Source organism: Micromys minutus, assembly GCF_963924665.1.
Source record: "Micromys minutus genome assembly, chromosome: 22".
NCBI lineage: Eukaryota > Metazoa > Chordata > Mammalia > Rodentia > Muridae > Micromys > Micromys minutus.
In genome coordinates, this window is record NC_137957.1 from 23241327 (window position 1) to 23818042 (window position 576716).

General features: G+C 37.6%; 2 protein-coding genes and 2 pseudogenes across 6 annotated transcripts; 3 read left to right on the forward strand and 1 right to left on the reverse strand.

Moving 5' to 3' along the window:
- Nucleotides 1-55686: 55686 nt before the first annotated feature.
- Nucleotides 55687-349685, forward strand: NAV3 (neuron navigator 3; the record flags this gene model as incomplete). Of its 3 annotated transcripts, XM_080934946.1 has the most annotated exons (40): nt 55687-55929; nt 142650-142767; nt 143391-143443; nt 163429-163501; nt 166349-166532; nt 181162-181230; nt 184251-184390; nt 193686-194712; nt 208043-208158; nt 223995-224103; nt 224684-225067; nt 232594-232713; nt 270803-270935; nt 271938-272208; nt 273067-273772; nt 275613-276101; nt 279758-279799; nt 281346-281506; nt 285332-285520; nt 288736-288788; nt 293071-293094; nt 296330-296407; nt 301991-302074; nt 310643-310754; nt 316297-316418; nt 317377-317397; nt 318104-318276; nt 318536-318601; nt 319842-319995; nt 321716-321890; nt 326483-326580; nt 328759-328854; nt 329488-329656; nt 330882-331117; nt 337795-337949; nt 340338-340409; nt 341369-341565; nt 342218-342336; nt 345430-345633; nt 349566-349685. In XM_080934946.1, the coding sequence occupies 40 exons, from the start codon at nt 55687-55689 to the stop codon at nt 349683-349685; spliced, it is 7155 nt and encodes a 2384-aa protein (XP_080791072.1). The 3 variants fall into 3 exon arrangements, with proteins under 3 accessions (XP_080791072.1, XP_080791073.1, XP_080791074.1); XM_080934947.1 differs by lacking the exon at nt 318536-318601; XM_080934948.1 differs by lacking the exons at nt 317377-317397; nt 318536-318601.
- On the forward strand, nt 82297-83067 carry LOC308435158 (AKT-interacting protein-like; annotated as a pseudogene). Its single transcript has one exon. The product of its transcript is annotated as an AKT-interacting protein-like (transcript).
- A 72588-nt stretch (nt 349686-422273) lies between the features above and the next one.
- Nucleotides 422274-552624, forward strand: NGRN (neugrin, neurite outgrowth associated; the record flags this gene model as incomplete). Its single annotated transcript, XM_080935372.1, is given in 11 exon segments — nt 422274-422387; nt 551079-551140; nt 551142-551231; nt 551656-551712; nt 551714-551774; nt 551970-552125; nt 552129-552332; nt 552336-552373; nt 552375-552410; nt 552412-552430; nt 552434-552624. Coding segments are annotated over 11 exon segments (993 nt in total). The 3' UTR covers nt 552590-552624.
- Nucleotides 552625-570693: 18069 nt separating this feature from the next.
- LOC308434914 (glutamine synthetase-like) lies at nt 570694-571930 on the reverse strand (annotated as a pseudogene). The gene has a single exon. The product of its transcript is annotated as a glutamine synthetase-like (transcript).
- Nucleotides 571931-576716: the final 4786 nt, after the last annotated feature.

Here is a 576716-nt window from a genome sequence, read left to right on the forward strand (position 1 = left end):
TGAAATGTTGTAAGTGGAACCTAAGACAAGCTGCTTTCAGTTACTACAGCTGATGGAGTTTTTACATGTATTATTACATATTCACATCGTTACACTGCTGTGGGCATGAACACACAAGCAATGTGGTGATAATTTTAACACGGATACATGCTTTAACAAATGTGCTGCCATTCTATTTTTAAGCAGCATTAATAGTATTTAAAAGTTCTGTGTAGACAGTCAACATACTTTTGCAAATGTGTAAAATAGCAATCTAGAAATGGATAAGATGATAAATAGCACAGATAAGAGTCTTGGGTAAGGACAACATGAACCTCTTTGAGGAGAAAGCACAAAAAAATATATCACATGATCATCTCATTAGACGCTGAAAAAACTAACAAAATTTGGCACCTCTTATGTTAAAAGGCTTGGAGAGATCAGGTGTACTTGGTACATACCTAGACATAATAAAAGCAATATATACAAGGCAGTAACCAGCATCAAATTAAATAGAGAGAAATTTAAAGTAACCCCACTAAAATGATGGAAATGACAAGGCTGCCCACTACCTCCCCTGTCTATTCAATATAGTACTTGAAGTTCTAGCTATCAAAAAAGGAGAACAGGGGCTAGAGATTGGAAAGGAAGGTGGCAAAGTATCACTATTTCCAGATGATATGATTTATATATAAACAGTTCTCAAAATTTTGCTAGAGAATCCCTACAACTGATAAACAACTTCAGCAAAGTGGATGGTTATAAAATTACCTCAAAGAAAACAGTAGCCTTTCTTTATACAAATGATGTGTTTAGGCCTGCTGTGACTAGATGTCCGAGGGTGGGGTGGTACCCAAGGGGAACTGGGGAGGGATTAATGGGGGAGGGATTTGTAAGGGTGGGATTGGGAGTAGAGGAAAGATAGGGCCAGGGGGCATGATCATAATGTAAAGTAAATAAATTAATAAATCAATAGATACATAAATATAAGTGCATTAGCAAAAAAGAAACTATAGTGGGCAGTACATTTCTATGTTTTCAGATTTTTTTTATTTGTTCATATCAGTAAATTCCATTCTACCTAGGATCCATACTATGGTACTGAATTAATTCTTGTGACCATTTTGTAAGAAGATATGTGGAAAGTTTAGAGCCTTTTAATAGTTCCCAAAGATCAAAACATTTGGGATAGTTCTGGAAAAGAGCAGGCTTCCCTGGGTGAAGAATTAGAAGGAGGCCTTGTGGATGAGTTGTGCCAAGAAGTAATTATATCTAATATGCATCCTTCAGTGATCCGAGCACATTAAGTTTCCATGTGTTGCTCTCAAAATTGAGGGGTTTATTTTAGTTTTATTAATGTTTTTTATAAAAATATTTTTATTATTTTCTCACTACTAGAATTCCAATGCCACAATTTTCTTATCCCAGAGTCTAACTTTTGACTTCTCAGTTACTCAGAGTATGCAAATATTTGCTTAGCAAATATTTTTTGCATTACTAATAACATCTTTTTATAACTTCATTTATGAATTAAAATGGGCTGGCTATAAATGTAATGGCTATTAATAATTTAAAAATTTTAGTGAACTGTGTGTGGAATATTTTTCTAATTTTAACCCTATAGATATTTTGATGAAATATGTTTTCCAGGTTTGGGTTTCTAGGTATTTTCTGTGTTTACCAATGTGTGTATCTCAGCATCCCACACATTTATAGTACTTTTTCTTTGGCTCTTTGGTTTATATTTGTTGTTGTTTCTTTATTTTGTCTTACTGAGCTTTTTTGTTTTTATAATATCTTATTTTATTATTCTTTTCTTTCTTTTATTTGTTTTTCTGTTTGTTTTCTGAGAGAGAACAAGAAATGGTGTTCATTTGGGAAGACGGAGAAGTGTGGAGGGGTCTGGGAAGAGTTGGGGGATAGAAAGCCATACTTAGAAAGTATTGTGTAAAAAAAACCTATTTTTAATAAAAACATCGGATACTTTTTTCTCTTCAATATTGTACTTGCAACTTAGTATTTACCTAGGAATTTACTTTTCCAGATGAGACAGAAAGGAAATTAATCTTTTTTGTTTTATTGATGAGTTTTTCTGGCTTTATGCTTTTTTAATATTTATTGATCCTTATATAAAACACACTGTGAGATCTGTCTGTGTCTACCAGATTTAATTAAAGTATATCGTTCATTAAGATTATAGGAATCTCCTTGAACTTTGCGTTTTTCCTATTATATTTTATAGCTTTCCTTTAACTACTGTTGTTCATTCTTCTATTGATCTATAATAAAAGTTATCTCTGAAGTACTGAGTTAAACATTAAAGTTTGTAATTATTATTATTATATTAGAGGACATTATAAAATAATGAAGGCATATTTCTAGTTAGTGGAATTATTTTATTGTTTTATTATACAGGCTAATCCCAATTTCTCACCAGAACCACTTTCATAATACTGAATTTGTTGTGCCTATTTTCTTGAAGGCAAATGGGAGAATAAGAAGTTTGATCACTTACTGTTTTGGTTTATTCATTCTGGTTACACCTATGGTTTGTCCAACCTTATCCTTCTGGGTTGAGACAACATGACTATGACATTCATTGACCATAATAATACCAAGAACCAGCTGAACATGGGTGTCAGAGAGTGATGGTGACCAAATTCAGTTGACAGTTGCCAAAGATATGAGTGAGTCTGATAGCACAAATCAAGTATGTTTTTGTTTAAAGAAAGTGGAACTTGTTGAAATAATCTGTGAAGATTAAAACAACTACATCTTCACATAAAGTGGGAGGAGGGTCAGTCAGCATCCTTATCATTAAACACCTTTTCAGGAGCTGAAGGTATTCAAGGATGGAAGGGTCACCATGATGTGTGATAATAGCAGGGAAGTTCAGGGTCAGTTGTCTTGAAAATGCAATCCTGTCCCTATGGAATTAAGTTTTGCTGAGCAATAGTGAGGTCCTGGAATCAGTTGCTCGAGTCACTCATATGACTTGTAAGATTTCTAGAAGTCCATTATAGAGGAGAACAAAGAAAATTAACTCTTAAATAAAGAGGACAACAGTAAAAACTGAAAAGGGTGGTTTTTCACAGACAAATAGCTGGGATCATGAAAATCCAACAGTAAAAACTCAGACTAAAAATTCAGACAGATGCCGAAGGTGGAGAATTGCTTAAGAGCTAAACATAAGTCTGTGGCTTTAGACCCATTAGTGAGTGTTAGTAAACTAGCTGTTAGAGAACCCATGATTCCATTGTAAAATAGGAGAATAATAACACTTTCAGTAGTAGGGCATCTGATTTTGCCTGCATTTGTTGAAAATAGCATCATGCCATATATTCTACCTACAATGGGAGTTGGAAAACGTTGCTTTGCATGATAGATAGATAGATAGATAGATAGATGGATGGATGGATGGATGGATGGATGGATGGATGGATGGATGGCTAGATAGATAGATAGATAGATAGATAGATAGATAGATAGATAGATAGATAGATAGATAGATGATAGATAGATAGGTAGATGATACATAAGAGATGATAGATATATAGGTAGATATATAGGTAGATATATAGGTAGATAGATATATAGGTAGGTAGGTAGATAGATGATACATAGATAGAAAAATAGATAGGTAGATAGATAGATAGATAGATAAATAGATAGATAGATAGATAGATAGATCGACAGACAGATAGGTAGGTAGTATCTCTTATTGTCGTGGGATCATATAGTCTACAACACTGATATTCAACTGTACTCTCACAGCTTGGAAACAGTTTTAAATAATATGTAAATACATTTACATGCAAATGGGTGGTTGTCAAGAAATGCTGTTTCCATTAGAAACCTGTACAAAGCCATCTCAGTTGTAAACAGTAATGATAACCTTTTAGAAATGAGCTCAGTTGCTCAGTGAGATATAAAAGAGTCCACCCAGGTCTACTCATTTATCACCATCCACATATCCTTATATGCATGGATGCCCATATATACTAGGGGCATATACATCACCAACATTGTGTTGGGACTTTGGGAGACTGTGAAAGTCTAAGAAATACTCTCTTCTCAAATAAATGCTGGTGTGTTTGTAGAAGAGATGAGGAAAGAAAAATGGGGTGGGTGATAATCATACAATATGAAAAAGTGTCTCAGTGGCTGTGGGTACAGAATGCAGCTACACACCGGAGAAGGATGCCTGCCTAGAGCCCAGGGTGGTGATACTCTCCAACTGAGAGCTTGATTCTTGAATACCACATTGTAGCCACTTTCAGCTTTGGAAGGATGAAGTAATGACTCATTTTTCCAGGATTATTACTTCTGCTTCTTCATTCTGCTAAATGTCAGAGTCTAAATTGTTATTAAAAGTGAAATATATCTAAAAGTTAAATAGATGGTTTCAGACTCAATCATACTTTAGCAGCTCTGAAAATGCTTTCTTAAAATGTTTGGTGCCTTGACACTAGGGTCCTACTATATTTTTATATATGAATTTTCTTGGTTTAGTTTTTGAGATCATAGCATAATTACATCATTTCCCTTTCCCATTCCTCCCTCTAAACATTCTCGTGTATGACAAGTACACCGTTCTCTTTCAAGTACATGAATTCTATTTCTTTAGTTATTGTTACATATTTGTTAGTATATTTGCATAGGATACAGACATACATGTACATGTATATACATAAACAGACCCAGACACACAACCCCACACACACACATACATGTGAGTAGCAGCACTGACCATTTGCTAATGTATAAGCAACCAATGGACTCTTCTTGGAGACAACTATTTTCCCTTGCTCCCTCTCTTTAGTTGCCGGTAGTTCTTAGTTTAGGCTTGATCCTTCTTTATCTCTTCCATATTGGCATGTTTATTGCTATAGTTCTTGTCCAGGACATGACTAGGCAGCCATGTTAGTGAGACTTTAGAGTTATACATTTTGACATTATTGTGTATTTCTAAGATAACAGAATGTTTTTCCTAAGAAATAAAAGGTGATATAATGGTTTGGAGTGGATAGTTTGGCCAGGCATTCAGCATTGTGACTATATCTTGCAAAGCCTGGAATGGATAGGTTTCAAAACTCTAGTGTATGACAAGGTGACCATAGTTAACAATATTATGCTATATAATTACAATCTGCTAAGATACATTCTATTGTTCTTGCTGTAAAACAAAACGATAAAAGCCAATCAACAGGTAAGAGCACCCATGTATTAAGTGGCTTGTGGTTTTAGTTTGACTATGCATTTCTGTATGTCACAGCTAACACTTCAAATGTAAACAGCTATATACATCTGGGGAAATCAATATGGCACAGAAATCCACATTGGAATCCATTCATGTGGAAAAATAACTGTGTGAGTCAGAGAGGATTCTGTCTTAGTTTCATTTCCTTTGCTATGACAAATACCTGAGAAAATCAACTTAATTAGAGATAAATTTTATTTGGTCTCACTGTTTCAAAGGTCGTTTGCTCTCTGGGCCAGCAGAGGACAAGAGTTCATGGTGAAAGAGGCCTATTGGCCTCAAGGTTATGTTCCTAGTATGTGTGCAACTCCAATACTTCATCCAAGAGTATCCCCCTAGTGAATTCACATGTTCAGCTATTCCCTGTATAAACTGGTGACCAACCTATAGCATGGGTCTTTGGTGTGGGTAGGGGACATTGAAAAACAAAGATCATCATTTGTCACCAGGAGTTTATGAAGAGCTGCAGAAAGGGGAGTTATTTTAGAACTGAGCTGTAATGAAATGTAAACTTACTTAGACCATATTTCTGTGATGACTGGTCAGTGCATAAACAGGCAGGGGAAATAACCATATTGGGAGGACTAAACACTTCCCTGAGTCAGCTTACTTTGATGAGGGACATTCAAGGATCAGGTCTTGAAGTTTCTGCTGAGAATCTGTCAAGAAGAATACTTCTGAAGAACTTGTAAAACTGAAATGAATGCATAAAAGATATATTTCGGGTAATAAAATGATGAGAGTTTTAATATGCCACATGAAAGAACCTGACACAGAAGTATGGCAAGCAGACAGGGTCCATCAAGATAATAGTGTGACACTTAAATGTAAATACTTATTTTTTTAAAAGTCAGTGTGAGCAATGTTTGGATCATGGAGGCACAGCTTGATAGCAAATGGTGTTGAGTTGAGGCTGTTAATATGACTATAAATTTAACATGAGCCAGAAATATGATGTGGTTGCTAAAAATAAACATCAAAACTGTAGGCATGATAGAAATGTAATAGGGATCAAAGAAAGTCATGGGTACACTGTGCTCTGGGATGGATGGCCATATCTGAGGGGCCCAAATCTGTTTTAAGTAAGAGCTTGTTAGATGTTTGGGCCCAAAGGAGGCTGATGAGGCTTCTTTTAGCATTTGCATTACCGATGGTCCTGATCCTGAGTTAGTTCTGAAAGCTTTCATTTAATTTTAGCTTGTTACTCTGTGTGTGGTTGTGTGTGTGTGTGGTTGTGTGTGTCTGTGTGTGTGTGTGTGTGTGCATGTGCATGCATGTGCTTGTGTGTTCTCTCACACACATGCTTTGGATGGCACATTCTTGATGGTACTTCCTTCCACTCTGTGATTTAAAATCTACCTGTGGTTCTTTGGTATGGCTGACAAAGCCTTCTAATCACTGAGACATCTCTCTAGTCATTGAGTTCTTTCTTTGAAGAAAAATCTTCAAGAAGTAGCCTTATTGGTTCCTCAGAAAATTGGACATAGTACTACCTGAAGACCCAGTTATTCCACTTCGCATATACCCCAAAGATACTCCAACATATAATAAGGACACATGCTCCACCATGTTCATTGCAGACTTATTTATAATAGCCAGAAGCTGGAATGAACCAGATGTCCTTCAGTAGATGAATGGATACAGAAATTGTGGTACATTTACACAATGGAGTACTACTCAGCTACTAGAAACAATGAGTTTACGAAATTCCTAGTCAAATGGATGGATCTAGAGAATATAATCCTGAGTGAGATAACCCAGTCAAAAAATAACAGACATAATATGCAGTCACTGATAATTGGATTATAGCCTCAGAAAGCTCTGAACACCCCAGAAACAACTCACAGACCATATGAAGCTCAGAAGAAGAAGGAGGAGGAGGTAGAGGAGGAGGAGGAGGAGGAGGAGGAGGAGGAGGAGGAGGAGGAGGAGGAGGAGGAGGATGAAGACGAAGAAGAAGAAGAAGAAGAAGAAGAAGAAGAAGAAGAAGAAGAAGAAGAAGAAGAAGAAGAAGAAGAAGAAGAAGAAGAAGAAGAAGAAGAAGAAGAAAAAGAAGGAAGGGAAGAACAAAAAGAAAAAAAAGAAAAAGAAAAAAAGGATAGGCTAAAAAGTGGAAGCCTCAGTCCTTTTAAGAAAAAAAAGTAAGTGTATAGCACCCTCTCAGAGTGGGGTACACCTAGACTTTAAATCATTAATAACCCAAGAGCTAAGAATATAGCCTTGTGGCAATTCTTGGTATTTAAAAATCATTATGTTTAATATTTACATACCAAGAAAACTTTGATTATTTCCATGTTATGTTTTGTTTTACATGTACTTTATGCTCATTGTAACTAGTAAGATTAAAATGCACACTATCAAACCTTTAAAATAATCAAGTACTGACAAAAATATATTCATATAGTTTTTACGCAAAAAATGTTTTTTAAAAATCTGTACATTTATCCATTTCTTTTAAATTAAAGTCCTTTAAATGAAAAAAAGTAGCCTTATGTTTCTGCAACAGAGGAGTAGGTGGTAAGGAGTAGCTCTGTAAGGGGATTCTTCCATTTGGTGTGGATTAAATGAAGCAGTTTCCCTTTTTCTACAAAACAGTATTTAATTGAAAATTATATGAAGGCCTGAAGAAACATCCCCATGTCTCAGCAATGAGATAGGCTTTCTTGGGGCTGTCAGAATTTATTATCTTTCTGTGCTATAGGAAACATGTTTCATGAAACTCAGGGCAATATGTAGAGACACAGTGGGCTCTCACAATTTTAATGTGTAAAGACATGTAGGATAATATCACATCAGGGTATAATATTAACATTTCAAAGGGAAAGTCAGCATACATTATATGCTGGTTTTATTAAAACTTGGAAACACTTAACTGAAAAGCCACAGAACAAGATGGTCACAGGAAGTGATGGTAGGTCCACTTTGAAATTTTCATGAATGGACAGGGTTGCAGAGATTTTCAGTCCACTGATGGCTGATCTGAGAATGCTGTGGATTTCTACATCTTTATAAATGATTCTGAAAACTTTCTTTTTTTTTCTTACTCCCTTTTGGAGCTGGATGAAGCAGTCTTTTATGTAATTTCAGAAAGACCAAGTAAATCCTTCTCTGAACAAACGTCGTATTCTTTGTTCTGCCAATAAGCACGTGGTAATTCATTGTTGATGAGCATTAAAGTATATATAAGTTTGATCTCTCAAAATTGAAATTCTTTGGGACTTTTCTGCTTCAGAAAGATGACCCAAAGGTACCTGTGCAGTGGCCCTTTCTCCTGCAGTTCAATATCCCTGCAGGAATAGACATAGATATGGACATACTTTTTTATTTTCTAGAAATAATTTTTGAATCTAAGAATAGATTGAGTGTCCTTAAATTACATAGTGCCAAAAACATGTTATTCAATCGAAGGTTTTGTTTTCTCCTTTTATTCTCTCACAACTCAATTTATAATAATTTCTTCTGTGACATTAACACATTGAAGTTATTCTTAGTCTGTTATGTAAGAAAATATTGGAAATATTAGGTATCTTCAGGGAAATATTTTTAAACCATATTACCAAATGGGTGAGCATTTATCCTTTCCAAGAATATGAAATTATGACTCATTTTTATCTCTGGTTTTCCACCGTAAAGAATGGGTGTCAGATTCCTATGTAATTTGGATTTGTTTTTCCAGCAGTTTTGTTTGTCCGTGCAGTTTTCTGTGTGCCAACTGCGGTCAATATTTGGTTTCCATAAAAGGTATGAGTTTTCTTTGAGGCTATCTTTTCTTGCCATTGCCAAACCCACAACTGATGTGCCATTACTGTGACTTTTGTTCTTAATTTAAACTTGGCTCAGAATTGGCCTTTGGTGTAAAACATGAAACATACTCCATTTTGACATGGAAGCTTGGAAGTAAACTGTTTGCTGAACATTTTCTAAGGGAATATGTAGACAGGATGTTTGTGTTTCTCTTGTAGGGGCAGAACTACTACCTCAGAGTGCCAGTACCCACAAGCTCAGGGCTGGATTTACTTTAGAATTCATCCAGGCAAGATTTATTTACTTATGTATTTATTTATTTAGTTTCACTTTGTAAATTTTTTTAGTGTGTAGGTAAGATCAGAAAAGGGCACCCAGGATGTTTCAGCATTAATAGAATTCAGACAAAGACAGGACAGACATTGACCTTGGACTTGATGGGTATTTCATTGCTTTGGAACTGACTAGGTAGTAAAGAAGACCTGTATTCAAACGTGGGCTTGAATTTTGCCTCTTATTTGTCTAAATCGTTAGCTTCACTGAAGGTTTTTCTTCAATGTTTTAAAGGTATTAAGTCTTGATTTATAGAACTGTCAGAAGGTTAGATAAGGCAAATGGCCAGCACAGTGAGTGACAAAGGAACTCCAGCATCCTTCTCTTTATTGTCATCTCTTACATCTGGAAGAATACATTATTTATATCCTGGGTAGCCCTGAAGACAGGGGATTTTTCACCATTACTGTCATTTAAGAGTGCAGTTTGAGCATCCATACTTTGGGAAAGGTCCAAACCTTCTTCTGTAAGAGCTATGGGAAGAAATATTTAAAACAGGCATTAAATAAATAAATAAATAAATAAATAAATAAATAACCCTCTGACAACTTCTAACTGTCAGATCAACCCATGCCTTCATATTTATTGAGTGCCTACAACCCAAGCTTTAGAGAGAACTACATATCATTCTCCCGAGTGAACTGCATCGCACATTCCCTGGCACCTCATAACATTGACTTTTGACCGAAGTTTACGACAAAGCCTTCACAGTAAATTTTCCTTCGAATACACTCTCCAAATCACTCCCTTTTATAGTAGATAAGCCATCCAGCAGTGGAGCAGTAGCAATCGCTGAGCTTAATGTGAGTGGAAAGCAAATTTCCTCTCTACATCCAAAAACGGCTTCACATGTGTTTCTTCTCTAACACCCTTTTGGAAGAGAGTTCCTAGGTCTGCATCTGCTGAAGGTTTTACTGCTTAGATCATATGGAGAATGGTGATAGCATTCAGAATGAAGTGTTAGAGGCCCCTTTTAATGCTTTGACACCGTTTAGTAGGAAGGGAGCTACTCTCTCTGCTGTTGTCCAGCACTTTTAGCAAATAGCCAAGCAGCAACACACAGTATATAAAAAGTTCATGCCCAGTGAAGTTGTATCAGTGATGAGGATAATTATTACTCATTGAAATCATAAGCTAAAGTACCGAAAGAAAACTTCCCCTAATGATACATGTTGGCTTCCCCTGTGTTGATGAACAAATTTAAGTTTCTTTATCTTAGTCATTTCCCAATTTTAATGCCACCAAATGCCTTATAATCAAAGGTTACTTTGAATCGTGACACAGGAAAAATGCAACCTGGTATCTCTGAGCTTGATTCAGGAGGAACAGATTATTTAAAATGGCTCGTTAGGGTTTTCATGAACTTACCTGTAACTGTCTTCATGAGGTTCTTCAATGAGATTGTAACCATCCCTCATTTCACATAGACATGCCTCTCTTCCACCCTCATCTCCTCACATGTCCTATTGTGACCATTTGCTTCCACTTCCTCTCTGACAGTCAAGACACAGAATGGGGTTGCTATGATCTAGTCACTTGGAATAAATTTGAAGGTTATTAACTGAGTTACTCATGGGCTTTATTGCCTTTGTATGCTCAGTTGTAGAAAGAATGACTGTTGTAGTAAATATAAAAAAGATAACTTAACCTTTTTTCACCCCCCCCCCCAGCCACAGTCTCACACTGTAGACAACACTCTAGCTGAGCGCATGGACTCTGCCATGTGATTCCCTTCCCAGGCGGTTCACTCTGCCCACCCTGTTGCTTCTGTCCTGGGTGGATACGACTGCCCCTGGCACGTTTCTCTACTCCATCGCCTGGTACAAACATTACTCCAAATCCTGATAGCTTTTCAAGCAGGTTTATATATTAAATTCTCAATCCCAAAACCCTCTATACAATAAGCTTATATCCAATGGCAAAGATGCAACTGCCCTTCTATATGAGATAAAATGACCCTCAGAAACCCTTAACATATTCATATCTACCTATCGCCAATTATGGCCACTTGGATCTAGATCCTCCTTCTCAAGCTCCATCTTGATTCCCTCTGGAATCTCCCTTCTGCCTCCTGCCTCCACTTCTGCTCCTCGACCTTTCCCCACCCATCTCTCTCCCATCCAATCATGTATCGCCTTAACATAAATCTATAAATGACCACACAATCAAATTCTTATGACAGCTGTCTGAGCTGTCATCTGTACTCTGAATGTTTTCCCTACTAGATTACCCTGGTGAAGATGAAGTCTTTCTCTTCCATTCTCTCAACACAGGACAGTAGTGCTCTCTCTGTACAGCCCAGCCCTTAAATTTAATTGAGCTTCTCATCTTCACCCACTAGAACTTGGACATCTGCCGAGAGGCCTCTTAATCACAATTTCATGTTTCTTGCTGTTACTAACCAAGCAGGATTGCAACCCTGTTGACAAGTATCACTGCGACTTTAAGAAAATCCTAGGAAAATCTTAATGTTCCTTTTGGCTTTGCTTCTGATGCTTTAGCTGCTTATGTGAAACTTTGCCTGAATTTCTGATGAGACGAGTGATTTTGGAGGTTTCTTTCCTCTGCCTTAGGACTGAGGTGATGCCAGAGTTGTGTTTTTATGGTACTGTTATGTTTCCCCTATTTTTTATATTAAACCTCGGAGCAGAGTCAGTGCTTGCTAAAAGACACAGTCACATAAAATTATTAGGATAATAGGAAATCAGCAACCAAAGCTTGAGTGTGATACTGGGTTGGCTTTTCAGTGTTATAGGATGATATTTTGTGAATTAAAAGAACATTAAATAATTAATATTCCCTCTTCATAGTCAAAGACTCTTACTATCCAAGTATTTATAGAACTTTAAGTTACTCTTGTTTTAGTCACGGTTTCTGTTCCTGAACAAATATCATGACTACGAAGCAAGTTGGGGAGGAAAGGGTTTGTTCAGCTTACAGTGTTCACACTGCTGTTCATTAACAAAGGAAGTCAGGACTGGAACTCAAGCAGGTCAGGAAGCAGGAGCTGATGCAGAGGCCATGGAGGGATGTTACTTACTGGCTCGCTTCCCCTGGCTTGCTCAGCTTGCTTTCTTATAGAACCCAGGTCTACCAGCCCAGGGATGGCACCACCCACAATGGGCTGGGCCTTCCTCCTTGATCACTAGTTGAGAAAATGCCTTCCAGCTGGATCTCATGGAGGCATTTCCTCAACTGAGGCTCCTTTCTCTGTGATAACTGCAGCTTGAGTCAAGTTGACACAAAGTCAAGCAGTAAACTTTTTTTTTTTTTTTGCATTTATTCATTTTGACACCTATGACAATCCACATATTCAAATTGGAGGACACCTGAAGTTTTTTTTTTTGTTTTTGTTTTTGTTTTTTTTTTTTTGTTTTTTGTTTTTTTCTTTGTTTTTTTTTTTTCTTATACCACCATGTGGATCCTGAATACCAAATTCAGGTTATCAGGCTTTGCAGCAAGCACTTTTACTAGCTGAGACATCTCATTAGGTGAAGCTTTTTTTTTTTTTCTGTTTTATATTTTTAATGTGATATTTAGTGTTTTATTTTCAAAAGGGAGTGCTTTTAAAAACTGTCTGCTATTATTATTAAAACTTTCTAGTTTATACTTACCTAATAGAGGTCTTCACAAAAAGAAGGGAAGTAAATAGAGTTGCCTGTGCCAGTGCATACCTCTAATCCTATACTCAGGTGGCTGGGATAGGAGATCATATATTGAAGGCCGGCTTGGACTATAGAATGAGACCTTATTTCTAGATAACAGCTTACAAGCAAGTGATATTCGTGTCTTTAATAGAGGTCAGGGATATTTTGTTTCCCCAATACTTTCTCCCAGCTGTAACTGTGGGATAGAAGAGGGACAAAAACACCTACTGTAATTGGTTGGCATTATTTTATTCTTTTTGGAACTGATAGGGAATAGGAGCTTAAGGTCAAACAAGGAAGCATTTGAAATTACATTTACAGGTAAAGATATTGTCTTATAATAAGGAGTATATAAAAAGTCTAGATTGAAAATTAGTATAGGTTTTATAAAAAAACAGATTTCTTGGGCTATAATATGACACTATATATGTATATGTATATGTATACGTATACATATACGTATACGTGTATATATATATGTGTGTGTGTGTATATTTATATATATATATATATATATATATATGTGTGTGTGTGTGTGTGTGTGTGTGTGTGTGTATGAAGACACTAATGACACTGACCATTACCTTCTCCTTATAAAGCTAGTACAATATACATCTAGTAACAAAGTAACAGAGGTCTATGTGAAAACAGTTTGAACAAAGATAGTCAAGCTTTAAATGTATTAGAGTCTACTGTTGTTGTCAAAATGATTAGAGACAAAGGCTGCTGGATATAAAACATGAAAATGTTGAAAATCCCTGTAGGAAGAGGCACAAAGATTGTAAGTGCCAGAATACAGAGGGGCCGGAGGAAAACTGTTTTATCATGATGTAAGGCCACTACACTCATGAACTCTTTGGAGTGGTAGTTTGTGGGGCAGGAGCCCAACATCAAGCCCATCAACATTCTTGCAGACCTCCTGAAGGCTTTCATTAACCTCATGCCTGAGCACAAAGGTGTTTGTGGCTTTTAGTGGAGGGGAAGGCAGGTTTCTTTGAGGGTGTGGCCCCTGTAGGTTGACTGTATTCTAGACCTATGGATGGCATGATGCCTGTGTCTCTTTACTGGTTTCTTTTTAAAGAACATGAAGATGTGTGTGGGGATTGAAGTGTATCCATGAGAAGTGAAAATAGGACAGGGGAGAAGATGCTCAGAGAACACTGCACAACAGTCCTGAGAATAGTTAAATCATTGTGTTAAAAAGTCATAAACCAGATGAACCAATTGACTTCAAAATCTTGGCTCAAATGGATCTTGTATATTATATCATTTATGCTTCCATAATGGTCAAATACATTTCATTTTTTAAGTATTTCACATTTTTCCTACCTTTCAGGAGCATAATTTTTACATTATATCCAGAATGCTTTCCTATGCATTGCATTGAGTTTGTGGATTAAGGAAGTACTTGTAAATGCCTACATTGTATTTAGCTAAACCTATAAATAATTCATTGCTATTAGATAAAACACTTTAGGAGTTTTGTAGTTTTTAACTCTGGTATATAATATAAAAAAGAAATATCTATAACTATTCATTTAAGGCCTCAGACACTATAAATATTCTGAGTTATGTTTCTTGTTAGATTAAGTTCTCCAAAGATGGTTTAAAATGAAATTCTGAACTATTCTCATTTTCTTGTTTGCAAACAGATCTTATAATGCATATGTACTTTGTAAGTCCTTGAGTCATATAATTATCTAGTCATATATTATTATCTAGAGATGTTTACTATCTAGATGTAGTTAGCAGATTTGAGTTGAGATATTTGTTTAACAAGTACTTGTCATTAAAAAGCTATATAGTAGATAAATTTTATTCCTTAAAATTCTTAGTTATTCAATGCGAAACGAAAACCTACTTTAATATACCCTCAACATAGAATTTTATTTCTTTCACCAAAAGAGAAAAATACCTTCAGATTTTTTAATTATTCAACTTTTTACTTTCAGTTATTTTTTTGTAACATTTATTTTATTTTTATCCCTTTTAAAACGATTTGATATTTGTGTGTGTGTGAGGGAGACACAGGGAAAGAAAGGTAAATGAGGGAGAGAGGGAGAAAGAAACAGACAGACAAAGTGACAGAGACACAGAGAGACAGACAGAAATGGAAGGAGAGACAGAGATGAAAGGACACAGAGAGAGGTTGATTTACATGTACGCACTCACTCATGCTAAGAATAGAAACAGCTTTGGATCCTCTGGGGCTGGAGTGAGAGGTTTCAGGACACTGGACCTGGGTGCTAGGAATCAAGTTTGGCTTCAGGGCAAGAGCAGCAAGAACTCTTAATTACTGTTCCATTTCTTCTGCCTCTGCTTTATCTTATTTTAATTGTGTGTGTGTGTGTGTGTGTGTGTGTGTGTGTGTGCGCATGTGTACACATAATAGTAGGTGTTGTGGAATCCAGATGAGCATGTTGAATCCCTTGGAGCTGAAGTTACAGGCAACTGTTAGCCGTCTGTGTGGGGTACTGGGAACTGACTCAGGTCTCCTGTATGAACAGGGCATACTCCTCATGCTTGAACTTTGTTTCCAGCTCCACATTTTTTTTTTATACCTGAAGAAATAACACAGCAAGTAAAAACTTAAACTGTTGAACACTATTTGAATATCTCCTTCACGATTCTTATCCTGAGACCCAAGATGAAGAACAATCTTTAAGTGCAGCATGTAGACAACCCTGACAGATGGAGAGAAGAGTGTGGTGAGAACATACACACTCATGCTCAAACACAGCATGTCTTCCACTTACAGTCTGCTAGGCAAAGTGGCTACTTGGTGAAATGTGGGGCTAGCATGGTGAATAGATTCACTGGACTTGGTGGGACTGCAGATCCTATACTATCTCCACTGTTGCTGTCTTCTGACAGGAGTGGTCTTTCCTGTGATACAACGTTATCTATCACACCTTAAATATGCATGTAGCATCTTGTGTTACATGTACATATGCTTTAACAAAAAGGGTCATTATGATGAAAGTTAAGCACACTTTCCACTTGTATCCTCCTGGTATTTCTGCACACATTGAAAGAAAATTTCGGTTTCCCTTGAAACTCACTTTTGACATTCCTGATGCTAAATTTCAAATGACTGGGATATAGAAAGTGAGAGCATTAGCAATAGGATGCAGCCTCCGTGATTAATTAGCTGCATGATCTTGGCCAACCTAATCACTTCCTTTTTAAAAATTTTCTCAACAGTATGTAGTTCAGACCCTCTGCTGTTAAATCCGCCAGAATGAGTTATGATATTGCCTGCAGCTTCTAAATCCCTTTGCAAGCAAGCCACGTTCTCCGTCAAGTTCATCAAATCCCTTTAATGCCCCTCTTTTCTCCAAAAATTCAGAAAGAAGCCTTTTTGTATTATCCCAGCTCACGTTGTCAGCATAACTCACTTCCGTACTTGAAATAAGGGAGCAACATGAGTTCATTGGCAACCCAGGACACACAGTGGAGATGCCAGACCCTACACTCATTATCTGTGTCTTTTGTCTTCCAACTGGTATTTGCTTTCCTTAAATAACCACAAGGCGTTTTCCAACATTCTATTGTTGTGCAGCTTTGTCTTGTCAGGTAGGCTGGTGACCCCATGCTGCTGAGCTATCAGGCCCTGTTTCCTTCTCTGCTTTCACACTTTCCCTTTGTTGGATTGAATCATCTAGCACATATTTTATTTTATCTTCAGCATAGCATATTAATGGTATTAGTTATACAGTTCGTACTAATTCATTGATATCTGGTATGTTTATAGTTAGGATGCATATCAATATGTTCTGATTCAATAATTAGTTACATGATTCGTATTAATTCATCAGTATCTGATGTGCTTGCAGTTATGATACACTGCTGACTACATTCTAGTTACTTTAGTTAGTACTTGACAATTTTCTGTGAATGTTCCTAACCCTACCTCCTATGCCAGTTTATAATGCTGATTTCTGTTCCTAGCTTAATCCACCACTGTCTTTACTGCTGATGTTTGTGAAGACAAAGGAAAATGACACATTTTGTGACTTTAAAATTTTTTCTTAGTTAGTAGGAAAGTTTGTCACAAATAGTACCTATTGAGAGATGTCTCATGATTATAGAAGTTGGTTTACATGACACTTAAATGGAACAATAAAGGGAAAAATGAAAATGATCAAAAGCTGCAGAGTGTGGCAGGGTTGGTCAATACTGAGATCTACATTGTTTAAATGGTAAGACTCGGATTCAGTCTAAGATTACTCTTTTTCTTTTTGTGCATTTTGTCTTGTTTTATGATGTAGAAATGTGTGTGGGACCTGAAATCCTAAGATGCTATTAGGGGCACATTATTTAGTAGACTATGAAGCTGTATTTAGGAAAAGAAATATAAAGTTCTGATTAGGGCCTTCTGTATTTCTATAGTAAAAATTAACCCACTTCTAGTACCCAATATAGCTAAAATGAGTCTGAGAAACATGTTCTTTATGAATTATGTTATATGCAGTTTTATTTATTTGTTTGCATATTGAGATTAATAAATATTGATTTGCCATGTTGAGACTAATTTTCTTACTAATACACAAAATAAAAGTTACTTCTAGATGTGTAAATTGTCTTTTTCAAGAAAATACGTTGTCATAATATTTCAACTTGATTCTAAACCAACCAGCATCTTTGTTTGTTTTAGTAAAGTTGTTGATTTACCTATTAGTGCTAAACTCTGAAGCTATAACACATAATCAGGTTTAAATTACAATTCTTCAGTAAGCAGTAGATTTTTTTTTAGAGCAGATGTCCCAAAAATGGCTCAAAGGTTCATCTTTGTATATGTGAATGCATATGTGCTTTGATCATAGGATAAATTATAGATCCAAGGGAGCTGAAAACTTTTTAATGATGACTTGAATTTCCCTAGGCATTTGAACACCGTGAATGTCAGAATATATCTGGTGCAAAATAAGTTTAATGTCTTATACTGTATTTTCAATCACTATTAGATCCAGATATTCCAGGAAATAATCATATGTTAAATAAAAGAAGAGTGATGTCTTTTAAGTCACTGGGTAACTCTGAAAGCCCTTTGATTCTCGTGCCAAAGCAGTTTTCCTTTTCTTAGGAGTTTAGTTACACATTTGGGTGGGGAACATTTTATGCTGAAGAAATGTCTTGGCTTGTTAACCAGGGCTCTCAGTGGGAATGGGGAGACCCTGTTCTGGGGAACCACAGAACAGCATGAGAGTTTGCTTTGGATGTAAGGTTTCTTGCCATGTGCATGAATTTCAAAGTCAAATGTTAACCTGCATTAGCATCCCTAAGCCTACACTGCTGGTTTTGGCTGTTGGCTGGTGTCACTTGTACAAGCAGCCATTGGAGGGTTTGAGAAGACAAGGTCTCTGGAGTCTTGTTTTTAAATATTGCTATGGATGTCTGCAAGTAGAACTTCAAAGACATCGTTATGATGAAACCACATTTTAAAGAACTAAACTTTAGAAAAGATTCTTGTTACAAAGCAAAAGAAACACCATTGGCCTCCCAGAGTTTATTGTATCACTTACTTTGCTGCTGACTTATAGGGTAGGAATCAGTGTGTCCAGGACAAGATATACCCTTCAAAGCAGGATACAAGAAAGATTGTCTCTTGCTTGCAAGTCTCCCTAGGATACTTGATTACCAAACATTGCCTTCTCACCCATAATTCTGGTGATGAAATAGGAACTGAGTTTTCATCAAAAGAAAATGTAAATCCTAACCAACTTAAAAGTAAAAGTCAAGACAACAAACAAAACCAAAAACAACAACAGTAACAACAATAAAACAAACAAACAAACAAAAAGGAACATGTTTTCTTTTTATCTGAGGTCTGAAATTCATCTTGGGTTTCAGAATGGACTTCTGGGCCTCTGCAGAAATCAGAAGTAGAATTCAAACAAAGATTTCTTTCTCCTAACAAATCTGTTGATGAGTCAAAATTGCCAGCCAAGCCTGCAAGAGCTGCAAGTTTTGTGAATGTGTCCCTCTGCATGTATTTAACAGGTGGCAGATACCCAGGGAGGTAGGACAAGCAAAAAGATAGATGATCAATTACTATAGGAAGCACTTCACATAAAAGTATAGTAGTTCTTGGATCCCCATCATTCACTGAATAGTCTTCAAACTAGAGACACTTACTTAGAAGAATTCAAAATGGCTGGTGCAGCCCTTGCGTCCAATATTAATGGCAATTTCTTTAGCATTCCATGGACTGTTACTCCTAATGTCCATTCTACTTATGATCATCCTGCCTCTTCTTAGTCTTTGAACCATTCTAAAATATGAATTCTAAATATGAACGGAGCCTTTGTTTTCTGCATACTCCTCTCAGTAGGGAGAAGGAAGATAAAGTTCATTTGGGTGGGGAAAAATAGGTAACAAATTCAAGGGAAAGAATATCTATTCCTTGATTTACATCTTATCAATAATCTACAGAAGTGTGTTGTAACTGTGTGGATACAGGAGGTAATATAGAACTTCCATGACAACAGCTTATAAGTATTTAAGGAAAGTTATTTGAATGACTGTCAAGGAGAACAAAGATATGGCTTCTACTGTAGTCCTTCTCCATTACCTGTGAACAGAATGGATAAATAAACAGGCCTGATTCCAGTGGGCAAGGCTCACACAGGATAAGGAATGCTACTGCTTTCCTTGCTATATCCCACCCAGTACCTTTGACCCTTGGCATTGCTATTTTTGGAGCAAACAAAGGTAAGAGAAGTGCAAAGACTCATGAAGCTTAAACTCTAATACCAGGAGTAGACCATCAATCAGTTGATTATAAAGAAGAACATACCCTTAACCAATCCCAATGAATGTTACAATTCCATCAATGCAGCCAGATTTGAAAAGAACTGCAAAATAAGCATCCCACTTATTAAGTGTGAGGTATCTCTAACCTAGATGCTGTCCCAAATTTGCAAAACATCACCAGGTTTTCAGATAGGTATGGGTCACTAATACTTTATTTGGGATAAAATATTAGAGAGGGCCTCGGTTAGGTGAAATTGTGAATAGATCCTAAGTTCTAGAATGGGTTTGGAGAGCTTTTCCTGAAGATCATAGTAGATGCAAAAATCAGATAGGGATGCTCCTATTCCAAGAGAGGCACTTGATTCAAAGGATGCTCTAGCGTGTGGCTCCCAAAACAGGGATGTCACTCATTAGTTAAGATGCCCGTAACCATTGCATTATTCATTTATATGAAACCAGCTTTGTTTATTGCCCTGAGACATCTTTTCTTTCTGAAACCCACTATCTCCCTCAATCCCTTCAAGTGCGTAAACGTTTTCAACAATAGAGTGATAGTTTAGAAGCATCCCTTTCTCATCGAGACCATCTCTGCACAGACAGTCCTTTCTCATGCAGAAGACGCCATCATGATGTTCATGTCCTTTGTCCAGTTTTTATCTGTGTATCAGGTCACATTGCTTGTCATTTTTCTGTTCTACATGTCACCACATAGGCAACTCCAGGCATTTTTTTATGATTCCCCTTTTAAAGCTCATGGGGTCCTTGCCACTGTGTAATTAGTACCAGTCTCTTGTGTGTTTGAAAGAGAGATGAAAATGAAGTAAATTGAACAATTTTGTTTTAGAGGTTTTAAGGCAAATTTAATTTTGAAACATTACTTGACCACTTTAATCAAGTTCCAAACTGGAATTCAACATTATTTAAGTTGATACTTCGCTGATCAGAACCGGATATTTATTTCTTTATTACTTTACTCTTGGTAATGTTAGCAAGAGAGAGTGCCTTATTAAAGTAGTGTTAGCAATGCTTTGGAAACTCATATAGACTTTGACTGTGGCTGCTGTCACTACCTTTAATCTTTCTATAATTGTTTTAATCCATTTCAGGACTTTCCTGTCTTTGAATTAGTTACAGTGAACATTCTACTTATAAAGGAAGTAACTTACTAAACATATTTCTCCATGTCACTCCATGTCAGTGTTGACAGAGAGGATAAGCATCTGACAGCAACTCCAGGTTGTTGTTTTGGAAACAACAGATCATATATATATATATATAATATGTATATTATATCATCTTCAGGAAGTATCTGGGCATGCACCAGCAAGAATGCCCTTTGTATGCCCTCTCGTGAAACCTCTTAATGGTATGTTATCATTTGTGTCATGATAAGAAACCTGCCTAAAAGTTTTCAGAAGCATAAAACATTATGAACGCTGAAAAGTTTATGACACTGGAAAGCTGAAGCCCCCTAAAATTGTAACCTTTTCAGCTTCTTTCTATAATAAAATCTTGTTGGATGAATATAAATATTTCATACCCTGTGCAGATGGGGGTTTCTGACCACACTCTTGCTGTTAGATATTAATCTGTCCTCAAATTTCTTTGGCCTCTTTGAGACCCTTAGGCAGAAACCCTGTCCTCCCCTTTCAGCTATTGGTGGAACACCTCTTTAAACACTGCAACTCTAAATTTATCCATTGACTAGACATAACATTATGAAAAGATTTCCTGAATTCTTAATACCTTTTAATTTACTGAACTATAAAGACAAAATGGTCAGTTTCAAGGAGGTTCTTTTGGAGAGAATATTCTACTCAGCGAAAGAATGATTGTGATATAACTTGATTGATTGATTCACAACCTCACCAAACCCAGAAACATCAGCAGAAGAGTGAGTTTTATACATACAATGAAGAACAATTTAAAGCAAAGGAAGACAAGGTAGAAATAATTTAAATGGAGGCATGCAGTTCTGAATCGACATAATTACTGGAGGCCCTGCCTGGTTCAAATCTAGATGGGAAAACAAAGAAATCAATGTCAGAGTGCAAGATAGGTACAGTTAGAGAAAAGGATTAAAGAGGTGCCCAAGTTAGCCTTGCATTATAAGATCACAGGAGATAGAACAGCATCACCTACCAAAGGTAAGGTTACTGAGAAAAAGAATACAGAACCAGGAGAAAAGTATAACAGGGAACAAGAACAAAACTGGTGTGACAAGGGAGCTAGTGATGGCCATTCTAATGGGGACATGGAGTCAAATGAGAAAGCCAATATGGATGATGGATTTCGCAGTGAGATTGGTTTCTGATGACTGGTGAAGAGACATAAATTATCATAGGATGAAAACCCAAGGGATATAAGAAGGATGCTATTGAGTGGTGAGATTTCTTCAAGGAGACTAGCACAAGATAAAGTGACAACTAAGACTTATCCAGGGGAGCTATTCTTATCTTTCATTCCAGGTTAGATCATGTTGATCACAGAAGGGAAAGGAGAGGACTGAGAGGGAGAAAGGGAGGAAGATATAGGAAGTGCAGGGATTATGATTGCCCAGGCAGAAGGCGTGGGACATTTATCCGCACCTATAACATATCAGCACCTCTTCTTTCTCTCTCAGCATTTCCTGTTCAAGTGAAATCTAACCCATTCTTGGCTCAACACTAGTGCAGCAGCAGTTCCTTTGATCTATCTTAGAACTTGAATCACACTTTCCCCTGGAAACGGTTCCATTTTATCCTTCCAGTACTATGATCTACATTGATATTTCTCAGATTGCTATTTGTCAGGGAACTCAAGCAAGGAGATGCTATCTAATGTTCCCAGAGTAAAAGGTCTATATACTATGGGCAGAGACATAAAACTAGTGTGGTTAAAGGGTAACAGACAAGTCAAGGGTAGGGAATAGCGCTGCCTGGGAACCCTTCATGAGCCTCTTTAACTTTAGCTGTACATATTATAAAATCATCAGTCAGTGATGAACAAGCCTTTTCTGTGAAAAAGGAATAGGTCCTTAGAATGAAATACTATATTTAATCCTAATAAAATCCAGTTTGTTTCCATTGTTCTTTTATGATTGGGGAAACAGAAGCTTGGAGAGATTTACTAATTTTCTTATTGTAACTGGCACAGTGAATAACTTAGTCCAGATTTGAATCCAGCCCGATCCCCATTCCAAACCCTATGCTTTTACCTAGTACTTTAGACTCACTGAATATTTATGAAATAAGATCTTAGATAGATCTGTGTTTGGTATAAATTATATTTGATATCAAATCTGCTGTATATGTCTTTCACATTTCCAAATGTCATTTCTGGTCTAACTCTAGACATATTTACAGTGCCGACTTTTGTCAGTAATAGCTAACAGAGGTTCAGCTCTCTGAGCGGCCCTGAATTCTGTCAGAAGCATTTTTGTATAGTAGTAACTTTTTGAAAAGATGATTGTTGATTGGCTCTATGCAGTGTCCCAGATAAAGACTTTGATGTCTGGAACTTTCAACATACAATTTTTTTTCCCCATAAGAGCACATGTAAACCTACCAAAATCTATTAAATAAAAGTTACAAGAGCAGACGTGGTACTTCATGTTTATAAATTATAGAATTCATGAGACTGAGACTGGAGGATTACCAAATGGTAAAGACAATCTGAGTCAATGAACAAGATCCTAGCTCAAAAATATCATAAGAATAAAAAAATCATAAGGTTATTAGAAAATAATTTTGATCATAAATTAATAGTCACAGTTGTTGCATTTTATTGTTTTTATTGAACTCAAATCATTGAAATATTTTATTAATACTCTCAGAGATGTGGTTTATATTGATAACAAATTAAAATCTGTTGGTCTCATTTTTAAAATGTATGTTTAAGGAGTTGGACTTCTCACCAGAGAGGTAACCAGCTACCATCCGTTTTATCATCTCAGCATTTTTCCTGCTAGCTATTCAACTCATATAAGATGAAAATCAACTGCCATGTCTTAGTGTAAGACTGTTGCTTATAAATAGTGAATATGTGTAGTGAAAAGAATGTCTAAAAGATATAATAATAATTTTTTCAAAGTTGGAATGAAATGATAAATTTATTAGCCATGCATAATTTTTATCTGTAGAGCTATAACCATATGTAAAAATAAAGAATTGTGCTTCTAGTAGAAATGAGTGGATTTGGATTGGAATGTCTTGTTTGACGTGCCAGGGTATGTTTGGAAAGATGTTACTGAACTAAAAGTTTGGTTAGAGTTAGTCTTGTTTTCCTCTTCTTCCTCCTTCTCCTCTTCCTCTTCATCTGCTTTTTCCTCTACCTCCTCCCATTCTCTTCTACCTTCTCCTCCTCTGCCTCCTTCTCCTGGCCCTCCTGGTTCTCTTCTTCCCCCTCTTCCCCCTTTCTTCCTTCTCCTCCTCTTCCTTCTCCTCCCCTTCTGCCCCTATTTCCTCTGCCTCCTCCTGCTTCTCCTCTTCCTGCTCTTCGTCTCCCTCCACCTGCTCCTCTTCCTCCTTCTCTTCCTGCTTCTCTTCCTCATGGTTTTTTCTGTTCCCCTCCTCCTATTTCTACTCTCCCTTCTTCTCTTGCTCCTCCTTTTCCTCCCCATCTGCCTCTTACTCTTCTCTTTCCTTCTCTTTCTTCTCCTCCTTTTCTTCCTCCTCCTTCTCCTCTCTGCATTTTTCTCCTCCTCTTCGTTCTTTCTCCTCCTCTTTACCCTGCCTTTCCCTTTTCTTTGTTCTTTTTCTCCTTCTCTCCTCTTCTCTCTTTTGACATTGGAGACATTAGAAACTTTTGGGTGCTTAATGTCTGTGAAGCATACTGATGCTGAGGTATATAATGAGAAGGGGGAAAATCCAGAAGTAATGAAGATGTGATGCCCTCGGGAAGAAAATAGGTGCTGAGCTTGTAATTTACGCAGTGGAGCAGTTTGGATAAGATCTCAAATTGTTCAGGGGAATGCTCTAGATCAGCAGTTCTCAATATGTGGGTCGCAACCTCTTTGGAAGATCACATATCAGGTATCAAGCCTATAAGTTATTTATATTATGATTCATAACAGTAGAAAAATTACAGTTGTGAAGTAGCAAGGTTATGGTTGGGGTTCACCACAACAGGAGGGACTGTATTAAAGAATCACAGCATCTCAAAGGTTAAGAACCACCATTCTAGGTGCTAGGACATTTCTAAATGAAAAGAAGTTGGGGGCAGACACCACCCAGAAGCACAGCTGAATATTATTCAGGTGAGGTATATCATGGGGTATACCAACTAGCATTTCAGCATTCACAACAGCACGCAGTGTTACTATTAAAGACTTTTGCGCCAACTAATTTGGACCTTTGAAGAAATAGACCTGGAAATTTGAAATCTAGTGTTTAACCTGAGATCTGTGTGGCCCTTTGTTGAATACTCATTCTTTCATGATGTATCAAGTACTCTGTATGCCTATATGTTCTTCCAACAAATGAGAAAACTGTAAGGTGACTTTAAACTATAACAGAGAAATCATAGGTATAGACTTATGTGGTTGTTTAGAAAAATCAGGAGACACTAGACACATTAGAAAAAAGAGGAATCTAGTGGCCAAAGTAAATATTCACAAACATTTGCCTTTAACTCATTGTACATTTATGACTCTTTTTTTCATATGAAAATCTGTGGTCAGATACTTGGTTCTAAATAGTGTGACCGCAAACACTGACTTTTCTGAGACAAGTATGAAAAGCTGGCAGGTAGGACCTTCTCAGTGCTTGAAAACTGAGCGGAGTTTTGTGTTTGGGGAACTTTTTGTCCTCAATTTCTATCCTTCTCTTGAGAGGTTCCACTTCAGTGGATACACTTACAGCCACATGAGAAGCTGTTTGCAAAGGAAACTTTCATGACTGCTCAAGCCGTTGAAACCTGTGATGGATTCTCACAGAGGCTTAAGATGACTGTTGATGGCCCCAGTGTGCTTTTGGGGCACATATGTTCCATGATAGCATGAAGACCTAAGTTTAACTCACTAAACAGATTGCTCCCTTCCATCCCAGCTGTTCCCATCTTCCTTTGCTGTCTATGCTGGCTCTTCATGAACATCAGATAAATCAGGACAGTTAAACAGATACACACACACACACACACACACAGGATCAGACACTTTAATAATCATGCTTACACAAAAAGCATAATCTCTCACCCACCCATACTGCTATGAGCTTAATACGTTATTGTCTTTCTGCTTTACCTTTCCCCATTGCTGTGACTCTTACCTAACACATACTACACATTTTACTTCTTACTTCTTTATTGTCTGCAGCCCTCACAATATTTTAAATTCTATTAGGGCAAGAATTATTTTTTTCCACTTCACTAAGCCAGTGACTGCAAAGCACCAGGATTAATGTGTCTAGTGTCTCCTAAGCACTTGATGAGTATCTGTGAATAAACTGGGTAATTTGCAGTCAGTTTGCCTTAAAATACACAAAGACCTAGCATCAAGCCATCAAATAGGAGTGACATTAGACACCTTGCACAGAGCAATCAAATAAGAGGCACATTAGACTGTCTTTTATTTTGTTTTGGGCATGATGAAATATCTATTGACTACAGATACATTTCTTTTGAGATCTTGCTGATAAAGATTATGTCCTTTTTACTTTTGTCTGTAACAATTCAGTGCACTATGGATAAGAATCAGCATAAAATAAGGCAATAAAAACCTAGTACTTTCAACAAAGGAAAAGCTTAGAAGTTGGTTCACAAATTCCATCTCCTGGTGGAGGGGGTTTGGTGATTGACTGCTCATTTCTGACAGACAAACCAGGCAGAGGAATATAAAATAATGTCACATTTATGCCATCAGACACTTTATAATCCCTAAGTAGACTCCTGTCACCTATGTATTTCTATGTCTTAGAATGGGTAAAATGGATATGACAGAAACTCACAAACTGGGTTTAGTTTTCCCACTATACAAGGTGTGTGTGTGTGTGTGTATGTGTGTGTGTGTGTGTGCTTAGGCCATGTTATACATTTTAGAAATCAGTAATATCAAAAGTAAATGGATGAGTAATTTCCAATAGCTGATAGTCCTCAAACTGGAAAAATGAGATAGTTAAATGTTTAAGTTTTAAAACTCTTTTTGGATAAATGTAGAGCTCTTCTGGCATTTAATGCCTAAAAAATTTGTGAGCTTATATATTTCTTGGGAACTTGATGTAAGTCTCCATTCTAACAAAGCACACACAAAAAATCAGCATACAATTTGTTACAGATTCTGTACATGCAATCAGATTTCAGTGGACAAATCTCACCGTCGACTATGGAGAGTTGACTTGTTCATTCAATCAGAGGCCAGCAGAAATGTTACAAGGTACACAAATATCATGCTCTTGGTTAGGACTTGAGCACAGCCCTTTAGTCTATTTAAGCAAACACTTAGAATTTGAAGCATGATTTTGAAAACAATTTATTCTTATCCATTGGGCATTATAGTACCAATTCCATTTAGCATATAGTACTGCTTCTGTATGTTTAATTGGAAATGGTTATTAAGCCACTATAGTAATTTCATATGATGCTGGAAAACTGATTGTAATAAAGCTAAGATTTACAAAAGCACTATGAAAAGTTCAGTCAATAGAGTTGTGACTTCAAAATATTACAAACGATGAAGCAAAAAAGGCCCCATGATCATTTTTGCTAAGTCTGTATTTCCCGCTTCCATCATTTCCGTCCCTAAATTCTTTATATTGTGACTCTTTTTTTTTTTGTACAGGATCCTATGATGAACAATTTTACTTAATAATTAGAAAACATTATAAAATACTAAAAACGGTTTGGTATTAAGAAAGATGTCCGTATTTTTAATCAACTAGAAATCCGTCTTTAAGAAATGTTGTTCTCACAGAATCAACTGACTGGGGTCAAGTGGGCTCATAGTTCAGGAAGCCTGTGTGAGTCTGACTTGGACCTCTGTATATGTGTTAAGGTTAACAACTCGGTGTTGTGGTAGGATTGCTAGTTGTGGGAGAGGAGGTGGGGATGTGGTTTGGTCTTTGACTCTTTACCTGCCTTTGGGACCCTTTCCTCCTGCCTGTTTGCCCCGCTGTGATGTGTGACTTGTCTTATTGCAGTTTGCCGTGTCATAAGTGATTGATGACCCTGGAACACCGGCTTTACTTTCTTCTGAAAGGAGGTTTAGGATGGAGGGTCCCCTAGAAAGGGGTGGTGAGGGATACACTTGGGAGGGAAGGGAGGGAGAAAAACTACAGTTGGGATGTAAGATATGAGAGAAGAGTAAATCAAAAGGAAAAGTGAAGGTATTATAATTTGTCCTTTACCAATTATATGTATTTTAAGAGAAAGAGTGACATGAGGTGACAGGTTTTAAAAAGGGAAACGCATTCTCAAACTTTACCACCAAATGGCCCTATAACCAGAGAGTTAATTTAGTGACCAGTAAGTAAAGTAAAGTCGGTGTCTCAAGTGAGTAAATTACATTGTAGCCTTTAATGATTATGTCAGAGATTGTAATTTTAAGTGATTAATAGACTTTGAAATGTTATCAAGACAACAAGTCCTTCAGATATAAGTCCCGTGCCACTTTATTATGCATCTGACAATGAATTATTGCCATCTATCTTTAAATTTTGTTTGGTAATGGACAATTTTGTGGCAATTGGTCAGGTTTTCCTGTTTCCGCTACAAGTACCAGTTTGATATAGATGTCCCAAACCACTGAGATCTGTGGTTTGGGTTTGAAATGTTGTCATGGCACTGAAAAGTATCACCCAGAGGGTATGAATTAAAAGTTGGGCTTGTCCCCACAAAGTGTGTGAAACTAAGTCTCAAAGAACATCTCCAGGGGTATACAACAAGCTCTTCCAATAGAAAGAGACCCATTCTGCAACCTAGTTCTCTCTAGCTTAATCATACTCTAAAGTTTAGTCAGGACTACTCAGGAAAGATTGTAAGTCTCCCACTGGTAAAAATTAGTTGGTGTAGCTATGCTCCCATGATGTCCACCTGCATGGAACCGACTACGAACAGGTTAGAAGGGAACAGGGAACACATTTCAGAAGCGGCAACACTATTTCCTCGTGGTACGCTTGCTGGCCTCCATTAATCTCAGTGTTCCTAAAGAAATGGAAAATGCTTATTCCAAAGCAGTCACACAGTTGAAGAGAACCTTAGTCTTCCTCTCAGTGAAGCATGCAAGCAGCTGCATGTGAACGAGAGTACAGTTTCCCTTTCTTCCTTAGCAAAGTTTTCCAGTAGTGTTGAATAAAAAAAAAAAAAAAGGACATGTGCTGACTCAGTCTGTGTTTGCAGCGTCCCTGGAGCTGAGGTGGACGGGGCACCGGAAGCCATTTCTTCCCTCATTATTTTATTGGGCATCCCATCAAAGTCCTCCTTGAAACACATTTTTAAATAATCATCTGTAGCATCTGTTCTATATGCGCGTTGTTTGTTTTTCAATTTGGGATGGTGAAGATCCCATTTTAAAAGCTGCTACATTAATCCCAGGCTTGGCTATAGATTCCAGTTGCCGTTTTATTGTTTCCTTGTTGGAACTGCCCGTCTTTCTCCTTTGTACTTGTCGAGCATAAGCATAAGGGCTTTCCGGACGCGGGGTTAAAGCGATCTGCCGCAGACGGAGAACAGGGATTCTGGAACTCGCCAAGGATTAGGAACAAGTGCAGATGCAGTGGCCCAAGTGTTTAAGTGTCTGGCAGCCATATTTCCTTCCCACAAGATGTGTTGGGACTGTGTCCAATCAGGACGCGCCAGTAAAGCCAACTGTTGTAACCTACCGTAGAGGGATGCGATGCGCAGAGGGTTTAGGGAGAAGACAAAGCCACAGTGTGAGCTGCTGAGCCTCCCAATGTGTAGATTAGGTAGAAGGGGAGTGTGCAAAGTAAAGATGGAAGTGAGGCTGTCCGTTGTTTACAAAGGAAAAACAGTAAGCCTGCGGTATGAGTGAGCATTTGACCAGGCTCACAGAAGAATGAAAATCGACTTCTAAGAGAGGATATTTTGATCTAGGATATTACAGCAAAAGGCTTATCCTCTCCATATATGGCTTAATTATGGTTTTACATAACATGGCGATGTATAAAAGAAACTCTGTTAATATACACTGCTTCTGTCCATAGGCCTCTTCATTGTTAAAAGCTGAAAGCCGCTAGTGACAACCCCATATCCAAAAGGGATGTTGTTGCATTTCCATGCCCTAAATAGCTAAACTCAGTTATCAGTAGCTGTGACAATGCAAAAACAAACAAACAGATAAATAAATAAATAAATAAAAGGTGAAATAAAACGGGAGCTCACCCTTGTCAACACACAGTGGTGCTAAGTGCTAACCTTAGCAGGTCCTCTCTCATTCATGAGTAGGAATTGACCTCACAGGATCTCACTAGGTCGGCCAGAATACCTGATGGAAAAGAAAACCCAATGTTTCCTGTGCAGGATATCAAGGTGAACTTCTCTAAGTCTTTGAAGATGCCTTCTATGAAGGACAGCATGCAAGAGCATCTTTTTGAGTCCCAGAAAACCTGGAGCTGCCCATCTTCTGCTAGGTGTCGTAGCAACAGAACCCATGTATACTGACTGCATAGCAACAGAGCGGAGTGTACTGCAAAGGGAAGATGCTTTTAATGTTACAACTGAAGCAAGTTAGGGCCCCTCAGGAGCTGAGTGATCGTACTTAATGGATGTAGATCGCTAAGGTTTGTGCTTTGGGATTTAGGATCAAACGCTGCCACCTAAGTTGTGGGATGCTTGAAGTCTTTCCATTAAAAAACATCTTTGGATTTAAGATTTCTGCTAGATAGTCTCTTCTGTTTAAAAATAAAAATCCCCATATAAGTCAATTCCAAAAACTAATTAAAGGAATCTGGTTTTTGTTTGTTTGTTTTACTTTGTATTGGTGAGTGTTGCTCCTTTTGTGAGTTAAATAGTTTTTTGGATTATCATGCATTCCTCTGCCATCGTTTCCAAATGCTGACTCGAATATACGTATTTTAATATTTTTCATGTATCCTTTTAATGATGTTCATATGATAAAGCTTCAGGGCTGCTTTGTCTTTATAACACTATGATATTTAAAAGAAAAATTTTTAAAGACACTCAACTTCATGGTTAAAATAAGCCCTATTGATTTTTTTTTTCTAACTGGGCAACATGTCAGCAGCCATGTAGCTCAAGCAGTAAGCACTGTTATCTTAATATTTTGAGCTACTTTGAGTGCAGATAGCATGTGAGATGGAATTTTGAAGAAAATACTGTAAAACTGATGTTGAGAGGCAGGGTCGCAGATGGAAGGACCATGTGAGAAAAATTCTCTAAACCAGTAACAGCAAACTAACCCGTCTATTCTCATGTTAGCAGATTAGTTGTCTTCCCTGTTTCCACATCAAGTTCCCATTTACTGTCAGTTTAAAGTTTGTAAGATCTCTCTCCTCCTTAACATCATGGTGGAGTCAGGACGAAGGAACACCGTATTGTTCTTCTGAAGGATACCGTTTCCTAGAGAAATACAGCATGCCTCAAACTCAGTTAAACCCTATCTATCATATACAAGAATTAGAACCATGTTTAAGAAATATTCATTTCAGTTTGTTGAAAAACATTGTCTCCACTCTCTTGCCTACTTAGTCTGTGATATCCTGGAGTTGAAATTTGGATGAATTCATTGACAGCTAGAGAGAAAGAAATAATTAATTTGCCAGCTTAGTCATTCTACCTGTTACACTCAGTCTTTAATATCAGAAGCTCTAGCCTAGGGAGTCATAGAAGAATTTCATTGTGAATACTGATGTTATGGATGTAATTTGACGTTGCTCATTTACAGTGTAGTCAATGTAATAAGTGATAAGCTTCTACTTCATAGAAAATACTTGAACTAATTTAAGCAATCTTTAAAAGCACTCTGCTTTGTCAATTACCGGTTATTTTAAGACAACCATTTTATATAAGAATAATTTACCTAGATGACTTTGTACCTCATTTACAAATCAATACAAAGTTTGCAGATTATAATAATGTAAACGTACATATTTGAAAGTTACATTGTTTCAAAACGTTTGGATGGGAGAATATCCTCCTACTACTTGGAACAATGTTAACAACATAGATCCAGTCACTAGATTTCCAGGGCTTGGGTTCTGATCCCCAAAGTCATTACTTCTGGGAATATGAGGAAAGCAATTCACGTCCTTTGTGCCTACAAAATACAGGTCATTCCTATGGGATTATAGTGCATGTCAGCAGACATAAGTATTATCTCTTCGATAGATTTAATGGAAGCACATTACAAGTGAATTAAGTTTACCTTCTGAAAGGTTTAGAATGGTGTTGAGATATTTTGAGTTATGTTACCCAGGATGCAAGGCAACAGGCACACGTGCTGCTCTGGATGCTTGGTCTGTGCCGGTTTCTATTTTCAGCTGGTCCTGAGTGTGGTCAGTACATGCAACAGAGGCATCATGGGACCCCTTTTGGACATGGCCCCTCTTGTGTGTTCTTGCCAAGTGCCTTAACCTTTCTACACCTCTGCTGCCCACTCTATAAAAATGCTGACGTGAATTACAGGATCTCTAAGGTGTCTTTGACTCTAAAACCCTATGCATCTGTCAGTGTACTTTGACTTAATGGGTTTTGCATCTGGGACATGCTTGAGAGCTTCAAGCTTTATATTTTTAACAAAAACCTTTTTCAGGTGTTTCCTCTTTTGCTTTCCCACCCTCTCTGCTTTCCTCCTTCTTCCTCCTATTATGTTGAATCTGTAGGGATTTCAGAAGCTTTGCATTCAAGTTGAAAAGAGGGAGGCTTTCATTTTTATTATAGCCATTGAGGCTTGAAGTGATGAAAATATTAGTCTAAATTAAGTATAAACAAAATCATAAATGTAATAGTGTCTCCTGTCCTTATCTTCTGTTCTCTAGTTTCTCAAATTTCCTTCATAATCGGCTTTCAGTCACCTCATGAATGGTATCTGTTCTTCCTAGCCAGATATTTGGAAGCCACATATTGAGGGAACCTCACCTCCATTTCCCCAACTCCAAAAGTTCAGCAACAAAGTTATCAGTGTGTCCTACTTATGGAATATATCACCTTACCAATTTGATTCCTTTTGTTGTTGCTTTAGATGATACTGCCATATGTTTTTGCCTAGATTTGTGTAATTAAAGATATCCCCTTGCTCAGCACTCAAATATCTCAATTAGTTCTCTATTTGTCTTCCAAGGTTGAAATACCTGGTATATACGCCTAATTATTGCATTCAGCTTTTTACCAACTCTTCATCAACTACCTCCTGCCTTCTTAACCTGCTTTCCGGAGTATTTGGTCCACTTCTTTGCAAGTTGCTGTGCTCTGTTGAACACCTTTATTTTCCCAGTGTTCCTTTTCAGCACCTGCTGCCTAGCTTGCTCCTTTATTCTCACTCTGTACATTTGATTTCTTTTCCTCATCTGTTCTGTGTCCTTTAGGTGCTGACTTAACATTTTTCAGTGGCCCTGTATGACTCTGTATGACATGTTCTGTTGTAAAACCCCGAGGAGTCTTAGCTCAGGAGTGTGACCCACAGAACCCAATTAGATGACAGACCGCTATAATAACAAGAGGTTTACTTCCATAACTATGGGGTTGCTCATCCTTGCAGGGAGAGTCAACCATGAATTCAAAAAGCACACATCTTTTATTCTTTACAGCAGGAAGATTTTAGCAACAGTGTAGTTTGCTTATTCTCATTGGTGGATCAAAGGACCTTTTCCAGCATTGGCTAGCCTACTGCCTGCTCATTTCTATTTTTAAGTAATATGCTTCTAGACTGACAGAAAATTAATCTAAACTATTCTAAGGCTCCATGATGTAATATTTTTCAAAGACTTTTATTTTATAAAAGAACAAAGCACTGAGTCTCAGTCATAGTGATCATACTGACACTCGTATGTTGAAAACAATAGGTTATAGTGGACATCACCAAGCAACACTGGAGTCTTTTAATGAGAGTTATTTTGAGCCAGTTGGTAATTGGGACATAGTTACCAAAGAAAAGCTGCTTGGGTAGATATGGGGTTGTTTTCATGGGCAATTTCAGTACAAGGATTCTATCACAACTTTGAGTAGCCTTTCTTAGATTGCCCACCACCCAGTGCCATTTCTAATTTTAGCCTTCTTTCCTTTTTCTCAACTTTGATTTATTTGACTTGTATCACAATCTCATCTCAGTCATAATATTTAAAACAGAGTCCCTAATTTTTTGTAGATGTTTCCTTAGAATAAGGAAGTTTCCTCAGAAGCCAAGCAAAATATGATTAAATGTTAGAAACTAAGATACTATTAACTGTGAAAAAAAATTAATACATGTAAAGAAAGATTATTATTTCATTCAAAATAGATATTATTACAGTATATTTCTTTCAATTTTCAAAAGATGTCCATATTGAAGTCAACAAAACTTACAGATTCAATTATTTTTGTAATGATAAACAATGAGCAAGGTTTTCTGTATAGAAGGTATAATTATATATTACCTATTTTTATAGTCTTTATTTTACATTATTTTGTTCTTTGTAGGTTTACTATTGTGTAATATGTTGTAAATCAGAAATACACTTATTTCATTTCCTGAAGGAACAAGCAAAATTCATTCAATGCATTCAATGTTTGACACATTTATAAGGCAGAAATGCAAAACAGACATTTTGAATCATTCTCTTTCAGTGCATCTATTGGGATCCATAAATTATCCCTTAATTTTTAAAACTTATGAATATGAAGTATTTACAAAATGCATATTTGAAAATATAATAAATTAATAGATCCTGGTTCCATCACTTTCCATTATACCGATAGATCCCAAGCCAAAGGTAACGGTCTTATATGAAAATGAAAGTAGAGATACAGAGGAAGTCTCCAGAAGTGGGGACAGAAATTATAATTTTAGAGTGACAAGTCATAGGTCATACAGGTTTAGAGGAGAATATCAAAGCTTTACCCCATAACTTTCTGGAAAAAGTAAGGTTCCAGTACAGTTTGCTGTAGAACTTATAGCCTGGAGAATAGAGACAGATATATTAGAAAAGAAAGTAGGGACCGAACTCAATTGTTTGTCTGCCTATATATTACAGTACCAGTCTAACAAATGAGACTTGGGTATGAAAGCTGTGTCTTTTCACCACCCATACCAAGTCAAAATCCTGATGCCATTGCCCTCCAATCTGCTAAATTTAGGCTGGCCCACTGTAAGTTATCAGTGAAGGGTCTGCTAAGGCTCCCAGTATGCTCAGATGATTTGGTAGCCCACAAAGCCAAACACTTATCTATTATTTTTAGGTCAGACTAATATAAAACTACCTCCACCCACATAGAAAACAAGAACTTCTTTGCTGAGTTAACTCAAAAGAGAAAAAATGATTGTGAAGATATCCCAAAAAAGAGTAACAAAATATGTAAATTATTAAACAGCAAATTGTGTAATAAGTCTTTAAGGAAAACAGATATAATTAAAACAATTGGGTAATATCTGGAAATCAAGATAAGACTACATTTTGCTTATACTTTGAAAAGACATAGTGAATATTTCCCAATACTTTCATTTGAGGTGTGGTTAAGTTGTAGTTTCCAAATTATTATATTTGGAAAAATACTGAACTTGAGGTCAGGAATCTCTTAAAATTTAACAATTCCTTTTAAACTTAAAATCCTGAGCAAAAAAAGTAGAACAGAACTTCCTTTTCTATTATGGTATAAATAATTTCTAAACTCTCTGCCTCTAACAACCTCCAACTTGAACATCAGTCTTCCAAATCATAGATAGTTCTTTCGTGATTAATCTAACCAGCTGCCTCTCTACAAGCATGGTATTTTAAAATCAGCTTGTATCGTGTTGAGAGCACAAAGTAAGGAGTCAAAGATACCTGCATTTGAGCAGTGGTTTTCTACTCAAGTATGTGGTGTTGGTACATGTTCTGCCCCTTTGGGATATGGTGTTCATGTTTTCTGTGTTATGGACGTTACATAGACATTCTGTACAGCACACCAGAGTCTAGAGACTATGTCCATGGCTGCAGCTAGCTGTTTGATTTGTGCCTCATGAAATCCTCATGGGTTATTTTCTCCAGTTCACGAAATAGAAATGCAGAGCATAGAAAGCTCAATTTGTCCAGCAAGTGAATAATGGAACCGGCAAGAGTATTCAAGGTAGAACAGGCTCTGATTTGGTTTTATTTATTTCTTTTTCTCATTGTGGTCTTGAATAAAAGAACACCCTTAGCCGTCTCCATGAATATGTAGGTGCTACATTTTTCAAAAATCATTACTGAATATATTATCTATTTTAGTGATTTGATTAACACTCTGTTTTATTGATTTAAGGTTTTGTCTAAGGCTTCACCACTGAAAATGTAAAACATGTTTGAGATTCATAAATAGTTTTGGGTGAATGAACAAAGACAGTAGGTTAAAAATGGTAATGTCGGATATGCAACTAAATGTATTGTAACAAAGAGAAATTAAAATTAAGATAAAAAATGTAAGTTGAGACAGGGTCTGAGAAATCTTATGTTAATCTTAAACTCAGTATGTAGCTGAAGAGGATCTTGAACTTCAGAGTCTTTCATCCTCCATTCCAAGTGCTGAAATGAAAGGAATTTGCCACCATGCTTCCTGGATATGCTACTGGGGTCAAATCCATACATACCAAATATGTACTGTGTCACCTGACCTACATCTCTAATCCAGTATTTCCCACTTGTTACTCAATGTTGTATAGAATTTAATATAGCCATTAGTATATAACAATAAACAGTTTAAAACAGTAAACACAGTGAACTCTCCTGGCTATATAAATATGTACTTGAAAATCTGTAGAAGTCAGGGAAAATATTCCATTTAATGGCTGTACAACATCACCCTAATTATTTAATCTCTTTAGCCTTACTTTTCTTACCTCAGGAATAAGAGTAAGATTTTAATTTTACTTGAATTTATTTTATAGACTGTTTAATTAGCCATGATATTATATGTCTATTAATATGTATATGCTGTATTTTGAACCTTTATTTTATTTTCAGAGTTTTTCCATTATGGTTATTGTTTGGACATATTCTTTTCACAATCCCGTGATACTGTGAGGAATTTCTGGATGTCAGGCTTGCATTTAGAATTCTTTCACTATGCTGGTCATCAAAGTTAATGTATCCCAAATATGCATCATGGTATTAATTGTTGAATTAATAAAATGGAACCACATTTAGCCTAAAGTAATAATTTAGAAATTACTTCTTAGGAGGAGATATCTTGTGTCAGCCAACACAACACAAGAAAACAAAAACATCCCAAACCATCATTTACTAGAAAAAATTTCTTTGGTCTACTGGAATGTATTTTGTCTTTTACATGTGTTTCATTCATGTGGTTTTCTAATGTAGATTTGGTCACTGGTGTTGGCTTTTTTGTGGCCTACATGTGTTTAGAAGATTGTTTTTGAGTCTAAGTAGAAAGAGAAAAGGCACATTCTGATGCTCAAAGGCCTTCTGCTTTTCTAATTTCACTTGGCCAAGCAAAGGGCTGGAGCAACAGTTTGGGTGTTGAGTGTGTTCTGAATATTCTTGAGATGTGACTTTCTCATTTGCATGGCAGTTATTGGATGGTAGGGTCTCCTAAATGGTCTTTAGGTTAATGGGGCTCAAACCCAAAGGTATGAAACCATGGGTAGTCCTCTTGTGCTCTGCAGTTTGGCTTGAAATCTGACCTGTCATTCTGATATCAGCTCTGTGGATGATAAGTTGTCTATCTAAGGCTCAGAACAAGGGAGCCACCTTGGACTCAAAACTCCAGAGTTGTCAGTAGCAATTTAACTGCCTTTTACATCATAAACAGCCTTTGTCAGGTATTCTGTTTTACTCAACTGGTCCTGCCAGTAAGATGCTTGATGAAAGAGAAGCTGGTACAGGACTGTAGATAAGAGTCATGAGCCAATGGAGGGAATTATAGCAATCCACCATACACACAGTTTTTGAATTTTTATACTTGTATAGTGTCTTTATGTGAGATTGTTCCCCTGCTCATGGAATATAATTTAGCATTGAAATGAATTTTGGGTTTTAAGTACTTGAATGAATTTGTTCCATTATTTAGAGTTGAACAATTCAAGAGTGACTGCACACAATTTTAGTAGCAATACTTGTTAATAAACTCTAATTCCTGTTGGTTCCCATTTTATGATGATGATAATGATGGCAATGTATATCTTTTAATGAGCCTTCAATTGTGTGGCTTATGTATAATTTTATTTAGACTATCACTCTTTCTCCACATTAAATCAAGCTTGAATGTTAAGAACTATAAAAACAAACAAACAAAAAAACCAAATAAACAAAACAACAACAAAAAAAACAAAAAAAAAAAAAAACCCAAAAAACCAAAAATCAACTACAATAGGGTCAAAACTAGGAAGTTTACACATCTAATTCTCTGAAATGCCTTGAAGATGGTGTAGAAGGGGACATAAATTTTGTGCAATCCTGTGTTTGGTGACACTTCTAAAACAAAATCTCATCACTTAGCTTTCTTCCTAAATGAACTTTTTACATTTTATCCTGTGAAACCAATGATTATGTTACCTCTTTCAAACTCTTTTTTATTTTATTCTAGAGATTTAGATCTCACTAAAAAATCCACTCTGACATTTAAATTCATGATCCTGATGCCTAGGTCTCTAGGGTGCTGGTTTTTAGGTCTGAGGTATCAGGCTTCTTGTTTTTTAAGTCATAGAACAAAGAGAACCTGTTGTTACATGTTTGTTTATTGTATTTAAATTTTGTCACGTGAAATGGGAGGAAAACTTTTTTTTTTTCCTTTTCAGAGCAAACTCAGTGTAGTGTGGCTTCTCCATGGTTGATTATAAGTCAGTTTGGTTCTAGCCTTTGGCAAATTTCTTGCTTCATGTATCACTGCCTTTGGTCCTCTATTGTTCTGATGCAGTGAAAGTTGAGCTGCTAAATATTTTTATTGGCTTCTCACTTTTGCTGCTGTAAAAGGACCAAATCATAGACATATTAAAACCAGAATGTCAGTTTTGTGGCTATTTCATTATCTGCTCAGAAATGAGTGATATTTTACCTTCCTCTCCAGTTTAATTTCAAATTCTGTTGGTTGGTATTCTGAGGTTTGTAAGATATTTTACACATCATTTTAATACTTTACTATATTTTATAGAATTAATGTTAACTTACTGTTCTTTGAATAAGTGGTAGGATTTAGAATGGCCTATCATGGTTTCACTAGGAGACTGATAACAGTGTTTGAGTCAGAAGTCTTTGCTTTCCTTTTCTTTCTTTCTTTTTTTACTCTTTAATCTTTTTTCACACTCCAGTTTTTATCACCCTCCAGGTCTGTCCTCTGACTCTTTCACATCCCATACCTCTTCCCCAATCCCAGCCCAACAGAACTCCCCACTCCTTGAGTATTCAGTCTCTTGAGAGTTAGGTGCATCTTGTCTGACTGAGTCAAGACCCACAGTCTTCTGCTCTACATGTGTTGGGGGCCTCATATCAGCTTGTGTATGCTGCCTGGTTGGTGGTGAGACAGTTTCTTTGTAGAGTTTTGGCTGTTCTCAAAGTTTCTCTGTAGACCAGGCTGCTGAGATTACCTTGGCTGCTGGAGTACTGAGATTAAAGGTGTGCCTGAATGCCCACTTAGAATCTCCTTACAGGCAAGCAGAGGTTTAATGGATTGTCCTTTCTAGCAGGAAATGTATTCTGGAAAACAATCAAAGTAAAACTATGACAATATAGTTTAAGTGCCAGCAACTGTGTTTCTTATTAAACTCTGTTGTTTATTTTTCATTTCTACATTTTAGCAAGTATTTCATTTTAGCCACTGGATAAATTGGCAAAAATTAAAACTAAAGCCCATTTTCTAGGTTATCTAAGACTTTTCTTTCTGTCAAATTTGTTTTATTGTTACTTGTTTTTCTTTGTTGACAAATAATTAGCAATTTCACAATCATGAAAAATGTGACAAACAAGATAACTTTTAAATTCATATTTCCAAGTCTAGAGAAAAGACCAATAGTTAAGAGTATATATTGTTCTTCTAGAGGACCAGAGTTTGGTTCCCAGTACCCGTTTCATCCTCTCACCCACTCATGATATCAGTGCCAGGGCATCCAATGCCATCCACAGTCTATATTCTATATTCTATATTCTATATTCTATATTCTATAGTCTATAGTCTATATTCTACATTCTACATTCTATATTCTATATTCTACATTCTACATTCTATATTCTCATTCTACATTCTATTATACATTTTATATAGTATATACTATATTGTGTATAGTATTTAGTATATTGTACATTGTATATTGTATGTTATATATTATATCTTATATATTATATATAATGTAAAAAGGAAATTTAAATATAATATCAAAATAATTGAAATAAAGTGAAATTAAAAAATAAAAATAAAAATGTGAAATGAAACTAGTTTTTTTTTTTGATCTGGCTAGTGACAGTAGAAAACAATTAGATTTATAAAATGAAAATTGTTTTTAACCTTAATATTTATACAAAAACTTACCATGTTGAGTAGGCTTAACAAAAGGGATTTCAAATTCTAACAGTGCATTACATATTCCTATAGACTTTAATATTTATTATCAAATTCTCTTCTTAGTTCTTTGCCATTTTTCTAGTTGAATTGAAAACACCTTTTCTTATTTCAGTTTCTTTTGTAACTATGAACAGCTACATGGTATTTTCCTGTCTATCTTAGAAATCAGATCCGAATGGGTTCTGTTTTCTGAATGTTTGTGAGTTTATTGGAAAAACTATTTGCATTAATGATTAAGAAATATATAATTATATATTTTAAAGAAATAATTCTTTCATCAATACCACCCCAAATTATATATTTATTTATGTAATCAAGATTATTCTGTCTGTTTTATACAGGTTTCAGTTTTATATCTAACCTTATTTTATTATATAATTATATATTTTTTCACAGTTTTAAGAAGTTATTCATTCATACTTTAAACATTCCAACTAAATATTGGGCCTTGAGTGTTTGTTTTATGAATGGTTATTTCAATAGGGAATGCATTTTAAATACTCAGAGTAGTGAGTGTTGGCTTGGAGTTAGGACTCTCTCAAATACATTTTACCTTTCCAGGAATATGATCTGTAAGGGGAACAAAAAAAATTAGAAATTGATCCTGGATTGTAGAGAAAGTTTAATCCAGCATCATGGCTACTTTGGTAAGGGATCACACCCAAACACCTTCTATGGCTGTGTGATCTGACCTATATGACACATTTTTAATATCTTTGGCCAGAAAGTAGACAAGCCCTTAGTATACACATTTAATCTCTAATAGTGAATGTAAAGTTAGTTTGTAAATAGATGTACCCATGTTTGAAAGTGGCATCTAATTGAGTAGAAAACAGAATAACAAATCAGAGGAAGATTTGAGAGAAAGAGTCAGAGATAGCATATGCCCAACTCTAAGGATAACAGCATAGGAGAGAAGCTGATTAAGAACAGTGCAGAGGTAGCAGTAAAGGAGATCATTTCAATGAGTATAATTTAGTTGTGTTCAGACAAGGCAGGGGAGGTTAGTTCAGAGCAGCTCTGTTGAGTGAACTTGAGCTCAGTTTTTAGAGCAGTTCAGTTTCTGTAGTCAGAGGCAATTTTCCCAAGTAGATCAATTCAGTGAGAATCCAAAAGAAGCGAATTTGAGTAAGTCAGCCTGGAGTGGAGATTTGAGCCAGAACAGCAGAATTGAACCGGACAGCCAGAAGGTGTTCAGAAAGAGTTACAATGGCTGAGCTTATACAACAGTGAGCCTCTGAGATGACAATTATATCAGGTGAATAAAAAATACTTTTACATTAAACTATGATGAAGAAATACCCTATTAGTTACTAGCAATCCAATCACTAGGCATTACTGGTTTATCTTTTCTTACAAGTTTTGTGTATATCTACATATTCTCCTTCATTACATTTGAAGAAAATATCTCAAATATTAACTATTTTCACTGAATATACCCATGGAGAACACAGATTCCATCTGCATAAAGGACTTAGGGAAAACAGAATAAATGTTCTTTTAAGGGAAGTTTTGAAAGGAAAGTTTGTAACCACATGATCCAACTAGACTGGCTTCTATTGCTAATAGCCCTCAAATAGTTGATCTCTTATTATTCCAGCAAAGGGTGACAGTAAAACTTCATAGCTCTCATTAGGTCAATGGCATTTTCTTTCTTTCTTTTTTTTTTTTTTTGACTGTAATATAAATAATACCTAAATTAGAATCAGAAGTAAGTCTGTGTTTCTGTTCTTCTCAATACTACAACACAGCTTCCTGACTCTTCAAAAGCAGTATTAGGAACTAGTTTGGAACTAGGAAATATTCAGGTGTAAACATGGAGATGGTGGATTCCAGTTCTCCAAGTTTTTGAACAATTCCCAGGATTTAAACAGGGCTGGGATGCAAAACATTACAGAACCATTATTCTAATACCTGCAAAGTAGTCAGATGCAAGAGTAATAAAAATTTCAGGAGATGGGCCACAGGTCAAGAAAGAAGGCTCATGGTTGCTTGTGTGTGAGGCTGAGCTGATGTCTGAGGAGCATGCAAACATGCCCAAACTTTTCTTGCCCTGCGGCAAATTTTGCGGGAATCCACTGGGAAGTTTTGTCTCCAAATTTGCTTTTTCTGCTATGGTCTATCACTGAACCCTGCTCTAACCAAAGTCTCCACCATGCAAATTAAAGAAAAATAAATAAAGAAACACCAGCGCGGTGAAGATCTCTATTTGAAAAACTACACCAAGTAAACATGACGTAGGATTCAAAGGGAAGGGCTGAGTTATAGCCAAGGAAAACAAGCAATGTGTGGTAAGCAGAAGCAAGTAGAGAAGGGAAAAAAGAAAAATGCCAGAGCCTCAGAAGGGACTGCCAGAGAACATTGTGTCTACCCAAACTGTCCTCAGGAGCAGAGGCTCACTTTCCTCATTGAGGAGTCTGAAATTGCTCATTAGTGAGACTCACCTGTGATTAAAAGCCAACAGCCAGGAAGTAATACACTGGATGGGCAATTTAAAAACAAGTTCAGGCTCCTTTAGGCTTCCCCCTTCATTGATGTTTGTGGGTTCCTGCATAACATTGAAGTTGGGAGACTTAAAGTGTGCTACAGTGTGACTCCCCCATTTCAGGGAAGGAAGAGAGATCCCTTCGTTTCCACAAGATGTTCCAAATTTGGTACCACTTAGATAGCAGTGCTAGAGGATGGGTCCTTGAGTGCAGTCTGAGGAGAATAGTTTTAACTGTCCATGAATGGCAGGATTCTGAATGTTATGCAATAAAACATCTGTGATTCCCTGCTGGTCATATTTACAGGTCATATATTCCTTGTTATTTCTAAGTCAAGGTTTCAAGCTGAATAAAAAAAGGAAAAAAAAAAAAAAAAAGCAAATAGTTTTTTTTTTTTTTTTTTTTTAGTTATAACTGCTCTCTAGCTCTGCATGGGTTTTTATTGATAGTGTTAAATGTCATTGTTCATATCATAGCAAATGAGCCTATTTCTGGGTCAGGAAAATATGTAAGTGGGGAGAGATGTGATTTTGTTAAAACTCTTGAGTGGAAAATCTTGTCTATCTTGTCCTGTGAACCATTGCTGTGTTATTACGTAATTATTTTTCTTTGCTAGAATAATGGCATATGTATAGTCAGGCATAGTAGTAAATGGTGAACATTTTCTTTTAAAGGTTTGGGGAACCCAAGGTCTTCAAATGGTTAAATATTTTGAATATAATGCATTGAAATTCCTGCTTCAGCTAATGAGTGGCTATCTAAATTACGGTCTCCAGTACATTGCAACTTTTAAAAATTATATCATACTCTCATATAATTATCACTTTATATCAAAATATCTTAGTTTTAATTTATAGTGTGGTCATGGCTCACAGAGATATCATAATTCATCAAATCCCTTTACCCTTACATCTCATCTCTACATCATCTCTAAAAAATTACAGTGTAATTTTTTAGATTGCCAAGTATGACCTATCAAAATGAGACCTTGGTTGTAGCCCTCAGCAACTTCTGCACATTTCAGTAAAACAATAACCTAATGTCTAAATAAACAGGACAAAAGTCTATTAATATTCTATAATGTTTAGAAACTTCACATGAATCACAACAAAAGGAGACATTAAAACAATGTTTTATGCAAAATTGGTATCGTATATCAAATGGTTTTCAAGAACATGCAGTTAGGAACAGGATACTGGAAGACATGAGATAGAATTTCAAAGTTAGGAAGAGGTCTAATAAGAATAATTATGAATAAATAAGTGGAAATTTATTGTATTTGCAAAAATGATGCTGGGAAGATAATCCTGTTATTCATTTGAAGAGGCTGAGAATGAATATTTAAAATTCTACAGCAGAGCATGTGGAAACCCAGATTGTAATTTTAGAATAGATTGTACTCTTGGAAATTTTTTTAGTATATTCTACTTTCTCAGTATTAGTTGTCCGCATGTACATACATTTCCACCTCAGCTTACTGAGAAAGATGGTACATTTTTAGAAAGCAAAGACCTATAGACCTGATTTCATGTGGAAACAATGCAAGGTCGGTTTTCAGTTCTTATGTGATGATACTGGACCACTGTTTATGTTAGTTGCTTTAATGATGGTGTCTCTCTCTCTCTCTCTCTCTCTCTCTCTCTCTCTCTCTCTCTCTCTTTCTCTCATTCTCTCTCTCTCATTCTCTCTCTTATTCTCTCTCTCATTGTCTCTCTCTCTCTCTCTCTCTCTCTCTCTCTCTCTCTTTCTCTCTCTCTCTGCCCTTGAGTTATTTATATTTTATCATCTAAAATTTCGGCATCTAATGTAGCCACAAGGAAGCCTACTGATTCGTTGTTAATGACATCAGTACTGCTCAGTGCCTATTTACTTTATCCTGTCAAACCTTACTCTTACATCCTCTTCCTTCCCTGCTGTTCCTGTTTCCCCAGCCAGAAGAAGAGAGGAATATGAGTTGTATACCATAAGAAATGGGAGGAAATTGGAATTGTTTTTAGAAGCAAGTAATATAGGTTTAAAACTTAATTTTTAAACTGAGGTCTGTACACATTCAGATTGTGAAACTATAGATAAATAAACTTATCAAGAAACATTTAGAGTTAGTTAAATAATATATACATGTTGACTGCTAAATTTTTTTCTTCTTAACTAATTGAACTGGTTGTGTCTGCATAGTTTGTATTTTACATGCTCTGCCTTTTAAATCTCATTTAACTTCTACTCTTTATCCAGTTTTTATTATTTTACCATATTCAGAATGGATTGTTATGGATCTGTAATCCTAATTTCCTGTATTTGCTTTAGTGATTCCTTCATGGAAGGGTTCTTCTGAGATCTCAGCAGCTGATGAAGAAGTGGTAACTAGCAGTAGAACTTGAATGAGAGAGCAAGAAAGAGCAAGTCAGCTTAAACCTGATCTCCATGGAGCAGCTCATTTTAAGTGCCTATAATTTCCACAGCCTCCTTAGGAGCAACTCATAAATTTACAAGTTCCTGGAATATTCTGTGACAGAGGAGGAAGCCCTGTTCATTGCCAGAGATACCTTTTTTTTTTTTAAAGTCAAATAGTTGGGAGTAAAATCCAAGAGGGAAAATTGCTGAGTTTGCTTAGCATCAAGTTTCTTTTTTTCATTCATCAAAGTTTCCTTGGGACCACTTCTCACTGATTAAGATGCTTTGCAAAGCAGTTTTGGTGATGCTTTCAGGACCATGCTAGACCCTTATTTTCAACACAAGAAAATGCTAACTTTGTAGGGATATCTCTCCCAGAGCCCTATTCTTTGTAAAAGCCAGATGTGCAATAAAGTGGACCCTACACCTTGTTGATCACTTTGGAGACATGCTATTTTTCATAGTCTTCTTATATTAATGTAACATATTATTTCCTTAATATGATAGCTTTTAAAACCCCAGTTGTGACATTCAAGCTCTTGAGGAAAATAAAGCAACATTAGTCTCTACATACATCTCATTTTGACATGCAGGTGAGTTCAGCTAGCTGAGTGTGTTCCTAAGAATCTCTCAGCTGTCCAGGTGTGTATTTACATAGTTAGCAACATGAGGATGGGAGAGCCTACCAATTGTAGAACTTGATATGACCTTTGAGGGACTAAGGTTGGACTTTCAGATTGGCCAAAAACCCAACCAATTGAAATTGACTTGGGAGGATATAATGAAATCGAAGAGGATAAAGATTTGCTTGCTGTTTGCTGTTATGCCGTTTGATTGCTTTTGTGTTGCTTTTTGAGAACAAGTCTTACATGATAGTCCAGGTTGGCCTTGAACTTTCTATTAATGCCTTTTTGTTTCAAACATCACTCTCAGACAAAAAACGGCAGTAAGAATTCACTGAGGAATATAAGCAGTAATGGTTTGAAGGAAATGGAAGCTTATTATTAAACAAAATAGTGTCAATGAACTATAAAATTAACATTTCCTCCCCTAGTATTTTTATATAATATATCCATTGACGCTTACAGTTGTCATTAAATAAATTTACAAAAAAAACAATAAAGTTAAAATACTTGATATTTGGGCATTTTTTAGTAGTAGGCATATATTGTACACAACTCTTTCTGCATTAAAACAAGCTTCTGGTTGCTGTTGGAAAAGCTGTCAGTGAGAGGTATTGGCTGCATAAATATTTTTGGGAATTATAAATATCACTAGGAATGTTCATAAGGTTTTTGAGAAAAATCTTGCTCATAATCCCTTTTTCTTTACATATAAAGTTAGCATTAAAGTAACTATGCTATAAATATTTCAAATATTCCACCCTGGAAATAAATAACAGCAAATATTTCTTCATGATGCCTATAAACAATAATGATTTAAAGGAAATGGAAGCTTTAATGTTTAATCAAAATAATAATAACAAAATATCAAATTACAGATATCCCCCTATTTTTTTCTATTATAATTTATTCATTGTACATTTCAGATGCTATTTAATAAAATCTCTGAGAAAAGTTAAACTATTTGATATATGGACTTTTTTAAAGTAATAGACATGCACATTACATTAAAAGTTTATATTTGTATTTAAATTGTACATAATTCCTTCTACATTGAAATGAGTTATAATATATACCACATTAATAGATTACCTGTTTAGTATTAGCCTATTTTGATAAGGATAGTAGCTTAAAATAAAGAAATTGACAGTTAGTCTCTGAAAGGTTCCTTTATAAAATAGTGACGGTTCTTTCGTATATCCAAAGATGTATCACTTCATTTCTCAACCTGTTTTAGCATTGTTCAGGTATATTTTTCAACATTTGTAACTATGTATTTGTGTGTTTATGTGTTAATATTATGTACACACACATACACATATATATTTCTTTCAAATATAATTCTTCAGTTTTCCCTATTAATGTGATTTCTATATATAGGTCTGTGTTACTGAGCACTGGAATTTATCAGTCAAATTATCCAACTGATTTTGCTTGAATAAAGTAGTCAGCCCAGTTCCATCTGTGTATGTTTTTGTCTTGGCAGGAGGAAGACATAACTCCTCGAGAGTATCCATATACAATGTGGTTCCAAATCTTAGTACATTTGTTTTTCATTATTGTTTATGGCTAAGGGGCCTTCTGAATTTGGTGGGTTTTATGTGATCAGTTAACTAGAGCAGTAGCACAGTATATATTAATGCAGAGTACATGTAGACGCTTTCCAGTTCTACTAGCATTGTGTTCATTTGTAAAAATCAGTTACACACTTTATTATTGTGTCTTTCATCCCCGCTGATTATATTTAAGCCAGTTGCTGATCCTTCCTTATTATTCCTTGAAAACTACAATTTAGGTGCATCTTGGATTACATTGTCTTCAAATATAACATACGCTCAATGCTTTCCAGTGTGCGATTTCACCCCAAACACCTGATTTTTGTGTCAGCTTTGGCTGCTGCCTGGCTGGGAAGAAATTCAAGAGAGGTGGGATGGAATCTATCTGGATGATTGGGCTGCTCACACTGAATCAGTTCATTAGAACAATTGGATTTGATTATTGTGTTCATATTAGCATTGTGATACTGTGTTAAGCCAAACACAATTTGTCTCCTATGGAACATTTTAAAGAGGGTCTTTTCCCACTCCATGATGTTTCTTCTAAAGTAGATGGTTTGAAATTTGCCCTGAAATTTTATCCTTTAAAATACCCATTGTCACTAAGGTGTAGTCCAGCGAGATTCTCTCCTTGATTGAAGGGTTGACTTTATGTGTGCCGGTAATGGTAGCCCCTGCCACATTTCCTGTTACATAGAGAGGAGTTGGTAGGAATGTCTCCCATTGGATTTTCCATGTTTCTATATTTGTGGTCAGTTTTGAAAACTAAGGATCCTGGTCTTATTATGCCCTTTACCCTTCACCTGAAAATTCAGTGGTTTTCAACCTGTGGGCCATGACAGTTTTCTTTTTTGGGGGGGAGGGGTGGGGATGTCAAACAACCCTTTCACAAGGGTTGTCTAAGCCCATCAGAAAAATCAGATGTTTACATTATGATTCATATCAGTAAGGAAGTCAGAGTTATAACATAGCATGGTAAATAATTTTATAGTTAGTAGTCACCACACCATGAGGATCTATGTTAAAGTGGAGCAGGGTTATGAAGGTTAAGAGCCCTGCTCTAACACAAGAGACTAATTTTTCTTGTGATATGATACCAGTATCTAGGAAGCATGGACTTCATGTACTGCTGTAAAAATGTATATGTGTTGTCTTTCTACTTCTCTTAAATAGTGCAATTTTTTCATGTCATAAAATAAATATCCGCCTACTTCCAAATTCTTAGATCTCCTAGTTAATTAAATAGGTACATGGTTATGGGAGGTTCAGCTTTAAAACAGATTTCCTCAGCCGTCAAATGATAAATTTTATAAACTATAGATCTTAAATTCTATAAAGAAAATTGATTTATTTAAATGTGATTATCAGACTTTTTAAAATTACCATTATAACTCTTACACTGGAGGATTAGGGTAAGTCTGATGGAGTTTTCCATTCCTTCTGGGTAATAGGCTTGTTGAACTGAACTGGAGAAAACTCATTTTGAACTTTGCAGTGTATCATCTGAGTACATATGGCTTTAGGTCATCAATTTCTTCAGGTGATTTTAGTTTGGGCTATTTTGGGAGGTCTTGTTTATTAGAAACTACCTGTTTAGTTATGTGTAGCTGAGACCTCTGATGTGATAAGGCTACATGAATGTGGCAGTAAAACTGGCTCCAAATGACTTCCCCCCCTCTGGTTCATAGCAATGGCATTCTTTAGACTGGAATAAGATGGCAAGTCCAGATGCATACCAGATTTTCTCAGAGTTGATTCTGGTTGTAGATGTTGTAGGATAGAGTTGGTTAACAGTTCCTATACGTTTCAACTCCACATTTTAGTCACAATGAAATGTGATTGTGTAGTATGGCAAAGACTTCATAAAGCAAAAAGCTAATAGATAACTTTTAAAAAATATATAAAACTTTATTTTCCATTTTGTTTTTTCTTAAAGTTCCTGTGTATTTTACTTCAAAATATTTTCCCAAGGTGCTACTTAAATAATTGTTTATTGACAAATGTGTTAATTATGAAGACTTAATGTACACATTACACAACTTTGTGAAGCCACATAAAGACATCACTATCATTCCTATAATTTATTCTAGGTCAAGAGAAACAGAATAGTCAGAGAAGTGTCTTTGATGAGAAAACAAGTCTCTAATCTTAATTGCTTTGATTGCAACAAGAATTGGGAGTAAATACAAGAATATTTATAAAAGAAGACAAAGAACCACAAACTGAAGTTCCTATGTTTTAATCTTATCCAACTTCATATGTACCTTTATTTTCTTTTATCTTTTCTATATCTGTGAGTCTCTTTTCATATTTCAAAGGCAAGTTCATTGGCTCAGAGTCTGCCTTTCCACTGGATACCCTCCCCCCTTTTGTAATTAATGTCTTGCCAGATTTTCTACTCAATTATTTTTAGATAGTTCTACATGGCACTGAATCTCTGGGTGGTCCAAATTACCTTACAAGGCACTGATATTACATTTGCTCTAAAAATTGCTTATATTTTGAGTGATATTCCTAGACTCATTTTCCTCACAAGCTCTTTTATTGTAGTTGGGCCATCTTGCTTTCAATGTGAGGAGTTTGGAAGGTATATTTCTTTCTATGTCACTTTAAAACCATGATGGGAACATGAGCAGTCTTTAGCTCAGTAAAGTATAAGTTTCCAGAACTTATAATGTGTTGAATATTTTGTAAACTATAAAGTACTTTCTCAGAGACTAGAAACAACTGGACTGTGTCTAGTGAGGGTTTGATTTTTATTATTTCATTTACAAAGACCACAAAACTGATTTACCTATTGAAATTGTTCAAAATTCTGACTTATGTCCATATTTCTTCTGTGCTGCATCAGCAAGAACATAATATGTTTCACTTTAGTTTCTGAGTCTTTCAAATGTAGATTATTTCTTTTTTAAAATAATAATTTATGATGCTAGGAAGACTGAGCAAAGATATCATTTAGTAGGAAGTCAATGAATTGTCTAAGTGTATAGCAACATTGTATATTATCTAAGCCTTCAATTAAGAATATCATTTATTTACTATAGAGCTTCATTTAGAGTAATTCTAACACAAATCTGATTATTCTATTTGACAACATTTAACATGCATTTGTATTAAGCATTTGATTATTTCTCTTCAAACATTATATTTGTAACTTCAATCTTCATTATGTTTGATAAATAGAATATTCATTTTCTAAATAAATAAATAAATAAAGAATACAATCTACCTTTAAACATTTCTTAAGGTACCCCTCCACACATTTTTTCAGTCATTCATCCTCTTCCCCTTAAGCCTCGCTGCCCCTAGCATTCCTATCTCTCTTCATACCATGTGTATTCTATTCCTTCCTTCCCCTTTACCGCTACATAGTGCTGCTCCTAGAAGCAGTGGGTCGCTAGACAAAAATCTCAATGCCACATGCAGGGAAACTTCATATGCATTGTTGGTTAGAGAGGCCCCAGAGACTCCAAAACAAAACAGGTCTAGCTATTACACTTGGAGTTGCCTATCAGAACTAGATCCTACTGCTGAGAAAACATCTCAAATCTTGGTTGCAAAACACAGAAGAATAAAACAAACTAAGGTAGAAATGTCCTTCATACTAGCTAACTTTCTTAGTTCCTTAAGTTGCTATGTAATATGCTGGGAGAAAAAGGGTATCGAAGACCATGCTCTACAAATACAATTCTAACTTATCAGGCAAGGTATGTCTATCAGTACAATAGTTGCATAAATATTATGGGGATAACCAAGTGCTCTTTGATAGAATTCAAGGTCTTACACAGGAGAAAATTTATACCTGGTATATAAGTAACTTCAATAAAAAAAATCAAGTCTGGAGTGATCATAAGAACTAAATGTAAACTTTCTACATTTTTTTGGCTAAATTCACATAGTATAAAACGGCCTTTAAATGCCTATGTTTATATCTATGAATAAATGATACTCTCTGTCTTAGTCAAAGATGTTTCTCTTTGCAGTGAATCATACCAATGCAGAAACTTATCTAGTAAAACACTAAAAATAAGAGGTAGATAAAGCATCATGCCTAAGGAAGACATGTATACCACTGTTCAAAGACCAAAGTAACAGTGTGAAAGAGAGAACACAGGGAATATAAGAGCAGACACACACACACACACACACACACACACACACACACACACACACACAGAGAGAGAGAGAGAGAGAGAGAGAGAGAGAGAGAGAGAGAGAGAGAAACACACAGAGAGAAACAGAGAGACAGACAGAGACAGAGAGAGGCAGGGAGACAGGGAGACAGAAAGACAGAGAGACAGAAGTTGCAAGATATTAAGATGCTATCTTTTAGACATAATACAGACATTGCCATCATGAAATCACCGTGGCTGTGGTTATCTATACTAAGTCTGTACAAGATGGATACCTCAAAGGTTAGACATGGATTAAGAAGAGACTAAGTAAGCCTTATCTCTCATTGTTCAACTTTTCGTAATTGAAAGATTCTAGGACAAAAAGGCAACCAACATATTGGGAAAGGATCTTTACCAATTCTACATCTGATAGAGGGCTAGTATCCAATATATACAAAGAACTCAAGAAGTTAGACCCTAGAGCATCAAATAATCCCATTAAAAATGGGGTACAGAGATAAACAAAGAATTCTCAACTGAAGAATATCAAATGGCTGAGAAACACCTAAAGAAATGCTTAGCATCCCTAGTCATCAGGGAAACATAAATCAAAACAACCCTGAGATTCTACTTCAAATGAGTCAGAATGGCTAAGATCAAAACTCAGGTGACAGCAGATGCTGTTGAGGATGTGGAGGAAAGAGGAACACTCCTCCACTGTTGGTGAGGTTACAACAGTGTTAGCTGGTACAACCACTCTGGGAATCAGTCTGGCAGTTCCTCAGAAAATTTGACATAGTACTACCTGAGGACGCAGCTATATCACTCCTGGGAATATACTCAAAAGAATCTTAGCCTTATTTATATTAGCCAGAATCTGGAAAGAACCCAGATGTTTTTCAACAGAGAAATGGATCCAGAAATTATGGTACATTTACACAATGGAATACTACTCAGCTATTAAAAACAATGACTTCATGAGATTACTAGGCAAATGGGTGGAACTTGAACCTATCATACTGAGTGAGGTAACCTAGTCACAAAAGAGAACTCATGGTATGTACTCACTGATAAGAGAATACTAGCCCCAAAAGCACGGAATATCCAAGAAACAATTCACAGAACTTATGAAGCTCAAAGAGAAGAAAGGCCAGAAGATGGATGCCTCAGTCCTTCTTAAAAGGGGGAACAAAACAGTCATGGGAAGAAATAAAGGGACAAATAGAGGAGCAGGGATTGAAGGACAGATCATCCAGAGACTGCCTCACCTGAGGACCCATCTCATATGCAACCACTAAACCCAAGCACTATTGCTGATGCCAAGTAGTGCTTACTGGCAGGAAACCTGATATGGATGCCTCCTCAGAGGCTCTTTCAGAGCCATACTGATACAGAGGAGGATGCTTGCAGCTAACTATGTGACTGAACACTGGGAACCCAATGAAGAAGCTAGAGAAAAGACTGAAGGAGCTGAAAGGGTCTGCAACCCCATGGGAAGAACAAAATGATCAACTAACCTAACCTATAACACTCCCAGGGGCTAAAACACCAACCAATGAGTTCACATGGAGAGACCCATGGACCCAGGTGCATATGCAGCAGAGAATAGCATTCTCTGGCATCAATGGGAGGAGAGTCCTTTAGTCCAGGGATGACTCATTTTCCCAGTTTAGGAAAATGCCAAGGCACTGAGTTGGGAGCAGGTGGTTAGGAGAGGGAGCACCTTCTTGCAGGCAATGGGAATCGGAAGGGGGATGGGATTGGGGGAAAAGGAATAATGATTGAAATGTAAATACAGAGAATATCCAAAAAGAAGAGAAAAAGTAAAAAGAAAGAAAAAGAAAAACTCTAGGAAAGGAAAATATAGTGGTTTCAGAACCAGCTTGTGAGCACCAAATCTTTACTTAAACTCAATAGAAAGAAGAAAGAATCAAACAAAAAAAGGACAAATCCCTAGAAATACATGAATGGGGTAAGTTGTAGGGAAAGGGAGAGACTTAGTAGTGATGAGAGGAAAAAGAAGCTGTGGAGTGTGAACAGACAGAATGTATATATCATATGTACATGTAGATTTGACATATATGACATTGTCTATAAATATAACTGCACAAAAGGAGTTCTTCAAGAGAAACATGAGAGATACAAAACCAAGTTCATCTTATTGGTAGAAAGTACTAGTAAAATCCACATGCTGTCATACACACACATTGCTTTACTTACTAATGAAAAATTTCCTAAGTACCCATTGTATTCCAGGACAATGATGCATGCTTTTTTAGAACTCATCCTTCCTTATCTTTAGCCAACATGGAATCTGATAGAATTGTAATAGAGAGATTTTACAAATTGCATCAGCAGTATTGAGTAGAAATTTGGAAACTTTTTTGTTGGAGCTAAAGAAGGGAAGCTATTGTTCAAATCACTTTTTCATGTGAACAGTGCCAAACCTTCTACTTTCTGAAATCACTTCTCATGTGAATCCACCAACCCTCTACTTTCTGTTTTCATGACTTCCAGTTTCAGACCTCAGCACATCTCCATCAAAATTCTTCTGATTGTTATCCAGGGAAATTGTGGTTCCTGCTTTTGACTTCTTAGTCCCACCTATAAAAGCAGATGCAGAAGGAGGCTCAAAGGTATTTCTTTTTCAAAGTATGAAGGTAAAACAAGGAGACATACAAGTTGAAAATTCCAACAGCTTCAAAAAAAAAAAAAAAAAAAAAAAAGAAGAGATGAAGAGAAAGTCTTGAGTTTTAAGATAGGCATAGAGGTCAGTAAAAAAAAAAAAAAAAAAAAAAAATAGTGAGAAATTCCTGAGTGTTTTGGGAAGCCATGCTTAGATTTAAGGGATTGAGGATAACCTGAGTTCTGAAGTTTTCTAATTTCAGACCCTTTTGTCCCAGAGCAAAAGATTGCTATCAGAGATACATTATTAGATATGGAAATTAGAGGACACTTTTTAAGAAAGAATCTCAAGATAAAAGTGGTCTGTGAGCTGAGGAAAAAATCCCCTTGGAGAACCTTTACAGATGCCGACCTCTCCAATTTGAACTTGCTTCTGTCCCACAGGCCCCAGGTAAGGAAGGTTACTTAGTTTTCTGCAAATGACTTCTCTTCTTTACTCTTGATGTTTTTGCTGCTAGTCTTTATTCTGGCACATTTTTACTAAGGATTGACAGTGAGTGTGTGCATCCCATGTGATTCCGGAGCTTACTTGCAGTAATGCCTGGTGTGCTTAGCCCCATAATATCCTGCGGGACAGTGCTGTCCTGGGAATGGGAATACCATCATTACGTTTAGAAATCACCATGCATCTAATGCCTGGCTTCCTGTGTTTACAGCAGTTTGTAACATAAGCAGGCCAGGTCTGCTGAAGGCTTCAGCTGCTTTAGCTGGTTGTCCTGTTACTTCAGTTTAGCCTGATTTCACGGGATGAAGCCGAATGAACGCCGTGGCTCCTGGCTGTCAAGAGTGAAAAATAGCTGGAAATTAGACAAACAGCTTCATTGCTGAAATTGTTTCCGGGCTAAAAGTTCTTCCAACAGCTGTTTGTTTTGGACAGTGACCTGCCTTTTTTTTTTTTTTTTTTTTTTTGGCTTTAGAAAGAGAATGCAGGCTGGCTATTTCTGAAGTCAGGAAGAACTCTCAGCTATCCACTATTGTGGTCTTTTGGCTTCTTTGACAACTAGGCTAAAACTAGACTAAAGGGATTTTCCTTTGTTCCCTCCTCCCCCCACCCTGACCTCTTTCCTTTCAAAGATCAAACTCAGGCTGCTGCTCTAGTGAGAGGAACTCTAATCCTACAGAAAGCTCTTTGTAGAAGTTATTTTGCAAACACTAACTTACTGAACAAGAGGGGGGGAAAGAGAAGAGAATGTGAGAATTTGACTAGCAAGACAGATCTCAGAGGAGAAAAAAATGTATATCTTCCTGAAAGTTAGTTTGTAAGTTATTGTCTAAGCTTCTCTCTCTCTCTCTCTCTCTCTCTCTCTCTCTCTCTGTCTCTCTCTCTCTCTCTCTCTCTCTCTCTCTCTCTCCTATCTATCTCTTTCTCTTAAATCCAGATGACTGCTAGTTTTACTTAAAGCATTTCTTTTTCCTCTGGAAATACTAAAGCTGGAGTCTGCCAGACTGAGGTTAGGAGCATTTTCTTTGGCAACAAAAGGATACTTTTATAGAAGCCATGTCTGTCCTTGGGGTTGCCTCAAAACTGAGACAGCCAGCTGTTGGGCCAAAGCCTGTTCACGCTGCTCTTCCGATACCAAATCTTGGCACCAGTGGGTCACAACGCTGTTCTTCAAGACCTTTGGAATTTGCTACACCGGAGTGCTCAGTGCTTTCTTGCCAGCTCACATTAAAATCAACCTGTGAGTTTGGAGAGAAGAAAACCCTGCAGGGACCAGCCAAGGAGCTCGAAGACAGCAAGGTTAGTAGCTGAAGGTCACTGTAGACTTAAAAGACACAAAGAGAATCTTCTTGTCCCGTGCACAGTGAACTTTGAGAGGTGGTGACTATTAGAGGAACTCTGGTATGTGGGGTGCAGATGTGAGACTGAGCATTGAATTTGCAAACTGGATTTTAATGTGTAATTACAAAAGTCATGAACAAAATTCTGACTATCTGCATAGGATAACCAGTATTCTCACTATCTGAATCGCCAATATTCTTATTAATGGAATGAGTAATTTCTTGTTGATATAGTTACGTCCAGGTACTGCTCCCTTAGTGGCATTTCCAGGTATAAGAATCCAGGAGTCTGCTGTCATATACATTACCTGTAAAAGGAAATCTCTGTAAAGTCCCATGTGATGCCATCACTTTTCTCCAAATGTCACCTGCATGGTTTGAGTGCTTGAGTGCTACCTGTTATCTATTGTAACATGAAGGATAAAAATGAAGGATTGTCCCTCTTAGTACACATTCATTGGGATTTCTGTTTTTCTTATTGCTGCCTTATTTTCAACTATATAATTTCTGGTATTTCATGAGCGCTTGGGTGCTGAGCCTTCTTCAAATGTTTGTCCAGAGGCAGAGTAATAGGACAGCTCTGCAGCTGAAGCCCTTTAGGAGATATGGATCTAAACCACTGATTCTCAGCCTGTGGGTGGCGACTGCTTTTGGGGATCAAATGACCCTTTCACATGGTTCACATATAGAGAGGCTGCCTATCAGATATTTACATTGTAATTCATACAAGTATCAAAATTAAAGTGATGAAATAGCAACAAAGATGGTTTTATAGTTGTGGGTCATTCCAGCATGAGGCAGTATCTTAAAGGGCCTCTGCTTTGGGAAGGTTGAGAAACACTGTAAGCTTGTGTTCCTTGTAATACAGCATTAACCAGAGCACCAAACTTTCCAAGGTCGTCGCTGACTTACTGGGAGGTAATGGTGTTTGTTTCTGCCTATATACAACTGTAAGCTAAAACAATCATCCAATCTTGCTTTGTAATGACAAACTAAGGCTACAATTGCAACAGAATGCTGGCCATTTTATCTAGCACATTGAGATAAAATTAGAGATGCTGTCTGTTTGAATTACCTTCTTCTGCTCAAGTTTCTAAACTTGGCCCAGATGTACCTTTCTCCATAAAATCTTTAGATTCTACCTACTTTATATTGATGGGTTTTGGTTGGTAGAAATAGATACAGAGTCTACATTCATCATTCCAGGTATAATTTTATATATAATATATAATATTACGACTCCAGCTAGTGAAAATAAAACATAGAGAAGATAGATGGTAGATAACTAGGTAAACAGAGACAGATGATAGATAGATGATAGATAAATAATTAGATAAATATTGATTGGTAGACAGACAGCCAGAAATATAGACGGTACATAAATGCATAAATAGGTAAAATTTTCACCATGGAATATGATTATTACTTTGTATATTTGCTGAAACTTCTACTATGCCAAATGGCTTCAATTTAAGACTTGGATACTTTTTTTTTTCAGTAGGATTTGGATACATCACTTTGGTCTGCAAGTCTTAATCAAGTATCTAATATTTCTTCTCCTTTTTAAAAAGTTTTGTTGTATGTACATTGGTGTCCTGCCTTCATGTATAGTTGTATGAGGGTGTCAGATCCTCTGGAACTGGGATTACAGAGTTGTGAACTGTCATGTTGGTTCTCGGAATAGAACCCAGCTCCCCTGAAAGCGGAACCAGTGCTCTTAATCACTGAGCCATCTCTCCAACCCAGCATCTGAGATTTCAATTAAACTCTGTGGCATGAAAATTTATAGGAATAATTATTCTTGTGGGAATAATTTTACCATGCCTCTTATCAGATTTAAGACTGAAATTTCAAACAAATATGGAGAATGCTTCAGCAGGCATATTAAAGTATTTCCATGTGTTATAAAGTACTACACTTAAAATATTTTTAACTGAAGAGTAAGGAAGAATAGCAGAAGTGATCAAGGTGGATATATTAAGCAGAGTTAGACTTGGTTAAATCCAGGAGGAAATTCAATATCACATTACTATTGAAAAACAGGAAAGACTGCTTCTATGTCAGGTGGTGAAATCTGAAGATAAATACAGTGAAGCTAAGACCTTGTCAGAGAGAGCTGGGACCTCTCCATTTTTGCCTATCAACCCCCATTAGTGGCTTCAAACTTTCCATCTTAAGTGGATTATGAAGTTCCATTCTAGGAAGAAGACAAGCCCCATTTTATTAAGGCTTTATGACATCCAATTGGCTTTCTTAAAGTTCTACAAGCTTATCTAGCTGTGGAAGAAACTGCAAAATGCAGCGTTTCTTCTAAACAGCTATGTGCCCGTCTAAAAATTACAGGTTCCATTTCTAAGAGAAGCAAATCCTGGATAGTAACCACAATAAATGGCTGTCATTAAGAAAGCATTTATGTGGAATAGACAGCTACTCATTGCACCAAAGAGTTTTGTAATCTGGCTTCAGAGAACAAACCTCTTACCATGTCTGAAATGTCCTTAGTCCCGAATTCTCTGTCCTTGTTTGTTTTGCATTAAAATAGATGCTGCTGAGCAAGTTATCCAGTCTTGTACCCTGATGCCTTTGTCTGATAATTCACTGTGCTCCTTCTATCCCATGTCTTACAAGATGTTGGAAATTTTATCTCACTTCTTATTTTGAAATTGTCACTGTCTACATATACTTACCCTCGAGTAGTTATTTAGTGTCAGTTATTGTAATTACTTCAAGTTCTTTCCCTCCCATATCTCTTCACCATCACCCATGGAACACATCTTTCATGCAGCTTAAGCAAACATTCCAAAGGGTCTTTCTCCTGCCTTATAATATTTTATTCCAGAATGCTAATCTTCCTCCTGTTCCTACTTGTAACTCCATGCAGCTTCCCTTTCCTGAATGCCTTCTTCCTGTGTGTCTAGCACTGTTAAGACTAGTTAGTTCTATCTTTAAACATTTCCCCTCTCCAATCCCTTCCATATACACCACATGCCTGTACTCAAGTTTATGGTCTCTCTTTCATTGCTTATTAGATATCATTTCCACTTCATATTTTGAAAAAAGAATATATATACATATATTGTATAATATATATATATATATAATCAGGTGAAAATGCACCATAAAAATATCAAGGGCTAATGTTTTCCTTTGAAGTATTTTTTTCTGAAATTTTTACTTAATCTGAACGTTCTAACCTCTTTCCTCACATGCACTTGTGTTCAACTCTTAGTAGCTTCTTCCCTAAACCTGTACCAAGATGTAACTGGAGATTTGGAACTTTTGCTTGATACCCTTGAGGATAAATTTCAGAAAGAAGCCTTTTGTTCCCTATACAGTCTCTTCACAAAACAATTTGTGTATCTTTTCTAGGTTTACCATATTCTATTAATACCACTCCCTCTTTACAACTCATTCCAAATGCCAAATAGATGCTTAAAAGCACACATGAGTGAAGTAAAAATAAAAGGGAACTTACATTCCTCTGGGAAGATCTAGACTAATGTAAGAAAGTTAGTTCTTTGGTTCATGCTAATCAGAATCACTTGTTCAGTGTTCCTACTCAATGGATTCTAAGGATGGTAATAGGAGGAATCACTTCTTTCTCATGTCTTTAGAAAAGACTTAGTCTAATGTTTAAAACAAAAGACAATCAAATGTATTATTTAAGATGAGACACTCTAGTTTAAGGTTAATTACATACACATGCATACATATATCTATTTACATTATATGTATATAATATGTTTAGCATTCCCTTTCTATCAAAGTCTTCAATTTTTACTTGTTCCCCCCTAGGTTTTGTTTTGTTTTTGAGGTAAGACTTCAATCTGTAGCCTCATCTCGGAAAACCTATAATCCATTGTATAGACCAGGCTGGTATGGGCATCATAGCAATTCTCTTGCTTCAGTGTCTCAACTATATATTACATATTACACATTATGTATTATATATTGCATATCATATATTATATATTATGTATTATATGTTACATATTATATATCACACATTATACTGTATACTGTATGTTTTATGTCATATACCATACATCATATATCACATATCACATATCATTTCATATATAATATATGTCATATATCTTATGTCATATATCACATATAATATATCACATATCACAGATCATATATAAGTAATATATACTTATAGTAGTATATATATTAATATACTTATGTATGTATGTGTTAATAATAAATATATATTAGTAATATATAATATGTAGTTATATATAAATGTGTGTGTGTGCACGTGCGTGTGTATGTATATTACTAATAAGGAAAATTGTCTTTTGGTTTATAAGGCTATGCGAAATCTTATATGAACGGACTGTTCCAAAAGGAACCATAAGTTGTTGTTTGTGTAGTTGGCAGGCAGGACTGGGTTACAGAAGGACAAAGCAGTTTTTAATGAAATAGTTTTGCAAGTTTTCTGGTGAGTAAAGTGCACTATTTGGAGAAAGTAGCAGGATGAGATCAGTGGAGAATGAACTCATTAAGTTGCCAAGAAGAAAGCACTTATGTGACAAGTAGACACAATGACCATGGTGGTGACATTTCATTAAGCCATGGCTGAGTGGGTCTGATGCTAATTAGCATTATCTATAATTGCAAGGTAGTAAACCAGGTACTTCACTGGGCATCATATTTAGAGTTCACACTAACTAGATGTTGTAGACATTACCATTGTGCTATTTTTGCACACAAAGAAACTAATATTTAGAAAGGTAAAGACATCGACCGGTCTTTCAATGACAGATTGTGGTGGAAAACAGGTTCAAAGTAAGTGTTTGTGGTTGTGGAAATGTTAATTCTTAACTAACAATGAAGACTTTTGGTGATAGAAAATGTGCCAGTGGGTGTATCGATAGCCTTGGTGTTCATGTAGAAAAAGTTCATATATGTCAGGTATTAAGGCAGCATTTATAGGAATTGTAAATAGGTGCTTGTCTGTGTCCAAGGATGTAGAATTATCAGGAGACAATGATTAAATTAACACATAGCCTCTACCGGAATATGAGAAACAGACATGAATAAGAGTAGCCCCAGGATAGAAACAGAGCAGCAGATGCCAGTTGAGTAGATCTCTGACTTCCAGCTGTTTCCTTTTGCAAAGGTTCTCTGAGTGCTGGGGCTGTCAGTGCTCACAGGGCAGCTTTTCTAGAGCTGGCCTGCCATGCAGCTGCAGGTCAGCTTGCAGAACTCTGGGTAAGCTGTGCTTGCAACATTCTCTTATTTGTGTTTATAGATACGTAATCATTCCCTTTCATAGTTACAGCACTTTTGCCAGCTAAGATGTCAGGGATGCTCTAATTGTTTTGTTTTTTTTTTTTGTTTTTGTTTTTGTTTTTTTGTTTTTTTTGGTAGCAACTTGATTAAAAATGTTGAAATAATGCTTAGATTTCAGCATTTTCTCTACCGACTAAAGAGTCACTTTTCAGTATAATTTATTGTCCTTGTGAAATCATTGGCAGTGTAAAGCCACTGCCTTTCCTTTTGTTTTATAAAATGTCCTTATGTGTTTCATCTCATTATTCAAATAACAAAACTATGTTGAAAGTCATATCCTTCTGATATGATGAATCTTGCTATATTCTTTATATGACTCAGTCTGTTGTATTGATATTTTATATGTATTTGTTGGCTGTTTGCCAATAGGTTACACTGTTTCTTTTCAGTGCCATCACCATCTTTCCTTTATTGAAAAAGCAGCTACTAAATATATTATTTATAGACACATGAAGTCAATAGATATGTCATTAATTTTTTGAGCGGGGTTTATAGTTTGGCATGATATATAACCATTAGCTACCATATTCAATCTGTAATGTTCTATATGGAGTATAATGAAGAGAACATTGTATTAGGCCCCCAAGGACATATATCAATGTTATGCCCAGTCTAAAGAACATAAGTAATTTGGAGGTCGTGATGGAAGATCCCTCAAGCTGTCACATCTGGAGTGTTAGAGATTATAGGCCTGTGTTGTTGACATTGCTCCCCCATTTATGGGGTGCTGGGAATTTAGCCAGGACCTCTAGTATGCTAGGCTTGCTTTCTATGCACTGAGTCACATGCCCAGTGTGATACATTTCTCAAGGGCAACTCTTTCTCTCCCATTACATTTCCTGATTGGGTCTTTGCTCTTGTCCTGTTTCTCTTGAGTGTTTCCAATATTTTCATTCCAGTTAATTCTTTGAACCAGGAATTTCAAAAGCTTAGTATTAATGATATTGGTATCTGCTAGTTTTTGTTGCGAAGGTTGGAGTAGTATTCTGCAAATTCTAGAATATTTATTAACATTTCTTCTTCCCACCATTACACCAATCAGTGTCTTTCCTTAGCTCTAACAACCAAAATTATATCTAAATGCTGTGAAATACATGAGCAGAAGAAAGTTAGCAGACACCTCAATTGTGCTAGCAATAGTCTTTGCAAAATGTTTTAGATTATATTAGCAAAATGATTGGCAAATCAATTTATACCTAAATCTTAGTCTATTTAAAATAAGAGTAATTTCATAACTTAACTCATACGCTTATTGTACATATGAAAGAATTTGTTATATATAATTTTAAATCAAGAATAAGCACTAATTTGTTCAACATTAATAAATACACGTGTAATATTAAAAGCATTAGTTTGATATGAAATAATTACAAAGTTTAGACAAAGGGGCATTGGCTAACTATTCACTTATGTTGAAAATTATATTTCAACCATGTCTTTTATCTATCCAAGTAAACATAAGAAAAAATATTTCAGATAGAATGCTGCTCATAAGTGTATGAAATAAGGTGCTATTTTATAAAATGAAAGATAATTAGCCAATCATAACAAAAAGAAGATAGGTTGGAAGAGATAAGATGTAATTTGACACTCTGAAAGAGAGGGAAGTGAAGGCTTAGTGATGGTGTGGGGACTATCATGTGCAGGCTGAGAGGAGATGGGTAACTACCAAGGTAATGTGTGTAAGCCTCTAGAAACACAGCAATGAGGTGAAGTATGAAAATATCCAGATTAGAAAGAATTTGGAGCTTCAGAATATGGAACCAAGAAAGTCCTATTAGTAAAAGAGATAGCAGTTTACATTGATCCACCCATTATAACTGCCCACATTATAAGTCTTGTTAAAAAAAAAAAGACAGAACATTTTATTTATGTAGGAATGCAGATCTGTCTGTAACATTTTGAACTTTTCAACTTGTAGTATGTAAAACTGATGATAATTGAAAACATTTGAGTACCTACTGCGTAATAGATGATATATAGATTATATATATAACATATGTATATATATATATAATACCTAATTAATTATTACCTCGAAGTACAGGCTAATTACCATTAATAACAGAGATGCTGTGAAGCATTAGGCTACAGTCTAGTTTATGTAAGTCTTACATCATCTCTGTTTTTTTTTTCGTTCTTACCAGTGTGAAAGCAATAGTCAAAAACAATGTACTTCACTAAGTTCTTGAAAACTGAGTTTTGCCACAGGAAAAGTAGCAAAAGTCATGCGTTCATCCAGGAGTGCTGACTTAATTGTTGACAATTTGCACTCTGTTCTCTTCTTCTTTCTCAGTTCCCAACATTGTCCCCGATTTTGTACAAGAAAGAAGCGCTTTTCATTAGGTTATTGGTCCCTAAGACCTGGTTAAAGAATTTGATATTCCAAGGGAGATTTTTAATTGGTTACATGGAAGAATTTCTCCTTCCTAAATTATGGAATCATTTGTTTAAAAGTATTGCAGTTTTAACTAGAAAACAGGTCACTAGTTGAGAGGGATCAAGGCTCAAGAGTATCCATTCCCAGGTAAATAATATAATATAATTTTTAAAACAAAAAATGAAAAATAATAATCATAAAACAAAAAAATGAAGAAAAAAATGCAAAAGGGAACGTTTGTCATGTCTTGAGGTTATGAACTGAAAAGTTGAGGTGGCTAAGTCCATAGTTGTTTAAATGAAATATATTAAAATAGATTTAGATACAATCAAAATGACACTCTGATAATTAAGATGATGCTAAATTCTATAATGTACAGTCCCTCTGTCTCTCAGATATAACAAAGTAGAAATATGTAATTAAAACTACATAGCCAAGGACTGACAGGATCACATAGGATAAATCTGGCTTGCACATGCATTTTTTAAAAAAATTATGTTATTTATTTTACATCCCATCTACAGTTTCTCCTCCATCTCTTCCCAGACCCTGTCCTGACCTGATGTCATTTCCCCTCATCTACAACACCCCATCCTCACCTCCTCCATTTCTCTTCAGGAAAGGGAAGGACTGGCCTCAATAATATCAAATCGAACAGCTATGGCATATCAAATCAGCACACATATTTTATTTTTATTTAAACCCAGACATGCTTTTATGGTTCTTCTATGGTTGCTATTTAGGCAAAAATATCAAAGATGGGTATTTATTATAAAAAACTATGACCTGCATGTACTAAGGTATTTCTTAAATGGTTCATTAAAAATGATTTAACAATGTGTGTTAACAGTAGCCCTGGACACTAGGTACAATCTAGCATCTTGTTTTCATTCTTCTATACAGCAACCTGTGGGAAAATAAAAAGAAAACAGAACACTGGCCAATGTTTAGCTGAGCACTAGGAGGCCCTTCCCTTTGTCCTACCTAGAGTTTAGAGCGATACAGCCCAGAGCTGTAAAAAATGAAGAAAAATAGTAGTTAGACACAATTTGTTAGAGATTAGCCCAAATTTCCAACTAAATTGGGTTTTCAAGATTAGACTAAATTTTATGAAACTTGTAGGGACTGGAGAAGATGGTCAGCAGTTAAGAGCACTGGCTGTTCTTCTAGAGGTCCTGAGTTCAATCCCTGTTGTGATGGTGGCTCACAATCATCTATAATGGGATTTGATGTCCTCTTCTGGTGTGTCTGAAGACAGTTGCAGTGTACTCATGTGCATAAAGTAAATAAATCTTTTTACAAAGCCCTCTAAGATGCTAAATAGTGTCTCCTTGATTGTCACACAGTTGTCCTGATTTATATAGGTATCTGTTGAAAGGCAAAACACTACATCAGAGAAAAACCATAATTTCTAAAATACAGGATTTGTGAGTTATCCAGATTTTTAACGTAACAATGTACACAAAGTTGATATAAAGTTGTACTGAGAATTCTTATATACAAAGCTCACTTCCCTGTCTTCTCTGGCTATTTCCACAGTATGAGTTTGCTGACTGCCTTTATTTTGTCTGGTCCAATCCAGACAAATATCAAGAAGTTGCTCTTGGACCTGACACTCAATCTCCCTTCCAGAGCACAGGTTTTAGAATTCTTCTATTGTTGGTATTGGGAACTCTCCATTAGAAGTAAGATCTAGGCATCCAAGGAAGTATAAGATCTGAATTCTAGAAGTAAATTTCATAGGGTCATAGCAGAGCGAGAAATCTCAGTGGGAAAACAGCATTTGTTGATTTCTGTGCATTGCTAAGTAGGTGGGTGTGCAGTTGTTAAGGGAATATTTTTCCATGATTTGGAAGCATCTTATAACTTCTTCAAACACACTGAAAATCATTCCTGGTGAGGCATTGAAAGGGAATAGGGGAAAAAAAAGTCATGGGGAAAATTCATCACTAGTACTGAAGAAGAAAGTCATGTTACAATCTTTTTAGACTACAGAAAGTCATTACAAAGAACAATATTCAGAACAACTCATTTAAATTGTAAGATGAAGTCTGACTGATGTAACTTGTCTTTATACTGTGTTGTGCATGACAGTATATATGAATTCTGATTTATTACTGAGTGTATGTCATGGTGCAGAAGGGAGAAGTGGGAGGGAATAATTAGACTAGCACAAGGCAGAGGGTGCAAGAGGAGGGGTGTGTAGGGAGGAAAGACTATGAACAAAATATAGAACTGGAAGTGACGTTCAGCTACATGATTATATTGCATGCAAAAAACACACAAGCGAATAAACAAAAAAACTTCTGGGTTTCATCCTTAACATAGCATGTGAAGCAGCTTTGTGATCCCAACAATTAGAAGGTGGAGGCAGGGGGATCTGTTGTTAAAAAAAAAGCAAGTTTTTGACCAGCAGGATCTGACCCTTTTCCAAAAATGAATGACTGAATGATCATACACATATGAAATTGTCACAATGTAGCCTATTTGTATATTAACCAAAATATTCGGGGGGTTGTTTGTTTGGTTTGTTTTTTTAGTCTCACAGATGTTTAAGTGAAATGGATGTCATTTTATCATAGATTGGTTCCAGGGAAATTTGCTACTTTTTAGTCTTCTAAATAATAGAGATTATGAACTTTTTGTTTGTAAATGCTTATACTTTAATATCTTTTTCTGCCTTTATTGACTTCCTATAGCACATTAGTCTTGTAAAATTTATACTGTCACTTTAACCCATGTTGAATGTTTGTGCCACAGTTCTTTTCTCCTTAAGCCATTTGCCTTTTATCACCATTTCTTTCTTGCTCTGTCAGGCTTCTTGATATCCTTGCTGTCATTTTGTCTCTTCCTATGAGCATAGGCTGGTCATCTGATCTAAAACCGTGTTCACAGAGCTATTTCCTTCAGATTTGATCTAGGCCTTTTGTATTCTATGGAAAACACTCTTTTTTAGTAAGTTCAAATCCTTACATATACTGCTCCACAGATACTTGGCATCTTTTCTTGTCTCTGTTAACTGCTTATCCAGGTTTTTTTTTTTTGGTCCTTCCACAAGTGTTTATCACATGCTTATTCAGAAGATTTGTCTTCTAGATTTGCAGCAAATCTTGTACAGGTTCAGTTATATTTTATTTTATAATAAATTTCTAAAACTTATAGAATTTAGTTATTGTATTCTTGCTTTACAATTTCACAAATAGATTAACTTAAAGATCATTTAATCTATTGAATCATTTTTTTGTAAAAGAATACATCCATGAATATATTTACATATGATACATGTATGTGTTTCTTTGTATTGTGTCACATGAAGTGTGTCTGTAAGGCAGTCAGAGATCCCTAATCTCCTAGTGCAAAGGCCTGAATGTTCCTTTCATAGTTCCTGACATTCATTAGACAATTTACAAAATAAATCTTAGGCCTGAGTTTAAGAGACTAGTATTTTGAGATGCCATTGAGTTTGTTTTCTCTGTGTCTTCTGCAGCTGCACAGAGAAGAGGGATTTTGTTTTCCTTCAATAGTATGCTGTTTCTCTATAGGACAGACAGGATGTGGTCTGGGAGAAAGTCCATTCTTTCACAATAGACTATTGACGGAAAGTCGGGGGAGTGCAAAGAGGAAGAGACAATGTGTCTACACCTAAAATTATCAGAGGAGCTTGTTTACATGATAATATTAGATTCTAAGAATCTGTTTTTTAAATGTTACCCATGTGCCTTATCACTTTCAATTGACTATGGAAAACTCTCTTCAATATAATAAGCATATTTTGTTTTTAACTCTGGGAGAAATTGCACACATTCTCTCTAAAGAAATCAGGCAGAGGATAAATTTACTTATAGCAATACAGAACATTTCTCTGTCCCTTGTGTGTTTTATGCCATCCTGTGGAGTAATGTTCATAAGAATCAAAAGGAGACCATTGCAAAGATTGGAAGAGTGGAAGGAGAGGGAATGGTGGGCAGGACACACTATAGGAAAGGAGAGTCTGTTTTCAGTAAAAAGGGACAGAAAGAAGGAACAGCAACAACAAAACTGTAAGAGACAAACAAAGGAAGGAAGGAAGGCTGGAAAGACACATTACTTCTGAAAGGTAACAGTTTGGGTCATTTAACAGGAAAGGTTTTCCACAGAAGAATGGATGAAGACCAGGCCTCCAGACTTTATCTACGGCCCTACTGCATGGCATTTTCTCCCTTGCTCTGCATGAGAAAAGATGTCTCAAGAGTGTGGACATCACAGGTAGCAGTCTCTCCCTTTCTCCTGCAGCCTCAATCAAATGGCAATTATATTTTGGCTAAATTTTATGTTTAAAGAGTTGCAATAAAAACTCAGAATTTTCATCTCTAGGTTCACTCCACTGTAAATGTGCTTTGCTTTCCTATCCAGAGACAAGAGTTTCCATATATACTCTCACAGTACTGACCTGTGTGGCACATCTTAGTTGGAGTAGTTAGCAGTTAGCATCCAGCTGAAAGAAGACCTAGGCTCAAACTCATGTCTCATTTCCCTTTTCTCTCTTCTCTTCAAATGTTGCTGTGTCCAACTTCTGTTAAATGTCTTGACACCTGGGTCTTCCTGGGGACATATTGCTACTTGCCAAAGAACTTGGCTGTGGGTGCATCCTGTTGTGGGACAAGCTTACACTTACAGGGCAATTTAGAGGCATATATATGTTTAACTGCCACATGAACAAAGTAGCAAGGATGGCCTTCTCAAGAGCATTATGAAATTTCAGAGTACAGTCTGAAGATAGAGCCTCTCAGAGCAGACTTGAGTAAGGCAGCACAAGGCCTAAGTCTAGGTGTGGGTCTTTTTTTAGTTTGTTCCAGTGAACAACAGTTAGGTTTCCTGGCAATGCGTTAATAGGATGAATGGTTTCTTTTTCAAAACTGTCTCAGACTGAGAGGAAAGGGAACCAAGTGGATTGTGTAACTTTATAAATAGAAACAGCCCCGTTATAATAACAAGAACACTCGAGTGAAGGCAAATTTTGCTACTAGCTAGGAAATCAGGCGGCAGACTGAATATAGGAGTCATCCCGTGGAGCAGCTTCTGGAGTTGGCCTGAAACTGCGAGATGGGAGGCATTCACCAAACTTCTTTAGTGTGCTCCACTATATTCCAAGTGTTTTAGTCCAAATAAATCAAGACCTCTTCTCTGCTGGATAGAGTCTAGTTGAAGACATAGGAAGCTTGTCTTCCACTACAAATATTGAATAGTGAGCTCATGTTTTTTTCAGCGTGGCTCATAACTTAAGTATCCAGAGCATTTATTCTGGCAGAAACATAAAGGACAGAATGCTAGCTAGTTAACTTAGCTTCTATAGAAGCCGTCCGCTGCTTTTGCCATATACTGTTTGAAAAGCAGTAGCAGAATAAATTCCGTTGTCCCTTTATGTTAGCTCATCAGTCCCCAACCTCTGGGTCATGACCCACAAAAAGGTTCAAATGACTCTTTCATAGGGGTCTCATATAAGATACGTTGCATATCAGATATTTATGATTCATAACAGCTGCAAATTTACAGTTATGAAATAGTGCTGAAAATATTATGGTTGGGGGGGAGGGGTCACCACAACATGAAGAACTGTTTTAAAGGACTGTAGTGTTAGGAAGGTTGGGAACCATTGCTTTAGATGAAAGACACTTATAATAAGAATAAACATATTGAAAAACAATGTTTTCAAACAATTACATTCAGGTTCATATATAGGTTAAAGGAGAGATTATGCTACTTGCTCCTTGGTCAGGATTTAGAAACTGTACATTTTAAGTCTTTGGGAAATATTTGATTTTTGTGGCATATTCTTTAGGGACATTATTGGACAAATAGGCAATAATCCAACCAATTATTCAAGTTTCACTTGATCTAGTTAAAGTAAAATTTTATAATTTAACTTATCTGTTATTAATGTTTATGTCTCACAAAGGTCCCTAGCACAATGTCTTAAATATGGCTAATAACTGAAGCATATTTGCTGAATAAAAATAAAAATTATTTTTATATTATTTAATTGACATGTGATTTGTTTCATGCCTCATTCAAAATGTATACTTCTTGGCCCTCATTACTATATTTTTTCTTGAATGTGAATGCCATCTCTACCATTTGTGTGTAACAGTGATCTATAGTGACATATTTTAAGCTTCAGTGTGTTGTGACAAATCTATCTTGGGCAAAACTACCCCAAATCACTGGTGGTCACAGATGTCTGGAGACCTAAGTCATAAAATGCAGGATAATGAAGATGAAAGGGATACTAGAGAAGCCTCTAATGAAAGTCGTTTTTTTGTATGCCCAGGTAAAACTAAAAATTATCAAATTTAAACGAGTCATCAAAAATTGTTATTTGAAAACTAATTTTTTAAGTTTTACTTCTTGCCCATGTTCTGATGTTTCTATGGGCATTTCTGCCGTGGCATGTATTCCATGGAGTGAAGGGGAGGTCAGAGGGCAACCTAGTGTAAACAGTTTTCTAACTCTTCCTTAGTGTGCATTCCAGGGATTGATCTGAGGTAATTTATGAATATTACCCAGACTTACATGACAAGTTCCTTTTCCTGCCTGGATCTTCACGGTTCCAAACTGTGTCATTTTATTTTAAGAGATAGACATTTGCTCTTTCTATGTCTGCATTTTAAACATGGATATAAATGCCAATCTCATAGTATGTCTTGTTGAGAGCTCTTACTTAATTTTTTTTTTTATCTGTCATGCTTAGAAAATATTAAGGGGGAAGTCCCAGAGTTATCTAGAAGCTATTCAGAGATGTGTGCTAAAGTGTTAGCAAGGCTTTGAGGGCATCTTCGGGACATGCTCTAACATGTGACAGTATCTGGGCATTCTTTGTCCTTTGTCAAGACGATGTGTGAAGCTGATTCTATTCAGCCATAACACCCATGTTCTTTAGCTGTGGTAGTTTCATGAAAATAAAGTCCTCATTCTAGTAGTTTTGCATTATCTCATTTTTCTGTTGTGAACTTGTAAGTTCCTTGAAGTGTAGTAAAATCAACCAGTTATGTTATACATTTTAGGTTTTATTTAAAGGCTTTAAGTTACAAGAAAATATCTCTCTGTATTCTACACTGTGTTTCTTCTTAGTCTCAAACATCCATGCCTGGAGTAAGAGGCTGGTGAATGGAAATGATCAGTGACTTCCTTGTTTTGTCTATACTCTGGCCTCTCTGCAGCAATTTCTCATCTGGTCTGGTCACTTGGCATGTTGAGTTATTATCTATTGAGATTTGGACTTTTAATTCTATTGACAACCATCATGTGTCCTTTACAATACATGCAACTAGCTTTGGAAATTAAAGTGTTTTCAGCATGACTACAAATATATACTAAGATACTAGAAACACCTAGATTCAGGCATACTAGAAGTGTGTGTGTGCGTGCGTGAATGTGTGTGTGTGTGTGTGTGTGTGTGTGTTTGTATTGTCTCAGTGGATAGAGGAATTATGAGTCACCTAAGAAAAATGGCTAAAGGCAAAAAAAGTGTTAGGTGAATTCAGAAATGCAATGCTACAATATATTATGAATATATAACCATGGCATGGTAACATCTTCAAATAATTGCATTTTCTTGAATGTTCTTTCTGTTTATAAGAATGTTTTAATATGTCTGAATTCACGAAAACAAATAGACAACCAACAATGGCATTTTCCTTCTCTTAGGTGCTAGCCAGAACAGCTGAAGATATTAGGTGCTGTCTCATTGATCTTCACGTGGGCATGGCAGATGGGGAAATTAAAGTGTAACAGTGCCAAACAACAATAAGATAGATCATATACTGCCAGTTCTTTAATTTCCATTGATCTAACATTAATCATTGCTTCAATATTAATACAGTAGCAGGCATTAAAAACAGCTGCCTTTAGGAAAACAAAGAGTGTCTAACTTTTGAAAGAAAATGCAGCTCTGTAAAGAAATGATAGCCATAAACATTCACAGCCTATCCGAGTTCAAGTGTGATGATGGAAAGACACAACTCTAATTTCAGGTCAGAATTATTTACAAAGACTCATAAAACACATGTTTCCTGTAAGTTCATAACGGTGCTTTGTAAAATACTTAGCCTGTTTTAACATTTAAAATATATATTAATGTTTAAAACGCACATACACTAAAGGTCTATCAATAGTAGGAGATTATGAGTTTTCAATAAAGGAATACACTTGTGAAACAAATACAAAAAAAAAAAAAAAGAGAACAGATATTTGCAAGTTCTGACATGGACAATGAGTTATACTTTAGGTTGTTGTTACATGTGTACACACACACACACACACACACACACACACATTCAAATGCACATATGTATCCCAATTGCATAATTTTCCCATAGTGTACATCATTCTGTCAAATGTAAGTTCTTGGACGATGTATAATTTGCAGACTTTATGAACAATGATAATGTGAACAACACTGCCCTTCTTTTGTGAATTCAGAAGCAGCATTGGATGTAGAAATTTGTAGGAGGGAAATGATAGCCACTGGGAGATGAACAGGTTCAGAAATTTTGGTTGTTTCCCAAATTTATTATAACCAATGTCTTTCTTCCCATATGGTATTCCCATCTCAGCCCTCGGTCACCCATTCCTGTGACATCAAAGACTTAGGTACTGTGTGAGATTTACTGTAGTTGAGATCTACTATTATGTGACAACTAAAGCGAATTATCATTTTCTATAACTTAATCTGTCACTGTATATTCTTTGTTACTATATTCCCACACTATTTTGCTAGCTGACAGTGTTAAAGACTGTGACTCTAATTTCCCCAGTAATTTATAGAATGTAGAGTCTCTTAATATTCTAGATATGAACTCCACAAGGTATATCTTTAATAAATTATTTTAATGTAAGTTTTCAATTAGTATACTATCTGTTCATAGGCAAACTGTATCTAATTATCAGTATATAGTATATAAAATGTAAAAATATCTACTTATACTAATAAAGAAAATTATCTCCTAATAATTTATGTTTGTTGATTTTAGTTCATTAGTTTATTCTTTTATTCATATACTTGATCATCATTACCAAAGTCTTGTTATATTTGATAGTTATAAAAATGGGATTAAAATCTGGAATTGATGTTATTTAAATATTTAATATTTAAAAAATTAGGCTAAATATGGGATTGAATCTCAGTAACTGTTCTTGTCTAGCATTTTCTAGGCCCTGTGTTGGATTTGTAGCACTACAGCTTCACACTCACAACACAAGCACACACACACACACACACACACACATACACACACACACACACACACACACACACACACACACACACTGATCTTTTGAGCATAATTTATTATACACAGTGCTAGGGAAATGAAATAAAACTCATTTTATACTTTTCTTCTCTAAAAGCAGCCTTCTGCTCTTCCACACACTGTATAAATTTTGGAGCCTTCATTTGGGTTAGTTCTTTTAGACAGAGACAAATTAGCTACTAACATTTTGGAAGTTAAAATTAAGAATTAATAAAAAGAGAACTTCCCAAGTGATGTGTGCCAAAAGGAGCAATGGTTCTGTTTATCTCTTCAGCTGGAAAACAAACTATTTCTTCAGAGTCAGCCCACAGTAACTTTATTATAATTTTTCTTATGTTTCAGAGTACCTCACATACTGATATCAAACAAATATGAGTAAATCTGTGAAGTCTTATCTTATAATTATTGTCAGACGGGGGGCTCCCATATTTTTAGCTAATTTTGAATAGAGAAGGCTTGTTGGTCATTAAATACTTTGTGTTTTAATAAGATTTCATGGTTGAAGATAATTTTCTTGATATGGGTAGATAAAGCGAGAAAGGCAAAAAGCTGGAAGTGAACTGTATAATCACGTGTGTTTGGTGTTTGCCAATGTGCTTTGGGGTAATAAAGATGGAGGCTCTAAAATATTGGTGTGATTTCTCATGGATAGCTACATGTACTTTCCAAGTCCAGCTTCTTTTTTTTTTTTTTTTTTTACGACTTTATTTTGCAAAACAAAGATAAATGTACAGATTTTAAACATTTTTTGCTTAAAATTATACATTTTTGTGAGTACTGTTTTTTCAGACATTAAAATAAATTTTACATAAAACCATGTGAATATATTTTTTAGTCAGTACTTGATTTTTTTCAAGGGCTTGACAGTATGCATTGAAAACGTACTAGTTACAATAAGCGTAAAGTACATGCAAAACAAAACGCAACATGGAAATAGTCAAAGTCTTCTTGTTTTGTGAATATATGTATATTTTTTGTTTTCTTTATTTCTTGGACTTCATACAGTCTGTGAGTTGTTTCTGGGGGAGTGCAAGCCTCTGGGGTTAGCATCCCACTATCAGTGACTGCATATTATGTCTGTTCTTTTGTGACTGGGTTATCTCACTCAGGATGATCTTCTCTAGATGCAGCCATTTTCTTAAGAATTTGGTTAAGTCATTGTTTCTGGTGGCTGAGTAGTATTCCATTGTGTATATGTACTACAATTTTTGTATCCATTCATCTTCTGAAGGACATCTGGGTTCCTTCCAGCTTCTGGCTATTATAAATAGCTCCTTTAGAAGAGGAGTTAATGTTTTTAACCACTGAACTTTCTTACTAGTCTCCCAAAGTATTATACTTTGAACTATTTTCTAATTGGGAGAATGCCAATATAAATGAAAAAATAATAATATTCTTACCATTAAATTATCTTCTAGGGCTGTGAAAATTATAATATTAAAATATTTACATTAGTGGAACTATCACTATCTCTTTCCTAAATATTGTGTGAATATGAAATAGTATTTCAAATTGTTTCCCAAGCATTGTCGAATTAAGTCCGTTATGGTCTCTGAAAACAATCTCTCCAGATCTTGAGTGGCTCTAAATTTTCATAGTTATTTTGGACAATAAAATAGTGAGTCTATGCTAATTGTTGAAAATTCATTTAAAAGTATCGACACTTATTTAGCACCTGTTTTTTAAAATATTAATTAAATGTTTGACTTCTTTAGATTATATGCATGCACTTGAATAGTCAGATACATGGCAAGCTAGCCATGGGAAGTCTGAGTAATGGAGGAAGAACTCTGATGTTTTGAGATCTAGGTCTTTTAGACCTATTGTGAGTTACACTTTGACATTCCTAGAATTTTACTATGAGGCAGGTGTCTCATTCTGGGTATTATTATTCCAGAATAATACAGTGCAACCCTTTCATGAGTGGCACTGTCTTCAGTAACTCTGGAGTTCAGGAGTTAATTCCTTGACAGTAGTAGAGGATGCCGATGTCTCTGCATGCTAACTAGAGCACGGGATGAGAAATTTCAGGCTTCTTATTTGGTTAAGTTTTATTCAGCATCCCTCAAAAAATATAAACCATTCTATTTACTTTTAATTATTGAGCAGCACTAGGAATAAAGCATTGATACATTATATTCTGTTTTGGAAAGTGTTTTTGACTGATTAAATAAACCTTCCTAATGCTATGACCCTTAAATACAGTTCCTCACATTGTGGTGGCCCCACCATAATGTTATTTTCACTGCTACTTCATATCTGTGGCTGTTGAGCACCACTAGATGAAAGCATCTTTAGACACATGTGACATTAAAAAAATTCTATTACAGATAAGATAACATCTTTTAAAAATGTGTTCCTGTGATTAACTTTTACTCAAAGTGATTAATTATATTTTAATATTTGGGAAAGTAATTTATAATGTCATTATTTTAAAACTGGGGCAAATGGAATTGTGGACTATCACACATACAAGATATGTGGATGAAAATGCCCACTTATGCTTCTAAGGTTCTAGGGTTAAGACACAGAGTTATATTGCTGTGTTTGCCTTTTATTATCAGTATGTCTGTAAGCCAGAGAATACATGGGTCAAATGAAAATTTACATCCACACCCAAAGCTATCCATGTGATTTGCCAAGAATAAAAGTGCATTTTGTATTTGAAACAAAGGCTAATCCATATTTATTTTCTGGCTTGAGGAATTTTGTGCGTCAGTTCTACAGGAGATCTCCAAGGGAGTTAGGAATCTGGCCCGTGATTTTCCTCCTGGCACTGGCTTCTGAAATAAAGTCCAATCACTTATAATATTTCAAGAAGTTATCCATCATCCACACTGTGAATGCACGGCAGTTGTTTAAGCTCTCGAGTATGGCTTGAAGATTTTTGTATTCATAGGCGGTGGAAAAACATGAAAAGAAAAGGAGACAGGGATTTTGAGAGGGGATTAGGTTTCATGTGGATGAAGAACTTGACTCAAAACACATATGTTCTAGGAAATGCTTGCAGAAGACTGGGTTGTTAATTATGAATTTCAAAGGTTGAATGATATATCCCAGATTCTCAGACGTATGTAATGCATATACCCATGTTCAAGTTAATATCTAAATCTCCAGCCGTTAACATGCACAACTTTAACAGCGATTTACCAAAAGAATGGCTGAGAAAACAGACATGTTAAAGATGGATGGGATTTCATAGTCATATTTGTTCCACTATCTCCTTGCGGTTTTTATGGCATTGTGGGAATTCTGCTTGCAGAAGGAGGGAGCCTCTTGACTTCAGTCTGACCGCTTTTCTTTAGGGAGAACAAACTCACAAATCAAAGGTTTGCTCATGCTCAACCCCAGAAACAGACATAAAAAGAAAATCTTGCTTCAGAAGCATGCCTGTCCACACAACAGTAGTTGTTCTACTGAAACCCCAATTCAAATGAAACGGAACCAAATCTCTTGAAGTATCAGCTGGATACCACTGGATATGCTGGGCCTCACAGAGAACTCTCTCTGGACAGTTCTGCTATGGTTTCCTACAGGGGACGAAACAAGATTCTTTACCCCAACCTGAGCCCATAAACTGGTCCTGTTAACTCATTGGTATGGAAACTTCACAGGTATTTCTTTTCATTATATTCTCTGTGGTGGCAGAAAGCATAGACCCCTTTCGTCATTTGTCAATGAGTGAACATGTCATTTAAGATAATGCATACTATCAGTCACCTTACCAAAGAATGAGAAATACTACAAGTTGGTCTCTCATCTCCAATTTCGGCTCTAAATCTCTAATTTCAGTTAAGATGGAACTTTCTCTAGTCCCTGCAATCCTTCAAGTATTTTATTGAAATCCATGATAAATTTCCTTAGTATTCATTCACTGCACTAACTTGGCCCCTTACTAATTTTGCTGTATAAATTTGGAGACTCTTATTACACACACAATTCATAGATGTTTTAATATACAAGCCCTATGTTAAAAGTCTATGTTTCTTTTTAACTTAAGAGGAAATACAGCATCTAGAGATAAGGCCTTTTGTCTTTTAAGACAAAAAAGTAATTGCTCAGGCTCTAGGAAAATTAGATGAGGTTGTGTCAAAGGAAAAGATTTATGGGTAATCCAAAAACTTAGCAGGTGACCTCTGTGATGTCTTTTCTTTGTAAAGATTTATTTATTTTTATTTTAAATAAACGAGTGCTCTATTTCCAAGTACATCCGCTGTCAAAAGAGTACATCAGATCCCATTGCAGATGGTCGTGAGCCACCATGTGGGTGCTGGAAATTGAACTCATGACCTCTGGAAGAGCAGTCAGTGCTCTTAAACTACTGAAATATCCTACTTACAGTTTGTACCTTGGCATAGCTCATAGTGGCAGGCTCTTTCTGCCCTTCCCCCACTCATACCGTCTGCCTTCTCGCTCACTATTCTGCTCTTCATTTTATTTCATAATAAATGGAATTAACTTCCTCCAGTTAACTTAAAAAACACATTTAAAGTGTTTTTCTGTGTAATCAGAAAAGAATGTGGGGGATATACATTAGTTCATAATTAACTACCCTTGAGTTATGGTACTTTGGAACCTTTTCCAAAGGATATATCTACTTTTATAATAGAACAGATTATATGTATGAGGATATACCCCTATATATGGATATGAATATATCACTATATATATATGCATTTGTACATGAATAAGTTGTCTCTATACTCATATGTCAGAAAATGATATTGTTGACTCTTAGAACGAAGGGGCACTAAGGATCTTTAGATTCAAGGGTACAATTCATTACATTTACATATATGTACATATATATATATATACATAAATACCAAGTAAATGTATCAATTCATTTTTAGATTAGTTTCTATGTACTTTATACAATACACAGAAAAGTAGACTCTCTTTAAACACTCTTACACACTTATATGTATATGTATATATACATTTTCTGCATAAATGTTTTATATTATTTAATATTTGTATCATTTATATCACTTAAAAATTTGAGACCCTCCACCTAAAGGTTGTTGGAATTTAATAATAACTGACGTGTTTTACTTGCAGATGATTCACACCTAAAATTGTTCTCTACCAAAGCAAACCAAAATGAATTTTCCAGCAGGAAGAGTATGTGCCTTTGTAGTTGTTCCACAGCGTTTCTTATGAGTCAAGTGTAGTCTTGGTAGGTCATTAACTATAACTCTTAAGTAAATATTATTACTTTAGGGTCAGACTAAATTGGGATTTGAGTAAAATACAATAGCAAGTCTACATTTGACCTTCAGGTAGAGTGAATTTGGATTTCACTGTCAAAATATTGGATACAGATGTGAATGCCTAAAGTCAAGTTTAAATGTTTAAATAGAGTTCCATATGGTTTGAAACCAAGCAGGCAGGGCTGCTGGCTGTTTCTTACGTGACTTGAATGGCAGTGTGCTTAGTACTTCAGTAATTTCAGTCAAGCAGGTTTAACTGGCCTGTTCAAGGGAAATAAATGGCATGGTGTTCAAAACGAGCCTTTATAAAGTGTATAAATGACCATTTTGGTCTGAATTATTTGGCAAAACAGTACTGATGTGCTGTACATTTGTATGAGTAGACAGTCAAAATGACAGATCATTTCAACGCCACCTGGGAAGATGCCATTACTTATTTATCAGGGAGACACTTGTCATGAATGCTAGTGTTCTTCCACAGAGAGCGTCACTCAAATCTGTAACCCAGGAGGTGTCATGCAATAGAACAAAATTAGCCAATGACTTCAGAGCCACATAGCCTCACGGTATTTAAAGGATAATCGTTGATTAAAACCTTTCCTAGCTTAGAAAAAGAAATTCTACATCCCTCCAATTAATTCAGATGATTCTAATGTGTTCTTCTCCACTATATTCCTACTTAACCAAACCCATCCAGATCTCTATGTTTTCTCCACGGTTTTTGTTATTATGTAGAACCTGCCAGGATTGGCAAGGGTGATACTAAGTTAGTTTAGATAGTGCCATTTACATTCTGGTCAGTCGCTGAGTGATCTGAAGTAATGAGCTAATAAAAGCCAAACTTTATGTGTCTCAGCCTAACACTTAGAAATATTCCAACCTTGTAAGTGGACTTTGTGTTTTATTGTGAAAGAAAATGAAACAAACACATTTGAATCATAAGTCAAATGTGACCTGCTAAATCCCCTTGACATTTACAGCCTTGCTATATCAGCAGCAGGGCACATAACTGGGGCTTGTTTTATGTTCCACTGCTGGTCATGGGAATGAGGGAGGTTATGGAGAAAACAGAAGTCTTTATGGTAGCTGTGAAACTTCCTGAAATCCTAAGTGCTTTCCTGTAAGCTATTTGCTCTTCTATCTTTTATCAAGTATTCTCTTTGGACATCATCATTTTGAAATATTAGCTGGATGCTTTCTTTCTTAGTCGTGTGATATAGCCCCACCCCTCCCTAAGAACATTTGCTGGAAGTGTAGCCATTTTGTTCATTTGATGGGCATTGTGCTTGCTAAAACTTGCTTTGATAATAATATCAAGGAATTCCACAAATTAAAGTGAAAGTTATACACATCTACCTTCTCATTTCTGACATGTTTTCTGGTGTTGAAACTCCATGCAGAGCATCTTATACTTATACTGGAGCACTTCACCAAATCAGGACACATCAAAATGAATTTGTTTCTGATTATTAGTCTTTTGAGGAATGCTGAGTACCATTGACATGTTCTGGTATTATATTTTTATATCATCAAAATATATTCTTAAAATGCTCTTGGGTTGGACGCATAGGGATTTTTTTTTTATTGATTCCACTTGAAGAGTTTTCTGTCCAGAGGGAAAAATGGATATTTTTTTCTAACTACCTGAAGATTAATGGTGAAGACAACGAGGTACCTTGCTTTACCTGAGTCATTTCTGCCTCTCAGAAAGAATCAGTTCCTGCTTTTATAATGCTAAAGAGCACAAGAGAGGAGGGATAAAAGTTGAAGACTCATCTGAACCCACTGTGGCAAGTCAGTAGAATCTATTCAGTTAAAGGTTTCCTTTGGCCTGACACTTGTTCTGAGTGGGAATGAAGGAAAAAGAAAATATACAACATCAATAACCCTGTCTGTGTTCTCTCGGGCCAAGGTCAGCGGGCAGCTTATCAGAATTTAGAACTGAGAGCTGTAGAAGGACAGTGTTAGCTTAGTGTAAATGTCTCAATAATTACATCCCAAAGAGGAAGTGACACTTTATAGCTGGTGAAACATGGACATGCTTTAACCATCATCGCTTTGTGTAACTACAGCGTATTTAATGTTTTCTTATTGGGCAGGCAGACATTTTGGAAGAAGCAATTATTTATGTTAGGACCTGAATGGAGACATGATGAAGGAGGATGCCACCACACTCGATTTTAGAACGTCACCTTCCTTTCTCTCTTCCTCAGAAAGTGTTCTCCTCTTTTATTTCCATGAAATACCATTTCATGTAACCACACTCACTTGCCTTGTTCTGGATGAATAGAAACCTTTTATTTAATAATTAATGAGGTTTAGAAATATGGTTTATAAAATGACTTACCAAATATATCTGTAGTTCGTCATATCAAATGCAATGAGATTATACTTGAAAAGGGTGGGATAGGAATATGAAGTTAACTGGTACTAGAGAAAGAAACACAAATGTAAACAAGCAGTAATTTCACCAAAGACAAATACATCCAAATACACACACACACACACACACACACACACACACACACACACACATACACACACACACACACACACTATAGAGTACATATATCACATAGAGACCTAAGGATTGTTTACACCAAAGCATATGCACCAAATTAAAGATAAAGGAGCTGTAAGGAGCTGTTTTCTCTTCAACAGGTGAAGCAATGTACTAAGAGGACTGTCTGGTACCAATTAAAAACTGATATGATTCAGTCATCTCCACTTGATGGACAGCTGTTTAGAGTTTTCCGCATTAGTCCAATGACATGTGTACTAAAATAAATAAGAGGGAAACCCATCTTACTTGACAGTTTTGTGAGGCATCTTTAATTTCATGGAAAGGCTCATGACAGGCCTCACATCTCAACATTATGTTTTATAATTCCTGGAAATGTTTTAACATAGATGTGTATGGCAAAAGTTTTATAGCTTGTCAGGTATCATTTTGCATGAAAAGTATGAATTTTATGCACTGGGAACAATGTTCCTAAACTCAATGGGATGTATTTTAGAGCTATAGAGAGAATGAGGAAAACATTTGAGAGCCAGGAAATGTGCACTTATAATAGAAACAGTTATTTCTCTAATATACACATTGTTGGTCTTGTCTGTCTTTCTGATTGGAATAATTCTTCTTCAACAACTCAACAACTTCTTTCTCCTCCTCCTTCTCCCCTCCTCGTCCTCTTCTTCTTCTTCGGTTCTTCAACAACAATAATGACAACAACAACAATTTTCGTCTCCTCCATCTTTTCTTCTTCCTCATCTTTGTGTGTGTGTGTGTGTTTGTGTATGTATGTGTGCAGCTGAACATGAACCTAGGGTTTCAAGCATTCATGTGTTGCAAATGTCAGCCATAACTCTATTTAGAGTCTTGATAGAGGAAGGCATATTTTTATAAATATTTGAACATGCTAGTGTGTTTTACAATACCATACCAAAGCACCAGAGGCTGGCTACTTTATAAAGCAATGACATTTTTTTCAGGTCACAGTTTTGAAGAATAAATATGGACCCACTGACTTGGCCCCTTATGAGAATGTGTTGGTAGGAAGTACCTTGAAAAAGTGTCATAACAAATGACCACTTATCCAGGTAGGAATGTCAAAGGACTTTGGATTCAGCTATACCTTCTGAGGACTTCCACTAGATTCCACTTCTTTTAAGTTCTATACTCTTTCCCAGTGCCAACATGCTAGGGACCAATGTTTCACCACACGAAGCATTGGAAACAAACAACAATCAAACCCCAACACCAAGGAAGCAAAGATTCTGGAAACTGTTGGTGTTTCTTCATCATACAGCAGAAGCTGTCCTCAGATCTGTCTCAGTGTGTACTGTCTAAAGCCCGCCACTCTTCTCAATAATCTGCCCTTAAAGTCTGCCACTCATCCTCAATCGCCAGCCCTTTCCACTTTCCACTTGGTATATTGTTATCTACATTCTCTGACTCAGGTGATTAGCTTTACAAAGCAGGTATATCCACTAAAAATAGAAACCTTAGCTGCAAGAGATGCCGTTGGCTCGCGGTGGCGCTTGGTCGCCAGTGCTCCGCACTGAGGGCGTCCAGGCAGTGTGAATGCTGAGGACAGAAGAGTTTGATGACACAGCACTAAAGGTCTTTGTTTGGAGTGCACATTATGAACCCTTTGTGGAGCATGTCCGCAGGCTCCGTGCACGAACAAGCTGAAGGTGAAGAGAAGTCATTAGCAGGGGATGTGAAAACCAGTCCTCCATGAAGTGCACCCAAAAAAACAGCTACCTTCTAATCCCAAAAATGCTTTGCCCATATCAAAGCCTACATCTCCTGTCTGAGCAGTGCAGACAACAAATGGCACCCATGCCTCTTACGGACCCTTCTACCTGGAATATTTGCTCCTTGCAGAATTTACATTGGTCGTGAAGCAGAAGCTGCCAGGAGTCTACATGCAGCCATCTTACCGCTCTGCGTTAGTGTGGTTTGGGGTAATAATCATACGACACGGGCAGTATCAGGATGGCGTATTCACGTTTATGGTGTATATTCCTGATAACTACCCAGATGGCGTCCACGCTTGCTCTTTGATATTCCTGTCTTTCACCCGCTAGTTGATCCCACCTCTGGTGAGCTGGATATAAAAAGAGCATTTGCAAAGTGGAGGCGGAACCATAACCATATATGGCAGGTGTTAATGTAAGCCAGGAGAGTCTTCTAAGAGATCTACACAACCCGCTCCCTAAACCCCCGAGGCTGCAGTACTGTATGAAAACGACATTCATCTTTTTAAAAGTAAAGTGGTTGACAGTGTTAAAGTCCGCACTGCTCGTCTGTTTAACCAGCCGAAGATAGAAGACCCCCCTATGCCATTAGCTTTTCTCCATGGAACTCTTCTGTACATGATGAGGCCAGAGAAAAAATGCTGACTCAGTAAAAGAAGCCTGACAAACAGCACAATACAAGTGTTGGTGTTGCTGGCCTGTCATGGGTAAAGCCTGGCTCAGGACAACCTTTCTGTAAAGAGGAGAAAACAGTAGCAACCTAAGAGATGGTGGATCTGGTGCACCGTGCACTTTCCTGCTGGACTCTGGCCTAGTTAAAGCTGACTAAAGGCAAAGGACTGCCTGAAGAGTAAACCGCGTGACAGTGACTGGCTGTCAGCGTTGTGTATGCGTGGGTTCTAACAGCAGGTTGTGGAGACCTCTCCTTAAGTGAAGCTTAGCTATTTCGGAAGTGTCAGGGTGGAGCTAGTTCAGAACTCCCAAATTATTGGGGACCTTGAGGCTTAAGTATTTTTCTGAATGTGTTAAAGGTAAGTTGTGTTTAATTAAACTAACAGAACAGAGAGAAATGAGAACTATGGAATAGTTTGGAGTTGGTAGTTTCAGCTGTACATATGTTAGGCCATGAAGAAGGGTGTAGAGAACAGAGTCCAGAGTGCAGCACCTTCAAGTAGAGGACTGCTTCCTGGCTTCAGCCTGCTGACTTGCTGTAAACATCTCAGAAGCACTAGGAAAGTAGGCAGAAGCAGGATGCTTATTAATAGTTATTTTTTAAGGCAAATTACTGTACTTTTATGGCAGAAAATAGTGTTCAAACGGTTTCTGACGCAGTCAGGTATTTAAATGGTGAATGACTGATGTGTTAGTGGAGAAAATAAACCAATAAATGCTTGATTGTCATTTATGCAGGAAAGTAATGCTCCTTTTCAATATAACTAAGCAGAGACTAGTTTATAAGTGCTTTATTGAAAAATACACATATTTTCATATAAAATACAGTAGCGGTAGGAAGAGGTGTTCTAAGTACTTTGCACAGCACTACTCTGGTGGGCAGTGCAGGGCTGGAGGTTCTCAGCTGGGTGCTTTAGAGCAGTATGGAGTTACCTAGTAACTTTGTTTATACTGATCCAATTTACAATTGAATTTTCTCCTTAGGATTATTAGTAAAGATATGTGTAGATAATCAAAAAATAATAAAACTTAGCCATATGTTTTTTAACCCCAGAAATATGTGTCTGATATGTGTGGATGAATGAGTTGGCCAAAGGAATAGTCCCACAAGCCTTTAGTGCATCAGCTATTCTGTAATATATGTCATCAATATTTGGTGCTTTTATGACTTATTATTAAACACATTAAATTAATAAAACCAGGAAGTAATTTAATGGATAACAAATAATAAATTTAGACAAGTTGTAAATAGTAGGTGGGAGAACCTAGATATGTTTAGTTACATCACTGTCTCTTGTGCAAATAAATAATTAAACTGCAAGTTTCACCATGAAGTTCAACACTGTTTCATAGTTCATAGCACACTTGCTGTTATTACTTTATTTTATAGTGTTCTTGCATAGAGTTGAGAGAAGAACTGACATGTGAAACATTTTTATTGAACAAGAAAACTAATATATTTTTCTCTATTCAACACAGTGTTTGTCATGGTGCCTTTTAAAGTCTCTTTTCAGGAAACAAAATAAAACTGTTGTTATCCAATCACCTATTATTACAGTTGCATTTTCCAAGGGAGCTCATGAGGGCCTTTAGAAATATGACAGTCCTTGATAGCGTCCCCATCAGTTTGTGTTTAACAATTAAGACCCTTCCTTTTATTTCTGCTATAGCAATGAGTAGCATTAAGTTTACATATGATATAAATAAATGAATTCCCCTTGCTTTATCTCCCCTTGCAATAACATGCACTTATTCAGAGTAATTATCATGATTTTCTTATACTTTATTAGTACAATTTTATGTTGAGTATATTTTTCTTATTAGCCCATACATTTTAGGGGGTAAAAACCAAACTTGTAATTTTTTCCTAATATTGTATTTCTGTATCTAACATGTCAGGCATATAATAAATATGAATGGTTAAATATATTACATAGTTATATGTAATACATATATGTATTCAGCCAGTCTTCTATTATGTATTATTTAAGTATTTGTATGTATTGGCACGATGAATAAATTTCATTATTACCTAATTCACATTTTATGTCTTCAATTAAGTGAATAGTTAAATGCCACTAAAAATGCACAAAGTCTGAACATACTTTCACCATTTTACAGCTAATGTGAAATGTTTTTACACAATAAAGAACTAATTTGCTCTGTACTATTTTCCTTAGTAGTGAATAAGAATGAGTTATACGCTTTAAAATTGCTCCGAATGAGTTCAAAGGTTATAATTATTGTTGGTTGTTCTTCTGTTCAAGTTATACAAGCCTGCAGTTTAGAGTACTGATCTTTAAAACGGGATTTATCATACCTACCTTACTGATATATTTTATAATGAATGAATGATGCACACAAAGACGTGTCACAGGAAACGGTTGCTTCATTTTTCTTCTCTTATGGATTTTTGTTGCTGTGCCTGAAGTTAGTGATGAAAAATTCATAAGGTAAATCAACTGAGGAAGCTAAATAAATCTATATTCTATTATAAGAAAATGCATTTGTCTAAACTTACAAATACAAGCCAATTGGCAATGTTAAAATTATGTGTGTTAACTTTGGCTCTTGTCAGTGTTCTGTAGCTGGTGTCTACATAGAACATGAGACAGCTTTGCTTTAGGTACTTCCCCTTATCTATTAAAAAAAAAAAAAGAATTACAGGCAAAGAAGGCTAGCAAGCAAAATCTTTATTTAGGAAAGGAAGCAGTTGAGGGAGTAAAATACAGCATACAGTAAAGACCTCACTGGAGACATTTGGGTGTCATTTCTCTTCTATTCTTTTTTATTTTATTTATTTACATTTCAAGTGTTATCTGCTTCTCTGCTTTCCCCTCTGCAAACACCCTATACCATTTCCTATCCCATACCTGCTTGTATGGGGGTGCTCTCCCTCCTACTCATAAACTCTCACCTCAACTCCTGGCATTCCCCTACACTGGGACATTCAGCCTTCACAGGACCAAGGGCTTCTCTTCCTATTGATGCTAGACAATGCCATCCTCTGCTACATAGGGGGCTGGAGCCATCGGTTCCTCCATGTGTACTCTTTGGTTGGGGGTTTAGTCTCTGGGAGCTTGGGAAGGTGGTTCTGGTTGATTGATATTGTTGTTCTTCCTGTGGGGTGACAAACCCCTTCAGCTTCTTCATTTCTTTTCATAACTCCTCTGTTGGAGTCCCCATGCTCAGTCCAATGGTTAGCTGTGAGCATCTGACTCTGTGTTTGTCATGCTCTGGCAGACCCTCTCCAGAGACAGCTATATCAGGCTCCTGCCAGCAAGGATTTCTTGCCATCAAACAATAGTGACTGGGGTTGGTGCTGTATATAGGATGGATCCCCAGGTGGGGCAGTCTCTGTATGGCTTTTTTTTTAATCTCTGCTCCATGCTTTTTCCCTGTATACAGGAGCAATCCTGGAATAAAAATTTGGAGATGAATGGGTGTCCCCATTCCCCAACCTGGCAGGGGGGAGGCTTACCTAACCTCTGATATGGTCTCTACAGGTTCTCCCTTTCCCTTTGTTGGGCATTTCAGCTAATCTCATCCCAGGTGGATCCTGGGAGTGTCTTACTTTCCTGGTATCTGGGACTCTGGTGGCTACCCCCCCCCGTTCCCCATTCCCATTGATACACACCTCTGTTCAATTTCTATACCTTCTGTGCATCATCCTGTTCTCCTCCCATACATTGATTCTGCCCCCCCTTTCCCTTCCCTTCTTATTTCCTCCCAAGTCCCTCCCTCCCTCTGCTTCCTTTGGGCATTTTGTTTTCCTTTCTAAGAAGGACTAAAACACCAGCACTTTGGCCAACCTTCTTGAACTTCATATTGTCTGTGAGTTGTATCATGCATATTCTGAGCATGGTATGGTGAGTGCATACCACGTGTGTTCTTCTGTGACTGGGTTACCTCACTCAGGATGATATTCTCTAGATCCATCCATTTGCCTAGGAATTTCATAAAATCATTGTTTCTAATAGATGAGTAGTATACTATTGTGTACATGTACCACAATTTTTGTATTCATTTCTCTGTTGAAGGACATCTGGGTTCTTTCCATCTTCAGGCTATTATAAATAAGGCTGCTATGAACATAGTGCAACATATTTTTTATGAGTGCAGAGATGTTAAGAGAATTTGGTTTAGGGGGGATTATCAGCATCGTTTGACCTTTATGACTTGATATAATTAAGTTATATGACTAGTTATACAATGATTGCTTGGGGACATGAACGTATATTTTAATTTGATGCTGAAAATCGAGTGTGGTAGAGTCAATTATACTTTAAATTTGCACTTGTTCATGGACCCCTACATGTGAAAGAGCCTATAGTGTGCATACACTGCACAGCAGTGTTGTGAGGACTGACTCTCTCCTTTCCGGTTAGATTAGAAGACTGGACCCAGAGCTGTGCAAAATAAGGAAAGAACACCACAAGGAGAGAGTTGGGCCCTAACCAGGCTCCCTGACTTTCTGCCTATCAGCCCTTTCCAAGTAAAGAGCAAAATGCTGGAGAACAACCCAAGCCTTTTAGATTAACTAGTCAATTGATTAATTTAGGTGTTGGAGATTGATTCACAACTATATCTTGGATTTTTTAAAATAGATGTGCCTAAGTATATTTTTATTTCAAAATGTTTGAGAGAACAGCTCTTTATATTCCAACATCCAAGTGACTATAAGTGTGTAAGTTCTGTTTTAGACAGTCTGGACATGGTGTTCTCAGCACCTTCACCCTCCCTGTTTCTCCAGCTGAAGGCTTTTACCTGCTCCTTGGGTCCTTTCACTAATTCCTCCTGATCTTGTCTGATCACACTCTTCTTACAAAACCATGCCATCCCTCTTTATCCCAACATGTTTTTTAATAACACTTACTGACATATTATAATTATTTAATTTCCAAATTAGAGCATTGATGTCATAAAGAAAAAAACAAGAACTGTATTCAGGCCCTTTCTTCCCTGCTGCAGCTCAGTTCTGTAATTCAGAATATTACATTGCATGAGAAACTATCCTCCAAAAATGTTGCATTACATAGGAGCCCATACTCTGTGTATGAATGCAGCATTAGGATGAGCAAACTTCATTCTTGGTCATGTAAGGAATCATCCAGACTGATGTATAGATTGTGGTGTGTGTGTGTGTGTGTGTGTGTGTGTGTGTGTGTATGCATTTGAGTGTTTGTGCATTTGTATGATTGTATCTGTGTGGGCAACTGAGTGTGTATGACTATGTGTGTGTGCATGTGTATGAGTGTGTATGTGTCCGTGTGTGTGTGTGTGTGTGTGTGTGTGTGTGTGTATGACTATGTGTGTGCATGTGTGTGTGTGTGTGTGTGTGTGTGTGTCTGTGTGTGTGTACATACTTGCACATGCACATGCTATTCTTTGGTCTTTAACCTCAAAGAAATAAAACACTTGAAGAAGTGCTAATGATCCTATATGGACAAATGTAGTAGACATTCAGAATTTGGTATAATTTTATGCATTTCATATTTGACTTAGTCCACATGTAGGTTTTAATGTAATGTTTATAGATACTTATTTAGAGTTACATATATAATATATACAGATATATCTCTGTCTTCTTTTAGAAATAGCATTCAAAACTAGGATGCCTCAGGAGCAAGGGACTACTGAATATGCCTAGTACCTCTGTTTGCTTTATAATATTCTTCATTTTGACTGCAGAGCACATTAAGAAAATTGGAAATTCTAAAATGTAACTTACCAAATGGTCATGGATCATGCAACAAAAAAGACTAATTAAACAGTGAAAAATCTGGATGAAATATAGAGTTGATTATCAGGATACCACTATTGACTAACTATAACAAGTCTAGTATACCAACATCAGAAAATAACAAGAAAAAGTCAGTATTGATCACTTGGGGCCTCTTTATACTATTTTTTTTTCAAAAAAATTGTAAACTTAGGACTTCTCAAAACATAAATTTGCTTTAAAATTTAATGTAAAGGTCTTTGCTGGTAGAAGGCAGGACAAGTTAATTACATATGCAAGGTTTTATTTCTATAAAACTTCATGCCAACCAAGGAAAATGTTTTCAGTTAGAATTGAACTTAGAGCTTTATATCTCAGTTTAGTTTATTTATGTCAGCTGCCTGCATACCATTTGTTTCAGACAACTGTTTCTTTATTTTTATTCTCACTCAAGATGGAAACAGGTCTAAATATAATGAAAAGTGTCCCAGTATTACTTGTTCATGCCACCAAATACAGCTGATGCTGTAAAAGTTATTTTGGTTGCTTTTTGAATTGCAGTTAAGTCTGGCTTAAGTAAGTAACCCAGGGAATTGCCTAAGCTAACTAACTATACATCAGTGGTTTTCAACCTGTAGGTCACAACACCCTTGGGCATCTTGACCACTGAAAAACAGATATTTACATTATGAGTCATAAGAGTAGCAATGAAATAATTTTATGGTTGTGGGTCACCACAATATGCAGAACTGTATTAAAAAGTTGCAGTGTTTAGGAAAGTTGAGAACCATTGTGTACATATTTAGGGAGCAATAGTTATAGAACTATAGAGTTATGAAAAAGATAAGAAAATAAGATGTCTCTATCTTGTACACAGTTAACATTCACTAACTTCATATTAAAATAATAATCAAAATGATAGTTGACATACAGGACTCATAAATGAAGCTATGCATGTAGAAATTGCAACTGCAGGGTGATTTTCATTAGTTATTGCATGTACTTAGTGTGCTGGCTTATAAATCAGTCGAATTCACTCTAAGTTATAAATTGTTAAAAAACACTTTGTCAATTAAACAAACATCAATTTCCCTATAAATTAATGTTAATAAATAGTTGATAATTAAATCTTACAGATAAGAGTTCAAATGCTAGCCTATTTACTGCTCAAACTTAACTATTCTCAGTTTTCATACTTACCCCTTGTGGTAACTGCCTTAGCCTTATGGAAATATTATCTGGTTATGTCTCTTTGCATGTGTCTCTCTTGACTGTTTCAAAACTGTAAGTTGTTGTCATTAATTGTTTCTTCTTTTAAAATTCAGCAGAAGCCTAGATAATCAGAAGCCCTATGACATTACTATTACATTCCCAATGAAGCCTCATTAAAATGGATCAAAAATCCTCCTAGCCCCAGAAAACTCTGAAAACACAAGAAACAACTCACATATCATATGAAGCTCATAAAAACAAAGGCCAAAAAGTAGAAGCTTCAGTCCTTCATAGAAAAACAACAGCAACAGCAACAACAACAAGTGTATAGCACCCTCTTTGACTGGGCTACACCTAGACTTTAAATCATGAATAATGCAAGAGCTAAGAAGATAGCCTTGTGGAAATTTTTGGTATTTAAAAAGCATTATGTTTAATCTTTACACACCAAGAAAACTTTGACTATTTCCATGTTATGTTTTGTTTCACATGTACTTTATGATCATTGTAAATAGTAAGATTTCAATGCGTACTATCAAACCTTTAAAAGAATCAAGTACTGACAAAATATATTCATATAGTTTTATGCCAAAATGCTTTTAAAATCTGTACTTATATCTCTTTTTTAAAAAATAAAGTTGTAAGGAAAAAATCTTCCATCCTCAAATAGTGAAGGCATATCACGTGGTATAATTTTGTTGATGGTATGTGTTTCTTTTTATTGGAGGAAGAGAGAACAGGAAGCCCAAAGGTAGATGCCTTTCTTTGGTAAATAGCTCAGCTGTAATGGGTAAGTGTTGGGGAAGCTATTATTCTTTCCTAATGGCCTAGAAATAAATCCTTCTTGTACCATTTGCTTACCATATTGAATAGAAAATGATAAAGACTGCAAGCAAGGTAATTTCAGCATCTCCACTCACAGACTTATTGTAGCATCGCTGAGGCCACACAATTGCATTGATATAAAATTTGGCTAGAGACCTATAGAATCATCCAGTTAATTCCTTGTACCTATTTCAAGTCATTCTGCCAAATATTACAACGTTTAAAATCATATCTAAGATAAAATGACCACATGCTCTTTCATCTCTTCTCATCAGTGTGCTGAGAAGGCAAGCCATTCAAATGCTCATTTGAAATTGCAGTTAGTAAAATGTGTATATTTTTAACACGATGAGATGCGGGATGAAGTGGTAGGGTGTCCAAGCACAAGTGCTCTCACATTTAGTGAAATTTCCTTTCACTAAAGAATTTTACAGAGCAGCATTATTTATCCCTTTAAAGCTGGTCTCCATTTCACTGTTTATGTTTTTTTATGTCATGACTTACAGTTATGGTGTTGGTTATTCTATTTTTTCTTTCAACAGTACCAGTTTTACAGAGTTTAATCAACAATCAAATGCGGGGGAGAAAAGTTATTATATTTTGCTGCCATTATCTTATTAAAAGTTAGACAATTGCATGTGAATACCAACAATATCATCTATTATGTTTTATAATTTTGGATAAAATAAATAGTAACATCTGAGATAGGCACGGTTTCCAATGGAATCTTTCAGATTTATTGTTACTAAACTCAATTAAGATATCAAACTGGCCCCTTAGACTACATAACAAAGAGGTATTTTTTTTTTTCAATCTGAAGCATAGAGTCAGAGCTAATTATTGCTAAAAAATTAGCTCTAGTTATTTCTTTATTTCAGTAATTCTCAGTTTATTGATAATTTGATAACACCTTAGAAAGAAAAGAAAGATTTAGCAACAGGAATTATGTTACAGACAACATAAAGCAAGAGACCAGGAGGCAGACAGGAATAGCTGGATCATTTCTAGAATCTTCACTTTTATTAGAAATACCATGTCAAAATGTTGGTCATTTATTTAAGGTAAAGAATTTTAACTTTTTTCCATTTCTAGTCTAAACTAGGGCAAACAATGTTGCTGACATGTGATTAAATTTTCCCATTTATTGTAGACAATCTCAGAGGTTCTTCCAATTCAGTTATCTAATATTGCACATAGCCAGTCTGGAATCTCAGGAGAGTAGGCACTTTGCCAAAAATTATTCTGCTGTTTAATTTTTCATTTTTCTTTGTGTTAACTGGGTATTTTGTCTCCTGTTTTCTTGGAAAGAAATTTACATGGTTTGATTCTAACTCAATAGACTTCCCCATTAAACTTTTGTATACCAACATGCAAAAGTGTAGGTTGTGTGCTTTGAGTACTCAATATGTGATTCTGTGTGTGTGTTAAATATAAAAATAAAAGAAGCAATGGTGGTTTCTATGCATATGAGACATCTCAGGTGGAATAACCCCAGACAAGCTATTTTTTCTTTTTGTAAAATAATATTTTTTCATCTCTACTCTTATACCACAAAAGAACTTCCCAGTTCTTCTACCTATATTTTGGGCTGCTTTTCTTGGTTTAGTGGGGACTCTTACCTTACATTGGAGCTGTTGCATTTCTAAGGCAAGGGAGCCTATTTTCATTTCCTGTCAATTTGTTGATGAAGGTTATTTTTAATCCTAAGTAACTCTTACATAGAATTCAGTTTGATTTCTCACATGCCTTTGTATCAGGGCAATCTAAATCTTCCCATTAAAAAACAGTTTTTAAACAACATTCCTATTCCTGGTTTACCTGCAGGTAGATAAATTTCCTTTACCTCCAAAATACAAACAGTCATCATGTCCTACTTACTTTACATCTTAGTTTTTATCATTCACCTCATCTGATCTTTCTCTAGTTTCAATTATTATTGTCATCTTTAATTTTTTTTAAAAAATGTTTTTATTGGAGGGTGAATGAGGGGAGAGGGAATAAAATCTGGAGTGTGAAGAAGATACTTTAACATATTTCTTCTTAAATAAATACCTATTCCAGTGTCTCACAATGACCTAACTATAACTAGCCTGAGATGATCTGTGTAATTGTGGTTCCAAACTGGTGCTTCTTTGACCATAATTTATAGCTCTATCATTTGATTTAGTCACCAGAGTCAAAGAAACGCCTTTGTGTGAGATTTTTTCCATAGTTTGCACACAGCATAGAATAGGTTCAAAGCTCATCTGTTTAGAGACTAAGGGACTATAACAGAAAATTTCCATGCTTTAACCAAACTTGTATTAGTTTCCAGGTATAGGTGTTAATGCAAACAATGTTTTTTGCTTTACACAACAACTTTCTCTGGAAAATAGAGGAATCACTCATAAAAGTGTCCCACCATAAGTAAATTAATTAAATAAATTCAGTTGTAGAGGCTGATATAGGAATGCTATGGGAATCAAGAAGATAATTTAATGTTTTAAGAGATAAAAGAAATGTTCAACAAAACAATTAATTGATCTCATTATATGTTTTAAAACATTAATTATCCTCAATTGTCTCAATTTCCTGCTATCTAAAAGGGAGTTTAGAGGTAAATGAAACCTTTCAGAGCTTATGATTTTAATTATATAATAAAACAAATAGTAAAGCACACTAAAGACACAAATATTATTGTATTAATTTTCTTTGCTAATTAATCCCTAGCCTGCCTCCTGACTGTAAGTTCTCTGAGGTGTTGAATAGGGTGATATAATTAGATATAAATTCATCCTTAGCTTTGCCAAGGACTTATAAATATTTCAGCATTTATTTTCTGTTTACTTTCTGGAAGAAATGACATTTTTCGACAAGGATATGTAATACATATGATCAAAGAAAGTATGACTCCCAACTATTGTGTTACAATAGCATGTAATTCCTGGTTCAGTTGTCTGGTGTGTCTTAAAAATTTAAGGTTTACATTGATGGATAATAATGTTGTAGATTAAGCATACTGTCTGGAATATGAATTGAAAGAACCCTGAATATTCTAGAAATTAATAGGTTTTAATTTTTGTTCCCTCCGAGATGTGGGATACCTATGTACACATGAAAATATGACTAATGTTCTGTTCAGTAATTTTTTTCCTTACAAATTTATTTTTTTAAAAAAGAGATACATGTAAAGATTTTTTAAAGCATTTTGGCATAAAACTGTATGAATATATTTTTGTCAGTACTTATTTTTTTAAGGTTTGATAGTATGCATTGAAATCTTACTAGTTACCATAAGCATCAAGTATATGAAAAACAAAATGTAATATGGAAATAGTCAAAGTTTTCTTGGTGTGTATAGATTAAACATCCTATTTTACATGTACTTTATGCTCTTTGTAACTTGTAAGACCTTAATGCACACTATCAAACCTTTGGAAAAAAAAAAGCCAAGCACTGACAAAAATGTATTCATATACTTTTATGCAAAAATTCTTAAAATTTGTTCATTTATCTTTGTTTTGTAAAATAAAGTTGTTGTTCAAAAAAAAAAACCATAATGATTTTTAAATACCAAAAATTGCCACAAGGCTATATTCTTAGCTCTTGAGTTATTAATGATTTAAGGTCTAGGTGTACCCCACTTGGAGAGGGTGCTATACACTTTTTTTTTCTAAGAAGGGCTGAGGATTTCACTTTCAGGCCTTTCCCCCCCCCCTTTTTTTTTGAGCTTCATATGGTCTGTGAGTTGTTTCTTGGGTATTCAAAGCTTTCTGGGGTTACTATCCAATTATCAGTGACTGCATATTATGTCTTGTTATTTTGCAATTGGGTTCCCTCACTCAGTAATTTATACCAGTGCTTGGAACAGGCTCCTGTGTCCTATAATGCATTTATGGTCAGATTTCATTAATGTAAAATGTAGGGCATACCAACCAAGTGCTTATCCTTGGAGTAACTTCCAACCCTTCTAAAACTCCATGTTTTACCTGATGGCAAAAACTGAGATGCAAAGTATGTTTGTTTAATGAGTCTTTCTTCTTCCCTTCCACACCATTTCTTATATATCAGAGGATTTTAATCCCACACTTATTCTGGCTATGTATATAAAAGTATTCCTGAAGGAAATTTCTGTTTGAATTAGGAGACTGAATAAACCCTACCCCATGTGGATGCATCCTGAAGAATCCCTTCCCAAAAAAACAACTGGTAATTTCAGTTCTCCATGTTTTTGGGTTCTTGTACATAGATGAGGTTAGAGTGCATCATTATATCTGGAGATTTCTCAGCTTCCTAGATCCATATACTAATACTGTTATGTTATATTTGTTACATTGTATAATATTACCCTCTCCTGTGTGTGAGAGAGAGACTCTGTATTTCTCTGTTTATCTATCTCTGTCTCTTTCTGCCCTTCTGTCTCTGTCTCTCTCCCTCTCTGTTTTTCTGTCCCCTGCTGGTGTGTGTGTGTGTGTGTGTGTGTGTGTGTGTGTGTGTGCTTACTTTGAATAAAAACTTGAGTAATAAATCTTGATTTACTGAAATTCTAGACATTCACAGAAGATACAAGTATATCATTAACCTAGATTATTTCAGTTGCTGCTCAGTGAATGTTCTTTTGATGTACCTTTACTTACATTATGCTCCACATATGTCATGCTGAACTCATGCTGATTCATATTATTTCAAGCTCCATGTAAGGTAACATTATCTTTGCAAGACTTTACTTCAGTGAGGATTAGTGCTATTAGATTTCTAGATTGAATGATGACTTTGAGGTTTTCTTAATATTACTTCTAGGTAAGATTCATGTATTTAGGGAAGAATGGTATGCTAGTCCTCAGACTGACATAAGAAAACATGTCAGTTACCATCTAGTTCATAGGCATCTACAACTTTTTCCAAGATGTACTTGAATAGCTATTATAAAATGTCTCTCCATAAATACATTGAGTTGCTACCATTCCTTTCCCATGGTTGTCAGAACACAAAACTGAAGCTAAAGCCAGTAAGCAGTAAAAGAAAGGAAAATAAGTCTTAGAAAATGGTACTCTGCACTGAGGTACACTCTTCACTGTTATCATAAGGTTTTATTCTATAAACTTATTCTATTAATTTATAATAAAATCAGAGAGGTTTTCAGTGGGGTTTATTTGATTAATGAACTGCCTCAGACTTTAGCTACTTATAACCTATTCTTATTTATTTAAAGTATGACATAGGGCTATACATTAAGTATAAATTCCATGCACTCATATGCATCCACTCAATGTCTACTTAGCACTAGCTTGTGCTGTAAAGAACATATTTATTACTTGATACATACTCTCTCTCTCTCTCTCTCTCTCTCTCTCTCTCACACACACACACACACACACACACACACACACACACACAAAGAATGTTGGTTTGTTTGAGATTTATACAGTGTCTCACATGGCACTTGGCCTGCTTCATTTTGAATGACAACAGCGTCCATAAGTGTCCATATACCATTAGAATTTCAAAGTAGGTACTGTATAGTAAGTATCAACTGGATATATTAAATGTAATTCACAGCCTTTTTTAAGCTGGGTGGAAAACCTCCTAAGATTTCCTGAAAACAACCACCCAGACAGTAATTTTTATAGGATTATTTTAAAGGAAAGAACCTTGTCTAATATTCTAATATGGTAAATGGTTTAGACATGAGATAGCTCTCCAAAGCAGCCTATGGAGAGTCAGAAATTTTCTGCTCTTCCTCCTCTTAGGCAAGATTGTCGCCTGTCTTAAGTAGGATTTCTTGTTGATGTAATGTTTATCAGGAAACATTAGTATTCTTTGTTATTTGACTTCTGAAATGTTGGTGAGTGGATCACACCAAAATAATCTAAGTCAAATAATATTTCCCCAATGCTTTCAAAGCAGCCATTTGTATACGGGCTGTGATTCAGTAGGATTTTGCTGTGGTTGGTACTGTTTTGCACAGTTTGGAACCTAATATAGTCTATAAAATGACTTGTTTTAGATCCCCTTATATTTTTGGTAGATAAATGGACATGGTATTTGTGGCCAGTGATCACCCTGTTTCTCTTCTTGAGCCTAACCTTTTTTTTTTCCAGACACTTTAGCAAATTGTCAGTCCTTCTATTTGCGGCTTGTAACATACTTTTTGAATCAGAAACTACCTAAGTTAAAATGACTTAATATAATACATTGTGTCGTATGAATCACAAACAGAACTAACAATTTACCGAACACTTGCCAGTGAAGCTGAGCCTCCAGTCTGGTGCATGATCCCAGCGGCAGTCTCCTTGGGTGTGCCTGTGCACCTGCATCTTACCCCCTCCTCTCCCATTGTCCTGCTTTCCAGAGAAGAACTGCTCCTCCTGAGTACTCAACTCACTTGTTCACATCTCTAGCTCTGTCTTCAGACTCTGAGCCACTCCCTCTCCATTCTCTCTCCTCTGTTCCTCTGTCATTAACATCCTCCGAGGGGTGATGGCGGATCTGCTCACCTAGCAGAAGCCTTTCCCACCGTTCTTTGTCAGTTACCTATATTTAAAGCAATTGGCTTGTGCAAGAGTTTTTCTTCAGCATCATTTGTCCTAAAGACTTTTCTGTAATTGTAAGGATTTGTTTTGTTTTGCTTTTGTCAAAATACTATCATAGAAAAGATGGTGTGCTTAGGCTGTTGTGGGAAGTAATTAAAACCTGATAATACTTAAAATGGAATTAGAATAGTTCTCACGAATTAAATTATAGCTATAAATGTATTCAAACTTGTGTTAGTTGTAACATGCAGTGAATAAAAAATCAAGAACCAGGGCTCGTGGAAAAGCCTGACACCCGTAGGGATACTATTCAATGCATATTAGTGACTATATTCTGTATGCCTGTAACCCTGGTGATGAGAGTTAGTTTAGTTATTGACAAAGATTTCCCTAAATTTAAAGAGGAGAAGAGCTCAAGATTTCATTTCAGCATTGTCAGTCATGGGCTATGGATTTTGTCAAGAATGTAAAATTAGTAAACCTCATTTACTTACTCCTTTGAAAAATGATGTAGATGATGATTAAAGCTGTAGCTTAAAAGACAGCTTGAAATGTAAGCTTAGGGACCTGAGTTCAGGTCCCCAGCGCCTCTATAAAACAGATAGATGTAATCCTGCTCATCTGTGACTGGATTTAGCAGACCGGGACAGCCAGGTCCCAAAAGCTTGCTTGCAGTGCTTTTGTAAGCCTATCAAGAAAAGGAGACGTACTAGTTCAGTGTTGGACCTCTTCTCGGAGACATAAGGTGAGGCAGAAAGCATTGGAGGAAGCCTCCTGAGTTCTCTACTTACACACTTACCTCTTGATGCCTATGTATGTACACTTGTGCACTCATACATCTACCACCACATCACACACACACATACACACACACACACACACACACACACAACACATGTACAAATAATAAATCGCAAGCAAGAGACAAATTGGTAGAGTTGTACTGCTTACTAAATAAAGCAACCAACTAAATTAATAAGGAAATATTGATGCCTTTAACTTGGTTTCCATAATAATCATTGGCTATTAATGAATGATAGGGGTTGTTATCTTCCTGGATGTATCTTTGTGAGGAATACTGGTTTAGATTCTAATATAGTTACAAGGCTGTTTCCCCATATTGTGAGAAATTTTATTACATAGTCTAGGAATAGACTTATATGTAAAATGAAAAGCAAATGAATGTCATGGCACAAGAAAGGTAACTGGATCTTCAATAAGTTCAGGAAAGAGCTAGAGAAACAGCCACAGCTGCCTCCACACAGCACATTTTGTTGTTGCTATTTTCTGTATATAGAGTAGCACTTTTGCTAAAAATGAATATTCCCTAGGGCATTTACAGTTCCAATAGAACATTTCTGCCACTGAATATGAATTGAAAAGAGTAATAGAGATTGTTAAGAAAAGAGGACCCAGCCAAAACCCATAGTGTTGGGGCTGGATATCTCAGTTGCTTAGTCTGGCTTTCTTGAGAACCCAGATTCAGTTCTCATGTAGTGACTCACAACTGTCTGAAACTCCAGTTCTGGGGGACTGACTATTGTATAATGGCCTCCATGGTACCAGTCACGTACAGGTTTAAAGAACCATATGAGGTGAACACCCGTACACAAATAGTAAATAAAAAAGTTAAGGAAGCAAAGTCTGCAATACTACTGTTCCTATAGTAGAGATAAATTTAGTTCCCAAGAATTAGTATTGTATCTACTAGATAGAATCTAGTGTGTCATAAGAAAATGAATATCTTAAAAGTAAGGTAGACCAGTTTACATAGATGTATGTTATTGTTAAAATTATTTAACTAGTCAGCCCTAAAACATGTACATACAAAAAACCTACTAAATGGACTCAGCATGTTTTAGGTTGTATATGTGTATGTGTATGTGTATGTATATGTATATGTATATGTATGTGTATGTGTATGTGTATATGATATATAATCACTATATCTATATTATGTTTCATTAACAGAATTTTCTGGGAAGAATAACTTGTGTATTAAGTAAGGCCCAGATGTGGTTGGAGAGACATCATTCGTGTCTTTAAAAGACATGTTTCCAAATTTTGGTGTTAAAATACAAAGTGAACCTGATTTCTTCTTGCAGTTATATTAGTGGAGTTAAAGAGACCAGGACATCTTTTGGTCACTACACATCTAAGGATGGCCTAGGCTGAGTTCCTTTTACCCATGTGTGGTTCTTCTTCCTCTCACTTCAGTGTCCTATCCTGGATTCCCTTCTAAAATGCACAATCTGATTGACTTGTGGCCCAGAACTTCAATCTCCTCCATACCTTTCTTTTGTTTTTTATTTTATTTATTTATTTTTATTGGTTATTTTAATTGTTTACATTTCAAATGTTGCCCTCCTTCCTGGTTACCCCTCTGCAAGCATCCCATCACATTCCTATTTCTCCTGCCTCTATGAGGGTTCTCCCCCCCACCCACTCCCACCTCACACCCTTACTCCCACCTCACCCCCCTAGCATTCCCCTACACTGGTAGAAAGCCTTTTTTATTTTATATTTTTGAGTTCTTCGCATATAGAAGGGAAATATTTTGGTTAAAATTTTCTTATAAGGGTTTTTCTACATTGTAAATGTTCTCATAAATCATTATTTCATTATAAATCTTTATTCCAGAGCTATACAGAATATATATGTATATGTATATAACTTTATATATACACACATATAAAGTTTTACATTTCTACTACAAATTGATCTCTTTTAGTAGGCATCTGATTTTGTTTGGGACATGCTCTCCTTCCATGCCATGTCTCCCTCTATTTCTACTGATGCTGCTACTGCTATTCCTACTACAGAGGGAGGGGTGGGGGGAGGGAGGAAGGAAGGAGTGGGGAGAGAGAGAGAGAGAGAGAGAGAGAGAGAGAGAGAGAGAGAGAGAGAGAGAGAGACTAATATTGTCTGTCTTATTCCCCAAGTCTTGTCTGGAAACATTTATCAATGTTCCCTTTTAAACAAAACACATAGTTCTGATAAAGAAACAGGAATAATATCCCCTGCTTCTTCCCATAAGAAGGCTCACACAAAAGCATCAATTATGATATAAAACTACGGAAAGTGGATTTAATTATATCTTGATCTTTTGTGGCCACTTAGTTCTCCTTTTGATCTGAATTTCCTGATAGAAGGGAAAGATACTTTCTGCTATTCTTATATTAGTAGAACTCTTTTAAAATGCAAAAATACCAATTTAAGCAAGTCAGTGAATTAAGCAACATGGTAAGTCTACATCCATATCTTAAATTTTGTCATAGTTCCTTGTGTACTAAGCTAGACCTATTTCAAAAGGCACGTCACTACTGTCCCACTTTCTGGTTTGTCAACCTGAAAGTTCATAAAGCACAGTAACTGCAAACCTAGGAGTTTGCTGTAAGTGTGGGCAGCTCAGATAATACACTTGAACTACGTTTATAATATAATAGAACAGGGTATCAGACAAAGGCTGTGAACTATGTTTCTAATAGAAATATATGAGACAATAAACAGGAAAGTACTAAATTTAAATAAGCTCATGGGGTTTGCTTATACTGTTTTCTCTCCCTCCCTCCCTCCCTCCCTCTCTCTCTCTCTCTCTCTCTCTCTCTCTCTCTCTCTCTCTCTCTCCTTCCTTCCTTCCTTCCTTCCTTCCTTTCCTTTCTGTTTTTCTTTTTCTGAGAATCTAGATGAACATACTGTCTCAAAAATTAATATTTCCAGTAAATAATTTTAAGGAGGAAATAGATGTGCTCATTTATCCATTCATCAAACAGCTTCTCTCTGCTTCCCCTGTCTTCTCTGTCTTGTATTGGGGGGGGGCATATTTAAAGGCCCTTTTAGTACTGGTCTCTTGCCTTGCATCCAGAAAGTAACAATGAACTTTATTGCCTGTCAGAATTCATTTGGATTTTAAGCCCCCCAAAGCTTTGTAATTATAGGAATCTTGAAGAACACAGAGAGGTTTATTATAGATAATAAAGTATCCACATTGCTGACTTTATATGACCAATATTCATCTACTTCCCCCACTTCCACTACTGTCATCTGCATCCAAACCACCAAGGTTTCTCCTTTATATTATATTGATAGCTTCCTATTTCCCTGCTCCCACTCAGCCTAGTTTCTGCTTAGCCAAAGCAAGCCTTATAAAAACATATTAGATGTAAGCTGACACATGTTTTCAATTTGCTGACAGAGCACATGTAGAATACAAAAAGAAAACAGTCGGTGAGGACAAGACAGTAGCTCAACTGGTTGAGAGGTTAGAGATGCCAAGAAAGAAGATGACAAAGAATTTAGTAGGAATTGATTGGGCAGGTCTAAGCATTAGCTACCCAAAATTGGAAATAAATGCTATTTAAGAATACTTTTTTTCAGAGATAAAGCAGGTATCTTGAGTGAATATTTTGATCTAGAATTGCAGAAAAAAATGTCCACACTATATTTACTAAAGATGAATCAGTGATCCATTAAAACCATTTGAAGGAATTTCAGTTGATACATTCTCTAAGTCAGTGCTTCTCATCCTTTCTAATGCCGTGACCTTTTATTACAGTTGCTCATGTTGTGGTGACTCCCAGCCATAAATTCATTTCATTGCTACTTCATAACTGTCTTTTTCTACTATTATGAATTGTAATATAAATATCTGATATGTGGGATATCTACTCTGCAAACCTTGTGATGGGGTTCTTTGAATCCTAAAGGTGCCATGATATAGGTTGAAAAATGATGTTCTAAGGAAAAGTACAAATTGAAAACAGCCAACCATCAGACTGAGCCCAGGCAACCCAAGGGAAGAGCTAGGGGAAGGTCTGAAGGAGCTAAAGGGGATTGCTACCTCATAGGAAGAACAACATCAACTGACCAGACCACCCAGAGCTCCCAGGAACTAAACTGCCAACCATGAAGGGATCCATGACTCCAGCTACATAGCAGAGGATGGCCTTATTTGGCATCAGTGGAAGGGGAGGCCCTTGATCCTGTGGAGACTTGATGCCCCAGCCTAAGGGGATGCTAGAGTGTTACACAGGACTAGGTGAGTGGTTGGAGGAGTACCCTCCGGAGGCAATGGGGAGAAGAGATGGAGGAGTAACCAAGAAGAAGTAGAGAGGAAGGACTGATGCAGACTGGAGAGAGCAGACAGGCAAGCAGGAAGAATATGTAGATACGGTCATGCTTGAGACCCCATGAAGGGAAGAGAACCCCAAAGTCAAATACATCTGGCAGTTCACATGGAAAAGAAAAACTGGTCAATGATAAGTCACTATTATTTGTAAAAAAAAGAAAGTTTGGGAAAGGTAGACTCATAAAACGCAGTGGGTAGTTCTGTGTGGTATGACAGATCTGGGAAGTCAGCCATGATTGCTTGTCTGGTGGGGGAGGGTGTAATGTTAATTTTGAAGAGGACAGATTGCAACTCATAAAAATATATTTTTTATGTTAAGGGATACAAGTTTAAAGAGACTTTTCAAAATATACAACTCATTCCCTAGCTGCCTTGGACCCATTGTGTAACTAACTCAATTTCTATTCATAATAATCATTTTTCATCTCTTTACCCTAATGTTTCTTCTGATGTCTAATAATAGAACAGTTACTTGGCTACTCTTTTGATATCTTGACTATCTTTGGATATCCTCACCTCTGAACCTAGAAGATAGACCTCAGTAGAAGAAACAATCTCCCTTTTATCCAATTTCTTCAAATTAAAATCCCATTAAAGTTTCCACACTCAAATGGGGCTGGTGTCAGCTGCTCTGTTTATTTATGAAGGGAGCTCTTGTCATCTTTATCTTTGTCATTATTTTCTCTGTAACTCTACTCTCACAACATAATCATCGAGAGGAGAGAAGACAAGGCAACTTCAGGACACAGAGGAGATTTAGCACCAAGAGTATCAGCAGGAAGAAAGTTCTCTTAAGGCTGATGTGCAAATTACAGCTCAGTGGAAGACAGCTCATTCTCGTTCCTCACATGTGCCCCAGCTTCGCTATACAGAGTTTTTCTCAGATTCTCTGAACTATTATTGTTGTTGTTGTTGTTGTTTGCATTAAACCCTTATGACATACCCTAAATTGAGTCTGAGTTTTGACTTCTTTTCTAAATCAGTTTCAGTTGTGATACATAAATCCCCAGAGTAGAGGTCTCACTCTCTTGGTTAATGGCTAGAAATCGAAGTTTGTAGCAGGACTGGCGCCAGGTGTTCCTTAGTTCAATCTACTGGTCTTAGGCTTAGCATCAAAGTCATTTCATGGAGTATCTGTTATATGTGTGTCTTTTCCTATTTCTCCTATATGGTTTATTTTCATGAGAGCTGACACTTGGGTTCTGCTATACTCTATATTCTCTTGCTTCATTTCAAGGAGGACACTTTCTGGGTACAAAGAAAGAAATATGAAAGAAACCTAATACTCAGAGCACAAGTCAAGGATGAAAAATTTATTTTCATCTCTCTTGTCCTCTATCAATCAAAGACAATATACACTACCTGTGGTGTCCAAATATCTTTGAGTGCTCTTAAAATATTTTACACACACTCCACAAAGCTATTTCTTTGTATTAAAAATGTAATAGAGACCTAGAGCAACCTGGTGGTATTTTAATACAAACTGGAATCTGAAATTTTATACTTAAGATGAAGACATATTATATTTATATAACACCTTTTATTTTTACTGTTGTGAACAAAGTAAAATGGTTTTCTTTTTTAAGACTTTGTATCATTGGTAATTTAATTTGTTTAAAAGAAACTCTCTTCAGATTTTATACTATTACTTTAACTACTTGCATGTGTGAAAGGAAGAGATGTAAATCATTAAAAGACCACTGGAATATATTAGTTTAACACAACCACACCTTGAAAATACTATGAACAGAACCCCAACCACCCAACCAACCAACCAGACAAACAAAAACCTCCCAAACTTATGGTTTCATTTAAATATATGATGTTTAGTTTTTCTTTTCATATTTACTTCAAATGTTCTTAGTTATTATTTTTTATGTATTTCATATAATTAAACAAGATCATATGTTAAAATTAATAGATTTATTATTCTTGAAAGTTTGGGTGAAATTCTAGAAATAATATATTTAATTTTTAGAATAGCAATTAGCTTGAATTTTCAGAGATGCCATATTAAATGTTCATCCCACAAACATGTATGTCAAAAATGAACATAGTAATGTGGTTTGAATATTCATCACAGGGAAACCTTCTGAGTTAAGCTCTGAGTTAAGCTAGAACATAGCATCATTTTTGACCTGTGCACTAGACATCATATCTTTGCTTTTTGGCTTCCTTCACTTGTGTGAGTATTGTTCTCAAATAATGTATCCTATTTATCATTTCAGTAACCCTCCCCTTCATAGTAACTTCAGAGTAGATAAAACATAGATTCCTGGTGGAAAACATACCAGTTTCCTTCCCTCTCTATGAAAGTATTGGACCATGAATGTAGATGACAATAGATGATGTAACTCTGCAACATCAGACCTGGATTCAGGTGGATCTGCAGCAGAGAAAGGCTGTTCACTGAGAAGAAAAGAATTATGCATAATAAAAACAGAGCCAAGTAAAGAGTGAGAAGTGAAGAGACAGACAGAGAGAGAGAGAGAGAGAGAGAGAGAGAGAGAGAGAGAGAGAGAGAGAGAGAGAGAGAGAGAGAAGAGCTTAGGGAGGAGACACCAAGAAAGGTTTTGTTCCAGTTAGTTCTTTAGTTAGCTCTAGTTCTGTGCTATGATTCTAAATCCAGAAGCCTGTTATTAGAGCAGGAAAACCTTTGAGTCACTATTATAAACTCTGTGAGTTAAATATTCTCAACAGAGTTTATTATCAGTGTGATACACGTAAGAAGCCAAGCTTCGTTTTTCTGTACAAATAACATACTCAGGCAATATCTAGAAAATACCTAGAGATTGTTTCAACTCCGAATAAGTCTTTACCCTGAGTCTAAACAAGTTTTTTGATCTTTGTGTTGAAGGAGAATGGGACAGAAACATTAACCTGTGAGGACAGTCATGGAAGGTTTCAAGTGAGTACACAGAGGAAGTTGATGGTAGTACTAGAAAGGTAACAACTGCTTTACTCACTGGATCTGAAACAACCGAACACTCTATAATCCCGAGGAACACAAAGGACTCCTAAGTATGCGTGTTGGTCTGCTGAGAGGCTCACTTCTCTTATGTCTTAATAGCTACACAGTTTTAAAACATCTTCACCAGTTCATGGTCTATCCCCATCTTGGTTCACTTTCACGTAAGCTTCCAGACTCCATTATCTCTCCTCTTCAATGGAGTAGTCTTGACTGTCAGTTATATTCCAGCTCATTTGACATCTGAATTAAGACCGTTACGTTCTCTGTCTTTCCACATCAAAGCCTGGCTTTCAGTTCTCTCTCTGCCTGATTGACCTATTTGTCTACACAGCTCTACAGAATAGCTCTGGTTGATGAGACTTAGTTCTCTAAGGACTCTAAGACACCGTTTTCTACCTTTCAGGACTGTGGAGTCTTTGGCAATGGAAAACTTATCAGTATATTTAATACAAGCATGATACTGGAAATTTAAGCAGAATCAAAAAAAATATTAACTGAGATATGTCCTCTTTCTCACATTACCTCTGACTCACACACTTGAAGATAACTGTTCATAACTCTTCTCAGTACAAGTAGCTGAATAAAGTTGGTGGCCTGTGTATGTATAAAACTCAAAGTGGTAGCTATATGTATCTTCCATAATATTTAGGCAAACCAGAAACAAAATATTCTTATGCAGAAGCTAGAGACTTGTGGCTGACAGTGGGTTTTTAGACTATTTTCTCATGTTTCATTACTTTAGAACATAATGAACTATTATATGGAAGTAGCAGTCAAAAACTGCATATTTGTAAGCACAATGTTCCAAAACAATTTATATTCAAAGTTGCTTGTTTCCACATAGACTTGTAATTACATATTGGATAATAAACATAAATATTAAAAAGACTATATCGTAAATGGAGTATAAAGCCAAGAGCATATGTCTGAACAAAGTATTGGAACTGACATATGGTTTATGGCTTCATGTAGGCTTAAATACATTGCGATTCACTGAAGAGTTTGGAAGCTTTTTAGATGAAATGGTTTCCAAATGGGCATCATTTACCAAAAAGGAATCAAAATATATTTGTTAGATGCAACAAAACCAAGGTACAAAGATTTCGGGCCATATAATACAGTTACAAAAAAGTAAGTACTGACTGCCTTTTGACCTCTACTGTCTCAATAAATTTAGTGATTGCTTACTTACTGCATCTTAGAGCAATATTTGCATTTTTTGCTGATTTTATGTGAATCCTGTTTGTCATGAAAGCACATGAAATTACTAATGTTCTTAGCAATCACAAAAATATTTGGATTGGTGAACGAGTATTTTCTGTTCATTGTATCTTAGAGAAAAACCCAGTATATCCTTCTGAGAGATATTTTCATTGCATATGTTGGCCTCTCCTGTGAAATTATATGGCATAAGTTATATTTAAAAAATTAAAAGTGACAGCAAATCCCAGAGTCCACAGTTCAGTACAGAGAAAATGAGCAGAAATACAATTTAAATTGAGATGTTTATTTTTTGATCTTGCTCAAGATACTTAATTTCACTCCGCCTCAGTTTCTTCATCTACAAAATAGGTACAATAACACCTTGTAGTCAGAGAGGGAAGTGAGACTAACCTACTATTTCTCTTTGAAATAAAAATATCTCTTCATTGAAACCTTAGCAGATGCAATATATGTTTGCCTTCTAGAGTCAGCTACTGTAAGGAGCTGTTTGCCCCATCACCTGTGACCTAATAAAGTCTTATAAAAGGATAGAAGTTGATGGTTCTTTAATGATTTTTGTACACAAATTTTCATAAATAATCTATATACAAAATAATCCCTTCAGCTCTTAGAAAAATTAAATATATCATCAAAATCATTGGAGTGGCATAAATCCCTAGATAGTGTAGATTTTTTTAAAGTCTCAAAACATGCTTTAGACTTGAAAAAAATAAATGTCTAAATATGGAATAAATGTATAGTTTTTCTGATCAGATAGAGTTATATAACTACATATTTACACTTATCATATTTCAACAGTCTTTGTCATGTTTGTACCATTTTATGTCATCTTTTCCTTAGAGTTGTACTATTTTACCTTTGAGTAGTATTTTACCTTAGACTCTGTCCTATAGAGACTTGAATCATAGAGGGAGTTGGAGTACAGTGGAATTCCATCACAGAACAAGTGTTTACTGTGAAGAATCTTTGAGTTCAGTTCCAGAAAGAGGACTATGTTGTCAGGGGGTACGAGGTGGGCAATTGAAGTAAAAAAAAATAAACCAAACAGACAACCCCCCTAACAACAAGTAGAGTATATTCATGGTGGTTCTAAAATTGTTTTTATCCAAAAATTATACCTAGCCTTTGTGTAAACTGTTGTCTGACTTTCATCTTAAGAAAATGGGTTCACGTCTGCATACCAGGTGTGTTTTCTCCCCTTTGAGAAGTTATAGTATAAAATCACTTAACCTTTAACCCAAGATCAGTGACAAAAATATCTGTCACCCAAACAGACCAGTGACTTCTGTGGAATAACAGGCCCTATTTTCAATGCTCAGAAAGGTCTCATAGAGCCGGGCAATAAGGCTGGCATCGCCTCTCCCTGCCTGGCCATGTGCTTGAACTTGGAGCCGTGGAAAAAATGACACAGGGCAATAAAATAAGACATGAAAAGAAAGATTCAGGGACAATAAAGACACGGGGAGTGAGACACATGGGGAGCGTAGACACCGATGCATAGGAATAATAATATTTTTATATTGTTATAAAAACACCAACAACACAAAACCAAAGCAAAGACCACAGAAGCTACACATTTGGAAAAGATGAAGGTGAAGTTGTCTTGTCTCACTGCAGCAGGTATATTATGCCACATATCAAATGGTGTGCGCACATAAAAGGGCTGTACAAATGAACAAATGAATGTGGGCCCTTACAGCAAGGTGTCACTCGACACAACCTCAGGTTTAAAATAACTGAGCAGCAGTATGTTTAGGAGATGAAAAACTATCACTGTTTAAAATGTGGTCAAAGATCCCAGAGCTTCTTGGTTTTGTTGATTCGTTTCTTTGTTTTTAAAAGCCAGATCCAGGTGACCTGTTTAATTTTGGAAGAATTAGAATTCTTAGAATTAGAAGAAAACTTAGAATATTCTTGCAGAAATGGCATGTGAATCTGGACTTGCACATAGACTAATTTAAATTGTAGACTAGTAAAAGTATGAAATTCTGGCAGCAAGATAATTACAAAATTATTAAACCATCAAGCCAAATTATTTTTGATTTTTAATCTCAATTGTATATCTGCCCTAATACTAAAATTGAAATAAGGGGAGTTTATGGAATATTTTGCTTTCCAATTGAGAAAATTGTATTTTATGTTGTAATTCTTTCAGATTGTCCTGGAAAATTTTCATATAGTATATATACAAAATTAATTAGTGTTCCAATGGTATAACACAAAATAACTACAAATTAGTATCTAAAAATAAATCCAAATGACAACAAAAACAAATTAGTATGTAACAGGTACAATTATATTTAGTTGTGGTTTGATATTATATTTTTCTGTGTTTTTGTGACTGTCCTGTTATATAGCCTGGGCTAACTTCAAACCAATGTTTCTCATGCCTGGCAACCTCTTAAGTCTTAACATAGGCAGAAACAACTGTGCCCTCTTTTTGCTATTTATTTCAAAGTGGTTACAAATAATACAAGCTTATAGTTGTGTAATTTTTTAGTACATTTTATAAAGAATACGTGTTTATAGTAATGAATGAGCAAATAAACTGGCATACATATTTTGTCCAATTATGATAAATACTTTTTTCTGAATTCTTGGCAACATCAGTCAAAACAATTGGTATATCTATGAGTATTTTTTTATGTCACAAATCTCCCCTTGAAAAACCTATGACAGTAAGTCAGTCCCTGCAGTTTAAGCTTATGATATTTGAAGCTAGACTATAATTCACGCTAGGATTTCATTAAAGTCAACATTATGCCAGTCCATACTTTCCTTGGCTAGAAAATGGTCAATACCTATTATAAAAACTAATAATAAACAACTTTTAAACATGATTATTGAAATAAGTTTCTGTTTTTACTTTTGAGTATGTATTTGTGGTCACAAAACTGTTTCAGGAGGCCAGAAGATTGTGTTGATTTTTCATGTACTTGTGGATACAGTGATGTAGGAACAGTCCTTAAAGAGCAGCAAGATTGGTCTTGTTGGGCATCAATGAAAAGAGACACCCTTGGTTTAAGACTGGAAGCCCCAGTGTAGGGGATTGTCAGGGTGGGGAAGCAGGAGGGGGTGGGTATATTGGGGGAGCACCCTCAGAGAAGCAGGGAACTGGACTGGGATAGGGGGTTTTCAAAGGGGAAACTGGAAATGGGGATAACATTTGAAATGTAAATAAAATATATCCAAGAATAATGGAGTGACACTTCAGAACAGCAACAAGAACAGAAAGAGCAGCAAGAAATGTTAATCACTGAGCCATCTTTCTAGCCCCTAAAACATGAACTTTCTGAGGTTACATTTGCATTTGACCTTTTCCCTTCTTAACCCCATCTCTTCCCTACTTTTAATTCATGACCTCTTTTTCAGTTAGTTGTTGTGTGTGTGTGTGTGTGTGTGTGTGTGTGTGTGTGTTTCTGAATATACCTGTTATCTATGTACAATGTTACTTGCATGGATGTTTTCATAAACATTTTGAAGAACTTTTTGATAGAAGTGAAGAATAGTTGAAGTTTCCAATGCACAAAGTGTTTTGGTAACAAACTTCTGTTGCCTTTTCTCTTCTCTTCAATTATTTCATTAAACATAATAGCACAGACTGGCCTGGAAGTAACACCTCCCAACTTTCACCTCTCAGTACTGGCATTGCAGCTGCACACAGTGCCAAACCCTGGAATTTTTAATGAAGTTTTTAAAGTCCATTTATGACATGTATAATATATGTAATAAAACAATTTCTTACTATAGAAATTTTGACTTTAAAATTATGTTTCTTTAACATATACGTGCATCTGTAGGTATAGACAATGCTGTCCATATATGTATCATTTAACTGTATGACTCATTTTCTATACACAAAGATTTTTATTCTCAAAGGAGGATTATTACATAGTTTTGTTGTTGTTTTAGTTTGGGTTTCTGGTTCATTTGGTTTAGAGAGTTTCTGGTTCCTGGGAGATTTGACTCATCTCTGGGACTGTGAATAAGTTAATAACAAACCTTATACCATCCCTGTTAATAAAATCTGGGTGTCTGTAGCCCCTTCCTCATCTCTGCTCTCTCTTCATCACATATGATGTTGACATATCTCTTATGCTGTGCTTCAGACATTTTTATAGAGGACTTTAGGGGTGTCTCCTGGTTTTGTCTTTCTTCCTTCTGTTTTAGCACCCCCATTTTTAGTCTGAATTGAAGCAGATTTCTCATCTTGTTCCTCTTTGTATATCAAAGTATCTGGATGTGTACCATCCATTCATTGACTGCTGGGTTTATGCGGTGTCGTTAATTCTTAATTCTGTGTGGGGCTTAATCAAATCCAGAGCAGAAGCCCACTCCACCTCTGAGCCATGACATTTTGAGGAAGCCAAATTGAGGTTTTATGAGAAGCTCTGCTTTTAATTGAATGAAAACTTCAGCAGATGTTTAGCTGGTTAATACTTCCCGTAAATTTTACATTTTGTGTCTTTGCCAACTTTGAAAACTACTTGCGGGGAGAATCATCCAACATTCTTCAGCAGACTGATGCTGTCCTACTGGCGTGTAAAGAGGACGCTAAAGAAGCTTAACACAGGCGTTTACTCAACAATCACCCAAGAACAGGGGAAACAGCCTTGTAGACACACACACACACACACACACACACACAGCTGATGCTGCTGGCCCTTCATCTGACACTGAATGTACCAGTGACTTTGGCATTTTAGTCTGTGTTACTACCTTCTGACTTACTGTAGATGTCATGAAAATCACAAGAGAAATACTTTGTGGGTTATTTGTTGTGGTTGTTTAAAAATCACATTTGAAAGGGCAATGTCCCTGGGAGCTCTGGGAGTTCTGGTTAGTTGATATTGTTGTTCTTCCTGTGAGGTTGCAAACCCCTTCAGCTCCATCAGTAAGGCTCTGGCAGAGCCTCTCAGGAGACGTCCATATCGGCTTCTGTCAGCAAGCATTTTTTGGCATCAGCAACAGTGACTGGGTTTCGTGGCTGCCTATGGGATGGATCCTCCATCCATCTGCAGTGGGGCAGTCTCTAGATGGCCTTTCCTTCAGTCTCTGCTTCACTCTTTTCCCTGTATTTCTTCCTGTGAGTATTTTGGTCCCTCCTCTAAGAAGCATCTTCATTTTGGCCTTCCTCATTCTTGAGCTTCATATGGCCTTTGAATTATATCTTGGGTATTCCTAGCTTTTGGGGCTAATATCCACTTATCAGTGAGGGTATATCATGTGTGTTCTTTTGTGTCTGTGTTACCTTATTCAGGATATTTTCTAGTTCCATCTATTTGCCTAAGAATTTTAAGAGGTCATTGTTTTTAATAGTTGGGTAGTAAGTACTCCATTGTATAAATGAAGTAAGTACTAAACCACCAACCAAAGAGTACACATGGAGAAACCCAAGGCTCCAGCCACATGTATAGCAGAGGATGGCAATGTCTGGCATCCATAGCAGGAGAAGTCCTTGGTCATGTGAAGGCTTGTTTCTCCAGTGTAGGGGAATGCCAGGGTGTTAAGTTGGGAGTGGGTGGGTGGGAAGGGAAGCATCCTTATGGAAGTAGAGGGAGGTGAGATGGGAGGAGAGGGGACTGGGAAAGGGAAAAATATTTGAAATGTAAATACATAAACTCTCCAATAAAAATTGGTATTAAAAAAGTAAATAATTAATTTTAGTCTGAGAGAAATGGAAAAGAAAATGAAAAAGAGAGGGCAATGTCTTGGTTTAGGGAGGTTCCATTAAAATAAGTTATTATCATGGGCATTGATTCAGTTCTCTCAAAGGTTAGCTGATGCCCTGTGGAATAATCGGCTCTTGCTGTTTCTTCCCTTTTGTGAATAGGGAGTAATAGTCCATGGGCCATTTACCAAGTCTGTTGTAGAAGAGAGTTACTAGTGAAGAGTTTGCACAGTGGTATTTAGATATGTGCTTTTACTTAGAATATGACAATTTAAGCTTCTCTCAATAAGCTGAAATCTCTGCCAGGTCAAAAAATTCATACAACTCATATTTAGTTTAGTGGTATGCTATATTCTACTCTATACTCAATACCTATTGCTCAACATGCATATCGTTTACAAAGTAAACCATTTAAATGACCTTTTAAAATGCAAGCCATGTGAAGCTCCACTATTTCTAAAGATCTTTCTGTTTAATCATTAGTGTTTAATTGACATGAACAACCGTGCTAGGATTCCAGTTGTTAGACCCTCCAAAGTACTCAGATTCCCTCCCTTTCTTCCCTACAAAATGCTTCCCCACCCTGGGTGGACTTTTGTGCAGCAGCAAATTTTCTTTGGCTGTTGTCTTTTCCCAGGGCTGAGAAGGCCCAATTTCGATGTGTAAATAACTTTCCGTTTTAAATACAAGAGTGTGTCCACCTCGAATTTCGTATGAGATGCTTTATGCAGTACCCTTTGTGCTAATGATTAATTTAAACCAAACACTTATATTACAGAGAAAAGAAATGTTTCCTGGCTTTCAGTGCAGCCTGTGAGTTTGTTTAGGGATTCTCTGAAATTTCCACTTCATGGCCCTCCGGAGACCTGTCAAATAAATAGCAGATGTAGAGATTACCAGTTACTGTTGCATGTTTTACAAAACCAGACGCTCAGCCAGGGATTTCCCACCGGGTCTCTTTCCTATTAGAAAGAAGAAAAGATCTACCAGCCACAAACAAGAAATTTATCCAGCGAGTATATTTCTTACATCTTTTGAATATAATGCTGCCAATTTTTATCAGGGAAAATTTGGTCAAGATGGGAGGAAAAACGTCTTTAGAAAGTAGTCATTTGTCCCTGTGAAATAAATGACTTGCAGTATTATCTTCCCTATTCGACCTATAAAGGAAAGGAAGTTTTAAATTGGCAATAAACTTTGCTGTGTATTCTCAAGGCTTTGAGTTTTCCTCAGGCATCCCAAGACTCTTCAAGGAAAAGATACTAAAGACCACATCTGATTGTCCCTTGACAACTCAGTTCCTCTAGGAAACAGTGCAAAGCAAACAGAAAGGACAGATTGATCCCATTAGAAAAAAAATACAGTAACTTATTAAAGCAGATCGGGTGCTCATAGGAAAGACTAAATGGAGGGTTTCCATAGATTTCTCAACAAAGCTTAAAATTTAAAACCCACCAAAGGTGTTTCTCCATTGTATTAAAAGCATTTAGGTCTGTAAGTGACAATTAACTGATAATACCCAAAGACAAAGCACATATAAAGGTATCTTTGATTTAATGTGTCATCTATTGATTTTGAGTTAAATAAATGGATGTTGAAAATGATAAACATGACTGAAGAATGATTTTTGGAAAATCACAATATAGTAGTAGACAGAATCTCAACAGCAAGAACAGTGCCTTATTATTATGGTGAATACTAGAAAATATAACACTCAAACAGTGAGGAAGTATTTATTGTTTAATATTAAAAAGTAAACCTCAAAGGCAAAGGAAGAGCTAATACCCAAAAACAGCATGAACAATATCTTTCCTGTTAGTATTTAATGTTGACTCAAAACAGAGTGCTATAATAAGAAATAATAACAAACAATAAAATAAATTTACAATTTTGACAGATTAAAAAATTCTGACAACTTGTATTTTTGTGTCTAATACCTAATTACTCAACCTGACATATTTTGCTGATCAACTCTGTGTCACATGCTTTGAAAAGAGAAGAGCCTGCATCAGCACTCACTAGTTTCATTGCAATAATAAAGTTAGTCATTGAGGGACGCAGGCCCAGTGAGAGTGCACTGCAAGTAGCCAAGGCACTGAGAAGTCTGGGCCAAGCACACGGAAAGCGCCCCCCCCCATTGGTTCAGAAGAGCAGGAACTCTGCCAGAAAGACTCAGTTTTCACCTGGAGGGGCCATGCATGCAGACCAAACACTCAGGCCATCTGCCACCAGCAACAGTGGAGATGCAGGGACACAGGCAAGGTACACGAGAGACATGGGAAACAACAACTGACAACAAGACCACATATAATCACAGACAACAAGATGGCAAGAAGAAAGCAATAGAACTTACCCAATGGAAACCAAGACAATCTGGCAACACCAGAACCCAGCTCTCCCATTACAGCAAACAGCAGAATGCCAAACACTCCAGAAAAAGAAAACTCGGACCTGAAATATACCTCAAGATGATGATAGAGATCCTTAAACAAGAATGAGAGGAAAGGCATAAAGAAATAGAAGGTTTTAAAGGGGAAAGAAGAAAAACATTAAAAGAAATCAAAGAACTGGAGGAAAACAGAACCAAAGGGATGAAGGAATTTAAAATGAAAATGGAAAAAATAAAGAAAACACTAGAAGAAACAACCCTGGAGATAGAAAACCTAAAAAAGAAATCAATAGTCACAGATGCAAGCATCTTCATCAGACTACAAGAGATGGAAGAGAGTCTCGGGGGCTGAAGACAACATTGAAAACATAGACAAGACAGTCAGAGAAGATGCAAAAGCCAAAAAGCTCCTAACCCAAAATGTCCAGGAGATCCAGGAGAAGACCAAACTTAAGGATAATAGGAATATCAGAGGGCGAAAAATATCAACTAAGAGGCACAGTAAATATCTTCAACAAAATTGTAGAAGAAAAATTCCCTACCCTAAAGAATGAGATGACCATGAGCATAAAAGAAGCCTACAGAACTCCAAATGGAGTGAACCAAAAAAGAAATTTCTCCTAACACATAATAGTCAAAACGCCAAGTGCCCAAAGCAAAGAAAGAATACTAAAAGCAGTAAGGGAAAAAGGTCATGTAACATATAAAGGCAGACCAAACAGAATCCTACCCGACTTCTCAACAGAGACTATAAAAGCTAGAAAACCCTGGACAGGCATCATGAAGATTCTGAAAGAACACAAGTGTCCACCCAAGCTGCTATACCCAGCAAAATTATCAATCACCATAGATGGAGATACCAAGATATACCAAGACAAAACTAAATTTATACAATATCTGACCACAAACCCAGCACTATAACAAATTATAGGTGGAAAACCCAATACAAGGAGGGAAACCACATCCTAGTAAAAACAAGAAAATACCTAAGTTAAAATAAATAAATAAATAAATAAATAAATAAATAAATAAATAAAACAAAAGAAGAAAGACACACAGGCACAATTCTACCTCTAAAAGCAAAAATAGCAGGAAACAGCAACCACTATTCCTTAATATCTGTTAACATTAATGGACTCAATTCCCCAATAAAAAAAAAATAGGCTATCAGACTGGATACATAAACAGAATTCAGCATTTTGCTGCATACAGGAAACTCATCTCAGAGACAAAGACAGACACTATCTCAGAGTGAAATGTTGGGAAAAAAACTTTCCAAGCAAAAGGCCCCAAGAAGCAAGCTGGAATGGCCATTCTAATATCAAATAAAGTAGATTTTCAACCAAAAGTTATCAATAAAGATAGGGGAGGACACTTTTTACTCATTAGAGGAAAATTTTGTCAGGAGGAACTCTCAAGCCTTAAAGTATATGCTCCAAATACATGAGCACACATATTCATAAAAGAAACCCTACTAAAGCTCAAAACATAAATTGCACCCCACACAATAATAGTGGGAGACCTCAACATCCCACTCTCATCAATGGACAGATCATGGAAACAGAAACTGAACAAGGACGCAATGAAACTAGCAAAGGTTATGAACCAATTGGAATTAATAGACATCTACAGAACATTTCATACTAAAACAATAGAATACTCCTTCTTCTCAGCACATCACTTAACCTTCTCCAAAATTGACCATATAATCGATCACAAAACAAGCCTCAATAGATATAAGAAGATTGAAATACTCCCGTTAATCTTATCAGATCACCATGTTCTAAGGCTGGTCTTTAATAACAACAAAGATAACAAGAAGCCCATATACACATGGAAACTAAACAATGCTCTATTAAATGATAACATGGTCAAAGAATAAATAAAAAAGAAGTTAAGGATTTTCTAGAATTTAATGTAAATGAAAACACAACATGCACAAACTTATGGGATGCAATGAAAGCAGTACTGAGAGGAAAACTCATAACTCTGAGTGCTTCCAAAAGGAAACTGGAGAAAGCATACACTAGCAACTTGACAGCACAGTTGAAAGCTCTAAAACAAAAAGAAGCAGATACACCCAAGAGGAGTAGATGGCAGGAAATAATCAAACTCAGAGCAGAAATTGACCAAATAGAAATGAAAGGAACCATTCAAAGAATCAAAAAAGCCAAGAGCTGGATCTTTGAGAAAATTAACAAGATTGATAAACCCTTAGCTAGACCAACTAGAGGGCAAAGAGAGAGTATCCAAATTAACAGAATCAGAAATGAAAGTGGAGACGTAACAACTGAAACAGAGGAAATTCAAGAAATCATCAGATCCTACTACAAAAGCCTATACTCAAGAAAGCTGGAAAATCTGGAGTAAATGGATGAATTCCTAGACAGATACCAGATACTAAAGTTAAATAAGGACCAGGTAAATCATCTAAAGAAATAGAAGCAGTCATCAAAAGCCTCCCAACCAAAAAACGCCCAGGTACAGATGGGTTCAGTGCAGAATTCTTTTAGACATTTATTGACGACCTAATACCAATACTCTCCAAACTATTCCACAAAATAGAGTCAGATGGAACACTACCTCATTTATCCAGGCAACAATAACCCTCCTTTCTAAAGCACACAAAGACCCTACAAGGAAAGAGAACTTCAGGACAATCTCATTCCTAAACTTTGATGCAAAAATACTCAACAAAATCCTTGCAAAACAAATCCAAGAACACATCAAAATGATCATCCACCATAGTCAAGTAGGCTTCATCCCTTGGATGCAGGGATGGTTTAATATACGGAAATCCATCAACCTAATGCACCATAAAAACAAACTCAAAGAAAAAAAACCACATGGTCATCTCACTAGATGCTGAGAAATCATTTGACAAAATTCAACACCCCTTCATGTTAAAAGTCTTGGAAAGAGCAGGAATCCAATGCCCATACCTAAACATAATAAAAGCAATATACAGCAAACATATAGCCAACAACAAACTTAATGGTGAGAAACTTGAAGCAATCCCACTAAAATCAGGGACTAGACAAGGCTACCCACTTTCCCCCTACCTATTCAACCACTGGAAATCCTGTCCAGAGCAATTAGACAGCAAAAGAAAATCAAAGGGATACAAATTGAAAAGGAAGAAGTAAAAACATCACTGTTTGCAGATGACATGATAGTATATGTAAGTGACCCAAAAAATTCCACCAGAGAACTTTTACAGCTGATAAACAAGTTCAGCAATGTGGCTTGATATAAAATTAACTCAAACAAATCAGTAGCCTTTCTCTACTCAAAGGACAAACAAGCGGAGAAAAAAAATTAGCAAAAAGGTACCCTTCACAATAGTCAACTAATAGTGACTCTAACTAAGCAAGTGAAGGACCTGTATGACAAGAACTTAAAAACTCTAAAGAAGGAAATTGAGGAAGATTAAAGAAAATGGAAAGATATCCCATGCTCATGGATTAGAAGGATCAACATTGTAAAAATGGCCATCTTACCAAAAGCAATCTACAGATTCAATGCAATCCCCATCAAAATTCCAACTCAATTCTTCATAGAGTTGGGAAGAACAATGTGCAATTTCATCTGGAATAACAAAAGACCTAGAATAGCGAAATCCATCCTCAACAACAAGAAAATATCTGCGGGAATCACCATCCCTGATCTCAAGTTATATTACAAGGCAAGTGTGTTAAAAACTGCATGGTACTGGTACAGAGATAGGCACATGGATCAATGGAATTGAATAGAAAATCCAGAAATGAACCCTCACATATATGGTCACCCGATTTTTGACAAAGGAGCTGTAAACAGTCAATGGAAAAAGGACAGCCTCTTCAATAAATGGTGTTGGTGCAACTGCCACTCAGCATGTAGAAGAATGAAAATAGACCCTTTCTTATCTCCTTGTACAAAGCTCAAGTGCAAGTGGATCAAAGATCTCCACATTAAACCAGGTACACTGAAACTATTAGAAGAGAAACTATGGAAAACTTTAGAACACATAGGCACAGGAGAAAATTTCCTGAACAGAACACCAATGGCTCGTGCTCTAAGGTCAAAGATTGACAAAAGGGACTTAATGAGATTGCAAAATTTTTGTAAGGCTTAGGACTCTGTCAAGAAAACAAAATGGCAGCCAACAGATTGGGACAAGATTTTTACCAACCCCATATCAGATAGAGGCCTAATATCCAAGGTATACAAAGAACTCAAGAAGTTATGCACCAGAGAATCAAACAACCCTATTAAAAAAATGGGGTACAGAGCTAAACAAAATGTTCTCAATTGAGGAATATCGAATGGCTGAGACACATCTGAGGAAGTGCTTGACATCCTTAGTCATCAGCGAAATGCAAATCAAAACAACCCTGGGATTCCACCTCACACCAGTCAGAATGGCTAAGATCCAAAACTCAGATGCAGATGCTGGTTAGGATGCAGAGATAGAAGAACACTTCTCCACTGTTGGTGGGGTTGTAAACTGGTACAACCACTCTGAAAATCAGTCTGGCAGTTCCTCAGAAAATTGGACATAGTACTACCTTAAGACCCAGTTATTCCACTTCTGGGCGTATATCCCAGAGATGCTCCAACATACAACAAAGAGGCATGCACCACAATGTTCATAGCAGCCCTATGTATAATAGGTACAAGCTAGAAAGAACCCAGATGTCCTTCAGTAGATGAATGGATACAAAAATTGTGGTATATTAACACAATGGAGTACTACTCAGCTATCAGAAACAATGACTTTATAAAATTCTTAATAAAGTGGATGCATCTAGAGAATATCATCCTGAGTGAGGTAACCCAGTCACAAAAAAAACAGACATAATATGCAGTCACTGATAATTGGATACTAACCCCAGAAAGCTTTGAACACCCCAGAAACAACTTACAGACTATATGAAGTTCAAGAAAAACAAAGGCCAAAAGAATATTTCCAGGTTACATCTTGTTTTACATGTACTTTATGCTCATTGTAACTAGTAAGGTTTTCAAGGCATACTATCAAACCTTTAAAAAAAATCAAGTACTGACAAAATGTATTCATATACTTTTATGCAAAAATGCTTTTAAAATCTGTACATTTATCTTTGTTTTTTAGAATAAAGTTGTTCAATTAAAAAATAAAAATAAAGAAATAAAAAAGATTAATAAAATAAAATAAAGTTAGTCCTTGCCAAAATGGCTATTGTAGTCCACCTGAGCCTTCTCTGTAGCTCACGTGGCCCCTCGTTCTGGATATTAACTTTCAGTTTAAGATACTGGTAACCTTTGTAAGTTAGCAGGCATTTTAGAAAGGATTTGAATGAGCTAGAAATATACATATTTTATGTCATCAGTCTTGGCCAATTGCTTAAATATGGTACTGGAAACGTTTGCTTTATGCTGATGACATGATTTCACAAAACCAGGGATTTGCATGTTGAACAGCTTAGTTTTCTTCTGTTGTCCTCATTGTGATGCCTGATTGTTGCCCATTGACCTCAAGTTCCTCATGAAACTCTAACCTATTTGCCAAGGTCTGCAGCTGTGGAAAGTACCAAGGAAGCTCACAGGGCAGGAAATGTGGGGAGGGCTGGATACACTTGTACCTTGTGCTTTACTCTCAGAGATAAATAGGCGTGCCCTTTGTGCATGGTTTCTTCCTGTCTAATGTTGCATCCTCCCATCTCTTATGACTGGTTTTAAGATTTGGTAATAACCTTCCCTCTCTTCCCCTGCTGTAAATGTGACAGTAAGTTCCTGTTCTGGGCTATGTAAGCATTCGCTGTTTATCTTTATGTTCTTCCCACAATTCCCATCAAAGTCCCAAAGCAAGTCCCCTGTGTTTAAAATATCTAGAGAGATTTTTATTCTGAGGCTATGTCTTGACACAGACCATATTTTTGCATACAAAGGCTGCAATTAAATAGGTCCTCCTAATGCTTTCTATTCTTGGAGTGGAAATGAATGAATGAGACTTAGAAAAGGTAATTCATCTACATCAAGTCGGGAGCATTGTTTGCTACTAGGAGTGTTAACCACCTGTGTAGATCCAGTTTGAACTAACCATAGTTCAGCAATGTGTGCTGAGGTGATAGTTACCATCTTCTTTCCGTGTAGAATGCATATTATATTATTTCCTTTTGTGTGGACCATGGGCACTCCATTGACTGTCCATAGTTTAGCTTCTCCTACTCTCCCTAAGGAAAATATGTTTAACATCATCGTATGAGCTTTACTTTGGTCAGGATTCCATAGTCAAGGCTATCTAGTTTTTACATCGCATATACATTGTGTTTGCCAGTAAACTAAAACTAGTTTATGATGCCATGGCCTTTGGCAGTCAAATGGCATACACTTAACCCTCTCTAGTTATTTTAAAAGTGTAGAAGGGAGGTTTTTCCCTTTATATAAGTAAATCAACAGCAATAATAACAAAACAGACAAATACTCCATGTCTTAAAAGATAGCAAACATTTATTTGGTTTGCAAATTGCTGATTGGTCACCTGGTTTGGATTTATATAAAGCAAATACATCTCTGCTCTGTGTCTCACCCAGATATGGAAGTGACTATTTCTAGACACTGGAAGGCTCTGAGCAACTTAGATAATGAAGACTTTATCCAGTCCACATGATGTTCACCAGCCTTTACCATAACCCAGGTATCCACATGGCAGCTTAGTCTTCCATGAGTAGTGAACAAAATTATCTGTTCCATTATGTGTATTAAAGTCACACTTTCAAGTGTCCAACCCCAATTCAGTGCTGGAGAAACAAAATTTGCAGAGTGGACATTGTGATCATTATTGTGATATACTGCATAGATAATATGCAACTGACCAAGAACTGTTACAAAGGGTATAGGATAGAAAAAAATGCTTCTAAAGACAATGCAATTTTGCAAAAACTAGGAATTTTGCCATAGGGTTTTTTTTTTTTTTTTTTTTTTTTTTGCATGAATACCAAAGGTTGGGAGGAGGAAGAAGGACAAACGAAACAGACATGTGGGGCCAATTAACAGAGAAATGAATGAATGGGGATCCAGTTTCTAATCAGCGCTTGGTCTACATTGAAAGATCAGGCTGTGGTCAGGGCTTGCATTTTCAGTTCTTGATGGGGAGCTGGCTTGACCTGAAATTTTGGTTTCACCAAATCAAGTAAACATATGATAATTATTGTATTTAGCATGCCTCAGAAAGTCAGTATATAGCAAACAGAAGCCACTGGAGGATCCAAGGTGGCAGTCCTCTCCACTCCTGGGAAGGACTCATCAGATGCTGTTGGAGTCAGCATCCTTAGAAACAAGAATAATAAGAGAAATGTCATTAAAAGAGAACAAGGTCTCATGTATTTATCTACTTCTGTGTCTCCTATTCATCATGATATATGTTAGGTAAGTGCTCCAAGATTTGCGATTTAGCTTATTTCTTAAAGTCTGATATGTTTCCTAGCAACTACTAAAAGGCATCATTTTTTTATTTTTCAGAAAAGGCAAAATAAATCACATTAACTTAGCACACATCTGCTCTCTTGTAAGAGTGTGTGCTCTCATGGAGAGAGTCTGCTGGGCTCTGTGCTCAGAGGCAAGCACACCACCACACTTTCTGCTGAATCTCATTAGAATGTCAGCTCTCAAAAGCCCAATGCCTATGTCCTATTATTGAAAAACTCACTAACATTCGATTACCTAATGGTCTTTTCCCATTGTAGGCTATCCTTGTTTGAACTTTGAAGGATCAACATATAATTTCTAAGAGAACCAAGTGATCATATTGTTTTGGAAATATTAGAAGTATTGTTATGGTATGTTTTGAACTGAGCACCATTTTGAGTAACATTTTTCAGATGCATTTAATGTGTTCAGCGGGTCAGACATTTTAATTTTTTTCCTACCTATTCTGGCTTTTTTAGAAGGCAGGGTTACTGCTATCTCCCTCCAACAATCATGAAGGTTACCCATAAAACCTCACCAGCCAAAAGGTGACATGTATAGTTACAAGTTCCCAGTGCTTGTAAAGAAAGAGTAGGAACCTGAAATAGTCAGCCAACTGTAACTGTTATTCATTCAACAGAAGCACATTAGAAAATAACACTTTTATTAAGAAGTCCAACTTAGAGTTGATTTAGGAAAAATGTTTTACATTTTATCCCTAAAGTCCTTTACCTTGGAGATTACAGGGAACTTGAGTAAAAATGGGTGTAGGATCTTTGGAAATGATTGGGTTAAAAAGAAATCACACCTTGTTGAGAAAGTTAATTTACATTCAAAGAAGACAAGGCCACAGCACTTAGCAAATGTGACATTTTATATGCAAATGTAACATTGTATATGCAGATTTAACAATTGTACATGCAAATAAAGATAGTTGGTCTGTGTGTGTTTGTGTTTGTGTGTGTGTGTGTGTGTGTGTGCTTGTGCCTATGTGTGTATGTGTGTGTCAGAAAAGACAAGGACAGCTTCAAGACCTGTTTGCTGCTGACTAACTTCCACACCAATCTTCTTTGATTAAATACAAACAGGTTCACAGGACTAAGTGGCTTCTACTGGTGACTGATACATGAGGAGTGAATGCTTGGCTTTGGTGGCATGTTCTTATGACGTAAGAGCAGCTGCAGCAGTGGGAATCAAGCCCTCCCCAAGTCTCTTTGCCACTGAACTTGAAGTGCAAGATTCTGCTCATTGGAAACTGAAGATGTTTCTTAGTTCAGTAATAGGGGTTCCCGTTACCCATTCTTCCAAAAGAAGCCAGACCCTGTGTCTTTGGATAATTTTATGATTCTGTATTTTCCCTTCATTGAAGGAAGAACAGACAGGTCTTTTCTGAGACCAGTTCTTCAAGTCAATTTAATTGACGTCATGAGGGAGCCTAAGAGTATCTTGGATCTTGTCTGATCTTTTTAGGAATCCCTGATTTCAACTCCTTTACTTGGGAATATTCGGCTTAGTTGGCGGTTAGTTTACCTTAGTTTGGTGGTTTGGGCATGCCCAGGCTTCCCTGCTCACCTGTGTAGAATCTTCTATCCTTGCAATAAAAACCTTCTTAATTCTAAGCAGAATGCTAGCTCTGCCCCCTCCACTGTCCATTACTGATGACAGGTGTCTTGGCTGGTACCCTCATCCCAAAAACTCCTGATCCCATGCTTCTGTGTGGGGACAGTAGACACGGAGTCTTACATTCACACTTTGAATGCAGAATTATACTGACCTCCTTCTGGGAATCCAAACATTGTTTTAAACTGGGTTTACATTGTTTCATTCATTTTATTGATTTCTTTTGCATCAGTGAGCCGGTGTTTGGCAGTCAGTTTTGAGTGTATAAGAATGACACTAAACTGAAGAGCATAAGGTGACATGTATATGTGTGTGTGTGTGTGTGTGTGTGTGTGTGTGTGTGTGTGTGTATTCCAGTTTGTCCACACTTGTATGCATGTGCAAGTAGAAGCCACATGTTGATGCCCACTGTCTTTCTACATCAAGATCAATCTTGTAGTTTTGTAAAAAAGTAACTTCAGTAAACCTGTAGCTCACTGGTATGGCTTACACTGGCTGACCCATGAGCCCCCAGGATCCTCTTGCCTCTGATCTTCCTGTGCTGGATTACAGAAATGTACTCTGTCATGCCCAGCTTTTACAAACGTGTTAGCAATGCAAATGTAGGAGGTCCCCATGCACAAAAAGCAACCTGCACACAAAGCTGTGTCTCCCTAGTAATACAATCAATTATAAAGACATGTTATAGGCCTGTATCTGATTTGTATCCGAGTATATTTTTCCTTGGCACATGTTAAGTAATACATGAAATATGAAGGGAGAACAGCTTCAGAGTAAAGGTAGTGTGTGAAGATAAAACATTTTAGGTTTGTTACGAATTCAACCCAAGGGAGCCATTTTAGCATTTACATACGCAATGGTTTAAAATAATGCTTTGAAATAAGAATTTGAAAGTCCTCTGTGACTTTAGAATAGACATTAAAATGTAATTCGTAGATACCACATTCCACTGATCACAATACCAATGCCACATATTGCGTGACGGCCTTTGCTCGTGCAGATGTTTCCCATTACAGTTAATCCTCCCTGCGAGATAGGCAGGGGAAGATAAGCAAGTGACCTCCGAGTTTGTGAGAAGGAAAATCCAGCCCTAGTAGTAAGTGGTGGGCTTGGGAGAGGAGCCGAGTGCTTCTGACTCCAGGCTGCAGTCTTTCCACATCTGAAAACCTTCAGGAATTTGACTTTATTGGGGTGGGGGGAGTGGGTACACTGATTGGGAAGGTTAAGAGATTGGGGAAATGCACATCAGTTTAGGTCAGCTTTCCTGTCTCAGGAAAATTTATACGGCTTGTATTTTCCTTTTATACTAAAATGCTGTAGTCTGTACTGCACGTAGTTCTTGGTAAGTTGCTTCCATCACCAGGGAAAAGGTTCATAAAGAATGTTTTTAAAATCATTTGGGGGCTTGAACCTGTGTGTGTCTAGATGCAGTTTGACAGATGATGTTAGGACTGTCAGCTTTTTGGTTTCGCGTCTTTATTTTCCACTTCATGAAGTCATTCTATTACCTCTTTTGTTGGGGATTCATATGCTATCCTCTGCAATCTGGCGATTCTGGTCCATTTAAGAATGAAAGGATGTTAAGATGAAATTTGGAGACTGTTAAGGTGGCCATTAATATGATGACTTTGAAGTCTTGGCGCTCTGTTGTGGTCCTGTGGTTCTCTCATTATGAGAGCTGTTTGCCTTTGCGGTGGGACAAAGCCCTCAGCCACAGCCACTGTTGGCGATTGTCTTACAGGCATGTTCACCTAGTGCCACCTAGTGGTTATCTGCAGCTATAGCATGTTTCAAAAGGAAAGGGTAGCTGATTCATTGACTTTTAAAAACATGTATTTGTCAAGGTGACCTTAACAGAGTCCAGAAGTCACCATGTGTAATGTGATGTTTATATGAATGTACACACACACACACACACACACACACACAGAGAGAGAGAGAGAGAGAGAGAGAGAGAGAGAGAGAGAGAGAGAGAGAGAGAGAGAGAGAGAGAGAGAGATTATGTAAAACCTTCCAAATAGTTTTTGGGCTTTTTTGTATGTATGTATGTATGTATGTATGTATGTATGCATGTATGTGTTTGTTTATGTAGAACTCATATATGAATGAAGAAATAATTGAAAATTTCAAGAAAGCCTGTGCCTTAAAGTCTCTTTTACCCTGAAATGTTCACCATCATTTGCTGTTTCCACTAAATGGACAGGGCTGAATTCTGTGGTTCATAACACAGGCAAGACTCTCTCTCTCAACTTCTAACTTCAGTGGTTTAAGGCTAAAATGTGTAAAGTATAACAATGTACATCTAAAAAGTTCATGCACAGAAGCCAGGAAGATTGCTCAGTGGATAAAAGCACCCGAAGAACCCAGGATCAAATCCCTAGCACCCACATGATGGCCCAGTCCTGTCTGTAACTGCAGTTCCAAAGGATCTGACATCCTCACACAAACATGCGTGCAGGAAAACATCAATGCACATAAAAATAGATAAATCGTTTCTTTAAAGTTTATGCATGACCCTTAGGTTAGGGTATAGGCTCTGAATGTAATAACCCCTTTCTTACCCTAAAGAGTTCTGTCAATAAAATTATCACTCTTCCTTAGAGTATGGCATTAAATACTCAGGCCAGAGGCCAAAAATTCTGAATCAGCCACCTTTATCCTTTTGAAACTTTGTGTGTTATCCACAAGAATTTTTTACACATTATTTTCTAGCGTGTCATTTATTCTCTGAAGTGCTGTGCCAACTTTACCTTTAATTTAGTTCTATTATATACATCCACTTATGAGCCAAGAGCCATACAAGATTTTATTTATTTATTTTTATTAATCATTTTATTCATTTGCATTTCCGATCATATCCTCCATCCTGGTTACCGCCCCACAATCCCCCCCAACTCACCCTCCTTCTACTCCCTCCCCGTTGCCTGTATGAGAGTGCTCCCCCACCCACCCACTCTTACTGCACTGACATTCTCCTACACTGGAGCATCAAGCGTTCTTATGACCGAGGGCCTCACCTCCCACTAATGTCCTATGAGGCCATTCTCTGATACATATGTGACTGGAGCCATGGGTCCCTCCGTGTGTACTGTTTGGTTGGTGGTTTGGTCCCTGGGAGCTCTGGGGGGTCCTGTTAGTTCACATTGTTGTTCTTCCTGTGAGGTTCCAGGGTTCCAGGACTCTGTATGGATGTTTTTTATTTTCATTTTTTCTATCTCTTTCCCCTACCTTTTATTCCAACCTCAGTTATCTGACCCTTTGCTCCACAACTCCCAGTCTTCCCCCAACTTCTCCTCACTACCAGATCCACTCCTGCTCTGTTTCCCTATAAGAAGAGAGACTAGGCCCCTTAGGCATATCAACAGAACATACACAAGTTACAATGATATCAGACACAGACCCTCATATCAAGACTGGACAGGGCAACCTAGGAAGAAGGAAAGGATCCAATGTGTAGGCAAAGGAATAAGAGACACTATACACTCCCAATGTTAAATCCCACAAAAACACCATGCTACGTAACTGTGGTATATATGTAGAGGACCTGCCTTTGGCACATAAGAGCTGTGCTACTGTTGCCTCAGACTCTGTCAAACTCTATGAGCCTTGCTTATTTGATTCCGTGGGTCTGTTCTTGTGGTGCCTACCACACCTCTGGCTCCTCCTCCTCTACTTCTGGGATTCCCTTCCTCCCCTACACCCCCTCCAATGTTTGCCCATGGGTCTCTGTCCATTGTTGGGTGGTGAGTCTCTGATGACAGTTGGTCTAGGCACCAGTCTATGAGAATAGCAGAACGGTCATTAGGAACCAAAAAAATAAGATTTTAAAAACTTAAGTTTTTTTTTTTTTTTTCCCTTCAATTTCTTTCCCTAAAAACAAAATGGAATCTAAAAGTTACTTTGTTTAAAAACTTTTTTTGCTGTTTAAAAACTTTTTCTTTGTGAAGTTGTTATAGATTGCCCTTGCCTTGTTAAACATTTGCAAACCATTAATATGGATTATTCTCTTTATTCTCTGTCACTGCCAGACATGGCAACAGTCAAAAACCTTTCCCACATTGGGACAGCTGCAGGACGTTAGAGTTCACGGCATGCCATTAGTGACATATCCTTTTGTGCACACCCAGAGCACAAATCATGAGCCAGAAGCCCCTCCCCGGCTTTTGTTCTGTACAGTGATTAAGCACCAACAACTCGGGCAAAGGTGTATCCTTGCCTTGGGGTTCTGGTCTCTAAAAAGGAAGTGTGACTCTCTCAGGGAGCTTCTTCCTGGGATTGGATGAGTTAAACTGTGTGAGCTGCTGAGAGAATTACCTCATTCATAACTCACTCAGGGCAATGAAGAAAGCCAGGCAGATGAAGCCCTGAAGTGTTCCTGGTAGCAGCAGGAGTTCAAAGGAAGAGAAGGAAACATTAAACTAAGTTACTACTAGCATTCAACTCCTTTGCTAAAAATATTAAAAATAATCCCCCTGTCAGAGGAAAGATCATCCGTCAGAATAGACAGCGCTTTGTTATGTATCTGATTTTTACATTTGGAGCAGTGAGAAAGACTAGGGAGTGAAAGAGCTACCTTCGGAGGAGTGTAGGGAAATCTTTAAAAGAACTTGGGTGAGCTGGGTAGAGGGCAGTGCTAAGGCACTGTGGGCAAGCAGTGAGGGGAGGGAGCCTCGGCAGGCACAGCTGCACAGACATCTACAGGGTTTCCAAAACCGACTTATTTACCTTTTCCTCTTCTCTGGTCCCCCTCAAGGACAACTATGGACATCAGCATTTGTGGCTACAATGACAAACACAGCACTTCCCCATAAATGCTGGCCAGTGTCATCCGGTGGTGGATGGTAGTTTATGTCAGGCCTATTATTTTCTCTGTAAGAAAAGTATTTGTGTATGGGTGTGTGTGTGTGTGTGTGTGTGTGTGTGTGTGTGTGTGTGTGTGTGTATTATGTATGTAATATATATATATATATATATATATATATATATATATTAGACTGTACTATAGTTAGCATGCTAACCCCTCTCCTTCTCTTTGTATCAGTTTACATATATGGCTATTTCTGTTCATCTAGAAATTGCTAGTGTCCAAGATGAAAACAGGCATCATGAGATTCCAAGGAGACAAATCATACTGTGAATTTTAAAATAACAGTTGCTGTTGTGAGTAGAAATATATACCCAGTTTCTGTTCCACAGCATGTAACACTTGAGCTCAATATATACTTGACATTAGTCTACCACAGAAGGTCTGGGTATGAGAGTCTAGGTTGCTGATGACTTATATGTTTAATCTCAATTTATGATTAAAAGTCTCTGAGGCAGGCTGCCAAGGTGGATCTTTTAAGGAGGCAGTCACTCTTAATATGTATTAAGGCAAGTATGGTGATAAAAGAAACGGATATTTATAAATATGAATGACATTACTTAGTTTCTTAAAATTTGGTGATCATACATGTAAATAAATTAGCAGTGTTTGTGGCATGTGACAGAATTGTATTGATAGTTAAATAGTATATATTTAAACCATTAAAAGTAAGTCAGTGTGAGTTTTGCATTCTTTTTTATTTCATGTGGCTTATGCTGGCCTTGAACTCAAGAATTACCCCAGGCTTGCCCTGAATTTCTGGCCCTCTTTTCTTGCTTCACATTACCAGAATTATAGATGTTTATTTGCACACTTGGCTCTTCTAGAATCTCTGTAGGATTTGTTTGTCTGTTTGGATGGAACTGACCCTGTGTTCTCATGCATCCTAGGGAAACATTCAACTATTGCAATATATCCCAGGCCCTTATATGTGATTAAATTCTAAGAAGTAACGGCACTTTCGAGTTGCTTTGTATTAGCCTGTTATGAACATCTCTGAAGGTGACCATCTCTGAGCCCCATGTTGAGGACTATGTGCTTTAAAGCATTCTTGATTCAGCGTCTGGGAATTTGTTAATAACTATCTAGCCTAGGTTACAAATATGGATTTCTCCACTGACCCACTCCGTTGGACCTCTACTAACTGCTGACTGTTGACTGAACATGTCTTCTGTATCTCTATACCTTGTTTAATGGCCATACCCTCTCTTACGCAGAATTGCTCAATGTTTCTTTTCACATGAGAAATTTGCATCCCTATCAGATAATAATTGTGAAATAGTTTCACAGGTCACTTAGCTGGAGCTACAGAGATGACAGAGCACTGGCTGATTTTCCAGAGGACCTGGACTCAATTCCCAGAACCTACAGAGATGCCTGTGTGCATCCAAACCCCAGTCCCAAGGCATCTTCTGGCCTCTGCAGTGTTTCATACACATGGTGCACACACATAGATGAACACCCATTCAGTGAAATAAAAATAAACATCTCCAAAAAGTGTCTTCCAGCTGAATTAAGGGCCTCTCCTTCCTCCTTTCCACAATAGAGGAAACCAATTTGCACCATTTAATGGTTTTCTCTGGCATTTCTTTCAACATCTCTCAGCGACAGGTTATAATATTGATGTACCAGTTATAGAGATTATCTCTTGATTTTATGATCACATGAGATTTAGTTCCCTTCTTCCTGTCTGCTTTGTTCTACCCTCAATATACTTACATTGTAATTTTCAGCTAAATCCATATATTAAATAATTTTCCATGTAAATGTCCTTTACTGCCAAGCCACATGTAATATACCATGATTACAGTCCTTTGTAGAAAGCAAGTTTGTTGTCCTTTCTTTATCCTACAACTAATAATCAGTGCATACTTTTTAATTTACATTTTTAAAAAAACCCATGTCCATGTTTTTCTATGGTTTCCAGCAGCTCTATAAAGTTCATCCTGGTAAAATTCCCCCTATCTGAACTGTCAGAATTTATGTGACTTGTAGTATTTCCCTGCCTGCTGTCAGCCATTCTAAAATGGCCTCTGTGTGTTCATATAAAAGTTCTGTCTGTCATGTAGGATGTGGCCTTGCCCTGTTCCTGAAAGTGTCCTTTGTCAGCCTCCTTCATCAGGTCACCCATTTATTTAGTTTTCTTCTTTAATCCATGCATTCCAAAGGAGGTGGGCCTGAGAAGTTTTCTTTTTCTATAGCATGTTGTATGAGAGGCCCTTATTTTTCTGTCCTTGTCTGGAAGCTCACAGAGTATTTCAGATTGCAAACCTCCTTTGTCCAGATCTATTATTATTATTATTATTATTATTATTATTATTATTATTATTATTATTATTATTATTAACTTTTACATTTCAAATTATATCCCCCACTCCAGGTTTGCTTCCTCTCCATTAATGCTACCATCCCATCCTCCCTCCCCTTTTCCTTTCTGAGGGTGGTTTTTCACCCAAACACCCACTCTTGTCTCACCTCTAGAGCATCCCCCTACGCTGGGGCATCAAGCCTCTACGGGACCAAGGGCCTCACCTCCCCCTGATGCCAGACAATGCCATCAGCTGAAGTCATGGGTCCCTCCATGTGTATTCTTTGATTTGTGGTTTGGTCCCTGGGAGATCCTGGTGGTCTGGTTAGTTGATATTCTTCCTCTGGGGCTGAAATCCCCTTCGGTGTCTTCAGTCCTTCCTCTAACTCTTCCAATGGGGTCTGAGGCTCAAGTCCTATGGTTGGCTGTGAGTTCCTGCATCAGTATTAGTTAGGTGTTGTCAGAACCTTTCAGGAGACAGCCATACTAGTCTCTTGTTAACAAGTGCTTTTTGGCCAGCAGTAGTATCTGGGTTTTGGTGTCTGCAGATGGGATGGATCTTCAGGTGAGACAGCTTCTGAATGGCCCTTTCTTCAGTATCTGCTCTGTTTATTTGTCCCTATCTTTCCTTTAAACAGAAACAATTCTGGGTTAAAATTCTGAGATGGGTAGGTGGCCCCATCCCTCAACCAGGGGCTATGCCTAACCTCTGGATATTGTCTGTACAGGTTCTCCCTCCCCTTTGTTGGGTATATTGGCTAATGTCATCTCAGTTGGGTCCTCCTCTGTAATTGCTCATCCTATGAGCGCTGTTGAGATCAGTGATGTCATTGCCTTCTTTTGACAGCATTTTGTGCTTTCTTTTTGTTTTTTATCTGTGGCCTGGTAGCTATTAAGATGCATTTTTATTACCTCTGATTATTGGCTATATATATATATGCTTTTTAAACTAACATTTAAATTAATCACCCTATGCTCTAATATTTTTCTCTATATTTTTAATGTAATCTTCTAGTCTTTCAATTTAATTAGCCCTAATAGTTTCAATTTCAAAACATCCCATTTTTTTCAACTATGTGTTTATGTGTATATATATGATATGTTTCTTTCTGAGGCATATACTGTCTCTTTCTTAGTACAGTTTATTAGGTATAATGTCCTTGGCTTTAGTCTGTTTCTGATTTTAACTCTTTTACTCGGCATTTTTGTATCTGTGCATGTTAATATTGGTATTTTACTTAAAAGTATAGCATTAAATGTTTTGTAACCTTTAATTTTATTTTTTTTTTGTTTTTTAAGCTATCTATATTTTTCTTTTATTAAAAATACACTTTACATATGATGTAATCTGATTATAGTTTCCCTTTCCTCTACTCCTCCTTCCCCGAGTTCCTCTTTAACTCACCTCTTTTCCAGATTCACATCTCTCCTGTCTCTCATCAGAGGACAAACAGGAATCTAAGGGATAGTAAAAAAAAAAAATGAGATGAGATAAATCTTCAGACAGATGCCTTAATGTTGTGTGTGTTTTCTCTATGCCTGGTGCTTTTTTAATTTCTAACATCTTCTTCCTGACTTTTCCATGGACCTCTCCTCATGATCCATTCAAGTGAAACCCAGTGATGTTCGAATTTGCTGTATTGTCCCATTTCTCTGCCCCTTTGTAGGTTATTGTTATCTTTGTAACCTACTGATTGGACTTTTATCCTCCTTTTTCCTGCCAAAGTTTCCCCTTGTGTGTGGCACTTCTCAATTCCCTGCCATTTCATTTTCTGTAGGCCTGATCAATATACTTTTGTCATCATTTTTTGCTGCTTTTCTTTAAAATAATTCATTCTTTAAAAACGTAAGTAATGTGTCTGATAAAGAAATACTTTTAAGTTAATTGAGATCTATTATGTGATTGTTAGTAGGAAGAAAATTTACTCTGATTTTTCTTTAACATCAGAACTGATTGTTGTAAAAGAAGGGGTGCTTTGATACCTGAATTCAAATTTCTGGGATATTAGAGAGGCTGAGGTTAGGAAGGCTAAGACATTGAAGCAAGGTCAGGATGGTGCTGATAAAGCCACAGGGTCAAGAGGGATGAAACAAACAGACTTTGGAAGATTGGCTCAGAGACCAGATTCAATAAATGCAGAAAAAATTGAAAGGAAGTCATTGAACTACATCTTGGCTTACACATTCACTTGCTTTCATAGGCTACCACTAATTAATTCTTGAAACTATTAATTAGTATACATTCATTTTAATAAAAAATCCTTCATAACTGAAAACCATACTAGCTATGTGGAATTACTTCATAGTAAGATCATTCTGCATGTATTGTGAAGATGGGTGTTTTTGGTTTGATTTTTGTTTTTACCAAGAGCTTTCAAACTGGTGCAATGCACATGTCTTTCAAATGGCAATCAATATTAAGTCTTAGACATCTTGTGGTTTTTGTCGCTTTTTTTTTATTACTGTTAGGAAATATCTGACTCTGGGTCATACTTTTTGAGATTTCATTTGATTCACAGTCTAGAGGCTCAACTATGGAATGAACTCTAGTGAAGCTTCCCACAGCTGTGTCACCTCTGGTAGATAGACTGCTATGTCTTTGTGGGTACCTATGAGAAGAGGGAGTTTCAATGTTAATCAGGAAGCCAATACCCTAGGGAAGGCTTAGGTCTGTCTTTTAAGGCAATCATGCCATTAGTACTAAATCAGGAGTCCCAAGAGAACCAAGCTAATCCCTTTTGGTGGCATGTCTCCAGGGCCCTAAATGTGTCCAGACCACTAGGCTCCATCTCTTAAATAACCCCATGTCTGCATAGCCACAAATAGGACAAGGGCTCAACATGAAAAAACTATATTAAAACCATAGCCTCCTGCAGCCGTCATAGGACAGGAATTCATTGATCCTTTGGATCCATTTGTCCTGTAGTCAACTTAAGAGGTGGGCCATGATCAACTATCTCAAACTAAGCGAAAACACTTGGTCTTGTGCTTTAAAACCAGAGAAAATTTTCAACTTTATTTTTTTAAGGTTTATTTATTTATTTTGTGTATATGAGTACATTGTAGCTGTCTTCAGACATACCAGAAGAGGGCATCAGATCCCATTACAGATGGTTGTAAGCCACCCTGTGGTTGCTGGGAATTGAACTCAGAACCTCTGGAGGAGCAGTCAGTGATCTTAACCTCTGAGCCATCTCTCCAGCTCCTTCAACTTTCTTTGTCTGTCAGTTCTTATCATTCTTACCTCCAACCCCCATGGAATGAAACTCTACAAAGTTACAGTAAAGTAAATGGAATGTATAGTTGGATCATAATGACGACAGGGTGCAAAGAGGATAAGAGACAGAGAGAGTGATACCTGGAACAAAATGTGTTTGCCAGGCATGGTCGAGCCCATTACACACCTGGCCTCTGTACAGCTGGAACTCTGCTCAAGGCCTACACAAGATGAAGCCAGCCCAAAATCCCTGCATGGATGAAAAAGGGGATCATGAATAACCACCACTAGTTGGGGAAACTATTGAGAATAAGTGGATGCTGCTGTGAGGAGAGCTCGTTTTGTTCGTGGGTGCTGACACTGAGGTGCTATGTGTGCTCCAGCAGATGGTCTTAGCAATTCAGACATAGCACTCAGTGGGTTTTATAGCACATGTGAAGTTGGTAGGGAAAAGTGATGGGGGATAGGAGAAGGCTTGGGAAGAAGGAATGGCAGATAGATTTGATCAAAACTCATAATATGCATGCTTTATTAAGTAAGTAAATAAAATATGTAATTTCTTCCATGACTAAGGTTCTATACCATATACAACAACATATTTTTCCCCATTCAAAGAGACTTAGTAACTTTTAATTAAAATTCAATCCTCAAAGAAAAGGGTCTTCCAAATCCAGATGCTTCCCTTTTGTGTGTTGCTTTTCCCTCTGAGGTTACCGGCTTGGTCGACGCACAAGACTTGCCTATCATGACAATAGGGGTAGAGGTATCAGTACCACTGGTGTTTCATAAGCACTGAAACTTAATTTTGTGTGCCGGAATTAAGTCAACATAACATGTATGAATCCTTATAGGCCTTCCCATTGTCCACTTTCAGGTCTACATGGGTTCCTTGCTCTGAATTCAGTTGTTTCTGGGCTCCTTGCTTTCTTTCCTCTGAAGATTCTAGAGGAGCGGGTAGGGCTCAGATGCTTTTCTAGACTGTTGAGTTGAATATTTTGCCTTTTCTTCTTGAAACCAAGAGCATCTGTGAAAGTCAGTCATAAAGATTGCCTGTTAGGGTCTTTCTCTAATACTTTGTTTCCTTCTGTAAAGGTTTGTATATTAGTGGCCCAGGGAGTGGCACTATCAGGAGGTGTGGCCTTGTGAGTAGGTATAGCCTTGTTGGAGTTGGTGTGACACTGTGGTCATAGACTTTAATAGTCTAGTGCTAGCTGCCTAGAAGTCAGTCTTCTCCTAACAGCCTTCAGATAAAGATGTAGAACTTTTAGTTCTTCCTGCACCATGCCTGTATGAATACTGACCTGCTCCTGCCTTGATGATAATGGACTGAACCTCTGAACCTGTAAGCCAGCCCCAATTAAATGTTGTCCTTCTAAGAGTTGCCTTGGTCATGGTGTCCATTCACAGTGGTAAAAACCTAACTAAGATGCCTTCTAATGTTTAATACACTTACCTTATTGGTCAGGCTCCCTTAAGACGTTGTTATGGTCTCAGTGTACTTATTTATTTGTTGTTTTCTGAGATTTGGAAGCTTAGTTATTTTATAGTCAAAATTCTAGAATTTCCCAAAGAATCAAGGATTTCACATTTGTGAGAATAGCTATTTTAAACAACAAAGGTATAACCTTCTTTGCGAAGTATATTGCATATCACTGGAGAAATATAAAAGGGAATTCATTGTGGGAAATATTAAGAAGGCCCCTAAATAGGAAAAATAAAATTATTCATGATTTAGCAAGTCCATGATTTGTTGCTCATGCCAGACTGCATATCACCCTGTCAAAGTTATGTCTGTATTGCCATGTTCACAGCCCTCCTATTCACAAAGTCAAGTTACAATTTAACTCAAAAGGAGCAAATATGTACACACACACACACACACACACACACACACACACACACACATATATACATACACATGCACACACACACACACACACATATATATATATACATACACATGCACACACAGACACACACACAAACATATATATACATACACATGTACACACAATATATACACACATGTATACATGTATATACACACATATATAAAAAGACACCCACATACTTACAGTTAATGTAAGTGCACAGTAATGTTGAAAATAGTGAGGAAAGTACCTTTTAAATGTCTTTACTAAAAGATGATGAATGTTCAAGCTGGTAGACGTGTAAATCATCCTTGTTCATTTCACACCCCATTCATGGATCTTAACATCTCTCAGTACCCAATAACTATTTTTAATTTACAGTGTGTGAGTTTACAGTAAATTCATTTTAAAACAAAAATCCTTTGGCTGGTTGTTCAGGTGGTTTTCAGGGCAGTTGAAGATTGTGCACATCACAGGGAGCAGCCATTCCTCTAGGGGCACTGTGCATTTCTGCCTCAATAGAGGGGAAAGGAACGTGGCATGAGCCAGGCCAGGTGATCGTGACTCACCCTACGTGTACATATCTGGTCACACAGGCAGTACTTTCAAAATACTATAGAGATCAAGTTTTCATTCTGATAAACTTACCTCTGAGCCAAGAATCTCTGTTGCCTATTTTCTTTTCCTACGTAACAATCATTATATATAAATCATTTAATCCTAATGAGGCATATGTAGTTTAGTATCATCTGTGGAATAAATAAATAAATTATTTGTGTAGAGCCTAGTGGCAGGTTTTACATAGCAAGTCACTGAGAATTAAAACAAGCCATGGTTTACAGAGGTAGGATCAGTTTGCCAGGATGGGCTAAAGGGCAGTGTATGCTGTCAGTAAATGAGGATTGTGTGTGGCATCAATGTAGATCTTTCTCTACGGCTACTTTCTGTGATGGCTTCATGGAACAAGGTATTATACTTTATATACTCACTACGTATGTGTAATATGCATGTCATCATTTAATTTATAGCTAAAAGCCCCTGCAATTTAATATGTTAATAATTGGACAGCGCACACATGAACTCACAGAGACTGTGGTAACATGCACAGGGCCAGCACAGATCTAAGTCAAATGGGGTCCCAGTGCTGAGAGGAGGAGATACAAGCTTACCTCCACAACCCAGAAGATGTTGCCAATTAAGAACCACTCACAAAGGAAACATTGGTTTTTCCTGAATACACAGACCACATTAAAGAGCAGGACCCATGCTCAGAAGTAGATGGCGAACACAAAACAAACTCAATGATATTTTTGGAGACTTTTTTTATTTCATAATGTTTTGTCTGGGCTCTATTTTCTTTTTAACCATGTAGATATTTTTAAAAAAATATTTCATGGTTTCCAATTTTGTTTTTAATGGCTTTTTTATTTTTCTATAAATGGGAATGTACGAGTCTCTGCTTAGGAATATGTTTCTTATACTTTTTCTTTGGCTCATTTTTTTCTGTGCTTTTATTTTGTCTTATTCTGGCTTATTTTGACTTTACCTTAATTTATTTTATTATTCCTATTATTTTAAATGCCTGCTTGTTTTTGAGAAGGGGGAAGAGAGATAGAATGAGAATTTGGGTAGGTGGTGAGGTGGATAGATGGGAGAGGCATTGGGGGAGGGGCAGTCACAATCAGATGTGTTGTATGAAAATAAACTTATTTTCAGTAAGAAAAATAAGTAAGATAAATGATAATTATCATAATGACTTAATTCTAAGTTAAAAAGGTCATTACATCTTACATCTGTTTTCTGTAAGTATTTCATTTCAGTACAATTAGATGGCTAGCTTAGGGTTAAGGACTTGACAGTAATAATAGTTTCCTGTAACATTGTCACAGTTCTCATTGCAATTTATTAATATATATTCATATTCAAACAGTAAGTTGCTTCTAATATAGTTTACATTTAATAAGTCTATTAAGTGAAAACGCATGTCTGAGTTCATTCAATCTTCACAGTGATTTTATTCAGAGATAATGCCTTTTTTTAAGAATGAGAATCTCTGGTACAGAGAAAATAAATATTCAATCAGTGGACAACACATGGATTGGAAGTGACAGAACTTAATGTTGTAGAAAGTCACCTACATATTATATAATGGTTCTAATATTCATTTTGATACATAATACATTTGACTTTGTAGTTTTATTATATACATATATATACATATATATACATGCACACACATATATATCTATAAACACACACACACATATATATAATTAGAACTTTATACACACATATACTTTTTTGTTTGTAGTAAATTTAATCTTATTATATTTTCTAAAGTATAATTTATAGATACATTTATAGCATTTGTTAATCAAAATACTTGAATAATACTGGTGTTGGATATAGGAATTTTCTATATTTGAAGCATTGACCCAAAGTCTGATTATTGACATATTCAGTGAGTTCATACAGAAGTTGCCAAATATTGAATTTGTGTTCATTTTCTATTATTCACAATTATACCAACTTCTTCACGCAATTCTTACTATAACCCTGGAAAATGTAACACACTTTGTAAGTCAATCCGCTGGAACAATGAAGTTAAATACAGTGACTGCATTGTGTGTTGATGAACCAGAGGAAAGTTTGCAGTCCAAGCCTTGAATCGGGACATAATTTATCATCCCTTCCCATCAGTTCAAGTAACAGAACTTAATGAAAGTCGACAGGGTTGTTTGCATTCTCTTTCATCAGAGCATAACAGAGTTTGCTGGTGAGCTTGTGATTTCTTACCATGTCTTCTATTCATGTCCACTGTCTTCTTAAAGACATGCCACATTTTCCCACAGCTTTCGCCCACTCACATAGTTTCAGTGTAAGAATTTTAAGCAAAAATAATATGGCCGTGCGGGCATATGCCTGTAACTCCACTGTTTGAGAAACTGAGGCAGGAGGGTTGCTGCAATTTTAAGGCCATCCTGGGCAATGAAGTCAGTTTGACCTGAGCCTGAGATACAGAACAAGATCTTATATAAATTAGTAAATCTAGGTAAACGTTTTGTTTTATTAGTTACTACAGGGAATTGTATTTTGCATCGTAATTGTTTTATGTTTGTCAGCTGCATTATAGCATTCTTAGGATTTCACCCTCTCTTGTGATATTCTTTTAATCAATCATTTCTTTTACTTACAGAATATATACATGTTCATGAAAAAAAAATGACTTACCAAAAGTTTGTGCATGTGATTTTTTGGGCAGAACTATGGTTTCATTTTATATGTTTAGCTGCTGATTTTGCAAACTACAACAGAAGTCAGGCCCACGGTCAAAGCAAACTGTCAGGGGAGCACCTCAAGTTTGTAACCCCCTTGAGAAAATCCTGGAGCAAGCCAACAGAGTTTTCCAGTTCAGTCAGAGGCTTTCTTTCCAGTGCTAAAATCTAGCTAAGTAGCTTCTGTTTGTTTGCCCAAGTTGCCTGAAAGATCTGCATAGAGATTCGTCCAAAATGCTGTTGGACAATAAAATGAAATGTAATGTTGTTACTCACATGCTGCATTCAGTTTGCTGTTTCCTGTGAGCATTTTTCCTGTAATCTGCTCTCCTCCTAAAAGAAAACCCAAGGTGACACAGATGGCCTCCAATAGAGACACACAGAAGAACGTGACCACTCTGCTTCAGTCGTGTCTCTGAGTTGAGGAAGCAGAGAAACCAGAAATCCCAGCTAATTAGAAGATAAGAATCTGGCCAGAAGGAAGAAGTGCAGTCTCTCAGCCTCTGCCCCAGTTACTCCAATTGCTTCATCTTCATCTATGTGAAGCAATGAACCTTAACAAGCACTTCTTATGCTAACAGAGCAAAATGCAACAGTGTTTTCTCGTGGTCTCAGGGACATCTTTGGGAGTAACATTGTATCTTGTTCTTTACAGAAGTGCCAGTTTGTTAATCTTGGCACAGTTCTTCAGGGCAAGGACTATTGTTCATCCTTTTTACAGGTTAGGAAGCTTAGATGACTTTCTTACGTTTGCAGTGGTGCTGAACTCTCCTGGTTCTCAACCAGACTTGTCTAACCCTAGACACCAGTCCCTTCTCTCTATGGGTCCTTTAAAAGTCAGGTGATGGCACTGTGACCCCTGCCTGTGCAGGGACTGGTACAATTCAAGTCTAACTCAAACTCCTCTAGCAAGATGAACTTGGAACTCTGTCACTTGAATAAAGGACTGATAAAGGAGGGATATTTTATGCTTTAAATTTATGTCTTTATAAAAAAAGAAATTTTCAGTCTATAAACATAATAAAGCCTTAAGATTCACTCAATAAGTGAGTATTAGGGAATCACCAAATGAGACCATTTAGAAATTGTTTATGTTGTGACTTAGAGGGAGCCATAACTCACTTTCTTATATGCAAACATCTGCAAAATAAAAATTACAGATATAAAAATTTAAGTGGTACTTTACCAAGCCTTTTTTTATGTGCCAATATGCCTTCAATTTTTCACACTGTGAGAAAAATAGCATCACTAGACATGCCTTAGAGAATCCTAGAGAGCCTCTAAAGATCTATCTTTCTTTTTAATATTTTTGGAATGTTTCTACCCAGTAAGACTCTGAAATTTTATCAGTCTGCTGTAGATACTTAGCCATATAAAAAGATATCTGTGTGTGCATTTCTATATACATATGTGCATGTCATTTTACAGTCAAATCATAATAAGAAATATTAATTACCATTTATGGGAGGGGCTATATTTTGTACAATGCATAATCAAGCATATATATGACACTTATATATATACATATATATGAAATAATTTTTAGAATCACTGTTGTTATATAAAAAATCTGAAATTATAAAATACAATTTCAATTTTGAACCTAATGTAATATGTGTCTGTGTATGTCTCTGTGTTTATATCTGTGTATGTGTATGTCTGTGTGTTTTTGTTTCTGTCTTTGTGTGTGTGTGTGTGTGTGTGTGTGTGTGTGTGTGTAAAACTATGCTACAATATGGTAAGTTGTAGTTTAGACTTACTCATTTGGAACATTTCTCAGTAGACTTCCCACCTTTGTTGTGTCTCTAATTTACTAATTACAATGTATGTTTCTGTTTTCTCAGAAATATGTTCTAGCTCTGTAATCCTAACTACTCCATAGGTTGAGGCAGGAGGATCATAACGTCAACGCCTGCATAAGCCACAGTGTAAACATAAGGCTAACTGTATCAAGTTAGGAAGATCTTATTTCAAAAACAGTAAAGGGGGGAAAGTGTTTGTTTTGCCTATGAAAGGCACTAGGTTTAAGCTCTATTGTTGAAGGAATATAATCTATTTAGTTTTTAAAATTTTCATATCATGTGTGTGTGTATAAATATGTACCATATGGTTATCTGTTTCCTGAAGTGGTCAGAAGAGGTCATTGGATCGCTCAGAGCTGGAGTTAAAAAGAGTTGTAAGCTACTGTGCTGGTGCTGAGAAGTTAATCTAAGTCCTCTGCCAGAGTAGTAAATGCTCTTGACTCTGGGGCAGCCTCCAGCACCTAAGAACTTTAAATGATACATGCGCACTGTGTTGGCATTAGTGCTTATGACTCTGGGTTAAAATTCGGCACTCTTCAGCTTAAGCCACCCTGATGTGAGACATCCTGCAGCTGCCACAATCTCTTCTCAGACTCAACATTTCTAGGACTGTTTCTCTAGTCTCATTTCAATGTTTAACATTATGCCCTGTTTTCATCTGCTTCGTAACAAAGTTACAAATGACCCACCCTCGATGAACCACCCACAATATTTACACCTCTTTAAGCCCACTTCGTCTATTTTATATGGTTATTAGACAAAGGGATTTTCCAAATAGTGACATTTCTTTTTGTGTCAGTGGTATTCTTGAAATTTCAGCTTTTGCCTTATATCAGGACTGGTTGCTAGAGTCACCCTCTTTTGTAAGTCAAATCGCTAAGCCTGCGGCTTGCAGTGCCCTGCTGATTCTGTATTCAGCTGCTGCATTATGACTCCATTTACTGTCTCTGCGTTCTAACACAAACACATTTCAAGAGGCTTAAATAAGAGGAGAAAGTCAGGACAATATATCTTAGACAGGAAGGCGTTGGCAGTTTCATAAAACCATGCCAAAATATTGTCACATAGAGTATCTTGGATAGCAAATCCAATAGAGCCTCTTTGGAGAAACACATTTTTTTTTTCCTAAAGTTTTTTCTGTAAATCAGTCTAGGTGACTTTCTTTTATACAGACAGGATCATTTTCAAAATAATGGAGGGAGGGGAGAGAAAAGAGAAACCCAAACTCTTTCCCAGTAGTGATCTCCTCCGAAGCCATCTGGGAAGGGAGGTTTTTTTTTTGCTTGGTCACAAGTGACTAGTCCATGATTCTGAAAGGAGTGATTCATCCTCCTTTGAAACAAGAGATAAGTGGGAGAAAGAGCCGTTTAAAAATGACTTTACAACTGTTTCCTTTGGAGCTATGACTTCTTTTGCTGGAATGCGATCCAGAACAGTTTCCCTTTGAGTCTCGAGTTTGCCTTGAGCAGTTCTCTTGTCTCTTTTCCCCCACACCCTTCTCACTTCTCTCCCTGTCTCCAACAGATTTACACGGACTGGGCCAACCACTACCTGGCAAAATCTGGCCACAAGCGGCTGATCAAGGATTTGCAGCAGGACATTTCGGACGGGGTCCTTCTGGCAGACATCATCCAGATCATTGGTGAGACCTGCTCTCTTAAACTCAGAGAGGTGCTGCTCCCAGCTTCTTTGCTACATTTTAGTTTAGGTAGAAGGGACACTGAATTGCTCCATGTATCCAGGAGTGCTGTGAGCAAGTGTGGCTCTCTCCAGTGTGATTAAATGTGTTTACTTGAGATTGAAAAAGGCATTCTGGCCATATTTTGATATAGTTCACAGATAGCATTGTCAGAAATGAAAACGTCATTAAACCATATGCCTCCCATGTGTGCATTTTGTTAACCAGAGTAACGCATACCCCGAGACTCCTTGAAACTGGATCTTGATCCAGCAGGGACAATTGTGAAAGGTCTCATGTCAGCAGTCATGTGGCACATGCTGGAAAACCAGCAACAACTTCCTTTTTTTTTTTTTTTTCTTTGCTTGATTTGTGCACATGGAATTGTAGACTGAGAACAAGTGTGCTCTCCTCTCCTGTCCATGACTGGGGAGACTGAAGAGGGGGCAGGGATAGTTCTGCTTGGTGTTTTATTTTTACTTATGTATTTTTTAAGATCTCCTTTCTGAGTGTTTCACATCATTGCTTAAGCATGTTGTCCTTTCTCTCTCTCTCTCTCTCTGTTTTATTTTATTTCTTGATCTTAGCAAATGAGAAAGTCGAAGATATCAATGGTTGTCCGAGAAGTCAGTCTCAGATGGTAAGAGTCAGATTAATTCTCATTCTCAATGCTTAGCCCCATGTTCAAAGTTAAATGTGTCTGTACCATGGCTTTAAAGTTTGTCTGCATGCCTTCCTGCTTGTCTAAGAAACCATCTTCTCCCGGTATTTCCGTGTGTTTGGGGGCCATGCAACATCAGACTCTGAGGAATTCTGATGACTGTGCACCATGCCCGTAGGTGTGTTTTCTGACCTTTGACCTATTTTTTCTTTTCCTCTTCTGTTTGCTCTGATGTTCTATAGTATGTGATTCTGTACACTGGGTTTTCTGTCTGTGAACTTAATTTCCAGTTTGAAGCAAGAGTTTGATCTGGCAACTACTTTTGGAAGAGCACTTGCTGTGTGCACATTTCAAACATAAGCGTATTGTTTTAGGTGTTCTTCAGGAAGGTCAGTGTAAACACAGGAGATCATGCCAATGTGAGAAATAGTTCTGAAGGCTTGTTGTAGCCTACATCCTGAAAAAATGTATGATTCTGATATAAGATGTATAGTAGCTTCCAGAAAGCCCTATTTCAGAGGCCCTTTACCCCAGCAGCATCTGACTTTTACCATGTAGCAAAGCTTAGCATCTATAAATAAAATCATAGATAGATTGACAGCTGAGAAAGCAAACTGATCAACTAGTCACAAAGCCACGGCTTAGTTTTCTGGGAGGAACGTAAGACAGACTGCCTATAGTGAGGGTTTGCCAGGCGTTACCAAGTTCACTAACAGCCCAAGTGTCCAAGTAAGACTGCTTCTGAGAACAGTCATGTTCACATAGAGTAGGGGCTTTGAATGTCTTAAGGGATCCTTGTCATAGATTTGGTCAAGTGAAGAACTCATGAACTTCTTAAACCTGCTGACCTGCTTTCATTAGTCTCAGAAAATGGAAATCCAATGTAATAAAAGAAATTTATTCTTCAAGAGTGACTAATTAGCCTTCCCCAAAGCAAGAGCACTTAGAAAAAAAAAAAACTATTAAAATGTCATGAGCTACAGCTGTTGTGAAAAAACATCACTATAAAGATATGGTCTTATGAAAGACTTCAGCTTTGAGGGTATTTCCTGAACTAATTACTCTCAATGTAAATTGTTCTCTGTGGAAATTAATTACATATGCTTTGTAAAGTTTTAGTGCTGGTATTCAAAATAGGATGATAGTGGTTGCTGCTAAGCTAATAGTTCTGTGATCCCGGAAAAACATGAAAACTCCCTGGGCTTTCTCAGTTGCAAAATAAACCCTAACTAAATGATGATCACAAACACACACACATATAAGTATATACATACATATACATTCCATTATACATATTATATATAAGTTATACATTAAAATTTGTGTGTATATATAATACCAATGTAATATAATTACATATATATAATTACATAAATATAAATAAAAATTATTATGAACTTTGTAAGTAACATATGAACACATTAGCACCTGATAAAATATTAGGAGAGCTTTTCCTTGAGACGCTGCTTAGTCCCTGAGATGCACGTGTCAAAGTTGTAAATCCTAGGACTTGATTTTGTTTCCAGCATTCTAACCATGAGGGAATGGTACACAATATAAGGTGCTTTAGGTCTACAGCCATCCAGTTGCTCCGCTACCTTGAAGACAAGCTCATTCGTGATAACAGGGAAAACAGTCTCCAAAGCTCAATGTTAGGAGGGACAATCCTCTGATATTGATCTGAAGTATCTGGACCTAGAATTTCTACCGATGTACAGACGCATCTCAGCAGCAGACTCTGTTGCTTTTTCTGGTGTGATGGCATTGCGACATCTATGACTTTCTCCCTCTAGAAAGCGTTAGTTGGTCATATTACATTTTGAATAAGGACAACTTGGGTCGTGGCTTTCTGATTGGTTGAGCCTCAGTTCTGACCTTGGCACGAGCCCCCTCTGTCAGTTAAGAAGAAAAGCTGTGAAACACATGCAGCTTTTGGCTGGACTATTTTTGTCATTGTTCTTTAGAACTTTTATTGGCACCGTATGATTAATGAGTGCAAAGCCCAGATGAGAGCAGAGACCAGACAGGAAAAGACAGACAGTTGTGGTGACATGACTAGGTGTATGCATCACACATGGTACTTGCTGATTGTTATTGTACAACCCAAGGCTCCGCATCAATAACAGAATTCCATCTTTGCCCACAGAAGAACTTTCTTCCTGGCATCTTACCTGTCTCGGCTTCTGTGACCTTCGGTTGCTGTTTGTGTTTAGTATCAACAACAGCAACAACAAAGACACACTAAAAAATACTTTCTAGTACTGGGTGGTCTAGGCTTACACTTTAGACTCAATTGTTACTAGAGGATCATGTAAAGCACTTAATTTCTGGAGACAGGAAACTGTAATATATTGAGCCATTTTTGTAAATTATCTGTAGTTTCAGCTTAGCTAGGATCGTTTGAAAGGAAAGGTAGAACCTAATCATGGAAGGGCCATACAAGGAGTTTATGCAAAGTGTTGAACCAGTGAAGAATAAATTGGGTGACTATTTGTGCTTGGCTATGTCAAGATATGAATCAATTATTTTAAAATCACTGTAGATGCTACCTAACATATATAGACTGTATGTTAGACTCCAGCGGGATGTGGAAGATGGCCAGTTAATTTTGGGTTATTGACCAATTGTACAGGCTTGGAGTTTCTGTTGAAGAAACTAGGCTTTAAGTGGAAGGGAAACTGATACATTTATATTCCCAATGTATATTTCAATGCCCGCTGGACCATAAGGCAGGGGGGATCTTAGGTTTCTACCTTGAGCGTCTGAGGAAGTTCGTGACTAGACCATGCTCACACACAGGTGATGGATGGCAAGGAAGACATCTCGGCAGAAGTCTGTGTAAATTCAGCACTGAGAAAGTTTATGGGGAAAAATATTAATATTTATGAAGTGGAAGTCAGAAAAGGAAGAGTGGTGAGTGAGAGTGAGCTCCCCAAGACAGAGCACAGGTGTGTCTTGTTAACGCTCAGGATAGATTTTTACAGTTCAAGCTATGGTGTTTACTTTTGCAGGAATACTGAGTAGAAAGAGTTGATTATTTTAACCTAGCAGATTCTGTCAAATGCTACCTAGTCTGGTTAATATGCTAGGTTGAGGAAGTCGGCTTTGGTAACTGATGGATGTTCATAACTAGTGTGATATCCACTGAGTCAGGATTCATTTGTATGGCTATCCTATCGAAAAGAGCAGAAAAGCTGCTGGAAAAATAGCTGGTCTGGGGGTAGTTCTCAGTGGTGAAAAGAAAGAAGAGAAGACGGTAGATGAAGGACAGGAGAGATGGCTCTGGATATAAGCACTTGCTGCTCTTATACAGGACCCCACTGGCAGCTTGCAACGCTCTGCAACTCGACTTCCTGGAATTTGACATCCTCTCTGACCTCCACAGGCTTCCAGCACACATGGTATATGAACATACATGCAGGCAAAGCACTTGTATACATAAAATAAAAATACACACATCTTTAAGGATATAGCAGCTGAGAGAAAACAGATCTGTGATAACAAGGACATGTTGGCAATGTAGATTCCTAAAGGAAGTGGTCCAAAAAGATGTTATGCAGTCTTTGTAGAAGACTGGCCATTAAGGAAAAATATTTTAGAAAACTAACACAAAAACTCATTTTCCTCTATGTCATATTATAGAGGATATGAATATATGAAATGTGGTATTGAAGTAGCTTAAATCAATATCTAAGGAATCCAAGTCAATTTAGTAATGATCAGAAATTTAGATCATGTTAATATAATATTTTCTGCTGGTTTCATATTGCTTATAATAGATAATGTATATATGTATATGTATTATATATGCTATCAATTATAAAGTGCCTTATACAATAGAAGTGAAATTATGTATGTACAGGTATATAAAATAATGTAACAATGTTATTTTAAATAATATAGTTCAGAAGATATATATTTAAAAATATGTATGTATCTCCTTTAAAATATATAGCTATACTACTCAGCATTTCAAAGATGTTTTATCAGTGATTTTTGATTTATGATCACTTTGAAATATAGACATAGTTCTGTGGGAGCTGATCAAACACTATATTTAAGATGAAATTACTAATATGAATGACACCTGTCGAGTGATTTCTAGGTATTAATTCAGATCCAAAATATATGCTCTGTATGGCATAACTTTGTTGAGCCAACATGAAGAAATAAATTAATAAACTATAAATACCAGGAATGTCCTGAATGCTCAGTAGATTAAAAATAGCAAAAGGAAAAAAAAAGCCCAACATTTACTTGAAAGGCAGAGGCACAAGTGTAAGCTTCTCAATCAAAAGAATGTTAGACATGAAGGAAAATTGTTTTGAAAATGAGTTCTTTTTTTTTTTTTTCATCTTAAGATAGGCTGTTATATTTCAGGATCCTCAGAAATGCCCAGATGATTTAGGAATTTGATGGTTTGAAATTCTTGTTAGGCAAGAATTAGTTTCTATGACATAGCTGAGGGTTAAAAATGGGTGGCTCAAAGCTTGTCTGTTCTTGATGGTACATTCTTGTATGTGACCCTACACCCAGCTCCACTGTTGTTTAGCCACAACTTTTAGCTTTGTTTTCTATCATATCATACATGTTGTATAAAACTTACTGATAAAGGGGTTTTTAGGATGTTTGTTTATCTTAATAAAGAATAAATAAATGTTTTCAGAGGACAGAAAAATAGGACTTGGTGTTCCCTTCTCTATGATTTCATGGGCTGTGGCTTCTAAAAATAATTGCTCCTGAATTTTGTAGACATTTTAAACTATTTTAGAGTTAAGTTTGTGAAGTGACCAGCCTTTTTGATAAAGGTTCCTATGCTTTTTGATTCAATACCTTTTAATTCATTTTTTAAAAAAATATAATTTATTGAACACAGCAGTAAGTTCAATACACTGAAAGGTTTTTGTTTTTGTGTTTGGTTAGAATTGACACATGATAAAAAGATCTTAACTTATAGCTGAATTAACCCTCCAAAAGTTTAAGTTTTAAATCATGTTCCATAAAATTTCTAATAGTGTTATAAAATATTAATTTACACTAACTTACATAGAAAAGTGTTAGAAAATGAATCTCATATTCAAACCAATCATCTAAGAAGTAAAAATCCAATTATTCATCCTTTAAAAGGTGCTAATTTGAGTATAGTGTAGAAGGGGGAAAGAGGACAAAAGCTACCAAACTTGTGCTCACTGTCCTATGGGGAAGTTGCAGGCAAACCAGACATATGTTAGGTATTATTAAATATATATTTCAAAAGAATAGGAAAGCTGTTTATAGTATTTTTAACGCCTAGTCAAACCCACCACGTGGTGAACTAATCAGTTCACCTTGAGTTGATCCAATCTAATTTTCTTATTTATAGAAAGCTACAAACAATTCTTTAACTAGTGGATTCTGTCCATTACTGATGGCAATTGTTATCCAGAGGGTATTTTAGGTTAAGACAAGAAGAGAGACCTGACCAAAAGGAGAAGAGATAAAGTACCAGGATGCTCTTGAATTTTGAGGATTCTAGCTTATGACCCACTGGAAAGCCTAATACCTAACTTAGTCCATCCACGTGATCCCCCACCATTTTGAAAGTTGCTAACTGTGGAGCATCAAGGTGAAGAGATTAATGAAATAAAATGTTTACTGCTCATATTTCTTGATAAATTAGGAAATACTAAAGTAAGCTTATACTTGATAGTTCCCTCACTACTTTCATTCTCTGTGTATAGTCTTTAAGTTTGGAAGTAATACAAACTGCACTCTTAGATAATTTATGTTTCAGTTCTGAGACTTTCATCCTGATGATTTTTGAACTAAATAGCTATGGAATTGCTGTGCTTATTAGTGAATTTTGAGATGTGTTATGTGGGATAAAAATGGTCAAATTAATTCTCCTTGTGGCTGTGCCTCAATAGAAGGAAGTGAAGCTGGACCTCATCCAGCAACGAGGAACGTGGACAACGGATGTCACAGTCTGTTGCCATACTGATGGCTTTAATCAACATTTTATCTTGGAATATTGTTTCATTTTCTATCATCTTTATAGATGTTTTAATTGGCTTTGATTATAGAGTAACATGTCTACTAAACTGCCTTAGATGAAGCAAGAGGAAACAATCGTGAGTCAGGAGAGGCCCTCTCTCCCTGGATAGCCACTGGAACAGTTGACCCTTGAGCAGATATGTTTTCAACATAGTAAAATTCAAGCTAGTTGCTTCACAAAGTTGTAATTAAAGGTTTCTAGTAGGAATTCAATCTACGCTTATGTGAACAGTCATGAAGAAAAATTCTTAACTATACTTGTTACATTTTGAAAACTCATAATGTCTGTTTTGTTAGTTGCTTTATATATTAAAGAAATACTAAAACATAATTTCACAGAATCTAAAACGTAATGGTAGTTCTGAGAATTTGGCTGTGTCTTCATGACTTAATGATTGAGTTTCAAACACATACATGCCCAGGCACATGCAGAAGCACAAGCACCTGGAACTACATGTTTAACCAGCTCTTGCTATTTTGAATTCAGAGCGCTCCTGCATAGAGGTTTGGACTTAACGCTTGCTCCAAGCCCGATATCCTTTAGATGTGTTTATAAATATGCTTGATAGAATGCAGTCTAGAATTTAAACCATTGGATTTTTGGCTGTTCTTCTTCCCTCTCCTTTCACTTTTTAAATACACAACTTTTAGGAGAAGTTGTAGGCATGCAGCAGATTCCAAAGTTATCAAGGTTTTCATGAGGCTCTCTGTTCCCATACGCAGGGTAAGAATTGATATTTGATATGGAAGCTGTGATGGCTCACACTCAATTTTTTTTTGCTTTAAGTATTGGGTGTATTTCACTTACTCAGCCACCTTCAAAATAAAAATAAACAACAACAATAATAAAGTCATGACAAAAATCAAAGCTAGAAAAATAATTAGCTTTATAACTTCTCCCATAACCTGCATCAACTTTTATAAAGAATGTCTATATGAAATATGTAGGAATAAATAAGGTATATGTCTAGTGAATACATTTTATCTAAAATATATATATCTCATGTATATTTTAAATGTCAGGCACTCTTTGGAGAATTCTCCTCCAACTGTATGACTGTATTGTTTTGTATCATTATTTTGCCTTTTCTTCAGACAAAGGGTTGAATTCTAGCTTGTCACTTCTTTCATATACTGTATATTTCATGTCACATCAACAAAGATGGTCTAGATTTTTTTCTGTGTTCTTACAGTTTTAGATTTGTTGCCTTATCTTGAAATTTATTGCTCACTTTAAATTGATTTTCTGGAAAGAATGTAAAACCTGGATCGAAACGTGATGTTCTAAGTGTGACATCCAGTTAGTTGTTTTGGCATCTTTTTTTTTTTTTTTTTTTTTTGTAAAAAAAAATACTGTCTTTTCTTCATCATACAGCCCCTGTTTCTTTGTCCAATTCCAGTTGCTTCTCCTTGTGTCTTTAATAGGCTTCCTGCTCTGTCCACTATGGGTTTTTGTTTTTTTTCCATTGTCAGCCTGCCTTAATTCTACAGCCCTGTGTCAACATCCAGTACTGCTAGTGCTCCTGTTTTATTCTTTGTGCCCCTGGAGTTCTATCAGCTGTTCTTTGCCTCTTACTTCAATGTATATCATTGTAACCATTTCTTTATTTTTTCCAAACTCACATGATGGGGTTTGATTCTCTGTCTCTGTCTCTGTCTCTGTCTCTCTCTCATTCTCTGTCTCTCTCTCTGTCTCACTCATTTTAATACCTTTTTTCCTTTCCTACTCCCACGCTTGAATATGTGATAAAAATAAGCAAACTTTTCTGAGGCCACATGTGTTTCTTCCATTTGTGGAAAGAATATAAATGTACATGTATTTGAGGAAGGCTGTGGTCATAAGATAGTTATAACATTTATAGATATTTATGGTGAAATTGCTCATTAATGACTCATAGAACAATTTTGTGACATTATGATAAAACACCAAATTCCTGTTTTGTTTTGTGTTGTTGGGACTTATTTAAAATCCTGACATCTTCAGGTCAATGGGTTCTGATGATACTTTTTGAAAATTTTATATAAGATATACTCATATGTTTCATGATAATGATTTACTGTCATCTGTAGTTTAAAACAAACATTAACATTTTCTACTTATTTTTTTACCACGTCAGTTGAAGTAAAGTTAAGGTGATTTTGACCAAAATGAAACATATTTAATAAAATTCTTGTGCACTTTTCATACGTATGCCTGTATGTATCACCATATAGACACATGTACATAGAAATGTACACACACATTAAACAATTGCATACTTATGAAATTATATACTCATTTTTACATATGAACAATATATATATGTATATTATTACATGAATTCTCTATATCTAGCTAGTATGAGTATATTCATATAGATAAATATATAGATGTGCTCATATGCCCAGTTGCTACTGAACAGCTAAACACTTCACTCAATCTTTACACAATATTTTGTGGAAGGAAATAAATATGTTTTCATTCAAATTCTACACATTAGGAATCAAAAATTTCCAGAATAAACATCTCTTTGTTTTTTATTACCATGTACATTGCAATGGCCAAATGAAAATTAATTTAACAGTAAAGTATCAATACACCTCACCAAGGTACCTATTAAGCAAATTTATTTCTTATATCAAACTTCAGAGCAGCTACCAACTAAATCCTGAGAAAATAAAGAAGAAAATAAATATAAAAGAAACAAAGAGAGTTTCCTTGCAGTTTTCCCTATCTCGGTCTGTAAATTTGGAATCAAGAAAGATGGCTGCCCTACATCTCAACGGGAGTGGCACCTACTCATGGTTTTGTTTACTCTCTGAAGAACTGCTTTAAAAATGGGAGGGGGTGACAGGGAGGTAGGAAGTGGGTCATAGAGTGAATAAGTAAGAAAAATATTTTGAAAAAAGGTATAGTAGGAAGTTGATTTCTGTATTCCTGAAGATTTTTAAAAAATATCACAATGATTTTCAGCATGTAGCTAAATGTCCTGAAAATAAAAATAAAATAAATTGCACGTGTAACTTGGAAAAGAAAGCTTCAAATGGTGAGACTGGATAAGGAACTGCTCACGGGAGCCCAGTGTCATGCTAGCTCTGTGTGAAATTCCCACTGGTTTACCTTGGAGAGGACTGACCTTGGGGCTATAAGGGAAGTAGTTATCACCAAGACAGAGTGAAGACGTCATTTGACCCGAGTTCCGTTCTGTGTCATTTCCTGCTTTAGGTGCTGTGTAGAATAACATGGATTGTGGTCCATCACTGATCCCCTGTTCCGGTCCCTGAACAGATACAAGTGCATTGGGTACTTAGAGAATTTGGAGGCATTTAAACTTTCAAAACATGTAAGGCAAAACATGGATCTTGCATACTATACTATCTTTACCCAGTACATTCACCAGACATCTCAACAACATTTGTGCTTGACACTGTCCCTCAGCCATGTGCCAACTGTGTGGACAGTTTTAGCCAAGAGAGGAAATATCTCAGTTACAATTACAGCATCTGCATTACATTTGTCAGAATGCTCTGAGAGAAAAAACAACTTCACTGCAGGTTCTAGGTTCACGTTGAACTCTAGCTGTATAATTTATTAATTCTTCACACAAGAATGCAAGGCAGTCTCTCTGGCTTCAATAGTAAATGGAGAAAACACAGTCAATTTTATCAAACTGTGAGGAAGAGAAAAAAAAGGCGGTTTATATTTAGAATACATAGCTAGCTTCTTAAGATTGTTTTTCAGCTAACTCTGGCAAGTCAGGGTTAGAGGAAATTGAAAAGTACCACCTAGACCATTTCTCTTGCTTCCATTCTTAGCATGTAATATAGAACATGTAGCTTGTCTATTTTTTTCATGTAACATGCTGTGAAACTAGAGTGTTTTGGTTAAGGTATAAAAGTTAAACACATTAAAATCATGGTTAAAAGAAGTCAATTGCAGAAAGCATGGGTAAAGTTAATTTGTGAAGATTCTCTTACCATTCCTCAGTAAAACCATATAAAATAGATGTTTCATTCCCTTTAACTAAAAGGCACTGTTAGATTAAACTTTATGGTCAGCCTTGACCCTTTTTCGATCATACTGGGTACTCCTCTTTAACCCTCACTTACCACTGTGTCCAGTCTTCTGCCTCCAGATTCCTCTGGATTTCAAGATTCTTGACCCCCTGAGTCCCCATTGCACAATATCCTCTCCTCCGTGCATTCTTCAAATAGATATAGTGTATCATAACCTTCTTAGGAATTTCACACTAGTGGATACTTAGGAACTGTGAGGAAAGACATGGGCAAGACTCAGTTTTCTGTATCCCTGCCTATTCTGAACATGGATACCTCGGGTTTGGATCTTCCTGTGACCAGCTGACATTCATCTTCATTCACGGGTTCATCATATACCACAGGCCTTCAGTAAGCTCAGCTTCATGGCCTTTCTCAGGAAGAGTAGGCTTCTTTGTAAGCAGCAAAACAAAGATGTATAAACCATAGGCTATTTCTATAAATATGTTAGGTCAGTTCTTGGTTCAGTAATTTTTTTCATTATAATTTGATATAAAAATTCTTGCTAGGAGAAGATCCCTTTGTAGGTTTCAGATTTTATTGTCCTTTGTGGTTCTGAATGAAAAATCAACTTTTCTGCCTTCATTCTAAGTGCTAAGTATCTCATAAAATAAAAAGCATTATCCTGTATTGGAATTTATTTCTCATTTATAAAATACGTTTTTTTACCAGTCATGAATCAGGAAAGGGGTGAAGGGAGAAAAGAACACAGTAGAGGTTGGCGGGAGTTAGAAGATGTAAAAATCCAAATGCATACTATCCCTTTATGAAATTGTCAATGAATAGAAAATAGAAAAAAATTTAAATGATGCCATACGACTTGAAAACATTTCTATAAAATTGTACTTGAGGGCTCTGATTCATAGTCTGGTTTTTAAAGGTTAGGTAGAGTACTTCTTTGAGGGTACTGTGCTGACAGCAGTAAAGTACCATTAAGGTAAAGTTCTGATGAAGAATATAAATCTCTGCCCTGATTGGAAACCTAATAGCACACTCAGCTGGGCTGGACCAACCAGTCTAGGAAGGCAGGTTTACTTTAAGCCATGCTAAAAAGGTAGGCAAGCCATTTGGTATCCCTCATTTGAGGATTCTTTGCTTAGCTCTGCAGCCCACTTTTATAGGGTTTTTTGGTTATCTGGAGCCTAACTTCTTGAGTTCTTTGTATATATTGAATATATACAAAATTCATATATTGAATATATTAAAAAAAAAGCCTTCTAAAGAGATTTTCCCAATCTGTTGCTTGCCATTTTGTCCTATTGACAGTGTTCTTTGCCTTACAGAGACTTTGCAATTTTTCTGAGGTCCCATTTGTCAATTCTTGATCTTAGAGCATAAGCCATTGGTGTTCTGTTCAGGGAAATTTTCTCAGTGCCCATGTACTCAAGGCTCTTCTCCACTTTCTCTTCTACTAGTTTCAGTGTAATCTAGTCTTATGGAGAGAACCTTAATCCACTTGGATTTGAGCTTTGTCCAAAGAGATAAGAATGAATTAATTTTTATTCTTCTACATGTTGACTTCCATTTGAACCAGCACCATTTGTTGAAAATGTCTTCTTTCCACTGGATGGTTTTGGCTCCTTTGTCAAATATCAAGTGACCATGGGTGTGTGGGTTCATTTCCTTCAATTCTATTTCATTGAACTACCTGCCTGTCTCTGTACCAATACAATGCCGTTTTAAATTGCTATTGATCTGTAATAGAGCTTTGAGGTCAGGGATGCTAATTCCCCTAGAAGTTCTTTTATTGCTGAGAATAGTTTTAGCTATCCTGGGTTTTTTGTTACTCCTAAAGAAATGTTCAACATCCTTAGTCATCAGGATAATGCAAATCAAAGCAACCCTGAGATTCCACCAGTCAGAATGGCTAAGATCAAAAACTCAGGTGACAGCAGATGCTGGCAAATATGTGGAGAAAGAGGTATACTTCTCTATTGTTGGTGAAATTGCAAGCTCTGGAAATCAGTCTGGCAGTTCCTCTTAATATTGGACATAGTACTACCTGAGGACCCAGCAATACCACTCCTGGGCATACACCCAAAAGATGCTCCAACATCTAATAAGGATACATGTTCCACTATGTTCATAGCAGCCTTATTCATAATCTCCAGAAGCTGAAAAAAAAACAGATGTCCTTCAACAGAGGAATAGATGTAGAAAATGTGGTACATTTACACAGTGGAGTACTATTCAGCTATTAAAAACAATGAATTCATGAAATTCTTTTATTTTATTTATTTTTATTAGAAATATTATTTACATTTCAACTGTTATCCCCTTTCCCAGTTTCCCCTTCATAAAGCCCCCTACCCCTCCCTGTTTTTATGAATGTGCTTCCCCACCCACCCACCCACTCCTGCCTCTATGCCTTGACATTCCCCTACACTGGGGCATTGAGCCTTGGCAGGACCAAGGGCTTCTCTTCCTATTGTTGCTCCAAAAGGCCACCCTTTGCTACATGTGCAGCTGGGGCCATGGGTCTGTCCATGTGTACTCTTTGGATAGTGGTTTAGTCACTGGGAGCTCTGGTTGGTTGGTATTGTTGTTCTTATGGGGTTACAAACCCCTTCAGTTCTTTCAATCCTTTCTCGAACTCATCCACTGGGGACCCCATTCTTAGCTGAATGGTTGGCTATGAGCCTCTGTCTTTGTATTTGTCATGCTCTGGCAGAGCCTCTGAGGAGACAGCTATGTCAGGTCCCTGTCAGCATGAACTTAGTGGCATCAGCAATATTGTCTGGGTTTGGTATATATGGGCCTTTTCTTCAGTCTCTGCTTCAAACTCTGTCTTTGACTTTCCTCCTGTGATTATTTTTGTTCCCCCTTCTAATAATGACTGAAGCATCTGCACTTGGGGCTTTCTTTTTCTTGAGCTTCATGTGGTTTGTGTATTGTATCCTGGGTAACCTGAGCATTTGGGCTAATATCTACTTATCAGTGAGTGGATACCATGTGTGTATTTTGGGGATTGATTATCTCACTCAGGATGATATTTTTTATTGACTTAATGAAATTCTTAGGTAAATGGATGGAATTAGAAATTATCATTCTGAGTTAGGTAACCTAGTCACAAAAGAACACACATAGTATGCACTCACTGATAAGTGGATATTAGCACAAAATCTCAGACTACTCAAGATATAATTAACAGACCACATGAAATTCAAGAAGAAGGAAGAGGAAAACATGAATGCTTCAATCCTTCCTAGAAGGGGGAACAAAATACTCAAGGGAGAAAATACGGAGACAAAGTGTGGAGCAGAGACTGAGGGAAAGGCCATCCAGAGACTGCTCCACTTGGGGATCCAGCCCATATACAGACACCAAACCCAGGCAGTACTGCAGATGCCAAGAGGTGCTTGCTGACAGAAGCCTAATATAGCTGGCTCCTGAGAGGCTCTACCACAGCCTGAAAAATATAGAGGTAAATGCTCACAGCCAACCATTGGACTGAGCACAGGGTCCCCAATAGAGGAGTTAGAGAAAGGACCGAAGGAGCTGAAGGGGTTTGCAACCCATAGGAAGAACAACAATATCAACCAACCAGACACAACAGAGCTCCCAGAGTCAAAATCACTAACCAAAGAGTACACATGGAGAGACCCATGGCTCCAGCTGTACATGTAGCAGAGGATGACCTTATTTAGCATCAATGGGAGGGGAGGCACTTGGTCCTGGGAAGGTTTGATGCCCTTAGGTAGGGAAATGCCAGGGCAGGGAGGCAGGAGTGGGTGGGTAGGTGGTGGAGCACCATCATAAAAGCAGGAGAGGGATGATGGGATATGGGGTTTCCAGAGGTGAAAGGGGATAACACTTTAAATGTAAATAAATAAAATATCCAATAAAAAGAACAAGGTGAGATAATTAGTTCTTTATTGAGACTATGAACATCCCCTCCCAGAATTCCTGCCTCCTAGCATAGTGGTATATGGGGGTCACAGGCTTCAGAAGTTGGTCTATTTCTCTGAAGTACTCAGAAATAAACCTCAGTTTTCATTTTATTCTTTTTGTATCTGTGTTAAAAAAGGTTTTCACAACATCTGGGGCTTTCTCACTGTTTCTCTAAAGATCCTCCCAACACATGGCTCTTTGTTTGCTCTACATTAGCTGCTTCCCTGCCATGTCCAGTCTCTTAGGGGACGATTCTTCCTTCCTTCCACTATTCACCTACCCTGGGAATCTTTTAACATTTCCAGTTTGCCTGCCCTTTTGTGGTTTTTCTTTTGAACTAAAAAGATAAATGCAATTACTAAAGTAATAAATGAAAGTAGCCATCCTATAACTTTCAACTAAAGCAGAGTAATTAATTATACTTTACTTTATTTCCTCAAACAAGTTCATGCTTGGTTAGGACGTTTGACTAAAATCTAATTATTTAAACACATTGGTGTATACTTTTGATCAAAGTGAGCCGTCTTATTTTGATTTTCTTAGCAATGGTATTTATTATTTAGTTAATTGATTTAATCATTTAACTAATTTATAATATTGTGGGTTCATTGTGGGGAACAGAAGCACAGATGATGCCAGGCATGGTTGCATGTGTCTGTAATCCCAGCACTTGGATAGCTGAGGCAGGAGGATCAGGAGTTCAAGGCCAGTCTGAAAGATACATGGCATGGTCCTACCTCAAGGTAAAGTTAGTAATTTACATTTACATCCCAGCAAATGTCCCTTCGGAGAGGGCTAAGGAGGAACTGACTGGAGTTCTTCACATCAGTAAGTAGCTAGTCCTTTACTTGCACACTAACTGGGATGTGCGTCTCGTGGATAAATGAGCCTTCGGCCATGTCATCCCTGTATCATGAACTATGATTCTTTGTCTCTTTCTCTCTTGGTTGTATTGGAATCAAAGGGCACAGCGACCCTTTTAGTGCCTGGTAAAGTCTCATTTTTGTGTGTCACTCTACAGAGTGAGGTGCTGTTCAGTTCTATTTAATAACCTCTGAGCAGTTTTTCTTGTGCTGGTCTGGTTGACAGGCCTTCTTCCTCCCTCTGCTGCTAGTCTAGCTTTATCAAAATATGAATTATCACTCAACTCTAAATGACATGCTGTGAGGGCGTCTGCGGATCTATGGTGAAAATGAATGACTCTATTCTCTCCAGTACCCTGCAATCCTGTTTATATATCTCTTTTGGAATTTATCACAGTGTCATGTATTATGGTGATATATGAATCTTTACAATCTCAGCAGTTATTTTATAGGCTCACAAAGCCAAAGACCTTGTAATTCATTTTTATATCCCTTCACCATCCCACAGAGCCCTTTGCTCTTAATAAACAGTCAATAGTTGCTGGATGAATTAATCACATAGTGTTAATCCCTGATCATGAATAAGATTTAAACATGGCTTCCAAGGCTAATATTAATAATTTTCAGTCACGTAGTATACAAAGGTAGTTTTCATTAAATATCCTTAAGCAAGTATCAAAACATTAGTGAAGAGACAAGCTTTGACTCTGTTAATGTTGTGAAAGACTCCTCTAGGTACATTGCTTAGAACAGGTTATACCAATTTTGCTGTAAAGCATGTCAGTAATTATGTAGCCTAGTATATGAGTTCAGTGTAAAGATGTTTTTATTTGGAATCAACTACTTAACACTGAAATAAACAAATACAACTGTTTGTAATGTAACCATTATATTCAAATTTAGAATACATTAGCCCTCATTTAAAATAGTCAAAAATATAAACGTATTTTTAATTGCTTTGAGTGTTCTCTGATTGAATAAAGATAATATGATTCCCCCATTTCCTCATTTGAAACAAAGTTTTATTTGGCAGTCATACATTTTCAAAATAATCTCATAAGGATCACCATAAATGTCTAACTATAAACTATAGACTATGAACTGATTATTGTTTTTCAAACTGGGTATCTATTAATTATTGGAGTATATGAAATTTTTGAAAATCAATCAGTGTTCTTTAAAATATATCAAGAAAGTATCTCTTTCTTAACACAATAATAAGTACTTAATAAATGAATAAATGACCCAGTTTTGTATAATACGAACCCAAAAGGCAGTGCCCCAGTATAATATACAACTATATAGATAGTAGCAGCATACATTTTAAACTATGAACGTTCGGGCTAGAGATATGGATCAGTGGATAATAGAGGTCGATGTTCTTATTTAGGATCTGAGTTAAATTTCCAGTGTCCACACTTTGCCTCACAACCATCTATAAATCCAGCTTCAGAAGACCTAATGCTTTCTTCTAGTTTCTGCAGAAACCCCCACTTGCACATACACAGACACAGACTTGTACATGTAAGTTTTTTTTTTTTTTTTTTTTTTTTTTAACCTCATACTGAAAGATTTTAGTTTAGGTGTGTGTAACACCATTAAATGTTTGGATAGACTCAAGAGCTTCAAAGCTCAGCTTACCTGTATGTCTTGATATATTTATTGGGCATAAAACTCAGGAACTTTGCAATTTTTCATTTTTCTGTTAGTATTTTCGTAGTTGTTTAGCCATGATGACATTTAAAACACAAAAGCAGGAAAGTAGGCATTCCACACCACTGAAAGATAAATCACTAAGGGAAGAAAGGATTTCAAATTTGCTAACACAATATTAGGGGACTAGAAGTCTTTGGAGTTATCATCAGTTGAAATATGGACAGATAAAGCATCAGATGAGCAGGGTAGTCATGCAACTTGGAATGGGTGTATTTGTAAGACTAAGAAGATGTATGTATGTGAATATCATTGTGTTGGGACACAGAATGCATGGGTTCCATAACACTATAGTTCACATTGGCAAGCGGTAGTGACTTCCTACAGGCTCTACATGAAGTTTCCACAAACAAATGGATGCAAATGAGAGTCCATGAAGGGATTTCCATTGAGGAGAGCAGATTCCAGCATTTGAAATCACCCAACTGTTGTAAAACACAACAACAAGAAAAACAACAACAACAACTAAGACAAAACAAAACCCCAAACAAACAAACAAGAAAAAATCCCTAAACTTCAATAGATTAAACTGGCCCCTATCTAGTGACATTTTTATTTTATTCATCATGAGACAAAACCTACAACTCTGCCTTTGAATGTGCCTACTTGCTTCTTACGTAGAGCTACTAAGGATGGCTGGCCTTTCTGCTTCCCAGTGCTGTGCTTAATGCCAGCAGGTTTCAGTTTTCTCCTCTCACTACCACCCTTTCAATTCCGGACTACAAATACTTCAGATTAATTTCACTGTGTGTGTGTGTGTGTCTGTGTGTGTGTGTGTGTGTTGATTTATTGATTCATTGTGGAAGTCCACAAAGATTCACTGATCATTGTTCCCACCAGTATATCAGGTTGTGGGTGACAGCAAGTTTGAGAGCAACATGCGACCTGTGGAAATCAACATGATAAGACTACTGACGAGACTCTTAGGAAACCATAGGAATACTAGGAACAAGAGACTCCACAGTCAGTACACACACTGAATTTCATTATTAATAATCATGGAATTCATGGTTCGTAATTTATGGTTTGATGATTTTTCCATTCTTACTGGAATGGTTGATGCCTCTGTCCTCTGTGAGCCCAGCACTCACATGTGCATACCCCACATATGCACTTTTTCTCTGGAGTATGGTAGAGGGACGAAGAGTGCTGTGTTATAGTATGTAGACTTTGGATTAAAAGATAATATATTCTCTATTATACTATATACTATATAGTATATGTTCTTTGCCATATATTATATATCACATATCATTTTATAATCTATTATATATTATCAATTATATATAAAATAGATAAATAGCAATAATGTATATATAATGTGTATATATTTATTATGTATATATATATACATATAAAATAAATATATATTTAACATGACCACCAATCATGAGCCATCCTAGGTTCATATCTTCTGAAGGCTGGTATATGGAGAGAAATTGGCACATTTTGGGGATATTATATAACATATAAATAATATATAATATTTTATATATAATCTATACCATTAGGCTATCATATATTATTATGTTACACATATAATTATCTATATATCTAAAATTGAATATAAGTGATTAAAATATCAAAAATACACATAAACACATGGTACCATACAGATAATACCCAAATTAGTAAGTGTACATGCTTATGAAACCTCAGCAAGTATACCTTGATGCCTGCAATCAAGCTAAAGGCAGGCAGTCATCAGTCACTCATCTCCTTATTGCCCAGAGTTAGGTCAACAGAAGGCAAGTCTCTGTGATACTTCCATATTCACCTCTGCCTGAACTCAGCACTGGGATTGCAGTAGGTATGGCCATAATCAACCCTTTACATGGGTCCTGAAGATTTGACTTTAGTCTTGAAAGTGTGATCCATCTATTCTAGTCTTTTCCTTCCTTCTTTTTTAAAATTAATCATTTTATTTGTTTACATTTCAAATGGCATCTCCCTTCCCAGTTACCCCTTCACAGTCTCCCCATCCTATTGTCCCTTTTCCCCCTCCACTTTGCCTCTATAAGGGTGTTCCTCCACCCACTTATTTACTCCTGCCCACCTTACCACCCTAGCATTCCCTATGCTGGGGCATTGAGTCTCCATTGAGTCTCCACAGGACTCACAGCCTCCCCTCCCACTGATGCCAGACAAGGCCTTCCTCTGCTACAAGTGAACCCAGGGCCCTGAGTGCCTCCATGTGTGCTCTTTGGTTGGTAATTTAGTCCCTGGGAGTTCTGGGGGTCTGGTTAGTTGATATTGTTCTTCATATGGGATTGCAAACCCCTTCAGCTCCTTCAGTCCTTCCCCTAGCTCTTCCATTGGGGTCTCAGGGCTCAGTCAGATGGTTGGTTGGGAGCATCTGCATCTGTATTGGTCTGGTGCTTGCAGAGCTTCTTAGGGAGCAGCCATGCCAGGCACCTGTCAGCACTTCTGGTGTCAGCAATAGTGTCTGGGGTTGGTGACTACAGATGGGATGGAGCCCTCCATTTTCTTCTAACAGCAAAGCAGCCTGGGAAAGACTCTGATGTACATTTCAACACAATGCCCTCCCTAAAGATTCAGTTGTTGCTGGTTAAATGAAATATATTAGGCCACATTCTGGTTAAAAATTTCAGCTCTATTTTTACAATAGAGTAATTTCAACAATACTTTCTTATCAGTACATTTTTTTTTCTCAAAGCAAATGTGTATACCTTGGCTTTATTTTTGAACTTTAAACATTTTTTCTATAGGACTAACTTGTATGATTTCTTGACATTGAGAACACTCTCTTGTCTAGTAGAGCAAGTCTTTCTTTCCCACTCAATGTTTACAAGCTGGCTGCCGTACTAAATGGAGTACTTAAAATCCATGCACATTGCCCTTTTAAAATTGGAAAGATCGTATTTGCATTTAACCACAAGCTCCCTCAACTGTGAAAATGTGAATACAACTTTTAGAAGAGTGCTTTTCTATGGTGTAGAATAGAAAATATGCCTCGTGTTTATTTCATAGAACAACTCTCCTCTTTTACCAATCTTCTGATGGAATTTAGAATCCCACATTCTAATACTCTAGTAATTGCAATGCTGTGGTCTCATTGCAGATGGATGTTTTCATTGAGACTTATTTGTAAAACGCAGATCTAGTTTTATGATATGTAGGTGGGTTGCTATGATTCAAGAATGCTGTTCTTGATTATGCCTTTATCAATTGTTTGCAAGTACCAAAGTCGACAATGGACGCTTTATGGTCATTCTGTATTCAGCCAAGATAATTCTAGTAAAACTCTGGCAACTCTCTCTAGAATGAAATGAATGTAAAGAATTACTTCTTCTTCTCCTCCTCCCGCCTCTTGTTTAGTTGTTTCACTGTTTCCTTGTTGCAGAGAGCTCGAATGCTTACTGAAGAGTCATCCTCTAAATGGGTTTTTTACTACTTTTCACGTTACAGATTGAAAATGTCGATGTCTGCCTTAGTTTTCTAGCAGCTCGGGGAGTAAATGTTCAGGGCCTGTCGGCTGAAGGTAAGAAACTGCACTGTTGTCAGGAGCAGCGCTGGGGTTTGTCCAAGAGTTTTTATGTTAGAAGTAGAGTGTTGCAATGCAGATCGCCCTAGTTAATGACAGAAATTTCTAGATGCATAAAGCAAGTGTGATGGATGACTTGTACTGTTAGTATGTGCTTTAAGTATTTAAATAATTTGCATTTTCTAAAATTGTTTTGATGTCAGTGTATGGATTGGAGAAGAACCCAAACAGCATTTATATATTATTGTTAATATGAAGACTTTTAACTTCTTGAATAGATGGATAGGTGATCATGTCAGTCCTGGTAATACACGGATATAAATGTGGATAAACAACACAATTTATGCACAAATATTTTGCCAATAATGTTTCTGTGATAGGATCAAGCTAATGACAGTCTGATATGTGTAAGTATTCGTATGTGGCCCAATGAGTTATTAAATGCTTAGATTGACAGTACTAGCAAGTACCATTTGTAAGTACTTTGAGATCATTACAGGTCAGAATACATTTAATTTTAGTGAAAACTAAGTTACAATAAATTACAATGTAACAACATAAAAAAAGAGAATGACCTGGCTTTCTCATTTATTTCTGGGTTCAGAGATTTTTCTTTCATAAATGAAGGTGACATTTTCAAAACTCTCCCTGATATATAGCCCAGTCTTAAAATGAAACAATGTTTCTGTTGCTGTGTCCTCCTGGCTGTCATTCATGAAATCACTTTACTTTTCTTTCCTTCCCTTCATCTGTTTATTCATAGTTCTACTATCAATATGTTTAATAAATGTATTCATTATATTTATTCATGAATCATATTTATTTATTGATTAAATTAAAATTATAATTTTACTAAATTTACTAAAAATAAAATTACTAACATGTGATAAGAAAGTTTTTTATTTAAATGGACCATTAGTGAAATACCTAGTGCTGAGTAAGAAGTTTCCAAAATAGAAAAGATTTGAAATAGTAAATCCTTTGAGACCTCTGCAATAGTGACAATAATTAGGAAGCTAATTTCTTTAATTTTCTTATAGATACTAGATACTACACTAATAATTTAACCTTCCATGCCAGTGATTTGCCTTGGAGTCCTTTTTCTGTCCTTAAATTACAAATATTGAAGAATTTAAAGTTTATAAATGTTTTTGTCACTGGAATAAAATAATTGTGACTCTTTTTAATATGCTAGACATTTCATGGAATTACTTCATTTTTTCAGTTTTCTCCATATTTTAATTATTGGTTATGCTTTTGTATTTACATGAAACAAACACTATGATTATAATTCAGTGACATTGTTAGTGGTTGACAGGCTAAGATTAAAATATAACTTCAGGTTCTATTATTTATAATAGAATTTGAATAAAAATCATCCCTGACTAGATTTTGCTGTATAAGTAGCCAAAAGCAAGCAAGATATGTTTCCATTGTTCACTGTATATCTCTTGCATATCACACATCAATTTCAATAATGTACATCTACTGATATTGGCTTATTCTTTAAAAATATATGCATTGTCAAGGAATAAATTCTAAATTGGGATTACATATAATAAGGCGGGAATGAAAAAGAAACTTAGGATAAAATCACTTAAGTTTACAGGAAGAAAAAACAATCACTATTTTCTCACTGTGGGCTCATTGATCACAATGACTTTCATACTTTATGGAAATATAAGAAATGTTTAATATAGAAAAAGGGATCAATTCACTCAGCCAAATAGTCAGGGTTAGGTTAGAAGTCACCAGTGAGCAAAACCCATAGCTCTCCTTAGTGCACTTAAACTCTAGAAGAAGACATGGCACTTCAGGAAAGCCTATTTAGTGGAAGAATAGCACGTTGTATATAAAATCTGACATACCTGGAACTTCATTTCAGGCTTAATTTACATCACTTTTCCTGACCATAAGGTTTTAAGTTCAGAAGAAAAAGGTACTGGGCCATGGGAACATGGTAAGGGTGTTGTGTGTGAAAAGTTGAAAGGGGAGAGTGAGTGTAGATTAGGTGTAAAGTACTTGGTGTACTAGTATAAATATTTCAAGCTTATATGTATATATGCTAAAAATTAATTGTTTATCACAGCTGAATTTGGACATCTAATTTTTGTTACACAGCATTGGGAAAATCTCATATAGGAGCTCTATATGTTTCAATTGCTATTTCTTAAATAAATACCTTACAGTTATGTAAGCTTCTCACTGCTGTCTAGTAGCATATAGCATGGAAAACAAGGAATACCAGTGTGTACAAAATAAGCATTTCAACCCCCCAAAATGATATGATGTATGCTTTTCAAGACCTGTGCGTATTTTAAATATATACATCCAAATATACTAGGCTGGCTCTTGGTGATCTAGAAAGTGTTGATTTCTGTAAATGCAATTTGACCTCACGAGATGCACCCACAACACCAGTATTTGCAAGTGTAAGATGATAGATATTTGGGTCGTATCATTTCTCCCTAGCCAAGTCTGTGTGGCCAAGAGCTATGTACAGAGGGGGAGGGAAGCAGTGTGCAAAATCAAACTACCCCAAAGCAGTGAACACATCCTCTTCCAAGAATAAGGGAAGCCACAACCCACAGAGCATCTTTCTTGGCGGTATTTCTTCCTTCCGTGATCCATGCACCTTCTCTCGGTGATATCTCCAGCCACTTTGTAATGTTGGCAGAGTTGAGAAGTTCAGATTCAACTGAAAGTGTGAGTAAGAGGACCCACTGTGTTTCCATCCTCACAGATCTGGTTTGAAAGGATTACATCTAGACTTTTATTCATGCAGGAAAATCAACTTAAGTGTGTTTGACTGTGTTTTCCGTTTTTCCCCCCCATTCGCTACAGAAATAAGAAATGGAAACCTGAAAGCCATCCTAGGGCTCTTTTTCAGCTTGTCTCGCTTCAAGCAGCAGCAGCATCATCAACAGCAGTATTACCAGTCCTTGGTGGAGCTGCAGCAGCGAGTAACTCATACTGCTCCTCAGTCGGAAGCCAGCCAGGCCAAAACCCAGCAAGATATGCAGTCCAGGTAAGGGAAGGAGGCAGGGAATATATTTAAAATGAGCTTGTTTAGACATGGTTGGACTTTCTAAACCATTGTCAGTTCAGAACAGTGCTCTGTGCTTTTATTTTCATGTGCCCCAGATAGAAGCTCAAAAACTCTTCTCCTTGGATCTGACAAGAATGATCTATCGTATTTTTAGGATCCACAATTTTGTTTCTTTTCTAATGGTGACTTTTATATATCTAATTGTTTAAGGGGTCCTTGGTGGAGGCAATGCCATATCATTGCTTCTTCCAGCTAATTAGTTTAGTACATACTATGTGCCTTTTGAGTCCTGAAATCCTGAGGTCCAGTTAGCTTTTTTTGATAGTTTGAGTTGATTAAGTCTAACAAAAGTAAAGGATGTTATTTGCAGTATCTTTGACTATTTGAGAACATATTGCTCTTAAAGATTATGTATTGTATGTATATCTGTAGGTATGTAAATGCATACATTTATAGAGCCTGCATTTTGGTCTGTGTGGGTACAGTCTATGTGATTAGCGGGGCTAGCTAGGAAAGGAAATCTGAGTGACAACCCAGTAGGAGACACAGAAAAACCCTCTTGCCAGGAGAGCTGTAGTAAAAGTTTTCAAACTGTTTAACTGGATGAAATTTACATGAAGCTTATTCAGGGTGTGGGCTGGAAAGGCAGCGCAGTGATTAGGCACTTATATGCAACTGAACCAGGTTTGTTTCCATATCAGGCAGCTCATACCTGTTCAGTTCCAGGGATCCGAAGACCTTTGGTCTTTGTCAGTGGCTGCATGCATGTAATACACATAAAAATTACACAGACATGCACATATACACATAAAAATTGATAAAGCTTAAATTTGGGAGAAATAAGAAAGATCAACCAGAGTGATGTTTTTTATTTAAGGTTATCACACACCGCAAGTATACACATGTAGCATGTGGTCAGCGTTGAATTGGTTGCCTAGTACTCCAGGTTGCCTCATTTGAAGCATCAGAAAATGATCAACAGATATAGATTCAGCTGACAATTTTCATGTCAACTGATCTATAGCTTTATTTCTGAAGAAAGATAGAATATGTGGATTCATTTGTTCTTGTGCCCAAATAGAAATGATATTTTCTTAAAGAGGGAAAAATGTAAAAATGTACTTTATCTTTGTTAGAAATGCGTAAGCATAACAAATGTATATAAGTATTTTTTTCTTTCATTGAAATCCTGCTTAAAAAGCTAAAAATACTCAACTAATCTTGATTGTGAACATTCAGTGTTTGAGAGAAAACAATTTAAAATTTCAAAACAGTTTTCAAATAACTATTTTCTACATACTGTTATTTGTTTGACTCCAGAAATGCCAGCCAGCTTTGCTCTGGAACCACTACCCTACTTTACACATTGATTCGATGTGTGCATGTAAATTGTATCTTGTTTATCAGATGATATGGTTAGCAATTGATTCGTAAAAGATGAAAGAGCTTAATTTTACCAAAATGCCAAGTATTTCATCATTCATGGAACGATGAGGTAGTTTTTCCTTCTCTGAATTCAGTAATAGATATACTCTTCTGTTGGTTAAGCACATCTTGGCTTTCTGTGATGTCTAGCAAAATTGCACCAGAGCGAAAGGGAAAACAAACAAAACCAAATAGAACAAGACATGATTCTGAAAGTTCCTGGGTTTTCTTAAGAATAAAGAGGAAACAGGAAACCTCACTTGTTATAGTTTGTGTTTACACAGTTGGCAGGGGTATTCTTCAAACTGACAACAGAGATGCCTCCTGGAGATGAGTTTAAGTCAAGTAAACCGGCAGGAAGCAAGAATAGTAGCAGACATGAACTAGAAATAACGTGATTGTGCTAAGAGCATACTGAACTCTGAAAGAGACAGAATGTCATTTGTCATATGTTTGCTCTCTCTGTCCTTAAGTCTGCTATGTACAATTTCTTCCCTAGAATTTCTTGATATTTATGAACTTTGTGAGATAAATATCTCCTATTTTTTTTCTGATTCTTTGTGGATATGCATGGATTCTTTGAAATTATATTAAAGTATACATTGGCTATGCTCATATCATTTGGGGAGAGATAAATTATTTTTATTGTAGGAGTTTGATAAAAGTATTCTTACTATAAATTTATTTGAGGCCAGATGAACTTATAATACTCATTGTGCTAAGTTAGATTTAATTAGCTTTTATTAAAACTTTATTGTAAAGTTTTAGATAAAAATTGGATGAAAAAAATCATATATCAAAATTAACCAGACCAAAGTCTGTACATCTCAGTGAACAGTTATAATGGGCATTCTGAAGCTATGGATTGTCATAGTTTGTGCACTGATACTTAATTTAATACATTGTAGGAAACCTGTTTGTGTAAGTATTCATGACCCAGAGATAATCGTGTTGAATGTCAATTTGTAAATAGTTTGTTAACACATTTTGAAAAAACACATTATTATGCTTCAGTCATTAATATTTATTTATATTTGTTTAGATCTAATGTTCATAAAATACAATTTGTATAAATTTATTATAAAAATGTTCCTTAAGCATCTATTAAGGCCAATAGTTGTAACAGATAAGGAAGTGATATGGTATATTTGTGTTAAAATCAACATAAAGAATACAGAAAATCTATAATAACATTTATCTTTACTGCTGAAGTCATGAGACTTAATAATACCTTTGTATTAATTTCAAAGTTTCTTCTAACTGCATGGTTTGAATGAAATTTTAATGTACTCTGAATAGTTAGCGAAAGTTATTTTCTTTGTAGATTAATAAAAAAGTCATAGGACATATTCATTCATGAAGTTCCATGGCTTTTGTGTTATTCTCTTTATTTAAAAATCCTCATAATTACACAAATCTCCACAATACATATTAAGGATTTTGTTTTCTTTGCCATTTTGAAAATAGCTCAAGGTGTTCTCATGATTTAAACAGCCTTTACATGAGTAGACACATGAGGATTTAATCATTGAAAGTTCACCTCAAGAATTAGGAATGGGATTGGGTCCCAAGCCCACTCATTCCAAACTGTGGAATCTAGGTAGCTTCTGTATTAGTTATTCCTCCCCTTTAATAACAAACCCTGATCAAAACAACTTGAAGGAGGAAGAACTTATTTCTTATCACAACTTCAACTTGATCTGTCATAGCTGGGAAGTGGAGGAATCCTGAACAACTGCTCAAATAGTAGGCACAGTCAGGAGTGCTGCAGGCCCATGCTTAGTATGACATCTCCATTTGACACAGGATTTGTCCCACCCACAGTTAAAGTGGGTCTCCCTACACAAATTAAGCCAAACAAGGTCATCCCTTACAGACATGTCCCGCCTTGAATAATCCTTGAGGGATTTACTGGGAGACCCCTGTGACTACGGTTGCTTTTGACAGGTAGCACACAACAGCCTTACAAAACTTCCTTGTGTTTCAGTCTCCTTACTTGCTAAAGAAAATAAAGTGTAATGTTAGAAGATTGGGTTTGAAGTCACATGTATGTGTATATAGCACTAAAGTTTCCTGACATGTGCTCCTTCCCTGGTACGAATCTTTCAAATAGTCCTCAGAATTGGAGGCTTAGTTCACATTAGCAAGTCACTCTTGCACAGGCTAACGTTCCTCTGTAGTGTGGCTTGGCTTTCATACTTTGGCCATCCTTTAAACACTACAGTTTCCCCATCCCCACACAACCTTGATCTTCACATTACTTTTCTTTTGTCCAATTTCTAATCACCTTCTAACTTAGGGTTTATCTGTCTGCATTCATCATTCATTATCTCTAATGCCACCATTTAGAAAGTAAAGGCAACAAAATATTTTTTCTAGTTTTGTTACTAGCATTATACTTAGTGGATTCTTCACAACAAAGTTTTAATGAACTATAACAAATCTGCATTACTTCTATCTCCAAATTAGGTAGGAAAATGTTATATCAATACTTGTAAAAGCACACACACACACACACACACACACACAGAGAGAGAGAGAGAGAGAGAGAGAGAGAGAGAGAGTTATCAGTAGGACTTCATAATACATAAGGCTTTGAAAATTGATGTCAAAAAGGTTGAGTGAGGGCTAGTCACTGACCACACTTGGGGAAGTGTGCGTCGGAGGGAAATGGAGAGACTGGTTAATGACAAGGTACAGATGGGTGGGAGTAATACTTTCTAATGTTTTATAGCTCACAGAATTATTGATTGGCAACAACGGATTGGATATTTCAAAATAGCTAGTAGAGAGGATTTTGCATGCTCATAAAACACAAAAGTGATTTGTGTCTAATGTGGTAAAATTACCATGCACCCTAATGTAATCATTATGAAATGTCTGCAAGTACTGAAACCTCACAGTGAATCCCACAAACGTACACATTTCTATGCGTCTAATTTAAACTGCCAGTGTTAAAGAAGAAGCATTGAAAAGGATTCATTCTTACAATTTTGACACCTTTCAAATGAAAATTTTATAAATTCATCAATTTAGTATAATATGTTAATTAAAACACATTACTCATAGGGTTCAGAAAGAGGCTCAATGTGGCATTTAGAATAATCAAAGACAACCCAGATGCATGGAAAACTTTGTTTTGACTGTGGTAGATTTTACACCCTGCCTTCTTTGCCTAATCTCGATAGATTCTAGGCTAACCATTTTTCATGTTGTTTATGATCATCTGGTATTGCTACCCATGCCCATCGTCCCTTTTCTGATTCTGGGTGTGATTTCTGTAGTCAAAATATGATATGAGGTGTCCCAGAATTGTTGCCCTCTGGAGCATTGTAAAACTAAATACGCATTGTAAATGAAATGAATGAAGTCCATTTTCTTTGTGATATCACTGAAGGCTGAAGGCCATTCATGACTAATCACTCCATTCTTCTGTGTTATGTTTGGCTTAGGAGAGCCAAACAAGGTAACAGATCTCGTAGTATTTAGAGAGGACTCAGCTAATTTACAATTAATAGAACCCTGTATTTATTCAGTTTTGACTAAAGTCTATTAAATACATTGATAGCATGACTAACAAAATATAAAGAAAATACCAGCCACTGGGGCTGGATAGATAGATAACTCTGCAGTAAAGAGCATTGTTTACTCTTCCAGGGGACCTACATACACTTCCCAGGACATGAATACAGCCAGTCATACCAAGTTAATGAATGGGTTAGATTTTCAGAGAATATCTCATAAGATATAGTAATCAAGAAGTTAGTAAAACATGCTAATCCAGATGAGAGCACACAGGAAAGATAATTATTTGTTTACTTAAAAGTTACAACAATTTTTTTCATAAAATGTTTTTTCCCACTTAATTTCTGTTGAGATGTTCAAATGACTTCCAACCCCACCATTAGATGAATGTTGCTATTCATCACCTAACACATTAAATTGTATGAAGAAATAAATTACGCCCTATAGAACCGACATGTCAAAAACACTGGAAGTAAAGTAGATGATGTGTGAAGATTGAGAAGTTCCTATGAACTGGGATAGCACATGTGGTAAAAATGTGGACATCAAAAGTCTCTTATGTAGAAAAACAATACTATTTTGAGAACATGGGGGATTAGCCCCAGGTGGTCAATTGCAATTCTCAATTTTATTTTTGGAGAGCAAATTACGAAGCCATCAAATCCCCATGTAGATGAAGCTGCTCCTGCAGAACTCACAGGTTGATTGACAGAGTCAGTAAGTGAGTGCTCTGAGCTCCCCCCACATCCTCTAGAGCTCCATGACCTTTTGCTCTGAGTGTCTTCCTCTAAGAAGATATTTGCCTCTAGGGGTTACTCTTCCAGGATTCCTTATTTCTTTCAGAGAGATGCACTCCAACACTGGGATGCTTTTTTTCAGCTTTTTGTCCTGGGGTTATAAATCATAAAATGTATATAAGGAGGTCTAATTGAGGATGACAGGAAAGCTTTGGTAATTTAATCCCTCAGGAACCTGGCTTCAATTAGTTACTTTGCCCAGTACTATGTAGTGGTCTATAGTGTGTTCTTTCTTAAGTCAGGGATTCAGAGCTTCAAGAAAAGGGAAACAAGGAGGAAAAATTTATGAATATTTAAAAAAAAAGCATGATCCTTTCATCCTTGGGCACACATAAATAAAGAGAAAATTTTCTTTGATGGCATTGGAAAACCAGGAAGATTGACGGCGTTTGTATTAAAAGCAAACCTGTGTGTGTATATGTGTGTGTGTGTGTATACACACACGTGCACATACACAGAGGTTCAAGTAAACATCTGTAATGCGTATATTCTGTTTGTGTTTGTGAGCCGATTCTGTTATTTAAGGACTAAACACCCACTGGCATGTCTGTTGCTTCAAAGGCCTGTCTCTATGGCTTTGGTTTTAATGGGTATGTTGATCTGAGTTTCAGTCTTGCCTGGCAGTTTCCGGGGGTGGGGTGGGGTGACATGAATGAAAGCTTCATCTACTCAAAGACTCATGTTCTCAACTCAAAAGTTAGTTAACATTGCACAAGGGACCCTATGAACAGATTTCTATGGAATGAATGGCAGGAAGTTTTAATGCCGTATTTATATATCTTATAAACATTTTCCAAATCTAAGAAATTTGTTTTAGTTATACTTCTGTTCTCAAACCATAAACCCATAGGCTTGATCTCCTACTGGCAATGTTACATTGTGTAAATTTGTTACATGGGAATGACTTTCCTCTTGAACAGTGATCCCCCAAATTGCAACTTATTGACTTAAAATGGGAAATGCAACAACTGGCTTCACAACTACAATAATTCTACCTGTACGACTGTTGCCCGTGCTCCTGCCATTAGCAGACTTGGAAAAATCGGTAATTGGAGGCCTAGTGGGTGCATGTAGAATCAAGTCTAGAGGGAAAAATGTTCGGCAGTTGCAGCCATCTCTGCCATGAGGATTTAATCACCGATCTCTGTACAAACCCCGACTGCAGTCTTTGCTTCTTCACGGTCTTTCCATAAATCACTGTTATCTTGCACATTCTTTGTCTCCAGAACCTGTTTGATTAGTTAATTTTATATCCAGCCACTATTCTAAAGTTGTTTATCAGCTGTAGGTCTTCTCTGGTGGAATTTTGGGGGTCAGTTAAGTATACTATCATATCATCAGCAAATAGTGACATTTTCACTTCTTCCTTTCCAATTTGTATCCTTTGACCTCCTTTAGTTATCGAATTGCTCTGTCTAGGACTTCAAATACTACATTGAATAGTTAGGGAGAACGTGTGCATCATTGTCTAGTCCATGATTTTAGTGGGATTTCAAGTTAGCTTAGTCCATTTCTAGAATTTAATTTATTTTTAAGGTGGTTGTATTTTAGCAAGCCTTTGTAATTGAGCTCTCGGTGTACTTGATGTAATTTTACTGTAAACCAAAAATATATAGATGAAAAAAAAATAGCTACAGAACAATAGAGGATTTTCTAAAAGCTGTGCATGGAGATCATTGTGGAAATGTAATGTATGATGACAAAGAATGAGAGATATGATCCTAGTTTCCCGAGTGTCCTATATCCTGGAGTCCAATATTCCAAAATAGCAAAGACTTGATTTTGCAGTATCTTCTCCCAGGGATCTCTCTTTAGTTACTGGTTCAAGATCTCACAAAAGTGGGCCATGCAGGTGGCCTCATTAACTGCTTGCATAAGTTTCAACAAGGCTAAAGTTATAATGAATATTAATGCCATATTCTGCTAGCGGGGTGAGTTATCACTGTCACCTGTCTTAAATACCGTGAGCATGTTATTTCAGTCCCTAAGCTACTAAAGGGAAATGTGTAGTGGAAGCTGAGTTTCTGCTTCATTCATGGCTTAGTGAATTCTTAGCAAACCTTAAGCATGAGTACATGGAATTTTGGCAGATATTCTAAAGTGCAAATAATAGCAGCATGTCTTATGTGGTTTTTGAAAAAAAATATACTTCTTGAAGATACAAAAGATGTAACCACTGAAGCTGTCCTCTCTTTCTGCAAGCTGTTAGTCAATTATCATTTCATAAGAGTTTTCAAAAGTCTTGTACAGAAGGGACCTTTAATGAGAATCTTGATTTTAAAATAATCTCTAAATCTTTATTTTATTTTAGTAATTAAACTTATGTCCACCAGTTGGAGCACTCCCCACTTTCTGCCTCTCCACCTAGGTGACCACACCAATCTCTCCCCCTTTACCTTCTCCATTCTCAGAGAAGGGGAACCTTCAAAGAGATGGTACCCCCCTGGGTACCATCCTGCCCTGGGATATCAAATTGCAGCAGGATGAAGTAAGTCCTCTCCCACTAAGGTCTGACCAGGAAGTCTAGCTACGGGAAGAAGATCTAATGATCAGAGACAGCCACAGACACAATTGTTAGGAGACCCACATTAAGACCAAGCTGCACATCTGCCACAAATGTGTAGAAGACCTAGGTCCACCCTGTATATGCTCTTTGGTTGGCAAGTCAGTCTCTGTGAACCCACATGGGCTCAAGTTAGTTGACTCTTAGTGAGCTCCATGCATACCTATGACACATTTGATCAAATTCACTCTGACTGCTCAAATTTATCTTCAGGCCCCCTTCACTTTCCTTCTCAAACTAATATGCTCTTAAAAACAAACAAAAAACCCCAAACAACAAACAAAACCAACCAATCAATGAAACAAACAAAACAGCAAGTCTAGTTAATGCTTCCCCTAAGTTCAGATGTATAATATGATCTGATGAATCATACGGTATTTCAGAAGTCACATTTTTGAGAAGAGCTTGCCCTTCCTCACTTAGCTCCACCAGTTTCCAGTAGCTTTTCAGCTAGGGCTAGGGTTTCTCTCACTGGAAGTATCAAGTGACCGTTTGGCCTTGAAATTGGTCCAGGGTATAATGATAGTTAAGGAAGTCAAGCAAATATCAACTTATGGTTGTTAGGAGTTCTACAGCTAATAAAGTGAGACTTATTTCTGAACATTAAGGAGAATTGCTCTGGGACCTTTTTAGTAATGGAGAAATGAACTCTGGAAGTCACAGGCCTTAGTGAATAAGGAATCAAACAGAGAGTTACTCATATTTATTATGCAGCAGAACAAATATTTTTTTCTACCTACATAAACCAAAATGACATAGAAATATAGCTTTGGTAACTGGGGTAGACTATATTTCTATTTTTATTGAGTAATTGGCAGATGGCACATTTTAGAAGGAAAGGGAGACCCCAATGATGGCACCAAATACAGGGAAAGAGAAAATAGAGTGACATAAAGGAGAAGTGAAGCTTTGGCCTTTGGAGTTCTGAGATTTTATTGGACCTTCAATATATTGGTGGCTATAATGTTATTCTTGGTGTATAGAAGTGCCAGGGCCAGTAAGTAGACCTGGGAACTTTAATGTGATGATCTTTTATTAAATGAAACAATAAAAGAAAAATTTTCTTAGGAAACATGTAGAAAACAAAGAGAATAAGAGATAGCTTGGAGGTCATAAACATTAATGAAGAAAATAATTAATGAAGAGATTATTCTGTTATTCATTCTGCACTAGAACAGTTTTTCTTCTGTCTATGAAGAGTAAATTGCTCTGCCAGTTGATGCTGCATCTTGTGAGGTATTTTATCCCAGCCTGTTCAACTGTTTGTGAATTTTAGAACATGAAATTTATAAACATATAAAACTTGTTGAAATATTCTATTGTGCAAATGTGTTTTATTTTAGTACATATCGAATGTTTTTATATATCCTCGATAGCATAAAATAAAATAGAGTGTTGAAGTTATGGCACCATTGGATTATGTATAGGTTTGAAAGTTACTTTGAAAGTTGTAGTTCTTAGGACCTCTTGAAGCTGTGCTTGTTGATTCATTGTAGGTCAAGGTCCATTCGGGATTCACATTGCTGACTTCAGGATTTAAGAAGAGTAAATAATACCATGTAATATTGGAAGCAGGATCACTTTATGAACCAAGAACCATATTTGAAGCCCCAGACATTGAACAGAAAGGTGTATACATGTACTCTTGAGTAAGAATACTATAACATCCAAAGTGCCTGGAATACAGCAAAGAGTGTGGTTGGAGGAAGATAATAAAGCATCAGGAGACAGGCTCATGTTTGAGGAATAATGATATATTTTACAGGATTCATCAGGATTTTAGACCCTCCTGGGATTCTTCAGTGTGAATATGAATTCCTTTGCATGTTTGTTTCAGTTATCATAAGATGTATTTATCCTAGGCACTCCTTCTAAATGATGTGTGATTAGATTCTCATAAAGTTTTTGTGTACATAAAGTTATCAAGGGCATTAACAGATGGTGAAAGGGGCAGAGGAATTAGGTGAATGAAGAGCCAGCCACAGTGGTCTATCTCCCGTGTCTGAGCTATGGCAATGTACTAGGTCTTTCCTACTCCATTTTTGGTTTATGTAGTCACAGTAAACATTTCACTCACTGCTCGTTGCCCACATATTTATGTGTTTCTATATATAATCATGAAATAAATGTAGTTTTCATTATATATTCTGCTATTTTCATTTTCTGATGAAATTGTAAATTAGTTTGCATGGCTTTAGGGGATGTGTTTCTGTAAAGAAAGTGCCCGTATTGTCATTCAATACCGAGTTTAATAAATTAAACCTACTGGGTGTTGAATAGATACATGGCCAGTGGTTACTAAGAATCTTTTTATGATCCATCATTGTTTTAGTCAATGAATAGACATAATCTTCTTATAATGAGAGGGGCATAGCAGTAAGTCAATTAGCCCAATAGCTATGTGTATTTTTTTTCTTTTAAAACTTACAAATAGAAAGCTTCTATCTTACTTATCCATTACTAAGAAGTAAATTTTTCTCACAGCAGTAAATTTTTCTCAAAGCATTTATGTGGTTCATAAGAGAGTAGTTAAAATTAGCATATAATCCACTGTGGAAGTAAGTTTTATTATTCAGAGAAAATAATGAGGGTCCTGTTGTAATGCAAGTTCAGATTCAAGATGTATAGGTTGGAACTTGAGACTGTATGTTTTCTATAAGTCCCAGGTGATGTCAGTGTAATTGGTCACCTGTGTGTTATAGAAGCACTGGGGGAATGCTTTTATAAACATGAGGATTGAAGGAGAACTTAAGGGTAGGTTGGTTGGTAGTCTAACAGCATGACTACATACTGACTCACCTTCAGGGATTTAGTGAGAAAGTTTCCATAAAATAGAAAGACCATTTATGAGCACACAGAGTACATAGTGATACTCTGAATAAGAACAAATAAATAGAAAAAAACATATCAGAACTTTAGAGGTGAATGAAGACAAATTGTGAGTCTATTGTGGTGTGTGAGCTTGAAGACAGTATAGCTGGACAAGACATCTTTTAGATGCCTGATATAAAGGTTGTCATGCAAAGAAGTTAATGCAGGACATTTAGAAGGAATCTTAGTCAGAAGTAAAGAGATGACATTGTTTGAGGAAGCAGGCCATAATCTGTGTTGAGAAGATCATGGCTTTAAGTGCAGGGGGAAAGATTTGGAGTGAAAATAAGAGAAATTGGCAAGAGTGTTGGCATTCGGGTCAGGTAGCTATGATAGGAAAAGATGGGACAGATAGAGAACATGGTAGATGCCAAGAAATTAGAAAGTTGTGCCATGAACAAAACCCCAGCATTGTCCATGATAATGACCTCACATCTTCTCAATGGGGCTTACTTTTAAGACCAGCCTTTAAGACACTGACAGTAGAGACTCATGGCTTACAGGCCAGCCTGAGCTACATACCATGATCCAGGCCAGCCTGAGCTACATACCATGTTCCAGGCCAGCATGAACTATGTAGAGTGATGGTAACTCAGAAAACCAAACAGAACAAAAGAGGGACAGGACATATAATTGTTTAACAAAGGCAAGAGATAGATGGAAGATGCCACCTTTCAAAGAATTGAATGAATTGAGGTATTTTTACAAAAATAATCAGTACATAAAATAGTCTTCCATATTCAATAACAAAGACAGCCTGGAAGCCAAACAGACTTTGGCAAAATCACTTAATATTGATGGAACTTGCTATTGCCTTTGCATAATTGAATGGACAGATTAATCTTATTTATTTCCACATTATTCATTGAAATGATGAGCTGGCTTTTAGTTACTGGAAAGTCTCTGTTTTGTCATCATGTTCCTTGGTCTTGTCTCTGTCCAGGGCAGAAAGTATAAGAACACGTTTCTAGATTGTAGGTGGTCTTTTTCCTGGGGATCAAGAGATTTCCTCAACTTGCTTGCTTTTGAAGTTTTACTTTTATTTATTTAATTGCTATCTGACTGCATTGAAACAGCTTTTTATTTAACATTCATTCTATGATTTTGCTGATGCCCTAGTAGCTTAGCACTTGTCTCATGTTCATGGTATAGTTAAAATACAGATTGTTTTATATATAAATAGCGATGTATAAAACAGTGGATGTGAAAAACATGTGCTCTATCATCATGAAAATGCCTTCCAGATGAGAATGTGTTCCCTTTACTCCAGGCTGCAGTAAGGTCATGCATATTCTTAGTGCAGGTGGGTGCAGACAGAGAACCAAGCACACTACCAGAAGAAATGTGTTTTTTTTTTTTTTGTTGTTGTTATTTTTGTTTTGTTTTGTTTTTTGCCTAAATTCTCTCTGCTTAGCTGCATAGTAAGTTGATCAGTTGCAGTAAAGTTCCAATGGCCCTTCTTGTGGATGCCAGCAACTCTATGCTAATCTAAGGTCCTTGCAGCTCCTAATGACAGTTCATGTAACCTACCTGTGGTTATGCAGAGGTACGATAATTCCCCTGCGAATGATTCTCCATGGAGGCATCTACCCTTACTATAATGGGCATAGCAACAGGGAGTTGGATCTATAGAGCCTAACTCTTATTTTCTGAACACCATCTCTTAACCTTTTTGGCAATATAGACATCAATTCAAGGTACAAATTTCTGTTTTGCAGCTGTCTATATTTTTATTTTTCAAACTTGGTTTAAATAATCATACCTTATATTTTTTGATGAAAGCATTTGATTTAAAACATGATTGTGGGGCCAGTAGGATGTATCAGTGTATATAGGCATTAATGTACAGACTGAAAGACCATCTAAGTTCAAATCCCAGGCTCACAAAGAGACAAGGAGATGCTGTGTTCATAGCAGCCCTATTTATAACAGCCAGAAGCTGGAAAGAACCCAGATGTCCTTCAGTAGAGGAATGGATACAAAAATTGTGGTACATTTATACAATGGAGTACTACTCAGCTATTAGAAACAATGACTTCATGAAATTCCTAGGAAAATGGATGCATCTAGAGAATATCAACCTGAGTGAGGTAACCCAGTCAGAAAAGAACAGACATAATACACAGTCACTAATAATTGGATACTAGCCCCAGAAAGCTTTGGATACCCCCAGAAACAACTCACAGGCCATATGAAGCTCAAAAATAAGAAAAAAAAAGGCCAAAGAGTGAAAGCCTCAGTCTTTCTTAGAAAAAAAAAATAAGTGTATAGCACTTTCTCATAGTGTGGTACACCTAGACCTTCAATCATTAATAATCCAGGAGCTAATAATATAACCTTGTGGCAATTTTTGGTATTCAAAAATCATTATGTTTAATCTATACACACAAAGGAAACTGTTTCTATGTTACATTCTGTTTTACATGTACTTTATGCTTATGGTAACTAGTAAGATTTCAATACATATTATCAAACCTCTAAAAGAAGTAAGTACTGACAAAAATATATTCATATAGTGTTACGCCAAATGCTTTAAAAAATCTATACATGTATCTCTCTTTTTAAAATAAATTAGTAAGAAAAAAGAAAAAGAAAAAAATAAGACCTCCTTCAAAAAAAAGAAAGAAAAGAAAATGCCAATGCCAATCCCAGAATTATCCTCTGATATCACATACATTCTATGGCATAAATTAACCTGCCAAATACAGGAGCACATGCATACACACAGATACACACATATATGCACATGCACACACATACTAAAACATAATTAAATATAATTAAAAATGTTTGGTCACTATCTGAAACTTTAAGATTTTTCTTTTTAGTCAGAAATTAATTCTATTTAATATCAAACTTTTGTATATAACTTTCTTTAAATAAAAGTATTGTATTGTAAACTTCTTATAAAAGTTATGTTGTACTAAGTATTAACAATATGTATGGGTCATAAACTCAGTTTTTAATGAATTGTTTTTTAAAAATGTTCACTTAAAGGAGCAAATTAGAGTTGACCAATCTCACTTCATCATCTTATCTTTTTACTATTCTGGAGAAAGGAATTTTGGCCTAGAAATAGAACATTAGGGCTTTTCAAAAAGGTTTTTAGCAGTCAAAGGCTAAGGTTCTATAATATAAAGTAGCATTACTAAGTACTCATAATGTCTAGTATTTCTCAGCATAACTTTAAAGTCAGCACTGGGACATTTTGCCATGAGAGATGTGCTGTATTCACAAGGGCATTCAGAATTAAAGCTCACGGTATATGTGTTACATTACCATAATTTTCTGATTAATTTGTTCTTTATATATGTTTATGTGTGTTCCAATTGCATTTCATTAACTCATAACTTTGTTGTAAGTTTGTACTTTCTTTCCATGTTCAAAGAATCCCTTTAATTCCATTTCTCTGTTTCTCCTCATACAGTATGACAGCCAGATATGCAGCTCAGTCTAAACACAGTGGAATTGCAACCAGTCAGAAAAAGCCTACTAGGTCAGTTCATGTCTCTACTCTATTGTTTGTCAGTAATATTCACGTGAATGCCAGTGATACTCTGTCCAGTCAGTCACTCCCAGTTCCCAAAAACATGACATTCTTCTGAAAGTCCTAAGTGTAGAGCACTCGGTTCTTTCAAGTGGATTTCCAGATGGAGATTTGGGGTGAGTGTGTTAGGTGGTTGTATGGGTTTAGAGGTCTGGCCTTGATTGAGATTCAGTAGTACACAGTCATATGGTGGGCAAAGGCTACATCCTAGGCTTAGAGAAGGTGGGGAACAAGGACCTTGAAAGACCCGTGATCCTTTTCCAGGTCTCGGAGTCTGAAACTTTCACAACAGAATTTTTAACTATTTTGAAATAGGCAAGTATGGAGAAATTAAACTTGGATGATAGTCTATATATAAGAACGTAAATTTCTGCTCTTATATGTATTTAAAGATAAATATATATTCGTGGTTTTTTAAACAAACAATATATAAAATGTTGGAAGAATATTCTTGTTGTTCATGTTATTGAGGGAAAGGGATAATGGTAGTTCGAGCCAGCTGGAACCAACACAAGGGTTGGCGCTCTCGGTCATGCTGCTGTGTGCATTCGCGCTTCCGGAGGGGCTATGGCGTGGCGAAATGTTAGCCACTGCTTCTGTCAAGAGCCCGGATGCCCAATGATCCATTGTAAGGGCTTCTGGCAGCTTGATCCCAGGAGTGTGTTTCCCTGCCTTGATATTTTACTCCACAATAGTAAAATCTTATTCTGGAGAAAAAAAATGTTTAAAATTATTTAATAAACATAACAATAAGTGGCATGAATTACTGTACTTGGGGACAGTGACATATCAAGGACAATGAGCTTTATGGTTCCTGTACATATAGGACATGTAAGATGTATTCTGTTATTCTATGTCCTTTGTTCTAGTAGAGCTTTTCTCTGTCACATACTGTTTCTCCCTCTCTCCCCCCTCTCTACCTTCCTCGCTCCCTCCCTCTCTCTCTCTTTCACTCTCTCCCCCATCTCTTTCTCTCTCTCTTTCTCCCCCTCCCTCTCTTTCATCTCATTTCCCTTTTTATTGCTTTGATGAATGATTTGGAGGCTCTGGCTGCCTGTCAAATTTGGGTAATGAGAAGAGCAAATGTATCTTTTAATTTGTTTTAATTTGTTCTTCTGAGGACTGAAGCTCACTTAGCTCCATGGGTCACCGGACAGATTAAAATCCATTTTAATTGCTTCCTAGAAGTGGGTCAAGTTTCATTGCAAATGGGGCAAGTTTAAGGACAAACTGTTTACACATGAGTTTGGAGTGAATTTCAAAGTCTACGGTTATGTCTACAGAAATCGCTCTCACATTTATTGGGATTGGGACATTTGGCCCAGTTACTGACTTGACTTCTTTCTATGGGAACTAGTCACTGGCACTGTAAATTCCTAGCGTCTTTGGTTATGATGTTGCAGTTACAACCCCTTGTTGAGCTATTTGAGGGGGAAAAAAAAAAGGAAAAGCTGGATCCATTTGGCAAAGATTCTAATCTTTTGTATGACACAACCTCTAATTAGCAAAATAGCTGGAGACTGTTTATTAGCCACATGTGTTTAAACTCTAAAGTATAGTTAAAAATCGAAACCGTTTGTAACATCACTCCATTTCTTATTTGTATTTTCCGAAGCTCATTGTATTGTGTGACTCTCCTGTTATAAAAGATAACTTTTCTTCTAAGCGTTGGCTTTCTTAAGTCAGGTAGTACAGTGGAGGTGTGTTGAAACCTGTAGTGTTAAACAGATTGGTGATTTGGACATAAAATATATACAAAAAATATCTTAAATTTTTCATTAAAAATGTGTGGCAAAAATCAGCACCAATCCTTTCAAATTCAAACAAGAATTTTCAGAGCAGTGCACACTCTTATCCACATGGTGGCAGCACATATCCACATTGCTGGCAGGATTCCTATCACACATATCAGTATTGTGGGCACTAGCTAGTGGTTTTTACTTCACGTAGATTGAGCTTGTGATGTGTGTGTGTGTGTGTGTGTGTGTGTGTGTGTGTGTGTGTGTGTGTGTGTGTGTGTGTGTCTGTATTATATATACATATATATGACACAATAGTACTAAAAATAGGTACAGTTTTTTTAAATAATTGGCAAGTGAAATTTTAAAGGAAAAAAGAATAAAATGTAAGCGGACGTAGTATTGAGCTAGTGTCAGGTTCCAGGCATTAAGCTGCCCTGTTCGCAAGGGAAATGGGGTACATGTCCACATGACTTGTTCTGCAAGCACACCATGTGTGAAAACTGCCTTCACTTCAGATATATTTCAACTGCTGTCCTACTAACCGTGATTTCCATCCTCAGAGGCTAGCATCCTGTTCCTGTCCTACAGGACGAGACAGCCACAGGTGAAAAGTCTCAGACCCCCTTTTAACAAGGGAATGGAAGATTTCTGAGAGGCAGCCCAGCTATGGATAATATAATCATAACCTTGCTTGTGGCTTTAAGTTTTAATGTAACTTAGTAGCTCAGCTAGTCAATAAGTAATTGTTGTTTGCCTTTTGTTCAATAATGTGTTCTTGCCATTAATTTTTAAGCCCTTGGAAAACCCACGTTAGCTGAAAATATGTTTCTTACACTGAATGGAAATTTTAAGCAACTGTGCATATCTAAGTCATATGATAGAAGAATCTATAAAGTTAAATCTTGTTGTTTTTCCTTGTCATATAATTTTATGATGTTTTCAGTATAAGTGCACATTCATTTAAGTAAAGGTATTTTCATAGTTAAAGGCCACTTTATTTTATTTTTTCCTATTTTGAGGACATTCTTATTGAGTAGGAAAAGTAGATTTTCCTGACAGTCTGACTCTGTGTCCGGCTGTTTGTTACTCAAACGGCCATTTTCTGTTAAGTAAGTCATAGTTGACGCTGTATTGTGCGCTTCCTAGCACGTCCTCTTGCTCACATGTCCGATCGCCTTCACTCCTGAAGTGTACACTAATGATGTAATGTTTCTCGTGCTATTTCAGGCTTCCAGGGCCCTCTAGGGTGCCGGCTGCCAGCAGCAGCAACAAGGCTCAGGGAGCCTCCAATCTAAATAGGAGAAGTCAGAGCTTTAACAGTATTGACAAAAGCAAGCCTCCAAATTATGCAAACGGAAATGAAAAAGGTAAGCGCGTGTCTGTCACCGTCATTCTGCGCAGAGTCTAAGGCATGCCTTGTGAACTGGCACACTGGGTTTAATGACTGAATAGTGGAGCAGCTTAGGGATGGGAATATCATCAGAAATTTCCTAATTCCCCACCATTATGATTCCCAGTTTTCTTTGGACCTTTCTATTCTGTAGAACATTTCAAGGGAGTGAAATCTATACTGTAAAACAGACAGTTAATTATAGAGCTAAGCCTAAAATCTGTTCTACAAAGAAGTAGTTACCCCAGGTGCATATAAGTAGCATTTTCTTATGCCTTTCCTGTTCTATGAGAATTCATCCTACAGTGAAAATGACTTGAACTGACTCGAGTCCTTGAGTGAGATAATATACCTGACAAAACTTGGGGAGCAGTGAGGGTGGATCCACTGAAAGTTGAGATGCAGTGGGCAGGCTGTCATCCGTCTACCAGGAGGGCAAGCCAGGGGGGCTGCTGCCATGTCTGAGGCCAGTTTTGTCTACACAGTAAGCCCCCATAGTCAAGATGGCAGAGTGTGGCCTTGTTTCAAAACAATGAAAACTACAAAGAGTAGATACATGTCTGTGTGTGATCATCTGTTGTTGGAAGCAGCAGTAGCTGGAAATGTTATGACCTCAGCTTTCCCCAAGCGCAAAATTATCCTTATCCATGTTTTCTTGAAAAATAATTAATAGGAATATAGGAATATAAAATCTCAAAGTGAATGGGTGAAAAGGACACGAATATGGGCATGTGGATGGTAGGTTAGAAATGATCTACATGCCCCACAGTTCTCCATGATGTGCAAAAACACACATTTTAAAAGATACTGGCTTGGAATTGTTCATGTTGGGACCAATAGAGTAGATGTGCCCCTTATTCCTGTATCCTGGAGAAACCAGGAAGCTGTGCTGTATAAATACTGTGGCTGTTAGAGCAGTGTTTCTAACTCAGTGAGGCTTCCCAGTTCGATTCTTGGTCCCCACCATATGTGGGAGAGTATATGAAGTTAAGATGTGATTCCTGTAGTCAGTAGAACTATTGGAAAGTTTAGTTTGAACAGTTAAACCAAGCATGTGCTATTTCACACAAGTTAGATAATTACTGCTGGGTCCAAATGTACACAGGGATTCTTCTCTCACTAAGACACACATGGAGATGTACAGTCTTGAAGGAGATGCTTTTTGTGACAATCTTTCCTTTTGGCTGAAGCAAATTTTAGAAGATTATAAACCCTAGAGAGCAAAGTAAAAAAAATCCCTGAAATGCCCAACATTTTAAAGTCCAGTGGTGAGAAGGGGCAAGGAAATGTAGTGTATATTTTAAAGTCTAAGCTTTAAAATTAGGAATAAAATCTTTTGTAGACAAGTAATTTAGCATTCAATCACTCATAATGACCTAGCAAGTTCAAAAGTTTAATCACAAAGTTATTGCTGGCATAGCAGTGAGCTCAATTAGCTTTTAGAATATTCTAAAATCCGCTTGCTTTTTACATTCCTGATTTGCTGTCTTAACCCATATGTGATTCCAATGACCAATTTGAAACAAGGAAAAAACTCTCTGTAGGGATCAATCCAAAAGAGATTTGATTATTCTTTATAATACAGCTACTATTTTTATATACAGCCACTTTTCAAAACCCACATTTAATTTCTCTTCTCTTTTAGACTCAGTAAAACTGAACATTGTTTTTTTTTTTCATTTTCATTTGAATTAAAGCATATTCCTAAAAGTTTTACTATTTTGGTAAGAAAGAAAATGGAAATAGAAACTTCAGATGGAAATAAGTATTTTTCTTCATTTTTCAAGCTAATTATACATACATATATGTATGTATATATATATATGAATAAATGCACATATATGTGTGCATATATATACATATATGTGTATATACATGTGATATCATATAAATACTCTAACAATTTCAACACACATACAAAACTAGTACAAGAAAAGAGATTTATAAGTAGTCTAGAAATTTTGGTAAAGATATGTTGTGAAGTGTCTGTATTTATTTAATTTCAAAGTGGTTTTTTTTCTAGTATCTTGAAGTTAAACTCCAAAACAGACAAAACCATTTATTTTTGAGGATGTAAACTCTCCATGTACAATCCTAGCATTACTATGTAGCAATATTTCTCACCACCACAAGATGGAGATAGATACAATGCAGTGTGTGTCTTTGCTTGCTTGAGAAAGCAAACAGTGTGAGGATGTAGTGCATTCACTTTTTATTTTAAATAAAAGTAACCGATGATTCCAAAAGATTTCAAAGTATAAGTGAAGCTTGTATACCCTTCAGGTTAGAAGGTTATGGGAGAAGGATATGCAGCCATTGCCCGAATAATGAAATATGGAAAATGCAATTTACATTTGTCACACATAAAATAGGGGCATTAAATGTCTCCATATTGCCAATAAGTTTAAATAGGTTCACATGATACAATATAGGCTTCTGGAATCTGTTTGACTTGTACAATGTCCTTGCTATTTGAGTTATTTATGTCATTGAATCCAATGTCATTTTATAATTATCTTGTGCAATTTTATATTTCTAATGAATTATCTTAAAGTACAAGAATAAAAAAATTGCAAGTATTACATTGGAATATAACACACCCTATCTCCAAGTAAGTGATACAAACTTTAAATTAGGATATTTGGATTTGTTGCTTTGCTATTAGGACTTTGTAGTGTTTATATGTCTTAGTTGACTTTCTACTGTTGTGGATATATATCATAACCAAGGCAAAGTGTAGAAGAAAGAGTTTACTGAGAACGTAGTTTCACAAGGATAGAGTCCAAAGCCATCATGACAAGAAGCATGGCAGGAACTGAGAGGCAGGTATGGTATAGAAGCAATAGCTTAGAGCTCACAATTTGTGGTAACAGCCAGTATGCAGAGCTAGGGCAGGAAGAGCTAACTGGGAAAGACATGGGCTTTTGAAACCTCAAAACCCACATCTAGTAACATGCCACTTCCAACAAAGCCACACCTTCTGATCCTTCCCAAACAGTTCCTCCAGTTGAGTGCCAAGCATTCAAAGATATTTGCCTTAGGGACCACTCTCATTCAAACCTCCATATTAAAAGACTTACAAATATTTTAAATTATTCAAGTTTTTATTTTTATTGAAAATATATTCTTCTCTCAAACTATGCTTCCAACCCACTGTTTCCCTCCCTCCACTCCTTCCCATTTTCCCCATATTCCCTGTCCCCAGATCTACTCTCTGTCCATTTCCTTTTCAAAAAAGAGCAAACCTCCAACAAACAACAGACAAGAAGAACCTTTAAAAATATTTTTAAAAAGGATAGGTGTTGTGTATGCATCCAAGAAAGATAACAACTATAACATTGTTCTATAAATTGTATGGTTTTAAAATGAAAGTATTTAAATGTTATAAATAAGATGGTTATTTCTTTTTTAGCTATTAGAAATTGAAACATTTCTAATACATTTAATGCATGTAATACTTTAAAATATTTAATTTCCTATTTAAAGAAATTGAGTCTACTAACTTAAAGCAGGTAACTTGAAAAGTAGGACTCATTATACTGTTCCATGCATGTTTAAGGAAACCTATTGTCAGTGCCTTGGATATAACTTAATAATAGAGCCTGGTGTGACTCAAACTTATGGTTGCCTTTCAATACTTAAGAATTAAGTCTCAAAATTAAAAAAAATTGTTTGAGGAATTAACCAAATAATTTGTGACATCCCTATAATTTGTAATGTGCAGCAAAGATTTATTTTTTCAAAGCATGGTAGCACTAGGTGATGGGACCAGAGGTGGAAGTTTACAGACAGAATTCCAAATGGTGTGACACCTAAAGGAATCAGTAACACAAGCCTCACTTCAATATCTAAAAGAGTTTTAATGCTAAATTATCTCTGCCAGATGTGTGTTCATCTCAACACATGAATTTAAAATATACGCTCACCTTGTCATAAGGTATTGCTTGTAGAGATAGCTGAGCTAGGCATGATCCAGTAGAGTCAGGAGCCATCACTTCTGCATTCAAGTGGGCATTTCTTTGAATAAATTGAGACAATGAAGAAAGTGTCTTTCGCTAAGCTTTTCAGAATCCTTCACTCTCTTCTCCTGATCACCTGCCATTCAAAAGCTAACAATGAACAACAAAGGGTAATATCAGCACTTATCTGAGCCGGGGCACTCTGAAAGAGCGCTGAAGACAAATGCATCCTTTGAAGAAAACCACACACCTCATTGCTGGAAATTAGGTCTTGTGGAAACCATTTTGTGACTCATTTGGGTATATACTTTATGTGTTTAGAGAAACATTAACAAGTTAGTTTTTGTTTCACAAAACTTGGACGACACATTTGAAAGAGGATAGAAAATGGATGCATCTAGAGAATATCATCCTGAGTGAGGTAACCGAGTCACAAAAGAACAGACATAATATGCAGTCACTGATATTTGGATACTAACCTTAGAAAGCTCTGAACACCCCAGAAACAACTCACAGACTATATGAAGTTCAAGAAAAACAAAGGCCAAAAAAAATTTAAAAATCATTATGCTTAATCTTTACACACCAAGAAAATTTTGACTATTTCCATGTTACATCTTCTTTTAAATGTACTTTATGCTCATTGTAACTAGTAAGGTTTTAATGCATACTATCAAAGCTTTAAAAGAATCAAGTACTGACAAAAATGTATTCATATACTTTTATGCAAAAATGCTTTTAAAATCTGTACATTTATCTCTGTTTTTTAGAATAGTTCTTAATTAAAAAAAAGAAAGAGGATACTAAATATCTCAGTTGTTGATATCAAGTCAATTTCCCTTGTTTTGTGTGTGAGCTACATATCTGAGTTCTGAGCTATAATCCTAAGTCACCTGGCACAGTTCCTCAGAGAAGAGTTTTTCCATGTTGCTAAGAGATTTGTCGCAGTACCAGAGGGAATGCCAGAGCTTTCTCACTATTTCCCTCAGAGGGTTCATACACCAAGGAGGACAGCATCAAGCATCTTCTAGTGTGGAACCCTCTGACTTCTATTTATACTCAACCTGGAATTATTACGGTTGATGCCAAAGGTCTAGTGACACATTGACTCAATGTTGTAAGCCATTACAATTGCAATGAATTTTGCATTGGTTTTTCCTTGAAATTCAGATACCTATTGTCAGCTAGGCATAAGACATTCCTCTTAAATACCTTTTTACTTGGTTCTTTTTCCCTCCTAATTCTTGTAAAATGAATAATAAGGAAGTAAACTGTTTTTTTCTCTTTCCTAGATAATGCATATGGTTTAATATTTATTTATTTTTGTTTTATGAGTATGAATATTTGCCTACATGAGGATATACATATCACATACATGCCTTGTGCCTATGAAAAGAAGAGGAAGCCATTGGAACCATTGGACCTGGAATAACAGATAGCTTTGAGCAGCCATGTGTGTTCTAGGAACCTAACCTGGGTCGTGTACAAGAATAGAAAGTGCTCTTAACTACCAAGCAATCCCTTTAGCTTCAATGCGTATGTTTTAATTATTATTTTAAATTACTAATAATTTCATCGTGGTTACCATGGCTCTTTTTTCTTTTTACTCCTTATTAGAAAATATATCATTACCATAATTTCTGAAATCTGAGTTTTCAACTGTTATGTTAGCCCAACTATGAGCCCATGTGAAATAAGATCATTGTGCAATACTAGTCAAATGCATTGCAGCATCTATGCACATTCACACATACTGGGGGCTTTCATTCATTGCTGCAAATAATAAAAGCTGGTTGGCAAGCAGAAGCATCCCTAATATGGTATCCCTTCAGAAAGTAGCTCTCTGGCTTTTCAAGTGGTACCATCATGCATACACAGGGAGGACATGTCTCTGTAGCATCCAGAGTTTCTGTTAAGTCATTATAAAACAGTGGCTGGAACATTTCACAAGTCTTTGTTAGGCAGTGTGCTGAAACCCACGATAGAGCCAGGAGACAAATTTATACCTGGGTCTTCCTTTATGACCTTTCTCTCTTTTTCAAAGATATGTTACTGTGAAACAAATTGATTTTCTATGTAATGATTATGACCAATCTCATGACCACAAACCTGTAATTCTATTGTTTTTTTCCCTTCTACAAGAGTCACAAAATGCTTAGAATAATAACTTGAGAAATACTATTTAGTGATGGTGATGGTTGATATCTAGATACAAGAAGAGGAAGATTAAAGGAAAATTTGTCATTTGGAGACCAGAAATAAGAAGGATCAATCACTGTAAACAGAAAAAGGCCAGAAACATGCAAGGCACAATCAGACTGTTTGAAAGACTTTATGTGACCTTGTTTTCCTATAATAAGATATATTTATAGTTAGAATCTAGCTTACCAACCTTCAGAATCACACCACTGGGTGCAGGATGCTTACTATTGAATACATAATTGGCTGAACCAAAGGTTCCCACTTGACTGGCAGACTCTGTAGAAATGACAGACACGACTACTTCATCTGCTGTTGTGATGCATTCCTCCACCATGAGGAGCCCCAGGAGATTTCTTCACCCTGGCATCCACCTGACACTCGGTTACCTGTGGTTTGTCCTTTTAAAGAATCCCAGGGCTCCTTATTTCTGCTGTATAAAGACAGACTGGGGACAGGTGAGAGCTGAGCATTGCCAAGTATCTTAGATGTATGTACTCAACTGAAGCCAACTGTACAGCTGTTGCCATGACTATTACTGTGCTGTGTGCAGATGTCATAACCTAGAGTCTCATGTGTCTCATTCTGAGATGTAGTGGTGTTGAATTTCCTCTTTTGTACTTGGATGTACGGTACAAGGTCTACTTAGTTATTTCCCTCAGCTTTTGGGGGGTGGGGTTCCTATGAAAGAACAGCATTGCTTTTCTTACCTATCAGCCATTTCAAAAGCATCCCTACTTATTCTTTCCCATGTTTATCCTTACCACCATTTCCACATCTTCAAAGCCAGGACTCTTTGATTTGTAAGCAAAGTTGCAAATATACAATAGACTCAAAGTCATTTCTGAACTAAAATTAAGAGAAAAGGGGCTAGAAACCATTATGTGTGATTTATTTGTTATTGATTCTTTGCCACATACATCTTAATACCCAAATGAGTTTAGGGCTGAATAAGGTTCTAAAGTTTAATGAGACCAAAAATATTAACACTGTATAGTTATGAAATATTACTTAATTTGGCCAACATAAATGTCGTCATAATAAGAATCAGAGAAAAGAATTAATTCAACCCTTTCTGCTCCAAACATGTTCTGTGACCTATAGCAATTAGAATATCTGGAAGCTTATTCAATCCTATGAACGACCTGTTGAATCACAGTATGCATGCACCAAGATCCCCAGATAGCAATGGATCTCATCAAACTATGAAGTCCACTGTGCTATAAACATCAATCATTTAAATACAGGAACAGAGTCACACAGTGCAGGTGCCCTTGTTTGTGGTGAACTATTGACTGAGTTAATTAGAGTCGCTGAGTGTGCTGAATTAGAAATATAAGCCCTTCCCACCTCATAGTGTTGTTTTGTAATAATAAAGCTAACAACTCTTCACTAGACTTAAATGTAGTTATTTAGAAATATTACCATTATTTTCCTTATATAATGGTAAATTGCACAAATAGCTTTCGATGGTAGTGTGTTAGAGTCTGTTGATGCCAGGGTGATATCATCATGGTCTTCTAAACTTTATTTCCATAATAACATGCTTGTATTTTGGGTGACTGCATGACCCCCCCCCAAATTTGTGTTCTAATATGTGTATATATGTTTTTATAAATGGAAGGAAATGGAAAAAATATATACGTCAATTGTTTCATGTTTTACCTTGAGCACTTATACCATCCCCTTATGTTATCTGTCCTGAATTTATTGTGCAACCCCGTATAAACTCAGACAACTCTCTTTATCTCTACCATTGCTTCCACATACCCTGCTCTTCTGATGTTTGACATATGTTACCATACAGGGACATTTGCCTTATGTCCCCTTTCTTTGCTCTAACATAATTACACTGTCTAAGAGTGCCTTGAATCCAGAAGCCACTCAAAAAACACCAACAGATGATATGATTAGACCAGGTTCTGTAGAAAGAAGGATTGAAATCAAATTAATTAATATCCACAGGAAAAGCAGAATAGTATGACAGTAATTCCACAAAATCAGTAAACATGTAAATTTATGCTGAGAGACAGATAATAGAAGGTCTTTGGGGAATCTGGAAAGTGAAGATTGTAATAGATACCCTTGTCTCAGGATTATCATGAATGCAAACAGAAATAGAGTTTGAATCTGGGGACGTGTCTTAGTCTATAAAGTCACTCACAATACAGTTCCAAAGACCTGAACTAGATACTGGAACTCACACAGAAAGCCAAACACGGTTGCACACATCCGCAATTCTAGTATTTCTACATCCAAAAGAAAGGTATAAGGGAGTGAGAGATGGGTAAACCACCTAACAACTCAGCCTGGCTAGCTGAGAGAAAACCATTAAGAATCAGAAACACTAAGATCATGTCTCAGAGAAAATTAGGTGAGAGAGCAACTCCAAAAGTCATCTTTATGTGTGCACACCACAGAATATAACTTTAGTGGTTAGTTTATGTTAATAAATACTGTTAATTAAAATGCAATGTCATCAATCATACTTAATCAGATAACATTAGCTAGCTAATTAGTACGTTATGACTTAAAAAATTCTATTTCATGAGCAGTGCAGAGCATTCACTTATTAGACAGAACTGGATAATAAAGAATTTCTTAGAAGGGAATATTGTTTTATCTTCAAATGTATAAATACTTAGAGCTAATAAATTTCATTTGGTAAAAGTAGCTTGAGTATGTGTTTAGTTTTCTTCCTGAAATTTATGGCTGCAAAATAGTAACCAAAATATAAAGAGGGAAAATATTAACTCAGAAGTAATTAATGTTATATAATGTGTCATTTTTCGGTTCAGAAGGAATATATATGTGATTAAGAAATGTGGGGGACTGGAAAGATGGCTCAGTAGCCAAGAGTACCCAACACTTTTGTAGAAGACGTGAATCCCAGTACGCATGTTGGCTTGTTCACAACCACTAGCCACTTCAGCACCAGGGAATCTGATTCCCTGTTCTGGCCTAAGCTGGAACTTGTGCGCACACTCACACACCCACGCACACACAGACACACAGATACCCGAGTTTTTGAAGGAGAGAAAAAAAAATGTGCAATGGTGATTAATAATTGACTCTAACAAATACATCTGTAACGTTTTTCTCATTCATGTACAGATTCCCCCAAAGGACCTCAACCATCTTCAGGTATAAATGGAAACACACAGCCTCCCAGCACTTCTGGGCAACCCCCAGCCTCTGCCATCCCTTCCCCGAGCTCCAGCAAGCCCTGGCGCAGCAAGTCCATGAATGTCAAGCACAGTGCCACCTCCACCATGCTGACAGTCAAGCAGCCAAGCCCAGTCACCTCTCCTACGCCATCTTCGGACAGACTGAAGCCCCCTGTCACAGAAGGGGTCAAAAGTGCTCCGTCGGGGCAGAAATCTATGCTTGAAAAATTTAAGCTGGTTAATGCCCGGACAGCGCTGCGCCCTCCTCAGGTCGCCAGTTCAGGACCTAATGATGGTGGAAAAGAAGACGATGTCTTTTCTGAATCAGGAGAAATGGAAGGTTTTAGCAGTGGTCTGAATAGCGGTGGCTCAACAAACAGCAGTCCCAAAGTGTCACCTAAATTAACCCCTCCAAAAGCGGGAAGCAAAAATTTCAGCAATAAAAAGTCTTTGCTGCAGCCAAAAGAAAAGGAGGAAAAGAACAGGGACAAGAACAAAGCCTGCGCTGAAAAGTCGGGAAAAGAAGAGAAGGACCAGATGACAGAGGCAGCTCCGAAAAAGACCTCTAAAATCGCAAGCTTGATCCCAAAGGGCAGCAAGACCGCAGCAGCCAAGAAAGAAACCTTAATTCCATCATCCAGTGGAATTCCAAAGCCAGGCTCAAAGGTGTCCACTCCAAAGCAAACTATTTCGCCTGGCAGTGCATCAAGCAAAGAATCTGAGAAATTGAGGACTAGCAAGGGAAGTTCTTCTCAGGCCTTCCCTAAGGCTATCACTACGGAGAAAGCAAGCGCGCCCAGCCTTTCTGCTCCTCTGGAAGGGAGGGAAGCCTGCCAGGCATCTCCCTCTAGCTCCAGTGGTATGCAGGCAGCACACAGCAGTGGACAGAGCTCTGGCAATGGAGCCGTCCAGCTCCCTCAGCAACAGCAGCATAGTCACCCTAACACTGCCACGGTGGCCCCATTCATTTACAGGTGAGGTGGCCTCTGTGGGCCGGTGTTCACAGATCTTTGTATTTAGACGTCTAACATTAAGTTAAATGGACATTTGGGAATGTGACTCTGTAGCTACTGACTAGAATTTGGGGGCAAAAGCTTAGTCTGCAGAAATCTTCTCACGAGTCAGGCCTTATTCTCTCAGAAGCTGAGGCCTCCAAAAAATTAACTTCCATCCTATTAAGGGCAGGATGGAATTGAGGTGGCATGCATTTCTCATGTTTGGTTCATCATCGCATTAACCTGTTATGACTGGCAAGTAGGGACCACTAATTGCACAAGCTGTCTCCTAAAATAATTCTCAGACTTGAGGCAGTGACAATAAATTTTTTGTTGTCATGCTTAGGATAAAGAATGGTCACAGTAGTTGGTCCCAAGAGCATACACATATATATTGCATTCCCAGCCGTACTGTTAACCAGCTTGGGGCTTGAAACAAGTCACTTAAAGTTTCCTAGTTTTACTTCCTTGTGCTGTTAGTAGACTTTGGATAATAACAAAGGCAATGGATATATTTGTTCTGCATTCTAGTATAGTGTAAGTCACTAAATGTTTTTTATAAGCTATAACATTCACAACGTAAATGTTCTATTCCCGCTACTAAATATAAGTTTGTAGATAAAAAACAATTATACAAGTGGTATATTCATGTTTTGCAGTTTTGTATTGGGATGTGCATTCTAAACTGTATAAGTCAAACACAATTATATATTATATCTAAGAATATGTACATATTACTGCACAGTTACCAAAGAAGCTGATTTTTCTTGCGCTATGACTTGGCTCATCAATGAGTCATGAGTATAAGTCAAATTTAGCTCACTGTCAGCCACTAGTCTAAGCCTAATGTAGTTCACTGTCTGATTAGTAAAGACCTAAGCAAGGGAAGAATAATGTCTGCTTTGGTCCCATCATTTAGGGAGGTTGTCAGATTTAAAGGATATACAATATTTAAGAACAGGGTCAAGACTGCAGTGAAATATTGTGTAATGTTCCAGTTATATGGGTTTGAAAAATATAGCCAAGAACTGTAATTGTTTATTTTTCCCTTAAAAAAAAAAAAAAACGAAGTTTTTTGAGTTCCTATGCACTCATTAAGGAAATATCTAACTGATAAATTTGTTAAATTTGATTATTGGGGAACATGTGACAGCCCTGGTATTTACTGATATTCTGACTCTGTTAGCATTGCATTTAAGCCTTTATACCTGGATCAAGAGTCTCGGTTGTTTGTCATTTCTGAAGTCTGCAACTGGCTAATCAGAAATGAAGATGCCACAGTCAAAAACTCACATCTCAATGACGTAAGAAAAGCATGGCACTTTAAATATATCATGCTCATGTGCATTTCAAATATTTTTTTCAAAAATATCAGTTATTTTTAAAATTTTGGTTTTTACATCAGTTATTTTTAACCAAATATTATTTGTTGATGAAAATGAATATTTATACTTACAGAATTCATCCAGCTTATTTCTGCAAGTGGCAACAGACTTATTGGTTTAGTGTGATAAAAATTAAGCAAGTTATAATTTAGTGGATTCCATTTGAAAATATGTATTTTTTCTTCCATTCTTCTTTTTTTTTTTTTTTTTTTTTTTTTTTTTTTTTTTAATCAAGACAACAGGGTTTCTCTGTGAATCTCTGACTGTCCTGGAACTTACTCTGCAACCAGGCTAGGATTGATAGTATATGTGGGTGTGGTGTGGTGTGTGTTGTGTGTGTGTGTGTGTGTGTGTGTGCACGAGAGAGAGAGAAAGAGAGAGAGAGAGAGAGAGAAAGACCACACCCAATTACCCAGTATCATTCAGTATTCTTAAAGTTCATTAACATTCAAGATAACTCTGTATTTCAATTTTTTTTTTATTTAAGGGATTCATTCTAAACTGTATACATCAAACACAAAATTATAGATTATATCTGGAAATGTATACATATTACTATACAGTTACCAAAGTAGCCTATTTTCACTCTATATTGTTACTGAATTTTCCTGTATAAGACACAGAACTCTTTGATGGTAATTTCTCAATTTTTAGAATTGATATATAAAGTTAAATACAATTGCCACATACATAATCATTTTGCATATGAAATGATTAAGTATAGCTAATTAACCTGCTTTTATGCGCATAGTTACCCTTTGTGCCATGAACATACTTTATTCTCCCTCTTAGGAATTTGCATGCTTTCTATTATTACCACATCTTTTACTAAACCTTAGGTCTCCTAAGCTTACTTCTATTAAAAAAATTTTTTTTGTGTCTCTGAACAATAATTTCCAAAACCATCCCTGTCACTAATATGTGACTACTCTCTGAGACTAGCTCCCCCGTCCCCTTTTTTACATCTCAAATGCTGGAAAGAAAATGGCTTACTTTTCACACCTTCTTGTTCTCCAGATAAATCCCTTATTTATCAAATGGCAGACTTTCTCCTCTTTTTATATCTGAGTAATATTCCATTGATGTTGTGTACAACTATGACACAGGAGCATAGCTTAGCTGGTAGTACTTGTGGGTATGCCATAGAAGCCAAACAGATTCTTCATAAACTTTGAAACTTTCACTTCTTCCTTTAAATTAAAATCTATAGATGGAAGGTGTTGTGGCCTACTGGCTAGGAACACAGAGAGTAGACAGCCTTGCGTTACTGTTGCTTAGAATCATGACCAAATATACTTGAGACCATGGCTCTTGGAGCCATATTGGTTGCCACCATTGATCAGTCATGTGACTTCTGGTAACACACTTAAGGATTTTGAACTTCAGGCTGTAAAATGGAGGTGAAATCATTGAAGCTACCTCTTACGATTCTGTTCAAGATTGGTTTAACATTTATGCTATGTTAATAACATTTTTCATGTGCTGTGTGGCCTTCTACACATCATTCAGTGTTTGGTGGCGGCTAGCTGTTTTAAAAGGTTGAAGGAAGCAATTCCATGTAAAGCCATCACCGTTAATGGCAATGATTATACTTAGGTTACTGTCAATAATATAAAATAGTTAAATAAAATGAACAGAACACATTGTATAGTGCTCTATATATGACAGAACTATGAAATATCATCATAAAGTTTTATAAATGATAAAATTATATCCTCTAAAGACAAAGTTTTAAATACTTGTACTCTCCTGCCATGAGAGATGCTTATAATCCTGATTCATGACATTCTGAATATAGACCTACATGTTCTTTCTCATTCTAACTATTCACATTTATGTAAGAATCCACCATGAAACCCTTTGACATGGTTTATAGGAGTTGTTAATATTAGATATGATAATACTTAGGATTTATGACTTTATAATGGCAGTATCATCTTTTAAAATATCATCTGTAAAATGCTGGCTTACTGAAATCGTTCATGTTACAAGATTGATACACGTTTCCTGACATAACCTCCACCACAAATCTGGTAGTATGTGATAGTATCCCTATTTATCAGAAATGGAGGAGCATTGATTTAAATTCAGAAAAGTAATGATCTCAGAAATTCACAGAGCCTGAAAAATTTGCCTCAAAACCTACTCTGACTGACTGCACACATTTGATGTTCAGTTAGCCTGAACATGAGGACACCTTCTCCTCTGTTTGTCAGATCTTTCTTTCTGCAGTATAAAACGAATGAGCATTGTTACCATGAAATTCATACTAGGAAGATGTCAATAACATGTTCACAGATTTCTCAGTCACTTGAAGATGTGATCAATATTTGTGGATGCCAACACTCAACTGGGGGGTTAGGGGTTATTGTGGCCAGCCTTGGCTAAAAGAAAGTTTACACCTCAAAAGATGTTATTAAAAAAGTGTGTTGGGGGAGAGGTATAGGATATGGAACAGTAGAAGGGTAGACCTGGAGGGAAATAAAATCTTGAGTGTAAAAAGTAAAAGGAAAAGAAAATCCATGGATTTTTCAACTAGTATAAATTGACATGACACACACTTATTATATGAATGAAAGATGTACAAATATTTAATTTTTATATACTTAAGTAACCTACACAGAATTTAAAAATTATTAGGGTGAGGGTGATTTATTTTCCTTTCATCTACTTAATGTAGACTTTCCTTACTGTCTGAGTTAGGCTAATAATGCGATGATAAAACTCCATGACCAAAACCAATCGGGGAGGAGAGGGTTCATTTCATGTTTCATTTCAAGATAATAACCTATCCCTGAAAAATTCAGAACAAGGAGTCAAGGAATGTAGGAACCTACAGGCAGGAACTGAAGCAGAAACCGTGAAGGAACTCTCTGTACTGACTAGCTCTTCATGTCTTGCTTAGCCTGGTTTCTCATACAACTCAGAATCACCTGCCAATAAGTAATCTGTCCCCCATGTGATGGGCTCTTCCAACTCAATCATTTAAAAAAGCAACAGAATAGATTCTAATTATTTATTAGAATACATTCTAATAATTAAAGTAGCCAAGGAGATTCTCATCAAAATCCATGCCCATGTGGTTGGAGGACTAAAGAAGACAAATGGGAAGAAAAATCAATATTTTATTCTTTTAATCACTCCCTGCCAAATTATCCAACTTTTAGCTAGTCCTCCCAATTCTCTCAAAACATAACCTGAGTCAACCATTTCTTCCTATTTCTATTTACTCATTCTCACCAAATTTCCAGTGAGTTTCTCCACTCGCACTTCAGGGCCCTTTGCAGTCACATCCTCCACGGTGCCAGATTTTGAACTTTTGCAAATTTAACTTACAAAGAGAGATCTCAAATTTTATGATGGCTTACCTCAAAAATTTTTATCATGAGTATAATGTAAAAGTGATGTGCTGTCCAACACAAACTGCACTTTTGGAGGCTCAGACTTTAATAATTTTCTGAGCTGGGAATGTGCAGAAGGATATTCTCAATGAAAATGGACAGTAGCCAGAAACTGCCTCTTCCCATTAGCTATGAGATCTGGGTGAACGGTAACAACTTGCAGTTCACACCTACAGCTGTAGTTGATGTCTTATGACCTCATGGTTTTCAAGTTAGGGTGGGCTTTAAGTTGAGGCTGATCTCTATCCAATTCTATCTTACATAATCATCCACTGGATCTCTCCTAAGCTTCACAAAAGTCGCTTCCCTCCTAGCTATCACTCAAGGCATAGTTGCACCCTTCCTCCTGCTAGCACATTGCAGTGCTGTTGTCTTTTTGTAATATAGACCATCTAATCCTGTTCAAGAGCTTTCACAGACATCCTCTGCCACTGCAGACTATTTTCCAGATCTATAACTCATCTGTACTTGCTGGCTACTTCTATTTCAGAAACCTTCATGGCCATGTACTCTGGGAGCATCCACTATGTCTCAGCCAGTATTTGTACCTCCTAGTCTCCTTCGATTTTGTTGCTATTTCCCATTTCCTCATTTAGGTAATTAGTATGGCTTCAGTGGCTTGTATATGTATTGTAAGGTCATAGCAAGACAATATTTGTCTTTTAAAGCTCACAATTTCATTTTTTTAATACTCGAATAAAAGTCTATTGTGTATATATAGCATAATGTTATTATCTGTGCATCAGGTCATAGACAGCTACACTGATTCCATTTCCTACTAACTATAGGATGAAGGAGCAAGTGTCTGTATAATAAGAATCTTATTTTTCTCTGCCAAGGAGTCTTGGCATATATGGGCCTTCTGATTGTGTTTGAGACATTGGAGAAACATGGCCTGTCTCATATTTCATCTACCTCATTCACCATCCATTGTCCCAGATGTAGTAGACAAGAGACAGACTAATTTGTTCTGTGTGATTCAACAAGAAATTTAAAAAAACAATCCCTACAGCCCTTCCTAAAACCTCACAGAAAGTAGAAACCCACCTTTAGCTCTTGGAATCAGGGAAGTTCCACAATGACCTAGAACTAGAAAGATAAATAGAATGTCTCTCTTATCTTACTTTACCTTCTTGTTGCTGTGACTTAAAGACAAAAAAAACAAAAAATAGTGTTCCAGAAGCAACATAAGAAAGACTCTGTTTTGGCTCATAGTTCAAGTAAAAGTATAAGGAGTTTACAATAGAATTCAAACTTCAGGACAAGCAATGGAAATGTTCAAAGGGTATGGGTGGGCCTGTCTTCCTGAGTTAACCTAATTGAGATACCTCTTAACAAGCATGTCTAGAATCCTATCTCCCAGAGGATTCTCAATCTTATAAAGTTCACAATTGAGAGTAGCCATAAATATTCTACCCTTGTTAAACTTGATAACCAAGCCTATCACTGTAAATCAAACGTTCTATACTTTGCCTCTATAGTCTCATGTTCATACCATGTTGTTTAATATTACCCAACAAGTAAATCTAAGAGCCCCCACAGTCTTAACAAATTAAGGTAAGACAAAAGTACAAAGTCTACATCTTACCCAACACAGTATATTAACTGTGAATTCCTATAAGATAAAAACATCAACCACCAAGCTGTATACTGCCCGCATACAAAGATGCACAATGAGCATTTCTGTTCTGAAAATGGAAGAATCAGTCCATAGCAAGGTGTGATATGACCTAACCCAAACCAAAGTCTAGCCGAGAAAGTATGAAATCTTCTAGTTCTTGGTCTGTTATGCTCACCCCATGAGGAAATTTTCTAAAGATCACAGGGGTTTAAGTAGTCACATACTTTAGCTTTGCTGGCTGTGACCAAGCATCTCCGCACTGTGACTGCAATGTTCCTGAAAGGGATTGCAATCAAACCCCACATTGCCTGTCCTCAGCTGCTCTTGAAAACTGTGAAGAAGGATGATCAATCTTATATCCCCAATGCCTAGAATACTAATACCATGCGGCTGGGGCTGCTAAGCTATGATCCCAGCCAGTTATGTAGCCTGGAGTTCTTGTACTGTGTTTCACACCTTCTGTCCTCACCCTGGGGAAACTTTCTTTAGGGGGTTGGTATTGAGACCCAGGGAGCTCATTAGCATGAGCCTTCTTTTTACACTTCAAATGCTTCTGGATTTTCCTGAGCTGGGTAAGGTTTTGACTTCATGAACCTTTTCTGTTGTCCCACTACAGCCCAGGAAGTTGCTTTTGAATGGGATTGGAGTCTTTCATTTGTTACAGCCTCTTTCTCAGCACCAGCCTGAATATATTCTCTTCACACTTCCTGTGCCAAAACCTTTAGTCCTTTACTTTAAAGTCAATTTCACTTAAGTTTCAGGTCATGGGCAAAAAAGCCATATTTTTGTGCAAAAAAAAATTGTAGAAATGTCCACGAATCAGCTGCTGATACTGAGCTTATTTTTCTTTACAGTGGTTCTCAACCTTCTTACTGCTGTGGCGCTTTACATACGGCTCCTTATGTTGTAGTGACTCCAACCACATCATTATTTTGTTGCTACTTTAGAACTGTAATTTTGCTACTGTTATGAATTTAAATGTAAATATCTGATGGGTAGGACATCTTATATGAGACCCCCAAGGGTTTCCAACTCAAACGTTAGGAGTCACTGCTCTAAAACCTCATGAATGAGACCGCCCCTGTCTCTCTCTGTTAATGCCCTGGGTGAATTATTGTCTCCTCTCCTTGTCTTAGTTACTGTACTATTGGTGAAAGGAGACCCCATGCTTAGGAGATAAATATAATTACAAATATAATTATAAGATAAATATAATTATACTTGGCTGGAGTTTCAAATTCAACCCATAGACTCCTTTAAATATCTAAAAACTGTCATCTCTATCTGCCATCAATTTTTTGTTCATTTCTTTTGAATGTATAACTTGACACCTATATCCCATATTTGTAACATTATGTGAGAAAAAAGCAGTACAACTATTAGTTAATTCAGGAGATATGACACTTGAATACATTATGAGTCATGAGAAACAAATGAAAACAACTATTAGCCATTCTCCTTAACTTTTTTTCTAACTCTACGTTCTTCACTCTCTTGCTGTTTATATTAAATGCCAATAAAATGAGGTGTGGAATATAATGGAGGCTCATACAAGCAAAGAAGTTGGGGTAGGTAGGGGCTGCCTGAACCATTCTCAGAAGAGAAAAAGATTCCTTAGACCAGCAGGTAAAACATGATTAATGAAGAAATGAGTGTGGCAAGTCTACTTATTGAACATAAGTTGTACATCTCTGTAACTGTCTATGTTTGCAAAGTTAGGTCAATAAATTATTATTTTACGTATTGTTCCTTTTGATGTAAGTTAGTATTACTTTTGAACCAGCATCATAGATGTTAGTTGAAATTTGGGTTGTTAAGTTTTTATACAGTCCAGATTCTCCCAGGAAGTCACATGAGAAATTGTCATTTGAATATGCTGGATTCTGAAAGGCAATGAATGCAGAACAGTAGTTTCTAAAGTGCTCACAATGTTGAAGTTCAGATTATTTATTGAACAATGAATTGTGTGGGATGAGCTGTGAGTTTAGGAAGATTGAAATGTGGAATGCATCACTGTCTTTCAGAGAAAGCACTGTGTACCCCCAGGAGACCACTGCAACCTGCAGTGGTGGGTGTATGTGACTGGGGCATAATTGGTCATCAGGACACACAAAACACTATTGACTTCTCGTCTTAGAAGCCTGTCTTTTGCTAGGTGGAATATATTTTTGTGCACCGGGGAGTAATCTAGATGCCCTCACTTGGAAGTATTTTAAAGATGAAATACAGACCTGCTATGGGAAGATGGACCATTGTACTGAACCTTGTTGTGTGTTCACATTTTCTAAGCATAGTGGGGCATGGCCAACCTTTCTTGTATTTGGCTTTTTAATTTTACTTTCAGGTAATCTGGAAAAAAATTACATCTGTAGGAAATTTAAGGTAATATCAATATATTCTCTCTCTTTCACTCTCTCTCTCTCTGTGTGTGTGTGATTAAAATACATAAAAAGTGTTTAATTTTATTAATTGTCCCCCAAACAGCACTTTAATTTGTGTTCTATATGCTAGCCATATTTTTCTAGGAGCCTGTTCTACAGTCTTTTCTTAATTTTTCTGACATTGATATTTTAAAGGCCAATTATGATTTTTTCCTTTATCTGGCTCTGTCTGATATTGACCCAGCATTAGACAAATGTGTTTATTCTTCTGCAATGCATCCCTTTGCTTACTCCAAAGGCATTATATGATGACTGATATCTGCTATTATTCTGGTATAAAATTTGTTTGCTTCTTTAAGGTAATAGTCCCTGTATTTTTCTATCTTAAAATTAATTCCATTTACCTTCAATAAACATTTGTGGAGTAAGATATTTTGAACATTAAAAAAAAAAAACATGGTTCTTAAATTTCATTCTCTCAGCTGTGGCATCCATTGAAGTTTTATGTCTGAATTAAAATTATATTCCAACAATGACAAATTATTTTATAATTCCACTTTTCATCTGTATGTATTTCATGTTTGAGAAAGTGATTTTTCTCTGTTATCTATCCATCTATACTTTAGGGACTAATAGTCTTATTTTATTTCATTAGATATAACACATTGTCACTATGATTAATGTTTAAAATCTCCTTACCTATGCCACTAAGCTTCAGGCTACTCTTATGAACTTTTCTCAAGCATTTCCACTTTTTTGAGACTCTCCTTTGTGTGGTTTAATGTTCATTTGATTCATCTGGTGCAGTCTCTAAATTAGCTTCATCTGTTAGTCAGTATGCCCTGGTTTCTTTTCATGGAGAATTACATTTAAAACCATGTTACTGCTTCTAGGTTTTTCTAAGTGCTCATAACTAAGCTATCTGGGTGTGAATATACATATTTATTTACATCACAGAATTATTAATTGCCATATTCAGGTCAATACTAAAGTACTCTCTTTTACAAAAGTTCATATTTGATAGCACCTAATATGAGTTATCAAATTGCTTAAGTGGCCAGTAAAATGTAGCATTTAGAATACATCAGTTGATGCTGTCACATTCAATAATGTCCCTTTTAGCCTTATCTATTAACAAACGGGATTGAAATACAACACTGAGTGTCCAGTAAGGACTAATAGAGTCTGATTTTATTTCATGAGTTATTAATGCAGTAAAATTGTCAGAGTAGTGATTGATAGGTCACCATTTGCATGTGGTTAGTTTGATTATTGGTTAAACATACACAAAAGCACACATACCTTGGGCACAATGGTCAGACAGCTAGAAACTATAATTTGTTGTGTGTAATACCCACCTTATAGGATTGGAGTGAAGCTGAGTGTTGCTACATTGATATTACACTGGACCAATCCTTGTTGCATAGAACAATACATAAAAAGGGACCTTTAGTATTGGGCTAATCATTGTTGAGATTTAGATTTCTTAGTTCTCCTATTTCTAGTAATATCTTGTAGACCTGGAAAAGTAGGACTCTGTATACCATAAACAGTATTTCCCAGGCTCCGGCTCATAGTTTCAATAGGTACATGTCATGTGCACCATTGTCTTGTCTGTCTGTGCGGATCAGCGGTGAAGACTGTCCATTATTCACTGTGTCATAGTGTTCCTGTGACATTTGGAACTCTTTATAAACAGTTTTATGGTAAGACCCAAATGTTTTTATTACAATGGCATATACCTGTCCCAAGAATAGAGATCATTTAAAAATCCTCAGGAACCTTGCATAATTTCTTTGATTATCTGTATAAAAGGAAAAACTTTAGTAATTAGTACTGATTGCATCCCAGTAGAACAGAGCTAAGATCTAGTTCCAGTGCTATTGTCAATAGAGAAAGGACTGTTTTGTCAGTTTTATAATGCATGGCACCGAGAAGACTGAACTGACCTACTTCTGAAAATAAACCGAGGAGAGCTTCCAAGTTCTTTTGAAAAAGATGTGGAGTTTAGCATCTCACATTCCCTTTAACAATGAATCTGTTTCCATATGACTTTTGTAAATGACTCATTTGGAGAATGCCAGGGCATAGCCACCAAAGAGATAGGATATAAACAATATTCTCCTGTGCCTGAAACTAAAAAGACACCAGAAGGTAATCATCTAGAAGCATGAACTTCCACACTAATAATATCAAATGGAAACTGAGTTAAAATGGAGCAAGTAGAAATGTGAAGATTCTTTGTGTCTCAAATAAGGGATAATAGAGGTACAGCCAACAGAGCTGACTTATCAGTTCATGAAGGGAGGAAGGTAGCCACAGTCATCAGCTCAGACACACTTTTCAAGATTTGTTTTGGGTAGAGCAAAATCTCTGCTTTCATGACATTCTAAATATTTTCATGTTCCATATAGTCTTTTCTAGAGTGACACTGAATTTTTATAAGTATTACTATCACACCTTCTGTATCCCATGACAGCTACCATGTTGATCTAATAGGAAACAACTAATGTTGGCCTTTAGAGAGTCATTTCAGTAAACACCTAAGGCAGCTCAGCTTCTGAGAGACTAGTCCCTGAATAGTGAACCTGCAGGATTTTTAAGCCAGTCTTGAGTCAAAGCCAGCTTGCCTCGTCGGGTGTCTGCGTGACATTGCTTGGACAGAGCCAGGCAGCTTCCTTTAATGACTTTAGTGGACCTCCACACTCACCAAACTTCTTCAACATGGAGTAAGAAGCCCTAGAAAACATGATAGGACTTCTGCCTTTCTATTCAGACAAAATAGGCTGAAAAGTCAGGAAAATACAACTGTGGCTTTGTTTCTCTTTTTATTATTATTTCACATATATGACACATATATCCAAGGATGAAACAGCTTTAAATCATTTCTTAAAAATTATATCAAGTGTTTGAATTCTTACATCTGCCAGTTAAATATCAATTATATATTTTATGTGTGTGTGTGTATATTTATATGCACATGTGATATTGTGTATGTGTTAATCCATTGTGTACATAATTGCCTTAAAATGGAGGCCAGAGGTTAATATCAAATATTTGATTTTTGGCCACTTCATTTTTTGAGACCATCTTCAACAGAACTTGGTGTCCCCTAATTTGACTCTATTGGCTGGACAGTGGGCTCCAGTGATCTGCCTACCTCTGCCTTCTTTAAGACTATAAACATATAACTGCATCTAGACATTTATGTGCAAACACAGGTCATGGTTGTGTGGCAAATACTGTACTGACTGATACATCTCTCCATTTATTCCTTCCTCTCTGATCTTTTCTTCTCCATCTTCCTACTATCCTCTGCCAGGATCCCCATACATCCCAGCTTAGCCTTAGACTCTTGATGCTCTTGCTTCTACCTTTGTAGTACTGAGATTATTGACCTGGCCCCACGGTGTTGCATAAATGTAAACTGGTTCTAATATCAACATTCACATTTTATTTTTCTCAGAACTACGATTTAGGATAATAGCCGTAGGTCACTTAAAATGTGACTTAGACATATACTGGTATTTTATTTCACAGGCAAGGGTTTCTATAGGTGTTCTTAAGCTAAGATATAATGATGCCTGACTTGCTATGCCTTAGTCTCAGTGCAGTAAGTGGAGCTTTAAGTAAGGTGAGTGGAGTCTCTGAAAAGCACATAGTCCAGCAGCCCACAGTGTTGTGTCTGGTTGACTCCTGTGTTTCAGTGGCTCATGTTGTGGACTAATCAAGCATGAGCTTTTAAATCAAATGCGTGTACACTTTGAATCTGTATCAAGAGATGTCTAGAATTTTCACCTGTGTACAGAAGAAACTGTAAGAAGTAAGACTGGAATACCCAAAGTATATGGTTCCTATGTTGACTACCTTCCATTTTAGTAGACAGTCCTGTATTTGTTAACTACATTTTGCAGGACACTATTCATAGGCACACAAATGTAAGTGTATGGGAGATCAGTGAAAGCATTTGCTTCTGACTAGATTTAATGTTCCAGAATCCTTAGATCATCATAGTTACATTTGTGTTTCGTTGTCTATTTGTTAGTTATTCATATGCACTCCATTTTATACATTTTATAACATAGGCCTTAAAAATGTTTCAGGTATGGCTTAAATGCTTTACTATAAATGCTTTACTATAAGAACATTATATGGCTAGATGCTCTATAAAATAGATTTTTCTTTTGCCCCCACACCCAATGCAATCAACTATTGATAGATACAAACTTTCAAGTGCAGATGAATCCAGGAGATCTGAATCAATAGCTCACTTATATGAGTCACACACACACACACACACACACACACACACACACACACACTTGGGTATATAAAATAACCTCCCAATTTCTTCTACGGATAGAAATCTGTGGAGAATTCCAGTTGCAAAAAAAGCAAAAAGAAGTTATTGACCTTGATGGAAAACTTTTAATGAACTGACTTTTCCTTGTGCTGAAGCATTACTTTGATGAGTCACTGGTGACGACAATTGTTTGTATCTGTCTTCTTGGTTAACTTCAGAGCACATGCAGAAAATGAAGGCACCTCTTTACCACCTGCTGACTCCTGTACTAGCCCCACAAAGATGGATTCTTCCTATAGTAAGACAGCAAAGCAATGCCTAGAAGAGATATCCGGTAAGTGAGTTTTTGTAATCTCCCTATTTTATTAGATCATGTTGGTGATGTGAGTTTTGTACAACTGGACTCATTATGTTTCATACTTCAGAGTTTCTCACATATTTGGATATTCTGGATATGATGATCTCCTTGTTGCTCTGAAAAGAGTAAAAGCCAATGGTGGTTCTTTCAGAACTTGAAAGTATAAATTTTAAGGCATTTTGCTTATCAGGAGCTTTTTGTGGTTGATAGAGTAGTCCTTAGAGATATTATGGAGGTTGGAGATTAAATCAAAGATGTAACATTACTGTAGTATTTATAACCAATGAAATCTTGTCCTATATTTAATTCCATGATGTTTATAACATTTTTCTGGTGTGCATATTGGAAAATATCCAGTTGCAAAGTTGTTTTAATATTCATATGTAGGTGATATAAAAACTTACAAATCCCCCAGGTACAGTTCTCAGAGTTTTGATTGTGGGAAAGGGGATTTGCAGCTTCAGCCAAATTTTGTTTCAGTAATTCATATAAGCCTAGGGTTATATAGATAGCCTTTAATATAATTTTATTTTGTATATGTTTATTATGTATTATATAGTCCTACTTACTCATTCATGAGGACCCAAGAAACTTCTTAGAAAACTATATTGTCATGAATTGGAGAAAGAGATTTTTTTAAAAAAAATTTGTTAGACTTGCAATAAATCTTCGTGTTAGTCTTCATGTGTTCACTCCTAAGTCCAAAGTCAAAAACATGAGGAACAATTTAAGTTTTAAAAATGTATGTGTTACTTCAAGGCCTCTGAGTCCTGTTCTGAGGATCAAAAAGGTAACCCCAACAGAGCAGGTTAAGAAATGTCTGTACTTTGATAGCCATGAAATTCAATTCAGCAAGCATGACCCCTTCTTGAAATAGCCATCACTGAATAATGAGAGTCATGATAAAATAACACTTTAGGAGTAACCTATGGAATGAAAATTAGTGATATCATTAGGTATGTGTGATTTCAGATGGCAAACACAATACAGGGCCAGTGCAAGGAAGAGGGAGGAGAGATTGTGATGTGAACACATGACTATGCCAATGTTATTTATAGACTTCAAAGAAGCGTCAAGATGATGCTGTGTCCCTGTGTTGTGACAAACATTTTATAAAGCATGACATGAAGAAGCTTGAATTATCATACTGAATGTGCATGAACATCTGTATTATGCCTATGAAGTACAAGCACGCCAATCTATAGCTGAAAGTGAATTCAAGTAGAATTTAAATTTTAATCACTGTGGGTTTCACAACGGAACACACTTTTCTAAAGCTAACCTATCACCGAGTAGTGCTGATGGAATAAATAATCCATATTTAATTTTCAAGTTTTTTATTTTATGTTTAATCATTTTTCATATTACTAATTAATGTTCCTATTTAATGTTCTGGTATCTTAATAGAGTATTTGAAAATGAAACATAAACCAGATAATGGTATAATAATGTAAGGGACTGAATAGAGGGAATAGTATTTTATGAAAGTAATGAGTTCTTTATATGGGTCACGCATCTGAGGAAGGGAAGGAAATGGAAAATAGATCCTGAAATGAATCTGGTGCTATTACATCACCCTTAATGCCATTATGTGTTTGAAATTAGCTGCACGGTCTGGAATCCTGTCTCTTCCTCCAGTAAAATCCCTGCCTTTATTTGTGATATTTTAGGGGTGTGAATAAATGGCTCTTCCATACCCAGAATTCTCCAGGAACCTTGTCTCACAATCCATCCAGAGCTACACAGTTCCACAGTCAGAGCCTCAGCCTTGGCATCATCAGAAACTTTAAGTTCTTCATAGCATCAGTGCCATAACGCCTATTCATCATATATGTCCGTGTATGATCCATGTCATACATATGTGATGTATGATATATGTCATACATATGTGAGCCATCAAATGCTGAATAGGAGTTGAAACCTGGTCCTCTAGAAGAACAGCTAGAACCCTTAACCACTGAACCGTATTTCCAGCCCCATAAATTCTATTCTTATTGCTTTACCTTCCCTACATTTGCAGTCCTCTCTCCACCGTCTCAGACACCACAATGACCCTGCTAGAATTCTCACTTTATAAACTTGATTAGCATCTTTTGTCGTTTACCAAAATGTCTATGCCTTCTTTTCTTCATAGCTCAGTCCTTGTGATAACTAGAAATTTCTTCTACACACACACACACACACACACACACACACACACACACATGCCTAATCCCTTCATTCTCTCTTGTTTTAAAAAAATAACAAGTAGAGGTTTATTCCATTCTTCACCTATTCCATACAATAATAAGTGAATAAAAAGAAATCTAGTTCCAGGTTGAAGAGCCATCAGTTCAACCTTACTCGCTTATCCAACAGCCCTAGTAACCATGATGTTTCCCAAAACTCTGCTTGGCCCCTCACATTTTTACACACACACACACACACACACACACACACACACACACACACACACACACACAAACACACACACACACACACACACACACACACACACACACACAAATGTTACTACCTTTTTCTCAAATCTTGAACACTACCTGTAGTAGACATTTTAACTGTTAACTATGATGTCACTTTACTGAAAAATGGGATGCGGATAACTCTGTATCCATCTCTACCTGCTCAGAGAATTTATTCCCACTGAACATGTTTGCTTTGCTTTTCATGGACTATATTCTTGTTTCCATGCTAATGTTCCTTTTTGCTACTAACCCATCCCTTTAGACCATGAGGTAATGATGTATCTCTAACTTCAATAGAATACAAGACAGCTCCTTTGCCTTCCAACTTCATGGCTATAATTTAATTCTTTTGTCCTACTCTCAGTAACCTTCAAACCAGCCACTAATCCTTCCTCTTTGTTGCCCTAGCTTACTCTCACTAGCCTTTTCACTTCAGGTCTGCACTGAAATTGCTCTTAATTGAAGTCGTTATTACTGGAGACCTGTTCAAATCTAAGGATAAGTTGGATGGCTCATCTTATTGACCCCTAACCATGAATCTAAGCAACATTCTGGCTTGGTTTCAACATTCCATTGATTTTACCCAAACCTTGCTCTTTGTTCTTTCCTGGTAATCATTTCTAGTTATGCCTTTTCACCCTAAGTACTTATCATTGAAACAATTCAGTTTGCTTCCCAATACTTTATTTATACATGCATATGACATAAATTTGTGGCTGTAAATGTGGTTCATACAGTAAAAGCCAACAAAAGTCTCTCTCCTCTAGTCCTCTCTCTTGCAACCCGACTCAAGTATCCATTCCTTACACAGTACCACTTAAACATCTCACATATACTTCCAACATACTACATTTAAAATCATGCCCTAAGGCTGGCTTCAAACCCCCTTTTGTTTGCTTCTTCTTTTTGGTTGGTGGTCATGCAAGCTTCCAGTTACCCAGGCCTGATCCTAAAGACTCCTTTGTGACCTCTGCCACCAAACATTTAGTCTGTTACCCTGTATTACTGGTCCTATGTGTAATGCCTGCTCTCTGAACTCAGGAATATAGGAATAAATTTTGGATATACTTCTCAATATTTGGTGTTTTTCTATATTGTTCCCTCTCAGAAACTCAGAAGCTCAATATAGACAGCACTCTGTATGCCATTCTCATAAGAGTAAAAGTGTTGCTCGGGCAAGATAACTCAATGGGAAAGTACTAACCTATCAAATGGGAATCCTTAAATTGAAAAGAAACAAACTGCTAATGTTCTAAGCAGTTAAAACAGAGTAGAATAATTATATTTTTAAGATATTTCTACAAGAGAGCCCATTCTTTCTCTATTTTATTAATTTGCATATCCTAGTCTGTATTTGCTACACAACTCCTATCCAATTGCCATTTCTGAAATAAAATCAATGCAGATATTATATAAATGAGACCCTTCATGGGGAAGAGCCCTAAACAAATTTTAGGTGTATAGAGCATGCAGGGAAAAAAGAGAACTACTGTATACTTTGGGAGACAGGCCAGTCAGTAGGGCTCAAGATAAACATAGGGTGGTCAGCACTCAATGAAAGCTCTAACAGTTTTGCTCTTTGCAAGCTGAACTTCCCCCAGGAGGCTCAGGTGTTTGAATGTGTGTTCCTGTTTCTGACTGACAGTGCTACTTAGTTGTTGAAGTACATATTAAAAGGGATCTGGTTTATCTCTTTATCAACCATCCCCCGCCCCTGCTCACTCCAGGGATGCTGCTCTAGTGTGGATCCAGTGCACAGACTCTGTCACTCGGTCACAAGTCACCCTCTCTACACAATTCCATTCCAGGTGGTTCACTCCATCTGCCCTACTGCCTTCATCCCAAGTGAAATTACTGACCCGGTGTCTTCTTTCCTCCACTGCACGTCATAAACATCATTTCAAAACCCGGTAACTTTTCAACCTAGTTTATATAATACATTCTCAATTCACAAACAATAAGATTACATACAATAGACAAAGACACAAACTGCCCTTCTATATAAGATAAAATTGCTACAGAAATCCTTATATTATTTATATCTACCTATGTTCGATTACAGCCACCCGCATCTAAGTCTGCTTTCCCCGGCTCCATCTTGATTTTTCTCAATCTCTGTTCCTCTTCGGTTTTCCAACCTTTTTGTCGCCTACCTCTACACTGTCAAATCATGTATCAACTTAACATAAATCTATACTTGGTAAGTTTTGAGACCTCAATGATGATGTGGAGGTGTGGTGCTAGAAGATGTGGACCACTGTGGGCAGGCTTTTCCACTCCATAGATGAGTTCACTTGACTCTCTCTCTTCCTGACTTAAAGTTTGAGTGGCCAGTTTTCTCTAGGTCCTGCCACACCTATTGCAACTGATGGGATTCCTTCCTCAAAGTCAGAATCAAACTACACCTTTCTGTCCTTGAGTTATTGCTTTTTGGGTATTCTGTCTCAGCAATGAGCAATGTAATTAATAAAGTCCTGAGTCGGAAAACAAAATAATTGTGATTATATCATCATTATATTTACTTTTTTTAATATGGGGAAGGGACCTGCCTTTCTCTCCTTCTGAAAAAAATTGATATGTTACCCAGGGAGAGAAAAATCCCCTTTCTTTTAACTAAAAATTGTCAAATCCATCTCTGTTCCATTACCTGAATGTTATATGGCTTGTAAGGATTACAAGACTTTTAAGGAGCAACCTTAGTTCATACTGCAGTGAAGATTGGTAAGAAGAAATTGCTAAGAGGTGGGCTTAGCTATTTAAATTATCCTTGATGAAATATCTCACTGGTGGTAATTAAAATGTCCTTTTTCAAGTAAATGTTGTAAAAAATTTATGTAATTAAATTTGGGTGTTGGTTAAAGTTTAGAAATGGGAGACCTTACTTTGCGATTGAAGAATATTTGTAGCATTTTAATATTCTCCAAGATTGTGAGAACATCACTCAAGTTTCCATTTGCTGCTCAGTCTTTTGGAGAAAGACACCTGCCCTTCACCTGATCCGATGATGGTTATTCTAATAATTATTATTATGTATATAAAATCCATAGCAATGGGTACACTGACTTACAGCTCCCAGCACTTTCTCTAAGATTCAAGTTGATACTCTGCATTCCTTTCCAGAAGAACTAGACTACCATTCTGGTATTATAGTCCTGGGTGGGTATATCATGTACATTCATTGCTTAAGCTTTGTTTGTATTTTTACCTGCTTTGCCAGAAGAATTTATTCTTTAAGACCATTTCTTTTAGTGCCAAGGACTCCAGCCAAATGTAATTTGAGATTAAATGTTCGTCACATTGTAGAGTTTAGATTTTGCTTTATACTTAGGTTCCCATTTGGCTTTTCTCTTCTCTTTGCATAAGGCTCTCTGCTCCCATGTGTTTCTACTCTATGTGCAACATTTGTCCAATGCAATTTTTAACCTTTAACTGGAATATATTTAATTAGATATTTATAAACTTGGTATCATGCTTTCTAAGAAATAATATTGAAACAAGTAAATGTTTTAATGGAATTACTATAAAACCAAATGTATTGGTTTAACCAAAGGATAAGGTAGGGTTACTTACATTTTTACATTAAAAAATAAGTAATATCTGGCATTTAAAAGCTTTGAAAATGATCACTAGAATTTCTATCTCCTAGATGTTTACAGAATAGATCTAAGGAGATTTAGCTCTTGTGATTCAAATTACCTTAGGTATTCTACTCAAATAGCAAAATATGATAGCAGTGCTTAAGGAAGACCTGAGAGCATTCTTTTCTAGGACATTATATTGGATATATTTTATTTTGTAAATATTAGACAAAATTAGAATGAGTCACATTTCTGCAGTAGTTTTCATCCCCCCAGTCCCCATGGAAGCTTTTCCTTCACCTTGTATAACATGCATTTCTCTGTGTGAATCCAAATAAATAAAAATACCCCTGTGTTGTGAATAGGCTATAAAGCAGAGATCGATGCCTGTAGTGATGTAAGTAGGTCCCCTACAGTTGTCAGGACAAATTTACATCTTGTGCTTCCAGGGGCAAAACTACTGTAATTACAAGGTTGTTATAAAATCTTTAAATAAGGAGAAAAAAAATGGCAACCACCCCATCTGTGGTTTCTTTTGATGGGCTATCTTTCTGAAATGTGTATGCTATTTATCTATAGTTTTTTCTTTGTTTGGTTTCATTGCACTTAGCCCACATTTAGTTTTCACTCCATAAGGAGAGTGCCGTATTTCTGGCCCAGGAGAATTAGGATGACATATACAATTTGATTTGATAAATAAAATGAGAATAGGGAAAAAAAAAAAAAACCAACATGGGCCATTCCTGAACAGAATCATTGATATTTGTTGTATAGATTGCTCATCTTTACTATGTCAAAAAAATCAATATGTCCCAGGCTGTGGTCTTGGTATGGGTCTCAAAGAAAAATACACCAGAGCATGAGCTGTTAGCTGCTACAAGGTGGATATTAATGTCAAGGAAGTGCATTGTTGTTTTGAAAGGCACTCTGAACAACATTCCTTAACCTTGACAGTGCTGACATTAGAGAGCACGGTTCTTTTTTGCGGCCTTTGGAATCTGTCATTCTATGATATTTAACAGCACCATTGTCCCCATTCCGTAGATGTCACCTTCTCCTGATGAAACCACAAATGTCTCCTAGGGAACAAAAGCCATCCTTAATTCGAAACCACTATACTCAACCTGGTGACTCTCAAAATGGGGTCCCAGAGCCACCAGTGCCTGGGAAAATATTAGAAAAGCAATGTCACGACCTTCTAAGACCTACTAAATGAACAGTTGTGGGCTGGTGCCTCAAAAATGGGGCTTTAATAAGTCCTGTTAATGGTCCTTTAGAGAAATTGGAAAACAACTGGTTAAGCTGATTGGCATACAAACACCCATTTGAAAGGGAAGGGTGTAATTATTGCTTTCATGTATACATGCAGAGGCTCAGCTCTTTGACCTATAAAGTATTAGGGTTCCTTTCAGTGAGGCCTTGGGCTACATTACCATATGTCAAACAATGTATGTGCAACCTGGGTCATAGAAATACATCTTAAGTACTGTTTATTTTCTCATAGTCGAGAACACTTAGGTCTAACAAACTTGAAAGGAAGAACCAATTTTTTTTTTGTAACAAATTTGGTTTTGAAGCATAATGATTAATTTCAGATAATATATAAATATTATACATAATAATATATGATGTGTATATATTAATTTCATTTGAGCATATATTGTGTAAACACAACTTTATAAAGTGTGAAAATTAGTAATCAACATTCACAACTGATGGCTTGCTTGTTGACGATGACATCACATTAATAATTGTAACCTGGATTTAAGTATGGTCTCCACTGAATGGGGCCACGAAATGGCATTCTATATATTTTTTTAAATTTAATTTTATTTTTACCTGTTTTTATTAGTTAGTTTCTGTATTTACATTTCAAATGTTATTCTCTTTCCTAGTTTGCCCCTCCCATAACCCCTCCCCCTGCTTCTATAAAGATGTTCCCCCTCCCACCCACTCACTCCCATCTCAACACCACGGCATTCCCTGCACTGGGGAAACAAGCCTGCACAAGACCAAGGGCTTCTCCCATTGATGCCAGCAATGCCATCCTGCCAGCCATGGGTCCCATTATGTGTGCTCTTTGATTTCTGGTTGCCATCAGTGGAAAGCAATGAGAATTGCATTTTATTATGCTATTTTATATAGGTAGGAATAGGGCATTTCTCCCCACCGATAGGGGAAATTATAATTAAAAGTGGAAATCACAATTTTATTTATCCTCTCTGAAGACGATGAAGAATATATACAATTTGATACAGTTCACTGTCTTGATGCCTTATTTTACCATGCCCCCTTTTTAGTATGTGGGATTTGGGGGCAGAAAATCGTCAAAGGTTCTTTTTATCTTTTTCTTTAATAATCTTTCTAATCATTCATGATATACATGATTTCTGATATAACATGTATTTGCATTGTGAAAACAAATTGGCCTAAAATCTGGATTTCATCATAATAGCTTGGTGTATACATACATGTAGTATGAGACAGAAATAAGAAATGTATCATTTAATATTCCTATATTTATCAAAATATGAAATATTAAGGATTGATTATACTGTGATAAGCTTATGAGTTAGTTGACTTAAGAAACTGCTTGTTATATAAAAATTACAATCTACATTGAGATATACAAAATCATAATGTGCATTATGTATTTTATTTTGCACCTTTTTATTCTGCACTGGACTATAAACTTTCAGGCAAATGGATTGAGTAACAAACTTTGGCTGAGACTTTTTCCTTCTCTATTTTTGAAAAAAAAAAAATATAAGGAAGAAATCTTAATTTCATTATCGTGGTAGTGTTTTTTTTTTTTTATCTCCAGAATTTAAAGGGGTAAAACACCTTGAACTCATTTTTTAAAAGATAGGATGGGGTCTTTCCCTTTAAAACATTACCTGCAAGAAGGGAGAGGGAGTCAGGCTCCAGTTATGGGTCCTTTAAGCTCTTGAATTTGATTTGTGCTTTTACAGCAAGAATGCCAACAGTGGGGAAGGCAGATCTGCCTGCTTCAGCTGCCTGCAGCTATAGAGAATTAGTCTTTCGTTTTCAGAATCAGGGAGAGCGTGCTGTGTAAGCAAGTGTGTGAGAGCGCGTGTGTTCCTGTGTAGGAGGCTGGGTTGGCTGCGAGTCATTGAGATGTTCAGCGGATCCGTCGTATAGCATCTCATTCAGGCTTGGCTCTGAAACCTGTGGCATTCTCGCTTGGCCAGCTGCTGCTGTGCCTCTGTTTTAATTTAGCAGGATGTTTGCTGCCGTGGCAGCTCACGGCATCCACTGCAGCACCAAGGGAGAACCATAGATCTGACGATGCAGGTGGAATACTAAAATACGACAGAGGCTCAAGCAGGGCTGGGCTTACTTGCTTCATTTTTGGCTGTCCGTGGGCTCTGCTGCAGAAGCCGTGCTTGCTGCACTGTGTCAGCTCGTTAGAGTAAAGGTTTCGCAGAGCTCAATCAGGGAAGGGCTGGTGAGAAGCAAGGCTGTGGGGCGGGAACCAGAGAGAGAGAGAGAGAGAGAGACCCTGCTTAGCTTCCACCTTGCGTTTTGGAACACAGAAGCAATAGAGGGAAATGCGGACGCACCACCCTGCTGAGACCTACGATTGGATGAAGACAGAAAAACGTAGTTGGCTTCCTGGGTGACTTTTTCAGCTGGAGCAGAGTCTTTCGTGAACTCTTTTTTTTTTTTTTTTTTTGGCTTAAGACATACTGGTGCAAAATGTTTTGTAAGTACTGCTGAGCGGTGCAATGAAGTGGCGAGCTCAATTGTGGGAATGTGATTGTGTCTACCCTGTCTTGACAATGTCCTGTGAATGTCTGAGCCTGAGCTTTTGTTGAAGTGCACGTGCTAATTAAAACCAAAAAGGGACAGTTACAACTGTGGTGTAAAGAGACAATATGAAGTCCGACTGAAAAGAGGGAGGCGTCCAAACCATGCAGCAGGCAGCTGGGCTCTCTGTGTTTTGCGGCAAAGAAGTAAAGAAAAAGGGAGCTTGCCTTCAGAAGCAAAAGTCTTTGACCAACCTTTCCCTCTCTAGTGAGGGGGAGAGGAGACCTACTGTGCGCATTTCCAACTGGTTTGGAAATGCTGCAAAGGCTAGCCAGAGAGAATCCAACTATGCAGAAAGAAGGTGTCTCTCGAGGTTTCTGTCTAGGTCCGTGCAGTCACTGTGTCATGGCGGCGGCAGCTCAGGAGCCTGGAGCTTGCCTGCAGGAAGCAGCCAGTCCTGCACAGATGACTTAGAGGACTGGCCTGCAAGCAGAGGTTTGGATGGAGAGAGTGATGAAGACAGCAAGTCTGAAGATGAAAACGGGTCCTCCAAGCCAAGCAGTACAAGCCGAAGTTGGGCGGAAGAGGAGGGAGAAAGCTGCTTACGGGAAGGGACAGCTCACCTGGATGAGGATGTGATCCTCACCATGCTGGGTGACCTGGAACAGGCATTTTACAGTGACTTATTAGGTGAGTCTAGGTTGCCAAGGACAGGATTCATAGCAGTCAGTTCCCTTTCATTTTTATACTAAATATATATATATATAAATGCTTAAAATTCTAATTTCTTCTTCCTTGAAATTATTTTTCTTGTAAAACTGAACTGTGAATTCCAGTTTGAAATGTAACTGGGCAAAGTAAATGGGCCCAGTTTTGGGCATCACTTGGCTGGGTGTCTAGGATATCTTAAATGTAAGTATGTTTTCTACAGTCTTTTGTGGAGACTTAGTTAACTTCCCTCAAGGTGACCTTATCCTCCATGTGTAATGAAGATGGAATGTTCTCCTGGGTAAATTTCTGTATGGTTTCTTTTGCTGCCTTGGAGTTCCCTATATAGATTGCTGCTCCCCTGTGATATTTCAAGCTCCTTGCATGCAGAGGCCTGTGCTCTCTTGCCTTGATTTCCTGCCTTCCTTTCTTTCCTCCTTCCTGTATCTGGGAACAGATGCTCCTCTAGATGTATAACGATAACACATAGTTATGTTACAACTAAACTACGGAAATAACTGTTAACCATTTCATTTCTCACAATTCTTTTAAATGAGAACCTTCTGCTTTAACTTGTGACATCCTTTATAACTAGATGGATGGAAAGGCTTGTGTGGTGAGACTGTAAACCTCGCCACTTACCTAATGCAGGTACCTAAAGAAACCCCCACATTTAATATTTCTACATGCAATTTCCCACTTTCACATATTTATATCATATAGCTGCTTCAGAATCTCTAAATGCTAAGCCACAGAGCACATCGTATTTCATGCCAGTGTGGGCTTTCAAAAAGGACTTTGTCTGTACATTAAGTTCAAAAGCCCTACCCCTGTCCACTGATCTCTTTGTTTCCCTTACACAGATGGTGCTAAGTACAGATTAGTTTTCATTCTCTACATAAACGTCCAGTGACACTGTGCTTTATGAGGTTGTCTGGGATGTTTCAGGGAACAGCTTTGGAATGAAAAAGCTTAGCAAGACAGCCAAGGCAAATACGGCTCAATTTTGCATGTCAGTTTGGCTTGGAAAGAGTAATGAATCCACAGTTTTGAGAATAGCGCTTTCTGAATGTAAATCCACCAGGTACTCGGGTGCCAGAGATTTATCTTCAGAGCATTGTATGATTAGGGGTGATGAACTGTTTCTCATAAAGGAAGCTCTGCATGGTACATAGATGAGAGGAAGTCTTGATCCACATGCTTTTTTCTCCTTTCTCCTGTCTCTTCCTGATCCTCTGGAATAATAGAATCAAACAGTATCCATCTTTGGCTTATAAAATTGTAGAACTCGTCTTTTTCTAAGTACCCTCCATGCTAGTATTTTTGCCCATGGGAGCAGAGTATAGTCCCCAGGCAGGATTCAGTGGTTGCTGTGTTAAATCATTGTAAGATATAGTTGAGTATAAGTATGAAGCTCACTGTGCATTAATAACCTGGATTATTACTATAACAGAATAGCCTCCCAGTAGAAGAGTGTGTGTAATGTATTTGAACTGAGATCTTGCTTAACATATCCACGTGTTTATTCTCCATAAAGGTTTCTTCTTTGACCCACGAGTGCCAGCATTCGAAAACTGAAAGTAAGAAGTAAGGAGAAGGACACATTCAAGTAGTTCTGAAATATTTCCATATATTCATCTTTCCATATCAAGCATGGCAAGGGACTTTCCTAAATTGTGATGCCTTCTTTAACTTTGTAGAGTTTCTGCGGTGTTATTGACTAAGATCTGCTTATGACTGGAAATGGCCTACGTTAGCTTTGGCCAAAGTTTTATGAGTTCAATATTTTTCCTATTGAGTATCCTAATGAATTAGACTGGCTAGGTTCTGTGCTCTAAATACAAAGGACAGTGTTTGCAATCTTACCATTGGTCATCTTTTTCAATACCTATCACATTTCAAGATCATAAGGTGGGTTTACAATTTTTATCTGAAAATCAAAGCTGGAACCATCTGCAAAACAGGGGTTAGTATTCAAAATAAAAGCCTTCAGTGGTAAAGTGTGCAGAGGGAATTCTGTAATGGATCTGGTTATATACATCAGGTTTTGCACATGTATAATTTGATTTCTATTAAAAGATGGTAGTGTGACAATGTTAATTATAATATGTATAATTAAAGCATATATTGTAAAGGCAGAGCATCCAAATTAAATTCTCTATTGTGCACTAGCTGTGAAGCAGAGGCACTATTCTGGAAGCTGTTGGAAAACCCTTTGCAGCAGTGTTAAAAATGCAAGTGGATTAGAGAATACACCAGTTGACAAAAATGTGTAGAAGTGTCTACCATTGGATTGGCAAAACTAATAAGCCTCTTTTGGGAATAATGGTTGAGTTTGAGATTATGCAGATGGGAAGACATGAATCGTTTTGTTGTTTAAGTAAATTCTCATGTGCATCCTTCTTACAACTTTTCTTTATTTTCTAAGCAATTAGATATATGCATCCTTTGATTTGTCCTCCTCCCAACCCCCACAGAGCCTTACTACATCATCTGAATACCACTTTGAAAGACATTCCAGACTGTGCAATCATTCCTTAGGGGATTACAAATGCACTTAGTTTTTATCTTGCCTTTCGTGGGTCACTGAAATTATTTACTGAAATACATTTAGCTGTGGTTATTATCTTTCTTGGAATGAATCAGGCAGCAAAGATGGTATGCTCTGCAAGTGTGGGAGGGCAGAGATCTGTCTGTTTGCTTTGCCACAAGCAGCATAGTGTCATGTGTGAATGTCCTTAGGAGAAAATCAAAGGATGGAGTAAGTTTTTTAGGGAAACTGTGTAAGCAAGCCCAGGTTTCAACTAGAAAGACCCATAGATTAAACAGTCCTCTTGGGCTTCCAAAAGGAAATAGATACGAACAATCATTCAGTGAAACAACATGTTGATGGTGGTTGGTCTTAAAAGTCTTATTTAAATACATATAGGGACTCGTTCAAGTCTCAGTTCTAGTGTTGTGGTATGCTGAATGGTAAGACACAGCCTGGTTGCAGGTGAGCCGGGGACAGGCAGCATGCACTGATACAGCACATGAGTATATTCCAGGTCAGAGCTTGCATCTGCCCCCCACTCCCACCCGCGGGGTCTCCACTTCCCTGATCTTACTGTCTCTAGTGGCTCTTCATCTTTAAATGTCCTCACCATTCTCCCTCTTTTTCCCTCTCTCCCTCTGCCTCCTGTGATTTTTTTTTTTTTTTTTTTTTTTTTTTTTTTTTTTTTGCGGAGAAGGACCTGGGTAGGAGGGGTGGGGAAAGGGAAAAGGGGAAGAGGATCAGACACGGACAGACAGTCGAGGGAGCATCGGTCTTGGTATTTGAGCGGTGCTGTGGAATAGTATACGTTGCTTTCAATTGCTTTCAGAGTTGCTGGATCCTCTGAGTGGAATGTATCGGGGAACAGTTGTGGTTCACTCTCTAAAACTATTTTCATCATTATGGTAGGAGAGAGGTGCAGAGCTTCCAGTGTTGAAGACAGACATGAAGTTGGCATGCATGCCCCTTGTGAGACGTTGATCAGCTCTGTACAGGGTTCTTAGATGCACCCCCCCCCCAACATCTCTCAACTATAATTACATAGCCCGAATTGACATGTGACATTATTTCTGAACTCTGGTCTGAATACTAAGGAAGCATTTTAATGAAGAATACTAAGTACATTAGGAACATGAACTTGTACATAGAATGTTAATTAGAAGTATATGTATACACATTTTTGCTTATCTGCAGGATGACTTTTTATAATGCTATTTGAAACATTAATACATGCTTCCTGCTTCCGGTCTCTTTTCACTTTCTTTTGAATTTTATTCTAAACCCTTTTATCCTTTGCTTTCCTCCTGTTCTCTCCTTGTTTGCTCCTCTCAGTACATTTATTCTAGTTCTTACCTACTTTTCTCTCTCCTTCCCATCTCTGCTTAAAAAAAAAGTCACACAATTTATTCTGATCAAGGTTTTACTCTCCTACTTCTTCCCAGACAACCCTAGAATCTCCCCACCCATCCAACTCCATTTCTCGGTCATCAGAACGATAAAGGGCAAAACCACTTTGAAATCTCATCCTGCCCCATGTCAGAACGCTCAAGAGCCATATGAAGACCAGCGACAGCTCATGCTGACTGGAATGTGGGGAAACTCTTCCACTGCCAGTGGGAGAACAAAACTTGTGTAGCCACTAAGGAGGGCAGTGTGATATTTTTTTGGGAAGCTGGAAATAGATCTTCAATATCCAACTTTATCACTCTTGGGACATCTATCCACAGGAGTCTACATCCTTCTCTCTTAATCTCTCTTCTTCACTTCCCCTTCTTTTATTTTTATTTTTGCCTTCTTGTTATAATTTTCATTGGATATTCTCTGTATTTACATTTCAGATGTCATCCAGTCCCCCAATTCCATGCCCCCTCTCATTGCCTCCTTTTGGGTGCCCCCTTTCCTAACCATCCTCTTCTACCTCAGCACATTGGTGCTCCTCTGCACTGGGAAAAGCCCCTATTCTCCTCAGCCTGCTCTCCTCCATCTGCCAACCCCAACTTATTCTTCTGTCAGGACTCCCCAGCATCACATGGGCTGGGTTGGGAAGTATCGTATGACTATAGACACTGTTCAATGAAACTTCTGCACACAAAGACTGGTGTTCACGTCAAGTGCCTACTGATACCGCGCTCTCAGAACTACTTGTTTCATGACTATTAGGAAGATGTGCTTGGATTCAGGTACCTAGGTCTCTGGATAAAATGTGATGTCACCATGCAGATGTTTCATTTTCCTATGCAAAATATAAAGGTACTTTTAAGTAAAGCTATCCAGTTTTGAGACTCTCATTCCTTGAGTCTGATAAAAAATTCAGCAAGAAATTATGAGAAAAGTCCCCTCAGCACTTTTTACTGTCTAACATTTATTGCTGGATAAGGAAGGTCATCTCAGCTATTTTGAATGTGCTTGAAAATGGATCACTGCTGAAGTAAGCAGATCCAAATTATTTTAAATTTTTTAAATCAAGCCAGGCCAGCGGCAGCAAGTACTGTACACTGTATTTTTAAATGCCTGAAATATTATAATGATGCTGATGATAAGTAGACTCACAAGTACTATTGTGTTTGAACTGTTTCAGAATTTTTGTTTGTGATATTAAATGTGTTATTATTGTAGAAAGAACAAGTTTCCGATGACAGGAGTCACCTGCAGTTTCCTACTGTCTTTGCCTTGAGATACAGAGATATTGCTCATCTGTGTAAACAGTTGCTTTGAACAGAGACCATGCAGTGAACAATTTCCTATCTCCATTTCCAGGTGAAGACCCTGAGACTCGGAGAATGCGCACAGTCAAGAACATAGCAGACCTGAGGCAGAACTTGGAAGAGACCATGTCCAGTCTTCGAGGGACCCAGATAAGCCACAGGTACTCACAGTTCTGTCCATCACTGATCCTCTTAGAATGATTAGGAATAAACCTTTTCTATGTTCTTGTGCATGGCAACTAGTTATCAATAGTCCTGAAGCTGAGAGCTGGCTGGGGTTTTGTTTTCCATCTTGTCTTCTATAGAACTTCCTTGTTATGCTGACAGCTGAGCCACTATGACCATTTCTAGTGAAGTAGTTTATGTCTTCCAGACCACTAAAGGACCTGGTAGGGATAAACGCAAGCATATCCTCTGCTAACTTCCTGCATTGGTCTGAGGAAGGGAATGTGGGTGAAATTCAGTGTTTCGCTTTCTCGAGAGTCAAACGATACTCTGGTAATCTATAACATACTGGCGGCCTTTCCTTTGACAGCAACCACTTGCAGAAACTGTGACTTCCCTTCATGTTGACAGCTGCAGAGATGTTTGAGAGAATTAAATGAATCTGTGTATATTCACAGTCACGAAACTGATGAGCTTCTAGCCGCACACACAACTCTAGTCTTTCCTGTGGTATCACATCGTGGTCTATGGCCTTAGGGAACCAGAGTACGTTTATGTCTCCATTTTGTTTGACAGCACCCTGGAGACAACCTTTGATACGACGGTGACAACGGAAGTGAATGGAAGGGCCATCCCCAACCTGACAAGCCGACCTACCCCCATGACCTGGAGACTTGGTCAGGCGTGCCCTCGTCTACAAGCCGGAGATGCCCCCTCCATGGGCGCTGGATATTCTCGAAGCGGCACCAGCCGATTCATCCACACGGACCCCTCCAGGTTTATGTATACAACGCCTCTCCGCAGAGCTGCTGTCTCGCGTCTGGGAAACATGTCCCAAATAGATATGAGCGAGAAAGCAAGCAGTGACCTGGACGTGTCCTCTGAAGTAGATGTTGGTGGATACATGAGCGACGGTGATATCCTAGGAAAGAGTCTGAGAGCGGATGATATCAACAGCGGGTAAGTAGCCCCCGAGCAGAGCTGCCTTGTTGGGGTAAGAGGGGCATGTGTGTCTGTGCTACATTCCAAGGTATTCACTTAAGAACCATCGTAAAACACAGGTATTTACAATTTATAACTGTAGCAAAATTATAGTTATGAAGTCGCAATGAAAATAATTTTATGCTTGGGGGGGTCACCATAACATGGGTACTATATTAAAGAGTTACAGCATTAGGAAGGTTGAAGATGATTGGTCAAAAGAATTATATGTGGCTTGTATTTTTCACAGTAGTCTTACGTGTCCCTAAGTAACATGTTTTATAGTTACTAAAGGTGTGGGAAGAAGACAGGAGGAGTTTTTCAGAGTTTCTGTTTCTGGTCTGGCTGCCTCTCACAGCTTTAAGGAACAAATTGTTAGTGGTGTGGTTTAATCATGAGCATACAACTTAGTTTCTAATACATTTTATTCATTTATGTTTTGTGTGTTTGCGTGTGGTCATATGTAAACAATGGTGAACATTCGGTGTTTAGAAGACAACTCGGCAGTCATGTGATATGTCCTTTCACCATGGAGTACCAGGGACATAATCGGAGCATTGTCTTTGGCAATTTATCTTCGAGCTGTCGCTTCAGCCCCAGAGTTGAATGTTTAGATTGATTGATTGATTGTCTGTTGGTGGTTTTAGACTTTAAAATATATAGTCTTTTTATTTTGCTATTATATTTCTGAAATTCTTATGGTGTTTAGAACTAACCCTGGGTTGGTGAGATGGCTCAGCTGATAAACCACTTTCCACCAGGCCTTGATGATCTGAGTTCAATGCCTGGTGTCTTGGTTAAGGAAAGAATAGACTCCAATAAGTTAACCTCTGATCACCACACACATGCTATAAAATATGCACACACACACACAAGCATGCACAGAGACAGAATGAATAAATGTAATAGAAGAAACATGACTTTTGTGATTACCATTGTAATTTTTACCTCTTCCTAATATCTGTCAACCTTCCATTAAAGGGGTCTCTTTCTCGCTTCCATATTCATGTCTGCCTCTATCCGGTTTTTGGTTGTTTTTATATATAACCCCAGAATACCCAGCATTAGCCTTGACCTCATGACAATGTCCTTACTTTTGCTTCTTGACTTCTAGGATTAAAGACATGCACCAAAGCACAAACAGTTTCCCCTCACTTCACATTTGAAAAGGAAGCAGAGGGTTTCCTAACTCAGAGTCCATATAGGAACCCTTAAAACCTTGCCTCTGTTGACTCACTCCTGTGAGTTATACCTCACCTGGTTCTACAGTTCCCCAAAATAGCAGCAACCACAGAGACAAAACATTTAAAACATCAGCCTTTGGAGACAGCATTGAATCTAAGCATACAGCACTACTGTAAAATGCTTACCCTGGTATTTGGCAGAATAATTGAAGAACAGTATATATCCAAAACCCAAAGGAGATCTGTGGTACCTTGCATGGGTAATTTCAAATGGTCTGTGTAGCCTCAAGTTCAGCGCAAGGAGAAAATGTTAAACTCGGATATGATACAGAGAAGGCTGAATAAAAAAGGTTGCCAAAATATTATTTTTATAATCAGAGGGACATTGAATTGTATGGCATATGATAACATTTCCCTTCACTGAAAACATAGATGGAGAACATATAAAGATGAGGTGTAAGACATAGAGCTATTGTGGCCTGTCTTGAAGTCATGATGCAAAGTCAAAGAAGTTGAGCTGTATACTATATTCACAGGAAACCACTACATGGAGGTGATGAATATAAGATGTGAAAATGTTGGTCATTTTGTAAAGACCACCTTAGGGAAATCAGGTAAGTGAAGTGAGGACCCAGGCGTTAGATTTCAGAAACTATTCTAAGAGCTCAGGTCATGTGTCCAGAAGTATGGTAGTGTCACCGGAAGTGATAAGGACTAGAAAGAGTTTAAAAGCACTGATGAAAATAGAACCCAATGATGAACTATTCTTAAGGGATCATAAAAGGTGCAGAACCAAAAGAAACCTACTTATCTAAGTTATAAGCAGAGGAGTATACACCATTGGAGAAAATTGAGTGGAGAGAGTACAGAGTTTGAAACACAGGTTAGGTATGCACCAGAATACAAGTTTGTAGAAAATGGAAAATGGTCTTGGGGTAAAAGTAGCATGCTTAGATTTCATCTCAATAGAAAATATTAGAGGTTGTGGGCTTGAACACCAGAGGGAAAAGAATTCAGAGGGAAGAAATGTAGTTTGCTACATTGTATTGGTGTGTGTGCATATCTATATTTATATGAGTACATTAGAACTTACATGTGTGTGTCTGTTACAAAGTATCTGTTGCGTTTGGCTTATGTGATGAAGAGCATTCTGGGCACTGAGACTATACAGTCAAGAACAACAGGGACACAATACTTGACCACATGGAGCTCATATGCTAGTATTTGTGCATCTATATAACCACTCAATTTTTTTCAATGAGTTAATATTACACAAACACACACACATATGTGTGTGTTTATATATATTTCTGCATATGATAGATATTATAAGCAACCATCCCATAGGACCAGAATTCTCATTATATTAATTAACATTTATTTGTGCTTAGAGAAATCTAAAATCCTCATGCAAAACTGTCCTAATGTTTTCTTCCATTACATTTATCTGTTTATTTTGTGTGTGAGCATGTGGGCATGTCTGTGGGTAAACACATGACATGGTGCACATGTAGAGGTCAGAGAACAACTTACAGGAGTCAGCTTCTGTGCCACCACCAAATTCTGGGAATCCAGCTCAGGCTCGTTCTCAGACTTAGCAGCAGACACCTTTATCCACTGATTGTTCTTCCTGACTCTTTCCTTCATGACTTTGATCTTCACATGGGGAATAAACCATATCATTTAGAGAATTAGAAGCTTGATAATTCTGCTCTTTCTTAATCAGATATCCAGTATCACCCTGACCATTACCACTCAACCAGGCAAATAGCAAAACATATGGAAAATATATGAGAGAATATTTAGCCAGGCCTAAATGGGTTGCAGGAGACTTCTGCTTCCCCTCCTGTCCAGAGTGCCTTTATGGCCACAATTGCTTGAAAGAGGCAAGAAAGCATGGCTTGTCTGTTCCTTGGAGAAGAAGGAAACTAACTAGAATGCAGCTTGTTGTCCTTCTACTGAGTCACTTACTCAGGGAAAGGCAATGTTTTTAGATCCTGTGTCTTACTTGACTTGCTTCACTTTTTGTTTGCAGCCCTATTCAGACTTGTGGTCTCTCGTTTATCTCTGCTAGTCTTTCTTAGGGAGTCTATTATATGTGGATCTGTAACCTCCATGTTTCATGTATAAAAGTTGTGTCAAATGTTCACTGGAAGATAGCATTTTGTATTTTCCTCTCATAGCTGGGAAGAGATTGAAACCGCTTTCCCACAGTGGGGTAGAGGGGACAAACTTTTAAAGCATAGCACTTTTGTTCTCTGGGCCCTACATGGGATGTCTCTGGTCCTAGCTAAAGTTTGATCAGAGGACATAGCACGGAGAACCACTTGTCAGAGTATGCAGTATCCCACTATTGATATCTCAATGTAGAATTTAAATGTGGGACAGAGGAGAAGGTCAGAGATACCCAAGAGAGTTGTAGTTTGATATTACTTCCTTTATGTGATATTAAGATGATTGCTGTGTTTCATTCAAGAAGGAATCACAAATTCACTTGCCCTTCCCATTTTTTCAAGGATGTTCTGCTGAGTAAAGGCACAAGAAGCTTCATAGGCACAATGAAGAGAAAATGTTCAATTTAGCTTTTATTTTTAATACCACAAGGAATGCCATGAGGTCATACAAATGAGATTACGTTGCATTTTCATGTACTCTGAGTAGAAATGATAGACTTACTTAGTTGGCATTCTAAGAATTCAAAATTTCTTGAAGCCTGCAGAGGCTTGTCTCAGATGTGTCCTCTTGAAATTATTTCAGACCATTGAGAATCTAAAACTGTCAGTAATTAGGAGTTAGTCAGAGGAAGGGAATCATTCATAATGAGTTGAAAGGGTACATCTATGAAGCCAAAAAAGGAGAAATTGAGAAAAAAAAGTTACATATTTCAATTGAGTGGAAATTAAGTTTATTTTTGGACACACAGTCATAAATAGTCATGTGCATGTGACTCGATGTTAAAATTGTAATGAAGTCATTTGACCAAAAATGAAAAATTTATGAATTTTGAGGGACAAAAATTGAACACATAGGCACAAGGGAAATTTTCTTGAACAGAACACCAGTTGCTTATGCTCTAAGATCAAGAATTAACAAATGGGATCTCTCAAAGCTGCAAAGCTTCTGTAAGGCCAAGGACACTGTCATTAGTACAAACCAGAAACCAACAGAATGGGAAAAGATTTTTGTGAATCCTACATCGGATAGAGGGCTAATATCCAATATATACAAAGAACTCAATAAGCTAGACTCCAGAGAATCAAATGATCCTATTAAAAATGGGGGACAGAGCAAAACAAAGAATTCTTAACTGAGAAATATTGAATGGCTGAGAAGCACCTAAAGAAATGTTCAACATCCCTTGTCATCAGAGAAATGCAAATCAAAACAACCTTGAGATTCCACCCCACACCAGTCAGAATGGCTAAGATCAAAAATTCAGGTAACAGCAGATGTTGGTGAGGATGCGGAGAAAGAGGAACACTCCTCCATTGTTGGTGGAATGGCAAACTGGTACAACCACTCTGGAAATCAGTCTGGCATTTTCTGAGAAAATTTGACATAGTAGTACCTGAGGACCCAGATATACCACTCCTGGGAATATACCCAGAAGACCCTCTAACATACAACAAGGACATATGCTCCACTATATTCATAGCAGCCTTATTTATACTAGCCAGAATTCAGTAAAATCCCAGATATCCTTCAAAAGAGGAATAGATACAGAAAATATGGTACATTTACACAATGGGTTCATGAAAGTGTTAGGCAAATGGATAGATCTAGAAAATATCATCCTGTGTAAGGTAACCTAATTATAAAATAGCACCCATGGCATGCACTCACTGATAAGTGAATATTATTAGCCCAAAATCTCAGAATACCCATGATAAAAGTGACAGACCACATGGAGCTCTAAAAGATGACCAAAGTGTGGATGCTTCAGTTCTTCTTAGAGAAGGGAACAAAAACATTCTCAGAAGGAAATGGAAACCAAGTGTTGAGCAGAGACTAAAGGAAAGGCCATCTAGAGACTGCCTCACTTGGGTTTCTAGCCCATATATAGCCACAAAACCCAGACAATATTGCTTATGCCAATAAGTGCATGCTGATAGGAACCTGGTATAGCGGTCTCCTGAGAGGCTCTGCCAGAGCATGACAAATACAAAGATAGATGATTGCAGCCAACCATGGAACTGAACAGGGTCCTTAATGGAGAAATTAGAGAAATAACTGAAGGAATTGAAGGAGTTTGCAACCCCCATATAAACAACAATACTAACCAACCAGAGCTCCCAGGGTTTAAACCATTATCCAAAGATTACACATGGATGAACCCATAACCCCAGCTGCACATGTAGCAGAGGATAGCCTTGTTTGGCATCAGTGGGAGGAGAAGCCCTTGGTTTTGCCAAGGCTCAATGCCCCAGCGTAGGAGAATGTCAGGGCAGAGAGGTGGGAGGGAGTGGGTGGGTGGACACCCTCATAAATGCAGGGGGAAGCGGAATGGGATAAGGAATATTGAGAGGAATCCAGGAAAGAGGATAACATCTGAAATGTAAAGAAAATATATCCAATAAAATTAGTAAAAAATGATAATATAAAATGAAATAAACTCTGGTCCTGCTATACTTCTCCTTCAAATCTCCTGAAATCTTAAGATGGTTGACATTGGTACAGCCCCTGAAAGGTACTAGAACCTGAGTGAATCATTCTTGTGAATCCACATGTCCCGAACATGGACTCACCAATTTCATCTTTAAAATACTAGCCATTTGTGTCACTATAAAAACTTCCATAGAATAAATAGCTGCCAAGTAGTCATTAGGCACACAGTGCTTTTTCATGATCAGGAGTGTGCTTCACACACACACACACACACACACACATCACATCACATGCAAATCTGAATATACTTGTACATCTACATCATCTACATCTTACACATTGTATACATCATCTACATCAAATATATTATATAAATCATATACATTATATACATCAAATATATTATACATATTATATAAATCATATACATCATATATATCATACATATTATATACCTCATACACATGATATATATCACACCTATCATATACATCACCCACATCATACACGTCATGTTCATATATAAACACATACATAGAATATACATATATATATGGGCACATACATCATAGACATATGTGTGTGCCGTTATTACTATTGCTAACCAGAGGTAAGCTTATCATTGCTATCATTTCAGTCTTGCAGCTGACACTGTTGAATCATAGACAGTTGAAATACTCCCAGAGCCCACACAGCTTGTCCATAGCAGCACTGTGGATAGAGAATCAAGTTTAACTGTGTAGAAAAAAAGGAGAAAATTTTAGAAACCAACTCCAAGACTTTTCATGCATTTCAAAGCTAGAGGTAGTCGATCATACCTGTGATCTAGCACTCAGGTAGCTGAGGCAGGAGTATTGTCCTGAGGTAGAGATTATGCTAGATTACATTGTGAGTTCTAGTTTAGGAGATGCAGAATGAGACCCTACCAATCAATCAACCAATCAATCATTAATCAAACAAACAAGCAAACTCTATGTGTTTAACCTACGTAATAATGTCACAGTGTCGTTTTTGAAAATTTATTATTTTAATTAGTGTGCAATGTACCTAATTTTTATGACACTTTTGTGCATATTTAGTTTTCACTGATTTCCTCCCACTGCCTCCTAAACCTCTTCTCTGGCTCTGCCTAGGCCACTGCAACTGTAACCCTTCAACACACTCATGCTCCAATTCCATGTCTCATGAATTCTGTTCTCTACTTACCATTTTCTTGGTCACTTCTTACGGTTATATCCTGTTCTGCCCGAGTCCGATTACCTATTCCTGAAGACTTTCTCAACTTTTTACTCTAGCAGTTTTAACATTTATGGTTTTACAAGGATGTATTTGATGTGTGTCTGTGGTGTTTGTGTATCTCTGTGTGTGTGTATGTATGTGCATGCATATTCATATACATATGAACAAGAGTGCATATCTACCATCGTAGGCATCTGTGTGTCTGTATATCTCTGTGTGTGTCTGTGTAGGGGCATGCATGCCAGATAACTTTTATAAAAAGCCACTGACATATTATAGTAAAGAATATTAATTTTTTTAATCAAATTGAAAATAAAATAAAGTTTACTTATATTTATTGTATATTTATAAAATGGTTTAATGAAGTTGGTTATTAAGTAGTTATTGAAAATTCCCAATACAGTAGTTTTCTTAAGTCATGTGGATAAGGTCATCTAACTTTCTGTTGATTAATGTTGTGTTGGCAATTCTTTTCAGGTACATGACAGATGGTGGACTCAGCCTATACACTAGAAGTCTTAACCGAGTGCCAGACGCAGCCACTTCCAGGGATGTCACACAGAGAGGAGTTCACGACGTGACAGTGGATGCAGACAGGTAATCCCATCAGCACGGAAGGTGCTGATGAGCACAGAGCTGTTTCATAACTGAGGTCACAACAGATCTCTAGTGTCATCTACAACTTCTATTTTGCAATATTTTGGGGGGGGGAAGGCAGTTTCATTTGATAGACCATATTAGCTCTGTAATACTGAAAAAATAAAACCCTCTATCAATGATAAAACACTTAAAATTCCAGTATCTATAAGACAAAGTATAACAGCATATTCTTCTTTTCGAATTTAAAAGAAACAGACGTTGTTAATATTTTTCTGTCAATTTAGATATGTTTGGATTTAACTGGAGGCAAGTTATACAACTATGAAAATGTATTTCAAACCATCAATTACAATAAGGACAGTAAGCTTGATGTTTCTTTCTCATGAGAGTACTTTGAAGACATGCAGCTCTCGCTTTAGGCTAACATCTTGTTCTCCATTATTTCCTGGTCTTTTAAGAATGTGTGTGTGTGTGTGTGTGTGTGTGTGTGTGTGTGTGTGTGCACGTGTGTGTGGCACACAGTGTACATATCAGGCACGGTCTTTTTTTTTTTTTACTGGAACTGTTCTTTTGATTTTTATCAGTATCATCATTATTTGAGAGCAGTATCTAAGACAACTAATATAAAATATATTTCTTAGACTGACTTAGCCTTTCACTCCAATTTTTTAGTTTTATTGAACAAGAGGACATTGCTCATTTCTATAACTAAGCATCAGTACATAGAATACTTCTTTAATTGAGTATTTATGATAAATATTTTAAAATTAATATATCTACATTCTGAAATAAGAATTATACAATTTAGTATATTTTTACAGCTATACCCAAAGAGAATGTAGTGAAGTCTAATACTAGTTTTTAGCAACATTTCTGATTCATACTCCATCAATACTTTAAATTATGTTAAATAGAAGAGCCATCTAAACTCTTTCATCCTCATATACCTATTAACTCCGTTTGTAGAGTCTCTCTGTGTGTATGTGTATGTACACAGGCCTGTGTGTGCATATGAAGTATGTAACTATGTGGTAATTCTTTTTCTCCTTTCCAGTCTGAATTTTGTTTACAATATACTTGCTTCCTGACTTTTGCCCTAACTTTATTCCCGAGCCCTGGTCTTTTCCTCATCCTTTGAACAGTCTAAACTGGTTTCTTACTCTGACATTCATCTCATTGCTTTTGTCCCTAGCATGCTCTTTGCTACATCATTTGCCTTTTTTGCCTGCAGTCTCTGCTCAAGATCATGTTCTTTGAGAAGTATTATTATAGTAAATCAAGGTATACTTCCTCCTGAACACTTTTATCATTCCCAGACTTAAAAGGTATAGAAGAAACCTACTATAACCATTCATAGGTAAATCTGTATTGTGGTCTGTGTTTTATTTCTCCCTTATTAATACCTAGATATTTAATACCATAGTTTTATGACATATTTAAATAATTTTTAAAAAATTTGTCTTCCAAATTACCACATACTGTCATTTCTGTCAGCAATGTATGATAGCTCCAGTTCTCCCTTATAAGTACTTTTTAGTAGATATGTGGCTTCTTTGTTAAAATACTTCATATATTAATCTTTTAGGCATATTTAAATATATTTTGTGTGCAAGTTCTTTGCAAGAGTCAAGATATAGTTTATTGAGGTTTTTATTTTTTTAAAAGATACAACGTATAAAATCTTAAATGTGGTTGTTTTCATATTTTTAAGCATTCTTTACCTAACCTATGGCTTGATGGTTAATGCTTAAAACAATTAGTTTGTAGTAAATTCAAGTGTGGACATGCTTTCTGATGCCTTACTCAGTGGCTTGTGTAGGAGAGCAGAGAAAACATATGGTTAAATTTACACAGGATTGACAAGTGGCTGATTGAGTCTAGTAAGAGAATCTCTTGTCTTGAGTTGGTTTGGTTGTCTTGCTGGGTGGTTGGTTTTAGAGACAGGGTCTTGGAACATCATTTAGGCTAACCCAGTACTATCTCATCTGTCTTGTATTATTGAGATTACAGGCATGTGCCATCATTTATGAGTCAGATATGGTTACATAATATTTATATGAAGTATTATATTTATATCTAATATTTATATAAGGTATTATTCATATATAATATTAATATGTTAAGTGATGAAGGTAAGGATAAACTGAGCAGAGTTTAGGGTAAAGTACAAAATGATGGTGAGCCATGAGACAAAGGGTTCTAGAAGCTCATGGGTATGTCTGAGGATAGGTTGGAAATGAGACAGGCTGTTCAGCAGCCTCTTCTTACGGTGAGACAAGACCACCATAAACATATAGTCACACTAAGTCTCTAAGTCTTCCATGGATAGTAATGTGCAGAGCATTTCCATTACAAAGAGAATCATGGGGTGTTATAATAAAACGGTGTAGGAAACCATGCATGAGTATCGGAAGCCTTTGCTGTTCCTATACCTGCTCCGAACAGAAAAATATAATAAGGTCAACATATTTTTCCTAGGATGGCAAGCAAATATTTTATAGGTCAGACTCATTATGCTTGCCTTCAGTCTGTGTACACTGTAAAGACTCATTCTATTCTGTGTTGGTTTGCTCTAGCTTAATGTCAGGATTCCTATATGCTCATACCTTAAGTATTTCCTTTATCATTGTATTAGCTTTCTATAGCAATTAAAATTAAGTAAATATTAATAGGCTGAGGGGAATTAGATAAAGTAAATGTCATCATATCATAATCAGATGGCCAGGCGATGCTCAAAGATTTTTACTGTACATAGAGGAAGTTAAATGACAGATACTACGGACATATAAAAACTGATTGATGTCCATCCCTGTCTTGTTGCTACTCTGCTCATATCTCAGGCTCCTGCGCTGATGTTGACTTTCCCTGCCTCCAGTTATGAGATCAGGCTTGTCTCATAATGAATAAATACAGAAACTTCACGTGAGACAAAACTCTTTCTAGAATTGGTTCATACCACACATGTAGTGAGGTACTATCCTCAAAGGCCTTAGCATGGGATATAAGAATTGGGATTGTGAAAATTGTAAACACTATTGATTCAAAGGATATACTGACAGTACAACTAGCCCAGGTCATAGTATGCCTAATTAGAATTTTTTTCAGTACTGTTCATAATAACAATGCAACTATAAAAATATTATAAAATGCTACAAAACCTCTTTGAAAGAACAGTTTGGCAGGCAAAATACACACACACACACACACACACACGAACATATATATGTATATACATATGAAAAGAAATTATCCTGAAAGATTTTGGGTCAAGGTGGTGCTTACATACATAATTATATTCCCAGTATTTTGGAATTTGGGAACTTTGGAAAGTGGGGATGGAAGATTATGAACTAGAGACCAAATTCTATTACATAGTCCAAGTTAAGGTATCATGTAAAATCCCTTTCTAAAAGTAGTCCTAATATTAAAATGGACTAAAATGTAACTTTGTCTCTTTATAATTGTTTTCCCAATAAAAGTCTTATTTGTAGTGCTTTAGTTTATATAGGATTCTCCACCATCTGTATAATTATGATTTATTATACATACATATTATGCATAAGTTACAAATATGACTTACTGTTGAGCATTTAGAAAGTAGCGGTTAATTATGAGAATAGAAAAAAGATAAGAGTTATGGCTGTTATAATAAAAATGACATAGAAGACCCAGTTTGTATTACAAATGTGTTATATTGTTTAAATAGATGATTTTTTTCATTGCAATACACCCATCATGGCTTTTATTGTTACCCTTTTTCACACTAAATATTAGCCATAGTAAGAATAAATATTACTAAGGAAAAGTTCCTAAAGCAAGTAATTTTCCTAAAGAATTTGTTAATAAACCATGACAGCTTATTTTGAACCCAGTTCCTGTATAGATACTGTTATTTAAAATTTTAAATTAGCTCAAGACTCTCATTATATCTTACTGGTGAGTCCTGATTTCTGTGAAAACTTTCCCTGTTATTCTAAATATATCCACTTAGAATTATGAACAGACTTTTTCAGGTCAGCTCAAAAATTATAAGTTAGTTCAGTAGGCAGACATAGTCTACATCTAGCTCATGCTGCTAATAAAATGTAAAAACATAGAAGACACATTTCTTATTTTCCTGGAGTGCCTACGGCAGTGGTTCTCCACCTGTGGGTCACAACTGTTTTAGGGGAAGATAGGCACCCTTTTCACAGGGGTCCCTTAAAAGGATCACAAAACACAGGTATTTACATTACAAGTCATAACAGTAGCAAAATTACAAAGTAGCAATGAAAATAATTTTGTGGTTGGGGGTTGCCACAGTGTGAGGATCTGTATGAAGTGGTTGCAGCATCAGGAAGGCTGAGGACCACTGCTCTAAAGGGCAGCTACCCTGCTGGTGCTGAGGAAGCAAATTACAGGTTTTGTGTTTTTTGTTATGATGCTGGCGATTTGTTCTAAGACATACATGGCCTCAGACTTTCAGTCTTCCCTTTTTCCCCACCGATGTGCTGAGATTTCAGGTTTGGGCTTCCATTTCTAAGCATTTTAAGTCTGTCCTGATCTTGACCTGGTAGAATACTTGTGGAAGTCTCTCTAAAATGTTCAAAGGGAAGCAGCACAGCGTGTGTGGGGCATGCTTCTTGTGTCTGCTGACATATCCTAAGACAGCACTGAACAATAATATAAAAGCAACTTGGACTTCTAATACTGTATTTATTAAGAAAATGAAATAAAAGTAGAAAGGTTGAGTTGGGTAATTTAATTATATAATTTTATTCAATAAGTTCCACAAAAACATGAAACTTTTTGGTTTTTTCTTTCAAGTACTCGGGGTGAATTCCTTTTTTATTGGGCTAACTAATGGGGTGAGACACCAACCCTGGCTCATTAAATTGAGGACTTCTGGCTGGCACCTGATAAGGTCTGTGCTGTCTTCACTGTGCCTGCACAGAGCGGGTGGCCAAGATTTATTTATTGCTGTCGTATGTCCTCCATTTAAGTCTCTGCTTGACTTCATTTTTGTTTGCTATGGTTGAAGTTATTTGCAATGAGCTGACATTCTTATTCTCAGCATCCACAGAACTCCCATATGGGTTTTCAGATAAATTATAAGTGGAAGCATTTTCATTAAAGATGAGCACTTATTTTCTCTGAGTTGTTTTGTTCTTATAAAATTACCATGAAAGTATTGAAGAAACTTTCCTTGTATACAAGTTCAAAAGGAAGTATAAAAATAACCCATCTTCCCCCACCCTAAGGACAACCAAGGTTATTGCTTTAACATACTTCCCTTGGTCTTGCCCACCTTATATCTAGTTCCATAGTTTAATATACATATATATGTACATATATACATATGTACATATATGCATACATGCAACCTATATGTTAGTTGTCTTTTTATTATAGTCATGAAATGCCTATGTAACTTTTTTTAAATAAAATAAATTAAGTTATATACAAGTTTTGGAGGTTCTGAGGCATCTTGCTTGCATGGCTTCAGTTCTGGTGAGGACCCTCCTGACTGTGCCACATCAGGCAGGTTGTAGGAGAGGAAACCTTTCTGAGCAGCAACCATGCCTTCAAATGGAAAGCCAGAGAGCAGATGAGGCTGTGCTGGGAACTTCACCACGATCTTAGAGTACTCCAGCAAAGTCTCTCAGGGATAGCACCATTGTGAGCTGATCATGGGGTGCCTAAAGTTTACCTGAATGGTTATCCCTCTTCTCTCGATTTAGATCCTGTAATCCAGGCTACATACATGTGTCTATAGTCAAAACTGTCATTTCTTTATACATACTTCAAAATATGTACTTATTCAAACAGACATTTGTGTCTTTTGTCTGCTTCATTCTTTAGTTTTATTGGGGGTTATATTGGAGAAAGAGTCTTTTTATATATGTATTCCAGTCTACCTTCATGTGTGTAGCTCAGGTTGGCCTTGAACTTACATCAACCTTTGGGTCCCTTGGTATTGTAGACTCTGCCTCCAAGATTAGGTTCAAATTCTTAAATCTCTAACATTTAGAGGTTTGGTGCACCTTTCAGGAAAATACAGCCTTGGTGGTAGGATTTGCCATAAATCAGTTTATTGCAAAGGGGCTCGAGTATAGATTATCTAGGTTTTGGTTATAGCTAGGATATTCACTATTTGACCCAGGCATGTTATTTATCATTCTTGGCCTGCTATTTATCTGTCCAAATGAATGAACTATTAATGACATAAAAATTACAGGTTTCTTTCTAATCATGTTAAATTTTGCTTAAAAACAAACACCACAGATTTTCCTTGTGAACTGGGAAGCCCATCATTAACTCTGGATTGAGGTGTGTCTGTAACTGTTGCTACCTCTTGGTACCTCATTGCTTGGCTGTATTGTATACAATATAGACTTAATGTTCCTTTGTTACTGCAACATATTTTCAGTCCTCAGCCATTCAAGGTTAAATCCAGTGAAGCAGAAACAAACTTTTACAAGGTCCTTAAGGCAAATCTGGATAGAGACAGCCAGGTTATCTGCATTTCGCAGGCCCATTGCCAAGGCCAAATAAGCCAATTAACGACAAGGGCTTATTTACATGTTTGTGTGCTTCGTCTGACTTTGTTCCATGTCTGAGCATTCTGGCTTCTAGTCCATTGATTTACTTTATCTCTTGCCTTATGAGACCTCAGTTCACTCCTTTAAAATATCAGTTATATGCGCTGCCCTTGCAGAATGTATCCCTTGATAGTTTTAGTCTTTGCTTATGTCTGGAATCCCTTATTCAAACTTTGGATGTCATCCTTCAAAACTTACTCTTCTTCCAAGACTCACCACTGATGCTGTTTCTCTTGCGTACTTGCCTCAGAACCACGTAAGAGGTGCAGCACTCTTTCCCTGCCCTGTGATAGGTACATAACTTACTGTCTCATCTGAGGAGATCTATATGCACCTATCTCTTCTGGAGTAAACCTGTGACTTACTAAGAATAGGAACACCACCCATACATCTTCCACCGCCCCCCAATCAGAAAGAATTCCTGTCATAAAACACAGATCTCTTTTTCTGAAACCCATTCCACTATATGCTTCCTTGCATTATAAGTAATACTTATAGTAAATTATACTCTAGCTTTTACCTGAATTATTCCAAATTGTATGACTCTAGATTCTTCGTCCATAACGCAGGGTCTCTGATACATTTTGAGTCTCCAATAAGAGTTTATTGAAGAAAGAGAGAAAGAAAATAAGGATGTGATTTTTTTTTCTTGTCTTCCTTTTAGAAATAAGAGTGTACTATGTAGCCCAGGTTGGCTTCAAATGCATGTTCTTGTCTAAGCTTCCCAAGTACTAAGCTAGTTATGAGTAGTGTTTCCTTTCCAAAGAAAGGAGAGATCTGTTCTAGCCTTTTAGTTACATCTTCATATTTTCTTCCTCTGTATACTAAGTTCATATTTCTTCTCTTATATAGACATGAATTCTATTTGGTTAAGACACACTCCCATGTGGTTACTTTGGTTTGAATTTTTCTATAATAACCTCATTTCCAAATGAGTTCAAACTCTGAGAGACTAATGGTAAGATCGTCAATATATGAGTTCTCGGCACAGACAAGCCAACCTACAGCATTCTTGCTCACAGGGCACCTACCCGACTTGAGTTCTGTTAGAAGATCAAGTTAAAAGTGTGAGAGTCATGTCTCTTTTTTGTTTCTTTCCATCTATTATAAAGCCATAGCTTGTCACTCATATACAAGAACAGGCAAATAGAATTAACCGAAGCTACACAAAGTGATCTTCTGAGACCACTGCTCCCTGCTTTCAAATCAAGTGACTGTGTTATAGCTGCCCAGGCATTTTAGCAGCAGAGAAGTAGTATTTAGAAAGGTCCAATTAAAAGAAAACTATTTTTGATCATACGGCTCACAAGGTTTTTTTTTTTTTTTTTTTTTTTTTTTTTTGCCAGTCTGTAACCATCATAAGGCTGGCTTTGTAATTAGATCAAGAAAATACTCTCCCACAGATAACAGGCGTCTGTGTCCACGCAGCATTCAGGAACTGCTAGAAAATGAAGCCATCGCTCACAGTTCCCAGCTGGGAACATGATTTGCTGTTGGAAATGGCCTTCAGCAGCTAGCTCTGTCTCAGCACGTACAGTTGATTCAGCCATTCAGTCTTATATCCTGCACAACGGTGCACTAGCAAAAGATTCTCACAGGTCTGTTTTATTCAAACAGAAATGCAGTGTCACATTCTTAGACACGGGCACTTACATTTATACTTTAGTTGTTTGAAACTACCATTGTAGGAATAATCCAGTGTTTTAAAACAAAGCCTGATGAAGGTTTTCTCTGAAGGGTGAGTGTTTGGTTGCTGTTGTTGTTGCTGCTGTTGCTGTTGTTTACTTCTTATTTTGGGGGAGTGGACTTGCCTAATCTTGTTGGAACTAGATGCCTCAGGGTGAGGTGGTACCTGAGGGGAGCTCCCCTTCTCTGAGGAGAAGAGGAAGGATCAGTGGAGGAAGGAATTTGTAAGGGTGGGGCTGGGAAGAATGGAAGGATGGGACTCTCATTTGGAAATAAAATACATTTTAAAAAGAAAAAAAATGAACAAAGTCATAATTAGATCTCCTTTCCTTTTCATTCATCCTATGCCTCTCATAACCTACTCTTTCCAAACTGATGTCTGTTCTTTGATTACTATTGCTGTGGGTGTGAGGGAGCAATGCTGAGTCCATTTTGTGTCATCTGAAAATGAATTCAGAACTGACCAATTAAAGTGCTCATACCATGGAGAGACTCCTCTTTTGGCAGTCATTAATTATTTGCAGTTCTTTGTCTAGGGGTCGGCACTCAGGGATTCTCCCTACTCCTCATTAGCATGGCTATTGATGTCATTCTTCTGGTCTCATTAAGGCAAGGAGGTCTCTGAACTTTTAGGGTCATCTGCCATTGATCTGTCTGTTGTCATCCAGGAAAATGTTTTCATCAGAAAAACAAGGCAGTGCCTTTTGTATTTTCTATTTGATATGAATGGCATCTTCATGAATGATCTCAAATCTACTTTCATATGAGATACAGTGAATATTTACATTTGAGGCTGGGGATGTAAATCAACTCTGGAACTTTTGCTCACCATACTCAAGGGCCTGGGATCAGTAGCCTGCTCATTTAAAAAGATACATAAGATAGTACACTAAACGTACATAACACGGCACAGCCATAATGTTGCCATATTTATATAGAAGAACATATTAGCCAGGGTTAATTTTTGAAATATGAATTTATTAAAACAACAACTTAAGGTTTCTTAAATTGGAGAATAACTTGAAATCCCAGATGTGTTGATCCTACCATGTGGAAGAGAATGAGCCAAGTCTAAGATCACTGCATGAGACACCAAGCTATTCTGTGAACCAAATGGAGGGTCCATGCCTGTGGAATGGCTACTCTCTTCTTTGCATAGGTCAGTGAAGAAAAAGGATGTTTACTTTTGTTTAATATATAATAGATACTGTGCCAAGCATATTTCAAGATAGTTTTTCTGTATTTTTCAGTGAGGCAACATTTATCATAACCATTTAAATGCCTCATGAGCCTGCACCCTCTCCTCACCCATTTTGGTGGCAAAAGAATATCAAGTAATAGACACAGAAACAAATACCTTTCCCATATCTGGTCACATAATGTGAGTTAAGGATTAAAAAAATATCAAGAAGTACACAGGCCAGTAGAAACTAGAACACTAAAGTGTAATATTGCAAGAACAGTAGGCATCTTTGGTTTCTGAGGATCAATAGAACCCTTTTGTAAGATTAAGTTGTCTGTGCAAAGCAGAGAATGAATCTTAAATTAACTCTTCAGTGTTTTCTATTTTGAAGCATGCTTTTAAAATAGATTTCACCTGCATAAATGTTCTCTGGCTTAGAGACTTAATCACCTCAGCCTGAAGAGTTTCTTTTCTTGCCATTTTTCTTCCATTGTTATTATAATGACAGCAACTCATTAACTCAGTGGGTGTCAGTATTGATTATGATGTTCACATCTTACTTTTTCCCTTGATAGTTTAGTTTCTTTCCAAAATAGATCATAATGTGTGATTGGTTGTGGCTCTGGAGTCTTGCCAAGATATCACACCAATTACCCATGGTAAGGTAATAGTGTTCAGATTGATTCTACTGGTCTTAGAGGACCCTGGACTCTTTTGTTCCTCCATGATGCTGTGTTTTATAAACTCAGTGGCAGTGGTGACTGCAGAGAGGAATTAATCAGAAAGGCAAGTGTATGCTGCAGGTATCCTCAGGCCCATCTAACTCTCTCAAGCTGGTCTGTATCAGGTCTTCATTTGGCCACACACATGCACACAAAAACAACAGATAGAGAGTACGTAATTAAAAATTATAAAAACAAAAGGAAGACTAACAGTGTCAACTAACCTGTACCCCTTAAGCTCCCAGTGACTGAGCCACCAACCAAAGAACACACACACAGGCTGGTCCTCAGAATCTATCTAGCAGGGGACTAAATAAATAAATAAATAAATAAATATTCTATCATGTGGGATTTAGGAATCACAAACTGGAGTATGGTGGCTTTTAGAGATGTACTCACATGGCAAGCTAAAAGACAGAAGAAGCCATGATAAAAAGACAATAGAGAGAGTTGGAATTTTGTGTCTTAAGAGGTAAGCATAGTAGACTACAGGAGTCTATAATGTTTTATGTGAAATCGTCGATTACCTTGCAATAATGTTTCCAAGATCTCATGAACTATTCCATCACTATACTAGGAAAATCAACATTGATTTTTTTTTTTCAGACAATGGAATATTCTTTTCAGGACGAAGACTCTCAATTGTTGAACAGGCATAGGTCAGGTCATGAGCCTGGAGGTCAGTAGTACAGGAGCCATGGCATAGCTCATGGGGATGCAGATGCCTGTGCTCTCACAGCTTGTGAATGTCAAGGAAGTACATGCCTGATATGAACTGTGGAAGGTGGGAGACAGAGGAACTACTCTGTGTTTTTGACGTTTCTCTCAGCCAAGTCATCCTGTTGTCATTTGCTTGAACATCATCCTTACTTACTTTGGTAACTTGCACCCTTCTCTCTTAAAACCTCTACATAAGCTGGTTGACATCAGTGGAAGCTGACAGGGTAGATTGGAAATAGAAGAAATGCCTGTGGAAGGTGCTGTGAGTGCTATTATTTCTGTATAAAAATAAAATGTTGTTTCTTCTCCTTCTGGGAGAAGGTTCTAGAGACTCCATGTATCCTCCTGGGCATCAGAAGGCCTCTGTTCTGAGACTTTTACCACCACCTTGCTTTTCCTTTGTAATCCGCACAAATACTTCTTCCTCTGCCTACACTATGAATATAATACTCCACAAATAGTTCTAAGTTAATTACTTAATGTACTTATAACTTTTAATATATGCTGTGGTGGTTTGGATATGCTTGGCCCGGGGCTTGGCACTATTAGGAGGTGTGGTCTTATTGGAGTAGGTGCGTCACTATGGAGGTGAGCAAGGAGAGCCTCCTCCTCACCACATGGAAGCCAGTCTTCACCTGTTTGTTTTGGAACAAGATGTAGAACTTTCAGCTTCCCCAGCACCATGTGTACCTGGAAGCCACTTTGTTTCCTACCTTGATGAAAATGGACTCAACCCATCAACCTGTAAGCCAGCCTCAATTAAATGTTGTCCTTTACAAGAGTTGTTTTGATCATGGTGTTTCTTCACAGAAGTGAAACCCTAAGACATATACACATTTTTATATACTTATATACATCTTTTACTTAATGAGGTCATTCAGAGAACTTAAGACCTGATTCCTGTATTATCTAAACTTTGAGCTATAAGTCGTTATTCACTCTCTCCATCATAATTTGTTAGATGTTGATATTCACAGAGCCTAGCTACACAGGATGCTGGCACCTTATCCATGTAGCCATACCATATAATTTGGCATTAGCACCAACTTTACTCTCTTTATTAAAAAAATGTTTGAGTTTAACACTTTATAACAACTACTTCTATATTTTCAGTTAGTCACTGCACTATCTCTAATCAACAAATAGCATTTGACAGCAATAGATTCAATCTATTAATCATGGATTATGAAGCTTAGACTCCGTAATTCATCTAAAGTTTTTTACTCCTTCTTGGGTAACTCTTCTGTACCAAACATATCTTTATGTTTATTTATCTAACAAAATTTGACTGCAGAGATAAAACTATTCTTTCCCTGCCTAAAAGTAACCTGAGAAACATTTTTAAAAAATGATTCAAATGGAAGGGTTAGAATGCTATACTGGTGTGATGCTTAGTTGATTTTCAACCTGCTACAGTCTGGAGTTATCTGGGAGGGGGTCTTAATGAGGTGTTGTCTAGATCGAGTTTGCCTGTGGGCATGCCTGTGGGAGATTGTCTCATTTGTGTTAATTAATGTGGAAAGATTTTAGTGGCTCTACTTGATGATAACCTATTTTTCAAGGTCCATATTTTTAAGAACTAAAAATTTATCTCACTATTTGATCACTTAGGAAATCATAAATGTTTTTGGAATGTGATAAAATAAGCAAAATTGTCTTCAATGAGAAAAAGAAACATACATTATAACTGTGTTTGGCTGGGTATGATAGTGAACACTTGTAATCTACTATAAACTACTTTATAGTAGTCTGACACAGGAGAATGGCACATTCAAGACCTGCCTGTGCTACAAAGAAAACTTAAGCCACTTCAGAGCAATATTATGAGACTATGTCTCAAAATAAAAAGTAAAGAGAGGGAGAAGGTTATAGATCAGTGGTAGATTACTTGCCTGGCATTTACATGGTCCTAGATTCAAACCCCATTATTATATACATAACAACTATAATATAAAATGGTTGGTTGGTAATCAGAATCATAGATATCTTTAAGAATAAAAATGGTACAAAGAGAACAAATATAAAACTGACTTTATATTAATGTGTGAGTAAGTGAAAACTTACCCCTTCATTAGGACAGCTAGCTATCCAATAGCAAACACAAAGTCTGCTGAGTTTGTGATGTATAGTATAGCTGTGAGTATTTGGCTTCAGTCTGACTTTACTTGTCCTGTCATTTTAAGACCCAGGGTGAAGGGGTATTTCTGTTGGGCCCTCTCTTCTTAAGACAGAGGATGGGTATAATATTCAGCAGAAGCTTTCACTGAATGTGGCCCATCCTATTGAACAGATATTCAGGGCAGGGTCAAACTTAAAGGGATACACACATATGAATGATCAATAAAAAGGGAGGTATTATATACTATGTACCACTATGTACTAGTATATACTAGTACTATGTACTAATAGAAAGGGAAGTACCATGTACTATGATTGTGAATAGAGGTGTAGCTCATTTTAGTGATTTTCACTATGTCTGTTCTGATAAAAGGACTGTGAAAATGATTGGCAGAAACAGAAGATCTAGTAAAAGGCTAGGTTGTGAAGAAAGATGAAGTCAGTAAAAAACATCTTGTGTGTGGGCTGAACATACAGGCAACGATGACAGGCTGGCAGTTTGAAACAGAAATTAGCACTAGAGGAAAAGGTCAGGGCTGAGGAGTCTGAATAGATTCACGAACCAATCATTTAGACTTGGGTACATATCAGTGAATGGGGACAACATTTTGTAGGTACAGAAAATACAATGGCCAATACAAAAACTCAGAGGTTGAGTAAATATCTAGAAGAGGGATGATCTTCTTTTAAATATTTAAGGGTCTCTCACAGTGGTGTTCATTATATTAATGATATAGCATAGAAATTGTACACATAAGCTTGGGGAGAGGGTACTGGAGATCTGGTTAACAGATGACCTGGATTAGGTTCCCAACACCCACATGGCAGCTTACAACCATCTGTGACTCTGGTCTCAGGGTATTTGGTGTCACTGTTTAGCATCCATGATAACAAGGCACAAAAGTAATGTCCATGCACATACAAGTACAAATGCATACAAACTACTCACACCCCTACACACATGCACACATGTATGCTCATACACACACATGTATATATGTGTGTACATTTATGTATATGTATATAAAATCTTTAAATTCCACCTTCACCAAAACCATCAACTGAGCATCCAGGAATTTATTTTATCTTCCTGAAAACTCACTTAGTAAGTTTTTAATTTTTAATATCAGATGCATTACTTCCACGTTTGGCCCTAACTTTTTCTCTTTCTTTTCTTTCTTCATTCCTTCCTTCCTTTCTTTCTTTTCTTTTCTTTTCTTTTCTTTCTTTCTTTCTTTCTTTCTTTCTTTCTTTCTTTCTTTCTTTCTTTCTTTCTTTCTTTTGCTCTTTTATTCTTTTCTTTTTTTTAAGTGGTAATAACATTTGCCCTTGCAAAACTGTTGAGGGATTACATGAAATGGTGCCTGGAAAATATTCAAACAGTCCTTGGCTCATATTCAGTACAACATGTGAAAGAGTCTGCTAACACAATTACCTCAAAGCAAACATTCTCTCTAGCTCTATTTGCCTTTGCATTAACCATAGACTTTAATAAAGCACCTGTTCTTGATTGACTATTCTTAAGCATTCTATTGACAACTAAAGGAAGTCTGGGATGTATATCATTAGCCAATATCATGAACATGCAAATACGATTAAATTTAATTATCAAATGCATGCAACACTGCGAGGGGCAACACATTCTTCCAAATGCTCCCTTCTAGATCCTTGCAAAGAATATTATAGGCAGCACAGGTTTCTTTCCAGTGTTCTTATCACAATGACATTGGGAAAAGGCTCTTAAAGCAATGTGGATTCTGTTTACCTCCACCCTTTTATATTTTGAAACCAATGAGGTGTCAAATGTTAATGACCCTAGTGGTTTTAAAAGATTACTCTCTGCAGAGGACCATCCCTGTAGTCTGAATGGATAAATCAGAGCAACAAGGAAACTGGCGATGGTTTAAAATCTTGGAAGGAGTCACTATGTTAGCAGCATTCCCAATCCACATTGAATTTGTCCATCCAAGTACTTTCTCCATTTTGCACTGGGTATGTCTTCGTCTTGTGTTGGGGTCCCAGGAGTATCATGGGCCATTGTTCATAATACTAAAACAATTTAATGACGATTTCCCTTATGGTAACTCTACTTTGCTCCTATTTTTCCTGTGAGGTTTTTAAAGCTGTCAAGTTTTCTAAAGCCTGTCCCACATTCTGTTTTATGTTATCTTGTGGTTTTCCCTTCAAATGGTGTTTGGGGTTTATTCTCTTTAAGCATCATCAGCCATTTCTTAGGCCCCAGGGATTATTAAAATCCAGATTTCTATAGGAGGCTTACAGATGTTGTAGAATTAGAGAAAATTAGCTTCAGGTCTGGCAGTAATTTTCTAAAAATGGTTCTGTTGATCTCACTGAAATTGAGGATTTCTTTGTTAAGCTGCCAAGAAACATAAATTTTCTAGGAGAGCCAATTTTTGTAACAGACTTTGACATGTATGAGCTAATTCTAGAAATCAGAGTTCTTGCTGAAGACTGACAGCCTCAGGGAGCATTAAAGATGATTTTGATGTCCATATGTGTATTCTGCACAGTGCTCTACAGAAGAGATTCTATGACATTTGGTCTATTAGGAAGAAACCCTAAAGTGTGTGACAGAAATGTGTCCTTTGGAGATAGTCATGCAAAGGAAATGTGGTTGTTCAGGGGCTGGATGTTTTTGTGAGTGAGATGTATGTAGCATTCCATTTTTTGAAATATTTTAACTTTAGATATTTTATGATAATATAGTCAGTGTTATGGTCTGATGTATTACTTTACTATAATGTACTAGGTCTCACCTTTTTCTTTTCCTATAAAGGACAGCATATAAAATGATAAATTTATAAAAGGGAGGATTTCTGGCTAGCCGGCCTAGCCAAATGATTGAGCTCTAAGTTCCAGAAAAGGTCATGTCTCAAAAAATATGATGGGGAACCATTGAGGAATGCATAATGTTCACCCCTAGCTGCTACATGCATGCGGACAAGGACTCATGTGCACTTGGAAACAGATGCATGCACACAAATGCTGGTGCTGAACATTAACCTGCAAGCTACAGTGCTGAGCAATGTAAAATTCAAAAGTTCTAAAAAATGCATGCACTATCCTGAGTGGGCTGGCCTAGGCCTGCACTACAGTATCCTTGACCACAGGATTTGAAGTTGGTTCTTAGAGTTCACAATAGACATTTTACCTTAGATCTTATCAAATTACCATTAACATTTTTTAAAGAATATATTGGATATTTACTTACATTTCAAATGTTATCCTCTTTCCCGAATTCCCCTTTGGATTCCCCCTATCCCATCTTCTCTCTTCTGCCTCTATGAGAATGTTTCCCCACCCACCAACCCACTCCCTCCCTCCCACTCTGTTCATAAAATGAGCTTCTGGAAATATTTTCCCATTTTCATGATACCTGTTCTGTTTTGAATATCTGATGTTTAGAAGTATGGGTGCTGACTGATATGTTTGGGGAAGTTATAGGATTTTTGTAAATCTATTCAAATCATGGATTAACTTCCAGATGGATTCATAATATGACACCGGAAATGAAGAGAATTATACAAGTGAATCCTCTTCAGAGGAAATAGATGACTCAAGTGTGTCCTTGTGGGCTCTGTCTTACCCTGGTCCACTCTTCCATGTCCACCCATTTTTGCTGGCTGGCCACCACTCTGTGAGCTACTGTTTTCTGCCATGTACCCCAAACCATTGATGTACAGATTCGTGCTGAAGCCATGAGTCAAACTAACTCCTTCCTCAGATAATTTATGTCACATATTTCTTTTTTGATGCAAAAGTATAACAGAAAATGGAGTGAATCTTTGTTGACATATTCTTAGCTCTATAACAGCATACTTCTGGACATGTTTAGTAGGTTATACTTAAAATTGCCAACACATATATTCAAAATTCTTTTACCTTTAGGAAAGGCTGTACTGGAACCATACAACTGTCCTTTTGACCTATTTTTAAAGGAATTTTTAAAGCCTACTATAACAGTCTCTTTTATACTTCTAAAACTTCCTGACAACAGAGATAAAAGCCAAAAAGATGTGAACATTCCTTAGTCTTTTCATGGGATTTTGCCCTTTCACACTCGACCTTAAAAATAAAGTAAAAGAAATGTATTTTTCAAAGTGTCAGAACTATTTTTATACCATGTGTGAACTTAAACCAAATGGATACAAATTTTACAATTTTATTTAACAGATACATTAAATATTATTTCCTTGTAGTGTGTGCAGTTTACATTTTAAAAACTTCTTTGCGAGAAGTTATTTATACAACCAACATCTAGAAATTCAACCTAATATATGTGGTTGAGGTACTGTGGATTCCAATTTCACTAATAAATGTAAGAACTTAATTGAATGTAATAATGAAAACTTGTTTTTTGTGCTCTCAACATCGGCTTCATAGTAAAACTATACTGGGTTCCTTGAAGAGGTAGCATTGTTTTCCCCCATGCTAAAATATATAGTTGTAGTGAGCATTGATAATTTTGTGTTTGAAATGGCACAAAGTTAGCTTTCAGTGATGAATTTATTCTATGGTAAACCCATAATATTCCTACACGTACCCAATATCTCATGCAATGCATTTGTTTTGTCATTATATTGCCATAGCCCAGTGCATTGGATATTTTCAAAGACTGTATGTAAATTATACATTATGCATATATATATATGCAATCAGAAATTGACCCACAAATATGTATAAGCAGACTGTAATTGAATATCAGATGATTTAAGTGAAATCAATGCAGTGAGAAATGTATCACTCCAGTAGGGAATATGAATGCCAGAGCCATGCACTCACAAACTACAAAGGAATGTCATTTAGGGGAATTACGCTCTTGAAGGCTTTTTAGAGAGGATTTATTTAGCTGAGGATCTGTCAGCATCAAGAGAATACATATACATAAAGAAATAGGCCCAGAAAAAAACACTAGATTTATAAAACTAGAAGGACATTTGGAATTTCCAAAGTAGTCCAGTGTGGCTCCATGTAGGGAATTGTGGAGAACTAGGCTAAATCAGCCAAAGAACTGACTTTGAAGCCACGGGCCATGCTATGAGTTTCAGAATTTTTTCTGGCTCTTTGAAAGATGTATTAGAAACCCAGGTCAGAGGCTTAGGGACTAATTAGGATCCCTCAGCTCTAGTTTAATAAGAAATATCGAGATAACTGGCAATACAGTCAGAAAGAACACAGATTGCTTGGATAAAGGTTGAGACGACGTTTGTTGAAGATAAGATTTTGTCTTAGAGAAGTGTCTTCATAGTAGTGCTCAGGATACAATGGTGGAACAGGTTTACACATCAGCCATGCATGTACGACCAAGTGGCTACAGAGCCGAAATCCAAATGATTACTCCCATAAATTACTCTTCGTTATCTGAAATGAATTGCTCCAGTAACCACTGGTTAGGATTAAAGTGATAAAACTGAACATAATCTATGTGCATCTTTAAAAAATACACTTTATGTTATATTTATACTACATGGATAATTGCTATGCTCTAATAGCCATGTTTGCTATAATTCATTTTCCCTGGGAATTTTTGATCTGCAATTTATTCCTTGCACATATGCAGAATTCTTTGACTCAAGAAATAACATGATACTAAGGTACTTTTCTCATTAAATAGTACCACCATTGTATGTCAAGATGAAAGGGATAACATAGGTTGGGAACACAGCTATGAATACATTTAATTTCCTGAGTCAAACCATTTGACTTTTATCTACCTGAGAAGAATCTTCAGGGTCTCACATGCTGGAAGTGGATATGTCAGCACTAGTTCACAAAGAAGGGGCTGACTCCTTAGATTCACCAGCAAGGCATCTATCAACAACACTGCCTTCACCAGTGATGTGAGCTCCTGCGAGCTCATAGGCAAAAACATTTCATTTTCTTCCCTTTCTGTCATTTTCCCCAGCAGGTCTTTCTGTTTCCTATCATCAAATCCTGTGAGACTACGTTCTGCCCTTACACTGTAAACCCCTGTGTTTGAGTAGAGCTACTCCATTTGTCAAAGGCTTTTGTTGTTTGTCTCGCTTCCTGCGCTAAGGTTCTGAGGATTCCCAGTTCCTTACATTCTTCATCCACTGGCAGCATGAGGACTCCGTGACCCCTGGCTTGCTTGCTTCTCTTTGGCCTTGACCCTGTCTCTTTCTATATTTTCTGAATCTGATTTACCCGATGAAGGAGCAAGATGGTCCAGGTGAGCAAGAGCAATCCTTGCACAAAAATGCTCTTCCAAAAGGAAGTATGAGGGTTACTATAAAGGGTGGCTGGCTGTGCATGAGACCTGAGTGTGGGCCATGGGAAATAACAATGAGGACCTGGCTTGTTAGATATCAGAGCTGAGACTGTCCCAGCCAGATTCCTGTCACCTCCATAACCCAATCTTCAATCTGTTGAGATATTTTAGGTGTTATTCTCATGTTTCCCCCTTGGTTCTAAAAATCATTATATAATAGAAGGAGAGAGAGCTGTTGGCTCTTTGTGCTAAAATATAGAAATGGATGTTCTGAAAGGGTTCCATGGTCACTGAGGTCATCTGGTGTCCTTTAGGAGGGAAGGGTACGTTTCTTGGAAGATGCCTCTCTAATGCTGAACTGTCTTTCATCTCTAAAGACAAGGAGACATTCACTTAAGAGACCCTTTCCCCTTCTTTCCTTCCTTCCTTCCTTCCTTCCTTCCTTCCTTCCTTCCTTTCTTCCTTCCTCCCTCCCTCCTTCCCTCCCTCCCTCCCCCTTCCCTCCCTTTCTTCCTTTCTTCCTTTTTCCCAACCCCTCTCCCTCTCCCTCCCTCCCTTCCTCCTTCCCTCCCTTCCTTCCTTCCTTCCTCCCTCCCTCCCTCCCTCTCTCCCTTCCTTCCTTCCTTCCTTCCTTCTTTCCTTCCTTTTTCCTTCCTTCCTTCCTTCTTTCCTTCCTTCCTTCCATCATTTACCTTTTCAAAGAAATATTCTGTTTTTATCATTCCCACATACAGCAGCAGTTTCTGCTTCCTACTTGTCTCCCACTCCCACCACACTACAGCCCAGTCCCCCAGATCTACACCTCCTCCACTTCTCTTCAGAAAAGAGCATGCCTCTCCATATCAAGTGATTGCTGCATATCCAGATACAAGAAGTCCAGGCACCAACCCTCATGTCAAAGCTGGACAAGGCAACCCAGAGAAGGGGAAAGGGTCCCAGGAACAGGCAAAATAGTCAGAGACACCCCCAAAGGAATATTCTTTACTGGGCAGTATTCTAAATACTCTTAATGAAAATCTGTTTTTTTTTTAAAGCATAGTGTATTTTTATATTGGGACATTATATTTATTCATTATTAGTAGCATATGTTTATATAAATTAAAAATGTTATCATGCTATTGGATAAATCTATGCTCTTTTAAGCAAGATAGAAACAGTGTTGTGCTTCAAATGCTGCTCAAAGCTTTGTAGCCAACTTGCTGAGCATTAGCTAAGCCTCTCTTCTTTGTGTAATGTTGTCCTTTTCATTCAACCTTGAAATTATAGTCATTTGGGCCCTTCTATTATTCTGAAACAGATAGCTAATGCCAAGAATATTTCAAATGAGAAAGGGGGATTTTCAGAAGGGAGACAATTTAGCTAAGGCCTAATAGCTATGATTGTGATTAGATAGAGTGCCAGTAACGAAGTGTTCAGCTGTCCAAAAAACAGTCTGTGAAATCCCAAAAGTGAGAATTATATGTTATCAAAGTTAAGGTCAATGTTAGGTCTCTAAAATATCTTCTTTAAACATTTTCTGTGCAAGTCATATGATGATCTCAGGATCTAATAAGTAAATATGGTAACCATACATTAAGATAATATAAAATTGAAATTAAAAATTTTTTAATCTTCTGAAACATTCTCAGTTAGACACACATTCATTTTAAAATGAATCTCCAGAGTCTCCATTTTCGTAATATTCACAACAGCACAGTACTACTTTGATTTAGAAGAGGAACATTAGTGAAATACTTATGATAAACAGGAAAATGTCCATATATCACAGGCTAATTGTGCAGAAGGAAAGCATAATAAAGGGCAGAAAAGGGGGGGTATCATTTAATTATCCTTGAAGAATCCTCTAGCTGGGAGTTCAAGTGCTCTAAGTCAGTGATTCTCACCATGTGGGTCGGGACCCTCTTGGAGGTCTAACAACCCTTCACTGCCGTGACCTGAGAACACTGCAAAGCACAACTGTTTGCACTATGACTCAGAACAGTACTAAAAGTATAGTTATGAAGTAGCAATAAAATAATTTTCTACTTGGGGATCACCACAAGATGAAGAAACATATTAAAGGTTTGCAGCATTAAGAACCAGTGCTAAGTGTTAAAGTAAAAAAATAGGGCCCAGGTAGATGGCTTTATGGTCAGGAGTTCTTGCGCCTACAGAAGGTAAATTCCCACCACACACACAGAGGCTGTCAACAGACTTTAATGGCACTCTCAGGGGATTCAGCACCCTCTCTGGCAGTCACAGTCACTTATGTGTGTGTGTTTGTGTGTGTGTGTGTGTGTGTGTGTGTGTGTGTGTGTGTGTTATACGTATACCTATATGTGCAGGCAAAGTACTCATTAAAATAATAATAATAATAATGTCTATTTTAAAAAGATACAATAAAAAAAATCACAGAAATCAAAATATTGGTGCAAAGCTCCCTTTGGGAAAATATTATAAGATAAATATATTGATATTTTACAAAACTTACTAAAATGACTTAAATAAAGGTAATATATTGAGGGAAATCTTTGGAATGTTTAATCATGTAAAAGTTGACTAAAACCAATCAGAATTAATGGTTTACCGAAAAAGAAAAAGAAAAAAACAAAGAAGAAAGTTGGGAAGGGATCATGTTAGAAAACAATGAGAGAAATTATGGGGAGAATATGATGGATATGATCTTATTTCATTGATTGCATCTATGAGATCTTCATAAATAAAGAAAAGCTATAATATAATATTTTCTAATCTCTTTTACACAAAATGTAAAAAGTTGCTGAAGGAAGATAGCTGATGAAATTATAGAAAATTTAGCCAAGAATTTTGATAACAATAACTGAAATTTAATTTTCAGTTCTTTTCAATCTCAAATGTTTTGAGTTATTTAAGAACATTCTTCTACCTGATAATAGCCAGGATTAAGATTAATGGCATGTAAGGCCACAATACTCCTTTGGATTTTCTTATGATTAAAGAAAACTATAAACCTTTTTATACAGATTACAAAGTACACTATATTTCATACACCTTGATTATTTAGTCATTGTAGGTAATGTGTGATGGTTTAGCCATACAAACAAAATTTTATAATATTATATATAGTAAATGCATATACATATAGTGTAATTGCCATGAATATAAAAATAAAAGGTTTCTATAGATATGTGTAATATATCTAGAATGACTCAAGCATTTTAAAAATACCATGGATGACTACTCCTGGGTACATTACAGATGTTTAAATCTGTCCCAATTTTGTATTTCTGGCCTACCCATTTCTCAACAGTAAGTATTATATTACTTATTTTTCTTTTTGATCTGACAAAATACTTAGCAAAAGCAACTTGAGGAAGACAGCCATGATTTTGGCCATTCATTATGGCAAAGAGGACACGGAAGCAAGACAGAGGAAGTAGAGAGGAACGGTGGTACAAAGCCCATTATCCTATTCTCCTTTCCAGTAAACCCACGACCCCAGCCCATGGATTGATGAGTCTTCCCTCTCTTGTTTAACTACTCGAAAGTCCTTCACAGTTACACTGTGAAATGTACTGTGATATGTACCTGTGAGTGATTCTAAATTCAATCAAGTAGACAATATAAATTAGCCTGCACAAGTATTTATTGGCTTCCATATTTGTCTATGATATAAAACATATATTAGTGGCCTTTTGAATTCTTGAATTTATATAAACAGGTTAAAAATCTTCATTTAAAATATATTAACACAATATATATGCCATAATTCCTATATTTATCAGAAATATAAAATCCATATTTTTGCATCCACATGGCAGATTGGTAAAATGAGCTTTGAGATAAGCTCTCAAAGCTTTTGGATTCATTATTCTAGTAATGTGTCAAATAAATTTTTCATAACATTAGTTTATTGTTTTTGTAACTTTGGGTTACAAAATAAAGATACTTATTTTCCTGCTTGCTGCAAATTTCAGTAAAATATAAAATTCTACCCCACTTCATAAATTCATTTTAGACTAACACTATTTATTAAATTTGACAGAGACTACCTGGGGCTTTCTTTGATAAAGTGTGAGAACTTTTCATCTCATTATTTATCTGGCCTTATCAGATGCTTCAAGAAAACAACAGTAAATCTTTATTATTTCTTTTCCAGAGATAAGAAAAGGAAATGAAAAGGCCTGTGTGTAGCTTGTGGATTGGCTTCTGATTCCAAATCCACACCACATTAATAAATAGCTTTCTAATATTTCATAGATTAAATTAAATTTTATATACACACTCAAATTATAAAACAATGAAAAATTTAATCTGTTTATATGAATTGCCAGTTTATTCAGAATTATAGTCCTAGCTATAAGTAATAAACTCAGATCTGATTTTGACTTGGGGAAAATAATGTTGCTAGTTCAAAGACTGTTTTGAGTCACCTTAATAAATTTTTTAAAAAGATTTATTTTGATGTATATGAGTACACTGTAGCTGTCTTCAGACACACCAGAAGAGGGCATTGGATCCCATTACAGATGGTCGTGAGCCACCATGTGGTTGCTGGGAATTGAACTCAGGACCCCTGGAAGAGCAGTCAGTGCTCTTAACCACTGAGCCATCCCTTCAGGTGATGAATTCTTTTCTTACTGTTCCAGGAGTCTTCCATTCTTGTCAGTAGAAAACAAACAGAAAGGTTTATCCATCCTATTCACATTTTTTTATTACTTTGATTTTTTACAGTACAGTTGTTAACCTCACCAAGCCTCCTACTCCCTAGGACCTCAAGTCTCTCAAGGGTTAGGCACCTCTATTTCCACTGGGGCCGGTCAAGGCAGTCCTCTGCTGTCAGGGCCTCATATTAGCTGGTGTATGCTGTCTGGTTGGTGACTCAGTGTCTGAGAGATCTCTGGGGTTTAGTTAATTGAGATTTCCTATGGGGTCGCCCTTCTCAGCTGCTTCCTGCCTTTCCCTAGTTCACCCACAGGGGTCCCCACTTCAGTCCATTGGTTGGGTGTAAGTATCTGCATCTGCCTCAGTCAGCTGCTTGTTGGGCCTCTCAGGACAGCCATGCTAGGCTCCTGTCTGTAAACACACCACAGCATCAGTAATAGTGTCAGGCCTTGGAGTGTCTGCTTCAGATGGACCTCCTTTCCTTCAGTCTCTTCTCCATTTTTTGTCCCCGCAGTTCTTTCAGACAGGAACAATTCTGGGTCAGAATTTTTGACTGTTGGATGGCAACTCCATTCCTGCACTGATGCCCTGATTTTCTACTGGAGGTGGACTCTTTGAGTTCCTTCTCCCCACTGTTTGGGCATATCATTGAAGGTTCCTCCCTTTTAGTCCTGAGAGTCTTTCACTTCCCAGGCCTCTGGTACTTTCTAGAGGGTCCCACCCCCAAGGTCTCACAATTTTAAACTGTGTCTATTCAAGCAGGGCCGATGCTTTGGTCATCAAAGTGCCTGCCTTGCGGGTCTGAGGATCTGAGTCTTTTCTGTAGTCCCCTGTAAAAGGTCAGCTGTGGTGACATGTACCTTAATCCCAGTGCTGGGGGGGGGGGGCAGAGGCCTGAGAATCTGGGAGCTTGATGTCTAGTCTAGATGAATCATCAAGCTCCACGTTCAGTGAGAGATTCTGTCTCAAAAGAGAAAGTGGGGAGAGATCAAGAAAGACTCCTGGATCCATGCACACCCATACATGATTAGATAGACAGACAGACAGACAGACAGACAGACAGGTAGATAGATAGATAGATGATAGATAGATAGATAGATAGATAGATAGATAGATAGATAGATATGTAGGTAAGTAGGTAGATAGATAGGAAGATAGATAGATAGGTAAATAGATAGATAGATAGATAGATAGATAGATAGATAGATAGATAGATAGGTAGGTAGGTAGGTAGGTAGGTAGGTAGGTAGGTAGGTAGATAAATAGATAGATAGATAGATAGATAGATAGATAGATAGATAGATAGATAGATAGATAGATATAGATATAGATCTCACACACACAGGCACACACATACTTCATTTCATTGCTTATAAATAATTCTTTAAAATCTCCTTTGCAAGCTTCGATTTCTTCTCTCTATGCATACCATCCTCCAGTAGCTGACTCGGCCCTCTCAACCTCACTAATCAATTATACCTTCTCATGCGGAACACACTAGACCCACAGATCTCTTGACTTTGGGTACTTCTGGGATTTTGCTCTTGCAGGCTTATCTTCGCTATCCCTCTTTGCCACCGAAGGCCACGCTTTTACCTCTCAGCTGTTGACCTGCTGTTCTTCAATGCAATGTCCTCAGGCAAGCAGACCCGCTTGTGTCCCACCTCACTTGCTTTGGCTCTCCTTTCTATCCCCTTCATATTGACAGCGCTTCATAATTATGTGCACATTTGAGGATTAGAACCCGTGGAGCCCAGACAATGGCTGTGATTTGTGACATCTTGATACTGGAGCATTTTCTGATTTATTCTATAAATGTTAAGGAACTGTGCTGGGCTGAAGTCGTGTTGGGCTCTTTGGCCTAGGTTAAGGGTCAGCTTTTGCTTTCTTTCTGTAACACTGTGACTGGAACAGCTGTCTGCGGGATGTCCCAGTAGATTGGAGGGAAAATAGAAACAAATAGAAGGGATATGGCTGAATTAGTGAATTTTGAGAAAGTGTAGAAGGACTCATAAAAAATATTTCAACTGTATTCTAAAATATATTGGGAATATAACAGGCAGTGGAAAGATAAGATTGATAAGTTTAAGGAACTTTATTTAGATCGTAGTGAAGTCATATAAAGTTTATGAATTAAGAGATTATTTATTTAGTCTAGTATTATTTTTAAACATTGATAAATGATTTTGGGTCTTTTTCACTCTAAAATCTCCAATGACCTTGACTTCTCTTTATTGTAATAAAATATTTTTAGGGAAGTACTCAATTATCTGCCTTGAAATAACTGTAACTGCTCTCTAACAATGACCCTGAAGTAATAACACACAAATATTGCATCTTCTTGTATTCAGATTCAAATTCCTTTTTCATCTATATATATATATATACTATTTATATATACAGCATATATATCACACACACATATAAATATGTATATACATATATAACTATGTGTAATATCTCATACTTAAATATCTCTGATTTTGCATTAAATGCTTATGGTGGTTGGTTTTAGTGGTCACCTTGACACAACCTGGAGTCACCTAAAAGGAGAGTCTCAATGAAGGCTTGTCTAATTATGTTGACCTATCTGTGGCTGCCTCTCTTGGTTATGCTAATTGATGTGAGAGGACTCACCTCACTGTGGGTAGCAGCCCTCCTTGGACCTAAGTGTTAGGACTGTATGACTAGATAAAGTCATCCAGGTGCTAATTATTCATGCACTCACTTATCTCTCTGATCATTAATGTAGATACGGTGCAAGTAACGTTTAAAGATCTTTCCCTCTTAGCTCTAGGATGAAGCGTAACTTGAAGTTGTAAGCAAAAGTAACCCCTTAGTCTGATAATTTGCATTTTTGTCCAGGTATTTTATCACAGCAATAGAAATGTAACAAGGAGACCACAAGTGAGGTAAATGTCCATCTCTATTTTTGTGAAAGCACTGGGCAGTTTCTATGCACATCTAGTGTTTTGTTCTATAGAGTTGGCAGTCATGAGCAGATCTCAAAAACTTGAGCAGGTTCCAGGTTACATACCCAGTTTGATAGTCTACATCTCCCAAGGACTAAAACACCAACCACTGAGTTCAAACCATGAGACCCATGGCTCCAGGCACATCTGCAGCAGAGGACAGCATTCTCTGCCATCAATGGGAGGAGAAGTCTTTGGCCCAGTGAAGGCTCATTTTTTCCCAGTGTAGGGGAATGTCAAGGTGCTGAGATGGGAGAGGGATGTTGAGAGAGGGAGCATCTATATGGATGCAGAGGGGGGAGGGGTTGTGGGAAAGGGTAACATCTGAAATGTAAATGCAAAAAATTTCCAATAAAAAATGAAAAATAAATGAATGAATAAATAAATAAATAAATCTTTTTTAAAAAGAACCTGAACAGGTATTTTAAATGCACATTTCTCTTGTTTTATAATGACAAATTCATTATGGAACTTGTGTTTAGCTCACATATAAATTTTCAATGTTATTAACATTTTTTTTAAAGTTTGAATTGCTTCAAAATGGAGCCAACATTACACTAGCTTTAGTTTAGAATTCAGAATAAAAACATAGTCTGTAAGAAATTAGGGCGCACATAGTACATCAGACTAGTTAGTGTCTTAAGAATTGGGACACAAGTAGGTGTGATATTCAAAAATCAAATGCATCACACACTATTTTATTCATGATTAGTGATTACTGTCAGGAATAAGAATTAAGTCGGAGAGTGACTGTTAATGACGGCTTTATAAATACTGGCCGTGATTGAGTGCCTCTTTCAGCCAGAATATTTTCCTCTGATAGCATGAATAGCAGTCATGGATGTAATGATGATGATGATGGTGATGATGATGATGATGATGATGATGATGATGATGGTGATGGTGATGATGATGATGATGATGATGATGATGATGATGATGATGATGATGATGATGATGGTGATGATGATGATGATGATAACAATAAACCTCTCCAGCTATCACAAAATGTTACTGTGTTTTTCAGTAAAGGAAGACAAGACAAATTAATTGAATGAATAATAGATAGAACTGTGATAGTTGGTAATATAAGAGGCAAGGAAAGAAGATGATAGGACATATGTGTGTGGTAAGTGGTGTGATAATTTTTAAAACACTAAGTCAGACCTCACTGACCAGGCTGAATTCCTGCTGAATAAACACTTGTATACGCAAGCACTCAGGTTGTGAAAGTCATTTTATCACTGAGCCTCAGCATTCATTTCAAATGTTTTCCCATACCATTGTCTCAAAAACACTACAATATTGAGAAATATAAAACCCATGCAAAGTTTTCTAAATAATTTTGTAATATGTAATCAAGCCATTTAAGTTTGAACTAAAGTATTTTCCAAATGTGCTTCTTGTTTTAACTTTTGGTAAAATCAACCTACAAAGAAAAATCTTAAAAACCAATACTCAGTGAACATTTTGATAGGAATTTTTAAAAAAGGCAATATTTTGATTATGACCCAAACAAGTTAAAAGAAGTGTATATTCAGAAAAATAAGTGATCAACATATTTCTTTATGTCATTAATAGAAATTAAATACAGTGTAAATTAAGGTTACTTTTGAGTGGCTGAGGTTAACATATCCATTCTTTATTAAAACAATATCTCTTTGCATGCTAAGGTAGGGCAGCTGGCATAGCACTCTGAATAGTTTAAGAGCTGACCAAAGACCTGCTGTTTGAAGTGTGGCTATGCTCAACCCAGGAGCATACTGAAAAGTGACCTACCAGTAACAGGAATCACTGGGCTAGCTTTACCTTCTGGAACATGTTTCAAATCTTTGAAATGATGATAACAATCAGTCAGTTAATATTTCATTGTAAAATAAGCACAGCACATTTATTTTGAGCAGATTTGTCTTCATATATGTACCTGGGGTGATTGTAGACCACAGTTTAGCTTTGCCCATTTGCTAGGCTAAAAAGTAGAAAGTATTCCCCAATCACCTTCTCTTTTGTTTGATATCTGATAGGTGAGGTGAAATCTGCCTGAAGGTTGTTGACGGTTGCATTTTTATTTTATTGGCTGTATAATTTTTTGTATGACTATTATGCATTTCTAAATTTCAGCATGTGTATGAAGCCCATCAACAGAGAAGTCCCTTTACCACTAACCATTGGACATCACTAAATTATCAAAGAAATAGGATCATGTAGCATATAGCCTTTTAAATCTGCATACACACACACACACACTCACACACACACATACACCCACACACGAAATAGGTTTTCAACTGATCTTTGTCACTGAATGTATCGATTCTTTATTCCTTTAACCTGTGAAGAAAAAGGATATTGAGATAAATGTTTTCTAAATAAGCTTTTGGTCACAAGTCCAGTCCCTTAAGATGGATTGCTATCTACCAACAATACTCTAAATAATCGTGCACACTTAAAACATTTGAAGACAACACTGAAATCATCTCAAAATATTTTTCAAAAAAAAATCACTGTTAGCATACCTCCTTTTCGGTTGGGTTAATTAACTCAATTCTGCATCTAGACACATCTGGATCAAACCATACTGTTTAATCTGTGAGAAATTAGACGAGTTACTTAGTCGAATTGTGTCTTAGTCTCTATGCCTATATAATACAGGGATGATCTTATAACCACTTCTGCTGGGTTGTTGCAGAAAGTAGCTACTGAAAGCACAAAGAAGCATATCTGGTCACTGATGACTGTTTACACACTAACTGACTGTTAGCTATCACCTTTAAATACTGATAAAGTTAAAATTCTTCATATTCTTCTGGGATGCTTGAAAAATTTCCTAGTATGTTATTCATTAAAATTCTTTGGTATTTTAAAGTATTTATCATTACTATGTATTTGTTTGTCCTTCATGGAGTGATGACTTTAACTGTCATCTATAAAGTGTGTATTTTTTGCATTTTCCTCTCAGGACACACTGACAATGAAAAAGATTGTTTCAAAATATCTCGCTGTTTTCTTTATGAACCTTATCAGTTTGGGATTTGAAAACCTCCTCTAAAGAATGGAACTTTATATTTTCAGTGGAGTCTTCTACTTATCATTCTGAGATAATTTGGAACTTAATTTAGAATTTGAAATAAAATCCTAATTTCACATTTTTCATGCCAAGGAATATCTTGACACTTGCTAAAAAAAAATTAACCACCCTTTTAAATATTTATTCTCCCATTTCCAGTATGATTTAGTGCATGTTCATTCTTTAACCTTCTTCCTGGTCTTAAGGAGGAGGGCAGCACTGTTGTCATGATTGGATGTTTCTGTTTTCATTGTTATAAATGAAAAGCTTTCAACTTGGTCTCCTATTGCTGTGCTAAGTATATTGGAGTCGCCATATGGAAAGGAAATGTTAAACTTCTTATATTCTCAGTTGACATAGGTAGAGATACATGAAGAAATAAAAAGAAAATTATTTTTTAAAAGGTCAGACCTTCATCCTAGAGCACCAAAAAAGAAACCAGTTAACTTGCCAAGATTATGCTACACAAAGCTAAGGTTGCATTTGATATACATGTTACAAAAACAAAATAAGACACAAACATTTAAACTTTGCAACAGCTGCTATGGTATAACACGACATACTTTTTCAAAGCTCTGTGAATCAAAGAATTCATCCTTATTACACAAAGAAATTAAAGAAAGCAAAAATATGTCGAAAACTATTCCTTGTTTGTAGATTGAGAGAGGATATCAGTATTTCCAAATACATTTTTATATTTAATAAAAATGCAGATCAAGTAGCCGGAAGCTTCTCAGTCACCACTTAGAAGCTGCTTCTGAAAACATATGCAAATGCTAAAGACAGAAATAGCTATAGCAGTTCTGGAAAAGATGCACGAATTTGGTGGACTTGCATGACCTGTGTTTTAAGGCTTAGTCTAAAGCTACAGCATGGTGGGAATACCCACTAAGTGCCCGTTAAAATCGATGCAATAGGGAACCTTGAAATAAACCAGCGTGCGTATAGGCACCTGTTTGTTATTATAACTATGCCAAGGAATCTAAATTCACATATGACTGTAAAGGTCATAAACCTATACATTAAGCAAATAACTTCATCTATACTTTATGGTGTATGCAATTAAGAAATTTGGCATTCTACCTAATTTAGAGCTGTAAGAAAAATAAAGTTCATTAAAATGGATGAAAGAGACCTGTAATCTGGATAAGGGCTGTTTTAATAGAAAGAATATCATGAACTATTCATGGTTAATTACTTCATTTTATCAAAATTGCAAACCTTAGTCTTGTGACAGTAAAGCCATGGAATTACTACAATAGTTGTTCCTTAAGCCAAGATCACAAAATTGGAGCTTAAGTGGTAGCTCAGTTTTGGATTAACTGCAGTGAAAACTTAGATCTTTGAAACTCACAAGGCTTGGTGTTGGGCTTCTGGAATGCAACACCTGAGAAAGAAAATAGTTCTCAGGGTCTTGCTGTAATGTGAGTCCCAGGTTCAGTAAAACATCTTATCTAACAATATGCCTAAGGGGTATGGTGTGGTGGCCTCTCTGTCCATCAGAGTTCAGGCAGCCTAGTCTAAATGGTGATTTGTAGTTCAGCCAGAGCTATGTAGTAAGATCCTGTCTTAAATAAAAATAAAATTAAAAATATGATGTAGAAACAATTAATGTGGTACCCTAACTGAAACTTATGACCTGTACATGAACCCCCAAAAGGTGAGAGCATCCACATCAGTTTACACCCTCCCCACACACACATACACACATAGAGACAGGGGAAACACACACACAGAGACAGACACATACACAGAGAGAGAGAGAACCCCCTACACACACACACACACACACACACACACAGAGAGAGAGAGAGAGAGAGAGAGAGAGAGAGAGAGAGAGAGAGAGAGAGAGAGAGAGAGAGGAGAGAGAGAGACAGACAGACAGACAGACAGACAGACAGACAGACAAATAGAGAATGCAACATTATATACAGTCATTGGGAAAGAGTTTGTAGTTTTTCTTCTCAAACAGGCTGCTTTCTGAGTTAGTGACTCAAAAACTATGCCCAGGCAAAGACTTGTATTTGAATGTTATTTACAGTGCTTCAAGACAGAAACCATACAATGTATAAATAAAACCCATGTGAGTAGAAATACTATGATTTATGGAATTGTCATAGACGGTGAAGGTAGAATTCAGCAGAACTGTAGATGTGTAACTTGTTGGGAATAAAGAACTGCCTTTTTGTAGAATGTAGCTAAGGACACTTAGTAGATCTTAATGCAATTAAAAATGAAAGGATGAAAAAATATTTGATGAGATTTGAGACCTACCACTCAGAGCTAATTATGCTGGTAGTTCTTTCATTAAAAGCTATTTTCTATTAAGTTTTTTTTCAACTTAATTAAATGTGTGACAATCAACAGAATTAATTGCATCGTTGCCATGGAGAATTCTGTTATCTACCAAATCAATGAAGAAAGTCAAAAGTCATGGAAATTTAGGATTAGAAAAATAACTCCATTATCTTTCAAAAGGATTATTTTAAGTTTGCTTTAAAAAGAACTGTTGAACAAAATTCTTCTCAAAACTTTTATTTCCTGGAGCTGAAGAGGTGTTTCAGAGGTTAAGGGCACTTGGTGCTCTTTTAGAGGGTCTGGATTCCTTTCCCAATACCCACAGTGTAGTTCACAGCCTTCTGAAATTTCTGTCCAAAAGATCAGATACAGGTCACATTTCAGGCATTTGTGGCCACACACACACACACACACACACACACACACACACACACACACACATACACACCAACACAAACACACACACACATGCACACACACACTCACATGCATACACACATAAAGTACACATATATAGTGATATCAAAACATTTATACACATAAAATAACAATTAATCTTCCATTTATTGTTGAAATTTAAAATCACCGAGGAGAAGCAGGATTTTCAAAACCAAAGCTTCATTTAGCAATATAATTTAGGAACATAGGCAGCAACAGACACTGCATTGTCTATATAAATAAAGCACAGTTCACCATTCATAGTATGAGAAAGAAGACTGAAAACACACATTAAGAAAAAAAAATTATGGTTTATCATGATGAAGATACAGCAGTAGCCTGATTAGCAGAGTATCTACCTGCTCACTACTGCCATGGTCACATCTTGAAAATACCAACACTTCAGAGGACTAATCCTGATTATCCCACCATTTGTTTTACACAACCAACCTCTCACTGCTCATATGAGTTTCTCTGGGACCCACTTATGAGAGTTGCTGTTCCCAGTACACAGGCTGTTGTTTGAAGAACGGTAGTTTATATATCACAGTGAGTGAGAGTACATACTTAGCAATATATTTAAAATAACAAAAGAGTGGCCAGCCATGGTGCCTGCTAAAAAATGACTTCATGTTAGGAAAGACGACTTTACTGATAAGAAAACTTCAGATTTGATTAAGGATTGGCAAACAATGCTGTCTTAGGGTTTCCATTGCAATGAAGAGACACCATGACCAAGACAACTCTTTAAAGAAACAATACTTAATAGAGGCTGGCTTACAGATTCAGAGGATTAGTCCATAATCATCATAGCAGGAAGCATGGCAACATGTGGGCAGACATGGCACTGGAGTTCTGCATTTTGATCCAAAGGCGGGCAGAAGGATTTTGATTTCCAGGCAGCTAAGAGGAGGATCCCAAAACCCACCCTCAAAGTGGGCCAAGAATATTCAAACCACCACAAATGCCAATGAACTAAGGGAAAAATTTTTGGAGGAAAAAATCTAACGTGAACTACATAGAGTGGGTTTTGATTAGACACTCTTGAATCACAATTGCAAAGATTCCTAATAAGGCTAAAAACTCAGATCTTGTAAAAGGAAAGAATAGTAGGTTAGTTAATGATTGAGGTTTCAAAATCCTAGGCTTGATTCCATAGTTGTGGAAGGGCTGCCCATTGCCAAAGAATATACTTTGATGAATTAACATGGTGGAGGGCAGGATAGTAAGCAATTCAAAGTTCTCAATGAATAGAGAAATAATATCGGGCTTAGAGGAGTCAGGTGAAGATGACAGAGAATAAAATGTTGATCATGAATACATTTCAGGAAAAGACTGGAGAGAAAACAGAAGACAGGGCAGTGTTCAAGGAAGATATGACGCTAATCAAATTGCATACATTCAATAACCTGTCAACTAGCTGTAAAAGTAGTCAAATCCAAGCAGGACTCCCATGTCCATTTTAGTACCATGATATGACGCTTGATTTGAAAATAGGCTTTCATATTCTTTCTATTTGATGACTTCCTTTTAGTTTTCAAGGAGAGATTGCAAGTTCTTAATATTTGATTATCATTTCTGTAATCCTGACCTAAGGCAATCATGTTGTATTGGGACATTTAAAGGATTATCTGATTGTTGAGATCACAGCAGCTATAATGTTAACATGGTGTTTGAAGCCATAATTTACATCTGAATGAAGCTATTGTTAAGGGCTGCCTAGGAGATGGGGATGATGAAGGTGCATGCAGCCATCCCACCTAAGGAACTCAGAGAGTGGAACTCCCACCCACTACTTCTTTTTTGACTCTTACTGGAAATTTTGGGTGGTCCCTCCACGGTCATCATTTGATACCACAGAACTCTGATACCCTCTTGGGTTTCTTAGTCTAATTAATAAGAAAATTATGAAAAGTCTCAACACAAAAGCCCAAGGAAAAGATTAATAGAGTTTCAAAGAAACTTGCCCTGGGCTGCCTAGCTCTCAATCCCAGAAGAAGTTTGGTGGAGAATGAAAAAGAGAATAAAAATATACCACACCATCTCATGTAAGCATTGTGGAGCTCAGCCTTGTGAACCATCACTTGTAAACATCGTGGAGGTCAGTCTAGTGGCGGCAGGAGATACATGACAAGAAGTAGAACTTTATGAAAGAATATAGCAGCCTAAATTGCTCCCAAAAGCAGACTTTAAGCTTTGGGAGCACCTGGAAGGACAAGACATAAAACACTAAGTTGTTAAACCTTTTGAGTTAGAATTTATGAGGCAAATGGACCCAGAAGAGTCGCTAGGTAAATTGTGGGAACTGCACTAGAAAGAGGGAATTCTGGGAAGAAAGGATACAATATATGATTAAATGGGTAATTGTTTTTTTATTTAGCATAACTTATTGTGAATTGACATTGTTAGTAGTGTTCTCAACTTCAGGGTGATGCCTTAGCAAGGTGATAGACACACACTTGGATCAATCTTTCATGCTCTGTGTAACTTGGAATGTTAGGTTTCTATCTAGGCCAGAGAAATAGCTTTTTATAATGGGCCCCCATGAAGCCCTGATAAAGGATGTAATAACATGAACTCTATACATAGAATATGGCATATGCATGTACACGTACACACGCATACACACACACTAGCATACACACTCACAAACACACACACTCATATTCATATAAACTCAAATACCTGCGGGTGTGTGTGTGTAAATAAATAAGTAAATATGAATGTCTTTTGCATGCCAATCCTTATTAAATGCGATTTAACACTTTCAGGCAGACTTTGACTTATCTAATTATTCTCTTGATATGATATGTGCTTGTTAGGGAACTTGAGGTAGAGCTTTAAGTTGATATAGTGGTATTCAAAACATATATACAATTTTAATAACTTACATTCATATATTCAACTTGTAAAGTACAAATACTGAAACAAATAAGTAAGCTATAAACTATGTTTCAAAACTGATAATTGTATTGACCAAGGTCTTAATTGCAAATTATATGATCTGCTAATTTATGGACCTAAAGTGTGTTAGAAGGTTCTTTGCATTGGGAGATGATGGGAAATATAGGCCTTCTTCTGGCTGTTAGGAAACCATGCATCCAAAGTATGGTACTTCTGGGGGTTAATACAGGTACTCTGGATTTGAACACTCATCAATACTTCTAGAAAAAAAATGAGTGACTCTTGCATCTGAGAGTTAAGAAAGGGCTCAGTTCTGCACGCTTGCTTACTAATGACTGGAATTTTTTCTCCCTCTTGGTATAGACAGTAGAGAGAGCCTACTTTTTATGACAGTTTTCTGCAAAGGAGTTTAGACATGAGAGGTATTTGCTGATGCTGTAGCTAATAATATGGAAATGTACAAAATAATATATAGAGAACGTATTCAGAAGATTTGGGCACTCATCAAAGTCAGATATTTTTCTCATGGTATAAAATACACTTTGTCCACATTAAGATATAATTGTTATTGATAATAGTCTGATTTATAAAGGTCTCCAGTAGTAATATATTATGTTGGTAAGTTTGGTTTTCCTCTTAATAATTACTTTTGTGTCATACTACCTAATTAAGTCATTATTATTTGAAACATCCAGTGGGACTTTTATACTACATTCATTCTGTCCCCTTGATGTTTTATTTGTGATTTAATGATAAATGATTAAATAGTATCTTCAATGTTTAAATCATTTGTGGAATGTGCTTAAAGCCAAGTGTTCATTTCATGAGACTTATGATTGGTTTATGTAGAGTATGTATACCTATGGTGCATGAATTTATATATCAAAACATAGGTGAGTAATAATATATAAATTCAGGCTGGGATTCAGTCAGTAAATGAGCAGACAATAGTATCCTTCCTACACACTGAAATTCCTATTCTCTTTCAAGTTGGCTAGATATCCTGAAGTTTTTCTGCACCATCACATCAAACACATTGACTAAACTATGGGGCCCAAGCTAGCATGCCCTTGGTTATTAAAATAGCCTATTTTATTTTTGTTTAGATAGCAAAACATGTATGTCAAGGGGTTCATATCTTCATTGTAGATTTCTTTATGTATCCCATGAGACATGCTTTGTTTAGGAAACTAGACCAAAAGGCAAAAGAAACTTTTGCTGGTTGTAGCAAGGCATTATAGTGTCCAGACGTGATTTTTTAAATTAATTTATTTCTTTTAATTTAGTTTATAAATAGTTTTGTCTTCATGCATGCATGTATACCACATGCTTAACTGGAATCTACATAGGCTATCAGATGCCCTGGAAGTAGATTTATAAATGGCTTTAAGCCATCTTGTGGGTACTAGGAACTCAGCTGAGGTCCTTTCCAAAAGCAGCGAGTCCTGTTTACAGCAGAGACAGCTCTCCAGGCCCCAAATGTGATTTTTTTCTTTGCTCACTCAGAAGCAGCAGTTGAATTGTGTGGCAAAGGCCAAAAACAGGAAGGACAGATAGGAGGCTGTCTTGCATTGTTTAGAATTGTGATGGATAAGATGAATGGATGAATTTTGATACTTTATACATGGTTGGATGGGTGTGATTTTAAGATGGGAACAGTGAGGAATTATTTTCAGATACGTGGCTAAAGCAAAACATTTTTTGAACAGGGGATTGCTTCTAAACTACATCATGATTCCAGGTTGTCTTTGTGGGTGAAGGCTGAGATACTCGGATGGCGTGTAACTCTTCTCTCAGGTTTTTTTCATGGTGCAAATATTTACCTGGACCCTATGTCTTATGGTTCTTCCTGAATACTAGTGTGGATGTTATTTAATATATGTTCAGTTCTTTTTTAAAAATTCATCATTTTATTCCTTTACATTTTAAATGATATCCCCCTTTACAGTTACCCTTCCAAGGCCTGCATCCCATTCTTCTCTCCCCTCCCCCTTTCCCCTAAAAGAGTGCTCCTCCCCCACTCCTTCACTCCTACCTCACTGCTGTAGTATTCCCCTACACTGGGGCATCAAGCCTCCACAGGACCAAGATCCTCCCCTCCCATTGATGCCAGACAATGCCATGAATTGCTACATGTGTTTCTGGAACCATGAGTCCCTCCATGTGTACTCTTTGAATGGTGGTTTAGTCCCTGGAAGCTGGGGGGTCTGGTGGGTTAATATTGTTGTTCTTCCTATGGTTTGCAATCCCCTTCAGTGCCTTCAGTCTTTCCCCGAACTCTTTCTTTAGGATCTCAGGGCTCAGTCCAATGGATGGCTGAGAGCATCTGCATCTGTATTGGTCAGGTGCTAGTAGAACCTCTCAGATGTTCAGTTCTTATAAATATGTTTCCAAAATGGACAGTGAAAACATTTTCACGACAGATGTTTTCTGCCTTTATAAGGTATGAGAACACTGTGGGAATGTGGGGGTTCACATTGCTTGTCCAGTGACTGCATTGCTGCTTCATGTCTTACCGTTTTAGTTGGGATGACAGCAGTTCCGTGAGCAGTGGTCTCAGTGATACACTTGACAACATCAGCACAGACGACCTCAACACCACGTCCTCCATCAGTTCTTATTCCAACATCACAGTCCCCTCCAGGAAGAACACTCAGGTGAGAGCCGTCCTTTCTCTTCCTGGTTATATTCTTTCTCCAATTCTACTCCTTCTCTTCCTCCTCCTTCTCCTTCTTCTCTTCTTCTTCCTCTTCTTTCTCTTCTTCTCTGTCTCCTTCTCCTTCTCTTCCTTCTCCTTTCTTCTTCTTCTTCTTCTTCTTCTTCTTCTTCTTCTTCTTCTTCTTCTTCTTCTTCTTCTTCTTCTTCTTCTTCTTCTTCTTCTTCCTCCTCCTCCTCCTCCTCCTCCTCCTCCTCTTCCTCCTCCTACCCCCTCCTCCTCCTCCTCCTCCTCTTCCTCCTCCTCCTCCTCCTTTTCTTCTCCTCCTTCTCCTCCTCCTCCTTCTTCTTTTTAGTATCATATTGGGTTGTGGTTCAACACTTTAATCTGAAGTACTTGTGTAAGTCAAATAAGCAGATATAATAAAGATTCACCAACACTAAAGGTTTTTATTTTAAACTTCGTGGAGTTACACCTTTCTGAACTGTAGCAATGCCCACCCTGCCTCCTTTGAAGATCATAAACAGCTTAGGTGGATTTGCTGATGTCGAACCCAAAAAGACTCACATTGACATTTCCCCCTCCTTTCAATACTGTTTATTTAAAAATCAAACTTAAAAACAGTCTAACATTTGGATTCTTCTCAGTTAATTTTATAGTGACTCACTGGTGACTGGTAAATCATGAAAGAGCACTGAATATGTCCTATCTGGGCTTGGCTTTTCTTGTCAACATTTGTCATGGAAGAATCCCTTCCTTTGTGGAGTTTAATTAGTCTTTTCTGAACATTATTAATCCTGATGCTCTCTAATATCTACAAAGGGAAAATCCATGGCTCAAATTGACAAAACGTGAGACCACAGTTAAAAATAGCATTGTCTCTGGCACTCTTCTGGAGTATGAATCATTGTTTCATGATTTGCCTCTCAGTCATCTAAAAGTGCATTTCAGCTCCAGGCTCACACTTGGTAGGTTTTCTTTCATGGGCAGTTTTTCTTTACAGCTGAAAACAGATGCAGAGAAACGTTCCACAACAGATGAGACCTGGGACACTCTGGATGAGCTGAAGAAAACCGAGGGCGATTTTGACGGTCATGGTGATGGAGGAGCTAAGTGGAAGGGTGTTGCTTCTGGACTTGCGGAGGACTCGGAGAAGACAGGGCAGAAAGCCGGCCTGCCCATGTCCCAGACAGGATCCTGGAGGAGAGGCGTGTCCGCCCAGGGAGGAACGCCAACTAGGCAGAAAACCAGCACGGGTGCACTCAAGACCCCTGGTAGGCTTGTTTAACCTGTGGTTCAGTTTGACATCTGTGTTCACGTGTGTTAGATCTCTTTTTTAATAATGCTTCTTCTTAATGATTGTGTTCTGTAATCCACACGCTTTGTCATATGGCCCCAAGACAGCGTGGCAATCCAAGAGTCCTGTGGAGTACTTGTAGCACAGGTTGCTATATGCTGTATTTCAGTCTGGTCACTTTAGGTCATGTACAAGTAAAGTATTGATTCTGGAAAAATAATAACTCATTTTCCTGACTTGTTAATGAATATGTTTTCATATTGTGTGAATTCCAGTACTTTATCCACAAACCTGACAGCTGAAATCACCCCACTAACTGGAGAGTTATAACCCTCAGCATTGCAGATTCTGTTTGTGAATTCAGCTTCGTGAAAGAAAAGAGGGAAGAAGTCTGCTCAATTGCGCGATGTGTCTTTTAGGACTCTCCCTGTATTTTATAAACAGTGTCATCTCAAGTGTGCTATCATGAGGTGCTTTGGGTAAAATCATGATAGAGGTTCTGAGATTAACTTTTTGTTTACTACTTAGCTAGCAAGGAAAAGGGGACATCCCTCTGAAACAACATTTTCATAAGATACAAGACATCAGCAAATAAGGAAGTGACATGTTTTTGCTCGGTTGCGAGTGCCTCCTCGACAGCCATGTTCTCGCTAAACTTGTGATCGGTCTTTCCATTATATCAGAGGGCACGGCCATTTAGAACTGAAGCAAGAAATATTTCAGAACCGAAGTGATAGAAAGAGCTAAAGAGCATGCACATTTCACATTTGGTTTGTGAGGGTTTCTGATGTCAACATATCCAAATGGACGTATCTGCCTGTTTCTCTTTAATTAGGGAAGACAGATGATGTCAAAGCTTCAGAGAAAGGGAAAACTCCTCTGAAAGGACCATCCTTGCAAAGGTCTCCTTCAGATGCAGGGAAAAGCAGCGGGGATGAAGGGAAAAAACCACCCTCGGGCATTGGAAGATCGACGGCCGGCAGTTCTTTTGGCTATAAGAAGCCAAGTGGTGTAGGGGCCTCTACTATGATTACCAGCAGCGGTGCCACCATAACAAGTGGATCAGCGACACTGGGAAAAATTCCCAAATCTGCTGCCATTGGTGGGAAGTCCAACGCAGGAAGGAAAACCAGCCTGGATGGCTCCCAGAATCAAGATGATGTCCTGCACGTGAGCTCCAAGGCCACCCTCCAGTACCGCAGTTTGCCCCGCCCTTCCAAGTCCGGCACCAGCGGTATCCCTGGGAGAGGTGGCCACAGATCCAGCACCAGCAGCATTGACTCCAATGTCAGCAGCAAGTCAGCTGGGGCCACCACCTCCAAACTGAGAGAACCCACTAAGATCGGCTCAGGGCGGTCGAGTCCAGTCACTGTCAACCAGACAGACAAAGAAAAGGAGAAAGTAGCAGTGTCGGATTCAGAGAGCGTTTCCTTGTCAGGTTCCCCCAAATCCAGCCCCACCTCTGCCAGTGCCTGTGGTACTCAAGGGTTCAGACAGCCAGGGTCCAAATATCCAGATATTGCCTCGCCTACGTTTCGAAGGTAAGAGTAGGTAAAGAGATGCTGGGAAAACGTAAAAGGTAGTATATAACGTACATTTATTCTGCATAAAATTATTTTCATGTATTCTAAGTATTCTAAGACTCAGTATCCTAGACTTGCCCAAGATATGGTGAATTCTACAGAGCTGATCACACCAGTTGCTAGTATAAAAGATGATGCCCATTTTGAGAATAACCTTTCAGTTGTAGAGTCAGTGTGACACTAGAAATACTAACAGTGTGTGTAACGGGCATAAAAATCACATGAATGACTATTCATAGAAATAAAGTGATAGTGTGTAAAGTAATTCAGCGATTTTTCACCTCTCCTTTCCATAATTAAAAAAAAGCAAACGGCATAGATCTTTATAAACACCACACTTACGTCTAGTGCTCGACATCTTCCTGACTCTCATTGAGTTGACAGTTATGAATATAGATGATGTATCCTTTCTAACAGTTTATAGTGGACCAATTTATACAGTACCGGATCACAACATAGCCGTAACTACAGCAGCAACACCAAAAGCTATCAAAGTGTGATCTGATTACACAATCTGAAAACCTTGAAATGTCTGGCAAAGGACAAGAACTCGGGAGTGAGGTGACTTCTTTTTATAAGTCTTCATCAATGTCCTGCTTAGAAATATACCTGATTTTAAATACCCTAAGTGTAGCAGGGGCGAACATCAGTGGATGAGTTATATCAAATTGTTAAATAGCTCTGGCTCTGTTTTCATATCTTTAAAATGATAGAGTATAATTTATCACCTATTACTTGTTAATTATTTCAGGTTTGTTTTTCGTCTGATTTACCCTAAATCTTTGATCTTATAGGAAGAGTCTTGAAGAACTTACATTTAAGTCACCTTAGAAACATAACTATTTGAAAAATAGCAGTCATATTTGTCATTAGAAGTGTTAATGTGAAGAATGATTTGAAGCGACAATTCTTAAAATAAATTATAGCGTGTAGCAAGAGTAAATATTTTCATTGTGTATGTGAAAGCCAAGGGCGCCCTCCAGTGGCCCATTACCTATGAAACAATTTCTCAGATTCGCCATAAAAATCTTGCACTGCAGGAAATATGGATTTCATTGCAGCTGAATTAGTAACCATTCTGCCATTTCTTCATATCATTTTATTTCCATATTTGCATAAATTTGATTATGTCATCAGCTTCATATACAAAACTAAAATGTTTTCTGAACTGAACTCCAGTATCTGACTTAGTATCAATGGTGTTTTAAACCACTGGTGTCGGTATATATTTGAATAGCTTTGGCAACGGACAGAAATCCCTGTGGTCTTTCCACGGGAAAATACAAAAAAATCTATAAGTTGCCAGCAATATCCAATATTTCCAGCCCAGCCACTCAGGCCTCTAAACATGACTTCTTTGAACCTTTCCATAAATGTCCCCTTTAGATTTTTTTGAATGGTCTCTCTTAAAAAGAGGAAAATCCGTTTAAGCCTCATATACCGAATGCGTAGAAGTTGTTTCATTATAATGGTTCTGTAGATAGGCAATGCCAAAATGGCCAAAATACTTAAGAATCCTTTGATCACTAGAAGTGCAAAAGTCAAGCACAATCATGTTTGATTTCTGCCACACTTCTGCCCACCTTGATGGCAGGCCAGTGCTTACTTAAGATATTGTAAGATATTTTTTTAACTAGTTGATTTAAAAAAGGCCAGTCGTATTACTTTCAGGAACATAGAGGCTGGACGTGCATGGCTCATTACTCCAAAGCACGCTTGGCTCTGTGGACCGAAACCCTAAGAAACGTGGATATGAGTCTCTTGGAACAACTGAAGTTGTTATCTGTTTTTCTTTTAGGTTGTTCGGTGCCAAGGCAGGTGGCAAATCTGCCTCCGCACCTAATACTGAGGGGGTGAAATCCTCCTCAGTAGTACCGAGCCCTAGTACTTCTTTAGCCCGGCAAGGCAGTCTGGAGTCACCGTCGTCCGGTACAGGAAGCATGGGCAGTGCTGGTGGGCTGAGTGGCAGCAGCAGCCCTCTCTTCAATAAACCCTCAGACCTAACTACAGATGTTATAAGCTTAAGTCACTCCTTGGCTTCCAGCCCAGCTTCGGTTCACTCTTTCACATCCGGCGGGCTTGTGTGGGCTGCCAATCTTAGCAGTTCCTCTGCCGGCAGCAAGGACACTCCAAGTTACCAGTCCATGACTAGTCTCCATACGAGCTCTGAGTCCATTGACCTGCCCCTCAGCCATCATGGCTCCCTGTCTGGACTGACCACAGGCACTCACGAGGTGCAGAGCCTGCTTATGAGAACGGGTAGTGTGAGATCTACTCTCTCAGAAAGGTGAGCGTTCCTGGTAGCATCGATGAGTCCCTTCTCCCCTTCTTCCTTCACCCCATCCTACTAAATTCCCTTGATCCCCACTGTGAATTAAACTGTGCGTTGACATAAAATCGAACTTAAAATGACAGTTAATGTCGATAAGGCCAGTCTTATCCTCTCTTATCGTCCAATTTACAGAGGAATCGTCATTTAAGATAGAGTGATTGGATAAATTTCCTAACGCCTACCGTTTTAGTCAGTAGGCAATTCACATACTATATAAATATCAAGATATAAGTATATAAAGTACATATTTTTGCATTGAGTGATGTCTTCTCAAGACATTTTTAATGCTTGGATTGAGATTCAAGACAACAGAGCTCCTTGGGAAGATTAAAACTTTGTTAATGAGCAAATTCAAATGCTCTCCAGTTATGCTCACTGAGCAATATTTGATAACGTAAAATACTAGTGAAATCCCTTATTAAGACATATTTTACAATGCCCAAGTTGTCCGTTGACCCATTGTTTCTGACTATTTTCTTCTGGGTTCTCTTGCCTTTGTTCCCCTGCCTCTGTGCACACTGAGAACCAGCAAATGGTTCTTCCTCCACATAAAAATACTCGAGACCTAAATGGACCACTGATGTTCCTATGGCGATGGGCTTGTAACCACAGAATGTATGTTTTCCCAGTCATAAAACGATCTGAGCTGAGACAACTGGGCTTCACATAATAAAACATATCCACTTCCCTTTTTGCTTGGTGACCAATGTAAAATGAAGGGGCAATGGTTCATCCATCAAAAGAGCTAGACAGTCAATCGCATCTCAGAGTCTAGTCTCAGAAGTTACAAGGTAAATAGGCATGATCCCATGTCGTGTATAAAACTTGTGACAAATAGATATAATTATATTTAAAATGCATCAACAGCCTTATTTGAATAATGCATCCTGGTCTTATGAAGACATATGAAGTATTAAAAATGAGTTGATATCTAAATCAAACAAACAGGTCATAATTCATTAGCCATAATCAACCTCCAAAATACAAATAAATTTAAATTTATAAACATGAGAATATAAAGTTGATCACATATAGATTTTAATCTCTTTCTTTCATATTCAAACAGCAAATACTGAAAACATGGTCAAGTGCATAGTTTTAATCAAGAAATTGTCAAATAAAAACTAAAAGATCAACAAACCTATAGATATAGTGGAATTCAGTTTTAATAAATTTCTTCATATTTTAGCTCCATCCTATAAAATTGTTTATTATAGAAATACAGCAATAACTATATACTAATTTACTGTTTTAAAGCAAATCATCTATATAGTTATTGACTAATGGAAAAGATTAATTTTAACTAAATATTAAAATAATAAAATAAATATTTCTCCTAAAATATTCTTTAAATGTATTAGTGAATATTATATAATATAAATTGGATATGAATATCTTAATAAGAATGACATATAAGACTGACAGCAACTAGTTCTTTTCAGCAAATGGCTACATTGACAAAAACTTTTTTTTTTTTTTTTTTTTTAGTTTAAAACATTGTGTATACTCTTTTCTTTTTCCTAGAAGAAATATGTACATATTCCAATATAACTGCTCAGTTTATAACTAAATTGAAACTAAAGTAGTGTGTTAAAATGTGATTTTTTAAAATTAATTTGAGATGACCATGATAAATGTTGAGGTATACACAAGGTCTGGACTTCTCTGCTTATGCCTTGATCTTTATACCTGAGAACTAATAGTTCAGTGGGTTTTCATACTAACTCCAACTTTTACATAAATCATTCATCACTAGAATTTAAAAAGAAAATGAATGAATACAAATGAAATATTTTTTTCATATTTCCCTGCATATAAGAGTGAGTCATTGGTGGTTATGTGACTATAACTAACCCACATTGTTTTGTTTTATTCTACTTTACTGTGAAGAAAAACTAATTAAAGTCATAGACAACCTTAAAATTTTCTGGTTTGTCCTTAAGTGTGCAATGTGACAACCGTGTCAGGTATTATAACTCTCGGCCATGGACAAACAGTGCATGGATTGACATCCCTGCTGTCCTTATTGTCCCCACCTCCCTAGCCATGACTGATATTGGAGTTGGCAGTTCTTGACCCTTCACAGAAAGGCCAACAGAATATTGTCATGAATGTCTAAAGCAGTGGTTCTCAACCTTTGCGATGCTGCGGCCACTTAATACAGTTCCTCATGGTGTGATGGCCCACAACTACACATTATTTTTGTTGCTACTTAGTAACTATACTTTTGCTACTGTTATGAATCATAATCTAAATATTCAGGGGGATAGAGGTTTGCAGGATGAGTTGCAGCACACAGGTTGAGAATCACTTGTCTACAGTTTAGGAAATGATTCTATATTCCTCAATTTAAGGGAATTATTTTCTCTGTTGTTCCATTGTAGCTTATAAACAAGTAATTTTTTTATACAACCATATAAGCAAGTAATTGTTTTTATACAACAATGGCAAATTAATAGTGACATTCTCACCTTCTGCCACATTTTAAGGAAATAATCTTTAAAATGGATTTATATCACATAAATATAGTCCAATTCAATTCATATGTAGAAACATCTTGTTGGTTTACTGTGATGCCTTCAGTATGTTTATTCCCACCAGTTAGGACATTTTATAATCACAGTGTATGACCAGAACCAACTGCTCATTGGTATCCTCATCACACCTTGTGTATCTGATGGAGTGCCTGCAGAGGAAAACATTTTAGCTTTGCTTTGGAGTGATCCAGTTTTAAGTCAGTCTGTCTGCATCCATGTTATGTCATCCCCATTGTGCACACACTGTGTGTTTGATTCTGATCATGTGACATTCCAAACAAGTGAGCAACCGTTCTGTTTAGCCACTTTCATTCTGTGCTTTGCTAATCTGCATGCTAGAGATTAGAATGGACCTTCCCTCTCTTCTCCATTTCCACAGAGCCATTTGACACTTGTTTAGGCTCACCTTTCTAGCTCCATGTCTGACCAACTGGGAACTAGTTAAAAGGCTGATGATAAAGTGTAGAACCCTTTTAATGCCCAATCAACAACTTACGAAAGATTAAAGAACTTCACTTCATTAAAATATTTCCATGCACTATTCTATAAACCTTGTTTAAAGAGAATACCTATTATATATTAAATTATTTCTTGTGTATCCTTGGGAAATAAATATACCCCTATTCTTATTAGAAATAACTAGAAAAGAAAGATACAAGAAGTATGTGATATTTTTCATCCTCTCTTGTTAATGGGACTTGTCCCTTTAAGAGCAGGTGTTATGACATCTCATTGATTCTCCTGCATATGAAGTCACAACAAAGGTTTAGTTACCTGCACAGAAAAGGGGGAGGGGGATGACCACAGCATTTACAGGGAAGTTATACTGACATGACTTACGATAGAATGTGTTTTCTTATTGTTTTAAATGTCACTAGAATAGAAATAAATTCCATATTTCTCGCAGTGACAAAGATCCTGTCACCTAGTTGGCCTTTCCAAAAATCAGTTTGGTATTCATGTATGCATTAGCAGAGGGTTGTTTTGTATAGTTCAGAGGATGCATTTTGTTGGATATATGATTTGGAAATTTTGTTTGCATTATGTCCTTAGGGGTTTTCTTTGTTTTAACAGCATGCAGCTTGACAGAAATACACTACCCAAAAAGGGACTAAGGTATATATTTCTCCCAGCACAACTGCTGCCTTTTCTGTTGTTGTGTAAACTTTCTGTGCTGTCTCTTTTTCTTCTTATTTGTTTGCTATGTAGCTCCTGACACTGGAGATTAAATCACTTTTAATCTTGATGCTTTCTCTGGCTTCAAGAGTAAGTGACTGTTCCTTATGAAGAGATGACAGAGAGAATGGAGGTAGCGACTGCAGTGAATCCCAGTAGAAATATCATGATTAGGAAGTACTAAGAGCTTGTCTGAGGTTTTGCTCATGATGGGAGCAGCTAGTGGTAGGACCCAGGAATTCATTTCTCTGTCATTAAGATAAATTAACTTCTCTAGGTTTTTCACCTTGGAGGTAGATGCTAATAAGAATTCAGAACTGATGCTGGGAAGGTGACTCCACTGGTAAAGAAAAAAATGATTGTTAAGCAAACAGGAAGACTGGAGTTCAAATCCCAGCACCCACATTAAAAAGCTGAGTGTAGCCACATGGCCTGAAACTCCAATGCAGGCAATCATGGAGACAGGAAAGCCACTGGTTTGCCTTCTGCTTGTGTAGCTCTGGGTTTGTTGAGATCATAGTGACCCAATTTCAAAGGAGTGAAGCAGAGGTAATTGAGTATGATGCCTGGTTTCTTCCTCTGATCTCCACATCCATGTAAGCAATTAAAACACACACACACACAGACACACAAGCGCGTGCATGTGCCATCCATACAAATTTTGAAGCACATAAAATTTTACATTTTTAAAAAATGAAACTATATAGTATGCACCTATGTAAAATAAGGATTAAAGGTTAAAGTATGCTATAAATGGAGTAAAAAAATAATATCACAGGGCAGGTATGGCAGTGAGGGTGTTATTTTACAGAGTGTATTTTATAAAACCTCAGTCCCAGTATCTGCTTTCATTAATTACCAAACCAGTGTAAATTTGAATTAATCTAATGCCATTTAGCAAGTCCTAAATAGTTATTCAATTCAGAATAAAACAAACTGTAAAACTGAGTTCATGGCCATGAACCTGTCTTACACGTATGTTTTTCTGAGACTAAAGATGCTAATAGGGACAGTGTCATAAGCTTGCCAAGTGTCATTTCAACCAAAGAACTGAAAGAAAATTCCAGCTATCAGTGTGTGTGCCATCTCCTATGCTGTTATGTGACGTCACTGTACCTTCCTTGGCTTCTGCCCTACCACGGTCCCTCCCCCATGTAGACTCGGTGTTCTCACCTCACGTCCTTCCTAACACAATGCTTGGGGGGTCCTTCTCCTTTAACTTAGCTGTCTGCTCGTTGCCTGTAAGTTTCAAATCCGTATCTCACAGATGATCATCTTCTTCCTAAATGCCACTATTTATTTTCCCTGTGGGACCAAGCAGATGGTGCCAAATCATCTGGAGGAGCTGAGCAATTGTAATTAGATCCAGTCTGTTTGTGATTGTGGCTCGGTCTGAGCAGTAAGCTCTTCTCGATTGTTTTTCTTGTCCTGGTATTGCCTTGCCCTTGTCGACGTGCTGAAGTGTCTCAGCTGTGCTGTTTTGCAGATACACCCCATCATCTCGGCAGGCCAACCAAGAAGAAGGCAAAGAGTGGCTCCGTTCACATTCTACGGGCGGGCTGCAGGATACTGGCAACCAGTCTCCCTTGGTCTCTCCTTCTGCCATGTCATCTTCAGCCACCGGAAAATACCACTTTTCCAACTTGGGTATTGTCGATTCTGTTCCACTTCATTCACAACCTACTCTCACGGGGGTACTGGGCACAATCTAGAGAAAACAAGAAGCCTTAGAATGGTGCCTACTGTACACAGAATAGTTTCCGAATAGGGTATCACTTCTTTTTATAACAGATGTTTAATGTCAGTAGTTGTAATTAATATAATTATGATTGTTTTGTGACTAAAGCTGAGCTGCACAAAGCAGACCAATGTAAGTATCAGAAGCAGGGATAAATCATAGAATACTGGATCTCAACCACAGGATCCTTTCTGATCAATCTCAGTGTCCTTATTTATATTCAGTAAAGCATGTTGGTTTTTGCTGCTGTTGAACAAAATTAATAATCTTTGCACAGACAAATAGAATACAGAAATAATCAGGCTGAAAATAATATGCCACTATGTGACTGAAAAATCATTCTTGAAACATTATTGAAACCAAAATGCTCCCTAACAGGCATAATATGTCACTGAAGACAGCACTCTGTGAACATTTTTAGAGGACTATATTAAAAGCTAAATGACTGTCTCAGTCATTAGCATCATATGCCGGAAGTGAGGTCATTTACATAAATATCACAGAAACAGAGAAGATAGAGAAAACACCGACACATATCTAAATATGTCAGTTATCATTTAAAAGACGCAATGAGGATGTAGAACACTCTTAGGATGTAAAAAAATTTCTTAAACCAGAGAGGTGGCTCAACAGTTAAGCTGCTCTTCTAAAGGACAAAAGTTTGTTTCCCTGTACCCGCATAACAGATCACAGTCTCCTGTAACTAAGTGCCCCCTGTGTCCTCTGGCAGCTGAGGTCCCAGTGCACATAGCTGCACACAAATGCACACCTATACACACACAATAATAATAATAATAGCAGCAACAACAACGACAATAATAATAATAATAATAATAATAATAATAACAGCAACAACAAATATTTTTACATTGATTCTTTGCCAAGTCACATATGTCATATTCTCATTGCTGTATCTTTCGTCAGGTGAGAAAATATGGCTTCAACAGTGCCACCACAGAGAGTTCTCAATCCAGCAAATGGAGCTTTTTAACTTTAAACCCCAAAGGGTCCAAGGCGGAACCATTCCTGTTCCCCTCTTTTCCACCATAGGACTTTTGAATCGTAGACAATGATCTTTACCGTGGTTCCACATGAGCTACTGAAGTCTTATGAACATCAAGGGTTTATCATCATTTGCAATAGAAAGGATACTTCCTTGACCCACAATGGCAATGAATTTTCAGCCATGTTATTTTAGTTACATGTCCAGATCACATACACCTATTTAAAGTAAGGTTGCATAAGATTTTCTTATATATGACAGTATCACAGTGACACTGGTTTATAGCTATATAGAGAAGGGAAGGTATGAAATGTCTTTGAATCATTTAGAAGCTTGCCCTAGCAACTGGGGAAAAGTTAGTCAATAGGGTGCACATAAAAATAAATTAGATGTCAACTGCAGTCACCTTCCCATTGATGTTCTTCTCCAAACATAATTTCTATAAATTTGAAAGTTTTGTTCTGTGTGTTCAACTCAAAGTTAGGTCAGTCACCTTTTAGTAAGACACATCTGTTTCTCTCCATTTCAAAATCTGCTGTGACTCCTGCCTCTGACTGGACCTTAAAGATCACGTTGTTGCTCAGTATTTCTCTCATGCGCTAAAAGTAAAATTTGGATCTTTGACCAAGTTAGATTTTTTTTGAAGTATAACTACATTACTACTTTTATGAGTTCTATTAAAAATTTATCTATGTGGCTCTTTTCCACTTTAATTCTCTCTGGTGGTGGACACTCTTGAAATAAAATGCTATGTTAAGTTTCTTGTTAAGTTCAACCATAAAGACAGGCAACCTTTCATCAACACTATAATTGAACATTCTTAAGTGGTATTGGTATGTTTCCAATGGAAAATTGTACCCTTTGTAAATTCAACATTTTCTGTAAAGCTCACATTAATTTCCGCCACTCTTTTCCTTTGAGTGGGTAGAATGTTTTATTTGAAAGTGTACAAGAAACATTTCCACAGATGTGTTCGTGTTCATGGACTAACCAAACAGGGAACTCATGTCATTTTAAATGCTGCTATGACAGTTTAAGTGATATGGACATGCATAGGTTGAAATCAATTTTATAAGAGGAAATTTATAATGTACATACTGGACAGGTTAATGTGCCCCACCCTGTACCTCAAACCTAATCATTTAAGTTCTAAATGTCCTTTTGTAAACCTACTGGCTCTTATCAGCAACCACTGTGACTTAAAAGTAATGGCCACTGCTTTGGGATGGTAGAATATGCTGGAAAATAATCTGTAAACCTCAGTCTTCCTCTGTCACTCCCTTCTTTACCTCCTTTGTCATTCTCTCAGTGTCTTTGTCTATCCTGCATTTTCACCTCTCTGTCTCTGTCTCTGTCTCTGTTTCTAATCATTTCTTTCTTTTATTCTTTGTATATTTGTATTTCTTTTAGTTAGTTTTGTAAATTACATATTCATAGTTTATTCCTTTTCATTATAGTTCATATATACATACACACATGTGAATGTGTGTGTGTGTATGTGTGTGTGTGTACACATGTGTGTGAGTGTGTGGGTGTGCATGTGTGTGTGTGTTTGATTCCTTGTCTACACTTCACTTAACTGCAATACAAAACCCTCAGTGGCTGGTTGTGTCTCAACAATTCCTTATGATTGTGAAACATTAAACCTAACTCATTATAAACAGTAGATACACACATTCACTTATCTGAAATCTAACTTAGAATTTAACTCATCACAAGAACAAGAAATTGTATTAAGCTAATGTGTCATGTGTCAGAAAACAGCACGTTTTTAAAACCCCAATCAATTCAGCATCACTGACATGGTTCTCTGATGTACTAACAGCTCAGCAGTTTTATTTTTATCTAAGAAGAGCCTGGCCTTTGCCCTGTAGAGCAATAATGAATTCACTCTTAAATGAGAGAAATTACAATAGGACAAATTTATGATGGCTGTTTCTTGATGTTCTGCCGCATTCCTATGTCAAATTTCAAACTCAAGTGTCTATCGATACAATTGTTGACTTAATCAGCCATGTCCTTAACAAAGCTGATGATTATCATTTGGTCTAAGCCACAGAATACTGTAAGAGCCACAAGACAAAAGGCAACTGACAGAATCTTACTTAAAATTGTGCACTTAAGATACATCTTTGAAATGTGCTTGTCTTGACAACCTCATTGGGATAGTTTGATCTTAGACCCAGCAGCAAATGTTTTTTTTTTTATGATTCCCTTTCTAACACACTAGACATCATATATATTTTATTTAAGAAAAACACATTTTATTTTTCTTTATGACCTCACTCTATTAAACTCACATCGATACAGTTCAAAATGACTACAACTCTTTGCCTGGAAACACCTAAAGAGCTCCTTTTTTGTGGAGATTGGATTTTTCTTTTTATATTTTGCTTTCTTTTCCATTATACTTTTCCCATTAAAGTGATAGCTATTTTTTTAAAAATAAAAACTGTAGCCTTGAGAGAAAGAGAATGTTTTTTTTTTCATAATTTACCAGAAAATATCATGTTATTATATTTCTAGCACAAAACAGCCAGGTGAGTTGTTGGTGATGATTTCTGTTGCTTTAGAGATTGGCAAGATTATTGCCATGAGGTGCTAGGGGGAAAGATTCATGCTTTCTGTTTCTGATTTTTCCCCGGTAGAATCTTGAGCTCCCTAAAATTGAGAGGTCCCAGTATTAATCTTGTTTGTCCACGTCCCTGAGCCTTTTCTTTTCTCTTTCCAGTGAGTCCCACCAACCTGTCTCAGTTTAACCTGCCCGGGCCCAGTATGATGCGATCCAGCAGCATCCCCGCTCAGGACTCCTCCTTCGACCTCTATGATGACGCCCAGTTATGTGGCAGTGCCACATCCCTGGAGGAGAGGCCACGTGCCATCAGCCACTCGGGCTCGTTCAGAGACAGCATGGAGGAAGGTAACAAAGCTGGGAACTGGGGTGGATAAAAATTATGTTACTTCATGTAAGTCTAAAAGGAAAACCATTTCATTATTCACAGCGTGAGGGTCCTTGAGGGGAAAAAATGGATCAGGGAGTGCAATTCTCATGTCCAGGTTGCTACAGTTTGAATAGATTTATTGTTTCTTTACATATTGAGAAGTTTTCCAGTTTCTTTTAAAATGGTGCTTGGCTATAGAATGGTTTGGGACAGAGCCGATGCTCTTTGATAGACACAGTGCTGGGGGGAGGGGCTTGACCTATGTGTCATATGATGGAACAAATGTTTAAGTTGATACCTTTAGTGAAGAGCTGTAAAAACATATAAATCATAAAAATCATTTTATACATTTATTGTACATTTCTAACTTCTAATCTTAGATCTGTGTGCTGTTAGCTAATGTCATAGTTTAGAATTTATGTCATACCAACATTTTACAGCTCATATTTTTATCTAATGGTAATAAAATTTCTACCTGGTCTAATAAATGTCTTATTTTGGACAGTTACACATGAATGCTCTAAACAAATCCACTCAAAAATACCAGAAAGCTAACTACATGTTAAATTGCACATGTGTTCTCAAGTGTACATATTATCTAAAAATCAATACTAATTGAAGACATTTTCCTTTAATTTAATGAATCATTTTTAATTACCCATGAAGAAAGCATATGGCATGCAGACCAGAACACATTCCAGTTAAGAATATGATCAAACTAGGTACAGCAATCCATAGTGACTAGAGAGAAATTGAACACGAGAGCCATCATATAATAACCGTGTGTATCACAACACCCATAAACCTTGAAACGCACTGGAAGCCTTTAGCTGTGAATTGCTTCCAGTCTGACTTCAGAAGAGTTTCTTAGCCTTGTGACCTATAGTTTCTGTTCCATTCCCTTTGTAGACTGCTCATGTGGATGAGATGCACTTGAAACAACAGCTCTTCTGCCTTCTTTTTCCATTGTATCTTCTTATGTCACATATCTTGTGACTGTGTTAAAGTAGCTATGATGAAGGTTACGTGTTCTTCCCATCATTACTCTAAATTTAATATGCTAGCATTACACCAGTTGCCCACCTTGTTATTTGGCATAATATCAGAACCACTGAGCTCCCTGTGTCAGATGGTGCTCAGCCGATACTTCAGTGTAGAGCACCAAATGGAAGTACTCTGAAACGTTCAGCTCCTGTCTTTAGAAGGGACTGTGCCATGGACTTGCACGGGAGCCCTTTATGCTTTTGACACTTTGCTAAACCTATAGATGACTATCCAGAGTGCTCATTTTTAATAATAAATGACTTTCCAGAGTAGAATAATGAGCATTGCTGGGCAATTTTGGCACCCAGTGCATAAAATTTAAATAATAAGAATTTCAGAAAGCTAACCTGAATGGGCAAAATGAACTCTTACCTGCCCATGCATTAAATGCTAAACTATTAAGCCCTGTTGAAATTGTGATCTAGAATGAAGGCAGTCTTGGCCTAGATTGAATGCTTGCCCAATGCTCACACTAGCAGATAAGAGAACTATGCCACAAGCTATAAAGTAATAGACCTATCCAGAAAATGTGCCAAGAATCAAATGACAATGGAGTCCTTTGTCCATTGTCCATCTTCCTTCTGATACTTCAAGCTAATTCCTGTCATTTTTTTTCTTCTAAAGAGCTATGTAGGGATAGAAAGAATAGGCCTTTTCAGATGACTGCCTGAAAGAATCATGCTTCGCACACCTAATAAAGTGACAGTATTGTCCCAAGCCCTCAGGGATACTTTTCATTCTGCTTTTCACAAACCTTTATATAGTAATAAACATTTTAAAGGAGACGCTCTTGAAGTTAAAGAATTGGCATAGTGGGTACAATCTTAATAACATAATTTTGCTTTTATGCAAATACCAGGGCTTAAGTTGAACCCCCAATGCCCATGTCAAAAGTCGGCTGTTGTGCATACCTGTAAGCTTACTATGGGGTGATAGAGACAGGAAAACTGCCAGAACTTCCTGGGCAAGCTTCCTACTTAAACAGACAAGCATCAGTGGGGGTGGGGGCTTCTTCTGGTTTGTGGTGACAAAGGAAGCTATCCTACCCTGTTTATTAGCACACTCGAGTGCATGCACTGACCACACACACACACTCTTACACACAGACACACACACACAAACACACACACACACACACACACACACACACACACACTCGCAAATGAAAATGAAAAGACTCTTTTGGCTCTCTTTCTCTCAAATTTTTATCGTTTGCCATCTGAGTAAGCACCAGGCCTTTGTAATCCTTAGAAACTTCTACTCCCTTGAACTACACAGTTGACCTCATTAGCGTGTGGATGACTCTGTGATGGTTATCTTTCTCACTGTACCTTTTGACTTTTTTCTGAGCACACAGGGTTGTGTCTTATTTATGTATGACACCAGGCTCTTGCAAGGATCTTATGTATTTCATGTGTTCGTTAATGTTTATTTAGGGGACAAATTAAAAGCAAAAGCAGCATTATTGCATAAGTGAAATAAAAAGGAAGGAGTTTTCTGCAAACATAATTAAGCATAATTTTACCTAGCTTTTGGGTTTAATGCATGTTATGTTCAGAAGTAATGGCAGACCTTCACTCGTGATAACCATGCATTTGATACGTACCAATGAGTCAGAATCAAATTTTCATCTCTATCTAGAAGAAAAAAATGTTTTTATGTTATTGAAATTTATGAAGAAATGATTCCCCAATTCAAAGAATGTGATCACTTCATCACAGTAATGAGGTAGCAAATTGAATCAGGTACTTATTCCCTTGAAAATATGCAGAAAAAAGAAATCTGAACCTGGAACTTTATGTTAGGAAACTGATATTCAGTAAACCTGATGATACACAAAGCCTTTTAGAAGTTTTAGATTCCTGTTTGTTACATGTGGGACATTTTTACAGCTTCCAATACAAATAAAAGCATGCGATGAGCCTTGTGCCCACTACCTCTGTCTGTAACTTGGTGAGTGAATACCACCAGCATGTAAATGTGGCTTCATGACAGTTGGGTCTCTACAACTTTTCCAGTCAAGTTCTTTTCATAACCCAGTCTTCTGCGGTTATTTTGGGTCACTAGCCACCTGTTCTCTATGCTTTGAGTAAAAGTCGGGGTTTCCGAGTCGACTTTGCTATTTTAACCATGCTGTTGTTTTCTCCAGTTCATGGCTCTTCACTGTCACTGGTCTCCAGCACATCATCTCTTTACTCTACGGTAAGTGCGCTCTGGTTTCCCGCCTGTGCCGGGCACAGATGACCAAGTGAACTGATGTTTATACATCAGCTGCCTAGGAATATAGGGCCATGCAGTGGTCGGCTCACATGCCTTTCACTTGACTTTGGTGTATTCTTTATGATCAGTGAATACATGTTAAACCATCATAAACTGTGTTGGAGTGTGACACAGTCTGTTAGCCACCCTTATGCCCCACCCTGTGTCCAGGCTGCATCTTGTCTTCCTCTCTCATTCACAGATAATAGTTGCTTTACAGCATACTCTTCAGTTATTACTTTTAAGCTTCTATAAAGAGAAGACTGTGTCCATAGGACCTCGAAGACCTAGAAATATTTGTTGTTGTTGTTTGTTTTCCAATTAGCAAAAAAATTAATACCTTCTGAGAGGAGTTTCCTCTTTAAAATTATCTCTCAAGAGATGGATACGAGTGTTTCAGCTTCCCCGGTGTGAGAGACTATAATTAATTTTTGCAAAAGTGAGGATGTTTGTCCTTGAAGGCCTTTCCTTCTCTTTGGAACACCCATTAAGCAATTACATGATTGGGAAGATTCCTTCAGTGGGGTGTTCTAAACAGATAATGAGTCTCATCAAGCCGGAAGTTATGAGTAGCCTTTCCTTTTGTATTGAAAGGTCATGAAGAGGTCACACCCTTTGTCCCTGCACTCAGCAATTAAGCTCTAAAGACAATCAAATTATATCCACACGTTTCCCCATTTTATTAGCATTCATTAATTGCACAAATAATGGGTTTTATTACATTTTATATGTATGCATAACATACTTCAATCACCCTGAGTCCCCACTTCCCATATCCTGCTCTCTTTGTTGCTCCCTTTCTCTCCCTCCAAGACCCTCCCACTTTTGTATATTATCTTGATTGGTTGCTTCCGTCATCATTGCTACATGTATACAGATATATAAATATATATTCCTTCATAATTTCGCCTTTGCTTATAAGTTAACCTAGCTTATTTTCTGCTTTGTGTATGACATTAAAGTGCAGACCATCAGTTAAAGACAGGATCATCTCTCTCTTCCTTCCAATCTCGCTACCCTTCGGTCTGGAAACCACCTTTCACTTTCATATGGATTTGTTTCGTTTTGTGATTTATTGAGTTTAACCAGGGCAATCTGTGTAGCCATAGCTTGGGATCTATCAGTAGAAGAGCTGAAGACTGGTGGGCTTAGCAGTGCAAACAAACGAAAGAGAATTTTCCTCTAGAATCTGTTAATAACCAACAGTGAAGCAGTGAAGGGTTGGAAGCTAGAGAAAGGTAGGAATAGGAAGGCCCACTACGGTGGTTGGAAGGCATACATGAAGAGCAGTATGTTCAAACCCATTGCATGGAGTCTGGAGAGAAGATATGGTGGTTAAGAACACTTTATGCTCTTGCAGCAGACCTGGTTAACTTCCAGGAACCCACATGGTGACTTAAAACCACCTAGAATTCCTATTTTAAGATATCTGACTCCCTATTCTACCCCCATAGCAGAATCCACCTACAAATATGCCTTTCATACCATGCACTTTAACAGTAATTGATAATTAACATTTATATCTTCCTAGGAATGCTAAGTAAAGACAAAATTTGCACTCTTGCCTGGTACAGTTAGCAAGGACTGTCAGACAAGTAGCCAAATGTTCCTATGTGTACTGACTTCCTTGCCTATAGGCTCTTTGCAAGCTGAAAATCACAGGCTTGTCATTGACCAAAGTGTGACCTTGGAAAGTCTGTCATCTGTGTGTTTTTGTCTAAAAATATAAATTTCCAAATCCTGTCTTTAGTTTGTCTGCCTGTTTGTGTTTTTAAGGGATGTATATGACAGTACAAGCCTTTAATTTGAGCACTCAGGAGGCAGGCAGATCTCTGAGTTCAAGGCCAGACTGACTGGTTTATCTAGCAAATTCTGGGATAGCTATGTCAACAACAAGAGTCCCATCTCAGTATTAATGACATAAATGAAAATATCAAGTGACAGTCGGGTGACTCTCTGCATTCGCAGTCTTCCTTAGGTAACAACTAAGGCTTTTACACATTCCATAGCCCCTGCCACCTCCTCCTGTCTTCCTTACATTGAAGATGTTTGTGCTCCTGGTTGTCATGGTTATATTTCCTAATATTTGTATCCACTAAAATGACAAAGCAAAGGGTAGTCTAGAGATCAGTGTGAATATCAGCTTTTAATTCTTAAGAGTTTTTTCATGTTTTTACATGCATGATACTGTTTGTATTGATCCCTACAGAAGAATTTGTCATTGGTGAAATATGAACATTTTACTGATCCCATTTTCTTGTATGTTCTGATTTTCACTGATTTCATGAGAAGCAAGCCAGTGTATGTCCTTCAGAAATGGATCAACACAAAGATAATCCCAAGAAGTGATTTTTTTAAACATAACTGTAAAAGTCTTGAGAAATACAGAAATCAAATGATACTTTATTTTTACAAATCAAAAGACAGGACATTTCATATTGCTCACTGCCATTTTAGTATGTTAGTCTTGATTTATAAAAGTCGCCAAAAACATCATGTGATCAAATTCCACTATAATATCACTAAACTCATTTCTAAGCCACTGGGAGAGAGAGAATATTATGTTTTTCTCATCTCTTCATTTTTATGATAATAACCATGGAATATGAAAGCAGGCAAGGATTTAAGAAATAATAGGTCTTAAAAACTCAGCTATGAGAAAATCCATGCCAAGTAGCATGTTAATATGTAACCAACATCCGTATCTTGGAGTTATTTGAATGAAAACATGTTGGTGTGAAGGTTATATTTTGCTTCATCTAAATAAGGTAGATCTCTTTAAAAGGCACATCAATTATTTATTGAGTTTTTATAACTTTAATGTAATCTGAACCAGCCAAAAGCAGAATATAATCAGAATAAACTAATAATATAAAGAATAGTAGACAGTTGAAGAAAATTGTTAATAAGATTTAAACATGTTAATGACTTTCTTTTACTTATACTACAGAGCCAAACCCAAAACCACATGTAGTAACTTAAAACTACTAGTATTTTAAAAAACAAGAATCTTCAATTAAGCAGCTAAAATCAAGACATAAAATGAGCAGGACAAATGTCAAAATTGCTTTTAAATACAGTTTTCTTATGAAAAAACTTCATTGTTAGAGTTAGAAGACTGTGGACACCATATTGTGGCATTCTTAAAATGTAAAAAAAGAAGGAAAACATGAAATTCAGGTTAGAAGAGACACTTGTGAACAATATATACCCAGATAATTGTGCCATTTGCATTATGTGTGTGTGCATGCATATGTGTGTGCATCCCTCTCTCTCTCTCACTGTGTGTGTGTCTCAGAGAGAGAGAGAGAGAGAGAGAGAGAGAGAGAGAGAGAGAGAGAGAGAGAGAGAGAGAGAGAGAGAGAGAGAGTCTGTGTTCTTTCTGGAAGAAGACAGCCAAGACAAATCCAGACATTTATACATCAACCAATCACAAAGTGTCTCCATAACAAAAACAGGTGACAAGATTTGTTTTCAGCCCCTTTTCTGCAGGTGGCAATGGGCATAATGATTTTTGTTCAGCAACATTACACATTCTCTAGTTCTTTCCAGATTGCTGCAGCCTCCCAAATGTAATGGTGCACACAACTCATTTGCTGGCATTTCCTAGCCCAGCATGAAGAGCGGGGAAAAAAAAAGTCCCGAGAGTCTTCTATAGTAGAGTATATGACACCCTGCCATTTTGCAAAGCAATTCTCATTTCTATAAGCTGCACAGGCAATGTGATTCATCTGTCTCTTTTATTACCAACTTAGAACGATGGATGTTGTTGTTTAGTTGATGTGCCTACCAATAAGCTTAATAACCATTAAGGGAAATTAAAGGAGGAATTAGTAACCTTTACTTTGTACTATTCGCAATAATGGCCAGATTTTCCCTGTACACCCCACTTGTCCTTTAATTTCACAGGCTTTAATATCTTTAGTATAAGGTTTGTTTATGAATGGTCTCTGTAGATCTTATAATCTTTTACTGTCTTGTGTTGTGTTATGTACTTATCGTATTAAATACTTTGTGTCATATGCAAATATCCATTTTTCTATAGTACATTGTTTTATTATATTGGTTATACTTATAGCTTATTCTTATGTTAGGTTGTGAACGTTGTAAATGTCTTTAAGGTATTTTATATTTTATTCCTTTCTACAAGTAGAATAAGTTAATCTTAATTTCCTAATTTAAATCATTCTTTGTTTTATTTTTTTATTTTTCTGTGTTTTTACAGGCTGAAGAGAAGGCTCATTCAGAGGTAAAAATCTGCACCATTTTAATCTTTGAAAACCAGCCTCAGTTGAGGATGAAATCAGTCTCGTGGCCACCAGAGGGTGCTTGATTCACTAGCATAACTAGAAGACTAATGGTAAAAATTCATCTGTGGCCAGGGTGCTGCTTCTGATGGAATCTGAGAGGAAGTTCTGGCAGCGAGCTCTCCTCTCCTCTTTTGTCCTAGTCTTAGCTCAGCAACTAGGAAGTTATCTATACTAGCTGCCACTCACTAACTCGTTAAAGAATTTTGTTTTGGTGTAGTAAAACCACATATCTATTTCACCGTCTTTTCCTCATTACCCAAGAGACACACTAGGAATTACGAAAGTATGGAGTGTGAGGCACAAGGTCTTTTCCACACAGGTAGCACGATCCCTGCCCACTGTGTGTGACATGACAGTGATTCGCTCCTTTAAGTATAAGGGATGCATTTCACAAGCACATACCTGATTGCAATGATTTATGACATCAACACACGAGGGTGGAAAGGGGGTAGCATTTAAATTGTAACTACTAAAAATATTCAATAAAAAGATTTTTAAAAAGTCAACCGTCTGCTTAGATGGGAAGTTCTTTGCCATTGTTAAAATATACGCACAAACAAAAACAAAATCATGGCCTAGCCTAGGAGTGCAAAGCGACTAAATTAAGACTTTATTCATGGAGGTTGAAGAGATGGCTCAGCAAGTATGAGTGTGTACTGCAGAAGAGCGGATCACACATGTCTAATACTCACAAGTCATGGTAGCTCCCACTCACAAGGATACAACACATTCACATGCACATACACGGACACACACAAACACATAAGTTAAACATGAGTCTTTAACTTTATTCAGGGTTGAGTAAAACATCCCTTATAGGTTTGCACTGCTGCAGAGAAGAGAAATACCTTGAACATGACCTTGCAGAATAAATCATTCCCACCAAATTCATTTCATAAACTTTCAAAGAGGTGGTTCTCAACCTGTGGGTCATCACACACACACACACACACACACGCACGCACACACACACATACACACACACACACACACACACACACACACACACACACCAGTAGCAAAATATATACAAAAGTACTGACAGTATAGATGACATACATTTTTCTTTACACTGAAACTTCTTTTATAGATCTGGCAAAGATTTTGGTTTGGGTCATGAGACATCTACTGAGGATTGGAAATGTAGCAGCACCTGTATGTCTTAGTAGCTATCCAATCCTCCTTCTGCTGTTTATACTCACAGGAGGTCATGAACTTTGAAATAAGTAAATTGATTTGCAGTGTTCTGGGTTATAAGTTACAGGAACAAGAATTATAAAATGAAGCTATAAGATGAGAAAAACCTCTTTCAGTTTGTATTGGACTAAAAGGTAAAAGATGCCTTGTTTTCTGGGATTAAACAGCCCCAGTATCGGTATTCAAAAGATGTTCACAGGGACTGAGAAGTACTTCCATATTAAAAATAGAAATAACAATGAAGTCATTACTTCCTGAAACAGAATGTCTATGAGTTCCTAAGTGTGTCAGTCCTGTTGGGTCTTGGAGTCATCTATCACCTCTGCCTCTTACAACCTTTCTGCCTCCTCCTCTTCTCAGATTTCTGAAACGTAAGAGGAGTTTGATGAAAACAACTATTTAAGACCAAGTGCTCAAAAGTCTCACACTCGGCACATTTTTCAGCTGTGGGTTTCTGTGCTGAATGCCTTTCATTGCATGAATCTTCTCTTATGAGGACTGAGTAGGGAACTCATGCATGAATGTCACCATTAGAGGCCATTTTATTGCTATGATTATTTGGCAGAATCATAGGCCCTAGGCCACTGAACTGTAAGTCACAGGTTCTTAGCCACTTTAACAGTGTTGGGTCGGGCTTCTATCTAATAGAGTGGTGGGCCTACAATCCAATTTTAACAAATAGTTGGTTACCCCCATAACATCTGTGCCACTATTGCATTAGTGCATCCTTCAGGCACATCACTGTTCTAGGTCACAGTATTTGCAGCCAGATGATATTGATGATTGCTTTTCTCTTATGGCATTATGCAGATAAATTGTATAAATGTTTAGTATTTCTGAATTGAGATATGTGTCACCCCCTTTTCTCACTCTTGATACTGATCATTGTTTCTTTAAAAAACATGTATTATGTAGGAGGGGAAAATACATTTAATGGCCTACATCCTAAATGTCCTTTCACTCTCACAAAGCATTCAGATTGCTCAGATCCAACAATAGGAGACTTGATTTAAAGGAAGGCATCAATATAGATTATTTGGCATCTAAAGAACTAGATTCTCTTGAGACCAGAAATATACTTTCAGAAGCAATTTTTCTATGCTTGCAACTCTTGCCATATTAATGACTGGTTGTGATTCCTGGCAACAGGAGACATGATTAACTGAAATGCTAAATATGACATAGTATTAATAATGTGTCTGTGGTGTTAAAGAGAAAGTCCATATTAAGAAACCTGCTTAATATTTATTTTATACTTTAGATATTTACAAAATATTTCTGCTCAGAGCTTATACTAGGTCAGTGAATAAAGTCATTCTAGGAAGTGTTAGATAGAAATAATCTAGTTTTCATTAAGATTTCATTCTTATAATTCCTGCACTCTAGAACCTGAGGCAGGAGAATCACGTGTTTGACCACAGTTTGGGTTACATGTTACATGGTAATATCCTGTATAAGAAGAAATAAATGTTTGCAAATATGGACTGATTAAGTATTTAAATCAAGGTTTTGTTTATACTATACTTTGGAAAAATCTTACAAAATGTAGAACATTAAAATACATGTGGTACACATCTGAGATTTTTCAGAAAAATAAATGTTGGGTGAATCATTTACATAAAAAAATCAAGAACAATGTGTAGATTTAAAGATTATTTTATGCTCGCGTTTTTTAATCACAATAATGTTTTAGAAGGAACAGAATCCACAGAGGCCGTGAACTCTTTCATGAGTCCTACATGACTTAAAAGGTGAAGCAATTATACAGTTTGATGAGCATATTTTATTTCCCAACATGGAAGTTTAAGAAATTCAGTCCCCTCTCCATAAGGAGCACTTGAGAGCCATGGTGTAGCTGGCATTCACCCCTCCTAAAGGAGTTGTTAGTGGACCATCTGTGTTTACCATACTTAGTTTCTTGTAATAAAGCTTCCCTTTAATGGCTCACTGAATATATTGGCCTTTTTAATTGCACAGCAAATCCATAAGCTACGGAGAGAACTGGTTGCTTCCCAGGAGAAAGTTGCTACCCTCACGTCTCAGCTGTCAGCCAATGTAAGTTGCCTTTTATTGTTTAAAGATATCAGGACAAAGCCTTACCTCATTACAGGGAATGCTCTATAGTTGTGGGATATAAGGTGCTGGAGAGAAGAATTCACATGAAATCGAGACTTTCTTCGCCCTCGTTAATATAATAAATCCAAACTGATCAGTGTGTGACTGACTAGATTAGTGACAGCACGGTGAAACAGGACAAACAAAAACAACAGGAATGACAAACATAGTGCATAAGTTAGAAAATTACAAACTCCAACAAGAGTTACAAATGTTACCCCTTAGGTCGTACTTTTGCCGTTCCACATGGAGGAAATTTCCTCAAGCCAAATGTAATAAGGGCTATTGATATATGCCTTTGGAAGACATAACATTCTTGTGCCCGGTCTCTTTCAGCAACTCACAAAGCCTACAATACATTCTAAAATAAAATAACTCGACTCTAAATATGATGGCTTGGCTCCATTGTACATGAGGTGCGGCTCTCTCAAGATAACGTCGGCTGCCTTCTTAGAGCAGCTTAGAAGAATCCACATTTGCTGGCACTAAAGCACCTTACATCCGTGTAAACAGAGACAACAAAGACTTCCGATTAAGTTCACCTTTTTCTATTGAATGCCTTTCTCCACTCTCAGGAGGATTCAGAGGAGCGCAGCTATAACACGGGAGAGCTTGTGGCATTGTGCCCAGTCCTAAGGAGCAGTAGTGTGAGAAAGCACAGCAGTGGGTGCGGAAACCCCTGCTATGCCACCATATGCCCTCCATCTTCTTAGCTCACGCCTGCTGTGTGGCTTTGGACGTCTCCCTCTCTTACCCCTGTTGCCTCTTTGCTTCTCCAAGGAGATTTCCTTTCTCCTAGACTAAGCATGACATATCAAAAATGAACAGGTGTGGGAGCATAGTGTGTGACATTGTAATATGAATCCTCAGGAAATAAGTCATTTCACTCACGGTGAATTAATTTTACCTCTATGTCTGAGTCAACATTATGCTTTAACTCCAGGGAAATAACATTAATTTGAGATAGACAAGTACTGTTCATAAATAACTGTTAGGAGATGCCTAACAATTAGCATAGTTTTTTTTTTTTAAACCTTGCTATAAAATAACATTCCTTTTTTCATGGTGGTTCTCTAACTTTAAATATCAAAGAGGTAGTTTTGAGAGTGTTGTAAAATCTGATTCTATAGAACTTAGTTTCTGAATTTATAGGCAGAGGACAAGGCTCAGTATAAAAGCCACAGACACATTGGACTGCAGTTATGAGCAATGAGGAAGTCTCAGCTACTGGCTTATCCATGAAGATCACGGTTAATTGCTGTATGTTTGTCTGTGTTTGTGGTACTTCAGATGTATAGGCAAAGCAAGCATTTCATCACCTGAGCTACATTCAGTCCTAGAGGCCTCGTTGTGATTGGTTTAGCTTTTTGTTGTTATTGTTACTATTTTGTTTTTCAATTTCCATTTGTGATTAAAGGCAGATCTTTTTTATTAAAAGTCATATAGTTTATGACCTGAATGCCTACCTATATTAATTAGTCTTTACTTAACTTATTTAGACTGCTGTGTTTGGTGAAATGTGGAGATATCCACAGGAAGGATTTCTCCATGAACACATAGTAGGTAGACTGCACAAAAGAGATTTTTATGAGCATTTAATAAATTTAGTCATCATTTAAAAAAAAATTCACTTCCTCTTAATCTATGACCACCCGTGTTAGGTCCTAAGGACTCGGCTTGATTAAATTCATTTTTGCAATTTGTGTGTTCCATGCTGGGGCTTGACATTAATAAACCTCTTTCATCTTGTTCTGTCAGTGTTCAGTGGACTCTGACAGAGTGGTCAATCAGGAAGGTATCAAGTGGGCACTCTTCTCATTTGACTAGCAGAAAAAAGTTTAGTCCAGCACACAGTAGGGCTTCATGTCTTGCAGACTTGCTCTAAAAACAGTTGCATTGAGCGACATAGGAATGTATAGAAAGTATATTCTGCAAGAACATCTCAGGAAAAAGCAAGGTCACAATGACATATGTTCTTTCTTGGACCTCTCCGAGTCATTATCCCTTCGGCAAATAGAAGAAAGCAGAGTAAAATCCCAGCCATCTCTGTGCTGACACACAGAATCACATGTATAAGCCAGATTTCTCTGGAGCAACTCTCTCCCACGTATTCCTGCTAAGTAGGATGGGTACATGCATGTGTTCTTTTTCTTTCTAATATTTTCTTTTTGGTTGGGCTTGTCAAGTCGTAGCCCTTAGATAATTTTGAAACATGAAAACAAAGCCCACTATTGCCGACATTTTTCTAAGGCACTCCCAGAGGAGTGTGTAATGAAGCAAAAGGTAATTTGGCCTTCAGGAAGTAGATATTTTAACTAAACACTTCTTAGCTCCAATATTTTCTGAGAATGTACTCCACTTGTTTGCTCTATGAAACATATTTTCATAGAGCAAACAAATTCATAATTCAGCTGTTTCTTTGACTTACTCTCAATTTCCTTGGACTATCTCTACCTAGTAATGGTGAGAAATACTGATGAGAAATTCTATACAGTACCAGAGAAATACAATACTTTGCAGATGATTAAGAATAGAACTTACTTCAACTATACTTTTCAAATGTAAATTGTTAAATGCATAATATATTATATAGAGATATATATATAGAAAGATAGTTATATAAAAAGTGAACTGTGATTTCATTCTATGTCAATATGTGCAATGTAGTCTTTATATATAATAGCATTTCATCTTGCTGTTAAAAAATCACAGTCATTTTCTTTGTGTGAATCACATTACATAGTGTAAACCCATGACCATTATTAAAAGCATCTCTTCTTAACCATCAGTTAGGCATGTCTGCTTAGTGGCTGATCAGGCTTCCCCTCACAAGACTCAGTAACAATTTCATATTAATACCTTGTCCTTTATTTTGGAAAATATTCATTTGATAAAAACAATTACAATCCTGTAACCTCTGCTGTCACCTTGAAATTTTTATTTATTTTCTTCTACAAATATCACAGAGCTTCTCATACAGGGTAATAAAAATGATCATTGATGAAGAAATTCCCTCCTTTACTTCCCTGATCCTCTCTCATTCTTTGTGTTTGGTGAGAAATTTAACAGTAATTACTTTTAAGGTAACAAAGTTAATTTTATAAGCTAAGCCAAGAAGATATAAAATGATAGCTTTCTAATATAATTTTAACTTTATACTTTCCATTGAAAATAACATGACTCAAAATGATATATAGCAATCAATTACTTAGTCCTTCAATGAAAAAAAAAATGAAGCAAATTTATGTTTATCTTAGCTAGGGTTTTTGTTGCTTCAGTGAAACACCAAAAATCAAGTTGGATAGGAAAAAGTTTAGTTGGCTTACACATCCATATTGCTGTTCAACATTGAAGGAAGTCAGAACAGGAGCTCAAATAAGGCAGAAACCTGAGGCAGGAGCTGATGCAGAAACCATGGAGGGGTGCTGCTTACTGGACTGCTCCCCATGGCCTGCTCAGTCTGCTTTTTTACAAAAATGGCACTACCCACATGGGGCTAGCCCCTTCCTCTTCAATCACTAAGAAAGTGTCCTACAGACATGCTTGTAGATCTTATGGAGATTTTCTTACTGTGGTTCCCTCCTTTCAGAAAACGCTAACTTATGTCAAGTTGACATAGACTAGACAACACAATATCCAACATAAAATATTTTATCATTTCTTAATACTGTGATATATAATCAATATATTTTATGCATATAGTGTGTTCTTTATACCATTTTCATATTTTAAATTCCTATTAAATTGACTAAATATATACCAATTATAAAATCATTTTCTTCAAATGTATACAGTCGAGGAGCCACAGTTCAATAATTAAACACTTGCTTTCTCTACTTTTGGAGAAGTAAAATGTCATAGTGTTCGGGATTATTTTGTAAATCAGATATAATTTCTTTTCTTCCAATGTGTTCCCTATGTGGGACAGGGTACAAGCTTAGTTTTAGGATTTAGCCCTTTGTTTAATAGACCCTGTTGGATTATTTTGAAAAGACAGAATTGTCATTAATATAAAGGGTCATCCTGGGCTAATGTACTGTAAATTCAGAAAGAAGGATGGTTTGTTTCTAATGTAATATTAAAAGGAAAATGTTGTGAATGCCATATGATAAAATTTGGGGTCTTTAAACTTGATCAAATTAAAACACAGTGCCTAGGAATGCAGACTTAGATGTAAAGTGTATCAAGAAAGCAGCCGACTTAGCAGCAATCTAATGCTTACCACAGGAAAGGCAAGATCCCAGTAACTGACCAAGACAATAAAGTGTATTCACAGAGTTGACTATGGCAGTATTCTCTACAACTGCTTTCCCCAACTTTAGTATCAGTGAGAAGCAACTCTCTGAGGAGCCTCAGGACTGAGGGTGCGGGTGCTAATAATCATCTGATCCCCGATTCCTTGGGGAGATTTGTGTTAGCGATTTGAGAGGTGGTACCTCACCCCATTAGCCTTTCTGCAGCTACCCTTCCTCCAGAAAAAAAAAATCAAACTTTTGCCAAAATCAACCAGATTCTACCCAGATCTAGTTTTTGTTATGTTAAGATTAGAAAAACACTCTATCTTTAGATCCCTTTAGGAGCACATTATATTATATTAGTTTGAGACATTAGGTCTGCAGTTGTCCCTAAGTCACAGGAATGAGTGAGACACCTCTTCATGCTGAGAAGCTGCACCCCATGTTGTTGAACACAGTAGGAATTGGCTCAGTTTACAGCTGTCCCTCCACTCATTCCTAATCATAAGTGTGACGGTCATATACTACAATGTATGTACTTCTCTAAAATTGAAAATAAAACACCCAATCCACCGAAGAATAATGTCAAATTCGGCCACATGCATTCCTGCTAGCCTAGATCTTATTCCTTGAGTTGAAGTGAATTGAAAGGGGTGGGTGGAGGGCGGGAGCTTTTATGACAGCATTTTGAGAGTGAAGACAAATCTTTCCTGGGCAGTTCTTTGCAAGTAGCAAGAGAGAAAAGCTAATGTTCTGGCTGTCAGTGGATGTCTGACACTTGAAGGAGAGCATCCGTACAATAGAAGAGCTAACAATATCTTCAAAGGTCATCACGGAAGTTGGAAAATGGGGAGCATTTGTCCACTGTCTATTCAAGTGACCTCCTTTCGGGCCCTTTCTTTCTAAAAACTTGGCAGCTGGAAAATTTGTTCGGTATTTTGGGTGTCAGATCTCTGCGTGATATGCAAGTCAGAAGGTGTTATTTGCAAAATACCATCCCTTCTTTGGAAGGCAAGTTCACATTAAATGTCAAAAGACTGAAACACCGAGTTTTGGGAAACCAAAGTTTAAAAGTGGAAATGCAGATACGTGTTAAAGAAGCATCTCTCTGGGAAAGATATGTGCTGGTCACAGTCCTGCAAAGACTGGAATGGCTGAAATTAAACACTTTATAATGTGAAGGGGCTTTATCCTATCCATATGAGACTCTGACACATTTTAACCATCTTCCTTTTTTTTTTTTTTTTTTTTTTTTTTTTTTTTTTTTTTTGCTTGATTGTTTTTGCAGGCTCACCTTGTAGCAGCTTTTGAAAAGAGTTTAGGTAATATGACTGGCCGTCTACAAAGTCTAACCATGACAGCGGAACAGAAGGTATGGCCCCAATCGCCACTGAGGCTTATAAGGAGGTAGTTTACTTCAGAGAATGCTAAATAACAGCTAGGTCTCAGTGCCTTACAGACAACATTACAGTGCATCCCTCTGTGCTAACCCAAAACAGTGAGAAGTGGTGGCGTTTTCTTTCCCGGTTTTAATTTAGAGTCGTGATCATATTGTCCATATTGGAACATAAAGACATGAATGCACACCAACTTCTGTCATAAGGGTCTGTCTGTTTACTTTCAATTGCACCTATAAAAGAATACCACATGAAAAAGGAGGCTTTATATAGAAGAATTCAAATACACTCAAATTGTTATATAGTTAACCAGAATTGTCATTTGAGAGAATTTTCACAAATACACAGTCTATGAGCCTAGCAGTAAACCATGGATGTAAACTTACACACAAAGAAAGAAGCTAGAAAAGCCATTAGAACTCCAAAGTAGAGACATCAGAATAGACAAGTTATGACAGGGGCAATTCTATTTATTTTTACATAAAAAATTAGTTGGCATCTGTGAAGCTGCTTTTACTTCAGTTACATCAAAAATCTTAAATCCATGCAAAAGATTTTATAATATGAAGTAAAGAAAACTAAAAGTGGAAAAGAACTTAGTTCTTAAGGGCAAATGTATCTAAATATTGTGATCTATTAACAAAGAGGTTGGCCACTGCCCTAACAAGGCTGGGTTCCTTCTCTGTTGTTACTTCAGTGTTCTTAACCTCCATGTATTATTGCCAGGAACTTTTGTAGTCTCTGAAGTTCATGGGAAAGCTTTAGTATAAAGTGTGAGCAGATACCTCTGTACTCATCTGATTCCCAAACAGATCTACATTCTAAGATTTGGATGTTTACAGCCTGTGCCTTTATCTATCTAGAGGTATAGCTTTGAGTTTGTGTTTAAGTTTTTCAAGGTATTGCATTACCAAGTTTTATGAGAGTACAAAACTTTAGGAAATACAGCATTGACCAATTAAAAAGGAGATAATCTAATATTCCTGTATAAATTACCAAATACAACCAGAAAACAGTCCTCCAGTTTATTCAAGTTCTTAGATTTTTGCCCATGACAATATATGGTCTAAGTTCATCAAAGTGGGATGTCTGAAAACCTCTCTAAATTCATAAATTGTCCTCTTCCCTTCCAATCTCTTCTGCCCTTCCCTGATCCTCTCCCTTCCCTTTCCCCCTCTCTGCTCCCTCTCTTATCTCCTCCTTTTCTTCCTTCCATCCTTCTCTTTTTCTTCTTTCTTGTGGACTGATAGATTATTATGTACCATAAGAACCAAGCTAACAGGATTATAAGGCCCTGTAAGCATCCAAGCAGGAAAGAATATCTAATGACATTGTAACCAAAAACCTTTGGAATAAATTCTGGCTGTGGTTCTTTAAGAATTAGCTAATCTTGAGAAAGCTTAACCTCAAATTCACTGCTTTAGGCATTAGACAGTTCTACTATTCCCTTTTAATCATTCATATCTCTGAAAACCACAACAACAATAACAACAGCAGCAGCAGCAGCAGCAACAAAAACAACAATAATAAATAAGCCCCTTGTAGGATTACCATTAAAAAATAAGCTAAATATTACAATTACATCATATTCATTGTGACAATCTAGAAATGCCACCGGTCTACACATTTTTTTCTTTTTAAAAATCCTAAGGGGCTGGGAAGATTGTTGTGTAAGTCTTTCATCAGGCAAATATGAGATCTACAGTAAAGAGGCCCCAGAATGCAACGTAAAAGCCAAATGGGTATTAGAACCTAATTATAATTCTACTGACGAGTGCAGGCAGAAAACACAGGTCCAAGGATGAGCTGGCAAGCCAGACTATATCCAGATTAATCAAAATACCCCAAAGCAAGCAAGAAAGATAACCAACATCAATCTCAAATTCTCCCCCATGTACATGTACATGCATGCATAAACATATACACAGATGTGTGCACACGTGCACATGCATACATAAACATATACATGTTTATACCATGCATAAATACATGTATAAATGTGAGCAAAGAAAGAACATAAATTAATTCATACCTAGCTGATGTCATGTATATTTTTGAAAGTGATGATTAGCATTCGTTGTGTTATCTTGAAGAGAGAAAAATCAATAGTGACAATTGATATGACAATACCTTGAAATTTCCATTAACTCTTTTATATGAGAGCAAGTAAATTTTCTTATAGAATTATGTAAGATTACACAGTTCTGTTAACTTATGATATCTGGGAATAATCTACAAATATTTGAAATATAACTCCTTGTTACAAAAAATTGTCAATATTTATATAAATATCCTAAAAATAACATTATGATTATTTAATTTGTCTAGAATAATATGTGTGAAATTGTCTTTGCTATTTTAAACTAAACATAAGAGTAATTATTTTTCAGTTGAGAACTGCACAGAGACACAAACATTAGAAACTATTTATGTACCTCAAATTTGTGTACTTTGGCATTTTCCTTTGAAGATATCTATAAAATGATTTGCATTATAGCACAATTTAGTGCCAGAAACTGATTCAAACCAGCAGATGAATATATACAACAAAGTATCTGAACCACATGGCTCAGCTACAAAGCCCTAAACTGAAGTGGCTTTCAAGGAAGCTGAGAGACAAAGGGAGAATTCTTAGTGGGTTTTGTTCTCTTTGTCTGAGCAGAAGAGTATAATTTAGATTAAACAGACTAGTCTTGGCCCAGGATTTAAGGAGAAAGGTATTGCAGGGTTCTTAAATTAGGGTCACAGAATAACAAAAGACAAAACACATTGTTCACTTAGACATTTTTCTAAAAGCTGAGGGCAAAACATTTAATCGTATTTCCAGAAAGACATTTCTTCAGGAACTAAGATAAAAAGGGATATTGCTCTCTTGTGATCCAATGACCCAGAGCAAAGGCCTCAGGAAAGTACTGCCTTTTAATCTCAGTCCCCAGAGTTTTAAGGTTCATTTGCCCATTTAGTCTTTCGCCAAATTTATATTGAAGTTCTATGGAGTAAGAAGAAAAATATACAGATTTAAAAATAGATAAATGAGTTATTGCTTATCCCTATCTGTACCTGTAGATATAGGTATCTTTTATACTGTAAACTCTAGAAAAAACATGGATGTTTCTCATAAATTAAAATGCTAGATTATAAATAGTATTTTTTTGAAGTTTTAATTCTTCATATATGAAATATTGATACATAAAAATGTTCATGTAAACATAAGATCCATGTTAATTTTCATAACCTTTACACATATGCATCTTCTTATTAATGCATTCATTTTACCTGAAATTTTAATTCTTATATGTAACAGATGACAATACATATATACATATGCATATATATATATATATATATATATATATATGTATATATATGTGGGCTGGTGAAGGAGAGATGGGCAATAGAACACTAATTGTTCTTCTAGAGGTCCAGAATTTAACTGCCAGCAATCACATAGAGGGATCTGATACACTCTTCTACTCCTACATTTAAATAAATACATAATTTTAACAAGGTTTAATATATATATATGTGTAAAATATAAGTCAGCTTTGTATCGAACTCTACTGAACAAACTCATACTGAGAGTAAGATCATTGAAAATCATGGAACCCACATGAGTAGCCAAAGACCAAGAATGATGCATGTGCTTGGTTACATACTTAAGAAATATAAAAAATAAACAATTATTCAAATCACATTCTAGCTTCATTTGGAGCTTTTAGAAATCAAGTATATAGAGCTGTTTTTTCAACTGGTTCACCAAATTCACTCCCTTGAATAGTATCTTTTTAACTTTTCTTGCTTCCAGATGCCAAACAACTATAATTCTTTTGCCAAATGTTTTTCAGAATACTGTTTTCGTATACTCATAAACCAGAAAGCAGACACTATTTATAAAAATTACTTGGGGCAGAAAATTATGGCTTCATTAGACATGTAGCCCGAAAAAGCCACAAGTATTTTCAGGTTTGAACTAGGCCGTCTTAGCTCCTCAGGTTAAGAAAGACGAAGAAGATTAACTCAGTGGAAGTACTAGGGCTTATTTCTTGAGGAAAAATAGCCATACACATAAGCAGACAAGAAGAATGATGGGAGGTGCCACTCGGACTCTGATGGGTGGTGTCACCCAAGGCATTGCAAGAGGCTTAATGTTCTCACAAAATATTAACTAAGGAAAGCTGTGATACAGCCATTAAGGTGGAAAAAATTCTGCAAATATATAGTTTTGACACGTGAAACTTTAATAGAACTGTGAGAGCTTGTTCAAAGTTGCTATTGTAATACACCCTAATGTTTAGGAATTTAGAATTCCAAAGATGGTCAAATTAGCTGCTTGTAGGCTTTGAACTCAAATCATTGGAGCATAAGTATTAAGGTGTGGTAGACTAGTCTCGTCAAAGTTAACTGAAGGATAGAAAAATCATTTCTAAGAATGATAGGTTTCATGTATTGACAACTTTGCTAACTCTAAGCCATCCTTAGCTCTGTAAATGACAGAGATGACCGTACATTTTAATCTTGGGAATGAGGGCATTCAGTGCCAAATGTTCAAACTCAACATAGAAATCTGAATTTAGATCCAGTAAACACTTCAGGGACTTTCAATAAGAAAAGGCAATAGCAAGATTCAGAGGCAAATGCACAGAAGGCTGGGGAGGGAGAAATGTTCTCAAGGGAACCACAACTGAGCAGTGTTAGATTAGCCGAGTGGCATTAATAGAAATTAAAGACAAATTTAGTGTCAAATTACAGGGCCCTGCTAAAAGGTTCAGTTGGTTCACAAGATTTGTTGTCAAGCTTGTCGGTGAATTAATGGAACTTTACTAATGAGAAATTTTGGAAGAGATCAAATAGAGCTAGAAAATTAGGTTGGAAAAGAACATCAAAAGGCTAGTATAGAGGAAATACTTAGTTGCTTTGTTTTGAAGCATTTCTAGTGTAATTTTTATAACTTGTTTAGCTTGGATAATGCAATGGCAAACATCTAAGAGATATGAAGTTCATCAAGATGGCTTTGTAAAACAAAGATATAAAACACAGAAAAGTAGACTCTTACAAGGTCTACAGGAGTCAGGGCTTCATTTCTTGAATTTGTTATAGGAATTGGGCAGAGACAACAAAATAGAATCCGATATCTTAATCTTCAAGAATCCTTGTGCAGTTGGGAAGAACTGCGTTCTCTTGTAAGTCTGAAGAAGGAAAGGAGAGTTTGAACAACTACATTGTATGGCAAACTGAGCAGTTATTTAAATGGAAAAGACATTTCTCAGAATATTTTCATGAAGTCTATTTTCAGTGACTTCCTAGACTTAAGTATTTTCTGTTGGCCATAACAAAATACAGACTATCTAAGATATTTCAAACTGTTTTATGATTTTGTAGACAGATATCTCTGGAATCCATTATCGATCATATTTCTTAACCAAACTTTTCAACATAAGGCAGATGAAATAGCTAGATATGTAGATAGGTAGGTAGATGGATGGATGGATGGATGGATGGATGGATGGATGGATGGATGGATGGGTGGGTGGGTGGGTGGGTGGGTGGGTGGATGGATGGATGGATGGATGGATGGATGGGTGGGTGGGTGGATGAATAGATGGGGGGATGGATGGATGGATGGATGGATGGATGAACAGACAGATGAAAGGAAGGAAGGGAAAGGGAGGAAGGTAAGAAGGAATAATAGAAAGAAGGAGGAAAGAGAAAGGCGGCAGGTCGGCAGACAAGCAGATAGATAAAATATGATATATCTATTTGGAGTCAACATTGCAATTTCAATGCATTACAGAAATCTTCGAAAAAATACAGCTTGACAGTATAAACAACCAACTCTAATAAGAGCTAAGAAGATAGCCTTGTGGCAATTTTTGGTATTTAAAAATCATTGTGTCTAATCTATACACACCAAAAAAACTTTGACTATTTCCATAATACGTTTTATTTTACATATACTTTATGCTTATGATAACTAGTAATATTTCAATGCATACTATCAAACCTTTAAAAAAATTAAGTACTGACAAAAATATGTTTATATAGTTTTATGCCAAAATGCTTTTAAAAATCTATACATGTATCTCTCTTTTTTAAAATAAAGTTGTAAGAAAAAAAATAAACAGCCAACTCCAATGACACAAAACAATAAAGACTAGAATGTTATTGGGGAATTTCTATATCTTAGTCAAAGTCAAAATTTTATGTTCATGTCTGCTCAACTGCTGAGGAAGGAAGAAAGGGAACCTTGACTTTCTTTACTACCCAGTGACAATATTTCTATTTACTTAGCCATGCTGAGACTTTCTATTTATAATAGGCTGTTAAGGTTTTGGTGTTTTTAGGTAGAACTCTTACTCCCCAGTGGAAAAAACACCCAATTATACAAACTAAAAATGTGAAGACTAAAGCTGGAGTTTTGTTCTTCAAAGAAGAAATACGTCTATTGAGTGTAGACCAGAGCTTTTCTTAAAATCACTCGAGCATTTACTGAATCATAAATCAATTGAAAAGAACAAAATCTCAACAAATAAATAAGATGTTACATTAAATTATATAAAAGGAACCTCTTTTAAATTTTTTTCTGATAGGAAAAGAATTTACAGACAGAGATATTTCACTTTGGCCTGTAAGGGAAAGAATATTTGGCAAAAGGTAAACTTCATTTGAACATCTCAGAAAGGTCATGGATGTAGCATGAATGACAAAATGAGGACAGATTTCATTTATAAACATTTTGCAGACATAATGAATAATTAGTATAGATTTTAACAGATTATGTCAATCCATGTGGAATTTGGCCATAATACAGTGTTATAAAACACAACACTCTGTGAATTTTCTACTCTTAATCATCTGTGTAAGTTTATAGCAAAAGAAAAAAAAGGGACAGGGTGGTGTACAATTTTAATCCTGGCATTTTGGAGGTAGAAGCAGAGGGATTTGTGTGAGTTCAAAGCTAGCATGATCTATAGAGATAGCTCCAGGACAGACAGGGTTTGACAGAGAAATTTTGTGTTTAAAAAAAATGAAAGAAAGAAGAAAAAGAAAAGAAAAAAGTTAGTAGAAACATTTCCCTAGAAGAGACTAAAGCTTTGACACTTAAATAACTCAGCTAGCTCAAAATTAAGCTCAATTATTAGATATTTGCATATGAATTTATTTCCACTTCTTTCTGTAAAGCCAGAGCCAAATATTTTAGCAGATTCTTAAATCTGCAGTATAAGCATCATTGATTCCATGCCTAAGGATGAAAGTCTGATTTTAATTAAAATTTAACATTCACCTAAGCAGTAGTTATAAAATTAATTTTTAAATTATGTGAATCCATTTCAAGTAAATACTTTATCTCTTAGGGGTTTCAAGTGGAAGCATTAAGTTTTAGTAAAATTGCCTGTGTTAATTGTGGAAGAGACATGATATAGAAGTTGAGGAGACTAAGTAATTACAATGAACCAGGTTACAAACTATCTACAATGTGATGTGTTTTCTTTATGAGGAATGAATATATACAATGAATTATTTGAAAAATCTATGTATAAATTTAATAACTTCTTCCTAGTTTTTGTTATGAGAATTTTATTTGCTAACTATTTAAAGTCTTTGAAAGTTTATTTTTAAATCTAACCAGTTTCTATCAGGAATACAGGAGATGGTCTAGAAAATAGACATAAAATATAGCATGATGCTCAAGACTGTAATTTCAGCACTTGGGAGGCTGGGTTGGTGTATCGTTGCTTTGGCAACAAGAAAAAGAGAGAATAAACAAACATGAGGCCCCAAGTATGTATTTATTCTAACTTTATCTGTCATTTCCAGATACTGCAGTATCTACCTAAGATTAGAATTGTTACCAGTTACCAGACATTCCAATGTGTAAAGCAATAAAATTTTATGCAATGAAATAACTTAGTTGTTCTCCTTTATTTTTGGAGACACTGAGAAAGTACATCAACATTCTTTATTGTGTAATATCTGAGGGTTTTGCATTATATATGTTTCTATTCACTGATGCATTAAAAAATATCAGAATTTTAAGGTGAGTTAATATGCCATACAAACCTATTAAGGTGACAGTTCAAAGAACTGAGTTTGGAACAAGAGCCATGAATTACACTTCAATACAGGTAATCAATATTTCAGGGTACAGGCATTTTAGACAAAATCTAAATTTGGGGGTATCCACCGGATGGTGAAAAAATACAACATAGTGCAATGTTAAAATACTAATATTTAACAATCAATTTTAGCATTGCTAGTGTAAAAATGAGTGATAATTTATCTCACATTGCTTTGAAGGGATCTACTATGTGCTTCCTCTTTTAAGGATTATGAGCTATTAGAATTACTTGTATAGAGCAGAACTCTTAAAAATTTTTTTTCATAATTTTTAGAAATTTAGATACAACATGACAGGGTCATCCAAGTCTACAACTCCTTCAGGAGTTCAGGGCTACACAATATCCAATGCATTTGACAATAAACTGTGAGCAAAGGCCTTTTGTTTATACTGGACGTTAAACTTCCAAACCCTGCTGATTCCACAGGAATCTGAACTTATAGAACTACGGGAAACCATTGAAATGCTGAAGGCCCAGAACTCTGCTGCCCAAGCAGCCATTCAGGGTGCGCTGAATGGCCCAGACCACCCTCCCAAAGGTACTGTGTCATATGTTACATGTGCCATGTAAGCATTGGATTTATGCATGAGTTACAGTAAAATTTCACATCCTCAGGGGAACTGCCTTTTATAGTCAGTAGAGCTAATTGTTTTCAGAATTGCAAACTTGGTGAGCACTAGCTTTCATTATCAATTGATTTTTTAAGTTATAAACTTATATATTTATATCCCGTCATACAAATTGTTTTCTACTCGACTTAGTAAACAGAATCTTGTAGGTAGGTAGGTAGGTAGGGGGAGAGAGAGAGAGAGAGAGAGAGAGAGAGAGAGAGAGAGAGAGAGAGAGAGAAGTAAATAAGTGCATATCTGACTTCAAGCAAATCAAGCCTAGCAAGGAGTTTGCTAATCAAGATACAACATGCAGTGGGAACAAGGTCTTATCCACAGGGTCAGTGAGAAGGTACAGCTCCTGTAGCCAGAAGTTTTAAAGTAACCAGGAGTCAGATGGAAGGTTATCATTAGCAGGGTTTTTTGATTCTGTGCTCCCTTCCCTGTGCCTTGGTATACTATGGAAGAAAAGTTTATTGCTTTTCAAGTCCTGTTTTCTTTACATGTGGTCTTTGGTGGTCATTACCTTCAGGTTGAGATCAGTAGCACTCTAGACCATAGTTTCCTTCTTTTCTTCTTCTTCTTCTTCTTCTTCTTCTTCTTCTTCTTCTTCTTCTTCTTCTTCTTCTTCTTCTTCTTCTTCTTCTTCTTCTTCTTCTTCTTCTTCTTCTTCTTCTTCCTCCTCCTCCTCCTCCTCCTCCTCCTCCTCCTCTTCCTCCTCCTCCTCCTCCTCCTCCTTCTTCTTCTTCCTCTTCTTCCTCTTTTTCCTCTTCTTCCTCCTCTTCCTCCTCCTCCTCTTCCTCCTTCTCCTCCTCTTCCTCCTCCTCCTTCTCCTCCTCCTCCTCCTGCTCCTCCTCCTCCTCCTTCTGCTCCTCCTCCTCCTCCTCCTCCTCCTCCTCCTCCTCCTCCTCCTCTTCCTCTTCTTCTTCTTCTTCTTCTTCTTCTTCTTCTTCTTTCTTCCTCCTCCTCCTCCTCCTCCTCCTCCTCTTCTTCTTCTTCTTCTTCTTCTTCTTCTTCTTTCTTCCTCCTCCTCCTCCTCCTCCTCCTCCTCCTCCTCCTCCTCCTCCTCCTCCTCCTCCTCCTCCTCCTTCTCCTCCTCCTCCTCCTCCTTCTCCTCCTCCTCCTCCTCTTTCTTCGCCAGAGAAGTTGTGTAAAACCATCTACAACCAGGGTCCTATTGTTTACTGAGAGAAATATACACTCTTGAATGTGACACAATCTCTCTTTATCAACATAACTCACTCAACAAATACCAAATACTCAGTGCTTAGTAATTTACTTCGAGTCGTATTTTTGTTGTTGTTGGTAATGGTGGTAGTATTCTTGTTGTTGTTTCTTTTTTTTTTTTTTTTTTTTTTTTTTTTTTTTTGCTTTTGTGTTGACTGGTGCTTTTCATATTGAAATTTTTCTAGCCTGTATTTTTCATTGCAGCCTACTTATTCCCAATATTCCCCCTATTTCTTAATGCTGAAAATAGTGTTCATGTATGTGTTCTTCTCTTAAACATTACAGATCTTTCTTTCTTGAATTATACTAGAAAGTCTTTTACTCTTTATTGTGACTGTGGCAATACCCTATGGGTACAGGAGGCTTTTTCAAAGTTTACAGAAAATAATAACAAAATCAAATATATGCAGTTGGATTTAAATTTACAGAAAGTACATAAGAGGATATAGTTATTCAGAAAGACAGACTCATTTTATTGTGCTACTTCTGTTAAGAATTCAGCAACTTTTCATGTCAGTAAGTTGATTTATATGCTGCATGGAAAACCACTGCATATTTAAGGTTTATCTCAGAGCTATAATAAAGAAGATTATGTTCTAAATCTTCATGTCATAAATAGGTCCAGAAGGGATTTAAAATGGCTTAATCCTTTCCTTAATACAACACAAGTCACTGAAGAGAAACTTTCTGGAAGGATTCTTTTATCTGAGGCAACAGGTAGCTTAATAATATATCTGCAGGAATTCAAACACAAGGATTTCTCGACTTGGGAGAATGGTTTGGGTAGTAAGTTATGTCTAAATTCATCCAAAATATTAAAAATATTAAAATGTTACTGTCAAAAATGGAACAGTTCAATATATAGAATTATTTATATTTCTAAAATATTGAAAGAACATTCAATTCTATGAATGCAAACGTGTTTTATTGGCAGCTGGTGTGGCTTGGCAGTCAGTTGTGCAAGCCATATGGCTTTCCATGCCTTCCTTAGGGAAGAAGAATGAAATTCTGTCTCTTTAACTGCAGTATTGTCTACACTTGGACATCTGGCCCTTAGATAAATATGTGCAGTGAGGCAACAGTTTTTACACAGGTCAAAGTGACAACATCCTACCTGATAACTTACCTTCATTCTTATCTAAAATAATATGCTATATTTGTTACCAGTCTGATAAGTGAGCCTACCACAAAAGATATGTCTTTACTTGTAAATACATTCTAACTATTGTACTTGGTATTTGATTGTATCTTAAAAAGAGAGAAATTAAATATTAAAGAGCAAGGAACTGATCAAGTAGTTTACAATAAATGTAAATGAAAGGAATAAGATAAAATATGTGCATATTTGTATATGTAATTGTTCATAAATACAGTAAAAACTATATCAAAAATATTAAAATACTGAAAATTAAAAGCATGGAAATTTTCTTTACTTAAATATATGTCTATAGGAGTTTTTCCTTAACTATCAACCATAATTCAAATGCATAATACACAAGCTTGCATATCTTTCCGTGTGTAAAATTATGGCTAACTCTAACTTTTGGAAGAGTAGTAGATGAATATGGTTATATTAAATGAACATTAGAATCAATCCACTTAACCCAGTGTATTCATTATCTTCAATATAGTGTGCTCTGTACAAGGATCTGAATATAAACCATACAAACAGAATAATAAAGAAATAGTAAATGCAGTTTCCTCCTTTGAGTATTCTATCCAGTGAAGAACATATAAAAATGGTTGTATGTACTCATTCATATAATCAAATATGCATATTAGAACAGGCCTATGATGATCAATAGTATGAAAAAACTCAGAGACTACAGGGAAGCTTACTATAGATTGCATAGGCAGGAAAGGACCTTTCATTACATCAGCATTTAAGAGAAGATTCAAAAAGTAAATCTGAAGGTGTGTTAGGAAGGACATTCCCAGGAGACCTTAGAGAATAAATAAGGAGACAGGTGACTTTGTGACTCTCAAGCAAGAAAAATAATGAGACAAGAGGAAATGTGTAGAAATTTGCTAAAGGTGTAAGTACTCACCAGATCCCCAAGAGGTATGGAGAGAGAGTGCTGCGGAGGAGCCAGAGTCTGTTTTGTTCTCATTAAAATAAGAATCTACTGAGAGGTTTAAAGGAAGGTACCAAAGGTTATTTTTTTTCTTCTAAGAAGAGATTTCTAACTACTGTTTATAGCCTTTTTAAAAAATAAGTAACTTGATAGATGTTCTTCAAGGAGTGCAGGTAAGGGGCATTGTTCTCTTCAGCTGGGCACTACTGATGCAGGCGATGAGACGTGAAAATGAATGAGGGGAAATGTATGCCTTTATAAATCGTGTCCTTATAAAAGAATTGGAACATTGTTTATTCATTCTGAATAAAATAAAGACTCTAGAACCCTTCAGCATTGATCTAATGTATTTGTGAGCGTTGTTACAAAAACTGTAGCAGAAGCTTGACCTTGTTTCCATAGGCTCATGGTCAACAGCAGCAGATATGGGAACGTGACCATCATCCTGTGTCTCACATTAAAAGATGTCAAATGAAAGCATCACCTGTGAATGTACTGATCTAGGTTTCAGATCAGTAATATTTTATTTATTTCAAAACAATCAACACTTTTACCATTACTGCTAAACATTATTATAAAAGTTCAAACTCCACGGACTTTTAAAAAATTTTTTAAAATTTATTCTTTTATAAAAGTTTTCAATGTGATTACCTTGCTAGAAATACTAATAAGGTGCCGGTATTTGTGCACATGACAATGAAGTTTACGAAGATGCGTATTTGTTTACAGAAATCTTCCTTTCCACACATGCATTTATTTGTACGATGCTCACAAAGCAATAATGTGCAGCTCGCTGCCAATCATGTTCTTATTCCTCATGAAATTAATAAATGGATCAAGATTTATTTCCTGCTGTTATTTCTGTGAAAACTTTTTAAATGCTATATAGCAAATTTTGACATCTTACAGATTCTACTGGAGTGTTTATTTGTTAGGTTAATCTACATTGAGGCAAATTAAATGTATTTCTACTAATGTTCTAAAAGCTAATTTGACTTCATGCATTTTCTTAGCGTCCCACTGACCATACCAGTTTGTTGCAAATAGATAAAATTTCAATTTAACTTTTGACTCTAATAGATCTAATGGCTATAAGGTAATTGTTTGGAATGAGTAGATTCCTTTGTAAAATATTCAATACCAAATGCTGTTCTCTTCCCCATTTCTTCTCTAAGCTGAAATACATACATTCTAGAGCTATCACAGAGACGTATAATAGACATCAGAACTAATGTAGCACCAATGGTCACACCACTGTTTTTCATTTGTACAACCATATTAAGATAATATTTAGTAGTTAAACATATTTTGTTGCTTTAACAATAAAATTATACCAAGAGCATGTGAAGCATTGCTTTTGATATTACTATTCTGTGTTGAGTCAGGGAGCAGGGGTGTGTTTGTAAGAACTGTATGATATTAAACTCATTATCTACATACAAATAACCACTTTAGTTTTTGCTTACACAGATGTTCTACACACACACACACACACACACACACACACACACACGAGACAGTTTTACTCAGGAGTCTGTTGGAGGTTTTTTCTCACACGTTATGTAATGGCTATTCCTGGTTGTCAGCTTGACTATATCTAGAATGAACTACAATCCAAACCTGGAAGGCTCGCCTCTGAATCAGATCTTGAGGCATAAATCTCAGGAGACTAACCTTGGGAAAGTTATAAAACATCTCTGCACTGCATGCCCCTCACCTGGCTGCTCACCTGTGAGATGACATCCTTGCATGGCTTATAAGGATTAAGTTGCCACTAACCTGGTTTGATTCCATGAAATGGAAACGTAATGAATTGGCTTTGGTAGCTTTATTTATAGCACAAATATTAAGAAGACAGAACTAATTCTTGGCATCTTGTAAATTTCTATTTGCTCCATGGAACTAATCATTTAGAAGCAAGCCAGTTTGGAAGTGCTGTGTGATTTAGGTATCAGTAAAAGTCATAAGCAGAGACTTTGGACTGAACTCAGAACTCTTCAAACCACTGCTGCCTCTGATAATAAACAAACATGGTTATACTCTACTAAATACATCAGACCAAACCGCACCGAAGTGAGCTGTAGAAAGCCTTGCAGAACTTAAAAGCCATACACCCTGTGTCTCCAGACTGAGAGCTCGAGTGAACCTGACAGCCTTTGTCTGTTTCTAGATCTCCGCATCAGAAGACAGCACTCCTCTGAAAGTGTTTCTAGCATCAACAGCGCCACGAGCCATTCCAGCATTGGCAGTGGTAATGATGCCGACTCCAAGAAGAAGAAGAAGAAAAACTGGGTAAGGCAATTTTTACTCATCACATTCAGAACCCGTGACTGGTCAGGGACTTAGCTTTCTTTCTTGGGGGGGAGGCAGTTAGAAATCTCCAGCTGTTGGCAGGGCTCCATTCAGGAACCAGCATCTCAATCCCTTTACTTCTCCTAAGATTAGGGAGTCAAGGTGGTGAAGAGCAGGTATGCAGGAGCTAGGGCCAGCAGCAGAGCGTTATTATGATGGAGAAAAGGAAGAAGATGTTGAGTAGGAAGAAGATGATAGAAATTGTGGTGGGAGAGGGAAAGGCAGATTGGAGGTGGTAAAGAAAAAGGAAGACATTTTGAAGCCTCAGTCCTCCCAACACCTGAATTCTACAGAGTATAGAGTGAATAAAGCACCAGCCCATAAGAAACCAACTCTATTAGTTTCTATTGATTATATGTAATACATACATACATATATATATAATTATAATATGTATGTGTGTATGTGTTTATATAGAAATAATATTCATGTATAGATAGATATAGATGTAGAGATAGAGATGACATATATATATAGATATATCCATATGTGAGTATATGGATCTATATCCAACAGAACATAGTAGGAATACAGAAATAGATCATAGTAGGAATTCCAGAATGATCTTTAAAAGATTTAAAACAATATCTTAAAGTTACTGGAGATATTTTTGATAATGTATGATAATATTAATCAGCCACTAAAAAACAAAAACCTTGGGCCAGTAAGGAACAGAATTTCTGTCAATACCTTGAGACAAAAGTCAGCATCCACATAGATCAAACCTTCGATTAAATTCAAAGCTGGTTGAGACTCTTGCTGGTGCTTTCTGTAAATAATGCAAACACATATCTTTTTGTTTTAGAAAAAAAAATGTTTATGCAGGTAATATTTTAAAATACTGCTCAGCCTTCATTCCCTTGATTTGTAATTCCACACTCTTTCATGTTTCTGCAAGGTGAACTCTAGAGGAAGTGAGGTGAATATAAACGGTGGACATTTGGCATGCATCTATACAAAACGCCCTACCTTGGCATGAATGCTATTCATTTTGGCAGCAGGCTTTTAAACCTTTCAGAAATCAGAATACCTTGTACGTCTTTCCTTTGTGCCTTTTCATTTTAATCTCAAATTTTCAAAAGAAGTAAAAAAAATACTTTCTGAATAGAGCTGTGGGGGTTACCAATTCTGTTTCTGAATAGTCTTGAAATTGGAAATTTGAATAGAAAAAAAATTACAATTAATGAAGTCTTAGGTGAATTTGGTTTCTTTCTTTTTTTTTTTTTTTGCTTTTTAAGTTTGTACTGTCAGCAGGATATAACTTGATTGTACCGCTAAAGTGGCCATTTAAAACAAATTGCCTTGAAGAGAGAAACCTTGGGAACAGAGATCCCTTCAAGGTACTTAGTTTTAAATGAGTGCTCTGACGGCCATGCCCTTGACCTTGCACTGTTTAAAAGCCCTCCATGTTTGCGCTGCGCTGGATTAATACAAAAACAAAAGGGAAACACAGAACGCAGTATTTAATGTTCTAGGGATACTGTGCCGCCATTGTTAAAACTCCGCTTTCATATACTGACCCCAGGCAGTGGCTAGGATGGCACCTGCAAACTAACGCCCCCAAAACCTGATCCCCCTCCAAGTTCAGATGACAAAAACAGCATAACCGCCTGTCTTTCTTGCAGCTGAGAAGTTCTTTCAAGCAAGCCTTTGGAAAGAAAAAGTCCACCAAGCCTCCCTCCTCGCATTCGGACATTGAAGAGCTGACAGATTCGTCCCTGCCAGCTTCCCCCAAGCTACCCCACAATGCTGGCGAGAGTGGTTCCTCGTCCATGAAGCCCTCGCAGTCCGCCTCAGCGTAAGCTCTTCCCTTTATAAAATTTCCACCTACCGTTGAAAATTGACCTCAGCCCAGGCCCGTGGCTGTATCCTAAATGCAGTCAGACACAGCGTCTGTCTCCACAGTCATTTCTATTTCTATTGCTATCAATGGTGGACAATATCTGTTTCTCTTAGGTTTTCTATTAGCATCTGCTCTTTTTCAGTCTTGTTCTACATTCTTCTAAATCTGTTTCTTACTTGCATTCATCCATGTGTCTAACTGTGCGTACGTGCAGGTCACCCCTTGTATGGCCACCCAAGAAAAGAAAAAATGGCCCTGTCATCTACAAGCATAGATCCCGGTAAAAATGGTGTGCTGCATGAAACTGTAAAGACGCAGGTTCTAACCTTGCCATGGTTTTGTTGTTATCATCGGGTTGTTTTCCTTTCCTGCCTTTTCTAAAATCATTTGCATGTGATCTGGCATCTGGCATTGAGTAGTTCCTTTTTTTTCAACTAAACATTGCTTTCTCAAAGCCATCCTAAAATCCAATTGTCTTTGATTGTATTTGATACTGTGATATTTCCATAGTACCCAAATTTTGATAGTATGGGAAGAAAAACTCACAGCATGTACAAAGTCATTGTTGTATAAACTACTTAATGTGGATTTCCTTGTATGTGAGATACAAAGCAGTCTCACTGTGCTTTGTCTGAATGATTTAATCACTTTTATAAGGGAAATTCATACCATGTCATTTTATCATCAGCTACTTAAGTCTTCAGATTGTATGTGGAAAAGTTATTAGTTAGAAATCTCTTGACAGAATTTATTTTTCTAACACAACTATCCATAAAACCCAAGCAAAGGCATAAGGATGTATAGTGCATACTATGACCTTCAGACAGCTTGCAGCTGGGCTGCCAGCACTGGGTTGAAACCGTCGGCTTGGCTTCATTACCTGTGTACACCTAAGCCTTCTGAATCTACCAGGAAGTTTGTGTAACACCCATCCAGTATTTAAATGTCCAAAACGAATCCCTGTCATTTATTTTCTACAATATTTCTATTGGATTTTCACAGAAACTTTATGATGACAGCCTAACAGCAAATAAGGTTATTGTTTGCACAGTTTTATAAAAGAGGGAATCAACATTTTGAGAGTATAATGATTTAGGTTTAGAAGGGAGAATCTCCTGTTACCAGTGGAGGGTTAAGTCTCTTGACAAATATACAATGACATGTACCAGTGACTTCTCTCCATATCGGCCACCAAGAATGTCTGATGATCACTTTTCCATTCTATTCTACCAGACTGTGTATAAGCATCAGAAAAAAAAAGGACAAAAAGGTGAACAGAAAAATAGTTGTTTTCAGTTTTGAACCTATGAATGAGTGCTGGCAAAACTCCTTTCTCTCTCTCTCTCTCTCTCTCTCTCTCTCTCTCTCTCCCCTCTCTCATTTTTTATCCTGTAGCTTTTGCTGACTGCAAATAATTTCTATGCCTGGTGGCTAAGACTCAAGTTCAGCTCTTTAAAGAATCATTCCTTTCCTGAGCCTCCGATCCTGACCACCTGTTTTGTCTTTGGTTTTTCCGTCAGGATCTGTGAGTGCACAGAGGCTGAGGCCGAGATCATTCTGCAGTTGAAGAGTGAGCTCAGAGAAAAGGAATTAAAGTTAACAGACATAAGGCTGGAGGCCCTCAGCTCCGCTCACCATCTTGATCAGATCCGGGAAGCCATGAACCGGATGCAGGTCAGTGTGGCGGTTCTTTCAAGAGATAAGACAGAGCGGTAAAATCCCAGCCTTTTGTCTTCTTAGTCATTAGATAACACATTCTACCTTAAAAACCATGGTGAAAAACAGTCTTTTATTTATTTATTTTTTGTATTTTTGTTTGTTTGTTTGTTTATTTCTGCAGTCTTTGCAACTCAGCTGTTAATACCAAATGGGGGATTTGCTCACATCTATGATGTCAGTGGGAGGGCAAACAGGCCATTTGTACTCACGGCCTATTTAATATACACAGGGAAGCGAATGGTTCAGTCAGGGAGCTAAGGTTTATGAAATTGCTGTGATCTCTGCTTCTTTCCTGTCTCACTAGTTACCGTTATGTTAGTTCTTAAATGATGCCCTCTGAAATTTGACTTTTACACATTTTTATTAAAAGCAAAATCACAACAACAACAATAATAATAATACTGAATGATCAAAAATCATTATGTTTAATCTATACACATCAAGAAAACTTTGACTGTTTCCATGTTACGTTCTGTTCTACATGTACTTTATGCTTATGGTAACTAGTAGGATTTCAATGCATACTGTCAAACCTTTAAAAGAATCAAGTATTAACAAAAACATATTCATATAGTTTTATGCTGAAATGCTTTTAAAATGCTTTTAAAATCTCTCTTTTTAAAATAAAGTTGTAAGAAAAAATTAAATAATAATACTGAAAACTTGAGATGTTCATCACAAGCTTTAGGATATAGAAGCAGACGTTATTCCAAATGCTGTCTGTGACACCAAAGCTTCTGTCCCTTCAGAAGCATCTATAGTCTAAAGTTCTGAAAGGGTCTGTGCTCTGACCCTTTCCACTTTAATTCTAGAAAGCAGAGATGGTTCCCAGGGCTCTGAAAAGCTGAAAAGCTAATGCTAAGCAGGTTTACCTACTGCTGTAGAGGATAACAGAAAGGTTTCTGTGCATGTGTAAAAACATATGCACACATAAATTGTTTTTAAAAAAATCAAGAGGAAAATTTGGGGAAAATATTTAGTTACATTTTCTAAAAATTTATTTTGTGTCTATCTGTGTGAATGTATAGGTACATATGTGTGCAGCAGGGTATACATTGATAGGTCAGAAGGTCAAGTGTTCTTTAACACTCTTTGCCTATTCCACTGAGTCAGGATCTCCCCACAAACTTACAGCTAGCTTATAAGCCAGGATCTCCCTGCCTTCACCTCCATTCTGCCCCCATGTAAAACAGGGGCAGGTTTCACATTTATACACAAGATCCCAGTTTGTTACATCTGTGCTGGAATCTAAACTATTTTTAATTGCTCAGCCATCTCTTCCCTCCTTTTTTTTTTCAGTACCATGAATTGAATTTAGGGCGTTAGAAGGCAAGCCCTCAAATATTGGGCTATATCCTTCACCTTAAAACTTATTAAATGTATATTTTAACAAAGTATACAGGACAAACACTTGACTTATATGATGAAAACCTGGTTTGATACTCAGTATCACAAAGAGTAACATTAATAATTGTGTCTGTGCTAGAAATATAGCAACATATACAGGTGAAATGGAGAACAGGCTCTTTGTCCTTCTTTGGAATGAAATCGTGTTTTCATAATTTATTTTGTTTGACATTTTATCATAGTATTTAACAAGCTTACAAATTAAGTCTGATACAAAATTTCCGACATTTTTCTCAAACGCTGTTTACATTTTACACCTCTGAAATAGAACGAAATTGAAATATTGAAGGCTGAAAATGACCGGCTGAAGGCGGAGACCGGTAACAGTGCTAAACCTGCAAGGCCCCCCTCTGAATCCTCAAGCACTGCCTCTTCTTCTTCCTCTCGCCAGTCCTTAGGACTTTCACTCAACAACCTGAACATCACAGAGTCTGTTACCTCAGGTAAGTCAGTGGGCCTGCGCCTGAGTCCCTGTATATGTGCCTGCTTGCCTGTGTGTGCGTGTATGTGTGTGTGTACATGTGCTTGTGTAGACCGAACAAGTTTATTTTTTACTCTCCTAATAGCTACTTCAAAATCCTCACACCAATCTTCAGAAATAGCTAAAATGTATCCTACCAATTCATTTATTTTGTTTGCTTATTTAGCTCAATAGTTCTTCGGAGACAGAGTCTAGCCTGGAACAAGCTTTCTAGACCATGTGGCCTTGTACACTCAGTGCTGCAGCTGCCTCTGCCTCCCTTCTGGGACTTTTATAGTTTTACAAGAACACTCTCTAATTCAGAATCTTAGAGATATAGTTTTCAAAAAAATCATAGTGAAGTACTTCTTCTGATTATGAATAGGATGAATGGGAACAAATGTCCTCTGCTCTGATTGGTGTTCATGAATATAACAATAATAACTTCATGCCAGTTAATGGAGTTTTCCTTATACAGAGTCAGTTTCTAAATTTGATTGCACTCGCCTTCATGATGTTAGCTAGTGAGCATAACACTGCTGTATCAACTGTCTGTTAGCTCTATTAAATTTTCAACAAAGGAAAAAACACACTGGATTCTCTTATATTATCAGCATACAAATGCTAGGACAAGAACACACATCATATGGGAGAAATTCATCTTTGTATCTGATGTGTAATTCAATTATAAGGTACATCTCTTCCTGGGACATTCAATCGTAGACATAGAATTTCCTTTAGGAATTGTTTACTTGGGTATCTGTGGTAATTACAGGGCATAACCACCAGATGACACTGGAAACCAGTGGTATACACGTTCCTGGGTAACCAGACATTATCAGAACCAAGACTCTGAACTCTGTCCCAAATCACACCAAGGTGCACAAGGAGCTGAGGATGAGAAGGAATATAATGTGATATTAAATGCTCTAAAACTGATTAGAATTTTATTAAATAACATCTTCAAATAGAATTAGAATATTTAAAATTCTGTTTTGATGGCCTTTCGGACTATAAAAGAAATATGGTGAAAATACTTCAGTACATATCCAGAAAACAATGAACAGTTCTAATCTTTCAGACAAACAATGCTTTTAACCATTTGGGAAGTAGCTATTGTTCCAGCAAACAATTACCGAGATTCATGACTAGAGATTGTATTCTCCTGGGAATTGTTGCCCCGGGTGATATGGAAATATAGAGTCTGAGAGATGCTATAACCACCTTACTGCCAAAAGGAAAGGTTTTCTATTGAGCACACAGAGAAAGAAGTAATATCACAGGCAGCAAAACTTATGATCCATGTAAAAATGGTGTGTTTTAAAAGCACTCTCTTTCAATAGTCCCCTAAAGTAGGTAGTTTCCACCCCTTTTTACACAGGGGTAAACCAAGTCTTACGAAAGTGACTCTGGTAGTATTTGTCAACATAAATAATGTATCCAGCAAGCAGAAGAAATAGTATTTAAGCCAAGATCTGGATAAATCGCTGACTGGTGGTTTTACTTACTTTTGCCTTAATTATCTTTCTATGTAACGCCAATGACACTGTTCATTTGTTTAGTGCTATGGGTTTATTCCACGTTGGCAGGAGAAATTTTGTGTCTTAGGCTTTTAAGAGTTAATATATCATGAAGTGAGCGACAGACAGACGTGGGAACAGCAACCGAGGTATATCTGGTTTGAAGGACAGCTACCCACTCAACACCATTGTGAAAAATTCTCTGCTCTCTCCTTGGTCTCTGCCTTCTCTCTGTCATGAGCATGTTCATAGAACTTCCAGACTTTGTTTACTAGGTATGGCTTTAGTGTCAGGTATCCCAGGGGCCCAAACAGGTAACCTGAACTCACTATGTAGCTAAATTTGGCCCTCCATTCCCAATTTCCCTGACTCTTCTTCAAAAGTGGTGGGATCACAGGAATGTGTCACTATGACAACCACATGCCCCACTCTTAAAATATTTCTACTATTTTTGTTGTTGTTGACTGAAGCTATTTTTTCTGGCCTTTTGCTTGCCTAGAGCTTGTCAGCCTTCTGGTCTTATGCCCAGCGCCACCTCCTGAAGGAAGCCCTATTATCTAGGACTTTGTCCTCTCTCTTTATTTCCAGCACATTCTGAATCACTTTGTTGAGAACATACATCCAGAGAAGAAAAGAAGGTTATTTTTCTACTTTGATATGCATCTCAATGTCCAGATTACCTCTTTTTTTATGCTAAGCATTTACTTGATATTTATGAATATTTATGAGTAACTGAGCAAGAGACTGAAGAGGAAGTTTGGTTATGAATTATAAAACGTTTAAATATGAACAACCAATGGTGTGCTTCTCTAAACCTCCAAAACTTGAAATGAGTAATTTTTAAGAAACAGTTTTATGACGCTTGCATTTATATATCTTGATGGGCTAAGTTTTATAATTCTATAGCAGCTCAGGGTGAAAAGCATTGTTGTCTCCTCAAATGTCAATCATTTATATCCTTTGAGAGTTTCATTCCGAAGTCATTCTAAAAGGCATAGGTTATACAACCCTTTACTTATTGTCATTGTTGCTAAAGGATAACTAGAAATAGTTCTACGACATTTTGTTTAGAGGAGAATAGGTATAAAAGAAAAAGATTGATAATATCATCTAGGAAATTAGTTAAATTCTTGTAAAGATCATTTTTGATGACTTAGAATTTTCCCATGAAGGAATAGACTAGGATTGAGCTCCATTGGAGAGTACTTGCTAAGAATGCATAAAGCCCAGAATTCAACCTACATGTAGTATTAATAGTTATAACAATAATAGTCCTTTGAGAGAAATTTTCATATACCTGATGCTGAACCAAATTACTCTGCTCAAATCATTCCTGTGACAGTGCCCCTCTGCACCTGTCCCAATGTTCTAGGTTCCCAAAGAAAACACACACACACACACACATACACACACACATACACACACACTAAAGGAGGGGGAGAGGAGGAGGAAGAGGTAAAGAGGAGGAGGGGGAAGAGGAGGGAGAGAACCCTTTATAATTTAATATGCCTCAAACACCTCAGTGACTAGGCCACTTCCAAACCTCCATATGGCTAACATTATCTCCTCTGATATTTCTGAGTTATTTCTTACTAAAACCTATATTCCATCTTGGCCCTGGAATTCCTCTCGGGCTGAGTTCCCCAGCACCTACTGATGACTATGTTCTCTATCCAGCATCTCTTAGGCATAGCATCTACTCCTTTCCTGCAATGGTGGCTCTCCACCTTCCTGTTCTTTTCTCAGTCCCTTGCCTGAAAATCTTAAAGCCCTGCCTCCGTCTCCCTGCTCAGCCACTGGACGCCAACAACTTTGTTTACCAATCACAACCAACTGGGTGCTGGGTCCCTCAGTGTCTTATGTGCAGACATGCAGATTCTCTCCTCATTTTAGGGACCAAATTTATAAGATATATTATATTTCTAAAAGTTGTTTATTAATTACATGATATTTAAGTATTTTTGCCTCTTCCTGTTTGAAATTATATATTTAATTATTATTGATATAATAGAGGTCATTCTAGAAAGGAATGGTAGCTCATCTGGTTATTCCCAGCACTCAGAAGACAAGATTGCCGTGAATTCCAGGCTAGACAATGAGAGAATTTGATCCTCTCTCAAACAAACAAAAATAGAAACATTTAATTTTCAAGAGTCATCTTACTAAGTTGTTCTGGTAATGGTAATAATCACAGTGCTTGCCTGTATAAAATTATTAGGGCGGTTGGGTCAGACACATGCATTATCTTCATCCACAGAATAATATCTTCTTATTAGTATTATATATGACTCAATAATATCATCACTAAAGGAAAACAACATATATGTGGGATATTTTTTGGTACCACTCCTCCAAATTGAACATTTATCTGCTATAACATATTTTACATTTTTAATCTTTAATTACATTTAAAATCTGGTGTGGTAAGTGTGAGTAAGCATTAGCATATGTTGGTAACTATTAGAATATTACTAAAAACAGAATTTTGTTCCTGAAGCTGTTAGTACACAGGATGCAGGAGAACAATGGGTGGTGTGTTTCTGTAGGTTTGCATAATGTCAGCCTTACTAACATGCTAACATCAGTCGCTGATAGTGATAGATGTAAATCAAGGGCTAACACAAGTGTATCTAGTACCAAATGCCTGAAAAGTGTTTCAATTGATGGCCACTCATATCACAGCACCTTTGCATCCATTCAATGAGAAACTAAATTGCTTCTCAGTTTGTTACAGTTATATTGGTTCCTGGCTGTTCCTCAAGTATTATCAAGATCTATTTATAAGAAAGTAAAACTCATTTCTTCACTTAAAGCCAATGGCCCAACACTTAAGTAAAGACCTTGGGAGGCGTCAATAAATTCTTAAACTGAAACATTAGGCCCAGCACATAGCTCATCCTTTTGAGAGCTGAGAGTTGAGGATTTTTAAACAGATCCTTAGCATAAAAAACAGGTACTGCCGCACAGTGCTCACATTGTAGGAGGGAGAAAAGGGAGACAGTGAACAACTAACTTCACGTTACTCCGTCCTGACTGTTCCTTTTGAATTCTGTAGATATTTTGCTAGATGACACTGGTGATGCAACTGGACATAAGGATGGCCGCAGTGTGAAAATTATGGTCTCCATCAGCAAGGGCTATGGCCGAGCCAAGGTATTCCACTGATCTTCGATACCATCTCAATTCTCTATAAGTCAGGAATGGGAAGTGGTCCTGATTTAAATGCGTTGTGTGTCTGAGGGTTTGTTCTTGTCAGTCTCCTAGTTATCTGCCTTGGTACCGGCCGGATATGTTATACATGGCAAAAAGATAGAGAAAATAAATAAATGATACCTCCATGCACAGGTTACTAAAGCTGCTGTGTGATTATTGTACAATGAAAGACTATAAGATAATGAATGTAATATTTTTAAAAAATGTGCCAGAGAGACAGTCAGCTGATATCAGTAGAGCACATTCCATTAATGACCTTTCCCATGTGCTTTTAAAGCACAGTCCTACCTCATCTGGCAACTATTTGACTTCTGCATTCAAATGTTATCTTCAAATTAATGATACTTGATTCTGTGTCCTAAATCTCAAAGAACTTTTAAAACGAATCGTTACTTAGTAGCCCAGAATACATACATTTAAAGATTAAAAATAATTAATCTCCTTGAGTTTTAAAAGTAAAGCACTGCTTCCGAAAATGTTGATCATAACCCAACGTCAAACTCTTCTGCCTGAGCTGCAGACTTGTGCCTGATTTTCACAAGTGGTCATGCATGTCTAATGGTCTCAGGGCAACCGAAACTACTTCCATTTGGAAACCAGCTGTTCCAGAGCAGTGTGCATGCACCCACTTTCACTGCCTTATAAACATAGCATGGAAAAAAACTGTTTTCAACATCTTTTTCAGGTACAACCCATGAGAGTTTTCTTGATATGCAAGGACAGCCACAATAAAGTGTCATGGTAGAGATGGCTTTTAAAAAGTTATTTTCTACCAGTTGCAGAGGCGGACAGGCCAAGGTCAAGCTTTTAGCCAGTGGGGATCCTGGTGCAGGCATTGTGATGGTCAACTTCTTGGTTGAATTTATGGTGCCTTTCCTCCTGGTCTCTGACAGGAAGAGTGAGGCTGTGCTTTGATTTCCTCATTCTCGTGGTCTGTGCTGGCCCTAAATGTCTGCAGGTTGCTCTGTGTCATGACACTGGAGGTTAGGACTTCAACAAGTGAATTGGGGGAACGTGTTTAGCCTCTAAGAGTACTAAAATGAATAATATAAAAACCACTTAGCTAAACATTCACAAACTTTTTCTATATTAAAAAATGGCTTTAAACCTATATCTTTGTAAAACAGTGATGGTAATTTCTACTTCCTGTGTTAAATATTATAGCTAATTGAAGATTATGGTTAAAGTCAGCTGGGTGATTTACTTCTGATATTTCTTCAAGAGGTGGTAGATGTCATGTGCTGTAGAATCCACACATTCTAAATGCTTGGCTCAATTATTATTTTACTACATTTTAATGGCCATTAGACTTTTGAAAATAAAATTATAATGTGTTACCTAAGTCTACCCACTGGTATCATCATAGTTATTATATTATTTCCACCTAGCTAAAAAATAAAGAATATTACAACTTAATTGCAGCTGACAAGATCTTGAATTTCTCATATTCCTAGGGGACAGCCCTCAATAATCCACCCTGTAAATAATTTAGATATGAGACCATCATTTCTACTATTAAAGTATGCCTTATAAGGTTTTCTTGTGAGTTCCTAGAGATTTTCTGACAAATTCAAACTCACACCTGATTTTCAAATAGGTAAATATGTCACCCATAAGTGTGCATAGGTAACCTAGTTGTTAATGATGCATTGGTTTTTTTAATTCAAATTAAAAAGAAAACACTGTGTGTTTAGTTTATTGAAGATGAAAATCATAAATTAATAAGACCAAGTTCTAGATTTGTTTGACAAGATCCATTCTGACTTCTGTGTCTTCTTCTGCATGGGATCTCAGAGCAGGAATGCATCAAGTACATCACTACAAAAAGCAATTCTGTCTGATAGCTGCCATTGTCTCTTTCTTCTGAACAGCTTATGCACCAGCTTACTTTTGACTACCCTGTCATCTAAGCTTTTTATTTTGTGTCGTTGTTCTAGCCATTACTTTATCTGTTTGGTTGCCTAGCTCATTGGGTTAGATTTTATTTCATATAAGCCACCACATATCATCTTAAACAGTAACTGTATTAATTATTTAATTAGAAAGTACAGTGATAAGGTACTAAATCTATTGGGTCTTATCTTTGTTTTTCTTTTTCTTTTTTTTTTCCTCCTTAAGGACCAGAAGTCTCAGGCATATTTGATAGGGTCCATTGGTGTTAGTGGAAAAACTAAATGGGATGTCTTAGATGGTGTCATTAGGCGTCTCTTTAAGGTAAGTATTTGACAGTAGCTTGTCATCAGTTTTAACACTTTCCCCTTGTGATGCTTTACCTAGCTTTCATAGCTTAGATACATCCGATTCTCCCCACCCCATCTCCATATAGAAAGATTCATTTCCCAGTACTGTTTAATACAATAATTCTTATATAGTCCATCTTTTTATTATTTTTTAAAAATGTATTTCTTCTATGTGTCTGAGTTGTCTGCATGTAAGTCTGTCACCATATGCATGCCTGGTGTCTGTGGCCAAAAAAATGACAATGGATCCCTTGGGCCTGGAGTTATAGATGGTTGTGAGCTATCATCTGGGTGGTGGAAGCTGAGCCTGGGTCTTCTGGAAAAGTAGCAATTGTTCCTAACCATGGAGCCATCTCTCTACCAGAAAAGCCTACAGGGCTGGGTATCCCAGGTTGGGCTCCCATCTAAGTAATAAAAAGGCCAACCATAGTTAGCTTCTGAGATCAAAGGAAATCACATACATTCAGGGTGATATGGTCAGAGAGAAAATTGTGACTCGAAATTCATGACAAGCAGTGTGCATTATCACCTCATGAATTTATCTTTGTTGCAGATGAGTTGAAGTTCTGTTTTGACCTTTTCCCCCCTTTGGTGTGGATTATTTTAGGAGTATGTGTTCCGAATTGATACATCGTCCAGTCTTGGTCTGAGCTCTGACTGTATTGCTAGCTACTGTATAGGAGATTTAATTAGATCTCATAACCTAGAAGTGCCTGAACTACTACCTTGTGGATACCTGGTTGGAGACAGTAATATCATCACTGTGAACCTGAAAGGTAAAATTAAAAGCGTAACTGTAACCCAGACCTCTCTTTTTTTATTTTCACTTAGTTTAAGTTTGCGTAAGTTATAATCTTTATTGACCGTTGCAATAACTTTGGTATGAACCAGATTTATTATTTGTTCTGACATATAAATTCCTACTAAAACCATTAAGATCCCAAGAAATTAATCTTAAATCCTATAACAAATGTCTAATTAGTTACCAAGACTTATACAAGAAGGGTAACTTGGCGATTTCAGCTTCTAGATTTTTTTTTCTATCTCATCTTTATAAGAAGAAATTTCAAAGAAAATTATTGTCTTCCCTGGAATAATATATTCATCACTATATTTTTGAGATAAACTATGTATATTCAGTAAACATCCATATTTGGTTAGAGAATGAAAGTCAAGAGTCAGGGGTAATGCATGTGGCTTCCTGGGATCTGGTTGTGACTGGTTATAGCTAATGTAACATCTTATGCAGACCTGCACCTTTATTCTTGTTTGAATGTGTTCAAGAATGAGATGGTGCCTACACAAACTGTGGCATAATAGAGGGATTAGTCAGTATTTGGTTTTATGATGAATTGGGTTAGTAAAAGAAAACAATGTTGCTCTCTTTTTAATTCTTTTCCAAACACTGTAATTTGTATTTTTTTTAAAAAAAAGCTTAAAGGGTTATACAGCTATGGTGCTTTTATGGCTGACAGAAACTAATACATATGAGGAGGAGGGCAAGAATTGTCCTATTCAGTTTTGGCATTTTGAAACTGGGTTTCAGCATGTAGTCTCTGCTGGCCTTGAACTCATATTGTCTTTCACTAAGCCTGGCTCACTCCTCATGAAGCCATTTCCCATCTCCCTTCTATAGAGCATTACGTACCTCCCTTTCTAATACAACACTATAAATAGAGCTCTAAAACAGGTTATTTATTTTTAATAAATAAATGAGTATTTCAACAAAATTAAATGTATGTGTTTCTTATTTATTTAATAATGGAAATATGCAGCTGGCAGCAAAGGCAACAGCTTAGATTTTTTTCACTGTACCTTCTACTCAATACGCTGTCTTTTCTTATGACACCCAATGTATTCAGGTTAGAAATGGCTACAAAATTATTTTGTAAGGGCTACATTTCTATGACTAATGAGATTTTATTTTGACTTAATAATATATTTTAGTTACTCCCCAAAACAACAATAATGCCTATTATTTCCCTTTGTTTCTCCCTTCAGGGGTAGAAGAAAATAGTTTGGACAGTTTTGTTTTTGATACGCTGATTCCTAAACCGATTACCCAAAGGTACTTTAACTTGCTGATGGAGCACCACAGAATTATACTCTCAGGACCAAGTGGAACTGGAAAGACCTATTTAGCAAACAAACTTGCTGAATATGTAATAACCAAATCTGGGAGGAAAAAGACAGAAGATGCAATTGCTACTTTTAATGTGGACCACAAGTCAAGTAAGGTAAGTCATAGGTACTATGAAAACAACCCTTACTTATCCAGAAGTGTCTTTCTTTAGCAATCAGGGCTTAAAATTATGTGCAAATTGCATTTCACGCATGAAAACAATAACTATCGATGTTGTCCACTAAAATTACAAGCTAGTATATAAACAAACTTTGTTTTAACTAATGTGCATACAGAAGCTGGTTTTATTAACAGTCACTTACCATGTGCTTGGGCACTGGGATTATGTAGAAGATGTCAGAACCTCTGTTGCTGATTTCCCTTAAACATACTTTTAGAAAGGGTTAGTTTGACAAGAAGAACAACTATGATTTATGTTGCTATGGAAACAAGAGTTAAATGACTTCACAGGCTAAGCTTGGTTGTATGCAAAAAAAAAAAAAAAAAAAAAAAAAAAACACCCAAGATTTGGTTTAAGCATCAATAAATGGACATAAATTAACTAGGACACTGCAGGAATCAGATTGATTTTCGAATAGCTGTAATCGTTGCAGGAATTCCAGCAAAGCAGCAATTGGCTTCTGTCATGTCTCTAGAGAAATTCTGCTTGAGGAGTTTGGGGAAGTGAAGATGGTTTCAGTGAGTCACAGTTCTAATATGCTACAGTGGTTCAACCCATCTGTTCTTACATTGTCATGTGAGGCTAGAAAACCTCACCAGCGCTTTCTCCTATACTTTCTAAAATAAAGAGTGCTAAAATGGAAACCAGGTGGTGCCTAACCTGTTCATAATACTGCACTAGCTTTTCCAGATCTGTGTATTGAAATCTCAGCTGTTACTACTTGACTGCTCTTGGGAAAGTGGATCTGTCATACCCATTATGTTGATAGAGTCCTAGTGAGAGAGGGTCATACCACGGTTTTCAGAATGCCCTAGTTGGATGATTTCAGCCCGACAAGCCTTTCTGTATGTTGGTCAATTACTGTGACTGTAATAAAATAGCTGTGATGAACTTAGAGGGAGGGAAGATCTATTCTTTCTCATACTTGTTGGGAGTTCAGTTTGTGATCAGATGGGCCCATTGTTGAACCTGGCGATGTAGAACATTATGGACACCAGAGGATGTGGTGAGGAGGATGCATATTGTGGCAACTAGAGATCAGAGAGAAAGAAAGGGAAGTTTGCGGAATCATAGCAATACCCTATAAAGACATGTGTCAAGGACATTCTTCCATCAGACCCATGCTCTGAGTCTTCTTCCTGGTACCAACACCTCAGTAGATGAATCAACTGATGATATTAGCAGCCACTTGGTAAGAGTCAGTTCCTCTGAAACCTTCCAATTAGCAAGCGAGTGCATAATGGCAAAGCCTTTGAGGAAACATAGAACATAATATCTGAGATTTACAAATTTGCAAAAGTACTGTTACTCCCAACACCATAGAATTCCTCAAATAAACCAAATGGTATAACTAAATAAACAGACCCTGTCTCAGTGAAGTGGTTCATTAAAATACTGAGGGGATTAGGAACTATTACTAAATTCCTTTATACCTTTATTTTCATTTCTAAACTTTAAAATAGAAAATTGTAGGGCTGTGGTAAGAACTCAAAGATAAATGTGTGGAGGGTCCTTTGTTTTGTCTTTTTTCGCTATGTTCTATGGTGTGTGTGTGTGTGTGTGTGTGTGTGTGTGTGTGTGTGTGTGAAGGGCAGCACACATACTTATTAATTATTAATTATAGCCTTTTGTTCCCAATGACGCTTTCTGTGCACAAGTACAAACCCTCTCCTCTGTAACACACATAAACCTTTGTTCACAATTACTCCTGAACAGTAATATACACACAGTGCAATGGGGTGTCTTAAACTCAAACACATGTAGCCTTTAAATTCTGGCTGTTTACTTGGCATTCATCATTATACAAATTGTGTTTACCTCACTTTCTGTCATCTGGTCTGAAGAATACCATAGAAACTGAGGTTTGGAACCCGGAGTCCTCTCTGAGCTGCAGTCGAAGGAGGCAGTTGCTCATTTGTTCCCATCTGCATCTTTAATGTCTCCTGTGATCCTTTCTGTCTTCACATCAAAGCCTTTTAGTCACCTCTCTTTCCTTTCCAGCTGAAAGATAAGAGAACTCTGAGGTCTCTGGGGTGCACCCTATGTTCTCTTCAGCTTGTCCTCATTGTTGATAAGCTGGCACGCCAGAACTACACACAGGTTCTTGGTTTTATGAAAAATAAAACAAAGGGGAGGGTGGTTAGAAAATAAGGAGAAAGGACTCAGAAGAGGAGACAAAAGCATTTTGATGAAGTGGAGGGGTATTTTATATATGGCTGAAATCAAATTTACCAACTCTAAAATTAAATGGGATGCAGTTTGACAATGTCAATTTCTCCAACAAAATGTCCTTTGAAAGACCTATTTATGTATAATCTTTTTCATTTCATGTTTTTTTTAAATAGCACTTGGAGAAAATCTTAATAATGGTCATTAAATTGTTTCTACCTCCATATTTTAGTGTATTTTTGCTCTCAGAAGTGCAAAGGCATTATGGCTGGATTGGCCCATATTTTGTTACAGCTAAGTGGTCAGGGGTGGGATTTTCAGGAGTATTTAAATAGAATGTGATGCTAGGAAGCAGTGAGGGGAAGAAACTCTTGAATAAGTAATAGAGCACTAGTCTGGAAATCACAAAATACAAATGAAAGATGTTGATTCTTTCCCTTCGTTTGTTACATATGAATGAGCTGTCACTCAAGCTGCTCACAGAAGTCGGACAAGAGAATATGGCTTATTATTTCAAAGTCTAAAGCAAATACATATAGCCATTTAGGGATTTGTTCGGGGGAGAGGTTTTAAGTGGGAGGGTGATGTAAGTGAAGAGATATGGGTAGCAATAAGGAATATAGATCTTTCCAGAAGAAAATGCTAATGAGGCATAAAACAATACGGATGGAGCCATATGATTGCTGCTTGGTTTTATGCTATGTCGTTACAAAGCAGAGGAGATGTGGCCAAGAATCGCTTGCTCAGAAGAAAAAAACATAAAAGATATCAAACAATAATCCGTCAGAGGGAAAAAGAGAAGCATTTCCTCATAGTTTTGGTACCTCTTCATTTTACATTCTGTTCCTCTTCCCACACTCCAAACCCTCCCTCAAGCTGCCAGCTGGAATATTGTGATTGAGAGCCGAGCACACAAACAATTACACTTTGTGACATTTGATATAACGGAGCCAGAAGGATGGAAATGGATTTAGAAAAGAGTACGTGGCCAGCTGAAACCACTTGGAAGGATAGGTGGGAATAGATCAGAAAACTGGCCTTGGCAGATTCATTTGTAATGTGTGTAGAGTCAAAATCCCAGAAAAACAACGATTCAGTCCCCATATAATAGTAGTGCTGCCCATGGTCTTGTGGTCTAGAGGTGGATTCATCTCACTGTCAGGTCTACCTGGCAGCAGGCTCTGCTCTCTCTTACCTGCCTTGATAAGGGTGACCAATGTTTAATCCAAGTTTGTCAGTCCATCTACCTAAGATTTGTATCCTGGGCTGAGAATCACAAAGTGCCTTCCAGGGGCCTCCAAAAAATCTGTATTTGTGCTGCACACTGGTCTGAGCTCTCTCATTTCCTTGCATGTAATATGTCAATGTTAAACATTTTTATTTCTATAAATTATTGCTTTCATAATTTTAATTTCTTCTTTCCATCCTACTTCCCTGGTAAGGTCTTCCTTGGTCTTTTCCACTGCTTGTTCAACTTATTTACCGACTGTAAATAAAAATATTCCCAGCCTTCTGAGCTCTCTCTGTATGTGTGTCTCTCTGTCTTTGTCTTCCTGTTCTTTCTTGGTCTCTCTTTGTCTCTCTTTGTGTGTGTCTCTGTCTCTGTTCTCTCTGTCCTCCGCTCTTCCTCCCCTGCCCCTCTTTGGATAATTCTAGTGGTTCCCATGTGTGTTGACTGAGATGTAGACAGGATCTGAGCATCACTGGCCAGACCATCCTCCCCATTTCATGAGATCAGATTATATAAAAGAATAGCAGATGTGGCTCTGAAAGGCATCAAGGACCATCCTTGTCCGTCCATCTCTACCCCAACCTAATTCCTGCCCTGCTAACCTTCCACAACTGTTTCTCACTGCCTGCCTTATAGCTCCCCTAAAGTCCCCCTTCACTCTATCAATTCCCGTGCTGGGAAATAGAAACTCTCTTCATAATTAAAATCTGACTCAATTATAATTCCCTAATGGTTTCTGTTGCTTTCTACACTAAACCCAAAATATCACACTTTTTCCGTTCAGCATGACAATGTTCCTTGGCTTTGACAGTTCTCCGGGCTCATCTCCTTTCTGTGCCACAAAATCCCAGTCCTAACTCAGTTACTTCCCATGAACATTACATAAGTCAGTGTGGTCAACAGGAGATGTTGCATTATACCATCTATCATTTCAGATTATAAACTTCCCTCTAAGTTATTTGCCTCCATTTCTCTTTCTCAAAGCTCACTCTTTGCCCTTGTCTTTGTAGACACTGCATTCTCATATTTCTGACTGTACCCATTCCTGTTTTTCTATGTCTTCTCCCATTTTCAAACATCAAAATGTTCCCTAATCATTAATAAAACACAGTTATAGTTTCAAGTACTTCTGCTACTTGGAAATCTTTCCCAGAAGCTGTGGGTCATCTTTACATGTTGTAAAATGAAATATATAAAAATAATGTCATTTTCCACTTAATTATAGTTCTATATATATATTGCCAAACCTCTTTCTAGATAATAACCTTGTTGAATTATTTTATTACTAATAGTATATACATTATAATATACATTATATGTTATAACAATATATTATAATAAAATTATATATACATATATAAATTATATTATATACATATTATATATAATTAAATTATATATGTATATTATATATAATTATACATTATATTTTTTTCAGTCCCAGTATATATGGCACATGATAAAGACATGTTGCAACAATGAATAACTTCAAACTTACCAGTTGAAATTTTACTTATTATTCCTGATTCATCTCACACCCATCTCCCTTTAAACTCATCAGTAAACCTGAGTGGAAATCACTCAGGGCCTCTGCTGTATATGCTATCTATATGTGTGTATAATTATGTAGAATATATACTTATAGAATATATACAATAATTATAATATATTATATATTGTCATATATTTCTTATGACAAAAAAATTACCCTTTCCTACTGACAACAGACTAGCAAACTAAGTTTTCATGGTCCACACTTTTCAATATGATACATTTCTATTCTGTGATCAGGGATCCAGGGCCTTCTTTTTTATTTCCCTTCTGTCTCACTTATCACAGCCATGCACTGGTTCCCACTACAACAAGATTCTTATTATTTTCCCAAATATATCTTGCAGCTGTACTTTCTAACTTTTACTTTTGTTCTTCATATGTTGACTATTTTTCTTCCTTATAGTCTGCTGTTTAAACATGTGACAGGCTTCTTTTAACTCTCGGTTGCTGTCTCATGAGTTTTACTTTCTGTATGGTATTGTGATGTTCTTATGGACTTGGTTGTCTGCTGGATGTTCTTGGAATAAAGAAACTGGGTCTCTGAATTCCTAGTCCCATGATATGTGGCACATGATAAAGACATGTTGGAACAATGAATAACTTCAAACTTACCAGTTGAAGTTTTACTTATTATTCCTGATTCATCTCACAGGCCATCTTTCTATAAACTCATCAGAAAACTGAATGGAGATGGCTCAGGCCCTCTGCTGCTCCCTCGCATTGCTTCATCTACCCTGATGTTAGTTCTCTAACTTACCTTCATAGACAGAGCAAGGGAGCCCCCAGCATGCGTGCCACTTGAGTTTACCTGGCTGACAGACATTGGGATCGTGGAATTGTTTTAACCCTGAGCAAGATTTACAACTTGAAAATGGCATTATAGATATGCAAGTCATATGAAAACATTCCTACTGATTAGTATAATTCTCAGAAACCTAACTTTGCTTCTGACCTACCCACATGTGAGAGCCATCAATTGGGGAGCTGGTTATCATATGTAGGTTCAAAGTTATTAGACAAGAACAAGGCCTGAAGGATGACAGGAAGCTCAAGGAATGCCATGGGCTGGTGTTAAAATGGCCCCATGAAATTTAAAAAAAAATTCTCTGTGTTTAAAATTGCAGCAATCACCTGCGAGCTATCAAAAAATAATTATATACTTTTATCTGAGTGCTGAGACTATGTTGTTAGGTTCAACCCATCTGAATAATTCAAGTCAAAACATTGGGAGTGTGTTAGGAACCTTAAAAAGTGTTGTTTTTGTTTTATTCTTCAATTGAAATAGCATTGTTAAAAAAAAAAATCTACTTCACTGAAATATCAAAAACAGCAAAGCATCTTGATACTTGGAGCTGACCATGAGGGTTCCTATCTAGAACTCACCTGGCTTTCCTTCTGAGGAGGAAGGGAGGTACCCATGTTTTCAGTTTGAGATAGCCTGCAGAAATACCCTGCCTGCTTTCCTGCCCCTCTTTTCTTTTAAAATGCGAGCCTCTCCATTTTAAATTTGCTTTGTGTATTATTTTCAGAAAAATTTCTTAATGACTATTAATGCGAAAAGGCCTGAGTGAAGGGCACAGGACAGTCTTTCTCAAACTCTGAATTGCTTGCATGAGCTGAGGACTCCTCTCTGACCGGTCTGTTCTGTGTCTCTTAGGAACTGCAGCAGTATCTTGCCAACCTGGCTGAGCAGTGCAGCGCAGACAATAATGGAGTCGAGCTCCCTGTTGTCATTATTCTGGATAATCTTCACCATGTGGGCTCTTTGAGTGATATCTTTAATGGTTTTCTCAACTGTAAATACAACAAATGGTAAGCTCATTATGTAACTGGAATAATCAGGTATAGAAACTGTGATGTCATTTACTTCTTCATACCTTTTTATGTTTTAATACTTGGAGTGGATACCATTAGTATAATTATATCTAATAGTATCCTATAACTCTACAGAATCTGTATATGTGCTTTATAGAATATCTATTCATTTTGTTACTGTCTTGATTTTTTTTGTTTGGAGACAGGGTCTCATTACAGTAACTAAAGTTGGCCTCAACTCCACTAGTAATGCGCTTAACTTAGCCTCCTCACAACATTGTACCTGGTCTTCTGGAACTTTTATGAAAGCATATGTCTTATTTGATGATGTCAGCTCCCATAGACACACCAGAAGTCTAGAACGCCAGCGAGGATGGTAGGATTCTCTGACTAGGGCAGTCTCTATGCTTTTATTCCATCCCTACCAAAGCTACAGTTCAGTGTTTCTCTAGAGATGAAGTTAATTCATTCAGATATAGCTCCTCTCAATAATGTAATGCTTTATTATGCAAAGTGAAGGGACACATTAAATCAAAGCTTAAAACAGCATGAAAACCTACATGTTTGTTAGAGAATGGTCTCTAAAGAAAAATATACAGAACATGACAATATAAAGTGGCATTTACCCTTAATTGTATTGGTGCTTTGTATAATCAATCTTTGCTAGTGACAAGCGACTATAAGTTGACCAGCATAAAGTAAAGGTTAAAGGAGAAATCAAATCATGTTTTTAAGAACCTTTGAGAAGGCTGGAGAGATGGACAGTGTCACTTGTTCTTACATAAGACCTGGGTTTGATTCCCAGTGCACAGAAAAATGCTGCTCACAATGATCCATCACTTCAGTTCCTGGAGATCCAACACCCTCTTCTGACTTCCATGAGTATCAGTTACACATGTGCTACGAAAACATACACAAGACCAAAACACTCATGCACATCAAACAAAGTGAAAAGTATCTGTTTTAAAGTGACTCTTTAAATAACTGAAAACTAACAGGGTTTTGGAATAGCACACCAGCTATAAGATGTTAGGGTGAGTTGGATATAGTGGTGCATGCCTTTAATCATAGAACTTTAGTGGCAGGCATATTTCTGAGTTCAATTCCAGCCATGGCTACATAGGGAAGCACCATCTCAAAAAATTTAGAATAGACAAATAATTGTGATTATTCTGTAGAGCCTCTGTTTTTCTCTGTGTCTTTCTGTGTCTCTCCCTCCCTCTCTCTTCTTCCCTCCTTCCCTCCCTCCCTCTCTCTTCCTCCCTCCCTCCCTCCCTCCCTCTCTCTTCCTCCCTCCCTTCCCCCCTCCCTCCCTCCTCTCCCCCTCCCTCCCTCCCTCCCTTCCCCCCTCCCTCCCTCCTCTCCCCCTCCCTCCCTCCCTCCCTTCCCCCCTCCCTCCCTCCTTTCCCCCTCCCTCCCTCCCTCCCTCCCTTCCTACCCCCCTCTCTCTCTATCTGTTGAGGTAATTGATTACTGCTACTCTAATCACTCTGCTGTGGAAACTGCACATTCCTTGCTACCTGCCCTAGTGCTCTGAGTTCATGAAAGACACACACACACACACACACACACACACACACACACACACACAAGCACACACACATGCACACACGCACATGCATCCACCTTCTATTTTAACGTGCTTTTATCAATTCAATGACTGGACCACTCTAGACCTCCACTCCTAAACCCCCATGTGGCTAATACTTCCCCTCCCAAACTCCTGAGTTGTTGCTTACTAAAATCTATATTCTACCTTTGCTGTCCTGAACCCAGTTGTTGGGGGCAGGTACATCTCTTACATGACTGGTATGCTCTCTCTTTTGTACTCTCAGGCCTGGACCTGATCCATTTTCCTAGCTTGCTGATGCTAACTTCTTCCTCTCCTGGTTCCTTTACACTAAAATACTAAAGTCCCACCTCCTCTGTTTCCCTGACAGGCCATTCGTCCCTGGCAACTTTATTTAGCAATCAGAATCAACTGGAGACAGGGACCCTCAACATCTTACATGCAGATTCTCCTGCAATTTGGGGAATTCAATTAACATAATACAAGCATTAGAACAAATCTACAACCTCTCTCCCCCTCCCTCCCTCTCTTTCTCTTCTTTTTCTCTTTCTCTCATCTATCTATCTACACACTAAGGTTCACGTGGGGAAAGGAAGAAGCCATCTTCCCTCAGTGTTAGGTCACAAGTTAGAATCCTCATCAGACATTTCATTTCTATTATTTTGTCACTTTCCAATTTAACATTATAAAAGTTCCCCTTAAAGACTACTCTTAAAGGAGAATAGCATTTCTTTTTCTCAATTGTTTATCTGAGACACTTTTAATTGTCTTTCCCTCTAGAACATCTTAATGCTCCCTTCTCTGTTTTTCCCTAGTCCTTATATCATTGGAACCATGAATCAGGGAGTCTCTTCATCACCAAATTTAGAACTACATCACAATTTCAGGTAAGGACTTGAAGGAGTGTTTGTGTGTGTGTGTGTGTGTTTGTGTGTGTGTGTGTGTGTGTGTGTGTGCGTGCGCGCGCGCGCGAGCGCGCGCACGCGCTCTTGTGTATACATGTTCTTATTTCTCTCTAATCATAAAGGTGTCTTGAAGGCTGCTTTTCCATTTGGCTGCTAACAATCCTGCCCAAAGTGACCTGTGGTGACCTGTGTTGTGAGGATGATTCTCACTTCTCCTGGCACTCTATTTAAACAGACATTCTGTGATCTTTAGTCTGTAACCAAAAGTGTTTCTTTTCCTGCTCACTACTTCCCTGGCTAAGAGAGAGCACTCTGCTTCTAAGTGAAGGCTGTGAAGAGAACTCCTATTTTAGGATCTATGACTCTGCTACAGAAGCTCTCTCAGCATGTGTGCACCTACTGGCTCTCAGGAACATAAGCTTCTTGGAAGCTCTCAAGTAAAATTCGCTGTATTATTATTCTAATGATAACAGATTTTCTGAAAGCTTACAGTATCAAACGGTGGCCATTAATCAGCAAGGGACCATCAGCGCTGTATCTTGTATGAGTTCAAGAAAAAACAAAGGCCAAAAAAAAAAAAAAAAAAAAAAAAAAAGAAAGAAAGAAAGAAAGAAAATGAAAAACCATTATGCTTAATCTTTACACACCAAGAAAACTTTGACTATTTCCAGGTTACATCTTGTTTTACATGCACTTTATGCTCATTGTAACTAGTGAGATTTTAATGCATACCATCAAACCTTTAAAAAAAAATCAAGTACTGACAAAAATGTATTTGTATACTTATATGCAAAAATGCTTAAAATCTGTACATTTATCTTTGTTTTTTAAAATAAAGTTATTCAATTTTAAAAAATTACTATGGCAATAAATTTTAGGTTTTACAAAAATCAAAAAACAGAAACAAAAACAAACTTGATATTTTTTTTCTTTATGTGTAGGTGGGTATTATGTGCAAACCACACGGAACCTGTAAAAGGCTTTTTAGGCAGGTATCTTCGAAGGAAACTGATAGAGATGGAAATTGAAAGGAATATACGTAATAATGACCTCGTCAAAATTATAGATTGGATTCCTAAGACATGGCATCATCTCAATAGTTTTTTGGAAACACACAGTTCTTCTGATGTCACCATTGGTGAGTTCCAAAATCAAAATTGTCCATTTTTTGATACTGGGTAACACATATTAATTAATGTATTAACTCATTCACATGGGACTGTGAGAGAATGATCTCCCTATGAATAATTTTTGTGCTTTACTTTTATTTTAAAGATAAAACCAAATTACTCTCTTTGTGGGCACAATACAGTTTGTATTTTTCATCTCCACTTAAGGTTCGTGTGCAGAAGGCTACTTATTACTCAGTGCCATAAAAATCATCATAAGATCCTCAGCTGCAGGTGGAATTCTGTCCTCAGCTCAGATATCTGTACTGATACCATGTACTGCAAGTAACTGGTTCTAAAGTCTGCAAATAATAGCTGTTTGTCATGAGCCATTCATCCCAGTGTAAGGGAACCCTACACAGCTTGTGGAACAGGAGTGGGTTAGACACTTCGTTATCTGTCACAAACCCATTTTATGCCTTAGATTAATATTTCATTGTTGAGAAAAAGGAGAAACCTAGAGGCCCTCTTCCATGAATATGTTTTCATGGTTACTGGGCTAACAATGTTAGGAATTTTCTAGGAATATGTATGTTGTACTTCTCCAAAATGTGTCTGAACATGTGTCTATATTGGTAAATATAATGCATCTACAACATCGTATCTTTTATATCCTCTCAGGCCCTCGGCTTTTCCTTCCTTGCCCCATGGATGTAGAAGGTTCTAGGGTGTGGTTCATGGACCTTTGGAATTATTCCTTGGTACCTTATGTCCTGGAGGCAGTGAGAGAAGGCCTACAGGTAAAGTGCTTGGTTTATATTATTGGGTCGAGAAATGAAGCTAATAAATAAATAAACAGAAAGAAGGGAAAGAAACAGAAAAGAAAGAAGGAAAGAGAAAAATGAATTATTTAAAAAAACAGCACCATTTATTTATTTATGTGGCTGTCTATGTAGAAAATTAAAGTAGGGAGCAAGAAATGCTCAGCAGTATGTCTGATGACAAACATGCAGTAGTTTGTCTTTTATGAGGAATATGCAGTATTTTGCCTGTTATGATGAAGGTGTAGCAACTTGTTTTTAGAACAAGGCTGTTATTGTCTGTGTCTGTACAAAATGGAGTTCTCCCAATACTAGGTATTGAAAGCTAAGATTGTTGCAATGGGGGTTTAAAATGTTCTTAGTAAACAGATATTTAATTACACACTTAAACATCTTAGGGCACAGACTATAAAAACAATGACACAGCTTTTAGTTCTTCATAACATTTTGCATTTCATGCATTTTCAAAAACCACTGTGCTATGTACAGTGTAATCTGGTATCTCCAATTTAATTTATTCAAAGAATTCATGTTATCGTTTATGAAAAGTCATTTATAGTCAAGAGATCATATTTTTCAATCTACATTTAGGGGAATCATTTGCTCTCCAGATATAGTTTTCATATTAATAAACTATTTATCCTAGTCTTTATATGTAGATTCTTATTTCATATTTGCTCACTAAAAAATAAAAAGCAAGAAGCCTTAGAAGCCTAAAAGCAGAGATATATAAACTGCAAAGTTTATTTAGATTTTAGTTTGGGATATAAATGGACTGTTTATATTAAAGTAAATAATACCTGTGAAACTCTTCCTTGATCATTATAAATGTGTAAAGCTTCCATTTGAGTGAGAGGTATTATTTAAAAATCATAGTTTCTCAAACATAATTATATATACCTCTAACTTCTTGCTTTGGCTCCTGATGTTTGGTACTAGGTGAGTGTGAAAAGGTACTAGTTTAGTGATCCTGTCATTATAGTGGATCAGGTTGTGATCCAACGTATGAATGAGGGGAGAAAAGTACCCTTTGAAAAGACATACAGTTCTTGTTAAAGTTGAAACCTTGACTATCTGAAAGAATTTAGTTAATAGGGATCTGGTAGGACTCTAGCTGTGACCTCTAAAGCAGAAAAGGTCATATGCTGTGCCCTTGCATCCACTATGGTCAAAGGACCTTAATTTGAGGAAGAAGTGCAGAAATGAACCCAAATCTCTCTGTTTGGAGGAATGAAAAGGGAAAGTCATTTTTGGATGAAGGCTAATGCCTGCTGAGAAGCCATATGGAGGATGCTCTCTCTGCCACATGATCCATTTGGAAAGGATGCAGCTGACACTCTGTCTGAGTTGTTCTCCTGGTGATTCCATCTTTCTTGAAATGCTAGTGATCAAGTCAGTTGTTCCTTGCCGTTTAGAATTATACTGTTATAATATTCACTTTCTGTGTCCTGGATGCTTACTGACCTAGCTGATTATTAAAAACTGGTGCTGGTTCTTTATACACACTCAAGTGTTTTTCGTTCAATTCTAACCTCCAAATTTTGGAAAATAGCAGCAGTAGTAGTAGTAGTAGTAATAATAATAATAATAATAATAATAATAATAATAATAATAATAATGAACTGTCTTGTTTTGGATTTACCTAATTTTTTATTCTATGTCTATGAGAGCTTTACTGGAATTTATAGATACATGCCTTGTGCCATTACAGGCCAGAAGATGTCAGTTACCCTGGACCTTGAGTTTACAAAGGCTGTAAGCTTCCATCCCAACCATAGGCACTGAATCTGGCTCCTTTGGAAAAGTAGCTAGTGCTCTTAAGTGCTGAGCCAGCCATCCCTCCATCCCCTAAATACAAACTTTCTATGAATTGTACACTTTTTTTCTTTTAATTAGCTGTACACATATCTGTATTTTCTACCCTATATTAGTCAGGTTTCTAGCCTAGATAACCTTTCCTGCTTCAAAATGAGAGCTATTAAAACAAAACAAAATAACAAACAAAAGAGCCCAATGGACAACAAATATTCTTCAGATCTCTGCCTCTGTCCCCTCTTCCAAAAGGAATATTGGGGCCGAGATGATTTCATATTGGCACAGATTCAAACTTTAATATGATTTCCAGAGAAACCTATAAGTATTCCATGGAATTTTGCTCACAATGCTTATATGTTTCTTTCGTCTCACTGAAAACACCACCATTATTGGACAAACCATGCATTGCCCTCTGAGGTCATGACACTAAAGCATTTGATACCCAGAATGCTCCTTGGTGGCACAGGTCACAGGGACAAAGAAAGGACACTTGTTCCTTTCTAGATGTGGCATTTCTTTCTATGCTCTGGCCTTAATGCTTTCTCTACAAAAACCTGGCCAGTGTCTGTCCTCTCTGCAGGGTGAAGTCAGCTTTGTTCCTAGCTTGGAAACTCCTGGGTCCACCTGTTCCTCTGCACCCTCCTCATGCTGGGCTGTGCAGTCTCTAGCATTTGTTTTTTTATTAGGCTTACTGTTCTCCCATAGATTATTACAAAATTTATATTTAGTTTCCATTTTTACTCCTCTTTTCTCAGAGTTCTTATCCATAAACATATAAAATGTCTCCCAACAGTAAGCAATGGAATTATGAGGTTATTAGAGGAAAATGGTTATCACTGTACATGAATGAGAAAGGCCTTTTTCCTTTCATTCATCATCCTCCCAAAGTACATTTTGGTACAGAACCCACTTTATTGTAAGAAACCTATTTTGCTTTTTGGACCTCTCCAAAATTTAGCTTTCGTTTAACAGTCTTGAGATGTGCATCTGTAAAGTTATTGGCAAAATCAAATGTGTGCACTGATGTTTGTATTTCCTTATAATACACCTCCTTTGTGCTTCCCTCCACATCAGGTGCTCCCTTCTGTTTTTTAGAACTTTTAAGTATCAAGTGAGCTATATAGACAGACATGTTTAACACATGGGTAACCATGTTGAAAGGTTTTCAGGAACTGAATGTGAAAATAGCTCCCTGTTTAGCATTGGCTCTATTTTTTCACCTAATGGAAATGTTCTTTGTTCGTGGTGAACTTTCAGATGTACGGGAAACGAGCACCATGGGAAGATCCCTCCAAGTGGGTCCTTGACACATACCCATGGACGTCTGCCTCCTTGCCTCAGGAGGGTCCAGCATTACTGCAGTTGCGTCCAGAAGATGTTGGGTACGAGGGCTGTGCATCAACAAAGGAAGCCACAACATCAAAGCACATTCCCCAGACTGATACAGAAGGGGACCCATTGGTAAGGATGTCTGATCATTCTTCTCTAGCTACTTCCATGTAGTTATTTTCAAACTCTAAGTGTGTAGTCATTAGCATTTAGCTATCAGTACCAAAGGCCAGCTAATATAGATAATAATGGAACCGGTCTGATAGGGGTAATTATTTAAACCTTTAGTGCAGTTTCCCTGGTTGAAATTTTATAAAACAACCACAAAACATGTTTATCTAAATTTTTTTTAAAAAGTAGGAAACCTGAAACTGGAAAAAATTCCATGACTATGATTTTTATCTGATTATACATTAAATTATGTTGGTATTTAAATAATCAGTGTATTAATTATTACTACACTCTACTAGGTATTTAAAAGAAAACTGAAGTTTGTTCATAAATAAAAATATAGTCAAATATACACAGAACAAAACTATTTACTATATATTAGCTAGCCTAATTAAATATACAATTAGTCTTCTTTTGCTTTCAGTTCTGAAGGATAAACTCTTTTGTTTTTAAGATTTATTTATTTTTGTGTTCAATATTATTGTCATAGTTAGAGTTTTACTGCTGTGAACAAGCATCATGACTAAGACAACTCTTATAAAGGACAGCATTCAGTTGGGTCTGGCTTATAGGTTCAGAGGTTCAGTCCATTATCCTCAAGGCGGAAACATGGCAGCATCCAGGCAGGCATGGTGCAGGAGGAATTGAGATTTCTACATCTTCATCTGAAGGCAATTGGCAGAATACTGTTTCCAGGCAACTAGGATGAGGGTCTTAAAGCCAACACCAACAGTGACACACCTACTCCAACAAGGCCATACCTATTCCAACAGGACCACACCTTCTAATAGTGCCACTCCTTGTGCTGAGCATATATAAACCATCACAGTTGCTTTACCTGAACTTATGTCTGTGTGAGAGCTTCAGATCTCCCGGATCTAATGTTACAGACAGTTTGTGTACTGCTATGTTGGTGCTGGGAATTGAATCCAGGTCCTCTGGAAGAACAGCTAGTGCCCTTTAATTACTGAGGTATCTCTCTGAGGTACTGGAAGGGAGGTACTGTTACCACTATCCTCCTTGTGCCTGTGCATATCATTTTAATTTTAGAAGCACTACAATAGTTTGAGTAAGTGTATAGAATGCTAAGATATGAAACTATCAAGTACATATTGTAATTAGGAATAAAATGATTTTTAGTATATCTACTTTGTACTTTTACGATATTTTACTAGTGAGAACCTCAAGAGGATATCACTGTCCTTGCTCTGTACCAGAAAGTATCACCTAATACCAAACCTTGGTTCAGCCATATTCTGTTGCAAGCACATATATGCTTATCTCTGCTTCTGTTTTTATGTATTTTTATAATTGCTCTTGGAAAACAAAAATGTATTACAGTTAATCTAAATAAGAAATCCTAGTAGGAAAAGTACTATTGTCAGGAGTGTGGTTTTGAATCTTAACAGGAATTATATGTTCTGGTATGCTGAACATTCCTTTAAAAATGCAACGGACAATCACCATCCCCATGTTCAGTCTTGGCACATGCATTCTGAATGCTAAGATCTAGAGATCAGAGTGGGAGTCATTTACAGTCTTAAAGGGACATAGTCCAGTAATGGTGTGAGATGTGTGTCTGCATAAACTGCCTAAAATGTAGACGACATGGTAGGTAAAGTTGTGAGTCTATTAAGGGACTTCACAGATGGCGTGGTTAAGTTGGATGTTGAAACAGGCATTGGCAATTTTCATGTGGCTGAATGTGGAGCCTCTACCAGTGAGGAAATATCACACATGACACTGCCAAGCAGCCCAGTGAAAATTGAGAGTTAGAGGCCAAATATCCATTGGTTGGAAGAATTAAAATGATAGACTTATCCAACTGTTAGATCACATTGAGCCATTTTATTTTTACGGGTAGTTAAAACTTTATCGCACAGACTGTGGACAGCCGGTGGGTACTTTTTGACTAGTGTTTATCTGTTTAGATGTGTAGTTGCTTAAGATCCTTCTAGTGACAGAGCAGAAGACTGAGCAGGGTGTCGGGGTAGCTGGCAGCGTGAGTCACACCGAAGGACATTTTAAATTAATAGGTATTATCTTGGCTGTGAGTATACAGAAGATGAAAGGAGACCAGGGGATGCAGAGACTCCAGGCTGGTCATAATGATACATATCAGCTGAGTGATATGTAAACCTACCTTCTTTATATAATGTCTTTTGATTTCAGTATACAAAAGAATAACCAATAGCCACAGAGTACACCTCATTCTGTGTGTTTATTACAGATCTCGGATTGGGAAATTATGCCAGTTGAACCTACTATATAGCACTATTTCTTTTCTTTATTATTTTTTATATATGAATATTTTGTGTGTCTGCATGTGTGTGTGCATGCGCATGCATACATACCATGTATGCCTGCTGCCCACTGGGGTCAGAGGATATTGTATAGTCTCTTTTTTAGTCAGGAGAGTGCTCAGACACATTTCTGTTTTATAAACCAGCTTCAGTCTAATGTTTTAAGCTTTAGATATTTTCACAAACTACTTTCATCTCATATTCTTGTGTAGGTGGTTTAATACATTGTAGGAGTTATGGCTGATATACTATTTTAAAAAAAAAGCCCTGAAAATTATCAAAATGATTTCAAAATTCCCTATAACCATAGCCTCTTTTGTCAAAATGACATTCTTGCTGGAATTGATGATTACCAGTCCATTACTTATTTCCCAAGCACTTATTGAACATATGTTATTTTTTTTTTACTGACCTACAAATATCTAGAGTCTGGCTGAAGACCAAGAAATTTTGTTTTAGATATTCTCTGTTTCCCTGAGTTGAAATATAAAAGACAACTTTTGATTGATGAAGAAAAAAATAACTATAGTTAGTATTTGGCACTAAGTAATATAAAGTTTATTGTACTGTTAGGAACCCTCAATAAGAAAACAAGTCCCTGACCCTCATGAAGACAGGCACCAATTACCCTGTGCCTTCCGAAATTGTTGAGCTGTCGATTTTCCCGTCTGCTTTTTAAACATTCTTCTTCTTCTTCTTCTTCTTCTTCTTCTTTTTTTAACTAGCTCCCGTCTCTAATAGTGGAACTGCAGATCTATTGAAATCCAAGCCTTTTATTTTATAATACTTTGGAGAGATGTCTTCCCCAGGAGCTCTCAGGCACTAGTCCCCTCTGCTGGAACAAATGCTACAATTCTCCTATGAAGCTGAGACTCTGGAGACAGCCGCTATTGCTCCGGGGGGAGGGGTGGCTTTTGTTCTCAGCAATGTATCCATCATATTTCAGCAGAAGCCTCGGTGACAACAAACCTTTGACAGCCATTCTTTCCTTCTCCCTCTTCAGATGCTCACAGTCCGCTTCCTCCCTTTACCCCCTCTTGAGGTCAGCTCCTAAACAACAGATGGTGTGCTGTGTGCAGCAGCTGGCTTCATTCCACTCCGTTGTCTCCTGCTTCTCTCAAGGGACAGTGCTCAAAAGCCGTGTGTGTGTGTGTGTGTGTGTGTGTGTGTGTGTGTGTGTGTGTGTGCGTGTGTGTGAATATTTACAACTTTCATTTGCCATTCAGTGTTCTCGGTTTCTCCCAGCCAAAAAAGCTGGGAAGTTTGGCTTGCTCTCCAGCAACTAACCTAGATGTCCAGCTGTGATAGGGTTTCCTTTCCAGTGTCCCTGTTGAAGCAGCATTCATTCACAGTCGCAAACAAAAGAGTTATCTTACAGCCCTGTTCTTTTGGACTAGAGCTGTAGTTACATTTGAGAGAAACAATTCCGTAGCCAGGTCGGTGAGCAAATCCCATAACTCTTATGTGCACTTTGATTTGGTTGGGATGAGCTTAGACAGTTCTCTGAGATGGCTCAAGGCCCTGCTCATTCTGGGGCTGGCTGACTCAATGCATGGTTGCTCACAAGGATGTCTCTTTTTCTTTCTTCAGATGAATATGCTAATGAAGCTCCAAGAAGCAGCCAATTACCCAGGCACACAAAGCCGTGACAGTGACGGCGTCAGCCATCATGAAGACATTTTGGATACATCTATTGAATCCACCCTCTAAAGGTTGAAAGAGTTAGGCAAAGGACTATGCTTTCACAAGGTATTTCAAAGACAGGTATTGTCCCTAAACCACTGCCAGTATGAAAGTACCCTGTCCAGAGCCCTGACAGAGAGTTGTGGTCTCCAAGGAAGCAGCAGAATTAAGTTGGAACTGCTGAGATGCTAAATTGAAATGGGAACTTAAGTTTATTTTATTCCTAGGCATTTTGAAAATCATGGAGTTAGCAACGGGCTGCATTACTCGACTGGAAAGGGCCCTAAAGATGGGGCAACGGAGCAGATTACACACAGGATAGTGAGACTGGACTTTATTTTCTTCCTCTTTCAAAGTTTACAGTGCAGGCCTGTTTTTTATTTTATTTTATTTTTCCTTTTCTTTTTTGTGCCTTTCTTTTGTTTCCTGGGGCGGAGGCTGCCCTTCTCAGGCAGGGTCCTTCTGATCCATGGAACCTCCTCTGTGCCACATGGTGCTGGCGACAGGGCCCCAGCAGAGTTTGTGTCCTGTGCTCAATCGCTGCAGAATGAACCCAAGAGGCCAGTCCTCCATAAGCACAAAGGGAATTGTGCACCCACCAGAAAATAAAAAAAAACTCCTGTGGCAAATGGGAAGGGTCCTTTCTTCTCACTGCCATGCACCCCTGAAGTGTGCTACCCTCTCTTAGGGTGTAAGTCATGGGTTTTATAAGGTTGTTTTTACCACAGTGGTCTTTTCAAACCACCTGCCAACTCCCTGAACCAGAGTTTTATACCAATTACTAGTCAACACTGACAAAAGGCTTTTTAGGGCTTTCTTTGTTTGAGCCTTTTCAGCGAAAGAAGGAATATTTTCTATGGTGCTGTCTCAATGCCTTAAGCCAGATTTCTCTAAGAGTTTCAACACCAAAACCATTGGTAATCTCCACTGTCTCTTCATTTACAACCAAGCCACACACCAGTTAACACAGCAGCCTCCTGTCTGTCTACCATTTTGTTTTGAAATTTTCCTTCTCTTGGGGAAATGGATAGGAGAAAGATCAGTATTTTTATGTTACGAGTAAAGAGATTTTTTTGCCTATCCTGCAAAAAATTCGAGAACCGTAGAACCCTTCCCTGGCCGTCACTTAAAAGCAGAGACACGTGGCTTTGTTCTACCTAGTTCTAAAGGAAAGTATTTCAGAAGGTGGGAGATTCCTAACCTGGATCCAGTTCAACTACAAGCACTGGGTTCAGCATGAGCACAAATATTTGGCTTTCCCTCCCTCGTGTTTATTCTTCAAAGACAAAAGCTAGTTTTTTGGCGCATGTTGTTTTGAGTGCTATCGTCCTACATGAGACATTCTGCATTAAGGAACACTGATATGATCAGTCACTGTGGAAGAGGAGGCATTTATACTGTACAAGAAGGTTAGGTTTGCACAGTCTACTGGGTAGGTATTGTAAATAATGATTCCCCCCCCCAAACTTGCACAAATTTAAAAACAAACACAAACAACAAAAAAAAATTGTATTTTATTTTGTTGGTGTTAAGAGGCGTCTCACCTGCGGAGGCTCCCTGTTTGCTGCAAGCAAATACAGAATGCAAACCCCTCAAAGCTGTCATCATCTGGTGTGTTTGTCCTGTACTTAAGTTGTTGTGACAAGTCAGGAGCCATCAGTGCCCGAGCGAACATGCCTCAGAACTGTCCATGAGGCTGGTACCATTTTGGATGAGTAGCTGTCTGAACGTACATATCTCGTGGCGGGCTATAAAGACAGTGTGTGAGAACTGATCAGTCACTGGCAAAGGTACACCTCTCACAGAGGACAGGTTCAAAGTTTCTGAAACCTAAGGTCTATGCCGTGGTGTAGACGAAGCTCTGTGCACCTTTCAGGACATGTTATTGGTGCTACCCTCTGTGACCACCTTTGGGTTGGTTTCTGTAGAACAAAATTAGCAATGCGAGGTATCTGTGCAGATTTCAGGATGTCGCTAAGTATATATAGGTCCTTACACGGTGCTACTGCCCCGAGGGATATCAGACTGGATTTATGCACACAGAATTGTCACCCTGACTTTGGAACCTCCACTGTGGATCAAACCTATTGTGCAACATCAATCTATCTAGCTGGATGAGTGATTAGTTGCCCTTGTATGATACGTGAGCTAAGGAAACTGCTCATCTTCCTCTGCCATTTCGAGACACACAGTCCACACATGAGCATAAACAGAACTTCCTGCAATACATCCCAGTAGGTACTCCTAGTTTACAACTTAAACTAGTTTGTGAAACGTTTGTCTGTATACATTTTATATTTTGTACATTTTTGGATGTAACATATCATGTAAATAGGAAGAAGCAGTGAAAGCAATCATCTGAAAAGTTTTGTAGTCTTTGTAAAGCCCCAACAATAAGTACTTGGTGTCAATGGATCTAACCGGATGATGTATTTTCTATTGGTTTATTGTTCCCCTAGCTTGTAAACCAGCTTGCATATATTTTTTTGCAAATGTGCACCCTGTATCTGTCTAAATTATTACTTCGCCATTAAAGTGGAATTATTTATTGACAACAAGGTGTGGTGTCTATGTATGGGGCAATTCTGAATAATTATGTGCAGGGGCGTGTCATGCTATAAAATGTTTCTTCACTATCACTGTGGCATCATTAGGGATCTGTGCCAATCTAAACTTCATATACATCACAGGAAGGGCTCCAAAGCTTTCAAGAAAGTAAATGAACTAAATACAGTGTCTGTGTAGCTCCTAGGGGGAAAGTTATTTATTCAGTGAATATTTTTGAAAATTCTGAATGGTATTCAAATATGCCTGATAACAAAGTACAAATTAATATAAAAATAAAATGTCAATATTCACTGACTTAAATCAACTCATTCTGTGTTTGTTTTTATTCCATTCAGTTACCTGTTGGCCTTTTTAATTCTAATAATGATTTTAAAGCAGGAGTAATTCTGTGAGTGTGTATGTGTGTGTGTGTGTGTGTCTGCCTGTTTCTCTCTGTGTGTGTATATGTGTATGTGTATGTGTGTGTGTCTGTCTGTCTGTTTCTCTCTCTCTCTCTGTGCGTGTGTGTGTGTGTGTGTCTGTGTGTGTGAGAGAGTGCGTGTAAAGAACAGGAGAGAAGGAAGGAGAGAAGAAGACAAAGGCACTGAGGCAGAGTTTACAAAATCCAGAGAAACTTCCTTTAAAATTGTAATTTCTTTTCAAATAGGTTAGAAAATTCTTTAATCCTGGTAGTAGCTTGTATATTTGAATACTTACTCATTTTTTAAACTGCAAAGCACTTGAATTACTTCTAATCAGTGTTCTTATTTCTACATTCAGTTGAGAGATACAGGAAACATTTACAATTCATCTCATTTGGATTAATTACTTTTGAATTACTGCAGTGCCAGGGCTGGCAGTGTTGCTAAGTGGTCAGACACATACCTTGCATGAGAGAGGCAATGAACTTAAATATTTTTACTGAAGGGGAGAAAACGACATTTGAATATGACTTTTAAATGAAGCATCACGCTGCACAGTGAGAATCACAACATCGCCATTCCTCTTATGTGTGCACTGAAACTCTGCAAGCCTCTGATTTATCACAAAGTACCTATCTCTTAGGTATCACTGAAAAAAAAAAAAAAAAAAACCAAATGTTATTTATTGAGAGAAACTGAGATGGGCTGTGCATAGCCTTCCTCCAAGAGTAATATAAAATGGTTATTAACCTACTTTCAATATTCTTAGAATGGAATATGTGGAGAGATTATAGCCAGTGGATAGGCACAGCCCCCAGTTGAGGAATGGGGCTACCCACTCACCTCAAAAATATTAATCTAGAATTTCTCCTGTCAAAGGGAAATGCAGGGACAAAGAGTAGAGCAGAGACTGAAGGAAAGGCCATCTGAGACTTCCCCACCTAGGAATCCATCTCATCTGCTGACACCAGACCCAGACACTATTGCTGATGCCAAGAAGTACTTACAGACAGGAACCTGGTGTGGCTGTCCCCTGAGAGACTCAGCTGAAGCATAACCAATAGAGATGCAGATTTACACAGCCAAAAGTTGGACTGAGTGTGGGGACCCCAATGGAGAAGTTACAGCAAGGACTATAGGAGATGAAGGGTTTGCAACTTCATAGGAAGAGCAACAATATCAACTAATCAGAACTCTCAGAGATCCCAAGGACTAAATCACCAACCAAAGATTACATGGTGGGAAGATACTCATGGCTCCAGCTGGATAGGAGCAAAGGTTTGCCTTATCTGGCATCACTGGAAAGGAAAACCCCTGGTCCTGTGGAGACTTGATGACCCGGTATAGGGAAATGGTAGGGTGCTGAGTCAGGAGTGGGTGGGCAGGTGGGGGAGCATCCTTACTGAGGCTGGGGTGGGGAGGAAGGGATAGGGGACTTGTAAAGGGGAAACTGGGAAGGCTGATAACATTTGAAATGTAAATATATAAAATAACCAACAAAATGAAACAAAAAGTAATATGTGGAAAAGTTATTTTTAAAAAATATTGTTTGGTTTGGATCCTAGAAACAGAACGCAGGAAATTGTGTATGGTGAGAATATGATCTCCTACTAAATTATACCCTAGTCCAATATACATAGTTTTATAAGGATATATCTCTAACTGTCTCTTCCCATGACTGTACTCATTCATAAGGTTTGTTAGGAGTACTGAGGAATAGACCTTAAAGTACTCTAAACAATACCTTCTATTCCAGAAAAGTTCAGTGAATGTTGGCTGTTATTTTAATACTATCTTCAATCTAAAACATCAATAATAAAAATAGTCTTGGGCCTCAATCTATAAATATATTCAATGCACTATAAGGCTGCTACTAAAAGCACATCCTACCAGGGTCTGAAAGAGATGGTTCAGTGGTCACATCAGATAGATCACAGTTGTTCCCAGCACCCAGAACAGGAGGATAACAATTGCTCATTATTTCAGTGCTCAAGGGTCTGATGGTGTCTGGCCTATGCAGGCACTTGAATACCCAAGGTGCACATAATCTCATCCAGGCACACACACACACACACACACACACACACACACACACAAGCACTAAATAAATCTTTTTTAAAAGATATATGCACCACAATGTTCATAGCGGCTCTATTTATAATAGCCAGAAGCTGGAAGGAACCCAGATGTCCTTCAGAAGACGAATGGATACAAAAATTGTGGTACATATACACAATGGAATACTATTCAGCCACCAGAAACAATGACTTAACCAAATTCTTAAGAAAATGGCTGCATCTAGAGAAGATCATCCTGAGTGAGATAACCCAGTCACAAAAGAACAGACATAATATGCAGTCACTGATAGTGGGATGCTAACCCCAGAGGCTTGCACTCCCCCAGAAACAACTCACAGACTGTATGAAGTCCAAGAAATAAAGAAAACAAAAAATATACATATATTTACAAAACAAGAAGACTTTGACTATTTCCATGTTGCGTTTTGTTTTGCATGTACTTTATGCTTATTGCAACTATTAGGTTTTCAATGCATACTGTCAAGCCCTTGAAAAAAATCAAGTACTGACTAAAAAACATATTCACATGGTTTTATGTAAAATTTATTTTAATGTCTGAAAAAACAGTACTGACAAAAATGTATAATTTTAAGCAAAAAATGTTTAAAATCTGTACATTTATTTTTGTTTTGCAAAATAAAGTTGTTTAAAAAAAAGATTTGAGTGAAAGACACTAAAAAAAAGAACATCTTGTTCAATTATTCATCTGTAAGATACTATTATATATTATTCATAAATTATTTTTGAAAACTAGATACTTAAATGCAGAAATCTCTAAGAAATGTAGTTGTCTCATGTTAAATGCTACCAAAGTGTTAGCTATTATAATTATTCAATAAAAGTTTATTATATACCTAACATATACCAGGCTTCTTGTAGAATCAGATGAAGAGTCATAACCCATTTTTCCACAGCAAAAATGATGTGGAAAAAGATTATTAAGATCTCCGTTCCACATGAAATATCCATTATCCAGGTAATCACTAGAATCTTTTAACTTGGCTGCTAGTATATTCAAAATAAAAATTATTATGCTTATGTGTGGCTTGCTTGAAAGGCATATTTCTGTTGAATGGTTTGCTGGATAAGTCTGGAGAGATCTGCACAATGTGGTATTCTCTGTCATCTCTTGTGTTCATATAAATGGAACTGTTCCTCATTTTATTGACTTTGTCTATCTCCCAGACTCCTTCCTCACCAGCCTCACCATTTCAGTCTGGTTGCTATCACAATAGCCTGATGTACAATCTAAATGTACATATTTAACTACCTACAATAACTTTGAGTTTATAGCTATGTAGTCATGTGTCTGTTTTCTATGGTGATCTCATGTGTGCTCAAAGGTTTTGAAGGTAAGAAGTGAAGGGTTCTCTCCTCATAGGCGTATTTAGAAAAGGTTGACAAAACCAAAACAAATGGTTATTTAAAGATTCTCAGACCATTAGCTGTCAAGGAGACTAGTGAGTGACTGATCTGTAGGATAAATATTAATCTCAAACCTCATTAAATCATCAATGAAAAATGCTTAATATATTCTAATTTATTCAAAGAAGAAGATCACGAATTCCATCACATATGACATTTTGTCTGAGCCAGATTTGGAGTGATACTCACATGGTCTACCCTCCTGCCTCAACCAAGTCCTGAGAATGTTGACAAGTGCCACATGTCCAGGTTAGAACACTGTTTTCTTTCAAGTAATATTCTTCCTTTAACACTTTATGCATTCTCATGTGCCATGTCAAATCTGTCATGTTGTTTTAGATGAACCTTTCACCCCTGTCAAACTAGGTCAAAGATCTGAATTATTTACTTTTCCAGAACCGGTTTCTGAATGTGCAGAGTAGGGGATGAGGAAGAGAAAGACCCATTTACAAGAGTGCACTCACAGGGACTAGAATACATTTGACTCTCGATAATTGCGTGCTGAAGAAAAGTAATTTTTGAATATGGAGATAGCAACTGACTTCACCATATGTTAAAAAAGTATATTAAATAGAAGATTAGCCACCTTTAGAAGTGATGTTTCTTTGGAAGCCAGACAATTAATTTAAAAAACAGACTCTAATGAGAGCGATTAATAATTTGTGACCAGAGAAGGAAACAGATAACATAAGGTCTTGCTATCCAGTGAAGTCAGTATACTACCTTATATTCCAGGTGCTTTCCTCATTTAGGTGGAATGATCAGGAGACTTCATTTTAACTTTTCTGTTTCTTCTCTTCCTCAAATCGTGGTTGCGCTAGTTATGCATAGGGCAATTTAAATATGTGAGGCTTCTTCTTAGAACAAAAATACACCAAACAGTTGGTAATGAAATGTTAGAGTCTAGAAGGCAGGTGGCAACTGAAAATTCCAAAATAAAGATTCTTAGCATAGGAAGGAGGATTGGAATTAATTGCACTTTGGGATGGTTCTCCACAAGAAACATCCTGACTAAGTAAATCGGGCTAAGGATAGACCTGTGGGGTTCCAGCACTGATCTTCATAGATCATTAGGGTTTTCCCCAAAAAATTTTGCTCATATATTTGCATGCATTTAATGTAATGTTTGTCAAGAATTGTGTAACTAGGGAGTTATTGAAGTGAGTCAGAGTGTTTCTGTTCTAGCCAGTCTCTATGATCGTTTTAGGATGGGATTTTATACCCTAAAAGGTGATCAGTAATAAAGTACAGACAGTATTATGGAGTCATTCTATATAAATAATGTATACCTGTGAACCTCCTCCAATAGACAGGATAATGTCTACAGACCTACTGATAAGTGACTTAGTTATTAATTCTATGTTAATCCTGTGGCTATCCACATTTATCCACATTTGATAAAGTGCTATATGAATTGTAAAGCCCAGACCAAACTCCATTTAGAGAGTATAGAGAAATGATCATTTGCTAAGAACTGAAGGTTCGTTATTCAGTTCCCAGACAAGGGTCCTTGCTGATAAGATTTTCTATTGCATTTCCTGATTTCTTTCCTTTAGTGTACTGGACTGTGTAGTTTTTAGACTTTTATGGTTTTGATTTGAGACTTAGGGATGGAGCATTGCTAAACAAAAGGCTGGTTGTGATTTATCTTATGAGGCTTAAAACAAGAATGGGGAAGAATCAGATTTTGCTTTCTGTAGTTATAGCTTTATTTTTACAACATGGCTACTGTGTAGCCACAGGGATGTCTAGTATCAATAGTTTTAAGAGGAAGTGGAATTCATCTCCTCTATGTTACTTGAGATGCTATATGTAATTCAGACTAAGACAGCACTCACAGGAGAAATACAAGAGTCATACAGGCAATTTTAGATTTTCTCATGACCACATTGACAGAAGTAACTATCAGTATATCCAGCAGACTACTTCAATGTTTAATAGAACTATTTTTATATGATACCTTCTACATGTTTTGCAACCTTCATTATTTATGTCATTTTAAAAAATCCTTAAAACTCATGTACTATATGCTTACAGATCAGATATCAAACTTCGATCAGAATAAGTTGGACTGTATTTGGATTTCAAGAAAAAAATGGAAAAGATAGAAATAAATACTGAAAGTCAGTATCAACTTTGAATTTAAATTTTATTAATTACCATAAAAATAAATCTAAATGTTGAGTTCCTAGATTTTACTGATCTGAGGTGCTAAAACGTTTAGGTGATTGGTGGTTAGGACTGAATAAGACAACAGAGTTTTAGCAACACTTGTTCCTGCTTGCAGATGCTTGGGACTTTCTGCTGATATGTATGCAAAGAGCTTGGTTTCAGAGACCTTATATATTGTATCTATTTGAAGAACTAATTAAACTCATGATTGTTGTTGTTTTACTCTACAACTTGTCTCTATATGGAAAAATTACATTTCTTTATCTTTAGACTTTGGTAATGTCATAGTTTCTGTTTTCTATGGCTGTGTTATAAAATCACTAAAGGAAGAAATGATACAGTCTACCATGACGATGAAGTCAAAGAGGCAAACACTTGAAGAAGATGGTCATATCACATGACAGAAGCAGAGAAACCTGGATGCACACTGCCACTCTGTTCCCTTTACAATTTACAGTTCAGAAGCACAGCCAGGGAATGGTGCCACCCACAATGGGCAGTTCTGCTCACAACAGTTAACAGGATCAAGGTAAAACCCCACTTCCTAGGTAATTCTAGACCCATTGAGTTGAAAATTAACACTAACCATTATAGCTAACCACCGCCCACATCTGTCTTTTCTAATATTTTTTTGCCATATAGTATAAAGCCATGAATTTAATCATGAAGTTAATAAATTTGGCTTTCCTTTCTTTAAATAGTTTAAATTTCTGTATCAACCTACTTGTCTCTCTATCATATATCTAAACTATTGCTAATCATTTGTCATCTCTATTGTTGATATGTTTTTATAACAGTAACAGAACAAGGATTTCTTGCTGTTCAACTTCATTGAGGGCAACTATAAACATCACCACAAACCATGTGTTTTCCATAGAACAAATATTTATTTTCCATGCTTCTTGAGAGTAGCTAGCCTAAGATTAAAGAGATAGGAGATTCTGTATACAGTGGGATCCTTCTTTCTCATAGACATGTTCTGTCTTCATTCTTATTTGACTGGGAAGTCAAAGATCTGTCCAGGACCTCTTAAAAAAACTCAATATTGTTGGTGATGGCTTTGCTTTTATGAGCTAATCACTAACAGCCTACTAACAGTCCCCCTACGGGTCCATTTAAATTAAGAGCTTAGGATTTCAGCTCATGTAGTTTATGGAGAAGCAAAGAGTCAGTCTCTCATACCTCATTTCTGAATTTGGGTAGGAACAGAACCTTCCTCACTTTTTAAACATTTTATTTATTTATTTACATCCCAAATGTTGCCTCCCTCTTATTTCCCCCTTGACGAGTTTCTCCTTTGTCCTCCAACCCCTTCTCCTCTGGAAGAGCAGCCCATGCCATACTCCCCCACATCCTGGTGCATCAAGTCTGCAGGATTAGGTACATCCTTTCCCACTGAAGCCAGACAAGGCCTTCCTCTGCTTCATATGTATCAGGAGACTAGGACCAGCCCATGTGTGCTCTTTGGTTGGTGGCTCAGTCTCTGGGAGCTCCCAGGGGTTCAAGTTAGTTGACACTGTTGGTCTTCCTGTGGTATTACCATCCCCTGTGGGGTCTGCCATCTTCATCCAGTGTGTTTGTTTGTGGGTATGTGCATCTGTCTCAGTAAGCTGCTAGGTAAAGCCAATCAGAGGGCTGCTATGCCAGGCTCCTGTCTGCAAGCACAACAAAGCATCCTTAATAACATGAGGGATTTGGTGCCTGCCTATTACATGAGGCTCAAAATGGGCTAGCCACTGGCCAGCCATTCCTTCAGTCTCTGCTCCATATTTGTCCCATCATTTCTTTTTGGGTCAAAAGTTTTGTATGTGGATTAGTGTCCCCATACTTTCACTAAGGGTCCTGTCTAGCTACTGGAGGTGATCTTTTCAGGTTCCACATTGCAACTGTGCATTGACTTCTGGGAGCCTCCTGCATTGCATCCCAGGTCTCTGGTACTTCTTAGAGAATCACCCAATCCTCAGTATGTCAGCTGCATATTTCCATTCATTCTCCTGGCCCTCTGGGACTCCCTCCTATCTCTCCCCATGCCTGATTTTGCCTCCCTATGTACCCTACCTCACCAATCTAAGTCCCTCCCTCTCTCCCTCTGCCTTCCATGACTATTTTGTTCCCCCATCTAAGTGGGATTCAAATGTATCACTTGGTCCTTTTTTCTTGTTGAACTTCTTTGGGTCTGTGTGTATCATGGGTATTCTGGACTTTTTGGCTAATAACCAATTATTAGTAAGTACATGCCATGCATGTCCCTTTGGGGCAGGGTTACCTCACTCAGGATGGTATTTCCAAGTTCTACCCTCTTGCCTGCAAAATTTGTGATGCCCTTGCTTTTAATATAGTATTTCATTGTATAAATGTATCACATCTTCTGTATCCATTCTTCAGTGGGAGGACAGCTGGGTTGTTTTCAGTTTCTGACTATTACCAATAAGGCTGCTATGAACATAGTGGAGCACATGTCCTTGGGGTAAGGTGTAGCATTTTGGGGGTATATTCACAGAATTGGTATAGCTATGTCTTCATGTAGAACTATTTCCAATTTTCTAAAGAACTGCCAGATGGATTTACAAGTTTGTACTTCCACCAGCAATGGAGGAGTGTTCCTCTCTCTCCACATTCTTGCCAGCATCTGCTGTCACCTGAGTTTTAGTTCTTGGTCATTCTGACTGGTAATAAGTAGAATCTCAGGGTTATTTGAGTGTAACACAGAAATTAGCCTTTTTTTCTATTGTGTCCTTTAACTGTTTGTTTTCCTTGGTATCAACTGATCATTTTATTAACTAGCTTCAGTAAAAGATGCCTTTCATACTGAGTAATTGCCTGGAAATATGAAATTATTAATATCACAGGTATATAAAAGCACTAGAACTTAAGTAAAATGAATTAATTTTATCATCAAAATGAGAACTGGCATTGACTTTTATTGTAATTATCAACTTGAGAATAATATGCCTACATTTCATTAGCATAGAAAATAGTGGCAGAAAGATATGTGTGGCCAGCTGGTATCCTCACTGTGACAATGGCCTCCCTCCTTACTCTTGGTGGACACTGTGGATTTGCAGTCTGCTCTGGAAATTTCCTTCTCAAAGAACAAATTGCAAAGGATCTGTAAGACCTCCAGAGAACTAGAAAATAGATCATGTGCAAATAGATGAAAACATTTCTCCAGCCAAGCAAATATTGATATGGCTAGAATCAGACCTATAGTCACAATGTGACCATTAATTTCAAAGAAAGGTCAAGTTACAGATCTCAGCATTATCTGTAAGGCACAAATAAAAGAGAAACTTGAAAATCAAAGCTGAAGGCAGTTTTCCACCATTGCCTTTTATTGGGAAATTAACCAGTGTTAATTTAATGGTGAAACTATAGATTGATAAGAAAAAGTTAAAACTCATAATATGAAGCATTTTATGATGTAGTAATATAAAGTGAGTATTGGAACAATTTTGTAGAATTTTTATTAAACATCTTATTCTATTAAATTATTCCTTTAGAATGTAATACTTAAACCTCAGAAAAAGATCATAGGATCCCAAAACAAATACTACTGTGGAACAGTCAACTTGTTTGTTAAGTGCAAGCCACATTTAATCTCTATAAAATACAAATTACAAAATTTTGAAAGTAACACATTGGTAGTTATGGTTTTACATAAATTTCAGCACTTCAAAATAGATTATCATAATGATCTGTGACTCTCAGAGTAAGCATCTGTTTGATTTGTTGACATATTTTATAATCTAATTAAGTTAATAAATAGTTTAATTTAAAGACAACTTAATGGCTAACAAAAGGGCAAACTCTCTAGGCTTGCAAGGCAAAGCTTTTTCATTATGAAGATGGCAATAAAGGACTCACAGTCTAGTTCTGTCCTAAGAATAATGGAGGATGGGCTGGGGAAACCACAGAGCAATGCTAGAAGCAGGAGGATCTCCCAGCCCACACATTTTGCATTTGCACTTTGCAAGAAGAAAAGTCTCCTTGGAATGGCTGTTAGCCAAGGGCGAGGGTTTGACATGTCTCAAAACTCCTGTGTATTTAGAGCTGAATCCACACATTCATATATTGATTGTCAGACTTTTTGTACATCTTAGAATCAAGAGAACTCTGCCCTAAAGCAATGACCTGCCCTAATCAATGGCTTTATCTGTTCTTAGGATAATGGGTTATTGGACTATTAGTGATGACTTTGTTATTTTAAATATGTTCTCTTCCACGTTCTCCATTTGATACTTCCTAACAAGTCATTGTACAGCTAGCAAACCCACACCAGATGCCAACACGAGCCAGCTGAGCTCAAGAACATGTTCTTTAGCAAAGCATCCATCCATGGGTAGTCTAAGACAGAAGCACAAGATGAATGCCAGGTCTTCTCAGATTTTCTTTAAAGCTGCAGCCTACTTTTAAAAGCCCTACACTTCCTGAAATCTCTTCAGAGCAGTGGGAATACTTTGTGTGAAGACTATGGCATGTGGCAGGTCACAAGGAAAGGAAATTTTCTCCTCTGTTTTCACATTCAGATCTACTTCAGTGGCTCTAAGTGGTCTTTGCAAGCATCAGAAGGAGACTGAAAGCCCAGCAGCCTCTGTTTCTCCACCAGCAAGTGAGTTCAAGTCCCATATGGGCTATGTTTGTGTATATGGTGATGGTATAGGGTAGTTAGGGGCAGTTAGGAAATCTTAGTGACATCTTTAAAAGAACATGTATGCATGTTTGCTTCTTTAGTGTAACAAGAGGATTTTAAAAAGACAGTGAAAAATTGGAGATAAGATTTTATTTTTATTTATTCTATGTATGAGTACACTGTTGCTGTATTCAGACACACCAGAGGAGAGCGTCTAATTCCATTACAGATGGTTGTGAGCCACCATGTGCTTGCTGAAAATTGGATTCAGGACTTCTGGAAGAGCAGGTAGTGCTCTTAGCTGCTGAGCCAGAGCCTCACCCTATTCACTGATGCTAAGATGTGCTTACAGAAAGGAGCTTGGTATGGCTGTTCTTTGAACTCTACTAACAGCTGACTGAGACAGATGCTATATCTACACCCAACCATTGGGATAAAGTTGGGGTCCCATATGGCTGAATTAGGGGAATGATTAAAGAAGCTGAAGAGAAGAGCAACCCCATAGGAAGACCAGCAGTCTTAACTAACCTGAACTCCAGGGAGCTCCCAAAGACCAACCAGAAACATACAGAGTCTGGTCAAAGTTCCCCCCTCCTCCCACCTGACACATATATAGGAAAAGACTTCCTGATCTGGCCTCAGTGGAAGACAAGGTGCTTAATCCTTGAGAAATTTGAGGCCCCTGGGAAGGGTGAGGTGTGGTGGGGAGGGAGCACCCCCCAAATCAAGGGAGAGGTGGAATGGGATGAGGAAGTTTGGGGGGCAGGAAGGGGAGAAAAGGCTGGAATGTAAATAAACATTGTTGAAAACCAAGGGATTTTTTTTTATTTCTAAAAATAAAAATTTAGAATATTAAAAATTAGAGATAACTATATAGTTTGTTAGATTCTTCTAGCATTCTATTTATAAGACAGTGACTTGAACATAATTGATGTTCACTTAATGAGGCCGACTGTCTAAGTGGAGACTCGGGAGAACTTCTGGAATTGATGGTTGCTGATTAATCATCTTTAATTTTTAAAAATTACATTAACCAAAATGTGCTATCTTTAGGGCTTGGTTGAAAAGAAGTTTACTCCCCAAGTTGACTGAAGTCATCTTGCAAATTTAGGTTTACAAATAAGGGAAGAGTGTCTTGTAAGTACTGAATTTATCTTACCTTCATTCTAAGTCCATCTTGGACACTTGGTCTTACAAATATTTCCTACCAGTTTGAAGGGGACATCCTTGGTTACAAAGACACAAAGACATAAGGTAGACAGAGTTTGAAAGTAATAACTTGTTGCAGTAAATACTAAAAAGACAGCAAGTGGTTTTAGCACATCACCACTCCATGCTGCCCCCCAGGTACTCTTTGACCTGAGCGGTCTCATCATGTTAATTCTGGCACCAGGGTGGGGGGGCATAGAGAACTAACACTAATTCATCGGCAGCCTCTCCCCTCTGGCTTCTCTCTCTGGGCAGAGGGCCAGCCTCCAACTCTACCCACACTCCAAACGGCCCCCCGACAAATTCAAAACTCCAGAAACTTGTGATTTAACAATGGCTTTAGCTCAGACTTACTCAGCAAATTTTACATCCATATCTTAAACTCAGGGCCAAATAATATGATCTAATTTACCCATCTAGACAAGACAAATCATCCTGTACAAATCCATGCCTTATAAAATATTCATATCAACCTGTATCTGTACAGAGGTGCACAGAGAGGATCATGCATGTTTTCCTCCATCTTCCCTCCTCCGTTGGCTTCTCCTTTCTTCCTCTTTCTAAAACTTTGTTTCTGTCTACCCTTCTGTCTTAGTTAGGGTTTTATTGCTGTGAACAGACACCATGACCAAGGCAAATCTTATAAATAAAAACATTTAATTGAGGCTGGCTTACAGGTTCAGAGGTTCAGTCCAGTATCATGCATGGCAGCATCTAGGCAGGCATGGTGCAGGAGGAGCTGAGAGTTCTTTACAAAGGAAGCCAGGAACAGACTGGACATCCTCAGGCAGCTAGGAGGAGTGTCTCCAAGCCCATCCCCAGAGTGACACACGTCCTCCAACAAGACCACACCTTCTACTAGTGCCACTCCCTGGGCCAAGCATATGTAAGCCATCATACTTTCCTGTGTCTGTGCCTGCCCTCTTTAATTTCAACCACAATAACTAGCCTTAATTATTTTTGCAAACCTGTAATGGAGAAAACTGCTCTTCTTGGTTTACCTGTATTTCAAATTCAGAGATGCTGTCACATTCCCACGTGCCAACTGACTAATCTTTATGGATGCATTTCATTATCTTCTGTCTTTACCCTTCATTTGTTTGCAATTTCATTTGCATCTCAATAAAATAAGAAATACAAAAATAAAATACACAACGAAAGAAACACAATTAAAACATTTGCAAATGATGCTCAGTAGAGCCTAGGTGTGGCATGGGAATATGGAAAGATACTTAAGATACTGTCCGATACAGTTTCAAAGCAAAGCCTTATTGACTAGTGTCTAAAAAGTTTGCTACAAGAACTTTTAAATACATTGAACGGCTTATCCTTTTAGTTTTCTATTACTGAGTGAAACATAACCATGCTCATTTACTATTGTATAGTTTTGTAAGTCATAAATCAAGCTAGCACCCTTGAGTTCTGTATTGACAGTCTCACAGAATGGAATGAAAGTGTTAGCCGGGATGAGACAAACCTCTGGAAAGAATGCACATCCCAGTGCTTGGCAGCACTGGTGGGATGGAACCTTCCATTTCTTTCCTGAAGATCGTCTTGGCAACCCTCTCCGGTCCAGGAATGAGGCTGAGTTATTTCTGGTTACCTGCATTTTCAGAGCCTGGAAAGCTGATGAAATTATTTTCCTTGGACTTTCCTCGTCTGATACAATGTGTCTAAATTAAACCCACTTACCTAATCACCTGCTTTCTGCATAAGGTATTAAATATGCAAATTTGTCATCACAGTAACAAATTATACTTCTGACCCAAAGGGAAATTATGCAAGAAATAGTATCATTTTCTCTCACTCTTAGAATCCTGTCAACCATAGGCACATTAGACTATTTTAAATAAAAGCAATGCCTTTTTTCCTAAAAACCAGTCTCTGGTTCCAGCCTATATTGTATCACTTCAACAACCAATTATACCTCAAAGCTGGCAGCCACCCTTTGAAGATAGTGTCTAACTCAGCTTACCACCACCACCACCACCCTAACTCTTAATATATTCCTAACCAGCTTCCCTAGCCAAGAATTTCAGTTTTCTACAATGGCAGTAAACAATACTGAAACATATCCTTTCTGATGGAGTATATACTTTCACCTCTCCAGTCCTAAATTTCCCCAGATAAATGAATCTTCTCAAAGAGAGCTGTGCTTCAACAATAATGAGACAATTTTGATCTAAACATCCATGGTCCTCCTGCCTCTCAAGGCTGAATCTTGTAATAACATTCCAAGATACTTGCTCATTCTGAATGTGTACTGGCTTGGGTCTGATAAGTGAATAATATCACAGAAATTAAATGCTACCACTGAGTTAGCTCATGCAAATGACACAAATGTACTCTCGGTGGACAAATGTGTTCCCATGTAATCATGCCAGCGGCAGAAAATGGAATCTGTCATAAAAAATAAACAAATTATCTGAGACTCAGGCCACGCTCACTGAGCTCGGAACTAAATTTCCTTTGCCTTGTTCTTCGGCCGGAAGCCTGAATAAGCACTCTAAAACAGACGGAAGGATCACATTGTTCATGCACACTGGATACCACAGTCTTGGAATTTAGATATATGAGACAGTTGTGGAGAGGGGGCCTGCTGTTCTTTGTATACTTTTGCTTCTGTGAACCCCCAACTCACCCAGTATATGTTTGATGTTTCAGGATGGAGAAAGGAGTCAGAGGTAGATATTATATAGGATATGAAGATATAGAGATGAAAGAGATAGCTACAGAGAGGGAGGGGGCCTATGTTGTAGAGCATGTGGTGGAGACTGAGATTATAAATGATTGGAATCATGGGCTCCCATACAAGCCATTGGGAGCTAACTAGTTGGCTATTTTAGTGTCAGAATAAGATATTAGAGAATTACCCTATAGTGAACAGGAAATGCTTTAATTTAGGATAGTAGAGAACTTATATACTGAAAACATAGCCTTTAGAATCAGTCTGTACAAGTTCAAATGCTACCAGCTATAATTTTGCTATTTATATAACCATCAGGATTTTCATTTCAAATAAATTTCTCAGTCAATATTATTCAGTAATAACATGGTTACAAATGAATGGTAAGTCATGAACGTTCTTGAGTGATATCAGGAAAATTGTAAAAGTGTCTGGGAAAGTACCCAGGTCTCTTTGTTCTTCTGACATTTGATAATGGGAGACACGGTGAGGACATGCTCCCTGAAAGCAGCAATGATATGGTGTCAGCCCAGAGCAAGGCTGGCAACTTGACCATGGGCCTCTAGAACTATAAAGTATGACCTGAAGCCACCAGAATAGGGTCCTATGTGGAGAGCTGAAGAGGAGGAGTCCTGGGGATGAGAAATAAAGAAGATGCCAGGACTGGGTCTTGTGCAAGCTGATGAATTACAACAAGTGAGTTTGTTGAGTTCATCATCTTATATACTGTGTAGGGGGTGGATGGGCCAAGGTAAGCAGAGAGCTAAATCAGACAATATTGGCAAAGAAAACGCAGGATAGATATGCCATATACAAATGCCTTAGGAATGATACACACTACCCTCCAAGGGAAAAGGAGCCAGGTTTCCAGGAAACAAAACCTTAAGAAGACCAGGCCCCAGCCCCAGAATGGACCTTGCCAAGTGGGCCCTTGCAAGGATACAGAATTAACATTCCCTTTTAACCTTCTATGGGAGCCACTGAGAACGTCTTCAGTTGGTCTATTTCCTGATAAAAATGCATTATCTCAATTGTTTGTGAACTCCAGTCTCTAATACTTTGCTATAGTAACATAAAGGTACATTTCCCTATTACTAGTATATATGACTTCAGGCAAATCATTTCTAAGCTGTTTTCTTACCATTATATGAAATGACAAAGAATGATAAGCAATGGTTAATATGTTCACATTCGATGAGAATATATGTAATGCAACTGTGCAATAAATATTGGTCACTCTGATGCAACAATCCTAAAAATTAAAACATAAAATAACTAAACAAAAGTTGCTGATAGGAGATCATTTTTACATCTTTATCTTTTTAAAGGAGTATGCTCCGGTCATCTGCTTTTCTGTGGAAAAGGCATGATTCCTCTGCCTAAGTAAGTCAGACATTAGACCGGTGGTTCTCAACCTTCCTAATACTGTGACCCTTCAATTCTGTCCCTCATCATGGTACATCGACAGCACCATATAAATCTCTGATATGCAGGATATCTGATATGTGACCCCTATGAAAGGGTCATTTGACCTCCAAAGACCTCACAACCCACAGGTTGAAAAACTCAGCTTCATGTTGAACTTCTTGCCTTCTCTCTTCCTTGGTGCTCACATCCTGCCATGGCTTCATGCCTTGCTTTCAGCTCTACAGCACAAATCCTAATCTGGCTTATTGTGGGGCGCCGCCCACACATTCCCACGCATTCGCCATTACAAGATGGCGCTGATATCTGGCTGGAGTTAGCAGTAAACAAGCCATGTGCGCACAGGCTGGGTAACTTCCGCTTCATGAGTTCCGCCTCTTCCCGTGGCGTCATAGGGCCTGGTGAGTTTCAACCAATCAGGGGGCTCCGCGTCCAAGGCAAGGACTGATCCCTTTATAGGGGAAGGGCTGGACAGCTCCTCTCTCTTCTGCCTCTCTTCCTTTCTCTTCTGCCTCTCTCTCCCTCTCTCTTCCCCTCTTCTTCCTCTCTTCCCCTCGTTGGTTTTCGGCCGTCTCGTGGAGCTTGTTCGTCCTGTTCGTCTCCTTGGATCTCTTGGTTTTCCCCGTCCTTTTCGTTACGTGAAGCAAGTACCGGTTTTTCCAGATTAATAAAGTTTACCGCAGAAGGATTCTATTTTGTGTGCCGCGTCGTTCTTGCAGGCGAGACGGTTGCGCGGGACATCTGGTGCTGAAACCCGGGAAATTCGACCACTTCATCGTCTGCACCACAGAATTCAGAACTGCGGGGAGATTAGTTCGGCAAGGTATGTCTGATCCTGGATCTTTCTTTAATTTGGTTTAAATCCTCCACGGCCGTGTGAAGGGTCTGTAGAGGCTCCGGTCTTCGTCAGTGCAGTTTTTATTCTCTTCCTCTTAATTTCCTCTGTGTCCAACGGGGCTGGTGTTAATTTTGTGCTTAAGTCGGACGTAGATAAGCAGAGGCACCCCTGCGTTCCATAAGTCTTTGTAGATAAAAAAGCGAGAACGCGCTGAGACTTGCCTTTCAGTTTCGCCTTGGGCCGCCACGCGAATAAGCCGCGGGCATTACATCGCTGTGATGGGCTCTTCACACTCGACCATTACAGCCCTGCAGTCAATTCTTAAGCAGAGAGATTTAGAATTGCCCACCCGCATCTTGCAGCGTTTTGTAAGAGAGGTTGAGCGAATGGCCCCTTGGTTTGCAGTTTCTGGGTCTCTCTCACCAGCCTCATGGAACAGATTGGGTAGAGAATTAAACTGTGCACAGAATGCTGGAAACCTCGGGCCCGGAACCATGGCCATTTGGACGATGGTACAAAATTGTTTAAGAGATGAGAGTTGTAGGCCCGCCGTCGCTGCGGGGCAAGAGGTATTGAGTGAAGCGCAGGATAGGCTATCAGAAGCCGAACAGAGTGAGAGAATGGGCGCGCGCAGGAAAAGGTATTATCCCCCTAAGGAAAAAGGACCTCCAGAAACGCGGTATAGCGGGAGAGTAGCTACCCACGAACCTTCAGATTATTATTCCCTTATGCCCTCTAATGTTAGGAGAAGGGGAGTCAGTTTGTACCCTGTAGAAGACTTCGAGGCTCTAGACATTGATAGCCCCGAGACTTCAGATGATGATTATGAGCGAGAAGGCTTAGACCCAGAAGAGGAGGCAGGGGTAGATGAAGGAGCAGCTAGTTATGAGGAAAAAGGATATTATCCTGACGAGCAGTATAGGCCCACGCGCTTGTCCCCAGTTGTCCCCACAGCGCCTCCTTTACCGGTGGCCCCTCCCCCATACGCGGCACGCACGCCTGTAAAATCCTTCTCGTTCCTCCCGGAAAGGGTGAGAAGACAGATGTGTCTCGCTTTCCCTGTGTTTGAGACAGCTGAGGGTGGCCGCGTTCATGCCCCCGTAGAATATAGTCAGATAAAAGAATTGGCAGAGTCGGTCAGAAAATATGGGATAACCGCCAATTTTACCATCGCTCAGCTTGATAGATTGGCTACCTCTGCCCTAACTCCCTCTGATTGGCAGACAATCGCCAAGGCTGCTCTACCGAGCATGGGACAGTATATGGAGTGGAAAGCTCTTTGGTATGAGGCTGCCCAAACCCAAGCAAGAGCCAATGCTACAGCGTTGACTCCTGAACAACAAGAATGGACATTTGATCTGTTGATGGGCCAAGGTCGCTATGCGGCAGATCAGACAGCTTATCATTGGGGTGCCTATGCCCAAGTGTCAAGCACAGCCATTAAGGCCTGGAAGGCACTTTCAAAAAAGGGAGGGGCCGATAATCAGCTTACAAAAATCATTCAGGGACCCCAGGAGCCTTTTTCAGATTTTGTAGCCCGCATGACCGAGGCGGCAGGTCGGATCTTCGGGGATCCCGAGCAGGCTGCCCCTCTTATTGAACAGCTTATTTTTGAGCAGGCCACCCAAGAATGCCGAGCCGCTATCGCCCCTAGAAAGGGCAAAGGTCTTCAAGACTGGCTTCGAGTCTGTAGGGAACTGGGAGGGCCACTTACTAATGCAGGTCTCGCGGCAGCCATTTTGCAGTCCCAGAGGGGCCCGCCACGAGCCCCTGATAGACGGGTCTGTTTTAGATGTGGAAGATCTGGACACTTAAAAAAGGATTGTCGGATGGTCTCTAGGGACCTTCCGACCCTTTGCACAAGATGTGGCAAGGGGTACCATAAAGCTGAACATTGCCGCTCTGTTAGGGACCTCAGAGGCCGGCTCCTTCCCCCGTTAGAGAGTCAGACTGCCCAGACCAATGAGATGCCAAAAAACGGGTCACTGGGCCCCCGTTCCCAGGGCCCGCAAAGATATGGGAGCAAATTTTCCAAACCCCTAGGGGAGAGCAAGGTGAGCACACAGACAGGCCAACAAGAATGGACCTGCGTGCCTCCTCCTCACTGGTATTAATGCCTCAGATGGGCGTTCAGCCCATCCCTGTAGGAGCGGTCACCTTGCCTCCGGGGACCCTAGGACTGATCCTCGGACGGGGGTCCCTTACAGCGCAGGGATTGATCATCCACCCAGGCATAGTAGACAGTGACCACTCCTCTGAAATACAGGTACTGTGCTCCAGCCCAACCGGCATATTCTCTGTAACTCAGGGTGACAGGATTGCACAGTTATTGCTCCTCCCTGATAGCTCTAATAAAAGGACTAAGGAAAAGGCAGAAAAACAGATGGGCTCCTCTGGGACCGACTTAGCTTATTTAGCGGTATCTTTGAATACCAGGCCTAGGCTTAACTTGTGGGTTAATGAGAAGAGATTTCAGGGTATCCTTGACACAGGGGCTGATAAGAGTATTATATCCACTCATTGGTGGCCCAAAAATTGGCCGGTTGTAGAGTCATCACACTCCTTACAAGGATTGGGTTATAAGTCCTGCCCCACCATTAGTGCAGCCTCGCTCACCTGGAAAACCCCTGAAGGCCAATGTGGGCAGTTTGTCCCCTATGTACTTCCTCTTCCGGTTAACTTATGGGGGAGAGATATAATGCAACAGATGGGGCTAGTTCTGTCCAATAAATATTCGGCACAGGCTTATGATATTATGGGTAAGATGGGATATAAAGAGGGAAAAGGCTTAGGACGCTATGAACAAGGACCCCTAGAGCCTGCCTCGCCTAACCCTAACAAAGAAAGGCAGGGTCTGGGTTTTTCCTAAGCGCCATTGAGGCAGCACGGCCCATACCTTGGAAAACGGAGGAGCCGGTATGGGTCCCTCAATGGCCTCTTACCTCCGAAAAGTTAGAAGCTGTTACCCAATTAGTTAAAGAACAACTACAATTGGGTCATATAGAATCCTCAACCTCCCCTTGGAATACCCCCATTTTTTGTGATTAAAAAGAAATCGGGAAAGTGGCGATTGTTGCATGACTTGAGAGCCATTAATAAACAAATGCATTTGCTTGGCCCTGTACAACGTGGCCTACCGGTTCTCACGGCGCTCCCAAAACATTGGCCTTTAATGATAATAGATATTAGAGATTGTTTCTTTTCCATACCTTTACATTCTCAAGATAGGCCCAGGTTCGCCTTTACCCTTCCTTCTATTAATCATGCAGAACCCGACAGGAGGTTTCAATGGAAAGTCCTGCCTCAGGGCATGGCTAACAGTCCGACTATATGTCAGTTATATGTTTACCAAGCCCTTATTCCTGTTAAAAGACATTTTCCATCATTAACCTGGGTTCTTTATACAGATGACATCCTAGTATGTGACAAAGATTTGTCAATCTTAACAGAGGCTTTTCCCCTATTGCAGCAAGCGTTAGAAAATATGGGCCTACGTATCGCCACGGAAAAAGTTCAGATTTCTGATACTAGTCAATTCCTAGGGTCTGTGGTATTCCCTGATAGGATTGTCCCTCAAAAGCTCGAGATAAGAAGGGATCACCTCCACACTCTTAATGATTTTCAAAAATTACTGGGAGACATTAATTGGCTTAGACCTTTTCTTAAGATTCCTTCTGCTGAACTTAAACCCTTGTTCGATGTTTTAGAAGGGGATCCGCATGTTTTCTCGCCTAGAAGTTTGACCCCGCAAGCAGAAAGAGCGTTACAGTTGGTAGAAGAAGCTATACAGGATGCACAATTGGTTCGCATGGATTATGATAAACCTTTCTCATTATGTGTTTTTAAAACAAACCGGCTCCCTACTGCAGTGCTTTGGCAGCAAGGGCCCTTATTGTGGGTGCATCCTAATGCCTCGCCAGCTAAAATAATTGACTGGTATCCAGATGCTGTGGCGCAATTAGCGCTGAGGGGGCTAAAATCTGCCATCACGCATTTTGGCAGTGAGCCACAGCTGTTAATTGTTCCCTATAATGCCATGCAGGTTTCCACTCTTGCTGCCACTTCAAATGATTGGGCTATCTTAGTCACTTCCTTTTCAGGAAAAATAGATAATCATTACCCAAAACATCCAATTTTACAGTTTGCTTTAACTCAACCTGTAGTTTTTCCCAAAGTAACGTCCTGTAGTCCCCTAAAAGAAGGGTTAGTTATTTATACTGACGGTTCCAAAACTGGGCTGGGGGCTTTTGTGGTTAACGGTCAGGTCTACTCGAGGCAATATGCAGAAACTTCCCCACAGGTGGTAGAATGTTTAGTGGTTCTTGAGGTTTTACAACGTTTTTCAGAGCCTATAAATATAGTGTCTGATTCATCTTATGTTGTTAATGCTGTCAATTTGCTTGAGGCGGCTGGCATTATTAAACCGTCTAGCAGAGTTGCCTCAATTTTTGCGCAAATTCAAAATTGCCTTCTAGCCAGAAGATCGCCCTTTTATATTACTCACATTAGAGCTCATTCTGGATTGCCAGGACCTATGGCTAAAGGCAATGATTTGGCAGACAGGGCTACAAAAATAATTGCTATAGCCATGTCTTCGCCGCTAGAGGCTGCTAAAAGTTTTCACAAAAACTTTCATGTAACTTCCGAAACTTTGCGGCGCCGCTTTTCCATTTCCAGAAAACAGGCTTGCGATATTGTTGTCAATTGCCAAAATTGCAGTCAGTTTCTGCCTGCGCCCCACTCGGGGGTTAATCCTCGGGGCATCCAGCCTCTTCAAATATGGCAAATGGACGTTACCCATGTCCCCGCCTTTGGTAAGCTGCAATATGTACATGTATCCATTGATACCTGTTCAGGAATAATTGTAGCCACTCCCTTATCTGGAGAAAAGGCCTCACATGCCATCCAACATTGCTTGGAGGCTTGGAGTGCCTGGGGTAAGCCAAAGTTCTTAAAGACAGACAACGGACCGGCTTTTACCTCACAAAAATTTCAACAATTTTGTAGCCAGATGGCTGTGACTCATCTTACAGGTTTGCCGTATAATCCACAAGGACAAGGTATTGTGGAACGTGCTCACCGCACTCTTAAATCATATCTAATAAAACAGAAAGGTGGGATTATGCAGGCTTTGCCCCCTGTGCCTAGGACAGCAATATCCATGGCACTGTTCACCTTAAACTTTTTAAATCTTGATGACCATGGCCATACGGCAGCTGAAAGGCATTGCCTACCCATGGATAAACCAAAAGAGATGGTAAAATGGAAAGATGTCATAACTAATGAATGGAAAGGACCGGATCTTGTGTTGATAAGATCCAGGGGAGCTGTTTGTGTTTTTCCTCAGGATGAAAATAATCCTTTCTGGGTTCCCGAGAGGCTCACGCGAAAAACGGCAGAGACTCCTGATGACAGCCCTGCTCCTGACGCGGTGGAACCAGAGAGCCAGAGAAGAGACGAGATGGGCGATTCTGTCGGCATTCCTGAAACCAATTCCAGTGGAACTTGATGCTACAGTCTCCCCTAACCTTTTCACCCCCAATACTAACTTGGGTGGGGGTGGGACTCTTGGGAGCAATCCTTTGCTGCGGACTTGCGTTGCTTCTCTGGCTGGTTTGTAAGCTCGAGGCCCAAACAAAAAAGAGACAAGGTGGTTACTGCCCAAGCGCCGGTCGCTCTAGAACATGCAGCATCAGCCGATATCTGTTTGTCTTTGCTTAAGCAGTAGGTCGCCGGCCAGACAGCTCTTGCACTCCTAGAACTTCGGTTCATTGCACAGGATTAGAGTGTCTGGTTTGAGCAGCCCTTGAGGGATGCCGAGCTTAGCATCGCACTGAGAAACCCCTGGTCGCGGGTATTCTCCGGGAGATAAGCCATTTGTATGAGGGTTTCCTGCCCCAGTGTCCCTCCCTCAGAAAAACGGCAGAGGACAGGTCAGGTGTACTGCGGGCTACAAAAGGCCTAGCGGTTACTCCTGTACATGGTCTTTATACACCTTAATGAGGATTTGACCTCTATCTCCGCCCTCCTAATATGGGTGTCCTACTTTGCTTAAAGTATAAAAGATAGGGGGAGATGTGGGGCGCCGCCCACACATTCCCACGCTTCCGTCATTACAAGGTGGCGCGGATATCCTGAAAAGGTGAGTACGGGTGTTTACTCTTAACAGTAGATATCAGTCTGGGTTGTTTTCCATCTGTCCGATCCACTTCTTGGATTCTTGCCCAACCTGTAAGTGCCTAGCTATGTCAGACAACAGTTGCTGGCCTAGATGGTTGTGTCCCCAGTGACAAAAACAAACAAGAAAAGAAGCTCACATACATAGCTCCTCTTCTCCCTCACGGCCTCTGAAGAAAAATATGGTGGGCTGTCGTGTTCTTTTGCAGTCTCTTTTCCTCTCCAGGCCATTGGAACTTTGGACTGTGGTCAATGTTTTGCTCAGCCCATGAGGAAGGTATTCTAAAATGAAGAGCTCCTTGCACTGCCTAGTATATCCAGTAGGGGGCCCAGCCTTCACTTTTTCAGAGGAATGACGACGTAAGTAGATTGAAGGTGTTTTTCATTAGCTCCCTGAGACTTCTGACTGCTTGTGGAGAACAGCTTTTGATGAATGCTGTAGAATAGAATCGTATTAAGTAATCGGGATGTCTTTTCTTCTGTTGATCGTGTCCTGGTTTGTGTTTGAATTGGATGGAAACTTTAAAAGGTACGAATGCCTCCTTCCGCGATGAGTATATAATTCTTTTCAGCAGCTCTCGGAGCCAGATCAACCCTTTCTTAGTAAAGCAGCTCAGCCTCAGGACCTGCAATTTACTTCACTGTCCAACTTTTTCCTCTGTTACACAGTGTCCTTTAAAATGTCACTCCTTGTTTGATGAGAACAAAAGAAAAGGGAAAATGTTCTCGGTACCCATCAGTCTGAGTTCAAGTGCTCTCCCCTAGACTTTCTCCTGTTCCATTCCCAAGCATCTGTCATCTTTCCTTTGTTGGCTTCTTTCTTGTACATCCCTGCCCCAATCAATATAATCCCTTCTTCCTTCTCTTGCTTGCATTTTCTTTAACTACACTTAGTTGTAACTATTCTAGTCTTAGCCTTTTAAGAAGTCTCTCTGGGTTTTTCTTCTTAAGCATGTTGGAACTTGATTGCTATCTTCAAGTTATATATATATATATATATATATATATATATATATATATATATATATATTTTTTTTTTCAGAAACAAAACAGGTAACTTCTTCCTGTATGGGTGTAGAGTAAGTGATTCCTTTCACTCTGTTATTTTCTGATGCTCACAGAATAAATGAGATCACTTTGAGGCATAATATACTTGCCAACTTAGCTATTTTATGACAGGGAGTTAGCTTATCAGCTTGTGGACATTTAGTTCTGTATAAAGCACATCTCTACTATCACCCCTGTAAACTGTGCACCTCTGCCAGAGTTAGATGCTAAGAGAACACACACCAGAAATGAGACCTGCCAGCATTTTCTATAGACTGTCTTGTTTCAGTAATTTTTTAAAATGACATTTAATGCATATGTGCTAACGTTTATAAAAGCAGAAGAAACCTAGTGGATTATATTAAGGCATGTGGTACATCACTTCTATGTATGTTAATATATTATTAAAATAGTAGCATCAGGTATCAGTGGTCTGGTCAGCACAGTTGTATCATGCTTTGTTTCCTACAAGTCTTTCGTATCCCTTATAATGATAATAAATGCTCACAACCATCAGTGAAAGGATCTGATACCCTCTTCTGGCATGCAGAGGTACATGCAAACAGAGCACTCATACACAGAAGTGAGGGGTGGGTGAGGAAGAGGGAGGAGGAGGGGAGAGAGAGAGAGAGAGAGAGAGAGAGAGAGAGAGAGAGAGAGAGAGAGAGAGAGAGAGAGGAGGGGGAGGGAGTTTTCAAGCTTCCTTCTGCAGCAGATGTGAACAAATACAAGGTCTGCAGCCAGACATTATACAGCAAGTAAAAGACTTTGAAATATTCACTCCTAAGTCAATCAGTTGATTTTCTCAATGAATCCCTCCCCTTAGGGCTCAGGGAAATCCACAGAAAAAGAGGCAATAAAGAGTGTAAGAGCCAAGAGGTGTTGGAGGACATCAAAACCGCAAGGCCCTCGAAATCTTTGGGGTCTAAGCCCGTGGTTCTCAGCCTTCCCAATGCTACAGCCCTTTAATACATCTTGTGGTTCCTCATGTTGCGATGACCCCCCAACCATAAAATTGTTTTCATCACTACTTTGTATCTGATCTTGCTACTGTTATGAATTTTAAGGTAAATATCTGATATGCATGGTATCTGATAGATGACCCTCTGTAACAGGATCAGTGTCACTACCCACAGGTTGAGAATCACTGTTGTAAGCATTCCTGTCACTGACACAGTAGCTTACCAGGCCACAGTCATGTGGCTTATAAATCTGACCACCTTTTAGAATTCTGCAGGAAAAATTTGGAACCTTCTTTTTATCCTTTGTCTCTTTTTCTATGTATGCTTTCTCCAACACTGGGCTTTTTTGCCACAATGTTTTGGTTTCCTTACTCTTTCTCCAAAGCCTTTTTCCCAACCATGTGGCTACATGTCTGCCAGGTGCCTGACTTCCATGCTGGTTTAAATTATTGGTCCTTTCCTCTTCTCTGCTCCATTTCCCTCCTCCAGGCAGCTGCTGAGGGCTCACAGCATGCTTGTCCTAGGGTTTTTCTTTTAAACTCCAACAACATTGTCCTTAAGCTCCTATTGGAGTCCACTCTTACATTCCTTTATTAATGAGACTAAAAACCCCTGAGAAGGGACCGAGATTTCCTTCTGAGATTTCCTCCGGATCACATAGGAACCTGAATTGTAATTGGGATATAGAGGAATTTAAAAAGAAAGAAAATGGAGGCAAGAAACACATCCCTGGTGTTTGCATGCCAGCCAGTCTGACCTACTAGGTGAGCTGCAGGTCAAATGAAATTCTCTGTTGTGTTGGTGGACAGTGCTTAAGGATAGACAGGTCAATATGCTCTCCAGCTTTACAAGACATTCCCACATCAACACACACACACGCACACACACACACACACACACACACACACACACACACACACAAACTCTCAAACAAAGAGACAGACAGAGAAACTGACAGACAGACGTACACACACACATAGAAAATTATATATTCCTAACACTTGAAATAGAAAGGTTGATTTTAAAGGACCAGATCTTTTGGTTGATGGCTTCCTTTCAGAAATAACCAGAGGGACCTTGTGCAGATAATTTTCCCACAGCCCATGCTTGCAGGACTGTCACTTACGATTTAGTGTCTCAAAATTATACCTGAAAAGCTAGGTACATCAGAAATGTGTTTTAAGAGTTTCTGTGAGATTTTAGAATTTTTGAAGTTAAATTTATAATCCATTTGAGGCTAAATTTAAACTACTATATTTTTCTTCTGTTTCAGTTTTATATGAAAACTATTGGTTTCTTATTATCTAAATATAGTGTATAGGAAACAACCCTGTTTATTCTCATTTATATTTTGACTAGATTAACTGTAATAGCTTAAAACTCTCTTTAAAATAAATAAATATAAACAACTTAATTAAAACCCTTTAAGTATTTTAAACAAAATGTAGAAATTTAATTTTTAAGTGCTCCACTTTATGTTAAAAGGTCAACATGACAAACTTTTAACATTTCAGGCACCCAGAAATGATCTACTTGCTTCTTGCATGAATTTCCCATGTACATATTTCTCCACTGATTAATTAATATAAGAACATTGTATTATGTTTGCCATCTATCCATGACCCGCTGAGCTGCCCACACAATCAAGCAGATTTCTTCAGAGGGTTCCCAGACATGGTATTTACTTCTGCCTAGAGAACTGGTACACAGCAATGATCTGGCAGCCCTGGGAAAAAAAGAGGAAATCTCCAGGAAGGATGTTCTTTACTTTTCTGGTCTATACAGAAGTTCCTGCATATCCCTTCCCCAAGTTCTGCCATCTTTTTACCCTTTGAGCTAAACCATTAAAACGATGGTCTGCACAGGGCTCTGACTCTGTACATGAGGACATCCGTCTGTAGGTGTAGGAGAAAGCCTGCCTCAGTCACAATCTGTCAAGGAAGAGTTATTCAAGTCTACTGTGAGGAGGACAGACAAAAGGAAAGCACAATGGGAAGGGGAATGCAGTCACTCCCAGAAAGCAGGACCATCCTTCTATTTTCGAAGTTGAAATAGTTACAGAATGTTCTCTCTTCCCTCACCTCCCTCCCAGCCTTCCCACCCATGTACATCCCCGCTCTCTCTCTCTCTCTCTCTCTCTCTCTCTCTTTCTTTCTCTCTCTTTCCCTCAAAGCCATGGGTCTCTCTTTCCTTGTTACAAATATGTATAATTCAACTTGTTACAAATAATTTACTTGTTACAAATATATAGAAATTCAACTTGCTCAGTTCCTACAATGTTACTTGTATGTATCTGATTTCTGGGCTAACTGTGTGGCATGGCTGCTCAAGCAAAACTCTGAGCAAGGATGGCTTGTAGACAGGTTAACATGGAGGAGGAAGACTCTTGGGGCCTCCTGAGCCCTAGACAAAGAAGCAAAGGCAACCAAGAAATACTGGAAGCAGGAGAGAGTCTCCCCTAGCTAGGCAAGAGCTCCCAAAATCAGTAGTTCACTTTTAAAGGTGCTATAGTTAGCCAATGAAAAGATACTGAAAGGCAAAGCCTGGGGGCGGGGAGGGTCAAGAAAATTAGAACAGTTGCTAATTTATCCTAAACTTACACTCCTACCTTTGCAGACATTGGAGGATGGCCTCTTTTGTTCTTTCTCTTCCTTATCCATTTCTTAAAAGGAAAATGTGTTTTTTTGAGTGCCCCATTTGCACGTGTACCAGCATGACAGAAGAGGGCATCGGATTCCATGTTTGTGAGCCGGTACATGTTTGCTGTGAATTGACCTCAGGACTTCTGGAAGAGCAGCCATTGAGTCATCACTCCAGCTCCCCACCTCTCTCTTTACTCTTAATACGCATTTTCTTTCAAACCAGGATATCCATGTTGATATCTCCTGCTGATATGTATGATAAATGAATAAGGAGGCAGTTGGTCACTTCAGTCCTTCACAATATTACTTGAAGCTGTCTACTATTTTAATAGTAGACTATTTTGCTATTTTAATAGTCCTTCTATTTTGGTCTATTATTTAATGTATCTCTATCCCATCTGCTTCTTCCACCTCCACCACTTCTTAATGTTAGGGGAACGCCCTACAGGCAGGTGCGCAGAAACCTGTTGTTCTGACCTAATGAGAACTGTGTGTGGGAACTGCTCATCGTTGTAATACAATGTCACATGACAACTTGCAAACCCTGCTGTATGACCGAGGCTGAGCAATTCACAGCAAAGGGAATACATGGCAGTCATTTGTTTTCAAAAGTAGTCTTGTGATCTTCTGTATATATTTTCTGCTTTGTTTTCCGGGCCTCTCTAAGGCTCAGCACCCCAACCTGCTAAGACCAAGTGTATGCTCCAATTTAATAAAAAGCGGAGGCTATCATGCAGAAGGTGAGCAGAGGTGGATTGGATTCAGAAGGGAGGAAATTAAATTTTCAAATTTTAATTGATTCTCCAACCTATACTAATAAGCTGATAAGTTGATAAGATATTTTACACATAGCAAGGCTGAATTTAATAAAAGCATAAATCAGGAATACTAATTGAAAAAAAAGAAGTTAGAGAGCCTTCTAAAATCAATTCATTTTGTTTGGGCCCTGATAAAAGACAAAGGTGCTGCGAGGGGATTTATGTAAATGTAATGAGTTAAAGCACTTATCTTACAAACCTGATAAACAGCAGGAGGTACCTCAGAGGGTGAAGATAATTAGTTCCTCCCTCCTCCTCTGTTCCCTGAACCCAAACCATTGTTACAGTCATGTTTGTTTATCAATTCCGAATGACGTATTTCCACTCAGCACCAGCACCTTTTTTCTCATAATCTTTGTTTGAATTTCATGTTGGGGACAGATTCCCATCTTTAATAATGCAACCAATTTCCCCTCTCTCCTCAGGACATAGGTTCCCGAGTTACTGCAAGAACTTGTTAAGAACAGCACACTCTTGCTGGTGTGCCATGATCTTTATTAAAGGCCTTGATCTATTTCAGTGACAATGAGACTGACCTTGTCACGTCCTCTCTAAAGTTCTTTTGACCATCTCCCCATTATGTACCATGAAGTCAACAGACTTGCTAACCAACACAAATTCATTCTATATACATTGCTCTCACCATTTCAGTCACAGTGAACGACACTCACTGTCCTCTTAGTATCTTGTCTCTTCATATCTTAAAGCTAATGCTTACACAAATGTAGCGTAATGCACTTATAATTCTTAAACCCACATCACAAAATTTTAATTTTAGTGAACCCGCGGATATCCCTTCCACCACTAAGCTAGTATTGTTGGGTACCTACTATATGCCATGTAATTTATGAGGATCTAGAATATGGTGATCACATTCCACAAAGGAGTTAACATGTTAGTATTCCTTCCAGGCTCCACCCAACAGTTACCTAGCAACAACCAGGTATAACCCTGGCTTGCTGTTAAAAGACTGGGCTCTTGTATTCTTTAACTCTTTTTCTCTCTGACCTTTTCTCTCTCTTTGTCTCTGTCTCTCTCTGTCTTCCTCTCCATCCCTTCCTCTCTCCTCCCTCCTTTCCCCTCTCCCTCATCCTTTCTCCCTCCCTCCCTGTTCCCCATTTTCTTTCTCTATGAGTCCCCTGCAGGCCTCTTCTCTCCTCTCTTTGTCCTTCTTTGTCCCTTGTCTTTCTTTGCCTTTACTCACTTCTCAATACCTATACCCCCAAATTAACCTCAATTTTACTAGACCCTTATATCTGGTACCTGGGGCTGGGGGTGCCTCATCATGGGCACCCCCTCCAGTCATATCATACTCCATTTTAGAAAACATATCATAGTGCACACTTGTTCACACACATGTACATACTACACACACATAGCAGAATTCTTGTATTTTATAGAAGGAAAGATGAGGAAACAAGTAATTATGATAAGATCTAAAACAATCAGAAAATCAGGAATTGGGACTCGTGTCATTCTAGGAGACAGAGGAAGGCACAGAGCATCTGCATGAACTTCGGAGTGCTCTAGTTCAGATCTAGCATGTCTCCCAGGCCCATTTGCTAAAGGGTTGCCTATGGTTTGATTGCTGTAGTCTAGAGAAAGGAAGTTAAGCCACTTGAAAATTGTCTTTAGAAGAGACATTGAGATCCAATCCCTTCCTCTTTCTTGATTTCCCATCTCATTCCATGTGCCTTTCTTCTCTTGAGTGCTCTGACGTCCGTAGATTCCCTTACCACGGGCTCAATTGTGATGGAGCCGACCAGTCATGGCCTGAAGTTTCTGAAACTGTGAGGCAAAGTAAATCTTTCATCCTTATAGATTGTGTGTCTTGAAAATTTGCTACAGTGGCAGAAAGCTGACATGCGGCTCTGACTTGAGTAACAGAGGACAAGAGTTGGACTGTCACCTAAATGTGTGGAATAAAATATTGTCATACACGAAAAAAGGGGCAGGACAGAGCAACAGAAGTTGGGCGTCTTTGGAGACTATGCAAAGGTAAATGTTGGGAAACTCACTAGAAAGTGATTGAAATGATCTAGGCAAGAAACTGTAGATTGGACCTGGCTCATAAACAGAGTGGATCAGGTGGGAATCAGATGATTGATTTCCAGATCAACAAAGAGTCAAAGATGACTCTTGTAATAGTTTATTTTATATTAACTTCATGAACTGTAATGATTAATTATTTAATCAAATATTAAACCTGAATATTAGTAGTATGGGCATGCATGTGTATGTTAGAGACAGGCTCAACATTTACAATCACAGAAAGAGTACCTTTCCTAATGAGATGTTTCTTCCAGCCTTTGGCTCCTAAGAATGATTAAATTTTCTGGAAAAGAAGGAAGTTTGAGTTCAGAGTTAATCATGATGTCAACAATAACAGACATCAAGAAGTAGGTTCAATCTAGAGGTTAATTTTGCTTTATTAAGTTTGAAATACTCAAGCAGACAGATGGCATAAAGGACCTGCAGTGCTAGGGAATGGTCTCATCTGGACATCATGAAAGTCAGGCCCTCTTTAGTCTAGAGGATCCATAAACCCAACTCAAAAAAGGAAGGTAATGTCAAGTAACAGAAAGTTCCCTATGTTCCTCTCCTTTTACCTCTGACCCCAGCCTCATCTCATTGCTTTCTTCTAGTAAGTTAAAACGAATTCTAATAATCAAATAGCCTTCCTTGCTCCTCTGTCCTTCACCTGAAAACAATGTCTCTTTTTTTCATCTTGGGAAACAGGAAATAGCATCTCAAAAGTTTTGTTTGATGAAACTCCCCAAAGCTCAAACAAAATGACTTTCCCGAGAAAAACGCCTACTGTTCATCTCTTGAAAATTTTGCTCGGTGATCAAAATCTTTAAGTGCTAGATCTATGAGATTCCATAGTCAAAGCATCAAATTCAGTGAAGGCCATATGCATAAAGGGAACTTTCAGACAAAATCAACCGCAGCCATTAGGGCTGGAAAGGTACACAGGAGACTCTGAGATGAATGAATGGCAAGTGGGCTCTGAAAGACTTCAAGTTAGCGGTGGCTGAGTCTATCTTCCTTTTACTCGTTATTTTTGTGGCTGATTTTTGTTTGTTTGCTTTAAAGATTCTTTTTTAGGTTAGGCTGTTTGTTTGGGTCAAAGAAGATTCATTCTGCCAGGCTTGTAGCTCTTGCCTGGAATGCCAGCCAGCACTCAGGAGACTGAGACCCCAAGAACACCAACTCAGGCTTCGTTAGCCTGGGAAGCTTCTGTAGAGCACTGTTCTCCAAGCATCTCCATCTATTTCCATTTTTAATCAGAGCTACTGGGAGTCCTCCCATGAGACCCTTTAGATTGACCATTCAACTACGAGTTAAGGAAAGCCAAGCATTCCTTCACCTCCAGCTGTATGTAATTTCCCTCAAGGTGCTCATGGTCTTGAGTCAACATATATGGGTGAAGATGGGGTCTGAAAGAGGGAGACAGGCAGTGGTGAGAGTCACTGTATGGGATTCTCCATTTAGGAAGCTATGGGGTTGCCAGCATCCCTGCCGGGACAAGGTTTTCTAGAGATGTGGCTGTTTCTCACCTGGGCTCTGTGGGTGAGAGCAATAAGCTCATTGGTTGGCCACACTGGACTTGGGTTGAATTGTCTGTCCTCTGTCTTAGGCTTGCCATCCGGAGGAAACATATTCATTCTTATCTTTCCGGGAAAATTTGTTACGATGGCTATATCGTGAGTTTCAGACCAGTTTGAATTTTAGGGTGAGACCTTGTCTCAAAAATAAATAAAACTTCACTATTTGTAGCCCTTATGTGATATTTTCTTTGATTTTTGTGTTTGGGTTTCTGCCCTTCTACACCGTTATGGTGAAAGACCTCAAATTGGGGAAGCCCCTCACTCAAGTACTGGGGAGAACTCAATTCTGTGTTTAGCTACCTGCTGACTAGTTACTTCTCCTTCAGCCCTGCCTTTATTTTCCTCACCTCCTGCCTGGAATCTTTCTCTTTTATTCTAATCTGAATTCATCTACTTGCCTGGTTTACATCTGTCCCCTCAGCCTTTCTAGATGAATCTCTTGTGCTTCTGACTACCTCTCAAAATCCTCTCTTCCTGCTGGTGTCCCACCTCCTTTTTCTTGCCTTATCTTATTATTGGCCATAGGCTTTATTATTGACAGGCAATGCTTATAAGAAATCCTCTGTTACAACTGCCTTTTCAAATGAGGACTTGATTATTTTTTTTTTTTTTTTGAAATTTGAAATAATTGTAAATGCCCAGAAAATTTCCATAGCGAACGTAAAGAATTTATTTGTATCTTTTATTTGTAGCCCATAGCAATATTGTAATTATCAAAACCTAGGAATGAAAATTTCATATATTATTTTTCTTCGCTATGCCTGTACAACTTGAGTCTTAGTGTTTCCAAGGGAATTAAATGTTATAACCCAGTAATTTTTTTTTCTCACAAATTATTTCCACCTGAGGCCTGGTTCAGATTCTACCACTAGTATATTTTCTTCCAAACTCCTATCTGGTATTCGACTTTCAGTTGATGGCCATTTATCGTCAGTGTCTGTCAATAGGTGGCACTTCCGCTGTTTTGCCATGTGTCTATGGCATTGTTTCCATACCATACGTGATTTTGGTAATTTTTCATAGTTGTAATCAGTTGTTTTTGTCACGCGTTCTTTCATTTGTGTCTAACTGGAAATTTACTTGTGATTGAACCACATCATGAGTTTCTGATTAAGACATCCACAGAGAAGAGGCTGTGCCTCTGAATTTGAGTTCCCGTAAATGTGCCCCATCCAGGATGCATGATGCTCAAATGCTTTGTTGCCAACGCGGCTGACCTGGACCAGTTGCTTAAAGCACTTTATGCTGACTTTCCTACTGTTAATTTGACTCCAGGCCCATTATAATTAATTCTTATTGTTAGGAGTGACTGTGAGTTTGCGTCCATCCGAGATTTCTGGAAGCTTTCATCTCCCGAATTCAGCATCTCTGTGTTGATTTTCTCTACCACGCGCTTTCCTGTGGAGCAGGTTGGGAATAGGGGTGATTTTCTGTCTTCCTCTACTTACCAATCAGACTCTTGTACAGCAGAGCTCTTCCTTCTCCCTCCGTCGCTTGTTCAGTTGCTAATACACAAAAGCAAGAGTTCTTTATTATTTATTAAGCAGGATATTTATTATTCACGGATTACAACCGAATACTATTTTTCCCTCTCAAATAATCCTAGCTCTTGGCATCAGGAAGCCGTCTCCGTGAGTGCCTGAGGCTTTTGACCGAAGCCGTTTCCATTTTATTGCGCGCTGTGTCTGCTACCACATAACGGTCAAGTTTAGATTGCATCTTTACTGCTCGAATCCTGCAATTATTTCACCGAGGATCCTCCGTGCTCTTTATTGGAGCATAGTGTTTAAAATCCAATATCTAGCTGCTATCTGTGTTTAACGCTCCCGGAATGTCATTGCTTTTGATCCCACTTATATGAGTGTGTGGCCCTTCTTAGGTTCCTGCTACAGTCAGGCCACGCCTACCTGCGGCAGCCTCTCCTTTACCGCCACGGTAAAGAAAATAGCAGGCCCTCTTCTGAGAGCCGGTCTGAGTCTCTTAACCATCTAACTCACTGCAGAGAGGTGTAGATGCCTCAGACTTCCCAGGGAAGTTTTAGACTCAGGTTTATAGGCTGTTTATAAACTTAAGGCTTCACATAAAACAGGTTTACCCCGACTGGGTGTGTCTGACTCTCGTCACTTACCCTATATCTTGGGAGTCTCACATTATATTTCTAGAATATAATATTCTAGAAATATTACCCTCTCCCCTTGCTCTCACGGAACATGGGGCAGCCTGACTGTCATCTCAGGCTGTGGCATGATCATTAGCAAAGCCTCCTCCTTTCTCTGAGAATGGATCTTGTGAGACTGAACTCTCATCAGACCCCCAGCATGTTTCTATCTGCCTATCTGTCTGCAAAGCTCCCATCTTCAATAAACCAATTATGGAAAATGACAAGTATTCCCGGTGACTCCCTTGAATCTCAAAATTGAAACCTTTTAACTTTTGATTTTTTAAATCTTAAAGGATAATTTTTGCTGTGGGTTTTAATTAGGATTGATTTTTTTTTTCCTTTCCAACACTCTAGAATAGTTTATAAATCATACTGTCTTATGGAATTTTGTTTTTAAAAACATCTACATCTGGAACCTTTAGTCTTTCTGATTTCTTTAGACCCGCTCTCACTAGGTCGACCTGACTGGCTTGGAACTCACTATGAATTGTCCACTGAACTGGACACGAACTCACAGAAATGCTCCTGTCTCTTTCTCCTAAATCCTGGAGAAAACTACTTTTTATCTGAGAGTGACACACTTGTATGCTAGTATTCAGGAGGCAGAGTCAGTAGGGTTGCTACAAGTTTCAAAAGCAGCCATGGCTGCTTAGCCAGACCCTGCCTCAAACAAATCAGTTTTAAAATATCCATTTTTTTTTTTAGGCCTTTTAAAGGAATTTGTCTTGAGTAGGGCAGGGAAGTATCTTATAAACTAAATCAAAATACCTATGTAACAGGTGAATATTCTGGCTGAATTGTGTCTCCTCAAATGAGTGTGTTAAATGTCTACTCTCTTCCCCTTATAGGACTTAGCCTGTGACTACATCAGAAAAGTCCCATCTGCATGAGAGATACGTGAGGATCTTACCACTGTCCTCAGAAGAGGGGGCCTGAATAAACAGTGATTTACAGTGGTGCACGTGCGTGGTCTGTGGTACTTCAGTGTGGCCACCATAGCTAAAACAGTGATACTCAGGCTACCTGCTTTTCATGCTAAGGTGTTTGGGGGGTCCTTTTCTTATGTCGCTTTCTTCCTCTCAGTCTTTCCTGAGGGACCCTTAGGATACTTTTCTGTGATTCTTTTCCTCCTTGGACATGTCTCTACAGTTGTTTCTGGTGTGTTTACACTTTATGAAGATTTGACTGTTAGCGTTTTAAGCTAGAAACCGTATTCTACATGAGCAGACACTTAGAATTCAATCGCTAAGGAGGCTTTCTAAAGAGAGATTCAGAACGTGGCATGTAAGATTCTTCAGTTCTGGGGAACAGAAAACAATACACCAACCACCATTCTTCATGTGTAAAAATTAAAAAGAAAAAAAGGCCAGCTCAGTAGAATCCTTGCCTGTGGGTACAGAAACACCAGAACGTAGCAGTCAATGTAGCAGAAGTGAGCGTTGCAGTTGAAAAATATCATTGATTCATTGATTTTGTAATAAATAGCACACTGCAACTTAAAAACATCTAATCTTCAGGAACCCAGAGAGCAGAGGGAGGTGGCAATCCAGTTGCTATGGAGGCCGTTGAGGGCAACTGTCATAGCAAGCACTTCCAGGATTTTCCCCTCTGCCCATTCCTTATTCTTGTTTCTGCTCAGTGTCAGTGCTTTGTCCCCAGGGACACATCTACCCTCTGCAAATGGCAACTAAGCTCTATAGGTAAAGTATAAGGTACAGACCAAGATTACCAAGTGCAGAAGTGATCTATGATTAACCCATCCAGCTTATCTTAAGTATCTATTAGACACAGAATAAGGTCTTATCAGGTGCTCATGATGACAGTGTAGGGTTTTCTAGGAGATTTATACCTGGAGGAAGGTGAAACAAATATCTCAGGAGAAAAATATAACCAAACCATTGATGATTTTAAAGTCTATAGATTTTCCTATTTGTTTCTGTAAAAGAATAAACCATTTTTTTTCTAGTCTTAAATTTTTCTCTTCCCAAACTGTTTGCTCTTCTAATCCACTGCTTACTAAGAAATAATACAGTTCTGGATGTGTAGCTGCTCTGGGCACAGAGATAAATGCATTGAAATATTGAAACCAAACTCCCTCGTATCTGCTCTTCCCTGAGAGACACAGGATGTACATTACCCAGAGACTTAGAACGTTGTCGCAGGGATGCAAAGGGAAAGAGACAAGGTTCATGTTTTTGACTTCCAAATTGGCTCTGGAAGCCAACAGCAAAAACAATGGTCCATGCCAGGAGATGGTTGAATGTTGTCAGACTCTGTGCCATGGGGAAGCATAGGAGACAAGCCAAGCCTGCAGACTGTCTGTGCCATGTAAGCAAGCTCATTGTGTTTCTCATGCTAGGGAGCCTCATTAGCAGCTCTTGTTAATGCCAGGTAACTAACTTCCCTACTAAAACTTGCCTGAACTTGTCCAGGTGAGACCCACTTGTGCCTGGAGTCCATGCTAACACCTATTAAATTGCTCTTCTAAGGAGCCTTGCTTTCTGCCTTTTCTCTCTTCTCCTCTCTCCGTGCTGTTTTTAATCACCTCTGATCTCTAATGGAAACTACTCAGAACAGAAAGCAGAGTATCAGGAAATCCAAAGAGTTAATCTGGCAAACAGATTTATGAGAACCTAAGGTTGTATTACTTTAAATGTGTTTGGAGTGTGCACAGTATATGCATGGGTTCCTATCAGAGTATGCACATGTATGTAACTGCATGGGTACATGTATGTATAAGGGTGTAGCAGTCTGAGACCAGGTCTTATTTAGTCACTCTTCTCTTCAGTATCATCATCATCACTAAAACTGGCTCTCTCAATAAACCTGGAACTCATAACTGGCTAGGATGGCTAGACAATGAACCTCTGGATCTGCTTGTTTCCCCAGGGCTAGGGTTACAGATGCCACTCAACTTGGCCTTTGCATGAGTGTCACACATTGGAACTCAGATCACCATGTTCAAGGTGGACACTTTACTGTTTGAGCCATAGCCCCAGTCCCTTCATAATTATTAATACATTTATCCATTCAGCTTTTCACATCCACTCAGAATAGAAAGAAAAGGCTGAACTTCAGAAATATCACCATAGCGGGGCTTGCCCTTAGTGTATAGCTTAGGAAAGACTAAGTACTGACAACCCCCGCCTCAAGTTTTTATATTGAAGGGACTTTTAACACTTCTGGCCAAAGAACCTTACAAATAATGAACAGACACTTTTGTGTATACATATATACAATGGGGAGGGTTTGAAAATGTGTGGAAATTGTCATGAAGTTGTGTCAATGGATAGAAGAGGAGTGGCCATCATCTCTAGCTTATTTATCTGAATAAATTCTGCGTCTCTCAAGGGCAGAAGCTACCATCTTTATCCTGGTCTTTGAAGATATAAGCTTTGAAGTTATAAACTACTCTACTGGTGACTCTTCTACATCTTGGTTGATTCATTGATTGATTGGTATTTATTTGGTCTATTTTATTCTTTGAGATAATTTTTTTTTCTGGGCAGCCCTGGTCATTCTGGAACTTGCTCTGTAGACCAGGCTGTCCTCAGAGTCAGAGGTGTGGGCCCAGCAGAGTGTTCATCTTTACACATCTGATCACATATGTTTCTCTTTTCACTCCAGATGTTCTGACTTTCTCACTCCTCTCAGGACTACTGAAGCTGCCATTTTCAGGCGTATGGAAAATAACTCTACACACAGACACAGCTGCATAGCTTGTTTCTTTCCTATTGCCTTTAGGCTAAGCTGCAGCCTTTGAACACATCCAGGTTCCAGTCACTGGAACCTGTGAATGTAACTTCATGAAAACAAAAAGACATCATAGGATGTAACTAAATGAAGATCCTGAGACAAGGAAAGTTCCATGAATTTTTCAGGTGGGCTCAAAGTACATTGTTCCTTGAAGAGGGAGGCAGGGGGAGAATTAATGTAGAAGGTGGTCATATGACCAAACAGGCACATCCTATCCTGCGTCCTTAGAAATGCAGGAAGGAGCCAGGAGCCAAGGAAGGTGCTTCTCATGAAAATGTCATTCTCTCTATGTTCTCCAGATTGAGGACAGCCTGACCTCCTATATGGAATCCCAGTGAAATTCTTCAGGCTTCTGGGATTCAATATAGAACTCTAAGGTGGTAAACATTTATTGTTTGAAGCCAACCAGCTTCTCACTACTTGTTAAAGCAGATATAAGAAATAAATGCAGCCATATTTACTTAAAGGGTTGAGCAGTTAAACCCACCTCTGCCCACTGCATGTAAAATCACAACCCTCTCGATCTCTCCCCCAAGCTCTCTGCTTGGACCATCTTCAGTCATATAAATGTCTGTCATTTGCCAGTTTCTGTCTTGGCACAAAGTTTGTTTAATGAGGAAATGTCAGCTTCGTTAGTGAATTGCAGAGAATATGATTGAGTAGCACACGGAACAAATACCTTGACACAGGGAGTGTGAAAAAGAGCGTGAAGAGTATTGGAGTTTCAAATGTTCTAAAATGAATGGGAATGCCTAGAGGAGGAAGAAGCAAGCTCATGGTTTTGATGTGTTGTATTGGTGAAATATGGTGAGTTGCGGTGGGGCATGGGGGTAGACACCTATAGCTCTGAACTGAAATTTTCTACTGCCCCCCCCCACTTTTATCCATTTTGTTGGGGCTTCTGGAGGGCATAGGAGTTCAAGGACAAGAGAAATTAGGATAAATCCTTGGGATTCAGAAGCCTTGAAGTAAACCAGTAAATCTTCATGTCTTCACAGTTCTGTTTTGTTTTTCCATGAGAATGTAAAGACATAAACACATAATTTCCTGCATGAAGGGCCAAACATATCAGCTTTATCGTAAAGGAGCAGAAGGGGGAAAGAATATATTACTTTAAGAGCTGGCACAGAATTTCTCCTAGGGAGAGAAGAGTCATGTTTGGTCATAAATATGAGAATGAAGCCCTTTGGGCATGAGCAGATGGTTTATTATCAAACAAAGGACTAGCTAACGCTCTGCAGTTATGGATGGGAGTTACCAGTGCACACATGCATTCAGTCTATGGAGTAAGGCAGGAAATAGCACGATACAAAGTTAGATTTCTGGTAGGTTTAAATAGAAAATGCTGAGAAGTTTTAAAATCCAGAGTGCCTAGGAGACACTATAACAATTTTCTTGCTGTGAAAATAGGCAAATAAACCTTTCCACCTCCAATCTCCAAATGATTAAGTAAAATTTGAACTATGCATAGCCCTGGATGGAGGAATTAGGGAGGCTTAAGATGTGGCATGGGGTAGAAAAACTAAAGAAGTGTTAACTCACCTGCCATGTCTTTACTGTACAATATTTAACAAATTCAAGCCAAGTTCATGCAAATATTTTGGATGTAATCACCATGGCCAGCTGGAGATACTGGGCATGGCAGAGAAGCAGATGTTTGGATTACAAACTTAACTAGAAACATTCCAATTGCATTTCTTAGTCTTGAAAGGAAAAGAACAAAAAAACCTATAGAGAAATTTAGCACAAGGTGAGGAAGTTCTTTTGATACCTTTTGTTGGCTACTCTGCTCCACATTTATTCTTAGGATCTTTTCTTTCAAGAACTCAGTTCTGGCACTTTTTGTTCTAGGATATGTTCCCTCCTTCTCTTCTTTCCTACATCTGTGTGTACACACAATTTATTTTCTCTTCATGCTAAGTGAAGAGACCTGACACCCCCATGCTTCCTGGCACTGATGAGAATGTCCTTCAAAACAGAGCAGAGGTGGAGAGGTTGTGCCAGCCCACACTGCAGCTTCAACGAGCTGGGCTTCAGAATCAAACAAGTGCAGACCATATTATTAATCAAAGTAGGCTCAAAGGAGATTTGCCTGGGAGCAGTGCAGAGAGCAGTAATAAAATTAAATAAGTGCCGGTGGTAGTTACACAGGGGGAAAATGTTTCTTTTCTTGTAAGATGACAGATAAGTGGAAAAACGCATTAGGGTTTGAGAGCCTGGTCTGGAAAGTGGTGTCAGAGTGGCCATTTCTATACCTTGCTGCTCAGCAGTGTCTCCTGTACATCCTAGGGTCTCTTCTGGGGCTGTCAGAGGGTGTCACTCAGAGACCACAAGATGAGCTAAGGCTCCACACCTTTTCACTGTTTCAGTTTGTAGATTTTTTTTTAAAAGAAAGATTTCTTTGACAAGCAGTAATGCATTATCTCTGGGATGCAGAACTGGTGGTCTTAGCTCATTGAGCATTCAACTGGTTCATTAATTTTTTTCCAACCAATTTCTGTTCAGTGTGTGCTACAAAACAATACAAATATGATATGGGCACATATATTCTCACATAAAGTATATATATATATATATATATATATATATATATATATATATATATATATATATACATATATATATATATATATATACACACACATACATATGTGTATGTATATATATGTATATAATGGCAAAATATAATATATTGTAGGTTGATATCAAGGAGGTCCATGATTGGCCAGTAGAGAGTGGGTGGAGACAGAGTTCTGGTAAGGTGAGAGGAAGTGGAGAAAGAGAGATTACAGAGGTAACAAGATGGAAGTAGACATGAATCTTTCCCTTGGCACGTCTCTAGATTGATATGGTTGTTATTATTTCTATGGGTCTCTATGGGTCTATTTATCTTATCTAGATGGGCAGTTTACATCTTTGTCCACTGGTTGTAAGCTTCATGTGTAGAAGGTTTGTGGATTGAGAGTTTAACATATAAACCTGTTTGATAAGTTATTGATTGTTGAGATGTGACCCTATCAGGTCTGTGGATGAGATGTGTGGGTACCAGACTTGGGATTGTGCTCCAGCTCAGTACTGGAGAGGCTACTGGTGTGGCTTTTAGTAGAGTGAGACCTCAGGGGCCAGTAGAAGCAGAATCTATTTAATATTTAATATGTATAACAATATATAATGTATATACAGAGGCAATGAGTTCTAGGACAACCATTTTACGGAGTCAATTCCAAGACAGCTAGGGCCATGCAGAGAAACCCTCTCAAAACAACAACAATAGTACATAGTTAACAAGTATTTACTATGAAGTTAGATTTAAAAGTCAGAAGGAACTTAAAATTATAGTCAAGATTTCTAAGTTTGTAAATGGGTTCATAAATGTACTTACATAAAATCTGTAAAGTACAATCATATTAGACAACACATAAATGTCAGATTAAATAGCTTTGTTCATCCTTTGTTGTTCTTGCTGTGACATCCACTTGGGAAGTTAGAGCTAATGAAAGCTAAGTCCTATCTCTTGTCATACATTCCAGTTCCATCCAATTGCTGGAGAGGATGTTGAGTGGGGTCCCTTGTGCTATTTAACCCCTTCTTATACTCTTTTTTTCTCTGAAGTAATACTTAAGGTCCTATAGGATCTGGGAATGTATCTTCCTCTGTGGGGCTTAACTAGAATATAAAAGGCTCTGGGTTTATTTCCCAGAACCACACACAGACATAGTCACATATATGCATTCATGTAAGTCCTAACATTCAAAATCCATGGGATATATTCAGGCAAGATGATAAAATTTCTGAAGTCAGTATTTAGCAAAGATTGAAGAAAAAGACTATGAATAGATCAATGGGTAGCGGAAATACACAGTAGATAGACCCTACATTTGGATTGTTTTTATAGACATAAAGTGTAGTCTAAGGCTCCCCATCACTTCAGACTCAACAGGACTCTTGAATCTCTTAAATATAAGTATCTGTAAAGTAGAAAGCACAACTATTTTGGAGATCGACTGACACATACTATAATAGTAAGTCTCACCCAGGGGGAACAATAGCTATTTATATCCTCATTGCTCAAGAATTCTGTCAGGGGCCTTGTTCATGTTTTGCTAATCCTTTTATGTTGCTACAAGCAAAATAATAACTTTTTCATGGGTGCAAATTGTCACAGATTTGGCTTTGTGTTGGAAAAGAGATATTTATTAATCTTGTGATTAAAAAGGAGTTTTGTTTTGTGTTGTTTTACCCATTTAGTTGCACAGGATAGAGTTTATCACCAAGTGAACCATGGGAATTCAGGCTTGAAATAGCTACAAGTAACTATGGATATCACCATGGGGGCAGGGAGATATTGTGGCCTGAAAGTAGCTGGCAATAGAGTAGATTGATTTCATTTTAATTTTTCTTTTTACAGTTCAGATTTTACTCCCCTCCTGGCCCACCTTCCAACTGTTCCACATCCCATATCTCCTACCAATGCCTATGTCTCCAAGAGAATGTTCCCATCCCACCCACCCCAACCAATCCATCAGTCCTCTAAACTCCCTGGGGCTTCCAGTCTCTTGAGGGTCAGGTGCAGCTTCTCTGACTGAACCCAGACCCAGCAATACTCTGCTGTATATGTGCTGGGGGACTTATATCAGCTGGTATATGGTGGTCCAGTGTCTGAGATCTCAGAGGTCCAGGTTAATTGAGAATGCTGGTCCTCCTACAGGGTTTCTCTCCTCTTCAGCATCTTCAAAATTTTCCCTAATTCAACTGCAGGGGTCAGTAGCTTCTGTTCATTGGTTGGATGCAAATATTACACATGACAGAATTCACTTGTTAATGATTGATTCACAGGATTGGGGAGCTAAGAGATTTCTGAAAGGTCTCCTAAAATAAAGGATGACACCTGAACTAATCATACAAGAAGAGAGAGAAGACCATATATATTGGTCAAACCCACTGCCATCTTGGGTTATAGGTTTATAAGTAAGCTGAATGTTATTCATCTTTCTATGCAATACATCTACATGACTAAATTTCATCCTTTTTGATAGTGTGCGTTAGTTAAAACCTACTGATTTTGAACTTTCTCAATGTATCTCAGAAATTAACTGATGGGTAGCATGTTTGTGATCTACTGATGTTGAACAAATGCATGCATGTGCATTTTTCAGAGATTAGCTCTTCTGCATTTGACTTCCATAATATCAATCAATACAAATCACTTAAGAAACTTTGCCTTTGAGAGAGGTATGAAATATCTTTCACCTTATGTCAGTGCCTTGGGGAAAGGGATATAAGGCATAAAACCAATGTATGGGCTTTAGAAGGGACCAAAATGACTTTGGATACTCATTTCAGATGGTCATAAATGTCATCATAACCCCACAATTTAGACTTAAGCTCAAATGACTTGAATAGATTATCTGATGAGGTCTAGATTATTCTATCTGAAAAATACTGAGTAACAAAATCGGAACATCAAGCTACAAAACAAACAAACAAAAGAGGATGTATCTGTTCTAAGAAGGAACCAAGGATGCAGGACTGAGGGTAAGTATCACAGTTCATCACATAAAATATATGACTCAGACTTTGGAGAAGAGCCACAATGACAGTCTTCAGACAATTTTACTACCAGGAAGGAGAATTTGAACCCAGCATAGCATGGTGGATTAATAGTCTTTTGTTTATTTTCTGCAGATGTGGGAAAATATTTAACTGGCCTAATGGTGTGGTGAAATACTTGGCACTTAACACAAAAACAATGTTATTTGCTTAACAATATTTTGTAGGTAGCAGAAGCTTGACGGGGGAGATTTGGTTCTGGGCCACCATAGGCATCATGGTTATCAGAGCTAATATTTATGCGTTCCATGTTCCTCACTGGACTGTGAAGTTTATGTCTATCACAATGCAAATTTGTATGCAATGGCTATTCATAGCAGACTTGAATCATAAGCAAAGCCCCTGTAAAATATGTGCCACAGGAAAGGTAGTGCTAGGGAAAGACAGAATTAACTTACTTGCCTGTTGCATAATGTGGAACACAGCTCTGTGTGCTTGTGAATTCCATTATAGCATGTTTCTAGGAGTAAATTTCTATTTCAGTCCTGAAGCACTAAGAGGAAGAGGCTGAAGAGAACTTCCTTTGCCATTTCTAGCCTCAGAGCAGGAATTTCATATGCTGTACACTATAAAAAATTATGTATTTTTTAAAAAATAACATTGGATGGTGACTTAATTAAAGCTCTAAAATGTACAGAGCAGCTTGTCTGGATTTCCTAAGAGGAGAGAATACAGGGAACGGCACAGGAAATTCAGAGGTAAAGACTAAAATGATAAAGGATGGAGAGAAGGACTGGGGAAATTGGAAAGAGGCAAGGCAGAGAACACACTAGATGTTTTCACAGAACAGGAAGCCCTGCCTGCATCCTTCAACACCTATGTGCACACTTGGACAGAGTCATGTGAAAGCCTGCTAAGTGCTGAGAACATGCCCACATTTTCTAACCATCGCGTCTGAGCTATTTATCCACCATTGTCCCAAAACTCAAGAACATTATCATCCTTCTGCCTATATATAGCTGTCTGCGGTTTCTTGCCTGGGGATTTTCATTTCCTCCAAATTAAATCCTCGTTTATTTATAAATTCTTCCAAATATAATTTGGAGCAGCCTTGGGTTTTGTATCTTGTATTTTCACCTATCTGGTTTTTCTCATTTCCGATCCATTATCTTTAAAGTGTATTCAAAGCTGGTCATGGTGGTTGGTTTGCACCTACAGTCTAGCACTGTCCAGGAGAAGATAGGAGGACATGGGTTCAAGGAGAGAGGACAGTGTGGGACAAAGTGGAGGAGAAGACAGAAGTAGCCTGGGTCCCTCCTTTTCAGCCTGAGTGTGCCAACGGTAGCAAGTGAAGGAAACCAAATCTTCCACAGTTAGAATTAAGTCCGTCAAAGTCTGGTTGAGCAGCTGAGAGCCCATTATGTTCAGACAATGGGGAACTCAGTCTTCAGATCTGAAGTGTACATATTTCAGTTCAGAAAGTAAAGTCTCAAGTAGGTAGAACAGGCTCACTGGAAGAAGAATAAGGCAGAATTAGTATGGGTTAGAGAGCATGCCACCGTATACATCACATTTTCATAGAAACATTGCATGGTAGCATAACTTTTGAGAAACATCTACTTCTAGAATCAGTTAACAACTTCTGGCTTGAAGAGATTTCAAGTCTATGAGAGCATGTGAAGCTAGAGCCAGAGTCTTTTTCTCTTTTCATTTAGAGCATCTTACACAATCATGTTGCCCAATACGAATGAATAATAAGGAGATTCTAGGACCTGACAAAAGACCAAGTGGTCTTAGCTCTCAAGGCAACTTCCTGCCAGAGCCTTGGTCAGATGCAGTGATATATTTTCCATTTAAGTACCCAATGAATTCATATAGTTCTTATTATAATCGCAACCTCACCTTTTCATTTTTAGTTTGACTGAATATATTTGAGGTCCTCAGAAACAAAGAGAACATAATTAGAATATGCATGAATTAAGTGGGTTGGGTAAGCAGAGAAAAGTCAAAGGTTTGGGAAAGGGGAAATTGCATTTTATGGAATAATAATAGATGTCTAATCCAGTCATCTTCTTAAATATAAACGTAATTGCGATTCTTATGATCATATTGAAGCAACTTTATACTTGTACCAGAATACGTTACTAGAACATCCACGGACGTATTCTACTTCTTCTAATTAGCACAGGTCAAGCCACAGAGTCACATAGATTATTTTTTTATATTGTCATCTCTTTTGTTTTTTCCCTCAAACAAGAACTTGAAGGGATAGCTTTGTGAGAAGTAGGTAAAGAAAGCCTTCTGGAGATGATGTCATACTGAGCAGTTCATTTGGATAATGGGCATGTCCATTAGTACCTCCTGATTGAGGAAAATAAGGGTTTAAAACCCTTCTGTTAAACTTATCAGCCCAATTGCAAATTTCCACTACAGTTGTTGAATTCATTTAGATGTAAATTATAAACAATAAAAATCATAAACAGCTCAGAGTGACAGACAGAGAATAAACAGGTTCGGGTTTGTGTCTAGCACTTTGGAAGCCGCGGTTGCCTAAGAAAATGTAAGCTAAGAGATGCAGCATCCCTGAGGTTGGGCATCACAGGTGACAGATGACACAGAATCAATTGCTGATCAGAGACAAGCACTTGGCATTTTGTCCTGTGGGTGGGAGGAAATAAGCATTAAATTTTTAGGGGGGAAAAAAAACCCAGTACACAAACAAGATCTTCATACAGGCTGAGAAGCAGGCCAAGTGAAAACTTAGCTCTTATTCCTTAAACTTGTGAAAAAGTCAGGTGTCCTAGCAAATTATATGGATTCTTCACTGACAGCAGAGCTCTTATTAACCACAGCAACTGTACAATTTGCCCCTATGACTTGTTAAGATGGGAAACAGAAATTCCTTGAAGTATCTAAGATTGTACAATATTTGGGATGAGGTCTTAAAGGTGGAATTTGAAGTGAAAAATCTCATATACTCCTGTGACCAAAAATGTCCTGGGTTTCTGTGACCAGGTCAATGTAGCCCATGAGTCTAGCCCCAAATTTCAGCAGCTTAACCACAAATGTTCTTTTCTTTTCACATTAAGAAGCTGGATGGATTTAGGTGCCAGAAATCTGTCCTTGATAGGTCTTTCTTAGCCTGTACTTTTATCTTTTTTTTTCCTCTTTAAATTAACATCTCCACTGCAGGTGCTTTGACAAGAAAAAAGAATGACTCCCCGTAGTCTCTTTCCACTCCTACCTTCTAAGGAGTCCCTCTTAGAGACTGGTCCTCAGTGATACTGCTGTTTCTGACCCTCGGTCATGCTTACAGGGCTATTAGGAAATACTTAGATTTGTTTGCAGAGCTCTGCATGACCAGCATTGCAGCTTCAGTCTTTCTTGGCTTTGTCTTGCTCACAAACACTGCTAACTCCACTGCATCCTTCCCCGGGGTTTTCTAGTTCACAGGCAACTCTTGCGAGGCTTGACTGAAGGTCTTCTTTCTCTTCCCTCATCTGTTAGCTGGTCCAGACTGACTTAGCTTTATACAAAATGTCAGTCTCTCAGACCATCTTTCCCTTCCTAGAACATCAAGTACCTTCATTCAATTGCACTGTGGGCTTACAATTTGTTCCTCTGGCATGGAGCTGTAACTGGTGTTTGCTACTTCATGGTTTCTTGTTTCCTTCAACCTTTGGCCCTCCCACTCTCCACACCCATTTCTCTCCCTGTTACGAGATAGATAGGAAGAAAAAGAGGATAGAGAGGAAAGAGAAATGTCTGAATCTAGTTTCTTTCATTTTGTTTCTTCTTTTTCTTTTTAAGATTTAATTATTACACACACACACACACACACACACACAAACACACACACACACACACACACACACACACACACACACGAATACACTGTAGCTGTTTTCAGACACACCAGAAGAGGGCACTGGATATCTTTACAGATGGTTGTGAGCCACTGTGTGGTTGCTGGAATTTGAACTCAGGACCTCTGGAAGAGCAGTCAGTGCACTTAACCAGTGAGCCATCTCTCCAGCCCTCTTTTGTTTCGTCTTTGAGCAAAACTACGAACAAACCACCAGCCAACAGCCCTGAATGTCTGACAACCACCAAACATGCCTTTTGGAGCTCTAGCCTTTCTAAACCCTTGGAAAAGTTGCCAGAATTCAAAATGTGTCCCAAACACAGATTCTATCTGCAGCAGGTGGATCTGTGCTTCTGCCAAAGCACGAGGCAAATCACGGTCAGCTGCTGTGGACAGTCTGTGTTTTTAAAGAAACCAAAGTTCTAAAGTTGTCACTACCCTGGCACATAAATGCAGTGGCTTTTGAAATTTACTGCGTAAATGACTGTACCTTTTCCTTCCCCCCTTTCTTTGTATTGAACAGTGTCTTTGGGGGCAAAGAGGATTTCACAGTTCACCATGAAACCTTTTGAACTTTAGAGAAAGCACTTCTTCAAGTCTCTTTAGTGTTTGAACTGCTCATTACAGGGCTCTTGGAGTCAGGTAGATAGATGCTCTGTGGCATCACACTGTGACTTTGTATTTACTGGGAAGTAGATTTCCTGGAAGAGCAGTTTGGTGACAATTCAGACATAGGAGTAAACACAAATAATGTATAAGTAGGCACTTTTCCCTTTCAATAGTACTTCTCTGCTCAGTAACAGGGGACAAATTAAAACAGATTAACTTAGTAGAATTCAGTATCTCCTGGGCTTGCCACTGGATTGTGAAAGCAATCATTTGGGAGCATTCTGAGTTGTATGAGGAATCAAGCAGAAAATAGTCTTGTCTGAGAGGATTTTTTTTTTTTTTTTGGCATTATATATACAATGCTTCTCGTACGGGCTATTATAACATTGATCAAAGCTCACTAAAGGAGTTTATGAACATTTTCTATGCCTACATTTTGACACCAAAACAATAGATCTTTCCTCGTGAAGAACAGCTAACTAAAACAAAATTTAAAATACTTATCTATCTATCTATCTATCTATCATCTATCTATATCTATCTATCACTATCTATGTATCTATGTGTGTATCTATCATCTGTCTACCTATCTATCATCAATCTATCATCAATCTATTATCTATCATCTGCCACCTATTTATCTGTCATCTATTTATCTATGTGTATAGGTGTTTTGTCTGCAGGTTCATCTTTATATTTTGTATATTCATGGTGCCTTCAGAGATCAGAAATAGGCTGGATCCACTGTAACTGGAATCACGGACAGTTGTGAGCAACCATGTGGTTGCTGGGAATTGAACCTGAGTATTCTGGAAGAACAGCTGGTGCTCTCAGTCTCTGACTTGTTTCTCCAGCTCCAAACTAATTAAAAAAAAATAACAGTAAAGACATTAGAAATGTGTTTTCTTATAATGATATAGGGCTGGAAGTCCAAATACTTTTCAAAAATAGCCAACAGTAGAATTGTTACATTAAATGACATGTACTAATATGCCCTTTTACATACAGCCCTCTCAATTTTGCTTTGTATGTGACTACCAGGGGCATCTATTGTATACTTACTGACTTTTCCAGGGCAGCTTTAAAAAAATATATTGTTTCTATTATTGTTAGTTTTGCTATGTGTGTGGGCACGTGTGCCATGTTGCCCCTGTAAAGACCCGAGGACATCTTTGTAGAATCTGTTCTCTCCTTCCCTTTTTCCATGTAGATCTGGCTAGTTTTATACAAGCTTGACACAGCTAGAGTCATCTGAAGGGAGGGAACCTAAACTGAGAAAAGGCCTCTGTAGGATCATGTGCGAGCACACCTGTGGAGCATTTTCTTAACTGATGTGGGAGGGCCCAGTCCATTGTGGTCTTAGGTTCTACAAGATAAGAAACCCAGCAAGCTCACAAGCACTATCCCTTATGGTTTCTGCACCAGCTTCTGCCTCCAGATCCCTGCCCTGACTTCCTGCAGTGATGAACACCCCTATGGAAATGTAAGGTAGAAAAACTCTTTTTCCTCCAAACTTGCTTTCTGACCATGGTGTTTGATCATAGCTATAGCAACACTAAGATAAATGAGGTCTAGGAATCCATCTTGGGTCCTCAAACTTGCAGAGCAGGCATCTTAAACTGCAAAGGTAGCTCTCTGCCCCCAGTTTTATTTTTCCCGGTACAAACATAGCACAAATATGAAGGAACATTTTACTTCTAAGAAATTCTATGTGCTAAGACATGGCTATGTAAAATAGACAATGCTTACCAGAAAAGCACATCTTTAAGGTGTGACCCTTTGCATTTTCATGGTTTGCTGGATGGGGATATGTTAACCCTTTAGGGATACAAGCAGCTGGCAGTATGGAGGTTTCTAGTCCAGCCTAAGTTGAAATTTTATGACAGAAATTTTGTCCAATATTTGCTTCTGTGATACATGTCTTGGTGTTTTTTTATTGTATGCAGAATTTGCAGCTGACTAACTTTCTAAGTACAAAACCAGAAGGTTCTTCTGAAAGAAAGTGTCTAAAGGCAGCAAAATCTTTAATTGGTTCTTAAATTCAAGCAGCCGCCTTTCTGCAGAGAGGCTGGACCCCAGAGAACCTGCCTAATGTTGTGCTCAAGATTCCTTGGAAGCAGCTTCCTGTTCCCCTCTCTCTAGGGGTAAGAGTTGTAGGTTTGCTTCGATTAACCTTCGCATTTAAAGCAAAACTGTGTGGAAAGAACTTACAGAAAAGGCCATCCTGTTTACTGAGCTGAAAGCAGTCCTGCCTCAAATGTTCGCTCTTGCTTCTTAACCCGAGAGCTAATGGTAGACAAAGTTCAGCCCGTAAACCCAGCAGATTGCTGAGGACACAGGCCTATTATCCACCCACCCACCCATCCATTTTCACTGGAGAGTATTTGTGAGAAAAGCTTCCACGGAATGCACTCCTCTTCTCTGCCTTTTGACAGGTAAAAAAATTCCTTTGAGTATTCTATAAATCATGTCTCAAGGTGCTAGACCACATTGATTTAGGAAAGGGTTTCAGAGAGTCGATGGATTTGAAAGGTCCATTCCTGTCTGCTCTTCCCAAGTGCGACATTATTACCATGCTGGCCTGATAAAGTCTTGCTTTGAAGCTCATTAGCAGAAGATTTGTTTTCAAACTATCCTCTCCTTACCCTCAAAACAGTCACTTCAAATGAATAATTTGAGGACCAGTTTGATGGGCATCACCTGAGAGTTCTTTAGAAACATATTTTTGGACCCTAGGCTGGAAGAATAGTGGCTGAGTAACCCTTCCAGGTGAATCCTATGTGGGATAAAGTTTGCAAAGAGTCCATCTGTGCACTCAGCTGTACACAATGGATGGTTATGACTGTAGAACATGGAGTCAGACTGCCTGAGTTCACATGTGGTTGGAAGTTTTAACCAACAGTGAGTCTGTGGGTAAGTTACCTGTCTGGCTAAGGTTGTCTAACAGCACTGGTAGACCTCATGCATGGCCCTGAGTGCCAAGGGCCAGCTTAGAGAGGCGTTCTGAAAGAATGGGTGTCTTGGAGCAGTGTAAACAAATGACTCAAAGTCGTCAAATCCTGGGTCCAAGCTGGCCGCCTAAGCTTTGCTGGAGAAGGCTTTCCAGCCTGCTTTGTCTCTTTTGCTTTCTTTCTCTCTGACCCGCTTTCTCTGGGGATCTCTAGACAGCTCTTTCTCTGTGTTCTGCTTGAGACAGTTGTCTAAGCAGTTCCCTTTTGTTATTCTAAAAAAATCCCCTGGATAGCTAGCTCATCTCCTGCAGATCATAATCCCAGTCTTTTATTTTACTTATTAGTCCAGTCATTTACTTCAGGTTTCTTTTTGATTATCCTAAAAATCAGCATCTGGTGATCCCAGCCCCTTAATTCTTCAGAGACAGCAAGTTTGTCTTAACATTGCAAAAGAAATGAGAGATCTAAGGTCCCAGCATTCACCATGTTGCTGAGACAGTAGCCACACATTTCCCTCCAAGACTCAGGCTGTCTCTGATTATCATGGAGACGTTAATGTTAACAGGAAGGGACATTCCTTAAAGAATGAGTGTAAAATATGCACATTATTACACAAACAAGACTTATGTCCATAACAGTCATTGACACTCTTGAAGGCCCATGTCCACTGGCTCTGTCCCGGGGCAGGAGCCATGCCAATCTATTCCCATCAAAGCCGTGCCAAATGAGATTCAACACATAAAAGGCTGACGACCATATTCCATACATATGTACAAATGTGTGCCACTCTTTAATACTTGGAGCTTTTGTGAAAATATTTAGTAATATTTCTGTGATAATGAGTATTTGTAGTTACTTCAAGACAACCCAGAGAATTGAAAAATGAAGAGAAATCAGAGGAAAGACCTTTTCAAATAAAATTTAGTTTTTGACCGTTTCATTGACATCCAGCATTCCTTCTGATTGCTCTCATTTCACCCTCTGCCTTATCTCCTGTCCCCATTCCAATCTGCTTCTCCCCTATGTCCCTCTTTCACATCCATATTCTTTAGTTTATGTCCAGTTGAGTGTAACAAGGACTGAATTCATAGGCATGAGTGTAGAAATACCCATTGAAGCATGGTAGGCTCCAAAAGAGCAACACAGCTGAAGACTATGACTTCCCTTCCCCAGTCTCCATCAATAGCCCACATCTCCCTAGGGAAACTTAATGAGTGCTTCCTCCATCCGTGACTTGATGGCTCACAGGTCCAGAGTGGGGCAGTTTCAGTGCCACCCAGGAACATAGGTTCTGGGAATTCCTGATTGCGCTGGCTGTGCCCTACCCAGATGATTGCATTCACGGCTCTCCCACTGTGCATCAGGCTATTACATCTCTTTGAGGGCCCTCTTAGACATTCCCTGAGACTAGAGGGAATGATAAGAGATGTTGGAGAACTCTGGGGAACATAAGCAATGTTCTATCATTGTTTAGTTTAATCAAGCATTGCTTTGTATCAGTCATTCTGAAAATACACATGGGTCTGAAAAGAAGATCAAAACAGAGTATATGAGGAAACAAGTTAATGTACAGGCATTGCTCGAGGAGCCTGAGTAAATTTAAACACAAGTTCTTTAGTTCACTGCCTGGTCCCTCTTTTTTCTTTCAATTGAGATGATTTGTGTGTGTGTGTGTGTGTGTGTGTTCTAAGAGATACTTTGAATGCTAGATTATTGTCTACATCATAAAAAATTTCTTCTGTGTGTTCTAATAAAATTAGTTTTATTAGTTTAATAGTTTTCTCCTAGATCTACAATCAGCTTTGAGTTCTTTTGGGAAGTTAGATGATATATGGACTATTGTTCATCATTTTCCCCTCATGAATTTGCTGTTCTTCTAACATAATCTCACAATTTATAACAAAGATTCTTCCCTCACTCCCCCCAATATTATTGTACCTTCAGGCAATTGTATATGCTGCTGTTTGAGTCTATGTTGTAGTCTTGTACACACATCGACAGGAGTACTGTCCACGTGGATTATCATAGCACATAGAGAACTCTATAATCTAGATGCCTGTATTCTCAGCTTGCTCTTATTTTAATGTGATTTTTGCTGACCTATGTACTTAATATTACAAACACTTCTTATTTCTTTCAAAAACTACTTAGAAAAATTTAATCAGATTTGGTTTTGATCTAGATTCAAAAGCAAGTTGATATTTTATAAATATGACTTTTCTGACCATGGTAGAGATTACCATATATAGAGATATTCTTAAATTATTTCAGTAATAATGTATATCAGTGTTTCTTGACATATTTTATGTTTTTTTCCTAGTATGTAATATTTGAAGCACTGTATAAATGTAACTGTATTTTTGTCCTTTGGTAATTTTATTATTTATAAATAAGGTCCTTCTATCTTTTTGAACTTATTTACTTTTTCAAGTATGTATTTTTCTTGAGTTATTTCATATTCCATAGTAACAAAAAGTGACAAAAAGAACTTACTAAAAATGTATTATATTTATATTTCCTGGCTTACTAGATTGTCTAAAATTTAGATAGCTATTCTGGCTCTTCCGTGTTCTTAGATTTTAAAAACATGTCTACTATAAAGCAAAATCTTAGATATAAATGCTTATTCCTTCTTTAAACATTTGAATCTATTCTTTTGCCATAAGGTTTTGTTGCTTCAGTGAGGATCATCCCATTGCTGCAGGGGAGCTATGCTGGGGTTAATCTGATCATGAGCTCTGTAAGTTTCACAGCACATCCTTAGGTGTTCTATGCACTAGGGGATGTTGAACGACTACAACTGTTCCTCAACTTATGGGTCTGGACTCTCACACAAGTCCTATATATATGGACTGTAGCTTAGCAAAGACTTAACAGCTATCATACACATATGTGATTATATGACACATTTGTCTTCTGCATTCCTGGTGTTCTGAGTTACATGGGACAATTGAAGAAAGATACTGCAGGATGGATTTGGGCTTCTCAGCAGCAGGGTGGATCAGCCTCTGCAAGACCAAACCTGCCTTGCAGAACCTCTTTATTGTTACACAAAAGGAACATTTAGTAAGTCAGTTTCCACATAGCAAACCATCTTATCTGATCTAGAAGTTGTCTAAAGGAACCGTTGCCTAAGCAATTCTCTTCAATAGGAAAGTTTCTAGTTTGCTTGCTATGTCTTAGGACTAAGTTATGTAAAGGCCCCTCCCTGAATCCTTCAGGAAAAACAACTCCATAAACCTCAGATAACAATAACTGACTGACAAAAGGATGCTTTAAAGCCTAGGTACCATCACCCTGGAATTCAAGCTAGATACAATGGCTTTGTTGAGTTTTTGTTACACCAAGTCTGGTTATCTCACTCAGGATGATGATTTTCTGCTCTATCCATTTACCTGGGACTTAGATTATTTTGTTTTCTTAATGGTTGAGTAATGTTCCATCGTGTAAATGAACTACATTTTCTTTATTCATGAATCTGTCAGGGGGCATGCAGATTGTTTCTAATTCTGGCTATTATGTAAAGACCGTAGCAAATGTAATTGAGCAAGTGGATCTGTGGTAAGGTAAAGTGTTATTTTAATTTATGCCCAAGAGTGGTGTCTTAGTCAGGGTTTCTATTCCTGCACAAACGTCATGACTAGGAAGCAAGTTGGGGAGGAAAGGGTTTATTCAGCTTACATTCCACATTGCTGTTCATCACCAGAGGAAGTCAGGACAGAAACTCACACAGGGTAGGAACTTGAAGGCAGGAGTGGCTACAGAGGCCATGGAGGGATGTTATTTACTGCCTTGCTCAGCTTGCTTTCTTATAGAACCCAGGTCTACCAGCCCAGGGATGGCACCACCCACAATGAGCTGGGCCCTCCCCCCTTGATCACTAGTTGAGAAAATGCCTTCCAGCTGGATCTCATGGAGGCATTTCTCCAACTGAGGCTCCTTTCTCTGTGATGACTCCAGCTTGTGTCAAATTGAAACAAAACCAGCCAATATAAGTGGTATAGCTATATTGTAAGGTAGATCAATTCCCAACTTCTTGAGGAACTGCCTCACTAATTTCCATAGTGTTTATATATGTTTGTGCCTCTCGAGCAATGAATGAGTGTTTCCTTAATTCCACAGCTTTGTTAGCACAAACTGTCATGACTTTTATTGAAGTTAGCCATTCTGATGGGTATGAGATGAGTTTTCAAACTAGTTGTGATTTGATGTGTAAGGATATTGAACATTTCCTTGAGTGTTTGTCAGATATTTGTGTTCCCTCTTTCTGAGAATTCTCTGTTTAGATTTGTACCTCACATTTAAAATTGGGTTATTGGTTTTCTCAATATATAGTTTTTTTCTTTTGGATAATAGCCATCTATCAGATGTGTATTTGGCGAAAATATTTTCTCATTCTGTAGACTGCAGCTTTATCTGAATGATAATATTCTTTACTATGCAGAAGTTTTTGGTACCATTTCCTAATTATTGTTTTAATTGTCTGCGCTAATGGTGCTCTGTTCAGAAAGTCTTTTCCCATGCCAATGAGTTCAAGGATATTCCCCGCAACCTCTTCTATCAGATGCAGTGTGTCTGGCCTCATATTTATATCTTTGATCCATTTGGCATTTTGTGCAGAGTGATAATTATGGATATATTTGGATTCTTCTACATGCAGCATTCCAGTTTGTCCAGCATCATTTGTTGAAGAGGCTGTTTCCTTTCCCATGTGTATTTCTGCCTTCCTTATTAAAAAAAAAAAACAGGTATCATAGATGTATGAACTATATCTTGTTGTCTTCTGATAGCTTCTTCAATTTTTTAAGTATGAAGTCTATTATTTTTTGTATAAATTTTTATCCTTCTACATTGCTGAAATTGTTTATCAGCTATCGAAGTTTCCTGGTAGAATTGCTATAATAAGTTAGACATGTAATCATACTATCTTTGTGGCAGATAGTTTTATGTCAACTTGACACAAACTCTAGTTATTTGAGAGAAAAAAATCTTGATTGAGAAAAATGCCTTGTGATTGATCAGACTGTAGGCAAGCCCGTGGAGTATCTCTTAATTAGTGATTAAAGGGCAAGGGCTCAGCTCATGCACATCATCATGTGGATGGTACCACTCCTGAGCTTGTGAATCTAGCTATTATAAGAAAGCAAACTGAACAAGCTATGAAGAATATGCCAATAAGCATCAGTCCATGGCCTCTAGTCAAGTCCTGGCTCCAGGTTCCTACCTCGTTTGAGTTCCTACCCTCATTTCCTTCAATGATGGACTGCCCTGTGGAACTACAAGTTAAATAAGCCCTTACTTCCTCAACTTACTTTTGGACATATTTCATAGTAACAATAGTAATCCTAACTAGAACAATCTATAACTAAAGACACTTTGACTTCTTTTTCCCTTATTTTCTATTTTCAACTTTTAATTTATTCATTGTGAATTTCACACCATGCATCCCAAACCCATTCATATCCAGCCTTTGTATCCAGCCTTCACCCTTGCAACCTTCCTGTACAAAAGAAAATAAACTAAGAAAGAATATTCTCAACTTCAGTATATGATGTCTTTGTTTTTCATAGCTGAATAGATGTAAATGTACCACATTTTCTCTATTCATCCCTTAGTTGAGGGGTATCTGGGTTGTTTTCCAGTTTCTGGCTATTATGAATAAAGCTGCTATGAACATGGCTGAACAAGTGTCTTTGGGGGATGGTAGAACATCATTTGAGTATATGCCCAGTAGAAGTATATAGCTGGATCTTGAGGGAGAATGATTCTCAGTTTTCTGAGAAACTGCCAAATTGACTTCCAAAGTAGTTGTACAAGTTTGGACTCCCATGAGAAATGGGGGGAGTGTTCTCCTTGCTCTACCTTCCTGTCAACATGTGCTATCACCTGGGGTTTTGATCTTAGACATTCTGACTGATATAAGATTTATTTTAATTTTCATTTTTCTGATGACTAAAGACTTTGAACATTCCCTTAAGTGTATCTCGGGCATTAGAGATTCCTCTGTTGAGAATTATCTGTGTAGCTCTGTACCCCATTTTTAAACTCTATTATTTGGGATGTTTATTCAGACAGATTCAGATACCCACAGTAGATGGAGCTTGGGGAATCTTACAAAAGAATAGGGGGAAAGATTGTAGGCCCCAAAGGGGATAGGAACTCTACAGGAAGACCAATAGAGTTATCTAATCTGGATCCTTGTGGCTCTCGGAGGCTAAACTACCAATTTAAGAGCATACACAGGCTGAACCTAGAGCTTCCTACACACGTGTAGTAGATATGAAGCTTAATTTTCATGTAGGTCCTGAACAACGGGAGTCTGTCTATCCCAAAATCTGCTGCCTGTCTCCAGGATATGTGTTTCTAGCTAGGCTGCCTTCTCTAGTCTCAGTGAAAGAGAATGTGCTTTGCCCTACAGAGACTTGATGTGCCAGGGTCGGGGATACCCAGGAAGTAGGGAGATTCTACCCTCTCATAGGAGAATGGGAGGGGACATGGGGAAAATAGTTGTAGGAGTGAGTGACCAGGTGTGGGGCAGTCAGCAGAACACAAAGTGTATAAGTTAAAATAAAAGAAAAACTAGATTTAAAGAAAATCTTGTGAAAGCTGTAATGGGTCCGAGTGTTTTACACTGTACACATTTATATCCACATAGTTTACTTGCAAATGTTCTTTGAAATGAGTCATTGGTCTGTTTCGAGTATTTTATTGAGAATTTTTGCATCTATGTTCTTAAAAGAAGTTGGTCTATAATTTTCTTTTCTTTCTGAATCTTTGTGGGGCTTGGGTAACAAAGTGATTGTGGCCTTGTAAAAATAATCTTGGGGGGAGGCGATGCTTTTATTCTGTGGAATTTGAATAATATTGGCATTAACTCTTTGAATGTCTGCAAGAATTCTACACACACACACACACAATCTGGCTATGGGCTTTTGTTGTTGTTGTTGGGAGATGTAATTACTGTTTTTATCTTACTGAGGGTTAAAGGTCTATTTAAGTCGATTATGTGATCTTGACTTAACTTTGGTAGGTGGTGCATATAAAAAATATTCATTTCTTTTAGATTTTTCCAATTTGGTTGAGGACAGGTTTCTAAAGTGTGTGCTGTGCTTCTCTGGATTTCCTTGTTGCCTCTTGTTAAGTCTCCCTTTTCATCTCTAATTTTGTTAATTTGTATCTTTTCTTTCCACCTTTTAGTTAATTTGGCTAATGGTTTGCCAGTCTTACTAGTTTTCTTACCAACTCTTTGTATTATTGATTCTTTGTAACATTTGTTGGTTGGTGTTTGTATCTATTTTGCTGATTTCAGCCCTGAGTTTGAATGCTTCTTACTATTACTTTGTCAAGCTGTTATTCCTTACTTTTGTTTTAAAAGTACGTGTTAGGGGAAGGATGAAGAGAGTTAGGGAGGGCATATGGCTCATGGAGGTAAGGCAAGGTCTGGGGGCAAGGGAGATGCCTCTGGGGGGGAAGGCCATGTTGGGAATTCCTTCCCCTTGAGGGACCAGCCACACAATGGTATAGTAGAGAATAGAGTTTCTTCAGGTCATAGGAGAGTTAAGAGGGTGGTAGAGAGAGAGAGAGAGAGAGAGAGAGAGAGAGGGGGGGGGGGGAGGGGGAGAGGGGGAGAGGGGGAGAGGGGGAGAGGGGGGAGAGGGGGAGAGGGGGAGAGGGGGAGTAGAGGAGTAGAGGCCAGCCATGAGCACATGGAGGGAGGTGGGGGAAGGGAAGAGGAGGGGTAGGGGTGGGAGAGCAAGGCTGTAAGAGCACAATAGCAAGAGGGAGAGGAGGGATCATACAGCTCCTTTTATAGTGTCAGGTCACTGGGCCGAGCATACCTGGCTACTGCTGGGTAATTGAGGGGTTGGGCATACCTGGCTGTTGCTAGGTAACTGAGGGGTGGGGTTTACAGAATCCCAACAGTACAGCTTTCAGGAATGCTGTAAAATTATCAGTATGAGATCTCTCCAATCCAAACTTTTAATGTTTGGTTATGCTGTGTATTCATTTTCATTGAATTGTACAAACTCTTTGATTTCTTTCTTAAATTATGTCTTGACTCATTCAAATTTTCATTCAGTAATTTTTAAGCTTTCTATCTCTGTTATTGTTGGTATCCAGCATTAATTTATGGTGATAAGATGTAGGGAGTTATTTCAGTATTTTTTTGTAACTGTTCAGACTCACTTTGTGTTCAAGTATGTGGTCAATTTTTGGAGACAAATCTATGAGGTTCTGAGAAGTTATTTTTTTGTGATTGCATGAAATAATCTGTAAATATTTGGTTTATGATGTCATTTAGCTGCAGATTTTTTATGTTTAATTTTTGCTGGTTGAGCTTTTGTGGTAATTTGAATATGCCTGGCCCAAGGAGTGGTACTATTAGGAAGTATGGCCTTGTTGGAGTAGGTGTGGCTTTGTTGAAGATAGTGTGTAACTATGGGTGTGGGCTTTGAGACACCCCCAATGTGGGGTAAAGTCTTCTCTTGAATGCCTGTGGATCAAGCTTTGAGCTCTTCCAGCTCCATATCTTCTGAGCACTGCCATGCTCTTGTCTTGATGACAATGAACTGAACTTCTGAACCCATAAGCCAGCCCCAATTAAATGTTGTCCTTTATAAGAACTGCCTTGGTCATGGAGTCTCTTCATAGCAATGGAAACACTAAGACAGCTTGTTGGCAAGTATTGAAGTCATCCACCTTATTTTTATGTATTGTCATTATGCATGTTAAGTAATATTTTCTTTAATGATGAATGCCATTGTGTTTTGTGCATAAATGTGTAGAATTGCAGTATCTTCTTGGCTAGATTTTTCCTTTGATTATGTAGTGTTCTTCCCTACTCTTCTGGTTAATTATGATTTGTAGTCTATTTTTTCACTTATATTGCTTCTTGGATCTGTTTGCTTAGGAAGGGTTTTAAGTAAAACCAGACATTGGTTGGTTATTCTGAAGAGTTCTCTCCCACCATTGCCCTAGCATAATTTGAAGGCAGAACAGTTTGTAGGTCAGAGATTTTTGTGGCTGAGCTGGTGTTCTGTAGGTGCCCTGCAGAGTACCTTCTTGTACCAGAGAATTGAATGTAAGAATGAAGGTTCTAGGTAGGCACCAGCTTGATTTCTCCATTTTCAATGAGTTGTGTGGGTGTTGTCCTTGACAAAGGGACCCCACTGTCTATTTGCAGAGCACTCTTTCTCTTAGCAATAGCCTGGCTTCTTTGGGAAATTCTGCATGACCCCTTAGGTCAACAACCCAATTGAATGCAACTCAGTCTTGCCCCTGGAAGCCTTGATTGGGAACAAGAAATGCTCATTCAAAACTCTTTATTTCCCTATTACTCCATTACTAGGAATCCTCTTTGGGATCACCCTCATAGATTCTAGGAAGTTTCCATTCCACTAGCTTTTCACACTACAACCCCATGTAACCCAAGTCTATCCATCTCTCCCTGTAATCTCTTCTTTTCTTCTCTCCATCTTTCCCACAGCAACATGATCTCTAGATCCTGTCCTCTACCACCTCCTTTGGCAGTCCTTAAGTAAAATCTCTTCTATTTATCCTTCTCAGGGAGATCCATGCATCTACCCAGAGCCCTCCTCTCTGGGTCTAAGGATTATAATTTGTTATTTACTCAAAAGCTCATAGCTCATATTCACTTATAAGTAAATACACACCATACACATATCTTTCTGGATCTGAGTTACCTCACTGCAGTTATTTTTTTTAATAGTTCCATCAATTTTTCTGCAAATTTTAACTCATTTGTTTTTTTTTTCTTAAATTATTTGAGCAGTACGCAGTACATCATTGTATAAATATACCACAGCTTCTTTATCCATTTTTATGTAGAGGGACATCTAGGCTATTGCAGTCTCTAGCTATTATAAATAAAGACACATTGAACATGGTTGAAAAAGTGTCTTTATGGTAGGACGAAGCATCCTCTGGGTGTATGCCCAAAAGTTGTATAGCTGGATCTTGAAGTAGACAAATTCACAATTTTCTGAGGAACTACCATATTGATTCTCAAAGTGGCTGTATAAGTTGGCACTTAAACTACCAATGGAGAAGTATTTTCCTTGCTCCACATCCTCACGAGCATAAGCTATCACATGTGTTACTATATTAGCCATCCTAACTAGTGTAACATGGAATCTCAAAGTAGTTTTGGTTTACATTCCCCTGCTGGATAAAGATGTCAAACATTTTAAAAAATGTTTCTCAACAATTTGAGTTTCCTTTATTGAGAATTTTTATTATCTGCATCCCATTTTAAATTGGATTATTTGTTTTATATATATAAAATTTCTTGAGTACTTTATATATTTTGTATGTATTGGATGTGGAGATGGTAAAAATATCTTTTATATATGCTGCTGCTTTATCCTATTGTCAGTTTCCTATGTCTTAGAGAATCTTGGAGTCTCTTGAGGACCCATTTATTAATCATTGATTTTAGTGATCTTGCTATGGGTGTTTGGCTCAGAAAGTCATCTCCTATGTCAACACATTCCCTACTTTCTCTTCTATCAGGTTCACAGTACCTGGCTTTATGTTGATGTCTTTGATCTATATGGACTTGACTTTGTGGAGGGTAATGCCTGTAAATCTGTTTGCATTCTTTTATGTGCATGCATTCAGCTTGGCTAGCACAGTTTGTTGTTTTCAGTATGGATTTCTGTTTTTGTTTTGTTTTGTTTTGTTTTTATCAAAAATCAGGTGTTCATAGGTGTGTGGGTTAATGCCTGGGTCTTCAATCCAATTCTAATGACCAAATGTATCTGTTTTTGTGCCATGACTTTTTAAAAAATTATTTTAGCTAGAGAACTTCAGTGGTTATTGCATTTTTCAGAATTGTCTTAGTTATTCATATTTTTGTTTTTCCATATGAAATTGAGAATTGTCCTTTCAACATGTGTAAAAAAAATGTGTGGAATTTTGATGGAGAGTGCATTGAATCTGTAAATTGCTTTTGTGAGGATGGTCCTTTGTCTATGTTAATCCTCCCAGCCCCAGAAAGTGGGAAATCTATCTTCTGATTTCTTCAATTACTTTCATTACTATCTTAACGTTTTTATCATGTAGATCTCTCACTTCCTTGGTTAGATTTACCCCAGAGCATTTTATATTATTTGAGGCTATTGTAAAAGGTGTTGTTTCTCTGATTTCTTAGTCCATCTGTCATTTGTAGATAGGAAAGCTACTGATGTTTTTGAGTTAATCCTGCATCCACCTAATTTGCTGAAAGTGTTTATCAGCTGTACAGGTTCCCTGGGGGAAATATTACGGTCACTTATGGACACTATTATACCATCTGCAAATAACAGTATTTGACTTCTTCCTTTTTCTGTCAGTTTTTTTCTTATCTCCTTCAGTCGTCTTATCTAAGACTTCAAGTACTATATTGAGTAGACATAGAGTGGATAGTCTTGCCTGGTCCCTGATTTTAGTGGGATTTCTTTGTGTTTGTCTCCATTCAATTTGCTGTTGGCAATAAATACCCTTCCTATTATTTGCCTTTAATATATCTAGGTATGCCCCATGTATCTTTACTCTCTCCAGGACTTTTATCATGAAGGGATGTTGGATTTTTCTCAAAGGCTTTTTCTGCATCTAATGAGATGCTTATCAGCTTTCTGTTTTTCTTTCCAATTATTTATGTTGTAGTTTACACTTATTGATTTTCTTATAATGAACCATACCTTCATCTCTGGGCTGAAGCCAACTTGATCATGGTGAGTGATCTTTTGATGTCTTTCTAAGATGTTGTTTGCAAGTATTTCATAAGAGAAATTGGTCTGTAATTCTCTCTTTGTTGAATCTTTGTGATTTGGATATTAGAGTAAATCTTGCCTTCTAAAATGAATTGGGCAATGTTCATTCTGTTTTAGTTTTGTAGGACAATTTGAGATGTATTGAATGGTATTGGTGTTAACTGTTCTTTGAAAGTTTGTAGAATTCGGTGCTAAAAACATCTGGTTCTGAGGTTTTTTTTTTTTTTTTTTTTTTTTTTTTTTTTTTTTTTTTTTTTTTTTTTAATTTTCCAAATTGTCCAAGGACAGCAGGTTTCTTAAGTATGAGCTAATGATTCTCAAAAATTCTCCAGGTCTTGTTATATTCCTTGTTTTGTTTCTACTTTTAAAATTTTGGATGCTCTCTCCCCTGCTTTCAGTTAGTTTGGATAAGGGTTTTTCTATTTTATTGATTTTTCTCAAAGAACCAACTCTTTGAATCATTGACTTGTTGTTTTGATTTTATTGATTTCTGCCCCTGCCCCCAATTGGACTATTTCTTTCTATCTACTTTTCTTGGGCATGATTACTCCTTTTTTTCTAGACCTTTCAAGTGTATTATTTATTAAGTTACTGGTATAAGATCTCCCCAATTTTTTTTTCTTTTTTTAATCTAAGCACTTAGTGCTATAAATGTTCCTCTTTGCACTGTTCTCATTGTGTCCCATAAGTTTGGGTATGCTGTGTATTCATTTTCATTGACTTCTAGAAAGTCTTAATTTATTTCTGCATTGATCCATTTCTATTCAGCACAGTGTTATTAACATCTAGCTTTAATCTGCGATGGTCTGGAAGGATGCAGAGAAATGTTTCCATATCTATTGAGATCTGCTTTGTGTGCAAGTATGTGGCTAATTTTAGAGAAAGTTTCATGAGGTGCTGAGATTATGGCATACTCTTTTGTGTTGGGTGGAATATTCTGTGAATATGTTAGGTCCATCAGTTATCTCCCATATTTCTCTGTTTTTTGTTTTTTGTTTATTTTCTCTGTTTTTTGCTTTTTTTTTTTTTTTTTTTTTTTTTTTCTGGATGACCTGTTCTTTGGTTAAAAAAAAAAAATGTATACTGAAATCTCCCACTATCAGTGTCTAAGAGTCAATATATGATTTACATTGTCTTAGGGCTTCTTTTTTACAAATTTAGGTTCCCTTGTGTTTGAGGGATAGATGTTAAGAATTGAAATGTCATCTTGGTGGATTTCTTTTTTGAGCATACAGTACCCTTTTCTTTGAACATAAACTAATTTTAGTTGAAGGTTTATTTTGTTAGATATCAAAATGGCTACATGAGCTTGCATTTAGATCCACTTGCTTAGAAAATCTTTACAACCTTTTACTCTGATTTAATGTCTGTCTTTGATTTTGAGATTTGTTTCTTTGATGCAGCAAAATGATAGATCCTGATTTCGTATTCATTCCTTTAATCTATGTTTTTATTGGTGATTTAAAACCAGTGACACTGAGACATATCAATGATCAATGATTGCTGATTCCTGTATTTTGTTGTTCTAGTTTCAGTGGAGGCGGTAGTGTGTGTGTGTGTGTGTGTGTGTGTGTGCGCGCGCGCGCTAGCATGTACTTCTCTTCTTTTGCCTTTCCTGGTGTAAGATAATTTATTTCCTGTATTTTCATGGGTATAATTATCCTCCTTAATTTGGAGGTTTTTTTCTAACACTTTTTGTAGGGTTGGATTTGTATATAGATATTGTTTAAATTTGAATTTATCATGGAATTTTTATTTTCTCTATCTACAGTTATTGAAAGTTTTGCTGGATATAATAGTCTGAGCTGTCATCTGTGGTCTCTTGAAGTCTATATCACAACTGTCCAAGCCCTTCTAGCTTTAGAATCTCCACTGAGAAGTCGGCTATAATACTCATCATCTGCCTTTAGATGTTATTTGATCTTTTATTTTTTTTCTTGCTTCTCTTAATATTTTTGATTTGGTATGTTAAATGTTTTGATTATTATATGGTGAGGAAACTTTAATTTCTAGTTCATTCTATTTGGTGCTCTGTATGCTTCATGTACCTTTATAGGCATCTTCTTCTTTAAATTAGGAAATTTTTATACTTTGATCTTTTTGGAATGTTTTCTGGACATTTTGATTTAGGATTCTTCTTCCTCTAGTCCTAACATTCTTAAGTTTTGTCTTTGCACAGTCTCCCACATTTCCTGGATGTCTGTGTCAAGATTTTTTTAAAGATAATATTTTCTTTGATGAAGATTTTTATATCTTCTCTTATATCTTTTATTATATCTTTAGTGCATTTTTCTTCTTCCCTTTCTTGTACTCTTTTAGGAAAGCTTGTCTGTTAATTCCTGATCAAATTCCTAAAGTTTTCATTTTCAAAATTTCCTTAGTTTTTTGTGTTTGTGTTTTCCTGGCTTTCTTTAAGTTTTTCTCTTTCATTTCCTCTTTGAGGACCCCCTACCATCTTCATACAGATGGTTTCAAGATCTTTTTCTTGATCTTCAGCTATGTTAAAGCATATGGGGGCCTGCTGTGGTATGAAAACCTGTTATTGACTTGACTGTGTTTTTATACTGGTGTCTATGTATCTGGGTTATAGATGATTATAGAAGAAGATGCTGATTTCTTGGTTTCTCTTTGTTGGTTGGGTGTTTTCCTCTTGAATTTTGTTTTTCTATTTGGATTTTCTGCTACTGTAATGGCTGGGTGTTACCTGTTTTTCTGGCCTGATCACCTGGTGTGGTCACAATAAATGCCTGATGGAGGCTAAAATGCTGGAATGAGTTGGGGGAAGGGAGGTTTGGGAGAAGGGAGATTGGGGTAAGGGAGGTTGGGGGAGGAGGTCTGTGTGATTCTTTGGGGATGGATTCAGAGAGGAAAGAGAGACTGCAGTAGATTTCCTGCTACAGAGCTGGGTATGAGACTGTGGATGGGGGTGGGGATTAGATCTTGGTAGCAATAGGAAAGGTGTAGGTCCACTGGCAGCGTACTTGTTACCTAAATTAAATATTTTATCATCCAAGAATACACACCTGCTGTTAGCCTGGTAAAATTGTCCTGAATATTTCAGATTTTTAAGACACCTGATATAAACACTGTCAGACATGCAGCTTTGAGTCAAATAACTCTTTTACTGTATTAATCTGTTTTTATGAGCTAACAACCCCAGTTCCTTTGTTGCTGACATTGTTTGGAGAGGGTCTCTCTCCTTAGTTTAGATATATATGTCTGGGCTGGTTTTTAACTAACTATAATTTTGCTGCTTTTTGTCTCAGGGAATGCTTGGTTTGTAAAGAATATCCACTGCATCCAGATCTCTTGTCCATTTGATATATTGAACTCTAATATTAGTATTCTGCATTATCTTAAAGGAAAACATTGATCATAAGATCCAAATTCCAATTTCATTAAGTTTTGGATTGATATTATTTTTCTCCCTCTCTTCATCTTTTCTCCCATCCTCCCTTTTGCAATAAAATGTCCTGTTATTTAGACTGGCCTAGAGCTAGTCTACAGAAAAGAATGATCTTGGACCTTGAATTTATAATCTTTGGGTCTCTATTGCCTGAGTTCCGGGTATACAGACACTCATTACCACATCTGGGCTGCAATGCATTCTAGGCAGTCATTCTAACCAGCAGACTACATTCCCAGTCCTTTTTGCTCTGTTTATCTCATTCTTTATTGTAAGATATTTTGGATATTCCTTGCTAACCTTCCCTGTTGAGAATCTATGTAGTTATAGTAAGTCTTTGTAACTATAACTCTTGTTCTGCCACATACCCTTTATATGCTGTAATGTTTTAGAAAAGTCCACTGAATCTATAAATCTCTTTACTATTTTTCCTCTAAAATATAATGTTTCCCATTACTTGGAATGGGCACAGAGACACACATTTGCATGCTTGCTGAGAATTATCTCTGTGAATGGGAGCGTTTTCTCCAATGAATCACTGGCACCACCCACAACGTCTATCTCCCTTGCACACCCCATCTACTGTTTTCCAAAGTAAATTGATTTACATGTTTATCAAGCTGCTTTCCCTTTCCTCTTTCCATTTAGTTTCAATTCCTCATGATTAGTTTAGCCTCCAGGCAAAGGCACCCTCCAAGGGAAAAATAGTGCTTGAGTTTGACAGAGCTTAGAAAAAGAAGATGAAAATAGGAAAGGCATTCTAGCAAAAATGAAAGCTGCAGAGAAAGGAACATAGCTATGAGAATAGGGAATATTATACAGACAACTGTGAGATTTAAAAAGAAAAAAAAAAAAAAACCACTGAAAGTTAGGTAGCACTGGTCGGTGTGGAGACATAAATATAGCCTTGAATTTTAAGCTGAAAATTGGCTGATTCTAGATGCAAAGATATGCACGCATGTGCACGCACACACACACACACACACACACACACACACAGGGAACCTAGAAAGACACAAAACTGGAAGCCATAATATATGTATAAAATACATATATGGTAGAGAGAGAGAGAGAGAGAGAGAGAGAGAGAGAGAATATGCCGTGACTGAAGAATGTGTGAGAAGATTCTCTAAAGAACCTATAAAGACACTACGAAGTTCACTTTATGTTGGCCACATCAACTACTGTTTTCTGAGTGAGATTCCCTTGAAGAAACTTTTTTTGTTGCTTTGGTTTTGTTTTGTTTTGTGGCTATCATTTTGAGATAGCTTCTGGGTTAAGGATGAGGAGCTTGTGTTTAATTCTTCCAGCACTGGGAACCCATCTGGTTCAGATCCATGCATCCCTATGTGTGCTGACATAGTCTCAGAAGTTGAGATGGATTTAGGGTCCTGCTGTGCTCAGAAGGCCTCTTTTTCTTGCTGTCCTTTATCCCCTAGGTCTCTTCTCTTTCAGTGTCCTCCACTGCAGAGTTCCCTGATCCCTGAGTGATGGAGCCCGCCCATTTAGGACTGAATGTTCCAAGATCTCTCATTGTCTGTAAATCGTCTGGCTGTGGGTCTTTGTATTTGTTCTCGTTTGTTACAGGGGGAAGCTTCTCTGATGATGGCTGATCTATGCATAAAGCAAGATGTCATTAGGAGTCATTTCGTTGCTACATTAAAAGAAAACCCTCCTCTGAAATTGCTCCACATAGTATTTTAAGTAGAACGCTGTAAAAATGGGGTCTTGCCAACAATGAGTCATAGAAACTAGATGCACTGCTTTGTACAAAAGTGTGAACAGAGAGTTTAAGGGAAAGAAGTGAACTTTGAGGGGAAGATAAGGAAAAAGTATGAAAGAGAGATAACCTTGGCAAGAACCTTTACCTTTTAGGTCCCAGGAAGTAGTATCCCTCCTACATATTGGGAGAGAGTACTTGGAGGATAAAGGATGGATCTCTGCTGCATGGGGTAAGATAAACGTATTGTTAGGAAGAAGTTATCAGGAACTAGGTGTCCACTGTTTCTCAGACTGGAAGGTGCTCTGTTGTTACATTTTAGTTAACAAGTGACAGAAATTGAACTTGAACATGTGTATACAATAAAGAAAGGTTTTGGTCTGGTTTCAGGTTTTCTTTTAATAATACTGGTATAGCTAACCCTTTTGACAGTTCTTGGAGGTTAAGGAAAATGAACTGTGGTTTGGTTAAAACCAGGATTTTCTCTCAACCTCCTACCTCTCTTTCCCCATCTCTGATCACTTCTGTTCACTTGTATGACAGAAAGACTTTATTCTTGTGCTTACCGTGATGTTTAACATCACATGAGAGTTTTCTGAAAAGGAATTAATAGCCCCACCCACAGTTAAGTCAAATCTGGGGAAGATCTTTGGTTTATTTGCCTTAAACCACAAACATATCTCTCAATCATTCCCTGTGGCCACGAGAAGGGGACAGGATGGTCACAGGTCTTTGTGAATGGGAAGATAGGCACATTAATTAAAGTAAAGGGAAAGGGCGATATTCTAAATACAAAGGAGAGGAAGCGCAGTTCTGATAGATGGCTCAGCTTACACTTCCCAGCTAAAAATGTACTTTTGTTTTTAATGTGCAAGCCTCCCCCCCCTCCAGAGTGTCTTGTTTTCTCTTTCTCACACAACAGACAGACAGGCAAACTGACTTTGGAAAACACACGTCTGACCTCCATTTACATGCTCTGTCATACACCCTCCAGTAAAATCTGAAATGTCCTCATGTATTTATATCTAGGTACCTGTGTTGTCTGTCGATACCAATGACTGCTGTACCAAGCAGCAAGCCATATCATTAGTAATTATTAAAAGTTAAAACAGAATACCGATGGGATGATACAGTGTGGTGGTCCCTGAAGAAGAAGCCTGATAAGGTTAAGATAATGGCCAGAAGCTCCAGAGACCCTGAAGGGATGGTAAGAACTTCCAGCACCAGGGCCAGGCAACATAGCTACAGCACACCTTTCCCCCCATAGAGATTTGTGGATATCAGTCACATAAGGGCAGCACCCCAAGCCCTTCCACACGTGTATGAGGCATCCCCAACATCTCAGACCAAGACAATAGAAAAAAAAGACGGTGACCACAATCAAAAAGGCTCAAAATAGAGTTCTCCATGCTAATGAGGTACCTTGAGGTTCAGAGGACATGGCCAATAAGCTTCCCTTCCCAGACATTCCTTCCTACAAATGGTATTTGATCTCAGGCCCACCCTGAGAAGTGAGGTATGGCTTTACACATCATTTTACGCCATGACAATTAATAAACTGGAGCCATGGACTGTCTCTTTCCACCGAGATCTTCCATGGGGAGCTATGGAGAAGGTCTTCACCTCTCTGGGCTTACAGCCGCATGGCTACCAAGCCTGCTGCCATCAAGACAAGGACTACCACTGCTGCGACAAGCTGGAGCTCCCCCTTTCCCCCAGCCTGAAGTCCCCGCCTCTGTTCTCTGTCCTTCTGTAATTCCCAGAGGCACCTCGATGTCCAAGAGCCTGAGAACCCCATGAACCTAGCCCGTCGCAGGCCCGGGGACCTCCAAACCAGCTCCAGACTCCCCACATTTCAGAATATGCTTTTCTACCCCGGACTGGTGCCTCAGTGCTTCCCTACTGCCCAACACCTGCCCCTGGAGAACTCACATTCTGCCTCCCCAAGCCGCCATGCCCTGTGGCAGAACAGACCAGGACACATAACCCAACAGGACAACAATGAAATAAAGCAACAGCAACAATGAATGGTAAATGACTAGGCATGAATTGCATCCTCACACATCTGTGTTTCTAAAACCAAATCAAGGTATCACCAAGTATATGTTGATGTACCAAAGTATGATAGATCAGCATGAGCAAAGGGAAGGACCCACAGCTTCAGGAAGTGAGCTGTTCAGTAGCCAAATCACAGAAACAGGACACTGTCCGTCTCCAACAATATCCGGTCAAGCTGAAAGCGAATGATGTAAGTCAGGCACATCTGTAACAAAACCGTGGAAATCTTGAAATGAATGGGGAAAGCAGAAGGTCACGGAGAAGAAGGAAAGCAGCCAGGAGCAGCCTGGAAAAAGCAAAGGAGGCAGAAGTAGACGTGACATTGTTGCATTCCTGGGCTGCCCATTGTATTTCAACGAAATAATCACCCACATAATAGTCATTCTCAAGATCTTAAGGGCCAGAGAGACTGTTTAAGACATTGAAGAGCTCTCAAACCGCCTGGAGAAATGAGGTGTCACTATATAAGAACAGCATTAAAGGCCAACAGTGCCATACCATTTTTCCACCTGATATTTTGAGACAGAGCCCGAGACTGAACCTGGAAGCCGTGCATCTCTAGCCCGCATGGACAATAGGCTTCGGAGACCCCGCATCTGCCTCCTCAGTACTGGTTTATGGATGTCACCCTTCACTCTCTTTATATGGGTTTGGGAAATATGAAGTCTGGATCTCATGCCGTGGCTCTAGGTTCACTGAACCATCGCCCGACTGAATACATTTTACCGCAAGTATTCAGTCCCAAGGCAACTGAGAACAAGTGGTCAGATTCCCCAGTTCTGGTTATCCTTCGCCAGTTTGGAGAAGTAAAACGTTAATAGTGTGAGAAAATGCCATATTACAGTCTCCATCATACAGCAAAACAACTCCTCTAAACTCCTTGCAAGTAAATCACCTTTCTATACTTGGCTTTAGTCCTACATTAGAAGAGAATTCAGTCTGACTTGTGTTTGGAGATGGATAATTGAGAGAATGTGTCATACCTATGTCATACTGAGGTCTTTATTTTATTTTTTTTAAGCCACTGTGAAGGACAAGGTTCAACCAAATTCTGAGCCATTTTCCCTAGATTTTCCAATACACATAATTCCCTGTAGGCAGTGAGCAACCGAGTAGATGATGGTTCCATAAAAGAGAAATATGGAGCCAATGACAGAGATGGCCAAATGAGGTTACTGGCAGAAGGATCTGCTTTAGCTACATAGACTTTAGAAAGATCACTTTAGGGACAAAAGAGGAAATAGAACCCAAACCCATCACATTTGGGACTCATATGCCTCAGTGCTGAAGCAGGTATTAGTATCTGATTCTACTAAACTCCTACATGAAGGGATTTGTCTATAAAGCCAAGCTAAGATCACTTTGAATATAGACGATGCAGGTGCATTGAAAATCCCCCTTTGGAGAAGTGTGTGTACATAGGAGATCACACAGTAAGCCAGCTTATCCTCAGAAACTGCCAAGCTATCCTTCCCTCAAAGGCCAGGATTCCAACCCTTGAATGAAAATGGGGAATGATTTGCACACAAGCAGAGGTAACATTTCAGTACCTCCCTTCCCTTCTCCTCCCTTCCCCTCCCATCCCCTCTCCTCCTCTCCTCTCCTCCCCTCCCATCCCCACCCCTCCCCTCTTCTCTCCTCTCCTCCTCTGCCCTCTCCTCTCCTCAACATTTTTAGATTTAGAAATCTAAGCACTTCTTCCATGTAACGGCCCCATCCTTTTTATAATTTGTGAAGAATGTGATTAGCAGGTGAGATCACAGCTGAAGAAAATTTGTCATCGACGGATTAATGCGGAGTTTCCCTCTCAGACATTGTTGGGTATCAATAATGGGTGAGTCAGTCTACTGCTCCTGCCCCTGCTCTGTCAGGTTAAGTTTTGGTTCTCCTCCAGTTAATGCAAAATATGCCAAATTCTTAGAAAAGAAAAATGGAGATGTTCAATGTTGTAGCATATGTGAGTTAAAATCTAAATTAAAATTCTGCAGAATTCTGAGTGGTGCATAGAAAAATTTCTTTCTTAGTAATCCAAACTGCATCAGTAATGGTTGCATTGCGGTAGCATAATGTAGGTGTAATCTACTTCCCAGAAATTGTCTGCTGTTTGTCGTAGAGGGGAACGATAGAACACACTTAAACTTTTAAAAGAATCAGTGGGGAAAATTCTATGGTAAAGAATAACATAATTCTCTTGAATTTTGTTTGGCTGATGAATTCAGTCTCCTAGATTCTTGGTCTTTATTTTAGAAACATGTTCCTTTTAGACAGATAGAATGCACAGAATTTTCCTGAGCTAGCTTTTGCTGAGAACAGTCTTGAAACTGAGAATGACCATGTCTACAGAGAACCCTCTGTCTTTGGTGTGTTTAGACTTTCAGGTGTGTGCAAGAGGAATCTTTTGGCTGGTGATAGGTACGCATGAAGCTTGACAGAGAATCATACAGTTTCTTAAACAGTTAGGAGGGCTTCGTGCCATGTTTTGATTTTTTTTGGTGGTTGTTGTTGGTTTTTTGTTTGTTTGTTTTTTTAACTCACTGGCACAGTTCTTGAGTTGGAGCTTTGCAGATAGCAAAATGTAATGATGGCATTCAGATTCTGGTCTTTTAAGCTGAGGGAGTCTTCACATTAGAAAGACTGAAATAGAAATTTGCCACATGTATGTGGTTTGTCAGTTGCCAAGTGAGGTGATAGAATGAAAGACTACTGATTGCTTTGGGTTTTTGCTTCATTTTATTTTAACTCGCTTAGGTTTCTAATGGTGGAGACTCCTGGTAAGGCCCAGAATAGAAGCCTGAAGTAAACAAGTCAGTTATAAGCCCTTCCTTGATGTTCATTCTTCTATCAAACACTTAATGATGGGTTTTAATTATTTTTCTTTTTCCTTTTATAAAAAATTAATATGATAGTCTTATTCTTTGAAAATTTTACACCTAAAAATATATTTTAGCAATGTCCATCCACCCAGTTTTCCCAACTCCTTCCATACATTTGCCTACATCTCTTCCCAACTTCATTATTTCTTCTCTTTTTTAAATGGATCCCAGAATCCAAATAATAAATATAGACTATGTATTGAAGTGTGAACAACTCGATAACAGGGGTCACACTCCTGATGATATGGTCTTTCTTCTTTGGCAGGCATCAATGGTCAATAGCTTTTTCCTTGAGACCTTGTAAGCTCCTCCCTGATACATGGTAAGATGTGTATTGGTTTGATTTTGTACAAGTCTTACATAGGAAACTGTAGCTGTTGTGAGTGTGTGTATGCATGGATTGAGCACATCAGACCAGGAGACTCTTTTTGGAAACAGTTTCCTTCAATATGTGGCTCTTAGCATCTGTCCACACACTCTTCCACTATGGTCTCTTCCCCTCAGGGAAGAGGGTTATTTAGAACTTGGCATTCTACAATCACTTATTGTTTGTGTTGATGAGTTTTCAATTTCCATGTTATCTAGCACCCTGTGCACAAAGATGCTTCTCTTTAGATGCTATAGAGAAGCACTAATCCCTAGTATATAGACTGTATTTAGCATAATAATAGTCATAGATTACCCCTTAGGGTCACATGGTGTTGGTTAGATTTAAAGTCCCAGACATAGATTTTTTTTTTTTTTTTGAAATGGGCTTTTAGGTCTTTTAAGTCTAATCCAAAGTGGTTGCTTAGCCCCGTAATACCCATGGCTCTGTTGCACATGTAGGCATATCTTGTCAGGCTAGCTTTTGGAAACTTTTAGAAAACGAGTTGCAGAGTTAAAGGCTATAAGCAGTGATTCTGCTATTAATAAACTTCGAAATATATTTCAGATAGGTAGCTATAATCAAGTTTCTCAATATGACTTCTTTCAGAATAAAATTCAGAAGCTGGAAAATGTACGCATTCCTATTTATCAAAGATTAGTGTGTAACTGTTGACCATCTGTATATCAATCTGAGACAGGATCTTACTTGTAGCGCCTGTCTGTCCTTAAGTGCACACACATGGAGTTGGCATCAAAGGCCATGGTCATCCTGTGAGAGGCAGATGATACAGCATACTGTAGGAAGCCTATTTTCAGAATCACAGTTATTACCATTACATTATGAGTATACATAGGACTTACTTTTCATAGTCAGAGGCAGTGCATATTGTGGGACATAACAAGTTGAAAGAAGTACAGAATAGATTTCTTTCAAAGAAATTCAGGCTAACATCACTCCCCCTTCCGATCAATATGTAACTATTACCTGCTTGGGGAAGCAGCAAAGGGGTGTCCATGCTTTTCCTGCCCTTTTCTTCCTACTTCTGTGTAGTCCCTTTCATCAGAATGAAGAGTGTAGCATACAGGACTTCTTCTCCCTTCTCTATTCTTGCCCTACCTTCTACGGGATGTGCATAATTAAAAAATTGAAAAACTCTGCTGTGAAAGCTACACTATGTAAAATAGAATGGGTATAATGCCAAGTGCCAACAGATAGAGAATCATATGCTTTCTGGTCCATAACTGAAGAAGAGCAAAGAAATTTTTTAAAAAAGGCTATGTTGGGTTTTTAAAGCAAACTACAATTTTTCTTTCTTTCTTTTTTTTTTTTTTTTTTCTTAAGGAGGCATTAAGCAGAGGAAAGAAAATGAGAAGTGTAAAAAGAAATCCTGAAAGTTATGGTATTTGGATTGAAAAAAGATGAATTAGAAACTTTGAGAGAAAAATAGATAAGATATGATACAGCAAAATAAATATGGAGAAAAATTATCAAAAATAGTTTTACAAATAAATCTGAGGTCAAATACTAAAGAATTCCTTCCAAAGTTTTCTGACAAATTATATAGTGGACTTAACCTTGTTGATTTATTTTTGGGACTCCATACATGCTTATCCATGTAGAATACCCAGGATATATGCTGAGTGTGGCCATTTTGTGGACAAGGGTTCAAGCCACTTTAAGAAAAGATGAAATGTAAGATTCACTTCTAAAGTAACAGTGGATATGGAAGTAAAGATTCTCAAACATTTGGCATGTATCAGTTTAAATGTATTCAGAATGAGTTCTTACACATGGTGGTACATGTCTGACCATAGCACTTTGAAAGGAAAGGAAAGAAGATCAAGCCAGTCTATTTAGTGAGTTCCAGGCTACTCTGAAGCACACAGCAACAGGTGGTCTCTAGTAAACAAAAAACACAAACCAAAAGGGAACAAAGCAAAACCCCACGCCAACAATAAAAATCTTATAAAAATCTAAGTTGTGCTGGGTAGAAATAAAAGGGAGCCAAGAAATGTCACTGCATTAATTTTCTTCAGTGTCTTTGTCCCCCTTGTTGATATTTCTTTTTTCCCCATTAACATTTAATTCATTTACATTTCAAATGATAGCCCTTTTCCAGGTTACCCCTCCACAATTCCATCCCATCCTGATCTCCCTCCCTTTTGGCTCTATGAGGGTGCTCCTCCACTGACTGACCCACTCCCACCTTACCACCCTAGCTTCCCCTATGCCGGGGCATCAAACCTTCAGAAGACCGAGGGCCTCCCGTCTCATTGATGTCAGACAATGCCATCCTCTGCTACATAAGTATCTGGAACCATGGATCTTCCATGTGTACCCTTCCGTTGGTGGTTTAGTCTCTGGGAGCTCTGGGTGGTCCGGTATGTTGATATTGTTCTTTCTATGGGGTTGCAGTCTCCATTAGCTTCTTCAGTCCTTCCCCTCGGTCTTCATTGGGTTCCCCAGGCTCAGTCTGATGGTTGGCTGAGAGCATCTGAATCTGTGTTGGTTGGGTGCTGGTGGAACCTCTCAGAAACCAGCCATACCAGACTCCTGTCAGCAAGCACTTCTTGAAATCAGCAGTAATGCCTGGGATTGGTATGTGCAGATGGGATGGATCTCTGGGTGAGGAGGTTCGTGGATGGCCTTTCCTTCTGTCTCTGTTCCATTTTTTTGTCCCTGTCTTTTCTTTGGCCAAAATCTGCAACAAAGGGGAGTTAGAACCTGTAGAGACCACCTCCAGTAGACAAACATAGTCTCCAACTGAAGGATGGGTCCACCCACTGATTGATTCCTTCAGAGTCTTAAACATTTGAGTTTTGCTTTCATTGCTGAGCTCACCATGTGGTGCTCTCTGATCTCAACATTTGCCCTTTATGCCCCCACTTACATTTTGTGTCATACATCAAACAACATGTTATTTCAAAATCTTTATATAATTTAAATAAAATAGTTCCTCTTCTTATATATGGATTATCATACCAATAAAATTGTCTTCTTTATTTGTCCATAGATGTTTTCTTCCTTTATATGGGTGGCCTTTTGTATTAGGAATCATAACTTGACTGTACACTACTTCTCTTTTAGTAGGAAAAAGGTTGACTATACATCAACACATAATCAAGAGACTTTTGATATTATGGTTACTTAAAGAATGTACAAGCGGTCTATTCTATTTATTTGAAGAAACATATCCCTTTTGGTTTCCTGGCTCATTCTCTCTTTGGATGAACACAGCTACCCTTGCATTTTCAAAAAAGACATTTTTAAAAAAAAATTTTTACTGGTTATTTTATTCATTTACATTTCAGATATTATCCCCTTTCCCAATTTCTCCTCCACAAGCCCTCTCCCCCTCCCCCACCCCTATGAGAGTGCTACCACACCTACCCATCTACTTCAGCCTCAGCACTTTAGCATTCCACTACTCTGGGTTCTCTGGCCTCCTCAGGACCAAGGGGCTCGCCTCCCAGTGATGCCCAGTAAGGCCATCCTCTGCTACATGGAGCAGCTAGAGACATGGGTCCCTCTATGTGCACTCTTTGGTTGGTGGTTTAGTTCCTGGGACTCTGGGGGGTCTGGTTGGTTGATATTGTTGTTCTTCCTATTGGGTTGCAAACCCCTTCAGCTCCTACAATCCTTGCCCTAACTCCTCCATTGAGGTGCCTGTGCTTTTCCCAATGGTTGGCTGCAAGCATCTGCATCTGTATTTATCAGACTCTGGTAGAGCCTCTCAGGGGACAGCTATCCCAGGTTCTTGTAAGCACTTCTTTGCATCATCAATAGTGTCTTGGTTTGGAGACTACAAATGGTATGGATCCCTAGGTGCAGCAGTCTCTGGATGGCTTTTCCTTCGGTCTCTGCTCCACTCTTTGCCCCTACATTTTCTTTTGACAGGAGAAATTCTGGATTAATAGTTTTAAGGTGGGTGGGTGGCCCCATCCCTCAACTGGGGGCTGTGTCTATCCACTGGATAGGGTCTATTCAGGTTCTATCTCCTCTTTGTTGGGTATTTTGGTTAATATCTTCCATGTTGGGTCCTGGCATCTGGAACTTTTCTACTGGATACTCCCAGCTCCCCCTCCCCCACTGTGACATACCTCCTTTCAAATTCTTGACCCTCTGTACTTCTTCCTTATATTCTCCCATATCTGAACTGACCATTCCTTCTCCCCCCCCCCATTCTTCTCTCCCTCCTCGTTCCCTCTCTCCCTCTACTTCCCAGAGATTATTTTCTTCCCCTTTCTGAGTCTAGCATTCCTACTGTGGTATGATCATCTTTATTCTTGGGTTTCATGTGGTCTGTCAGTTGTATCATGGGTATTCCAAGCTTCCTTTTAGCTAATATCCACTTATCAATGCAGATACTCTTTTTGTTTTTTTTGTTTTTTTTTTTAAATCAAGATAGTGAAAAAAAAAAAAGAGTGGATAAAAATAAAGGAAAATAACAACGCCCCAAAACACAAAAATCTGGAGCTTTCAAAAACTTGATCCCAGTATTCTATTTCTCAAAATAACTGCAGGAATAATCTAATACCTTTATGATACATTTAAGCTCATGTTATGTGCTTTAAAGCCCTCCACTTTCACAGCATTAAAGCCATAGCCATGGGAAGAACACACAGATTTAAAAGCATGGACTCACCTGGTATTTTCAGCCTTCTTAGCTGCTCTGAATTCTACAGCAGGCACTTGTTTGGAAAAGTCTCTGCATGAGTCAAGCAGAGACACTGTCAGACTCATGATACTGTTAACACAGAAATGAGAAACTAAAGTCTCTCATGATGAGTCTGCAATTGTAGTTAAAAGAAAAAAAAAGCTCAAGCGTTATCAGGAAACATTTATTCACAGTGCAAACATTGAAGAATTCATCTGCGTTAAGAAATCTTGCTTTTTGGAAATAGTTATAGTAGTAATTTTAAAACAATATTTTGTGGTCCTTGTAGGATATAGGACTTTTTTCCTGGGAATAACTATTATATTTATGACTTTTGACTGAGGGTCTTTGGTTAGTTAATGAGCATACCAAGATCTCATAAATTCTACCAAAATGTTGAACTGTCCTGATGTCCCATGAAATATGTGTCCCAGAAAACATTATCATATATCTGTGTGTGATTTGGTGCAAAGGGAGGAGAGAGACTAGGAAGAAGAGAAAGACATTTTACCATTAGGATGTGAATCAAATTTTGAACATGGAAGTATGTGTTCTTGAAATATAAATTGTAATAAGGCATGTGAGCTGAAATGCTTCAGAAGTCATCAAAGGCAACACAAAAGAAAAGATGTAGAATTTGTTGCTTGATTGCATGACATTGTAATGTACTTCTAGAAGGCTACAAGTTTATAACTGGGCAGTAAGTACAACCTCAGTACTTAGTAAATTTCTGATTGAGAGAGAGAATGGAGAAAGCCTGTGGCGAGAAGGAAAAGAACTTGTCTGACTCACAGAAGAACAAAGCTATAAATTGTTGCTCAAGCTAAACTTACTTCAATTCTTCATACTCAATATCTACCATAATCTCAAGAACCAGTGGAATTGTAAATTTGTAAGCGACAAGAGTTTGCTGGAAATGCAATTTTGGATGAAAGGTGTAGAAATTACTGTGCTAGCCTTAAAGCAGGTCTCACCCCTCTCTCCCAGGTTTCCTACTTTCCTGGACTCTTTGGTTTCCAAGTCCATTTAGGATCTTGCTTTCCTCATTTGTGTTTGCATAAAATAGCCATGGTATTAGTGTAAAATGCATCTCTTTGTATATTGAGTGTTCCCGGTCCACTTATACAGGCTTTTTAGGATGTCAGCTTGTTCTCAGTTCTGAAATTGTACATAATCATCGGGTTGTTTCTATTCTACAAGGCTGGCGGTGCTCAAGTAGAGTTCTAGTAACATCTCAGAACATTGTGGTAATACAGAGAAAGAAAAATACCCGGATCATCAGCTTTACCAGTGAATCTCCTTAGGTAGAAAAGGAAAGAAACAGAACTAGAGATGGTAAAAAGAAAAAAAAATGGAAAGTGTTACCTACAACATCTCAGGTTAGCAGGGCAATGATCTGTCTTGGCCTAGTCTTCCCTCACAACGTGCTAGGCATTGGGTGTTAAAAAGCCCAAGACAGCTTGAGTCAACCAGTCAATAGACAACCCATAATGATGACTGTGTGGCAGAGCTCCACTGAAGGTAATGAGCCCGGGCCCAAGAGACCCAAAGCATTTGTCACCATAGCCAGATTAGCTTGCTTGAGAGATGCCCTGCTTTGAGGAAAATCAATTCTGAATCCTTCAAGTTCTGTGACAGAATGCAGTGTAGAATGTCTCTTTTCAGGTTACAAGGGAAAAATGAGTTCGAGGGGGGATTATAACAATGTAGTAGTTTTCCATCAGAATTATCAACCAACATTGCCAGAACATAGGGAAAATGGCAGAACAATCATTACATTCTCAGCAATCAGTGTACACTCACAATTATAACACAGTTCTTCCAGGGTTTAAAGTTCCCTCCACTTCCTCACCCTCTGTCTTACTCCTCTCTGAACTCATGTGCCATAAAGGAAAATGACATGTTTTGCGGAAAGCTTACTGTTCCCAATCCTGGCTACAGAGGACAGAATTGCATGGTAATGTGATTCATGTAATAGTGGAGCATTTCTTATAAAACAAAACAAAAAACAAAACAAAAGAACCCCTGCCCCCAATGTAAAAACCTATTCTCTTTGTAGAAACCGTAGAAGAAACATTTGTGTTCTTTTAGATGGAAATTATTTATGAATACCGGGAAATTGTCCTAAATTGAATGCCTTTCACAAAATAACAGATATTTTTCTAATGTTTGACAGTTTTATTTGAATGCTTGGCTGGTGGTTTCTTTTTACATTTCTTACTGATTGTCTCTCTTGTTAGTTTCTTTTTTTGAAGAGGGGTCTTAGGTGATCCCTCTAGTCACTATGAATGCAAAGATGACTCTGATTTCTCACGCTCCTATTTCCATTTTCTTAGGGCTAATATCACAGGAGCATCCGAATCCTGGGCCTATGCAATGCTGGTGATGGTACTTGGGGTTTTGTGCATGTTAGGAAAGCATTATAGCCATTACATAAATCCCCACCCCCATCCTTCCAATTATTCCTGTTGTCTTTATGTAAAACCAGAAGAACATACTGACAGAGAATTTCGAATTAGACATTTGGAATTTTCTTGATTTAGAAGTTCTTTTTATGGCGTCTACTATGATACTTCCTTATGAATTCCATGATTAAATACCATGCTACACAAGATGAATTACGTAAGAAGTATTGCAATAAAGTATTCTAAAAGAATTAGATATAATAAAAGAGATGTTTCAGATTCACTTATAAAATTTGGAAGTACCCATGTACTTATGAAAAATTAACTTCCTAATTATGGGATCCTTCTCTGCTCTTGTAAGGACTTTTCATTGCTTATAATAGACAATTTTTTTTTGTCTTCGATGTGTTTGTAAGATAGTTTTGTATCGTATGCCATAATGTTAATGTTTCATTTCTTTAGGTTAATTTTTATCATTGAATATTTCATCAGAAAGTGGATTAAATCTACTTCTTTTGAAGTTTTGTCAGGATAGGGATATTCAGATGAAAACCCTGAACTAAAGCTGTCAGTGTAAGCCCATCTTGATTTCCCTCGTGGGAACTTCTCTCTGTAGCTGTGGTGGTTATCTTGTCTGCTCTTCGCTCTCACATTTTCATTGGGTACTAGGGAGTCTTCATTTCCGGAGAATCAATGCCCCATAGCTCTGTCCCATATATGAGAACTTTCAGTTTCTGGAGCTATTCTTACATGCGATTCCAGAAGGAAGAAAGAGCTGACAGAAGGGAGCCACTGACTTCAATATCTAAAACTTTCCAGGTACCCTAGAATGTTAAGGAAGCAAAGGAGGAGTGGGTGGGTTTCCTAGTGAGGAAGCATTATTTCATTCCCAGGTCACCTTCGAATCACCAAGGGTAAAGCTGGACTGTATCAGCAAATTGCTTCCAGATAAAAATCTCTTTTACTAGAATACTTGACTGCAAGACTTTTGACTATTTTTTTTTCCCAGAGCCACCCTTTGTCTCTCTTCCAGTTTCCATGACAACTATTCAAATTGTTAGCTGAAATCCTGGGTGAAACTTATATAACTCACTAGTGAGAGTGTTAGTATCTTACAGATTTCTGCCTAGAGCAACACAAAACCCAGCAGATAAATTATTGGTGAATAAAGGAAGATTTTACTGTACATGTAAAAGGCTTCACCACAGCATTCTTTAAATATTTTACCTCTCTAATGCAGTTGGAATAATTTAATTAACTTACAAAAGACTTTCAGAAAAATATCCCTATTTAGTTTTAATTAATTCTTGTCATGTAGTTATTAGCACAGTAGTAATGTTTTGAAATGCTGTTAAAATTGAACGAAAGCTATGCAAGTCCTTTGAGTGTTTATTATCTTTCAGGGGGAGAAACTCTAAGGAAATCTTTCAAAATGAGTGTTCTACAAAGTAAAAAGGCAACATCAATGAAAGAAACACACTAAAATTGTTCGTGTCTGTGTGGTGGTTTCACAACTCCATATTATCTCCAGATGCAATAATCTGGCCTGTTGCTATAGAAATCGACATAGGGGCCATTAGTCATAGTAATTAGTAGGTAGGTCTATTGAACATAAAAGGAGATACCTAGGAATTATAAAGATGAAAATAATTAATAATCACTCACTTCTTTATGCCCATAAAAATCAATGAAAATACAAGCAACCAAAGATGAGCAAATAGAAGAAAAGTAATATTAAGCTAAGCACTGGGTTGGGGAGATGATGACTCCATTGGTAGAGCACCTGCCACACATGGATGAGGAGATGGATTCCAGCGGAGAACCCATGCAATGATCAAAGCAGAGCAAAGCTCCCCTGTAATCCTAGAGCTCAGGTTGTGATGATAGGTGCTTATGATTGGAGGCATATAGGTCCCTTTACCTCTGACCATGCGGTCTAGTTAAATTAGCGAGCTTCAGGTTCCTTGAGAAATCCTGTCTTAAGTCAGCAAGGAATTGAGAAAGATGCTTGATGTCAGTTTCTGGCTTCCATTTGCCTCTCCCCCAACATATACACTCCTATTTTCATATCACACACACACACACACACACACACACACACACACACACACACACTTTTGAATATCACACACACTTAGACCTATGATCCTGAAAACATGCATGCATGAAGGAAATTTTAAGAGGAATTTTACATTCATTTAAAAGTTATAATTTAGAGTTAGAGCCTCATGCTAGTTCTAATAGTACATACCTGATTGGACACTCTGAAATTCATAAGGCGTGGCAGAAAGGCACATGTCTGCGGTCCCAGCACTCAGAAAAGAGAAACTAGATGAACAGGAGTGCAAGGTCTTCATTTGATATATAACAAATCAAAGATTAATGTTGATTTTTAGAAACTACTTAAAATAATGAACATGTTTTCCCAACACATTGAAGTTAGCTATTGGAGGAAATTTGACTATTAGGGTTGGAGAGGTGGTTGGCAGTTAATAGCACTTATTTTCCAATTCTCATTTGGGTTCCAGGGGATTTGATAAAAGTTGGGTTGTTTTTATAAGACACTGGTGTATCTGTTGTGGAGGAGTGAGGACACTGAATAAACTTGATCCTGGATATTGACTACACCATATGGATGGTTGGCCCCAAGTTTATAAGAATTTAGAAGGGATTAAAGAGAAGCTGGCCGAACTACTTCCTATTGGTTACAGTAGGGAATTGATTCCTTATTGGAAAGAAGTTTGACCCAGATGATGTGCAAGTTCACCTCCAAAAGCTCACCCAGAATGTTTTATTCAACATCTTAAATCATCTTGTAAAAGGAACTATATGCCACTTTAACCAATTGAGATGACAATTAAGGTGCAATGAAACCCAAGTTGCACTTGAATCATGTAGATTCTTCATCATTGAATGAACGATGGTAAACTTTGAAGCAGGACTCCATAGTTCACTGTCATGCTCTGTGTGGGTTCTAGGCTTAGCTGGGAACTCTTTCCCAAATTCCACCTTGAGGAAGATAAGGAACAAATTCAAGTTCCTCTTGCTGGTTGATCTTAAGGTCCCAAGATGCAGTCTTTAGTTTGGGGTGAGGGAGTCACTATTGTTTATGAACAACATATCTAACAGTATTTGAATGAGAAAGGAACACTTGAGTATTTTGGAAAAAGTAATCTTAACTGTTGCAAGAATATAAGAGGCATTAATACTGCCTCGGGACAAAAAGTATATATGATTTGTAGATATAGCAAAATAAATAAATAAATAATAAAAAGCATTCAACAACAAAATAGAAATGGCTAGGTGGATATGCTAAAAATCCAACAAACAAATAAAAATCACAAAACTAAACAAATAATCAATGTCCCCCAAACTTGGCTCTTCATATTTTATACTCTTTAAGTAGTATTGGCTTTGGCTCTAATAAAAATAGCTTTGTAGATAAGTAGAGAAAGTTACTGAGTACAATTTCATCTCAAAGATCTTGGTACAAATGCATAAAATGATGTCAGAGAAAAGGAGACAGAAATTTTTTTTCATAATTTTTGTATATACTGGGCAGTTTAGATTTTATTCCTGGAAAGGTCTCTATATACTATAAAATGGATTTTAGTATTTTCTAATCTCAAGCTAAAAATACATTTGTGTTGACATGATACTTCTGCTCAGATATTAATGATTTGTGAAAAGCTTTTGCTATGGCATAACCTTAGTGAAAAATTTAATTTCATTGATTTATAGGCCAACATGATTTCTTCTGCAAAATGTCGGTTTTTATTGGTTTACTTGTCTTTGTTTTTTAAAAGATAAAATAATGCAGCATTGAATAGTAAATAGTTTAATAAATATCAGTTAAGTATTATATGACATTGGCCAATATTAATGTGATAAAGAAATATGATTTGGATCTATCTTATTCTTTTTATAACATGGGTATACTCTAGCAACATTTGATAGATTTTTGAGAATCTTACAGAATATTACATTTATTAAAAATCTCAATAATAAAATGTTATATAAATACTTATACTTGTTTAAATTTTTTTGTTATACAAAATAATCACATTTTACAATTGGAAAGAATTTCCTATAGGGTTGATAGCATTAAGTCAGACAAATATCTTTGATTTCTAGGGACTACTTTTATAAGTAGGAGCTCTGTTTCTTAAATGATTGTTGTGTTGTATCTTTGTTATACAAACTATTAATTTAACAGATCAATAATTTCTATTGAGTAGCTAACTCAGGTTATTTCATGTTATATTTTTGTTTAAAATATATTGGCTTGGATATTCTCATATATGATATGCTAGATCCATAAAGTCTAACATCTGATTAAATAGTTTGGGTAAAGATAATAGTTTTAGTTAATTTTCTAGTCTTTAAAATGTTTTAAAATTGTTAGTACCAACCTACTTTTTATTGGTGTTGTATACAAAACTTTTCATTATCTCTCTCTCTCTTTTTTTTTTTTTTTTGCTGGAGGATTTGGGGCCTAAGTTGTCTGTCATAAATGCAATTCTTACAGTCACTTTTTATTTCAGGAATGAAGACATATCACTGTATAAGAGTGGTCAAAGGGCAGAGGTTTCCCAAAGGCTCTAATTTCCATTTAGGAGAAACAAAAAGAGGTGACCTCATTTTTTTGTCATTGTTTTGGAGTCCAGATTCATCATCTCCAAATATCTTATTCACATTTTCTTAGTGAGAGAAAACACCCTAAAAGAGAAAGATTTAATTTGAATGCAGTGAGATTGTCTAAATTTAGATTAAGTCTAATCTACCACTCTCAGAGGGATAGACCAGAATTTTTTCTTCTAAGACATTTGTGACCTTTTTTCATGTTTACTTCTTGTTTGCTCTATTTCCACTTGCTCCTTTCCTCTATGTCATTTAGGTTTATTCTTTACTTCTTCCTATGCTTTTTGCGGTAGAATTCACATATGACTAAACATTTATGCAACAAATGTATATAGTCAGAAGCTGGCCAGTAAAGAAATTCCATGGGAATGTATAAGGCCCTAAATTAACTTGCAAGCCCCACCTACCCAAGAAGTCAGGTAGCTTTCTAGAATGCTGGGAGTTGTAGTTCTTGGAAAATAACAAAGCCTCATGGGAAAGTACTGTGGCCTATTGGCTTGCTCTTGTAGAGCCCTGCAGCAAATCGTTCAAGATCTTTCCAGCTGAGAAATTCAAGGGAATGGTCCTGACCCAGTCCATCTTTTGGTCATTGTTTAATATTTAATAATGATTGTTTTAAATTTGGCTCAAATGTTAGAATCTCTCTTTCTCCCTTAAGTCTCAGGATTAACACAGGAACAACAACAACAACAAATTACCTTTTTCTACCATTCTAACTCTCGGTACAGATAGAGTATCTACAACTTCTACTTCAGCGTGTTGTCAGCTTTCTAGCCGATCTATATAGATTTTGTCTGCTGTACCTGAAATCTGAGGATCTGAAGGTATAGGGTGGACTACACCCAGTCTACTGTAGACAATCTTGCTTTAGTTTTAGTGTACTTTTTATACACGAACCTTCTAAGGAAGATTGAGTTCAGAAAAAAAAAAAAAATAAGTGTCAGTAAACACATACAAAATATTAACAGAGCAGCTTCTTCCCAGAACTTTCTGAGGATAGACCAATTCAAACGCTGTTGCCTGGCAAGTACTATAAAGATCGCAACTGGGAAAAGTATGAAAAAAGTAAGACAGACAGCCATACCCCGGTTCACAGTACACTGACAAGACTGGGTTCTATCCCTTTGTTCTAGCATCCCACAAGAACAAACATGCATTATAATGTTTGTCCCAGGAGGTATAAAATCCTGTTCAGTAATCTAGGGAACAAATGGCACCCAGGATAAAAGGCCCTCTACTTTTTTTTTTTTTTTTCCTGGAATCACTCTCTAGTTCCTAAGGCATTGTTCATCATGTGCCATTCTTTTGACCCTGTTCTGATACATTTGTCGAAGCCACAGGCTTGCCAGGTACTACCATTAGAAATAGCGAGGCTGTTCTATTCTCTAGTGAGGATAATCATCTCTCAGGTCTCAGTCCCCTGATTCTAGAATAGCCACTCTACCATTCATTATAACGTCAGTAGCTCTATCGGTTGTTGTAAAATGTACATTTCTAAATCTTTCCTGCTAAAATATTTACACCCTGAGTTGTCAGGAGATTTGGTTGTAAGTAAGAGGAACCTACTCTGGTTGACTTAAGCAGAATTACAATTTATTGGCGTATCCTATATAGTACACACTAAGCAAAACAAAAGGAAAATACTGTATGGCCAAGTCTGCCTGAGTGAATTATCCCCCTAGTAAGAGCCTGGCTTTAGGATTTGGAGGGTGGATGGACATTTTGCTACTTTTCATAAACGACATTGCCAAACTGTAAAATTAACATCTGCAGGAGTTCTCAATTTTCCCCATAAATTGTTCAGAATGGCTGAATTGTAGAAAAGACTTTGAAATGCCTGTGATTTTCTTTCTCTTACAACATTTCTCTATCTAAATCTCACTCGCCTTCCAATTTTAAGCTTATACCTCAGTCCTCTTGGAGACTACCTCTCTACCAAATTAAATATTATTCTATGTTCTCATACAAACAACTACACTTAAATTGCTAGTGTTTTATTTATAAGTCCATTTCTTTCACTGGAAAAATCCTCTGATAGCTCTACCTTATTTTATTCTTTGTGTATAAATGGTGCATCCCACAAAGTATGTACTGAGAAAAAAATTGTAAATATTCACTGCTAGTTCTTTTTAGAAAATGTAATTTATTGCTTTCTTTTCTTCTCCCTTTACATCTTTTGCTAGTAGAATTTTGTTTGTAATCATTTGATGAATGGTTTCTGAAATGCAAAAAAAAAAAAAAAAAAAAAAAAAAAAAAATGTTGGAGGGCTTGAAAGATGCCTCAGTGGTTAAAGAGCACTGGATGCTCTTCCAGAGGACCTGGATTCAATTCCCAGCACACATAGTAGTTCACAACTGTCTGTAATTCCAGTTCCCGGGAGAAATACCAATCCACATAGAATAAAATTCAAGAAATCTGTTGGATAGGGACCCTGTATCCTTTGATATGGACCACTCTTCCTATATTAGTAGTTTGCTCTTTGTAATGACTCTTAAACTTTTATTTCCCTTGTAGCAACTCAGTTTTATCTGATGGTCTCCTTTCACTTCTAGTGCTGTTACAAAATCCTAGGATATTTTGTACCTCAGGACTCACAGGTTGATTTGATAGAGTGTATCCTAGTGAAGAGGCAATTGTGGCAGCTGAGAACTTGAAGCAGCTAAGTTCATTATACTCATAGTTAAGAGCAAAGAGAAATGAATGCGTGCAGGCCTGCTTGCTTTCTCTTTTCTTATACAGTTGAGACACCCTTGCCTAGGAAGTGGTGCCACCCACTGTGGACATAGTCTTTCCACATCAATTAACAAAATCAATCTCCCCTAGTCATGCTTATAAACCACCCCAGTGTAGACAATTTCTTTATTAAGACTCTCTTCTCAGGGGATTCTAGATCTTATCAGGTTGATAATTTGAATACTAATCATCAAATTTGGGGCCCTTGATTTATTTTATTTAATGCTACGATCTTCATTCTTGGAGAACAGTGTTTCTTCCTTGGAAATTAATTGTGTACCATTCCCTTTAGTTGACTATTTTGACATTAAAATGTCTTCTCTATTAAGTTTAGGAATAATGGATTCTTTTTTTATTGTGCCAAATTCAAAGAAATGGATTGAGAGGTTTTAAAAACTAAAAAACCTACCATCCTTAAATATAACTTTATAACTCTGAATGGAAGGCTCTAAGCCAGTGATTCCCAACCTTCCCAATGCTGTTGATCCTACAGTGTCTCATGTTGTGGTGATCCCCAACCATAAAATTACTTTACTGCCATGGCATGAGTATAATTTAGTACTGTTATGAATCACAATGTGAATATCTGATATGCCATCCCAAAAGCCCAGTGACCCACGGGTGGAGTGAGAACTGCTCTTCTAAGTGAAAATTTCTGTCATCTACCCAGCTTTGAGTTAGCATGATTATATTAGTTGGTGGGATCTAGAGTGATAGCAGGAATAATAAAATCCAACCCCATTTTGAGTAATAGGTACTTTCTTAAGGTTTCCACTGCTGTGCAGAAGCATCATGACTGTGGCATTTATTTGTTTTATTGGATATTTTTTTATAATTATATTTCAAATGTTATCCCCTTTTCCGGTTTCCCCACCAGAAACTCCTATCCCATCTCCCCTCCCCCTGTTTCTATGAGGGTATCCCCCTACACACCCATCACTTCCTACCTCCCCACCCTGGCATTCCCCTATACTAGTGCATCAAGCCTTTACAGGACCAAGGGCCTCTCCTCCCATGGATACCCTACAAGGCCATCCTCTGCTACATATGCATCTGGAGACATCGGTCCCTCCATGTGTACTCTTTGGATGGTGGTTTTGTCCCTCGGAGCTCTGAGAGGGTTGGTCTGGTTGGTTGATATTAATGTGGTTCTTATTGGCATTGCAAACTCCTTCAACCTCATCAGTCTTTCTATAACTCCCCCATTAGGGACCTCATTCTCAGTCCACTGATTGACTCTGAGCATCTGCCTCTGTATTTGTCAGGCTCTGGCAGAGCCTCTCAAGAGACAACTATACTAGTCTCCTGTCAGCATGTACTTCTTGGTATCCTCAATATTGTCTGAGTTTGGTGTCTGTATATGGAATGGATCCCCAGGTAGGGCAGTCTCTGGTGGGGTACCACACTTTGTCTTCATATTTCCTCCTATGACTATTTTGTTCCCCCTTCTAAGAAGGATACAAGCATTTACACTTTGGTCTTCTATCTTCTAGAACTCCATGTGGTCTGTGGACTGTATCTTGTTTGGGTATTCAGAGTTTTTGAGCTAATATCCAAGTATCAGTGAGAGCATACAATGTGTGTTCTTTTGTGATTGAGTTACCTCATTCAGAATATTTTCTAGTTCCATCCATTTTCCTAAAAATTTCATAAAGCCATTGTTTTTTTAAATTAGATACTCTGTATTTACATTTGAAATGTAATCCCCTTCCCCCACCTTGTTCCCCTCCCCCTCCACTTCCACTTGTCTCCAGGAAGGTGCACTCACTCCTAGTCACCCTCTCCACCCCTTTGCCTTGTCATTCTCCTACTTTGGGAAAACATGCCCTCCCTGGGCCAAAGGCCTCTTCTCACATTGATGTCAGACACTGCTATCTTCAGTTATATATGCAAATGAAGTCATAGGTCTCTGAATGTATGTTCAATGGTTGGAGTTTTGAAGAGTTTGGTTGATAGATAATGTTGTTCTCTTCATGAGGTTGCAACCCCTTTCAACTACTTCAGTCCTTTCTTTAGCACCTTCATTGGGGGTCCCCATGTTCAGTCTGATGGTCAGGTGCAAGCATGCTCAGCTATATCTGTATTACTGGAAGCCATTGTTTCTAATAGTTGAATATTACTCCTTTGTGTAAATGTACCACATTTTCTGTATCCATTCCTCTGTTGAAGGACATCTGGGTTTCTTTACGGATTCTGACTATAATAAACAAGGATCCTATGAACATAATGGAGCATGTGTTCTTGTTATATGTTAGGGCATCTCTTGGGTATGTGCCCAGGAGTGGTATAGCTGGATTCAGGAGTTAATATAGCTATGTCCAATATTCTGAGGAACCACTAGACTGACTTCCAGAGTAGTTGTACCAATTTTCCATCCCACCAACAATGGAGGAGTATCCCTCTTTCTCCACATACTCACTAGCATCTGCTGTCACCTGAGTCTTTGATCTTAGCCATTCTGACTGGTGTGAGGTGGAATCTTAGAGTTGTTTGGATTTGCATTTCCCTGATGACTAGGAATGTGGAACATTTCTTTAAGTGCTTCTCAGCCATTCGATATTCCTCAGTTGAGAGTTCTTTGTTTACCTCTGTACCCCAATTTTAATAGGGTTATTTGATTCTCTAGAGTCTAACTTCTTCAGTTCTTTGTATATATAGGAGATTAGCTCTCTATCAGATGTAGGATTGGTAAAGATCTACTCCCAGTCTGTTGGTTGCTGGTTTGTCCTAATGATGGTGTTTTGTCTTACAGAAACTTTACAATTTTATGAGGTCTCATTTATCGATTCTTGCTCTTAGAGCATAAGCCATTGGTGTTCTCTTCAGGAAAAATTTCCCTGTGCCCATGTGCTTTAGGTACTTCCTCACTTTTTTTGGTTAAGTTCATTGTATTTGGTTTTATGTGGAGGTCCTTGATCCACTTTGACTTGAGCTTTGTACAAAGAGATAAGAATGGATCAATTTGTGTTCTTCTACATGCTGACTGCCAATTGAACCAGTACCATTTGTTTAAAATGCTGTCTTTTTCTCACTGGATGGTTTTAGATCCTTTGTCAAAGATCAATTGTCTGTAGGTATGGGGGTTCATTTTTGGGTCTTTAATTCTATTACATTGATCTGCCTGCCTAATCTCTGTACCAATATCATACAGTTTGTATCACAATTGCTCTGTAATCCAGCCTGAAGTTTGGGGTTGACTTATAGTTTCAGAGGTTTAGTCCACTGTTTTCATGACAGGAAGCATGATGGCAGACAGGCAGACATGGTGCTGGAGAGGAGGCTGAGAGTTCTACATTTTGATCCACAGGCTGCAATAGTGACTCTAAGTCACACTGGGTGTAGCTTGAGGATATAAAAAGTTAGAGTCTGCCTCCACAATACTTCCCCCCAACAAGACCACACCTCCTAAAAGTGCAATTCCTAATGGGCCAAGCATTTACCCACATGAATCTAAGGGGACCATCCCTATTCAAACTACCACAGGTACATTTGTCATTCATAGTAAACAATTAAACCTACACATAAAGTAGAAGCACCAATGGAGATTTTCCCAAGAAAAAGAGAATACAAATAGTGTGTGCCCTTGATACTCAAGAATGTCTGCCAAGACAGGACAATTGAAACACACACACGCACAGACTCCCATGTTCTCCTCAAGTTATAGCGGGATCACATGAAACATTAGTGAATAATAAAAGATCAGGCTTTTTGCTCCTGAAGAAATCAGACCATCACTGTAAAGACATTTACTCATGGGTACCTATAACACACTCTGTCACATTATCCTGAGATAAATTGCTAATTACAGGTCCTGCTTTAGAACCATGAGCCACCACATTGAAATTTTATGAGTTTTCTAAGAAACTCAGTGGTTTTCCTCACAGGCTTCTAATTACTTATGTCTGAATGGAAGGAAAATTACCCCAGTTCAGGTTTCAGTTGGTTCTCTGTCCTTTGTTGACCAGAGAGCTTCCTGGTTTTACTTGCCACATGGTTCATTCCATACAGAATTTCAGGATGTAGCAATGGCTTCCCTCTGTACAAATGAGAGCATGAACAAGAGAGAATGAGATTCCAGGACAGAGACTGAAGGCCTTTTTAGAGGCTGGTATTCAAAATCTATTTTTGTGTGTTCTACTTGTTAGAAGTGATTCTCTAAGTCTTCCCCACACTCAAGGGAAGGAACATAAGAATATGCAGTCCAGGAAGCAAGAAGCTGGCAGCTTGCAGGCTGCCTTCACAGGTTAGAAATAACTTTAAAGAAAAGGATGTCTAAGACATTCCTACAGTGAATACAGGAAATGATCAAGACTATTCTGATTTCCATAGCAACTGTTTGATGGGCATTTGGCAGCAGGGCCCTGGCCTGCATATGTAATAATATTTTAAAACTTCTTTAAATGAATGTGATTATTTTTTAAGCACCCAAAGCAATGCTTTTCAATAGCAAGGACAAAAGAGAAATCTGTAATATCAAATACTTGGAGTTGCTAGTTTTTAGAAAGATGAGGGTATCTACTCTATCGTAACTAAGACATTGAGTCATGTGATACTGAAAAACAGTAAAGTTTTCATGTTATGAATAAAGTTAATCATGTGTAGACTTTCAGGTAATGGAAGCAAAATGTTTAATCATTGAATGAATGAATCTTGCTCATTTGCTTTTTAGTGTATGTGTATATTATTGAAAGAAAGCCAATCTTGGTTAATACATGATATTATGTTCTCTAACAGCTATTCTATTGAATGGGCTCCCTTCTGATTGATTACCTCTGTATTTAAAAAATATTTTTGGCATCAGTAAATAATTTTCTATTTGTATGCTTATAAATTTTTTCAAGTTTAGAGTGAAATTTGGCTAGCATTTGAATGATATGAAAATGTTCTATGAATTGTAAATGAATAAGTTTTATATCCAAACATCTAAGCCTCGATGCATAGAAATTGTTATATTTTTCAAATGATTGATGACATTGTGAAGTTAGATTTTTTTTCTTGCTTCTATAAAATCAATTTTTCAGCTAGAGTAACCTATGACTATAATGAGTTTGTGGTGGAAAAAAATCTTTTTCTGGCTTCACACTGAGATTCCATTTGCTGAATTTTGGGATTGTTGCATACACAAATGTACAGACACTGTAGACTGCTGTTACTACCAGCTGCCCTGAACCAGTCAGTTATAAAACTTTAAATGGGTGGCCTAAAACCACCGCCTTTGGAGAGCCTTAAAAGTCTGGGAACAAATGTTACAGTGTCAATTAATGGCGAAGTCTTCAAATCTGTGAGCTTATTTCTCCAGAGTAAATGTTTTGCTCTGGGAAGTTAGAAAAATAATGGGCTTTTCAGAGCCACTGAAACCTCCAGTGTGAAATGTCTTTGTGCAGTCTGTGCTGAGAATGAGCAAGTCAGCCTTGTGCTTTCAGAGACACTAAAAATGCTCGAATCAAAACACACGCAGCCAATTTCACCAAAGAAACCAGTATCACATTTTTAATAGACAATTAAATCGACAGTCATAATTTGACTCACTTTACAGTGTTCTTTAATATGAAATGATTTATTGTACAGTATCTGAATCTCAGTCAATTAAAGACATGTTGTCGTAGCAAACATGAAACTCGTATGAATAAAAATTCTGAGTAAAATCTGAAATCTGCAATCATTTGAATAATTAATTCTCTTCTTTCACTGCCTATTTTACTCTATTCATTTAATAATTACACATATTAAAATGAAAAAAATAACCTGTTTGGTCAGCTAATTCCCTTGTTAATTTATTAGTAATTTCATTGGTATTTTTTAATATGTTTTTAATATCACCTGTACTCTGCATTTCATGTGCTTAGACAGAGAGTGCTTTAAAAAAATTCGTTGTGAAGTTGACAAAAGGGAAAGTCAATTTAGTACCTCCTGGGGAAAAGATAAACCCAGCGCAAAGCATGCAGGATGAAGGGAAACTTGTGAAGAAATGATGTTAAAATATCAAGAGGTGAGAGCAGAGAGGGAATTGTATGCGACCTTGCATTATCCACCCAACTGTAGCTGAACCACATAAAATACCAAGATTTCCCACTGGATACAACTCTATCCTATTACCTATTAAAGAGGTGACAGACTTTCTCCTTACATTGCTTTTGTGAGAAGAACCCTGGGGTATTAAATCCAGTCCTGAACAACTCAGCAGCAAAGGAGAAAGACTGAAGGGGATTTTAGGAAAGAAACAACACTCTGTAGGAAACAATATAGGATCACAGGGCAGAAAGTGATCCGGAAAGGTCACGTGGTCTCTCAATCAGACTCTGGACACGATTGCTTGCAACCACTGAATCTGAGGAATGGAACTGTATAGCATCTCTACTGTGTGTGTGTGTGTATATATATATATATGGGTCTCTTTTTGACCAGGTTTTTCTTAAACTCCCCACCTCCCCACACAGCTTAGAACGGCCTCTTCCTCTAGAATGCCTTGATATCCCACATGTACCACCATGTCTGGTTTTATGCCATGCTAGGGACTGAACCCAGGGCTTAATGTATGCTCGTCAATAATTACCAACTGAGTTACATTCCTAATCCATTGATACATATTTGCTCACCAGGCCATGGTGCTTTGGTTAAGTACAAACAAATTCTTGTCCTACAATTATAGCGTAAATGAACATATGTATCAACCCAGCATTCCAGAACCTTTCATCAGTAAGTTATAAAAAATGTAAAAAAAAAAAAAAAAATGATAGTACTCTGTTGTCCCATGACACACATTGCAAATAACTATAACTATTGTTCTTTTTTTTTTTTTAACCTCTGTTTGCTTTCTCTACTTTTCAGAGATTATTTTAGGTGAGATTCCTTGTTCAATATTGTTTAATTTGGCTTAGGTTAAAGAAATATATTACAGTTTCCATTCATTGTGATTCTATAATGGATATTGTGATCTTACTTTTTTTGGTTTCTCCTTTGTTTACTAACAGTAGAGTTGTTTAGAGTATTCTTGCCCAAATACTTGGAAGCATATAGACTGTTCTTGTGTTGGGAAATGATGTCCAGTGGAGTTTCTAAAGCATAGACAATGTACACAATTGTCTCTAGAGAATCACCTCTCTTCTACCATCTGCTCTCTCATATCATACTGTTAATGTCAGACTGTAAGAATTTCCGTTGATTCACAGTCTTCACGGTTCTTGGCAATGTGGGATTTTTTTAAAAACTCTAATCATTCAAAAAAGTACTGAATGGTCTTTCATTAAAGTTTTATCTTGCATCTTTTTAATGACTAAAGTTGTTGAATACACTTTCACATATCCTTATTGGATAGTTCAACATCCTTTTTCATTTCATTTTCAGAAATGCTTATTCTGGCTTTGACTTTTTAAAAATGCCCATTAAGAAAGTCATGGCCGTTTGTGTGTCACTGTTTCCAATGAGTCCATCTTTGATACAAAGCACTGAAGATGCACTGAAGACATCACTTCTTTATATACCCTTTCCTAGGTAAAGAAATAAAATGGAGAATTCTTTGAGGATAGATTTATGAGGAAAGTCTGAAATCAATATATATGACATCTAATTACAGACTACTGCTTAAAATTAATTTAGCTGTCAGAGTGTCATTAGCTACAGGAAAATGTTGTATTGCTAGTTGATAAAGTAGAGAAAGGAAGTCTTTAACACCCAAATGACACTATAAAATTTCTCTTTAGAGAAAGGTGCTAGAAAAAAAATTATCTTAGTGCCCTAATCAAATCTGCCTTTCCTGGTAACATGTAGTCAGATCCTGTCTCTAGCAGAACTATAACATCTTTTTAAGTTTGATCATAAGTATATATTTTAGTAAGTGTCTTATACCTCACTTTTTGTTAAATTTATTTTATATAAATCCTTGTTTTATCGATCTCTCAGAATTTCATAAGATTTCAGAGTTCAAAAAGACCACAGAGGTCACCTGTTCCAATACTTATCCAATGGATAAATTTCCTCCAGCTGGTTAAACTCATTTTTAATTCTAAAGCTATTCTCAAAGCTTCTAATCATTTCATCAGCAAACTTAATTAACAGAGACTCTATTCAATCTATTGACTCATGAGGCCAGCTTACCAAAATTAATAAATACATAATTTGGCTGACTGCACATGAGGTTAAGGGCGTGGGGGTAATGTACATTACCTTTATGTCAGTAATTTCTACCATATTAACAAGCTATATTAGATAATCCTAAATTCACTTTTCTGTGGGGAAAAAAAGGTATAATAACCACATGCCCTTGAGGAACAAAAACTAAAATGTTGTAAGTTAAAATGTGCATGGTGAGTGAATTAATACCTTGCATGAATGACAGGAACAGAAAGACTATTAATGTAAAATCTTCATGAGGGGTGCCTAAAAGGTTTACGAGTTCTCAAAAAGGCAGAGGTAACTGCAGTTGGCCCGTCTTCTACTGTGCAGTTCACATAGGCTGCCTCTGACAAGCATTCTGTAGGTTCAAGTAGTTGCTCCCACCTGTGACTCCTACATACTTGGCTCATGTTCGAGCCTCAGTGAGGAGACAAAGAAAAACCATGTGAAGTGCAAAATTCGGAATTTAAAAATAGCATCAAAGATGCCACTGAAAATATCTGGTCCACATTCACTAGTGAGATCGGTGAATTTCTCTCGTTGAGTGTGTTCTTTGATCTTTTCCACTATGGCAGTTTAACAGGTTGTGCTGCATCTATTAAAGATTAGCTGGTGATCAGTTGTACATGAAAACGTATTTCTCAAGAGAGGAAACAAAAAGAAACTCCTCGTCATTAATTACGTTTGTGGCAAGTTATCTCTCTGTATTATGAATTCTAATTATAATGAAAAACTCACCAGCTTCTAACATTTGTGTTGTTAAAGTGAGTTTCCAGTGGCCTCCAATATGGCATTTGCAGAAGCACAGAGAACATTTAACTTTAATTAGCTGAATCAAAAAGTTGGCAAGGTCAACTTTGATTTATAAAAAATTTGTAGTCGATTTAAAATATTAGTTTCATTCTTAATATTTTAAGCTTAGCTCATAAATATTATCTGATTGTATATTAACAAAAACATTTATTTAGATGTAAATTTTGTTTATCATTTGATCCCTATTACATACTTGATAAACTAAATGCCTTAAAGTATATTTAACAGAAGTCAAGTTTACTCTGTATGTATTTAACTTACCTAAATGGCAAACCAAGTACATTTTAGCAAGTTTGAAAGCCTCTGCATAAGATGATTTTTAAGGCTATCTTCTTAGGTAAATATGCTAATTAAGTGTATGCTCCTCTAATACATTTTTAAAAAGATAATTTACATCAAAGAATGGTTCATTTTGATGTTTTGTGTTTTTGTACTTTTTTAGTCCATTTTTAGCACAGCCTGCCTTATAACTCACTATATAGCCAGACATAACCTTGGATTCCTAATTTTTCTGTTGGGATTATAGGCAGAGCCTGCCATGCCTGGTTCATGCAATGCTTGGGGGTCAAACCAAGGACTTCACCAGGATTTGGTACTTGTAGAGAAATTTTAATCCAGCAATGTGGCTACACTGATCTCATCCAGAGACCTACTATATCTTTGTGATCTAGTACACAGCTTTAATGTTTGACAATGATGTATAATTGAGGGACAGACAAAGTGACAATTCAAAGAAACCTTTAACAGATTGAGTCAGAGATAGGATATGCCTAACTCTCGAGAAAATATATTTAAGAGCTGTTGTAGAAAATTGTAATCCCAATCTGGGGTTTCTACCACACATTGATCATTCAGTTTCTGGATAAAAGACAAACATCTTTTACATTTACAATAAGCTTTAATCTGCACTGGAGCTGGACTGATATCAGCAATCTATGCTATTAGAATCTACTTCTCTATCCATCATCCTGAATACTTACTTAGTCCGTTTCCTCTTGGTTGCTCTTAACTCCATTTGGCCAGCCCTTGGGTATACATTTTTATGGCTCACTTAACTCATGGCAACTTCTCTTTCCTCCTCCATCTTCTTCTCCTTGTGGTCCTCCTTTCTCCCTCCCTCTCTCTCTCTCTCTCTCTCTCTCTCTCTCTCTCTCTCCCTCCCTCCCTCCCTCCCTCCCTCCCTCCCTCCCTCCCTCTCTCTCTCTCTCTCTCTCTCTCTCTCTCTTTTTCTCTCTCTCTCTTACAACTTTATTTTAATAAAAAGGAATACATATACAGAGTTTAAAGGCATTTTGGCATAACACTATATGATTTTTTGTCAGTACTTTATTCTTTTAGAGGTTTGATAGCATGCATTGAAATCCCACTAGTTACCATAAGCATGAAGTACATGTAGAACAGAACATAACATGGGAACAGTTTTCTTGGTGAGTTTAGATTAAGCATAATGATCTTTGAATACCAAAAATTTCCACAAGGCTATATTCTTAGTTTTTGGATATTAATGATTTAAGGTCCAGGTGTACCACACTCTGAGAGGGTGCTATACATTTTTTTTTTTCATTTTTGGCCTTTGTCTTAAGCCTGTGTATCTTAAACCCTACCTATGTCTCTTCTGCTCAGTTATTGAGTGTTAGAATTTTTATTTACCAATCAGAAATAACTTTGGGGAAAGATCACATGACTGTTATTCAGGTCTACATGCAGACTCCAGGTACTGGGTGTGGACACTCAGCATTACAATGCAAAGCAAAACCAAATCTCAAAGGTCAGTGCAGGAAGAGTAAAGGTGTTCAGGCAGTTCATCAGTGAGTTAGGAGTTGGGTTAGTTGGAGTATAGTTCATGGCAGCTGAGTTCATTCCTGAGTTCATGCAATTCAATACAGGTCAGCAGAGGCGGTTGAAATCCGAGAGTAAGGAGGAGCCAGAAGATAAGAACAAATTGCAAGAGTTAGTTTGAGGTCAGGCAGAGCAAGTCAATGAGAAGCTGAGAGAAGCCAAATTGAATCAATCAGTGGACTTGGAGAATAGTTTAATCCGGAATGGCTGAGTTGAATCAGCTAGCTAGAGTTCAGAAACAACTAGAAAGGCTAAGTTTATTCAGCAGTAAGCCTCCAAGTTAACATAGACATCACATGGATTAAAATTACAGTGGTCCTGTTGGAGGTTGTGTGTCACTTTAAGACTCTCATCCTAGCTGTCTGAAAATCAGTATTCTACTAGCAGCCTTCAGATGAAGATGTAGAACTCTCAGTTCCTCCTGTACCATGCCTGCCTGAATGCTGCCATGTTCCCACCTTGATGAACTTGGAGTGAACCTCTGAACTTGTAAGCCAGTCCCAATTAAATATTGTCCTTTATAAGACTTGCCATGGTCATAGTGTCTTTTCATAGCAGTAAAACCTGAACTAAGACAGATGCCATTCTGGTCTACTGGCCAATGAGTTCCAAGCCAGCAAAGGTTATATAGAGAGAGCCTGTCTTGAAAACAAAAGAAACAAATCAAAACTAAATGTACCACAAATGGATTCTTTTGGGTATAAAGAAATAGATTAGCAATTAATTATATTAACTTATCTTCTTGAGGATCTGGGTTTGATTCTAAGTACCTATATGACAGCCGTTACCCTTTCTAGAGCTTCTCTTTGACCCCCATCCCTTTTCATTTTTCAGGCTTCTATGGTTATTTTATGATAATGGTCATATAATCAGGGTTTAGAACCATAAAATAGAGAAAAAATGTAGTGTTTGTTTTTCTGAGTCTATGTTACCTCATTCAGCATATAGTAAGTTGTAGGTCCATCTAATTGCCTGCAATTCTTAGGATTTTATTTTCCTTACACCTGAGTAGAAATACAGTGTATGTGTGTGCCACATTTTCATTATCTGGTCATCTGTTGAATGGTGTTTAGGCTGTTTGCCTTTCCTAGCTCTAGTGACTAGGTCAGCAAAAAACACTCTGAGCAAGTATGTATGAAATATGATTTCCAAAGAGTCCTTCGGCATGTACTAATCTGTGATATGACTGGGTTATAAGATAGATTCATTTTTAGATTTTTTATATGATTTCCAAAGTGGCTTCAGCACTTTGCAATCTACCAACATTTGTTGCCAATTGCTTTCATGACCTTAGGCATTCAGACTGGAATGAGATGAAATCTCATAGCTTTTTTGATTTGCATTTTCCTAATGGCTAAGGATGTTGAACACTGTCTAAAATATTTCTTAATTATTTTTATATTTTCTTCTAAAAAAGTCTGTTAAGATCTGTATCCTGTTTTTAAATTTGGTTGTTTGTTTATGTCTAATTCTTTCTCTCTCTCTTTTTTTTTTTTTTTAGGTATGGTCTATAAACTAATCCTATATCAGAAGTAAGAAGTATACCTGCCAAAAATTTTCTTCCACTGCTGAATTCATAATAAGAGTTGAGAAATGAATTAACTTATGTATATAAAATAAATCATTAGGAGTCATTCAAATATTATGTCCATTGAGCAAAATAATAATGAGTTTTTACATAGGGCCTATAACCTATTTAGCCAGAGCTTCTTGGCTATTTACAAATGCTTAATACAGGTTTTACCTCAGACCTTTGATTCAATCAGAAAATAGTTGATTACTCTAGTAACATTTGTGGCATTATTGCAAACAAGGGCAGATCTTGTTAGGATATATATATACATCTAGAGTAGTAGCTTATTGGTTTTGAAAGACCTGTAATGTCAGTTACCCCTCATCATATTCCCTCCTTTTACCCTAATCTCCTGACCCCAAACTAATCCAATCCTCCCTACTTGGTCTTTTATGCCAGTATGCCAAGTGACTTTCAATTGAATGTTAAATACCATGTAGAAGATATCAGATACGCAATTGGAGTTTACTGAAGATATTGTCATTCTGCAGTGGTGGCTTTGTCTTGCCTCTGAGAAGAGTTAGAACCAATGATTTTACCTACAGTAGGTTGACTTTTCATATTTATCTATTTTATGGATCAGCAATTTATCTGCATGTGAGCCTGCACATCAGAAGAGGATGGAAAATTCACTATAAATGGTTGTAACCCACCATGTATTGCTGGGGATTGAACTCAGGATGTCTAGACAAGCATCAATGCTCTTGACTGGTTGAGCCATCACTACAGTCTCCAGACTTTCTGAGCTTCGATCCCTGTCACTATAGATCTTCTGGTGTGGATTTTCAAGCATCTCATTTGAGAATTTGAAGATCTTGTAATGCATCCTCCTCTTACATAGGCTCTCACAATATTTTTCTTCCTTTGTTGCTCCTTGAGCCTGGTAACTATTATTCAGCAGTCCATCTAGCATGTATGAGCTAACAAATACTGCAAGGACAAATGATGTACCAATTGTCACACTATCCCTCTCTGTTTTACTTTGAGATTTTGGTTATAAGTTTGTTTACAAACTTACTATATATACGTACGTACATACATACATACATACATACATACATACATACATACATACATACACATATACATACATGTACATGCTTTCTTGTTGTTATTTGATAAAGAAGCTGGTTCCATAGAAACTAGCTCATTATAGCCAGAATTGGAGGCAACCCTCGGTTGTCTTCACTAATAAAACCTTTCTAGGAGTATTTCTATAAGACAGGCAACATGGGCATCCAGCAGATCTTACACACTCTGAGTGGTATCACTTCTCAAACTTCTCAGTCTGTTTACATGTGTTCACATCAGCATTCCTGACAGAATTCTGGACATATGTTCTGTGTTACTGTGTCAGTCTGCTCATCAAATTGGAAGGGCTCTATCTTTCTCAATAGTCTAAAATCATGTAAAAAGTGATACTCTTTTAAAACACAGATGTTCTATAATTCAAAAGAAAACATGTTAATAACCATCAGTCAATTCAGGTAAATTATTTTTTTGCAAATAGCAATATTTATGATTAAACAAACAAAGCTCATGACTAGAATGTTTAACATGAGTAAGATCCTCAACTGTATACATGCACAAAATGCCAGCATTTAATAATATAAAAGTATATGAAATATGAAACTATATGGAGAAAAATTTTGTACAGTTTTTCTAAATTAAATAAGACAGCTTGCATCTTTGGTATATGTGTTCCATTCCTCTCTAAGGGACATAGCACTTGTTCTTTTGAAGGAAAACAGTGTTAACTCTCTACTATTCCTCAAGAGATAGAAACCATTAACAGCCCTCTGGAGTGAAAGAGAAGGGTCTGAAGATGTCATGAGGCTTCCAGGACATTCCCATGAAACTCTTTGCTCTGGGAATATCAAGTTTTCACTAGATAATAGATAAATGTCCATTTGGAATAAGGTCTTTTGGTGATACAATATGGTGGGTCTTTTCAACAATGTGGCTGCCTGAGAATTACCAGAGGACTCCTAAGTATTGTAGTAATCTGTGATTTGTCTGTGCTCTTGCAGCTAACCTCCAGTAAGCCCAGTTTTTTACCAACTAGACTTGTACAGAATTCTTGATTTGGTTTATTGGTACCCTACTTACCAAGAACACATAGACACTTCTTGAAGTAATCTAGAAATATAACACCAAAACATTAGAAAAGAAAAAGGATGCCTGTGTATATTATCTGATAAAAGAGCTCTTTTCAACTTAGTTATATTTATGGAGCTATTAGATATAACAAAATATATACCAGATCAGAAACTAAAAGTTGCGTGCTAATATAAAATCTCTGTATTCTGAAGTACATTCAGACATGCATATTTTGTAGTTAAGCACACAACTAACAAAAGAGCTCACATAACACCAAGAGCTCATTTGAAGTATGGTTATGAAAAATTTAAGTAATGGCTTAATATGGCATGTTACCTAAATTCTTCAATGTTGTGGTCCTTCAATGTATGTGGAATGCTCACCAGTTAAATTCCATGTTTATAACAAGGGGAAATATATACAAATTATGAGAGGACAAAATTTTCAAGTTTTATTAATTCAACAAGTATTTAGCCACCACTAGGCCAATCACCATAGCTAATATTCTAATGCCAGCTCACATTACACTACCCAGAACAGATGGTAAATGAAGTCATGACACTTGCTTTCAGGGGCTTCTACATGCTAATGAGGGAAGCTCCAATAAAAATGTACTATTGGAAAGTAGATTATAATGGGCATAGTGAAAAGAACAATTAGTAACTGAAGTTTTACAAAATCAGATACAGTTTTGCTAATAATTACAGCCATCTCTAGCTTTATCGAGGTGCTAAGTAGTTTTCAATCTGCTGTATGTGTATTAACTAACTCCTATGTTCTCTATAACAAGGCAGTAACACACATCCCTCCTCCTTGTATCACCCAACAAATGACAAAATAGGATTTGAGAGCTTGAATTATTTGAGCACACTTACATAATCAGGGACTGAGGCAGATGGGATTTAGTGGGTAGGTCCAGGGACAGCAGCAGTTGCCTAGCCAATGAGTGATCTCTTGCTACCCCCAAAAAGGCCACCAACTAGAGATACTGACATCATCTGATAGCATGGGAAATTCCATGATCTACTCATCCAGACCTGAATTTTAATATCATTAGGTGATTTATAAGCACATGTAAGTTAAAGATTCTTAAATGTTGCTGCTGCATCGAAAGTTTTGGGGAGACAGACTATTTTCTGCTCACTGAGTTTAGTAGTGTTTCGGTCATGAGCATATATATATATATATATGAAACATTAATGAAAATGAGACAATTCACTTTGTATTTTGCCTGCACAGCAATACTTATTATGTGTTATTCTTTCAAGTAGATGAAAAAAAGAAGTAGATGAAAGCTGGAAGCTGACCAGCTCCCACAATGCACCACAGAGACACAAGAGAGCTGTGTCTTAGGATGAGAAGTGTCACTGGGTTGGGACGAGGTCTTTCAGGTGGTACATACTCAGCATCACAAAGCACTGGGGATATAACTTCATTTTCAGTTATTTCCAAGTCTTCTGATCATCCAGACGAAAGCATATAATATGGTTATATTTTTTAAAATTTTGTTGTCATTTTCTACCATCACACCATTTAAAATTAAAAAACAAAACAAAACAAAACAAACAAACAAACAAAAACCTTTTATGGCCGCCAGTATCATCCAAGTCAGATTTTACCATTTTGGCTATGTTGCAATTTATTTGTTTGAATTTATACAGTGCTGTAAATGAAAAACTCCACATTGTGCTTTACTAGTTTTGCTCATTGGCAATTCCATACATGTATATAATCCATTCTGATGATGATCACCCCTCAACTTCTTTTATCCACACGTTCCTATAAGCAAGCCTTTTGGTTTTGTTTTATGACTTGCTGAGTTTAGCAGGAGCATTTGTTTGACTGTGGGGTTGGAGCTATTCATTTCAGCCTCGCGACCTCACCAGTGGAAACATAACTAAATACGATGAAGAACAACCCTAATAGTTTGGGGAACAGTAGGACCCCATGAACTCCTCCCCGTCCATGTTCCACAGTTCACAGACTGTCTTGGCTGACAGGGTAGGCCACCGCACCTGCCGTGAGATCAGGATTTCAATGTCTGCCGTCATGCCTAGGAGGTAGACTTGTACTTTCCCATCATGCTCTCTGTCCCTTCCTCCGTGAATGTCTTTTCAGCCTTAGTGGGGGTAGAATATCCGGTAGTATAAATATCTACTTTAGGGCTGAGCCCTCCTTTTTATTACCTTACAATTTAAGTTAAAAAATGTGTTTAAATATAGGAACCAAGAAAATTATATATATATTCCATCACAACGATAGATGACTGTGTGATGGATAGATGCTGATGCTGAAGTAGTTCCGCTGAGTGTCCCAAATAATTAGTTTAAAAAATTATAGAGAGAAATCTAAGTACATAGATTCACTACAGCACTGTGGAAAGATATAAGAAACATTTAAGTAACTTTTGCAATACACAGTGTCTTTTAGTCTACTCTGTTGACGGAAAGCTGCTAGCTGAGCTGAATGCCCTTCTAGGAGGGCACAAGGTCTGGGTCATCCTGTGAGTCACCATTTCTCCCCCTAGTCACCGAGAGAGACACCTGGCAAGAAGGACAACACTGTGCAGTAGTTGGAGATGTAGACATATATTTCCTTCTGACAGGAGCATGGGTTATTTTCCTCTCTGGGATAAAGGCAGCCACCTCTGCCTGATCAGGATCACCTCCAATGGTTCTATGACCTTGTCCCTTTTTTGAAGAGGACTAAGACATTTCAGAATGATACAGAAGTATAGGGCATGTTGGCTGAAAGGCTTTGTAATGGGAGAGATGATATGCAGGTCATAAACTGGCATCAACATTTTAAGCAAAACATAGTATTTCTACGTAAGAATCAAGCAGAGTAAGGGAGGGTGCTCCTTTATAAGCCTCTATTTAAATTTATCTTAATGCAAAGCACATTTAAAGAACCAGGAACTCCTTTTTAGTACTAAGAAGATCTATAAATCACTATAGTTTTTAAATACTGAAGAAAACAGAAGATTGCCTCTAAGTGCCTCAAATCCCAGCAGTGTTTTTAATGAACCAAGTTTGTTTTTAATCAATATTTAAGCTACTGAAGTTTTTTTTTTAATGTTGTTGCTTTTAAATTTACTCATTCAAAGAGATAACAGCACATGGCATGCCTAAGAAAAATGAACTGATTTTGATGTCACAAATCAATAGGAAGCATTGTTCAGCTAAGTATGACAGATAAAAGTGAAAATACAGGGCACTTTCCCATGTGAGAAAATCATTTTCTCATGCATCTCTCCTCTACATGTGAACAGTAGGCACCTAGCCTCTCAGCCTGGAGCTCGGTGCTGTTTGCAGAAACCTTTGCTGGCCAATGCAGGTTGAATGCAATGTATTTGACAGCATTAAACCTGTCTTTAAGTGTTAATCTCTTTGATTTGTAGACAATTTTATTATGTACAAAAAGCTTTTGCTTCCCATTATATTATGTAAATCTTATAACCACTTTGACAGGCAAACAAAATGTGGGTTTTTTATTTTTGGTTTTTTTGTTTTGTTTTTTGTTTTTTAACAGTACTCACACTACAAATAAAAACTTGGAGACTTGAAAATATTAACCAATGCTTCACCCAAGGTCAACCAGCACAGTGGCCCATAAAGCTGGAGTTACAGGGGAATTGGACCTCCTGTCATGGGTGCTGGGAACCTAACTTTTGTCCTCTGAAAGCGCAATATGTGTTCTTAACCGCTGTGCTACATCTCTCGAGGCCCAAAGTTGATTTTCAATATGCAGTTAATGGCATGTAAATTAAGTCCTTTAAATTCTTTGTGATCAATATTAATTTCTCCAACTAATATTTATTGTGTGCCGATTGCACCTTTGCTATATTATGTGTTTGAGAACATGGAACAAATGAACAGAGCAGCTCTGAGTCTGAGAAAGTTGCAGTAAATTGTCCTAGAACATCTCTAGGCAGGTTTCCAACTCAGTGATTTGGTATTATGTGCTCAGAGTTAAAATACATAAAATTGATTTAGCATTTTTGCATTTAGTAATTTATTGTGAGTTATTGGCCATACACAAAAGCACATACACTGAATATTTTGAAAATTTTATAATAACAAAAGTAGGAAATAACACTTATTCATTAGTATCAAATTAAGTATGTTATATATAATTATACAAGAGAATATTTATCAAACTATTATAAATATTTTGGATGTTAATTGTGGATATATAAGAATAACCTGTATTGATTTTAGTTAAAGACTATCCATTTTGTATTTGCATGTATTTGACCATGTTCTAGTGGGTGTGTAAGAATTGTATGGAGGTGAAGCCCAGATATCAAGGCTGGGCATCTTCCTCAGCTGTTCTGCACCTTGCTTTGTGAGACTTGGTCTCCCTAAATCTGGAGCTCTAATTGGCTAGAATGGCTGGATGGCAACTTCAGATGTTCTCCAGTCCCTGTCTCCACAGCAGTGAGATTACAGAATAGTGGCCATCCTGTGCTCTTTTCATGACTGAGCCATTCATCAAGTTTCAAGAACTCATCTTTTGTTAATCCTTGAGTGTGTCTCTGTGTGTGGTATGTGTACATATGTGTATGTAGGTGTGCACACCCATGCACATGCAGGTAGAGGACAGAGGGAAGGTATCTGAAGTCTTCCTCTCTCTACCTTATTTCTATCTCATTTCTACGGCTATCATTTCTACTTTTTCCAAAACAAAGTTTCTCAGTAAATCCCAAGTCTTTCCATTTTGGATAAGGTGGTTGACCAGTAAGCCTCTACATTCCTCTTGTGTCTAGTTCCCAATATCACAATTATAGGTACATACAATTCCTCCTGGCTTAATGCATGCACTCTGATTTGAACTGAGGTCCTTTTGCTTTCACAGTAAATTCTTGTACTCACTAAACCATTTCCCCAGCCCAAGAATTTATCTAATATCACATTAATATATAAGTAGTATTGGTAATTATTGAGGAAAAGTGAGTAAATGTTGGCTATGTTATCTGAAGATAAGATTTTACCTTTGCTTGCTTGGTTTTTTTTATTAACTTTGGGATAATTGATTTGTATTTTGTTCCTAAAGTGATTAACTTACAAGGACATTGTCCCTTAGAGATTAGTTGTTTAAGTAAATGCACAGTTGCATGCTGTTAGGGAAAATTAGAGGTATAACATTATGAGTTGAACTCGCAGGGTCTCTGATTTCTTAGGTGAGAAATGAATTGCTCTGTCTGGTTGTAGTATCACTTTGTTAGATGTTTATGTAGTTACAATATTTTTTTGAACTTGGTTATCGATGGACACAACTCTCTTCTGACCTTTGGCTTATGGTGAATAAAAATTTTATAAAGGAATAAAGAAGGCAGAGTCTTCTTCTCACCATGTAGACTCACACTGAGGCTTCTGTTTGATTTTGAGTTTAGGATAGCTCATATTTCTTTGTATCTAGAACCTTTAATACAGATTAACAGCAACAAATTTTAGCTTTTGCCTTGTCTGAAAGAGTAGGAGAGAAAACTATTTCCTTATGTAATGCCTTGACACATGGCCTTCATACCAGGAAATTTTATTCTCTTCTTGTGAATCTAGTTTAAGAAAGAAATGCTAAACTCTGTTCTGTGGAATCCTCAGCTAATTCTCAAGAGCGGTCTTTTTTTTTTTGCTGTCAAAGGTGAAGTCTGTACCATTCCCATTTTAAGTGAGAAAATACTTTTACTGACCTGGTGAAATACATCACCAAAGGCTGCCTATTACGTCAAGACCAAGGGCTAGAAATGGGAGATATAAATAAAATTGAGGAAAATTCTAACTTTGACCTTCCAGTCTCAGAACTCTGGGGTTATGGAGAGGAAAAAAAAAATCAATGTCTGAATCACCAACTCCTAAACCAGGGGATCATGTTCAAGGCATGCTTGATCTGAAATATCTCTGTGTGATTTGTTTGTTCGATTTTATGTTTTATTGATTGATTTATTTTAAAGATGGGACTCATATAGCTCAGGCAGGCCTCTAACTCATGAGTTAACTGAGAATGACCTTAAATCCTTTATCCTGACTTTACTTTCCCTGTAAATTTGCAGGTACACACTGCCATGCCCTGTTTATAGAGGATTGAACAAGGGGTTTCCGGACATGTTGACAAGTGCACCAAAAGCTTTGTGTCCAGCCCTGAAAGATCTCTTTTGAGACCAACTCCTCTATTCATTATATATGCTTTAAATGAAATTTGGCTGTCATCCTTTTCCCTAATTGGACTATTTAATCTGACATATACATATGTTCATTTGGTTAGGATGATGCTGCCAAATGTTTCTCCAAAGAGATGGTGACACTGGCTTGTTGACAGTAGCTGCTGGCCCTATGACAAGGAAGACTCATTGGCAGAGTACTGAACCTTATCAGTGACATCTGCAGTGTGCATCACAGGGGTGTTAAAACACCCCACTTGCCTTGTCTATAAACATTGCTAACATGAACGCCTACCTTCAAAAAAGGAAGATAAACCACCTTTTTCAGCTACTTTGTAAGATTCAACCTTAGCAAATAAACTATAGATGAACATTGTACTCTCAGGGTAAAGATACAGCAATTTGTGTGTTAATTAAAAAAAAAAAAGATAACTCATGCCTAGGTCCCTATCATCAGTGTGACTTGAACACAGGTTTATAGTTCTCTTTCAATTTTGTCTCTTGGTAGGTAAAGTTGGAGGGTGCATGTCTAGCCTTAGAAGATAACTCTAAGGATATTTGAAAGCACTTGGCTTCATATTAGATTTCATTGTTAACAGAAAATACCAGCAGAGTAAGGGGATGCAGTTTTTTTCTCAAAGCCCACATTTATAAATCCTTGTTATCTTCGATCAAAGGTATATTGATATTACCCAAGCAATGACAAAGAACATGGATAGGACGAAGAGCTCAGTCTCTAGAGCTCTTTGAGTGAACTGTATCAGAAATCAAGAAGTCTGGAGTATGTTATGATATCAGAACATGCAGAAGGACAGACAAACACATAATGCAGCAACCATGAGAGCTCCCAAATGTCAGTAGTAGATCCATTTGATCAAGCATGAGATTTCTTTTTACCCAAAATAATAACATATCTGTAAGTCTACATTGATATAAGCGAATAGATGAGTAAATTGAGATGGGTGGACAAATTCTTCATTATTAAAAAAAAAAAAAAACTGCATGTGGATGTTGTGCCCTCAAAGATATGAAGCCAGGGGAAGGTCTCAGGCCTATGAGTGCCAATCATGACATCTGTTTTATAAAATGGCAATGTGATGCAGCGGGAAAAAGCACCACAGTGACCATGCAAAGATGTTGCCCCTGAGGATTCGGCCATATATTGGATAGACCTAGTATAAAAGGAAGTTTATTAGAAGAATGAAGTCAAGGAGCAGAGCTGGGACCTGGAAATGAGTAGAAACAGAGAAAAGGGGACAGAGAAGGACAGAACAAGGAGAGAGGAAGAGAAAAAGGGGAAGAGGCCAGCCAGGAACACATGGGGGAAGAGAGTGGGGCACAGAATAAATGGAGAAGAAAAGGGGGGAAGAGAGGGTAGGGGGAGAGATGAACCAAAAGAATGAACTGCCCTTCTTATACCTGATCCAGGCTCTTACCTGGCTGTTGCTAGGAAACTGTTGGGAGGAGCCTAGAGAAATTGCCAATAATATCCTTTCAAACTGAACTAGAAAGAGGGAGAAAGGAGTGCGTGATTATACAGTCAGGACAAATAATACCTTGGACTGATCAAGTTCAACTGAGGATACATAGCTTTGAGACAGATAGTGTTCACCTTGAAAAACAAAGGACTCTGGCTACCCTTTTTTAGTCTTTTCTCCCAAAACTTTAAAGGCAATCTCATGAGAACAGACATCGGGCCAGTCACACTGAAAAAATAAAAACTTGTCAGAACTCTTCAAAATCACCAAGATCATTAAAGACAGAGTCTGAAAAGCTTTCAGAGCTAAGAGGGACCTGAAGAGACACGGCAGTTACATAGGCTGTGGTATGCTGCACAGATCCCAGAACAGAAAATGGTTCTTCAGAAGATGCAGAAGGAACCTGAGTCAACTTTGGGCTTTGGTTGATGATAAATATACCACTATTGGTTCGCTAACTAGACAAAAGTATCATATTAATTAAAGATATTCATAGGGGAACTTCTAATTTTATGGGCATTCCAAAATTTTCTGTGACTTGGAACCGAACAAATATTCAAACTTATTTGAAGTGGTAGTAATCACGACACTTTACCATTAGTATTTTGAGAACATTCTTAAATACAGATAATGTCTCAGATGGTAAGCTATACGATATTTAAAAGCCTTAAAACAGTGGTTCTCAACCTATAAGTTGTAGCCCCTTTGGGGATTCAAAGACTCTTTTGCAGGAGTAGCCTACGACCATAGGAAATACTGGATATTTACCTTATGATTCATAGCAGTAGCCAAATTATCATTGTGAAGTAGGACTGAAATAATTTTATTGTTCAGGTCACCACAACCTGAGGAACTGTAGTAAAGGTTTGCATCATTAGGAAAGTTGAGGGCCACTGTGTCGAAGCATGCCAGTTGGAACCAAATGGGAAAGTCTTTCACTCTTAACTTCCAAATTCAGACAGAAATTTACTTCTTCTGCTTACTTATTAGGGAAAGAATAGAAAGAGAACACTTGTTTCCATCTTTTGGACAGGCAGAAATTAGTAGTAATATTAACCAAATCTTTTAAATTGAAATAATTTACAGCAAGGATCATTGGCCTTCTTAATTTCTCTTACAAAGTGACCTCAATACTAACAGGAGAGAAGTAATAAGGAGACCTTTGGTAACAAGGGGCAGAACAGAGTAAGCCAACACATATAAATGATACTGTAGGATACTCCCCGAAATAACAAAGTCTACCCAGTATGTGATCTACTCTACTCAATAATTGTAGGTTTATGTTAAGGTGTTATATGATTGGACAGTGGAGAGGTAGGCTTGAAAGGAGGCTGGAGGAGTGGAAGAGAGGGAGGCAGTAGGCAGAGATGAAGGAGGAGATGGAAGCTTATATGTATGTTTCTCTTGGCGCATCTCTTCATAAATAAAGTTGTTATGAATATTTCTAAGGGTTTCTATGGGTCTAATTTATCTCATATAGATGGGCAGTTTAAATCTTTGTCCATTGGTTGTAAGCTTATTGTACAGAAGATTTGTGGATTGAGAATTTAACATATAAACCTAATTGATAAGTTGGTGGTTGTGAGTCATGTTTTTACTAAGCTGGTAGATGAGCAGCCGGGTGAGCAGTTTCAGTGTGGTGGCCTGCAGCTCCATGTGGGAGTAGCCAAATTTCCAGACTAAAATAGAGACAGATGTGCTAGGGTGGTGTAGGGACCACATGATAAAAAAAAAGAGCCCAAGTGCAGGACTTTACATTGGAGCAACTCCCAGAGAGAGAGAGAGACTGAGTAGGACTGGTAACACCAGATTCCTTTTTAATATTTACCACATCACTAAATTCCCAGAGTTCTGAACTATGAGAATGTTTGGTCCTCAGTTTCTGGAATTATTTGGGAAGAATTAGGAGGTATGACCTTGTTGCAGGAGCTGTATTATTTGGTGGTAAGCTTCCAGGTTTAAAGATTACACTCACTCCCAGTTTTCCCTATCTCTGTCTCTGTGTCTGTCTATTTCCTGTTGATTGCACACACTCTCAGCTACTGCTCTAGTGCCATCTCTGTCTTCCTGCTGCTATGTTCCCTGTCATAGTGGTCAAGAACTCTCCCTGTGAAATTATAAAACAATAAACTCTTCTATAGTTGTCATAGTAATGGTGTATTAGCACAGCAAGAGAAGAGTAAGACACCACCTAAGTTCTTCAGTGAAGAGTTGCAGCCATCTTAAACAGCCCAGAAAGGAAAAGAATGACAATGAAATTTGAAATAACAACTCTGCACACTTACCCTGTTCATGTGGTGGACATAGGTTTTATGGTTGGGTTTTCTGGACAGTAAGGTACTGCTGTTAAAACAAGGCAAGTCACCCCATTGCAAGTTTGACTTTGACTTTCAGTCCTCTATTGATTATCAGTGACACCTTAAGGGTCAGAGAAGAGGATGTGTCTCAGTTGATAGCTACCCTCTGAGAAGAGATAGCACTTTGCTGCTCTTTATTAACACCTTAGGCAGATCCTGATTCATCTAAACTGAAGTGTGTCTTCACCATTGGGACAGTGAAACTGAGCTGGTTGTATACTCAAGGACAAGGCATCCTTGGAACTATGGGCAGCCAGCCACCAGCACAGCGGGGTGTTTAGTCAGTGATCTATCCCAGCCCTGTGGTGCCAAAGATCTTGGCATGAAGGGTAACAGGCAGACAAAGAGATATTGATGCTCAGCTTTTAAATAAATTGTTGAGTCTCCTCTCTGTTTCTCTTATAGACCTGGGTAGCCTTTTTGTGTTCTATTCTTTTAGGTTGTAAAGAAAAAGAATATTTAATGGAAGACAGTAGTAAAAAAAAAAAAAAAAAAAAAGAAGAAGAAAGCTGGAAATGGAAAAACCAGGAATCCACACTGGGTATCCACACTGGACCATCACCTGGAACGTGGAATGTTGCTCTCAGATAGTCACTGCCGCCCAAGGACCTGCAGTTTTAGCTCTAGCATTTTAGCTCTATACTGTGGTTTATTTTTGCTTTCTTTCTTCCTCTCGATGGCTTTTGCAAGCAACTAGTTCTTGATTACTTCCCATCACTAGCTTATAATGTTTGCCTTGCTTCTGTTTTTGTCTTTTTACCACTATTATCAGAAATTCTCTGGCTGGCTGGGTTACACAGTTAACCACCGTCTTCTGTGGCTCTGTCTAGGGATACATCCTACAACTGTGGGAATCTGAACAGTGAAGGCTAGTTATACAAAATGCTGTCAAAGATGGAATTTCAGTTTGATTGCAGTCCTCACAAGAAATATGTAGAGATAGATATGGGCAAGAAGGAGCCTTCTTTGTTGTCATCTTCGATTAAGGGGAAAGGCACAGAAATCTGAACTCTTTGGTGGCATATGCCTGGTATCGAAGATACTGTTTTCCATGGGTGCAGGTTGGGTTAGTCATTGTCATCTACGTTGCTTGTATTATAGGAGACATTGAGCTATTTACCGTTGTACTATTCCCAACTTTTTTTTTTTTTTTGCAAAGTAGAACTAACTCAGTAATGCAATAATGAAATGCTTACAGTATTTATCACAATGTATAAAAGAGATTTCTGATGACATACAAAGAAGCTGGGCAGCAGCATGCCTTTAGAAATGGTGATTAAAAAAAAAGACTGGAATGCTAACAGACTCCTAGCAGATATAGCCAGAGAGAATCACAGGGTGATTTTTCTCACTTCCTCAACAGGACTTGTCTCTACTTGTTAATTATACCTTTGTTTGTTTTTATTCTCCATTCTTGCTTATCACAATAATTCATGACTCATCTCCATCAGCCCCTGTCCAGGTCTTCAGCAAGATGCTAGGCCTTCCAAAACTGACACTGCCCCTTATTCTTATCATTTAGATTTGCTAATTGTTATACCACCATTTTGGGGATGGCATTATTTTTCTTTCATGTCCTTCTCTCTGTACAAGTTTGATTGCTTCTGGCTGAATGTGTGACTAATGCTATTTGGTTTGCTCTATTGGGTTTCTTGATGTTTTAATTAAAATTACAAACACAATAAAGACAATTTCCACTCCATTGTGTAGTTATAGATATTGAGATTATAGTAAACTATATGATAGAAATTTATTGTCAAAAGAAGTTTCTTCAGATTGGACTGCTTTGCTTTACGGTTTACAGCAAAAATAATTAATTAATTAATTAATTAATTAATTAATAAAATCTTAAATTTTAAAAGAGGTCATAAAAGAATAGACACACTCTGTAATTGTTCATGCATTCTAGCACATACTCTATAAAATAAAGCATTAAATGTGATAACAAATGGGGCAGTTATACAATTTTATAGACGTTTTTTAAGGTTTGAAGGGCCAGTTGATTTTCTTTAAAAAAAAATAAAGAATTTGATGCATGTGTATGTGTTTGTGTTTATGTGTGCATGTGTGTGTGGGGGTACTTGAATGTTTTTGTGTGTGTGTGTGTGTGTGTGTGATTTCAATTTTATGTATGATCTTTTTTTTTTTAAAGGGAATGCAGCACCACATGGATTTCTTTAGGTGACATCCATTGTAATAGATCACTGGTTTCAGTAGTATAATTTTGACAAAATAGGTATTTACAGCAGTACTAGTAATGTGGTTCTGAGTATAAAAAGGGTATTTGAAAAGTCTTAATGGATGTGTTTTGTGCTTTGCTTAGACAGAATATTTAAGTGTGGTCGATTTAAATGGATGAGCTACTTGAATGCTAAGTTTCTAGGGAAGCTGTTCCTTAGGAACTAGTTGCTTATTATTACTGACAGCTAATCTTTACTTCATATCCCTGAGCATTTGGCTGGGAATAGCAACTATTCCAGAGGTCCGTATGACCTCTGGTCCCAAAACTGGAGCTTTGACTAGTTTCTATTTGCACTCCGTGATCTCATCCACACCATGCACTTTGTTTCCAGGGCCACCAAGCTAGTTTAGAACAACACCTGTTTCCCTTTGGGGTTTAAAGGGCTATCCTGCTGTGTAATCCAAGTTACCTCCAATAGAGTTTTAAAAATGACGCCCTTCAGAATATACTTACTGATCATGTAACCTTGTATATGTAAATGAATCTACAGTTGTGCATGCCTTGTGCGTGTGTTGTGTGTGTGTGTGTGTGTGTGTGTGTGTAGGTATGGCCTTCTGTGTTGACATCTGCAGAAACCAAAGGAAGATACGGGGAGTCCTTTATTGTACTCTGTCTTATTCATCTGATTCAGGATCTTTGACTGAGCAGGAAGCACACTGTCTTTCTGCTAACCTGGGCGTAAATAATCCTCCCCGTCTTAATGTCTTCATGCCCTCTGTGAAGGTACAGAGTAGTAATATTTGAGTTTTTATATGGCTTCTGAGGATCTGAATTCAGGTTCTCGTGCTTCAAATACACATGGAAATATCTCTCACACCCAATTCCAGGATTTTTGGAAACATAATATTCGCTAACTTCTAGAAATTCATTCTTTGTTTACTGCTAATATAAAAATAAATAAACCAGCCCTTCAAACATTTGTAGTTACCTAAAGGAAAAATCATATATATCCACACATAGAGTTTACTAGAAATTAAATGCATAGTTTAATGACACACGTAGTTTAGAGACATACATTTTATGTAGTAATAGAGACAGAGCTTAAATGTGTAGTTGTAAACCTAGGTGGCTAATTGGTATGGAAAATAAAACTGTTTTATAAAAAATGTGATTTTCAATCTGTGCTTTCATTATAACCACACAACACAAATGAGCTAATAATTTGGACTCTCGCCCCCTTTTATTCATGTTGTGGCTAAATTCTGGCAGCTCTCACACACCCCTGTGGAGGGAGTGCAGATGGCTCATGTGCTGCCTTAGATGGGCAGGCCTTCACTAAGTGACTGTCATTTTGTTTGGTCAGCACGGGTCTCTGGCAAAAAGCAGGTTTTATTTTTATCTACCAGGCAGCTTTCTGGGTTTTTGTCTGGTCCTCAAAATTCTAGGGTACGCTTATTCTTCTCAACCTACATTTCTCAAGCATTTTATTTACCTGTAAATTGTCCTCCCGTTTCATTTCCTAGATGGCTAGTAGGCTTTTATAAATTCAGGGTTCCTGACCTTCCATGTGCCTCACTTCCCACTGTATAGCACACACAGGAGGTGGTATGTGATAGAAGAACAGAGTTGAGCACGTAGCTAAAGGGGAATGTTGTTCATTATTTCTAGTGTTCTTTTGTCCTTTTATAGGCATGTGGTGATTACTAGACATATATGTATACATAAAATTTGTAATATAAAATATGTGTGTATTTTCTTCATATCCTATAGGCTCTGTCATATACATTGTAGCAGAAGCCATGCTCCTTTTTCTAGTACTTTTTTTGAATAGCCAGGCTTAAGTAGCATATGTTCCAATGTATATTGTAATATACATGTACAGTAATGCCAAATACTTACAGTATTATGTCTGTTTGTCTAATTACCTGAAACATAATTCACTTTGTATAGGGATTATGTTCCAAATGCTTCTAATGTGTCTTTTTAGAAATCTAACCTCATATATAAAAAGCTGCTTAAGCCACTATTGATCTTAGTGCCTTCTCAAATATTTTTCAGTTCATTGTAGAACTCTTTCAGTCTTAATGTTCAATATTGCTACCTAATCAGACATGTAAAATGGGTATTGATAGTAAATCTGTTTTAATTGATTCATTGAATGCCTATTTTATTTCATCTATAAATAAGATTATTCTAATGAGAATTTTTAAAAGCATTTTTTGTAGTGATGGGGGCAGGCATCTAACACAGCCTCACATATACAAGAGAAACATTATAACTTGTGTGTTATTAAACTTTCCCAGTGGTATTATGGTATTTTCCCTTTTGTTATGTCCACATTGGAAGGAAGGAGTTAAGATGTAGAGAGTAAAATATCTTATCCAAATATACTCAGCTAAATGCATATCACTTTTGGATACTGGTGGTACTGTCAACATGTTCAGAGGTCAGACAAAAGGGAAATGGGGGCAAAGGATAGGACTACTAGGACTGAGCAGTGAGCCCCTTACATTCCTGGTTAAAAATGGGGTATGATCACGTGTGTAGATCCCTACATCTTGGCTTTGCTGTCAGGATACAGTATGCCCTTGAATCATGAGCCAGAATGAGTCCTTTATCTCTTAAGTTGCATTGGCCAGAATATTTTAGCACAGTTTCAGGAGAAGGAAGACTATATTTACCCTACAAATACCTATGGAACTTAATTTAATCAACATCTTAATTATCTTTCCTGGATTCTAATGTTGATATCACCATACATACATCTATGGAATCCAAAAGATTCAGCTACAGTTAGAAAGTCATATCAATGCTTCAGAATGTCCTGGGGAGAAAGTCTTTGTGATTTGTTTCTTTCTTTTGTTTGCCTGTTTGCAGGCATACTTTAGCCAACATGAAAACCTGCTTAATAAGCTTAGACAATCCATAATTATTATCTGAGAATTCTGTTCATATTTTTGGTTATAGCAAAGAGGCTTTAAATTGTCTCTTATAAAGGACTCTGAATAGCAGAGGATTAATACTTCACAAAACAAAAAAATAAACTGAGAAGCAAAGGAATTCATTATCTTTACAAAAATAAATAATGTGTGAATATGGGAAAAGTCATTGTATCTGATACTTGCATTATGCATAGAGAAATGAGGCTTTTTTTGAAGTGTTTATTAAAATGATTTGCCATGAGACAGAGTTATGAAGTCACATATAATTAAAATTCAAAGTCTCCGAGTCCCATAGTAACATACTGGGCAAAAACAAGGTAAAACACACCTTGTTTATTTGTGAACATGCTCATATTCAGAAAAGATAAAAAGGAAATTTGCCTGTCTCTACATATAATTTCAACATGTCATTGTGGAGAGATAACAAATAACTCATTATGGTGTCTCTGTGTGTGTGTGTCTGTGTGTGTGCATATGTATGTATGTATGTATGTGTATATATATGTATATATGATAAATATTAACTATAAGCCAGTAACTTGTTATGTAGTTCATGTTGGTCTGAAACTTACGATCTTCTTGCCTACCTAGTGTTAAGATTACTCAATTGAACCACTGTACTTGGCTGTTTTGAGTCATCTAACTAACTAAAACATGTTTCAAAATACTTGATCATGAGTGTGTTAATAAAAGCTCACAGAATGATGTATGAAAGTAGGATGTGGCTCTTAAACAGTGTTTGGATAGAGAAAGTATAACTTAGCCCCTCATTTTTCTGCCGTTTCCTTCAAAAACTAGTTGAACATTCATCTGAGCTTCTATTTCTTCAACTTTAAATGTTAGAAACAGCTACATGGCCAACACATAGAGAGACGTTTAGAATAAAATAAAACATTAAGAATCAAGAAGAGGATAAAATGCAATGTTTTTGTTAATACTGATGATATTTATGCAACCACTTTGGGTTTCCCTTGATGCCCTGAGTGGAGAAACATTTGTTTCGATATTACTCAGAGAAATCCTTAGTCTGGCATTTCCAGTGTCTTTTCTCATTATCTTTCCACGTTCTCCCATATCCCTAAGCAGTCAATGGTTACCCTTATATGCCTGTGGAAAGATTTATGGGTTTCATCTTAGAATCTTTTTTAAAAAATCCTTAGATTTCCTTTTTGCCTTTACTCTTGATCGTTTTTTTTTTTTTTTTTTTTTTTTGGCAGAGCTGTAAATTAAAAAATTGCAACATTATTTGTTCACCTTAGAAGCCAATGCTCTGCTTTTATATTTGCAACAATATAATAATTAGATAATAATATAATAATTGGATAATAATCTACTGAATCTGAATAGGCAAGTGAAACAAAGCTGCATTGGCTCTCTGACGTGAGTTCCAACACATTCTACATGAAGTCATGAAGACGTTGTGTTCTATTACGTTTTGTGTTTTTTATAGCTACCATCTTCCAGTTCCATAAATTCATGATAGAAAAAAACTTTATAAGACTTTCTAGGACTTTTAGATCTACGTATGACTGACTTTTTATACTCAGGGCACTGTTGAATGGTCTTAATTGTTAAAATAAATTTGTATGTCTTAATAAATCTAAAACTGTGGGTCAGACATAGTCTGCTTATACGATTAAATCTCCTAAAGGAAGAAAAATCAAAGGGGGTTAGCATCTGATAACCCCAGGGATTTAGCTCTGGCTCTTGGTGTTTTCTTGCTTTAAAATGACAATAGTATCTGAAGTAGACCAGGGATATGTTGTGAAGATAAAAGGTTGTCTGTTTACTGTGTAAGGAAAAACCATAAGTTGTTCAGTATTGGATGAAATGTCTCCACAGTCATGAGTGCCCTCATCACGTTAGAATGATCAGTTTGGTACACTTGAGATGAACTTTACTCTTCTCCAAGTGCTTTAGTCAAAACAATGGTCTCTAGATTGTTTCTATCTCCTCTACTTCTCTTATTTGCCTTTTGATGCATCTGAGCATTCTTTTGTCTTGCATTTTTTCATTCTACGCCTTGTAAGCTTAGAGTGGTGCTTTCCAATAACATATCCTAATTATTTTTCTCTCCATCACTGTGTCATGAATTACTTTCCTGCTCATGATAAGTTCTGACAGCATGTAGGTGTATCAGAAGCATTAATTGTCTCGCTTGCTCACCAAATTTGCGTAGTTTGTGAGATCCTCAGACCTCTGTATTTTCCTGGGTCTCCCTGCTGATGGGTTTATATAATTTCTTTTATCAGCACTGTTTTAATAGCTTTGTAACTTCTTCCTTTCCAATTCGACCCAATTAATCCTTCACTGGGATTGTTAAAGCAATCCTTCTGAGACACTTTTCTGAGGCTTGGGATTTTTGATGGCTTCCTTTACTTTATGGAACCAAGCACAAACACTATATTATAGCAAACTGCTTTCATGGTGTTTCCCCAGATGTCACACTGCACACAGGTTCAGTGGGATTTCCCAACACAGGACCTGAAGCCTCTTCCCACATCCTTTCCTTGTATTTGCTTCTCCTTTTTGTTCCTCACCACCTAGAAATTTCTCCTCACAATTGTGACTTCTGTGGAGTTGAACTGTGCCCAGACCTGTTTGAGGCCTGCAATCATCTGTGATTTTAGAGACTTAGATTACAGGACTATAGAATCTACCATGAAAGCTTTTCTCATCTTTGCCTTTGTTACTAGGCTGAGCTCTGTACTTCTGAGTTGTTATTGTTTTTGTTTGTTTCACTTTGCTTTTATTTGGTTGTTTTCTGCTCCTAAACAAACATCTTGTGAAATATTACATAACCCAATAAACTAATGGTGACTCCTGTTAGCATTCTTTTATCTAAGTCCTAAGTTGAGGACTAGGCAGGAATCCCTCCAAATAGGAAGGAAGGATGCTCCAACTTGTAATAATAAACCAAGCCCTTTCCCTGAAATATAGAAACGTCTTACCTGCTTTGGTTCTGGCTTCAAAGAGTTTCTTCAAAGAATTTCTGTAACAAATCAAGGCTTATTCCTTGTTTTTTTATTTTATGTTTTGTTTTTTGTTTTTTGTTTTTTTCTTTTTCTTTTTTTCTTTTTCTTTTTTTCTTTTTCTTTTCTTTTTTCTTTTCTTTTGTTTTTTTGCAGAGCATATTTGTGGCTTTTGCAGTATGATGAAAAAAAATATATCTTGTCTATGAAATTATTAAAACTTAGTGTCCTGACAAGTGACATTTTCTTATTATCGAATAATATGTCTGTTCTCTTTCTATCCTATAAATTCTTTTGGTGAGTTCATAGGTGTTGTCAATGTTATGTAAGAACTTATTTTGAAAGACATGTACTTAAAAACTCTATTACACTATTTGCCTAAGAGTTATCTAAATAAAAGGCTAAAATAAAACTTCTAAGTAATAAGATTTAAAAGCAGCATGCCATTATCTCCGAACCTGATAAACAATGGTGTGATGGGATTCTGGAAGCCCATGATTCATCCTGACAGGGAACAAGTGGATCATATTGTCATGGCAACAGGAGAGCTTCTTAGGTTTAAATTTGTTTGTGTTGCAGATCCATAACTTTAAAAGCTTATCCGGTGCTTTTAGAGAACAACTTGTGTTGCTTCTGAGACGCGGGCTGTGTGCTAAAAATTCATGGCTATTTTGCAAATGGTAATTTGAGTGTTCTTTGCTTTTGTTCTCTTTTGTCTACAAAGTGAGCAGTTTATAAGACTAAAATTGTTGTGCCTGAGTGTTTTGTTTGTCTCCTGTTTGGCTTCACTGAAGAACTGCAGAGGTAATAAATTGCTTCCCCCATATTCACTGTATGGAAACTGTGGATTAATGTTTTGGGGTATAAATATGTACATTCTTTCACTGAGGCAGTAGGAATGAAATAGAATTATTTTGGCAGGTTAAGTATTCAGAGCGTAATGTGTTGTCTTGCTAAAGCAGAATCTTGCAGCCTTTTCAGTGCTTCCTGCATGACAAAGGCACTTCCTGTAAACAGTGTAGAAAAACAATGATCTATGGTCCTTGTTCTTTGCCCCAGCAGAAAGTCCTTGACGCTTTCCCTTTGAGACACAGTGCTGACAGCTGGGCTCTCATTTGGAAGCAGAGAAGAAAGAGCCAGGGGAATGGGAGCCATAGAGGATGAGCAAGTAGAAAAAGACTGGAGGGTAGAGAGAGAGGGAGGGAAGGAGGAAATGAGGGAGGGAGGGAGGGAGACAGAGACAGAGACAGACAGAGATAGACAGAGACAGACAGACTGAGAGAGAAACAGAAAGAGAGACAGACAAAGAGGGACAAAGAACCATTTGTTGTTAACTTCAGAGTTTTTAGCCCCTAAATATTAAAAGGGACAGAAATTTCCCACATTATCAAGAAGCTTCTTAATCCCTTCAGTAAAATAAAATGTTTGTGTGAGTTAGCTGTGCCTTTAAAGAGGCCAATAGAAGTTTACGGGGTGATTATGAAACAAAGAAGGTATTTTGATGATGCTAGACCTGAACTAAGGGGAAGAAATCCTGGAAATTAAAAACAAAACAAGATAAAACTAATAGCTAATTAGCTAAGGTAGAGATAAATTCTACTAGCCATGATTGTCCTCTCTTGCCAATTATTTGAACACAGGCTTGGGTGATTAAAATAAAGGCAGGATGAAGGACATTTGTTAGGCTTTTGAGCTGCTTAAGTGTCATGATTTCGTGACTGTGTTGTTGGCTTCTGTTTTTCTTCTCCTCTGGTGTGTGAACAGAACTCTCTGCAACTGCAGAGATTGACTGATTAGAAATGCCTACAGTGGAGAGATTGGAATGTTCCGGGACCAGAGGCTAATGGTCTCATCTTGGGGTAGCTTCAGCCCTAGGAACAGCAGTTCCTTGCCCACTTCTGCAATAGAACTAACATCCTGTGTCTAATAGATAAAAACCTTTTGAAATCGATGGAATTAGTAGACCACCAGCTTCCACCAACCCAAGTTAAGAATGTCATCAGATAATGTCATATTCCTACAGAAAAGTTTCCCTCCATCTTACTATGAGCCACCCCTTCCAGTGAATTTTATAGATGTATTTATCTGGTCTGATTTATAGATTTCTCTGTTCTGTATAATTATACAATTTCACAAAAAACTGTTTTCATGTTAGAACATGGAGTTGAGGCTAATCTAAGTCTGGGTTCCCTGAGTTATGATAAGGCAAAATGGCTACAGAATAAATGATGTCTTACACCCTTTGTGATGAAAGATGTAGTCTGTTTGTGTGTAAGTGTGTGTGTGTGTGTGTGTGTGTGCGCATGTGTGCACACTTGCATGCGTGATGACATAGGGTGTGTGGTATATATATTACAAGAGTTAATCTTGGAGTTTGGAGTTTGCTTGCTTATTTATCTCTTCTTAGCTTTTACAGAAGCATTTTGAAACTGCCTCTGAAGGTCCAAACTATAGATACATAAGAAAGCCAGTGAGTTGTTTTGTTAAGAGAACAATAGAGACTCAACTTCATGTCGGGTCAACCAAAATTAGTTCTTCTCTTCCATAAAAGGGAAATAAAGTAAGACACTTATCTTCTATGGATGATGCAATATGCCTGTTAAGTTAGGGCATAGTAAACAAGTCACTGAAATAATCACCCTATGATTCGTAGAAAGGTTTTCATTCTGTGTTAAAACATTGAGAGGTATCTGGAAGAGTCCAGAGCACATAGAACATGAGGCAGGCTGGACATGGCCAGTGATAAGAGAGTACGGCATGGGAAAGTCACGTGGTGGTTAGGAGGAGAGAAATCTATGAGCAGAAGCAGCCTCGGAGTTTAGGGTAGAGGAGGAGAAGAGAGGTACACTGTACTAGATTTGTGGGCTTTGAGATATATAATAAGTACATGTAAATAGGGTCAAATTGGCTTTGGTAGGCAACATAAAGTATACATTAGTAGTGAACCATATGTCTCAGGCAGAACAAAGACATCTAGGGAAGTGGCTCTTCTTGGCAAAGAGAAACCCCCATCACATGTTCCTGTGATGAATTCTCAAAGTGCTTGCCATCAATTCTGTATCCATCCAATGCTGAGCCAAGCATGTCATATAGGAGCAAGTCAACGGAGCAGCCATGTTGGAGGAAAATGAGGTACCTTTTGGACCTGACAGTGTCCACTACAAAAAAAGATTTACAAAGATGGTTTAGCGTCACCTCAAGCCATATGTTCTAAGACACAATTTTCTTAGGTTGTAGGAGCAGGCGACACATATTTTCTTTGAGTTTTCTCAAACATGAAAACATTTGTGAGTATTACAAAGATTTACTATATCCCTAGTGGTCTGAGAAAGCGAACATTTTCTCTGAACAACCAATTTATCCTTAGAAAGTCTTTCCTGGTAATAGAAATTTTATGTATATGTTTTATCAGTATCACATATTATGCTTCAGAGAATATATCATTATAATATCATCCACTGAGCCAGGACTACTTTGGGGACTAGCTAGTGTTATGGAGAGCCCACTAGAGATGACCACTTAGACAAAGTTTATAGTCAATTTAAAGTCTTTATTCCAGCTGGCTGGGACTATACTGAGGTATTGGGGACACAAGTGTAAAGGCTGTTAAAGGCAAGACACACTTCCAGTTATTTTGGTCTGTAGCTGTAGGGAAGGTGTGCACACGCAATCACTTTAGCTGAAGTTAAGATAAGCAGTTAGCTGGAGGGAGAGGTTTGCATAAGAAGGCAGTTTAACAGATGCTAAGTTACCTGGGCTTCTTGACCTTGGCTCCTAGAATGGTGCTGGGTAGTTTCCCTTAAGATTCTCCATCAAAAAGATAAATTCTACTCAGCCCTGAAATGGCCTCAGCAAGGATACATGATGAAGGAAATTCTGCACTGTCTTGCCCTGCCACACTGGAGAAAGTTTCCATCTCTATAGAGAAAAGCTGGACTTGTCTTCTCTTCCTTTTTCTCTTGAGCCCTCCTTCTTGTTCTGTAGTAAGACCAGTTCAAATTCACCTGTATGAGGAAAAATTATAACTTGAAAAGAGACTGTTTCACTGAATCAAAGATTTTATGTAAGAAAAAGCAGGTTGTACCTCAGGAAGTTGATTTGCAGGCTCTCAGAAGGTATGCACATGTCATATTTCAAATGCAGGCCAGCATAGGGAGTGGTTTTGCAATCTGAGACTCTACTTGTTTTGGACCATATTCATGATTCTCATAGCAATATACCTAGCAACCCATTGGTGATCTACAGGACCCCAGTGGTTTCCCACACTTACATCTAACCATTAGACTGCTCGTGAATCCAAATGCAAATAAGCCACTCCATTTGGCATCCTACCAAAAAAAAAAAAGATTTATCTATTTATTTTATATGAGTACACTGTAGCTGTCTTCAGACATACCAGAAGGGAGCATCGAATCACATTACAGGTGGTTGTGAGCCACCATGTAGTTGCTGGGATTTGAACTCAGGACCTATGGAAGAGCAGTTGGTGCTCTTAACCACTGAGCCATCTCACCTGCCCCAGACACCACAATTTTTTTTTGTTAAATATGTTCCAGAGAAAACCCCACAACTGAGAAAGGTGGAGTGTTTTGCACTGAAGTAATTTGGGGTGCAACAGGGCAAACAGACTTTTGAGTAAGTTTTAATGAAACCCAAAACTGGTTTTCACCATATTATGCCAATAAATAGTTGGATATTCATATGACTAAAACCAAACCCACTATGGGAAAAATCATATACAGTGAGCAAAGGCTTAAACAATCCAAGCCTGTAAATCAAAGCCAAAAACTGCTCCCTCTATACCCCTTAATACTGAAACTCGTCTCCCCTCTTGAATCTCATAAAAAGAAAGCCACAGGTGAGAACTGGGTCTTTGCATGTGCTCTGACTTGCAGGCCAGCTTTAAGATGCCACCTTATTTCAGAGCTTGACTGTTGCTTTGCTTTTGAATGACCATTCCTTGCAGATTGGCATTTTCCTCATTCATTTATTTCGTTTGTCAATGAAACAACCAGAATGTGGAAATACCTGTTCTAGACATTAACTACCAGTAAGATTTCTGGGGCCTATTAATATCTCTGTAATTGATTTTTAAAAATTGAAGCATTTTCCAATGTGTTACATGAAAGATCCAAAGTGGGGGTCATCCTGGATAGTGCGGGTGAACTCTAAACCTAATAACTAGTTATGAAAAAAGGGGAAGAGCCAAGACAAAGGAACTGATGATTCACAAGTATGGATATGGGCATGCCAAAAGCTACTAGAAGCTAAAGGAAAAATGGAAGATAGTGTTTACTAGAGTTTTTAGGGGAAGCATACCCAGTCTATACTCTTAAAATTCAGATGTATGACCTTCATCACTCTCAGATGATAAATTAGCCTTTACTGCAGAAACTGTTATACCAGTCACAAGGAACGAATGCATAAGAGAGCAGAATCAGACTTAAACAAATATCTTTAGTTTTCACCACAGCCTACCCAGAGATATGGTTGGACATTTAGGACGTTGTCATGGTTACTTCAGAATATTTTTCCTTTCTCTTTAGGTAATTTTCCTCGCATTCTTATCCATCATCTTGTTCCAAATACAAAAGATGCAGCACTGGTGACCTCGGCCTCACGTTCATACACTCCTTTCCTTATTCCAGTTGTTGGTTTGTTTGTGTTTGCCATGCTTGGAATCAAACTCAGTTCCTTGGCCCAGACTGATGTGAATTCTTTTTCTGTATCCTACAGGCCTGTCTTTCCATCATTGATCTCATACTTACTCCTCTATTCCTATAAAGCTAAAATTTACCTTATTTTCCATAAAGCATTGTTTATTGTAATACCTCTGGGACTTTAAAATAGCATTTTGTAATACCTGGCCTTTTTTCAAATTCTGGGGATTTTAGGAACAAACCATGGAAAACTTTCATCCCAATAGAATTTTTAGTTTAAGATCTAGATACTTAAAATATTCAAAATACCCCTCACCCCTTTTTTATTGCTTATGCTTCTAGTGCTCTGCACACCTAAAAATAATTGCCAATACCCTTATGGCTATAATTGCAATCTTCTAAAACATTGTCATTGCTTGACTGAACTGTAACTACAGGAGGTATTTTTAAAATACTACATCATGTCAGGAGTAATTAAGAGAGATTTTCATCAGAGAAAAGTAGAAGCTTGTGACTTGCCTTAATAACAGCAGAGATAATCAAGAAAGCATCATATGAAATAATTGACTTAGAATAAACTATTTGCTTAGTCATGCTTGGTTTTAGCCAGCAAGAGAGAATGCACTGTAATCACAGTATTAAAAGAGGACATAACACTTTAACAATATCAGCATCACCCTTTGTTATGACTTGATACAGACAAGTACAGTGTACAGTGGCAGAGGTTAGACCTTAGCAGGTCCCAGATGACTCCATCCCTTTTATTGTGCAAATAGAACATGAAACAAAATAAAGATGGCTACATACCAGAGATAATGAAAAGATTTAATTGCTATGGCTTCTTTAATAACACCAGGCACAAACCCCATTTAGTACTGGTGCTGATCTAAGGAAACTTTTCATATGTAGTCATTTGAAGTTGTGTTAGTAATCCAAAGCTAGTCTAGGTTTAAAAATGAATCTGCATAGTAATTGTGCTCTGGATTCTTGAGATTAAACAGTATGAAATTGTATTTATATGACATAGAAATCCTTTTTCGATATTACTATTTGTACGAGAAGATTGCCTACCTCACACAATTCAGAAAGCATCAAGGAAGCAATGCATACCAGACAGGACCATGTCTGTCCAAGTATAATTACTCTATAACTGTGCTTTATGACTTTTCAACCTGAGAAATCCTCAGTTATACATTTCAGAATAATCTCCTAAAGGATGAATTAGAACACGTCACCTGGTACGAGTTAAGCATAAGGCTGCCTGTTTGGATAAGACTGTGATAATTTTGAAAAGCTGCACATTTGGCAGCAGAGATTGGTACACAAAGGAAAAGCTTCTCCATGGTAGAATGCCCTACTGAAACTCTAATAAATAAAAGGACACGATAAAGTCAATCAGTGGCATAGAAGAGTGCAGAACGAATAGATCCCTTGAATTTAGAAAACTTATACTCAAAATAAAATAAGGGAATAAGGGAGACACCAGAAAATCTTGGTGCAGGAGTTAACTTTTTCATGAAAGCCAGGAAAACAAAGAACTGAATGTCCCTTTTAAGGAAACATTTAGATAGTGACTTGGGAACAGATTTGGAGCTTCACTTGTAAGCATTTGTCTCTTCCACGTCTCCTTGCAGAGAAACTCAGATGAAACATGCTCACAAAAAGATGGAAACTAAAACAAAGGAAAATTAAAAATATTGATTTCTGTAACAGAAATCCTGGGATCTCAGCCTAAAATTCATATATACCTGGACCTTCCTTTCCTCCAGCCCTGACATGAACTGGAATGGTGTCCGAAGACCAGTCTCAATATCACTTGGCCTTGACTGTCCTCACCTATCCCTCTGTTAGTTTGCTTAGTGTGGATATGCACCTGAGCCTCATTTTCCATTGCTCTGAGAAAATGTTGTTTGACACAGTCGTATTTCGATCAATCAGCTCCCACCAGGGACTGGGGATCTGTGAAATCAAAGCTGATTCCTTGTAGCATCTGAGAGGAATAATAGAGTCTTGGTGGTGGAATGCACAGTGTTGGAGAAGTGGCAATAAAGGGGTGGATAGAAGTCGCCCCAGGGCTGGAGGTCTAACGCTAATCACCCACTTTCTAGATGAGAAAATGTAGCCGTGAAGAAATTTAGTGACTGAAGCAGGGTAATGCGTTCTCAGTGGAAATATACATCTTAATTTCTGGCTTTTTGGACTCAGAAAATACTGTCAACCACGTATCCCATCATCATGTTCATCCTCTCCCCCCACACACAGACACAGTGAAGGCTGTAGATGCTGTCTGAAGACTTCTGTGCAATGAGCTGCCGTGCCTATGGACTGAGATGTGTATAGTCATTCATTTCTCCCACCTCCAGCTTTGGGATGGTTTGTCATTTAGCAGATAACCAGAAGCATCATTTTCTTGATGGATAAGATGAGGAAAAAAGATATTTAGTGACTTGTCAGAAGTGTTAGCCATTTGCAGGGCTCAGATTTTAGGATTTAGAATCAAAGTATTTTATATTGTATGCTTCTTACTATTTTTCTTTCTTCCCACCACCAACCTATCAGGCACTTGGCTATATGACTTTCCTCAAGTGTCATTTTTATCTATGGGATTCAGATAGACATACTGCACATATAGTTTTGTACATGTTTATATATACATATATGTGTGCTCGTGTAAAGGTAAATGATTTGCCCTATATTATAAAACTTAGCAAATGGCACAGCCAGAAGTTGAGTGTGTATACTCTCACTCTTTCAAGGATATGTCCATGAACTTAGTCATTTAGCAGTGTGGCAGAAGTTTCTAGAGCACTGCTGGTAAATGATGAAGTTATCTGTTCTATGAGGAGAAGGTCAGCTAGGGAGCCCCTCCCCCTTACTCCTTTCCTATGACAGCTCTATGGAGATACTGGAAAATCTAGCCTTTGAGAGGAAATAATTTGTTGCAATTTTTAGAGAAAATTGTTTTGAAAAAGGTCCAGCCATCCCATCATGACTATATAATCTTGACTTTTACTTAGCTCACAGAGTCTGTCTATATATACATATTACTCACAGCTTTTAAGTTTCTCTATCACCTCCAGCTCTGACTTTACGCTGGAAAAGAAAAAAAAAAAGAAAAAAAAAGTGTTATCTTCTCACTTTTCCCTAAAATAGCAAGATGATTTAAGATCTGTTAATGTCTTATGTGACTTCAGTACACACACTGAATAGCCCTAAGTTATATTTGTACTTGCTATGGGTAGACTGTGTCTATGAAGCAGAAGTTATCATTTTCTAGACTTAAGACTACCTGCCGAATCTCCAATTGATAGGAGAGTCTCTCCCCTGCTATGCATGTGGGGACAATTTAAACCAGCACTAGGCTTTCCAAGCCATAGACATCAACCCCATAGGTACAAATTTCTTCTTCCTTTACAGGAAAGCTATTGAGATATCGGGGTTATGAACCAGAAATCAGATAAATTCTAGAGGGTTGCAAGCACAGGTCCTGTTAAACATGTAATGACAACCATTAGCCCTCTTTCCTGGGGTGGGGGTGGGGGGTGTTATGTGTTGATGGCTAAACAGCAAAGCAACTTTTAAAAGATATGACCTAGAAAGATCCAATGACATTTAAGGTTCTGAAGATTAAGTCTTGATCCAGCATGGATAATTCTCTTAGGAGATAAAGATGAGACAGAAGGGATGTGGGTCCCCAGAGTGCCATTTTAGGACAGCCTTGGTTGAAAGCCATCTGTAAGTCAAGGAAAATAGCCTTTAGATACAGTAGGCCTGCAATACCTAAACCCCAAACTTCATCCAGGACTGTTAAAAACACAAATATAGGTTGGCTAAGTACCTTCTGTGACCTATGATGAAAGCCAAAAAAAAAAAAAAAAAGAGCCAGAGGGTTTCTCAGGGGAGTGTCACACTATTTCCAAAGACACTGGGAAGCTCCATGTCTCCTGATTGCTGTGGAAATATTCAGGATGCAACTCTACACTTTGGTATGCAGTGAAATTGAAATAGTCCTTGTGTTTTATACCGGAAAGATCACATCTTCTCCTCACAAGGCTGTTATTTCATATGACCTAAGGACAACATTATAAGAAATGTTAATTATTTAAAATGTATTTCATTATATTTAATTAGATAACATGAATCTTAGAGTAAGTTTATGTCCAGGTATAAAAATAATGTATGTATAAAATATTAAATACAATGTGAAAACTTGAAAAATTATACATATCCCCCACTAAGGTATTGTTCAGTCATACCTTTAATAACAACTACAATTTTAAGTGATAATGAATATAAAATTTGCAAGAAGTCAATGCATAATGTAATGAAGTATGTCCTCCAATAGAAAATTTAAAGCATTTTGAGGCAAGTGCTTTTAATTCCTTTATAATCATCTACAATGCCCAGGCTTACATAATGCAAGTGGAGGCTATAAGAACATGTTATGCAAAGGAGCAAAGTGAGAGACGGACAGAAACGCATGGTTGAAGTGAAGATTAGAGCAGAATTATGATGAGTGGGTACCAAGCTTGAATCTTAGTAGCTGTCAACTGTTTCAACATTCAATGTGTTATATTTAGGAGAACACTCAATGCAAATTTCAAAAAAAAAAAAAAACATTTTATAAAAGCCACAGTTTGCCTACAGATCTATAATTCTAGAGACTAGCAGGATGGAAAATCACAGTGTTTGTGTGCTTTTTCTAATGCTTGTCAGCTTTCAGAAATGTGATGCATGCTAACGTTGTGTTCCTTAAGTTCTCCACGGCAAAGTTTTACCAAAGTTAGATATCATTCCTATGAATAGTTATTTCTGGTAGGCAATTCTAGTGAGAACTGTGGGTTCAAAGATAGCAGGGTGATATTATTGTGAACCTTGTCTTGTCCGGAGATATTCTAAACTCAATTTTCAGATCAGGATGAGGGAGGCATGGGTATAACTAGTCTTGATAAGGCTTACCTAATAATCAGAAATAAAAAGCAGGAGTGGCTACCTCTAAGACCTGTTCACCTGTTTCCAGTTGACCCATACAAATTGTAATCCCGAGAATCAAAATCTAGTTATCATATTTATAAACAATAGTAATTGTGAAACAGCTCCCTAAGCACTATGGCTTAGCCATTATGTCTATATGTTTACTGTGCATTATTAAGTCATCAGAGAACTCCTGAATAGAAAATACACAGCAAGTAATGAGCTTTCTAGATGTTCATCTGCCTGATATTAGAGAGACCTAAACTGAAACACTGAAAGACAGAAGGAAAGCACATTATGTCTTCTTGAGTAGTGATGGTACTGTCCATGTAAATTAACTACAAAAAAGAAAATTGCCTAGCATGCTGAAAGTGCACAGAGATCGAAATGGAAGTTGTGGCAACCAATTGGAGACTTATAAATCTATATCTATCCCCTTATGGGAATAGTGGGATTACAAGTTGGACTTGGTAAGAGCAGTGTGTTCTCTTAACCAATGAACCATCTTCACAGCCTCCTGATCTTTCTTTGTAACGTGTGAAGCAAATCTTTTGGCACACTATTGGACATTAAACCACAAGAAGAAGCCTGTTGTGTCAGGTTGGTGAGAAATAAGAAAACATTTCATTACAAGGAAAACACTGATATGTATCATTTACCCTTTTCTATTGAATAGCAGCTAAAAGAAACCGTTAGGATGATAGACACATTATAGACTAGATCACCAACAAGTTTCTGGTGTTGTATTGTGACTCTCCTAACCCTGATTTGTACCGTAGCTCCCTCCCTAAGATTCTGCTGTTGAACATGGTGTGTCCAGTGAAACTCATATTAAGAATTGGGTTTTCATTTCGGCAATATCATGGGTCTTGAACTAGATGGAGGTCTGGAGAACTCAGAAATTATTTCCTAATGAAAAGCTTGATATTCTACCTTATAGGAAAGGTAGATAATAAGTGAGCATTTGCTCTTGTAGGGATGAATTCTTCACTACTATAATTAAGCTTATTCCTCATGTTGTCATCTCTTCTGTAGGCTTCTGATCATTGCTCTCACAATTTTCATGCCATGGGATGACATCTGACATTTTATGACACAGCAGGCAACTCCTGTCAGATCTGCCCCTCAACCCTTCTACCCTACATCTGAAACATGTGAGTTGAAGATAAACTTCTTTGTTTATAGTCCATCCACTCTCAAGAAGTTATTTAGCAAGAGAAACTAGCCTGGAGAAGCTAGACTAAAACAAAACTTTATTACCAGGAGAGAAAAATAGAACTCATTTAACAAAAGCAGATTGTATTATGTGTCCTTGAAGGAGACTCTTAACAGTGTAGATGCTCAAAATCAGATATTTATAGGTAGAAATCTGAATCACCTTGGACAAAGTTCAATGAAAGTTTTCCTATTGACTTAGAAAATTTTAAAGATGTATTTATGTATGAGTACAACATATGACTATATTGTTGTCTTCAGACACACCAGATGAGGGCATCAGATCCCATTACAGATGGTTGTGAGCCAACAAGTGGTTGCTGGGATTTGAATCAGGACCTCTGGAAGAACAGTCTTGACTGTTCTTGACTGCTGAGTCATATCTCCAGCCCTGTCTTAGAATTTTTAATGCTAAGTTTTCAGTTCAATGAATTGATTCAAGTATCACATCTATGTAATTTATATTAATATAACTATACATACATATATATAGGTATAAAAATTATATACTCACATGAATTTAATAAAATTCAAAATTAGAGCATATACCAGTGAACAACATACTAACAGTAAGGTTGGTTGCTTCCAATAATTAGCCCAAAATAATTAGACAAAGCATCAAACTCGTTTGCAGAGGGAAATGCAGTCATTGAGACTTTGAAGGTTACCACTAGTCATCTTTATCAGTCTTTACCAAGAGTAACAATGCTACAGTGACTGGTGTAGAGACTGAACATTGTCTGAGCACTTTGTCTTTATATGTCATCATTATATTTTAAGGAGATGCTGAGAAACTCCACAACATTCAGCCCAAGTGACAGTAACATAATGACTAAAGGGCTGAAAACTCTGTCTGCCTGGGAAAGGTTAAAAGAGTTGGCATTTAGCTTGTGGCTGAGCAGTGCAACTGTTCTCAAACACATGAAGTTCTTTTGATGGTGTGAGATTATGAAAGGCCACATTAAAAAAACAAAACAAAATTAAAAAAAAATCAATCATCTAAACACTGTGTATTTACCTTTTAGTGCCACTAGGAGTCATGCCCTGGACCAGACTAATTATCATTTGTTGAAGAATGTTTAGACTTGTCATGGGATAAAGATGCTTAAATGCCACAGTGAAATACGAGCTTTATTCGCCAACTTGTTATACTATAGAGTAGAATGGACTTTTAAATCTAAATTCCAATTAATAATCAAGCACATGACTGCTTATGAGATAATCCTGCTTTCAGCAGTGCTAGGGCCTAATACCTTTGATCAGAATCTTCTGCCTTCAAGTATAGTGTACTTGTTTTAGTCATTAAAATGGAGTCACCTCTCACCCATGAGAAATGGTAAGAATACATAACCCTTGGAAAGTCAGTTCCATTTTAAGTAGAGAAGGGAGATGAGGATGAGGATGAGGACAAGGACAAGGAGGAGGAAGATACCATTAGGCTCCTCTTCTATTTCAAATTCAGCCATGTAACCAAAGTTTGGTGTGGGGGAGGCTTAACAGTATTACCTCTGTCTGGCAGGAAGATTTTCAGTTCTAATTATTATACGAAAGAAAGGATGTTCGGATAAAACTAGCAGGTTTTGTTTGGTTTTGTTTATTTAATCTCAGTGGACCATATTAACATGAATATTCACACATCAGCATTTCCATTCTTAAAAATGATCAGCAGAGCCCCTAACAACGCTATTTGGAACAAAGGCTTTGTCTTCACTGGGGTTAAGGATGTTGAGATTGAGCTAACCGTTTCTAACACCTACTTTTAAAATCATTTTGTATTCTGAGTATTTCTCCAGAAATGCAGATCATTCCCCACAGTTCTTAATTTCTATAGGCCAATTTAAGAGTGATTTTGATCTTGAATCTGTCTTCTTTGCTTTACACTATGGCTTCCTAGGAAATCCTTTTCCCTCTATCATAGAAGGATCGATAGCAAAACAACTGAATGCTCTGTTGTTATGACACCGAACAAAACTTAAGCAAAGAAGTTTATTGAATTTTGTTAAAATCTCCCTCCAAAGGATAGCCTTCATGTTCAGTTTTTATATTTAGTTTAAATGAGTACCTCCTGCGGCATTCCATCTGATCCTGACATCATAAGCAATCCATTGGCAAGATCTCATCTAATTAAATAATGTTGTCAGGCTCAGAATGAGTTCAGTTCAATCTTACAGTTCAAATTCCATAAGCATTGTAACAAACAACTTTATAATACATGACAAGACTATTAAAATAATCAATCTAAAAACCAGACTCTCAAAACCCCGTCTAATGAAATTGTTTGTAATTTATTCATGAGTAAATAGAATTTCAAACAGAACAAATCACATGCTGTATCATCCTGAGAGCCTTAATTTTTTTTGTAAGTTGATATATATGTCCTTCATGTAACTACTTTATATAGTAATGAGACAGAATTCTTTGTAAAAATACCACAAATACTCATTGTTTCATTAAATAAATAAATATTACTAGATCATTTAGATTTAATTACAAAATCTAATTTTGTCCATCTCTAAGATGAGCAGAGTTTAGAAAGCAATTATATTCACATAATGAACTCTTTTGTATAAGATAACCAATTAATGTAGCCAAACAAAGTTTGTTTTAAAATGCAAACTTTGAGTATGATCAAAAAGTCATGTTGACTGATTTTTGCACTGTTTAACTTTCTGACTATTTATTTAGGTCAAGGTGTTCATACTGAAAATGTATGGAGTTAAGCCTGTCTCTTGATGTCCTAGGTCCACTCATTCTAATAAATCATAATCTGCATAGTTTTGTTGTTTGAGGTTCAAATAACATAAGGATTGTTTGAGTAATAGTGTACACATTTTTAAGTTCCTCATCCTATGAATGTCCTCCCTGCTAAGGTTAATGACCTTAGAGATAGCATGAGTGCAGGAGGCAAAGAGGTGCTTTTATGTCTCAGCAAACTGGTATAACACTATGACCTTCAGGACAGCCCTTAAGGCTGTGGGAAAGAATGCTGAAAAGATGAGATTGGAAATTCATATAATTTCTGAGCTTCGTAAAATATTCGGATGTAATATGACTTGTATGAGGAGACTCCTGATCTAAAGGCACAGAGGCAGCTGCTCTGTGAGCCTGAATGTCAGAAAGTTACCAAGAAGGGAGATAAAGAGATTCAGGGAGTGGTGATCACAAGGCAAGAGCACACCTAACTAACTTTAATCTTTTTGTTTGTTGTGTTTGTTTGTTTTACTTAAGTTTACTAAGACAAGCTGATTCCTGAGTCTGCTTGGGACAGAGCTAATTTAGATCCTTGTTTAGAAGGATAATTTCAGGGTGGTGTCCCACCAAGCTTTCTTATTATTTGTGTTTGCGCTGTGCTTGCTGTTTCTAAAAATCCAGGACCTCAGTCTTGGGATACTGATTCATGGGATAATCTAAAGGGAACCTGGAAGTAATGGCTGAATGAATATGTAAAATTAAAATAAAAACTGGGCTTTTTAAGAGATATTCAGAGAGTTTTTAGACTAGTAAGAACACAGAGAGCAATTTGAAAAGCTGTCTCAAGCAGAACACACAGAGAGAAGACAGGAAAGTCATCTTGAGTGGAACATAGGCCATCATCTTGGACCCACTTGTTTGTTTTGCTGCCCCCTAGGCTCCCAGACACCCTTGCTCTCAGATTCCCTCTCCAAGTGAAAGCTTGTCCTTGGCAAATCTCCATGATGGAAGAAATTAATGCCTAACTTGGAATGTTCATGAGACCAATTAGGGAAAATACCAGTAATGAGATACTTTGTAGGCTGCATGCGATACAATGCTTATATTTGATCTCTCTCTCTCTCTCTCTCTCTCTCTCTCTCTCTCTCTCTCTCTCTCTCTCTCTCTCTCTTTCTCTCTCTCTCTCTCTCTCCCCAATCCCTTATTTAAAGTCAACAAGTTATAATTTATGAAGCATTTATGCTATATTTTATATTTTCTCACTTGGTGTGTGGTAACCCTGGTTCTGTACTGAACTGCTGACCACTGAAAGTTTTTGCCTCTTCTTCTGGTCTGCATTTCAATTAAGAACCAAGTTTTGACAAGTTCTTATGCACTTTCTATACAAATTAACTTTACCTTGAGAAGGTTAACCACCTAGGGAGGACATATTCGTTTCCTTGCTTTCTCATCTGCTTCTGCCAGAACTTTTTCTGAGTCCCCTCAGATCTCTGACATTACTTCCCACATTATCTGAGGCAAATTTCTCAGCAGCACTCTGTGAGGCCAACATCTCTGTTGCCTCTCTTTCACTATTTCTGAATGACCTGGATATGAGTCAACCAACTCTTCCATCTGCTTATTCTAATCCATGACCTCAATATTCTTCCTTAGAGTTCTGCACCATGATCAGTAAATACTGCTTGGGACCTGAGTCAAGGTCACATACGTACTTTTGATGTTATGCTTTTGTTGTGCCAGATTCTTTACAGAGTAGAGAGGTCATGTGGGTTCTCTTGTGGTAGTTTTAGGTGACCTAATGTGTCTCCTGCTGGCCCTCACTATAAGAAGAATGAATGTGAGGACAAAATGAAAATAAGATTTTTCCACAGAGAAAAAACTCCATTTCAAAATAAGCTCCCTTTGATAAGTGTGGATTTGTTTTTGCATGTACAGTTTTCAGTCTTTTACTATGATTATACAATGTGGCAGTAAATAGTTTTCTACATATGCTATGGTGCCTAAATATATGCATGTTTCAGAATAAATAAATAGTATTTTATGGAAAGTCAATGTATTTTCATATCAAGACCAATGGTTAAGTTACCTCTACAAGAATTTTGTTGTATATTTTAGATGTTATATATATATATAACATATATATATGTATACATATATATGGTTATATATTCATATCATTGGATAGTGATTAATAATTAACATAGTACCCTTTTATTCTGATCTTGCTTTCATATATATTAAGGGACAGTTTATCTTTTAATCTATAAGCGCAATAGTCTTTGGTCTGCAAAATATAGGTGTTGTGTGAGAGGGAAGATCTAAGGCTCAACTACATGCTTCCATGGCCTACTTGATTCTCTGCAGATTTTGGCTGGTGGATTTCTAGGTAAGGCCCACTAGAGTTGGGGGCTGAAGTAAAATGTTGAGTAGGGTGGAGAAGGAGAGTTAACAGTGGAAGTTCTATGTGATCCACTGGAGATGGGGGCAAGGAGGAAGGCAAGGTTCAGCAGGTGTCTGCAGCTGGGCCTGAAGTGAGACTGGGATTCTAGAGGTGGGAGAGAGATGGGAAAGGTGAAGATCTTCAGTCAGCCTCACTGCTCTCCCTGGCCTGAGTGTAGAGTTTAATTTTTGGTCTTTATTAGTAGGAGATTTTTATATATGCTTTCTAATAAACACACACACATATTATATAATCTTTGGTATTAGATTTGGTATTGGTGAATTATAAGACACTAAGCAGATTTGGGGTTGCAGGTTAGAATGCCTTCCCACTCTAAGGCTGTAAAGATGGACAGCCATGTGACCAGTGACCAGAATGGGTGTATATCTAAATTCAGATGAGCATCTATTCTACTATTCTGCAATGGTGTGATAATTCCATTTCTTACAAGTTTTTTATCTTGGCAAATATTAATTCACAGTGTGTGTGTGTGTGTGTGTGTGTGTGTGTGTGTGTGTGTGTCTGTGTGTGTGTATACAAGTATACATGTGTTTATGAAGATCAGAAATCAATGGGAGGTTCTTCCTCCTTTCCTGTCTACCTTGCTACACTGAGACAGGGTATCACTGTATTTGGAACTCACTGATTGGCTAGACTGGCTCCAAACATCCACCTTTCTTTCCTTTCTGCTTTTAGTGTCAGAGTTACCTCAGTGCTGAGGATTCAAACTTAGGCCCTCATGGTTATACTATATGCACTTGATCAGAACAACCACCTCAGTCTATGATTTTAACTTAATAATAGGGAAAGAAGGTTTTGAAATATTATAAATGTTTTTTGGCTAATAATTTCTGGATAATTTAGATGAAATTTGGAATATTTTAGACGCAGATATCTACTTTCTCTGGCTTAGCCATTTTCTATGAAAGTTACAGAAGTCTATTTTTGATGAGAAGCAACAGAATTTTTTAGCCATATTTAAGCATATGCTTTTCTCCACACTCAGAATGGCTGAGTCACATCATTCCCGCAAGACACCTCTTCCCACTTTCTGGATTCTTTGGGGGAAGAATAACCAAGAATTGCCTCAGCATTAGTTAGTTTATTTACTGTAAATTATAAAAAAAAAAAGATGTTTCCTTTATTAGAGACTGTTAATTGAAGTCAAGTTTAAATCCTAGTGGCTATCACATGATTAATTTCAATAATGAAGTACTCATTCTGTTACTGAAGCTTGATTTTATTCATATGATTTGTTAGATTGAAATATAAGAATATATACATTTACATTTTAAAATATAAAGACAGCATTGAAGCTGGGTAATATGAATCTTCTAACGTTTGGCCCAGTTTCACTGATGAAAACAAAAGCAACTTTGATCAAGGAAACAAGGCATTGGGGATGCTCATTTCCAAAACATTTGAATAGCCTTCAGAAATTCATTAGCTCATGGCAGTAAAGTGGTTACTAATGGAATATGAATTTAAAAATGGAAAAATGAACTGATATGTTATGTTAAAGGCCCTGATGCCCTGATATTGCTTTGATGTTCATTTTAAGGTATGTGAGAATTTTTTCAAAGAGAAGTTGAGCTTGGCATTCTGTGCAAGATGCCACAGTTTTGGATAAAGTCTTCTTTCTCATTATTTTTGTCTTTTCATTCTTGTACATCAGCAGCTTGGAACGGCTTTTCTGTTTGCAAGTGCTCTGATATCTCCCAACTGAAAATCTAGACAGTAAAGGCCATTGTCACTCTGTGAATACATTGGGAGAAACCTGCAAGTTAGCAAATTCCTTTGGGAATGTGTTTTGGTTAAATTATCCTTCCTTAAATCACTAGTTACAAAATCCAAAGGCAAGGGTGATTTCATTATTTTGCTTGCCTTGGAAAAACTGCAGGAAACAATAGAACCCAACCAATTGTCCCTGTCTATGAATAGTAATATACTGCAGTGTGTCTTTCAGAGTCTGGCTTTGTTCAAGTTACTGTTGGCAAGTGAGAGCTACAGAATAAGAGACTGCACAAAAAGGAAGTGAAAAGACAGACTTTAGCACCTCGTTTTGTCAGCTTTACTCTTGATTGAGCTTTTATTTCAATGGGAGAATTAAGTACTGGATATCAATAAAATGCATTCTAAATATTTCAGTGTAAAATATTTAAGAGTATTTAGAGGTAGTCAATTGTTACTACTAGTAATGACTTGATGTAGCATTTAGCTTTAAAAAGTATAAATTGGGTAAAATAGAAGAATTAGAAGGAGGCATCTTAAGTTTTCTAATATGTACCAATTGCAGACGTCAGTATGTACCTTTGAGAATGAGTATTAAGTTAAATGTGCTTGAAGCCATAAACACAGTATTAAGTCCATGAAAAATGTGTGATCCTAGGTGGTAGTAGTGGGAATTATACATACATACATACATACATACATATATATGACACATATGCTTTCACATAACTTAGGTATGAAATGTACTGAAATATTTTTATATGTAGCTAGATAAGGAATGATTTAATCAGCATCATATAAACTCTAATTTAGGACACATTTTTCTAAAAGCCTGCTTATAAACCTTGCATAATTTCCAGAACTACAAATTATGATTTAAGTGTAAGATTTAGCTCCTGTAAACACAGGAATATGTGCCTATGCATTTTTGACACTTTCAAAAAGTTATATAGTTTTGGTCTTGAATTTAATTATGCTATAGTTGGTATGCATGTATAAAATAAGCCATTTCCTTTTTTCAATATTGAAAATATGTGGATCAGGTAATGCTCTAATTTCTTTTCTGGCATTAATTTGCAACTGTATTATCTAAGAAGATTAGCATTTATGGCTTTTAAAATGTAAATACAAATTAATTAAAATATTATCATAGTAATTTAACATTGTGAACTAAAGACTGTTACTAGAAAATGACTTTCTTAGCCACACTAGCTACACATCAAGTCCACCAGAGTCACAGAGAGAGGATGGTTCTGCTATTGAACAACAGACTATAGGACATCTTCATTTTCACCGTGAATACACTTACCCAGTATTGTATTACAGCAGTGGTTCTCAACCATCCTAATGTTTTCGTCTTTTAATAGAGATTTTTTGTTCTGCTGATCCCAACCATAAAATTATTTCTGTTGCTATTTTTATAACTCTAATCTCGGTATTGTTCTGAATCACAGGGTAAATAAAAGTCTGAAATGCAGCATATCTGATATGACTCCCCAAATGGGGTCACAGCCCACAGGTTAAGAACCACTGTGAAAAGTTTTAGTTGCTTGTATTTCTTTGTCTAGGGGTGAGGCCCCTTAAAATTTCCTGCTGACATCCACATGTCTATTAGTGTTGTAATGGTTTGGGTTTGATTAGATAGCTATAATGTTACCACTGTACTAGCATATCCTTCAGGAAGTATGCCTTTGTCAATCCAAGGCTTTGTGGCTTGTGGCTGAGTTGGTGGTTTTGTATGTTTGGGGAATGGGCACCATACCTTCCTGTACCAAAGACACAGAGCAGGGTTAAAAACTCTGTGGGGTACCATCTCAACTTCCTCATCTTGATTGAATTATGTAGGTGTTATCTTTAGCAAGAAATAGGCCTTTGCTACCAGTTTATGGTGAGTATGGGTGCTAATATTTTTCTTGTCCTCCTAATGATTGCATCATCTAAAGAAACTGGAAAACAATTTATTTGACCAAACAAATCCATCCTCCCGGTTTCCCAAACACCTACTCCATCACTTGCTTGTCTAATACATGAACACAAAGGACTTTCCACATATCACCTGGTTTGCTCTTCAGGCTGGCACTCCCTACTGTTATTTCAGTCTCTTTATTCTCCCTACATTTTTTGTAAATTTATTTGGAAAATAGATTTTTTTTCATACAATATATTATGGTTTCCTCTCCTCCAACTCATCCCAGATTGCTACCACTTCCCCTGTTACCAATATTCAGAGCCTCCCCTTATCTCTTTCATAAGAAAACAAACAGGCATCTAAAAACACATTTCTGTATTCCTCTGTAGCATCAGAAGTTGCCAATGTCATTGTCTTCACTTCAGATCACATCTTCTCATCATCTCTGCCTTCGTGTGTTTCCCATTCTTACTGCCATACAGTTGGCATGTGATGGTCAATACAAGTTTCTAAAACACTTCAAACTAACAATAAATGGAGAAAAAAAACTTACCATCCCCTAACTCTCAGAAGAAAGATGAAATGACAGAAAATAAGATGTCCATCTCCTGCTCATCGGCCACATCTGTGGGAAGGAGATACTCATGGACTGTCATGAGCACAGCCTGGTACACAGTCAGTCACAAAGCATCTTCCTTTAGGTGTATATAAAGTTTGGAGCTTTTGCACTGATTGCCTTCTACCAGACATGATTTTCTAAGAACAAATTTAAAGCTGCTTGATTATTTTGGGAAAGTTTGCACTGTTAAAAAAAGGAGTTATATTAGGAACTTTAGGCAAATGCTAACATTTTCTTAAAATAACAGGTGAGGAAAGTCTGTAGGTTTTGACAATCAAGAAAAGCAGTTTGTTAAATAATATTTTAAGCTCATGTGTCTACTGAAATTCTATTTTGTTCTTTACCAAGATAACCAAGGGTGACACAGAGTACTAGAAACTGCCTATATCTATCTTCCCTTCCATTTTTGCAAAATAATATCATGTCCTATTTTCTTAAACATATTAAGGCATGTAAAGAAGGCAGGCATGGTGGCACATACCCTATCCCAGTGTTTTGGAGGCAGATGCAAACCATCTTTGTGAATTCAAGGTCATCCAAGGTTTCATGTAAGATCTTGCATCAAAATAAAAAATGCAAACAAGACATTTACTGGACCAGGTATTATATGGGAAGAGGATTATTACTAAATCATTGTGGAATTGAGGAAAAATTATTAGTTTGTGTATTTCACAGCTTTCTAGTAGAGAGCAATGGCTTGAACTGTCAAACATTATTCTTTTCCATATGAAAGTCTATGAATTTGGTCCAAACCAGTATGATAATTCCAAAATGATTTAATAATAAAAGTTTTATATTTTGTTTCTTTTCATCTTATTAGCTTCCAGATCTTCCTGGTGGTGTAAGGAGTGGTCAAATTGAAGGAGAATAAAAATAGAAAACAGAAGGCACATTTGTGTCCTTTAAGGTCATAAACTAGAAACTAGACATGATAACCCAAATCTCCAATCAGGTAGAATAATGTCATAGCTACTCTGAATAAAAGTTAGGAGATATGAAGAATTAAACAAACAAAACAAAAAGAACAAAAGCCTCTCACTATGTAACATGAAAGGAGGGAGCTTGGGAAGACAAACAATATGTCTCAATAAGAACTTAAATATCCAAGTATCTTCCCTCTACCCTAACATGCCCTCCAAGTTCAAAAGCCAGGATTTGTAGAGAATAGACAGTCTTCCTCTTCAGAATTCACATTAAAGTTATTAAACTTTTAAAGTTCTATTTTAATATAATTTTTATCATAGCCAGCCTCAATGCTTTGGAAACAACCTGTATAGAATTAATCAGAAGGAAGAAGGCATAGCAAAGTATCTTGTTCTGTAGACATCCCAAAATATCATTCTGCATGAGTCATCATTTCTTATTTCTTCTTAGCCAATGGACGTCTGAAGAGATTGTAGTTATACGTCAACACAGAGGACTTGTCAGGTCCCAATCACAAAACGCAGAAAAAACTGACCCACCGAATTTCAGAGTTCAATAGGTAAGGGGTAGAAAATGCCATGGTATTTGAAGGATGTTGAGTTGTAAGCATGGTTGAAACACTTGGAACACTGAAGAAATGATAAAAGGTAAGATTAGATAGAGAATAGAAGACCACAGCACTGGTAGGAAGTGGCAGTATAAAGGTACATTGATGGACAGAATATGCTGTCGCAGTGGCACCAAGAAACAGAACCTATGTATGTAGAACTCCAGAAAAATTAGATGATGCCCTGTGTCTGCCTGTCCAGCTGTGAAGCTGTTTGGCCTATAATGCCCATAGCACTTGCACGGTCCCCTTGGGGACTAAATGACTCCTCTTTGAAGTTTGCTGCATTTAGATCAGCCTTCTTCATGGTGGGTGCTTCCAGGAGAGAGGCTCTTTGGTTCTGAAATGCTTTTGCTGAAGACTCCAGAGCTCTTTGTTGATCTTATCAGAAGATGAAACTTCAGAACATGGCCTGGAAGCTGTTTGGGCCCCGAAATCTGACCTCTCTGTGCAAGCTGACCTCTGGTCTCTCTCCTCTCGTTTTCTTCACTTTCTGTGCCCCGCTTCACTGGCTGCTTTATATTTTCTCAACTAACTTGGAGGTCATCGAGCGACCCTGTAGATATTTGTGCATTATTGTGCATCCCTCTTACTAGCCCATCTCACATCTCCTTTAGATGTGTATGCAAGTTTCACGTCTCTCTTTCACTGCACCTACCAGAATTGCGACTGCATGTCTGCACTTGATATCCACATCGGTTAGAGGCAGAACTGTATGTTTTCTTTAAAAAATAAAGTCACAAAACCTAGACAATAAGGTCAAGGCAGTGAAAAATGTTTCCAAGTGGCAGAGACAATCTTTGCTGAATCAATGAATTCTAAATGATAGATTCCCATCAGAGGCACATCTCACCTCATTCAGGGTCAGGGCACCTGCGTGACCTGAATGATGAGGAGAGGGTCTGCCATTGGCGCCATCTGTAGAGACATATCCTAGAGGATGCAGACATTGCGGTAGGGAGAGTAATTTTCTGCTTATGGAAGATGCTAGTAACTGCCTCTTGTGGGAAATGGAAAGCACACAGTACTGTGTCCCCCTTTTCCAATCTTCTTATCTCACAATAGAAATTAGAAAGCAGGAGCCGGAGGAGTGGTTTGATGGTTAAGAGTGTTGCACAAGTCACAACCATCCGTAATTCCAGCCCCAAGGGACCTAGTGCTGTCTTCCGGCCTCCATGGACACCGCCCTTGTATGAATAAAGCCACACAGAGACAGAAATGTTAGGGATTGGTTTAGTACTGCTGTGTATACACATGATAAATTCTGAACCCCAAGACTTAGTTGCCACCAGACAGGTTAATTCACAGGCGATCAGTGGTTGGTGTGTAAACCTTGCTCCCCAATTTAAAGCTGTCAGTTAAGTAAAAGTGACTACAGACAATTTATGGAGAAAACAGTGGTAAGCAGGCCTTCAGTTGCTGGGCTGGGAGTCAATAGTAGGGGTCACAAGAGAGGGAGAACAGGAGAGAGGAGAAGGAGGAAAATGGAGACAGGAGGAATCTGTCATGGGAAGAATTAGACCATAATGAGCAGGTGGTAAGGACAGGCCTGATGGAACAAATGCAGCCCAGGTGAGACCCAAACAGCAAGTAACTTGGGAAGGGCAGCTGGGAATCAAGCAGTCTAGCTACAGAGAAATATATTTGGGATAATCACTCAGTAATTGTGTTAAGCTGACTAAGTCAACAGGACTATGCCTCGGTTATTGGGGGGGGGGTGTTTGGGTCATGATAAGTGTATAACAACCCAGACACATATATACTTAAATACAACTTTAAAAGAAGATGCAGGTATCTGGAAATGACATTGACCATACTCATTCTTAGCTACCCCCTCTGTAGCTAAAAATGCTTGTGCGTCTGTATCCGTGTGCTTTGCTGTTCTTCCCTAATACTAACCCTTTGGCTTGTTCACTTGAGCTTATTCTTTCTTACTTGAAAACATTTTTTTCCATTAATTTCTCCTGTCTGCCCACTTATCCTTATTGTTTTCCACTTTGCTGGTTCAACTGGACATAAAGCCTGACCTGTCAGAGTGTAGATCACTTTCCTTGAGTTGTTTATTTCGAGATGTTCCAGTTCTCCACTTACCTGGACGAGAAAACACTCTGCAAAGGTTGATTGTATTCTGTCTCAAACCCGTGCTATTTTCTCTTCAGTTATCTCTAGGTAAATATTCATTGTCTGACCAAGAGTGAAGTTTAAATTGCAAAGGTGCTGATGATGCACATATCAATCATTTGCCCCGCCCACCACTTTGCTAAATTTATTCTCTTGTTCTGCATTTTTTTTTTTACAGTTTCCATAGGCTTTGTCTTACTCTGTTTTCTGTCCATTACTGAAAAGAACAGGTGAAGAAGAGAACCTATTTGTCTCTCTCATATGTACGTCCCCCATCATTGGCTGTTTTAAAGACTTATCTACAGTATACATTTCAAAAAGAAAATAATTCAGTGTATTACCAGGACCTCGGATATTTCTTGTAAGAAGTTGTTATTCTGTATCAAATTCTTTTTGGATGGATAAAGGAATAAGCTAATTAATAGATATGGATACCCTAATGTTGATGCAGAGGCTATACACAAGGTGGTCAGTGAGTGAGAGTTAACTATTGTTTCCTTATATTCCTGTTATAAAAATCCTACCGAGACCCTGTCCTGCATCACAAGTAAACAGACATTTCAGTCTGAGTTGTAAAGTGCTGAGTACATCTAAATATGAAAGAAAAAACAAAAGACATTACATATTAAAATGTAGAAATGGTTAAAAGGGATGAAAATAGCAGACATAGGTTGCCATGGTATTAGTAGGCTGCATCTCAAGGCAATTCATGGGATCAAGGTCTTTTCATCCACCAACAGTCTATTAGACTTAGTATAGCTCACTAGGCTGATGAATCAAATTGTTTTATGAAACAGCATATACAGTAGAAACAACTGCCTAAACTGCCAGCACTGTGTAATATATTAAGTATGTTTCTCTTAGCAACTCTGTTGCTTCACAGCCATAAGGCGAAATACTAAGTACTTCTTTCAAATATTTATGTGCTGATTTATATTACAGCTCTTTATTGTTTCTAGATGGAACAAATTAAAATATGAATCTTCCAGTTTCATCCATATATAAATTCTGATTTCTATGTTATTTCTCATTTGCTCATTAAAAAATTCTTGTCAAGTTTGGGCTCAAAAGATAAACACCGTAGGTTCTTAGGAAGATTATGCAATAGGTAAAGCATTTTCAGTTCCATTATGAGGATCAGAGTTCAGCTGTCTAGACTCTATATGAAACTTCAAATAAGCATAGTGGCAGTCTATAATCTCATGTTTTAGGAGGCTGAGACAGAATCTCTAGACAATCTGGTTTGCCAGCTTAGTTAATTGGCAAGCTCTGTGTTTATTGGAAAGATGTTACAGCTTTAGTGAATAAATGGAAAAAAAGATCATTGAAGATTCTTGACATTTGTTTTTTGCATCCACATGCTTATGTACTTCCTCACACATCTTGATTTTATAAGTCTGGCCTAGATCTCGGTGACCCATGGTACCCACACACATACATGGCAATACCCAGACACACATGCATATGTACCACATTGATGTGAAAAAGGGAATTAAAGAGAGATACATTCTCATGTTTTATTTTTCATCCCCTGGTTACATATGATCATTGAGTGGTTATAAAAAAGAATACACAGATAAGTGTTTTGATAGTTATTCAGCCGATTCTTAGTCAGGTCCCTAAAATATAAAACAAAGACAAATGAATGTAATGATTCAATTTTTTTATTGGATTATACCTAATTATTTAGTGGGAAGTTGTATGCATGCACAACACTATGGGTTTGGAGATCAGAAGAGAACTTGCAAAGGGAGTCAACCATCGCCTCCCATGGTGTGTGAGGGACCAGGCTTAGGTCCTCAGGCTTGGAAGGAAGGGCCTCCACCTTGAAAGGTAGAGGTTCTCAAACTTCCTAATGCCCTGACCCTTCAGTACAGTTCGTGTTGTGAAGACACCAACCATAAAATTAGTTTCATTGCTACTTCATAACTGTAATTCTGCTACTTTATGAATTAGAATGGATGTTTCTATGGTTTCTGATAGTCATAGATGGTCTTAGGCAACCTTTGTGAAAGGGTTGTACCACCCACCAAAGTGATTGTAACCCACAGGTTGAGAACTGCTGTTCTATGGTAGTTCATATCTATTCATTTTTATATTTCTTAAAAAGGTACAGAATGAATAATCCTAAAATATTCATGACATGTTTGTGTTGTTCTAGGTACAATTGGATTTACTGCCTGGGATGATCAAATTATACCTATGATCTTATCCAGGTGATGTGATTTGGGGCACTTATTACATTAATCGATGTTTAAACACAGAAACCAATTACCTAAAAAAAAAAAACAAACAAACAAACAAACAGAACAGTGGTTGTTTCTTCATGTCTCTTGTCCTAGGCTTTTATTTCCGATTTTAATGCTTTCTTGGTTCTTTTGTGGGCATTACTTGCTTCCTCCTACAGCCATCTTTACTATTAGAAGGACATCTCCAGAAGAACGTGCACAGAAAATGCTAGACTTAGAGTGCTTTGACTTAGGATTTTCAACTCTATGCTGTTGCAACAGTGGTGTATACTCTTTTACAATCCACATTTTGATTTTTTCTGTTTTCATCTCACGTTTACCATATATGTGCCTGTGGCCTGTGGAGGTCAGAAAAAGGCTTGTAGTTGCCTGGAACTTGAGTCCCAGGCCATGAGCTTCTATGTGATAGGTGTATTGGAACTGAATCCAGTCCTTTTAAATAAAAACTGCTGAGGCTTCTCTCCAGGACCCTGTTCCCATCCCTGTCCCTTTTTAGATAATGTATCTAAATTATGTTGCGTAGATTGTCTTAAAATTGGAAGCAATCTTTGTATCTCAGGTTCCTGCATGCTAAGACTCAAGTATGTCCCACACCTGACTGCAAAGTTTGAATTTTCGTCTTTTGGTAGTAAAACAATGACTTGTGATGCAGGGCAAAGGCAGTCAGTTACAGCTCTTTAAACCAGCATCCGTCTGGATAAATGACCAAATGTGCAGAGCATCCTGTTGCTGAAGCAGGATGTGTCATAATAAATCATTTTTTAACAGGCTATCGTTTCAATTTACAGCAGGCTGCTTGGGGCACAGTTCTCTCAAGTCAAAGGTCATTGCATAAGCACTAAATGTTCTCAGTGACTGCCCTATATTTAAGGAAAGAAAGTCTCATTGTCCAGCACAGAATCTGAGGTGCTCTACCTGCACACCACGGGAACATAACCTCTTGTCACTGTCCTTCCCCTTTCAAATTATAAAGTTTATGAAAACGGTAGTTTTATTTCAGATAATAACTTTTAATGTTAACTTAGAGGTATGATTTCACAATGTAGGTCAGAATAGCCTGTTATTTCAATATGTAGCCATGACTGCATTTGAACTCATAATCTTCCTGCTTCAGTCTTCTGAGTGCTAGGCTTAGAGGCAGGTTCCAGTAAACCCAGGTCAGCTTCTCTCTTCCTCTCCCTCTCCCCCTCCCCCTCTCCCTCTCCCTCTCCCTCTCCCTCTCCCTCTCCCTTCCCTCTCCCTCTCCCTCTCCCTCTCCCTCTCCCCCTCCCCCTCCCCCTCCCCCTCCCTCCCTCCCTCCCTCCCTCCTCTCTCTCTCTCTCTCTCTCTCTCTCTCTCTCTGACTTTGCTTTTAATTGTCTTCAGTTTTGTATTACCATATACAGTATCAGATGTCACTATGGTGTTTTTGACCCGAGGGTAGATACCCTTTGATCCTCATCTTCCCCATCTCTATCTCTTTTGTCCTGACCCCCTCTGCTAACTTTCTCTAGGCTATTCTCTCGTCATGTTACATGCATCCTTGTGCTTATCTGCCAGCCTTCCTCAGCACCCAATTCCCACCTCTCTTGGAGTCCTTTGTAGTACCTCAGGGTTTACTCACTTACAGGTGCATATTACATCACACATCAGGTCTGTCTATATGAAGAATGCGTACCTTTTTCTTTTTGCTGTTTGCATTCCTTCTCTGAACATTGTGCCTTCAGTCTATATCTATTCTCCTGCAAACTTGTTCCTTCTAGATAAATAAAATCCTGTAGTATATATCTACCACATCATCATTTCCCATTCATCTGCTGATGGACATCTAGTAATTTTTTGATATTCTGATGAATGTATCAGTGAACATTAACATGCAAGTATCTCTGTGGTGAGCTATGGAATTGTGGGTATATGCCCAGGAGTGCTGCAGCTGGATCATATGGTAATTCTATTTTTAATATTTTGAGAAATCTCCATGCTGATTTCCATAATAGCTGTTCAAGTTTTAATCCGACCAGTGGTGGGAAAGTGTCCATTTTTACTCACATTTTTGTCAGTATTTACATTTAGACTTAACTGGTAATAATTAGTTTTTCTGACATGGGGGAGATGCAACTCTGAGTTCCCTGAATTTCAGTTCCCTTGTGACTTGTCGTGCTGAATACTTTCCTTTTGCAGAATAAAATAGAATATTTTGTTTCTAACATATCAATGTACAATCTGAGTAATTCCTGCAATGCTATTTCACTTCCCTAAAAGCTGAACATTTTTTAAAAATACTGGCTATATTTTCTTCTTCTTAAGAGAGCTGTCTGTTTATTTACTTAATCCCTTCGTTAATAGGAAGTTTAGTTTTTGCATGTTCTCTGGCTGTTTTGTCTATGTTTACAATGTTGTCTTCGGCCCCTGAGATTCTCTCTTCCATCTCTTGTAGTCTATTGGAAATGCTTGCTTCTGTGACTCCTGATTTCTTTTTTAGGTGTTCTACCTCTAGGGTTATCTCTTTTAGTGTTTTCTTTATTGTGTCAATTTCCGTTTTAAATTTTTTCTTCCATTCCTTCATCTCTTTGGTTCTGTTTTCCTATAGTTCTTTGAGTTCTTTGAGTGATTTTCTTGTTTCCTCTTTAAAAGCTTCTGATTCTTTTTGCTTTTCCTCCCGTTCTTGTTTAAGTATCTCTATCAGCATCTTGAGGTATGAGTTCAGGTCTGCGTCTTCTTTTTCTGGAGTGTTTGGCATTCCAATGTTTGTTGTTATGGGAGAGCTGGGTACTGGTGTTGCCAGGTTGTCTTGGTTTCCTTGGGATATGCTCTTTAGCTTTCCTCTTGCCATCTTGTTGTCAGTGATATGTTCTTGCCTTTCCCTTGTACCTGGTCTGTGTCCCTGGATCTCCACTGGTCCAGGTGGCAAATGGTCCGAGCCCTGTTCTGCGCTCCAAAGCCACCAGGTGGGAACAGAGGTCCCAATGCTGGGTTACTGGTCCCTGGATCAGGCAGGGCAGGGGCGCCTGAAGTTTAGTTTTGATGTTTAATCCTTGCAGTTCTTTGTATCCAGGTATTGACCTGCAGTCTTAAGAATAGGTGGTAAAGATTTTATGCCCAGCTTATAGTTTCTTTCACTCTTTGGCAGTTTTTAAATTTTGTATAGTTTCTTCTCTTGAGTGTTTAGAGTATTTTCTATGCTATGGATATTTTCTTCAGGAAGTTGTGGCCAGGAATGGCAAGATGGTGCTTGCCCTTAAGACTGGTGACTTGAGTTCAGTCTCCAGGGCCCACATGGCAGAAGGCAATGACCCATTCCAGTCACACACACACACACACACACACAGCTCTTAAGTCTGTGCATATACATGCAGAAATACAGACACAGCTCTTATGCACATGTACACACACATACAGCTTTTATGTACATGCACATATGCACACATGTACACACACAGCCTTTATGCACATGTGCACACACAGATCTTTACACACATATACACAAACAGCTCTTATGAACACACAACACAAACACACACACACACACACACACACACAGACACACAGTCACACTCACACAGTGGAATTTAGTTTGCCACCTCTGCAAACTACACTTAGTTATACCTTGAAATATATTCCTTGATTTTCTGTAGCAATTTTAGCCTCTTAGGCTTTGTTCCTTCTCAGGTTGACTTTGGGGGAAGCTGATAGATATTGATGGAATGTCACTGTTTTGTAGGTGTAGATCCATTTTTACTAGATGTCTTTTTCAACATGTGGCCCCTTTTCCACTGCACCTATTTAACAGCTTGTCAAAAACTAGGTGTCCATAGTTTTGCTCATTTATTCTTGAGTCCCCTGTGTCTGCCTTCTAGTCTTTGCCAGTACAGTGGTGACTTTGTCACTATAGCTCTAAAGGGTATTCTGAGGCCAGGCATTCTATTTGCTGTTCTAATGTTTCTCACTGGGATTGCTTTGACTATTATTGGACTTTGTGTTTCCAAATGAATTATTCATTTATTTTTTTCTAGATGTGTGAAGAATTATATCATTTTGAATCTGCATATTGTTTTTGGTTAAATGCTCATCTTTATAATAGTAATCCTGTCAACAGAAGAGCATGTAATTCCTCTTTCCATAATACTCCATATTATCTTATTTGATTTTTCCCTTTCCATGTTCCTAAGTTTCACTTTCTCAGTTAGGTTTATCTCTGGATCTTCTATATTTTTGGAACTATTATAAATGAGATTTTTTTTTAAGTTCCTTCTTTGCCAACGTAGACATAAAAGGTACTGATTTCTTTTGTATATTGATTGCAGTCACATTATGAGTGTCCATTAGAATCTTATTCTCACAGATTCTGTAGGGCCTTTTAGTAGGGAATCGTGTTATCTGTAAACAGGGATAATTTGTCTTCTTTTTTCTTATTCTTATCTATCCCCTTAAGGTCTTTCTCTTGTTGTATTGCTCTAAGAACTATATTGAAAAAGAAATGTGAGAAGAAGCATTTTTATCTCATTTCTCACTTTAGAAGAAATTCTCTCATTTTCCCCTTCACTATAATGTTGGCTATATTTTTGTTGAATGTAGAGCTTATTATTTTGAGTTATGTTCAATTTATTCTTAATGTCTCCCGGACTTTTGTCACGTGGACATATTGTACTTTTTCATATCATTTTCAGCATCAATTGAAATAATTATATGATTTCTGTCTTTAAATTTGTTTAGATGTGTATTATATTTATTGATTTGCATATATTGCACCTCTTGGAAGAAGCCCAATTAGTCACCATAAGATGAACACTTTTTGGTTTTGGAGAAGATACAAGTTCTGTTCATAGCACTCCCAGTAAGTAGCTCACAACTGGCTCTAAATCTAGCACTAGTGCAGTGGTTCTCAACCTGTGGGTCATGACCTCTTTGAAGGTGAACGATCCTTTCACAGGGGTCCACCTGTCAGATATAGTGCGTATCAGATATTTATATTAAGATACATAATAGTAGCACAATTATACTTATGAAGTAGCAATGCAATCACGTTATGGTTGGAGTCATCACCACAAAAGGGAGGAACTGTATTAGGGAATCATAGTGTTCTGGATTTGGTTTGCCACCTGTATTATACTAATGAGTCCCTGCCTCCAGTTGCTTCTGATTGGTAAATACAATTGCTGGAGGCCAATGCCTGGGACAGAGGCGGGACTTTAGGATCCATATTCAAGGGACCGAGAGAAGAGGAAAGGAAAACTGCCATGCTGATAAAGTAAAAAGATCAAGCCTTAGAAGTGCAGGAAGAGAGAATTCACCAATAAGAGCAGGGAAAGAACCATCTCTGGGACCCCCCCCCCACTGGGTCTAGGGCAGCACGAATGGAATACAGGTTTTAGTAGGTAATAACTCAGGAATACAGGAGGGGAGAGTGTGTTAGCCAGGTGGATACTTGGGAGTGGCCCAGCTACTGAGCTGATCAAAGCATAATAAATAAAGTCTGCCTGTGTGTGTTCTCCATCTGGGGACTCAGAACATTAGGGCTGGTGGCTATTTGAGCAGGAGACACAAACATTACAGGTTAAAGACAGCTGATCCATTGGGTCATATGACCCCTTTATGATCTGGCAAACCATACCATAATTTAAAATTTTAATATATTTTTAACTGTATGTTAAAAACTACCAGTAAGTTTGTCTGGTTGTGGGGATTTATGTATTTGGTTATGGATCTTGCTGTTTGCCTGTAAGGGATCTATTTAAGTTGTGTGTTCTGCCTTTAATTTTGGTATGTCTTCTGCATTTAGAAACTCATTGATTTATTCTGGGTTTCCTGGTTTTGGAGTGTAAGTTTTTGAAGCTGTCTCAAATGATGTTCTGAAATATCATTGAAATCTGTTATTTAAATTGTATATTCATCTTTAATTTATTAACTTGGGCCTTCTTTTTTATTTTGTCAGTTTGGCAAAAGGTATATCCTTTTTTCAAAGAACCAACTCTTTGATTGATTTATGTATTGTTCTGTTATAATCTATTTCATCAATTTCTTCCCAAATCTGTATTATTTTCTTCACGTCTACTGGTTTCAGAATTAACTTCTTGTTTTTCTAGACCCTTAAGGAGTGTCAATAGGCTTTTTATTTTATATCTCTAATTTTCCATGTGTGTGATTACAGATATAAACCTCTTGTGACTCAAACCTCTTTGGGTTGCTTTAGCTGTGGCCCATGTGGTCCTAGTATATTGTAATCTCCTTTTTATTTGGATTTTTGGAAATGTTTTGTTTCTTCTTGGGTTCCTCAAAGATTATTCAGCTTCTAAGTATTTTGCAGTATTTGTAGATTTCGTGGTTGTTGATATCTAGTTTTTATTTTGAACTAGTCTGGCAAGATATAGCAAATAATCAAATTCTTTTTCATGTATTTTGTCTGTAAAGGTTTCTTTGTGGTTTATAATATGATCAGTTTTGGAGTAGTTTGCATGTACAACTTAAAGAAACATGTATTCTATGTGTGGAGGGTAGGATATTCTACACACATACACACACATTATTATAATATATACTATATTAGTAGTAATAGATTTTGTGTTTATTTTATAGAATTGAGGCTCTAGTAACTGGTTCATAAGTGTTTACATCTATTATATCTTCTGATATGTTATTTCACTCATTCCTATATGTAACAATCTTTATTTTGCTTTCTAGTTTGCTCTTGAATTCTATCTCATCAGATACTAATCCAACTGTGGCTGCTGGTTAACAGCCTCTGTTTACTCAGCCATTGATTTCTGTCCTTCAACATTCAGTTTTTGAGTATCCTTTCTAGATAAGTCTGTTTCTTGAAGGTAATATATTGTTGTTTCTGTTAATTAAGTCAGTTAATTCACCTGCATTTTTATTGAAGTGTTGAAGCCATTTGTGTCCAGGTTATTATTGGAAATGTTTTTTTTTTTCTAAGAATTTGTCAGGTGGTATTTGGTTTACTTAATGTTGGTATTGATTTCTCTTCTTTCATATTTATTTCAAGGATTTTTCTGGCTTGCTGAATCAGGTATGTTTGAGTCTTTCCTAGTTCTTCTTTGTCTGTTTCTTCTATGAAGTACATACTTTCATGTGCTGTTGTATAAGAAACTATCTTTCTTTTCCTGCATGATATTATTCTTTAAGAATTTTCTGTAGTGATGGCTCAGGTGTTATAAATTGCCCTGACTTTTGTTTGCCTTAAAGATCCTCATTTTTCTATCAATTTTAAAGATACATTTTTGGGCACAGCTTTCTTGATTAAGAGTTATTTACTTTCAGAGCTTGAAATATGTCTTTCTGTGGTTTTGGGGGAGTGGGGAGTTGCTAATGAAAGGGCTAGGTTCTTCTAAAATTCCTGACATTATAACTTTTGGGTGTTTGAAGATCACTATCATTGACTTTAGAGACTGCCTTGTTGAAGCATTTAGTTTCTTTAGTTTTTGTGCTTAATGGAGTTTTTTTTTTTTTTTTACTATAATCATTGATCCCTTTAAAAGGTAGGACTCAATCATCTCTCAGATATTTCAATCATCTCTGTGAAGGTGGGGGTGAATGGGGGTCAGTAGTGTTGTTCTTTATGTTTCTTTCTTGTGTGTTTTTTTTTTAACTGGTGGAATAACTGTCCTCCTCAATTTTTAACTTGCCCATTCTTCCATGTCTCTGGCTCTTTTGTTCTTGTCTTTCAGTCTTGACTTTATCTGATGTTCACTGAAGCTAGGTAAAGAAAGTCTTTGAATGGCTAAGTTGCAATAGTGTTCTTATTTCAGTTATCCCAGAGAGATGTCTTTGGTTACAAACTAGTTAGCAGTTTCTGACAGGTTAAGCCTTAGTTTTGCCTTTTATCCTACCTTGGGTTTGTGCACTAGAACCTAGAAGCTGCCTCAGTCCACTAGGCTCATAACTTTTAGCAGTTACTTAACACACTTGTCAATAACCAACCTCCCTCCTAAAAGCCTTCTAATCTGCTGCTATGACTTCTATCACATCAGTCTGGACCCTTGGCTGTACACAACCCCTAAATATTTATCAAAGTAAGATTGACACAGTTATATTCAATGTAACAAAGTTAATTAATGTTTCCTCTGTGGCATCCATATGTTTCATTTATTTTTTACTCATTTCCTGTCTTTGGAACAGCCTGGCTTGGAATTAGTGCAGGCATCCATTGACAGGCCTTCTGTCAACATTTTCTCCCAGAGAGCTAATTTTGAGTTTGGAATGTCTCAGTTCAATGCAGTCATGCTAAATTTTAGTTTACGGATATTAAGACCTGTATACTATTGATCCACAAATAAGAGAAAATGTTGATTTTGTTTAACTTTTTCACTCAATACGATGATCTCCAGTCCATATACATTTTCCTACCAAAAAAAAAAAAAAAAAAAAGAAACCTAATGACATTCTTAGTTAGGATGGAATAAAACTCATTGTATTATTAAAACTCAGGAGCAATCTCCAATAGATTTACTGTACTGTTTATGGAAACGTTAAGAACGTTCCTGTCAATGCCATTAGCTGGAGGACAGCAGATGGCCTCTCAGGTAGAAACATGGCTCTGAATCCATGGTGGATGTATCAGCTTACTCTGTAATTGCCTCTTGTCTGTCTTGAGAACCAAAGAAACTATGGGTCTTACATGACTCCATAAAGTCCTGGGTATGACTTCCATTCAAACGGCCATTGTTACTAGTTTTGTTACCAGCTCATTGTGCCATTATAAGACCTAGGTGACTTTGCTTTAAACAAATGTACTAACAATTGAATGTCTTAAGGGATAGTTCGCCTGTTGAAATAAGGTTTGAGAAGTCCCCTGCTTTATGCTGCCTTTGAAGACCTTTAAACAAAGTCAAGGACCATTAACAAGTCCCTAAAACAGACTGGAATTTTTTTATTCTTTACAACAAAACTAATTGGCATACTTGCATACATTAAATGTTTGGAATGCCAAATATATTTCAGACAAATATAAATTTAATAAAAAATTATGTAGAGCTACCCAACATCAGAAAAATATGAATTGATGTTTAAAATTCTACTTATGTGATATAATAAGATTCATACAGTACCACTTAGAAGAAAGTTTGAATTTGAGCCTGAAGATTATGTAAATTTAAATCTCAAAGGACATACAGAGGACAGATGGGTAACACATGGTGATGTGGTCACTAAAATAAAATGTTTAGAAAATTTTATATAACTAGTAACCTCTTTATTTTATACAGCTGAGATATTAGAAGAAAGGGTGTGTGTATGTGGTATAAAATTTTTATAGATTGCAACAGATTTAAGTGATTCATAAATAAATGTCTAACTTGTTTGAATTCTAACTTAAAATTTAGTTACTTAAAGATGATTATTAAAATAATTATAGCTGACCAATAACATGATATAATTTAATGAATTATGTTTTTATCTTGAATATATATATACATACACACAAATATATATATATACATATTTATATATAACAGTAACTTTATGACTACATTTCAGAAATAAATTTGTTATAAAAATAAATTATTTTGTAATCTTGTGTATATATATATATATATATATATACACACACACACACACACACACACACAGTGACTTTATGGCTACATTTCAGAAATAAATTTGTGTACATTAATAATATATGCCGAAATGTTTTCTACTGAACCTTGTAATGTATAGGATTTGCTTCCACAATCTCCAATAATCTGAAGCAGAATAAAGTATGGAAGGATAGAAGGTGAAGTAGGAGTGACAGAATATTGATGCTAATGAAGCAGAATTATAGGTAAATTAGTGTTAATTAGGCTACCCCTTCTAATTTTGTAGATGATTGATTTTATTTTATTTTATTTTTTTTTTTGCAGTAAAAATTTTAAATCCGAGAGGGTAGACATTGAAACATAAGTGAGACGGCTGCTGGTACCTCTGAACCTGGCGGTGACCCCAGGGTACTGATGCCCAGCAGGGTCTTTCTCTTGGGTTGCACAAGATAGCTCAAACCCTGCTTCCTGCAAATTAAATTTACACTGAGATTCTATTTGCAACCAAGGTCTCTAATACAAGGAGGCAGCCAAGAGCATGCTAATGAGTTTCCCAGTATGTACAGCAGAGAACTGAAAGCGTCTAAGCCTGCTGTCTGGAAAGATCCTGTAAGAACTATGCTTTATATAGATAGCATGGCTTCCATTCAAGTGCCAATCACGTTTGTCTCAGACTAAATTTGATGGACTACGTGTAGGTCCTATTCAGTCTGAAATAAAATGATATCAGAATGAAACAATGGGAAAGCCGTCACAGAGACAGAGGGAAGAAAGGAAGGATGAGAAATTGAAGACGTTTTGAATTTAGATCAATGTTTTGACTCATTCTAATGAATTCTGAAATTCTGGATTTAAATAAACGATTCTACACCATTGGTAATTTCCCTGCATGTCCCCTGAGAGTCTCTGTAGGTAATTTAGTACAGGTCTGGGTAGTGTAGAAAAGGTTGGCCCACAGCAATCTGCTACCATCATAAAGTAGATAGGCCAGCTTTCCCCCGATTTCTCTGCTAAGATTTTGTTTTAGTACATCCATGATGCTGGCCATGGAGATGGCTCAGTGGGTAAGGCTCTTGCTGCATGTGTGTTCTGACAATACAATTTGAGATTCCCAGAGTGCATGCAAAGCCAGGTATCTTAGATACTTCGCATTACTGTGATGAAATACCATTGCCAAAGCCACTCAGTGAGACAGAATGTGTTTACTTTGTACATTTCCAGGAGGTTAGAGTACAGGACAGGACAGCGCAGTGAGCAGGTGGCAGAGAGCTGTATCAGCAGCTGAGAGCTCACATTTCACAGCAGTTACAGGAAGCTAACTGGAAATGTCATGGAGCTTGTCCTAGTGACACTTTCTCCAGCAAGGAAACACTACCAAATCCTCACCAAACAACCATCAACTGGAAACCAGATATTAGACCCATACCTAAACCACCACTCAACAGCGGGAGGAAGCATGTGATCCTAGCACTCAAGATTGGAGAGAGCCTGGAAGCCCATGGAACACCTCCCCTGGTGTGCACTGCAGTGAACAAGAGATCTGTCTTCAACAAGACAAAAAAAAAAAAAGATTGACAAGTGAGGTTATGCTCTGAGCTTCTCACATGTGCCATTGTATACATTCATTTATACTCAAAAAGCACACACAAGTGCACCTCCATAGAATTCTGCATTTGCTATGGAATTTATTCTATTTCTCACACGATATACTTTACATATGAGGATACAGAAAACATATTTGGGCATTGAATTTTGGGAAATAAGTATAGTATATAGCTAGAGAGATTAAACAATGGAGAATGCTTTCTTAGCAATCTAAATTTTATATTCTGATATTAAAGTTATACCTTTTCCCTCATTTAGAGCAAACAATTCTTTGTTAGTGATATGAGTTAAAGAATCCTTTTTCTAAATTACCAACAATTATTACACTAGTTTTCAGCTGGGCTATACCAAGATTTATCTAAAAGTTGTGAACAATCTGTATATTCCATGTTCCTAGTAAAAACTATATATTATTTTCCATCCCCAGACAAATGTATAGATATGATTTCATGTAACAGATAAGGCCCGTGAAAAGTAGTTTTCTACTATGATTGCATTCACACTTAGGGAAATCCTATTATGAAAGCACACAATTTTAAATTTTATTTTAATTTAGAAAAGTAGACATACTTACAACTTAATATACTTTACATTTATTTTTGATTTTTCTTTTTTTGTTTTTTTTAGTGTGTGTGTGTGTGTGTGTGTGTGTGTGTGTGTGTGTGTGTGTTTGTATGCCGGCTAGACTTTGTAACCCTCAGTCTCTTTTTCAGCTGCTACACTTGGTTTATTTAGAAAGTGGTACATACATTACATTGTCTGGCATCAATAGGAAAAGAGCCCTTGGTCCTATGAAGGCTTGTTTCTCCAGTGAAGGGGAGAATGCCAGTGTGTTGAGGTGGGGGTGGGTGGGAGGAGGAGCATCATGGCAGCAGGGGGAAGGGGCATGGGAGATGGGGGGACTGGGAAAGGAGATAACATTTAAAATGTAAATACATAAAATATCCAATTAAAAAGTGGTGCATAATACTTAAAAGAAGCCAAGGGACATGAAAGAAGAGGCTCCCATAGCTAGAGTGCTATGTGAAAGTAGCATGTTGTGTGACTATTCAGGGAGTGGTGTAGAAGAAAATCTAAAACCCTACCTGGCTAGAGCCAGCATGGCTAACCGAGGTGACTGCTGAATGCACTGTGATGACAGCATCTCCTCATTTTCAGCCTTGCAAAATTTGCTAAGCTAAATACATCCCCACTTCTCTGAGACCTCCCAAACCCGTACTGGAAACAATACCACTTCTGGGATATTTCCACCTTTTGAAAGGACCCTGGTCATTTTGGATAAAGTTACACTCGAATGTGCTCTCTTATCTTGATTAATAATTTTGCAAAGAAACAAAACAAACAAACATCCAAAACAAAACAAACGAAAACAAAAAACCTTTCTCCAAATGAAGCATAAAGGGGTAGGGCTGAGATGCTGGAGGGGCATATTTAAGCTCTTATCACTTTGTAAATTCCATACTATTCTGACAATTACTACTGATTATTGTCAATGTTTGCTTAATTTACTTATGTTCGCCATTTTTGTTACCAAAAGAAAATGTTAAAGTCTAAAACATATTTTTATAAAGCTAGCATGTTAAGATTTCCTAGGTTTGGTCCCCAGCACAGCATAAACCAGTGAGGATAACACAGGCCATAATCCCAGCACGAGGAATGTGGATGCAAAAGAGTGAGAACTTCAAGGCCAGCTTTAACTACACCGTGAATCAAGATGAGCCTGAGATGTTTGAAATCTGTCTGTCTGTCTGTCTCTGTCTGTCTGTCTTCTCCCCTCCCTCCTTCTCTCCCTTTCTTCCCTTTATTTTTGGATTTGATGTTTGATGTCTTTTCTAAATACGTGCCTTTATGGGGACTTGAGTCTCAGTAAACCATCTGTCTTTATATGAAAACCTTCTTTCTAAAATTTTTCTCAGGAGCTGGGTTTGAATTGTATTCATCAGTAATTACTTCTAGGTTCTAAAAATTTCCAGCATTTTACTTTAAGAGTTTGATTTTACATCTTTCCTTATTCTCCTCTTTGAACTGAAAGACATTTCTAATTACATTCTTGTGCCTCTTAATCTTCCTTATGTATTTCATCTATTTTGTATTTTTTTTCTGACTTTGAAAATATTCTTCACCTTCTTGTGAACTCCGTTCTGCATCTTTAATGTATTTGTTAAAGCTTATCCAATTTCTTGATGTTAGTTGTTCCTTTTCCTATAAAATGCAGTTTTCCCTGACGTCCATTCTCTGGTCATTGCAAGGCTAAGAGCTGTGTGCAAGTAAACCTCCTCACATCTTAGACCTACATATTTAAACATTATGAATTGAGATGTCTATCTTCCTGTCTTCTGTTAAGACTCTCATGATGATGTAGAAAGTCAACTTGAAAATTAAACATCTTGAACCTTTCATATATGTATGCTTGAATTAATGGAAACAAACAAAAAGATCCCCTCTATCCCCAGGATCCCAATTTGGCTGATTGTTCCGACCTATCATGTTGTCATCCCATAATATTCTTTCACTTGTGCCAGGGTATTACTTTCATTCATCCAGATACCATCTTTGCTATAAATAACTATTCTCTAGTCACCCATTTAGCCTAACTCATAAAAACACGGTCTGAGACTGCCTCTAGACAACCAAGTAGGGAAAGCCAGCCTTGGAATAAGTCAAGGTCACATGTACAGGAAATGGTGACTCATTTATACCATGAACAAACTTTTTTTTTAAGAAAAAGCTTGAGCCTTCTAGTTCATGGCTTTTCATGAATTCATACTTAATACCCTATGTAGGTGAGTAGGTCTTTGGGGAGGGGGGCACTTCAAGACCTCCATGATACAAGACTGTGCCTGGCTCTCTTATTGTTCATTTTGGAAAACAAAATTATCATCTGTTCCTTACATATGAAGGGGAATTTTTCTGGGCTCATAACAGGAACATGAGTACATATAGGAACGTGTGTGTGTGTGTGTATGTGTGTGTGAGTGTGTGTGTGCATATATCCAGTAATATCTCTAAGCTTTACCCATTTCTGTCCATTCTTGCCATTTCTGACTCAATTAGCATCATTCTGGACCACTACTGCAGAAGTTCTCTGATCAGTCTTTCTTTCTAACCTATTAGAATTTTCCCCACATTGTTCATTGTTATGAAAATGAGATTCAAAGACCTACTTATTAAGCAAAGGCATTTGTGATATCTCTTGCCATCTTTCTTATCTCCTTGTCAGCCCCTCTTACATCCATTCACGTCTACTCTGTTACTCTATAGCTTCCTTTCCATAGCATAGCTGTCTTTCCCTGTTCATGACTTGTTTTGTGAAGATCTCTCTGTCAAGCTGGTCAGCTTCTCTGTGCCCTTCATTGTCCACCGAGGCAATGTTCTCTGAGCCCTTCAAAACCAATCCATTATTTATCATGTATTACCTGCTTGTCTCCCCCTGCTGGACTACAAAGAACTGGTTATTGTCACCTTTTAGGCTAGCAGTACATTCTTTGTGAGCTACACACAAGCTCTCAGAAACTCGTTTCTGAACAAACAAGTGGCCAGATGCTATTCTGTCAGGTCAACCTTGCAGTAGAACATCACTGTCTGTTATTTTCATCCTTGTAGAATAATGTAGGATAGTGCAAGTGGTAAGACAAACTAGTTCTTAGTAGAGGTGCATGCCTTAGGACTTCTACCATAAAGGATTGGGAATAGATTTGTATGAGTTCAGTACCTACAGATGCTCTTTGAAGAATGATTTTAAAGCATGTGTTCTTTGTTGTGTAATTGTTTTTGTTTTTTCTAAATTATTCCTCTTTGATACTAAAAGGTAAAAGCAAACAATAAAAAATTTCTGACTTATCAGAATGCTCACAGGAATGTAGTGATACCCCTTAACAGAATGGCTCACAGAATGGCCCAGGTAAGGTTACCTAATAAGGAAGCATGTTTTCTTGAACTCACACCCTTTCCAAAGACAGGAAAAGCAAAACATTACTTTTACATATGTGCATCTTTTTAAAAATTGTGTAGGCCAACTAATATGTAACTATTTGAATTTCATTTTCCTGAGATCCATGTAATTTTGGTAAAAATGGATTTCTCATAGATTTATGTTTTTCTGCAATAATACTAAATATATAATACCTGTCTTGGTCATCTGTTCCATTGTTGTGAAAAGAAACCATGATTATGGCCACTTTTATAAAAGGAAACATGTGACTGGGGCTTGCTTACAGTTTCAAAGGTCTAGTCCATTTTCATTACGATAGGGGCTATGGTGGCATACACACAGATATGGTGCTGGGAAGTAACCGAGTCCTCTGTCTGGGTCCATAAGCATCAGGAAGAGAGAGCTACTTGGACTTTTGAAATCTCAAAGCTCATTCTCAATAACACACTTCCTCCAACAACCTCCTGATACTTCTCAAGTCAAACCACTCCTTGATGACTAAGCATTCAAATATACTAGCCTAAGGGGGAGGGACATTTTTATTCAAATCATAAATACCCTTTGAAAATGCATGAAGTTCAATAAAATTAAACTTCATAAAAGTTTAGAAGAGTTAATTTATTTCCTCCATTATATATCATATATCTCAATAAATTCAACAATCTAGCTATCTATAAATATGTACATATATATTTTTGTGCGCATGCGTGTGTGTGTGTGTGTGTGTGTGTAGTGTATGTACTAGTACTAGTGTTTATTTGTAAATATGTGTCTGTGATTGCTTACACTATTGTACATGCATGTAGGTAGAGGTAAAAATGAGACATTGGTATCTTTTTTCATTACTTTATGTCTTATTTTCTCTCTTTTCTTTCTGTCATCTATCATCTATCTATCTATCTATCTATCTATCTATCTATCTATCTATCATTTGTCTCTCTACCTAATCATGTATTTATATCTATATCATCTGATCTGTATCTGCATCTATATATTTCCAAAGTAGTTAGGGTATTTATATATTAAACAACCACATAATCATAGGATATTTACAACATTATTTTTAACAATTTGAGACTAGTTTGATACCAAGGTAAAAAAAAAGATTAACAAGGCTATTTTTTAACTGGAAATATTGTACAGTACATTTTGACTATAGTTTCCTTTCCCTCACCTCATTCCCATCTACCCCCCCCCTTTCCATAACTAACTCTGTATCTTGTTTCTCTCTTTACCAGCCAGTAAACAAACAAAGCAAACAGACTATGGGGGGGGGGACTAGAAACAAATACATGTGCAGAGTGACATGCACACATAAAAAACCTAGAATCACAAAATCAGAAACTATAAATAATAATAAAAAGACTAGGAAGATTTTTGTTTCTTAGAAAAAGTGCCCAAAGTGAGGGAAAAAAAACACACACACAAAACAAAACAGCACTGGGTTCATTTTGTGTTTGTCTTCTACTATTGAGCATGGGGCTTCCCTGAAGTGTGGCTTGTATAAGTGAGACTTTATTGGAGAAAATAAAATTTTCTTTTGTAAGTATTGTTGTCAATTGGAAATAACATCTGGTTTAGAGATGGGAATTCATGTCTCCCTCCATTTTCAATGCTGGGACCTATCTGGATCTTCCTTGCGTAGGCCCTGTTCATGACAGTTTCTGTCAGTTCAAAAGTGCATCAGTCATAAGGGCTGTGTCTGGAAGCTCTTGTTTCCTTAGTGTCTTCCATCCCCATTGGCTCTCACAATCTTTCTGCCTCCACTTTCTCAATGAGTTCCCTGAGCCCTTAGTGAAAGGGTTTGGTGAGGACATGCTGACTAGGACTGCATGTACATTGTCGAGTTGTAGGTTTCTATGTCAGGTCCATATAGTCATTTTGTTACTATTCCCTTTTAGCAGAATTTAGTATTTTAGTCCTTGGCCTATCTACTGTCAGGTTTTTGGACACCTGTGCAGTGTCCTTTATCTCCTATTTTGCTAGAGTCAGAGGAACATAGTCACTTTCAGCTATTGACAAGGGTGTTGAGGATTTGAACTCAAGTTCTTGTTGTTGCCTGATAAGCATTTTTACTTCTGAGCCATCTCTCCAGCCCTGTGTTGTTATATTTTTGTCAGAACAGAAAGAACTATTCTGTTGACTTCTCTATGCCACTTTGGGAGAATCAATTTTTCGTTGTCCTGAAAGATTTTTGTTTGATGGTCTAGAAGGTCAGCAGTCAGTCACATGAACCTTTAAGGTCAACTACTATAGATGCTCCAACATCTAGACCTCAGACTTTGCCCTACATAACTTGGGTTAGATATGATTTTGATACTAGAAGTGTCTGTTAGTTGGATCACAAAAGATCACACTGTCAACAGAGAGAATGAGAATGTTTCTCCCGATCTTAACTTCTGTATCTTATAAATATGGTTGCAGTTGCATCCAAATCAACTTAAAGTTTGGAAAATGTCCATGAGTCAGACTGACAAATGCACATATTTAATAGGGGCTCTCCTAAGACAGAGTTGGTTAAGGATCCTTTTATTCTAAGCCATTGAACTCTCTATTCCCTTCGAATTCACTCTCTTGCTCTGTATTCTGGCTCTCCTATGCACTTTCCTGTCTAATTCCTTATGCCTTCGTCTAAAAAGAATGTATTAAGGAGTTATTTTGGATGACATTGTTCTAGATGATGGAGGAAACAAGATAAACAACACATATTCTTGAGGTACACATGGTATAAAAAGAGGGACACATAAAAAATAGGCAACAGAAGTACATATGCTAAGCATAAACTTCTTACTTTAAGGAAAGATAAAGAAGGGAGATGGCACCATGATTGCTAACACTGGAGACTAGTTCCAGATAAGGCTGATGATGTGAGAATTAGAGCCACATAATATTTAGGTTGACTTGGGCATTAGCTCAACATAAAGAGGAATGGGATTCGCTGCTGACAGCCCAGCCCCATATATGGATGGTACTAATCTAAATCACGGCACAGATTGTGTGAATCAAACAACATAGCCAGGTCAGCTTGACTCAGAGTGGAGACTGCAGTGAAGTCTGGGTAAAGAGGAGGGAATCTTAGAAGGAAAACAACTCTGAAATATGACCATTCTAATGCCATCTGTTTGCAAGTGCCCTTTGTCTTTTAGTAGAAAAAAAATCTATATTTTATGTAAAAACATCTTCTAAGAATTTTGTTTCTTGGTATTATATACTCTTATGTGAAAATACCAGAGCTGTTGGGAGAGTCAGTCATCAGTTACAGAGTGGGCTGAAGAGGAATGAAGTGACAAATATGTTAGATGAAGTCCCTGGTGCAGAAGAGGTGGCTGGAGATAGATGGAGATGCTTCGTTAACTTGTCACAATAAGCAAAATACCAGATTATTATTCTGAAGTGAATTTGTTGTTTTATACCTGCTGTAGAAACACTTAGAGTAAAAGCCGTTTTATAACATGTATATATACTTTATCTTTTGGTATAAAAGCCTTTATTTTATGTAAAACCATCTTCATATATATAAATCAAAGGTCAGTCCCAACACCTTCTCTAAAGATTTAACACGTTGCTTTAGACTATACTTCAAAAATAAACCACCGAGTCTTGTTTTTTTGAGCAAATACTTATAAAACCTTATTGCCTGTTGAAATTTTTATCCACTGAGAATCTCAGGCTATTTTTTCCCTCCGGGTTCTAAGTAATTCCAATACTGAAATTTGAAACAACCACCACCAAAAAGATGGGGAATAATTTGCTCTTTGAAATTGTCACTGGTGTACTCTCTGAATCTTCCCTATTTCCCTCATCCCTCTCCATGTCTCCCCACCCTCTCTCTCTCTCTCATTCTCGTTCTCATTCTTTTTCTGAAACCATATGTACACTCAGTTCATGGCTAAGAAAAAACAAGAATTTCTAGATCTTAGTCATGCACTGGGTAGAAATGCAGGCCAGAAAGGCTGTGGCTATGAGCTCACCGGGATGCTAACATTACGAGGTCTAGTAATAGAGGTATTGCCATTTTATTTAGATTATAACAGGAGTGGTAAAACAGTGCTTACCCAGTCACGTGGAACCATCTTCAGCTCCTGCAACATTAATCTGTTTATCTCTAATTACCAAAAATTTCTTCTGCAGCAAAAGACCTATAGGAGAGGTTTATTTTTCCTTCCTTCTCTTTTTGTTATGAGTTTTGTTGTGTGCCTCAGAGTAGGATTGATTTCTATTCCTACAATTATTCTGTGCACCAGTATATACCCAGTGTATACCTAGACTTGTCTAATATTTAAGAAGACAGAACTAAGCTGAAAGGTATGGAGCTTAAAAGCTGTATCCCTTTTCTCTCAACACGGGTTCTAGGCCTATCATTAACACAGACTTAAATATAAAACATCATAAAGTGATAGAAGTACTTAGAATGTGTTTCATGTCCTTCTATTTTTCTTTAAGTCACCTATAAAATACATAAGAAGAATGCTGGAGACCCATCCCTAATTCTGTTCACCTCTTAAATGCTAAGCAGTGCATTTTTACTGCATTTTCTATCTACTACTTAGCCTTGTGGTGATATGACTCCATTTTGGAGAGGGATGTGGACAGAGAGACATACCCTTCACTGTGGCTACAAGAAATATTTATCTTTCTCCCTTTCCTAACTTCTGCTGTAGCCAAAATTCAGACAGAGTGTAGGAAGCTGGGATAGCCATTTGTACCACTATGTAGATACCATATTTAGAAAATGGCAAGAAAGAGTAATTGAATAAACCTGGAGCCCTGGTGACTAGCATCTCCATGTCACCCTTAGACCCTCAGCTGACTTTCAATTAATAGATAAACAGCCCTTTGGGTTAAGCTTCTGTCATTTTGGATTCTCAATGACCATGTTAAATAGAATAGGGTGATAGTAAAAACGCCCATCAATAGTCTGTTGCCTTAAGTAAGTGGCAGGGAATGAAGGCAACTTATTAGGACTGGAAAGCACTTGACCATAAGAATATAGTGATATAACATTGTCCTAAATTGTCTTAAAGAAAATATGCTTGAACCTACTTTTCCAGACAAAACAATGTTCTTATATTCTTGCTGCATATTGGCTGCTTTATTTTGTATTGTTGTTATTTTTCTAGCCATGATACATACATACATAATCTTGCCAAAGAAATGCAGTCAACTCAGAACCATCCTCTGGAGAAGCGAATTAGGGAGAGAATGTAGTTTTGGCAAGGCAGGCTTTTGTTTGGTCTGCTTGTGAGCCAAATTGACTGAGAGTCTTATAATTCAAGGCCACAGTAAATCAGTCCTGACAGAAACCAAAGACTCTGTGCCCCAACTGGGGAAGTGATAAAATGAGTCTCTCCATCAAGAAGCAGTCTTAGGAGGAGATAAGGCTGGACAAAGCCATTAAGACTACCAGACCAGGGGAGCCAGCCGACTGGGAAGCATTAGATTAAGGATGCTGCCTTTCAACTGAAGCCAATTGTTTTATCTTTCCTTAAGGGAGTCACTATTGAATCCAGCAAGAGGGTGATTGAAAGAGGACAAAAAGAAAGTAAACAGAAGATCAGAGTTTCCAGGCTAAAAGGAGACATAGAGCTGGGAACTTTTTGTTTGTCTTCAGCCAGAATGGATGCAACTAGAGCCCATGGGCTTACTAAAGGTTGTCATGGCAAAATATTGCTAAACGTGTGGGCCAGGCTTCAACAAGTTTGCCATAGTTTACTCTTTGTGAACTTGCACCAGGAAACAGCCTGCCAACATTCCGAAGCCTCTAATTTAGTAGTGTTCTCCAAAGTCTGTTTCTTCTGCAGCCATGGAGATAATGATCATATTAAAATATTCCTGAAGGGAAGACATACATTCATAGGATTGTGACCAAGGAGTCATATCCCAGGTTATATATTCAAGAGACTTCATTTTGCTTGACATAAAAACTTACTCTTGGGCAGAGCCAGTGACTTTTGTTACCACAGTTGTGTAGTCTACTCATCTCTACACAGTTGCCTTGTCCACTGTTTCTTTCTTGTCCTTCTTTGTCCTTCTCTGCATTAGGTTGGAAAGTCAGAGATCTAATCCAACTTGATTAGATGGATACCAAGAAGCCACAGCTCTTTCCTATACCTTGGGATAAGACACTTGGAGATTCCATTAGAGTGTATTTAGGACTTCTTAATTTCAATGCAAGTAATGATGACTTCATTCTAGCTCATATCAGTAAATTAGTCGATCCTTTCAGAATAGAGAGGTTATAGCAGTAATGCGTAGGTTCATACATGAATGATGCTAGGTGTGGTGGCACTCCCGTGGAAGGTGGAATTGAGAGATTCATCATAATGTGAGTTCAAACCTAGCCTGTGCTACATAGCAAATTCAAGGTCAGCTAAACCTACATAAGACCCTATTTGCCTTCAATAACTGAGGGCCATGGGTGGAGCTCAGCAGTAGAGGCCGCACAAGCTCAAGGCTCTGGGTTGGATTCCTATCACCAAACACAAATGTGATGTTATTATTAGCTTACAGCAAATGCATTAAATTACCAGAAAAGAAGCCCTAAAAGTACTTTTTCACATGATAGCAGTTATCTTGGTAACCTCTGGCTTATTTCCTTCTCCCAAATAGCAGAGAAATTGGTTGTTTCACTAAGGAGAGGCCAAGTTAATGTGAATAGGATTTTATGCCTTACAGTGATGTTTACTTATTGACTATTTTTCCCAACTTCTTTCTGGACATTGTGAAAGAAATGTTTAAAAAAGACAAAAAGAATACATTGGACTCTAAAGAAAGACCAAAAATCAATTGGTTCTATTTGCCTTTCCACCTTAATATCTTATTTATTTGCCTTCTACAGAAGAAATGTGTATATTAGAATCTCAATCCCCATGCTGGTACTGACTCACTTGTGTGCCTGTTTTTCTTCTGCCAGACTGGGTGCATCGCTGTTATAAGGATGGGACACACTTCTGTTGTATTGATGGAAAGTATACTCTGCAGAATAAAAGATAAGTTCAAAATGAGAGACTTGTGACCCTTACTTTATTGCTAACAGCTATTGTGTCAGCGAAGATTGTAGAGGAAGCTGATCGTCCGTTTTGCCTTTTTCCCATTACACCCAGTGGTAAAGGAGCTCTGGAATTTCTTTAGGCAGAGATCATAACTTAAAGGAAATAAACAATCAACAAAGGAAAGTGATCTGTCATTATGACAGAACTCAGTTTGGGAGAGGAAGAGAGAGAGAGAGAGAGAGAGAGAGAGAGAGAGAGAGAGAGAGAGAGAGAGTGTGTGTGTGTGTGTGTGTACAAGATTTCATACTGCATTTTACAAACAGTCCCAGAGCTTCTGGTGTCTCCGGGAATCCTGCCCTCCATTTCAGCTCACCAAAAATGTATTGTTAAAGTTTTATCCCCCAGATGGCAGCACAGCATTCCGAGTTTAGAATGGTCTGGTCTAGTGTTTGTGAGAAAGGTGATGCAGGCTTGTCTCTGGCACATCTAGTGCCATGGTTCTTTTCTTGTGGAGGAAATATGCTTCCATTCTAATGTAAAAAGACTTATGTAATCAGAGATCAATAGTTCATACTGCATCGAACAGACCAGCAGTCCACTGCAACTAGTAAAGCAAGGCCTCCAATTAATAGCCATTATTGCAAGCATTTGATATGGGCTGATATAATTCTGGGAGTTCTTTTAAAACATCAGTGAAAGAAATCACCTTTGTTTTGAATTTTTGTCTTAGATGCAATTCTGTTGGACTTTGAAAATATTTACTAAATGGAAAAATCTTAAATGTTTTTGATTTAAATTTAACTGATGACAAATTATTTTTTTATGAGATACAGAAAAATGAACACAGGTTCCTGCTGTGAGCAGGAACAGAAACCAGTGATGAGGTCACATCACTGTCTATGAAACAAATCTCGCCAGAGCCATTTAGACTAAAGCAATATCTACTCGGGTAAATGATGGCCAAAGAAATTGGAGTGACACCTTATATCTTCACTACATGCCAGACAAGCTATAGATTCAGTATAATAATATACAAATGTATACTTATTACTCCGAGATGGTAACTGTTTTAATCAATCTCCTAGAAGTAAGAAAAAGAAAATAAATATTTTAAAGGCTATTAAAACACATGTTGAAAATATGAGCATTTTTGTTTTAACGGGTTTTAGAATACAGGACAGTTTCATGCTCTAAAAAAATCCTTTATTTTCTGCTCTAATGAAATCTTTTCTTTCACTGTTTCTTTCTTACATCTGGAAAGAAAAAATGATTTATATCATGGAGACATATCAATTCAAATGCAGACTTTGTTTGAATTATTTTGTTTAACCTGATGTTTACACCTATATACAGGTAGCTGGATGAGTCCGCCATTGTGATCTAAACTCTGTATTCGTCTACAGTTATTGTTTGAAGCTCTGTCACCACCTAGTTCAGTTAGAATGTGTCTACACACTATGATCCATAACTACTCCTTAGGGAACGAAGACAACTAAAATGTACTTGCTTTCATTGAGTGAATACTATCATTGTTGAGATCAGCTATACTAACCGTAGGCAACAGAATTTGTTAAAGGCAGGATGGGAAGGACATAGGACATAGGTCAAGGATACAGGGTGAAAGTCATAGTGCTAGTTCCTAATTCCTAATATTTTATGGTGTTAAGCACACCTTTTCCTGTGTGCGTTTGGAAGATAGATGACGTGGCAATTTAAATGTAAAACCCTACAGACCCATGGGGTGTGGCACTATTAGAAGGTGTAGCCTTGTTGGAATAAGTGTAGCCTTGCTAGAGAAAGTGTGTTGCTAGGGGTGGACTTTGAGGTTTCAGAAAATCAAGCTAGGCCCAGTGTTATTCTTTCTGCTGTTACTCTGGAATAGAGCTCTCAGCTACTTCTCTAGCACCATGTCTGCCTTCATGCTGCCATGCCTCCTGCCATGATGATAGCAGATTCAACCCCTGAGTTGTAAGCCAGCCCCACTTTTCCCTAGTAAGAGTTACCATGGTCGTGGTGTTTCTTCATGGCAATAGACAGATGGGAACAAGAATACATATCTATCATTTTTTTTTCTAACATAATCAGCTTATTGAGGGAAGCTCTTAGCATACTGCAAATTCATTATAGCATAGAAAGCAAAAAGGTAAAAGTCCTAGGGCCCAGAAAGGGAAAATTTAATAAAAGAAACACTGGGGATAGCCTTTAAAAAGTTCTTTTAAAGATTATCAATGATGTATAAAGAAAGGTAGGTAGAAAGGGCACTTTGAACTCACAAAACAACTCATCAGATTTGACGGAAAAGGGCAGGATCTCACTGTGCTTGTAAACATAATAAAAACATAACAGAATGTTGGTCTAAACATCTATGTAAATGGAATTTCCACTGGGCAAATAAGAAGATGTTACTTAATAGGAAAATATGGGAACTCACTGGATATATTTTCCTCACAGGATGGATAGTGAGATTTATGTTGTAAACATAGTGTTCTGGTAGCTCTGGAAAAGAAAAACCGAGTGTGGGAGGAACTAGAGACGAGGAGATTAAAGATGTGAAGGGAACACAACCCAGGACAATGGGGAAAATGGATCATTGCTCAAAAATGATCAGTTGGCTTTCCAACCAACTTTAAAATTGTATTATATACATAAAACGTGTTTCAAAGGTCTATAAATTTTTACTTACATTTCCTATCTGCATATAGATTCTCATTCCATCTCTGTACATATGTACAATTTCAGACAGTTCAAAACTTCACTACAAAATTAGCCACATTAATCTACAAGTTCTCTCCTCTTTTTTCTGAATACCCTAGACACAAAAATAGAGCCAAACTCCCTTTCTTATAACTACATCAGATATCCACAATCATAAACTACTGAAGGCTTACTCAGGCAACAGTCTACTTAGTTCTTTGTAACTGCCTCTCATCAGTGCTAAAACTGGCCAGTCTCCACCCTTTTCTCTCACTTATTTTCTCCTGTACCAGCTTCTGGTCTATTCTTTGTGAACTAATAATTGTTTCTGTCTTTCTTATTTTATTATTTCTTTCTACATTGAGTCATAATATTTGAACTTCTTTTCCCTTACATTTATCAAAGTCAGAGAGAGATCTTTGGTTAACTAAAAGTTCTTGAATCTGACAAAAAAAAATGTGTGTTCTAACAGAGGGAGAAAAAACTCACTCAGCAGTTAGGAGAGCAAATCTTCTACTCACCTGCAGTTGCGGGAGAGCACCTTGAGTTATTGAACTGACAGACTAAAATTGGACCTCATCAAGCTTAATTAGAATAGGCTTAATTATGAGTCCATGGAGAAAAAGCAATAAATGACTTTGATTTAAGATCCATTATCAGAACTTTCCTAAATCCCAGAAGCACCAGTCGAATGCTCTATTTCTTTTTCAAAATAATTTTTATCACTTGAAACTTTCACACATGAATAAAATACAGCTGGTTCATACCCAATCCCACCACAATCCTACCAACTTTTCACATGACTCTACCCCCAGTACCTCTTTCCATCTTAAGATTCAATCACAGTCTGTTTCTGTTTTACTTTACTCTTAAGTAGAGTGAGTTAACACAGAGCTGATATATCCACATGGCTGTGGGCTCATGCTCTGGGCCATGGCTAACTTATCAGGATCTACCCTTACAAAGAAAAATAAGTCTCTCTTTTCCTGATCCATCAAGAACTAACAGTTCCCCAGTTAAGAATAGAGCCAGGTATCCTCTCTCCACCCATGCTGGGTTTTTGACAGGCTCATCTTGCACAGGTCTTATGTTGGCAAGCACAGTTGCAATGAATCATGTGTGTGATAGCTTGTCAGGTCCAGGAGACAGCTTTCTACAAAGAAACTCTTCCATCCTTGATTTCTTACCCTTTTTCTGTGGTGTTCCCTGAGATTTAGCAAATGAGGAGAGGAGGGTTGATACAGATGTCCTATATATGACTGGATTTATGTTTTGGGTAGTTTATAGAACTCAGTGTACCTGCTGAGAGGTGCAGGGGTTGGGGGGTGGAAAAAAGGGGAAAACGAAAGAGGGAAGGAGGAGTTAGAAGTTTAAAAAGGAAAACAAGAAATGTAAAAGAAAACTAGCCTGTTTTGAATTCATTGTTATGCGTCTATATTTTTATGGTTTCTTTTCTGGGAACAATAACTGAGTATTTATTTCTCATTTGGCATCCTTTTCCCTTCTACTTGTATATAACCAAACATGTTCCAAACATGTAAACTGTCTTCCACAGTTGCAGAGGTCAGGGGTACTGGGTGGATTGAGGTCACCAGTATACAGCCCAGTAAAAGTGAATAATTAACTTTATACAATTAACTTGAGATTTATTATCACATAGGTAGGTATGACTCCAGGGACTTATTGGTCATAGAGTACTTAGATTTATATTATTATTTTAACAATCTGACTTTGGAGTTTTGGGTTATTTTATGGTGTCAGAATTCTTTAGTGGACCTTCTTCTGTGGCCATAGAGCAGAGAGAGAAAAAGGAGGATGAGGACTTTTTTTCTATCCTGAAGCCCAGGAGGAAAGGACTCTATCCTGGTTGGTCAGCAGAGATGTTGTCAGAAGAATATGTTATATGCTAGACATATATAATAATGATGTATTATATAGGAGACAAACTCAACTTCTCTATCTCAGGCTTTCAGCAATGCCTTGTATTGACTGCTCAATCCTGAAGCTTAGTTTGAATTGCTCATTTCAAATAAATGTTACTATTTTCTGACAGCACTCAAGGGATTTACAAAGAAATAAAAATAAAAAAATAACCACCTTTTTTTCCTGTTACTCACATGAGCATCAGATCATTTGCTGGTAATCTCTATGCCTTTTGAATATCATCTCTTCATAAAAGAAAAAAATCCTGTTTTAGCCAAGAGAATTCATTCCATAATTATATCAAAAAAGAATCACTTTATAAAAAAACGGCGTTGACTTTGAATTTCTGTCAGCTTTGCATTGAGCAGATGGAGAACTATAGAATACATACCATAAAACAACCATCATTTAAAAGCCTAGCAGCCAGGAATATTTCATCTCTCTGTATCAACCAACAAGCTATGGCCAGTTCTTCATCCCTCTGCCGGAACAGTTGAACAAATAATCTCTTTGTTTACAAAATGGGATGGTTAATGATATTCAGACCAGGGAGAAGAGAGTGGCCTCTCAACAGGAGGATTCTTTGTGTTAACACATTACTTTTCTCCCTCCCTCCCTCCCCCCTCCCTCCCCCCCCTCTCCTCAAATGTTCTGGCAAGGCTGTGTGTAATTGCTATGTGGGCCAAACTTCCAAAAATCTACAATAATAAAACCCAAACCTTTAAATTACATCTTCTGTTTAACAGAAATCTTCCAGGGAATATGCTGTGGGAGAGGAGAAAAAAAAAATCTTGCTGCTAAAAAATCATGTCAGCTCATCAGAGAAACGCGATTGCCACTATTACTACCACACCAGTAGTAAAATTTCAGGGAATGAGTCTTTTCATCTCTAGTTACCCATTCCTACTACAGAAGCTGAAAGAGCCCCCATTGATATGCAAGCCCAGGAAGATGTCCTCAGTGTTGTGTGGAAGTATAGATCTGCATGCCTGCAAAGATACAGACACTGAATGCACATGCTGCTGAGTATACAGAAAACTAATCCCTGGGTTGTTTGTTATTGAAGAACCCAAATACCTTATCCAGGCAATATGTATGAGCTCATACATTTTCTAAGCCACTTAACACGTCCTAGAATAAATACATGGGATTTCATGGGCCAGGGACAGCTGACTATAGAATGAATTGTTCTATTTGTGAGCAGCTGAAAATAACTGAGACTTTAGCTCCTTTTGGGTTTGTAGCAGCATGTGTTTAAAGACACAGAGACCTTTAATTCCTTTGTATGTCAGATACCTAGTGGGGGAGAATCCTGTCCTTATCTCCCTCATGAAATCCTTTGTGAAGATTTTTTAAGTCTACTTTCTAAACTTAATGTAAATGCCTTCATCTTTTGTGCTACCTCGGCTCTGCCTGCCCACACACCCTTCATTTCTGCAGCTCTCTGCTCACAGAATCCTTGGTTGCATTTAAGAGTCTCAGTTTATCTATACTGACAACTCTTGAGAGCTTGCCTGAAATCTTGACATGAAATCTCATATTCTACCAAACATGACTCATTTGCATCTTGAGAAGATCTGCGGATGCTTTGTGCGTGTGTTTCTTCCCGAGTAGCATCGACATAGCTCCTCGCCTCAAGTGTTAGTCACTTCTGCTTTCCTGGGAACACTGAAGCAAAGTCATCATTATACAAGTCAAAACTGATCATGTCACAAGGATGCTTAAAAGTTAACAACATATCCTCATCTTTTGGCTCCAGAACATAGAGAAATATCAAATGAAGTTATAGGTATATATCCTGATAACCCTTCCCATCCATCTCATAAGAGATCTTTTACCTCCTTGCTCTACAAGTAACATTCTGTTTATTTAGACTGTACCTGGCATTTCCTTATCAATACATCCCTTTGTCTACCATAGCCAACCTTGGCTTTTGTAATTTATTTAAAGAGTGATGTGCTCAGAACCTGTCCCCTTTCCCTGTCTAGATTTCCTAGTGGTTATTTCTCACTTTAGCATAATACATGATGTCATATCAACTTCTTTGATGCATAAACATCTCAGTAAGCTTTAAATCCATGAGAAAGGAAACCACATTTGTCTTGTGAAAAGAAATATCTGCAGTGCTTGGCTTAGCGACTAGCACATGGCAGTTATGATAGAGTGACCAAGTGAAATAACCCCTCAGGAAGACAAATGGACCATTTCTCACATCTTTAAAGATAACCGGCTTCTCAAACTCTGGAGCAGTGCCATAGGGAAGATGAAACAGACTTCTTCTGATGGGCTCCCAATGATAGGGTGGTACAGACAGAATCACTACAATATCCCAGCATATAGTTGGCACTAAAAGACCTATTGAGTAGATCAATGGAAGAACTGGCAACTGAAAGTTTGAGGGATAGAGAAATCATCAAATAAAAAACTGAAATCTCATTTCTTCAGTTTATTATATATGCCAGTAACCCTTTCCTGGCAGCCGAGCATCATGTGACTAGGCCAAACATTCAAGAGACAAAGTCAAACTCAGTGTTAAAACAGAACTTCTCTGTACATGACCCTTTCCCCCATTAATCTACTAACCTGCAAGTACATTAACTGATTTCATGACCTACCAACCTCTTACAGGTTCTATGTCAATACCTCACAATAAGAATTAAATTAACACATGAGTTTCTAAATTACTAAAAATTCAGAATATTCTTCCACAGTATGTAAAAATTACAGAAAATTCAAATTTCTCAGCCATGAATAGAGTTTTGTTGGCATACAATCAGTAATTCATAAATTCATTTATGAATTGGCTTTCTCTGTGTACTTCTGTGCTATAAGAGCAGAATGAGTAATTGAACTAAAGACCAGATGTGTAGAAATTATAAGTTATCACTTGCTGGGGATTCATAAGGAATATGTTAGCATGGATGTTTAAGGACAGTGGTTCTTGTCCTTCCTGATGTTACAACCCTTTAATTGATTTCCTCACATTGTGGGGACCCCAAACATAAAATGTGTTTTGTTGTCACTTCCTAACAGTAATTTTGTTATGGATATGAGTCATAATGAAAACACTTATATTTTCTGATGATCCTAGGTGATCCCTGTGGACCCAAAGGGGTTTTATCATATAGGGTGAGAACTGTTCCTCTTTGGTGACATCCCTTAGAAATATAGTGAGTCACAAATATAGACTTAAATTTCCTGATGACTGCATTAAGTCAATAAAAGTTAAACAAAATAGGTAATGCTTTTCTTTAAAGATTTAGTTATTCTTTTATGCCATGAGTAAACTGTTGCTGTCTTCAGACACACCAGAAGAGGGCATTAGATCCCATTACAGATGGTTGTGAGCCACCATGTGGTTGCTTGGAATTGAACTCGGGGCCTTTGAAAAGAGCAGTCAGTGCTCTTATCTGCTGAGCCATTTCTCCAGCCCAAAATATGGAGTGTTAATAGTATATTATATAAAGCTCAATGTTTCCTAATTATTTTTAGTATATATTCAACATTAAAATTACCAATATATTTACATTGGTTTTTATACTAAGCCTCTTCAGTTCAGCATACATTTTATGTGTTATCATAACTCTATTGTTATTAGCCATCCTTTATAAGATAACCAAGTAAAATTGTGAAACTTTAGCATACATACCTAAAAACCATGTAATTTATTGTAACTGTAGTTATAATATTAAGATTAATAATATCAACATCAGATAAGACTATATCAGAAAGAAATCATATGCAATAATTCTCTTGCCCTCACAAGAAATATTTATCTGACTTTTGCTATGCCAAGAAGACAAAATATCATTAAAAATGGAAAATAATACCTTAAAAACAAATCATCTTGACTTCAAGGCATTCTTTATTACTTACAGAGAAATCATGCTTCAAGTTTCAAATGGAGAAGTAAATTCTTAGTAATTTAGGACATATTTACTGGGGAAAGAAATAGATTTATTTGTGGATTTAATTATTTGTGAATTTGTTTTATAACTGAATGAAAATGGTCAACGTGAACTTTCATCTAAAAGGGACAGCTGTAGCATAGAGTGTGGCCAGTGGTTCTCAACCTGTTGGTTGCTACCCTTGGTGGTTGGGGTCAAACAACCCTCTCATTGGGATTGTATTACCCTGTATAACGAGTATTTACATTCCTATTCATAACAGTAGAAAATTACAGTTCTGAAGTAGCAATGAAAACAACCTCATGGTATTGAAGAGTGGGTAGGTATTGGGAACCAGTGATACAGGAGAACCCATTAGAAATACATTGCCACTAAGACTGCGTGCAATTTTTTAAAAACTCTGTTCAAAATTGACTCTCCAAAAATAGAATAGTAAAGAATATTTTAATTTTAGAAAGCCCTTCCTCCCCCCCCCCCAATACCTTTTATAACTTCATGTAAGGCAGTATGACTTGCTTTCAGTGTCTGATATCTTTATCCTAGTTAGCATTCAGAATGGTACAGCACAGCTTTCCAAGTTACTGAAGGAAGGCCTCCATCTTTAGCCCCTGCCTTCATTTACCATCTGTTCTTTTTCAGAATCCCAGGGCCTCAGCTGCACTGGGAAAACAGTCAGAGTTAATGACTTCTAGCGCTGTATTCTATTTTGTAGCCCTAGGTAACTCCAATTATCTCTCACTATCTCAATCTTTCCATCTGTTTAATGGGGATAATGACTATCAAATAATGGGTACCACATAAGCATCAGTTAAGAATATTCTCTTTCATCTGTTTACTTAGGAGCAAAGGACAAAACATTACTAATAGTGTCACAGGAGAACATGGAAAATATTCTAGGCTATTTGAAATTCCTGCCTTTGCCCTAAAAGATCCAATTTTCCTTAATTAATTTTGGCAACAAATGAACACATCCTTCAGGTAAAACCTGCTTCATAACAAAAATAAAAGGAGTTGACAAGGTGCTGGGACAATTCCCAGTTCAATCCAGGGCATTAGGAACTAATTCAATGACAGAGATAGAAGGTCTGAAAGTCAATAATGACTTTCAATTTTATGCAACAACAAAGGCTGTCTATCCACAGCAAATGGAAGCTTTCAAAAGGAAAATATATTCAGACTTGAAGCAAGGTTTAAGTTTCTGTTTGCATGCTTGACACAGCCCTATCTCATCTGAACAAAAAAAAGTTTTCTTTGTGTAGTTTTCTTTATGATTCTTCTGTCTCATGGCTCTGAGCCCTGTAATGATGTATTATTTGTACAGAGGGCACAGTGTGCTTTCTGATGAATGAGCTATCCCACCATAAAGGAGATCTATCATCTGTTATAGTTGAGAAAACCGAAGTGACTCAGTCCATGGCCAGATATCTGGAAGAAAATGTTAAAAATAAATAAATCTAGATATGCCTGGACATGCACTGGATTTTGAGAGTACTCAATAAATTGGCTAGCCCAGTGGCCAGCATAAAGGACAAGACTGAAACCGGGGGAAGAAAACTTGCAGCCACTTAGATGGTAAGCCAATTCTAGAATAAAATGCTACATAATAAAATCAGAGGAGCATGTGATCCATTAGACAGACTTCTTCCCTCACCAGGCTGTAAAACTGCCTCATGTGTCAGAGAAATCCCCCTTGGATACTCCTGAGTGAAATACTGTGTTATCGATAAATTTATCTTTATCCGCCCACATTGTTACCAAAAGCTAGGGAAAGCTCCATTTAGCAAGTAAAGTTTAAACTTTCAACATTTAAGCTGAGCAAGTTTTACTTATGAGAAATATTAAAAAACGTAGTAGGCAAATGTTGGGATTGTAGTCTGTGGTGGTTTAAATGAGAACGGGTTTTCCATAAGCTCATGTATTTGCATGCTTGTTCCTAGGGAGTGAAATGTTTGGAAGGATTAGGAGATGAGTCTTGTTGATGATGTGTGTCACTGGGGAAGGGCATCACATTTTCAAAAGCCTATGCCAAGTGTGCTCTCCCTCTCTCCCCCCTCTCTCTCCCTCCTCCTCATCTATCTTCCTCCCTTCTGTCTCTCTCTTTCTCCCCCTCCCTTCCTCCTTCCCTCCCCTTTCTCCCTCTCTCCCCTTTCTCCCTCTCTCTGTCTCTGTCTCTTTCCCTCCCTCTATCTCCCTCTCTCCCCCTCTTCCTCCTCCTCCCTCCCTCCCTCTCCTCTCCCCTCCCCATCCTTTCCCTTTTCCCTTTTCCTTCCCCCTTCTCTCTCTTTCTCTCCTTCCCCTCTACTACCTATGGGTCAGGATGTAAAGCTCTCAGCTACTGCTCTAGCACCATGCCTTTGTCCTGCAGCCATGATGATAACAGCCTAGTCCTCTGAAAGTGTAAGCAAACCCTCAATGAAATGGTTCCTTTTACCATAGTTGCCTTGGTCATAGTGTCTCTTGACAGCAATAGAATCATGACTAAGACACATTCCTTTCTAGCTTGGGTAGCCTGGAGAAGTTCCTTTCCCTATCTAATTTTTGTCAGTTTATTATAAGATAATATCAGAGCTTCCCCACATGGCCTGGGAACCACCAGGCATATGCAGATTTCTGGATTTTTGGAATGTATCTATTTCCTGCAAGGGACAAACACTTTGAGTTTAATTCATCCAATTAAAAGTCAAGTTACAAACCAATGAGTATATCTTTATTGGATCTGATTAGTTCTGAAAGTTAAATCATTAAATTATCTCATTTCCTTTTACTTTTTTGCAGCATGACTTTCAGAAAGACTTAAATGATCTATGTTACTTTCGTTCACATGTATTTGAGCAAGGATATTTCAGAGAAATAATTTCCATATGTCATTCTTGTGTGTGTATGGGTCTTTATAAAAATGGCTGTAATTGTTCAACAGAAGCATGAGATGTTCTCTTTCTCATCCCCTTAACAGTTCCTATTTCCTCTTCCCACTTAAAACATTAAAGCTGTAGTCACCAAGAGTGGCCTCACCTGAAAGAACAAAGGTTAACCATTGCATTCTGGGAGAAGCCAAGCTCTTTTGTTTCCCCCATGCATTGCTGCTCTACACCTCCAAAGAAGGCTTTGTCTCCTCCAGTTCAGCCTTACTTCAAGAATGTGCTTAAGATACCCATTGTGGAGATTAAAGGCTGCCTTTAAGAAAGTTGCTAGGTCTAATCTCTCTCTGTTAGTTAAAGGACAAAAGAGAGAAATGTTTGCCCAGGGTGTTTAATTTGAGGAAGGTAAACTCTCTAGGTTTGGAGAGAAATGAAATATTTGCCTTGTCTCCATTGGCAGGGAGGACCTTGGTACTGCTAGCTCTCTAAGAGCAGTGTCATGACCTTTCCTTCACAGCCCCTGACATTTAAAGGCCAGGGCAATCAAGCCCATCTCAGAGGTGAAAATGCAGGTTTCAAAGATTCATTGGGCGGCATAGCCAGATGCCACATTCATGGTTGAGGCCCGAGAAAAGCATTCTGTGACAATAATGCAAAAGATGTGCTCAGACATATGATTTATAGAGACTTTATATTCCCCAAGTAGCCCAGATTGATAGTTGGGCTATGATTGTGTGTGTGTTTATCATGAATTCACTACATTTCTTCAATGCTTCCTATACAATTGTAAATAATGATGCAAATAATGTAAGTGAAATCATAAAGTGAATTAAAATGCATGCTTCCCCAGAATTACTTTTCCTTAGAAACTTACCTTTATGCTAAACTTATAATTGGGAACTCATTTCAAAATGGCACACTCTGCTTCTGAGAATAAGACAAACTCTTTAGGGTTTTATTATTATTATTATTATTATTATTATTATTATTATTATTATTATTATTATTATTATTGCTTGTTTGCTAGCTTTCTGTTCTCCTTCTTATTGTTATTAGTATTTAACAGTCCTGGCTGCTAAAAAGAAAATCTTGAGATTGTTGGAGTCAGTGACAAATGGCATTCCTTCAGCTTCTGTATAGTCCTGTGTTTTGTGTTTCTTCTGTTGTTTGAATAAAGGAAGCCCCTATCTGTAGATATAATTTTTGCAGCCTATTTTAATAAATAATCAACCCTTCTTCTTGCCCACAACCCACCAGAGGTAGTGGAAGAGAAAAGTTATTAGGATATGGGAGAGGTGGACCTGTTTAGCAATAGTTTTTGGGGGGGGGTGACCTTAATCTTCTTTGTCAGATGTTCAGTCCAGTAGCAAAGACCAAATATGATTCAGCAGCTACAGTACCACCTTCGAAGACACTACACATGAACCAGCAGCTGTAGTTCCATCCTGAAGAAACCACAAGGCTCACCACCTGGGCCAAGGTGAGGCCATGGAAGCAGGAAAAGGCTATAAGAACTTGATGAGATCTTCTTTGGCAATTTTCTCAATGGTGGTGGTACCTCAAGCAGAGCTTAACAACCCTATGTGAGGCAAACGAATACATGTATGTTGTGAGTGAAGAATAGTGAGACTGCAAAGCAAACCAATGTTTGAGCTCCCCACTGTCTGTGGGGTCATATCTATATTCCTTCACGTTTTCTTTCATGTGTCTACTGTATCAAAACATCCTTTCACCCGTGTGTCCCAGCCAAACATCATTTGGCATTAACTGAGTTTCCAAAGAAACTAGAAATTTCCGCTTTTGCCAGCCCATCTTTCCTGCATTATTTCTCCATCCTATCATTGTGATTCTAGCTAATCATCTCAAGGGATGAGACATTTTCCTTCCCCCTACTTGCCTTCAAATAGCTTCTGAAGGCTAACCACCTGACAGCAAAGCTGCACTGATACACTCAGCTGCTTTTGGAGCTTTTGCTCATGTGCATATTATTTTTCCTGAAAATTTTCAGTTCAGGGACCACTCTCCCTTTTCTTACGATATAGTAATTACTAAAAATGTCATTTTTATGGAATGGGATGTTTGTATATTTCTGGTATCCATTCCCTTCCATTTGTTGGTATTGCAAGCACAGACTAGAACTCATTTCTCATGGAGAATTCAAATGTCAGACCCTTCTGGTAAGGGTATCATGTGGCTACAAATACAAAAATATATTATGTTGTAGATCAGACTTTAGGTCTCAGGGCTTCTCTGAGGTTCTTAGAGACAATTACGTACCTAAAGCTAAAAGTTAGGAATCATCTTGTAGATCATACTCCATCCAAATGCAAATAGGACTCATAATTAAGATCACACAGATGATTAACTGGACAAAATATCTTGAGTTTTTACAATTTCTATCAATCTTGTCCAATTAGCTGATTATTGCTTGACATTTTATAAAAGCTATGAATCCAGGAATGCTACTTGATTTAATAGAAGACTTCTTTGATCCTACATCATCTCCAGAAAGTATATTGTGGAAGATCATTTCTATGATGTTCTTTATTCTTTACAGGAAATGTGATAAATTAATACATCTCAATTCTTTTCTGAGGCTCCTTGGCTGTGCATTTGTATGAACAACTTCTCTCTGTCTCTCTGTCTCTGTCTCTGTCTCTGTCTCTGTCTCTGTCTCTCTCTCTCTCTCTCTCTCTCTCTCACACACACACACACACACACACACACAAACTCATATATATCCTCATAAATGTCAATGTCATGTTTTGGTAACTGCATCTTTGTATAAGAGGAAGGGTTTGGTTAAGAATTTAAGGGTATTGATGCTAGGAAACCCAGTTAATTCCTTTTAGCTCAAACATAATCTATCAATCACATAAGTGAAACAATTTTTGTAAGCTATAACTAAGCCATTAGGAAAGATAAAAACATATTGAGGATAAAGAGCTGTTTACACTGTGAAGTCACTACATAATACTAGCATTTAAACAACAAAACAGAAAAAGTGGGAGACTTTGGGCTTTGAACCCAAACTCATTTCTTTTTATTCAATGGACAATGTACAGGTTTTTCAACAGAAAGGAAATAACTATATATGATCTTACTAGAGATGTCAGTTGTAAGTTACTTATTCTTGGTTCATAATGTAAAAAGACATAAAAGTCAAAATCTCACGTTATTACAATACAGAGTATTAAATCTGAGTGATATTTTTATTTAAAAGATTTATATAAAATTAGATTAAGAAAAAATTTGTCTGTGTCACTTTCCTGTTATTTGAGTACTGTTACACTGATTTGTTTAGTTGGTTATAGTTAATTAACTACTATAAACCATCTTATAGAATTCTTAAAAGTTTTAAGTTGTTGAACATTGCCCAGTCTACCCAATCAAAATAAAGCTCATTAATTTCAAAGTGTACTGAAAATGGTTCTATGGATTAGTAGATGTGCTACAAAAATCTATGGTAACAGTTAGAAGATTTTAGTTTTAAGCAGACAACAGGGGTCTTTCTGTTTTCCAGGCTGTGTTCGCTTTGGGGCACCTGTTACTCTACATTCTCTTTTTTTCTGGAATCCATGACTGTGTTCAGTTGTAGTAGTAGTTGTTGTTGTTTCTCTAACAAACTCCTGAGAGAAATACTTGAAAAACTTCATTTAGACATAGGTTTTAGAGTGTTTCGTCTATGACTTGCTGGTTCTGTTGAGTCTGGTGCATGGTGGAGCTAAGAATCAAGGTGGAAAGATATAACCCTACTGTGTCTCATGAAACTTGGGAGGATGTTCCATCCTGCAGCATACCTGTGATTCAGTAGGCATGTTCTGATCTGTCAAAGGAGCTGGGAAGGTAAGTGTGGCCCAGAAACCATGGACTCATTTTCTCAGTTATCATAAATACTATCCTTATGTATATATTCATAATATTTACCTTGCCTTGGCCCAAAAGACTCATGAGATCATATTTATTAAATGAGATCAACCCCAAGAATGTTCTCTTCTTTGAAGCCAAGATACTGCACATACATTCACAGATGCATCTCCCTCAGAAATTGCATATCTTCATTGAAAAAGAAGATAACTATAAGACTGTTATCATCTTCACATAGATAAAATCATTATAGTTTTCAAAGTAATTCATTACCACTTTTCATAGAAAGTGTTTGTTAAACACTCCCAGGAAAAATATATTTAGCCAGGTGATGGTGGTTTAATCCCAGCCCTCAGTGATAGGTGGATTTCTGTGAGTTCGATGCCAGCCTGGTCTATAGAGAGTTCCAAGATAGCCAAGAACACACAGAAAAATTCTGCCTCAAACCAACCAAACAAACAAATGAATGAATACACTAAAAGGCTATCAATATATTTATGTATCCCAAACCTAACTCAGAGAATATGATACATTTAGGGTAGACAAAATATAATTGGACGTTGTAAAGGTGTACCTATATTCTGATCATCTTTCCAAAATGATAATTAGGACTGAGTGTCCTAATTAAATATGTGCCTCCATGTCAGATGAGCTAACAGGTATAATTTTCATTATAATAAAATTTTATTATAGTCCTATATAGTTTGTAAGACCAGTAATGACATGTATTTCAAAGAAAAGAAATATAAGGGGATGGTTTTTCTAATGTTTCTGATCTCTTATCATCAACATTTGATCTTGTAATTTTTAAGACTTTTGTGAACATTTACTAATCAATCTGGAATATTTTCTTATGCAACTATAACTGACCTTAGCACATTTTGAAGGGACACATTTGCATAAATCTTTCTTTTGATGGAACTTCCCAACCTATCTATTTAATAGTCACCAAATAAATGTCTTCTCCTATGATGGGCCCCTAATTTCCTATTCATTTCCTCATTGCATGGAATTGGGGTAGTTAAACTTGTCTGTGAGTAAGGGTCTTGGTGAACATTATAAATTCACTAATGAAGACTTCATGATTTATTTGTAAGGAACAACCACCTTTTATGAGCTTCAGATTTGGAGGGCAAGTTCCATCCTTAGGCTTATGGAAAGAGCTTCTGGTCAGGGAATATAGAGTGCTGAGAACTTGAACCAGAGACAAAGAAATTGAAAGGCCCATACCAAATGTGAGGTTGATTCACTCCAGGCTTAATTCTCCTGTTCTGAGGTTTGTGTTCCTGTTCATTTTATATATTTATGAAACCTTGCTTGTGTGCTTGGGCATTTATAACAACATATAAGAAACAAATTGGTACCCTTGGGAGCTCACAAAGCAAAAGAGGAAACAGGAAGAGAGACCTGCAGATATATAACACCATGCGAGGGAGAAAGTCCCCCTTTCACTTACTTTTAATTTTTCAATTTTCTACTAAATCATCTCATGCACATTAAATACTTTGATTCGGACTTGTCTTTGATACAGAGCTGTGGCAGTGACAGATAGCCTTGGACATTTTGGAGAAAATAAATAGTTATCACAGCAGGGCCTTGTCTTGTAATCCTCAGCTTTAGATTTAGAAGTTGCTTGTCTTACTATAAATGTGATGCAGTTCTGACACTTAAACCATAGAACCACTCCATGCACAGATGATCCATTTAAACCAATTCATCTTTAAGATAACTGATGAATCTTCTGCTGTCTTGAATATCTGGGTGTGAGTTGTGCCTCATTATTTATAAACAGAATCAAGTTAGATGGTAAATGCAGTTGTGGTTTAATTTTGCCATTCTTGGGGCCAACCATCAGAATGAGCTCAGGGAACCTGGTGGAGGAGCAGGCATAAGGACTAGAGGGGAGCAGGGGAATTGCAATCTGTAGGAACTGGCCTGACCAACCAGTTCTCCCAGAGTCTAGATTACCAGCCAAGAAATGTACCTGGAGGGATCCATGGCTCAGATACATATGTAGCAGAGGATGGCCTTGCCTGACAGCAACTGGAGGGGGGGGTGCTTGGTCCTGGGGAGGTTTGATGCCCCCAGCATAGGGGGATGCTGGAGCAGTGGGGGCAGGGGAGCATGGCTGGGGGGGGGGGAGCACTCTCATACAGGCAAAGGGAGGACAGATGGCAGACATAGGGATGGGGGGGTTGGTGGAGGGGTAACTAGGAGGTGGGATAACATGGGATGGGGGGGGTTGGTGGAGGGGTAACCAGGAAGGATATCATTTGAGATGTAAATAAATGGAATGATTGTAAAAAATTTTAAAAGGAGTCTAAATAAATTGATTCCAACAGGTAAGCATAACCATTTTAGGTTTTAAAGGTCTAATTCATTTCTTGAATAATGGTATAAGTCTTCATATAAAAAAGACTTGAGAATTTAAAAAAAAATGATTCTTAGTTTTTGATGTCATAGAATTTGGTAATGAATTTTGATTATATTTATCCCCATTATTCTCTCTAATCCTATTCTACTCTCATTGAATCCCTTCTTTTTCCCATTACGATCCCTTTGTACCTTCACATCTTTTTCTTTTTTAATGACAAACTGGGTGTACCATGGATTGCCTGGCATGGGTAAGGATTTATTTACTTGGGCACTGGCAATCTACAGGTATCTGTTCCACTGGAAAGAAAACTTACTTTCACTACCCATAACAGCCCAGGACAGAGAAAAGCTATTTAGTTAGGTATAGGGCTTCATGGGCTTCTCTAATCTCTGGTGAATTGTTATCAAGTCAGTGCTGTGTAGGTCCTGTGAAGGTAACCATAACTACTATTGAGTTCATGATTGCAATAGCCACGTCTGTGCAGAAGTCACAATTTCACCGCACACCATCTCACCCTATCCCTTTTATATTCTTTCTGTTCCTTCTTCCCAGGTGCTCTTTTACTCTGGAGAATGGGCTATAAATGAGATTTGGCAATATTAATCTTACAGATGTACCTATATTCCTTACATTTTTGAATGAAAACACTTGATATCAAATTGGGAAATTAAAATAAGTTTCATTGGATGAAGATGTGAAAAATAAAGCTGTGTAGAAACTTACCTAGTTTTGATGTTAAAATTTTCTCCAGCACAAATGAGACACTTAGGTATAGAATACAAGAACATAGTAGGGAGCCATATCCTAATTGTATGACCATGGAGAAACCTTCTGCATTTCCATGTTATTATTATTATTATTATTATTATTATTATTATTATTATTATTATTATTATTATTATTATTATTATTATTTGGAAAGTAGAATAATAATACCCAACGCTCAGGCACAAAACAGGTGGCATTTGTCTAAGTACTTCCAAGTAATTGTCTCTCCACCATCCCACTAAATTGAATACCTATTTGCATACCAACTACTTTAACAAGAACTATGAAAATCAGGTGTTAGTCACAGCAAGTGGAACCTCCTTCTATTCAGTAATTCTCAGCATGGTTGCTTAATTTTTATGACCCCATCTGTGATACCCGTCAGGGGAGTTATTATATTGGTCACACCCGTTCTGATCTGTGGAAACTCACAATAATATTTTGACCAATTCAGAAATATATCACTGGCAAAATGATCAGTTTCTGCAAACTCTAATGCTGATACTAGTACAGAGATGTCCAGACATGAGAATATATGCATTAAATTTTATATTTCAATTTGGAAGCATAGTGATTTCTTTCATAAATACACTTCTAAAAGTGTGATCACTTTATTTTTTTCTGTTGAAAATAGATTCTTCTCTTATAAAATACATCTCAACAGATTCCCCTCCCTTCATACTTCACAGCTCACAACCTCACCCCTCCACCAGGCCTATTTCCCCTCTAGTTCCCTTCAGCAAAGCCAACCCATGGAGATATAACAACTGAATATGATAAAACAAGATACATCCAGACAAGGGATAAGTCACTTGGGACACCCTCATAGACTCCAGGAAGTTTCCAATGCACCAGATGTTCACATCATCCCAGAAATTCCCCTATTCCAGCCATTTGGCATGCAGTCCTTCTTTTATTCCCCCAGACCTGATCCCTCCTTCTCCCAGGCCCAACCACTCCCAATCTACCCACAAAATCTATTCTATTTCCTCTTTCCAGGGAGATCCATGCATGTGCCCTAGACCTTTTCTCTTTACTTAACCTCTCTAGGTCTATATATTATAGCTTGCTTACCATTTACTTCATAGCTAATACCTTCTTAAAAGTAAATACACACCATATTTGTCTTCTGGGTCTGGGACAAAGTTTTGGTAAGGTCGGGGAGAAGGAGATAGCGGGAGATTCAAGAAGAACATGGAAGCAGATGTAGATGTTTCTCTCGATGTATCTCTACATAGATAAAAGGTTGTTTTGAATATTTTATAAGGGAAGGAACTATACAGGATTATTTGACTTATCTAGGTGGACAAATTATATCATACCAATTGAATCAGAGTATTTTGGTGTGTTCTTTGATGTGGCAACTTAATTGAGTTCAAAGAGGGTGTAGTGGTGGGACTCACAAAGCCCGCCACAGAGTTGGGATGTATGTGTGCAAGGCTTAGCAACAACCCACCAAGGGAAAGTGAGAGAAAACAACATGCTGAGCAGTTTTGGACCACCCAGGACAGAAGCAGCTAGGATAGGCAGAGTGGACTGCCTGGGAAGGGAACAAAATAGAGAAGGTGGCTTATAGATCATGTAACAGAGTAGCAGCTGGGACCTCAGTTGCCATGTGGCTCTAAGGGGGCCAGCCCTAGTGTGGGGATTAAAGGTTACATTCCAGTTTTTACAGCAACATTACCTCACTCAAGATGATTCATTTCTAGTAGCATCTATTTACCTGCAATTTCATGATGTCATTTTTATGTCTTTTAAAGCTGAGCAATAGTCCATTTTGCCAATGTTGTACATTTTCTGAGGGACATTTAGGTTGTTTGCAGTTTCTGGGTATGATGAATAAAGCCACAGTGAACAAGGCTGAGCAAATGTCCTTGTGGTAGGACCTAGTCTCCTTCGGGTATATGATCAAGAGTGTATTAGCTGGATCTTGAGGTAAATTGATTTGTAATTTTCTGAGGAACCACCATATTGATTTCCATAGTGGCTGTACAGGCATGAACTCCCACCAACAACAGAGGAGTGTTCACCTTGCGTTACAGCCTTGTCAGCATGAGCTGTCACTTGTGTTACTGCTCTTAGCCATTCTAACCCATCTGTAATGGAATCTCAAAGCAGTTTTGATTTGCATTTTCCTCCTGGCTAAGAATATTGGACATGTCTTTAAGTGTTTTTCAGCCATTTGAGATTCCTCCATTGTAAATGCTGTTAAGAACTCAACTCTGTTTTAAAAATTAGATTATTTAGGGTCTTTTTAAATAGCTGTTTTCTTGAGTTCTTTATATATTTTAGATATTAGTCCTCTGCTGGATTTCAAGTGAGTAAACAATATTTTCCTGTTTTGTTGGCTTTTGCTTTGGGATCAGTTTAATACGGTCCCATTTATTAATTGTTACTCTTCATTCCTGCACTATGGGCGCTCTGTTCAGTTGTCTCATGTGTTAATGTGTTCAAGGCAGTCCCCCACTTTCTCTTCTATCAGATTCAGTGTCTCACTTTACACAGGTGTCTTTGGTCCACTTGCACTTGACTTTGTACAGAGTGAGTTATATTTATCTATTTGCATTCTCCCAAATGCAGAAATCCAGTTTGACCAGAAACATTGGTTGAATATGCTTTTATTTTTCAGTGTTTACTTCTGCCTTTATAAAAAAAAAAATAGATGTCCACTCAATCATTTGGTTTTACCAGTGAAGGCTGGGTAGCCAGATGCTGGGCTGGATACCTGCTAGCTCAAAAAGACAGAAAAAGCATCTTGCCTATCTTCCTCCCCAGCCAACACCTCAAAAGGAAGTTCTCATTCTCTAGTTACCTCAAAAAACCTTCATATTGGATGTCCTTCTCTTCTACTTCTTGACCAACTCTCTATCCAGCCTCCTGACATCTTCTTACTCTTTATGTTTTTTATTCCCTATGTTTAATTTCTGTCACCTGGTTGCTTGCTCTTCCTCTTGATCTATTATTGAATTTATTTAATCCTGTTTACAATAATGAGAAAGCTCTGGGATTAAAGGTGTATGTCAGAGCTGAGCCACACCACAATTAAAACAGAGTTTTCTCGTAAATCACACACTCAGGGTTCACAGTGTGATCAGATATCCTGCAATAGATATGTCTGTTTTTATGGGAATACCATGTATTGCTAAAGCTCTGCATTACAACTTGAAATGACCTTTGTCAGTCTTTTCATTGTTCTAGATTGTTTTAGATATCCTGTAAATTTTGTTTTTCCATATGAAAATGAGAAATGTTCTTTCAAGTTCTATACAAAATGGGTGGGAAATTTAATGGGTATTACATTGAATTTGTAGTTTGATTTTGGTTGAATGGCCATTTTTACTATATTTATCCTACTGATCCATGAGTGGGGGAGATCTTTCCATCTTCTGATATATTCTTAAGTTTCACTCTTTAGTGACTTGTACTTGTTATCATACTACTAAGATATTTTGTCCCCTCAGGAATTGGAGAAAAGATCACCCAGAGACTGCCTCACTTGGAGATCCACCCCATATGTAGCCACTAAACCCACCACTAGTGCTCATTCCAAGTAGTGCTTAATGGCAGGAGCCTGATATAGATGCCTCCTCAGAGGCTCTGCCAGAGCCATACTGATACAGAGGAGGATGCTTGCAGTTAACCATCAGACTGAACATGAGGACCCCAATGAAGAAGCTAGAAAAGGGAATGAAGGAGTTGAAAGGGTCTGCAACCCCATGGGAAGAACAAAATGATCAACTAACAAAACCTACCACTGCTCCCAGGGACTAAAACACCAACCAATGAGTTCTCATGGAAAGACCCATGCCCCCAGGTGCATATGCAACAGAGGATGACATTCTCTGACATCAAAGGGAGGAGAGGCCTTTAGTCCAGTGAAGGCTTGTTTTCCCAGTGTAGGGGAATGCCAGCATGCTGAGGTGGGAGAGGGTGGTTGGGAGAGGGAGCATCTTTAGGGAGGCAATGTGAGGGGGATGGGGAATGAAATTGGGGAAAGGGGATGACACTTGAAATTTAAATGCAAGAATACCCAATAAAAATGAGGCAAGACACTGTGGCAGGGAAGTGAGGTGGGAGGAAATGGGAGATGATATGTTGGAGACACAGGAAGCTGGAAAGGTGAGGGAGAGGAGGCTGAAGCTGGTGTTCTGTTGCAGTGCTAGGGAAGACCCTGAGGATTGGGTCTAGGGGAACCAGTTGGGCCTGGGGGAGCCAGAGAGAATAGATAAGGTTCACAGGCAGCGTACCCAGTCTTTGTGCTCCCTTTCTAACAGACATGACAAAATTATCTTCCCACAGATAATAAAAACAAAATATCTAGAAAACTGTTTTTAGACAATGGAAGGAAATGATTAAATATGAATAGATGAATTACCAAGAATTGATTAATGGTCTTTTACATTATGAATCATGGAAAGCCAAAAATTTCCCTAAAAATTAAATTTACAAATTTTCATTGTTTTATACGTATTGTCTCCATGATGTAGAATTCTTGTGGTATCTGAATTATAAAAAGAAAAAAATTATTTCCCTATACAAGGGAAGAGACACTGCTTTCACCATCATGCAAATGCTTTAATAAGTACCAAAATGGAACATTTATCCTACACTATAAAAATCATCTCTTGCTTGCAAAATATTTAAATTCTGAAGTATAAGCACTCTTGCATGGCTAGTATATAAGAAAGAATAATTGATGTTTACACTGAAGTTCACTTCAATAATAAGCTAGATCAACCTAGAAATCCCTTTCTGGAAGGTTCCACTTGATATTGTTTGCTATACCCCCAACCCAGAAACAATGCTCCGTTTCTTCATCTGTCTTCTTGCACTATATGGGGCCTTGTGACTCCATCAACCTGCTTTCTCTTTCTCTGTCTTTTATTATTCTCTGACCTTATTACTTATATTATTTTTCTTTCTAGAATTATTTACTTTCCAAACCTAATGTCATTATGGCATCTAGATGTTTAAGAATGGTTGTGGAGTAGAACAGTACTATGGACCACAATGCTTCTGATAACTCCAACCTTCTACATGGGGCATGAACATGGTTTTAAAGGGAGAGGTACTTGTTCTATTCTTACTGAAAAAGAACGGCACAGATTTCTAAGGTCTGAACTTTGGTACGATGTGCTGCAGCTCATAAGAACAAATTCATGACTTTAATTCCGTTGTTTTTCATTAGAGGAAAATGTTCACATTTGAAGTAGAAGAGATAAAACTAATATGGTATTTGGATTGTTTTCAAATTGAAAGGAGTTAATTTTAAAGAATTAAAAATTAGAGGGGAGATACTAAACACTGGAGGAATGGAGTTGGTCTTGATGATTCAGAATTGAACCAATCTGATTTTTGCAGTTGACCTTTGGGTTTGGGGGGTTTGTTTGTTTTGAAGAGAAACACTTAAAAAATAAGAGCTAGATCATTATCATTTTAGTTATGTTATTTAAATGTTTCTTCTTATCTGTAGATTTTAAATAATAATGATTTTATTAAGTAATTTAGATTTTAACATTTTTAATTTATTCTTATTCTTTAATCTTTTTTTTACATTCTGGATTTCATCCACCTCCCAGACTGCTCCCGATCCCATACTTTCCCCTATTTCCAAGAGGATGTCCCCATACCACTAACTTCACCACACCAGGCGTCCCCACTCCCTAGCACCTCAAGTCTCTCTAGGGTTATTTACCTCTTTTCTCACTGAGGCCAGACTAGGCAGTCCCCTGCTGTATATGTGTCAGGGTCCTCATTTCAGCTGGTGTATGCTGCCTGGTTGGTGGCTCTGTCTGAGAGATCTTGTGAGTGTGTGTGTGTGGGGGGGTTCAAACCAGTTGAAACTGTTGGTATTCTCGTGGGACTGACTTCCTCCTTAGCTTCTTCCAGCTTTCTTCCATTATAACCACAGGGGTCCCTAGCATCTATCCATTGCTTGTTGGGCTTATCAGAGGTCAACCATACTAGGCTCCTGTTTGAAAGTACACCACAGCATTAGTAACAGTGTCAGGCTCTGGGGATTTCAATTTGGTCCTGTTGCTGGACATCCTTTCTTTTATGCCCTTACCATTTTTATTCCTGCAGTGCCTTCAGGCAGGAAAAATTCTGGGTTAGAGCGACCCATCCCTCCACTTGATGTCCTGTTCCTATACTGCAGGTGAACTAAACTATACAAGTTCCCCCTCCCCACTGAGGAGCACTTCATCCAAGGTTCCTTCCTTTGAGTCCTATGAGTTTCTCACCTCTCAGGTCTCCAGCACATTCTAGAGAGTCTCCCCACCTCCAACCTCCTGAGATTCTAACAGTTTTTAATGTATTTTCAGTTTGAAATGGTACAGAATTAAGGAACTAGAAAGACATGTTGGATCACATTGGGAAATCTTTGAGATGAGTTCTTAATAAGGAAAACAAGCTGAAGTTCATAGACACCATGAGTGTAAGAAGTTATTTTGTGTGTGTGTGTGTGTGTGTGTATTTATATATATATATATATATATATATATATATATATGCAGTTGAAGGGGAAAAGTAATCTCATAGTTTTCAGAGGACTTTTATAGTTAGTCCCTAGTACAAAAAAATCCTCAAGAGGAGTCACATTTATGAGCTCCTGTATGCAAATATTTTCATTAGGGCATTCTTATAGAAATTCAATGATATGTAATAAACAAAACAAAGCAAGCAAAGAAACAAAAACCAAATTAGTTTTACGATCCATATAGAATATGCAAAATATAGTCATTTTCATTCTCCTTCCATGAATGAGGAATTTTGTCTTTTAAGATTTACTGTTCCTTCTAGTTACACGCCATTGTCCAGGTAGATAGGAGGATTCATTCTCAAAGACTGTGTCCATGCCCAAATCCCTCTAGATGCCTGTTCATGTTTTTTCTCTTGATTTAGTGCCTTTATGCCCTTTAGTTCTTGGTTAAATATTAGAGCCCAAGTTATGGGCTCCTACTTCAATGTAAACTTTCAGAGCTTTTCAATGTAGAAGTTTGTGCTCATACTTCTCTCAAATCTCCAAGCTTTGCAATGTAATAATTTTAAATATATATTATTTAATAAGAATATACAAGCATTCTATAATTTATCTCTGAAGTTATAAATTCTGTGAATCAAAGAACCCATTTTCTTCAGAAGTATATATTGCTAAGGTCTATAAAAATACAGAATCATTGGGTGGTTTTACCTTTGGAACAAAAAATGAATATCTAACATTCTAATAATACATATGTATGCTCATATAATTTTGTACTTCAGATTAACAACAGCTCTCAAGCATGGAAGCTAACAAAATTAGAACTTAATAACATTCCCTTCCTTTCAGAAGTATATATGGTGGTACGTACAACACTGAAGTCAGTGTTAAATTCTAAAATGTCCTAAAGATATGTTATAAACAGTATGTCTTATAAAGTTCTGAAACCTTAACTTCAAAGTAGAGAGATTCCAATTAGTACTAACTACAGAACTTGCAATTATTTTTTTGACTTCTCCATTGAATCATTAAAGTGATTCTTTTGTGAACTAACTTTTTTCTTAGAGCAGGATACCAGGACTCTTTTTAAAAAAATTGATTAATTTCTTTTTTAAAATAATTTTTATTGGACATTCTCTGTATTTACATTTCAAATGTTATCCCGTTTCCCCTTCTCCCAGAACCTCTCCCCTTGCTTCCATGAAGATCGTCCTACTCCCAACCATGTACTACCACCTCAGCGCCTTGGCATTCCTCTTTACTGGACCAAAGGCCTCTCATTCCATTGATGTCAGACAATGTTATCCTCTGTTACATATGCAACTGGAGCCATGGGTCTCTCCATGTGTACCCATTGGTTTGTGTTTTTGTCCCTTGGAGCTCTGAAAGTTGGCTAGTTGATATTGTTTCTTCCCATGGGGTTGCAAACCCTTCAGTTCCCTCAGTCCTTTCTCTAGCTCCTCCACTGGGGTCCCTGTGCTCAGTCTGATGGTTAGCTGCAAGCGTCCTCATCTGTATCAGTATGGCTCTGGTGCATATCAGGCACCTGCAAGTAAGCACTTCTGGGCATCAGCAATAGTGCTTGGGTTTAGTGGCTCCATATGGGATGGATCTCCAGGTGAGGCAGTTTCTGGGTGATCAGTACTTCAGTCCCTGTTCCTTTATTTGTCTCTGTGTTTCCTCTGATTCTAGTGGGTTTGCTTCAACTTTCTTACCATTTAGTTTAATGTTGGCTACTGGTTTGCTATATATTGCTTTTACTATGTTTAAGTACGGGCCTTGAATTCCTGACCTTTCTAAGACTTTTATCATGAAGGAGTATTGAATTTTGTCAAATGCTTTCTCAGCTTCTAATCACATAATCATGTGGTTTTTTTTTTAAGTTTGTTTATATAGTGGGTTATGTTGATGGATTTCCATTTATTGAACTATCCTTGCATCCTTGGGATGAAGCCTACTTGATCATGGTGAATGATCAGTATGATGTGTTCTAGGATTCAGTTTGAAAGAATTTTATTGACTATTTTTGCACCATTGTTCATGAGAGAAATTGGTCTGAAGTTCTCTTTCTTTGTAGGGTCTTTGAGTGGTTTATATATGAATATAATTGTGACTTTGAAAAATGAGTTGGGTAGTGTTTCTTCTGTTTCATTTTTGTGGAATAGTTTGGAGAGTATTGGTATTAGGTCTTCTATGAAGGTCTTATAAAATTCTGTACTTAACCCATCTGGTCCTGGGCTTTTATTGGTTGGGAGACTCTGATAAGATCATTATAACTAAGGCTGGTCTTTAATAACAATAAAAACAACAAAAAAAGCACACACACATGGAAGCTGAACAATGCTCTACTCAATGATGACTTGGTTAAGGAAGAAATAAAAAAAGAAATTAAAAACTTTTTAGAATTTAATGAAACTGAAGGGACAACATACCCAGACTTATGGGATAAAATGAAAGCAGTGCTAAGAGGAAAACTCATAGCTCTGAGTGCCTCCAAAAAGAAATTGGAGCAAAAATACACTATCAGCTTGACAACACAGCTCAAAGCTCTAGAACAAAAAGAAGCAAATACACCCAAGAGGAATAGATGGCTGGAAATAATCAAACTCAGAGCTGAAATTAACCAAGTAGAAACAAAATGAACTATACAAAGAATCAACAAAACCAGGAGCTGGTTCTTTGAGAAAATCAACAAGATCAATAAACCCTTAGCCAGACTAACTAGAGGGCACAGAGACACTTATTCAAATTAACAAAATCAGAAATGAAAAGGGAGACATAACAACAGAAACTGAGGAAATTCAAGAAATCATCAGATTCTACTACAAAAGCCTATATATACTCAACAGAACTAGAAAATCTGAAGGAAACGGACCATTTTCTAGACAGATACCAGATACCAAAGTTAAATCAGGATCAGATAAACAATCTAAACAGTCCCATATCCCCTAAAGAAATAGAAGCAGTCTACCAGGACTCTTAATGAAATTTCCACCCACTCCCTTCCTGGAAAACTCTAGTTTGCATTCTTTATTCAACTGCTAGGCTCTGCAGCCGCTTAGCAGATCAACAGCAACTTTCCCAGGAAATGTTCTGATATAGGGCATTAAGAAGAAACATCTTGTCAGTGGGAAGTCTCAGCTCTTTGACCTCTGAAAATACCATGCTATCAGAAGGCACAAAAGTTTAAACTTTTTATTTCATGACAGTAGAACTCTGCTACAACAGAACTAGTTAATCATTGCTATTAACGCTGTGCACGGGTTATTTGATATTTTCAAGTTGCCACAGTATAGGTGTGCATAGAAGATTCACGTAAAGATTTTAGATCTTTTATAGCCAGAAACAATCTTAAATCCTGCTTTTCTGAGCATGTTTGTCAAAGAAATATCCACTGTCATTTTTAATTACAGTCTTTCTCTTTCCCTCTCCCTCTTCCCCCTCTCCCTCCCTCCCTCCCTCCCTCTCTCCCTCCTTCCCTCCTGTGTGTTTGTGTGTGTGTGTGTGTGTGTGTGTGTGTGTGTGTGTGTGTGCATGTATATATGTGTTAGGATTTTACTGCTATGAAGAGACACCATGACTAAGGCAACTCTTATAAGGACAACATTTGATTGGGACTGGCTCACAGGTTCAGAGATTCAGTTCAATGTTATCTAGGTGGGAGTGTGGCAGTGTCCAGGCAGACATGGGGCTGGAGGAGCTGAGAGTTCCACTTCTTGTTCTAAAGGCAGCCAGGAGAAGACTGGCTTCCGGGGCACTTAGGATAAAGGTCTTGAAGCCCATGCCCACAGTGACACACCTACTCTAAGGCCACAGCTCCAAAGTGCCATGTTGGGCCAAGCATATTTAAAGCAACATATGTACATATTTGTTGTTATATATGTGTGGATACAAGTGCATTTCTAAGTGCATGTGTAAGCCAGAGGAAAACGTCAGCAATCATTTCTCAGTTGTCCTTTTATCTTCTTGTTGAGACAGGGTCTCTCATTGTCCTTGAGCTTACTGAAAAGGTTTGGCTGTCTAGCCATCAAACCCAAGGAATCTACCTGTTTCTATCTCTTAGGATGCCACTGAATCTGATTTCTTCTTTCGGTTTAAAGCTCATTTGCCATTGTTCTTATGCATACATCTTTAGGCCTGACTGTGTGCAATCAGATTACCTTTTAGGAGCCCATGCTTGGGAAACACCCTCTCTCAGCAGTCATGGATCGCCTGCAGCTAGCTCTTCATCTTGTGGCTGGGGTCTTATGAAACTTCCCCTGACTATCTATAGTGGCATGTCAAGTGGTGATATCATTATGCAGATCTTGTTTAGACAAGATGCTATTTTGATTCCATGCTTGCTACATCCCTGTAGTGTCTAGAAGACATTACCTAGCAGCAGGCATCCTGGTCCTCTACTTCTTACAGTCTTTCCACACCTCTTGTGTGCTGTGCCCTGAGCCTTATGTTTAGGAGGTACACTGTCTATGTACAAGTTGGAGCCTGCCACCCCATCATCATTAACTCTCTGCATGTTGACGTGGCATAGACCTCTGTATTAGCCCATCCACACAAAGAAGTTTCTTTGATTAGGGGCAAGAGCTATGTTTAGCTATTGGTATAAGAATAAATACTTAGGCTCTGAACCTTCTCTTTGTTGGTTGTGTCTGTGCCTCTGTTGCTCGACGTGGGTTCGTCATAGGGTGTGGCGGGTCCGGGTTCTGTCAGCTGCGAACAGGACCTAGAATCTGAGTGGGAGCCAGAGGAATGGGAGCTCCAGGAAGTAGGGAGGTACCTGCTTCTTGGCGGGGGCGGGGGGGGCTTAGCCTGAAGCTAGGCTTTGCGCCCCATCACTCCTAGTGGTGTCCTACAGCTCCGAGCATCCTGCAGCCACATTTGCAGGGGCTCTAGTTTCTTCTCACCCGTTGTCTAGGGCCCAGGGCAAGTGGTCAGCTCCCTTGAGACCCCAGGTCCCGTTATTGCTTAGTGACTTGTTTTATCACCTGTTAGTTTGGCATGCTTAAACATTCGGGTGGTGTAGGTATTAGATTTCTGGGGCAGAGTACACCGTGCTTTAACATGGCAGACACAGCTGAGCTGCCTTAATGGTCAGGCAAAAGGGTGGGGCTCTCCAAGATTTAGTTTGAGACTTATTTTTGAAACACTCATTGCTTCCATGCGTGACTTTTGCCATTCCCCTCCCCCCCCCCCCCAGCGCTTTGAAACAACAGAAAAAAGCAATGCGATTCCAAAAACTACGAAGGCAAATGGAGGCCAGGTGCCCCACCTAGAACACTGACATGGGAAGCCTTGGAGCAGCTCCATGTGCAGCATGTGTTCCAGATGGAAGATACATACATTTTGATAAATATTGCTAAGTGGCCCCATGTTGATGATTCACCATTCTCCATATCCACCAGAAAGACTCTAATAGAGCTGGTCAAGACTCCTGGATACCTAGAATGCAACAATTTCACCAAGGTTCTGGGAGTCCTATCCTGAGCCTCAAACACGCATAAAATTCTGCACAAGGAATTTGCAGAGTCCTGGTCAGTTCCCGGATTGGCAGAAGGCTTTGATGGCAGCACTGATGTCATCCGAAGGGTTTTAAAAAGTAAGTTTGTACCCACTTTAGAGCAGAAACTGAAGCAGGACCGAAAGGTCTTGAAAAGAGCCGGGATTACCTGAGTGGTTTGGCAGCTCCCTGTTTCTGAGGATACCTTGAAGCGGCTCAATGCAAGCCATTTGGTGTCTGGCCCTCTCCTGATGCCAGGGGATGAAGTCTCCCCTAAAAGTCAGAAGCACAGCACAGCTTTGAAAGTGGTAAAGTCAAACATTCACAACACAGATGCACAGAAGAAACACGAAGAAAGGAAGAAAAGAATCAAAGTCTAGGAAGAAAGCTTGGTGCCTACCACCACTTCTTTGGGTCATCAGAGAGCTTCAGCGATATGCGGACAGTGATTCTAAGGAGAGTAGAGAGTGACATATGACCACGTGTTGAGAAGCTGGAAGAGTCGAAGGCTGAGGAGCCAGGTGACCAGAAGTTCAGCAGCCAAGTAGTACAGAGAGGTTGTGAGTTCTTTGACAGTACCAGAAGTTTCCTCTACAGAATTCGAGTCTGGGCCTGGCTATTGGAGATGCCTTGACACAGCTGGACAAGTAGACTTGAAGCTACCAGCAGTTTTGCCACCATTGGCCACTTTGGAGTAAGAGTTGTAAGGATGTAGGTGGAGGAGATACTTAGGACCAGACTTCTAGAGTAAGCCCGAGGATTCCCCGTGGATGGAAGTTCTCATTCATCCGTGCTGCTCTCTGGTCTCTTTGTTGAGAACAAGAATTATATGTATCCTGTCATGGAGTTTTGTGATACTGTGTTGGGAGGAAATTGAAAACTTGCCTCTTGGCCTCATTTCCTTTCTAATCACTGAACACCATTCTTGATCTAATCAGTTGGTTTCCCTATGTGCAAAATAAAGTAAAATGGAGCAGCAAAAAGAATAAATATTTAGAACTGGGGAGAAATTAAACTGACTTAAGAAAATAGCAGTAATAGATTCTCCTCTGGGGTACATGACTTTTCCAGTATATGTGACAGAGAATTGTATCCCCAGAATATGCAAAGAAATAAATAAAGAATAAAGAAAACAAAATTTAAAATAGGCTATGGATCAAATGTAGAAACCAAAATGGCAGTAAAGTCTTTTAAATTGTTCAATATCTTCTGCAATTGGGGAAATGCAGAGTAAAACTTCTTTGTGTTTGCTTTTCTTCTACATTCAGAATGGTTAAGATAAAAAAAAAATGTAGTCAGCTGGGCTGTGGTAGTGAATGACTTTAATCCCAGAACAGGGAGGCAAGGACAGGCAGATCACTGGTTTTGAAGCCGGCCAGCAGGCTTCAAGGACTTTCCAGGATAGCCAGGACTCCACAGAGAAATATTTTCTTGAAAAACAACAACAATGAGAACAACCAAAAAATTAAAATAAAACAAAAACAAACAATGGAAGAGAAAAGGGAAATATATCACAACTGCTGGCAAAGGTGCAGGAACAGGTGTGATCACATTTATTGTTGGTAGGATCAGAGACTGTTGCTGGTACTCTGGAAATCATTGTGGAGAATGTTCAAAATGCTAAATGTATATCTACCACACAACTCAGCTATACCTTTCCTTGGCATGTACCCAAAGAACCTGATATTCTTCTAAGGAGTTACTTACTCAGTCATATTGATTAACACTCTATTCACAGTAGATAGGAAATAGAAATAACTTAGATATGCCCAGCTGATATATGAATGGTAAAAATGTAATCCTCATACCCAGTAGAAATCTATTCAGCTGTAGAAAAGATAGAATTTTGAGAGCAGCAGGTAAATGATTGGAACCCTGTAGGGGGATTTTAATCCAGCAACATGGTTTCTCTGATCATATCCGAAAACCATCTAGGTCTGTGTGATACAACCTTGCCGAAAGGAAGACCTGCCTGTAGTACAAATCTTTTAATCCCAACCAATGAATGTAGAGTTAGTGTGTGGGAGGAAGCAGCCAGGCTTGATATGATGCCTAATTGAGGGAGAGACAAATTGAAGAATCAGAAAGATTTGACAGGATAGAATGTCCCCAACTCTCACATGAACAACAGCGGAAAGGGAGATTACTTAAGAGCAGTGCAGGAAGGTTGAAAAATCAGATAGTATGGAACTTTCTGGGTCTAGGCCTATGAGTAGTTAGTACAGAGAAAGAAACTCTCTGGGTTAGTCCAAGCCATGCATTCACACTGTTTGAATACGGCTCTCATCTCATTCCTTTATCTCATCCTTTCATTGGATCCCATCATCTGAAGAAACAGAAGGGAGATTTACAGAGCTGGAAAATAGCATACTGAGTATAGTGACCCCAATCCAGGAAGTCAAATACCACATATCCCCTTCTACTTGTAGACTCTAACTCCTCCTCTTGAGATTTCAGGCTTTGACTGGGAGTAACCACAGAAGTAAGGAAGATAGAAAAGGGAGGAGAAATCAGAAGCTGTAGACAGGGGATAGAAGCAATGATGCAATGGGGAAGGGTACAGGGTTGTGTGATCTAACTGGGCAAGGAGGGAGTAATTCTGAAAGATATATGTTGGTTTGATCAATCTCTCAGTTGTTTGATTTTTTTTAAGCAATGAAGACTCGAGAGCAAGATGCTGGGTTGAAAGCCTGTTAGCTCAAGAGAGGCAAAGAAAGCACCCAGCTCAACTTCCTCCACAGCCCATATCTCAAAAGGAAGTTCTCCTCTGTGCTATCTCACAAACCCTTCAAACTGAATGCCCCCCCAGGACCCCTTCTACTTCCTGTGTGTGCCTCTAACCATCTGCCAGACTGCCTCTTAATCTCTATGTTTGCTTGTTTTTTTCTTATGTTTACTTCAAGTCCAACTAGTTGCTTGCTCTGCCTCTTGACCTATGGTTGACTTTTAAAATTTCTGTTTACAGTAAACAGACAGTCCTTGGATTAAAGGCATGTGTTAAGACTAAGTCACATAACTACTAGAAACATGTTTTTTCCATTAAACAGAACAATCTTTGGAATCACAACGTGATCAAATATCCTGAAAAAAATATAAAGGAAGAGAAATAGCATTAATAATGTTTGAATAAGTCATAGGGAAGCATATTAATATTATTTTAAAAGTATTGCATAAGATAGTTTGAATGAGGTTATATCATACACGGTGATAATGTTCTCCACAAGGGTCATAGACTATCTAAGAAAAGCCCCAGAACCAGGCATACTAAACCTCTCTCAAAGACTCGATTGTCCAAGAGAGTCCCTAAAGAATAGAAGCTGTTGCAACTGCATTTGGCTGCATCCCAGAGCCTGAAGTTAGATTCTACTGCTGAAGACACTACACACTTTGAACATTGGACTTGGCAGAATCAAGCTAGCGCAAACCTGAAAAGCCTCTGCCCTGAGAGTTGTGTTTCATAGTATTGTAAAGTTCCATGCAAGCAGCCAAATGAGAAAAGCAATCAATTGTCCTACCCAGCTATGAGGCCTCCTACCCAGCAACCTCCTAACAAGATTTCCCTAGAGGTGCTGAAATGGCACTTTTTAGTGAGAAGTTGCCAACAGCTGTCCAATTGGACATTGGATACACTTGATAGGGAATTTCTGCCTTACAATGTAAATCTAGCCATTTGATTTTATAAAAACAGGAGTCGTCATATTGGCAAGGACATCAGTTTCCTGAGTGAGCTATCTCTCCATCTTCTAGTCATCATTTTATTATTTAGTTTCCCTAATGCTCTGAAATATAAGAGATGGGGAGAGGGAGGGGCCTGAGAGAGAAGCAGAGAACAAAATAGTGTTGAAGAAAGTGCACCGTGGACTAACACTCAAAACATTCTTTGCCTGCAATGAAGCCAATCAATCCCAAGAACACTGAGAAAGCGTATTGATCATAAAAAACATTGCAAGGGAAATGACATTAGGAGAGATTGATGCTGTCACACACGTTTCTAGGAATTGACTTCTTTGTCCCAGTGACTTGCTCCACATTCCTCTGTGTCTGTCGTCTTTGCCTGTTCCTCAGAAGGCTTGGCTTCCAACAAAGGAATAAGGTTTCGGGAAAGATAGAGGAAAAGAAAGAAAAAATAGAAGGCAGAGCAGCAACTGCTTTATGCTAATGAAAACGTGTGGGAAGGCCTACAACTCTTTATGGTAAAACAATAATGTTTGGGAAGAGACTGAGCTCTTGATAAAGCTTGTCTTCACTAGCATTAATCAGACCTCCTGCCTGGAAATAGAAGGCTGAACCATGATATTTTTAGAAACATTTTCTCATACATTTTGTGCCTTTACAGCTTGTAGGTGCTAATTTTCCTAATAAGGTCACCTTTCAGTAAATGGCATGTGTTTTGAAATTCATGTGGGGTACTTGCCTAAAAATAAGGACAATTTGTGTGCACCCAGGATTCTTATTTTATCTCACATGTCCTGCTCATTACAGTACAGTCAGGCAGAAGCTCTTGCTGGTATTGATCTGTGTCTCTTTCTGTACAATCCAATGAAAGAGTTGTTGGAATTAACATCTTACTGGTTTTCCTATACCGAAGAAGTCTTGGGATGTAAGTGTTATCTAGGTTTCTCTATGCTAATATACAGCTCAGTGGTAAGATCTGTATAGCAAAGGGGTTCAATAAGCCTTATTGACTAGGGGCCGGAACACAACCAATGGGATGAATTAAGAGTGTGTATACACCTACATGCCTTAATGCATCAAATCGAAGAGGCATGCCTTGTCACTTCTTGCTGTGTCCAGCATGGCCTTGGTGAGGATAGAATGGCATGGTTCCTGCCACTGGGCCAGGGCCAATGGGTATGGGCCTATACAAGTGTCATGGCCGCTGTGGGTGTAGAGCTTATTTGTATAATAATGTACACATTTTTCCTGTTCCTCCTCCAAGCAATGTCCTCCCAGTTAACTTTAATGACTCCATGATAGTCAGAGAGAATATGAGTCCAGGAGGCTAGGATGTCTTAATAAAATGATAAATTATGGGACTTTTACAATAGCCCTTAATGGTATGAAAAAACGCTCTCTAAACCTAAGTTCAAAAATATATCATTTCTCAACTCTGAAAAAAATATAAGGATGCAATATAGGTAGTCTAAAGGGCTTCACAGATCTAAAGGAACAGAGGCAGCCCGTCAGAAAGATACCAAGACAGATACAATTGCAGACAGATCAACAGATTCGGGACTTCAATGTCAGCCTGGAACAGAGCTAATTTAGGTCCAGGTGTGGTAGCAATGGATCTTTCAGGACAGGGTCACACCCAGCTAGCTTATGTCTGTGCTTAACCGAGGCAAAAATATCTCTGGATTCTTTTGCCATGTTAAATGAAAAATGTGTGCTTGCTGTTTCCTAAGAATTAAGGATCTGGGGTCCTGGGATGCTGATTCACAGGATAATCAGAAACCTGAAGAAAATGACTGGATTGATATCTAAAATAAACGACTGGGCTTATGATCTGCAGGGGATGTGTTAGCTATCTAGAGCATTTTTTTTTTTTTTTTTAGAATAACAAGAGGGAACTGCTTGGAGAACTGTCTCAAGCAGAACACAGGGAAAGAGCTGTCTAGAGATCTCCAGAGAAAGCAGATCAGAGAGAAAGGAAGCAGAAGAGAGAGAAAGCAGGCTGGAAAGCCTTCTCCAGCAGAGAGCAGAGGCTGCCAGCTTGAACCCAGGATTTGACTTTGAGTCATTTGTTTTCGCTGCTCCAAGACACCCCTTCTTTCAGAACGCCTCTCCAAGCCAAGGCTGGTCAGTGGCAACCCCTACTGCTTCATATAGTTCCAAAGTGAAATCTTCTGGTTGGGGTATCTACTCACACTTTCCCTGCATTGTCACGGCAACTGTGCCCTGATAGGAGGATTTGGCTCTTTTGGTGAACCCTAGGAGGGACCTGGTGATCACTATTTTTCAATGTCTCATTTAAGCTGGATCTCCACGGATAGTTTTCACACCTAATTCGTCCTTTAATAAAAATCCTGTCCTTCTTGGTCTAAAGAGTCGGAAAAAACAAAACAAAACAAAACAAAACAAATCATGTTTCCAGACCAAGGGTGTTATAGCTTCAAAGAAAATGTCTGCTGAAGATTGTTGAGTGTTCTAGAGTGTTAATTGAAACAGCAAGAGCAGGCAGTTCCCACGGAGCCTGAAGCCCTAAGAGGATGGCACACAAAAATAAAATAGTAGACTTAAAGTTCTTAAGTTAAAAAGCCAAAGACAGAAAATCCATTAAGAGAATGCTTGTCTGTCACAGGAGTTGAATAAATACCATTCATAAATTAATATAGTATTTATTTATCACAGATCAAAGAGATACCATCTGCTTTTAGTGCCTCATTTATTTAAAATCTGACTAAAGCATAAATACTCTTATTGTGGTGCACAAGATTTCTTCATTTTTGAAATATTGATTCACTCAGTTATTCTCATTCAGTTTTTATTTTTAATAGGTATGATAAATGAATAGAAGCTATATTTATTGTTAACTCATTCATTTGTGAATCCAACATTTGTTGAACATGTAGTATGTGTATGATAGGGGTTGTAAACATGTTTGAGTCAAAACTTGATTGTACAGAATTAACAGAAGATAAAAAGATACCCGACAACCTCCACGTGGACTCCACATGGATGTGTGTTGAGGTTTGGTCTGTTGCTATCTATGCATTGTAATGATAAATACTGGCCTTGGTTGCCTCAGGGAGGAGAGAATCCTCAGATACACCAACTTATGCTATGTGTGCCTTGCTCCTTAATTTAAAACTATTGCTTAAATCAAAGATGCTGACAGCCTATAGCTGGGCAGAAGAGAGGTAGGTGAGAATTTGCTTCCCAGACTTGGGGTCTAAGGAGGACCAGAAGTGGAGAAGAAAGAAGGTGGAGAGAGGAGAAGTCACAATGCGGTAATTGATGGATTGAATTGGCCACGAGGACTGGCCAGTCTGAGTTGAGTGGCCAAGACTAAGTATGGTAAGTCACATCTCAGAGATAGTGATAGGGAAGCAGATACTAATAGCTTAGAGGGTAGATAGCTGCCCAGATCAAGTGCTGATTAAGGTTTATTATAAATATAAAAGTTTTGGGTCTTTTATCTGGGACTGAATGATCTAAGGCAGGTAGAAATCCCTGATTGAGATTAAGTGGTGTGTGTGTGCGTGTGTGTGTGTGTGTGTGTGTGAGTGTGTGTGTGTGTGTGTGAGTGTGTGTGTGTGTGTGTGTGTGTGTGTGTGTGTGCGTGCATGTTTCTAATACTTCCAGTAAGTGTTTGGCACTGCAAGTCCTTCTGAATCTTTTATGTGCTGTTAATATATTCCTTGCAGTGTTGTTTCATATTTGTGTTCCTCTGTTTCATATCATGAAACTGCTTTTTCATCATGACTTTTGTGCTCTGGGGCCAATACCAAGCAATTCGAGGATTATTTGAACACAGGAGTTGCTATACTGACACATTTGATATGATGGCTATTAAATGACCAACGGGGGGGGGGGAAGCATAGAGAATGTGGATGTGGATGTTCTGGACAAAATACTAATTCATATGGAACAGGACAATGTGTGATTTTACATTGCTCCAAAGGGCAACAATGTAAAATATAATGAATGTATTTATTTCTGGAATTTTCCATTAGTATCATGAGACATTAGTCAACCATGGGTTGTTAAAGTTAAAGAAGCTAAAATTCCAAGTAAAGGGGAGGGGACGTCTACTTTGTATACAAAGCTCTAGTGAAAGGGGAAAGCAGTAAATGCAGTGTGTCAACACAAAGCACAATTTATTCCCAGGGTATGGGCCTCAAAATTAATGAAAACTCATGTCTCTATTCTCTTGACATGTATATAAAGTGTACTATATATAATTGTCTGCACAAGTTTAGGAAGCGTACCATTTCCTCAGTAAATTAAAATACACAGACTGAAATTAATCAGTTGTGACCTAATTATAGTATGTGTTCAGTAGTAATGCTAGGATCAACTATATTCTGCTTAAATTACTGAGGTAATTCTACATCATATATAGTCATGAGCATTCTAAAATATCAAATAGAATATTGGTGCAGATAACAAACCTACACAGCTGTATGATTTTACAGCGGAAATCTCATCATGAGATGTACTAGTCACTTCAACCTATTTTTGTAAAGACCTGTAAACTATTAAGGCTGCTGCAAGTAATATGACCTCAACCTAAGCTTTAAAGAAGAGAATCTTCCCTAGGGGAAATTAGCATGAAAGAAATGAAATTCAAATGAGATCATGACATGGAGGTAACACTCTAGTAGGAGAGGATATGAAGTCAGAGGACCCTGGTTCAAGTCACATCTGGGAAATGAGACAAGCCAATCTGAAGACAGAAAGATGCAAACTTGTTTCCAGGCATCTTAGCATTAAACAAAAACCTCAACCTGATCCGGAAGCTCCAATATTAAGAGGCTGAGACAGCAGAATTGTTATAAGGTCAAGTCTAGCCTGGGATTTGCAGGCTACATAGTGAGACCCCATCAAAACAAACCAAACATAAATGCATTATAGAATTATTCATTTGATATTCATGTTAATTTACAACTGTGATATTGTGTGTATGTTTGTGTATGTTTCATATATAATATTGTGTGTGCATATGTGTGTGTGTGTGTGCGTGTGTGTGTGTGTGTTACGTGTGGAGAACAGAGATTGAAGTTAGAATGCCTTCAGTCTGCTCTCCTTTTTTTTTAACTTAAGGCTTGATTTAAACTTACTTTACATCCTGCTCATTGCCCCCTCCCAGTAACCCCCTTCCAAAACTCTTCCCATATCCCCCCCTTCGTCTCTGAGTGAGTGGGGTGCCCCCTGGATATCCCCCTACCCTCCCACTTCAAGTCTCTTTAAGGCTCTGCACTTCCTTTCCCACTGAGGCCAGACAAGGCAGCCTAGCTACAACATATCCCAGGGACAGGCAACAGCTTTTGGGACAACCCCTCACTCCAGTTGTTCAGGACCCACATGAAGGTCAAGGTGCACATCTGTTACATATGTGCAGGGAGGCCTAGGGTCAGCCCATGTATGTTCTTTGGTTGGTGGTTCAGACTCTGAGAGTCTCAAGGGTCCAGGTTAGCTGACTCTGTTAGTCTTCTCATGGAGTTCTTATCCTCTGAGCTCCTACAATCCTTCCTCTTATTCTTCCATAAAAGTTTCCAACCTCCATCCATTGTTTGGCTGTGGGTGTCTGAATCAGAAGACAGCAATGTTAGACTCCTTGTCTGCAAACTAATACAACGGCATCCATTCGAAGAGCAAACAAATCAGCAGGTATGGCCTGCCAGGCAGGGTCTGCTGAAGATGCTGTATGTAAGTAACCATGTCATTCCTTTCTGACACATAAGTAAAAATCTTTTTAAAAAAGTCACTATGAAAAATGCCTAATACATCTATTAAATGTCAAAGTCAAATCTAAGTTAGTCCCCAGTGAGTTTACTCTGTAAAGCATATAAAATATCCTGATTAATATGTGCAGGTTACTCTATATTCATTCATCCATTCATTCAATCACTCACTCTATGGTTAATTTGGCTCTATAGGTCTGCAGGCCCAAGCTCTAGATGCCTGATCTGATAGTAATCTTGTCTCAGCAGACTTCCAGCATAGAAAAAAAAAAAAAACATCCAATGGCAAAAAGAGAATCATATGTCAGGTTCTTTGTATCTTTTCTCACTACTTAATAAAGTTTAAACATTTTTAATTGAAATTAATAAACACATGTAAAGAGCACAAACCATCGACAAGCAGTTCCATGAATTCTCAGAACAAGTGATACATTGGGTCTCCAGAAACTCTGCATTCTCTCCTCCACATGCTAATCTCCAAGGATAATCATTCTCCTGGCTGCTATTTATTCTAATTTTTCTGACCTTTGGATTTTGTTTGAATAGATCCACATAGCATGTGTGGTTATATTATATAGTTTAACATTATGTTTATGGCATACATGCTATAGAATATAACTGTGGATCACTCATTTTCATCTTTATATAGTGCTCACCGAGATAAATAGACCACAGAGCCATTATTCATGTGATTGTTGGAAGCTATTTGGGCTGTTGACAGTTTGTGGGTATTACAAATTATTCAACACACATCTTTTGAGAAACAAATGAAACAACTTCCAGCAGGCGGACGTATGCAGGAATTAGAATTATGGAGAACACTGTGTTTGTGTATGTGTCTCTGTGTGTGTCTGTGTGTCTATTCTCCTTTATATAAAAACTGAAGAGTAGATTTCAACCTGGCTGCTCTGTTTTGTATATGAAGTACCTCTCCAAAGATTAATGTGCCAAAGGTTCATGATCATGAGATGCTGACAGTGACAAGGGTGATTGGGTCTGGGAGTGGTGGCTTATTCAATAGGTTAGGCCATCAGTGAGTGTGTGGCTGAGTGGGCTATTGAGAGGCAATCCTGTGAGCAAGTGAGAAAAGGGAGGATGGTAAAGTTGAAGCTATGGCTATGTCGTCCTCTACTTATAAAACTACCAGGATTCAGTCATGGCAATTAAACTCTAAACATCATAAACATCTACCTCTTCAATCTCCAGTATCTCAGTTGCTCTGCTCTCAGTTGGGGTGGGGATTAACCTATTGTTCAGTTTTGAGAGGCAAACTGTGTGGCTTTCATTGGTTGTCCCAGGTATTGAGCTGTAGTCTTGGGATATATCAATGAATAAGATCTCTACTCTTAAGACTTGGCAGTTCAGCAAGGCAGAGTCTACAATACACAACACACACACAGATATAGAAAATTTCATAGTGATTTTAGACTATGGAAAAAGAAAAGACAAAACAAGCTAAGGTGGATTAGCTGTTCTAAGAGTTAGAAGGGGAGTTTTAAGCAAAAGATTGGGTAGCCCCAAAGCCTATTTGAACAGTGACATTTTTTAATAAAATAAATATTGTCTGGAATAAATTGTTTTCTTCTCTTCTTTCATAAAAACAAAATTATCTATAAAAATAAGGCCTAAGGAGTTTATGAAAATGTACATAGCGTTGAAAGATGTCTTCCTCTGTCTTTCTTAATGGATAGTTTTTCCTGTCCCCAAGTAAGCAACTTGGAGCTTGCTGGTTGTTTTGTTTCTTATCTCTTTCTTCTTGTTTGAAGCCTGTACCTTTTGTTTAATTTCCATGTCTCCAGACAAGAGGCTGTCCCTGATTTCCAGTTGCAAGCACTCATGTTCTTCTGGGCAGCTCTGTGCAGCTTTTGTTTGTTTGTGTCTTGGTGTCATGGGCCATGAAAGAGGAGGGAAGCCTCAAACCTGCAAACAGAAATTATCGATGGTAATGTGTTATTGAATAGCCAGCCCCAAGGCACTTTTTTTCTTCCAGGTTAATTTGCTGTTAGTGGCTTCTGTGCCACCGATTCAAGCCTTTGTGGCTAAGTCTTATAAGAATGTCTCTAAGCCCATGAAATGTTAGCAAAAGGGCAGAATTATATTCTTAAGAGAGGCAAAGCGAGATAAGGCCTCACATAGGAAAAAGGGCATCTTGAAAATATACAAAGTTCTATGAAGCTGGCAAAACATCAGAAGCCATCTCATTTCAGCTGTCAAAGGGGCTGCCATCGATTTGTGAGCTCATTATACACACTCTCAAGGTCGTCTAAATGGAGTCTTATTTATTTGGCTCTTATATAAGCTATCTTTCTCAGAAGAAAAGGTAATAGTATTTTCTAGTAAGAAAGTGGGAGCTGGGTATAGATTGGAATAGTGGAGACCTGTGTTGCTCTTCGTCAGCATCGGGGAAATGCAGAAGCTTAGACTTCTCCAATTAAAATAAAAGAAGGAAAACCCAGGACCCCAGCCCAGCCATCATCACCCACGGCTGAGTGTTCTTGGCAGTTGGTCAGTGATCCATCAATTTTCAGCCTTCTCAGCCCTGATTCCACAAAACTGTTTCTGAGAAGAAAAAGAGTACCATGACGGAGTTAAAAATAGTTCTTTGGAGAGAGGCTTCTAGAAACCGGCCAAAAATTAAACCCAGCCTCACATCAAAAGATTGTGTTTAGGAAATATAATCTATCCTTAAACATGACTCAGTTCTGCTGTAGATGAATTTTTTCCCCTGAAATACCTTGGTAAAAGCTTCTTCAGAGTTAAAACAAGGTACTCCACTATCATAATTTTATAGCAGTCCTAGTGAATAGAAAGTGTGATTGCTTTCTGTTGCCATTATACATTTTTTTTTTTTTTTTTGTCAGTTTGTACTAACTTTATCAGAGATGGAAGGATTTTGCTAGTACGGTTCCTGTTGTAGGTGGCTCAGAAGAGTTTATTATTTTTATTTATATGTATGTGTATCTGTGAGTCCTGCAATGTGTGTGCAGATACACAACGAGACAAAAGATGGTGACTACATAAGATCTGGTTGTGACGTTGACCCCTTCAACTAGGAGACTGGGTTATCTGTGAGAGCAGCAAGGGCTCTTCCTTTCAGAGCCAACTCTCTAGCATTTCAGCTTCTATTTAAATGTAGCAATATAATCTGCAAAGCTCTAGATATTGATGCTACACTCACTAAACATAAGATAGGTCAAGGTAAGCCAACTGAGCAAGTAGAAATTTTATGGTTTATTACCTATAACAAGAAGAGAGAAATTTTGTAATAGTGGTCTAATTATAGGCAGTTCATATCTAAAGGATATCATTTTCAGGTTGGAGTTATTGTACATAAAATGAGTATAAATACGTAAGATACAGTCTAGTAACTAGAGGTTTTATTTCTCTAGAATACATCATGTCTCCAAAGAAGTCATTAGGTGAGTGTTAGGGAACCTGAGTTTCTAGGATTTAAATAAGTAGAAATATGAGTAACATCATTCTGTTTACTAAACCAAAATGTCAAATGTAAGAATTCTGAAAGTGTGTGTGTGTGTGTGTGTGTGTGTGTGTGTGTGTGTGTGTGTGTATGCATTCATGTAGCTCTCTATGTGTACACCTGTAAGGAGCTGAAAACTAACTCAGGCCACATTCAGGAATTTAGAAGGCTGTTAATTTAAGAAGGCACCCAGATCATACATATATGCTACAATATATGTATTGTATCTCACATATTCTTCTACAATATCAAGAAAAATGCCATGGAGATGGCAATTTGGCTTTGGAGATTCAGATAAAAATAGTATCTTGGGGAGAGACTGAAATAAATGTTTAGAATTTGGAATGAGCAGAGTCCGATTGCAAATGACTGAATGACAAGTCCCCCTTCTTCTGAATGGGAAAACCTGCACAACTCTCACTGAAAAAGTACAATAAATGTATCAATGGCAAAACAAGCAAAAACAAACAAGACAAAAGGAACATAGATGTAAAGAATAACAAAACAGCAAGAGAACAAACACAAATAAACAATTATATCTATAAACAGCATCTAGATGCTGGGCCAGTTAAGGTTGTTAAAGTTGTCTTCCTTCTTCCTAAAACTGAAGGCTTCACATGAAGCTCCTTTGTGGCAAGGATAATTATGCATTTAATTTGCAGAGACATCTGAGGAAGAATGAATGAGATCAAATTACCTAGAGCAGGTGCACCTCTAAAGTACATGTTCCTCTTTCTACCTTCACTATTAACTATGAGTTAAGAACTACTTTTTCTAGCTAATGAAAGAGAAAACAGGCTGTTGAGTCTTGGGATGTCTGTGACGGGCCTAACCAGTGGTGCAACTAGATTAGGAACAAGCATAAAATGAACACAGTGCTCTAGTACTGGAGTATTTTGTGCAGCACTTGATTTCCATGGCATTATGTCTTACAGCAAGATGAGGTAGAGATGCCGTTGCCTTATTATTGACCATCCTTTAAAACTAATATTATAATTTCAGAGAAGTTTAGAATGGTTGTTTTCCAGGCTCACCGATTTGGTTAACAACATGTTTTAAAATTACTAGCTTAAGAGACTCATGCCCAGCTTTATTTATATTATTAATCTGGACTGAAACCCAGGAATTTTTAATTTTTTAAAATACTTTTGAGTGGTTTTAATATGCCATAAGCACGCAGAAATACTGATTAGTAGTTAATTTTTGTAGTTGGAATAACAATGATTTGAATTAAAAATTTATCATGCATCTAGTTGTAAAACAGAACTCTGAGGAAATATTTAGAATATAGGGTTGGACATATCTTTATCAGGCTAGAAAACAAAAGCTCATTTTGTAAAATGATTACTTTAGAAAGTAGTCATTTAGTTTATATCAAAATTAAAAATTATCACTCTGAAACAATGCTTGGTGAAAGGATGAAAAATACAGCTATAGTCTGGAAGAAAAGGATGGTATACCAGCTATCTAACAAAGGTAATAACATACATAATATATGAAGAATTATCAGATAGATTAGTAATAGAAAAGATTCATAATAGTGTGTCCATAGAGAGACATTTATTGGTGAGATATATAGAGAAGGCTCAGGATAAGATGTTTGACCACATTAGACATTTAGAGAAATAAACTGTAATGGATCACTTTATGTTCATCAAAACTGTGTTTGTGTGGGGGGGGGGGGTCAGGGAGAGAGGGAGGGAGGGAAGAGAGAAGAGGATATATTTCTGGCAAGATGCAGAGAAACACAATCACATCTCCACAAATCGTTGTTGAGAATTTGACATGGTTTATCCATTCTGGAAAACATGGGAAAATTTTTATAAGCTAGCCAGACAAGTAACACTCACCTAATGATCACATTAAAGACATGTATCCTAGAGAAAGAAAACCATCCAGTTACTAGAATGTATTATATGTAATCATCATATCTTTCTGAGCAACAACCCTGAAATGGAAACCACCCAGATATCCTTCAGATCTGGAAAAAAAATGTCCATGATCTCATAAAATAATTCCATGTGATAAGCTATAAGATGAGAAAACATTAGCAACGACACCAACAACAAAATGCATGACTGGTGAGAAAAATCGTGATGGCCAGAATGCAATTTGACCACACTTACACAAGAGAAATGTATTCCTTTTAGCTGTATGCTTTTGTGCATATATGTAGTACCAAATATCTTCCTTTGTGTTGAGTATGCCTCAAAATCCAGTTACTACATACCTGCGACAGTAAGCAAATGTTTTTTATAGGTTGGTTTTGTAGGTATAATATGGTTTATTTCTAGGTGAGGCCACTGATGAGTTTTCTCTGCCAGCAACATGTACAGCAGCTCTCTGCACTTTGAAGAGCGAGGTGGCAGAACGGTGGTGTCCAGCTCACTTCTGTCTTGGTTTCTCCATGGCCTGCATTTCTCATCTCACAATTTTGTTTCTTTTTCATAGATTGGAAACTCAGTCATGGCAATGGTAGGTCTTGAATGAAGCTGTGCCATCAAGTTGTTAGCCAGAGGCTCGCAGAGGTGTGGCGTGTATCCATCCCAGCACTTGAAAGCTGATGCCAGCCAGTAGGAAGTTGGCCTGGGTCTTCATCTTTACGCAGGCCTGCTTGCGGATGCATGCAGATACATCACCATGAGCTCCTTGTAGATTGGCAGACTGAGCCTCTCAGTACCTTGCTGCATGGGCTTGCACAACACGGCTGGTTGACTAACACTAGCATGCTCAAGGGGGTTTCCCAGCTGGGCATATGTCAAAATGTTTTCAAGTATAATTTCTGGAGGTGACTGGCCATCACCATCACAGGATTCTAGTAATTATCTGCAAATTGCATGGAATTTTTTTCTCGTGGGACTGCGTACGAGTAGAATACCCCAGACAGAGGCTCTTACCAGGCGCCTACATATGTTTGTATACATTCTTTACAGAGATGCTCTGTTGAATTAACACTTAATTGGGCTTTGAAATACTTAGTTTTTATTTAATTGTGGATGTGTTTACTACTATTTACATACTTGGCACTTGTACAATATCATTTAAAGGATTATAAAATCAATGCCACAACTATAGCAGACCTTAGAACTAAAGGTTATTGGAACATCTGTACTATAGAAAATAAGATGTATTCAAGAAGAGCAGGAGACACTGTGACATAATTACATCGTCTAGTTTTGGACTATGTCCTAAATGTTTTAGTTCCAGAAACTACTGGTTATATTGCTATGGTTATAAATTAGTCACATAAAGAAGTTCATTTAATAGCCTAAAACATGACATGGTTATTTGGAAAAAGACTGTACTTGGAAAGATTTTTTTTTTTTCTAACAGCACCTTATTTATATTAAGAAATTATCTTTTCAGAACACTTTTCAATTGCTTTGAAAATGTTAGAAATGTTCTCAAATTAGAAAAGGCATTCTGCATGCCATTTTTCTTTTAGTTAATCTGTTCTAGGTGACCTAGTTAGTATATTCCAAGTACAAGTATTCAATATAAAAAGAAACTCTAGAGGTTTGTGGCTGTTTATGTAATTTACCCATTGTTACACATTTTAAGGTAAAATAAATGCTTGTTGAAAAATGAAGCCTAAGATTTTATACTTTTCTTATATATTTGTGCTCCAAAACAGGGCACCTAGAGGATAGTGGGGGTGGGGGAGAGGCTCCATATTGCTCTTAGGGTGTGAGTGTCCATGGCTTCTGGCATGCTGCAAGACACAAGATAAGAGGATCCTAGCAAACTAGTGAGCCTCAGATTGGGCCCAGAGCAGGGCAGTGTCTACTTTTCCTGTCTGCATGGAAGTCCCCTCAGATAGTGGAAGCCTGACACCTCTCCATGATGACAATTGGATATTTGGCTACCCTAGAGTTTGTGTTGATTCCCCATTGGTCCAAAGACTGTGTAAAAATTCAATACATTAGATCTGCACCAACTGCTGGTTTCCAGAGTCTGTTTCTTGAGCCGGTGACTCTGTTTCCCTTACCTTCTCCTAGATCCCATTTCCCATACTTCTTATGGTGTTTTATCTAATATGATATATGGGTGTTAACTGCTAATCACACTCATCTTGCTGTGCCATGGGTCAGATTATATTGCTGAGCATTCCAAGAATGGCTAAAAGTCATTTTACCCACATTCCAGAACCAGAGTTCTCTCATTCCCCAACCCAACTTGTGACTCAGCACCAATCACTTAACAGCCAATGTGACGCTTTTCCACCATTAAAATCTTTTCTCTACATACATGTACATACCCCTATAAACCCCTATAATGTCTGTCCTGTCCCTGTCTCCATCCCTGCTCAGAGGACATTGTTGCAGGGTGTAACTATTACAATCTCCCTTAGCCCAGATCACTAAGATACTGTCTTACTGTTGTAAAATGCACATATGAACAGTGTTCCAAATTTGCACGATACCCTTGGACAGGATCCATCTAACCAGCAAATGTTCCAGTTTTTAGTATTTGTTGTGCAAAGTGAGACCTCGCCTTTTCCCCTTCCTTCCTCCTCCCTCTCTCCCTCTCTTTCTTAATATTTGTTGGGATTTCTTTGGTAATGTACATTATTCTTCCTGAAGAATCTTCCGCTTGCCTATTAGATTATTGTTTTGCAGCTGCTGAGTGGAATGTTCTCTGGATGTCTGCTTGGTTAGATTTGATCTGGGATCCAGTTAAACTCTGTCTGAAGAAGGAGGTGGTGCCTACTGAGGATCAAATCTAGGGTTTCACATGCTCTCCCACTAAGACACTCATTTTACTTTATTTTATTTTATTTTATTTTTGTTTTGCTTTAAAAAATTTAATATATCAAAAGGCCTGCTTTAGTGACAATGCTAGTCTCACCAAAAAATAACCTCAGTAAAACCCGCCCACCCATCAGTAACAATGTTCAAGTTGACCAGCCAACTCATACTTCTAACTCATGTGTGGATTAAGTATATGCTCCTCTAAATATTAAGTCCAGGGACAGGAGGTGGCAAGCAGTGGCATCCCACTGGCTATCTGTCCAACATCTGCTCCTGCAGAGCGGGCAGGGAGACCCTAAGGTGTAATGACCCCCAAAGTCACCAAGGTAACCAACTTTCCCTGTACTACATTCCCACTACCTCAGGAGAGCCTCTCTTCTAAACCAAGCTCCTCACTCAAACTTGGTACCCAGAGAATAGGATGGTTTTCTCAATTAGATACATGTCCACACATCCATATATATAACTTTTTTTGTTTTTAACATTTAAATATAAAAATACTACTCTGCTTTGTGTTATAAAAGGAGGACCAAGAAATTGCCAACTTTTTTTCTTTCTTTACAGTACAGTAGGGCCATTCATCAGGTGATACACTGAACTGTGTTCATGGAAGGGATGAACTCCCCTCCCCCAAGCTAAGAAAGCATGACACAAGAGAACAACCTCCAACTCCTCACCTGACTTCCATTTGGACCAAAAACTTTGTTTCACCCAAAGAAATAACAGCTCTCTACCAACAGAGGAAATGTCATTCTAAGCCCTTCAACTATCCTGAAGAAAAAAGCGTCCTCCTTCCCAAGTATACCGCTTTGTGACAGCTATGCCTACAGGACACGCACTCCCGATGAGATGAGGCAGTGGTTACCCTTCTCCTCCCCTTCCCGCGCCCCACTAGAAAGCTAGATAGAAAAGAAAGGGTTGGGTTGGGTGTGTAGAGATTAAGAACTTGACCCCTCTATTCTGATCAATAAAGGCAAGATTAACTGGGCACGAGGAATAAAAAGACCTTGGTATTCCTTCCTTTGAGTTACAGTGAGGACAAGTGGAAAGGGGAAGAGTTGGGAGTGGGATGAACTAGGAAGGGCTCAAGATCACTGGAGGTCTAATCCGCTTTGTTCTTGTATTGGAAGGGCTCGTCGCCAGCTTCGTTGAGGAGACACGTGCGGACGATGGCTTCCGTCACGGCATAGGGGTCACAGTTGGCGGAAGACAGACTGTCTTCAAAGTAACCCTTCTTCTCCTGGCCAACAGTCCGGGGAATGCGGGTGCTGGCACTGCGGTTGGCAACACCAGCAGATAAGTCGTTGATGGAGGTTTCATGGAATCCAGTCAGTCACCGGGCATTGTCCAGGCCCCCCTGGGATCGTAGGTACAGATGTGGTACTGGTGTCTCTTGCTCAGTTTGTCAATGGCCTCCTCAATGCACTTCAGACCATTCTCCTCCCGCATGGCCTTGGTGCTGAAGTTGGTATGGCAGCCTGCACCATTCCAATTCCTTGGAATGGGCTTGGGGTCAAAGGTTGCTATCACCCCAAAGTCTTCACACACCCGATGCAGGATAAAACGGGCTACCCAAAGATGATCTCCCATTCGGATCCCTTCACAGGGTCCTATCTGGAATTCCCACTGGGCAGGCATAACCTCAGCATTTGTCCCTGTAATCTTGACTCCGGCATACAAGCAGGCCCGGTAGTGAGCTTCCACAATATCCCTGCCATAAGCTTTGTCTGCTCCCACACCGCAGTAATACAGACCTTGGGGTCCAGGGAAGCCATTGGAAGGCCAACCAAAAGGGTGGTCATCTGTTCCCATGAGAGTATATTCCTGTTCCATTCCAAACCAGGGATGCTGGTTGCTCACCATGTCCACTATCCTTTTACAGCTGTGCCTCAAATTGGTCTCTGCAGGCTTCCGGTTATACTTGTAAACTTCACAGAACACCAACTTGTTGGGTTCTTTGCGGAAGGGCTCTCGAAACATGGCAACAGGATAAAGATACATGTCGCTGTTGGAGCCTTCAGACTGAAAGGTGCTAGAACCATCGAGGTTCCACTCTGGTAACTCTTCTACACACTTGGGCTCACAGTCCAGGGTACGGGTCTTGCAGCGTAGTCCTCCAGTACCATCAACCCAGAAATACATGGCTTGGATTTACTCACCCTGGGGCAGGGGCATGTACATTTGCTTGATGCCTTTGTTCAATTGGGAACTTGCTGAGGTGGCCATGGTGGAAGGTGTTCAGAGCGGTGGCCGGCCGGATGATGAATGGGTGGACAGGCCACCAGAGCAAGACGAAGACTGGAAAGGAGATGGGTATGCTGCTAAGACCCTCAGCTCTACTCCCATTCTCGACTGTGCCCTTTATTTTGTTGTTGTTGTTGTTATTTTTTAACATTTTTGAAATAGTGTCTCACAGAACATACCGATCTGGCCTGAACTTGCTCTTGCTAGACCAAGTAAGCTTTCTTACCTTTCTTTCTCCAAGTAGCCAGGGTTATGGGCGTGCCCTTAGGTCTGGCTTTGTCTTTTGTTCTGTTTGATTTTCCTCCCTGGATAATCTGCCCATTACTAAAAGTGAGTCTAAGGTCCTCCACTAGCACTTGATAGCGACTAGGCTATCTTTCCTCTGGAGTATACCAATATTTGTTTAAGGTGTTTTTTAGTTTAGTTCTACAGTGCATGAACACCTATTCATAATGGTTACTTCCTCTTACTGAACTGACACATTTATCACACTATATGCTAATCTCTTTTTAATGAGTTTGACAGTCTGTTTTACCTGCTCTCCCCCCCTCTCCCTTCTGTTCCCCCCCCTGTGTGTGTGTTTATGACTGAGTGAGAGAGAGTTGATTTTTGCTTTCCTTTTTATTCTATTCACTTTTCATATATTCTTATTGGCAAAGGGGTTTATTGTGAGCAGTTTGGAATAATTCAGAAAATTTTCTTATTTTTTTAATCTACTGAACGATTTTTTCTTTTAGTTGGAGAATTTAACTAACTATATTCTGTCTCTCTCTCTCAAAATAATAATATAGTTATTGCCTTGTCTTTTAACTAAAATTAGTTAAATAGGTACAATGATTGTTATATCATGTTGCACATGTTAGGTATTTTGAACTGGTCTGCATGATCATTTTGTCCAGGGAGATTTGTCCATTCTCATGCTTTTCCCTTAACTCATTAACACAAGGGCTTTCTGCTTTTTTTTTTTTTTTTTTTTTTTGATACTCTCTGTATTTACATTTGAAAGATTATTCTCTTCCCCCACCCCTTTTCCATCTTCCCCTCCCCCTCCCATTGGACTGAACACTGAAACCCCAATGAAGGATTTCTGTTTTTAAGAGCATTCTTTAGCATTTCTTTGAGAATAGTTTTCTCTACAGGGGGCGAGGGGGGCTTGGGAACGTCTTCATCTTTCATTTCTGAAGAATAGCTTTGCTGGGCACAGAAGGAAGGCATACTTGGTTGTACTTTCTTCTCTTCAGTGTTATGAAAACCTCATTCTGTTGGCTTCACGCTGAGCAATCTGCTGGGTAGCACACCCCTGGGACTCATTTGTTTCTTTAGTCTTTGAGTTCTCTAGAACAGTGCTATAAGATGTCTAAGGCAGACTTGGTTGGAGTGGATCTGATTGGTGGCCTCCTTGAAGCAGGGTTCTTCCCAAGGTCAGGCGAAAATTTCTGCTATTTCCACCTCCATTATGGTTTTAGCTCTTTTGTATTCTCAAGGTTTGCTACACCGATACCCCAACTCTCCACCCTTTGGATGTTGTTCTTTAAAATATCATGCTTTTTTTCCTATGCTTAAGAATAAAATTATTATTGTTAATCTATGTTTGCATGTAAGCCTACAGGAATATATGTGCACTCCGTGAATGCTGGCACCTGCAGAGGTCAGAGAGGGTTGAGGGTACCGGGAAATTAGAATTACAGGCAGCTGTAAATGTCTAATCATGTGGGTGGTTAGACCTGAGTCTTCCTACACAAGTAGTAAGTGCTGTTAATCACCAAGCCAGCCTTCCCATCCCTTCTGTTCTTGCCTCTTCTTTTCTTCTCCTGATCAACAGTTTGTTTTCAGGTTCTCACCTGGGAGCTTTCTGAGTCTTCTGTCTGTGCTACTGTTCTGCTTTGAGTGTTTTTCTCTTGTGTTTAGAAATGTTCACTTACCATATTTCAGAGACAAAAGATTTATAGGATCTGAAGAGAAATCAGACCCACCAAATATTGAAATGCCATGCTTTCTGTTGGATATATTTTAAGTACCTCAGTGTCTCTGTAAGGTTCCTCCAGGAGCTTTCTGAGTATTTTCTTTCTTTCAAATTTTCTTGAAATCCACCGTCTTTTCATTAGAATATCTACCCTGCTACCTTCAACCCTTTGCCCATGAGTTTGTACATGTTGACCAGATTCTGCCACCTTATCTTGTCTGCTGGGGAGTATTTTCTTATGCCTAGCATATGCAATTGGAGAGTTAGGTATTCATTTTCTCTTTTCTAATCTGTTTTTGCTTGGGCCTTTTTTCTTAAGCATTCAAAACAAATTTCTTATAATTGCTATGCTTGTGGTAACCGATGCTACCGAAGCATGAGAGGGCACATGAAACCAGTTACTGCCCCAAGTCTACACTGATGTCTTGTCTTTGGTTAGTCACTTGAGGATGCCCTAGCTTAAAGCTTCTTCTAAATCTGTAGTTAGCATGCTGTTTGGATATACTAGGAGACCTTCTAAATAAGGCAGTCCATCCCTGAGACCCTCTATCTCCTAAAGAGAGACAAGCTTCAGATACCCACTCCAGTATCACTGGCCTGTGGTCAAACAGTAAGATTGTGTCAAACACTGAGCTTCAGTATGTAAGGAGTATCCCTGGTTTCCATATATTATTTTGAGTTCCTCCCTTCCACTTGCCAAACACTGACACTATGTTATTCTTTTGGAAGGAAGATGGATAGGTATATCTGTGATTACGAATGCAGAGAATACTGAAGAATACAGTTTGGGCCCTGGGTAGAGGTCCAAGGTTGGCCTCTTGTGATTTATCTAAGCAACCCAGCATCATTGTTGACATGTAGAAGGTTTTGTTGGCATTGAGCATAATGATCTTTGTGTTTAATCTGACCATCTTTGAACAGAGTTCCAAAGCCATGCTATGGGATTACATCCAAGCCAGTGTACCGGGAGCTAAGTGCTATGTACTCAAGTATGTGCTTCATTGCTAAGTATTCAAGGTAATATAGAGACAGAAGACAATTCCTTGATTTTCAAGCCAAGGTACAGAGTCTCTTATGAATTGGCATGTACCTCATGGTAGGGGCTGCAGAGGCATTTCCTAGTACTTGGTTTTACTGGTACTAGATTACAATCTGTGGCTTAAACTTGCTTTTCATTCTTCAAAGAGTCAACTTTCTATACAACCTTGCTTGAATTTGGGGAAGAAGATGCCACCCACATTCTTTCTCCTCTATGTGTCTATGTGTTCTGATCTTTCAAGTGGCTACTTCAGTTCTTGTGAAGCAATTTTTTGTATGACTAACTATTCAATGTGTAGTTTCTCAGAAGAAGTGCCTGGACTCATTCCCATCTTCTAGCTTTGCCTCTCAAGAGTTTCTCAGTGATTTGGTAATGTAGATCATCACTTAAGAGACAACAACCAACACATTCAACTATCTAGACAGCTCCAATTTCTGTAAAATCATTGATATGGGGTCAGGAATCAATGGTTTCTCTTACAGTCACCCTCCTTAAAACTAAATTCTTCTTCCTGTAGGCTATTTGGAGACCTTTTCTCATGATTCTGCTGACTCACTCCCCATATGGGCCTGCATCTGTGTGCTTCCTGATAGTTAACCATGCAGCTGCCCAGGCTTCTATGCTGTGTCATTCCTTTCATCACAACCCATGATACCATTAGAGCAAGACTGCCTGAGTGAGCTACCGCCTGCAAAAACGGGAACATATTAAATATTCCGGGTTAAAATGTTTAGAATTCGAAGTCTCTCAACTGTCTTTGTGTTTGAAGGTTAATGAATTATTAATTAGCAGTATTCCGTTCAGTTTCTTGTAGTGATCTCTGTGCCTTCTTCATTCCCCTGGTCTTCTCCAACAACATCTGTTGGGGGCAAGGGTGGTGGTTGACCCATCAACCCACAAAACTAGTCAAACACTAGACCTGCCACCTACAGTAGTCTGGAAGATGCTCACACAAGCTTTTCTCAATTATTCATAGCTCTCTGGTGTTCTTGGATTAAGAGCAATTAGTGAACACAGTAGATTACAGGGAGAGCCTGCCTTAAGACAATGGATTGAATTAAACTTGTTAATTAACTCTCCTTATTCTGCCAATGAGAAAGAAAAGCCAAGGGCAGAGTAATATCATATGGCAGACTTTACTGGCCCTTTCTAGAAAGTGAGCACTAGCTAAGGAATAGAAAATTGCCAGGAAGAGGTAGAGGATGTGATAAAATGGAAGCTCAGAGAGGAAGACAGCTGAACTAATGTATCAGGCATGTATTAAGACTTTTCATCTCCAGAGCTACAAGCTAATAAAATTGCATTACTTTCAGTGTTAAATCTGTGGTCATTTGTTACGACAGCAATGGAAATCAGTACACTTTTTCTGATTCCTAGTCTCTACTTTAACTGCTTCTTATGTGAAGATTGTTATACTTGGCTAAAATGGAGAGAATACCATTCGCACATGGTACTATTCCAGTTCTCTTTACCCCTTTCTGTTCTTACATCTCATCAACAATGTTTGCAGTTTTGTTTCACTTCAAACTGTGGAAAATTTCACAGTTCATTTTATGTTTTTGAAACTCTTTGTCATTTAGGTTTCTAAAGTTTAGTGGTTCATGGGATCCCTAGAATATCCTGCTGTGATGACTTCTGTTTTCTTTTGTCTTCAGCAGAGTATAGACATTCAAATGGCAACAAAAATTTGTATTTACTTAAAAAGTAAAATGAGCATTGGCACCTGAAGGAGTAGGAAGAGAGATTGAATGGGTGTTCTGTAGTTTGAAGTTATCCAGATAGACAGAGGAAGTGTGTGTATAGTATGCAGTTGAAGGAGCAGCACACAGCGAGCTCAGAAGTGGAAGATTACTGGAGCAAACCATGCCAGTAAATCCAT